Genomic DNA, 486,927 nt, shown 5'->3' on the forward strand with positions numbered 1-486,927 from the left:
TTGGTAGAGCTCCCATAAAGCTCTGTTCTCAAAATCTAGGAATTCCTAGATACTTGATTCCCTGAGAGGATTAGTACTTTAAGCAATTTATCAATAAATGCAGAAAACTGGCCTATCATAGCCCACAAGGAAAATAAGCCGCCTGTAATGAAACAGTAGACTGAGCAAAATTTAAAGAACAGGATGTGTTGACCGACTGTTCTTATGGACTGACTCAGTGCCACCTCTAAGAGAATTTGAGGACCGGAAACAGCAGTACAGGTCACTGTAGGATCAGGCAAGAGTCAGAGAGTCTAAGGTCAGGGCATGCAATCTTTTGCCAGTAAAACAGGCAGAGTAAAACAGGTAAATCCAAATCAGGCAGAATAACAGGTGAGGAGCTGTGATCAACAGAAGCTTGAAACAATAAGCAGCCAACAGCTGCAGCCAAGAGAGATTCAAGTACCTCATCCAGAGACTGGATTAGGCACAGATGGAAGAGAAAACCCAATTACATTTACCCATATCTTGATATTTCTGTCTATCTTTCATGAGACAGCAATATGAATTATACTGTTTCTGCATTTAGCTTACATCTAACATGTAAAAAAGTAGTATTCAAGCTTATACCATAAATTCTATATATTTTAAAGTACAAAAACGTGAATGAGATAATTGTAAAAGAAAAGTGATTAGATTTAATTAGACAACATTTACAGATACTTCTTATTGGTGTTAATCAGGCACCTGGTGCTAATTTCCTTAATTTCTGACAATTTCTGACCATATTTAAAGGACACCTACCATCAGCATCAAGTGTGTAAACCAAGCACACTGACATGCAGGTGTGTGCTCCCCTGGCAAGATCCACTCTTCTTTTAGTTTCTCATACCCTTGTTTTTCCAAAAAAGCCTTTTAAAATTATGCCAATGATCCTGAGGGTCTCCGGGCTCCATATGTGTATGGAGAAGTTTAAAGGGAACCTGCCACCACGGATATACCTATAAAGGTAGATCGGGTGGCAGGTGCATCTTTAGGACGTGAGGATACCCCTTTTAAGGGCTAATACTCCTGTCCTTGCAATCTTTTGATAACTTTTATTTCGCTAATATATACATTTTCTAAAGAGGCTACTGGGGCGTGAAGAAGCCAGAGCTGTGGCTACATGGTGCGGCTACTCCACGCCCCAGTGGCCTCTTTGATTCCTACCAGATAACTTTGGCGCACAGCTCCTCATAGCTGCGTGCCCTCGTCCGCAAAGCCTGCCGTCTGTGCATGCGCAGTGGCTCCGGCTTTGGAGCAGTTACCGCGCAGCCACTGGCCTGCTGTTCTGCGCATTTAAATTATTTTTTTTTGTAAAATACAGATTTTATGTAGAAATACTTTGGTAATTTTGTAAAACACTGTTACAAAAACCCATTACAAAAACCTATTACAAAAACTCCATTAAATGCTGATCAATAGAGATTTATTTCTGAAAAAATTATGTTTTTATACAGTGTTCCCTAATTTTGATTTGCAATGCATATAAATGTGTATACAATATTGCAAAGTACTGTACATCTTTACCCTGTTCAATACTATGGTCACTAAACAGTTTTGGGCCTGTAATTACCACTGACAAGTAGCAGAACGGTGAATTAAATTTATACACTCAAATCATAAAGCCAAATAAACATATGTTAAATATTTTTACATTGAGTCATACAGCATATAAACTCATTTCTTCTCTCCTATTTTTAGAGACTAACCACATCTGAGTGTAATGAAGCCTTCCTATTCTTTGGCCCCATGAGGCGACTTTGGCAGTCATCATTAATCTTAGAAGATGCCTGTTTATCTTCCCTTAGCACTACAATTTTAAAAAAGGCGACATTGCTTTAGGAAAACTGATCAGGCTAGAATGTTGTGATATTCACAGCAGGAAGGTGCATGGTGACCTTCCGTTATCCCTCATCTTTCTCCATGTAAAAACAACATCACAATGTTTGCAAATAAAAAGCCTTTGGCTTGGAAAACACTTTATGTCCTCCTGCGCATCATCGGGTACACAATGGATAATTCTCTTGTGTGCCTACTTCACCCATTATAGTATTATGGCTGGAAGTTTTGTGGTGTTTAATTAAACTTCTAAGACCTCTCCATAGGGTTTTTCATACACAATCTTCAAGCCTCATACACAGAAAACTCCTGAGAGGGCTTTTTTTTCCCATTCCAGGGAAGACACAGATGTTGTACAGTAAATCAGCACCAGACCTCCTAGAAGTCAAACATATGTATATATGTATATCTAATCAATCTCAGTAGGCTTTTCCACACAAAATAGTGCATTCAGATGCTAGGGTTGAGCCAGATGATCCAATATCTGTCACCAGGGCAGAAGGCAGGTAACTGTGGTCCTCCCCTTAGGGAGAAAAGCTATTGCAGTCACAATATTTGACAACTCCTTCAAAGGTCTAGGAGAAGAGATGAGTGGGTTGGATGGGTTTGACAAGTTTGTCCAAATATCAGGAGAAAATTTGGTTTGTGACTTGGACTTTAGCACAAACTCAACAGGGACCCAAATTTTAACAGCAGGGTAGTAAGGGGTAAAGGGCTCAAAATGGGGATAACAGGGCATTTGCCATGCCCAAAATGGGCTAGCAAAAGTAGTTAATATAATAACATACCATAAAAAATAAAGAAATAAATAATAAATAAAAAAAATAATAAAAAAATGTTTCAGGGGTTAATGGCGTAACTCAAATAATACAAACTTACAAAATAAATACTGACTAAAACAGAGAACTTTGTATGTAAAAAGTCATATATTCTTTATTAATACATATACAATAAAAGGTTACAGTGAGAAGCATCCTGGAGTCTATAAAGCCCATCAACCTTTTAAAATAGTTGTTCATAAATATAGGTATGTTATAATAATCACAGAGGAAGATATATTATTGTGATAAGATATACCTGGATAATACAAGTGAACAATAGTAGCTATTACCAGGTTTCATAAGTACCTTTGCCTTAATGACGCTGCTCTTTCTTGGTTTTATTCCTATCTCTCTGATTAAACTTTCAGTGTTTGCTTTTCTTAATCTCTCTCTTCTCTTCTTGCTTTTGCCATTAGACCCCAATGGTCTAAGCATCAGCAGGTTTGGTTTCAGTTACATTGTTATACTGATGATATCCAAGTATAGACGTCTTCATGGAATATCACCCCTGCATTGAAAACCAGTTTGCTATATTCAACATCACATCCTTTCTCTACCTGAACCTTAATCTTTCTAAAACAGAACTTCTTGACTTTCTGCCATCTACTAATTGACCTAACCATGACATTTCCATTTTTTATCTGTGGTCTTAGGAATGTGTTTGACTTCGACCTCTCCTTTACATGATATGTTTTATCACACACATGCTCCTGCCGCATGCACCTCTAAAACATTTCAGGCATACGGCCTTTCCTTACGATGGAAACCTTTAATACCCTTAACTGCTCTGATTCACTCATTTCTCAACTGCTTGGAGTACCAGCCACTGGTTTCCTCTCACCTTACAAATTCAATTCAAACTAACCCCCTCTTCCACAGTGCTGCACATCTCCTCCCTCACCTCAGTGTACCACCCAACCTGCGCTCTTTGGGCTCACATCAATTTAAGATTAATCATTCTTTAATCTAAAGCTTCCACTCTCTGTATGTATAGAAAGTGGCTGTTAATGGCTCATGCAGAATTCTTTTTTATATCTTATAAAGATATGTAAAAAGACTGTAAAAGCACTATCACCTCATGTGTCATCCCTTCCTCCTTCTAGAGTGTAAGCCTTAGCAAACAGGTCCCTCATTCCAAGAGTCACTAGCCACACCTGTTCAGGCAATATAATACTTTTAATCCTCTGGATGAAATCCATGGAATCCTGAATATAGGATTTTAAACCCAACACCAGAGGTTGCAAAAAGATACGATAGGCCTCCCAGGAGGACAGGTCAGGGATTTGTGGGCCTTGGGAAGCATGTATAACTTTGGTACAATAGGGTGTTCCACTGATAGGAATTTATTCTTGTTCAGAAATAATTCCATAAATGTCTGCTGATCAGAGGAGATGATCCAATTTTCTTTTGAAGGTCTCTGTAGGATCAGAGGGTAGGGGGGAGTAGTAAGTTCTATTTCCTAATTGTCGCTTGGAAATATTCCTATTGTGTTATTTTTTACACAGAAAACAAGCCCATACACAGTTCTTTGCATGAAAAAATAATAAAGTTATAGATTTTTGAAGGTGGGGAATGAAAAATAAAGATGCAAAAACAAAAAAGGGTCTGGTCCTTAAGGGGTTAAATGACAATATCTCTGGAAAAGCATTGCATATCATAACAAAGTTTGCTTCATTTTTTCAAGACATGTGAGACTTTATCTTCATATGGTAGTTTTGGTAGTGGATACCTCTGGCTCTGTGAAACATATATATATATATATATATATATATAATATATATATATATATATATATATATATATATATATATATATATATACATATATTAAAGGGCAGACCTCCATGTAGGACTGTGCATACCACCTCGACATTTCAGTAGGGACCATGCAGACAGTTATTCTGAATATTTCTCCATAAAACAATATAACATTTGCTTAGCTCCATCTGCTCTATAATATTCTGCTTGTAGGTCAAACTGCTTTTTCCACTTCACTTGATTTACTTCACAACTTTATCATAAAAAACACATCTGCAATTTTAGTTAATATGTTACAACGGTAAAAGCAGTGAGCCGCGCCATTGGAAGTTGCCTACTAAAAATAGAGATAATATATAGCACACATTTTATTTATTCACTTGTAATACAAATAAAAAGACTACAAACCTCTTTATTTTTAATGTGTTGTGTATTAATGTAAGAAGTGTGGTAGGAAATTCAGTTATAATACAGATACAACATCACATCTTCAGACTGTAAAAAGGCAGAATTGCTCCCTGAGCAGACATGAAACATCACGCTGTGTGGTAGTAATGACGCCTACTTCTGAGCTACTAGCCGAGAGAGCCGCTGTCTGAGTCAACTGTCTTCCATTAGGGGCGTGAATTTCATTATTGATGTTTCATATTGATTTTTCTGATGTTCTAAATGTGATAAAATCCCCAATATTGTGTACAGATCCCTGTCATACAACAAGCTTGTGGGAGTTATAAGGCTACCTGTACTCAACTAGGTAATGAGGATAAGTGCTAGACATATTTTCTAAAGATAGCACACATTCACATTGCCTTCTAAAGGCGCGTGCACACTATGAATTTCACAGCCCTGTACATGAGCCAGTTGCTCAAAATGTAAAAGAAAGAGCAGGTCTTATTCCTTCTCGTATTTGCGTTCCTGGCAGTTATTTTCAATGGTCATCATTGCGACAGCTGACCTCACCCGCGGATGACACACTGGCAAAACAAGGACCATGGGACATCATATGCAGGTAGCCTAATAGTGTACATACAATTTTTGTATTAGTTGTTTTGTAAGATCTGAAAGGTTGGGCTGGATTGATCTCTGTCATAGGAAATTGGGAAATTGATCTCTGTCAAAGAAAATATTAAGAGGGGTTAAGATGAGACCAGCAAATGCCAATTACTTACTATGTTATTAGAAATCCTTATTCCCAACATTTTTCATGCAATTCAAACCTCAATAAGTTTATAAAAGTTTATAAATTTAACATAAAATCAATGATTAACACAGGGAATTTGATTATACATTTCGCAGGTAAAGTGAACATACCTATTTTTTTTTTACTCCTACTGGTTGCACCTGTTGCTTTTTTATAATCTTCCCCATTGGGCAATGACTTTTTCAAGAAAGCCGACCACAAATCAAAGACAAGTCTTATTCCTATTTTAGGTGAAATAATTGGCAAGAGAAAATGTAAGTAATGGAGTCATTCAGAGCAAAACTGAGGACAAAGGTTAGTTTTATATTCTTATAGTGACATTTATATTTTATTATATTTCATTTATAAAGTGCTTTACCCTGCAGACATGGAAATGTTGCCTTGAGATCAGCAGCAAGTTCAGACAAACCACCCAAAATCATGGAATCAGCAGGTTTCCCTACAGACAAAAGCAAAGCAAAAGGTCTGCACAGTGCACAGTATAAGGGTCTACAAATTCAGCACAGCTGTAGAGAAAATGGTAGAACCATGTGCCTGAACCTGATTGTGATTTCCCAGGCTCAGGAGCAGAGGCACTGGTGCAGCCAAAACAGGTATCACAGATATAATTAAACTTTGAAATCCCAATTCATGTTACAAAATGTTCCTGTGGCCTCTTCAATTTGGTTAAATGCTTCTGCAATTGCTATACCCCTACTGTATCTCAAAATAAATTTAGCAAAAACCTGGTAATGTTCTGCACTCACTGTGTCACACACAGCCTTATTTGTCATTCAGCCTTGACGTATTCTGGAATTCACTTGGGTTTTTCAGTGGCACATCTAGGCGGTCTGCTCATGGCACTTCTAAGCATGCCTGGTATATGCTCTCCGGAGAGACTTCTGTAAAGTATGTCTATCAGTGGAATCATCTGAAGGGTCGCATGTGTGAAAGTAAAAAGGTCAAACCAATCTTCAAATAAATTCATTTTCACAGTCAAGAAAAATACTTGCATTTTCTTCTGATTGTACCTCTACTGGAAATAACCTTTTTACACATATTGCATGTAGGATCTAATCACTGCATACACAATATATAATGTAATCATTACAAGCTACATAGATATACCTGCACAGCTTCCATTTTATACTTCCCACATGGGTATGCATGTTCTAATTCATACATCTACATGTTCTAATATACCATATCATGTCTCCTGCCCTGTGACCAATCCCCTTCCCCAAGCTATATGATGCATCCAGTGGTTCCCATCTATAACACCCTCTAATGTGTGTCATCAAACAGCAAGAAGCCCCTTTGCAGCAGTACAGTGACGTGATCTCACACACCAGATCACCAGAGGCCTCCAAGACCAGCTCTGATCCTAGATTATAAATGCTTTTTTCAAAATCCTGCTGCTACAAACAACAAAGGTATGATCACACAGATCTCCAGGACCAATACTTTCTGGGGTTGGCTTCCTTACCTTATCTAGAGTAACCGATGTTGCAGGTTTCCAATGGTAAGCAGTCTATGGCCACTGCCTAACATACGATGTATCTTCACCCCATGCTGGCGTATACTATTGAATAGGTAAATGTATTGGAGCAGTATGATAGGGCATATTTAGAAAAGAAACAGAGATTGTTAGATTCAGTGAACTCTGTATCGACCACAGAGATGCAGTGTGCTGTGAAAACTATGATGATCAGTATAGGAAGACTCAGATATACCCTATGGGGCATATTTATCATAAGTTGGCACTCGTGCTCCAGCGTATGATAGCCCCGCCGCTGCATGTTCGCCGTTACAGATAAGATAGCAGATGTATGCAAACATCTACAATCTTTTCTTCACTGTTCCGCGCGCGTATATTATCTCCCGACAAATTAGCAGATGTGAAGAACAGTGAAGAATAGAATAAAAACAGTGAACACAGTGAACACAGGATCATTTAAGTGAAAACACAGTAAAGAACACAGTGAAGAGTAGATTACAGATGTTCGGCACATCTGCTTACTTGTCGGGAGATACGCGCGGAACGGTGCGAACAAAATAGCATGTGAAGAACAATATATATATGTGTGTAAAGAACACATGGCAGATGTTTCTATACACCTGCAATGTCTTCTTCACACATATATATTGTTCTTCACATGCTATTTTGTTCGCACCACTCCGCACGTATCTCCCGACAAGTAAGCAGATGTGCCGAACATCTGTAATCTATTCTTCACTGTGTTCTTTACTGTGTTTTTCACTTAAATGATCCTGTGTTCACTGTGTTCACCGTGTTCACTGTTTTTATTCTATTCTTCACTGTTCTTCACATCTGCTAACTTGTCGGGAGATAATATACGCGCGCGGAACAGTGAAGAAAAGATTGTAGATGATTGCATACATCTGCTATCTTATCAGAAGACATTCTTTTTCAATTAAATAAAACATTTTATTCCCGAACCATGGTCCCTTTGAAAAAGTCCCATTGACTTAAAAAAACCTGCGTGAAAAACGCACCGAAAACGCAAAAAAATGCAAACAACACGCGCCTGAAAAACGCAAAAACACTAATGACTCCAAGGAAAAATGGAACAAAAACGCAGCCAAAAACATCAGTTTTTCACGCGTTGCACCCTGACGTGAAATGCAACGCTAGTGTGGAAGGGGCCTAAGGGTGTTCTATTAGAATAGTGTTAGGCAGGAGTGATTCTACAAGACCCCACAGCCCTTCTTAGGGCTACAATAACATTATATATATATTTTTTTATTTGCTTGTGGCTGGAATTGCTGGCACTAGTAGTGCAGCAAGTGCCATATTGTGAGGAATTTGTGGGGAGACCTGCGACCGTTGTGTTTAGCTCTTAGTGACACACACATATCCACCTCAAACACCGAAGTGGGACAATTTATTAGGGGTTTTCATTTGAATTAGGCAGAGTCTGCTGATTTATTTTTTTTTATGTTATTTTTTTTTTATAACTCAGTCATCTGGCATAGCATTGTGCTTTCAGTGTAGGCTAGAAAATAGCCATAGGAGAACCCCAACGGCTTACTTAGGCCTACAATAGCGTTATATTTTAGTCTGCTGATTTTTTTTTTTTACGTTTATTATTTTTTAGAACTCAAAGTCATCAGGCACAGCACAAAATCCAGTTGTGTGCTGTCAGGGTAGGTTAGAAACTAGCCATAGCAATAGGATAGCATCGTTTTGTTTAAAAAAAAAAAAAAACACAAAAAAAATTTACAGTTTACACTTTAATTTGGAAAATGTTTAACCCAAGGGCTAGGGGTAGAGGACAAGGGCGTGGGCGTCCAACTACTGCAGGGGTCAGAGGCCGTGGTCCTGGGCGGGGTGAGACACCACCTGCTGATGAGGGAGCAGGGGAACGCCGCAGAGCTACACTCCCTAGGTTCATGTCTCAAGATACTGGGACTCATGGTAGAGCACTGTTGAGGCCAGAACAGTGCGAACAGGTGATGTCGTGGATTGCGGACAAAGCTTCTAGCCATTTGTCCACCAGTCAGTCTTCCACGCAGTCCACCCATGTCACCGAAATCAGCACTCCTCCAGCTCCTCCACCTCAGCCTCCTTCCCCCCAGTCTGCTCCCTCCCAGGAAAATTTGGCATTTGAACCGGCATACTCTGAGGAACTGTTTTCTGGACCCTTCCCAGAGTCACAAACTACTTGTCCGGTTGCTGCTGAGCTATTTTCCGATGCCCAGGTTTTCCACCGGTGGCAGTCTGTGGGTGATGATGACATTATTGACTTAGTGGAAGAAGTGTGTAAAGAGGTGTCGGACGATGAGAAGACACGGTTGTCAGACAGTGGTGAAATTGTTGTCAGGGCAGGAAGTCTGAGAGGGGAGCAGACTGAGGGATCGGAGGATGATGAGGTGACAGACCCAAGCTGGGTTGATAGGCCGGGTGAACACAGTGCTTCTGAGACGGAGGCGAGTCCTATACTAGAACAGGTTGGAAGAGGCAGTGATGGGGCCAGACGGAGAGGCAGGGCCAGAGCTGGTGCATCAGCGCCAAATGTTTCACGTAGTCAAGCTCCCGTGGCGAGGGCTAGATATTCAGAAGTCTGGAGGTTCTTTAAAGAAACACCGGATGACCAACGGACTGTGGTGTGCAACCTGTGCCAAACCAGGATCAGCAGGGGTTCCACCACTACTAGCTTAACTACCACCAGTATGCGCAGGCATATGAATGCTAAACACCCCACTCAATGCCACCAAGCCCGTTCACCTCCTGCCGGGCACACCACTGCTCCTTCCCCTGTGTCATCTGCTAGTCAGCCCCCTGCCCAGGACCCCGGCCCAAACACCTCCCGTGCGAAAACCCCATCTTCACCTCCACGATCCTCCACAGCATCCACCAGCGTTCAGCTCTCCATCCCCCAGACGCTGGAGCGCAAAAGGAAGTATAGTGCAACCCACCCACACGCCCAAGCCCTCAACATCCACATCTCCAAACTGCTTAGCCTGGAGATGCTGCCCTATAGGCTGGTAGAGACCGAGGCCTTTCGAAACCTCATGGCGGCGGCCGCCCCTCGGTATTCAGTCCCCAGCCGCCACTACTTTTCCCGATGTGTGTCCCAGCCCTGCACAAGCACGTGTCACACAACATCATCCGTGCCCTGACCAACGCCATTTCTGACAAGGTCCACCTGACCACGGACACGTGGACGAGTGCTGCCGGGCAGCGCCACTATATGTCGCTGACGGCACATTGGGTTAACTTGGTGGAGGCTGGGACCGAGTCTGACCCTGGGGCTGGTCATATACTGCCGACGCCGAGGATTGCCGTGCCTACCTCGGTCCAGGTCTCTCAGGCCTAGTATGCCTCCTCCTCCTCCCACCCCTCCTCCACCTCCTCCTCCGAATTACCATCCGTGGGCATGGCGCCATCAGTCGGTAGCTCTAGGCATGGTAGCAGTGCCGTCGCTAAGCGACAGCAGGCGGTGCTCAAACTGCTGAGCCTAGGCGATAAAAGGCACACCGCCCAAGAGCTATTACAGGGCATCACGGCGCAGACTGATCTGTGGCTGGCACCGCTGAACCTGAAGCCATGCATGGTTGTGTGTGACAACGATCGTAACCTGGTGGCGGCTCTGCAACTCGGCAGACTGACACATGTGCCATGCTTGGCCCATGTGTTAAATCTCATAGTTCAGCGGTTCCTCAAGACATACCCCAATCTGTCTGACTTGCTCACTAAGGTGCGTCGCACCTGTGCGCATTTCAGGAAGTCCAGCACAGATGCTGCCACTCTTAGGGCAGCGCAGCGACGCCTCCAACTGACCGCTCACCGACTGTTGTGCGACGTGCCCACGAGGTGGAATTCAACATTAACCATGTTATCCAGAGTTTACCAGCAGCGCAAAGCGATTGTGGACTGCAAGATGTCAACTTCCACCAGAACTGGTAGTCAGGTCAGTCAGCTTCCTCAAGTCTACAATGAGGAGTGGTCGTGGATGTCTGATATCTGTCAGGTGCTGAGTAACACAGATGGTCAGTGGCGATGCCGCCATCATCAGCCTCACCATCCCGCTGCTTGGCCTGTTGAAACACTCTCTGGTCAGCATGAAATCGGAAGCTTTGCGCTCGTCACAAGAGACGGGGGAAGAAGATTCCCTTGTTGATAGCCAAAGCACCCTCAGGTCTGTTTCTCAGCGCATATTGGAGGAGGTGGAGGAGGATGAGGAGGAAGAGCAGGAGAATGTTGGCGAGACAGAAGAGGGGACCATTGTTCAGTCCTTCACTGTTCAGCGTGTATGGGCAGAAGAAGAGGAGTTGGAGGAGGAAATGGAGAGTCAGGCCAGTGAGGGGAGTGAATTCTTGTGCGTTGGTACTCTGGCACATATGGCAGATTTCATGCTAGGCTGCCTATCCCGTGACCCTCGCGTTCAAAGAATTTATTCCAGCACCGATTACTGGGTATTCTCCTGGACCCAAGGTACAAGCAAAATCTTTCCACTCTCATCCCTGGAGAGGAAAGGAGTGTGAGAATGCATGAATACCAGCAGGCCCTGGTGCACAAGCTGAAACAGTATTTGCCTTCTGACAGCGCTAGCGGCAGAGTGCGTACTTCTGCGGGACAAGTAGCGAGGGAGAGTAGGCGAGCAGGCAACTTGTCTAGCACTGGCAGGGCTACGCTTTGGCCTTTGCCAGTTTTTGTCTCCCCAGCAAGACACTGTTACCTGTCCCCAGTCTCGGCAGAGTAGGGCTGATCTTTACAGAAAGATGGTGAGGGAGTACGTAGCTGACCATACCATCGTCCTAAATGATCACACAGCTCCCTACAACTACTGGGTTTCAAAGCTGGACATGTGGCACGAACTGGCGCTGTACGCTTTGAAGGTTCTTGCCTGCCCTGCCGCTAGCGTGTTGTCCGAGCGGGTTTTCAGTGCAGCTGGTGGCATCATCACCGATAAGCGTACACGCCTGTCGACTGACAACGCTGACAGGCTGATGCTTATCAAGATGAATAAAGCCTGGATTTCTCAGGATTTCCACCAGGTGAAGGAAGCTCAACCTGAATAATTTATGCACTCCTCCTCCTCATTTTCCTCCTCCTCTTTGTACACTAAAGCAGAGGAAACTGGCTATTTTTTGCCAGGGCCAACTGAATCTAGGTACAGTACTCTATGTATTTAATTTTTCTGGAGGGCCACCTACCCGGTCATCTGTTTTAAACAATTTTTGGGAGTGCCACATACAGGCACTCAATCTATTTAATTTTTCTGGAGGACCACCTACCTGCTCCTCTGGTTTGAAAACTTTTTTGGACTGCCACATACAGGCATTCAATCTATTTAATTTTTCTGGAGGACCACCTACCTGCTCCTCTGTTTTGAAAACTTTTTTGGACTGCCACATACAGGCACTCTCCAAATTAAATTGTCTCCATAGCAGCCTCCACACTTCGTCTTTTTAGCTGCCTCCACACGTTGTCCATATAGCTGCCTCCATACATCATCCCCTTATCAAACGAGCTGTGTCAGGCAGAATTTTGGGTTGTTTTCATGGCTTCCACATCAAACTTGTTAACTTTGTCGCCACCCTGTTGTGTTATCCATAAAATATACTGGCAAACTTTTATCATTTACCGATATTATTTCAGCGCTTATTGCGCATCTGTTTACATTCCCCTCACCCACTATAACCCAAACTTATAAGAACGCTACTACACTTGATCTTATACAAAAGGTTCTTACAAGTGCTGTTTGGGGAGTAGCCGAGAGACAGGGGCTTGGATAGGCGAAAGCTCGCCTGGCAGCGGAGCGCCAGCTCCATCCCAAGATCCAACTAACATAGTTTTAACTGCAGCACCTTTAATCTACTACTACTTCACTGCCTCCATACATCGTCTCCTTATCAAACGAGCTGTGTCAGGCAGAATTTTCAGGTGTTTCACCAGATACATAGTGGAACTCGGCCCATCTGTCTCCGCCATGCTGGAGACCTGAAGTTGCAATCATAGCAGCGCAATATGGATGCCCCATACTGTCGCTCCTAATCATGGAACCATTTCCGAAAAACAATTAAAAATAGAACCTCTATGCTATTCCATTATTCTTAGGTGAAATATTCAAACGACCCCGCCTGCTTTGAAAATTATAATTTTTTCAAAGTAAACGCTGCTGGCCCCCAGGCCCATTTTGGGTGGGAAGGAGCCAAGAGACAGGGGTTTGGACAGGCGAAAGCTCGCCTGGCAGCGGACTGCCAGCTCCATCCCAAGATTAGGCAGCCTCAGAGGCATCCATGCATGCTGCCCCTGCTGTTTCCTGTCCATTTTGCATCCACGATCCTCCACAGCGTCCACCAATGTCTCCATGTGCAACTTTCAACTCTCTATACCCCAGACGCTGGAGCACGAGAGGATATGCAGCATATCATCCCCTTATCAAACGAGCTGTGTCAGGCAGAATTTTCAGGTGTTTCACCAGATACATAGTGGAACTCGGCCCATCTGTCGCCGCCTTGCTGGAGACCTGAAGTTGCAATCATAGCAGTGCAATATGGATGCCCCATACTGTCGCTCTTAATCATGGAAGTCGTCTCCATGGCTGCCTCCACATGTCATCCCCTTATCAAACGAGCTGTGTCAGGCTCATTTTTTGGGAGTTTCACCAGATACGTTATGGAACTTGGTCACTATGTCGCCACCATGCTGTGTTATCGACTAAATATACCGTCAACCTTTTGTTCACATAGGAAATCATTTCAGCGCTTCTTGCTCACCTCCTTTGGTAAAGCCTGAGTCCATTTAGGGTATGTCGCCATGATACTCTCTAGCCTGCCGCTGCTGCCGCTGCCTCTGCATGCCGTCCCCTTTAGTGTCAGGGTCAATTATTGGATGTTTTAGATGCTATCTAGCCTCATTCTGTCACTCTGTCATGGCCATGCTGTTGCCCATAATTTTGGCATAATGGTACGATTAAGCAGCCTCAGAGGCATCCATGCATGCTGCCCCTGCTGTCTCCTGTCCATTTCCGTGGTGTTTCTATCCTTTTCTGAGATTCTCAGGTGTTTGGCCAAGCTTCCCTGTGCAGAGCCTTGGTCCCCTTGAAAAATGCTTGAGTCTCCCATTGACTTCAATGGGGCTCGTTATTTGAGACGAGCACTCCAGCATCGGGAAACGTTCGTCTCGAATAACGAGCACCCGAGCATTTTAGTGCTCGCTCATCTCTAAAATTAAACTTAAGAACAAACCTAAAGAACCTATTTTGTACATAATCTGGAGACTGTCTGTACTTAAAAGTAATAATTAAACACTCTGGGGCACATTTACTTACCCGGTCCATTCGCGATCCAGCGGCGCGTTCTCTGCACAGGATTCGGGTCCGGCTGGGATTTAAGATGGTAGTTCCTCCGCCGTCCACCAGGTGGCGCTGCAGCGCCGAAAATAATCTTAACGCCCCGGAATGCACCATCCCATAGAAGGTGAAGGTGAGCGCTCCCCAAGCGACACATTTCCGGTTTTTAAATGCGGCGGTTTTTCCGAATACGTCGGGTTCTCGTTCGGCCACGCCCCCCGATTTCTGTCGCGCGCATGCCGGCCCCGATGCGCCACAATCCGATCGCGTGCGCCAAAAACCCGGAGCAATTCATGTACAAGCGGCGCAAATCGGAAATATTCGGGTAACACGTCGGGAAAACGCGAATCGGGCCCTTAGTAAATGACCCCCTCTATGTTTTACAAACTTTATGCAATATTAATAAAGGCTTGAAAATCAATATGAACAATTAACACATGTAAAAGGTAAAATGTCATTTTCATGGCCAGTAAAACTAAGTCTATAAAAGGCATATTTGCCAGTTATTTAAGTGATTTTTTGAAGTGAGTGTTATAAACCCAGAAAAGTGTATCAATTAACAGTTTGACATAATAAATATAAGACCTATGTTTTATGGAAATGTTATATATATATATACACTCACCGGCCACTTTATTAGGTACACCTGTCCAACTGCTCATTAACACTTAATTTCTAATCAGACAATCACATGGCGGCAGCTCAGTGCATTTAGTCATGTAGACATGGTCAAGACAATCTTCTGCAGTTCAAACCGAGCATCAGTATGGGGAAGAAAGGTGATTTAAGTTCCTTTGAACATGGCATGGTTGTTGGTGCCAGAAGGGCTGGTCTGAGTATTTCAGAAACTGCTGATCTACTGGGATTTTCACGCACAACCATCTCTAGGGTTTACAGAGTATGGTCCGAAATAGAAAAAACATCCAGTGAGCAGCAGTTCTGTGGGCGGAAATGCCTTGTTGATGCCAGAGGTCAGAGGAGAATGGGCAGACTGGTTTGAGCTGATAGAAAGGCAACAGTGACTCAAATCGCCACCCGTTACAACAAGGTAGGCAGAAGAGCATCTCTGAATGCACAGCACGTCGAACTTTGAGGCAGATGGGCTACAGCAGCAGAAGACCATACCGGGTGCCACTCCTTTCAGCTAAGAACAGGAAACTGAGGCTACAATTTGCACAAGTTCATTGAAATTGGACAGTAGAAGATTGGAAAAACATTGCCTGGTCTGATGAGTCTCGATTTCTGCTGCGACATTCGGATGGTCAGAATTTGGCGTCAACAACATGAAAGCATGGATCCATCCTGCCTTGTATCAACGGTTCAGGCTGGTGGTGGTGGTGTCATGGTGTGGGGAATATTTTCTTGGCACTCTTTGGGCCCCTTGGTACCAATTGAGCATCATTGCAATGCCACAGCCTACCTGAGTATTGTTGCTGATCATGTCCATCCCTTTATGACCACAATGTACCCAACATCTGATGGCTACTTTCAGCAGGATAATGCGCCATGTCATAAAGCTGGAATCATCTCAGACTGGTTTCTTGAACATGACAATGAGTTCACTCTACTCAAATGGCCTCCACAGTCACCAGATCTCAATCCAATAGAGCGTCTTTGGGATGTGGTGGAACGGGAGATTTGCATCATGTATGTGCAGCCGACAAATCTGCGGCAACTGTGTGATGCCATCATGTCAATATGGACCAAAATCTCTGAGGAATGCTTCCAGCACCTTGTTGAATCTATGCCACGAAGAATTGAGGCAGTTCTGAAGGCAAAAGGGGGTCCAACCCGTTACTAGCATAGGTACCTAATAAAGTGGCCGGTGAGTGTATATACATATATATATATAATATATACTTACCATACAAATATTTTATTGTGGGGATTTCAAGTAGTAGCATCATGTTCAATAGAAAGTGAACAGTACCTTATGTGACGTTTCCTAGATATTCTAGTGGAGTCACCACAAAATATTTAAAGACAGGGAAAGGGTAAAACTGGAATTGCGCTCCAGGTAGATGTACCTTTGTGAATGCATTGTAATTGGTCTACTAATATCATGAAGTAATTAAACAAACAGATAAAGATCAAAATTTAGCAAAAGAAATGCAAAAGGTACTAGGAGTAGTTTGCCTGTGGAGTATGAAGAGTACAGCAGATTTATAAAAAGTGGCAAACAGTCTTCATTAACCCCATACCGATACGCGATGTAGTAGTATGTCACGCGTTGGCTGCGGGTGAATGGAGAGGGCTCACGGGCTGAGCCCTCTCCAAAGCCGCAAATTTTTTGCTGCATACGCAGCAAACACTGAACGGTAACACCGTTGATCGGTGCTAGCATCAATTGCAAGTGTTACCCTGTCCATCGCTACCGGTATCTTCAAAAAGATGGGGGCGAAAACCCGAGGCTGTCTCGTTTAATTTATTTATTACAATGTGCAATATTTTAATGAATGAGGAGGAAAATCCTAGTACGGCAATATATGGTACAATAAATCAGAAAATCTAGGGCTAAAGTACCCTAGATCAGTGATTCTCAACCTGTGGGTCAGACCCCAGTGTGGGTCGAACGACGAAAACACAGGGGTCGCTAGTGTGTAGTAATCACACACTCCTTGAGGACCTGTCCAGCTGCTGTACAGAGGAGAAACTGAAGGACCTGTGATGTCATCAACACATGACCCTCTCTATACAGCCTCCTGCAGCACAGGGCTGCTCTGCTCACAGTAAGGATAAACTATAACTGGGAGCAGCAGGTGGGGTTTGAACTGGGGGAAGCAGGGGAGGGCTAGAACTGGGGGCTGAAAGGGGGGGTAGAACTGGGGGCTGCAGGAGGAGGGAGATAGAACTGGGGGCTGGAGGGGGGAAACTAGAAATGGGAGCAGCAGTCATGAATAAGAGCACTTGGCTGTGCTAGAAACACGTTGAAAAGTTTGACTGTTCCACCTGTGTTTTACCTGTTGGATGCCATGGATTCCAAGTAAGAAATAAATGCAGTATTATTCTGCACAAAAGTTGGATCTGGAATTGTTTTTTCTTGTGGACACATTGCTCTGCAGCGGGGTGGATCAGTGCATGCGGAGAAAATGTACCTAGATCCTTGCATGCGGATCTAGGTTACCTGGAGAAAACCTTGCATGGACTAGAACTGGGGGCTGCAGGAGGGGGGATGACTAGAACTGGGGGCAGGAGGTAGGGGGGACTAGAACTGGGGGCAGGAGGAAGGGGGGACTAGAACTGGGAGGAGTAAGGAAGTAGAACTAGAACGCAGTATTATAGTAGTTATATTCCTGTACATAGGAGGCAGTATTATAGTAGTTATATTCCTGTACATAGGAAGCAGTATTATAGTAGTTATATTCCTGTACATAGGAGGCAGTATTATAGTAGTTATATTCCTGTACATAGGAGGCAGTATTATAGTTGTTATATTCTTGTACATAGGGGCAGTATTATAGTAGTTATAAGACAAAAAGAAAAAATGTAGAAGACAGCTCACCGCTTGAAGGCACCAGGCATGGTAGACGGCTGTGTGCACGGACTCCAAAGTCTAGGCCGGATCCTAGGCAGCTGTACAGCTTAAATTGGCGTTTCACATAAAAGAAGGCAAGTGGAGTCCAGCTCAGGTAAACGGAGTATTCAATCTGTTAAAAATTCATGTTTAATTCATCTTCTTAAAAAATGTATAAATGCATCGTGGAGACAGGGGACATGGAGACACAAGACACAGGAAAGCAAAAAATGCAGGCAATGGTGACGCGTTTCAGACTATGCCATACAAGTCCTTAGTCGTACCTAGTCTGTCAGACTAGCACGAATATAATATAACAGTTTTTCACTGTATTTAACCCCATAATGGAAAATAAAATTCTATAAAAAGTGATCAAAGGGTCAAACTGTCCTAAAAATAGAAGTATTGAAAATGACATCAAAAGTACCACCCACAGACGGTACACTGAAGTATGAAAAAGTTATTAGCGCCAGAATTTTTTTTTTTGTAAATGAGGTTTTAATTTTTGAAAACGTATGAAAACATTATAAAACCTATACAAATTTGGTATCACCGTGATTGTTCCAACTCAAAAAATAAAGTAGACAGGTCATTTGGGTTGCAAAGTGAAAGCCGTAAAATCCAAGCTCATAAGAAAACAGTGCAAACACATTTTTCATTGCATTTTTTATTTCCCACTTCCCAGTACATGGCATGGAATATTAAATACCATCACTTTGAAGTGTAATTTGTTACACAGAAAACAAGCCCTCACAAAGCTCTTTACATTTAAAAATAAAAAAAGTTTTTTGAAGGTGGGGAATGAAAAATGAAAACGCAAAAGTGGAAAAGGGCCTCGGCTTTAAGGGGTTAATATGGTGCTCCCTGCACTGCTTGGGAAGTGAGCACCACCTTTTTTCTGGTGCACCTTTAACATAGCGCATGCAACACAATTCTGTTGAGTCGTAGTTATAAATGTGGTCCACAGTCCAACTCTGCACCAAAACACCCCTTTCTTGTGGTGCTTCAAGCATAGTGCTGCCCAGAGACAATACTGGTGCACTTCATAAATACATGTGCAAGCAGTTTGCAGGTTCTTTTCAATGTAAAGTCAGACAAAAACACTTTAATAAATGTGGCCCAAATTCTTTTTAATTTATATTATTTCCTGCTTTGTTACACTATTTTATACTTTCAGTATCAAATGAGTTTTCACTCTGCAAAACTACTCAAACATAAAAATGCTTAGTAAATGTGATGTCACCATAAGTTAACTTAAGTAACATGTTATATATGCTATATAGTGAACAGCAAAAAAAAAAAATTATAAAAATCAATTCCAGAGTTATTTTTTTGCTCCCCTCCAAGAAAGGGTTAAAACATCTTCATCACTGCGGTATTATCATCCCAAAATGATATCAGTATAAATTTTATCTTATCCCACAAAAACTAAGTCCTTATAATATTATATTCAGAAAAATCTTGTATGGTACACCTAGAGAAACCCCAACAATTGTAACATCTTTTAGGTCAAATCTGTCTGTGGCAGGAAGATTAATGTACAGGCGGTCCCCTACTTAAGGACACCCGACTTACAGACAACCCATAGTTACAGACGGACCCCTCTGCCCACTGTGACCTCTGGTGAAGCTTTCTGGATGCTTAACTATAGTCTCAGACTGCAATGATCAGCTGTAAGGTGTCTGTACTGAAGCTTTATTGATAATTCTTGGTCCAATTACACCAAACATTTTGAAACTCCAATTGTCACTGGGGCAGAAGAAAAAAAATTGTCTAGAACTTCCATTATAAAATATACAGTTTCGACTTACATACAAATTCAACTTAAGAACAAACCTCCAGACCCTATCTTGTATGTAACCCGGGGACTGCCTGTATACATTATCCAAGGTTACATCTGAGTACACCACTGGGTTAGCATTTAAGGGGAAAAAGAGACAAGATTTGACTTTCCCACAATGCACCCTTTCAACGCCAGCCTAGAGGATAATAGAGTGAAATCAAGGATTTGGTGCACCCAATGTACTCTGCACAGCTTATAGATCCTCTCTTCACCATCTTCGTCTATGGAAAATAAATAAATGGAACATTTGCAGCCAAAACTGCTTACTTATTCACCTTGATAAATTACTTGAGGGGCTAATTTTCCAAAATGTCACTCCTAGGGTTTTTTTTTTCTGGAATCTCAGGGGCCCTGTAAATGTGACATAACACCCGAAATCCGTACCCACAAAATCAAAAAGTCAATTGGCGCTCCTTCCCTTCGGAGCCCCTTTGTGTGCCCATAAAGCAGTATTTTTTGGCCAAATCAAATTTTTTTGCAAAAAAATAAATTTTTCACTTCCGCAAGTCAAAGTGAATTACGTTCCATGAAAAAAATGTAGTCTTAAAATGCTTTCAGGGGTGTACTTTCCAAAATGAACCTTTCAAATACCGTATATCAGGGCAAACTGTTTTAGGCCTATGCAATAGGTAACATCCTCATGTGGTTTATCGCCATACTCAAGAGTATTGGCGTGATTTGTTACTACTTTTTGTTAGGATCAGTGGATCCTCTGGACCACCGCAGGAGATGTAACTAGCCAACACCCGGAACCGGAGCCTAGCGGCACCTGGTATTCACCTGAGCCCGCCGCAAAGCGGGTTGGACTTGCTGCGGCAGGATAGCACTAGGTCGTTCCCAGGTGTGACCAGCCCGCGGTGGCAGCCGAGGCCGAGGTACCTTAGCGGATGACAATCTCGTAGACAGGTCCAGGCACAGGGTCAGGGCAGGCGGCAGAGATGCAACGTCAGATCCAAGTCCGGGGTCAGCAACAGGAGGTCCAGGCAGGTGGGAACGGGAACACAGGCACACGGAACACAGCAACACAGGTAACACAGGACTCAGGAGCGGGAACACACAGGAATACACGGGAACGCAGGAATACATGGGAACGCAGGAATACTCGCTTGGAAGCTTTCTCTAAGGCTATGAGGCACAAAGATCCGGCAAGGAACACAGGAAGAGGCAGGATTCTTAAAGGTGAGGTGTTCAGCCAGTGCACCAATTAGCGGTGCGCTGGCCCTTTAAATTATCGTCCGGAGCCGCGTGCGCGCCCTAGGAGGCGGGGACACGCGCGCACAGCAGTCTGAGGAAGTGCAGGAGCCGGGAGAGGTAAGAGACACCGGGCAGCAGCGGGGTCACATGAAGGAGCACGGATGCGCCCGCGATCCGTGACAGGGATCGCGGGAGCACCCGTGACAGTACCCCCCCCCTTCGGCCTCCCTCTTTTCTTGGGCCTGAGAAAACGTTGGAGCAGGCTCTTGTCTAGGATGTTATCCTCTGGCTCCCAGGATCTCTCCTCAGGACCAAATCCTTTCCAGTCTACCAGAAACAACCGCCTACCTCTCACAGTCTTAGTATCCAGGATCTCTTTCACCTCGAAGACATCGGTGGAATCAGCTTGTGGTACCAGAGGAGGAGTAATTTGTCGGTTGAAGCGGTTGAAGATGACTGGCTTAAGGAGAGAAACGTAGAAAGAATTAGGAATGCGCATGCTGGGAGGCAGACGCAACTTGTAAGCCACCGGGTTGATGCGGCCGAGAATTTCAAATGGACCCAAGAACCGAGGTCCCAATTTATAGCTCGGGATCTTCAGCCGAACATACTTGGCGGACAGCCAGACCTTGTCACCAGGAGCTAAAACAGGGAATGGTCGGCGTCTTTTGTCTGCTTGACGCTTGGTCTGGGCTGTAGCTCGGAGCAATGAGGTGTGGACTTGCTCCCAGATGGCTTTCAGATCACGTACCAGGTCCTCCACAGCAGGAACATCTGCAGACGTAGGTAACGGAAGAGGAGGCCGAGGATGCAGTCCGTAGTCAATAAAAAAGGGAGCAGAACCGGCAGAAGTGGAGTCCAGGGAATTGTAAGAGAACTCCGCCCATGGTAGAAGAGATGCCCAGTCGTCCTGACGGGCAGAGACGAAGTGGCGGAGATAGCAACCTAAAGTCTGATTCACCCTCTCCACTTGGCCGTTAGTCTGTGGGTGATAGGCAGAACAGAAGTCCAAGTTCACCTGCAACTGGTTGCACAAAGATCTCCAGAATTTGGACACAAACTGAACTCCTCGATCCGAGACGATGTGCTGAGGGAGACCATGAAGCCGGAAAATATGCTGGAAGAAGAGGCTGGCGAGACGTGGAGCAGAAGGCAAACCTGGTAGAGGGACAAAGTGAGACATCTTCGAAAAGCGGTCAGTCACCACCCAGATAACGGTGTTGCCAGAAGATGGCGGTAGATCCGTAACAAAGTCCATAGCCACATGAGACCATGGGCTGGTAGGCACGGGTAACGGCAACAGAAGACCAGCAGGTTTAAGTCGTGAAGGCTTGCTGCGGGCACAAGAGGCACAGGAACCCACAAAATCCTGAACGTCTTTGACCAAATCAGGCCACCAGTAGAATCGGGAAATTAAGGCCACAGAGCGCTGCACCCCAGGGTGCCCAGCCACACGAGAAGAATGTCCCCAGGTCAGAATCCTCTTTCGGAGACCAGGTCGCACATAAGTCTTGCCGGGAGACAGCTGCCGGAGGTCCACCGGCGCGGCAAGCACAAGTCTCTCTGGAGGAACAATATGCCTCGGAGCAGAGTCCTCCCCCATAACATCAGAAGCACGGGACAAGGCATCAGCCTTGATGTTTTTCTCTGCAGGGCGAAAATGGATTCGGAAGTCAAAGCGAGAAAAGAAGAGGGACCACCGGGCTTGACGTGGATTCAAACGCTGAGCCGTCTGTAGGTACTGAAGGTTTTTGTGGTCCGTGAAAATGCTGACTGGAAATCGGGCTCCCTCCAGCAGATGACGCCACTCTTCCAAAGCCAGCTTGATGGCTAGAAGCTCCCGATCTCCAATGGAATAATTTCTCTCCGCGGAGGAGAAGGTTTTGGAGAAGAAACCACAAGTGAGTGTTCGTCCCCTGGGACCCTTCTGGGTAAGGACTGCCCCAGCACTCACGGAGGAGGCATCAACCTCCACCAGGAACGGCTTTTCAGTATCCGGTCGTGTAAGGACTGAAGCGGAGGAAAAAGCAGTTTTTAATCTCGTGAAGGCTTCTTCTGCTGCTGGTGGCCAGACACGCGGATTAGCACCCTTTTTCGTAAGCGCCACCATCGGCGCGACCAAAGATGAGAAGTGTGGGATAAATTGCCTATAATAATTAGCAAAGCCCAGAAATCTTTGTATAGCTCGCAGTCCCACTGGGCGTGGCCACTGAAGATAACTTGGCAGGTAACCGCAGATAACTTGGCAGGATCCATATGCAAACCCCTATCAGAATTTATGTAGCCGAGGAATGGAAGGCTCCTCTGATGAAAGTGGCACTTCTCCAGCTTGGCATAGAGGTGGTTTGTCCTGAGGCGGCTGAGAACCTCCCGTACATGAGACTGGTGGGACTCCAGGTTGGCAGAATACACAAGGATGTCGTCCAGGTACACCACGACACAACTGTACAATAAGTCCCGGAAAATATCATTTACAAATTCCTGGAAAACGGCTGGTGCATTACAAAGTCCGAAGGGCATAACTAGATATTCAAAATGCCCATCACGGGTGTTAAAGGCGGTCTTCCACTCGTCACCCTTCCTGATGTGGATGAGGTTGTAGGCCCCACGAAGATCCAATTTGGAAAAAATTCTTGCACCCCGCAGACGATCAAATAGCTCCGTGATAAGCGGCAGAGGATAGCGGTTCTTTACGGTGACCTTGTTAAGACCGCGATAGTCTATACAGGGGCGGAGAGAGACATCTTTTTTGTGACAAAAAAGAAACCAGCACCAGCTGGCGAGGAGGATTTGCGGATGAAACCTCTTTGAAGATTTTCCTTAACATATTCCGACATAGCGGCAGTCTCAGGAACCGAAAGCGGATACACTCGACCCCGTGGTGGAGAAGATCCAGGCAGCAGGTCAATGGGGCAATCATAGGGACGATGTGGAGGAAGGATCTCGGCTTGTTTTTTAGAAAACACGTCTGCAAAGTCCCGATACGGAGCTGGAAGTCCCTCCAGAGACTTGGGAGACAAGGTAGCAGTTCTGACAGGGAACGGATGTGGAACCGTCATGCAGCGTGAGGGACAATCCGGACCCCAACGGAGAATCTCCCCAGAAGACCAGTCCAGAACAGGGGCATGATGCTGCAACCAGGGGAGACCCAGCAGGAGAGTGGAAGTGCACTGTGGCAGCACAAAAAAGGAGAGTCTCTCTTTATGCAATGCACCAACTTGAAGGAGCAGGGGTTCAGTGCGAAACCAGATAGGCACGGAGAGAATCTGGCCACTGACTGAGGCAATGGACAAGGGCTTCTCAAGACGAACCACCGGGAAGTGATGCAGGGCGACAAGTGCAGCATCTACAAAGTTCGCTGTGGAGCCCGAATCCAGGAAAGCAGAAACCTGGACCGGAGTACCGGTGCCAATGCTGAGGAGTACAGGGAGAATCAAGCGTGGAGAAGCTTTATTCACACCTAGGGTCGCTTCTCCTGAGAAGCCTAGGTGCTGGCGTTTCCCGGGCGTTGGGGACGTACAGGGCAAGTCCTGACGAAGTGCTGTGGGCTGGCACAATACATGCACAAGTTCTCCTGACGTCATCTGGAACGCTCTTGTAGAGTGAGCCGGGTTCGGTCAACCTGCATGGGTTCCTCAACAGACGATTCAGGCGGGACCTGGAGCGGCCTTTGGAAGACTGGCGCCAGGCGAGGAATGCGTCTAACACGGCCTTGGGGATACTCGGAGCGTAGTTCCTCAGCTCGCTCCTTAAACCGAACATCAATTCGAGTGGTCAAGGTGATGAGGTCACTCAGAGTAGATGGAAGATCCCGAGCTGCCAGTGCGTCCTTGACCTGTGCAGATAGCCCTTTCTTAAATGTAGCGATGAGGGCTGCATCGTTCCAAGCAAGTTCAGAAGCGTGCGGAATTGAACTGCGTACTCTCCCACCGATGAGTTGCCCTGAAGCAAGTTCAACAATGCAGACTCCGCAGAGGTGGCTCGTGCTGGTTCCTCGAAGACTGACCGGAACTCTGACAGAAACGCAGTGAGGCTAGACACAACCGGGTCATCTCTGTCCCAAAGCGGAGTAGCCCAGGCCAGGGATTTCCCGGAAAGAAGGCTGAGGACAAATGCCACCTTGGACCGCTCTGCGGCAAATTGCGACGGCATGAGTTCTATGTGCAAGGAGCACTGGGTTATGAAGCCCCTGCACATCTTGGGATCTCCATCATACTTGCCGGGCAAAGAGAGGCGTAGCCTAAGTTCAGCAGCAGGAAGATAAGGCGGGGTCGCAGCGGCCGCTTCAGGAGACTGTTGCTGATGTTGGGTAGCAAGTAGTTGTTGTAGCATGGCGGTGACTTGCTCTAGCTGATTCCGCTGTGCTGCAATCTGCCGGGACTGGTGGATCACGATGGTGGCGAGATCAGGCTGACTGGGAGAAGGAGCCTCGGCGGGATCCATGGCCGGATCTTACTGTTAGGATCAGTGGATCCTCTGGACCACCGCGGGATATGTAACTAGCCAACACCCGGAACCGGAGCCTAGCGGCACCTGGTATTCACCTGAGCGCGCCGCAAAGCGGGTTGGACTTGCTGCGGCAGGATACCACTAGGTCGTTCCCAGGTGTGACTAGCCCAGGTGTGACTAGCCCACGGGGACGCGCGCGCACAGCAGTCCGAGGAAGTGCAGGAGCCGGGAGAGGTAAGAGACACCGGGCAGCAGCGGGGGCACATGAAGGAGCACGGATGCGCCGTGACAGGGATCCGTGACAGGGATCGCGGGAGCACCCGTGACACTTTTATCCAGCTTAAATGGTTTGCACTAGTTTTGATAAATGTGGGCATTTATTGCCAAATTTTGAACATTCCAAATAGAACCTCCATTTTGTTTTAAATAGTTTGAGTGGTGCAGATTTATAAGTGGGGTTCTATGTGGGGGTTTATTATATACAGGACTTTCAAAACCTCTATCAAAATACATTTCTGCCTAAAATATTTAATTGAGAAATTTCTTTGAAAATTCTGAAAATTGTAAATCATAAAAAATTATGCCAACATAAAGCAGACATATTGTAAATGATAGTTAATTGCTAATTTGGATGTTAAGACTATCTGAAAACATTTCTGAATATGCAGAACAGTGATGAGCGGTTTGTCTGAATTTCATGACATAATTCAGTTTATAATACAGCCCAGACTTTGGGCTGTACTTTGCGCCCAACACAAACACCCATTGAAGTCAATGGGGACCCAGATTTTTACAACCAAAAATGACAGTAAAATGGGACTATTATGGCACATAGGGCTGAAAAATGGTGGGAATAATAGGTCAGTTGTGCTGCCCACAAATGGGCTAGGAAAAGTATTTCAAATAATAACATAGCACTAAAAAAATATAATAAAAAATAAAATCTAATAAAAAAATTCACAGAGGTTAAAGGTGCTCTGCATGTTCAGACCCAGTTAGTCTCACTGCTCTTACAGTAAAGAATTCCTGTCTATGGCGAAGGTAGAATTGCCTCAGATCTAGATGTAGAGGATGTCCCCTTATCCTGGCCACAGGCCTAGGTAGAAAGAAGGCAGGTAAGAAAATGGGATCCAGCTCACCTCCAGACCCGTTTTGATGTGGATAAGGCATGGCACCAACCTTGCTGTGAAGGTAGACATGTAGCACAAATAATATTACAATGGTCCCGCCAATCTCCGAAAGGACTTCAAGTTTATTAGATCATATTTTCATAAATCCACAGTGCAAACCCAGGAATAGCCAATGTGTTTCAAACGGCTAAACCATTCCTAATCAGACCACGATTGAAGTACCATTAATGATGACCCTTTGTTTTCTATTACTAAGCCAATTGCTTACCCAAATACACAGGTTTTCCCCTATTCCTACTATTCTAATTTTATGTATGAACCGTTTATGCAGCAGTGTTTTAAATGCCTTGAAAAAGTTCAGATTCACAACATCCTCAGCCAGCTGAGACCAGCTGCCACTACTTTAAACAAGCCATGCTTATTGGTCCACGTGTCAATTGTGAGGTGCACCTCAGGACTATTAGCATTGCACAGTGCACATTTGATCTTGTCCACAACCTGTTGATGCAGGGCTGGGGATGGCCTCTCAGGAAAAGTAGTGGCGGCTCGAAACTTCATACTGTGGTACAAGACCTGAGGTTGTGCATGCGATGGGCCAAATTTTCACTTTATCTACATGATTTCTGGGATAGAGAGCTGAACGGATGGTGTAGGCAGCCTTGGTGATGGTGGTGGTAATGGTGGTGGTGGCGGCATCTCCTTCTCTCTTTGTGGAGAGTCAGGTACCCTTGTGACTAGGAAGGTGGTGGAATGGGCTGGACCAACTGAAGTAGAAGGAGTAGTTTTAGATGTTTCCAGGCTTTTTTGGTGTCTCAGCCACTACAGCACATATTTATTTTGAAAGTGTCTGGTCACACATGAAGTGTATAGATTGTTAAGACTTTGGTCACACTTTATGGACTAATGGCACAGGATGTGAATGAGACATGTTCTGTTTTCTGCATTCTGAGAGAAAAAATTTCACACTGCAGACACCCTTTGTTTCCTAGTTTCCTGGGTGCAGGCGGTAGCTGACGATGACATGCATATGGACTGACTGCTGCACCTTGGCCCCCCTTTGCTTGTTTTGCTGGCTGCCTGTGGCTTTCTGGTCACAACTTCTTCATCTTAAGTATCACTGCCTTCTACCCATATCGGATCCTGCCCTCAACGTCGCCCTCCTTCTCCATTTGAACTTTGCAGAAAACAAGAGCCATTGGCAGTTATGTTTCATCTTCATCATCTTAGGTCTCTTTTAGTGCTCCACAACCTACATACTCATCCTTCAATAAAAGTTCTTGTGAATCTTTAAACTCTATCGCTGCTTGTGGGACAGGGGCACATGGATGGGCCATGGGTGTGACTGCTCCATCACTTGGTGGCTTAAACGGCTATGCTACTTTGAAGGAGGGTGAGGTGGAGGGCTCTACACATGCAACTGAGGATGGAAAATTCCACAAAAGTTGATGCACTGCCATTGACCAATGCCTTAACTTTGTGCGGCCTATTGGGGCCTACTAGCACGTGCTGCACAACATGGCGCCTACTTGCACCAAAGAAACACATCCTCTCTTGCAGCACCAGCAACATCACCACCACTAGCAGCAGCACTATGGCCACACTCCTGTCCCTTAACTCCTACTTTTCTCATTTAAAAAGACCTGCAGTACAAAACAATACTGTGACAGGCCCTTTATAATCAAGGTATCACTTGATGCTATTCATTGACATCAAAACTTTTTGGTTATAGTGTTGCTGTGCGCTATTCTGTGACAATAAAACTTTTTGGATAGAATTATTCCTGTGTGGTATTCACAAAATCATATGTACTATTCAATGACACAAGTAACTTTGAAATCTAGGTATGATTGATCATGATGAATTTCCTGGAGCTAAATACTATACCGCGATAACAGTGTCAAGATCCAATATTCTAATAAACTTCCTGTATAATACTTTATAATCAGTAAAATTATCCCTTTGTTGATGCAAGTCTCCAAAGTTCTTATAACGGCAATTATTTCATATTTTCTCCTGTCCCTAATAATAGGAGCCTCATCTTTACACTTCAGTGCTGTGCCAGGGCAATTGATGTTTTTTCAGTAGTCCCTGCCTAGCTAACTGGCCCAATGATGAGTAGCAAGCTCTTCCTTGCCTGTGTGTAATGGCATCTGGATGTGTGACCCTGCTTGTATACTGCGCATCCACACATCATACAATGATCTATCACTGCTAGTCTACAGTTTCAAAACAAACTCAAGGTTTTTAGTTACATTTTGATCAAGTTCTATAAGCCCACTAACCACTCCAGTGTGACCTCACTGTAGTGGGTCCCTGCGCTATGTGTCGCCATCATTTAATCATTTCTCTTATAGGAAGGCTGCCTGTTCTTCCCTAGATAGCTGACAGCCAAGTGAAAAGTATGACAGTGCTGTACTTGACACAGAACTGTTTGCTTTATTTTGCTGTGGATCCCAGACATTTAGAGTTCAGTCATGAATAAGAGCACATGTAGTGCTCGGAACGCGTTGACTTGATTTAGGGTTTTCTGGACAATCAGTGGCATAACTAGGAGAGACATGGCCTCCTAGCAGGCTACTGCATGGGGCCCCCCTTCCCACTTAAAAAAATATACATATTAGTATACTCACACTGTTACAGTTACATATAAATATATTCATGTGCACACACAGCATATACACACATACAGGATCATATGCAACATATTCACATACAGTGTATACAGACACCATATACAATTCACAGATACTGCATATATACATCACAGTATATGTTATATACATATTATGCCGGACATGTGCAGTACAATATAGATATAATGGTGCACATCCTCCATTATTTATTGTGTCAGGTTGGATGAAGGGGCCCCCTGACACTGAGGGGCCCATAGCCGCTGCTATGCCTCCTACCGCTGTAGTTACGCCTCTGTGGACAATGCTTTTAATGCCACAATAACTGCCAATAAAGAATCTTCTTATGAGCTGGATTAGAAAACGTTTTTATTCATTTAGAGTTAAGCACCTGGCATTCAACCCTAATACTGATTTGCAAAGGAAATGTAGTTTTTCATATCAGTACACTTGAATAAAGCATGACAAGCAGGTTAAGTGTGAAGTGAGCATATGCTATGGGACTCACCTTATCTTAGCTTTTAATGCTTATTTCCGAGTTAAGGACGGTAATACACTACCCTAATGATGATATTTGGGATTTTTTGGGATAACGTTCCAAGGGTGATATTACACTATCTTATACACTAAGATCGCCTTTTTGTTTATGTTATTTTATATGTATTTGTTTGATCAGTAGATGTGATTTCCTGTTGAAAGCAGTGGATGTTTTTTCTGTTATAACAATCATGTGAGATGTAGTATACAACCTGTCACCCTGTATCACATTACCATGTCAGCAAGAGAACTCATCCACACTGACTTAAGGTTGCATGTAATTAACACTGTTTTTAATAACAATCTATTTGCACCAGACGTGTAAGTGCAGCAGTCTGTTGTGCTAATTAAAAAAAACTACAATTTTCATTCCAACATTTTGTTCTTGTTTATTTTTTTATTCCATTTAATTGAATTATCTATAATGATTCCCATCATGAAAGTTGTATTCTGTGTATTAACACTGTGTGTTGTGGAAAGTACTTTGTCAGCGTAAGGGTGTCAATGGATGCTAGGAAATGCTAGGACAGAGTAATGTGAAACGGCAGAACCTGCAGCTATTTCTTTCTGCTACTGAGCTGTTTAAGAATCAAGAACTGTCCTTTGTTCTGAAGTCCCTAATTTTGACAGTCACGGAGCCTAATTATGATGCTGGCAGGCTGGAAGGTATAGAGCTACTGAGTCTACCTGACCCATCCCTCATTCCTTTGCTTCCTGTATTTTGCTTGGTTGCTAACAAGTGACATCACCCAATACACACCCCCTCCTGCCTGTCAGTTCTCCTCTCCCTCACGCTTAGGCTTAGCAGTCACTGGGAGGATAAGGATCGTTTGTGGCTGCAGGAAGCTACAGGCACTATGTGAAAGGTGTCTGAAAGTCCAAGCGAGAACAACATAGCCTACAGCATCATCTCTGACCTTCTTTTCCAAGGGAAACATTTTCTTCTTTATGTAGTTGAACTTCAATAAACCACTCTCTTTCTGCAATCCATTCTCTGGTTTGGGTTTTGGAACAGAATCGCATGCATGACACTCCGAAAAGGAGAGAAAATGACCATAAGCATCCAGGAACATATGGCCATTGATGTGTGTCCAGGTCCCATCAAGCCGATCAAACAAATTTCTGACTATTTTCCCCGTTTTCCTCGTGGAATCCCTACCACTGTTACCCGTAGTAACTCCCTAAAATCTAACGTGAGCCAACCATCTGTTAGTCCGTCAGAAAGTTCAAAAGAGGAAGAGGAAGATGTGGACAAATTATTTGGGGCATATGGAGCAGCTTCTACAACCACAACAACTTGCACACTACCTTCTAAACATGAAGAGGAAGTGGACCTGGATGGATATGATTCAGATGACTGCAGTAAGTTGCATGGATACTACTTTCATATGTTGGTTGACAGGTGGGACTATGTTCACGTCACATGATCTTGTCTTATTGACTTATAGAGCGGTAGCTTGTACTTTCTTGAAAAATTGGTTACACTGAAACTTCTAAATTGGTTCCGTTACTAAGGAATGAGTTGGAGCAGCACTCTAATCACCCAGAAAAAAAGAAAGTTATACTATAAAAATATAACCATAAGAAAGTTGTCTGGATATAAACTACATATTTGTTTAACATTTATGTTTTTTTATAAGCGCTAGCCCAGCGGACTTAGTGTTAGGTCATGATATTGAATTTGATGATGCAGATTCCCTATATGATAGTTGTTAAGGGAAAAAGTTAAAAAAATGTTGGCGTTTTTATGTCTGTGGAGTCACTGGGAGATGAGCATAGCTTGTTTGGGAGGCCACCAGTTGCTATCTGGTGCGCACATTGCACAATGCTGTCTTTTTATTTCTCCTGACTGAGTGGAGATTTTCATTCAATGATAAATTGCAGCTGCTTTAAGCCTGCTGATCGGCTAAAGGTACTCGCCTTCCTCCCTGCCTCTCATACAACTGCTCTGCCTTCATCCAGACCAACATCCGCTGTCTATTGTTAAAGGGCTAGAGCAAGATTTCCCTGTCAGCAACTGTTGAATATGATTCCTGCAGATTCACTCATAGATATTGCAATTCCGATGACGTTATTAAGAGTCAGTGTTTGGTTTTGGCTGAAAGATAGACGATTTACAGATAGAAGATCATTTTTCAGGTTGATTCACCTCAGCAATATTAATGTGTGGACAGCTTTATGAAAACTGAAATTGCATGTGTGTTATCAATGGTAGACATGAAATGCTGTATAGAATCATATCAACCCAAAACACACAACTTTATAGAAGATAACATATAAAACATATTACAACTAAGAATGATATACAGAAGTGATGAGCATATAAAGCTTAACATCACAGGATAAAGAGTTGTATTGGTGTTATGGGGTTTCTACGGGGGTTTTGACAGTATCATGATTTAGAATGAGACCCTGCAGATCCTCTGCATGAGAGCAATGGAACACCTTGATCATGTATGTGCATTTCTCAGAAGCCTTTAAAATCTAATGTTCTGTCTTCAGTAGGACTCTTTCAATTTAAAACATATTCCTGGAGAACCTAGAGATTTTACCCTGTTTGCCCTTCTGTATGATGGTCAGGCTATAATTGAGTAATCCCGTCATGTGAAGGGGATCTCCAGGCCTATAATGTAATTCATCTCTGGAGGCTTCCTGTTCCCGTCTTTGCTTTAGATTCAACACATCCTAATAGATGCTATACAGTCAAACGATTGATGTTGATTTTGTCAATTAAAAGGCATTATGTTACACTCCCCATTGAGGTTGTTTCATAGGATAACTACTTGGCTATAATTCAGTTTATTTTTGGAAAGATATCAGACTGTGCATATGTTACATTAGTTCAATTGCCTGGATGTAACTATGTAATCCTAAAAGTAGATTACTTGCCTTTGTAGCTGGATGCATCCTATATCAATAAATAGCATCCACCAGCAGCTTTAGGAAATGTCTGAGTAGATTTTTTTCTAGATGATATCACCCTTGATTACAAGAGATGGTTTGTGTGGATGGCACGATTTGTATTTGCAACTCATGGATCAGTTATTACCTGCAGGCTCCTAACAGCTGAGCCACATCCACAGCTTGGAGATGAAAGGACATATATTTTCTTTTTCAATTTCATTTACCATTATCTTTTGTGAAGAAGAAAATCTCAACGTGTTTCTTGAGTCTCATAAAAAGCCTTTTTGTCTTGCACATGCCAGGTAAACAGTCAGTTGTCATTTCAGTCTAATGATTTGCCACTTCTCCACTAGGTTAATCCCGGTTTAGCATAATAACTTGTAGGAATCATCTTGTCAACAATGCCCACATTTAACTGACTAGTAATCCCTCATGCATCTTATGTGCTGGTAGTATGCCCTTACCTGGGCCTGCCAGTGTCTTGACAAGATATGATTCCCATTAACAACAAGAACTATGATCAATACAATATTGTCAGAAAAAATAGGAAACGCTATATTCACAGCGATAATTGAATGTTTGTGTCTACTGAACTCCAGGACAAGAGTTTTTATAGTAGAAAAACAGAAAAGTTTATTGAAGACATGTAAGACTCAGGTCAGGTTCTTACTGACAGCACAATCATGTTCCTATTTGGTTGGTAGAAGGTGACACTTGCTGCTTATGTATAGAGGTTGTAATGGTTCAAAGTGCCTGACAGGGCTATCACTCCCTCGTTGATGATGTGGAAAAGTCACATTGGAAATGTTTAATTCAGCCTTTTCCCATAAAAAGGAAGAGATTAAAAACTCTGCTTTTTATTTATTTTACCGGATATGTGTCAAACTGATTTTTTTTTTTAATTGTCAATAATGGAATCACCATCAGATGTGGCTCCATGATGATGCACAATATTCTGCTCTAGAATAAAGCATTATGCCTTGAAAGCACAACATGTTCTCATGGGGTTTTGTAGCAATAATTGTACCCCAGTCTCTACCATCAAAAAATCAATGCACATGAAAAATGTGCGGCGTGGCCTCAAAACCACTAAAATAGACAAATCACCAGGCCCAGATGGCTTACACTCCCGGGTATTGATGTATTGATGTACTATGATAGACAGGCAATTATTCATAATATTGAAGATTCCTTAAGGACAGCTTCTGTTCCACAGGACTGGGGCATAGAAAATGTGGTACCAATATACAAGAAAGGATCAAAAACAGATCCTGAAAACTACTGACCTGTGAGTTTAACTGCACCTGTGGGGAACATATTTTCATTTTCTCACATTGGACTGAAGTTGCCAATGGCACAGGTGTCAGTGTTGGGCCTTCTTCTTTTAAATACTTTTGTTAATAACCTCATGAAGGATATATACAGTACAGTTTCAATATTTGTAGATGATACTAATCTCTGTAAAGTAATTAAAACAGAGACTGATAGTATAACATTACAGATGGATTTGTGGAAGCTTTGTAATTGGTCAGAGAAATTGCTTATGAGGTTTAAAGTAGATAAATGTGACGTTCTACACTTTGGTTATGACCAAAGCAAGGCAGCTGCAAATAAAGCAAACAAAATTATAGGATGTAGTAAGAGAGTAATAGATTCTCACGATAATCAGTTTTGGGTGCCAGTGTGTAAAAAGGAGAGCGACCAAGATTATTATGAGAATAGAGGGCCAAGAATGCAAGGACAGATAACTAAACTTGGAGCTATTCAGCTTAGAAGAAAGACGGCTGAGGGAGAACCTCATTACAATGTACAAATACCTGAACGGGCAGTACAAGGATCTCTCCAAAGATCTTTTTATACCTAGGCCTGTGGCCAGGGCAAGGGGGCATCCACTATGCCATTAGACTATGACTATGACATGGGACTGCTAACATATCTTTAGACATGACAAAAGGATTCTGTCACGCACCTCAAGTCCTACCCAAGGCATTAAATAGTGTAGCATTATTGCCCAAAGTTCTTGATGTCATGTGGTATTGCAGTGCAAACATTGAAGTCCCTGGAAGCAATATAACACCAGCCTTTATGAAACAACCATAAAAGGTCAACACAAAAAATGGGCTAGGTACATGAATTGTAAATACTCTAGAATGCCAAGCACAGCAGTGATGCTTATACTAATATGAGCATGATACATCTGACATTTTCAAAATGTTAAGTATGAAGGTATTAGAGTTAACACATCTGTTTGGATATCACACAGCAAATAATTATCAATAGATTTGAAGCATACCCTTATTCAGTTCATTTTCCTCTAAGTGCTCTAGTTCATTAAAATAAAGTATGCTAAAATACATAAAATAAAACACTTTGTGTTTTTTAACTTTCTGGCAGAAAAACACATTGCCCTCCATTAGTTTCAGTGACAATAACAGCAAGTTCTGTACATAAGAAATAAATCTTAATCTTTTTGCATATTAAAAATTGGATACAGTACTAAATACAAAATGTACTTATCATCTAAATGTACCATCAATAGGTATGAAAACTGGCAGCCACGCACAGTGCAAGAGGAGGAGTTGCAGTGGAAGTGGCTTGATAGGTATTACCTTCTGGGTTGACACTGCTTGCTACTGGGATAATCTGCCAGGGGGGTGTATTAAGGATACTTAAAGAGAACCTTTTACCAGAAATGTAATTTTTGGCTGGTGTCAGGTTCCAATAGCCTTTGCTATGCTGATTTTAAAATGCCTCAGCATTTTGAATCATTTCGGTACTTTATATAACTTTAATTTACATTATCTGGCTTACTACAAGCAACGTGTCGTGAGTCCCGGGTGATGGGCAGCTGCAGCTCCTCATGCACCACTCCACACCATCCCCTACCCTGCCTACTCAATGCACATGACAAGAAGTGGGCAGGGGTGAGGGGCTGCATGAGTGTGGAGGATTGGACTGGCACAGGCACACACAGGCTAGCCCCCTGGGACATACCACATGCTGCTGGCAGCCAGGTAATGGGAATTAAACTTACATAAACTACTGAAATAATTTTGAATGCTCACAAAGACATTTTTATACTCAGCATAGCATACAGTGGTGTAACAACAGCTGCTACAGGCCCTAGCACAGGGGGGCCATGATGTGGCTGTGGATATGGATGTGCGTAGTATAATTTATTAACTAGCTACCACCAGCCTGCCCCCTATGTCTCTGCTGGCAGGAGGCTAGAGCCCTGATTTAATGAGCAGGACCCGGACAGGCAGCCAAATCATAATTTGTTAATGATGTGCTCCCGGGTCCGTCCCACTGGCCCGGGGGCACATCATTAACCAATTATAATCTGGCTGTCCATTCCAGCCTGCCCATCTCATAGGCGGCCTGCCCGCCCTCTCCTATGCTGTCTCCTTACTGGTCGCGACCCCACCACCACGTACCACGACCCAACCCCACTTTGCAGGCGTGACTCAAGGAAGAGGGACATCCAGCGATAAAGGTGGGTGAGTATAATTAATACATATGTAAATACATGTGTATGTGTTTGTGTGTGTGTAAATATATGCTATATACACTCACCGGCCACTTTATTAGGTACACCATGCTAGTAATGGGTTGGACCCCCTTTTTCCTTCAGAACTGCCTCAATTCTTCATGGCATAGATTCAACAAGGTGCTGGAAGCATTCCTCAGAGATTTTGGTCCATATTGACATGATGGCATCACACAGTTGCCGCAGATTTGTCGGCTGCACATCCATGATGTGAATCTGCCGTTCCACCACATCCCAAAGATGCTCTATTGGATTGAGATCTGGTGACTGTGGAGGCCATTTGAGTACAGTGAACTCATTGTCATGTTCAAGAAACCAGTCTGAGATGATTCCAGCTTTATGACATGGCGCATTATCCTGCTGAAAGTAGCCATCAGATGTTTGGTACATTTTGGTCATAAAGGGATGGACATGGTCAGCAACAATACTCAGGTAGGCTGTGGCGTTGCAACTATGCTCAATTGGTACCAAGGTGCCCAAAGAGTGCCAAGAAAATATTCCCCACACCATGACACCACCACCACCAGCCTGAACCGTTGATACAAGGCAGGATGGATCCATGCTTCCATGTTGTTGACGCCAAATTCTGACCCTACCATCCGAATGTCGCAGCAGAAATCAAGACTCATCAGACCAGGCAACATTTTTCCAATCTTCTACTGTCCAATTAAGATGAGCTTGTGCAAATTGTAGCCTCAGTTTCCTGTTCTTAGCTGAAAGGAGTGGCACCCGGTGTGGTCTTCTGCTGCTGTAGCCCATCTGCCTCAAAGTTCGACGTACTGTGCGTTCAGAGATGCTCTTCTGCCTACCTTGGTTGTAACGGGTGGCGATTTGAGTCACTGTTGCCTTTCTATCAGCTCGAACCAGTCTGCCCATTCTCCTCTGAACTCTGGAATCAACAAGGCATTTCCGCCCACAGAACTGCCGCTCACTGGATGTTTTTTCTTTTTCGGACCATTCTCTGTAAACCCTAGAGATGGTTGTGCGTGAAAATCCCAGTAGATCAGCAGTTTCTGAAATACTCAGACCAGCGCTTCTGGCACCAACAACCATGCCACGTTCAAAGGCACTCAAATCACATTTCTTCCCCATACTGATGCTCGGTTTGAACTGCAGGAGATTTTCTTGACCATGTCTACATGCCTAAATTCAGTTGCCACCATGTGATTGGCTGATTAGAAATTAAGTGTTAACGAGCAGTTGGACAGGTGTACCTAATAAAGTGGCCGGTGAGTATATGTTGTATATACTGGATGCACGTGTATAAATGTCATATATCTGTGTGTAAATTTTATATACTGGATGTATGTGTTTATATGTGCTGTACATGTGTGTGTGCTATATACTGAATGTGTGTGTATGGATATCTAATACATAAAGCTGAGTGTAAGCTGAGTGTGAGCCGAAATTTTCACCCTCGCTTTACAATATCCACTTATTTACCACCACATACAGGAGCCATTGTCTGCTGCTGTTGCTGTGGCAGTTAGAAGTTGAGCTGTGACTGGTTGCTATTCTGCCACAGGTCATTAATATGAGCTCTGAGCTTTGATTGGTTACTATAGGCAATGAGTATAAGATTCTTATGTATGAGGTAAGATGGATAGAAACAGAGAGACAAGCAGGCTGTGACTGGGACTGACTGACAGACAGGATGTTACAGGTACTGACAGACTGTGACAGGGGTTAACAGATAGGCTGTGACAGGGCCTGAGACAGGCTGTGACAGGGCCTGAGACAGGCTGTGACAGAGACTGACAGTCAGACAGGCTGTGACAAGGCCTGAGAAAGGCAGGCTGTGACAGGGACTGACAGACAGGCTGTGACAGGGACTGCGGTGCTACCCACTCAGACACCGTGCCGTCTTGATCTTTCTACAATTCTGAAAGCTGGTGTTTCTGTTTTAAGTTAATTAAGTCAATTCATTGATCACATTGAGGACATTCATAAATCCTGCACTGTCCACTAAGCTCAATGATTCTTGTAATTGAGCAATTGCTATAATTATTACAAATACAGTGGAACCTTGGATTATGAGCATGATTTGTTCCGAGAACATGCTTGTAATCCAAATCTCTAATATATCAAAGCACGTTTTTCTGTAAGAAATCATTGAAACACAGACTATTGGTTTCACAATGGCTGAATATCTTGGATTACAAGCAGAATTCTTGCCTTTAATCCAAACCACTTGTTTATCAAAGCTAGTTTTCCTGCAGGAAATCATTTAAGCACCGATGATTTGTTCCACACCACAATAATATTTCATATGTATTAAATATATTAAGTCCCTTTATTTCCTCTACTTCTTCAATATTGTGTTATGCAGTTTTGTAAGAGAGGGAGGTACAGTAAAGTATAGCTTTGGGAGGGCTCACATAATGCCAAATTCTTCCTGACCTCTGGTAAATTGGTGCGTATCATCAGGTGCACAGCATAAAATCAATAGAGCATGGCCATATGTTATTATGATGTACAAATGCAAAGGCTACCAATATCCTTTTCTTCTGTTTGATGTCCATGTCTCTAGCATCACCAACCTGGCTATCCAAGTATAAATGCCATTTTAAGTTTCCCAACTGGGTAACCCAAGTAAATAAATTGTATTACAGAATATCTTCAGCTATTTTTGGGGTTTTAAGCCATAATATTTTGTTTTTCAATCAACCTAGATTTGCAAGTGTTTGTTACATACATCTACACTATATATAATATATATGTTGAGTACATTTTATGCAGCATTAATAGCATAACTTTGTTTTTGGGGTCAAAGAGATAATAACAATTAACATATAAAGATTTGTTTTTATTTATTAATATTTTTGCATCTTTGTAGGGTACTCATCTGAGCAAAGACATTTAATTTAACCCCTTAACAACCTTGCCCTTTTTTGTTTATTCATTTCCATTTTTCACTCCCCACCTTCAAAAATATATAACTTTTTTTATTTTTCCATGTAAAGAGCTGTGTATGGGCTTGTTTTCTGCATAACAAATTGCAATTCATAGTGACAGTATTGAATATTTCATGCTTGTACTGGGAAACAGGAAAAAAGTTCAAAATGCAGTGAAAATGGACTTTGGGCACTATTTTTCATTACGGAGTTAAACTCAGTGTTTATGATTTTTACTATTTACTTATATTTATATAAAGGTTTTTTATTATTATTTTTTTTTTACTTTTTTTATTTTTACTCTCACTATTTTTTCAGCCTCCCTAGGATACTTTTTACTTTAACCCTAGGGTGTCTGATCGATCCTACTATATACTGCCATAATACAGTAAGGCAGTATATGGGGATTATCCACCTCATTCATTAAAATGTGCAAATCGCACATTGTATTGAATGGGTTAAAACGACCAATCGCCGCTCCCTGATGACATCACGTTGAAAGTCTGGTTAAGTTTATTAACTTTACACCATCTTTTTGTTGGCTCAACGGTGGCTCTTTTGGATGATTTGTTGCACAACCAAGCTCTCAACCTCTTACAAGGTCACAATCCTTGTCAGAAAAATGTCTAACAAGTGTCTAAAACTGTTGATGAAAGTAGCACAAGGCATTTTTTACTAATTATGAGGAGTATGCCATGTTTTTGTCAGAAACAAACTGATAAATAATCCCCTCAATGTCTGATATATTCGGTACAGTGAACAGTTGAATTGGTATGTGCTTAAAAAGACCATATGCTTCAGTAATGGCTTATAAGTGTTGGGATCATTTCAGATTTTGATTCACTGCATTTAACAGAATGCATGTGATTGTCCTTTTGTAAAAAAAGAAATAAAATTTTGATTTCAGTATTGGAACATAAATGAGCCTAAATTGTCCACAAATGGACACATAACATCATTAAACTAGTATTATCATTGGTGTGGAGAGAAGTGAAACATAAAAAATATGAAATGTGTACTGATCATTAATTCTCAAGCCCCGAGGCTGCTTTCTGCATTAGTGAAAAACAGTTCTTAACTGCATATCGGCCCTAAATGTGGCTCAGACTACTTCATCAGCCGCCTTGATACAACTTTTTTGTATTTTGTTGGACAAAGAACATCCTAATGTGTGTTTCCTATGATTTAAAGGACATCTACCATAAGTTCCCTTCTTCTTTTATTATAACTCTATAAGCCACGATTGTGGAAATATAGGGGGAAATTTATCTTATGACTGTCTGTTTTGACTAGATTTTGTTTTTTCCGTCTGCTACTTTGGTGATTTGACAATCTCATTTTTTCCTTGTGTCAATTTTTTTTTCCAGATCTCTTTTTTAGACATTTGTTACAGATATCTCAAAAATGTTGCACAAATGTCTCGAGTCATTTCTTTCCATTTTTTAAGTTCTCCTCGGTATGGTTTCATCTGGAGTTTTTTTTGCCAAAAAATGTTGCAAACTGTTGCAGACAATTTGTCATTTGCGACATTAAGCACATCTGGAACAGACAATAAATGTGTCTTAATGATTTCAAAATATCCCCAAAAAGGCGAAAAAATTGCAATGCGCCAAAAAAAGTCTCAAAAAATGCAGAAAAAACAGGAAGACAAATAAACATAAATTACCCCTATAGAGTTAGAAAAGTTATGCTAATTACTCTAGGGTGCTCAGGCTATGTCACCCGGGCGCCTCAGAGAGCCTTGTATTTTGATTGATGCACTCCCACCATTGCGCTAGCGGTTCCCCCACTAGTGACGAGGGTGACTGGGCAGTACTTTTATAATTCTATATTTCCGAAATCGCAGAACTTTGTATTTGGACACATCTACCATCAGTAATCTGATAGTAGATGTCCTTTAACTTTAGTAAAATATGTATCTTGATAGTTTACTTTGGTTAAAATACATTAGATAAGTCAAGATAATTTTCTTACAATGTGAATTCCACCACTGAAAGCATTTTATGGTTGATAGACGCAGTAGAATCTAGAGTTGTAACATACGTATTGAATTACTTATCTTGTACAGAACCTGAATTACAACCCAAAACTATATTCACAATTGTGCAGGTTTCAGAGCTAAAATCACCCCAAGCTATCTGCTGTCTCAATGTCTGCACAAAGCTTCCTCTGCAAATTGTCATTCTAAGCAGTGTCTTCCTGACAATAAGCTCTTTAAAGCATTCGATAATAGTAATATTAATTAGGAATAAATTATTATTCCTGTTGTGTATAAGAAGATTAACTAAGCTAAGTCTTTCTATTACCAATACAAATTTGCATAAAACTCTCTATAAAAAGACTGTTTTTACTTTTCAATGTAATCTAAAAAGTTTTTACTTTTGTGTTTGAAATTTTAAAACAAAAGAACAGACAACTATCATGCTATGATATAGACAGCTATAGTCGAACTTAACATTTCGAGATGAAATTGAATGTTATATCAACATTAGGAAGTTTTAGCTAATTTCTCAGCTAAGTAGCACACAAATGGCATATCATTTACCCACATCACATTAGGAGTATCTGTTTACACTAGTAACTGTTTGAGCATGAATCTAAAGGACCCCAAAAAGGGTACTTCCTCCTCTAGTTCCTGGTTCCTGTGTAACCTCTTCCACCTGTTGACCAATACTTCTAGCTAGACCTTAGTCTCACATTAAGTGACCCACTGCTGCCAATCATTGACCTAAATAGGCCTGAAGATGTCACTTGCTGTACTTCACCAATACCATGAAGGCCAATGATTGTCTATAGTGGGTCTCATGTCCACCAGAACTTTTGGCCTAAGTGTGGGTGAAGTTTGGCCATAGTAAAGTGTTCCAACTTAATTTTTACCTCAGCTATCCCATGGGGGAGAAAGCCTTGCCGAACCATGAGGGTGTGAGGAAGTCTGGTGTACAACTCGAGGGGAAGTCAGGGTTTTCTGTAATTGGTGTCATAGGACTGTCGGAAATCAAATAGTTACAAATTGTCACACAATCATCTAAGTGACTTCAACACCTGAGACGCAAGAAAGGGCATTCTAGAAATGTGGTGGTTTAGGTAAATGTATATAGCAGAGCATGGGAGCATGGTCAAGGGGGGAGAAATGTGTTCCTCCAGGTGCACCCATAGTTTTCTGTCCCTTATGCTGGATCAAGTCCAATACATGGGACAAGATAGCTGCTAGATTGTAATACCTGTAGTCCATAAATTCCAGTCCTCCCTAAAGTTTCATAGGAATTGCTCTGGCAATACTACGGGAGAGCTAGTCCACAGGAATCTGTTTAGTGTGTCTGCCAGATTAACATAGTTTGGAATAAGTATAGGATAGCATCTTGACACAGTAAGTTCTACCTACCATGAATTTTGTTTTTAAAGCCCAGTTTGTCAGGGTATCTGTAATCTACGTAAGGAAGCACCATAGTTGTATTTGTATGAGGTAGGGAGATTAGCTGGAATATAAATACCCAGATCTGTGAGTTTGTTCGTACACTAAAAAAAGGATATCTATTCGTAAGTCACAAATAACAAAAGGGGCTAACCCTATCCCCAAGGCAACACATTTATTGTTATTGATTTGGTGATTGCTAAAGTAGCCAAAGGTGTTAACAGTGTCCATCAGTGCTGGTACAGAGGTGGCAGGATCCATGAGATACAATTGCATGTCATTCACAAATGCCAAACATTTGTAGGAATGTCCAGTGATACTCATAATAGATACTTGGGAGTGAACAGCTATCAGGACGTACTCGGTAATCAGGCCAAACAAGAGCGGGGATAAGGGGCATTCTTGGAGAGTGCCATTTCCTATAGTTAATTCGGTATCATACTGGGCTAGCATGCCAGGCCTGGTTCACACCTGTGGAAATTTCACTTTTAAGACCATTTTGTGATCAACAGTTAAGCATATATATATAAGCCTATTTTATAAGTGACCAAGTGGAACTAGTTTTTATATTGTTATTATATTTTCCTGCTGAATAGCTAGACATGGGTGTCTCCAAACTATAAGATTTGGTGGCTAACTGATGTTTTGATTTGTCCTTGTAAAATCATGATGATATTTATACATTTTATGATGTTTATAACCAGTGCCAAAACACATGCAATAAGAGATCAGTTTAACTGTAAATTAAACCAAACAATCTAATCTGAACTAATGATCTCATAGGCTGTCATTTACTAAATACACGTCTGCTCTTGCTTCCAATTGTTAAGCAATTAAAAAAGATTTGTGTACCTAGAGCTAATCCCTCTATTCTCCCAGGTGTTGTACTAGCTAATATATGTGGCAGCATCACACAATAATGATGGCTAGTGCATGTGAAATCACTTTACCATGCACTTAATGATTACACCAGTCTAATTTGGACTTTACTATTTGCTGTACTAATTACAGCCTTATTCTTGTCTGGATTCAGTTTTGCAGAGGCGACATGGTGTACATGCATTGCTCTCCTGCCTCTGTTGTACTCTGTTTCGAATAGAGATCATATTCAACTTATGCTCCCCATACAACTCCATCCCAATATCCAAAACAAACCATCCGTATTATCCTCTTCCTTTTAAGTCACTTTAATTGATAGCATAAAAGTCAATTAAGGTGGATTTTCCTTGACCAGCTGGTGTTTTGTTTCCACAGAGTTGGACTTGTAAAGAGCATTTTGCATTATAACAGGTGGCACTCTCACAGTCAGTGGTGGCTTACCAGATGTGGATGTTTTTCAGGACAGGAAAATATATTAACTATGGGTATTTAGAATATTATCCCCGATCTTCAGGGATTATTTCTGATGAGTGAAAATATGTGCTGTGAAATGACAAATAGAGCAGATTATTGACAATTCTATCATTTTATCATGAGTTTATTATAATCAGTGACTGAACTTTAAAGCTGTGTCAGCTTTTGTGATCTGAGAGGACAGCAAGTAAATCATGAATAATTGTAATTGAGAGTGATTTTTAATTTTTTTGTTTGTAAATATCACCAATATTTTCAAGCATTTTAATTGGTTTCTAGTTTTTGTCATGATGTTATTTCTACTTTTAATACATTTTTTAATACAATACCAATGTCTACAGAATAAATATGAGAAAAAAAACCCTCCAGCATACAGCATTCTAATAAAATTTCAATGGCTCAAGAACACATCAAAAATAACTGCAGGTTTTTTGAGCAAAACCATGACAAATCTTTGGAGGTGTGATGTTCCAGTATGTAAGATCAAACACTTATGTTTTTTTTGTTAGACAGTCCCTGAACTTATGGGTTCAAGGAGACGCTGGAAGTGAGAGTTGTTCACACAACCCTCGGTATGGTACAAAACTCGCTCACAACCTTGAATGGCTGAAAGTCCTCTTTCACTAGCCTCAGTGAAACAGTCATTTTTCACTTCCCATCTTCAAAAATCTATAACTTTTTCAATTTTCCATGTATAGAGTTCTGTGAGTGCTTGTTTTCTGTGTAACAAATTTCACTTTAATATGGCGGTATTTAATATTCCATGCCATGTACTAGGAAGCAAGAAAAAATTCCAAATGCAGTGAAATTGGTGAAAAACGCATTTGCTCCTTTTGTGTGGGTTTGAATTCTACAGCTTTCATTATGCACCCCAAATGTGTCTACTTTATTCTTTGGGTCAATATGGTTATGGGGATACCAAATTTGTATAGGTTTTATAATGTTTTCATACATTTACAAAAATTAAAACCTCTTGTTAAAAAAAAAAATTGGCATATTCTGGCGCTAATAACTTTTTCATACTTTGGTGTACACAGCTATGGGTGGTGTCATTTTGTGCAACTTTTGGTGATGTTTTCAATGATTTGCTTCAGCCTTTTGATAATTTTTTATTGAATGTTCTATATTTTTAAAATGGCAAAAAAGTGCCATTTTCAACTTTGGGCGCTTTTTTCCATTATGGGGTGAAACGCAGTGAAAAAACGTTATTATATTTTGATATATCGGACATTTTTGGATGCAGTGATACCAAATGTGTTTGTGATTTTTATTGTTTATTTATATTTGTATGACTTCTAGGGAAAGGGGGTGATTTGAATTTTTAGGTTTTTTTATAATTTTTTTTCTCCTTTTTTATTTTTAATATTTTTCAGACTTCCTAGGGTACTTTAATCCTAGGTTGTCTGATTGATCCTACCATATACTGCCATACTACAGTATGACAGTATATGGGGATATTCCTCCTCATTCATTACAATGTGCTGATCACACATTGTAATGAAAGGGTTAAAACGAGCCGCCGCCATCTGCCCTGATGACATCATGGGGAACGGCGATCCTCGAGACGGCGGCACCCATGCTAGCACCAATCGCGTGTGTTATCGGTAAGCCTTTGCTGCACTATGCAGCAAAGATTTACCGATATTGAGAGGGCTCAGGGCAAGAGCCCTCTCCAAGCACCAGCACCCAGCGTGTGACGTACTATTACATCACACATCGGTAAGGGGTTAATCTATTTTGCCTATGGCTTAGTGTTTCACGAAAGATTTAGTATTCACTAAAGTTGGTGATTTTTGTGGGTTTTTTAAAATTTAGTACCGGTTTTTGTCAGTTAGTGCCCTTAGCAACCTTACCCTTCAAGTTCCACTTGGTCAGTTTTACAGTTTTTGTTGATTTTTTCAGAAGCTTTTTTGAGCCAAAGTCACAAGAAGTCCCTTAAACAGAAAACATTTAAGATTTTGATACAATTATGAAAAAATGTTGCATAACCAATATAAACCCTTACACTGGATTTTTTTCCTGAAAAAAATGCCTTTGGGAGAGAATATGAATCCATTTATCAGCAAAGAGTGCCTTTTGGTCCAAGTTATAGTCTGCTGTACTCGCCATTTATAAAGTATTTGCTGTAAACCGACAGCTTAACATATTCATAATGATGCATTATGAAATATGCATTGATGGACAAAAGACCATACTACAAAACACTGTATAATGAAGTATTATTAAATTTACACTGACTTTACATCCTCAGAAACATAAGAGACTTAAAAAGAACAGAAGGGGGTAATTAGATTATCAGAATAAAAAAGCATAAATGTCGTCCAGGCAATTGGGAGTTTTAAGGGCAGACATAAAGAAACGATCTTAATTTAACAAACACTTGTTATATTACCCAATCCTTATTTACATGAAAGACAAGAGAAGTGTGAATTCATCTAGTTGAAAATATTTTCAGCAGGCTGTTTTACTTGTCTGACCCTTGTAATTTATCTTGGTGCAATGTTATATTGGATTTTCCTAGGGGATACAAGTCTAACGGTCTCAAACTATTCTTTATATACTTGTATTTCTCTTCGTACATGTTCTGACGGAGAAATACATTAGTTGGAATTGCTGCATCTAAAGGTCAAAAAGTACTTAAATGTAGATAATCTCAATACAGTTGTTGAGTTAATGATACCAAACGTTTTCTGTATCTAGCATTCATCCTCCCACTCTTCGAGATCCATTAGTTCAGGGCACACCAAAAGCTGTTTCAAAAATGTTAGACCAAATGTTAGATTATTGGCCAAACATATTGATTTGGGATTCTGGGGACTGTGACATCCACTATTTTTGATTGCACATGTTAGGGATTAAATACCATATGTACTTGAATATAAGCCAAGTTTTTCAACACAATTTTTGTGATAAAAAGCCCCTCCTGGCTCATACTCAAGTATATAAAAAAATAAGCTTAGTACTTACCCTCTGGCACTCAGCTTCAGCGTCCTCTTCTCCGTGGCAATTTCTCTTCATGTTCCCAGCAGTGCAGGAAGATGCACATCTATGCATTCTACCTGCACACACTAAGATGCAGGATTGTTGCGGGCTACAGTAAGTGTTTATCAAGTGGCAGTTGCATTTCCCACCCGAGTCAATAGGTTTTCGCAGCCTATACTCGCGTTAGCTTCTATATATTGAACACCAGGAACACAGAGATAAATAACTGTGATGTCAGGAAGTCTGTTGTTGTTTGTCAGGTTGAAACTGTTAACAGGTTACCAGTACATTTTAAAATAATTAGCTGTGTAACCAATATCCAATTATTATTCATAAAAATCGGAGAGCTGCATAGGCATGTAAATGTTACCACAGAAAAGAGCTATCTTGGTCCTTCCTTGTAGAGCAGGGAAGAGCTTATTACAGACTCTTCAAACGATAAAAACCAGGAGCAGCTGTAACCCAAAATGTTATCACTGGAACTAGATCTAATTATCTACAAATGCAATTAGAATAATAGACAAGCAAAAATAATGCCTTGGATCATAAAACATGGCCCTGAAATGGTGACCTCCCTCCATATTATTCTAGAAAAAACAAAAAAAGATTGAACCAGTGGGGTACAGTTGGTATATGTCACTCCAACCCTTTTATAGGTCCAAAACAACACTTACCAAATAGTATTGTGAAAGTTACAACAAAAAAACTGTAAAAATTTGTGAATTTACGATGTACAATACAATTATTCGCTGCTCCCGCACACTCCCAGACTCCTAAATTGGGTTGGTTCAATCAGTTGTAGAAGGATCCCAGTGGTGCTGGCTCAGAGTGAAAATATGACAACATGATTAGGTGTCTTAGAGGATTACAGGTTACCTCAAAGAAGTATAACAATTTTCCTGAATTCATTGCACTGGCTCATCACTCAAAGGTTATCTGACCTAAAGAAGAAATCATGTGAATGTCAGAAGGCATTGTCTTGTTCTTAATAAATTCTTCAATAAATTACATTGTGACACTTAATCATGATCAACCTTTATTCCGAGGCAGTGTCAATTTTAAGATCAAGCTTTTCCAGAACTTCTTCAATATAGCAATAATATGGCAAAGAGTTGTCATGAGGTTCAGACAACTGGCTTACAAGTCCTGATAAATCTCCCTCTATACCTCTATTTAATATAAAAGAAAAATGTATGAACTTTAGGCTGTATGCACTGATGAACTGAATGGTGTGTTTACCAGCATATTTAATAGAAGTGTCAGGGAGCAGATTGTACTGGAACAATAGAAAGCATCACTTATTTGTCTGGTGCCAAAAGTAGCGTTTCTGAAGGCGATGAATAATACTTTCCGTATACAGTTGTTCAGTGATAACAAAGTGATAGTGTCCGAACTGATAAATTGGGGGAGCTGGTTTATTGGAAGAAATAAGTAGTGTACTAGAAGGAGTATGGTTTACGCCTGAATGTTTAGAAGATAAGAAATTCTAATCACATCAGGTAAGGGTCGGGAGATAATGTTTCCTCTGTCTGATGATAGAACCTACCATGCCTGGCTCTCTGCAGCTTGGTTCAGGATCAGCAGGCGTTAACTCACTCTGAATGTCGGAGACTTGCCCCTTTCACCTGGAGCTGGGTTCTTTACTAATACATAGATATCTGGTGTTTGCTATGTCTCTTGCTGGTTAAAGTCATTTTGCCAGGTCTAATATCTGTGCTACTGTTTGAGCTTTCTCTGTATTTCTGGTGATCTGATTCTTCGATACTGTTCTGCAACTATTCTTGTGTATGCGATTCTGTACCTTATATGCTAACTCAGTTGTGACCAAGATTGTTTACCACCCTTATTGTGTTTGTTTGTCTTGTTTTGTCTCTGCGCTACGTAGGTATTGCCTAAGATACACAAAGGCAAGCGGGCAGGGCTGTTTTCGGGGCTGGAGTTTTAGGGTGCACTGTCATTTCTGTCATCCCTGAGTCCAGCATCCCAATTACAAGAAGTCTATGGTCAGGGGAAGGTTGAGCTGAAGCCCAGTTGCATAGGAGATATACAGCACTTGTTGCTGATAATAGTAAGTTTTATTTTCCTCAAAGTCCTTAAATAACATCAATGCATGTCAATAGTGAGAGTTGGAAATACAGAACAGATTCTCATCCGTTTATGTGGATTGTACTACAGATAGATATAGATATAGGTATGGTTTTTCTTGGCTTTTTGGCATAAAAGAAGTCTCATAATAATTACATGGAGCTTTTGGGTGATTTTTCACTGCTAAAATGTCACAGGGCTATTTCTGCCACTACATTAATCTGGCTTAAACATAGAACTACTGCTAGAGCAACGATGTGCAAAACTGTGCAAAACCAGATTCATGATTTGGAACTTTTGCAAAAAGTCCTATAAAAAGTTTCATTGTTACTCCAGTCTCCTGCTGGCGTATGTGCTGAGATATTTTATGCATTTTGAGAGTTTTTGAAAAAAAAAATCCCAGAAAGCAGACTATTAGAACATTTACTAAAGGGCCAAACCACTTTAACGAATCTAATGGGCAGCGGAGATCCAAAAATAGAGATAGAACTGTCACAGGAGCCTGCCTAATGATAAATAACCCCCATTGGTTGCATTTGGAACAAATTATTCATAATCAATGTATCTACAATGACTACATAGAAACTGTGTATGTTTATGTCTATGTACTATGTAAGAATTCTTAAGACAAGTCACAATATGCTGCTTATTCCAATCAAAGACTATACTCTTGGGCATCCCATTGTTTTTCCCAATAAAAATATCAGTAGCAAAATTTACCATGTAAATATATATTGTAAAGGTTTTAGGAATGGTTACTTGATAATCTGCAATAGCTTCTAAAAACACAGGTCATCAACCTCAATCATTAAATATTTATGTACTTGATTTACATTGCTATGCTGCAAAGATGATAAAGCTCTTTACTTTGGCCACAAGGTTCAGGTTTGACTAGAGCTCTTATATACAGAAAACTTTAGTCTATTGCTAAGGACGTTCATACCTGTTTTAGAGAATATTAGAAATGATTACAGTATTGTGGAAAATTCTTGTATAAAAATAAATTCTCACTCTTAGCCTTTAAGTTTTGCGTTATGCTGTAAAACGTGTTACTATTAGAAAGATATCTATAAAGAAACTACTGACTTATCTAGAGAGTGGTCAGAAGTGGCAGCTTTGAGTATGTTATTAGCCTTTCCTATAGAAAACTAAAGTAAATATATCCAGGGGCAATTATACCTGTCAATCTCTTAAATGTCATCTATCATTGTAAGAGAACAATGTTTCTGTTTCTATTACTTCCATTGTGTTACAAGAGGTGAGAGATCATTGCTGTAGTAAGCATTTTTAAACACATATTTAGTGTACCTTTCAGAGATTTTTGGATAGTAGGCAAGTCTCACTTTACAATCTTTTTGAATAATCTTAGATATTATTGTACTATGTAATTTCTAGAATACCATTTCAACATTCATGCTGCACAGCTGATCACCAAGATTACCCAACACTTGAGTGATCAATTACTCTTTGATACTAAGACTATTAAGAAGGCAGAGCACAAAATATAAAATGTGGGTATATATATATATATATATATATATATATATATATATATATATATATATATAATATATGTTATGGTATTTTTTAGCTAATTTGTGGACATGATTCAAGGGCCATAACTTTTTGTTGTTGTTGTGTTTTTTTAATGACACACAGGGCTAGTTAAAGGTGGTTGCAAAAAAATGGCTGCTTTCTTCCAAAACCATCTCCTCAACTGACTATGGGTGGTATGCAATATTACACCTAACAGCTGAGCTTCAATACAAGTACTGACCAGGGTCAAGTGTGGCGCTGATTTTGGAAAAAGGCAGCTGTGTTTTTAAACTTCCGTACAACCCCTTTAAAAATTAACAATATACATGTAGTAGTATAAAGTGGGAAACTAATGTGCACAGGGAAAGAGGGCCCCATAAAATTTGCTAGCCATGCTCCCTAAAATTCCAAGTGATAGCACTTTCAATAGTAGTATATCGTTAGAAAGCCTGGTGCTATTCATTTCCAGTGGAACACACACCGGACTGCTGATTCGAGGAGCTGCTTTTCTAGGGACATTCGGGTAGTTATGGTGTTAGGTGACACCACCTATATAGGGCACAAACAATGAAAGTGCCTAGGTTGGCATCAACTGAATATGTCCTTTATTCTGGGTAATATAGGTGGTATGTTATCCACTCTTCCCATGAAAATCAAGGCTTGTCTAAACTGTAAAAATAAATGCATGAAGTTGGTCTATGAGGCTTTGAAATTTAGGTAAGCTATGGTTCTACATGCCCCATAATCATGCTGCAAATACAGGTCAGTAGAACTGTGACCGGCTGGAATCATTATGTTCCTTATGTGATGAATTCAGTAATGAGCCATGGATGGTCTGGGAAAATGCTTCATCACACAGAGTGTAACACCCAGACAATACATAGCTGACTCAATAAGCCCCAAAATAAAATTTCCTGGAGTCTCTCACTACAATATGTATTCTTTTTACTATTCAATGCTACTTTTAGTTCACTCCTTCATCCCCCATACAGCACGGTCTCAATTACTCTTGCTTCTACAGTGGCTTTCTAAACCAAAATTGCAACACAATAAGGTTAAATCAAATATATATCAATTTTAATAAAAATAATAGTCTGTGATAAGTAATAAAAAGTAAAGCTACAATAAGGGAGCAAGGCCTGGCATGTCTAAAAACAAATATGAAATGCCAGCTGAAAACCCGCACAGCAGAAGACAAATCAATACACCATAACTATATGAAGAAGGGTTATGCATTTAGAGAAGGAATCAGGGTTCCCACCGAACCAGGGATATACACAAAAAAATATTCACAGGTACTAAAGGGACATGAAAGAATCATATGTAACATGCTCTGAAGTTACCACTTTTTCTCTTCTATAAATATGATGTTGCTCCTCAGCCTATTGATCCCTATTCAGTGGGGCTGCAGATTTTCATGCCCCAAAGATTACCAGGTGGGTAGCTGAAAGAAAACACCTCAGTATATTCTTTGTAACCTCCTTAAAGGATCGAGGTATCATGGATAGTAGGGTTTTTTGCAGTTAAGACAACAGCAAAGTGAAATACATGGTTAAATACAGTATTCCACCAAACACTAACCATGGAGCCCCCTGCAGCCCTGCATATCCAGCACAGATCTGGTAGTGATGTGTGTCAACTACTATATGCAGCCAATGGGTTTTTTGTACCTCCGAGCAGCGCTCACAGGGGCAGGCTCCCAGGGTGGGCGCCACGGGCACCTAAATGGGCCCCACCAAGCAATGGTGTATTATAGTGTAGGCGTTATGGGGGATTACATGGTTGCCAGAATCATCCACTATACATGCGAGGATTGAATACTGGTAGTAGGCAGAGGCAAACCAGGCTCCCCCCCACATACTTGTGTCTGTGGCAGAGAACAATACACTCCCTGCTTTACAATAGTCCGAAGTGTGGAGGTAGTGTGCCAGGGTCCTGGCACAGGCAGCAAAGTGACATCACACATTACAATGCAAGGGCCAGACATCTACCTGCTGTAAGGAGGAGGAGGTTGCACTGTGCACCACTGCAGTGGGAGAAGGTAGTGTCAGTACAGTTCTATTATCTTGTTATTTTACAGAGGTTGTATATTTCTGGTGGTGTATATGTGTATCTCAGGGACCTGTATATATGTATTTCTGGGGGCTATATTTATGTATTACAGGGGGGCTGCATATCGGTATTACTGGGGGGATGTACAGTACATACCAAAAGCTTGGACACACTTTCTGATTCAAAGAGTTTTCTGTGTTTTCATGACTATAAAAATTGTAGATACACACTGAAGGCATCAAAACTATGAATTAAGACATGTGGAATTATATACTTTATCAAAAAGGGTAGAACAACTGAAAATATGTCTTATGTTCTAGGTCAGTGGTGGCGAACCTATGGCACGGGTGCCAGAGGTTGCACTCAGAGCCCTTTCTGTGGGCACTCAGGTCATTGCTCCAATATCACCAGACAGGACCAAATCCATCAAATCTTCTTCAGGTCCCAAGCAACTTAAGGGATGCTGCTCTCAGCGCTATTTAAAAGCGACAATTCATTGGCTGTTTGAAACAGTGGGAAAAGTGAGAAGGTGTTGATAGAACTGCATTGCCTTTAGGGGTCATCCTGCTGACCCACCATTTTTCCTCTAGAGAAGCTACAATGATGGTCTGAATTTATTTGCCCACCTTTTTTCAACTGTATTGTTGGCCTTAGGAGAGCCAATACAATTGAATGATGTAGAAGAACTGGTAGCAATAAGTTACTACGTGAAATGCCATGTTGGCACTTCCTGGTAAATAAGTGGATTTTGTTTGTAGTTTGGGCATTCGATCTCTTAAAGGTTCGCCTTCACTGTTCTAGGATCTTCAAGATAACCACCTTTTGCTTTGATTATTGCTTTGCACACTCTTGAAATTCTCTTGATGAACTTCAAGAGGTAGTCACCTGAAATGGTCTTCCGACAGTCTTGAAGTTCCCAGAGATGCTTAGGACTTGTTGGTCCTTTTGCCTTCACTCTGCGGTCCAGCTAAATCAAACCATCTCGATTGGGTTCAGGTCTGGTGACTGTGGAATCCAGGTCATCTGGCGTAGCACCCCTTGACACAGCCTAGAGGTGTGCTTGGGGTCATTGTCCTGTTGAAAAATAAATGATGGTCCAACTAAATGCGAACTGGATGGAATAGCATACCCCTGCAAGATGCTGAAGTAGCCATGCTGGTTCAGTATACCTTCAATTTCAAATAAATTTGCTGGTGTCACCAGCAAAGCACCATCACAGCTCCTCCTCCATGCTTCACCAGGCATGTAGAGTCCATTTGTTCACCTTTTCTGCATAGCATAAAGACACGGTCGTTAGAACCAAAGATCTCAAATTTGGACTCATCAGACCAAAGCACAGGATTTCCAGTATTCTTTAGCCCAACAAGTCTCTTCTGTTTGTTGCCTGTCCTTAGCAGTGGTCTCCTAGCAGCTATTTTGCCATGAAGGCTGCTGCACACATTCTCCTCTTACCAGTTGTTGTAGAGATGTGTCTGCTGCTAGAACTCTGTGTTGCATTGTCCTGGTCTCTAATCTGAGCTGCTGTTAACCTACGATTTCTGAGGCTGGTGACTCGGATGAACTTATCCTCTGCAGCAGAGGTGACTCTTGGTCTTCCTTTCCTGGGGTGCTCCTCATGTGAGCCTGTTTTTTGTAGCACTTGATGGTTTTTGCAACTGCACTTGGGGACACTTTCAAAGTTTTCAATTCTTAAAGTGATGGTCACTCGTTTTTCTTTACTTAGCTGCGTTTTCTAGTCATAATACAAATTCTAACAGTCTATTCAGTAGGACTATCAGCTATGTATCCACCTCATTTCTGCACCACACAACTGATGGTCCCATACCCATTTATAAGTCAAGAAATCCCACTTACTAAACCTGACTGGGCACACCTGTGATGTAAAAACCTTTTCTGGTGACTACCTATGGAAGCTCATCAAGAAAAAGCCATGGCTGTGCAAAGCAATAATCAAAGCAAAAGGGGGCTACTTTGAAGAAACTAGAATATAAGACATATTTTCAGTGGTTCCCAACGTTATTGTTAAGCATATAATTCCACATGTGTTAATTCATAGGTTTGATGTCTTCAGTGTCAATCTATAATTTCTATAGTCATAAAAATACAGAAAACTCTTTGAATGAGAAGGTGTGGCCAAACGTTTGGTCTGTACTGTATATATTTATTACTGGGGGAGATGATTATGTATGTATTATTACTGGGGGAGCTGGATATATACATATTATGGCAGGCTGTATGTATTTATTACGGGGGAGCTGTATGCATAATATATATATATATATATATATATATATATATATATATATATATATATAAATCACGGGGGAGATGTATATGTATTCATACTGGGGCTGTATTTATTTGTTACTGGTGAGCTATATATGTTTATTGTGGGGGGAGCTGTATATGTTTATTACCCGGGGATTGTATATTTATTTGTTACTGGTGAGCTGTATATATGTTTTAATGGTAGCTGTAAAAATATTCGTTACCGGGGGCTGTGTATATTTATTACGGAGGTGCTGTTTATATATTCATTACTGTGGGAAACTTGGCAAAGTTGGTAGTAACAACAAGAAAAGAGGCATAAATATTAATATTACAAGATACAATTAAACAGAATTTTGTGTCGTCTGGTAGCTTGGTTACAAGTTTTATGGTTTTTTTCCAAGATAATGCATGAGTGGCTTCATAAACTCTAATAATTTTTATTTTGTAGATATATTATAAATTACTAATGAATAGATAACTAACAAATAGTCTCTTACCTTTTTTTGCTTACCTACTGTCCTTACTAAGGAAATCAGCTTATACTTACAGCCTGTTGAAATTTTCCTGCCCTACAGCACAAATAAGGCCATACGCTATGTACGGAGGGGTGACCATCTGTTGTAAATCCTAGGTACAAATCCATTAACGTTATATAGATAGTAGCTTAACGCGCATTAAGTGCTGTAACTACTTTATGTGTAACTACCAATATGAATGACTTTTCAATGGCTAATACAGAATGTCTCAGCAAGTGGTAAAAAACAAAGTTCAAGCTGTATTTTTAAGGAACCCCTCACTACCAATAAACAATGTATTGCATATTTTTTGGAGAAAACAACTAACATTGGATCTTCATTCTAATCCGTATTAACCGCTAAGTTTCTACTGTGACTCCCCGATATCAACCTGCATGTAACATCCATTATGTCAATGTAAACTGTTGGACCACTTCAATATGCCGTATGACTTACTGTCCCTCTCCACGTCATCCAGCTCTACAATCTTTGTGCTCAAAGAAATCTACAAAGAGCTCTGCAACCAGTACTTCTTGTAACTGATGAAATACTGCAGTACTTCACAAGTTTAGGTGGAAAAAAATTCCTAGTTTTTGCCAATGAGAACCTTTATTCCATGTGTGAGAGATGCAGTATGTAAACATTTGTGAGTGAAGCTGTCTCTGCAATAATGACATTTCATTTGGCAAGTTATGTCTCTCAGTGAATGAGAGTAAAAACAGCTTGAACAGCTTGTTGAGTGTAAATCTGGTGATTTCTTCATTAAAATGCACACATGTAAAAAAGATCAGCATTTTGCAAAGCAGAAATATGCTTTACCAATAAAACATACTGTGCATTTTTATAACATGGTGTAAAGAAAATATGTGAGTTACTGATTAGGATGCCATAGTGTCTTCAAACCTATGCTAGCAAAACGTATATCACAGACTTGTATTCATCTTATACAAAGCAAAAATCCTATCTTGCAAGATATCTTTTAGTTATTTTATGTAAGCATTATGTCAATACATAACTTGGTTCTTGTGAGTCTATGTGGCACCCGGTCTTCACCAGAGTCCGCCGCAAAGCAGGATGGTCTTACTGTGGCGTGGTACCACCAGGTCGTTCCCCAGGCATGACTTGTAAACGGTGGCAGCCAAGGTCGAGGTACAGGAACAGCAGGCAATCTCATAGTCGGGGACAGGCAGGAGGCCAGGACGGGCAGCACTGTATCAGAGTTGGGGACGTAGCAATAGGTATAGGCAGGCAGCGGAGGAGGAGCATAGTCAGGAACGGAACTGGGATCACAGCGGGAAATCACAATAATAGCGCAGGGCATCAGACAAAGCTTTCTCAAAGGTACAAGGCACGAAGATCCGGCAGGGAGCGATGGGAGAGGCAGGTTTAAATAGATTTCCAGGAAATGGCCAGCGCCAATTAACGGTGCGCTGGCCCTTTAAATTTCCTAAAGCCAGCGCGGGCGCGGGCCCTAGGAGGTGGAGACATGTGCGCACGGAGCACGGACGGGAAACAGAAGCTGCTGCTCATGCGCCACTCTATGAATTACTTAGGGTTTACTGTATAGGCAGCAGAGATAAGTTCTGCTTTCTCTTGTCATGATTGAGCCATTACTGTGAGCAAGACAGAAGTCAGGAGATCAGTCTGTCTCTAAAATAATAATGACATTTCTACTACTACAATGCATACCTTTCCATATATGCACTAATATATGATAACAATTATTAGATACTATAAGATAATGTGCTATGTACATGTGAAAATGCAAGAGCAAATGCTTAGTAAGTATCCAGTTGAGAATGTTGCAGAACAACTTCCATCAGGGGCGTAACTTAAGGCGGTGCGGTCGCAACAGGGCCCAAGAGGCTTAGTGGGTCCATATGTTGTCAAATTCCCATATAGGAAGACTAGTACTATAAACCATACATTATAGTCGGGGCCAGGGACAAACTTTCCACTTGAACCCATCCATCACTGCCTTCCATCATTTATCAGGGTACCTTCCATCAACTACCCCTGCTTAATCAAATGCTGCTTTAATAGAGATTTGTGTTTAAATTTGTAAATGGTCATGTAAATATATTTTGCCTCTGTTGTGACCACCTTTGCTCCAGTGCTGCTGTGTTCTGATAATGCACCATTTACCTCTACATACCTGGCAGAGGTGGGGTTTTTTGCATATTACAGCAAACACCCACTGCTAATACCCTTTTGCATTGGTTTTGATTGCCAACTTTGTTTTGATTATCAGTCTCCCTGACGTCCTTGGGGAGTAGCGATCGGTTGCCATAACGGCCTCAGGCTTGTATTACAATTTCTTACAATGGACTAGTGGCACATTGTAATGAATAATGTGTAAAAATGCCATATACTGCAATACAGTATTGCAAGACAGTACAGTATACAGTAGGACCGATCAGACCATCTCGGGTTAAAGTACCCTTGTATAGTATAAGTCAGTGCTCAGCTGAGAAGGTTTTGTTTTACCTTTGCTAAGGCCCATTTCACACAACCTGCTTTTTTGCCTGCATACTACCAGTACCCTAATGTTTCAGTACAGGTAGCATACAGCCACATTTATTTCAATGGGCAATGTGTCATTCTGAGTGTTGACTTCTGCATTTTTTACTGCCATTTGAGTTCTCCAAGTATATGTGGATCCTATAGCACCAGATACATAGTGAGACCCCTGTCTACTGCAGTCTCTAATATACACTACCTCTCAAAAGTTTGGGGTCTCTTAGAAATTTCCTTATTTTTGAAAGAAAAGCTCCTTTTATTTCAATGAAGCTAACCGTAAATGAATCATAAATATACTTTATACATTGTTAATGTGATAAATGACTATTCTCACTGCAAACATCTGTTTTGTAATGCAATATATACATAGGTGAGTATAGACCCATTTCCATGGCTTGCACCATTTGGTATTTAAGAAGTTTTTGCTCCAATATTGTGTGGCATGCAACCCTTTTGTGGAGCAGCTGTGCTAGCCTCTATGTGACACAAATTAGGGAGTGTTCTGGCGCTCAGTCGGACCGTGTGCTGTATTTAACATGCAAAGTCTGCTGCACGCCCTATGTTAAAGGTGTACCACAAAAAAGTAGGTGAACTCTGTCGGGCTAGTGCAGGGAAGCAATATATTCATGATTTATGGCGCATGTTCTTAATGAATCGTTCGCACCCAGCATTATACATGAGCAGAGAACTTTTAGTGAAGTTTCCGACTTTCCTAGTAAATGTGCACCATTGTGTTTGCTAACTGGGTAGGAAGGCTAATGGATGTTTAGAAACCCTTGAAAACCCTTGTTCAAGTAGTCTAGCACAGCTGAAAACAGTTTGTCTGATTAGAGAAGCTATACAATGATCTTCCTTTGAACTCTCACATTGGCCAGAAAAAAGAAACTTTCAAGTGAAAATTTACAGTCTGTTCTTGTTAAATATGATGGCCATTTCATGCAACAGATTGCCAGAATCTGAAGATTTTCTACTCAGAGGAGAGCACAAACAGGCTCTAACCAGAGTAGAAAGAGAAGTGGCAGGCCCCGCTGCACAACTAAGAAATAAGACATTACAGTTTCTAGTTTCTTGTGAAACGGATGCCTCACAGGTCCTCAACTGGCAGCTTCTTTAATTAGTACCCGCAAAACGCCAGTGTCAACCTCTACAGGATGCAGGCCTTGAAGGCAGAGTGGCAAAGAAAAGGCCATATCTGAGATATACAGCTAATAACAGGAAAAGATTAGAAAAAAAAAAAGATTGGAAAAAAATGTTATGGATAGACAAATCTGAGTTTGAGGTGTTTGGGTCACACTGAAGAACATTTGTGAGATGCAGAACAACTGAAACGATGCTGAAAGAGTTCTTGAACTATGCATGAACTATTTAGGGGAGAAGCAGGCAGCTGGTATTTTATCTGTATTGGAATGGCCAGGACAGTCACCAGATCTCAACCCAATTGAACTGCTGTAGGTGAAAATTGACCTATTGTATGCAAAACGTACCTATAAAGCCAATCCAACATGTGGCAGGGGCTTTTGGAAGCATGGTTCTAAATTTCTCCAGATTAGATCAGCACAAACAGCTAGAATGCCAAAGGTCTGCAATGCTGGAATTGCAGCAAAGGAAGCAAACTTTGATGAAAGCAAAGTTTGAACGAGAAAATTATTATTTCACATGAAAAAGAAAAATATTTCAAACCTTGTCAATGTCTGGAATATATTTTCTATTCATTTTGTAACTGAATTGAAAAATAAAAGTCAGAGTTTTCATAGAAAACTTTTAAGTGGTATTGTATATTTACCATCCATACAAAAATAATATCATAAAACTGAAGGGTTTTTCTCTACCAAAAAAAGACAGTGGATACTGCATTGCATGAAAGTGTATGTCACTTTATATAAAGATAAGACTACAGTGGGGGTGTTACTATTTAGCTCCAAATAAAATCACCAAAGTACAAATACCGGTGTACTCAAGCTTAGTACATACAAACACAGATATGAACATACTGGGGGTCATTTACTAAGGGCCCGATTCGCGTTTTCCCGATGTGTTACCCGAATATTTCCGATTTGCGCCGCTTGTACATGAATTGCCCCGGGTTTTTGGCGCACGCGATCGGACTGTGGCGCATCGGGGCCGGCATGCACGCGACGGAAATCGGGGGGGCGTGGCCGAACGAAAACCCGACGTATTCGGAAAAACCGCCGCATTTAAAAACCGAAAATGTGTCGCTTGGGGAGCGCTCACCTTCACCTTCTATGGGATGGTGCATTCCGGGGCGTTAAGATTATTTTCGGCGCTGCAGCGCCACCTGGTGGACGGCGGAGGAACTACCATCTTAAATCCCAGCCGGACCCGAATCCTGTGCAGAGAACGCGCCGCTGGATCGCGAATGGGCCGGGTAAGTAAATGTGCCCCACTGTATAGTATATGTTGCCACATACTCATTAAATACACAAACACACTTTAACGCTAAATTTTGTTACGCACTACCCAGGCCAGTTGCAGATCATGCATACAATATTGGTGCGGCACGGAGGCAAAGCATATAGAATTGGCAGTAATAATTGACATGCTGTGGATTCTATAAGGCTACTTTCACACTTTGTTTTTGGCACATGTTCAGCATAAACCTCAGGGAAGCTCCCGGCATATAAGCTGAATATATTCATAGGTTTATACTGGTAGGTCATTCTTTTTGCAGCTTATACTTTTACTTTCTGCTTCCTCAGTAGAAGCCATAATAGCCTATAGAGACATCCTAAACATGGGTCATTCCTCCTGTGTGATGTCACCTCCCTCTCCAACATAGGAGAGGGAGGAATCTATCATGCAAAAGAGTTCATGCCTATCGTGTGATGACACCTCCCTCTCCAAGCATGGAAGAGGAAGGTTCAGGGGCGTGCATAATTAGCTAGGAGCACCGGACATCTCACCCCACGCTTCGGCCTGCTTATTATAAGTCATTTTTCTAGGTGATACCAGCATGTCAAGATTAGAAAAGACAAGCGCCAGGGTCAAGATGAAGAGGAGGGTAGATGAGAATCTGTAGGTTTTTTTTACTTTTGCTAATGGTAGATTTCATTTAATGCATCTTGAAAAAAAACATATATAGAAACAAAGTTTGTACAAATTAGGAAGGATAAAAATGCCCTGTAGACATATTTCCATTAAAATGGTTTGGCCTACCTACAAATTCCTCATTTAACCCCTTAGCGCTCTGCGCCGTAGCTGTACTGCGCTGAGTCCCGCGATTAGCGCTCATCGCAGTACAGCTACCGTGCAGAGCCGATGCCGGTTCAGCGCTGTATAGCAGCCGAACCGGCATCGTTAGCCGCGGGATTTCAGCGGTAATTTACCGCTGACATCCCCGGCTAACACCCGCGGTCGGAGTGGGCTCCGATCGCGGGTGTTTAACCCGTTAAATGCCGCGGTCAACGCGACCGCGGCATTTAACCTGCCTTCTGGGGGTCTTTACCCCACGATCGGCCCCCCCGCACCGTTTTCGGGGGGGCCGATCGCTGTTTTGGCTCCTCTGGGGTCCGATCGGGACCCCAGAAAAGCCTGGAGGGTTTACCTTTAAGATGGCGTCTGTGACGTCATCTTAAAGGCAAAGTGTCAGCCTATGCATCTGCACTGATAAAGCACTGATAATACCCTGCAATACATTAGTATTGCAGAGTATTATCAAGAACAAGCAATCAGATGATTGCTTGTTCATATCCCATGGTGGATCATGTAAAAAAATGTACAAAATAATGTTTTTCAATAAAAAATTACTTGATAAATCACTAAAAATGCCCATAAGCCCCAAAACATATAAAGAGACATATAACGCTCAAAAAAGTCTAAATCATAACAAAAACCCCACATATATAGTATCACCGCGTCCGTAACAATCCATAGAATAAAACTAAATAACTATTGAACCCATATGATGAACGCCGTAAAAAAAAACGCCAAAAACCCGCCAAAAATTATGATTTTTACCTATTATATCCCACTAAAAATGCAATAAAAAGTGATCAACAAAACATATGTACTCCAGAATGATATTGTTGCAAAGAACAACATGTCCCGCAAAAAACAAGCCATCAACCAGCTCTGTAGCCAAAAACGTAACAATGTTATGCCACTTGGAAGACGGCGATGCAAAAATGATAGATTTTTCCCCACATTAGGGTTTTATTTGGCAAATTTAGTAAAACATAAGAAAAAATATTCATGTCTGGTATCCCCGTAATCGTATCGACCCATAGAATAAAGATAACATGATTATTAGGCTATACGGTGAACACAAAAAAAAAAAAAAGTAAAAAATCCAGTACAGAATTGATGCTTTTCTACTCATGACCTCAAAAAAAGTTCCAAAATTTTCAACAATAGGTGATACCAACCCCAAAATGGTAACACTGGAAAAAGCATCTCGTCCCGCAAAAAAAATGCCATCACATGACCCCAATAACGGAAAAGCGAAAATTTTATAGCCTTCAAAAGGGGGCAACCAGAAAACTAAAATCCTGGCAGCTGCAGGGTGCTCCTTCCCTTCTGCGCCTCGCTGTGCCCCCATAATACAAGTAATGTCCACATGTGGGGGGTCGCTGCACTCAGGAGAAATTGTAGAACAAATTTTATGGTGAGTTTTCTCTTTTTATCTTTTGGAAATGTGTAAATTTTAGGGCTAAATGAACGTATAACCGACAAAATTTGACCATTCTAAATTTCACCGCCATTTTGATTCAATTACTATGAAGATCTCAAGGGGTTAACAATCTTTGTAAATGCTGTTTCTGATAGTTTGAGGGGTGCAGATTTGAAAATGGGTTGGTTATATAGGGGGTTTTGTTGCTAAATATGTAAAATTTGATTTCAAACAGTATTTATCCCCAAAATAGTCAATTCCGAAAATACGGAAAATCGCTATTCGATTTGTAGGCCGCGTGACGTCAAAATAAATTATCCAAACATTTCAAAAATTATGAAAATGTAAAGTAGACAAATGGGAAATGTTATTCTGCAAGTTATTTAGGTGGTAAATCTATCTGCCTGAAAACGCGGTGATTTTGAATTTCGAAAATGGCAAATTTTTCTAAAAATTCATCATTTTTTTCTTTTTTTTGTAAATAAACGCAAAACTTATCAGCCAAAATTTACCACTAAAATGAAGTACAACATGTGGGGAAAAAACAATCTCAGAATCGCTTTGATAAGTAACAGTGTTCAAAAGTTATTACCACAGGAAGAGACACTGGTCAAATTTCAAAAAAAAGTTGCGAGCCTTAACCTGCAAACAGGCTGCGTCCTTAAGGGGTTAAACAGGCAGGCGTAATGTTTTCTCTCGTTTTTTTAGTTTTTTTTCTGTTAATACAATTCTCAATAGATTTAATTAATTCACTGTTGTATTTGTTGTGCAATGGTAGATTTTAATAGTGTAGCAAAAATTGTATTAGTAAAATACCCCACTAAATTAACATAAAATCTGCTAGAAATATTAACAGCTACATATCTGTTTTGCTGGTGGCGATTGAGATCCTGGATGTTGACTACTTAGTTAGTCATTGCAGTCTACAGTCATTTATGGGCTACAGCATCCTTACCCGGCACCACATCTTACAGAGAAGGTCCTATTCCTGCTCATGTGGTTTCAGCACACTGAGGCAAAACAGAGCTGTTGTGGAAAGATATATGGTGGTGATACATTTTATCTATGTTTATGAACATGCTTCTTGTAATCATAAATATTATTTAACATCTATGTGGAGCGGGATGTAATAGTACTGCATGGTTGGTGGTGACTTGCTGACCTGTTCAGTACTATTATGTCATGCATCTGGCATCGGCCCCCAAGTGGAGCCAGTGTCAGAAGTTCTGGTTATCAACTATATATTACAGCTGACACCCTCCGGTAACACGCACGATCAGAGATAACATCAGAGATAACTCGGATCAAGGTCAGGGGCGTAATTACAGTGGTAGCAGCCACAGCAAACACAATGGGGCCTGCAGTGTCAGGGGGCCCCGTTATCCGACTTGACACTAAAGATTGAAAGATGTTCACCATTATATACATATTATACTGCACATTGTACAGCATAATATGTATAAAATATATATTTGATGTATACATGCTGTATATATTTGTGTATCTGTGATATGATCTGTGTATATATACTGTGTTAATATGCAGTACATCAGTATATGGCATTGTATGTGTGTGTTTATGTGATGTGCATATGCTCTACATGTGTGTGTATGTGTGTAAAAGTGTTTAAATATGTATGTATGAGTAAACAACTGTATTTACAGGTATATAAATGTATGTGTATATATGACTGTAATATGTATACTTTTAAGTGGGAAGGGGGCCCCATTCTCAAGTCTGCTATGGGGCCTTGCCTCTCGTAGTTACGCCCCTGGATTAGACCCCCCTGAATCCAATCCTTCCTCCGATGTCCTATGTGTAGCCTGGCTGCCCGATGATCAGGGAAGTCAAGCCATGCATCCAGGCATAAGTCTGACTGTAAACGACTGAGCATGTGTCAGCATCGTCATTCAGTTACATTACACTGCACTGTAATACATTAGCAATGCAGTGCAGTGATTTACAGATAAAAACATTTTAATAATAAAAAAGTAAATAAACAAAGTTAAAGTCCCAGAAAAACCTCCCATCCATAGAAATTCATGATAAAATATAAAAAAACAAAAACACAAAGTAAACCCTCATATTTGGTATGGCCGGGTTTGTAACAATCTGTACAAATAAATATGAAACATAATTGGACCTATAAAAAAACTTCCCATAAAATCCTTTTCCAAAAAATGTTTTTAACCCCTTAACGCTCTGCGCCGTAGCTCTACGGCGCAGAGGTAAAAGGAGTGTGTGAAGAGGGCTTATGGGCGGAGTCCTCTTCATACAAAGGTAAAGAAAAAGTGCATTTCATCCCGCAAAAAATAAAACATCCCTGCCGTGTGCCCACACTGCAGGTTACCACCACATATGGATATTGGCATACTCAGAAAAAATTGAGTATTATACTTCATGGTGCATTTTGCCATTTTATTCTTTGTGAAAGTATAGATTTTTTGAAAAATAAATTCATTTAGCCAAAAATATACACTTTTAAAATTCCACCTCCATTTTGTTTTAATCCCTGTAAAACACTTAAAAAACTTCTCAAAATTTGTTTTGCTTATGCTGAGGGATTTTGTTTCTTTAATGGTGTTATTTATGGGTTTTTTACTATTATTTAGGCCTCTCAAAGTCATTTGAAAGCTGAACTGGCCCTCAAAACAGACTCGACGGTTTTCATGAAAACATAAAAAATCATAACTAAAGTTCTAAGCCCCCTAACATCCTACAAAAAGAACAGGTCCCATAAAAAAACATGCCAACATAAATCAGACAATAGGGAAATGTTGGGTATCATGTTATTTTGGTGGTATGACTATCTGCCTGAAAAGCAGAGCATTTTTGATTTTAAAAATTTTTGAATTTACATTTTTTTTAAATAAAAAACCGCAACCTTCAACATGAAGTACAATGTGATGACAAACTCAAGATTGTCTGGATTTGTTAAATGGTTTCAAAGTCATAACTACATAAAGTGGCACATGTCAGATTAGAAAAAAATCGCTGTGTCAGGAAGATGCAAAATGGCAAAGCCGTTATCAGGTTCATAAAATGATAAACATGAAGCACTTCAATTATACAATTTTGGGATTGCAAACACTACTTGGACCTGGGTGTATTTCTTAGTATTCTGTCTAATTTCCGATTTTAATATATATCAATTTTGGTTATCTCCATGAAGTGCAGCACTAGTGTGCAGGATGAATGAAATGAATATATTTAGTTATTTGGATAGGTTTTTCTTAGTGAATATATTGGTGCGGTGTCTGCCTGGTGTAATCAGTGTTGCAGACTGTGCTCTGATGAATAGTTCAGTGTACACATGCACTGAATTCCCAATGTGACTAATCCCTATGCACAGGCCTTTTCTAATAAATCACCATAACCAACAATTAACTCATTTGCATACTTGGAAAACATGCAATTTCAACCCTAAAAAAATCCATCTCATGCAATCTGGTGTTTACAAAGTCGAGTTAGCATGATTTAACAACATCTGTATATTTAGCATAACTGTTTGCAATGTTTTGCATGGATTTGGAAATCACCTGCAAACTGTATTTTATCACTGAGAACATAAGCTCAATCTATGGTTTTCTGATACATTTTATTGCAGTTCCTTTATAAAAAAAAAAATTCAAGGTCGTCTGCAGAAGTCTAACTTCTATAGTGCAGTTGCAGAAAATATGGAATTAAGGTTGAACTCTGTGCATGAACTCAGTATCTGGCTCATCTTTACATTTTATTGAACTCATATAAGGTATAAATTTTAAAAGAGAAGCAGCATTTAAGCCAACATAAATACAACAAAGTGGCATATTTAAGAGATAACTTAACCCCTTAAGGACCAAGCTCATTTTCACTTTGAGGATCAAGCCTGAATTTTTCAAATGTTAGTGATCTAACTTTGACAAGTGAATTTATTTCTATATTTATTTCTAAAGTCCTATTTATTATAAACCCAACTCAAAAATTGTTTTTAAAAAACGGAACCACTCAAACTATTCAAAACAGCTTTTGATAAGCTTTAGATTGAAAACAACATTCGACAATAAAATATTTGTTTTAAGCCCATAAAATGACACATTTATGCTGGATAAAAGGGGAGATAACAAAGTATGTTGTGCAATTTCTCTCGAGTTTGGTAATAACTCACATATGGATGTTATTTGCTGTAAGGGCACATAGCTGGGCACATAAGGGATTGAGCTTTTGTGGGCGGGCACATTTTTCAAAAGTGAACTATTACAAGGGCTTATTTTTTGCAGGATGAAACTAACTGTACAGTGATACCATTTCGGATGGTACCTTCAAGTATAATGGAAACATCCAAAAACTGTATTTCCATTTTTGAGCTCACCATAGTGAATTTCAAATGCTGATCGACAGTATTCAGATACTTTTAGAACAACTTTAATTCACTGTCCCTTCCAGTCCAGAGGAAGTACATATCAACTATGTGCTATGTATTTCTCCTCCAAGTCATAGCAATATTTCCATATTGGCACCCATTGCTGTTCCATGGCACTGTAAATTATAATCCACCCAGAACAAAAATATCTAGTTTACACAAGTTTACATAATTTAATTTAGACAAAAAAAAAATCAGAGGTATCCTGTATATAGGAAGATCCTTCTACAGCATATTGCCTACATTGTCAACAAATGTAGCCACATTCGGAAGTAAAGTAAATAAATACCAAATTGCTGAAAAGGCAGCACTCCAAATAACATCAATTGCAAAGCAGGTAGTTTATTCCAAGACAATGGAATAAACCAGATGTTTTGAGATTTATGTTTTTATGAGTGGTTCCTTTTCTTCAATTTTGTATGGTACATTAAGTTTGCTATGCTCCAGTGGTTAGCACCCCTCTGCCTAGAAGTACCATATACACTCAAGTGTTGTACACACGTTAGGTATCCCTGTGTTCAAAAATTCCAGATCTATCGCAATATTAAAAAAAAGTTTTTAATTATTATAAAAAAATGGATACAAAATGGATACAAAGAAGTGATACAAAATTTCCATAAGCTGGATGGAGGAGCAGCTGTGGATATTGTGTTCTTGGACTTTGCAAATGCATTTGACACTGTCCCTCATAGACGCCTGATGGGTAAAATTAGGGCTATTGGTTTGGCAGAAATAATTTGCAATTGGATTGAAAACTGGCTGAAGGATCGTATCCAGAGAGTTGTGGTCAATGATTCCTACTCGGAATGGTCACCAGTTATGAGTGATGTACCCCAGGGTTCTGTGCTTGGCCCACTACTATTTAATATATTTATTAATGATATAGAGGTAGGAATTAATAGCACTGTGTCTATTTTTGCAGATGACACCAAACTGTGTAGTGTAATACAGTCTATGGAGGATGTTCATAGGCTGCATGGTGACTTGGACAAACTGAATGTTTGGTCATCCACTTGGCAAATGAGGTTTAATGTGGATAAATGTAAGGTTATGCACCTGGGGGCCAATAATCCAAAGGCAAAATATGTCCTTGGGGGAGTAAATCTGGGAGAGTCCCTTGTTGAGAAGGACCTGGGGGTACTAGTAGATCATAAATTGAATAACAGCATGCAATGTCAATCAGCTGCCTCTAAAGCCAGTAGGATCTTGTCATGTATCAAAAGTGGTATGGACTCTCGTGATAGGGATGTAATATTACCACTATACAAGGCACTGGTTCGGCCACACCTGGAATATGCTGTCCAGTTCTGGGCACCGGTCCATAAAAAGGATGCCCTGGAGCTGGAGAGGGTTCAACGTAGAGCCACAAAAATGATAAGGGGTATGGAGGGTTTCAGTTATGAGGAAAGATTAAAACAACTAGATGGAAAAGAGACGACTACGAGGGGACATGATTAATTTATTTAAATATATGAATGGTCCATACAAAAAATATGGTGGTAAGTTGTTTCAGATTAGATCAAATCAAAAGACGAGGGGGCACGGTCTCCGTTTGGAGAAATCAAGGTTTAATCACCGGAGGCGACAGGGCTTTTTTACTATGAGAACGGTCAATCTGTGGAATAGCCTGCCTCAGGCGCTGGTCACAGCAGGGACAGCGGATAGCTTCAAGAAGGGTCTAGATGCCTTTTTACACCTAAATAACATTGATGGTTATGCTATATAGAATTGTTTCCCCTAAATCCCTTCCTCATCCAATCCCTTCCCTTCCTTGGTTGAACATGATGGACAAGTGTCTTTTTTCAACCGTAGAAACTATGAAACTATAAGTAAGCTAAAAGAGACAGGATGTTCTCATTATGTTTTCCCATTAATTATATCCCAAGCCCCACAGTATGTCAATGGGGGATATATCATATGCCAGCAGTTCATGGGCTGTGGCTTTATGAAGGCCCGCTCCTCGGCTCCAACTTCCTGATGTATCTGTCAGGTTTGCGGGTAGTGGATCCACTGGACCACTGCAGACGATGACTCAAGTCACTACCTGGGACCGGAGTCTAAGTGGTACCCGGTTTTCACCAGAGCCCGCCGCAAGGCGGGTTAGACAAGCTGCGGCGTGGTACCACCAGGTCGTTCCTCAGGCGTGACTTGTCTGCAGTGGCGGCTAAGGTTGAGGTACAAGAACGGCAGTCAATCTCGTGGTCAAAGTCCAAGCACAGAGTCAGGGCAGGCGGCAGAGATGCAACGTCAGGGTTCAATCCGGGGTCAGCAACAGGAGGTCCAAGCAGAGGGGTACGGGAACACAGAACAGCAGCACGGAGGAACACAGGAACACGGAAACACAGAGGAGCTCAGGTAACACAGGAACACGGAAACACAGAGGAGCTCAGGTAACACAGGAACACGGAGGGACACAGGAACGCAGGCAAATCGCAGTAAAGCTTTCTCTCAGGCTGTGAGGCACAAAGATCCGGCAAGAGATAATGGCCAGTGCCAATTAGTGGCGCACTGGCCCTTTAAATTTGCCAAAGGTGGCGTGCGTGTGCCCTAGGAGGCGGGGACGCGCACGCCGTGCTGCCGGAGTCGGCGTGGGAACGGGACGGGGTGAGTAAGATGCCGGGGGACCGGGGCAGCCATGGACCGCGGCACGGGTGCCCCTGCAACCCGGGAGGGGGGTCACAGAGGCATCCGTGACAGTACCCCCCCCCCTTCGGCCTCCCCCTCCTCTTGGACTGAAGGAACCTGTGGAGAAGAGCACGATCCAGTATGTTTTCTTCGGGTTCCCATGACCTCTCCTCTGGGCCGAACCCCCTCCAGTCGACAAGGTAGAATCGTCTCCCTCTGACTGTCTTCATATCAAGGACTTCTTTCACCTCAAAGACATCAGAAGTATCAGCTTCAGGACCAGGAGAAGGTACATGCCGAGAGAATTGATTCAGGACGACAGGTTTCAGCAGGGAGACATGAAAAGAATTCGGGATCCGCATAGTGGAGGGAAGGCGGAGCTTATATGCCACTGGATTAATGCGCTGTAACACCTCGAACGGACCCTGAGTCTTAGTGCGGGCAGACGCCTGAAGCAAAGACCGTCGAGTCTGTTCCCAGATGGATTTAAGGTCCACTACCAACTCTTCTAAAGCAGGAACATCAGCAGACACGGAGAGAGGTAGGGGTGGACGTGGAAGTCTCCCATACACAACGAAAAATGGGGCGGAGCCGGCAGACTCCGAATCCAGGGAATTATAGGAAAATTCTGCCCATGGGAGCAGAGCGGACCAGTCGTCCTGTCGGGCGGAAACAAAATGGCGAAGATAGCAGCCCAGGGTTTGATTAACCCTCTCAGCTTGTCCGTTGGACTGAGGATGGTAAGCAGACGAGAAGTCCAGTTTCACTTGTAGTTGATGGCACAGGGACCGCCAGAAATGAGAAACAAACTGGACCCCTCGGTCCGAGACTATGTGCAGAGGTAGTCCATGTAGACGGAAGATGTGCTGAAAGAACAGGCTGGCAAGACGTGGGGCTGACGGCAGGCCTGGCAGGGGAACAAAATGGGCCATCTTGGAGAAGCGGTCGGTCACCACCCAGATAACGGTATTACCCACAGAGCATGGAAGATCGGTAATAAAGTCCATTGCCACGTGAGTCCACGGGCAGCTGGGTATCGGCAACGGCAAGAGAAGACCAGCTGGTTTAAGACGAGATGGCTTGTTTCGAGCGCAGGAGGTGCAGGCGCCCACAAAGTTTCGTACATCCTTGACCATATCTGGCCACCAGTAGTGTCGGAAAATGTAGGCGAGAGAGCGCTGCACCCCAGGATGCCCAGCCACACGGGAGCAATGTCCCCAAGTCAGTATCCTCCTCCGAAGGGCAGGTCGGACATATATCTTGCCTGGAGGAAGTTGCCGAAGATCCACAGGAGCAGCAAGAACCAAGCATTCAGGAGGGACAATATGTCTAGGAGCAGGATCCTCCCCAATCACATCCGAGGCACGGGAGAGAGCATCGGCCCTCACATTCTTCTCTGCAGGACGGAAATGTATGAGAAAATTGAAACGGGAGAAGAAGAGAGACCAACGAGCCTGTCTTGGATTGAGACGCTGGGCAGTCTGGAGGTACAGAAGGTTTTTATGATCGGTGTAGATATTAACTGGAAAATGAGCACCCTCCAGAAGATAACGCCATTCCTCCAAGGCCAGTTTTATTGCCAGAAGCTCACGATCACCAATAGAGTAATTCCGTTCCTCAGCTGAAAAGGTCTTGGAGAAGAACCCACAAGTGAGAGTTCTGCCCTTGGGGCCCTTCTGTGTGAGTACGGCTCCAGCACCAACGGATGAGGCGTCAACCTCAAGCAGGAACGGCTTCTCAGAGTCAGGTCGAGTAAGAACGGGAGCAGATGAAAAAGCAGATTTTAACTTAGAGAAGGCGTCTTCTGCCGCCGGAGACCAGTGTCTAGGGTTAGCGTTCTTCTTCGTCAGGGCCACAATGGGAGACACCACGGAGGAAAAATGTGGGATGAACTGCCGGTAATAATTGGCAAATCCCAGGAATCTCTGGATAGCTCGCAGCCCCACTGGACGTGGCCAGTGAAGTACTGCAGACACTTTAGCAGGGTCCATCTGAAGTCCCTTGTCCGAAACAATATATCCAAGGAACGGAAGACTCTTCTGATTAAACAGACACTTCTCCAGCTTAGCGTAGAGGCGATTGGTCCTTAGGCGCCTGAGAACCTGCCGTACGTGGGCCTGATGGGATGCAATGTCCGCAGAGAACACCAGAATGTCGTCCAAGTATACCACGAGACAGGTATAGAGCAAGTCTCTGAAAATGTCGTTGACAAAGTCCTGAAATACCGCTGGAGCATTACAGAGACCGAAAGGCATAACAAGGTACTCGAAGTGCCCATCTCGAGTATTGAAGGCGGACTTCCACTCATCACCTTTACGTATGCGGATGAGATTATATGCCCCTCGCAGATCTAACTTGGTGAAGATCTTGGCACCCCGTAGACGGTCAAAAAGTTCGTTGATGAGAGGCAAAGGGTAACGGTTTTTCACTGTGACTTTGTTGAGTCCGCGGTAATCTATGCACGGACGAAGGGAACCATCCTTCTTGGCCACAAAGAAGAAGCCAGCACCGGCAGGTGAAGAAGACTTCCGGATGAATCCCTTCTGTAAATTTTCCTTAATATAGGCCGACATGGCCGCAGTTTCAGGCACGGACAGCGGGTAAACTCGACCTCGTGGCAGGGATGTTCCTGGCAGCAGTTCAATAGGACAATCGTACGGACGATGCGGTGGCAAGGTCTCCGCTTGCTTTTCAGAGAAGACATCAGCAAAGTCCAGGTAAGCAGCGGGAAGACCCTTCAAAGACTTGGGAGACAAGGTGGAAGGTATAGTAGAGGCTGGAGGAAGAGCCCTGAGACAGCGGGACTGGCATCCAGGACCCCAGCGAAGAACCTCCCCAGTCTGCCAGTCAAGAACAGGTGCATGTCTCTGCAGCCACGGAAGCCCCAACAGAATGGAGGAAGTGGAACGGGGAAGTACGTAGAAAGACAGTCTCTCCATATGCAGGGCACCAACTTGCAGACACAGAGGTTCAGTGCGATACTGGACTGGATCAGAGAGGATCTGACCACTGACCGAAGAGATGACCAGGGGCTTGTTGAGGTGGATCACTGGAATGTGATGCTGCGAGACCAGTGCAGCATTCACAAAATTCCCCGCGGATCCGGAGTCCAAGAAGGCACACACTTGGAACTGGCTGCTCGTACCAACGCTGAGGAGCACAGGAATGGTCAAACGTGGAGAAGCTTCGCACGCACCTAGGGACGCTTATCCCAAGAACCCTAGGTGGTGGCGTTTCCTGAACGTTGAGGACGGACAGGACACGTCCTGATGAAATGTTCAGGACTCGCACAATAGAGGCAGAGGTCTCCCTGTCGTCTTCTGTTGCGTTCCTGGGAAGAGAGTCTGGCTCTGTCCACCTCCATAGGCTCTTCGGCAGACGGTACAACTGGTGACTGGAGCGGCCTCTGGAAGACAGGAGCCAGGCGAGAGAGACGTCTTGGACGAGCTTGCGGCTGCTCGAGAAGAGACTTTTCAGCACGCTCTCTAAATCGCACGTCTATCCGGGTGGCCAGAGAGATTAGACCACTCAGAGTGGACGGCAGATCACGAGTGGCCAGAGCGTCTTTAACATGGGAGGAGAGTCCTTTTTTGAAAGCTGCGGACAGGGCTGCGTCGTTCCAAGTGAGCTCCGAGGCCAGGGTACGGAACTGCACGGCATACTCTCCAACAGATGAATCTCCCTGACGCAGATTCAACAATGCAGTCTCAGCAGAGGAGGCCCGTGCTGGTTCTTCGAAAACAGACCGGAATTCTGCCAGAAATGCCGAAAGTGTAGCAGTGACCGGGTCGTCTCTGTCCCAAAGCGGAGTAGCCCAGGCCAGAGCTTTCCCGGAGAGGAGGCTGAGGATAAATGCCACCTTGGAACGCTCCGTGACGAACTGGGACGGCATGAGCTCTATGTGTAGAGAACACTGGGTGATGAAGCCCCTGCATAACTTGGGATCCCCGTCATACTTGCCGGGCATAGAAAGACGTAGCCTGGGTTCGCTAGCAGGAAGGACAGCCGGAGTTGCAGGAGTTGCAGGAACAGCTTCAGGGACCTGTTGCTGATGCTGGGTAGATAGCAACTGTTGCAGCATGGCTGTGACTTGCTCCAGCTGCTCGCGCTGTGCAGCAATCTGCCGAGATTGATGCATCACAATCGTAGCAAGATCGGGCCGACTGGGAGACGGAACCTCAGCGGGATCCATGGCCGGATCTTACTGTCAGGTTTGCGGGTAGTGGATCCACTGGACCACTGCAGACGATGACTCAAGTCACTACCTGGGACTGGAGTCTAAGTGGTACCCGGTTTTCACCAGAGCCCGCCGCAAGGCGGGTTAGACAAGCTGCGGCGTGGTACCACCAGGTCGTTCCTCAGGCGTGACTTGTCTGCAGTGGCGGCTAAGGTTGAGGTACAAGAACGGCAGTCAGTCAATCTCGTGGTCAAAGTCCAAACACAGAGTCAGGGCAGGCGGCAGAGATGCAACGTCAGGGTTCAATCCGGGGTCAGCAACAGGAGGTCCAAGCAGAGGGGTACGGGAACACAGAACAGCAGCACGGAGGAACACAGGAACACGGAAACACAGAGGAGCTCAGGTAACACAGGAACACGGAAACACAGAGGAGCTCAGGTAACACAGGAACACGGAGGGACACAGGAACGCAGGCAAATCGCAGTAAAGCTTTCTCTCAGGCTGTGAGGCACAAAGATCCGGCAAGAGATACAGGAAGAGGCAGGCTTAAATAGATTTGGTGAAAATGGCCAGTGCCAATTAGTGGCGCACTGGCCCTTTAAATTTGCCAAAGGTGGCGCGCGCGCCCTAGGAGGCGGGGACGCGCGTGCCGTGCTGCCGGAGTCGGCGTGGGAACGGGACGGGGTGAGTAAGATGCCGGGGGACCGGGGCAGCCATGGACCGCGGCACGGGTGCCCCTGCAACCCGGGAGGGGGGTCACAGAGGCACCCGTGACAGTATCCAATGGCAGCTTGAGTTGTGTTGAGTCTGTGTTAGGCCCTGCATGACATAGAAATGCGGCACAACCTGAGAATGTTAACGCCCCTCCGCGGCCAATTGGCATGGAGATAGCGTAAATCCCCCAATTAGTATTACCTTATTTAATTATTGCTTCTATTCTTGGGACAAGGTGTTTTAGGGCATGTGATTACAAGGTAACTTCTTCTGACCAGTTTATCTCACTTATTCTAATGAAGGGGAGGGCACAATAAACTCTCCCAGCTACTGATATAAAATATAAATTTAGAATGATAGAGATGATAGTGAAGAATCTAATAATAGCTTTGTAATATATCCTGCTTATTAGCTGTATAAGCTATTGTGGTGATATAGTAGATTTCTGTAACCCAGTCACCTAGCAGGTTTCCTGCTGATACCCAGATTTCTCACTGTCTATCACAATTAGGAAGCTCTTTTAGGGCAGTATAGGAGTTATTAATGGGTTAATGCCATGTCAATAAAATAGGTCATTAATGGCAAAGGTTGATAAGCTGATATCACATTCACTACTCACCTGGAAGAACTGCAACTCTGTCCCTTACAAGAAAATCGGATTGAGCTGCAATATGAACCACAGATGCTCTGGAACAGTGGTGGTGAACCTATGGCATGGCGAAGGTGGCACTCTGAGCCCTCTCAGTGGGCACTCAGGCTGTTTCCCCAGCACATAATTCATCAAACAGAACTTAAGAGATCTTCCTACAGGCCCATGACGTGGCACACTCAACATTATTTTAAAGTGAGACTGCAGGAAGAATAGATGTGGACATGGTCGGATTTTTATTGGAGCCATTGAAGCTCCTTCTCTTGGCCCTACAATTCTTCCTGTTCAGTGGGTTGACAAGGGAAGCTCCAATGGCAATCCAAATTTTCCCTCCTTTTGTCAACGATATTGGTGTCCTCGGGACCGTTAAAAGATGTGCTACAGCACTGAGCAAGAAGATTTTAATAAGTTAATGCTAGAATTGCTGTGTTGGCACTTTTTAAATAAATAAGTGTATAAGGGTTGCAGTTTGGGCACTCGGTCTCTAAAAGGTTCGCCATCACTGCTCTAGAATGTATAGAGCTGTAGTTGGTTTGCTGTGAAGAAGCCATAGTTCTACCAATGCCACTTTGAACAGCTCAACTGGTGTCTATCATAATATTCAGGTCTTTCTAATAAATTTGATGAAATGATGCAATGACCCATTCAGGCGAGCAGTGGGAGACATATGAAATAGTTTGTGACTTAAAACCCACTGTGGCCCCCAAGCCAACCAGATCCCTGTTTAGCTGAACAGGTGGCACAGACTGCAGTGTATTTCTGTCACTGGGACACACACCTTATGTACTAGAGGACTAGTAACACCTAATTATGTATTTATCAACTGTAAGAATGAATAATATAGCAAAAAGCAGAGGTTAAAAAAAGAAATTCTAGAATTTTTATTTCGTTATGAAATACAGGAATTTCCTCAAAAAAAAGATGTCATAAGTGATGACATCTGCTGTTTAAGTATTATTGAATTACTTTCAATTGAGGGGATTTTATTAAATATTTAATAGTAACGAAACAAAGTGGCCTTTCACACAAGAAATTTGACCGACTGTGTTGTTCTTTTCTTGGAAAAATCTATATCAATAGGAAAAAGTAATTTGGCAACATGTGAATTCACTTAAGAATAGTTTCCCAAGGGAAATTAAAAATATGATTGGTCCAGACATTCCAATAAACAGTATATCATTTGTGGGAGCAACCTGATGTTAAACAAAGGTGTATTTATGGTTTATTATTGAGTTTGGAGATATGTAAGCTATTGTGAGCAGGGCCCTCACTCCTATTGTTCCATATGACTGTTTGTACTCAGTAATGTAATATTATATTTGTATATGTCCCCTATGATTTGTAAAGTGCTATGGAATTTGATGGCGCTATATAAATAAATATTATTATTATTATTATATGCTTGTCTATTTGGATGAAATGAGTGTCTCTTGGGATTTATAGTCAAAGACATTCTATAGTCATGATTATTTTTGACAGATACAATATCTTTTCATTTTTGCATTTATTAAAATATTATATATTTTTCTTTCAATAGCAGACACTATCTCTATTTTTGAATGTAAAACTAACCCCATTCCAGCTGATATAATTTTGTACTGAATTCTGTAAGGGGGTGAAAGTACAATCTTAATGCTGTTTAGGTAATTCTAAAAATCTTGCATGATGCATTTAGCTTGTTGAAATCTAATTTAGAAACAAATCAAAGAAAAACACTAGAGCAAAGCAAGCAATGTAAATGTTAACTTTTTTTATCATATTATACTCATGATTCCTCAATACAAAAAAGTTTTAAATGGTTACACCTATAATAAATAAGCAACTAAAATGTACAACTGAATAGTGCACACTCACATACACATACGGGGGACATCTATAACTCGGTAGGCTCCGTACAAAAGTCTTTTGAGCTCCACTGCTTTGGCTTTGGTCATTGCAGTGTTCTTCTGTTCTGCTCGCTTGTATCTAGAAGACACAGATACAATTCATTAATTAGACCACCAAATGAATATTACTTGAGTGGTCTGTTTTAGCCGCATTGAGTATTATGCCTATGTAGTTAGTGACATGAAGGGCCCTTAGGGCCCCATTATTTACAATGGTTGCAACTACTGTGATCTCTATAGCTGCACCATTTCATACAGATGTGTCCATCCTAAACTGATATCCAATTTGGAATAAGGGCTCATTCTCATTAAATTAATTCATCAAATTATCATGATATACTAACAAAATCCTTGAAAGCACTTGGTGATGAATTATGTTGTTACATACGCAGCATCAGGATATACCCATCCAAAAGGAAGGATGCACCATATATGAAGAAACAGAAAAAAATGGATAGCTCATGAACCATAGATAAAAGGAAAACCCGATTTAGGCCACTTCCACACTTGCGTTGCAGATCACGTCAGAGTCTGATCAGGGTGCGATCAGGGTTTGGTCAGTGAAAAACGCACATTTTGCATCAGAGTGCAATCAGTTTTCAGTCAGAGTTTGTTCAGTGTCTCAGTTTTTCACGCGCATTTTCAATGCAATTTCAATGCGTTTTTCAAGGCTCAAGGCGGAGCTCTATCTTTTCTATGGCAATTGATGCGTGAAAAAAGCATTGCACTTGCATTGCACATGCATGTGTCTCAGATTGCAATGCGTTTTTGATGCGTCTCCATAGACTTTGTATGGTGCGTTTTTCACTTGCAAAAGTAGAGCATGTCGAGATTTAAACGCGCGTGAAAAAAAATGCAAGTCTGAAAAGACCCATTGATTACAATGGGTCAGAGTGCAATGCAAAAGCACACGCAGAAAACGTGCGTGAAAAACGCAAGTGTGAAAGGGGCCTTAGGTTGTTCACACATGTGGGTTCCTCAGGGTTGTGCTGTTGTGTACTGTTGGATATAGTTTTCTCAGCATCAGTAGATTTTTTTTTCAAATAAACCAGTAAAGAAAAATCAATCCTTTACCTACCAGATACAATATTGATTTACGCCAAAACCTTCAGCATTTCATTTTTGATACTGAAATAGGAGCAAAGGAGTAAAAATAAGCTCCTGTAACTTTGTATTAAACCACTTTCAGTGGTATGTTATTAAATGTTGAGAAAAATGTATCTGTAAATTGATTTTCTTTTTTCAGAAGGACGTTGTTCTCAAGGTTGGAATAGCAAAGTTTGATATGCAACTCAAAGAAATGGATTTTCTTTTCACTAAAGAAATGTAATATTTAGCATATGCTGAAAGGGCCAACTGACCCTGGAAACAGAAATGTTGTTCCTTAATTACATGCTCTTATTATAGTAGTTCTATATGTAAATTACACGTTACAGAAAATAATCTATTGTAATCTATTGTAAAGGATTGATCACTTTGCTACAGAAATTATAATATTTTACCAAAAATTAGGGACATTTTTTTTAAACAAAGCATCCACATTTTCCTAATCCTATACAACCAACATAGTATAAGGTGTAAGTGTAACAATGTGATATAATTGCCCTGACCACTCATCCCATTATGCTGCAACACTTAGTACAGTCTTGAGAAATATTTCTTCTGCTTGGTACAAAATCCATTTGTAGATAATTATTTCAAGGATTGAAATGCAAGAGAAGAACAGAGACACAGCAGATGATGTTCCTTTTAATTACTTTTAATGCAGACATAGACTTAAGTTGAAATATAGGAACATCATTTATAGCCAAGAACATAAAGATAGTTGCTCAACTTCTTTGATTCCCATGGATATTAGAAACCCACAAGAACAATGCATTATTTTGTACTTGGATATCAGAGGGGAATATTATTATAGACTTATCTAACCATCAGTCCATGATTTAATTTAAATAATAACATTTAAAGTCTGAATTCTTCAAAGGTATCATCTGTATATGGGAATATATGCATGAAACTCAGTACAGGATGTAACATCACATGCTTCATTTTGCTGCTGTGTTCCATGGTGCAGCAATGTTTTAATGAACAGTACTGTATGTTCGGTATGTAAGTGGCCTATATAAAAGCTGATTAAATAGTGTATTCATTTGTACCATAGGCAAGCTCAAGTGTTTTCAGCATCTTTTATTGTACACATTGCAGGCTTGTTACTGACTGTGTTTTATACAAGCAATAAACCAGTGATTGCTTGTTTACTCATGTCCTATTCTATTGCTGAGAAGAGCAATTATTTGAACAACCTGGGAAAACCATTGCTTTGACCTTTGTCACTTTCCTTTTCGCATTACAGGTAATGGATGGGCAGAATTGCAGTGGTTATCTGTGGAAATAAATGGCTGAATCTGTAATAAATAAAATATAATTTTAAATTTAATTATTACATATTATCATGAAAACTTCAAGGGCGTGAGGCTCTGTGCAATAAATTTATGCCATGTAAATGAATGTGGCAGTATAGTATTTATTTCTGAGCCCACCTTTGAGAAAAATATTTCCTGAAGCTAAAACCAGAAGTGATGGAAAAGCGACAGTAACAAGATACATGTATATTCCAGTAAGCTTACAATTGCATAACATTATGGCTAGATTCACAGTAGAGCAGGAGAAATCTCTGATATCTGAGGGTCTCATGCTAATATTCAGTGATAACACGAATGTAATTCTCTTAGTCCCCGTTATTACCCACTGGCAGCATAAAAGAAGAACAAGCACTCACAGTATTTGGGATGCCAGTTTCTCAGACTGTGCATCGTAGTACATATACAACATGTCTGGAGAATACATTACAGAATGATCTGTAGTCAAGATTGCTTCTACTGACTTTTGCACCATATACAATGGATTGCTGACTAGATAGATTCTGCTAAATGACCACCACTTAGTAGTACAACTTCAATGAGCTTGTCCCAATCAAAAATCTTTACTAGGATAGGAGACAACTTATGAGGTTTATCCACTGCAACTCCTCAACAAATGTCCCTACCACCACTCTATTCACTTCTAGGGGACTGTTCGAGTACTGTACTTGGCTATCTCCATTAATGCCATAGAATTGAAGAAAGCAGTTGTCACACATGTGCTGATCTATTAATTCACGGTGGCCGTTTTACTGATCATGCATCGCCGGGCTGTAGATTTTCCATATTTATCCGGAATCATACTTTAAATAAAAATTGATAATGATACCGTATATACAGAGGGAGCATTATGGTTTCTAGAGACAATGGGGGGAAATTAGCATGTGCCGGCTCTGGCAAAATTTGACTATTCATCCATGTGGTCAGATCTATTCCATGACAGGCCATTCCTGGTGTGGCACTGTCGCTATATGTTGTGTCAGGAACTGGTGCATCTGCGTACTCTGTGTCCCAGCATGGCCCTTTTCAACTCTATTGGTATGGAGATGGTGTGGGGGGAGGGGGATACGCCCAGAAATTGTGACTTTTTCAATTCTGATACACCAGTACAAACCTTCATATATCCCATCCAATTAATATGTTTACATTGTTTAGTTGAAGTCTTTTGTGAATTTTGCAATTACAAATTACAGCACAGCAAGAGAGTTCCTACCGTATAATGGAAGTCCAATTATAGATGTCCTGCTATTGTTCTGCGGCTTCCCTCTTTTCTGTTTCATTATTATTTAATCATTCAGTAAAGTGTATATTTTAGTAAAGTGATGAAAAGCATGAGTTGTGCCATGAAATATGCCAATATATTGCTTCTAGAGATGAGCGAACATGCTCGTCCGAGCTTGATGCTCGGTCGAGCATTAGGGTACTCGAAACTGCTCGTTACTCGGACGAATACTTCGCCCGCTCGAGAAAATGGCAGCTCCCGCCGTTTTGCTTTTTGGCGGCCAGAAACAGAGCCAATCACAAGCCAGGAGACTCTGCACTCCACCCAGCATGACGTGGTACCCTTACACGTCGATAGCAGTGGTTGGCTGGCCAGATCAGGTGACCCTGGGATAGACTAGCCGCTGGCCGCGCTGCTCGGATCATTCTGTCTCTGGATGCCGCTAGGGAGAGAGCTGCTGCTGCTCAGGGAAAGCGTTAGGGTGTTCTATTAGCTTACTGTTAGGCAGGAGTGATTCTCAAAGAACCCAACAGCCCTTCTTAGGGCTACAATAACGTTCTACTTTTTTTATTTTAATTTGCATCTTTTACCATTTTGTGAGGAATTAGCAGGGGGACTTGCTACCGTTGTGTTTAGCTCTTAGTGGCACACATATCCATAGCAAAGACCGAAGTGGGAAAATTCAGTAGGGGTTGGATTTCTATTAGGCAATAACTCAGTGTCATCTCATCTGGCATAGTACTGTGCTTCCTTTGATACTTGGCTAGAAAATAGCCATAGGAGAATACAAACAGCTTCTTGAAGCCTACAGTAGCGTTCTATATATTTGATTTCTGGTTGATCTGCTGGTGGCTGTAGTTTCTGCAGTGCATGTACTTGCCAATTCTGAGCAATTTGTAGTGAGACTTGCGACCGCTGTGTTCTGCGCTTAGTGGCGCACATATCCATAGCAAAGGCTGAAGTGGCAAAATTCAGTAGGGGTTGGATTTCTATTAGGCAATAACTCAGTGTCATCTCATCTGGCATAGTACTGTGCTTCCTTTGATACTTGGCTAGAAAATAGCCATAGGAGAATACAAACAGCTTCTTGAAGCCTACAGTAGCGTTCTATATATTTGATTTCTGGTTGATCTGCTGGTGGCTGTAGTTTCTGCAGTGCATGTACTTGCCAATTCTGAGCAATTTGTAGTGAGACTTGCGACCGCTGTGTTCTGCGCTTAGTGGCGCACATATCCATAGCAAAGGCTGAAGTGGCAAAATTAAGTAGGGGTTGGATTTCTATTAGGCAATAACTCAGTGTCATCTCATCTGGCATAGTACTGTGCTTCCTTTGATACTTGGCTAGAAAATAGCCATAGGAGAATACAAACAGCTTCTTGAAGCCTACAGTAGCGTTCTATATATTTGATTTCTGGTTGATCTGCTGGTGGCTGTAGTTTCTGCAGTGCATGTACTTGCCAATTCTGAGCAATTTGTAGTGAGACTTGCGACCGCTGTGTTCTGCGCTTAGTGGCGCACATATCCATAGCAAAGGCCGAAGTGGCAAAATTCAGTAGGGGTTGGATTTCTATTAGGCAATAACTCAGTGTCATCTCATCTGGCATAGTACTGTGCTTCCTTTGATACTTGGCTAGAAAATAGCCATAGGAGAATACAAACAGCTTCTTGAAGCCTACAGTAGCGTTCTATATATTTGATTTCTGGTTGATCTGCTGGTGGCTGTAGTTTCTGCAGTGCATGTACTTGCCAATTCTGAGCAATTTGTAGTGGGACTTGCGACCGCTGTGTTCTGCGCTTAGTGGCGCACATATCCATAGCAAAGGCTGAAGTGGCAAAATTCAGTAGGGGTTGGATTTCTATTAGGCAATAACTCAGTGTCATCTCATCTGGCATAGTACTGTGCTTCCTTTGATACTTGGCTAGAAAATAGCCATAGGAGAATACAAACAGCTTCTTGAAGCCTACAGTAGCGTTCTATATATTTGATTTCTGGTTGATCTGCTGGTGGCTGTAGTTTCTGCAGTGCATGTACTTGCCAATTCTGAGCAATTTGTAGTGAGACTTGCGACCGCTGTGTTCTGCGCTTAGTGGCGCACATATCCATAGCAAAGGCTGAAGTGGCAAAATTAAGTAGGGGTTGGATTTCTATTAGGCAATAACTCAGTGTCATCTCATCTGGCATAGTACTGTGCTTCCTTTGATACTTGGCTAGAAAATAGCCATAGGAGAATACAAACAGCTTCTTGAAGCCTACAGTAGCGTTCTATATATTTGATTTCTGGTTGATCTGCTGGTGGCTGTAGTTTCTGCAGTGCATGTACTTGCCAATTCTGAGCAACTTGTAGTGAGACTTGCGACCGCTGTGTTCTGCGCTTAGTGGCGCACATATCCATAGCAAAGGCCGAAGTGGCAAAATTCAGTAGGGGTTGGATTTCTATTAGGCAATAACTCAGTGTCATCTCATCTGGCATAGTACTGTGCTTCCTTTGATACTTGGCTAGAAAATAGCCATAGGAGAATACAAACAGCTTCTTGAAGCCTACAGTAGCGTTCTATATATTTGATTTCTGGTTGATCTGCTGGTGGCTGTAGTTTCTGCAGTGCATGTACTTGCCAATTCTGAGCAATTTGTAGTGGGACTTGCGACCGCTGTGTTCTGCGCTTAGTGGCGCACATATCCATAGCAAAGGCCGAAGTGGCAAAATTCAGTAGGGGTTGGATTTCTATTAGGCAATAACTCAGTGTCATCTCATCCGGCATAGTACTGTGCTTCCTTTGATACTTGGCTAGAAAATAGCCATAGGAGAATACAAACAGCTTCTTGATCTTGAAGCCTACAGTAGCGTTCTATATATTTGATTTCTGGTTGATCTGCTGGTGGCTGTAGTTTCTGCAGTGCATGTACTTGCCAATTCTGAGCAATTTGTAGTGGGACTTGCGACCGCTGTGTTCTGCGCTTAGTGGCGCACATATCCATAGCAAAGGCCGAAGTGGCAAAATTCAGTAGGGGTTGGATTTCTATTAGGCAATAACTCAGTGTCATCTCATCTGGCATAGTACTGTGCTTCCTTTGATACTTGGCTAGAAAATAGCCATAGCAATAGGATAGCATTGTTTGGTTTTAAAAACTCAAAAAAAACCAAAAAACACAAAAAAAAAAAAAAAAACACAAAAAAAAACAAAAAAAAGTAAAAAAAAAAATAAAGTTATAACTCTCATTTTAAAAATGTTTAACCCGAGGGCTAGGGGTAGAGGACGAGGGCGGGGACGTGGGCGTCCAACTACTGCAGGGGTCAGAGGCCGTGGTCCTGGGCGGGGTGAGACACCACCTGCTGATGAGGGAGCAGGGGAACGCCGCAGAGCTACACTCCCTAGGTTCATGTCTGAAGTTACTGGGACTCGTGGTAGAGCACTGTTGAGGCCAGAACAGTGCGAACAGGTGATGTCGTGGATTGCTGACAATGCTTCGAGCAATTTGTCCACCACCAGTCAGTCTTCCACGCAGTCCACCCATGTCACCGAAATCGCCACTCCTCCAGCTCCTGCACCTCAGCCTCCTCCCCCCCAGTCTGCCCCCTCCCAGGAAAATTTGGCATTTGAACCGGCATACTCTGAGGAACTGTTTTCTGGACCCTTCCCACAGTCACAAACCACTTGTCCGGTTGCTGCTGAGCAATTTTCCGATGCCCAGGTTTTCCACCAGTCACAGTCTGTGGGTGATGATGACCTTCTTGACGTAGTGGAAGTGTGTAAAGAGGTGTCCGACGATGAGGAGACACGGTTGTCAGACAGTGGGGAAGTTGTTGTCAGGGCAGGAAGTCCGAGGGGGGAGCAGACTGAGGGATCGGAGGATGATGAGGTGACAGACCCAAGCTGGGTTGAGAGGCCGGGTGAACACAGTGCTTCTGAGACGGAGGAGAGTCCTCGACCTGAACAGGTTGGAAGAGGCAGTGGTGGGGCCAGACGGAGAGGCAGGGCCAGAGCTGGTGCATCAGCGCCACTGTCAACTAGTGAAGCTCCCGTGGTGAGGGCTCTTGCGGCGAGGGCTAGATCTTCAGAAGTGTGGAGGTTCTTTAAGGAAACACCGGATGACCGACGGACTGTGGTGTGCAACATTTGCCAAACCAGGCTCAGCAGGGGTTCCACCACTACTAGCTTAACTACCACCAGTATGCGCAGGCATATGAATGCTAAGCACCCCACTCAGTGGCAACAAGCCCGTTCACCTCCGGCCGTGCACACCACTGCTCCTTCCCCTGTGTCAGCTGCTAGTTAGCCCCCTGCCCAGGACCCTGCCACAAAAACCCCATCGTCGCCTCCACGATCCTCCACAGCATCCACCAGCGTTCAGCTCTCCATACCCCAGACGCTGGAGCGGAAACGCAAATATAGTGCAACCCACCCGCACGCCCAAGCCCTTAATGTGCACATCTCCAGATTGCTTAGCCTGGAGATGCTGCCCTATAGGCTAGTAGAGACCGAGGCCTTTCGCAACCTCATGGCGGCGGCCGCCCCTCGGTATTCGGTCCCCAGCCGCCACTACTTTTCCCGATGTGCCGTCCCAGCCCTGCACCAGCACGTGTCAGACAACATCATCCGTGCCCTGACCAACGCCGTTTCTGACAAGGTCCACCTGACCACGGACACGTGGACGAGTGCTGCCGGGCAGGGCCACTATATATCGCTGACGGCACATTGGGTTAACTTGGTGGAGGCTGGGACCGAGTCTGACCCTGGGGCTGCTCATATACTGCCGACGCCGAGGATTGCGGGGCCTACCTCGGTCCAGGTGTTTCAGGCCTACTATGCCTCCTCCTCCTCCCACCCCTCCTCCACCTCCTCCTCCGAACTACCATCCGTGGGCACGGCGCCATCAGTCGGTAGCTCTAGGCACAGCAGCAGTGCCGTCGCTAAGCGACAGCAGGCGGTGCTCAAACTGCTGAGCCTAGGCGACAAAAGGCACACCGCCCAAGAGCTATTACAGGGCATCACGGCGCAGACTGATCTGTGGCTGGCACCGCTGAACCTCAAGCCGGGAATGGTTGTGTGTGACAACGGCCGTAACCTGGTGGCGGCTCTGCAACTCGGCAGACTGACACATGTGCCATGCCTGGCCCATGTGTTAAATCTGATAGTGCAGCGTTTCCTCAAGACATACCCCAATCTGTCTGATTTGCTCACGAAGGTGCGCCGCATCTGTGCGCATTTCAGGAAGTCCAGCCCAGATGCTGCCACTCTCAGGGCAGCGCAGCGCCGCCTCCAACTGCCCGCTCACCGACTGTTGTGCGACGTGCCCACGAGGTGGAATTCAACACTGACCATGTTATCCAGAGTTTACCAGCAGCGCAGAGCGATTGTAGACTGCCAGATGTCAACTTCCACCAGAACTGGTAGTCAGGTCAGTCAGCTTCCTCAAGTCTACAATGAGGAGTGGACGTGGATGTCTGATATCTGTCAGGTGCTGAGTAACTTTGAGGAGTCAACACAGATGGTCAGTGGCGATGCCGCCATCATCAGCCTCACCATCCCGCTGCTTGGCCTGTTGAAAAACTCTCTGGTCAGCATGAAGTCGGAAGCTTTGCGCTCGTCACAAGAGACGGGGGAAGAATATTCCCTTGTTGATAGCCAAAGCACCCTGAGGTCTGTTTCTCAGCGCATATCGGAGGAGGTGGAGGTGGAGGAGGATGAGGAGGAAGAGGAGGAGAATGTTGGCGAGACACAAGAGGGGACCATTGTTGAGTCCTTCACTGTTCAGCGTGTATGGGCAGAAGAAGAGGAGTTGGAGGAGTTGGAGGAGGAGGAAATGGACAGTCAGGCCAGTGAGGGGAGTGAATTCTTACGCGTTGGTACTCTGGCGCATATGGCAGATTTCATGCTAGGCTGCCTATCCCGTGACCCTCGCGTTCAAAGAATTTATTCCAGCACCGATTACTGGGTGTTCACTCTCCTGGACCCACGGTACAAGCAAAATCTTCCCACTCTCATCCCTGGAGAGGAAAGGAGTGTGAGAATGCATGAATACCAGCAGGCCCTGGTGCACAAGCTGAAACAGTATTTCCCTTCTGACAGCGCTAGCGGCAGAGTGCGTAGTTCTGCGGGACAAGTAGCGAGGGAGAGTAGGCGAGCAGGCAGCTTGTCCAGCACTGGCAAGGGTACGCTTTACAAGGCTTTTGCCAGCTTTATGTCACCCCAGCAAGACACTGTCACCTGTCCCCAGTCTCGGCAGAGTAGGGCTGATCTTTACAGAAAGATGGTGAGGGAGTACGTAGCTGACCATACCATCGTCCTAAATGATCACACAGCTCCCTACAACTACTGGGTTTCAAAGCTGGACATGTGGCACGAACTGGCGCTCTACGCCTTGGAGGTTCTTGCCTGCCCTGCCGCTAGCGTCTTGTCCGAGCGGGTTTTCAGTGCAGCTGGTGGCATCATCACCGATAAGCGTACACGCCTGTCGACTGACAGCGCTGACAGGCTGACGCTTATCAAGATGAATAAAGCATGGATTTCTCCTAATTTCCAATCTCCAGCAGGTGAAGGAAGCTCAACCTGAATAATTTATCCACTCCTCCTCCTCCTCCTCATTTTCCTCCTTCTCCTGCTCTTTGTACAGTAAAGCAGAGGAAACTGGCTATTTTTTGACAGGGCCCACTGGCTCTACCTATAGTACTTTATGCATTTAATTTTTCTGGAGGGCCACCTACCCGGTCCTCTGTTTGAAACAATTTTTGTGAGTGCCACATACAGGCACTCAATCTATTCCATTTTTCTGGAGGGCCACCTACCCGGTCCTCTGTTTTAAAAAATTTTTGGGACTGCCACATACAGGCACTCAATCTATTCCATTTTACTGCAGGGCCACCTACCTGCTCCTCTGGTTTGAACAATTTTTGGGACTGCCACATACAGGCACTCAATCTATTCCATTTTACTGCAGGGCCACCTACCTGCTCCTCTGGTTTGAACAATTTTTGGGACTGCCACATACAGGCACTCAATCTATTCCATTTTACTGGAGGGCCACCTACCTGCTCCTCTGGTTTGAAACATTTTTGGGACTGCCACATACAGGCACTCAATCTATTCCATTTTACTGCAGGGCCACCTACCTGCTCCTCTGGTTTTAACAATTTTTGGGACTGCCACATACAGGCACTCAATCTATTCCATTTTACTGGAGGGCCACCTACCTGCTCCTCTGGTTTGAAACATTTTTGGGACTGCCACATACAGGCACTCAATCTATTCCATTTTACTGCAGGGCCACCTACCTGCTCCTCTGGTTTGAACAATTTTTGGGACTGCCACATACAGGCACTCAATCTATTCCATTTTACTGCAGGGCCACCTACCTGCTCCTCTGGTTTGAACAATTTTTGGGACTGCCACATACAGGCACTCAATCTATTCCATTTTACTGCAGGGCCACCTACCTGCTCCTCTGGTTTGAACAATTTTTGGGACTGCCACATACAGGCACTCAATCTATTCCATTTTACTGGAGGGCCACCTACCTGCTCCTCTGGTTTGAAACATTTTTGGGACTGCCACATACAGGCACTCAATCTATCCCATTTTACTGGAGGGCCACCTACCTGCTCCTCTGGTTTGAAAAATGTTTGGGACTGCCACATACAGGCACTATCCAAATTAAATTGTCTCCATAGCAGCCTCCACACGTTGTCTCCATTGCTACCTCCAAAAGTCGTCCATATAGCTGCCTCCATACATCGTCCCTTTATCAAACGAGGTGTGTCAGGCAGAAATTTGGGTTGTTTTCATGGATTCCACATCAAAGTTGTTAACTTTGTCGCCACCCTGCTGTGTAATCCCCAAAATATACTGGCAAACTTTTACCATTTAGGGATATTATTTCAGCGCTTCTTGCGCATCTGTTTACATTCCCCTCACCCGGCATATCCTAAACTTATAAGAACGCTACTACACTTGATCTTATACAAAAGGTTCTTAGAAGTGCTGTTTGGGGAGTAGCCTAGAGACAGGGGCTTGGATTGGCGAAAGCTCGCCTGGCAGCGGAACGCCAGCTCCATGCGCATCATGCGCTTCTTGCGCATCTGTTTACATTCCCCTCACCCGCCATATCCCAAACTTATAAGAACGCTACTACACTTAACTTGGTGCAGGCTGGGACCGAGTCTGACCCTGGGGCTGGTCATATACTGCCGACGCAGAGAATTGCGGGGCCTACCTCGGTCCAGGTCTCAAAGGCCTACTATACCTCCTCCCACCCCTCCTCCACCTCCTCCTCCTCCGAATTACCATCCGTGGGCATGGCGCCATCAGTCGGTAGCTCTAGGCACAGCAGCAGTGCCGTCGCTAAGCGACAGCAGGCGGTGCTGAAACTGCTGAGCCTAGGCGATAAAAGGCACACCGCCCAAGAGCTATTACAGGGCATTCCACATCAAAGTTGTTAACTTTGTCGCCACCCTGCTGTGTAATCCCCAAAATATACTTGCAAACTTTTACCATTTAGGGATATTATTTCAGCGCTTCTTGCGCATCTGTTTACATTCCCCTCACCCGGCATATCCTAAACTTATAAGAACGCTACTACACTTGATCTTATACAAAAGGTTCTTAGAAGTGCTGTTTGGGGAGTAGCCTAGAGACAGGGGCTTGGATTGGCGAAAGCTCGCCTGGCAGCGGAGCGCCAGCTCCATGCCAAGATCCAACTAACATAGTTTTAACTGCAGCACCTTTAATCTACTACTAGTTCACTGCCTCCATACATCGTCCCCTTATCAAACGAGCTGTGTCAGGCAGAATTTTGGGTTGTTTTCATGGCTTCCATGTTAACTTTGTCGCCACCCTGCTGTGTAATCCACAAAATATACTGGCAAACTTTTATCATGTACCGATATTATTTGAGCGCTTCTTGCTCACCTCCTTTGGTTCCTCTCTGCCACCCATTGGTTTGAAGCCTGAGTCCATTTAGGGTATGTCGCCATGACACTCTCTAGCCTGCTGCCGCTGCCTCTGCATGCCGTCCCCTATAGTGTCAGGGTCAATTATTGGATGTTTTAGATGCTATCTAGCTTCATTCTGTCACTCTGTCATGGCCATGCTGTTGCCCATAATTTTGGCATAATGGTGCGATTATGCAGCCTCAGAGGCATCCATGCATGCTGCCCCTGCTGTTTCCTGTCCATTTCCGTGGTGTTTCCATCCTTTTCTGAGGTTCCCAGGTGTTTGGCCAAGCTTCCCTGTGCAGAGCCTTGGTCCCCTTGAAAAATGCTCGAGTCTCCCATTGACTCCAATGGGGTTCGTTATTCGAGACGAGCACTCGAGCATCGGGAAAAGTTCGTCTCGAATAACGAGTACCCGAGCATTTTAGTGTTCGCTCATCTCTAATTGCTTCTTATTAATTTAGCTCTTGTAAAATGTAGGTAAGCACTGCAAAGCACTCTTGTCATGGGGCACCCAAAATTGCTTTCACTAGGCTTTATCAAACCCCTGTGGAATTCGACGTATGCACAAAGGAATGATATTAACAGCTGACTGGCAACTTACTGCTGCCTTCAGCATCATTATGATAGTGTACTGACCAAGCAGCCATATGCTAGCTGCTGAGAGTTAAAAATTAAATGAGATATGCGATTGCGTCCAGAAGGTATAGCGTCAGCAATTACTACTAGCTTCTTTATCACCTCTATTCCAGCACCCTAAATAGTGTTTGATCTCATTATCATATATTACATCTATAATTATGTTTGTCCGAGAAGAAAAATTGCATACTATTAGAAGTAACCTGTAATCTCACTTTATCCCTTGGTGATATACTTATATAGTCATTACAAATCAAGAGTTCATTTCTGCCTTAGTTTTTGTTCACACTTGGTTTGTTCTTTCTTTTTTCTTTACTAATCTTCCAGGCAAATATGCATGAAGTTCCAAATCTGACAAGTCAAAGTTGTGTTCTAAACTGACTTTAGTGTTAAAAGATTCTTATAGGAAGTTTATTGATTTACATTTTATTGGTTATTATAATAAAAGCTGCTATCTTTGTACAGTGTAAGTATACCAACATTTATCTTACCACATTGTTGGGAAGTTTGGTGCTCCCACCTAAAGATAACAAAGTGTACATTGGAAATGTCTGTGCCATTTATGGTTTCATCAACTTATTATGATGTACAATTATGGTCTAAAGTAGCCCAACTAATAGTTAACTTATAATGAATAGTGTGTCAAAAAACTATCAGACAGAATGCACCACTAGGATACATACATAAGAACATTTAAGCTAATATTTCTTTTGACGGATACATAGAAACCAAGCAGCATTAAACACTCCTGTCAAAGTGTATTCATTAATTATTGCATGTAACGGGGCCTGAAGGGAGGAGCACGGCTCATTCTTATTGTATTCCTCCATCTTGCTAGAACCTAGCTCCTCCCTTCTGCAATTCACTTCCTACATATGGTACTGGAATCAAGCTTCTTAGGGAATGGAGGATGTGTCCCTTATGCTGCTCTTGTATATATGTGAATTGAGAGCAGGAACAGATTGTCTGTGATTGGAGTGGTTTTAATATGATAGATTCCTGGATACAAGGTAATTTACAGTGCTGTATTGTAATATAAAATACACTGCACAGTTTTGACTGCACTGCACAGTGTCATAAATCCAAATAGAAGCAATAGTGCTCCTGTGAAGCTTATATTGTTGTACCTATGTCAATCAGTAGAAGACAAATGGTAGACTATGATTACATGTTGTGTTTTCCATTCTGTATATAATGGTTAAAAGGGTAAATTCTGGAGGACTAGATTGTGAAATGTTAGAGACGTGGGAGTATGAGGCGATAGGATAAGAGGTAGATGATGAACAGTAGATATGGGCTTTATTGTGAGGGGAATGATAATAGAGTTGCAAGGTCAGTATCTTGAACGTACAGAATATACTCAATGTTGGTTGCATTTTGCCTAAGTGTTTTTCTGTATTTTTTCTCTATTTTTCAGTATATATATATATATATATATATATATATATATATATATATATATATTTTGCTTTGTATAGATTTAACAAAATAAAATGTTATAAGATTGTGAAGATTCCAGTCTTTTTGGCCAAATACACACTATTTCGTAATGGAAGTCTGTCCTTTTCTGATGTCTTTAAATCTTAGTGTCTTTATAATAAAACCGTGTACTGAAAATAAGACTGTGATGCTAGCTTCCCCTCAACTTTCCAGAAATAGCATCATTACTATCAAGGACTTCCCGTACTCTTAAAGCTGGAAGATGTTAAACTCCATTGATTTTTAACACTTTTTTCTTTTTCATTATAATCAGTTTATTTCTTTCTGGTTCATATAGAAAAATAAGAAGGGGCAGAGATAAAGAGAGAGAAAGAGAAATGAAGGAGCACTGCAATATATAACAAAAATTGTATTCATTTTAATTATTTCAAGAAAAAAGAAAATGTAATATAATTGTTTCTCTGATTTCATCACTACCATTGCCAGACACCTTGCTTAGCACTGCACATGGGGGCAATGGCGGATGTTCATGTAGGCAGTATGGTCATGCACCCAGGACCTTTGGCTTGCAAGGGGGCCCACGCCCACCCATACCCGGCCCTATGTGAAGATCCGCCATCAGTCTTAAAAAAAAAAAATCTATACTCACCTTCCAGCTTCTTCTCTCTAGCCATGCACCTCTGTCTTCTGTTCGGCCGGACCATGCGCATCACTAGACGCGGTGGTGTTGTGGCTGCGTGATGTCATACTGTATGTGACGCATGGGTCCTTGCACTATTAAGTTACGTGACCGCGACACCTCCGGACCGTAAATAGATGATGGGGTCAGGGAAAAGAAGCGGAAGGTGAGTAAAGAGGTTTTTATTTTTTCAAGAGAGCCTGGCTGTGGACATTTCATTAAAGAGGGCCATCTAGGTTAGACATTTCACCAACTGGGGCCATCTAGGGTGGACATTTCATTAAAAGGGGACATCTGGAACAGACATTTCATTAAAAGGGGACATCTGCTGTGGACATTTCATTAAAAGGGGCATCTGGGGTGGACATTTCATGGTGGCCTTAATTGGCAGTCTCCACAAGGAGAAGTTTTACTTTCCGACCCTTTTAAATAGCAGGCATTTTAGCAGGCTGCTCCATTTGTCAAAATTTATCAGCATGGCTGTGAACTAAAACTTATATTTTTATTAGATATACCTTAAAATATACAAAGGTCACAGGTTGTGAATTCTAAAAACAACAATCCGTACTATAGACGCCGACCTAGGCGACTATACTGATCACCACAACCTCCAACGGTTGTGGATCAAACAATGGGGATACCACGTACCTGTAAATCATGGTGCCATGCACCATACCATCCAAAAAATACCTTGCAAAGAGGAAATAAAAGATGGTTCTTAACACAACTGGTAATGGTCTGTAGTTGTGTCCAGTGGTCAGCTGTGCTGTTTCCAAAGTACGTGTATTGACGGGAGCATTAAGATGGAAAAGGACATACCTGTATATGTTAGAACCAAAAACGTCACGAACTGTAACAAGGCTACAACTGTCCCTGTCCCCAGGTGTGATTAGCTCCCGCCCTGACAAGGGCAGTCCCAATAACTTGCCCTAGTTTAGAAAAAAAAAAAAAAAACACCCTGCATTCCCCTTCCCTGACGCGTTTCTTCCTGCTGTAGGTTCTTCAGAGGGATTGCGGTGGAATCAATAAAACATGGGGTCTCCAATGTAGAGGAGCATCCCTTGGGGTGTAGTAAATAGTCTGATAAACCCAAGTGTAGGGTCATCTACTGGGTCCCTGGTGTGGAGCCCCAGGCGTTGATCCCTATCTGATGGTGTAGGGATAACTGTCCCCATCAACTGACGGATAATATATACTCTCCTTAGTACATCCCCCTGTGGATCACTCACCAATCGGGGATCCTATCACACACATGTCCGTCCGTGGTGCCAGCTGCGTTCTGTAATTACCGCACGAGCTGCCCTCACATGCCGGCGGAACTTCCGGTCACGTTTTATTTCCTCTTTGCAAGGTATTTTTTGGATGGTATGGTGCATGGCACCGGGATTTACAGGTACGTGGTATCCCCATTGTTTGATCCACAACCGTTGGGGGTTGTGGTGATCAGTATAGTCGCCTAGGTCGGCGTCTATAGTACGGATTGTTGTTGTTGTTTTTAGAATTCACAACCTGTGACCTTTGTATATTTTAAGATATATCTAATAAAAATATATAGTTCACAGCCATGCTGATAAATTTTGAATATTGAGTGAACCAGAGGCAAAAACGTCCTTGATTTTGGGCCATAATAATACCTGCTTTGTGTTTTGTTGACTGCTCCATTTGTCATTTTAGACCAGATCTACAATAGATGCTCCTACTGAGAAATCTCTCTATACAAGAAGTCATATAGGAATAGTTGTTATAGCAAACTTCTAGAGAAGCTATAGTTATAATAAAAGGAATGTATTCATTATAGCAGGAGTTTTATTTTACATTAACTGCTTTGTGTTATGCAATGAAGGCAATTCTGTTGTGAGCCCTCTGACAGGAATGCATTTTCTCCCTTTGAGGTGGAATGGTATGAAGCAGAATACAATTATAACATCATTTGGCTGTTCCTCTGTATAGGTTGGGGTTCATTATGAGGTTCCTTTGGTTTGGCAAACCTCTTGTAGTTACATGCCCTTTCTTCACAAACACACAGCACATAGCCTGGTGTGATGTCGCTGGGCTGAATGTTTCCATTTCAATAGACCCTTTGCAACATTATTCTTTGGTAATTTTAGCAACCCTCTTCCTTGTTTGACATTTGAACCATAATGATGCAGGTTACATTTAGTTTTGCACATGCATAACATTGAACTTTTCATCATTTCAAAGCTTTCCTGTACGATGGATATAATGTTGACTCAAGGCCTCCTGGATTGTCTCGTACCATTCACTGAGCCCGTTTCTTTCATGCCTTTCATCCTTTGCTTATAAAAGCGCCAGTGCAATGAACCATGTTAACTACATTAATTAACCTTTTTTATCACCAGGGCATTTCTCTTAGCCACAATATCAAATGTCTGCATTATGGGAAGAAAAAAAAGGAAAGATAGTATTAGGCTAGATTCATGTGAATGTAGCAGAACCTGAGCTCGCCTGGCCGAGCACACATCAGCATGCTGGAGAGGAGGAGGGTTGAGAAGCGATGCCTGCCGTACCACCGCTGCGTGGCCTTAGCTGTTTATGGGAACATATATTTGGCCCCAAATTTGTGGCCAGATATACACTCACCGGACACTTTATTAGGTACACCTGTCCAACTGCTCGTTAACACTTAATTTCTAATCAGCCAATCACATGGCGGCAACTCAGTGCATTGGGGCATGTAGACATGGTCAAGACAATCTCCTGCAGTTCAAACCGAGCATCAGTATGAGGAAGAAAGGTGATTTGAGTGCCTTTGAACGTGGCATGGTTGTTGGTGCCAGAAGGGCTGGTCTGAGTATTTCAGAAACTGCTGATCTACTGCGATTTTCACGCACAACCATCTCTAGGGTTTACAGAGAATGGTCCGAAAAAGAAAAAACATCCAGTGAGCAGCAGTTCTGTGGGCGGAAATGCCTTGTTGATGCCAGAGGTCAGAGGAGAATGGGCAGACTGGTTCGAGCTGATAGAAAGGCAACAGTGACTCAAATCACCACCCGTTACAACCAAGGTAGGCAGAAGAGCATCTGTGAACGCACAGTACATCGAATTTTGAGGCAGATGGGTTACAGCAGCAGAAGACCACCGGGTGCCACTCCTTTCAGCTAAGAACAGGAAACTGAGGCTACAATTTGCACAAGCTCATCGATATTGGACAGTAGAAGATTGGAAAAACGTTGCCTGGTCTGATGAGTCTCGATTTCTGCTGCAACATTCGGATGGTAGGGTCAGAATTTGGCGTCAACAACATGAAAGCATGGATCCATCCTGCCTTGTATCAATGGTTCAGGCTGGTGGTGGTGGTGTCATGGTGTGGGGAATATTTTCTTGGCACTCTTTGGGCCCCTTGGTACCAATTGAGCATCGTTGCAATGCCACAGCCTACCTGAGTATTGTTGCTGACCATGTCCATCCCTTTATGACCACAATGTACCCAACATCTGATGGCTACTTTTAGCAGGATAATGCGCCATGTCATAAAGCTGGAATCATCTCAGACTGGTTGAACATGACAATGAGTTCACTGTACTCAAATGGCCTCCACAGTCACCAGATCTCAATCCAATAGAGCATCTTTGGGATGTGGTGGAACGGGAGATTCGCATCATGGATGTGCAGCCGACAAATCTGCGGCAACTGTGTGATGCCATCATGTCAACATGGACCAAAATCTCTGAGGAATGCTTCCAGCACCTTGTTGAATCTATGCCACAAAGAATTGAGGCAGTTCTGAAGGCAAAAGGGGGGTCCAACCCGTTACTAGCATGGTGTACCTAATAAAGTGGCCGGTGAGTGTACATCCCCATGATAGCCATGTGAATGGTTAGTTTGATTTTTACAAAAATTATATTGATATATAAGAATTGCACTTATTCCGTGTTGTTCTGATTTTCTAATATTTCTAGGAAATGCTAGACATCATTACAGTACTGTGTGTTCATCTCACCCACTGCACATAAAACTGCAATACAATTCCATGCATGTGACAAAGGCTGTGCTGCGGTTTCCTAAATACCCAATAGCCAACAGTGTAATGGGGAAATCCTGTCATGGCACCTTCACACAATACATTGCATCACTTTTTTATGCGTTTTTGACACATTCAAAAAGCTTCAGCCTTGAACACATGCTTAAGTAACATTGGGGCAGATTTATCAAGCAGTCTGAAAGTCAGAATATTTCCAGTTGCCCATGGCAACCAATCACAGCTCAGCTTTCATTTCACCAGTGCTCATGAATATTTTAAAGGGGAGCTGTGATTGGTTGCCATGGGCAATTGGAAATATTCTGACTTTCAAACACTTGATAAATCTGCCCCATTGTGTTTCAGCAAATGCAATGGAAACGCAATGTTACCTCAGTATGTGATCCAGGCCGAAGCCTTTATAATCCAAAAATGTGACCCAACGCATTGTATGAACGTGCCCTCAATCAGACATCCACAAAACAACGTGGGATGAAAGGAAAAATAAAATGAATACAGTGCCATCCTATGCTGTAGCCCTATATTTATATAGCGCCATCATAATCCACAGAACATGGGTGCATATACAGACAACATAAGAAATAACAGCAATAACTGCTCACAAAAGGTTACAATCTATGAGGATGGAAAGTTACTGTCAAGTCTGCAACAACGTCCTCCTCTATCCATGCAAGTAGGTTAAGGAGACGTTGAGTTTTACCCCTATTGTCTCATCTGGCAGTCTGAACAGAGCTTTAGTGGCTGACTGACCTGATATCTGTACTCTGCCTTTGTCTTGCAATAGATAACTCTGTGTGCTTGGGATTACTTGCTCTTTCCATTTGTGGCAAGTCTTCAGCACAGGTTTACACTCGTTTGCCCCCGCTTTTGCTGACCCAGTTTGTCCACTCCACCTTTATTGTGTTTTTTTTCTTTGTTGGATGGTTTTCATGACGTAAGGAGGAATCGTCTTCTAATAATTTACCCCTACCTGGGGGGAGGAGTGCAATATGAAGGGACAGCTGGAAGCTGGGTTTAGCATAAGGGCCAACTGTCTGTGTATATATAATTTTTATATATATGGTCAGGAAAAATATTACCATGGAGAGGACATTTACCTTAAGAAATTAGAATTCTTTTTTTAATAACTTCCTTTTTTTTAATAACTTCCTCTTCCTTTTTTTATTCCCCCTAGACAGTAATGAGTAATTGTCAACTAGATGTTACCATTTGAGGCATTGTATTGTCCCATGCTCTCATCAATGATTGGACGGTGTAAGACTGCTGCAGAATAAGGTTTTAATGATGAAGTATCCAGCTATAAGTCATAGTCATTTCTTCTTTTAGATGCTTTGATTCGCCCCTGACAGCAAGCAGTTATGTGTGTTGAAGACTCCAAATCACTAATTCTATTACTATGACATTATTTCTAAATTAATAGCTTGGAATTGATGGATATGTCTCTTTATTCAATCTTAAATGCTATGATACTATGAATATATTTTATCCTCTTACTACATAGTGGGTCCTTTATCTTTAGTCAGAACATTTGTGAATGTCTTTTTGTTGTTGTCTGATTTATCTTACAGGTTGATTTTTCAGGCAGCTGAGTAAGTGGGGTTTTTGTGAATTTTTATTAACAATTATTAGTGTGACTCTTTCATAAGTCCACATCTGGATTTTAAAGATATATCAGATACAATACTGAAACATTCTTGTGCGGCTAACTTTGCTATGTAAATGGAAAGGGCACAAATTTAGGCGAAAATATGCCAAATATGACAAATGTGCCAAAAATAGTCACAAATATAAGAGAAAAAAAAGAGAATATCTTAAGAAGAATGACCCTCATAGTGTTTCATATGGCTGAAGGGCAACTGTACTACAATTCTGTATGTATTGATTTTCAACTTTTGCTTCATAAGATATAAAAAGGTTAAGAAAAATCATATTTATAGTCTAGTCAGCCATATTGACAGGAGTTCACTGACAGCTCCTTTTTTAATTTCACAATTACATGTACATCATTGATTCATGCAGAGAACAATTTTCATCAATCACTTCTGTCTCAGAAAATTGGTTGTGAGATGCTATAAAATGTCTCTATACACATTAAATGGACCTTGTATTATTAAGCTACCATGTCTATATTTCTCTTACACAGACACATAATGGTAACTCTTTTTATATGTTGTTTGTACTATTTATGCCATTATGCCAATATGCCTATTCAAGCTGACTTAGAAAACTAAGATGGGTCTCAAGGCAGTGTGGCCTCCTCAAAAGTATGTGTCACCTATTTTACAATGTTACCATTATGGAAAGTGAAAATATAAAATATTATTTATAAAAATTATTAAACTGCAAACTTCTAGACCATTAAATCATTGTCTTGACACCTCAGTTGATAAAGTTGGCAGACAAATTTCAGTTTTGCCCAAACACATGATCTGGTTTTACATTTAGTCACATGCACATTTTTCTGTAGAGAATATCCAGACTATTTTCTATCATTATCTAATTTAACTTTTTATTTCCATTAGATTTCATATGGTTGATCTTTCAGGAAATCTTATTTCAGTACTTTTAGTTTTATTGTAAAAGGTTATTACTATGACTCGAGATAGATGTATATCAATAAGTGCATATTCTTAGCCTGGGTAATAAATATCAGATCCATTGATTTTTGCTTAAAATCTGAGCATTGCCAGCCTTTAACCACTTAGTGTACCACAATATTATAGTTCATGGCATGGTAAGGGTTGTATAGAAAGAGTTTACAAATTGAGCTCTCTCCATGCACAGCAGATGTCTGCTGTTACTGACACTTGCCTCTGACTGCCATGATTGGTGTTGGCACCAATGTTGGTAGTTAAAGGGGTATTCTCGTCTGGGGATTCACAATCAGTTTAACTAATCTTCCATTTATAAACATTTCTTCAATTGGATGTTATTAAAAAAAATGTTCCTGTGTGAAGATAATTTCTCATAAATGTAGCCATGTTGTCCCTTAGAAACGAGATTGCTTCCTCGGTTACGACCACGTCACACTCTGGTAGCAGTGGCCAGACATGCGCTATTGAGTCCTGTCTGACCTCCTGGATTCAGAAATCATTACCAGAGGTCCACTATGTATCTGGTGAAACACCTGAAAATTCTGCCTGACACAGCTCGTTTGATAAGGGAACGATGTATGGAGGCAGTGAACTAGTAGTAGATTAAAGGTGCTGCAGTTATAACTATGTTAGTTGGATCTTGGGATGGAGCTGGCGCTCCGCTGCCAGGCGAGCTTTCGCCTATCCAAGCCCCTGTCTCTCGGCTACTCCTCAAACAGCACTTCTAAGAACCTTTTGTATAAGATCAAGTGTAGTAGCGTTCTTATAAGTTTGGGATATGGCGGGTGAGGGGAATGTAAACAGATGCTCAAGAAGCGCTGAAATAATATCTGTAAATGATAAAAGTTTGCAAGTATATTTTGTGTATTACACAGCAGGGTGGCAACAAAGTTAACAAGTTTGATGTGGAAGCCATGAAAACAACCCAAAATTCTGCCTGACACAGCTCGTTTGATAAGGGTACCATGTATGGAGGCAGTGAACTAGTAGTAGATTAAAGGTGCTGCAGTTAAAACTATGTTAGTTGGATCTTGAGATGGAGCTGGCGCTCCCCTGCCAGGCGAGCTTTCGCCAATCCAAGCCCCTGTCTCTAGGCTACTCCCCAAACAGCACTTCTAAGAACCTTTTGTATAAGATCAAGTGTAGTAGCGTTCTTATAAGTTTGGGTTATGGCGGGTGAGGGGAATGTAAACAGATGCGCAAGAAGCGCTGAAATAATATTTGTAAATGATAAAAGTTTGCCAGTATATTTTGTGAATTACACAGCTGGGTGGCGACAAAGTTAACAAGTTTGATGTGGAATCCATGAAAACAACCCAAAATTCTGCATGACACAGCTCGTTTGATAAGGGGACCATGTATGGAGGCAGCTATATGGACAACTTTTGGAGGCAGCTATGGCGATGACGTGTGGAGCTAGCAATGGAGACAACATGTGGAGCCAGCTAAAAAGACGACATGTGGAGGCTGCTATTGAGACAATTTAATTTGGATAGTGCCTGTATGTGGCAGTCCAAAAAAGTTTTCAAACCAGGGGAGCAGGTAGGTGGTCCTCCAGAAAAATTAAATAAATTGAGTGCCTGTATGTGGCAGTCCAAAAAAGTTTTCAAACCAGAGGAGCAAGTAGGTGGTCCTCCAGAAAAATTAAATAAATTGAGTGCCTGTATGTGGCAGTCCAAAAAAGTTTTCAAACCAGAGGAGCAGGTAGCTGGTCCTCCGGAAAAACTAAATAGATTGAGTGCCTGTATGTGGCACTCCCAAAAATTGCTTAAAACAGAGGACCGGGTGGGTGGCCCTCCAGAAAAATTAAATACATAGAGTACTATAGCCAGAGCCAGTTGGCCCTGGCAAAAAATAGCCAGTTTCCTCTGCTTTAGAGTACAAAGAGGAGGAGAAGGAGGACAATGAGGAGGAGGAGTGCATACATTATTCAGGTTGAGAATGGTGGAGAATGAAAATCCAGAGAAATCCAGGCTTTATTCATCTTGATAAGCGTCAGCGCTGTCAGCGCTGTCAGTCGACAGGCGTGTACGCTTATCGGTGATGATGCCACCAGCTGCACTGAAAACCCGCTCGGACAACACGCTAGCGGCAGGGCAGGCAAGAACCTCCAAGGCGTACAGCGCCAGTTCGTGCCACATGTCCAGCTTTGAAATCCAGTAGTTGTAGGGAGCTGTGTGATCATTTAGGACGATGGTATGGTCAGCTACGTACTCCCTCACCATCTTTCTGTAAAGATCAGCCCTACTCTGCCGAGACTGGGGACAGGTGACAGTGTCTTGCTGGGGTGACATAAAACTGGCAAAGGCATTGTAAAGCGTACCCCTGCCAGTGCTGGAAAAGCTGCCTGCTCGCCTACTCTCCCTCGCTACTTGTCCCGCAGAAGTACACCCTCTGCCGCTAGCGCTGTCAGAAGGGAAATACTGTTTCAGCTTGTGCACCAGGGCCATGCATTCTCATACTCCAAGCATCGGGATGGTGAGGCTGATGATGGCGGCATCGCCACTGACCATCTGTGTTGACTCCTCAAAGTTACTCAGCACCTCACAGATATCAGACATCCACGTCCACTCCTCATTGTAGACTTGAGGAAGCTGACTGACCTGACTACCAGTTCTGGTGGAAGTTGACATCTGGCAGTCTACATAGTAGGCCTTTGAGACCTGGACCGAGGTAGGCCCCGCAATCCTCGGCGTTGGCAGTATATGACCAGCCCAGGGTCAGACTCGGTCCCAGCCTCCACCAAGTTAACCCATTGTGCCGTCAGCAATATATAGTGGCCCTGCCCGGCAGCACTCGTCCACGTGTCCGTGGTCAGGTGGACCTTGTCAGAAACGGCGTTGTTCAGGGCACGGATGATGTTCTCTGACACGTGCTTGTGCGGGGCTGGGACGGCACATCGGGAAAAGTAGTGGCGGCTGGGGACCGAATACCGAGAAGCGGCCGCCGCCAAGAGGTTTTGAAAGGCCTCGGTCTCTACCAGCCTATAGGGCAGCATCTCCAGGCTAAGCAACTTGGAGATGTGGACGTTGAGGGCTTGGGCGTGTGGTTGGGTTGCGCTATACTTCCTTTTGCGCTCCAGCGTCTGGGGTATGGAGAGCTGAACGCTGGTGGATTCTGTGGAGGATCGTGGAGGCGAAGATGGGGTTTTCGCACGGGAGGTGTTTGGGCCGGGGTCCTGGGCAGGGGGCTGACTAGCAGATGACACAGGGGAAGGAGCAGTGGTGTGCCCGGCCGGAGGTGAACGGGCTTGGTGCCATTGAGTGGGGTGTTTAGCATTCATATGCCTGCGCATACTGGTGGTACTTAAGCTAGTAGTTGTGGAACCCCTGCTGATCCTGGTTTGGCACAGGTTGCACACCACAGTCCGTCGGTCATCCAGTGTTTCTTTAAAGAACCTCCAGACTTCTGAAAATCTAGCCCTCGCCACGGGAGCTTGACTACGGGAAACATTTGGTGCTGATGCACCAGCTCTGGCCCTGCCTCTCCATCTGGCCCCACCACTGCCTCTTCCAACCTGTTCTGCTATAGGACTCGCCTCCGTCTCAGAAGCACTGTGTTTACCCGGCCTATTAACCCAGCTTGGGTCTGTCACCTCATCATCCTCCGATCCCTCAGTCTGCTCCCCCCTCGGACTTCCTGCCCTGACAACAACTTCATCACTGTCTGACAACCGTGTCTCCTCATCGTCCGACACCTCTTTACACACTTCTTCCACTACGTCAATAATGTCATCATCACCCACAGACTGCGACCGGTGGAAAACCTGGGCATCGGAAAATAGCTCAGCAGCAACCGGACAAGTGGTTTGTGACTGTGGGAAGGGTCCAGAAAACAGTTCCTCAGAGTATGCCGGTTCAAATGCCAAATTTTGCTGGGAGGGGGCAGACTGGGGGGAAGGAGGCTGAGGTGGAGGAGCTGGAGGAGTGCTGATTTCGGTGACATGGGTGGACTGCGTGGAACACTGACTGGTGGACAAATGGCTAGAAGCATTGTCCGCAATCCACGACATCACCTCTTCGCACTGTTCTGGCCTCAACAGTGCTCTACCACGAGTCCCAGTAACTTGAGACATGATGAACCTAGGGAGTGTAGCTCTGCGGCGTTCCCCTGCTCCCTCATCAGCAGGTGGTGTCTCACCCCGCCCAGGACCACGGCCTCTGACCCCTGCAGTAGTTGGACGCCCACGTCCACGCCCTCGTCCTCTACCTCTAGCCCTCGGGTTAAACATTTTCCAAATTAAAGTGTAAACTTACATTTTTTTTTTTTTGTGTTTATTTTTATTTATTTATTTATTTTTTTAAACAAAACGATGCTATCATATTGCTATGGCTAGTTTCTAACCTACACTGACAGCACACAACTGGATTTTTTGCTGTGCCTGATGACTTTGAGTTATAAAAAGAAATAAAGGTAAAAAAAAAATAAATCAGCAGACTCTGCCTAATTCAAATCAAACCCCTAATAAATTGTCCCACTTTGGTGTTTGAGGTGGATATGCGTGTCACTAAGAGCTAAACACAATGGTCGCAAGTCTCCCAGCAAATTACTCACAATATGGTACTAGCTGCACTACTAATGCCAGCAAGCCCAGCCACAAGCAAACAAAATAAAGGAAAATATAGCGCTATTGTAGGCCTAAGTAAGCCGTTGGGTTTCTCCTATGGCTATTTTCTAGTCTACACTGAAAGCACACTGCTTTGCAAGATTACTTTGAGCTATAAAAAGAAATATAGGTAAAAAAAGATAAATTAGCAGACTCTGCCTAATTCAAATCAAACCCCTAATAAATTGTCCCACTTCGGTGTTTGAGGTGGATATGCGTGTCACTAAGAGCTAAACACAACGGTTGCAAGTCTCCCAGCAAATTCCTCACAATATGGTACTAGCTGCACTACTAATGCCAGCAAGCCCAGCCACAAGCAAACAAAAAAAAGGAAAATATAACGCTATTGTAGGCCTAAGTAAGCCGTTGGGGTTCTCCTATGGCTATTTTCTAGCCTACACTGAAAGCACACTGCTTTGCAAGATTACTTTGAGCTATAAAAAGAAATAAAGGTAAAAAAAAAGAAATCAGCAAACTGTGCCTAATTCAAATCAACCCCTAATAAATTGTCCCACTTCGGTGTTTGAGGTGGATATGCGTGTCACTAAGAGCTAAACACAACGGTCGCAAGTCTCCCAGCAAATTCCTCACAATATGGTACTAGCTGCACTACTAATGCCAGCAAGCCCAGCCACAAGCAAACAAAAAAAAGGAAAATATAACGCTATTGTAGGCCTAAGTAAGCCGTTGGGGTTCTCCAATGGCTATTTTCTAGCCTACACTGAAAGCACACTGCTTTGCAAGATTACTTTGAGCTATAAAAAGAAATAAAGGTAAAAAAAAATAAATCAGCAGACTCTGCCTAATTCAAATCAAACCCCTAATAAATTGTCCCACTTCGGTGTTTGAGGTGGATATGCGTGTCACTAAGAGCTAAACACAACGGTCGCAAGTCTCCCAGCAAATTACTCACAATATGGTACTAGATGCACTACTAATGCCAGCAAGCCCAGCCACAAGCAAACAAAAAAAAGGAAAATATAACGCTATTGTAGGCCTAAGTAAGCCGTTGGGGTTCTCCTATGGCTATTTTGTAGCCTACAATGAAAGCACACTGCTTTGCAAGATTACTTTGAGCTATAAAAAGAAATAAAGGTAAAAAAAAATAAATCAGCAGACTCTGCCTAATTCAAATCAAACCCCTAATAAATTGTCCCACTTCGGTGTTTGAGGTGGATATGCGTGTCACTAAGAGCTAAACACAACGGTCGCAAGTCTCCCAGCTAATTCCTCACAATATGGTACTAGCTGCACTACTAATGCCAGCAAGCCAGCCACAAGCAAACAAAAAAAAGGAAAATATAACGCTATTGTAGGCCTAAGTAAGCCGTTGGGGTTCTCCTATGGCTATTTTCTAGCCTACACTGAAAGCACACTGCTTTGCAAGATTACTTTGAGCTATAAAAAGAAATAAAGGTAAAAAAAAATAAATCAGCAGACTCTGCCTAATTCAAATCAAACCCCTAATAAATTGTCCCACTTCGGTGTTTGAGGTGGATATGCGTGTCACTAAGAGCTAAACACAACGGTAGCAAGTCTCCCAGCAAATTCCTCACAATATGGTACTAGATGCACTACTAATGCCAGCAAGCCCAGCCACAAGCAAACAAAAAAAAGGAAAATATAACGCTATTGTAGGCCTAAGTAAGCCGTTGGGGTTCTCCTATGGCTATTTTCTAGCCTACACTGAAAGCACACTGCTTTGCAAGATTACTTTGAGCTATAAAAAGAAATAAAGGTAAAAAAAAATAAATCAGCAGACTCTGCCTAATTCAAATCAAACCCCTAATAAATTGTCCCACTTCGGTTTTTAAGGTGGATATGTGTGTCACTAAGAGCTAAACACAACGGTAGCAAGTCTCCCTGCAAATTACTCACAATATGGTTCTTGCTGCACTACTAATGCCAGCAAGCCCAGCCACAGGCAAACCAAAAAAAGTAAAATAAAACGTTATTGTAGCCCTAAGAAGGGCTGTTGGGTTCTTGTAGAATCACTCCTGCCTAACACTATTCTAATAGAACACCCTAACGCTTTCCCTGACCAGCAGCAGCTCTCTCCCTAGCGGCATCCAGACAAAGAAAGATACGAGCAGCGCGGGCAGGGACTAGTCTATTCCAGGGTCACCTGATCAGGCCAGCCAACCACTGCTATCGACGTGTAAGGGTACCACGTCATGCTGGGTGGAGTGCAGAGTCTCCTGGCTTGTGATTGGCTCTGTTTCTTGCCGCCAAAAATCACAACGGCGGGAGATGCCATTTTCTCGAGCGGGCGAAGTATTCGTCCGAGCAATGAGCGGTTTCGCGTACGCTAATGCTCGAACGAGTATGTTCGCTTATCTCTAAAATGTACCTTTCTCTCTGCAGAGCAGTGTCCCATGGTGGTGGCCAGTGAGGAGTGGTTTTATCCCGACCCTTTGGAAAATTGTTCCATCATGTATCTATTTCAAATTTTAAAAAACCCATCTCTGTCTTAATTTAAATAGATGCATGATGGAGTGGTTTCCCAGGGTTGGGGGGGGGGGGGGTCAACTGCTTCTCACTGGCTACTCCTTACATTGTGGGAGCCAGCAAAAGGGCGGCTCCGCATGACAGGTTCCCTTTAACAGCAGCGTTGCAGCAAATTGTATAAGCAATCATGCCGCTGGTTAAAATAACTTAGGGGGTCTGAAATAATAGTAAATAAATAGATAAATAATAATAAATAGTAAAAGTTTAAATCAGCACCCTTTCTGTAGAACACATACAAAAATGAACAAAAAAAGGTCATGAACAAGCTAGGTGTCCCCACATCCCAAAATGTCAGATATTTAAAAAAATGAAAAACATTTTCATGCCAGGAGCGCCTCAATAAAAAATAGTTTCCAATTGTCTGAATTAACGCTTCTTCACATTTTTCATAAATATTTGATTAAAACATGATGAAAATGTCATATAACTCTCAAATTGAAAAAAATGAAAATGCTCGTCCCGCAAAAAAATTACACTTTACACAGACAAAACCAGTATAGATTGTTATTTGGGGGAAGTGGCCTGGCTTTGGAGTGGCCGCAACATCGGCCTCTGCACCTGACATGGTGGCCCTGTGCGTAACGCTGGCTGCGCTGTCCTCTGTTCGCACAGTAGAAGCAATTGTTCATGCGGAGCCTGTAGAGATGAACCCTATGGGGATTCCAGAGGAAGAAAGAGACTATTTCGCCGAGGTGCAGCAAGCCGGTTGGTTCCCACTACGTGTACCATCGGCTGCCCCCTGTGTTGCTTGCGGGTGGACATTGAACCTACAGCCACGACCCCTACCATGTCTCAAGCGGAGGTAAGAGACTCTCCCACTGCCACACAGGCTCAGGCTAGGGCCCTCACAGCAACTTTTCAGGCAGATTCCAAAATTGCTGCGTTCCATGAGGCCCCACTGGCGGGCTGCAAAGATCGGATAGAAGGGCAGGTGCTGGACCCACCAATTAATGCAGTCAGAGAGGTTCAGGATTTGTGTGCCAGTAATACCCCAACGGCTCAGTCCCCTTCTTGTTTAAGGGCTGATGAGGGCCTCCTGACTGAGGCTGCTGGCCTTCCACATTGACTGGCCTTCCACAATGATCTATTGCCGTCACCTGCAGACCCGATGCCAGGAATACAGCACCCACCAAAAGCAGAAGTGTCACAGTGGCAAAGTGCTCAGAGACCATGGGGACTAAAAAAGTTTGGCATGATCAAGTTAGTGCATCTGACACGGGCTCCCCAGTCGGAAATGCTCAGTTTACCATCAGGAGCTTGCCTCGACTGGCCTCGATTGCCCACAGACATCTGTTGTGGGACTAATTGGCTCATCAGTGAGACTAAACCCCAACTCCCGCATGGATCCAATACAAGGGAGGAACAATGTTAACCAGTGTTGGTCACCACAATGGTCTGACAGGGGGAGACCGTGCCGATCCATTGAAGTCCCCCATACCATCTTCATCGGCATTACTGGGTACTCAAACTCCAGAGATGGTTGCCTCAACCATCATTATTCAGTCCAGAGGGCTCACAATAACATCACACTCCCATGTCCCCGGCTTTAGAACCTCAACATGCATCTCTCCTTTCTCAAATGATATAGGGTATAGCTGAACTACACAACTTTATAGCCCATCTCAAAGTGATTCCTACCAAAGAAGATATGAAATGTTACATCTCCCGCTTGGAACAGTTCTACAGTGCGGAGGTGGCTGTGTTGAGAAATGAGGTTCAACAAATGCAGGATCGGGAAAACGCCACTGAGACATTTCAGGCAACCCTGCAATATCAAGTACCAACTCACTATGCCATAATTTCTTACCAGCTTCAATACTTGGCAAATCAACTGGATGACGCTGAAAAAGGAGGAAGGCGAAACAACATCCATACCCGCGGGCTTCCAGACTCTGGTCCTCTCGGTTGCATGAGGTGCTCTGTTCAATAATGCATTTTGTGTAACTCTATTACCATCCCCTATTCACCTATTATTTTTCTAATGTCTTTGGTTGGTGTTCATCTTGATAATTCCTATTGGGTACCAGTGGGACATGCTATGACACTATAACATAATATGGTATATAGTCACTTAGGTTTAACACAGTATCCCTGGTATCCTGTAATAAGATCAGAGTCTACAGAATTATTTTGCCCATTGTATGGGGGTACCCTAGACTTAGTCCTGTTAAAAGCTCTGAGATCCGGTCTAAAAAAAAAAAAAAATATATATATATATATATATATATATATATATATATATATACAGTATATATATACGGGTCATACCCACTATACCCACTCACAATACTGGGTTATGGGTTATATTAGTGTCCATGGAATGGCAAGTACCTGTGCAAGATCCCAGCCCATTCAGGACTAGATGGTGTGGTTCAAGGTATAGTCCTTGGCCCTACTTTAAACTGCAACAATTGTTACAAATTTGGAATTGTAATTACAAGTGCTAATGTCTTTTCTTTGTATCAACATTTATTGTTATATTTCCTATCTTGCTTGTCTGTTTTGGTCCAATAAACTTGATTGAACCATAAATTTGTTATTCCTTTAATGGTACCAACCAAAAGAATTAAGGGGAAGCGTCATTTGCACAAAGCATTTTTTCGTCAATTTTGTCATTTGGATTTATTTTTGTACATTGCATAGAATATTAAATGGTGCCACTAAAAATTACAATTTGTCCCACAGTTAACAAGCCATCATATGTCTCTGTATACAGACAAATACAATGTGTATGGCTTTTGGAAGGAATCCTTTTAGGGTTAAAAGAGCTGAGTGGAAGGGGTTGTCCAATGACAAAGAGGTTTTTGGGCGCATATGATCGGATTTTAGTGCAATCGCGCCGGCTTTCATGTGACACAAATCGGTGGGCGGGCCGTCGGACGATCCAGCGGATTCAGACAAACCGTGGGATTTAACATTTAAATTGTGTCGCAAGCCAAGCACTTACATGCACCATGAAGAAGATGGTGAACTCCAGCGGACATGATGCAGGACATCGGGCGCACGCTGGTAGTGAATTGTGGCAGCGGTGCATTCTCTTCAGGGAACGCACCTCAGGGATCGATCAGGGACTGGTAAGTAAATCTGCCCCATACTGTAAGGTGTAGACATATTAGTAAAGTTGATTTAATCAGTAAATTTCTGACTTCTGAGTTATTGTTAATCTGGGAAGCTTGGAGTAGTGTACTGAATGTATGTCATTGCATAAAATATAGGTGTGGTTTAAAGGAGTTTTCCTGTATTCCATATATGGGGCTGTGGGACATACCTCCACCAATCAATGGATTCCTCAACCGCAGGATGTCACTTGTCACACAAAAGAAAGAGACAACCAATAGTGTTGGAAACTGAAAGACCAGTGTCTCTAAATACTAACATAGATGCTTTACCCCACATACAGTAACTCACAAAACTGAGTACATCCCTCACATTTTTAGAAATATGTTATTCTTTAGAATATGTAATTCAATGCAAAGTGGTCAGCGTACAGCTTGTATAACAAAAGTCAGTACACCCCTAAGTGAAATGCCTAAATTGCCCCTAATTGACCATTTTCTTTCTCCAGTGTGATGTGTCCTGTTTTATGGGGAGCAATTGTATAGAATAAAATATTTCCAAAAATGTGAAGCTGTTTTAGACACAGCTGTTTTTGTCAGACTGTTCACCTATTGGGGGATTGAATGGCTTGGACAGGTATTTAACAGGTGTTTGCTCTGAGATTTTGGCACACGCAATTGGTGCAAAAAAGGTGCAACTGTGCTGGCTTCCATGCAACACAAATTGGGGGGTGTGCCAATCCAACTGATGCAGACTGAGCGTGGGATTTAACTTTCAAATTGTGTCGCAAACCCATACACCTACATGCACCACTAAAAAGATGGTGAACTCTGTCGGATCTGAGCAGGGAAGTGACACATTCAAGATATTGGGTGGATGATCTTATTGATCGCAGCACAGTGCATTATCGTCCAACAATGCACTTTTGGTGAACTCTGGGGACATGGTAAGTAAATGTTCCCCAGGGGCTCACATTTATTTGAAAAAGTGTAAACTGCACAACGTGCAGTTTGCCTGTGGAGTATGTAGAGTGGACCTGATTCATGAATCTGGCTCCACCTTCACTGGTTTGACAGAATGCACTCTGTTTATGCTTTATTGGGTCCCAGAAACAAATTTGGTGCACATCGGACAGAATTGTGATGCACACTACTAAGCACTAACACGCCCCTTTAGGTGCACATTTTTCTGTGTTGTCAGACACAGTGGGACTCATTTACTAAGGGCTCCGTGGTCGCACTTTCGTCGGCTTTCCCGACTTTTTCCATTTTGCAACAAATTCCACCAGGGTTTTGGTGCACACGATCGGATTTCGGCGCAATCACGCCGGCTTTCATGCGACAGGAATCGGGGGGCATGGTCGTCAGAAAACCTGACGGATTTGGAAAAACAGCGGAATTTTAAAAACAAAGTGTGTCGCAAAATCAAGCACTCACATTGGTGAACTCCGGCGGACCTTGGCGCAGCAGTGACACCTGCAGGAAGTTGGACGCACAAGCTTGCTGAATCGCCGGAAGACCCGAATCCTTGTCGGAGAACGTGCCGCTGGATCGCAACAGGACCGGGTAAGTAAATGAGCCCCAGTGCAGTCTGACAGTGCAGTGTGTACATTCTTTCTAGTGCAAAGTTAGACAAAAAACTGGAGCAAACACTTTAATAAATGTGGGCCATTCTGTTTTTTGTTAATTGATAAGGGTTCCTCCTCTTGTAACAACCATTACGATAAAGTTTTCATATTTGAAGACTATCCTGACAAGTCTCACACCTTCTATGCATTACAAGTTGGTAATTACTAGTATGATTTAATTAAAATGACTACATCTGCCTCACTAATTGTAAAACTACTGACGACAAACATTTATGTTGAAAGTAAACATCCAGAAATGGATTTAATCATTTCTTCAGTGCAGTTTTAGCATTAAAGATGACACTGTGAAATAGAAAGACTTACTTATTAGTTTGTTGAATAAATAGTGTAGGTGGATGATGCTCAGCGTCTTATTATATTTTCTGTAATTTCTTGTCTATTTTTACCATACAGTTATTGCAGCGGCAATTTTTCACATTGCTGTCTATAATAAACAAATAGTAACACATAAAGCATAATTTAGTTCTGTTGATACTGCCACATCTGATAAATACATTATAACCCATGATTAAGAGAATAGCAAATTTTAAGTCATACATATTGGGGCTCATTTACTAAGGATCTGCGGAGCGCATTTTTGTTGAGTTTCCCGACAATTTCCGTTTTGCGCTGAATTGCCCCGGGATTTTGGCGCACACGACCAGATTTTGGCGCATAGGCACCGGCTTGCACGTGACAGAAATCAGGGGCTATGGCCGTCAGAGAACCCGACGGATTCGGACAACGCGCAAGATTTAACATTTAGAATTGTGTTGCAAAACACGCACTTACAAGCACCGGGAAGAAGAAGGTGAACTCTGGTGGACTTTGGCGCAGAAGCGACACATGATGGAAATTGGACGCGCGACCTTAGTGAATTGCGGCAGACCCAAATCCTCGTCGGACCACGCACCGCGGGATCGCGACAGGACTGGGTAAGTAAATCTGCCCCATTAAGTTGCTTTTACTCGATAAGTAGAAAATATATTCAGCTTACAAATTTCACATCACATAGAATTTATCAGGGAGAAAAAGAATATTATATAGTTGCGTATATTATATCCTACCCTTTTATAGCTTTCTTTTCATTATCTTGATATAATTATGTTCTCTGCTGACATCATTCATTAGTTTCAAAATATTCTGAAAGTGACAATAAATCAGAGAGGAAATAAAAATAGAAGGATTTTGAAATATTTTAAGAATAAAATAGTTTAATAATAGTCATATTTTCCAATATATGGGCTGAAAATATGTAAATATAATTTTGATTGCAACTAATGGGCAGAATGATGATTGATAAAAGACAAACAATTATTAACACTTAATCATAATACACATAATAGTTTGGCTTCTTTCAAGCATGCTCTTGGTACCCCAACACTAAAGAAACCCTTCATGGACCCATCCAGTGCTGCTAACTACCGACCAGTCTCTAATCTCCTTTTCACCTCCAATCTCCTGGAACATCTGGCATATTCTTGACTAACCTGCTATCTCTCAGCTAACTCCCTCCTCGATCCCCTACAATCTGTTTTTTGTACTATGTATTCCACTGAAAATGCTCTTTCTATAGTCTCCAATAATCTTCCCACTGCTAAATCCAAAGGTGACTATTCTTTCTTCACTATTCTGATCTATTGGCAGTGTTTGATACTGCGGACCACCAGCTCCTCCTCAGGATGTTTCGCTCCATCGGCCTAAAAGGACAGTGCACTCTCGTGGTTTTCTTCCTATCTCTCTGACCGCACTTTCAATGTCTTCTTTTCTGGATCTCTCTCTGCTCTTCATCCCATCACTGTTGGGGTTTCTCAGGGCTCAGTCCTGGGTTTCCTTCTATTTTTCCTCTATGCTGCCTCATTGGAAAAGCCATCAGCAGATTTGGTTTTCAGTATCATCTCTATGCTGATGACACCCAACTATATACCTTTGCACATAGCATCACCCCTGCCCTACTTCAGAACACCAGTGACTGTCTCTCTGCCGTCTCTAATATCTTGTCCTCTCTCTTCTTGAAACTTAATCTTTCTGGGACTGAACTTCTTGTCTTATCACCATCTACTTACCAACTCTACCCCGACCTCATTATGTTGGTCTATGGGGTCACCATAAACCCAGGCAGCAGATCCACTTTCTTGGGGTTGTGCTGGACTCCAAACACTCCTTTGTATCACATATTCAATCTGTTGCTCGCTCTAGCTGCATGCATCTCAGAAACATTCAGAATCGGCCCATTTCTCACAATTTCTCACTCTAAAATGCTAATTGTCGCACTTATTACCTTTTGACTAGACTACTTTAACTCCCTACTAATCAGTCTTCCAATCAATAAACTCTCTCATCTCCAATCTATTCTCAGTACAGCAGCCAGGCTTGTCTTTCAGTCCAAATGCTACATGGATGCCTCCAGTCTGTGTCAGTCATTGTACTGGTTGCCCGTTTCTTTCCGAATACACTTTAAAATAATCACCCTCATACTCAAAGCTCGGCACTGTGCGGAACTTACTTGCCTTTCCTCTCTCATCTCCGTCTATCATCCAACCCATGCTCTTTGATCTGCCAGTAATCATAGATTATTCTCTACATTAATTCAATCCTCTCACTCACGTCTCCAGGACTTCTAGTGAGCTGCACCAATTCTCTGGAATGTCCTTCCCAGGACTATGAGACTAATAACATGCTCTTAAAACCCATCTTTTTTGGCAAGCCTATTACACTTGTTAACTGCATGAAATTTTAACTCTCTCTTTATCTTTTTATTAGCCCATCCTGTGTCCTCCTCCCGTCTGTTATTGGGCTAACCACAGATTCCAAACTTGAGTCTTCTCTGCAGTCTGATTGTTCTTATACTTTGTATATAAGATGGCGGCTGATGGCTGGTGGCTGGTTCAAGCAGTACCATCTTTATTTTTATTTATTAAATTATTAATTTTAAAATTCTTATAAAGAATGACTGATCCATTATACAAGCTGTTTCACCACTTGTGTCACCCCCTTCATCATCATAGACTATAAGCTCTTGCGAGTAGGGCCCTCACTCCTATTGTTCCATATGACTGTTTGTACTCTGCAATGTCTTATTTTATTGTATATATCCCCTATGAGTTGTAAAGCATGACAGAATTTGATGGCGCTATATAAATAAAGATTATTATTACTTTATATCCAGGATATCTCTGCACTTGGTCGCATTCATCTTTCCTTCAATTATAACCAGTCATCATGTCCCTGCAGTTGAAAAACATCCTCTTAGCATGATGTTTCCACCACCTTTTTCACTGTTGGGATTGTATTGGCAGGTGATGAGCAGCGCCTGGTTTTCTCCACATGTTTTTCTCCATACTGCTAAGAATTAACACCAAAAAGTTCAATCTTCATCTCCTCACACCAGATTATCTTATTTCTCATAGTCTGGGAGTCTTTCATGTATTTTTTTGCAAACTTTATGGTGACATTTATATGTCTTACTCTGAGGAGAGGCTTCTGTCAGCAGCCTCTGCCATAAAGCCCAAACTGGTGGAGGGCTGCAGTGCTAGTTAACTTTGTGGAACTGTCTCCCATCTCCCTACTGCATCTCTGGAGCTCAGGCACAGTGATCTTGGGGTTCTTCTTTACCTCTCTCACCAAAGCTCTTTTCCCACGATTGCTTAGTTTGGCTGGATGGCCCTGGTTGAGGAAGAGTTGTGGTTGTCCCTAACTTTTTCCAATTTAGGATTATGGAGGCCACTGTGCTCTCAGGAACCTGGAGTGCTGCAGAAACTCTTTTTCTTCTGTCTCTGAGCTCTTTGGGCAGTTCCTTATACCATTAAGATTCTGATGTGCTCTGTGAACTGGGAGGTGTTATATAGACACATGTGTACCTTTCCAAATCAAGTCCAATCAGTTTAAATAAACCCAGCTGGACTTTGATGAAGAACCATTTTGTTTAAAGGGGTATTCCAACGAAGACCAGATTTTTAAATATACTCAGGATAACAAAATAACACATTGGGACTCATTTACTAAGGGTCAGCAGAGTGCATTTTCATCAGGTTTTCCGCCGATTTCCATCTTGCACCACATCGCACCGGGGATTGTGTCGCATGTGATCAGATTTTGGCGCATCGGTGACGGCTTGCACATGACAGAAATCGGGGGGCGGGCTGTCGGACAACCCAATGGATTCGGACAACACGCAAGATTTAACATTTAGAATTGTGTCACAAGACACGCAGTTACAAGCACCAGGTGAACTCCGGCGGACCTCGGCTTGGAAGCGACGGATGCAGTAACTCGGGCGCACGATCTTCATGAATCGCGCCAGACTTCATTGTCGTCGGACCGTCCGAATCGGGGGTCGCGACTGGACCAGGTAAGTATTAACAAAAATACAACATTTCACAGATACAATTCCAACCTGTCTCTATCAGTCCTGGTGTACACACTTTTGATTACCCTGGGTATCTGACCATTAATCTTCTAGTTTAGAATTGGGCAGGACGGATTCTTCACCACTAATCTTCTGGCTTAGGATCGGGCAGGACGGATTCTTCTCATGAATAGATTTTCTTGTCTCACAATCCTGTCCCCCCGTGCATTTCAAGACAAGCTTACACACACTTCCTTATAGCAAACAGCACTGTGAGGAGAGTAAATCTACAAACTACAGACAAGATAAGATCTTTATATCAGAGGAAGAAGATACAGCAGATCAAAGATGTAGCTAAGATGTAGCGGTGCAGGCAGTGGGGCACATTTACTTACCCGGTCACCGGAGTTCACAGAAAATGCATTGTCCGACTATAATGCACTGTGCCGCGATTCACTTAGATCGTGCGCCCGATATCCTACCTGTGTCGCTTCCCTGCTCAGGACCGAAAGAGCTCAACATCTTTTTAGTGGTGTATATAAGTGCTAGGGTTTGCGCACAATTTGAAAGTTAAATCCCAAGCTCAGTCCGAATCAGTCGTACTGTTTGAAGGCATGGCCCCTAATTTGTCCTGCATGGAAGCCAGTGCAGCTGCGCCACAAAAAGGGTTATGTGTGCCATCCTAGCGCAAATACTTATTAACCAGCTGTGTAAGCCGCTTTAGCCCTGAAAACGGTACATAATAATAATTCTTTATTTATATAGTGCACACAGATTACGCAGCGCTGCACAAAGCATGTCAAATTGGTCCCTGTCCCCATGGGGCTCACAATCTAAACAACCTAACAGTATGTTTTGGAGTGTGGGAGGAAACTGGAGTACCCGGAGGAAACCCACGCAAACACGGAGAGAACATACAAACTCTTTGCAGATGCTGACCTGGGTGGGATTCGAACCCAGGACCTCAATGCTGCAAGGCAGAAGTGCTACTCACTCAGCTAATAATATAACCAGCTTTGCAGCACACAGAGATCATAATGGGGCACATTTACCTACCCGTCCTGTTGACACCGCAGATACGGAATGACCGACAAAGATTCGGGTCTGCCGCGATTCACTAAGATCGTGCCTCCAATTTCCTGCATGTGTCGCTTCCCCAGCTGAGGTCCGCCGGAGTTCACCTTCTTCTCGGTGCATGTGAGTGCTGATCTTGTGACACATAATTTCGTTTTTAAATTCCGCGGTTTGTCCGAATCAGTCAGGGTGTCCGGCGTCCACACCCCCTGATTTGTATCGCATGAAAGCCAGCGCCGTTGCGTCACAATCTGATCACGTGCGCCAAAAACCCGGCCAAAACCTTTTTCAATTTCACAATTAGATGCAATGAAACAGGTTGAAAAATTTAAAGGGGTCTGAATACTTTCTGTGCCCATTGTATGTATTTCAGTCACCAATTACCATTATACCATTATTGTATGCATTACTTGGTTTTAGACTTTTAGTTTAAAAAACTACATTTGTCAGATATAGTCCTTTACATAAATGGCAAAGCTCAAACAATGTGTTGTAAAGTGTTAATGAAACAGGGATAAACTTCTTATAATTAATGTCACCACAAACTAATTTTAGAGTACATTTAATTTCCATTCTTATGGTGTGATTGCTTTGTCTCAAGAAAACATGTCCTTAAACTAGTCAAATTTTAACTTGTGTTATATATAGTGTTACAATAGAACTGTATAAAACTATTAGACTGTGACAAGCAAGGATCCATTGAAAGTAAATGAACTATGTATAAAACTTTATGAAATAAAAGGTGTGACCTGCCCTCCAAAAATCAGAAAGCTATATGACAGTGATGGCAAACCTTTTAGAGACTGAGTGCCCAAACTACAACAAAGACCCGCTTATTTATCGCAAAGTGCCAACACAGAAATGTAATTTGTGATTTATACTCCCTTCTCTGTCACAGTTTTCATTGATACCAGCACCCTGAGGACACCAATAAAGCAGAAAATAGTCCCAGGTACAGCTGTCACTTTAAAATACCTCTGTGAACAGCAAGTCCTGGGCTGTCTAGGACTGCAGGAAGATACCTGGAGTCATCTCTGGTGATGGCCTGAGTGCCCACAGAAAGGGTTCTAAGTGCCACCTCTGGCACCAGTGCCATAGGTTAGCCATCACTGCTATATGATAACTCTCAGAGAGAGCCCAACTTCCCACTTTTCTAAAGGGAAAGGTCTATTATTCTGTTTTTGTATTTGAAATTATGTATTGATTATGTTCCTCTTACTGTACATCATTGTAGCACACTTTTACCTTTCCATAGTGGGTGTTTGCTTCCTGCCGCATGGACCATACTGGCACCCTCCCTGCTGCTTGAAGTGCTGGTACATGCAATGGTGCCTGACCACAGTTTGCTTTATTGCCCCAGTTTGAACTTTGCCTTTTAAACTTAGAAACTGTGTGTAACTTTTACTATCTTTTCACAAAACTCCACTGTTTATTCTTCCCCTCTATGTAATTCCATTTAACAGGATACTCTGCAGTCACATGCACCCTGAATTCTTTACACATAGAAAGTGGCTCATACAGCATTATTTATTTATTATAATTATTTATCAATTTTACCAATGATAGAGGATTGCTGGACCACTGTACACGTACTGTCACCTCCTGCATCACTGGGCCACTGTACAAGTACTGTCACCTCCTGCATCACTGGGCCACTGTGCAAGTACTGTCACCTCCAGCATCACTGGGCCACTGCACAAGTACTGTCACCTCCAGCATCACTAGGCCACTGTACAAGTACTTTCACCTCCAGCATCACTGGGCCACTGTACAAGTACTGTCACCCCCTGCATCACTGGGCCACTGTACAAGTACTGTCACCTCCTGCATCACTGGGACACTGTAAAAGTACTTTCACCTCCTGCATCACTGGGCCACTGTACAAGTACTGTCACCTCCTGCATCACTGGGCCACAGTATAAGTACTGTCACCTCCTGCATCACTGGGCCACTGTACAAGTACTGTCACCTCCTGCATCACTGGGCCACTGTACAAGTACTGTCACCTCCTGCATCACTGGGCCACTGTACAAGTACTTTCACCTCCTGCATCACTGGGCCACTGTACAAGTACTTTCACCTCCTGCATCACTGGGCCACTGTACAAGTACTGTCACCTCCTGCATCACTGGGCCACTGTACAAGTAGTTTCACCCCCTGCATCACTGGGCCACTGTACAAGTAGTTTCACCCCCTGCATCACTGGGCCACTGTACAAGTACTGTCACCTCCCGCATCACTGGGCCACTGTACAAATACTGTCACCTCCAGCATCACTGGGCCACTGTACAAGTACTGTCACCTCCTGCATCACTGGGCCACTGTAAAAGTACTGTCACCTCCTGCATCACTGGGCCACTGTACAAGTACTGTCACCCCCTGCATCACTGGGAAACTGTACAAGTACTGTCACCTCCAGCATCACTGGGCCACTGTACAAGTACTGTCACCTCCAGCATCACTGGGCCACTGTACAAGTACTTTCACCTCCTGCATCACTGGGCCACTGTACAATATTGTCACCTCCTGCATCACTGGGCCACTGTACAAGTACTGTCACCCCCTGCATTACTGGGCCACTGTACAAGTACTTTCACCTCCTGCATCACTGGGCCACTGTACAAGTACTGTCACCTCCAGCATCACTGGGCCACTGTACAAGTACTTTCACCTCCTGCATCACTGGGCCACTGTACAAGTACTGTCACCGCCTGCATCACTGGGCCACTGTACAATTACTGTCACCTCCTGCATCACTGGGCCACTGTACAAGTACTGTCACCCCCTGCATCACTGGGCCACTTACAAGTACTTTCACCTCCTGCATCACTGGGCCACTGTACAAGTACTGTCTCCTCCTACATCACTGGGCCACTGTACAAGTACTGTCACCTCCTGCATCACTGGGCCACTGTACAATATTGTTACCTCCTGCATCACTGGACCACTATATAATAACTGTCACCTCCGGCATCACTATGCCACTGTACAATAACTGTCACCTCCTGCATCACTGGGCCACTGTACAAGTACTGTCACCCCCTGCATTACTGGGCCACTGTACAAGTACTTTCACCTCCAGCCTCACTGGGCCACTGTACAAGTACTGTCTCCTCCTACATCACTGGGCCACTGTACAAGTACTGTCACCTCCTGCATCACTGGGCCACTGTACAATATTGTTACCTCCTGCATCACTGGACCACTATATAATAACTGTCACCTCCGGCATCACTATGCCACTGTACAATAACTGTCACCTCCTGCATCACTGGGCCACTGTACAAGTACTGTCACCCCCTGCATTACTGGGCCACTGTACAAGTACTTTCACCTCCAGCCTCACTGGGCCACTGTACAAGTACTGTCACCGCCTGCATCACTGGGCCACTGTACAAGTACTGTCACTTTCAGCATCACTGGGCCACTGTACAAGTACTTTCACCTCCTGCATCTCTGGGCCACTGTACAAGTACTGTCACCTCCTGCATCACTAGGCCACTGTACAAGTACTGTCACATCACTGGGCCACTGTACAAGTACTGTCACTTCCTGCATCACTGGGCCACTGTACAAGTACTGTCACCACCTGCATCACTGGGCACTGTACAAGTACTGTCACCTCCTGCATCACTGGGCCACTGTACAAGTACTGTCACTTCCTGCATCACTGGGCCACTGTACAAGTACTTTCACCTCCTGCATCACTGGGCACTGTACAAGTACTGTCACCACCTGCATCACTGGGCACTGTACAAGTACTGTCACCTCCTGCATCACTGGGCCACTGTACAAGTACTGTCACCCCCTGCATCACTGTGCCACTGTACAAGTACTGTCACCACCTGCATCACTCGTTCTTCCTCACAGATTGTAAGCTCTCGTGAGTGTTCCACTAGGGTAAACTGACTATGTTTGTGGGTAACGTGTTTACCTTTCTCTAGATCACCTTTAATGAATGATATGTCGAGCTAGGTGTATTTTTTTTACATAAAGGTTAAAAGGAGACATAGAATTGCTTTCCTACGGCTAAAATATTTACATATTTTATTATTAATTATCCACAGATCACACTACAATCACACAATGGATCATAGTAAACATTATGATTATTATCAACATAAACAAGTTAAATATATTTACTGAAGTGATTGATATATCAATGGAAATGTAAATTCTCAACCAATTGAGGGTTGAATACCCTAAAAATCAAAAAGAAAAAATTTTAATGACAGGTGGATTCATTTTGTATGGCTTTTATCATAGCAAATCATAATCTATGGACTCCAAGCAAAGTTTGGGCACGTTGCTTATGATAAAAAGAACTTGTGAGAGTAGCACTTATCGACAGTCTGTGATACTACTTGATAGTGTTGGATGCACTGATTCAGGTTATTAGTTGGATCAAGGTCTGGGAAATGTGAGAACCAGTGAATAAAAGCAATATCTTTCTCATTCAGAAACTTCCTATAAGCTCAGGCCACAGTGAACTGGCATTAACCAATGACTTTGTATGACTGACCAATTCATATTTTAATATATGAAACTATGCCACCATAGGCATGAGTTGCATTGGGAAATAACGTGTAAATTTCAATGGCAGGTATAGCACACATAACATATATTGGCAATAGCCAGCGTGCAGAATTTACCCATATTCTCTCTTCTGCAATCTCTGGGAACACGTTTCACTGGTTGTATGGTTTTATCTTAAAATGATTGGTATTCCTTCATGTGTAGGTTGTAGTTGAAGTGAATGAAGAAACATATATCTGCTCACCTCCAAAGCCACCACAATTCCTCAGGAAAGAGCCACCATTAATATATACAGCAGATCTGCAAGCTGACGTGTATGTGTATGTATATATATATATATATATATATATATATATATATCATGGAGTGTGGCAGCACTGAAGTTAAGGCTGAGAACAACTCAGGTGCACATCCCAGGACCTAAACCAGGGTCCATCCACATATAGAAACACGAAAAAATGGCAGCATTTTTTGGCAAGCGGCTTGAGAAAGGCTCCAGGTCTAAGGAGCCGAAACTTAGCTTTGACACATGTGTGAATAAACGAGTAAATTTTTGCCACATTTAAATCTCGGAGTGCTACCATTTTTTAGTGTTTATATATATATATATATATATATATATATATATATATATATACTGATACTTGGTATTTTAGATTTTTGTTTTGGTGTGGCTTTATTGTGGTGAAGTTATTATTTTTTAGCAAAATATATCACAACATTTTCATGGAATATACTTAGAACTAAATCACCTCTGTAACTGCCATCATTTACAAGAAAATATGCTGCCTTATTGCAGAAGACATTCTAGAAATTTTCCTGTCGGTAACTCATAGCTTCATAAAGAATGGGAGAAGTGCTGGTTGGAAGTACTTTGTCACAATGCTGCTTAGCCCTTAGAGACCCTTAAATTGCAAAAGGGTTCATGGAAACAAGACAACACCTTTAAATTATACATTTAATGTTTTCCGGCATTTATATAAAATGGCCAATGCACTCATAAATGGCTCTTTTTGAAAGACATTCATAGACTATATGAAATAGACTTGCATAATGTATATTGTTAGCATTGGAGAGAGTGTAATTCAAAGAGCAAGCATTTCCTTTTTCCAACACTTTCAAAAATAGCATAATTTTACTCCTTTTACTCCATCAGACTTTAATGATAGACATTTTCTATAATATATGGAAATGTATAACCTCTAAAATGCCTGCTAAAGGTCATCACATTTGTACAAATGCTTTCTTTTGTTACAACATATGGTAGCATAATTTACTTTGCTTTTGCAATTCACATCAGAATCTTTCAGCACATCAAGATTGTTGGTGGCATGTCTAATACATGTAGTCAAGGTGTTCAAGATAACATGAGGATGTTAGAAGAAAAACATCCAGGACAGTGAATATTAAAACCTTAGTTCTCTAGACCACTAGGAATATTACTACTAATACCACAAATAACAGCAAAAACCAAAAACAGGTTATAAGCTTATATTATTATTCATCTATTTTATTTATATTGAATACTTTTGTTCACTATTTATTCATTTTATTTATTATTTGTTTTATTTCTATGTGTAGGTACACATTTGTGTCTATATGTATATAGATATGAATGTATTTATTTATTTTCTTCCCACATGCACCTTGGGTGGAAGGGGGTCGGGTCGTTGAGGTCTTGTTTGGACAGTTCTTAGTTGTTATGGTAATTTTTATATATATTCTTGTATATTCTGATTGTTTTGTACTATCTATTTTGAACTGGAAACCAATCACAGGCACATCAGCTCTCCAACCAACGATTGGCTTAGCAGCTAAGTGTGTCATGTGGTGTTTGCTAGTCTAATGCAGTAAATAGCATTGGTAAGAAAGTTTCTATGAAGTGAATTGGGCTATATAAATTATTTTACTTGACAAAACCTTTAATCATCTTATTTTAAAGGGGTTGTTGAAGAGATATAAATGAAATGTGGCCAGACGGGAGCTGCTTAAAAAATAAACATGCACTTATCTCCCCAGTCTTTTCCATTGTCCTGTACCATGCTGTCTCTGGGCCGTACCACTATTTGTTTGCAGGGGCACTCGAACAGCTTCCGGCTGAGGTGGCCCGCCACGTCCACCCATCACTGTATTGCAGCGCCTAATAGAGAGCTGGGATCTTGGTCATTCCCCTGTATACAAAAAGGGGCACAGCATGGAGATACACTTGGCACTGGGAGGGATCAAGGAGGTAAGCACTCCTTAATTGTAAAGAGGTGAAATAATTTGTAAATTGCTCCCTATATACATATTTTAAAGGGATTGGCCACTTTACATCATTTTTTTTGTAATGTGTTTGTAAGTGTGGGGGGCAGGATATTAGGGAATTTGAAAGGAAAAAATGTCAGCTCACCTAATACAATAGAGCCACAATGTAACCACCAGTGCTCAGGAGAGGAGAGGGAGTAGATGAGAGCACTCATCAATCCTCCAAAGCCACGTCGGTATCAGCTAGCAGCAATTTGTAGAAAAAAATGGAAGAAGGTTCTCCAGCACACCAATGAAAGTAAAAGTTCTCAGATTTATTGGTTTCCATTAAAAACTGTGAAAAATGCAAAAGTGCGAACCTATAAAAAATCTGTTCTTAATCATGGTCTAACTAGTGACATGGTACTCAAAGTTGAAATAGCCACATACAAATCTGAAGTAGGCAGGCACATGCGCTTAGCACACCACGGAGGGAGGAGCATTCATCTACACAGTGTACAAGAAAACTAACAATACAAGAGATAAAGCATGTATACAGGTAAATAAATGCTGAAAAAACACACTAAACAAAGTAATTTTTGTAAATATAAAATATGCAAATGTCAAATTAATTACTGTATATGTATAAGTTTTTTTATGCGTAAACACACAGGGGGTAATTTATCATTAGATTTATCATTGATTTGTAAAGCGCTGTGGAATTTGATGGCGCTAAATAAATAAAGATTATTATTATAAGACTGGCTGCAGTCAGATTAGGGAAAGTGGCTTTGGTCCTTGATATATCTGCTCATGCTCCATGTTTGCGACTGTCCCATCAAAAGTCGCAACATAGACCAGGGTGGGAACTGGCATAAATTTGCACAAAACTTGCCCCTAAACAGATATTTGCGACAAAGTCAAAGAATTTGGAGCAAAGTCGCAAAACAGCATTTGTACTACAACTGCGCCAAAACAACGTCGAACACAGACAAAAACCCAATGATAAATTCCCCCCATTGAATCATTTATAATGCTTTTACAATGGCAGTTCTGTATATCATTATATATTACTTGTATATATTAAGGTTCAAAATGGACAATTTGGGAAATTTATTTTGCAAACATCTGAAGTGGTACATAAAATGAAGTAAAGTATCAGGTTGCATGTGCATAGCTTAACAACACTGCATGTTCCATTGCTTATTGTGAAGAAAACTCCAATGGCGTATAGCGAAATTCAAAATGATAGGAATTCATTTTTTAAAATATGCATTTATCTAGTTATAGAATCAAACTGAGTTTGATTGGGTAGCTTTGTAAAGATGTCATCCTGGGCATGTAAAGTTTGTGAAAAAACAATCTCTTGACTTCTAAGACTGAGTTGGAGGCTCCACCCATTTTGTGACGTCATTGTGGCAAATATGCATTCCAATGACATCTCAAAATGAGCGGAGTCTCTGATGAGAGGAAACGACAACCATCTTTACACAAGGCCATAACGGTACTTCAATCATCAATTATTATGCTACTGAATATTTTAAGAGCTACAGAACAAAAGCTACGGATTTTGGTAAATTGAACAAGTTTCTTTAAGACTAGATTACTGTACTTCATATAGTATTGGACCAGTGCTGTCCATTGGCTTACCCTATAAGGGAAATTTGGGGGTAATTTATTATTCATAAATTCATTGTGCGCCGGATATACAAAGAGGCCACAGGGGAAGATCAAGACTGGCTCCTCTCATTCTGAAAAAAACCTACTTCTTACTTAGCATTACATATAGATTTCAGGTCTCTTGGTGCTAATGAGTGAAGAACTAGCCTTTGTGACTCACTGCTTCCCTTTCTTAGCTTCTATGTAATTTGACACTTTAATGTTTTTCTGTTCACCTTGTTAGCAAAATGGAATTCATCAGCAATTTCAGAGAGAAAACATAATATTAGTGAGGAAAGAAATATGTGTATATTTGAAAATGTTTTTGTTCCTTTTTACTATGAAAGGCTTTTCGAAAACTCAATGATAATTTAAATGTGAACTGCACCAAAACTTTACCTACTAGGTAACCCAGGGATAACAATTGATTTCTAGGAATACATATAATCAGTTTGTCATGGTGCAAAACATCTTACAAAATTAAATTTTTCATGCGAAGAACCTCTTTTGAGCTCAAACGAATTTTATTTATATAGTGTATTTTTGTGTGTAGTGCAGTAAATGTGTAGACAGTACAATAATGTATAGAGGAGGGAATGGGGTATAAGCAACTGATTCCTATGGCTAGTTCTAATCAAACTAAAGCTCTGTTTTATTCTGTGGGCTGACGCATGTAATCTTCATGTGCAGAGGCGGATTAAGACAGCCATGGGCCTAGGGCTGTATGAATATTATTGCCCCTACAAATCTAGAATTCACTTTCTACATATGGTATTAGAATCAGCTTCTTGGGGAATGGAGGATGTTTCTCTTCTATCATCTTTGAGGACCCTCAAAGTTCCTGAATATAGATATATTTCAGATATACAGATATATTTCAGGATTTCATGGGTGAAGGTCCTTCAGAGTATAACATTTGGTGATGATTTGGTGGCCATGGGTATCCGGGAAGGCTTTCACCCCAGGCTACTGCCCAAATGACCAATATTATAATCAACTACTGTCTGTATAGCATCAAAGTATGGAGATATTCTTCTCAAGGTACAATGTATAATTATCTGATTATCCTAAACAATGTAAATATGTTCTATTAAATGATAAAACCTGTATTGTTTTGTAGTCCTTACTAATAGCTTGTTGAAGAAGACAAATTATCTAAAAATAAGACATAGGAAACTCTGGTCTAGGCCATTGTGTAAAACCTTGAATTACCATATTATAATAAATGAACAAGAATTATTCATAGTATTATAAATATAACCTCATCATTGCAGCAGATGAAATAACTCATCTATGACTCACAAAGTAATTTACAAGAAAGTTGGGTTGAAATTTTTACTTATGCAGGTCTATAATATTTTCAGAATAAAAGTTAAAAGTCATCCATGATATAATCAGAACATAAATGTTCCCAGGATATGAACCCCAGGTAATCATTGCTTAGTTCTGTATTGAGACTACTGACTAACTAGACTAGTGGTGTTATGTATGCCATCTCCTTACCCTGGTAAAAAGCTTTTCAGCAATTCTAATGATTCGATTGTGTCTTCAGATATAAAAATCAGACTTTTGTTTAAAAAGAATACAATTTCATTTTTTAAAAATTGCATATTTTTGTAATGTGCTAAAACGTTTTAATATTTTTTTTTTGTTTTACAGTTTGGGCCTTTTTCATCTCAGCAGGGCTTTGTATATGATGAAAGAGATGTCAGCACTGCTGCCTTTATTAGTTTTGGCAATCATGTAATCAATGAGACTACTGTCAAATATGAGAACTACTATACTGAGCATAACTATATCCAGTGGCAACTCATCATGAGGACTCTTTTCCCCAATAACAAATGATGCTGTCACAGCCACAGTTTTGTTGCAAAAATAGCTAGAGAACATGCCCACAGATGTTTTACTTTAAAGGGAAATAAATAATAAATAATTATATTAACCTCTTAAAGGAAATCTACCACCAGGATGAAGAATTGTAACCCAAGCACGCATACATTCTGGTGTGTGCCCCCTTGGACAGGATCTGCTCTTATTTTAGCTTCTTATGCCCTTGTTTTTGCAAAGCAAGGCTTTAAAAATTAGGCTAATGAGCCTGAAGGGATCTGGGCTCCGTAGACATTAATTGAGTCTGGAGGATAATTTGCATAATTTTTAAAGTTTTTTCTTTTTTTGTAAATACAGGGGCATAAGAAGCTAAAAAAAGAGTGGATCCCCCCAGAGGGGGGACACACAAACATGTGAATGTGCTTGGTTTACAATCCTTGATCCTGGCGGTAGATTTCCTTTAAGGACTGCCCATAGTACATATACGTCCTAAAGAGGTTAGGGATATATGGAGAAATCTCACAAGCTGTTCCCTCTCCATTCCCTGCCCCGGTATCTGCTGTATTACACAAAAGATACCTGCATCTAGTTGCTGCGATCAGTACTGGCAACAGTTGTGGCAGTTAACCTGTTAGTTGCTATGGTCAAAGCCCATCATTTCACATTAACAGCAGCTTCATGTTGGTAAGGCTATATTACTGCCAATTGGCACCTCCACAACATCATCAGGGGTTGGTGATTGGAAGCTTCTGGGAGACTTGTAAAGCTGCCATTTCACACTCTCTATCACAGTCTGCTAGAGGAAGGCTGTAATAAAAGAGCTGTACTTTCAGATAATGTTGCAATACAGTTGTATTGCAGTATATTTCATGAGCTACCAGATCCCTTACTGTTCAAACACCCAAGAAGACCTAAAAAAGTAGTAAGTGAAAAAAAAACTTTAAAAAAATGTAAAAAAAATTATGAAACATTAAAAATTCAAATCACTTATTTCCCTAGAATGCATATAAAATAAACAGTTATCATCGCATCCCACAACTCAAGATCAATCAAAATATAAAAATGGTTATTCCCAGAGGTGAACCCTGTAACAGAAAATAGCGTCCAAATGTCTGACTCAGCAGTTTTTGGCTATTTTAAAAATATAAAATATATTATAGATATAATATACAATTTTGAGTAAAAAGTGATCAAAAAGACATACAGTCACCAAAATGGTAGCATTGAAGACGTCAGCTAATCCGGCATGATACCTTACTCCATATGGCGCAGGCGTGAAGTCGATAGCTATTGAGAAAGGAGGGAGAACCTTTGAAACGCGTCTAGCTTAGTGAGTGAATTGGACTGTGACTGAATCCTATTGCATCTTGATACTGAACTCCACTACGCGACGACAACTAAAGTGACGACAAATGTGTATTACGCTCTATCCAACTATTGCGTCTAAATTGAGACAGTACATATAAGAAAGCAAAAAAGAAAGAAGATTTTGTCTTTGATACAGTTTGACTTTTATATCTTGTACTCATTTCATCATTAAGACTTTTCTGAGAAACATTGTTGTTCAAGCAACAAATACCTCAACAGTGTGAACACTGCACAATCACACAATTGTTTCAGGGACTACTACACCTCTTTTTCCAACCAATGTAGCCATACTCTTATCTACGTTGCTAGTGATTTTCTTAGGTGTACTATTGGGTGCATTCATTATATATATATATATATATATATATATATATATATATACATATATATATATATATATACAGACGAAGAAAATGGCAGCACTCCAAAATAGTGAAAAAAACTTGGTGTTTATTCCACCTCCCGCAACGTTTCGGCTGTTGTTCAGCCTTTGTCAAGCGAGGTGTGTCTAGTTACATACAGATATTTATAGTCGCAGTGCAGTGACATCATGTGCAATTGTAAACATTACATGTGTATATACAATCGTGTTTTCTTTTAATACAATAATAAAAAGGCCAATTGGTCAATAAGTACAACAGTGAAATCGCAATCCTTAGATGGTATAATATCAAAACATCTAAATTGTGACATGAATAAGTGAATATAGCTCACCCATGTGGAGCCTCCTTTGCAGAAAAAATCAAAACAACGCGTCAATCGCGTCTCAGCAGCGCTACTGCGCATGCCCGTGACCCGTAGTGGGGAGCAGATCCGTTGTGCGCATGTCACGCATGCGCAGTACTGTTAGACCAACTACGGACGCCATCTTGAAAGAGGGTATCTCCGCATAGTGCAAGATTAAAAGGTAATGTATTACTATTGGTCAGTGGCGCAGCCTCGGTCTTATCATAGAGTCCGTAAGCGCCATATTAGAAAAGGGAAACGGTCTGCATTCAATGGTATGGAAAAAAAGGTCCAATATATAATAACGGTACCCTATGTTGATAAACAGAAGGGGTATCATATTGAGTACCACACCGGCCCCAAAAATATGGGCAATTAGGGAAAGGTCCCACAAACTAAAAGTGTATTGTCACAAACAATGTGGGTAACAACGAGTGCAAAAGACTGCACATCGTGTAAATGGAGAACCGCAGCCTATAGCGACAGAAATGAACCCATCTCGATCGCTAATCTTCTGCAGTCAACCCCCACTAGTGACTAAAGAGATGTAGCCCTGGTGGTCGGTGTGAACTGTTTGCACCAAATAGAATATAAAGATATAGGACCTTAAAAATGAATCCAGTTGGAAGTTCAGATAGTCAAATGATCTGCTACCCCAGTACATTGGTCACGAAAACAAGGTATTTAGAAAAGAATATGCAATACTTTATTATACAAATAAAAAATTAAGAAAACAAATTAGGAAGCAAAAAAGGCTCTAAAGGAGGAATCCACAAAAGGTGTCCAACATAGTGTAGTAGTGGGCACGTGAAATAGTGCGGAGCGTGATCTAGGGAAAAAAGAAAATCAGAATTAGTATCATATGGTAAAGACACCATAACCAACAAGAAGGACGGCAAGGCATATGGATCTGAGCGGTACAGTATGGCAAACCAGTCATCTAAACAATTCCACTAGTTTTAAAGTCAACATTAAGCCCATTGGGCTTTAATGTATTCAATTTGAAAATCCACTCCAATTCTCTTTTTTTGAGCAGCTTCATTCTGTCCCCACCTCTCCTCAGGGGTGGAATCCTATCAATTATACGGAATCTGAGTTGTCCCTCTCTGTGCTTGCACTCGTGAAAGTGCTTGGGGACTGGGAGATCTTTTCTGCCCACTCTGATCGTGTACCGATGTTGGTTAATCCTGGTTTTGAAGTCCAGGGTGGTTTCGCCAATATACCAAAGATTGCAAGGGCATTGTAGAAGGTACACAACATGGTCCGAGTCACATGTTAAGTAGTGTTTAATTTCATATGTCATATTAGTCACCGGGTGAGTGAATTTATTCCCTTTAATCATCAGGCTACAGTTCACACACTGTCTGCAGGGGAAACTACCCTTTTTCTGAGGGGCAAGGAACGTCTGTGTTTCTTTTTTCTTGGAGCCTATATCGGCCCTCACCAATGTATCTTTGAGGCTGGGTGTACGCCTGTAGGAAAAGAGTGGTGGAATACCAAGTTCAGGGATCCTAGGGAAGGCATCTGAAAGTATGTGCCAATTTCTCAAAATAATTTGCCCTATTTCCCTGCTGATTTGGGTATAAGTTGAGACAAATGGTATACGGTCAGATTTAATCTGTTGCGTTTTAGGTTGTAGAAGTTCTTTCCTCTGCATGTCAAGAACCCTGTTACTGTGTTCAGTTATCAGTGGTTTAGGGTAACCCCGGTCCCTAAATTTCGTAGTTAAACCATCGAAGTTTCTTTGAAGATCGGAGTCAAGGGAGACTATACGTCGGACCCTAAGAAACTGGCTGTAGGGAAGAGATCTAATCATTTTTTTGGGGTGGTTGCTACTAAAATGTAACAAATTGTTCTTGTCCGTCGGCTTAACGTAAAGGTCTGTGTACAGTCCCTTGTCCTTCAACACTACCTGCACATCCAGAAACTGAACCCTTTCTCTTGACCATACTAGAGTGAATTGTACATTCGTGTCTATTCCATTAAGGAAGTTTTGGAAAAGCAATAGTTCGTCAGATGTCCCCTTCCATATCAGGAAGATATCGTCTATGTATCGCCACCACTTCAGCGCATTACCGAAGTGGTGGGACACATAGACCGAATCCTCCTCAAGAACATTCATAAAAATGTTGGCATACGTGGGGGCTACATTCGCCCCCATTGCCGTACCCCTCAGTTGTACAAAAAACGTGTCCTGGAAAAGAAAATAGTTGCACGTTAGTACCAGTTCAAGCAGTTCCATGATCAACTTAATGACTTCTATACCATACTCCGATTTAACAAGTTTGCTCTTAACTGCTGCTAAGCCCCTTTTGTGACTAATAGACGTGTACAGGCTTACCACGTCGAAAGAGGCCAAGATGATATTCTCATTTATAGTGACATCTACCTTCTCCAATTTTTGTAAAAAGTCTGATGTGTCTCTTATGTATGATGCAGTATTAATGGCATATGGCCTCAGAATTTTATCAAGGAAAATAGCAATAGTATTGAAAATGGAGCCCATACCTGCCACTATGGGTCTCCCTGGCGGATTCACAAGACATTTATGTATTTTGGGCAGCAGATATAAGACAGGTGTAACAGGATAATCCACTTTCAAATAGTTAAACAGAGCTTCATCAATAAGATTCGATTCTTTGGCTCTATCAAGAACACCTCTAATTTTCCTAATGAATTCAAATTTTGGGTCCGAATTAACCCTCTTATATACAAGTGTATCTGCTAGCTGTCTCTCCACTTCAGCAACATAAGTCTGCTTGTCCATGACGACGACCGCACCCCCTTTATCAGCGGGTTTGATGATGAGGTCGCCGTCATGGGCAAGATCCTGCAGAGCCCGCCATTCCTGACTAGTAACATTTGGGTGTTTCAACACACCCAAAGTATTGCTATCTTTGAGTTTCTGTATGCCACTTTTGACTCCTTGTATAAAGGAATCCACTGCTATGTTAGTCACATTTGGAGTAAAGTTACTCTTAACATGCAAGTTAAAGTCCTTCAGTTTAAGTACAGGAGAAAAGGGTACATTACTCACATTAGGTACAGTGGGTTTATCAGCGAACCATGTTTTCAGTTTCACAGATCGGAAAAAATTCTGAAGATCAATCTCAATGTTAAACCAGTCAATGGGTGCTGCTGGACAAAATGATAGTCCTCTATTCAGTAGTGAAATCTGTTCCGCAGACAATATTTTGGAGGAAATGTTAACAACTAGTGTTTCTCTTTCTTTCTGGTTGACACCTTGGTTGCAGCCACCTTCTCTTTTTGGTTCCTTGTTTTTCCTATAGCGCCAATGTCTGGCACCTCCTCTCCTTGTGGGTTTGTCCTTGAATGTTGTGGACCTATGTCCTCGCCTAAAAAAGATTCCGAGCTGGTGGATGCGTCTCCTCCTCCTCGATTGCTGACACTGTTGATAGTCGAGTTTCTTCCTTTGTTTTTACGAGCATATTCCCGTTGTCGTGGTGGGCCCAAGTTTGTTGGGTCACTTTGCCAGGCATATATGGTTCCTTTCTGGTAGTCCTCGGCGTCTCTGTTCCATTTTTGTCTTTTCGTGCTTTCAAGTTCACCCTGTAGCTTAGACAAAAAATTAGTGACCTTTTCCTTAAAGCATGTGAACTCTTCCTCCGTAAGTAACTCTTTAAGTTCCATCTCTGTGTCTTGTATCCTAGTTAGGATCTCCTTTAATTCTAACTGCAAAAATTCTAAATTGAGCAGAAGAAAATCCGATGCATATTTGTTTGACAATTCTTCAAACCGGTGACAAAATACGGTATTCATGGCAAATAAGTTGGGTCTAACGTTTGAGCGCATACCCTTTGGTATCCTGCCCATTTTATAATACTCTCCCAATGTGATAAGATGTAGTTTTAAGTTCAAAGCTCTCTTGGAATGGTTTTCGTACCTTTTCTTAAGTTCGTTCGCAGATGGTTTCTTTAGAAAGCTGGCATCTCCTCCTATACCGCCCATGATCCTTGCGATGTCATCCTCCGTGAAGGAGAAAGTATGAGGTGGAATATCCGGGTTTTCAGCCATAATGACGTGCAAAGCTTCCAATGGTGAAGTATATAAAATCAAGAAAAGCAGCAGCACAGTCCAGGTAAGAAGTTGCAATGGGTGCTATCCTTGTCCCTGGCCAGTCAGGGTTCTTTGGATATACAGACGAAGAAAATGGCAGCACTCCAAAATAGTGAAAAAAACTTGGTGTTTATTCCACCTCCCGCAACGTTTCGGCTGTTGTTCAGCCTTTGTCAAGCGAGGTGTGTCTAGTTACATACAGATATTTATAGTCGCAGTGCAGTGACATCATGTGCAATTGTAAACATTACATGTGTATATACAATCGTGTTTTCTTTTAATACAATAATAAAAAGGCCAATTGGTCAATAAGTACAACAGTGAAATCGCAATCCTTAGATGGTATAATATCAAAACATCTAAATTGTGACATGAATAAGTGAATATAGCTCACCCATGTGGAGCCTCCTTTGCAGAAAAAATCAAAACAACGCGTCAATCGCGTCTCAGCAGCGCTACTGCGCATGCCCGTGACCCGTAGTGGGGAGCAGATCCGTTGTGCGCATGTCACGCATGCGCAGTACTGTTAGACCAACTACGGACGCCATCTTGAAAGAGGGTATCTCCGCATAGTGCAAGATTAAAAGGTAATGTATTACTATTGGTCAGTGGCGCAGCCTCGGTCTTATCATAGAGTCCGTAAGCGCCATATTAGAAAAGGGAAACGGTCTGCATTCAATGGTATGGAAAAAAAGGTCCAATATATAATAACGGTACCCTATGTTGATAAACAGAAGGGGTATCATATTGAGTACCACACCGGCCCCAAAAATATGGGCAATTAGGGAAAGGTCCCACAAACTAAAAGTGTATTGTCACAAACAATGTGGGTAACAACGAGTGCAAAAGACTGCACATCGTGTAAATGGAGAACCGCAGCCTATAGCGACAGAAATGAACCCATCTCGATCGCTAATCTTCTGCAGTCAACCCCCACTAGTGACTAAAGAGATGTAGCCCTGGTGGTCGGTGTGAACTGTTTGCACCAAATAGAATATAAAGATATAGGACCTTAAAAATGAATCCAGTTGGAAGTTCAGATAGTCAAATGATCTGCTACCCCAGTACATTGGTCACGAAAACAAGGTATTTAGAAAAGAATATGCAATACTTTATTATACAAATAAAAAATTAAGAAAACAAATTAGGAAGCAAAAAAGGCTCTAAAGGAGGAATCCACAAAAGGTGTCCAACATAGTGTAGTAGTGGGCACGTGAAATAGTGCGGAGCGTGATCTAGGGAAAAAAGAAAATCAGAATTAGTATCATATGGTAAAGACACCATAACCAACAAGAAGGACGGCAAGGCATATGGATCTGAGCGGTACAGTATGGCAAACCAGTCATCTAAACAATTCCACTAGTTTTAAAGTCAACATTAAGCCCATTGGGCTTTAATGTATTCAATTTGAAAATCCACTCCAATTCTCTTTTTTTGAGCAGCTTCATTCTGTCCCCACCTCTCCTCAGGGGTGGAATCCTATCAATTATACGGAATCTGAGTTGTCCCTCTCTGTGCTTGCACTCGTGAAAGTGCTTGGGGACTGGGAGATCTTTTCTGCCCACTCTGATCGTGTACCGATGTTGGTTAATCCTGGTTTTGAAGTCCAGGGTGGTTTCGCCAATATACCAAAGATTGCAAGGGCATTGTAGAAGGTACACAACATGGTCCGAGTCACATGTTAAGTAGTGTTTAATTTCATATGTCATATTAGTCACCGGGTGAGTGAATTTATTCCCTTTAATCATCAGGCTACAGTTCACACACTGTCTGCAGGGGAAACTACCCTTTTTCTGAGGGGCAAGGAACGTCTGTGTTTCTTTTTTCTTGGAGCCTATATCGGCCCTCACCAATGTATCTTTGAGGCTGGGTGTACGCCTGTAGGAAAAGAGTGGTGGAATACCAAGTTCAGGGATCCTAGGGAAGGCATCTGAAAGTATGTGCCAATTTCTCAAAATAATTTGCCCTATTTCCCTGCTGATTTGGGTATAAGTTGAGACAAATGGTATACGGTCAGATTTAATCTGTTGCGTTTTAGGTTGTAGAAGTTCTTTCCTCTGCATGTCAAGAACCCTGTTACTGTGTTCAGTTATCAGTGGTTTAGGGTAACCCCGGTCCCTAAATTTCGTAGTTAAACCATCGAAGTTTCTTTGAAGATCGGAGTCAAGGGAGACTATACGTCGGACCCTAAGAAACTGGCTGTAGGGAAGAGATCTAATCATTTTTTTGGGGTGGTTGCTACTAAAATGTAACAAATTGTTCTTGTCCGTCGGCTTAACGTAAAGGTCTGTGTACAGTCCCTTGTCCTTCAACACTACCTGCACATCCAGAAACTGAACCCTTTCTCTTGACCATACTAGAGTGAATTGTACATTCGTGTCTATTCCATTAAGGAAGTTTTGGAAAAGCAATAGTTCGTCAGATGTCCCCTTCCATATCAGGAAGATATCGTCTATGTATCGCCACCACTTCAGCGCATTACCGAAGTGGTGGGACACATAGACCGAATCCTCCTCAAGAACATTCATAAAAATGTTGGCATACGTGGGGGCTACATTCGCCCCCATTGCCGTACCCCTCAGTTGTACAAAAAACGTGTCCTGGAAAAGAAAATAGTTGCACGTTAGTACCAGTTCAAGCAGTTCCATGATCAACTTAATGACTTCTATACCATACTCCGATTTAACAAGTTTGCTCTTAACTGCTGCTAAGCCCCTTTTGTGACTAATAGACGTGTACAGGCTTACCACGTCGAAAGAGGCCAAGATGATATTCTCATTTATAGTGACATCTACCTTCTCCAATTTTTGTAAAAAGTCTGATGTGTCTCTTATGTATGATGCAGTATTAATGGCATATGGCCTCAGAATTTTATCAAGGAAAATAGCAATAGTATTGAAAATGGAGCCCATACCTGCCACTATGGGTCTCCCTGGCGGATTCACAAGACATTTATGTATTTTGGGCAGCAGATATAAGACAGGTGTAACAGGATAATCCACTTTCAAATAGTTAAACAGAGCTTCATCAATAAGATTCGATTCTTTGGCTCTATCAAGAACACCTCTAATTTTCCTAATGAATTCAAATTTTGGGTCCGAATTAACCCTCTTATATACAAGTGTATCTGCTAGCTGTCTCTCCACTTCAGCAACATAAGTCTGCTTGTCCATGACGACGACCGCACCCCCTTTATCAGCGGGTTTGATGATGAGGTCGCCGTCATGGGCAAGATCCTGCAGAGCCCGCCATTCCTGACTAGTAACATTTGGGTGTTTCAACACACCCAAAGTATTGCTATCTTTGAGTTTCTGTATGCCACTTTTGACTCCTTGTATAAAGGAATCCACTGCTATGTTAGTCACATTTGGAGTAAAGTTACTCTTAACATGCAAGTTAAAGTCCTTCAGTTTAAGTACAGGAGAAAAGGGTACATTACTCACATTAGGTACAGTGGGTTTATCAGCGAACCATGTTTTCAGTTTCACAGATCGGAAAAAATTCTGAAGATCAATCTCAATGTTAAACCAGTCAATGGGTGCTGCTGGACAAAATGATAGTCCTCTATTCAGTAGTGAAATCTGTTCCGCAGACAATATTTTGGAGGAAATGTTAACAACTAGTGTTTCTCTTTCTTTCTGGTTGACACCTTGGTTGCAGCCACCTTCTCTTTTTGGTTCCTTGTTTTTCCTATAGCGCCAATGTCTGGCACCTCCTCTCCTTGTGGGTTTGTCCTTGAATGTTGTGGACCTATGTCCTCGCCTAAAAAAGATTCCGAGCTGGTGGATGCGTCTCCTCCTCCTCGATTGCTGACACTGTTGATAGTCGAGTTTCTTCCTTTGTTTTTACGAGCATATTCCCGTTGTCGTGGTGGGCCCAAGTTTGTTGGGTCACTTTGCCAGGCATATATGGTTCCTTTCTGGTAGTCCTCGGCGTCTCTGTTCCATTTTTGTCTTTTCGTGCTTTCAAGTTCACCCTGTAGCTTAGACAAAAAATTAGTGACCTTTTCCTTAAAGCATGTGAACTCTTCCTCCGTAAGTAACTCTTTAAGTTCCATCTCTGTGTCTTGTATCCTAGTTAGGATCTCCTTTAATTCTAACTGCAAAAATTCTAAATTGAGCAGAAGAAAATCCGATGCATATTTGTTTGACAATTCTTCAAACCGGTGACAAAATACGGTATTCATGGCAAATAAGTTGGGTCTAACGTTTGAGCGCATACCCTTTGGTATCCTGCCCATTTTATAATACTCTCCCAATGTGATAAGATGTAGTTTTAAGTTCAAAGCTCTCTTGGAATGGTTTTCGTACCTTTTCTTAAGTTCGTTCGCAGATGGTTTCTTTAGAAAGCTGGCATCTCCTCCTATACCGCCCATGATCCTTGCGATGTCATCCTCCGTGAAGGAGAAAGTATGAGGTGGAATATCCGGGTTTTCAGCCATAATGACGTGCAAAGCTTCCAATGGTGAAGTAAATGGTGAAGTAAAATTGGAGAAGGTAGATGTCACTATAAATGAGAATATCATCTTGGCCTCTTTCGACGTGGTAAGCCTGTACACGTCTATTAGTCACAAAAGGGGCTTAGCAGCAGTTAAGAGCAAACTTGTTAAATCGGAGTATGGTATAGAAGTCATTAAGTTGATCATGGAACTGCTTGAACTGGTACTAACGTGCAACTATTTTCTTTTCCAGGACACGTTTTTTGTACAACTGAGGGGTACGGCAATGGGGGCGAATGTAGCCCCCACGTATGCCAACATTTTTATGAATGTTCTTGAGGAGGATTCGGTCTATGTGTCCCACCACTTCGGTAATGCGCTGAAGTGGTGGCGATACATAGACGATATCTTCCTGATATGGAAGGGGACATCTGACGAACTATTGCTTTTCCAAAACTTCCTTAATGGAATAGACACGAATGTACAATTCACTCTAGTATGGTCAAGAGAAAGGGTTCAGTTTCTGGATGTGCAGGTAGTGTTGAAGGACAAGGGACTGTACACAGACCTTTACGTTAAGCCGACGGACAAGAACAATTTGTTACATTTTAGTAGCAACCACCCCAAAAAAATGATTAGATCTCTTCCCTACAGCCAGTTTCTTAGGGTCCGACGTATAGTCTCCCTTGACTCCGATCTTCAAAGAAACTTCGATGGTTTAACTACGAAATTTAGGGACCGGGGTTACCCTAAACCACTGATAACTGAACACAGTAACAGGGTTCTTGACATGCAGAGGAAAGAACTTCTACAACCTAAAACGCAACAGATTAAATCTGACCGTATACCATTTGTCTCAACTTATACCCAAATCAGCAGGGAAATAGGGCAAATTATTTTGAGAAATTGGCACATACTTTCAGATGCCTTCCCTAGGATCCCTGAACTTGGTATTCCACCACTCTTTTCCTACAGGCGTACACCCAGCCTCAAAGATACATTGGTGAGGGCCGATATAGGCTCCAAGAAAAAAGAAACACAGACGTTCCTTGCCCCTCAGAAAAAGGGTAGTTTCCCCTGCAGACAGTGTGTGAACTGTAGCCTGATGATTAAAGGGAATAAATTCACTCACCCGGTGACTAATATGACATATGAAATTAAACACTACTTAACATGTGACTCGGACCATGTTGTGTACCTTCTACAATGCCCTTGCAATCTTTGGTATATTGGCGAAACCACCCTGGACTTCAAAACCAGGATTAACCAACATCGGTACACGATCAGAGTGGGCAGAAAAGATCTCCCAGTCCCCAAGCACTTTCACGAGTGCAAGCACAGAGAGGGACAACTCAGATTCCGTATAATTGATAGGATTCCACCCCTGAGGAGAGGTGGGGACAGAATGAAGCTGCTCAAAAAAAGAGAATTGGAGTGGATTTTCAAATTGAATACATTAAAGCCCAATGGGCTTAATGTTGACTTTAAAACTAGTGGAATTGTTTAGATGACTGGTTTGCCATACTGTACCGCTCAGATCCATATGCCTTGCCGTCCTTCTTGTTGGTTATGGTGTCTTTACCATATGATACTAATTCTGATTTTCTTTTTTCCCTAGATCACGCTCCGCACTATTTCACGTGCCCACTACTACACTATGTTGGACACCTTTTGTGGATTCCTCCTTTAGAGCCTTTTTTGCTTCCTAATTTGTTTTCTTAATTTTTTATTTGTATAATAAAGTATTGCATATTCTTTTCTAAATACCTTGTTTTCGTGACCAATGTACTGGGGTAGCAGATCATTTGACTATCTGAACTTCCAACTGGATTCATTTTTAAGGTCCTATATCTTTATATTCTATTTGGTGCAAACAGTTCACACCGACCACCAGGGCTACATCTCTTTAGTCACTAGTGGGGGTTGACTGCAGAAGATTAGCGATCGAGATGGGTTCATTTCTGTCGCTATAGGCTGCGGTTCTCCATTTACACGATGTGCAGTCTTTTGCACTCGTTGTTACCCACATTGTTTGTGACAATACACTTTTAGTTTGTGGGACCTTTCCCTAATTGCCCATATTTTTGGGGCCGGTGTGGTACTCAATATGATACCCCTTCTGTTTATCAACATAGGGTACCGTTATTATATATTGGACCTTTTTTTTCCATACCATTGAATGCAGACCGTTTCCCTTTTCTAATATGGCGCTTACGGACTCTATGATAAGACCGAGGCTGCGCCACTGACCAATAGTAATACATTACCTTTTAATCTTGCACTATGCGGAGATACCCTCTTTCAAGATGGCGTCCGTAGTTGGTCTAACAGTACTGCGCATGCGTGACATGCGCACAACGGATCTGCTCCCCACTACGGGTCACGGGCATGCGCAGTAGCGCTGCTGAGACGCGATTGACGCGTTGTTTTGATTTTTTCTGCAAAGGAGGCTCCACATGGGTGAGCTATATTCACTTATTCATGTCACAATTTAGATGTTTTGATATTATACCATCTAAGGATTGCGATTTCACTGTTGTACTTATTGACCAATTGGCCTTTTTATTATTGTATTAAAAGAAAACACGATTGTATATACACATGTAATGTTTACAATTGCACATGATGTCACTGCACTGCGACTATAAATATCTGTATGTAACTAGACACACCTCGCTTGACAAAGGCTGAACAACAGCCGAAACGTTGCGGGAGGTGGAATAAACACCAAGTTTTTTTCACTATTTTGGAGTGCTGCCATTTTCTTCGTCTGTATATCCAAAGAACCCTGACTGGCCAGGGACAAGGATAGCACCCATTGCAACTTCTTACCTGGACTGTGCTGCTGCTTTTCTTGATTTTATATACTTCACCATTGGAAGCTTTGCACGTCATTATGGCTGAAAACCCGGATATTCCACCTCATACTTTCTCCTTCACGGAGGATGACATCGCAAGGATCATGGGCGGTATAGGAGGAGATGCCAGCTTTCTAAAGAAACCATCTGCGAACGAACTTAAGAAAAGGTACGAAAACCATTCCAAGAGAGCTTTGAACTTAAAACTACATCTTATCACATTGGGAGAGTATTATAAAATGGGCAGGATACCAAAGGGTATGCGCTCAAACGTTAGACCCAACTTATTTGCCATGAATACCGTATTTTGTCACCGGTTTGAAGAATTGTCAAACAAATATGCATCGGATTTTCTTCTGCTCAATTTAGAATTTTTGCAGTTAGAATTAAAGGAGATCCTAACTAGGATACAAGACACAGAGATGGAACTTAAAGAGTTACTTACGGAGGAAGAGTTCACATGCTTTAAGGAAAAGGTCACTAATTTTTTGTCTAAGCTACAGGGTGAACTTGAAAGCACGAAAAGACAAAAATGGAACAGAGACGCCGAGGACTACCAGAAAGGAACCATATATGCCTGGCAAAGTGACCCAACAAACTTGGGCCCACCACGACAACGGGAATATGCTCGTAAAAACAAAGGAAGAAACTCGACTATCAACAGTGTCAGCAATCGAGGAGGAGGAGACGCATCCACCAGCTCGGAATCTTTTTTAGGCGAGGACATAGGTCCACAACATTCAAGGACAAACCCACAAGGAGAGGAGGTGCCAGACATTGGCGCTATAGGAAAAACAAGGAACCAAAAAGAGAAGGTGGCTGCAACCAAGGTGTCAACCAGAAAGAAAGAGAAACACTAGTTGTTAACATTTCCTCCAAAATATTGTCTGCGGAACAGATTTCACTACTGAATAGAGGACTATCATTTTGTCCAGCAGCACCCATTGACTGGTTTAACATTGAGATTGATCTTCAGAATTTTTTCCGATCTGTGAAACTGAAAACATGGTTCGCTGATAAACCCACTGTACCTAATGTGAGTAATGTACCCTTTTCTCCTGTACTTAAACTGAAGGACTTTAACTTGCATGTTAAGAGTAACTTTACTCCAAATGTGACTAACATAGCAGTGGATTCCTTTATACAAGGAGTCAAAAGTGGCATACAGAAACTCAAAGATAACAATACTTTGGGTGTGTTGAAACACCCAAATGTTACTAGTCAGGAATGGCGGGCTCTGCAGGATCTTGCCCATGACGGCGACCTCATCATCAAACCCGCTGATAAAGGGGGTGCGGTCGTCGTCATGGACAAGCAGACTTATGTTGCTGAAGTGGAGAGACAGCTAGCAGATACACTTGTATATAAGAGGGTTAATTCGGACCCAAAATTTGAATTCATTAGGAAAATTAGAGGTGTTCTTGATAGAGCCAAAGAATCGAATCTTATTGATGAAGCTCTGTTTAACTATTTGAAAGTGGATTATCCTGTTACACCTGTCTTATATCTGCTGCCCAAAATACATAAATGTCTTGTGAATCCGCCAGGGAGACCCATAGTGGCAGGTATGGGCTCCATTTTCAATACTATTGCTATTTTCCTTGATAAAATTCTGAGGCCATATGCCATTAATACTGCATCATACATAAGAGACACATCAGACTTTTTACAAAAATTGGAGAAGGTAGATGTCACTATAAATGAGAATATCATCTTGGCCTCTTTCGACGTGGTAAGCCTGTACACGTCTATTAGTCACAAAAGGGGCTTAGCAGCAGTTAAGAGCAAACTTGTTAAATCGGAGTATGGTATAGAAGTCATTAAGTTGATCATGGAACTGCTTGAACTGGTACTAACGTGCAACTATTTTCTTTTCCAGGACACGTTTTTTGTACAACTGAGGGGTACGGCAATGGGGGCGAATGTAGCCCCCACGTATGCCAACATTTTTATGAATGTTCTTGAGGAGGATTCGGTCTATGTGTCCCACCACTTCGGTAATGCGCTGAAGTGGTGGCGATACATAGACGATATCTTCCTGATATGGAAGGGGACATCTGACGAACTATTGCTTTTCCAAAACTTCCTTAATGGAATAGACACGAATGTACAATTCACTCTAGTATGGTCAAGAGAAAGGGTTCAGTTTCTGGATGTGCAGGTAGTGTTGAAGGACAAGGGACTGTACACAGACCTTTACGTTAAGCCGACGGACAAGAACAATTTGTTACATTTTAGTAGCAACCACCCCAAAAAAATGATTAGATCTCTTCCCTACAGCCAGTTTCTTAGGGTCCGACGTATAGTCTCCCTTGACTCCGATCTTCAAAGAAACTTCGATGGTTTAACTACGAAATTTAGGGACCGGGGTTACCCTAAACCACTGATAACTGAACACAGTAACAGGGTTCTTGACATGCAGAGGAAAGAACTTCTACAACCTAAAACGCAACAGATTAAATCTGACCGTATACCATTTGTCTCAACTTATACCCAAATCAGCAGGGAAATAGGGCAAATTATTTTGAGAAATTGGCACATACTTTCAGATGCCTTCCCTAGGATCCCTGAACTTGGTATTCCACCACTCTTTTCCTACAGGCGTACACCCAGCCTCAAAGATACATTGGTGAGGGCCGATATAGGCTCCAAGAAAAAAGAAACACAGACGTTCCTTGCCCCTCAGAAAAAGGGTAGTTTCCCCTGCAGACAGTGTGTGAACTGTAGCCTGATGATTAAAGGGAATAAATTCACTCACCCGGTGACTAATATGACATATGAAATTAAACACTACTTAACATGTGACTCGGACCATGTTGTGTACCTTCTACAATGCCCTTGCAATCTTTGGTATATTGGCGAAACCACCCTGGACTTCAAAACCAGGATTAACCAACATCGGTACACGATCAGAGTGGGCAGAAAAGATCTCCCAGTCCCCAAGCACTTTCACGAGTGCAAGCACAGAGAGGGACAACTCAGATTCCGTATAATTGATAGGATTCCACCCCTGAGGAGAGGTGGGGACAGAATGAAGCTGCTCAAAAAAAGAGAATTGGAGTGGATTTTCAAATTGAATACATTAAAGCCCAATGGGCTTAATGTTGACTTTAAAACTAGTGGAATTGTTTAGATGACTGGTTTGCCATACTGTACCGCTCAGATCCATATGCCTTGCCGTCCTTCTTGTTGGTTATGGTGTCTTTACCATATGATACTAATTCTGATTTTCTTTTTTCCCTAGATCACGCTCCGCACTATTTCACGTGCCCACTACTACACTATGTTGGACACCTTTTGTGGATTCCTCCTTTAGAGCCTTTTTTGCTTCCTAATTTGTTTTCTTAATTTTTTATTTGTATAATAAAGTATTGCATATTCTTTTCTAAATACCTTGTTTTCGTGACCAATGTACTGGGGTAGCAGATCATTTGACTATCTGAACTTCCAACTGGATTCATTTTTAAGGTCCTATATCTTTATATTCTATTTGGTGCAAACAGTTCACACCGACCACCAGGGCTACATCTCTTTAGTCACTAGTGGGGGTTGACTGCAGAAGATTAGCGATCGAGATGGGTTCATTTCTGTCGCTATAGGCTGCGGTTCTCCATTTACACGATGTGCAGTCTTTTGCACTCGTTGTTACCCACATTGTTTGTGACAATACACTTTTAGTTTGTGGGACCTTTCCCTAATTGCCCATATTTTTGGGGCCGGTGTGGTACTCAATATGATACCCCTTCTGTTTATCAACATAGGGTACCGTTATTATATATTGGACCTTTTTTTCCATACCATTGAATGCAGACCGTTTCCCTTTTCTAATATGGCGCTTACGGACTCTATGATAAGACCGAGGCTGCGCCACTGACCAATAGTAATACATTACCTTTTAATCTTGCACTATGCGGAGATACCCTCTTTCAAGATGGCGTCCGTAGTTGGTCTAACAGTACTGCGCATGCGTGACATGCGCACAACGGATCTGCTCCCCACTACGGGTCACGGGCATGCGCAGTAGCGCTGCTGAGACGCGATTGACGCGTTGTTTTGATTTTTTCTGCAAAGGAGGCTCCACATGGGTGAGCTATATTCACTTATTCATGTCACAATTTAGATGTTTTGATATTATACCATCTAAGGATTGCGATTTCACTGTTGTACTTATTGACCAATTGGCCTTTTTATTATTGTATTAAAAGAAAACACGATTGTATATACACATGTAATGTTTACAATTGCACATGATGTCACTGCACTGCGACTATAAATATCTGTATGTAACTAGACACACCTCGCTTGACAAAGGCTGAACAACAGCCGAAACGTTGCGGGAGGTGGAATAAACACCAAGTTTTTTTCACTATTTTGGAGTGCTGCCATTTTCTTCGTCTGTATATCCAAAGAACCCTGACTGGCCAGGGACAAGGATAGCACCCATTGCAACTTCTTACCTGGACTGTGCTGCTGCTTTTCTTGATTTTATATATATATATATATATATATATATATTATTTTGATATATGCATATACGATTGGTAGGGGTGGGATGTTGGACCTCTAGAATACACATATTCTGTGTATTCTATTTGCAACTATAATTGGGTGGGCCTTAAACTGGTGCTCTGGAAACTTTGCAATTTGTTATTGTTTGTTGCTGATATTTCACCTATCTGTGAGCACATGTTTTTGAACCCCTATTGGATGGAATGATATCCGTTGACTAGCCACAATTCTTTATCTATTTTTTAATTATTTCAACAATCCCTTAATTGATGCCACCATCCGCATCTCGGCCATCTTCTGGCAAACCAGTATACTCACACCCTAAGACAGAAGACAGGACAGAGATAGCAGACAGGAATCTGCGGGGTGCAGGAATCCAGAAGAAAAAGAGTTTTCCTGGAGTGTTACTTTAAATTTAGAAAACTATAAACCTGGAGTAAACATCTTTTTTCCTTCACTGTGTACAAATAACTTATATTAATGGCATGTGGGAGTGTCGGACAACAAAGTTCCAAAAGCAGCAGCTGGTCTTGGACTTTGACACATGCAGCCAAGACTGATCCACAGAGATTGCCACATGGCTACGCTGCTGTCGCTGGGATTTTATGAGTATTTTGTCCTTTAGTAGTTGTTGGTTTTCACCTTGACTTACCAGGAAGTATGTTTTATTGTCTGGTTTTTATTGTCTGATTTTTTTTTTTTTGAGGGGGGGGGGGTGGAATCTCCAGTGAAGGTTATAAGTTTACAATGATAAGGTAACTGAAAACATATTTCAAATGCAATAACTGGAGACTTGAAGGAAGAGATTTTATTTTTAGATTTAAAGAGGACCTGTCACCTGTAAAAATGGCACTAGGAGCTTCTTACTAAAATAAGCAGCTCTTAGTGCTACAACAGATGCAGCAGTGTTACACTGCTAGCATTATCGGATGCTAGCAGACACTGCTGTGATGTACACTAGAAACGCCGGACCGCTCTCAAAGCCCACTCTACAGTGCAGTCCGGCATTTTCTAGCGGCAGTGTCTGCTAGAGTTATCAGAGGTTTCCGATAATGCTAACAGTGTAAGACTGCCTCATCTGTTGTAGCATAAGAAACTGCTTACTTTAGTAAGCAGCTCCTAGTGCTACTTTTACAGGTGACAGGTCCGCTCTAACTTCATCCAGACTCCTTCATAAAGTTCTCATTTCTTACACATGGGAGGAAAGCAGAGTGCCCACTGCCAGTATCTATATAGTCATATAGGGGGACATTTACTTACCCGGTCCCTGCACAATCCCCGATCCCGACTGTCTGACAAGGATGAACTCTGCCGCGATTCATGAAGATTGTGCGCCCGATATCCTGCATGTGTCTCTTCCCCGATGTGTCTCTTCCCCGATCACCTTCTTCTTCCTCGTGCATGTAAGTGCATGGCTTGCATGAACAGTTGGGAAAACCGACAAAAATGTGGCCACGGACCCTTAGTAAAGAAGCCCCATAGTCTTTTATGTCCATGATATGGACAGGTTATAGAAGACCTTAATAATTGACCTTAAATTGTGCTCTGATCCACAAACAGTGATACAAGTTCAATACAAAAATTGTATTCTATTGTATAAGAATTTGGTACATATATATCCTGCAGAAATAAAAACCATAAGTAAGTTGGTGAGCATGACCTCCAAATGAAGATACATGAAGACCACAAGAGGTATTACAAAACAAGCAAATCAATTTGGGATCATCAGGCTTAAGTCAGCCAGCAAATGAACATATCTGTACAAAGACTCAGCCCTTCTCTTAATTTCAAACTGCTCCCAAATAGTAATTAAAAAAAATTGTATAAGTAGGTATAAGAAGGCATAAAGTTGGGTGGGGTGAAGACTTGACATTCTGAATTCCCGCAATTGAGTCCCAGACATACTGGCCCACATTTATTAAAGCCTTTGCACCAGTTTTCTATCTGACTTTGCACTATAAATAACGTGCAAACTGCTTACTATGCCCCACAACATTCTGCACTAAAAGGGGTGTTCTCTGTGCAGAGTTGGACAGTGCACCACAATTACCACCGCGACTTGACAGACATGTGTTGCACGCTCTACGTTAAAAGTGCACCAAAAAAGTTTGTGCACACTTCCCGAGCAGTGCAAGATGCTCCAGATTAATGAATACCGTGCGCCACTTTTCATGAATCTAGTGCAGTCTGTATGCTCCACAGGAAAGCCACATAGTTTTGATAAATGTGGGCCACTAACTGTAGGTAGAACAAGAAGAAAAGGCAGAAGTGGGTGGTATATCAGAACCAGTGATTCAGAGTTATTGGAGCCAGCCTGGTAAGTAAGGTTACCATATCATAAGGAAAGTACAGTGTTTGATATGTATCTTGCTCAAAAGCTCCTAAAATCTGCAACGTTCAACAACTTTAGCTTACCAATGAATGGGGGGGGGGGGGACTTTGCAGCATCCAGATTGGGCATTGAGATTTCTATTACTGGAGTTCTATATTGTTTCTGGTGTTACTTTGGGTAAGGTGTTGTTTGTGGGGTCTCACCATTTCTCACCTTATAGCTGTTAGTATATCTAGTGGCTTTCTTCCCATACAATCTTTTTATGATACTTAGGGACTGGTAGCCCTTGGTTTTTGATATATAACTGCATCTTGTTTTCTATGCAATGTACTGATATATCTGATGTATTTAATTTTTATATATTGGATCCTTGAGATATTAACATGTGAAGGGGAAACACTGTATGGCAGATGAGTCTTATCATGGACCATGGACAGAAGTGATTTATAAGTGACTTAATTTCATTGGGTGTGCAGAGTGCTAATGTTTCATTGATTTTTGTTGTAAATGTGGAAGTAAATCCACTTTTTTTATACTCTACTATTACCTGGAGGTGGCTGAAGCCGGATCACAGCATGGACATCACATTTGGTGCATGGACATCACAATGACATTGTCAACAGCAATTGTGTCCTTTTGCCACTATTCCAGTCCAATGAAAGCTTAGCAACAATATTAGTAAAGGTTGGTTTGTTAATAAATGCATATGACAAGTGTCCAGCATTTCTTCTATTTGTCAGTCAATGTATATAATGGCAAGTTGTAAAAAAAGATTTTACTCCTGTCACTGCAAGAATTTGTGCTGGCTATATAAATTCTAAAATGCAGTGTAAGCCTTGAAAATATGATATAACTGAGTGTGTTCTTTTTTTCCGCTCCTTTGACATCGCAACCCATCAACCTGATCCGTAATCCCTAGCCATTGTTCTACATTGTAATGCCTGGCTTCTCAGCCATTGCTTTCCCCTGCTGTCTCATGTGGTCAGTGAGCTTGATGTCATTGCAGCAAGTACACATCCCTTTTCCTTTTATTGGATTTAAGAAATTTGGTGAAGAAAATATATTCACATGCTGTTTGCTATGTATAGAGAGCACTGCCATTACAGAAATAAGTTGTTTTTACTTGCACAAATTGTGTCCATGAATTGTATACTGCTATAAATAGGCAAATATTTAAATATTATATATGAATAAACCCTGCTTTATCACCAATATAGGACAAGAATGCCCAGTAATGGCGTCCCAGACATACTAGGGCACATTTACTTAACCGGTCCTGCGTGTACCCCGATCCGGAGTTTCCGTCGAGAATGAACTCTGCCACGATTCACTTACCCTGTGTGACTGATATCCTGAATGTGTCGCTTCCTGCTCAGGTCCGCCAGAGTTTACCTTCTTCTTGGTGTATGTAAGTGCATGGCTTGCGACACAATTTTAAAGTTAAATCCAGCGCTCTGTCCGAATCAGTCTGATTGTCGACGACGGCCCACCTCCCGATTTCTTTTGCATAAAAGCCGCCGCCGATGGGCCAAAATCTGATCGCGTGCTACACAATCCCCTTCTAAATCTCTGTCCCAGCGGCGCGATCCCTGAAAACGTCGGAAAACCTGGCAGGACCCTTAGTAAATAAGCCCCACTAACTGTTGGTAGGACCCAGGGCAGTTTCCAGGTCATTTTTCCAACAGGCCAAACCTCAAAATTGTCCCCCCTCACCTCCCCGCTAATATATGTTAACAGCTGTTGCAAAACCAAATAATGCACATCTCAGCTGCTGCAGAACCTTATATTAGACACCTCGGCTGCTGCAGAACCTTGTAATACACACCTCAGCTGCTGTAGAGCATCACAATAGATAACTCAGCTACCGTAGACCATCATCGTACACATCTCAGCTGGTGCAGAACCTTATAATATGCATAACAGCTACTACAGAACATCATCATACAGACCTCAGTTGCTGAAGAACATCATCATGCACACCTCAGCTGTTGATTTTTTTTACAGATTTTACTCTTAAAATATACATTTTATAAATATAAATGCTATAAATTACAGCCAATTTTCCACACAGGAATTCTGCAGTATTTGGGTTCAGAGTGGATGTGCATTAATCTTGTAGATTTCATATGCATGCCAGTCATGGTGAAGCAGGGCCGGATTATAGGCGGGGCTCCCGGGGCTCCAGCCCCGGGGCCCCCACCATCTTGCCCCCCCTAGGGGCCCCCACCAGATCGCACCTCCCGTGCCCCCCCTCATGAGCCGAACGCCGCCCTCCGCCTCCGGGCATAGGTGAGTGCCTCCCCGGCGATCCAGCCCCTGAATAAACTGCCCGCCCACTCATCCTGCTGCATGGGGAGCCGTCAGCCCGCCACTCCGCCCCCCCCTCCGGCACAGGTGACAAGCAACCCCGCTCGCTCCAAGCTCCGCTCAATCCCGGCTTAACATCGCCTCCGGCTCCCCGCCCCGCGCGCACCCCGCTCAACACCGCCTTCCCTTCCCCCTGCTCCCCGCTCCGCTCGCTCACCCAACACCCCCGCTCCGCTCGCTCACCACCCCCCGGCCCGCTCACTCACCACCCCCCGCTCCCCTCTCTCACCAACCCCCGCTCCCCGCTGCGCTCGCTCACCACCCCCCGGTCCCCGCTCCACTTGCTCACCACCCCCCGCTCATCGCTCCGCTCGCTCACCACCCCCCGGTCCCCGGTCCCCGCTCCGCTCGCTCACCACCCCCCGCTAATCGCTACGCTCGCTCACCACCCCCCGCTACCCGCTCCGCTCGCTCACCACCCCCCGCTCCCCGCTCCGCTCGGTCAACCAACAACCCCCCGCTCCTCTCGCTCACCACCCCCGCTCCCTGCTCCGCTCGCTCACCACCCCCTTCCCGGCCGAATAAGCGACCGACCTACTGACTCCCCCCGCCCCCCCCCCCCCCTGGCGAACAAGCACTGGCAAGACCCCCCAACCCTACGAACAAACAGGCACCCGGTCAACCCTAACAGGTAAGTATATACATATGTGTTTTTCTGTGTGTATATATGTATATACAGTGTATATATGTATATACAGTGTATGTGTATATATGTATATACAGTGTATGTGTATATATGTATATACAGTTTATTTTTGCATCTACTGTGTATATATGTATATACTGTATATACATTCATCTACTGTGTAAATGTGTATATATGTATATGCTGTGTATATATGCATCTACTGTGTATATATGTGTATATATGTATATAATGTGTATATATGCATCTACTGTGTATATGTGTATATATGTATATACTGTGTATATATGCATCTACTGTGTTTATACACGCATATATTTATATAAGCATATATGTGTGTACATTTATATATATATGTAAATGATGTGGTTTTTGTATATACTGTGTATATGGAATGTATGTATATACTCTATATATATATATATGTACATATATATATGTTTTGTGCTGTCGCCGCTGTATGTAGCTGTGTTACTGGGGGTGAGGTGGCTGTATGTAACTGTGTTACTGGGGATGAGACGGCTGTATGTAGCTGTGTTACTGGGGATGAGGCGGCTGTATGTAGCTGTGTTACTGGGGATGAGGCGGCTGTATGTAGCTGTGTTACTGGGGATGAGGCGACTGTATGTAGCTGTGTTACTGGGGATGAGGCGGCTGTATGTAGCGGTGTTATTGGGGATGAGGCGGCTGTATGTAGCTGTGTTACTGGGGATGAGGCGGCTGTATGTAGCTGTGTTACTGGGGATGAGGTGGCTGTATGTAGCTGTGTTATTGGGGATGAGGCGGCTGTATGTAGCTGTGTTATTGGGGATGAGGCGGCTGTATGTAGCTGTGTTATTGGGGATGAGGCGGCTGTATGTAGCTGTGTTACTGGGGATGAGGCGGCTGTATGTAACTGTGTTACTGGGGATGAGGCGGCTGTATGTAACTGTGTTACTGGGGATGAGGCGGCTGTATGTAACTGTGTTACTGGGGATGAGGCGGCTGTATGTAGCTGTGTTACTGGGAGCGAGGCGGCTGTATGTAGCTGTGTTACTGGGGATGAGGCGGCTGTATGTAGCTGTGTTACTGGGGATGAGGCGGCTGTATGTAGCTGTGTTACTGGGGATGAGAGGGCTGTATGTAGCTGTGTTACTGGGGATGAGAGGGCTGTATGTAGCTGTGTTACTGGGGATGAGGCGGCTGTATGTAGCTGTGTTACTGGGGATGAGAGGGCTGTATGTAGCTGTGTTACTGGGGTGAGGCGAATGTATGTAGCTGTGTTACTGGGGATGAGGCGGCTGTATGTAGCTGTGTTACTGGGGATGAGGCGGCTGTATGTAGCTGTGTTACTGGGGATGAGGCGGCTGTATGTAGCTGTGTTACTGGGGTGAGGCGGCTGTATGTAGCTGTGTTACTGGGGATGAGAGGGCTGTATGTAGCTGTGTTACTGGGGATGAGGCGGCTGTATGTAGCTGTGTTACTGGGGATGAGGCGGCTGTATGTAGCTGTGTTACTGGGGATGAGAGGGCTGTATGTAGCTGTGTTACTGGGGATGAGGCGGCTGTATGTAGCTGTGTTACTGGGGATGAGAGGGCTGTATGTAGCTGTGTTACTGGGGTGAGGCGGCTGTATGTAGCTGTGTTACTGGGGATGAGGCGGCTGTATGTAGCTGTGTTACTGGGGATGAGGCGGCTGTATGTAGCTGTGTTACTGGGGATGAGGCGGCTGTATGTAGCTGTGTTACTGGGGATGAGGCGGCTGTATGTAGCTGTGTTACTGGGGATGAGGCGGCTGTATGTAGCTGTGTTACTGGGGATGAGGCGGCTGTATGTAGCTGTGTTACTGGGGATGAGGCGGCTGTATGTAGCTGTGTTACTGGGGTGAGGCGGCTGTATGTAGCTGTGTTACTGGGGGTGAGGCGGCTGTGTATAGCTGTGTTACTGGCAGTGAGGCGGTTGTATGTAGCTGGGATAGTGGAAAGGAAGCAGGAGGACGTGTGTGTACGCTACACTTAGTGGGGGCCTCCACCAGATTTTGCGCCCAAGGGCCCCCACCAACCTTAATCCGGCCCTGTGGTGAAGTAATATGTCATCACTTTATATGGTACAGGAGGCTCCTTCGAACATCTTTCTGTTAACTACAACAGGGAACATGATGAGCACTCCAGCTCTATTTTTGCCATTATAAACAATGGCATAGGAGAGTGAAAGAACATGATAAAGAGGTAAACTGGGCCGTAAAGGGGGTTGCCTATTAAAGACAATTCTTAATTTACAATTTCCTAGTGAAATTTACACAATAAAGATAATTTTTAACTCTTTTCTTTACAATTTTACTTAGTTTTATTGCTGTTTCAGATCAGATCACTCCCTTGGTTGGTCAGTGCAAAATACCAGAGTGGGGGTGGAGACTCTCTAAGCAGCACTTAGTGCTGTGAGATGCTACGTGCTGGCGATGTGGTTACATTATCAGGGACAAGGTTTATATACACTTTAATTTAGCTTCTGAACATTCATTAGAATGAGATGAGATAGATCAGAGATGATGAGACCAATGAGATAATAATAATAAAATTCTTTATTTATATAGCGCACACAGGTTCCACAGCGCTGCACAAAGCATGTCAAATTGGTCCCTGTCTCCTTGGTGCTCACATTCTAAACGACCTAAAAGTATGTTTTGGAGTGTGGGAGGAAACCGGAGTACTCGGAGGAAACCCACGCAAACACAGAGAGAACATACAAACTTTTTACAGATGTTGACCTGGGTGGGATTCGAACTCAGGACCCCTGCAAGGCAAAAGTGCTACTCACTCAGCCACCGTGCCACCCTAATGAGATGCATGTAACACACAATGACCCTCTCAGCTCTGCTATATTTCTGCCATAACATACACTGTCATCTCTGATGTGCCTTTTGTAAATAACAGTGAATTGGAGAATGTGTTATTTAGTTATCCTGAGTATATTTAAAAATCTTGTCTTCATGGGAATAGCCCTTCAAAGACAAATAATACCATTATGAACACCTCTAATTAATAATATACCTATCTAACCTATACACAGATAAATAAACTACAGGATCATACATACACAGAATACACACCAATACACACCCATATATTTACACATAGCCATGTGTATTTGCATAAACATGCACTCTGACCCGACTGCTGCTAGAGTGAAAGAGAGGAAAGGAAGCAAAGGGGGTGCATCAGCAGCTGTGTCGGAGAGTTGCATAAAATGCAGAGTCCTTAAAGGAACCTAGTATTCAAATTAAACCACCCAAAATAAATACTTTATGAAAAACTATGATTACCCTTATCCCTAAATTGTTCCTTTCCATGGCTGCAATGTTTAAAGGGCACCTACCACCACAAATCTACCTATAAAGGTAGATTGGGTGGTAGGTGGATCATTGGGACGTGAGGATAGCCCTTTTAAGGGCTAATCCTCACGTCCCTGCACTTTTTTGAGAACTTTAATTTGATATTTATTCAAATGTACTTATGTGGCTACCGGGGCGTGGAGTAGCCGCTTATGAGATTACACGAGGCGGCTACTCCACGCCCCGGTAGCCACTTTACTCCTCCTACTCACCCATCTTCGGCGCGCAGCTCCGCGTAGCTGCGCGCCCTCGTCCGGCGAGCCTGCCGTCTGCGCATGCGCAGAAGAGCAGGCCCGCGCCTGCGCGGTCACAACTCCGAAACAGGCGCGGGCCTGCTCTTCTGCGCATGCGCAGACGGCAGGCTCGCCGGACGAGGGCGCGCAGCTACGCGGAGCTGCGCGCCGAAGATGGGTGAGTAGGAGGAGTAAAGTGGCTACCGGGGCGTGGAGTAGCCGCCTCGTGTAATCTCATAAGCGGCTACTCCACGCCCCGGTAGCCACATAAGTACATTTGAATAAATATCAAATTAAAGTTCTCAAAAAAGTGCAGGGACGTGAGGATTAGCCCTTAAAAGGGCTATCCTCACGTCCCAATGATCCACCTACCACCCAATCTACCTTTATAGGTAGATTTGTGGTGGTAGGTTCCCTTTAAAAATCAGTTTGTTAACTTGTATGCAACTCACCTGAGGTGGGTCCAATAATGCATATGCAGTGTTAAGTGTACTACTCTGCCTCCCAAGTCCTGATTTACAGATCTTACGGCTGCCAGTACTTAGGGGCCATCTGCCAATATTCAACGAAAGGCGTATACAGCTCTGTTTGTCCACTGTAGCTTAGCATAATTTATGTCAGAAGTATAATCATTGGTGATGAATGGAGCTGAACTACTCCTGAATTTCAGGTCTCGGTGCAGAGTCCAAACATGGGCTACTATTCGGCATCCAGGTCCGTGTTCGAGAAAAAGTTCCAAACTGCTTTATTGACTGCTGACTGCGGCCAATCAAGGAGCCTGCATGTCCTCTGAAGACAGGCTGTGAGTAGCTAGGCTGAACATGGGACATAAACCATCATCAATCATACATTGGTCGTAAAGTTGCTCCTGTCAAGAATATTGTGCACCAATACATGGATAGTAAAAGTTTTGTTGTGTTTCAATATCGCGCACTGATATGTGGATAATTAAAGTTCTGCTGTTCATTAATAGCAGGCACTTAGACATAGATTCTAACAGTTCTGTCAATAGGGTGCACTAATATGAATTACTAATATGAATAGCACACACTGATACATGGATCACAAAAGCTATGTTATTCATCAAAAGTGTGCACTAATATGTGGATCATCAAGTTCTGTTGTCCGTTAATAGTGTGCAATTTTATGTGGATCATTAAAAGTCTGTTGTCTGTAAATAGAGGGCATTTATATGTAGATTATAACAGCTCTCTTGTCTGTCAATAGCATGCTCTGATAAAAGTTCTGTTGGCCATTAATAGCGTGCACTAATACATGGATAATAAAAGTTCTTCTCTCTATGAATAGAGCACACTGATCATAAAGGTTCTGTTGTCCGTTAACAGTCTCTATTAATACCTTGATTTTAAAGATTAGTGAATAAAAGTCAGTGAATAGCATGCAGTAATACCTAAATCAATGATTTTATTCATTGATGACCAATTATATTCATTAAGTTCTGCAGACAGTTTATCATATGGACCATTTTTGGTTACTACAAGGCCAAACAATTGAGCTGCATCTACAATAAAGAGAGGGAGTAGCATTATATATTGATTCCTCTCTGGTGGGTTCTCCACTATAAAGGTCTCATGAAGGGTTAATATGATGCCCATACAGGCAATGAATTTAAGGCTAAAGCTTTTCAGTACATCAATGGTGCAGCTTGTATGTTTCTCCATCGTTAGTAAAACAGATTTAGCCCTTGAACACTGGTCAACCTCCAGTGAGATCTTATAAAATCTACATTGAGTATAATCTATCAAAGAAAACAGTCAAAGACTTAAAAACACACCAACATTTTCATGGAAACTGTAATTAATGATGCATGCAACATTTGAAATCTCTGGGAGGTGGGCATAGTCATCTGTAACCGCCACTGAGTCGGATGGGAAATCTAATACTAGTGCATTCTCTCTTTATAGTGCCTATCCTTCATGGTGGCCCCCCATTAATCACCACTGGTGGTTAATGGAAAAAGCTGGCCCTTTCTCTCACTGTCATAAAAGATGCAATGGGAAAGATTGAACCCTTCCTCTCACTGCAATAAAAACACATTGGAAAAAGGGGAAATTCTTACTGCCATAAAAGACACAACCGGCATCCAGATGCATTTTTGGTCCGCTCATCACTAAACAAAAAATGGACTGTGTAGTTTGTTTGTTATGTTAATATGTTCGGGTTTTGTTAAGAAAAAGTTTTGTTTTTTTGCAAAAAGTTTTTTTTTACAAAAGGTTTATTTTTCCAAGAAGTTTTTTTATTACTTTTTTTATTACTTTTATTTTCAAAAAGTTAGAGTTGATCCAGGGAGTTAGTGGCTGTGAGGGAATTTTTTCTCTACTTTGGATGGTGTGTGGTCTTCTGTCTGCCCAGAGAGATGAGTTTCAGCATGGCCTGCTGCTTTTTTCCATGGCTGTGTTGAAACTGATGGTGCTAGTCGATGCTGACTGGATGAGGAGGCAGGAGAAGAGGAAGCGGAGTAGGATCAGGAGGCAAGGAGTGATGTCCCTGCTCATTCTTACTTGTCCACATATACCGTATATACTTGAGTATAAGCCGACCTGAGTATAAGCCGAGACCCCTAATTTTACCACCAAAAACTGGGAAAACCTATTGACTCGAGTATAAGCCGAGGGTGTAGTATACAGCTAGCCAGCCCGCATGTAGTATACAGCCGGCCCCCTGTAGTATACGGCCATCCCCAAGTAGTATACAGCCAGCCCCATGTAGTATACAGCCAGCCCCAAGTAGTATACAGCCAGCCCCAAGTTTTATAGAGCCAGCCCCAAGTAGTATACAGCCAGCCCCATGTAGTATGCAGCCAGCCCCATGTAGTATACAGCCAGCCCCATATAGTATACAGCCAGCCCCCCATGTAGTATACAGCCAGCCCCCATGTAGTATGCAGCCAGCCCCATATAGTAGACAGCTAGCCCCTATATAGTATACAGCCAGCCCCCATATAGTATACAGCCAGCCCCCATGTAGTATACAGCCAGCCCCCATGTAGTATACCCCCTGCCCCCTGCCAAGCGCTTTTAAAAATAAAAAACTTAATACTCACCCTCCTGTGTCCGGAACATTAGCGCGGGTCCCGATCTTTGGCGCGAGGCTACAAATCTTCGGCACGGTTCCCGTTTCTTCTCTAGCCAGCAGAGTCGCATCCATGCGATCTGTCGGTGGGCGCACAGTATGATGCGGCGGTGTCACCGCTGATGACATCAGCGATGCGGACACCAGAGGGTGAGTATTACGATTTTTATTTTTTACTTGACTTGTGTATAAGCTGAGGTGAGTTTTTTCAGCACATTTTTTGTGCTGAAAAACTCGGCTTATACACGAGTATATACGGTAAGATATGATGTGCACTTTGTGACTTATGGTATTGCTCAGTGCACACCTTATCTTCTCCACAACCTGTGGGTCCTGGGTGTGGATAGCCTGCCCAGAAAAGTAGTGGTGACTGGGAATGACCTATTGTGGGACAGCCACTGCCATTACATCGTTAAAGCTGTCCGGAATGGAAGCATTATCAAAGGCCAACTGTTTTTCAACAGGGCTCGTGGGTGAGATATGTCAAACTTTCACTTTATCTCTATTGTTTGATGGACAGAAAGCTAAACCTTTCACTGGGATGGTGAGGCAAGGCTTCAGGAGGAGCCAGATGGTGGTAGAGACTAAGACAACCAAAGCAGCAGAGGTAGCATAAGGTGTTTTCATGTTTTTTTTTTTTTGTTGTGTCATCGACTGCAGCTCATGTTATGCTTGCAGTTGTCTGGTCGTACATGTGGTACTTAGATTGTTCAGGGGCTAGTAGTACAGCGGGCAAATGACACATGATTTGTCTTCTGCACATTTGTTGAAAAATGCCATTCCAGGGAGATCCTCTGGGCTGACCTCTGAGTGCTCAGCCCTGAGTACCAACAAAGAAATACTCCTGCTAAAATCCAGAGGAAATCTTGGCTGAACCAGCAATGTAACTGGAAAAGGGAAGAGAAGGTGGAGAGAGGAGGATCAGGAAGGGCGGAGGGAAGAGGGAAGGACATCCTACTCAATAGACTGAAGAGGGAGAGGAGTGAGGTTACCAATACCATCAATTCTGCAAAGCAGGAAAGCCTCCCTGGGGCTATTTGTGAATGTGCCCTGTGACAGTATTAATGAGATTATAGTCCTTGATCCACTACTGCTTAGTTCTAGGGGAAGACCACCATGTATAGGGCATGTCTGTGACTGATGCAGTTAAGGGAATAACCAGGTTTATTTTCACTTTTTGTCGAAAATAAAAAAAATATTCATATAATTTAGTAATGTTAAATTATTTAACATTTAAAGTATAAAGTTCTTGTCTGTCTAGAATTTTAGCTCCTTACTTCTGCTGGCTGCATAGTCCCAAAACAATCTTGTATAGTTAGTCAATCAATCGGCCACAAGCTATATTATAATGGTTTCTATAATAATAACCTAATGTAGCCTAATAATATGGCATTGAAGAAGAAATGAGCAGGAGTAAAAAGATTATATGAAACTTGGGATCCTCAGGTTCCATACAGAGAAGGTTTTAGAATATAACAGCTGTGTGGTAAGCATTTGACTGAAAATATAATGTATATATGGAGTAAGCACTATAAACCAGCAATGAAACATAGGTACAGTGCCTAAAAGTAGTATTCAACCCCCTGCAGATTTAGCAGGTTTGATAAGAAGCAAATAAATTGGAGCCTTCAAACTTCAAACAAGAGCAGGATTTATTAACAGATGCATAAATCTTGCAAACCAAAAAGTTATGTTGCTTAGTTATATTTTAATACATTTTAAACATAAAAGTGTGGGTCAATTATTATTCAACCCCTAGGTTTAATATTTTGTGGAATAACCCTTGTTTGCAATTACAGCTAATAATCGTCTTTTATAAGATCTGATCAGGCCGGCACAGGTCTCTGGAGTTATCTTGGCCCACTCCTCCATGCAGATCTTCTCCAAGTTATCTAGGTTCTTTGGGTGTCTCATGTGGACTTTAATCTTGAGCTCCTTCCACAAGTTTTCAATTGGGTTAAGGTCAGGAGACTGACTAGGCCACTGCAACACCTTGAACCAGGCCTTGGTTTTCTTGGCTGTGTGCTTTGGGTTGTTGTCTTGTTGGAACATTAAATGACGACGCATCTTAAGATCCTTGATGGAGGAGCAGAGGTTCTTGGCCAAAATCTCCAAGTAGGCCGTGCTATCCATCTTCCCATGGCTGCAGACCAGATGGCCAGAACCCTTGGTTGAAAAGCAGCCCCACAGCATGATGCTGCCACCACCATTCTTGACTGTAGGGAGGGTATTCTTGGGGTCGTATGCCGTTCCATCCAGTCTCCAAACGCCACGTGTGTGGGTAGCACCAAAGATCTCGATCTTGGTCTCATCAGAACCTTGAACCAGTCTGTCTCAGAGTCCTCCAAGTGATCATGAGCAAACTGTAAACGAGCATTGACATGTCGCTTTGAAAGTAAAGGTACCTTACGTGCTCGTCTGGAACGGAGACCATTGCGGTGGAGTAAGTTACTTATGGTATTGACTGAAACCAATGTCCCCACTGCCATGAGATCTTCCCGGAGCTCCTTCCTTGTTGTCCTTGGGTTAGCCTTGACTCTTCGGACAAGCCTGGCCACGGCACGGGAGGAAAGTTTCAAAGGCTTTCCAGGCTGTGGAAGGCTAACAGTAGTTCCATAAGCCTTCCACTTCCGGATGATGCTCCCAACAGTGGAGACAGGTGGGCCCAACTCCTTGGAAAGGGTTTTGTACCCCTTGCCAGCCTTGTGACCCTTCATGATCTTGTCTCTAATGGCCTTGGAATGCTCCTTTGTCTTTCCCATGTTGACCCTGTATGAGTGCTGTTCACAAGTTTGCGGAGGGTCTTAAATAGTCAGCAAAGGCTGGAAAAACAGATACTTTATCCAAACATGTGAAGCTCATTGTTCTTTGTGCCTGAACTACTTCTTAATACTTTAGGGGAACCAAACAGAATTCTGGTGGTTTGAGGGGTTGAATAATAATTGACCCATACTTTTATGTTTAAAATTTATTAAAATTTAACTGAGCAACATAACTTTTTGGTTTGTAAGATTTATGCATCTGTTAATAAATCCTGCTCTTGTTTGAAGTTTGAAGGCTCTAACTTATTTGCTTCTTATCAAACCTGCTAAATCTGCAGGGGGTTGAATATTACTTGTAGGCACTGTATCTTTGTTATGTCATCTTAATTTATTTTTAACAGATTAAACATACTTTTGTTTTGTTGTGTACTTAGGATTAATTGTATTTTAAACATTTCATAAATGTATGCTAATCTTTCAACTTTCATCCTTTATAATGATTAATGTTAATAAATATTGCTATTTTCAATGCTCAACTGCAAGGTCTATTTAACCCCTTACCGACATTGCACATAGTAGTACATCACGTGCAGCAGGGACTTACCGCATTGTGAAATACTACTATGTCCAGAACAGAGCTGGCATCATAATCTGTGGGTGTCGCCTGTATTGCGATTGTTGATTCCTCTTACATTTTCCTTATATGCCGCAGTCACGGAATGTATTAGATGAAAAAGAGCTTGAACAAACAAGAGCATCACTTATTCAAGTTCACCTGTAAGAAAAAATAAAAAAAAGTTTAACACTTAATAAAGTCTTTCCAAAATTTCAATAAATAGTACCCTAAACACTAACATTACCTATACACTAATAATAAAGTACAAAACATACAAAATAACAAAAAAAAACCCACATATTTGATATTGCCGCATCCATAACAATCTGTACAATAGATCTATAACATTATTGAATTTGCTCAATGAACAGCGTAAAAAAAAACAGAAAAACTTGCCAAAAATGTAAATTTTTCAGAAAATACCTACACAAAAATGTTCCAAAAAATTATTTAAAAAAAGTTATGTGTGCTAAAATGGTACCACTGAAAGTTATGTTGTTGGTGATACGAAAAATAAATTCGATTTTCTCTATATTAGTTTTTCGTCAGTAAAATTGTAAAATATATAAAAATATGTTTATTAGGTATCATCAGAATCATAGCGGTCTATTCAGTAAAGATAACATGTTATTTTTTAGGTACATGGAAAAATCCAAAAAAAAAGGATACCAGAATTGATGATTTTCTTTTCCTCCATAAATTAAAGAGTAAATAAAATTTCATAAATTTTGGCAAACTAAATTGCCAAAAAAATAAAAATGTTTAGCCCTTAAAAAGTGAAAATGTAAATCTGCTCTGAATAGCGCACCTTCCCTTCTATGCCCTGGCATGTTCCCATACAGCAGTTTACCACAACATATGTGGTATTGGAATATGCTGGAGAAGTCGGGTATCAAACTTTGTGGAGTGTTTTTTGGTATTTTATTCCCCAAGAATGTGTAATTTAAAAAAAAAATACATTCATTTAGCCAAAAAAAGGAAGGAAGTAAAACTATTAAAGGGTTAACATATGTCTTACATAGGTTGAGGAGTGTAGTTTCTATAATGAGGTAATTTATGGGGTTTTACTATTATTTAGGCACTGAAAGTGACCTGAAAGCTAAGCAAGTCCCTCAAAAGTCTGATTTATCAAAAAAAATTTGATAAAGTTCTAAAGCTCATAATATCCTTCAAAAGCAAGAAGGACGCATACAAATTATGTCAACATTCAATAAACATTCATTGAATGTTGGTTATCAAGTATTTTTGCGGTTATAACTAGGTGTTAAAAAAGTAGAGAGTTTGCAATTTAGAAAAATCAAGAATTTTTCCAAATTTTCACCAATTGTCTGTTTTTCCCAAATAAACGCAAAACATATCACCAAAATTTTTCAACTAAGATGAAGTTCAATGTGTCACAAGAAAACAGTCTCAAAATCACCTCAAGTTGCAAGAGGCATGTATAATTATGCATATAGTGAGCTGCCATGTGCAGGGATTTTAAAAGTATTTTTCTCTGCAAACAGAATGTTTCTACTGCAGCTTTACAGGTTCTTCACCAGGAGCACCGCAGCACTTTGTGAGTGATCGCTGCTCAAAACCAATGGAGAGCAGCAGTTCATTTCCTTTGAAGGAAATCTGTCAGCAGTATTAACCATACAAAGCTGCAGAGATTTTTAGGACTGTAAAACATGCATATATATTTTAGGATTGTAGCAGGACTTGGTGCATTGTGGTGCACTCCTGTGTCAGATCTCATAGCCCCTTCCCTCTGCTCTGAGTAAAGGCAGTAGCAAGCTTATAGTTATATATTAAAAAAAGAGAAGAGAAGAGTGTGTAGCAGCCTCAATTCAGAGACATCACACCAAAATGGTTTGAAATAATTCACCCATTGCTCCAAGTCTAGCTGCCATCCTGGGATTTCTATATTTACAGCCCTGCTTCTACTAAAACACACACACAAAGGTATGGTTCTACTTATCTCCAGGGCTGCTACTTAATACTACGTGTTAGGTTGTTAGGTTATTCAAAGGACTTGAGCCCTTTCTCTTATAGATGCAGGATGCATGCCTGCCAGATTAATTCTTAATGGCTACTCATGTGCTTTATCTCTACAAAATGTTCTAATAGGGTTTTCATACACAAATGGATAGTGTATGAACTTCTACTTCTCCTTTCTCAATTGCTGTGAAAGGTGGGTCAGAAAACCTGTTTCCTTGAAATGGAATATGGATCTGTTGCACAGGCATAGCAAATTCTATGAATATCCCATAAATGTGTGAAATTATTTATATCAAGTCTGATTATCAAAATGTTGAATAATGAAAGATATTCAGCTCCTGACAGGACCAAGAAATGTTTTAATAATGGGCCAAGGGGCCAACACAAAAGCCAGTTCAAAGGTCAACCTAAAAAGAGATCCATTTGCAACTGACTAACATTGGAGCCAATTACAGTACTTGCCACTAGTATCAATGTCTTAGGGCAGTGGTGGCAAACCTATGGCACGGGTGTCAGAGGTGGCACTCAAAGCCCTTTCTGCAGGCACTCAGGCCATTGCCCCAGGACAGAGTTCACCAAACACTGAATCGTCCTGCAGTCCCAGGAAAATTAAAAGATGCTGCTCTCAGAACTATTTTAAAGCAACACTTTTTTTTTTTTTTTTAATTTTTTTTTAATTTTTGCAAAAATAGAAATACAGGTCATTCTTTATAACATTATATCATGTGCACACAAAATTGAGGCAACTCTATTTACTAATTCCAACCAATTTTATACATTTTAAACCCTCCCCCCCCCCCATCCCCCTCCCAAATGGCAGGACATGTAGCAGGGATGAATAAAGTAAAAAAGGGCCATCAGTGCAACATGGCGATCCAGGTACGGGCATATAAAGACATATATTCACACCTGTTACACAAATAGCTTTCTCTCGTTATCCTCTAAATTTTCAATCCATTGCCTCCACTTTTTCCAAAAGTCATTCCTCTTCCCTTTAGAAATATTATGCCTCTGTTCTTGTTTCAGGATTTTTAATATATATCTTAACCACATAGTTAGGTACTTTTTCCGACATCCACATAGATGCAATTATTTTCTTGGCGATTAATAATAATAATAGAACTTGGTATTTATATATTCCCAATTCTTGGGGATCTTCTAGATACCCCAATATACACAGCTTAGGCTCCAGTTGGATTTCTAATTGGAATATATCCACAATCTTATCTATAACCTGTCCCCAGTATCTGTGTAACTTGGGGCATCTCCACAACAAGTGGAATATGTCGGCATCTTCTCTAAGACATTGTGGGCAGCATGAATCATTTCTACTCCCAATCCTTTTCAATTTTTTAGGCGTCCAATACACTCTGTGCACTATAAAATAATGTGTCTCCAGAAACCCGGGGTTAGATGAGATTTTTTGCATGTTCTTGTTCATAGTAATCCACCCTTCTTTTGTTGTGTTACCAATGTCCTGTGTCCATTTTTCCCTACACATGATGGGGTGTTTCGCTACTTCCCTACTTTGAAGGATCTTATATACCACCGATATAGTCCCTTTTATTGATGTTCTATTTTTTAGAGCCTCATATATTACGGATTCACCAGCTTCGAAGTCTACTACTTTTGCATGTTTCCCTATGATTGCCACCAATTGCAAGTACCTAAATTCATCTCCGACCCTTTTTCCCAATTCTTTTTGAAGACTATCTAGATTTTTCATCCTTCCATCAATAAATAAATCCCCTATTGTTCTTACCCCTCTATTCTCCCAATATTTTCCTTCCTCTGATATCAGGGCCCCGTCCAGATGTTGGTTGGCCCATAATGGAGTGGAGGGTAACATCCTAGTTCGTCCTTCTATTTTTTTTATCGTGTCCCACACATATTGGATTGTCCTTAGTGTGACCGTATGTTTATCAATCCCAAAAAGACCAGCCTCTAGCAATTGGAATACATCCTTGTTCTTCATAACTGGGTATGCAGCTAAGATCAATGTTGCCATCTTTTGGTCATGCCACTTGACCAATTGTTGCAGTTGGGCTGAATAATAGTATAATCTCATATTTGGGAGTCCCATACCACCCTGCTCTCTCGAGTACTGCAGATATTTTCGTTTGATCTTAGCTCGTTTTCCTTGCCACACAAATTCACCTATTATTTGTTCTAATGTATTAAAGATAGCATTTTTAATCCACACCGGGCAGTTAATGAATATGTACATAAGTTTGGGTAATATCGCCATATTGACCAGTGCAATTCTCGCCGTGAGCTGTATGGGTAGTTTTTTCCACATTTTTAACTTAGCTCTAATTGTATGGATGACTGGAATCACATTAAGTTCCACATATTTATTCATATCTCGACTAACTCTAATGCCCAAGTATTTAAAATTGTCTTCTGTCCCCAACACTTTTAAGTCTGTTTTTGGTAGCCTATTTATATTGTCTAGTGGGAGTATCATGGACTTAGTCCAGTTAATATTTAGCCTGGAAAATTTTCCGAAGCGGTGTAAGATTTCCATGACTTCCGTCAAGGACTCCGCAGCATTGGACAACATCAGTAGTACGTCATCGGCAAAGAGCACGATTTTTTCCTCAATTTCCCCAATTTGGATGCCCTTCACTCTCTCCTCACATTTTATTATTGATGCCAGAGGCTCGATCGCCATAGAAAATAACAGAGGGGATAGGGGACACCCCTGTCTTGTGCCCCTGTAAATATCGAAGCTTCCGGAGATCTCCCCGTTTATCTCAATTTTTGCTCGTGGTCTATTATATAATATCTGGACCCATCTAATGAGTCCCTGGCCAAAGCCAAAGTTTTCCATTATCGCCCACAAGTAGTTCAACTCGACGCTGTCGAGTGCTTTGACAGCGTCGAGGGACACCACAGCTCTATCATGTCCCTCCACATTCATACATCTCTGGATGTTAAATATGACCCTCCGAAGGTTCATGGAGGTAGATTTCCCGGGCATAAAACCATTTTGATCGTCTGATATAATGGATGTTATAATTTTCTTGAGGCGCTCAGCTAAGATTTTTGCAATTATTTTATTATCAAGATTGATCAGAGAGATTGGGCGATATGATCCTGGATCTAATGGATCTTTATCCTGTTTTTTAATTAGGACAATCAAGGCCTCAGACATAGACTGTGGCATTTCCCCTGTATAAAAAATATCTTGTATGACCTGATATAAATGGGGAATAATTAAGTCTCTATATTTAATATAGATTTCCGCGGGGAGCCCATCTAATCCTGGGGCTTTACCAGTTGTCATGTTATTGATGGCCCATTTTATTTCCTCTTTTGTTATAGGTAAGTCCATAAATTGTTGTTCTTCTATTTGGAGTTTGGGTAATTTAATTTTCTGTAGGTACTTTTCTAACTCTCCAGGAGGATATATTGCTTTTGTATTGTATAAATCTGCATAAAAATCCAAAAAAACTTTACTAATTCCTTCATTGTCTGAAACTATACTGCCATTTGGATCCCTTATGGCTGATATGTAGGAAGCTTCACTTTGGTTTTTAACCAATGCGGCCAAGATCTTCCCTGATCTACTGCCTTCCGAATAGATTTTATCATTGGTTTGTGAATGGATCTTTTCTGCTCTTTGTTGTATTTCTATTTCATATATAGCAATGGCTTCTTCCCATTTTAATTTAAAGCAACACTTTATTTTCTGTTTTGAACTGTGGGAAAAGTGAGAAGGTTTTGACAGAAGTGTAATATCTTTGGAGTTCCTCCTGCTGGACCCACCATTCTTTCTGTACAGAGAGACCCTGGAGAGAAGATACGAGAGTCTGAATTTGGCCTCCTTCTTTCAATTTTGTTGGTGACCTCAGGGCACCTATACAATTGAAAGATGTGGAAGAACAGAAAACAATAAGTTACTGCTTAAAATTCCATGTTGGCACTGCACAGTAAATACCGTATATACTCTAGTATAAGCCGAGTTTTTCAGCACAATTTTTGTGCTTAAAATTACCCACTTGGCTTGTACTCGGGTGTATATTAAACATTTTTAAAAAGATTTAGGTTAACTATTAAGTTTTGCAAACTTTGAGATTTTAGACTGTGTTGTCATCTAAGTCAGATGAACTCGAAGACATTGTGGTTATTCTCAGTATCCAGTTTAGTGAAAACTTTTTTTCAAAGCAGAACTGCTGACAAAAACCTCCCAAACTGCTGTAGATAGCTTTCTAAATCCTTGTTTTAATAACACTATACACAATTTATGTAAACACTGGTAAGGAAAAGCCATCTTTGAAGTGATGTTGGGCTTTGATGCAGGTATTGCCAGTTTTATATTTAGTGTCAGCATTACATACCTCACATCACATAAGCTGGGTATATCAAATATACCTGTCAGCAGATCAGATCCCTTGCTAAATTTGATGTTCCTTTAGTATAAGGCCCCTTTCACACTTGCGTTTTTCACGTGCGTTTTTTGCGTGTGCTTTTGACACGCAGAACTTGCATTGCACTCTGACCCATTGTAATCAATGGGCTTTTTCAGACTTGCATTTTTTTTCACGCACAAAAAAAACACGCGTTTAAATCTCGACATGCTCTACTTTTGCAAGTCACGCACATGAAAAACGCACCATACAAGTCTATGGAGACGCATCAAAAATGCATTGCACTCTGAGTCACTTGCAAGTGCAATGCAAGTGCAATGCGTTTTTCACGCATCAATTGCCATAGAAAAGATAGAGTTCAGTCCTGAGTCCATTTCACGCGCATTTTCTGCGCTTGAAAAACGCATTGAAATTGCATTGAAAACGTGCATGAAAAACTGAGACACTGAACAAACTCTGACTGAAAACTGATTGCACTCTGATGTAAAATGTGCGTTTTTCACTGACAAAACCCTGATCGCACCCTGATCAAACTCTGACGTGATCTGCAACGCAAGTGTGGAAGGGGCCTAAGACATAAAATAAAATGTTAAAATATTTTAACCTAGTTTCCCAGGAAAGACTGGCACTCAAGAGTTGCTGCCCACAATCAAAATGCAGTACCTAAAGAGTTAGGGCTAGTTCACACAGATGATTGAGACACAGATTTTCCAGTTGTATTTGCCTCCAATTTCATTTCAGCATCAATGGGAATATAAAATGCCTGACCTACCTTGCCACTGTGTTAATGGGAAAATCATAGCTAAAACCACAGTGGATGGGAAGATGCAGATAAGGCCCATTATACTCATTCATTATTTACGCACATGTGGATCCACAACATTTTCGGATGATATTTGTTGTAGGATGGTGTATGCTGGAATATGGAATGTCATGTACCACTTATCTAAGGCTATTGGGGGCTCACCTATCTCAGGAGAGTACGAATAAATCCAGCTGGTATCCTATAGGCCAGTCCAAGCACATCAAAAATGAAATTATCTAGGAAATATATACCATAGAATCAGCCTATGTAGCTGTTCTTTGAGCTCTTGGTGGTTCAGTTGCTAAATGTTAAGTTGCTAAATTGCCTACTCAAAATAAGAAATAAATTATGAAATGAAAGAAAAATTGTTATATATAATTTTACAAACTTAAATCTTCCACTTAGATCGCCCACCATTTCAGCACTATCACTTTACTTCTCCCTGCTTGTGGTGTTGGCAGGTGTTAGGGGGCGAAAAACTGCACATTTGCCCAGGGCCCCCTGTCCTAAAGGGGCCCTCTGTGTGTGGACTTTTGTGGACAGAGGATGTATTGCCCGTTTAATACTCTTTGATTGAATGCCTGGGTGAAAATGCTTATCATCTATCTGTCTAGTTATGTATCTCCTATAATGTGTCTATTTCATCTAGCTATTTATGTATAATCTACTTTATATACTGTATATACTCGAGTATAAGCCGACCCGAGTATAAGCCGAGGCCCCTAATTTTACCACAAAATACTGGGAAAACCTATTGACTTGAGTATAAGCCGAGGGTGGGAAATGCATTGGTCACAGCTTCCCCAGTATATAGCCTGCCAGCCCCTGCTCCAGTGTATATAGCCAGCTAGACCCTGCCCCATTGTATATAGCCTGCCAGACCCTGCCCCATTGTATATAGCCTGCCAGACCCTGCCCCATTGTATATAGCCTGCCAGACCCTGCCCCAGTGTATATAGCCTGCCAGACCCTGCCCCAGTGTATATAGCCTGCCAGACCCTGCCCCATTGTATATAGCCTGCCAGACCCTGCCCCAGTGTATATAGCCTACCAGACCCTGTCCCATTGTATATAGCCTGCCAGACCCTGCCCCAGTGTATATAGCCTGCCAGACCCTGCCCCAGTGTATATAGCCTGCCAGACCCTGCCCCAGTGTATATAGCCTGCCAGACCCTGCCCCAGTGTATATAGCCTGCCAGACCCTGCCCCTGTGTATATAGCCTGCTGCCGCTGCCGGACAGATCGCACAGAAGATATACAGGGGTCGCCGGAAAGGTTTAGATATATTTATTTTTTTGACTCGCGTATAAGCCGAGTTTGGGTTTTTCAGCACATTTTTTGTGCTGAAAAACTAGGCTTATACTCGAGTATATAAGGTATATGCATCCATAAACCTATCTATCATCTATCTATTTCATATTTATCTTCTATCATTAATCTACCCATTGTCTATAGTCTATAAAATTCTCATGCAGTTCCATATTACAGATTGTAGTGTTACAAACAGTAGTATGGTAAGGCAAAGTGTTATTATTGTGCAGGGAGAAATGGAGCCTCTTACTGAATGTTCATAAAATAGTTTTATTATGGGGTCCCACTATTAGTTTTGTCCACAGCCCTGGACTAATGTCACATTTTATCCCTATAAAACCATTTAATGTTATGTTGCAATTTTAAGTTTGCATCAAGTTTTATATTCTAGTTACAAGGATTTTTTTTTTTTAAATACGAAAATTAAATTGCAGTTTAAGGGTACATTTATACAGCCGCATGGCCGCCCGGCACAGCCGCACACACAGGAAAATATAGAGCATGCTGTGCAGAACGGTGCAGAACAGTGCCACACATCTATGGCACCGTACTGCCGCTGGACCGTCATTGCCTTTTATGGGGCCGCATATACATCACCACAGATGGCTGTCTGAATGTACCCTGAAATGAAAAAGGTACTGAATGATTCCAATCCGTGCTTCTGTTATGAGTTGAAAAAAATATATCACATAAAATTTGATCTTTTTTTAGGATGAAGAATAGGAACCACATGTCATTTAATTAAATTAACAGCGAATCATGAAAAAATACTGATTGTTTCTACATTTACATAGTGCTGCCTGTTTCCCCTATGTGGGAAGCAAGGTGCTGTGACCTCTTTTCAGTCATTTGCATAGCATATGTTAGAATAAGTTAGCATATTAATTATTAGCACATACATTGTGTGACAGCCAAATATCGTCTACATTGATGCTGCCAGTTGGAGAGAAGCAGCTCTAGAGAAGGATTGCTACTGTCAGTCCCAAGAATACACCTTTTAATACTTTTTAAAGTGAAGCCATTAAATACCATGAACTTCACAACTTTAAAACGCTTGTCCAGTTTCAGTAAATAATTGTTATTGTTTATGTAATGAAAAGTTATACAATTATCCAATATACTTTCTGTATCAATTCCTTAAACTTTTATAAGTAGAGCATTTGCTAGGTTTTCGAATCTGTTAAAAATTGAACATTTTAATTTTAGGATTTGTAGCAAAAGCAGGAGAAAAATGATCAGTCTAGCAGACCACTAAAACTAATAGATGTTAGAACCAAAACCCCCCACTTCTATAAATGACCTTTTCATTCACCCTAGAATAGAGCACTCAAGCACACACTTTAAATAAAAGTACAATATAACAATGAAGAATATTCCTTTTCTATGGAAGACTAACAAATACATTCTTAGTGACTGCCTGCAGTAAAATGATAAAAGTCACAGAATAACCATATAATGGTGCCATGCAATTTCTTCACTGCTTGTTATCTTGAGACATAAAAATGTGAAGAAAAAAAACCTCTCCTAGCACCACCATCCAAAGGAAATCAGGATAAGGGATTGTAAACCAAGCACACTGACATACTGGTGTGTGCCCCCTCTGGCAAGATATGTTTTTACAAAAACAGGCTTTAAAAAATATGCAAATGAGACTGATGGGCTTTGGGCTTCACAGCTGTTAATTGAGGCCAGAACCTTTTAGCTCATTTGCTACATTTTTAAAGTCTTTAAGACAAAACAAAGGGCATAAGCAGCTAAAAAAGAGTTTATCTGGAGTTTTAGGCAAGATGCACACAATCAGTTTTGTTTTGAGTATATGTCAGATTTAGAAGGCCAAGCACAGAAGCAGCTGAACTGGCAAGCTGTGTTCAGTTCAGCTGATCTGTGTCCATCAGATTTATTTTGTCAGACCAAACTCATTTGTGTGGAACCTGCTTTAGACCACATACATGCAAATGTGCACAAAGGCTTAGTCTGAAATGTTAAACTTTTTCACATGACTTTAAGAATTGTGTACATTGCTCTGATCAGTTTTTGGACAGCTTGTGCTTGGACATGCACCAAAAGCAATGTTCTTCAACATGTTGTAAACCATCAGTTAATTTCTTAGTTCAGTATGACTGCTACAAAAATCAACAGGTATTGTATTTTTTGCTGAAGGTAGCTGGTGAAGGACCAGTGGGGTAAATATTGTAATATAATGCTGGGCGCAGGGATTAAAACATTATTCCTTGACCAAGTTACGTGGATATAGGGATTTACAGAAGTTAAAACCTTTGGTGATTATAAACAATAGTTCCAACTTAGCAAAACATCCTTCACTGTGTAATTCTAACAATTTCTTATTACCATTCTGAAAAGGAGGATAGCTTTATATTTATGCCTTCATTGTATATGATAATGGAAAGAGAGAGCAAACTTATTATGCTACATAACAATGAACAATTTTTCTTATTTATTAACTCAAATCCTACCATCTGATACAATAGCAAATATATGGTTATCTAGTAAAATGACTGAGATAAGGATACAAGCTTTTTGCCTAAAGGCATAATATTTAACAGAAATTTGATGTGGTTATAATACAATGCAAATGACTAAGATAAATATTCTTATTCACTATTCTGGTTAAAATACAATAAAACATAATATACATTTGAAATTGGAGTAATGCACACATTATCAAGGAAAAAAAACAACTAAATAAGAGAAAAAATTATAAATGTAATACAAATAATGCTAGAAAATATAATGCATATATCTATCTGTATAATGTAAATATATGGACAGGGACTTGTTATACATTGGTTCTTGTTGCATATTTATTAGTTTGACTTTTCACAGCATTGAACTGTAACAGTGACTAGAGATGATAAGATGACCCAAAGTATGGGTTTAAGGTCTGCATTCATGCATGTTCTTTTTGGCTGCAAGCAGCAAATCTGACTAATAAATGCCTCTAACAACTAGCCATGGCTATGATTGGCGTTGTGCTATTAATTACTGTGACTTCCCTCATATTCTGACTATGGTTTTGCTTCAGTTAATCTTATTTACAGTTTTGATTTTTCCTCATTTACTACTCCTTTTCAGTTCTCTTTCTGCATGCTTCAACCTGTTGTCTGATACCTTACTTGTCTGAAACAGATGCAACCCTACCAGTCAAGTGCTTCTAGCCTGTGGAACCATAGAGCGAGCTTTAGTGGGGGCACTGGACTCACAGAACAGCAGACAGGACAGTAAGCTCTAGAACGCCACCTCCCCCAATAGTTTAGTTCACATCAGAAATAATTAGGCACAAAATTACGGATACAAAGATAGTCAGGTACAAGAGCCAAATAACGGAACCAGAAATACAAAAATACCAACACATCAGTATTTAGGATAGAATTTTAAACTTGGAAAGAGGATAGCGCATATGGGATATTTATAAGAGTATAATGTCTTCTCCATGTGAAAGCATGTTGGGAACTGGTTTAGCTGAGTAAGAAGCTTTTTGGCTATGGTCAGGGAGTAAGAGTTCTCCTTATGGAGAGTTTGCCAATTGTAACTTCACTGCAAATCTTCTTTTCTTCCGTATTTCTCTTGTATTTCCCATTAGCACAACGGACTCCATAAGTGGCAATGCTACACAGTGTACATCCTGTGTCATGTATGCTTTCTGATCTGGTGCCCCCCAATAAGTTAGCCAGGCTGGTGGATGAGGGGGATATCAGCTCTGGGGTAACAATGCTGCCGCAAGACATGGCCTATAGCAACGAGGGGACTGTCTGCTCCAGTAAAAAGGTTAAGGGGGGCACAAGTAAAGTCAGACAGGTGCTGGTAGTGGGAGATTCGATTATTAGGGGAACAGACAGGGCAATCTGTCACAAAGACTGTGCATTCCGAACAATGGGGGTCATTTACTAAGTGCCCGAATCACGTTTTTATGGAGGGTTACCCAAATTTTTCCGTTTTGCGCAGATTTTCCTCGAATTGCCCTGGGTTTTTGGCACACGCGGATTGTGGCGCATCAGCACCGGTGGACACGCAACGGAAATCGGGGGGCGTGGCCGTACAAAAACCCAACGGATCCGCATTAAAAGTGCCACTTGACACGCACTTACGCTGCACCCAGCGTAGGACGGTGAACTTCAGTACACTCCAATGAAATTCAGCGCAGCAGTGACACCTGGTGAACATTTGGGAAACTACCTTAGTGAATCGCCGGAAGACCCAAATCCTCCACACAGAATGCGACGCTGGATCGCGAATGGACCGGGTAAGTAAATCTGCCCCAATGTGTTGTTTGCCAGGTGCTCAAGTTCGGCATGTTCCGGATCGGGTTGACAGATTACTGGGAGGGGCTGGTGAGAACCAGCGGTCATGGTCCACATTGGCACTAATGACAAAGTAAGAGGTAGGTGGAAGGTCCTTAAAAATGATTTCAGGGATTTAGGCCATAAGCTCAGGGCAAGGACCTCAAATGTAGTTTTCTCCGAAATATTACCTGTACCACATGCCACAGCAGAAAGGAAGCAGGAGATCAGGGAGGTAAATAAGTGGCTCAAAAGTTGTAGGAAGGAGGACTTTGGTTTTATGGAGAACAGTGCTGACTTTTCTCTCGGCTACAGGCTCCACAGTAGGGATGGACTGCACCTCAATGGGAAGGGTGCAGCTGTTTGGGGGGAAAATGGCTAGAAGGTTGGAGGAGTGTTAAACTAGAGACTTGGGGGGAGGGCAACTACACTTGTGCAGGGCAAAAAGACAGTGTAGTTAGAGAGCTGGGAAGATTCATAGTCCATGGGGGAGGAAAGGGGGTTGGAATAAGATTGGGGAATAAGAACAAAAGGAATATGGATACAGAAAACCATATAAAGTGTATGTACACAAATGCTAGAAGCCTCACAAACAAAACGGAGGAACTGGAACTCAATGTTGGAGAGCAAAAATGATATGGTGGGTATCAGCGAGACATGGCTGGACAGTAGCTATGGCTGCCCTGTAACTATAGATGGTTATAGTCTTTTTAGAAATGATCGTATAAATAAAAAAGGGGGAGGGGTTTGTTTATATGTGAATTCTTGCCTCAAGCCTGTCATGCGAGATGACATTGGTGACGCAAATGAAAATGTGGAATCCCTATGGGTCGAGATAAAGGGAGGGAAAAAGAATAATAAAATATAACTAGGGTTTTGTTATAAGGCTCCAAATATACTGGAGGCAGCAGCGGAAATGGATGCGGCCTTAAAGCATGGTGAAGTACTTATCATGGGGGACTTCAATTACCCAGATATTGACTGGGGGGAAGAAACCTGCAGGTCCCTCAAAGGTAGCAGGTTTTTTTCAACAACAAAATACAATTACCTGTCTCAACTAGTCCTGGAGCCAACAAGAGGGGGGGCACTGCTGGACCTTATCCTAACCAACAGACCTGACAGGGTATCAAATTTACAGGTTGGGGGGAACCTGGGTAATAGTGATCATCGTATCATTGATTTTGTATTTTGCTTTACTAAGTGTTAGTAGAGGGGCAACCAACACTCTAAACTTCAGGAGGGCAAATTTTCAGCAACTAAGGGAAGACCTTATAGGCATAAACTGGGACAATGTTCTCAATGACAAAATTGACTTTTTCTCACATATTCTAAAAAAGTCCTGTGAGAAACACATACCATGTGGGAAAAAGCATAAGAGGAACAAGAAAAAGCCAATGTGGCTAACTAGTCTTGTAAGGAAAGCAATAAGCGAGAAAGATAAGGCTTTTAAGGTGCTAAAACATGAAGGTAGCTACAAGGCATTACAGGATTATAGAGAGAAAAATAAAATAGAGACTGATAGAAATATTTCCAGGGAGAGCAAAAATAATCCCGAATTATTTTTCAAGTATATAAATGATATGAAACTAAGAACTGAGAGTGTGGGCCCTCTTAGGAATAACATGGGGGCCATGGTGGAAGGAGATGAGGAAAGGGCCAATCTACTGAATGTCGCCTTCTCGACTGTCTTTACTCAGGAAAATCCCCTGGTGGGAAACACAATGAGGAATGATGTAAATTCTCTTTGGAAAGAAGTATGGCGTCGCCTCGCAACCACTAAGATAAGTAAATCACCGGGGCCAGATTGCATAAACCCCCGTGTTCTGCATGAACTATGTAACGTTAGAGACAGACCATTATTTTTAATATTAGAAGATTCACTGGACTGGTTATGTTCCACAGGACATAGCATAGCAGATGTGGTACTAATATACAAAAAAGGTTTAAAAAGCGATCCTGGAAACTACAGACCTTTGAGTCTAACTTCTGTGGTGGGGAAGGGTTTGAGGGGTTTGTTAGAGAGATTGGTTCCTTCAGACTAATCTGATTGGTTTCTACGAGGAAGTAAGTTCCAGACTGGACCTGGAGGAGGCTATGGATGTTGTATATCTGGACTTTTCAAAGGCATTTGACACTGTGCCACATAAAAGATTGGTATCTAAAATGGTACTGTTGGGAGTAGGGGAAAATCTGTGTATTTGGGTAAGTAATTGATTTAGTGATAGAAAACAGAGGGTCATCATTAATGGCACATTCTCAGATTTGGTTGAAGTTACCAGTGGAGTACCACAGGGGTCAGTATTGGGGCCACTTTGTTTTAATATTCTTTATTAATGACCTTGTAGTGGATTTACACAGTCAAGTTTCAATATTTGCAGATGATACTAAGCTGTGTAAAGTAATAAATACTGAGGTTGATAGTTTAGCATTACAGAGCAATTTGTGGAAGAGAAATGGTTGTTGGGGTTTAATGTAGATAAATGTAAAGTTATGCACTTGGGCCATGGAAACAAAAAGTATAAGTATGTTCTAAACAGCCAATTACTTGGTAAAACTGGAGCTGAAAAGGACTTCGGGCTATTGGTCAATGGTAAACTTCAGGTGGCTGCTGCTAAAGCAAATAAAATCATGGGATGTATCAAGAGAGGAATTGATTATCATGATAAAGATATAGTTTTGCTCTTATACAATTCCCTGGTCAGACCACACATGGAATATTGTATACAGTTGTGGGCACCGGTGTATAAAAAGGAAAGTACAACTGGAACGGGTCCAGAGGAGAGCAACCAAGATTATTATGGGAATAGGGGACTAGAATACAACAACATATTTGCAAAATTTTGGATTATTCAGTTCAGGAAAAAAACGACTGAGGGGAGACCTCATTACAATGTACAAATATTTGAACGGACAGTACAAAGATCTCTCCAAAGATCTTTTTATGCCTAGGCCTGTGACCAGGACAATGGGGTATCCTCTACACCTAGAAGAGAGGCGATTCTACCATCAACATAGACAAAGGTTCTATACTGTAAGAGCAGTGAGACTATGGAACTCCCTTCCGCAGGAGGTTGTTATGGCGGACTCTATGTACATGTTCAAGAGAGGCCCGGATGCCCTTCTGGAGAGAAAAAATATCACGAGTTATGGGGATAAAACATTTATTAAATTTTTAAAGGTTGGACTTGATGGACTTTTTTTCCGGCCTTATATACTATGGTACTATGAATTAAGGCCGACTTATAGGTGTTTGGAGCCTATGATGCTCCACTAATACAATGTAAATAACAAAAAAATACAATAAAACATAATACACATTTAAAATTGGAGTAATGGACACATTATAACGGAAAATAAATACAATAAAAAATGAAGAAAAAATAAACATAATACAAATAATACTAGAAAATATAATGGATAAATGTTAACATTTTGGATACGGATAAATAAGACAAAGGTCACACTTTGATGAACTGAAATGTTTCCACAGGTTCCCTCTGCTCCATGAATAAAGTGCCCCATGCCTTGCACAAGGAGCAAAATGTATGAAATATATACAATAGGTAAACAGAAATGGGTGAGGTAGTTTCAATCAGCAGTCCAGCTTCTTCTGCTGACTGAAATTAACCAGCCTGATTGTACAAACTGAGACAGATGTGACACTATCATTGGAGATGTTGCTGCTCCAGGCCAGTAACCCTCCCCCCCCTCCCCGACGCTAGTGCACCAATAGCGCCAATGGCATTAATTTGTTTGCCTGCAGCCTCTTGATTTGGTGGGCCAAAGGGAACATCAAGCCTTATAAAACCTGCAACATCAGTTATGACATCAGAGTCACCTTTACTATCTGGCATTTATAAAACCATGACAAAAATGGATATCAAAACTGTTATAAAGTCACAGAAAAAGAACTTTTTGTAAAGTTCATCGGGAATGTAAAGGTAGAATTTGATTTAATTTTATAAATCGTGTTTAATGGATGTATAGTGAGTAAGCCATTGGTTTGCTCTGAAGAGCACACTTACAAGTTAACCACAAAGCTTTCCTCACAAGCTTTCAAATTGCCACAAGACAGAATGACGTCTGTTCCGAGCATGAAATAGATTGTCTGACATATTGTTTTAAACCAATTACTTATCTCATCCGATTAGCACAAAATGGCCTTATTCCCATGAAAGCAAAACAAAATTAGCTGTAATGGCTAATCAAATCCATTGAGTGTATGCTTTACATGAGAAGCATTAGAGGCATGAGAGGATTGTATTCAGATTCAAAACTACAAAGTGTTCAGTATATGCCTCTGATAATTTCTATTTACAATTCCAGTGATTTATGTTTCTGTACTCTAGAATAGGTGTTTTTGACTTCTGGCTAAGAACTAATGGTGGAGACCTAGCACAATGATGAATGAACTGGCCGTAGGGGTAATTTTTATTAGTGGTGACAGATACTTCAAGTACTTCTTTTCTCCAAAACCTGTCTCATTATTTCAGCTTGACATTTTTTAAATGTATTTACATAAACCAATTTGGTATAAGAGCTACAGTACTGGACATTTGTCATGGAGACAAAGAAAAAAATTCCATGTGTTGAATTGTTATTTTTGTTTTTGTTTTCCTGAACATAATATTCTTGATAAGACTGTCACTTAAAGGCTTGTAAAGTACTGAAAGCCTTCTGTGGATGCTAACACAAAACATCAATGTACTCCAAGATGATGTGTGACGACTATTTTTAAGTGACTGGCATATCCCCTTTATATTTTTCCACTACACGCGTACCGTATTTTTGGACTATAAGACACACTTTTTAGCAAGAAAAAAATTTGCTAAAAAGTGCCTGTCTCTTATTGTCTGAATGTCGGGAGGATCCAGCACTGGAAGACCCTCCTGACCACTGTAATGGAGATAATGGCTTCACGATATCCCAGAGAGTAGAACTTTCGTAATGTTCTCTCTCTCCTAGCCATGCCCTGGCTGTAACACACAGGACCTGGAGTGATATCAGAAAGCTTGTGACTGATCACATGTCACATCACATGTGACTGATTGTTATCACTCAAGGTCTACATGCTCCCAGGGATGGGGCAGACACAAAGAATTGGTGTGTGTGTATCTGTGTGTGTGTTTTTGTGTCCTGCAGTGCTCAGTCAGTGTTCGTATGTGTGTTTGCACAGCAGTGCCCAGTGTGCTCAGCACGGCCCTTTGTATAGAAGTGCCAAGTGTATATAACAGCGCCCAGTGTACACAGCAGTGCTCAGTGTGTATAGCAGTATTATGTGTGCGTAGCAGTGCCCAGTGTGCATAGCAGTGCCCAGTGTGCATAGCAGTGTCCAGTGCATATAGCAGAACCAGTTGTATATTATTAGAGCCCAGTGTATATAGCAGTGCTAGGTGAATATTGCAGTGCCTAGTGGGCATAGCAGTGCCCAGTGGGTATAGCAGTTTTATGTGTGCATAGCAGTGCCCAGTGCATATTCCAGGACCAGTTGTATATCATTAGAGCCCAGTGTATATAGCAGCACCCAGTGTATATATAGCAGCTCCCAGTGCGTAAATCAGTGCCCAGTGTCTATAGCAGTGCCCAGTGTCTATAGCAGTGCCCAGTGTGTTCCTATTTTTGTTTGTGCTTGTATAGCTGTGCTGTGTGTTTTTGTGTACAGCAGAGCTATGTGTGTGAATGAATGAATGTAGCAAAGCTGTCTGTGTAAAAGTATGGGTGAAGAAGAGCTGTGTCTGCTGTGGCTGTGTGTGACCAACAGGTATATTTTAATTGTGGAAAATATATTTTTACTTTTTCGGATTACTAAATCTCTGGTGTGTATTATACGTGCCTCTTATAGTCTAAAAAATACAGTATTTTGTAGAGCTACTGTGATCAAAACAGTAAAAAGAATACTGCTTTGATGGGATTTTCGGGTCACATCCTCAAGAATTAATTCTTATTGATAGATAGATAAATAATTTAATTAATGAGTATAACTAGGATAATTATAATCTATTATCTGTCATGACAACAAATCTGCTATATCAGTGTAGTAATTCAGATGTGAGCTGCAGTCACACTGTAGTACTGAGTATGGGCAGAGCTATTATACTGTATGAATGAGATGTTGCTAATTCTTGGAGGGTCATCCACACTAAGTGAGTTAGTGACCGTGAATACTAATGTAGATTGGGATCCCAGTGATGTTTGCAGATTTTAAAGGCGCTTGTGCACAATTTTTTCTTAGGAATAGATTTTATGGTAAATTGAAATAAAAGTTAAGTCTAAACAACTCTGCAAATATTTTACCATTGGACTGTTAAGAGGATTTAAAATAAAAATTTTGGTATCGGTCGGAATCAAAGTGGTGGTCTGAGCATTCTATTGAAATTAGTATCAAGTATGTAAAACTGAAATTTCTTTAACATTACTTTCACAGTTCATAGCATTAATTTGGCTTTCTGTCCATAATTTATACTTTTTTTGTTTATATAGCGCCATCATATTCCGTAGTGCTTTACAAATCATAGGGGACAAATAGAATACTACATTACAGAGTACAACACATTCATATGGAACAATAGGAGTAAAGGCCCTTCTCGCAAGAGCTTGCAGTCTATGAGGATGAGGGGGTGATACAAGAGCTCAACGTTTATGAGGATGAGAGGGTGACACAAGAGCTTACAGTCTATGATGATGAGGGGTAGACACAAGAACTTACATTCTATGAGGATGAAGGGGGTGACACAAGAGGTATAAGAGCTTGTATAATGGTCCAGGCATTCTTTAGAAGGGAACTGAATAAAATAATTTAATAAATAAAAATGCTGCTGCTTGAAGCAGCCATCATGTGTCATGTTGTATACAAGTCCAAATCAATAAGACTGCAGAGAAGCCTATAGCTTGGTATGTATCTGGTGTCTGCCGGATAAGAGATGGGAGAATGGCACAGGATGGGTTAGTAAAAAGAGAGGTGAAGTTCCGATGCAATAAAGTTATATTTCCAAACACAAGCATGTTAGCTTTCTATCAGTCATTCATCAGAAATACTACATAAAAAAACATGCATTTAAAACAAAAAGAATTAAAAAAGACTTCTGTTATGTTACTGAGATGTTGTTTTGGTCGAAACATGGATAGCAAAGACGCATAGACTTTAACTTGTACTTACTTGCATATTATTTGCAGTAGAAGTAAACAATACACAGGTTGGTCCCTAGTGATGGTTACCGACAGCTGAGATTTTTTTAACCACTTAAAGAAAACCTACAATCAAATTCAAGCACATGTCTGTGGTAATCTTCTTATATTTGTGCCTCCTTTTTTCTAAAATCAGCTTTTAAATTTATGCTAATGAGTCAAAAAGGCTCTGGGGGTGTTACAAGAGCCCCCCTGTGCTGTAGGCTTCTCAGGGTGTTACAGTTTGCAATAAGCACTCCCCCGCCACTGTGTGCTGAAACTTCATGTGCTGCAGTGAAATTACATCAGGCAGAGGGAGGTGCTGAGGGAGCAGAGTGGGAGGGGCAGTGTAGCAGTAACACCCCCAGAAACCCTTCAGGCTTATTAGAATAGGTAGAAAGTTGATTTTAGATGGAAGATGGACATAGATAACAAATATAAGATTAGCACAGTCACTGAGTTTGGATCTAAGAGTAAGTGTCACTGGTTTATCATGCTTGATTTTGATGGTAGATTTCCTTTAAAGGTAACTTGTCACCAGGTATCTCATTTTCACTAAAGACAGGTTGCACAAGCCCATTACACCAGGATTGCAAAGATATGTTTCTGCCTTTTTTGTGTATTTGCATTACAATATAATTGTGTGTTTTAACTTACCTTGCACCCTGACAAATCCCCTGGCGAGTCCCAGGTTTGTTGTGGTTTGGATGCATTTAAAAAAAAACAAAAAGACACGTGACTAGTCTGTGCTGGTGTGCTGTGAGCTCTGTCCTTGTGTGAGTGAAAGAGCAGGAGAGAGGTAAAAGCATTTCAGTGTCAGAAATGTGACTGGTATTTGTGCATTGACGACACATGCCTGTCTGCATCTGAGAAGCATTTTGCAAGAGGCCCCTAGGACAAGAATGGTACTTTATGTGGCATATGTTACTTAGGCAGCAATACCTCTGTTTCCTTGTGCCGTAAATGATGTGACGCACAAAGGTAAAGTAATTACACAGATGTTCAGATGATGCACTTTGAATACTGTTATAGTGACAGCAGAAGGTTGTACTTACACTTTTAAAATAAATCTTTTATCTGCTTTTTTTCAGAAGATGAATATGGAAAGAAGCATATTTGTTAACTTACCTCACACAGTGACCTGCAGCTTCTGTGCAGCAGTGGATGAAAATATACTTTGAACTGAGTTGTAAATTGGGTGTAAAGTCATAGAGACAGAGGCGGAGATTCATTATGGCTTCTCTGCCAGTTTTTTGTCGGAGAAACCATACAGTATAAGTCTCCCTCTCCCCATCAGTTTCTCTCACCTGCAAGACACAAGGGGAATGTTGGGTGGAGACCGGATGGGGAGCGATGACTATAGTAAAAATCTCTGCCAGTTCCAATCTGGTTTAAAGTTGGGAACTGGTAGAGTTGGCGCCCATATTGAGCGTCAAGCTTAGCAGAGAGAGTTTTAAGACTGGCTTTTATAACCCTAATGAATCTCCCCCACAGAATTTAGTACTGAAGTCCAGCTCTCCTTATCTCAGATTGCCCCCTCTACTGTTATTAGAATCATGCACCAGACCTCTAGAGAGCCATTTTACTTATCTTCCCAGATACAGGAGATACATGAGAAACAGTGATAAGGTATTGTGGGGAAGGAAGAGCTTGACATTGGTACTAAACTCTAAACCTACATGACTTTATACAACCATTTTACATCTCATATCAAAGTTAATTTTCTCAATGATGCCACAACACTGGGTCATGATAGGCTCATGATCTAAAAGTTGTTTGTCTGCTTGATAAAATACTTGTGCTAGACAGGTATAGTGTTGTTCTGAACATTTTGGGTGGATTCAGTTAATAAAGTATTGCAAATGCTACATCTGAACTAGCTTAAAAGGTGATAAGTAAAATATATAGATTAAACAATTCAATAAAATATAGAAGCAAAATACAGTTGCAAACGTTCACTTAAATTTTATGTGCTCTGATGCCATAAGCTTGTTATAATGTATGTAAGTTCAGACTTTAGTAAAATCAGGAAATGCTGCCATCAGGATCTCCTAGTAGTGCAGGAGGTTGATTCATGATTGAAATGATGTTAAATCCCTTCTGTGATGCTCATGTTATTTTGACAAAAAATAATGGAGGGCATTTTATCCATTATAAATAACTGTAGCATGATAAAAGGAACTTAGTATGGCATGACACTGCAACCCCATTAACTTGACCATCCATAGTTGAGCCATATGACGTATGAACATGACATCACAGAAGTTGTGGACTAAGCCTCACTGTCACATTTTGGCATTATCGTCTTTCCATAAAGTACTTGGATGCACTGATTTTGTCAATGTGTTTAATTCTGACATTGCTAGTGTGAACATTGGTTTATATTGGTTTATATGCTTTGGTTCTAAAATAGTTCTAAGAAAGTTCCTGAATATGCTGCTTTTGTATTTATCCTCATGATCTTAGTTTTGACCAGCTATGGAGACTATCCTTCTGTGTTTGTACTGTCTTGTCTTTGTCTCCCTGTTTTGCACTTAAGGGCAGGATGGGATTGTTGATTAGTTGTCACTTACCGCTAAGGGTAAATGAGGCAATCAGACAGGGACAGTTGGGATAGGGGTCACTGTCTCTGGCCCCCTGTCTCTGCTGGCTCCGTTTGTTCATAGCCTGCATAACATTCACTTGAGAATTCAAATTTTTGCATGAAAATAGGCCATATATTTCCTTATTTAGTGGGTTACAGTTCTATTTCTTTATTTGAAACATATTTTTCTATAGCATATGCCACAATTTTTTTTTTGTTTTTTGCAAGTTAGAAAACTGGTTTAGCTGATCTTAATGATCAGTCATTTATCCCGTTCACTCATAGTCCCCTACTATTTCATGGTGGCACAAAACTCTGAAGCTAGTGGGCATGATGATGCCTCACGTTACCCCTGACAGTCTTCATAGCCATGGAAAAAGAGAGGAGGACTCCTGTGAAGGGACTTGTGATTGTCTGATTAAATGTTTTCAGTGCAAGGAGGAGAGGTGGGGCGATGGGGAGCATAAAGGGGCTTATGAGGGTACTGCAAGAAAAGAAGTATAATTTAGCAGGGGAGCGACTCTGGTAAAGTGACCATTATATGGCATCAGAATTGCTGCAGGAAAGGGTTCACTGTATAGCATAGAGGCCAATAAATACTGTTGAGCCAGGAAGGGGAGGTGTTATACTGTGTTAAGTGTTAGGTAGGGAGTAAGGGCAGAACACATGTACTAACACCTTTGGAACCCCCACTGTCCCTTGAAAAATACAAAAAGATTGGTTTTATGTATGAGCTAATTAGGAATGGGGAAAGGACAGATCATGCAATCTTGTTTGGCATGCCACCATACTAAGGTTGGGTGGTCTGCACATTTGACAATGCAAAACTACGGTACTCCATAAAATGTATGAATTGTTTAATGGGCTTCTTATAAAATAGATATTAGTATGCTTTTGTTTGAAAACTATAATGTTAGCACAAGTGGGAACAGTGTAAGGTGTAAACTATATTGCATAAGGCACATGGGTAGAAACATGGATAATTTTCATCTGGTCTGAGAATCAATCTATGTGTGCTGTATTGTTTTTACTTGTTTTCATTTAATCTATTTTTTGTATGGCTATAAGGTCTGAGAGATTTATATATAAGGAATAATTTAATGGTGTATTAACATGTACTGGTAATGTGCTACACATATAGCAGCCACACTATTGGTAAATGTAAAAAGAAAAATCTAAACAATACTTTATTTCAATTTCAAATGGCTTTACAGGTGCAATAAAATAAGATTTAACAAAGTAATCTGTGGAGTAATTAAAGAGAAGCTCCGTCTTTTGTGAGCATTAATTATATAGTCAGCAAATGTACAAAGTAGTATACTTGTAATTTATCTTCATTGCTGTGTTTGCAAGTTTCGATTATTTTAACATTTCAAAGTATCCCTGAGCTTCACTCAAAACCATGCACAATCTGCTGTTAAATGATTAGGTAATTCAGGCAATTCATAATAAGAAAAAAGATAAAGCCTTACTTGTATCCACCAGCAGATGGTTTTCATTAAAGGGTTATTCCCATGAATACAAGACTCTTAAAAATACTCAGGATAACAAAATAAGACATTCTTTAATTCACTGTTATTAACAAAAATACAGCATTTCACAGATATAATTCCAACCTGTGTCTAACAGTCCTTGTGTACACAATCTCGGTTGCCCTGGGATCCGACCGTGGCCAGGAAGACATCTTGTTCTCCTGTCTGACGCTGCACTGAGCTGCTCTCTGCCTCTAGCCCGAACCCTTGCATTCCAAGACAAGCTCACACTCACACAGACTTCCTCCTGGCAAACAGCAGCAGCGTGAGTAGAGTAAAGTTAAAAGCTACAGGCAGAAAAGGTCTTTATTCAAGAGAGGTGGAGGGAAGCACAGTATGTTGTGGCTGAGATATAGCAGGGCTGAGAATGTAATTGTCTGTAATATGCATCTCAGGCATCTCATGGATCCCTGATCTGTCTCATCTCTCTTTCTATGTGTCAGATACTAGTACAATGTGCAGAAGCTAATGTAAAGTGTATATAAACCTGTACCCTGATAATCTAACCATATTGTCAGCACACAGCATCTAAAAGCACCAGGGGATCATAATGGGACACATTTACTCACCCGTTCCTGTCGCGACCCAGCGGCGCTCTCCGTCGAGGATTCGCGTCTTCCGGAGTTTCACTAAGGTCGTGCGCCCGATGTCCACCAGGTGTCGCTGCTGCGCCGAGGTCCGTCGAGGTTCTCCAAACTTCCCCTGCTTCGTTCCGGTGTATTTGTGTATGTGAGTGATATTCTTGTGACACAGCCCCCGATTTCTGTCGCGTGAAACCCAGCGCCGAAGTGCCACAATCCGATCACATGCGCCAAAATCCCGGGGCAATTCTGTGGAAATCGGAAAAATTTGGGAAACCTGGCACAAAAACACAATTCGGACCCTTAGTAAATGTGCCCCAATGTGTCTGCTTAGAGAGCCCACACCCTGGAATTTTACAGTGACCAGCCTACGGAGTGATAGGAGCTAAAACAGCAATAAAACTGAGTAAAATTGTAAAGTATGATCCTTATTGTGTAAACATCACTAGGGGATTGACAATTTTCTTTCATGGGCAAAGCCCTTTAAGCAACAGTTAAGTTTTCTTACCAAATTAAAATCCAAAACTGAAATTTGAAAACTTTTTCATTACAGGTATCTTAGTAGTTATAAAATGTTACACTTATGTTCTATATAATAAACCACCTAAAAAAGATCAAGATTTTAACAAACACACAGGCAGTGTCTCTCTCAACTCTCACTTTACCTCTCCCTTAGGAATTCTCTTCAGCAGGTAACACACAGACTGTATGCTGGAGCTTTCCATGTCTCCATGACTGGATCTTTAGTAACAGAGAGTATCAATAATACTCTTTTTTTTAGAAAAATGGATGCTCTAATCCCATATCCTAATATCTAGAGACATTTAAAACATGCATGCTTTATTTTTCATGTCAATTGATTGCAGTAATACCAAATATTGTTTCTCTTATGTTTTGCTTCTTTAAAAAATAATTTTTTAAAAATGTGCTTCTTGTTTCCATATTCTAACACCCATTACAGTTTTATTTTCCTGTTGATGGAGCTCTGTGAGGGTGCGTTCACACTGATATAACGCATTTGTTTTCAAACGCATCACAACATCTGAGAAGAGGAGATTTGCCTGATTACATTGCTCTTAAGATTGTGTTTACAAAACGCATGCAATAATGCAATGTTATCGGATGCATTAACAATGCGTTAACGCAGGCTTTTATAAACTCAATGATAAGAACAATATAATTAAGCAAATCTCCTCTTCCCAGCTGTTGTGATGCATTTGGAAATACATGCATTAACGCCAGGTGTGAACGCACCCTGAGCACTTGATGTAGGGCAAGTCATGCATATAATTGGTGATATTTTCTCTATACTCATACAACTAGGTTACATGTACAGATTTAGCCATCCTTAACTTGAATCTGGTAGCATTGAAGTCCATAAAAAAGTCAAGGATGGCTGCAACTGTACATTTAACTTGTTAAGTGTCAAGTCAAACTTTGCTACATCTGTACGTTATTCTTTGTATATTAGGACGTGTCCTGGCTGTTATTTTTACAGATAACTGCGCATATCCCCATTCACTTCTATGGGCTCATGCATGTGACCATGGATTCTGCAGCTCTGTGCATGAGCCAACTGCCTGAGATGCAAAATATAGAAAGATAGAGCAGGTTCTATTCCTGAGTGTGTTTTGAGCGCCAGGCAGTCTTTTTCAATCGCCACCTGCCAATGACACACTGGGTGCAAACAGTTGATTGTGTCCCATATAACTGCCTGTCCTGTGTGTACAGTATTATGTGGCTACACATCGTCCCACTTTTTTGTTATAGTCATTATTAATATTGATTATTCTGTCAGACTAAGAAGAATTATGCTTTATGTGGAAGCCATTCATCTATAACACTTGAACTACGGTACTACATTTCTCAGTTTGATAACTTTATTTTACATACTAGTGCGCTTGTCCTTGACAAGTATATTGCAGTATTCTTTAGGCTAACATATTTTTTTCTTATCTCTTCCAGCAACCCTGGGGACATTGGACTTTAGTTTGCTGTACGATCATGAAAACAATGCTCTACACTGCACAATCAATAGAGCCAAGGTATGTTCCTGTCTACTTTACATGCAACATCCATTGTACACATCCTCAGGAAGTTGTCCTCAATTAACCTCCGCACAGAGCAATACTGTCAGTTGAAACTGCTCCTCTGCCTCCAGTCTTTGCCAGTGTATCACATACTGCACTTACTGCTTTAGAACCTTATTTGTATTATTTAAACTCTGCACATCAGTCTTTTTTCTGCACAGATGTCACCCTTATATTATATATTTACAATAATAATAACAAGTTATGTAAATGCATGTGTTCTAAACAAGTTAACAAGTTGATGAATATATATATATGTATATATATATATATATATATATATATATATATATATAAAGTGTAATGGGAAACACTGTTGCAAGATACTTTCTTATATGGTTACATAGAGTAATTTTACTTCTGAAGTCTTCTCAATAATTCTATTAAAAATGTGTTATTTATATTAACAATTATTCAATATAACTGGAAATGCATTTTTTTACCATACCTGTCAACATGTGGTCCTTTCATTTTTATAGGATGATTTAAAGAACTGAAATTAGAAATTGGAGTAAAAACTCAGGATACAATGCGGGAGAGATTCATTTTGCCTTCTCTGCCATTTTTCTGGTGGAGTTTGCACTTGTATTGTAGTAAGAAACTAGAGCCTCTTAGTGGAAACGGGTGCAGGATCTCCAGCTGGGGGGTCTTAATAAATTCCCCCCAATGTTAGAATTAACTGAGTTTTATGTTTAAATACATTTCTCTTGATCATATAAAAGAAGATAAATGTGTGATTATGTGGTCCTAGGACCCCTGATCTATACTGTACTCTATAGGACTTCTGGGATCAGCCATACTGTTAAAGCTACCTGAATTCTATTAGAAGTTGGTTGATTGGAGGACTTCTGAATATACCCATTAACGCTAATGGATCAATGTGCTGTCAGTGGAGAGCTCATGTCTAGCATACTCTAATCTATAAAAATGTTAATATAATAAAGATGGATCACATATGTTAATATATTTCTAATGTATTTATATTTTTGTGCACACAACAGTATGTGAGAAGAAGATAGCTAATAGATTTACCACTTGCTGGCAATGGCCAGATAATCCAAAGTATATTAACAGTTCATGTGATTGTCTGTAAATAATGGATAATGACTTGTATTTCAAAAAATGATTTATTGATTTCAGTCTTTACTAGGAGCAAATGAAATCTATTTTTTACACTGGTCAATGTGTTTATTATTACAATTATTCATGTTATAAACACTACAACTAAGACTTCTGCTGTTTAGTACTTTCCTGGCCATGGGCTAGAAGAGCTAATTGTGCGTGGCTGTGAAGTAAAGCTTTCTGCTGGATACAATTAATGGATTTTCCCTAAAGCACTAGGATGTCACAGCCAACTATAATATAGTTATATAATTCAGTTTGACTGCTTAGATACTTACAAATCAGCTGTAACTCATATCATTAGCCCAAGAAATTACGACAAGCCAAAAAATGTCATAATGTGTATAATGAGCACCTCAGAGACAGTGGCCCAAATATATCTTTGTGTGTCCCTTTGCACTAAAGAGTACGTCTTTGCACATGTATTTATGAAGTGTTTGTGCCACGTTTGTGTCGTGGTTGCACCATTATTGATATTTCCGGGCCAATGGGTAATGAAATGTGTCTTTGGGAAAAAAAGAACCTTTTGAATTCAGTTCTTTTGGATTAAATTTTAATTATATTGTTTATATTAATTGTCAGATGGAAAACATCCTTGTCATATACCATAACAAAAAATGAAAAAATGCAGCAACTGCAAGGGTCAAGACCCAGTAGACCAGAACTATCCTTGCTGCCAGGTGTAACCTCCATGAAACTTGGTGACATTTTGATAAAATGGAGGCACAATAAAGGGCAAGTGGTGCATGCCAAAATAAAAACTGAAGAGACCATTGTGACTATGATTTGATGTGAATAACAGACAAACTGTATAGGCTGCCAATCTTCATACATCTGATGTTTTAATAAAGCATTTATTTTGGTCCAAGGTTTCTTTTTGTGGGCCTAGTTGCATATTTTTCTGGATCAACATACAATTTTCATATGTTTAGTTTTCTACTTCAGTTACTCTTAAGTAGTTAAAGTGCCAACCTCCACAGCCTTTCAGGCTTCAAATGCAGGGGTGTCAAACTCATTTTCTTGGGGGACCACATCAGCCTCGTGGTTGGCTTAAAGGGGCCAAATATCATTTTAAATATATACGTGTATTTACTAGAGCTTTATTAGTTAGATTTATACAGCATCAGAACCAGTCATTGGATGGCAGACACAGGTCCCCCAATGCCTCTACAGCAGAAACAGTGCTCCCAGTGCCCCAACCAGCAGCCACAGTGTCCCCAATACCCCCAAGCAGCCACAGTGCATTTCCAGCAGCAGCAGTGCCCCCAATGCCAGCCACAGCCCCCCAATGTCTCTCAAAGCAGCCACACTGCACCCAATGCCCCCCCAACAGCCACGCTGCCCCCCAGTAGCTACTGTGCCTCTAGTAGCCACAGTGCCCCCCAGCAGTTACAGTGCCCAAGGAACCACACTGCCTCCCTAGTAGCCCTTGCCCCTACCCTGTCCCACTGTAAGGCCCCAGGCACATGTCCCCCATAGACAGCTATGGTGCACGGGCTTGTTACGGTAAGCGCAACTGTAGCCGCAATAAGATAGAGCCTGCTCTATCATTGGCTGTATCTACACCCGCGCGGCTAGTATTTTCTATGGAGAGGGGCGGGGGCAGGCAGCGCTCACCCCCTCCTCATGCTCTATCTCCTAATACACATGTGTGAGACACATACATCAGCTACACAAGTACCTGACATGTTCTGCTATAACATGGCTGCCTAAAGCTGTTGTATCTCCTATACACACACAGGCTGCAGGGGGTGTGGCCGCCAGCAAGCACATGGAGCAGCCATTAGACCATTATACAGGCTGTCAGTCATGCACTGGGGGTGTGGCTGTGCCTCCCACTCATGAATAAGCCGGACAGCTTGAATATGATAATGACTCATTGGACATTTCACAGGTAATTTGCATACAGCTTTAGGACCTCATTGCTTAGGTTTATAGGCATGTAGAGGGACAATGAAGGGATAGGGGCAATGCTTTCTAATGGCAGTTTATGAAAATATATTTAGTTTTGGGGGTTATTTTGCCTGACGGGCTCTCTTTAAAGGAAACCTACCACTGCCCGCATGATGAAATCATGCGAACAGACCACACGGTAGGCTACTTAATGCTGATGCCGGCACATAGTTTTGTTAGGCACGGCAATCGCTAGTTTAGCTAAAAAAACTATTTTCTTAAATATTTAAATGAGCCCTCCGGTGCTACCCTGCGCCATCTTCGGGCTGGCGGTGGCTTCCGATGTTTAATTATTCCTTCTTCAGGTGCCGAGAGCCGGCACCAGCTAGCCGAAGATGGCGCAGGGTAGCACCGGAGGGCTCATTTAAATATTTAAGAAAATAGTTTTTTTAGCTAAACTAACGATTGCCGTGCCTAACAAAACTATGTGCCGGCATCAGCATTAAGTAGCCTACCGGGTGGTCTGCTCGCATGATTTCAGCATGCGGGCAGTGGTAGGTTTCCTTTAACTTCTTTCACAAACTGTAATCTTTAAATTAAGAAGGCTTTGTTATGCGCTATTTTTGTGATTCATCACAAAAATATTTCCAGTTGTATACTTCTCTAAAAATAAGTCTTACGCTTCACAAATATGATTGTACAGGAAACCTATTCCGACAAGCAACAGCTTAGTCCTATTTTTGGAGTTTACTGTTTTATCACAGCCACTGGCATAAAAAACGTGTTACAAGTTTATTTTTTAAACATTATGATTCACTGGGAATGAAGGCGCGATTCTAAGTTGTAACTTTATTTACAGTACATGCAAAAGTATATTTACAATTCACATGTGTTCCCAGATCAGCTAATTTTATGGAATACATTATCATGATAAGTGAATAGAGGAAGCAGATGCCTTACAAATAGCATGTTTGTCTGTAATCTATGGAGCATGTTGATTTCATAGAAGAAGACACCGCTTACCCGCCAGGAACCAATGAGGAAATATATGTGTATCTGTAATTTAGATTTTAGTGTGGGGAAATGTTCCTTTTGTTGTTTGAGATGACAGTGAGCTTTTGACAATCATGTCCCCAGATTAGGGGGCTTTCTGTAATGCAGAAAATATCTAGAATTTGAATTTAAATGGTCAACATTTTGTAGATTTTCTGCATAGAACTCCACACGTGGGATACCTATCAGAGTTAACTCATTTTCTGTAGAAGTTAATTTCTTGGTATTCTGATGGCTTTGATTTTATTTTAAATAGTTTTTGGATAGTAGGCCTAATTTAACTCATTGGGGCTTATTTACTAAGGGTCCGTGGATCACATTTACGTTGGACTTCCTGACGTTTTCAGGGATTGCACGGCTGGGACAGGTATTTTGAAAAAGATTGTGTCACGCACGATCGGATTTTGGTGCAATCGTGATGGCTTTCATGTGACAGAAATCGGGGAGCGTGCCGTTGGACGAATCGCGGGATTTAACTTTGACTAGGAAGAAGAAGGTGAACTCCGGCAGACCTAAGCGGGGAAGCGACACATGCAGGATATCGGGCGCACGAGTTTAGTGAATCGCATCACAATGCATTATCGTTGGAACAGTACACTTTGGGTGAACTCCTCGGACAGTTAAGTAAATGTGCCTCATTGTCACTAAGGTGCTGCTCCTATCTGTAGGTTTAGAATATATTTGACTATAGACTTGCATCCAGATTTAGAATAAATGGAGAAATGGCTTTAAAGGGAATCTGTCATCAGAATCACACATTTTCACCTAATGACAAGTTCCCATAGACTTTTCAATAGTAAAAGAATACCTTGCTTCCTCACAGCATACTGTAAGAAGTCATGGAGGTGTCTGTATTAAGGCTGCATTCATCATTATTATCTCCCCTTTCCGCTGCTTGCTCTTCCCCTCCTTCCTCTCTCATGCAGCCGTTAGCAGAGCTTGTGCTCCAAATCTCTGTCACCTTATGTCTGCATGAGGGAGGTAGAGGGAGAGAGCTAGCAGACCAGAGAGGAGATGATGATAATGATGATGACACACCTGCTCCAACTTCCCCATGACTTAATGCAGCTTGCTGATAGCTGGCAACTTTTAAAAGTGAGTGGAACCAGTAGTGTTAAAAGCAGATTGGAAAATAGTACAAAAATGGCCAAAGGAACCAGCCCTTATGTGAAAATGTGTGATCCTGATAACAGGTTCCTGTGAAAGAAAATCCACAGCCAAATCAAGCATGATAATTCAGGGACACTTACTAAAAGATCCAGGCATTGTGCCTCTGGTAATCTTCTTATATTTGTTATCAACATTCCCCTTTAAAATCAACTTTTAAAATTATGGTAATGAGCTTTACCAGAGACGCTCAGTGCTGCAGATTCACAGGCTGTTACAATAAGCAGAACATGTCTTACCCAACCCTTGCTCTCTTCAACCTCCCTCTGCCGTTGTAATCTAGCAGCAGCAGGAAGTGCAGGGGGGCACTGCTCTGCTCATTGTAACAACCTTTGAAGCCACAGAGAGGCCCTGGAAACACCTATCACTTCCCTTCAGAAATATTAGCATAATTTTAACGGTTGATTTTAGAAGTAAGAAAGCCATGGATAACAAATATAACAAGAGTCACGGTGCAGTTTGTGAGCCCTCTCCGTAAACCCACAGCCAATGTGTGATATACTAATACGTCACACGACGGTAAGGGGTTAAATAGCGCTTTCTATCAACTTCAATGGGAGTTAGCCAAGCAAATGCTATGACCACCATAGAATGGAATGAATAAAGTCTCACACAATTGCTTTAAACTCTCCTTTCATTCTCTGTCCTCTACACTAGTTGGCACAACAGTCTGGATGCCAGCCTGTGTGACAATGGTCAGATTCCTGCCCATCGGAAGTAAACAATGAAGCTTTCTATATAATGTCAGCAAGCAGAGATATAGAAAACTGAGAGGAATTGATACAGATAGTGTAATGGAAAATTGCATTATTCTTCATCATACGAACAACAACATTAATTTGACTTAAATCAATGCCAAAATGTTTTAATTTTTGATTGGATCAGATGCTATGGATTGCAAATAGTTTGGATTAGACAACTTTGAATTTCAGGTAGTGGAGGTCCCCCTGGATCTAATACTGACATTGCAGCATAGTAATTAGCACTTGTGCCTTACAGCAATGTGATCTTGGGTTCAAATCTGACCAGTACATCATATGTTTACAGCCTTTTTTTCTGTCTTGTTCCATTTTATTAAATTAACGTAAAACAACACATTTTGACATTTTGAGACTAAAATGCAAAATATTGTGTTATACAGTAGAAAATTGAAAGTTTACAACCAGACAATAAGTCCACCTAAATCACCTGAAGAATGAACGTTCTTCTCTCCCAATTTTGATGAACTCCATCACATAAACCTATTTCTCCCTGCAAATTCATTGTAAGAATAATAACTTGATGTGTGCACTATATTTTCTTTAGGCATATTTCATGGACCTAGTTTAACATTAAAATATGTATTTTCTTGGACAACACATAAACCCCAGATCTTTTTGCCTATTAGTTGATATAGCCCTAAAAGCTACTTGAGTAGTAACCTTACATTATTATTCCAGGTTATTTACTGAACTTACTGAGCTTTCTCTTTCCTTGAAGGCTTGATCATGACTACATTTTCCTTAAGCTGCCTCCAAACATTGCCAGGGAAGTAGAAGACGTTCCAATCAGCAGTGTGCTCTCACAGTAATGATAAAGTTGCCGCTAGCTCTTGAACTTGACACTTAGACAGTTGCCTGCAGGTTACAGAATCATATGTCATTTTATCCACTGGCATCGGCTTCAAGAGCTGCAAGAAGTACTCTGTCTTTATGGAGCCCCTCCAATCAACCTGATATCACCCCTCTGGCAGTTGTGAATTCTTGTTGCTAAGTAGGTAGTAGCAAGTCCAAACTGTACCAAACATAAAATGTGTTGTACATTATAAAACATATTTACAGAGTTTGTAGTGGTTTCACATATTCATAGCACCCTATTACTTGGTTCCATACTTCATTTGAGAAAAAATGTAATCAAATTGGTATGGTTTTCCTGTTTTATGGTCATTGTTCCTCTTCAATTTCAAAGATGTGATAGTGATGTATTTTAGAAAAGGTATAAGTATTACTGTTGACCAATACTATTAATTTTTTCCCTCTGTCCCATTTTATATTAGGTTTGTTGTGTGTTATTTTAAACAACTACATTATGGATATTTGCCACCTAAAAGAGATCTTGGCTTGGCTAAAGTTTGGCTTTAGCTTTACTGTTTGGTGTTGGCTCCAATAAATTGATTTAATTTTTGCATGAGGTGCTGGCAGAAAAGAACTTATTTTTATTTTGCCTGCAGGTTAGAATAGGGGACTGGGTATCCATGGAGATGACCACAAAGTTTTTTCTTTTTGACCTACTTTGGATATGACATGGATTATGGATTTGATACTATGAAAACTGAGTTTGGCTCCTTGATTTTTCATGACAACACATGAATATTATGCCATTAAATCATGTATGGATAGTGTGTCTAGTGATGAAAGGCTTTTCAAAATGATGTTGCTTTGGGATATTGTGTTGTTAATTGAGATCCTCCAATAGTTTTAAAATATTGTTTGGACATATCTAGTTTTTTTTTTAAAGGTTTATTGCTTTGGTTAAGAACTTGTAGTCTTTAATCCACACTTCAGTTGTGTAACATCCATGTCAAAGTATTCCTCTATCTGCAGAATGGGGCTTAGGTGGTGTTCATTTTCTCTTTCTGTTACTCATCAGTTGCTTATGTGAACATACACTTAGCTTAATGGCTGATTTGTAGTTGTAGTCTTTTAGAGATTAGTTGTATTTCACCTGTAACTTAAGTGATGGACAGCTGATCCAGTCAGCTTTTTGGGGCATCATCCAGGAACACCTTTATATATCGGCTTAGTGCCATTACACATTGTTGGTTTTACTAGTCTCCTGACACATTTGTCCTATTCATGTTTTTTATTGCTTTGCTATATTATGTATCTGATCTCTGCTATGTTTTTTTTACCATTCTCTTGGTTTTCTTGGTTCTATCTCCATTAAGAATTATTTTTATTTAAAAATGAGCTGCAAAAATAGAAAAGGGCATTAGTGGTAAGGTGTTGTAGGAGCTTTTGATATACTCCCCAGCACTGCTCTTATGGCACTGTGTTCTTTAGAGTGGCTACTTCCCAATGTCCACTGAAAAGCAGAAAAGTTTGGAGTCCAAGGGAACTGATGTAGGAATTAAAGTTCACTATTATTAACACATGCGATCAAAAATCACAGTCCATGTAATCAACTACAAGCCAACCTTGAGAAAGGCCTTGAGCTTCCAAAACAATGGTTGCTTACATGGATTGCCCTGTTTAAGTGCCTTTGACTTCAAACATTTATGGATTTCATGATGGAAAAAGATCCCTTTGGCTGGAATGATTGTTGAGTTTCTTTGAGTTTATCTCAAAGGACCTTTGGAGCTCAGCCAGACTGACCATTGGATTCCTGGTCACTTTTCCAACCAAGGCCCTTACTCCCTATTACTTTCTTTGGTCAGCCAGCTCTAGGAAGAGTCCTAGTTTTGCCCTCCATTGCCAAATGCCCTCCATTTAATAATGATGAAGGCCATTGTGCTTTTAGTGCATCAGAAATATACAAACGAGGATTTGTCTTTTCAGACATATCCAATCTCAGATCAAGGTGTAGAAACATTTAAAAGATGATCAAGACAAGTTGGAGGCTTCCAGAGCTTTCAAGTGCCACAGAAAAGGGTTTGAATGTGTAGGTAAGTAAATGCAGCACTCAACTTGTGCAAATTTCTTTATTGGTCCATGATACTAACAGGGAGGTGCAGACTGTGGCAAAGAGTTTGAATAGTGTCCATGTGGAATTTTAGATTTTTTTTTTCTTTTTGAACAATTTGCAACAATTTCTCTAATTATGTTTTATCTTTATGGGGTGTGCAGATTGATGGGCGGAAACCACAAAAAAATATGAAAGGATTTGAACTCTCCAAATGCACTGCATATACATTTATTGATTTTATTTAGATCTGTAATACATATATAGATCCATAAAAATAAATAATTGAGTTCATTGCATCACACTCGCAAGTGTGGAACCGGCCTTTTGCATTGGGTTTTAGGATGTATTTTAATATTTGCTTTTTGCTGGGAAGCAGTTTTCCTTAACTTTTTCATGAAAGTCCCAAATTTTAATGCATTCTTTAAGGCCCCTTTCACACTTGCGTTTTTCATGTGCGTTTTCTGCGCGTGCTTTTGACATGCAGAACTTGCATTGCTCTCTTTTCAAACTTGCAGACACATGCAAGTCCAATGCAAGTGCGATGCATTTTTCACGCATCAATTGCCATAGAAAAGATAGAGCTCAGTACCGAGTCCTTTCACTTGAAAAATGCATTGAAATTGCATTGAAAATGCGCGTGAAAAACTGAGACACTGAACAAACTCTGACTGAAAACTGATTGAACTTTGATGCAAAATGTCAGTTTTTCACTGACGAAACTCTGATCGCATCAGACGTGACCTGCAGCGCAAATGTGGAAGGGGCCTAACTGTGGAGAAGACAACTGCTTTCAACTTAATAGGATTATAAAATGCATTTGCAAACTGGACTTTGGTTGCGTTAAAAATGCATGTGTTTCTGATGCGCCAAAAATACAACAAACCTTAATCTATAATTTTTTTTCTATTTTTCCGTAAAGAGCTGTGTGAGGGCTTGTCTACTGTGTAACAGTATTCAATATTCCTTGCAGTGTACTAGAAAAGAATACTACATGAAATTGGTAAATAAATGCATTTGCACCTATTTCTTCAGTTTTTATATATAGGTTTTAATAAATAAAAAAATATTCTGTACCAAAAAAATTCTTAATTTTTCCACCTTCTGGCACTAATAATTTTGGTCTACAAAGCTGGTGAGGTGCCATTTTTGCTGGATGAGTTGATGTTTTCTTTGCTACCATTTTGGGGACCAAACAACCTCAGATCACTTTTTATTAAATTTTATATGTGTTGCAAAATGTCATCGCGACAGATCGTCTCCAGATTTCAACTGCCACTGGCAGCAATCAAAGTGTTAACACCCATCTTGTATGGAGAAGGCTCAGCCTGTGAACCCTTTCTATACAGATAAGTCACATATTGGTAAGGAGTTAAGAAACTGCACCTAAAACCACATCAAAACTTATTACCATATAGTTAAGATGCAGTTTTAACTTTAGCATGTGAACACACCCTCAAGCAGCACATGTAAAGTACATACAGATTTATGATTAGATAAGAATGGGCAGAAAGTTTCTCTAGAATAGGTAAAGAGAAAAGGTAAGTCGTAAGGCAAAAAATATGTCATATACTGCAATGTTTGACACATGCTTGAGAATGGCTGGGATAAGTCGATATATGTTATACGTATACGTACGTATATGTCATATGTTATAAAGACCACAGTTTTTACCCATTTTTTGCCTTTCTGCTGATGCATCTCTGTACACATGACACAGCAGTGACAGTGGGGGTCATTTACTAAGGGCCCGATTCGCGTTTTCCCGACTTGTTTCCCGAATATTTCTGATTTGCGGCGATTTTCCCTGAATTGCTCCGGGTTTTTGGTGCACACGGTCGGATTGTGGCGCATCGGCGCCGGCGTGCAGGCAATGGAAATTGGGGAGCGTGGCCGAACGAAAACCCGACAGATTCAGAGAAACCGCCGCATTTAAAAAAAAAAAAGTGTTGCTCGACACGCTCTTACCTTCACTCGGCCTGGCTTGGTGAACTCCAGTACATTCAGTGCAGCAGTGCAGACACCTGGTGGACGTCGGAGGAACTGCCTTAGTGAATCGGCGGAAGACCCGAATCCACCGCAGAGAATGTGCCGCTGGACCGCGAATGGACTGGGTAAGTAAATCTGCCCCAGTATATTAATGCTACATGAGCCATTGATGCCATTAATTGCCAGCGGCTTAGGCCATCAATATGTCACTGCTGCAGCCTGTGTACAAACAGCTCACAATTCTGCAGCATCTCCACTGTGCTGCGAGTCTCCATTCTTTTCATCTAAAAAGGAGGAGCTACATGGAGACAGCCCTATACTATGTCAGATTTATCATCGAACATCAGGTACTGTAAAAATTTTGGTGCAGTATATGGCTATCTGTCTCTCTCTGCTTCATTATGGTACTGTGTATGTAGTATTCTTGGTTCTGGTGCTGTTTGTGTGTAGTAAGATTAGTTCTGGTAACATATCTATGTATTAAGCTTGGTTTTGGCAACATATGCATGAAGTAATTTTGGTTCTGGTGCCATGTGGTAAGCCTGAATACAGTGCTTCATCTATGTAGAAAAGCTTGTAAATTATAATGTGTATGACATCGTGCAAGCCTATGCGGTGATGTGATGCTGCGCAGGAAACAGCAGACTACAGGGATACTGTTACTGTCAGCCATTGGGGTCACTGTCACTACTGGCTACTGAGTGCACAATTACCCTTAGCTACTGCGGGGTCTGTAATTAATGGCTTCTGTGGGGACACTGTTACTATTGGCTACTGTGGGTTACTATGATCATTGACTTTTGTGGGGCACTGTGACTATTGCCTACTGTGGGGTACTGTGACTATTGGCTACTGTAGGGTACTGTGACTATATTTGCTACTGTGTGGGCACTGTTACTAAATTAGCTACTGTGGGAGCACTGTTACAATATTGGCTACTGTCAGGGCCCTGTGACTATATTGAATTTGTGGAAACCCTGTGACTCTATTGGCTACTGTGGGGATACTGTTACTGTATTGGCTACTAAGTGGTCCTGTAACTATATTAGCAGCTGAATAGACCCTGTTACTATAGTGCCAACTTTGGGGACATTGTTACTGCATTAGCAACTGTTAAGGCATTGTCAACTGTGGGACCCTGTGAATATATTGGCTACTGAGGAGGCCGTCTTACTATATTTGCTAATATGTGGGTCCTGCTACTATATTGGCTACTAAGGGGCCATGCAGCTCACAGCTTAGTTCTGGTGCTGCCTTTATCTGCTAAGCAGATTCTGAGCCTGGTTCTAGTGCATTATGTATGTACAGTGCTTATAGATCTATACCTAAATATTCTTTGCAGGGTGAGCAGTTTAATTCATAGTTACCTCATTAATGGTGACACCTGACTTATTATTTCTTAAAGTCAGTTATACAATACTACATTCTGAAATTATCCAGGTGTAGTTGATAATTACACATGGGCATTCAATTTTCATGGTTTTTGTCTATAGCCTCATTAAGTTAATTAATAGCAGTGTTCAACAAACAGCTAAGAAAAATAAAAAGATCCAGATTATCGCTTCAGTTTTCCTGCATTAAAATGAAGAAGTCTGTCGGACGGGCTGTCGCTTCCGGATCGGCATGACGTGACACGTGCACGCACGTCCGGATCCGCCCCCTCCCCTCGGCTCTGACCGCGAGCCGCTCCGCTGATGCCTCCAGGGTAGCGGTGTCTGCTTCCCCCGCCAAGCCACTGCTCCGGTCCGGTGCCGGCTCCCTTTCCTCTGCCCCGATTGCGTGCCGCCCCGTGGATGCAGCTTGGAGGGACGCTATACCGGACGACTTTTCTGGGGACCGGCGCTCAGAGACATAATGCTCCCAGCTCCAGGTGAGAGCTGTAGCTGAAGCCGGCCGATAGGGAGCTGAAATTGAGCGCACCTGGTGGGGCACGAACTCCACGTCAGATACCCCAGGTGAGAGCTGGGTGTTCCAGGTGGAGCAGGAGCCGAGGGTCACGCTCTGGGTCGGATCTACCAGGTGAGAGCTGGAGGGGCCCGAGGTACCGATTTGTTGGGCAGACCTGAGGCGGCCGTTTGGTTGGAGGGCTCGTCGCTGCTATCCTGGTGGTCTACACGACGTCTCGTGCACGGAATCACGCTATGGACCTGAAAGCTAACGGAGAGTCAAGGGTCATCTGAACAGCTGGTGGTGAGATACCTTCGTGTCGCAGGAGTTGTGGTCCCTTTGGGGCCTATTGTGTGGAGGTTCCCTAAGCTTGTTTTGCACCCTCTCTAATGATAGATAACCGCTATCTCCTTTTGCTTGCTGTCTACTAAAACTCTACTAGTCTGACTTTGTTGCTTATTAATGCTGCTGCCTGAAATACCTTGGTTGCTGGCTTGCACCCCCTCTAATGACAGATAACTGCTACTCCTTTTTGCTGGTTGTCTACTAAAACTCTACTATCCTGACTGTGCTGGCAACTAACGCCTCTGCCCGAAAAATTCTTGGTCCAATGCCTTCTCCTTACTAATTATACTTACTAACTAACTCTGCACTTTTTGTGGCGAAGAAGGAGAAGAGAGGAAGGTGGAAGGGAAAAGGGAAAGGGAGAAGAAAAAAATTAAAAAGAAAAGGAAGGGGCTTTGCCCTGGGCGTAATTTGATTTTGCTCCCTCTCTGGACTATTTCACTCTCTGTTGGAGCGGTTTTTGATAACATTCTGCTGGTTACTTTCCCGCCTATCCCTCCTACCACATCCCTGGATACTCCAGCGGGGGGGCTCCTATAGACCCCCTAGGTGGCGTTCTTGGGCTTCATCTCCCTCCCCCACACCCGGCTGGTTATAAAATTGCTCACTTTGCTTTTTTTTTTTTTTTTTTTTTTTTTGTATATGTATTGAAGTGCTGTTATTTAACTGTGCTGATATGTATGTATAAGTTTGTATATACAACTCGGTTTAAACTTTGAGGGCCGGGAACAGGGAGGGAGAGGAGAGAAGGGAGGAGAGAAGGGGAGGGGAAAGAAAAAGGGAAAAAAAGGGGAAGAAAAGAAGGGGAAGAAGAGAATATAGAAAGGGAAAAAAAAAAAATAAATAAAATAAAATGCCCCCAAAAGCTTCAGGCAGAAAATCTGGGGGAGAGAGTGGAGGGTCCCCGAAGGAAGGGAAGGACCGGAGTGGTGGGAAATCGGATTCGGCTGGAAAACTGGAAAAAATATGGAACTCTCCAATTACAAAAACTCGCCAAAATGTAAAAAGTGGTAACACCCCCTTTCCCCCTCTCCAGGGTGAAGGCTCTGTTAACCCTACCCCGGAGGGTGCAATAGAGACAACAGAAGATGTTACTAATCCAATCTGGGTGGAAATATTGACAACTGTACAGAAGACAGGAAAAACGGTGGAGGGGCTGGACAAACAGGTCTCGGCCCTATCAACTGAAATAGGTCTAATGAAGGAGGAGGTGGTTAAGATTCGGGACAAGGTTTCTAATGTAGCGAGCCAAGTCAGGACCCTGGAGGGGGAAACCAAAAGTTTGAAGAAGGAAGTGGGGGGTCTGGGGAAAATTCAGACTCTCCTGAGGGAGAAGTTGACGGATTTAGAGGACCGCTCTAGGCGCTCCAATATCCGTATTATTGGTCTCCCCGAAGAGGTTGGGGGAAATTCCCTAACAGAATGGGTTCAAGAGTGGCTCAAAGAAATAATGGGCCCCGATGAGCTCTCCTCTCTATTCATGATTGAGAGGGCTCACCGGGTCCCTGGCAAACCTCCGATACCAGGTGCCCCCCCCAGGGTTATTCTAGCTAAAATTTTGTGTTCTCAGGATCGGGATAGGATCATAAGGTTTTCACGGTCTAAACAAGACTTGACCTATAATGGGGCCAGGGTTTCAATTTTTCCTGATTTCTCACTAGCAACACAGCAGAAGAGAGTGAAGTTTAAAGATGTTAAAATGCGTATGAAGGAGGCAGGGATGAAGTTTTCATTATTGTACCCAGCCAAGTTGAGGGTGGTGTATAATGACCACACTGTCTTTTTTGATAGCTCGGTGGAAGCTTCTAATTGGCTGGAATCAAAGGGCTTTTAAGAATGATGGCCTACCTTGGCGGATAGTTTGTAATAAAGATGTATCATGTATTACTTAGGGCGGTTTGGGCGGAGAGGAGGAGGGGGGGGGGTGGAATGGAAGTTAGGAGGGTTTTTGAGTCCTGCTCTTAGTGGCAGGTCAGAAGGTAGGGGGGGAGGGGGGAGGGGAAAGTGGGTGGGATGGGAGGGATGGGGGAACGGAGACACATATTGAGTCAGCTGGGGGAGGGAGTTGTGAGGTGGGGGAGAGAAGGGAGGGAAAAAAAAAGAAAGAACTTTTTCTTTTTTTTTTTTTTCTTTTTTTTTTTTCTTTCTTTCTTCTTTCTACTTGGTTAATTTATGTCTACCCAGGTTTATGTGTGGAATGTTAGGGGCCTGAACGATCGCCGTAAGCGATGTATTGTAAATGATATAGTGGCCCGTCACTTGCCTGGCATCGTTTGTTTAATAGAGACACACCTTACCCCCGACACTACGGTCTGGTTAGACAGAAGGTGGGCATCTTTTGTCTTCCACTCTTGTGGGTCTGCATTCTCCAGGGGAGTATCCGTTCTTATTCATAATAGGGTGGATATTGAAATTTTAGCGGTTAAAACAGATAAAAAGGGGAGGTTTATTTTCTTATTCTGTTCTTTATATAAAATCTTGTGTGTCCTGGCTTTTGTATATATCCCACCCCCCTTTTCAATGGAAGTTCTAAACGAGTTAACCCAATTCACTAGAGATAGAGAGGACAGTCCGGTTCTGGTCTTAGGAGACTTCAATGCAGTCCTTGATGGAGATCTGGATAGACGTAGCCTGAGCAGTTCTGCCGGACATAGGGATAGGGGGTCCGCAGGCTTAAGAACTTTCTGTGAGAGTTGGTCACTTAAGGATGTCTGGCGCACTAAATACTTGGATAAACCTGCGTTCTCCTGTTTCAGTCGGACTCATTCATCTCTCTCCAGGATTGATCTATGCTTGGCTAATGATGCCTTCCTGGGCTTCATTGCGAGAATGAAGTATGAGCCTATAGCGGTCTCTGACCATGGGGGGATATCCCTCCTAGTGAGGTTACAGAAGGGAGCATGTTTGGAAAGAGGTAGCTTTTTTAGACTCAACCCCCACTGGCTTACAATCCTGAACAATGAGGAGAAGATCAATAGACTGATTCAAGAGTTCTGGTCTCGTAACTCGGGGAGTGGGGAACCATGGAGGGTGTGGGACTCATTGAAAGCCTATTTGCGCGGTATTTTCTTTTCCGAGATCAACTGGAAGAAAAAGGAATTCAGACAGAGGGAGTTTAAACTGAAAAAAGAATTAGATCTCAACCAGAAAACTTGGGCTGCTACCTCTGCGGAAGCAGATAGAGATAAGTTCCTGGAGTCTCAACTGACGTATACCACCTTTATGACAGAGAAATCCCAACATAGAGCCTTTTTTAGGGGATACAGAAATTATGCGGAGGGGGGTAAACCGGGTAAACTTTTGGCTAATTTCCTCAAAAAAAAAGAGAGTAACCAAGGGGTTCATGCTATTTTGGACCACACTGGGAAACTGGTCCATGATCAAAGAGCAATACTGGAGAGTTTCAGGCTCTTTTATGAGACACTCTACGCATCTGAAGTAAGGTATATGGATGGTCAGTTGAATGGCTTTCTAGAATCGATCCCTATCCCTAGTTTGTCGGAAGAAGAGAGGTCCCCTTTGAATGACCCTATTGGGGTAGAAGAGATTTTGGAGGCCATTAGGACTTCAACATCAGACTCAGCACCCGGACTAGATGGCTTACCCTCCGCTTTCTATAGAAAGTATCAAAATGTTCTGTCTCCAATATTAGAATCGGTGTTTACAGCAGCATACGTAGAGGGGGCGATACGGGGATCAATGACGGAGGCTGCCATAGTATTGATTCTTAAGAAGGATAAAGATGGAGCTGAGATGGGCTCTTATAGACCAATTTCTTTATTGAATTCCGACATAAAAATCTTAGCAAAAATTCTTTCTTCCAGATTAAAAAAGGTAATCTCCGTTATTGTTCACCCGGATCAAAACGGGTTTATCCCGTCAAGGAGTACAGGACATAATCTCCATAGGCTGTTCTCAGACATGCAATTGGGAAGCAGGGGGGACCGCTCCATCCTGTCATTAGACGCTGTTAAAGCGTTTGACAGGGTGGAGTGGCCTTACTTATGGAGGGTAATGGACAGATTTGGGTTAGGTGGGGACTTCGCTAGGTGGGTTAAGATCATGTATCACTCCCCCATAGCGAGGATGTGTGTTAATGGTTTGCTCTCTGAACCCTTCCAACTTTATAGAGGAACTAGGCAGGGATGCCCCCTCTCCCCCCTCCTCTTCGCCCTATTTATTGAGCCGCTGGCTATTTTGATTCGGGAGTCCAACTATATCAAGGGCTGGGGGTGTGGGGGAGAGAGGGACAAGATTTCGCTTTATGCGGATGATATTTTGTTGACGATCCAGAGTTCAGATGACTCTATAAAGGAGGCCATTAAATTGGTGGACGGGTTCGGATTTTTTTCAGGATTAAAGATCAATTGGGGCAAATCAGTCCTCCTACCGTTGGATGGAGTGGGCAGAGAGGAAGGCCTCCCCATTTCACGGTTAGAAAGGGGTGCTCCCTTCAAATATCTAGGTATATGGGTTTCTGGGGATTTTGGGAGGTTTGTGGAATTAAACATAACCCCGCTCATAAATAGACTAAGAAGGAACATTCTGGGGTGGATAAAAATGCCCTTCTCAAGAGCTGATAGGGTAGCTATTGTTAAAATGATCCTCCTCCCTCAGCTCCTATACCCCCTAGCGGTGTCCCCAATTTGGCTCCCCGGGAAACTGTTCAGAACTCTTGAAGGTTTAGTCAGAGATTTGATCTGGGGGAAAAGGCGGGCCCGGATAGGATTGCCCTTTCTCTATTGCTCTTTGGAGGATGGGGGGCTGGGGGTTCCCTATTTCTTTGGTTATTTTTTAGCCTCTCAACTTGCTTTCTTAATCATAAGAAAGAATTGCAGTGCCTATGGTAGGTTAATAGAGCTTAGTGTGGGAAGTAGGGATTCCATTTTTTCTTTGTTAGAAAGCGGGGAATTTAGATTCAATAATTATAAGAATATGCACATGGCGAAGTTATTGGACAGATGTTGGGGAACATATAAAAAGTTAAGGGGAATAAAGGGTATTTTGTGGTTCACCCCAATATGGGAGAATCTTCACTTTGATGAATTTAGATCCATTCCAGATAGTGAGCACTGGTTTAAGAGGGGGGTTCGATTTTTTTCACAGATTCTGGATGGGTCTCATTTATGTGATTATATGACGTTTGGGAATCGTTTCACAGGGATGGACTCGAGTTTTTTACGATTTATGCAGCTGCAGCACGCATTTAATGAGGTGAGATGTAAAGATAGATTTACTGTATACACGGATGTAGGAATAGAATTTTTGATTAGCACTAGTCTTAGGAAGAAGGTGACTTCACAGTTATATAAACATGTTATGCATGGGTTTGCGAAAGGGGTGGTTCATCCTTCGAGAAATAAATGGCACACGCAAGTTGGGGAGATATCGGAAGAGCATTGGAAATTGTGTTATAAAGGGATCGGATTGTCCTCTCAGTCTTGGAATCATAAGATAGTTCAATTTAATTTTGTTCACCAGTTATACTATACGCCCAGGGGTTTATTTAAAATGAAACTTAGGGCCGATTCTAGATGCCGGAGGTGCCTCCTGGAGAATGCAGATTTTCTTCATGTAGCTTTTGGTTGCCAGAAGTTGAGGGGCTACTGGGGTGAGATACTGGACTTTATAAATGGTACTTACAATTTGAGACTTACTTTTTCAGCCCGCGTTCTGCTCCTAGGTCTGATAGACTTGGGAAGAGATGAGTCTAGGAAAAGGCTGATAGTCCACAAACTTCTGTTCTTGGCTAGATTGATTATCGCCAGGAAATGGGGAAGCGCAGTTACTCCGTTCCGCGGAGAATTTCTGGCAGAGGTACAAAAATGTAAAAACTATGAGAAACTTACCGCAGAAAGAGGTGGATCCATAAATAAATGGAAGAAGACCTGGTGTGTGGGTATATAAGAAAGGTTCTTTTTTTTTCCTTTTTTTTTTTTTTTTTTGTTGTTATTTTTTTTTTATTGTTTTATCTTGTTGTTTCCTCTCCTTCTTTTTTTTTTTTTTTTTTTTTTTTTTTTTTTCTTTCCTTCTCTTTTCCTCTGGTTCGGATTTGGTTTAGATGGTTAGTCTCGAGTTTCCCCATCATCCTCTTGGTAGGGTGGGAAGGGGTGGGGATGGGAGGGTAGGGGGTAGGGGACGGGTTTTATAAGTTGAGATTGTATTTTTTGTATGATGTGCAATATTGTATAACTTATATGGTTTTTATTTGTTTGTACATATGCATCTCTGAGGAATGATATTGTATATGTTTATTAGAATTTTCTCAATAAAAAAAATAATTAAAAAAAAAAAATGAAGAAGTCTTCTGCAACAAGATAAAAGTGACAATAATCAAAGTAAAAGCATGAAGCAAAAAAGCAGTTAATTGCTGAAATATCTAAAAAGCATTTTATGACATGGTGGTGATCCCATAACCATTGGGTTAATGAACATTGATGCTGGTATATAGAGTATTCAGATTTCTATTAGTTATTTGGCCATTTGTGCTGTTTAATATGGGGATAATTAGCATATTCTTTATTGTAAAAAGACAGTAATGAAATAATAGACAGCTACTCCCAGTCATTAGTAGGAATGTGCACACTCTATGAAGTGCTAGCTATTAGCACACAAATGAGCCAAGTTCATAATGCAGGTATCTGCATGGATCATTAACTACTGCATTCTCATTCATAAATGTGGCAGATCCTTTTCTTTCAAGCTCTAGAAATCAGAATTAAGATATGCTAATACCCACTTTGCAAATCAAATCTTCAGTATTTATTACATACATTTTTTGTAATAGTTATAAATATTTATAGAAAGTCAATTCCCTCTTTTTAGAATTTTATCCTTTTTTAGTTTACAATATTTAAAGATGGAGACTATTAAGACCTTGTGGCACTAAACATAAGCCTTTTGCAGGAACTGTGACTTATTGCCATGAAGTAGATTCTCCTCAAAGCATCTATTAGTTGGATTAAAGTAAGAGGAGTCACTGGAGGCACATTTCTTGATAGCTGTTACATTTTATTTTGACACAAAGTAGTAGCCCTTTTTTATTAGCTGCAATGGAGTTCATCATAAAATAGTATATTTTGAAGGTAGTTTTCTATTTTCATTTTTATGGGTTTTCCCTTGACAAAACATATGTGATTTATTCTTATCGATTTTTATTGCCGGTAATTTTTCTTTTCTCTTACAAGCTGCACATAAACACTCAGTGGCCTCAGTAATTTGTATGTAGTGCCAGAGTAAATTGTTGACAACTAAAAAATATATCATATTTTCAAAAAAAAATCTTTGAAACTTACATTGGTAGAGATCAAGGTAATTCCTAAATCCAGGCCATTAATAAATAATAACACGTTAGAATGTCCTACTTTAGTGTATTTATTGATTCTAGCCATCAGTTTTCCATAATATAGTTGCCAATTTTTCATGCTATAATGTTGGAGAGCTTTTTCCAACTAAAAAGTATATAATGAGAAAAGTGTACAGCTAAAAGGGGTTGAACAAAAGTATAACAAATGCTGAAAATATTGTATAGGTCAAAGGTCAGAAGATGAAACGTTATCATGATCTAGTAACAGCTGGAATGCAACTTTAGAGTGCAATCTTTTATTAGAGACTACTTTTTCCATTATCCGATTACAGGAAAACCTTTGAAGATTTCTACCAACATACATCCGCTAGCATCATAGCGGTGGGTCCTTGCTTTATACATACTGTACATTTCATTTTTTTATATTTCATTGCAGTCTTCAAGTTGGCCACATAACAGTTGTAAACTTAAAAGAAAAACAATAGAAACTTGATCATTTGAAAACAATTTCACTTACTAATTATTTAAATTTAAAGGGGGCTTCCACAATTTTTTTAGAGATGATCTTACTCAACACCAAAGCAGATCATTCTGTGCTCTGCATAGCTGCCATGCTCTGTTTCTTCAGGATTGGCTCCCGTTCACCCAATAAAAACGACAGATAATGCTCATGAAAAAGTGTGAAAGGGGCCTTACTGAGGGGGGTTATGAATTATTCTCGATCAACTCTTTGAAAAACTATGTTTGTTTTCTCATTTTTGCCTTTTTAATATCTAACACTGATTGTTTGTATCAACACAGTGTATGTTTTTTTGCTAGTGAATGGTCATATAGGTCTTTATCATTGTATATGGCTTGCTGATTGTGAACAGCCATATATAGATTTAAATGCAATTTTTTTATGCCTCCAACACCATTTTGAACAACCTATATTGGCCTGCTAATATTAGAACTCTCTCCATTAATGTTATGCAACCAAACAATTTGTGATCCTGTTTGTAAGTTAGGATAAGCCAATTGTACATAGTTGTTTGTTTTTTTTTTTTTCTATGTTTGTATGTAGACCTCTACAATAATTCTTGACATTTTTTACACCTTTACTTTTTTATCTTTTAGGCCAGCTGACTTTGTAAATCTTTAATGGAAGATCATGGCAATAATTAGTAGCTAGCAGGGAGGAGTTATCCATCTGGTTTTTATTGTATGTTATCCGAAACATTGTAAGCAAAGATGGGTGTAAGGCAAATAAAAAGTTAGTAGGTCCCTCTGGACCCACAGAGGGTGAGGAAGGGGAGCGAATTAATCATTAGTCATCAAGTTAGATTCTTATTTGAAGTCTTCACAATTAAAATCTAGATCTAATATTCATAGGGATAATGGTGTTTCTCCTCCAGCTCACTTCAGAACCACAACTTCTCAGGTGGTTCACTCGGAGTGTCTAGCTGGTGCGGAAAAAGAAAGTAGTGATATTTTGAAGGAGATGTTGGAAGCGGTGAGGAATTGCAATGGTGCCATTACTAAAGTTATCATGAAATTAGGTGTGGCATGTTCAGATATTGTTTTGAATCAAGATTATGTTAATAACGAAAATTAGAGGTAGAAATGGCCGATACTCTACCCCGGTATATACAAATTTTGAATTCTTCAGGAGCTTTTTGTCAAAAATTTCCTTTCTACCTTTGAGACCCAATAATAGTGGCAGGAGGTAGTGAGCAAAATGCATATTATATTTCCAGAAGTGAGGTCTTTCCCTTATAAAGCTCTGCATTCTGCTTGTTTATAAAGCATTTCTAAAATTAGCTTCTTTGAAAGACTTTTTTGAAAGAGCAGCTGCAAATTTTCTGCCATTGCAACAGTCAGTGGCTTGAGCTGAACATTTTGTGAATTATTCCCCAACTAGAATAGCCAGATCTACTCACAGTCAATTAGAACACAATTAGCACAAGAGGGGGTGAGTGTGAACAATATAAAATGTAACTTTTAATAACTCAATTGATAAAAACAGTATAACAAGTGTCCCATACCTATTCCTGGTTAGAGTGACACCAATAGCAGAAGTAAAATACTCCAGGGTATAATAGTTATGCAACATCCAAGGAAAGCCACCTCAATAAAGTAATAAGTAGTCTTACCGTGATTCGGACGTAAAGTGCATCAACGGGCAGGAGGTCGGGATACCAAGGGAAAAAGGGGGGGGGGTATTCTTGCCCTATGTGGTCCCATATAGCTCCCGCCCTTACAAGGGCAGTCCACAGCTGTCCCTGTTAGACTGACGCATGCCCCCTGAGATACGCCAACATCCCTGACGCGTTTCGTATTAACTCTTCAGAGGGAATTAAAGTGTACTAGTGCTTATGCTGGTCGTGGTAAACAAGCCTGGCATATAATAAACACCATGTAGGCATGCAAAAAGAGTGGACGGGATTGTGGTCAGCAAATATCCCATAGAGAAAACTGCGGGTCTCCGGTCACGGTGGTGGACCTGGTGACCAACTATGTGCAGGCTGGCATAGTGAGCGCTCATAGTTCTAATTGACTGTGAGTAGATCTGGCTATTGTAGTTTGTATTTATATATCACCACGATATGGCAGGTTTTTTGTCTGCGGGAATCGATAGACAACAGTGGCTTTGTGAAGCTAAAGATGTTTTTTCAGAAAAAGACTTAGTACAGAATAAATATACCCCCTCTTTCCATACTGCATTTAAAGATCTCACTCGAATTTACAAAGACCACTGCACATCGTGGTGGGAGGTCCAGAGTCTGGAAAATTATCTCAAAAACAATATTGTCCCTAGGGTTCTGCGGATTACCCTGACCCCCGGCAATCGCTTAAAAAGTACAACTCTTACTAAGAAGTGGGAGAAGGAGGCAAGTTCACTTAGGTTTATAAGCATCCTTCTTGAGGAGGAGAAAATAAACCTGGACAAACTTGACAAAACACTTCTGGAGCAAATAGACATTGTTAAGAAATTTGAGAACGAGCCTGAGTTCTCAAACAAAGAATCAGTTCTAAAAAACACAATAGATAAATACTAATATTTCTTGAAGGAGAGAAAACATTGACAGTTTGAGATTTCATCCACAGAGGCAGAAATATCCGATAGTGAGAGCTCTCACAAGGATAGAAAAGGACGGAACACAAAAGGGGTGGATCCAGGGGTAACAAGGGTTCGGGCAGAGAACCCATATCCCCTCGGAAATTGAAACCTAGTACCAAATCCAACAGTTCCCCCCAAATAATTAACCTATCTATGAGAGACCTGGACAAGTGGGAAATGGCAGTTCTATCAAAGGGCCTGTCATTTGTCCCCACATCTGATTACGATGCATTTACATGGACGAAGGACGTGCATCTTTTTGCACGTAAACTGCAGTGGCAAAAGTTTTTAGGAAAACAAATGAGAAATCCAGTAGAGAACTGGGTATTCCCCCCGATATGGTGGCCGACGTTAGATTATTAGCTAGTATAGAACATTCCGAGCCCAAAGTGGAGGACCAGGGTCCATTTACTACACTTAAAAATAAGAGTACTAAAATGCCTCCCCAAGGCAACATCTCTTGCATTGATGTATTTGTAGAACTGGTATGTTTAGATCTAAGGAAGATTCAACCCACTAATCACATACACAATTGCACCAAGGAGGAGATTTTGGCACTGTGTACATTAGAAAAGGACAGTACTCTTACAATAAAGCCTTCAGATAAAGGGGGCAACATTGTAGTAATGGACACTTGTAATTATGCACAGATGTGCAGGAATCTTCTGGATGACAGTTTGGGATATGAGGTCCTTAAATCTAATCCCATAAGTAGGTACCAATCAGAGCTTCGTAGTATTCTGGAGGAGGCCAGAACTAATAGACTCATTAGCGATGATGAATTCAAGTTTATGGACATAGACAAATCCGTCATGCCGACCTCAAAGTTCATAAAGGGGTAACACCTCTGAAGGGTAGACCCATTGTCTCGGGGGTAAACTCGATTTCTCAGAATGTGGGTAGTGGAGGCAGTGGAATTTTTTCTGTCGATGAGGGGCACCCAACAGCGTGCACATAATAGATTTATTCAGGATCTTCTGCAGTTTACTCTCACAAGGAATGTGTTTCTCTTCGATGGCCGAATCTACCACCAGCTCAGGGGTACTGCTATGGGGAGCCCTTGTGCTCCCTCATACGCAAATTTACTCCTGGGCTGGTGGGAGGCCACAGTTGTTTTTGGAGATCATCCGCCCATAGGGATTGAACACGTCGATCTATTTCTACAATACATCGACGACATATTCGTCTTATGGAAAGGGGAGATTTCGGAGTTTGAGAGGTTTGTGGAGTCCCTTAACCACAACCATATAGGGCTCCGTTTCACCTCGGAAAGTCACCCCACTATCCTCCACTTCCTAGACGTACTGATCACGCGTTCACAAGATGGTACATTACACTCCTCCATCTACCGGAAGCCTACATCAACCAACTCGTTACTGAGATGGGACAGCCACCACCCATACCCACTCCGGAAAGGTATCCCTAAGGGCCAGTATCTGCGAGTTCGCAGAAATTGTAGTTGCCTTAGTGATTTCCAAACACAAGCTAATGACCTTAGAGCTAGATTCCGGGAGCGGGGCTACCCGGATGATATCCTGAGGGAGGCATATCAAAGTAGCTTGAGGGCCAATCGGACTGATCTCCTACAAGGCCCATCAAAAACAAGAACTAAAATAGAAGTGGATACTAAATTATGCATGATAGCCACTTTTGATAACGGCTCAAATGAAGCCCGAGCCATTTTGGAAAAACATTGGCCCATCTTAATGATGGACCAAGATATGAGGGACCTAGTGGGGCCCACACCCTCTATCACATTTCGGAAAACACGCTCCATTAAGGACAGGGTGGTGAAGAGCCACTTTGTCCCCCCAAAATCCCAAGGGACATGGTTGGACAGACGACCCCTTGGGAGTTTCAGATGTGGGGGTTGCATCGCTTGCCCACATATTCAGACTGGTAAAATGTGTAATGTCACAGGCAAAACCTATAAGATCAGGAACTATATTAATTGCAAGAGCTCTGGTGTTATCTACAAGGCAACCTGTGACTGTGGACTAGAATATGTGGGAAAAACTTACAGGGAGCTACGAAGAAGAATAGGGGAACACCTGGGTGACATTCTGCATAAGAGGGACAAACCCTTATCTAATCATGTCACAGCATACCATAATGGTGACGCATCCGTGCTGCATTTCATGGGCATTGAACTAGTCCCTCCCCCCCCCCCCCCCAAGAAGGGGTAATTGGGATAAGATCATTCTCCAAAAGGAGGCTAGATTGATTTTTACTCTTAACACTACTTACCCCACAGGTTTGAACGAGCAGCTGACATTCACTCCGTTCCTCTAATACCACCGAGTGTGCATCGCAATAACACTTGTGATCACATTCCTCTATTTGATCACAATTAAACAGCTATATCTCTCCCTGTGATGTAAAATAGCCTTCACTCTTCTACCCTGTAACGGATCGGACTGGGCAACTCAGTCAGGCGTGTTTTTCCATTCTATCATTCACATAGAGTGGGGCACTGATATGGCCACCACTAACATGTATGGCACCACGGGCATATTACTTCTGTCCCTCTACTACCCTCCCTGAATAATTGAGGCAATTCCTGGGCGACATGTCCCTCCCTTGGAAAGCACAGTACCATGTATAAGTACACTATACACACTATACTTATATATTGCCACATCAGGTTTCATCATTAATTCCTACAGGTTACAAATATCCATAGGTACTTGTTATTCCATGCAAGGCTATACCATTAAGACAGTTGGTATTGTCTGTAATCATCTACTGTCTGAGATTATCGCATTCCTTATGACGACTGACCTGCTATGTCAATAGTGGTGCACACGCCCAATAGGGGTTCGGCGTCCTTGTGTTGCCACGGCAACACAGTTCACTCCAAACCGCCCCGTGTATTGGCGCATGCGCATCTTTTCCTCACCGAGCTCCGAGCTGTTCACTTTGCGGTCCGATGACCAAAACAGCTGTAGTTCCCGTTGCGGTCCGCTTCACCTCCCTGGTGCTGCGTCCTGCGACTGGACCAATTAGGTTCTCGGGTTTTTCTGTGTGCGCCCAATCACGATGTACGTGGGCGGGGCTTGCTGCTTAAATAGGCGGAAGTAAACTCCGTCTGGCGCGCTCACTATGCCAGCCTGCACATAGTTGGTCACCAGGTCCACCACCGTGACCGGAGACCCGCAGTTTTCTCTATGGGATATTTGCTGACCACAATCCCGTCCACTCTTTTTGCATGCCTACATGGTGTTTAATATATGCCAGGCTTGTTTACCACGACCAGCATAAGCACTAGTACACTTTAATTCCCCCTGAAGAGTTAATACGAAACGCGTCAGGGATGTTGGCGTATCTTATGGGGCATGCATCAGTCTACCAGGGACAGCTGTGGACTGCCCTTGTAAGGGCGGGAGCTATATGGGACCACATAGGGCAAGAATACCCCCCTTTCCCTTGGTATCCCGACCTCCTGCCCGTTGATGCACCTTACGTCCGAATCACGGTAAGACTACTTATTACTTCATTGAGGTGGATTTCCCTGGATGTTGCATAACTATTATACCCTGGAGTATTTTACTTCTGCTATTGGTGTCACTCTAACCAGGAATAGGTATGGGACACTTGTTATACTGTTTTTATCAATTGAGTTATTAAAAGTTATATTTTATATTGTTCACACTCACCCCCTCTTGTGCTAATTGTGAATTATTCCCCAAATTTAAATCTTTTGCTGATACCTCATATGTCTCATTTCTCTTGGAGAGCACTTCTCTACTAAGGTCTTCATGATGGGATAGTTCTGTAACTTACTTTTACAGTTATTTGAATGTAGGAAGTCCCTGACTTAAGGGCACCCAACTAGTAGTGTCAGACCTCGTGAAGCTGGTAATGTACTGTACCACCAGGCTGCAATGATCAACTATAAGAGTTATATATATAAAGCTTTATTGTTATTCCTTGTTTCCAGAGCAACTCAAAATTTTGACAATCCAATCGTCAGAGGGACAAAAAAGATTTTGTCTGCAGCTTCCTACAATATACACCAGTTCAGACTTCCATGCAAGCTCAATTTAAAAACAATCCTATAGGACAGTGTTCCTCAACCACTAGGACATGGACCAAGACTGGGCCGTGGAGCACCTGGACCCGGGCTGTGGTCAAACACTGAAAAGAAAATAATCCAACGCTTTACCCCTTACCCTACATCTATCTTCTCATCTTCACTTTGATTATGCGTTAATGCAAGACAGAAGTGAAGTTAAGATGAGAAGAGAGATGTAAGGGAACTAGGATGGAGAATAATGGATTTTTCTTAACACAGTGCAACTGGGAAAGGGGACATGCTACAGTAAAGGAGAAATAGGAGGAGAGGGGCGTGCTACAGTAAAGGGGTCATGAGAGGAGGTGCCAGCAACAGTAAAAAGGACATGGGGGGTGGACATGCTACAGGAAAGGGGACAAAAATGCTATACATTTTTGGCTAGACACCAGACTAACTATCCATTCCCACTGGTCCCTGGATAAAATGTTACTCACAGCTGGTCCATGGGCAAAGAAAGGTTGGGGGCCACTGCTATAGAACCAATCTTGTACATAAGAAATTCCTAAAACATAGCCCAGGGTGCTGGCACCAATCACGGTGTTAGCTATTTAAGTGCCGCAAGCATGCTCCATTAGGCTTCATTAGTAAAAACCAAGGTAGGGAAATATTTCAGTATTTGATAAAACATACTGTATGAATCCTTGTGTGACTATCCTGCATGTAGAATTTATTGGGGTACTATTCTCAGAGAAATTGACATATTTATAACTTAGTGATTATTGTTATGACTAAATAATGGTAAATGAAAGTAATGCCAAAATGGAAATCTGCCAGTAAAATCCTACATATTCATCTAATATCAGGTAAACGCGTGCATATGTGTTCTAGATGTGTTGTAGATTTGTTCATGCTATATTCATTTTCACTGCCATTAGAGGATGTTCTAGTTAAAAATAAAAACTACATCCACTCATCCACTTTCTAAATTTTGGGTTTTAGAAAATGTAGTAATAGCAAATGCAGTCTTATGTTATTTCTCTTCTCAATAGGTAGCACCATTTTATATCTCCTGAGATTTATTTATCTGTACATCTTTTCATTTTGCCATATGGAATGACAAGTATAAAAATAAAAAGAAATAACGTGGACATGCTCATTATATTGGCAGCAGTTTGTTTTAAATGGCATGTTGCATAAATTTACCTAAAAATAACGGGTTTGACAGTCTGTTTGTAACTGTACCAATCCATATGTTATTATCTCTACAAAGTGACAAGTAGCCTCTAATAAAATACAGTAGAATGACAGTGCCTATCATCTAAACTGCAGCTACAAGACTATTTTTGTCATATTTTCTGTAAATTTAGTTCTGACAAGAGAATGTGACGTGTCACTTAGGCCAAGCATTTGGGGTGATTATATGCACCAGGGCAGATATATTTATGGTGGAACTTTGCTCCAGTTTTTTTTCCAGAGATTCGTGCTTGTTTAATGTTTCTTAGCATTATTTTAAAACCTGTATTCAATCTTAGATCTTTTTAGGTGGAGGGTTCTTTTTCCAACTTTCACAATTTTTTTGTGTAACCCATAAAATCCTACACCAGCTGAAAACTTTGCAACTCTTTTGAATCAAGTGGCTTGTGAGCTGAGTTTAAATAGATGTTATGTGAGGTCACACGGGTGCATTCTTGGTGCGATTTTTAAACGCATTGAAAACGCATTCGTTGTTGCTTTTTTACCATGTTTTTTGCTGGTTTGAATTTTCTTTTCTTAGTTTCTGGAGTGTAAGCAACTGTGTTAACATATTCAAAGCTGCTTACACCTCCAGAAATAAAGAAAAACAAATTCAAACCAGCCAAACGTATGAAAAACATAGAAAAACACATGCGTTTTCACCCCAAGCATGACTTGGTTGGGATGATTGTGTACATACGGGGAGATTTATCAGTGCTTCTACACCTGTTTTCAAAATATCAATTTTGAGCTAGTTCATTTTTGTTTGTGATTCAAGTGGCTTGTGAGCTAAGTGGAGTTTAAACAAGCAGAGTTCAAAAAAGGAGGAATTCACAGAACTTTTAGTATTCTATATTTTATATATCTTGATTTAATACTCTTCACAGTTTTTGTTGCTAAGATTTGGCTTGCAACATTGGTTGTATGCTCCAGTTTCAGGGTAAGTACCGCTGAAACTTTTTCATCTGGAAGCTTGTGTTAGAGATCTGGAGGAAGATATTGCATATATGCAAGCAGCTGACAATCTTGAGAGGCGTATACCACTTACTGAAAAAGCAATAAGTGGGATAGAAATGGAGGGTGGAGAAGAAAGCCAGGAAGATCTGGTATTTAGCTGGCTTACAGTAGATAGAGGGGGTAGAAAGGGGTCCAAGAAAAAAAAAGCCTGCTTCTGAACATTCAAGTAAAATTGCTAAATTATGCAATGAATTAAGGACGTCAGTGTCAGAAATGGCAGCCCTAGCAGATCCTGCTCTCCGTAACAGCCGGGGGAGAAGCCCAGCTAGTAGTAGTAGGGGGGATGGAATTGCATGTAAGCCATGACAGCCAGTGGTTGTAAGAGACTCTCTGATCAGAAAGACAGATAGAATAATTTGTCGCCTAACACCATCTCAACTGAATGGTTGAGCTTTTTGTTAAAATCATGCTTGCATTATTCATTACTGTGTCTGTGGGAAGCTGTCCTCCTGTTAAAAAAGGCCCTCTGGTGACTTGTTCCTTTTAAGGAAAGGAACTCCAAGGTAGTATTCTCTGTAATACTACCTGTGCCATGCGCAATACAGAGAAGACAGTAGGAGCTCAAGGAGTTCAATGCATGGTTCAGATCTTAGTGCAGAGCAGAGGGATTTGGGCTCCTAGAGCACTGAGCTAACTTTTCAATGGGGTACTGTCAGTATAGGGGGGCAAGACAACCAGACAGTGAGCCCTAAGGCTGAACCCCCCCCACTGTCCCTACCTACTTGCCTCAAGACAGCTCTAGCAACTGCGGACAACCTCGGTGGCGGTCCCTATACTATGTAAGTGACACACGTAACAGGACAAGACAGACAACACAATAAGGGGTAGTCGACAAGCCAGAATCAAAACCAGAAGAATCGCAGTACAAATTCAGTGGGCAAAAAACGGTAGTCAAAAGTCAGGCAGAGGTTCGGCAACGATAACAGAAGGTACAAAGAGGTCACAGGGAAATATGGGGAGCTGGGATATCCAGGTAAGAACAAGACAATAGCCAGCACGCAATTGAGCCACTAGCTGCCTTATAAGTAAAGCTGGAGAGACAGACAAGAAGCTGATAGGACTAGTGCTGATTGGAGCTGAAATCACCTGCATCAGTCCAGCAAAGACCAGGTAACTCATTAACTGCTGGACCAAAGTCATCGGGTGTGTCCAGACTCCAAAGGCACAATTCACATTGCACATTACTGTCAGAACTTGCTGCACCACCGCAATCGGGCGTGTCAAAACCCCTGAGACACAATTCACACTGAACGGTTCTGACAGTACCCCCCCTCTTATGAGGGGCCTCAGGACCCTTAATCATTGGACCAGGCTTAGAAGGATTATGTAAATGGTACCGCCGGACCAGACGGGGCGCATGCATGTCCTTAGCAGAGACCCACGTGCGCTCCTCCGGTCCGAAACCCTTCCAGTGGACCAGATACTGTAAGGAGTCCTGTACCCAGCGGGAATTCAAAATTTTCTCCACCTCATACTCCAATTCCCCCTGGACGATGAGTGGAGCCGGAGGAGGTGAAGGCAACACCGGTGGCACATATCTTTTAAGAAGAGACTTATGAAACACAGGATGGATACGAAGAGCATTGGGTAGTTTCAACCTAAAGGTTACCGGATTAATGATTTCCACAATGGTATAAGGTCCAATATATTTGGGTGCCAGTTTCCCTGACTGCACCCTAAGTTTCAGATTTTTAGCTGAAAGCCAGACCTTCTCACCTAGTACATATTGCTGGCCAGATATACGTCTTTTATTAGCATGTCTTTGATAAGACTCTTGGGCTTTTACCAAGTTCTGATGAGCTTGGGCCCAAACTGTGCACAGTTTAGAGAAAATGGCCTCGGCTGAGGGATTAATAGATTCTGCAGAATGAACAGACGAGTACCTGGGGTTAAAACCATAATTACAGAAGAATGGTGACATCTTAATAGCACGTTGTTCATGATTGTTTATAGCAAACTCTGCTAGAGAAATGAAGTCTTTCCACTTATTCTGAGTATCAGCCACAAAACATCTTAGAAATTGCTCTAACGATTGATTGGTCCTCTCTGTCTGTCCATTTGTCTGAGGATGGAATGCAGACGAGAAGGACAGAGAGATACCTAATTTGCCACAGAACTCTCTCCAAAACCTAGCCACAAACTGGACACCCCTGTCGGAAACAACATTCTCAGGCACCCCATGAAGACGTAGAATATGATTAATAAAAAGTGTGGCGAGTGTGCGAGCGTTAGGCAGTTTACGTAGTGGAATGAGATGACACATCTTAGAAAATCTATCCACCACTACCCAAATGACTGTCTTACCCTTAGATAGTGGCAAGTCGGTAATAAAATCCATAGAAAGATGCGTCCAAGGTCTCGTAGGGACCGGTAGAGGATGTAACAGACCCTCGGGTGGCCTACGAGGGACCTTGGACCTAGCACAAACCTCACAAGCTTCGACAAAAGCCTTGACATCTCGAGCCCAAGATGGCCACCAGTAATGGCGTGAGAGCAGATACTTAGTACCTGCCACACCTGGATGACCAGACAAAACAGAACTATGAATCTCTTCAAGAACTCGGAGTCGAAGGTTAGGCGGTACATACAACAAAGAGTCTGGAGTGTTATGAGGTGCTTGACCCTGAGATTCTGCAATCAGGGTCACCAAGTCAGGTTGCAAAATAGACACTACTACCCCGGGTCTTAAAACAGTATCAGATTGAGTTCTGGGGGAACTTTCTAAATCAAAGCTACGAGACAAGGCGTCAGCCTTGATATTACGGGAACCAGGTCGGTAAGTGACTTCAAAATCGAATCTGGTAAAAAACAAAGCCCATCGGGCTTGACGTGGCGAGAGACGTTTAGCATTGTCTAGGTAAACCAGATTCTTATGATCAGTGAGTACCACCACCTTATGTTTGGCACCTTCAAGGAAATGCCTCCATTCATCAAATGCCAACTTGATGGCCAATAGTTCCCTATTACCGATATCATAGTTACATTCAGCTTGAGAGAACTTCTTTGAGAAGAACGCAATAGGTCGCAGGTTAGTGAGAGTGTCCGATCCTTGGGACAACACCGCTCCTACCCCTACCTCTGATGCGTCCACCTCCACAATAAATGGACGTTCAAAATTAGGTTGAGTCAGTACTGGGGCCTCTGAAAAACACTTACGGAGCTTGTCAAATGCTCGGATAGCCTCATGAGACCAGTTGACAAGATCTGCCCCCTTCCTGGTGAGATCAGTAAGTGGTTTGGCTATAACAGAAAACCCCTTAATAAATTTCCTATAATAATTAGCGAACCCCAGAAATCTTTGTAAGGCCTTCAAATTATTGGGACGTTCCCACTTTTCGATGGCCACCACCTTAAGGGGATCCATACGGAAGGAATTAGGGGTGACGTAGTAACCCAAAAAAGAGACCTCCTGGATACCAAACTGACATTTAGACAACTTAGCAAACAGACTGTTTTGTCTAAGCAGTTCCATCACTACCCGAACATGTTTTATGTGTGAAGCCCAGTCGGGAGAAAAAATCAAAATGTCATCTAAGTAGACCACAAGAAAACGACCTAGATGCTGACGAAATATATCATTCACAAAATGTTGAAAGACCGCCGGGGCATTGCATAAACCGAAAGGCATCACTAGATATTCAAAATGACCCTCTGGTGTATTGAAAGCGGTCTTCCATTCATCACCCTCTCTGATTCTAATCAAATTGTAAGCCCCTCGCAAGTCTATCTTGGAAAACCATTTGGCCCCCACAATTTGGTTAAATAAGTCAGGAATCAGGGGTAGAGGGTGTTGATTCTTAACAGTGATTCTGTTAAGTTGTCGATAATCTATACAGGGTCGTAATCCCCCATCCTTCTTTCCCACAAAAAAGAACCCTGCTCCCAATGGGGAGGAAGATGGGCGAATGTGACCCTTCTGGAGACTTTCCTTAATGTACTCCCGCATAGCCTCCCTTTCTGGACAAGACAAGTTAAAAATACGACCTCGAGGAAACTTGGCACCGGGAATTAATTCAATGGTACAGTCGTATGGTCTGTGTGGCGGCAATCCGTCCACAGCTTTTTCATCAAATACATCCGCATAATCGGACAAAAAACTCGGAATACCCTCTTCCATGGAAGAGCACTCAGCAAAAGAAACCACCTCACAATGGGAGTCACATTCAGTACCCCATTTTACCAGTTCCCGGTTTGCCCAATCAAAAACAGGATTGTGCTTCTCCAACCAAGGCAAACCTAAGATCACATCAGACGACAGGTTATGCAGACACAAAAACTTCATACGTTCCACATGAACTGCCCCCACCTTAACCTCAAGGCAGGGAGTGATGTAACGTATATCCCCCTGAGCAAAGGGGGCTGAGTCTGCTCCTGTGACATTAACAGGAGATTGGAGCAGAAGGGGACACACCTCTAGACCGGAAAAGAACATAGGGTTAACAAAATTAGCAGAAGACCCCGAGTCAATCTGAGCATAACCAGAGATGTTTCTCCCTCCCAAAGACAATGAAATAGGCAATAATAACTTATTCTTATTGGTGAAGGTTACCTGTTCGCCTGAGTGACCCCCTCGATAGTCACTCAGGCGTAGAAGTTTTCCGGCGGTGGTCCAGGAAGGGATGGACATTGCCGGACTCGATGTCCTGCTTTCCCACAGTAGAAACATAAGTTGTTCAACACACGATATGCACGTCTGGTCTTGGCATCAGTAGAATCCACTTGCATAGGTTCCTCTGATGGGGGTATAGCAGAAGGGGAAGGACTAGGGTTGGTAACACGAATAGGTGAAGGTCTAAAAGCGTCTGATGTACCTCTCTCCTTTAGCCTGTCTCTCAAGCGTCTGTCAACTCGGATAGCTAATGTCATGCTATCCTCAAGGGAACTAGGAGTGGGATCATTCAGTCCGACACGAAACTGAAATCGGAGTGCCGAGTCATTCCAAGTGGAGGGACCACTCCACTGCCTAAACTCCGAGCAATATTCCTCCACAGGACGTCTACCCTGCCTCAGACCTGTCAAGTGACGTTCAGCATTAGCTGCACTATCCGGGTCATCATACAGTAGCCCTAGGGCCTGAAAAAACCCATCCACCGTCTGCAACTCAGGAGAACTAGGAGGTAACGAGAAAGCCCATTCCTGTGGTGACCCCTGGAGTAGAGACATAACTATGCCCACCTTCTGGACCTCATCCCCAGAAGAGCGGGGGCGCAATCTAAAAAACAATTTACACCCCTCCCGAAATGCACAGAATCTCTTTCTATCCCCACTGAACTTATCTGGGAGTTGTACAGGTGGCTCAGGTGGTGCTGGGGAAGCCATGGTAAACTGACGTGGGGCCGTCTCCTGCTCATGAAGCCGAACAGCTAGTTCCTGCACCATGGTGTTGATTTGCTGCATCTGTTCCACAATATTTGTCAACGCAGTTCTGCTGTCCATGACAGCGACAGTATATTGGGCTGGCTATTCTGTCAGTATAGGGGGGCAAGACAACCAGACAGTGAGCCCTAAGGCTGAACCCCCCCCCACTGTCCCTACCTACTTGCCTCAAGACAGCTCTAGCAACTGCGGACAACCTCGGTGGCGGTCCCTATACTATGTAAGTGACACACGTAACAGGACAAGACAGACAACACAATAAGGGGTAGTCGACAAGCCAGAATCAAAACCAGAAGAATCGCAGTACAAATTCAGTGGGCAAAAAACGGTAGTCAAAAGTCAGGCAGAGGTTCGGCAACGATAACAGAAGGTACAAAGAGGTCACAGGGAAATATGGGGAGCTGGGATATCCAGGTAAGAACAAGACAATAGCCAGCACGCAATTGAGCCACTAGCTGCCTTATAAGTAAAGCTGGAGAGACAGACAAGAAGCTGATAGGACTAGTGCTGATTGGAGCTGAAATCACCTGCATCAGTCCAGCAAAGACCAGGTAACTCATTAACTGCTGGACCAAAGTCATCGGGTGTGTCCAGACTCCAAAGGCACAATTCACATTGCACATTACTGTCAGAACTTGCTGCACCACCGCAATCGGGCGTGTCAAAACCCCTGAGACACAATTCACACTGAACGGTTCTGACAGGTACAGGTTGTTTTCCGCAGATAACTTGCACCTAAATGGAAGGGGGGCTTCTGTGCTTGGAGAAAAGATCCTAGCAGATATTTAAACTATGATTGGGGTAGGAGGACAAGGAAGAAACTAAAGGTGCAGACAGGTCAGAGAGGGGGCAGGTTATGTTGGTGGGTGGCCAAGTGGATGGTGAACGGGGGAGTAAGGTAGTGGAAAGGAAGGTCTAGTCTATGTGCTAGTAATATCAATATAAGTAAAATTAAAAAAAATAAATGTGGAAAATTAAAGTATGTTTTCACAAAGGCCAGAGGTATCGCAGGAAAAATGGGTGAGCTCAAGGCCCAGTATTAGAGGTAGATGATGCAGTAAGTGAAGCTGAGACATGGTTACATGCATCACAACAAGGATTTACACTCTTTTGGAAAGACTGGGGACATAGGAGAAGAGGCCATGTATGTCTGTATGTCAGAAGAGACTTAAAAGCGAGTGTGTGGAGGCTGGAGACTTTGTGGTTTGAGATACAAAGCCAGGAGAGCTTTGAGAAAATTATTTTTGGTGTGAACTATAGACCAACCCCCTTTTTTATCACTGAGGAAATAGAGGGTTAACTATCTAAACAGATGGAACGGGCTGGACAGGAGGAGACAGTAGTGATCATGGGAGACTAACTTCACAAATTTTAATTGGGATCAGAGTTCCTCTTCATCTCTGAAGGTGAGACATTTTATTAACTTTTTGCTGGATCATTTTATGATACAGTTTGTAAAAGTTCTCACAAGAGGTGATGCCTCGTTGGACCTCGTGATATCTAAGAATGCAGAAATTGTCCAAAATGTCTGGGAAACTCCAGTGTTCTGTGCTCGGCCCACTATTATTCACGTTATTTATTAATAATATAGAAGTAGGAATTAATATTGCATTATTGCAGGAATTAATTTGCAGATGACACCAAGATGTGTAGTGTAATACAGTCTATTGAAGATGTTCAGAAGCTGCAGGGTGACTTATACAAACTGAGGGTTTGGTCATCCACTTGGCAAATGAGGTTCAATGGGGATAAATGTAAGGTTATGTACCTGGGGGTAATAATCCACATGCAACATGTGTACTTGGGGGAGTAAATCTGGGAGAATCCCTTTTTTAGAAGGACCTCGGTATACTGGTAGATCATAGATTGAATAACAGCATGCAATGTCAATCAGCTGCCTCTAAATCCACCAGGATCTTGTCATGTATCAAAAGTGATATGGATTTTCGGGAGAGGGATGTCATATTACCAATGTACAAGGCATTGGTTCGGCCTCACCTGGAATATGCTGTCCAGTTCTGGGCACCGGTCCATAAAAAGAATGCCCTGGAGCTGGAGAGGGTTCAACAAAGAGCCACAAAAATGATAAGGGGTATGGAGGTTCTTAGTTATGAGGAAAGATTAAAACAATGATATTTATTTAGTCGACAAGAGGGGACATGATTAATTTATATAAATATCTAAATGGTCCATAAAAGAAATATAATAGAAAGCTTCATGTGTGATTTCATACTGTACTTACCTTCCAAGTAATGTTGTGCCAGTTGCTTGAGTCCTCCATCACTTCTTATTTGCAAGTCAACATATAGACCGGTTACTGCTGCCTGTAATTGACCCTCTTAGTCAGCTGGCATGTCTAATGTGTGCGAGTGTGCACAGGGGATCCAATACACTCGGTAGATACATTGTACAGTTTGCTTAGGTCTCCTGAAACACCTTCAGTATTTGACCATAGTGCCACTTGTTGTTTATCTGTGTAACAAGGTGTTGAAATTCTCAGAAACTAGGCAAAATAATGTGACTAGAAATGCAGTATAGGTTGTTTCTTTGAAAATCCTGATATTTTTCAGGCACCGTTGGAATTCCATCACCGAGACAAGATCTAATAAAAGTCTACTGTGAAGTCTAGCTATAAGGCTTTATGTGCAATGTACAAAAAAACCCTTTGCTCTCCTCGAAAAGACATGCTTTTTAGAATGTGACTGTAAACACTAAGCTGTCACACTATTTTGTTGATACTATCAACGTCAACTTTGTAAAGGGCATTCGCAGACATTATTGACAAAGTGACTTTTACAACTTGGAGAATGTTTAATCCGATTCCTTTATCTGCATAATCAAAAATGTCACTTGTGCCTTCAACAGTCGGATTAATTTCTGCCCACTTTAATAACTTTAATTACTCAAGCAAATCTCAACCTCCTTGGAGAAAATACAAAATTAACTAAATAAGTCTGTCTTAAGATTTGGGACATTGTGCATTGTGCTTGTGCATTGCTCAGTTTATTATACCCGAACTGGATATTTTGATCCATGGCTAAAGGTAATCAATGATTACAGGGTTTGTACTAATAAGACCTATATGCTTATATAGAACATAAGGACAGGGGTTCACCACTCAGATCAGGGAGACGCTGCCTATACAGGTTTCAGATAAGTTTCCATTTCCATTACATGGTGAGACAATACCCTTACTTAAAATGTATGAGATTCCAGTGAATGACTTATTTAACTATTCCTATCACCTCATTAACATTAAAGATTCTCATTTATTATATTTTTCATTACTTCTATTCCGTTTACATAAGTTGCAGTGACTCTTCTTGCATTGATCTGCCACCTGCATTCTTTGAAATTGCTCCCGTGTTAATCCATGTTTTTATGCATATGCATGTAGCAATTTTCATTTCATGAAAACAGAAAACAATAATTATTATGACGAGCCTTAAGTTTTAGCTTCAAAATTTGAAAGGTGCAGTTCACATAATTAAAGGGTATTTCAATTTCAGCAAATAAATGTTATTGTTTCTATAATGAAAAGTTATATAATTTTCCAATATACTTTCTGTACTTAGGTCATTATAACCCACAGCTCTAATTACTCTATGATACGAATGAGCTTTGCACTCGTATGATCATGGTCAGATTTCTGTCCACTGGAAGTAAACAATGAAACTTTATTTAGAATGACAACAAGCAGAGATCTAGAAAACTGTGAGGAATTGATACAGAAAGTGTATTAGAAAACTAGATACATTTTTATCATGCAAAAATTAACAGTAATTTGCCAAAATGAGAATATCCCTTTAATTCAAAAATATTAAATGGATTCCCAGCTTCCTATATTAACCCCTTAACGCTCTGCGCCGTAGCTCTACGGCGCAGAGGTACAGGGAATGTATGAAGAGGGCTCACGGGCTGAGTCCTCTTCATACAAAGGTGGGGGTTGTTGCATATTGCAGCAAACCCCCACCGCTATTAACCCTTTGATTGCCGCCGGCAAAGTCGCCGGCGCCGCCATCTTTATTTTCCGATCGCCGCGCCCCCGAACGTCATGGGGGGAGGGGTGGCGATTGGTTGCCATGGTAGCCTCGGGTCTTCATTTGACCCGAGGCTTAATGGCTTCTGCAGATTCGTTACAATGAGCCAGTGGCTCATTGTAATGAATGAGCTGCAAAAATGCCATATATTGCAATACAGAAGTATTGCAGTATATGGTAGGAAAAATCTGACTATCTAGGGTTAATGTACCCTAGATGGTCTAAGATATAGTGAAAAAAAAAAAGTTAAAAAAAGTTTAAAAAATTAAAAAAATTAATAAAATATAAAAAATTCTAATCACCCCCCTTTTGCTAGAACTGATATAAAACATAATAAACAGTAAAAATCACAGACACATTAGGTATCTCCGCGTCCCAAAATGCCCGATCTATCAAAATATAAAAACGGTTACGGCCGGCGGTGACCTTCAAGACGGGAAATGTCCGAAATGCGACTTTTACACCTTTTTACATCACATAAAAAATGGAATAAAAAATGATCAAAATGTTGCACAGACTTCAAAATGGTAGCAATGAAAACGTCGGCTCATTTCGCAAAAAATTACTCCTCACACATCTCCGTGCGCCAAAGTATGAAAAAGTTATTAGCGTCAGAAGATGGCAATTTTTTTTTTTCTTTTTTGTACACATTCGTTTAATTTTTGAAAATGTCTTAAAACACAATAAAACCTATATAAATTTGGTATCACCGCGATCGCACCAAACCAAAGAATAAAGCTGAGGTGTTATTTGGAGTGCACAAAGTCGTAAAAACTGAGCCCACAAGAACATGACGCACGTTTTTTAAAAAATTTTTTTCCATATTTGGAATTTTTTTTCAGCTTCGCAGTATACGGCATGTTAAAATAAATAACATTACGGGAAAGTAAAATTAGACCTCACACAGGTCTGTACAGATAAAAATGAAAAAGTTATGGATTTTTGAAGGTGGAGAGCGAGAAATGAGCGAAAAAAAAACCCTGCGTCCTTAAGGGGTTAAAGAGCTATCCATGGAAATAATGCATAGGAGAATAGCTGCAGTTCTTGGGTTTGACCACTACACAGAGAATAGAGTTGGCCTTCTGGATCCATTCTCTGTTGGTATTTCAGCAGGCTCTGACGCCGATTGATGGGGAACCTATCCTATGGATAGGTCGTCAGTATCAAAAGCTGGAAACCCCTTTAAAGGGAACCTGTTATCAGGTTCCCTTTTTATTTACATGATGCCTCTGGCATATTGATCTCAAATTTACTTTTGTTGTGCATTTTAATTAAATGTAATGTCAAAATGTAAAATAAAAGTTGTCTTCTACTTAATATCTCCTCCCCTCATTCTCACTCATGCCCCCCCCCCCCCCCTCGTCTGCTCCTTCCACCCTACTTGAGTGAGCTCACTGCCTAAGGCAATTCTGATTTTTCTAAACCAAACAAGCCATTTAAGCAGGACCTATCGTACCTCAGAATTCGCAAATTGCTCTGATTGGGTTCGGGTTTCGAACTTCTGTGCTATAAAACCACACCTAGAGCTGCCTGTGTTTGAGCTTGTTCTGTCTGCAGCTGTGGCTTGAGTGATGGACGGCTGAACCAGTCAAAGCTTGAGGCAGTGTCCATTGCTCCCTTTCTATTCTGCCCAGTTCCTTCAGAGGCTGCTGATTATTCAGTCTTCTCTGCTATCTAGTACTATTGCGTGTTTGCTATTCTGTGTATATGACTTCTGCTATGCTGACAGCAGGGAGGTGGCTGAGTGGGTAGCACTCTTGCAGCGCTGGAGTCCTGGGTTCTAATCCCACCAAGATCAACATCTGCAAAGAGTTTGTATGTTCTATTAATGTTTGTGTGGGTTTCCTCCAGGTACTCCGCTTTCCTCCCACTCTCCAAAACATACTGGTAGGTTGTTTAAATAAATGAATACAATGGAATTTACTCTATTTACTCAATTTTTTTTCATTGGTTTGAAGCATGTAGTGTAAGTTATTTACATTTTTTATATAATTAAGATGGCAAAACAAAACACTTCAATACACTGCAAAAGTGTTTGTATGGATGATACCCAGGCTCTATAGAAATGAACAGCATAATAATTGAGCAGGAATTCAACTCACTTCAATTCATTTTGACATCATTTAAATACTGCTGAGAGACAGTAATAACCTACTAATAGTATACCCACGGTAATGGTAGTCTGTGTTCAGCTCTAGAGATTTGAAAGTTTTTTCAGCTTTTTCCCATATTACTTCAGTGATACAAAACTAGGCCCACAAAAGAACATACATTTCTGGTGACCCCCCATGGAGATAACCGGTTTGTTTATACAAAGAAAACAGAAAATCCTGCTGTGGAAACAGTAAACAAGTGTTATACTCAATAAAAGGTTGTTACAGGTTAATTTTTCCGCAGAGACATTAGGAATTTTCTTACAGTATTTTTCAGTATCTCCACTGTCCTACATATTTTTTTTTTTAGAATTCTATACATGGTCTACTTGGTGTAAACATTATGAACTTATGCTGTCTCTGTTTGGAAAAATATAAATATTCAGGTTCGATTTGAGATCATACAGTTTTGATAGAATTTCTTTACCATGAAAATTTGATAAAATCTAACTACATAAATGATGACAGAACTGGACCACATTAACCATTTATTAGCCCTTTTGAATGTGTTCCTTATTTATTTTATTTCATTGTTAATGTATGTGGCACAGTACAGGAGGAAGGGCGCAGCACCTGCAAACTCACTGATGTTAATGCCTGGGTCTGCTCTTCCTTCATAGTGTGAGGACGTTCAGACCTGTGCTCCTCTTGGCCAGAGATGAAGTAGCGCCCTAAGCGACTGCCTATCTCTACCTACCCCTCATCCCATCCCTGCTCCGAAAGCAGAACTCTTAGGCCCCTTCCACACTAGCGAGTGTGATGCGATGAACTCGCATCACACTCGCAACGCAAGCTGCCGGGAACGCACGGCCCGAACCCTGCACCGCGGGAGTGAACTGACATGCTGAGTTCATTCCCGCGGTGCAGGGTTCGGGCCGTGCGTTCCCGGTAGCTTGCGTTGCGAGTGTGATGCGAGTTCATCGCATCACACTCGCTAGTGTGGAAGGGGCCTTACTTCTTGGTCTGTCATAGGCTGACCATTACAAAGCTATACAAATATATATATATATATATATATATATATATATATTAGTGCCTTGTAATAATTATATACCTGAGCAAGCAGTTTGCACATAAAAGAACATGCAAAGTCAGACAGAAAACTGCTTTAGTTAATGGTTAATGTGGCCCTCTGTGTCCTGGATCTACAATATCTAAATTGTTGCATTTATGCTATTTTAATGCACTGCCTCGGCGCACCTCTTTATTGTTTCAGTGATTATGATGTGTCTTGTTAGTTTTTTTTTTTGTCAATGAATTTTCCAGTAAAGTATTAAAAATGTATTTCAATACATATATCAGAGTTTGATATTTCATTTAGAGGCCATTTGGGAAGTTTGATTATGTTTTGTTAATGCTAGGTCTTTTCATTATGTCGTAATGTTGGAAACATTAAAGGGATACTTTACCTTTATTTTTTTTTTATATGTGCTGTAAGTGGTTTCACAGTTCCTTACTTACATAGAGCATATACTTCTTAAAACCACCTCTTCTCTAATGCTTCAGAGCAGTAGAGGGACCAGAGAATAGGAGACAGTGAAGGAGGTTGCAAGACGGTCAAGATGCTGTGCACAGTACAAATATTAATCCAGCATTAAACATGGCAAATTGCTTTCTACTCAAAGTTATTGAAGAAGCCACAGTATCCTTTATACCACCGCATATCACATTGGAATAAGGAAAAGATATTGTGCCATGTCCAGTGACATTGCTTTAATTGAAAAGCCAATGCCTCTTTAAAGTTGCCATGAGGATTTGGGGACCAAGCAAGGATTTGGGGACCTTTTCCCATTCTTCCCTGCAGATCTTCTTCAGTTCCCTGGTTTGATTGTGAACAGCCATTTTCAGGTCTCTCATGAGATGCTTAATTGGGTTTAGCTCAAGACTCTGGCTGGGCCAGTCAAGAATGGTCACCGAGTTGTTCTGATGCCACTGCTTTGTTATTTTAGCTTTGTGCTTGGGGTCTTTGTCTTGTTGGAAGGGGAACCTTCAGCCCAGTCTGAGGACCAGAGCACTCAGTTAAAGGTTTGCATCCAGTATATCTCTGTACTTAGCCACATTTATCTTTTCTTCAATTTCAACCAGTCATCCTGTCGCTGCAGCTGAAAAACACACCCATAGCATAATGCTGCTATCACCATGATTCACTGTTGGGATTGTATATGGCAGGTGATGAGCAATGCCTGGTTATCTCCATACATACTGATTAGAATTAACACAAAAAAGTTCAATCTTCAACTCACCAGACAAGATAATGGGGCAGATTTACTTACCCGGCCCATTTCGCGATCCAGCGGCGCGTTCTCTGTGCTGGATTCGGGTCCGGCCGGGATTTATGATGGTAGTTCCTCCGCCGTCCACCAGGTGGCACTGCTGCGCTGAAGTCCGCTGGAATGCCTCGAAATACACCGGCCTATCCTGGATGAAGGTGAGTGAAAATTTTGCGACAAAATTTTTTTTTAAATGCGGCGGTTTTTCCGAATCTGTCGGGTTTTCGCTCAGCCACGCCCCCCGATTTCTGTTGCGTGCATGCCGGCGCCGATGCGCCACAATCTGATTGCGTGCGCCAAAATCCCGGGGCAATGCAGGTACAATCGGCGCAAATCGGAAATATTCGGGTAACACGTCAGGAAAAAGCGAATCGGGCCCTTAGTAAATGACCCCCAATCTGTCTTGGGAGCTCTCCATGTGTTCTTTTGCAGACAGTATGTGGGCTTTCATATGTCTTGCACTGAGAAGAGGCTTCTGTCGGCACACTTTGCCATAATGCACAGCAGTGCAGTGATTTGTGGAACTTAATCACAGTTTCTTTACCGAATCTCTGGAGCTCAGGCACCGTGATCTTGGTGTACTTCTTTAGTTCTCTAACCAAGGCTCTTCTACCACGATTGCTTGGTTTGGCTGGATGGCCAGGTCGAGGAAGAGTTGTCCCAAAGGATTATGGAGTATACTTTGGAACCTAGAGTGCAGCAAATTCTTTTGTAACCTTTGCCAGATCTGTGCCTTTCCACAATTCTGAGCTCCTTGGACATAATTCCTATGTGCTCTGACATGCACTGTGAGCTTTGAGGTCTTAAATAGACAGGTGTGTGACATGCACTGTGAGCTGTACGATCTTATATAGCCAGGTATGTGATGGGGTGCAGAGTGTACATTAAAGAAAAATAACTTTTTTTATCTTGCCAATTGGCTGCATTGAAACAAAGAGTGAAAATTTTAAAGGGGTCTGAATACTTTCCTTACCCACTGTATATGTGCTTCTATGTGCTTCAAATTATAGAAAAATTATTGTAAAAAATAGTTATTTCCTTCAAACAATCTTCTGCTAACAAAGCAGAAATATACAAACAAGAGAAGCCGGTCTAAGGAGAATTAATATTCAGACCATGAAGAAAGAACAAAAGGCTTTAGAGAAATTTTGCCTGGTAGTGATACACATTCAGTAGAAAATGCTTAATACACATAGCTGAGCAGAGGTCATCTCCGAGGAATCTCAGATTTAGAAGTGTATACCCCATGAAGCTGGCATATTGCACTGTGTATTACATGTTACTTTTCAGTTAGTACATTTCCCCCCACACCTTGAAATAAACATCCAGAAAATACGCTATTTCTATTGCCAGGATCACAAAACCCAATTATGGTCACAGATGGTTAAGAGGCTTGAGATTTTACTGAATCAATATTTTAAACACTGTTTAGAATGTACGCCATTGAACCATCATGTAAATATGTAAATGGATGCCTATTTAATTTTGGTCCTGGCTGAACAAGTAGATGGACCATCCAGTATTCTAGCTCTACTTTGGCAGGCAGATAGTACAAGCACTTAAATGGTATCTAGAGGCAGTGTAAATAGGGCTGGTAAGCAGCTGTTGTGCCCTGTGCTGCATTGTCACTTTTATTAGCTCTAAGTTGCAATGACCATATCATGTTGTCAAACAACATTTATTGGCAGTATTGCTAAGTTGGACTTGCCAAATTTTTAAAAAACATTTTAGTATATTGCAATTAGAGATGAGCGAACATGCTCGTCCGAGCTTGATGCTCGGTCGAGCATTAGGGTACTCGAAACTGCTCGTTGCTCGGACGAATACTTCGCCCGCTCGAGAAAATGGCAGCTCCCGCCGTTTTGCTTTTTGGCGGCCAGAAACAGAGCCAATCACAAGCCAGGAGACTCTGCACTCCACCCAGCATGACGTGGTACCCTTACACGTCGATAGCAGTGGTTGGCTGGCCAGATCAGGTGACCCTGGGATAGACTAGCCGCTGCCCGCGCTGCTCGGATCATTCTGTGTCTGGATGCCGCTAGGGAGAGAGCTGCTGCTGGTCAGGGAAAGCGTTAGGGTGTTCTATTAGCTTACTGTTAGGCAGGAGTGATTCTCAAAGAACCCAACAGCCCTTCTTAGGGCTACAATAACGTTCTACTTTTTTTATTTTAATTTGCATCTAGTACCATTTTGTGAGGAATTAGCAGGGTGACTTGCTACCGTTGTGTTTAGCTCTTAGTGGCACACATATCCATAGCAAAGACCGAAGTGGGAAAATTTAGTAGGGGTTGGATTTCAATTAGGCACTAACTCAGTGTCATCTCATCTGGCATAGTAGTGTGCTTTGATACTTGGCTAGAAAATAGCCATAGGAGAATACAAAGAGCTTACTTACGCATACAGTAGCGTTCTATATATTTGATTTCTGGTTGATCTGCTGGTGGCTGTACTTTCTGCAGTGCATGTACTAGCCAATTCTGAGCAATTTGTAGTGAGACTTGCGACCGCTGTGTTCTGCGCTTAGTGACGCACATATCCATAGCAAAGACCGAAGTGGGAAAATTTAGTAGGGGTTGGATTTCAATTAGGCACTAACTCAGTGTCATCTCATCTGGCATAGTAGTGTGCTTTGATACTTGGCTAGAAAATAGCCATAGGAGAATACAAAGAGCTTACTTACGCATACAGTAGCGTTCTATATATTTGATTTCTGGTTGATCTGCTGGTGGCTGTACTTTCTGCAGTGCATGTACTAGCCAATTCTGAGCAATTTGTAGTGAGACTTGCGACCGCTGTGTTCTGCGCTTAGTGACGCACATATCCATAGCAAAGACCGAAGTGGGAAAATTTAGTAGGGGTTGGATTTCAATTAGGCACTAACTCAGTGTCATCTCATCTGGCATAGTAGTGTGCTTTGATACTTGGCTAGAAAATAGCCATAGGAGAATACAAAGAGCTTACTTACGCATACAGTAGCGTTCTATATATTTGATTTCTGGTTGATCTGCTGGTGGCTGTACTTTCTGCAGTGCATGTACTAGCCAATTCTGAGCAATTTGTAGTGAGACTTGCGACCGCTGTGTTCTGCGCTTAGTGACGCACATATCCATAGCAAAGACCGAAGTGGGAAAATTTAGTAGGGATTGGATTTCAATTAGGCACTAACTCAGTGTCATCTCATCTGGCATAGTAGTGTGCTTTGATACTTGGCTAGAAAATAGCCATAGGAGAATACAAAGAGCTTACTTACGCATACAGTAGCGTTCTATATATTTGATTTCTGGTTGATCTGCTGGTGGCTGTACTTTCTGCAGTGCATGTACTAGCCAATTCTGAGCAATTTGTAGTGAGACTTGCGACCGCTGTGTTCTGCGCTTAGTGACGCACATATCCATAGCAAAGACCGAAGTGGGAAAATTTAGTAGGGGTTGGATTTCAATTAGGCACTAACTCAGTGTCATCTCATCTGGCATAGTAGTGTGCTTTGATACTTGGCTAGAAAATAGCCATAGGAGAATACAAAGAGCTTACTTACGCATACAGTAGCGTTCTATATATTTGATTTCTGGTTGATCTGCTGGTGGCTGTACTTTCTGCAGTGCATGTACTAGCCAATTCTGAGCAATTTGTAGTGAGACTTGCGACCGCTGTGTTCTGCGCTTAGTGACGCACATATCCATAGCAAAGACCGAAGTGGGAAAATTTAGTAGGGGTTGGATTTCAATTAGGCACTAACTCAGTGTCATCTCATCTGGCATAGTAGTGTGCTTTGATACTTGGCTAGAAAATAGCCATAGGAGAATACAAAGAGCTTACTTACGCATACAGTAGCGTTCTATATATTTGATTTCTGGTTGATCTGCTGGTGGCTGTACTTTCTGCAGTGCATGTACTAGCCAATTCTGAGCAATTTGTAGTGAGACTTGCGACCGCTGTGTTCTGCGCTTAGTGACGCACATATCCATAGCAAAGACCGAAGTGGGAAAATTTAGTAGGGGTTGGATTTCAATTAGGCACTAACTCAGTGTCATCTCATCTGGCATAGTAGTGTGCTTTGATACTTGGCTAGAAAATAGCCATAGGAGAATACAAAGAGCTTACTTACGCATACAGTAGCGTTCTATATATTTGATTTCTGGTTGATCTGCTGGTGGCTGTACTTTCTGCAGTGCATGTACTAGCCAATTCTGAGCAATTTGTAGTGAGACTTGCGACCGCTGTGTTCTGCGCTTAGTGACGCACATATCCATAGCAAAGACCGAAGTGGGAAAATTTAGTAGGGGTTGGATTTCAATTAGGCACTAACTCAGTGTCATCTCATCTGGCATAGTAGTGTGCTTTGATACTTGGCTAGAAAATAGCCATAGCAATAGGATAGCATTGTTTGGTTTTAAAAACTCAAAAAAAAACAAAAAACACAAAAAAAAAAAAAAACACAAAAAAAAGTAAAAAAAAAAATAAAGTTATAATTCTCATTTTAAAAATGTTTAACCCGAGGGCTAGGGGTAGAGGACGAGGGCGGGGACGTGGGCGTCCAACTACTGCAGGGGTCAGAGGCCGTGGTCCTGGGCGGGGTGAGACACCACCTGCTGATGAGGGAGCAGGGGAACGCCGCAGAGCTACACTCCCTAGGTTCATGTCTGAAGTTACTGGGACTCGTGGTAGAGCACTGTTGAGGCCAGAACAGTGCGAACAGGTGATGTCGTGGATTGCTGACAATGCTTCGAGCAATTTGTCCACCACCAGTCAGTCTTCCACGCAGTCCACCCATGTCACCGAAATCGCCACTCCTCCAGCTCCTGCACCTCAGCCTCCTCCCCCCCAGTCTGCCCCCTCCCAGGAAAATTTGGCATTTGAACCGGCATACTCTGAGGAACTGTTTTCTGGACCCTTCCCACAGTCACAAACCACTTGTCCGGTTGCTGCTGAGCAATTTTCCGATGCCCAGGTTTTCCAACAGTCACAGTCTGTGGGTGATGATGACCTTCTTGACGTAGTGGAAGTGTGTAAAGAGGTGTCCGACGATGAGGAGACACGGTTGTCAGACAGTGGGGAAGTTGTTGTCAGGGCAGGAAGTCCGAGGGGGGAGCAGACTGAGGGATCGGAGGATGATGAGGTGACAGACCCAAGCTGGGTTGAGAGGCCGGGTGAACACAGTGCTTCTGAGACGGAGGAGAGTCCTCGACCAGAACAGGTTGGAAGAGGCAGTGGTGGGGCCAGACGGAGAGGCAGGGCCAGAGCTGGTGCATCAGCGCCAAATGTGTCAACTAGTGAAGCTCCCGTGGCGAGGGCTCCTGCGGCGAGGGCTAGATCTTCAGAAGTCTGGAGGTTCTTTAAGGAAACACCGGATGACCGACGGACTGTGGTGTGCAACATTTGCCAAACCAGGCTCAGCAGGGGTTCCACCACTACTAGCTTAACTACCACCAGTATGCGCAGGCATATGAATGCTAAACACCCCACTCAGTGGCAACAAGCCCGTTCACCTCCGGCCGTGCACACCACTGCTCCTTCCCCTGTGTCAGCTGCTAGTCAGCCCCCTGCCCAGGACCCTGCCACAAAAACCCCATCGTCGCCTCCACGATCCTCCACAGCATCCACCAGCGTTCAGCTCTCCATACCCCAGACGCTGGAGCGGAAACGCAAATATAGTGCAACCCACCCGCACGCCCAAGCCCTTAATGTGCACATCTCCAGATTGCTTAGCCTGGAGATGCTGCCCTATAGGCTAGTAGAGACCGAGGCCTTTCGCAACCTCATGGCGGCGGCCGCCCCTCGGTATTCGGTCCCCAGCCGCCACTACTTTTCCCGATGTGCCGTCCCAGCCCTGCACCAGCACGTGTCAGACAACATCATCCGTGCCCTGACCAACGCCGTTTCTGACAAGGTCCACCTGACCACGGACACGTGGACGAGTGCTGCCGGGCAGGGCCACTATATATCGCTGACGGCACATTGGGTTAACTTGGTGGAGGCTGGGACCGAGTCTGACACTGGGGCTGCTCATATACTGCCGACGCCGAGGATTGCGGGGCCTACCTCGGTCCAGGTGTTTCAGGCCTACTATGCCTCCTCCTCCTCCCACCCCTCCTCCACCTCCTCCTCCGAACTACCATCCGTGGGCACGGCGCCATCAGTCGGTAGCTCTAGGCACAGCAGCAGTGCCGTCGCTAAGCGACAGCAGGCGGTGCTCAAACTGCTGAGCCTAGGCGACAAAAGGCACACCGCCCAAGAGCTATTACAGGGCATCACGGCGCAGACTGATCTGTGGCTGGCACCGCTGAACCTCAAGCCGGGAATGGTTGTGTGTGACAACGGCCGTAACCTGGTGGCGGCTCTGCAACTCGGCAGACTGACACATGTGCCATGCCTGGCCCATGTGTTAAATCTGATAGTTCAGCGTTTCCTCAAGACATACCCCAATCTGTCTGATTTGCTCACGAAGGTGCGCCGCATCTGTGCGCATTTCAGGAAGTCCAGCCCAGATGCTGCCACTCTCAGGGCAGCGCAGCGCCGCCTCCAACTGCCCGCTCACCGACTGTTGTGCGACGTGCCCACGAGGTGGAATTCAACACTGACCATGTTACCCAGAGTTTACCAGCAGCGCAGAGCGATTGTAGACTGCCAGATGTCAACTTCCACCAGAACTGGTAGTCAGGTCAGTCAGCTTCCTCAAGTCTACAATGAGGAGTGGACGTGGATGTCTGATATCTGTCAGGTGCTGAGTAACTTTGAGGAGTCAACACAGATGGTCAGTGGCGATGCCGCCATCATCAGCCTCACCATCCCGCTGCTTGGCCTGTTGAAAAACTCTCTGGTCAGCATGAAGTCGGAAGCTTTGCGCTCGTCACAAGAGACAGGGGAAGAATATTCCCTTGTTGATAGCCAAAGCACCCTCAGGTCTGTTTCTCAGCGCATATCGGAGGAGGTGGAGGTGGAGGAGGATGAGGAGGAAGAGGAGGAGAATGTTGGTGAGACACAAGAGGGGACCATTGTTGAGTCCTTTACTGTTCAGCGTGTATGGGCAGAAGAAGAGGAGTTGGAGGAGTTGGAGGAGGAGGAAATGGACAGTCAGGCCAGTGAGGGGAGTGAATTCTTACGCGTTGGTACTCTGGCGCATATGGCAGATTTCATGCTAGGCTGCCTATCCCGTGACCCTCGCGTTCAAAGAATTTATTCCAGCACCGATTACTGGGTGTTCACTCTCCTGGACCCACGGTACAAGCAAAATCTTTCCACTCTCATCCCTGCAGAGGAAAGGAGTGTGAGAATGCATGAATACCAGCAGGCCCTGGTGCACAAGCTGAAACAGTATTTCCCTTCTGACAGCGCTAGCGGCAGAGTGCGTAGTTCTGCGGGACAAGTAGCGAGGGAGAGTAGGCGAGCAGGCAGCTTGTCCAGCACTGGCAAGGGTACGCTTTACAAGGCTTTTGCCAGCTTTATGTCACCCCAGCAAGACACTGTCACCTGTCCCCAGTCTCGGCAGAGTAGGGCTGATCTTTACAGAAAGATGGTGAGGGAGTACGTAGCTGACCATACCATCGTCCTAAATGATCACACAGCTCCCTACAACTAGTGGGTTTCAAAGCTGGACATGTGGCACGAACTGGCGCTGTACGCCTTGGAGGTTCTTGCCTGCCCTGCCGCTAGCGTCTTGTCCGAGCGGGTTTTCAGTGCAGCTGGTGGCATCATCACCGATAAGCGTACACGCCTGTCGACTGACAGCGCTGACAGGCTGACGCTTATTAAAATGAATAAAGGCTGGATTTCTCAGAATTTCCAATCTCCACCAGGTGAAGGAAGCTCAACCTGAATAATTGATCCACTCCTCCTCCTCCTCATTTTCCTCCTTCTCCTCCTCTTTGTACAGTAAAGCAGAGGAAAATGGCTATTTTTTGACAGGGCCCACTGGCTCTTGCTATAGTACTTCATGCATTTAATTTTTCTGGAGGGCCACCTACCCGGTCCTCTGTTTGAAACAATTTTTGTGAGTGCCACATACAGGCACTCAATCTATTCCATTTTACTGCAGGGCCACCTACCTGCTCCTCTGGTTTGAAACATTTTTGGGACTGCCACATACAGGCACTCAATCTATTCCATTTTACTGGAGGGCCACCTACCTGCTCCTCTGGTTTGAAAAATTTTTGGGACTGCCACATACAGGCACTCAATCTATTCCATTTTACTGCAGGGCCACCTACCTGCTCCTCTGGTTTGAAACATTTTTGGGACTGCCACATACAGGCACTCAATCTATTCCATTTTACTGGAGGGCCACCTACCTGCTCCTCTGGTTTGAAAAATGTTTGGGACTGCCACATACAGGCACTATCCAAATTAAATTGTCTCCATAGCAGCCTCCACACGTTGTCTCCATTGCTACCTCCAAAAGTCGTCCATATAGCTGCCTCCATACATCGTCCCTTTATCAAACGAGGTGTGTCAGGCAGAAATTTGGGTTGTTTTCATGGATTCCACATCAAAGTTGTTAACTTTGTCGCCACCCTGCTGTGTTATCCACAAAATATACTGGCAAACTTTTACCATTTAGGGATATTATTTCAGCGCTTCTTGCGCATCTGTTTACATTCCCCTCACCCGGCATATCCTAAACTTATAAGAACGCTACTACACTTGATCTTATACAAAAGGTTCTTAGAAGTGCTGTTTGGGGAGTAGCCTAGAGACAGGGGCTTGAATTGGCGAAAGCTCGCCTGGCAGCGGAGCGCCAGCTCCATGCGCATCATGCGCTTCTTGCGCATCTGTTTACATTCCCCTCACCCGGCATATCCTAAACTTATAAGAACGCTACTACACTTGATCTTATACAAAAGGTTCTTAGAAGTGCTGTTTGGGGAGTAGCCTAGAGACAGGGGCTTGAATTGGCGAAAGCTCGCCTGGCAGCGGAGCGCCAGCTCCATGCGCATCATGCGCTTCTTGCGCATCTGTTTACATTCCCCTCACCCGGCATATCCTAAACTTATAAGAACGCTACTACACTTGATCTTATACAAAAGGTTCTTAGAAGTGCTGTTTGGGGAGTAGCCTAGAGACAGGGGCTTGAATTGGCGAAAGCTCGCCTGGCAGCGGAGCGCCAGCTCCATGCGCATCATGCGCTTCTTGCGCATCTGTTTACATTCCCCTCACCCGCCATATCCCAAACTTATAAGAACGCTACTACACTTAACTTGGTGCAGGCTGGGACCGAGTCTGACCCTGGGGCTGGTCATATACTGCCGACGCAGAGAATTGCGGGGCCTACCTCGGTCCAGGTCTCAAAGGCCTACTATACCTCCTCCCACCCCTCCTCCACCTCCTCCTCCTCCGAATTACCATCCGTGGGCATGGCGCCATCAGTCGGTAGCTCTAGGCACAGCAGCAGTGCCGTCGCTAAGCGACAGCAGGCGGTGCTGAAACTGCTGAGCCTAGGCGATAAAAGGCACACCGCCCAAGAGCTATTACAGGGCATTCCACATCAAAGTTGTTAACTTTGTCGCCACCCTGCTGTGTAATCCACAAAATATACTTGCAAACTTTTACCATTTAGGGATATTATTTCAGCGCTTCTTGCGCATCTGTTTACATTCCCCTCACCCGCCATATCCTAAACTTATAAGAACGCTACTACACTTGATCTTATACAAAAGGTTCTTAGAAGTGCTGTTTGGGGAGTAGCCTAGAGACAGGGGCTTGGATTGGCAAAAGCTCGCCTGGCTGCAGAGCGCCAGCTCCATCCCAAGATCCAACTAACATAGTTGCAGCACCTTTAATCTACTACTAGTTCACTGCCTCCATAATAATAATAATAATAATCTTTATTTATATAGCGTCATCATATTCTGTAGCGCTTTACAAATCATAGGAAACAAATACAAATGTAATGTAACAGAGCACAACATTTGTATGGAACAACAGGAGTGAGGTCCCTGCTCGCCAGAGCTTACGGTTTATGAAGATGATGGGGTAACACGAGGTAAAAGAATATTTAATGGTCAAGCCATTCTTCTTAGGGAATAGAAAAAAATATAATAAATGGAATTGCTGTCGCTTGAACCACTCAGCCGTCATCTTATATACCAGGTCCAGGGTGAATGGGACTGCAGAGAAGTCTGGTGCCTGTTGGTTGCTGGATAACAGATGGGAGGACGACACAGGACGGGTTAGTAGAAGAGTTAAAACTTCATGCAGTTAATGAGTGTTATAGGCTTGCCTAAAGAAATGGGTTTTAAGAGCACGTTTGAAACTTTGGAGGTTAGGTATTAGTCTGATAGTCCAGGGCAGAGCATTCCATAGAATTGGTGCAGCTCTAGAGAAGTCTTGGAGACGCGAGTGGGAGGTCCGCACTAGGGTAGAGGTTAATCTAAGATCACTGGCGGATCTAAGAGCACGGGTTGGGCGATAGACTGAGATAAGAGAGGAGAGGTAGGGGGGTGCAGCATTATACAGAGCTTTATGGATGAGGGTTATTATTATTTTAAACTGTATTCGAAAGGAGACTGGCAGCCAGTGCAGCGACTGGCATGAACTGTAAGCATACATGGTCCCCTTATCAAACGAGCTGTGTCAGGCAGAATTTTGGGTTGTTTTCATGGCTTCCATGTTAACTTTGTCGCCACCCTGCTGTGTAATCCACAAAATATACTGGCAAACTTTTATCATGTACCGATATTATTTGAGCGCTTCTTGCTCACCTCCTTTGGTTCCTCTCTGACACCCATTGGTTTGAAGCCTGAGTCCAATTAGGGTATGTCACCATGCCACTCTCTAGCCTGCTGCCGCTGCCTCTGCCTCTGCATGCCGTCCCCTATAGTGTCAGGGTCAATTATTGGATGTTTTACATGCTATCTAGCTTCATTCTGTCACTCTGTCATGGCCATGCTGTTGCCCATAATTTCGGCATAATGGTGCGATTAAGCAGCCTCAGAGGCATCCATGCATGCTGCCCCTGCTGTTTCCTGTCCATTTCCGTGGTGTTTCCATCCTTTTCTGAGGTTCCCAGGTGTTTGGCCAAGCTTCCCTGTGCAGAGCCTTGGTCCCCTTGAAAAATGCTCGAGTCTCCCATTGACTTCAATGGGGTTCGTTATTCGAGACGAGCACTCGAGCATCGGGAAAAGTTCGTCTCGAATAACGAGTACCCGAGCATTTTAGTGTTCGCTCATCTCTAATTGCAATATATTCAATTGGCTCAACATTAATAGCAAAGGCTATTGTTTCTAATATTGTGGGAGAGTGAGTAAATATGATTAGTTTATGTATATATAATGCATCTTCTTTAGTAAAAATGAGTATAAAGCAACTCTAACTGTTGCTTTGCACCACATTCCTGGGTTAGAATTTAGGCAATGTAATTTGCACAGTAAGTTCTTCCCAGGGTTGTGTGGATTTCTACAGGTACATCTAATACCTTCTAGAATACTGCAACTATTCTTAGCAGATAAACGGTTCTTAAAGCTTTCATCTTTGAGAAATACTGAGAGAAAATCAAGCAGCATTCTTGCTTTAGATCTATGTTTCCTGTAGCTGTCAATAACTGTTGCTGAAAAAAGTAGATAAAATAAAGTTTTCCTGCAAACCTTAAACAGGATCGTATGATCAAAACCTTAGATCATTAACATAAAACAGTATATCTACTACCAAAGCAATTGAAGACTCTTAAACTCTTTTTTTGACCAATCCATTTTAGATAATTCTCAATACCTATTTCTAGACTCTACACTAAATACAAACAACATATGATAGTAGACCACCAATTCATTATTCAAAAATATAAACTTTATTCAGACACAAAAAATGACATATGTACAATCACTATGACATAAAAACAGACCCATAAAAACAATCCATGATAAACACTGTAGTACATCACAGGTCCAGATTATGTAATTGCAAAATGTATATCACACTTAAGTAGCCAGACATGATAATATAAAGTGCTAGTGCAAAAAATATATAATACCGTGTTTCTTACCCCCACTATAATGTCCGGGGTATGTGTAATTAATAAACACAAAAGAGAATTTTACAAAGTAAATAAATAACAATAAATACACAATATTCACAAAAATAATAAACATTAGGCATACTAAAGGTTTACTTCAAAGTGGAAAGTCCGGTTGTTTAGTCCCATACATATACATTACACAACTCATAAGTATATCAACATATTCCATCACAGTGTAAAATATACCAACCAGATTGCATGGCAATATAGACCAAAGGCGATGTGCCACAAAGACCCCAATTTTTCGCCGTCGCTTCCTCAGGGGGTGAGTGCAAAAACCGCACATCACCTTTGGTGATGACCCCGAAACTGTTCTCAACTTCGCTCCTCCGCTGCCAGCCCTGAGATCTTGCTTCGTCTCTGACCTTGAACCTCTGCCCCCAGCATTGACCTACTTCCTGTCCCTGACCACGAAATTGCCTGCAGGTTGTGTACCTTGACCATGGCTGCCACCGCAGACAAGTTACGCCTGTGGAACGACCTGGTGTTACCACGCCGCAGCAAGTCCAACCTGCTTTGTAGCTCTGGTGAAGACCGGGTGCCACTTAGATTCCGGTCCCAGGTGTCAGCTTGTGTCATCGTCCGGGGTGGTCCAGGGCGATCACTGACCCCGAGCCTTGACAAGTCACTGAGAATATTTACACTACTTTTTCATATTTTTGTGATTTTCCAAAATGTTTCAGTCAAAAAATTAAGTTATAAAGACTAATAATGAATATTCACTTTTATAGACTTGTGAGATATAGAAAAAGTTTTATATATTTGCTTTCATTCAACAAACTAAATTATGGAACATTCCATTGTAACTGATTTTATTGAATTTTAGTGTATATTCTTGACATTGCAAGAACTAAGGCAGTTCATATTCTTTTATATTAGTAATAGTAGTAGAAGGAGGTGCCAACAATGGGAACAATCATCTAAATATCCTTGTGTTCTCGTAAATTATAACAATACTGAAATAAATGTGTTCTTGCACTGATAAAAATAATCATAATCAGTTATAATTAAACTTTTATTTTATAATAACCCTTTCATATGTCTATCTAGTTTCATCCAATTGGTACCGATATAGTACAAGATTCCAATGTGCTGGTTATAGAGCATCTTTAATGTCCTTCATTTTATATTTCAATTTGCTTTATGTAAACATATAGATAGAGAAATCATTTGAAGCTATTTTTTTTTTTAGTACAGAAATTAATAGAGCAAGAACATTTTCTCTGTGTCTTGTTTTAGCTCTTTCTCCTGCAGTGAGCAGTATATCTGGAAGCATTGAGAGCTCCATCTACCTCAACCTGATAAGGAGACTAATGATTATCCCTTTCTACACCTAGAGCATATATCACTTGACGATTCAGGTCTCTGAAGGTCTCTGAAGTGATTAGACTATCCAGGGACTGTTATAACTGTACAGAGCTATAACATAAGTAAGATGATCAGCTTCTTATCTAATCAGCTGCCAGTGGTATACCAAACTGCTTCAATAAAGAAAATAAACGGGAACATATGTTTTTACACAGTTTACTATCATCTGAATTATTCATTTACAACATTTTGTTTAAAGTTTAGTTACGCTTTAGGGCTCTTTCACATTGGACTTTTTTTGGGCTTATGGACACATACAGATTGGTTTTCTCTTGCAGGCTTCAGTGATTTTTCACTGATCCCCTACTTAATCGTTCTCTTTTAATGGACTTGATCAGCAGTCATTGGAAAACAATTTAGAGCCTCTCTGTTCACCGACAACATTGGATCAGTGGAAGAAAACTGACGTGGGAATCAGCCCATTGAAAAGAAAGGTTTAGTAAGACATCAGTGACAAATCACTGAAGCCAGGAAGAGAAAAACAATCTGTATGCGTCCATAAGCCGAAATGGGATCAGTGAAAAATCAATGATGTGAAAAAAACACCAGTGTGTAGAAGCCCTTTAAGTGTAGGTTTCTTGCTGTGATACTTATAATTCATGTCTCTGGATCTATTAGACATGTGAATGGACTCCACATTATAGATTGCTTCATTTTTTTTTGTGGCAGATTGCACAAAATCTATTACAGTGCAGATGCCATCTGATAAATTTGGTGTATCTAAAGACTGTCTTAAGAAAAAATTAAACTTAAATGTTTGCACAGGAGTATTTTTTAGGACACAAATGTTTCCCATCTTAGCCACAGGTCCACTCCTAACCCAGGTCCTGTACATTTGCACTGGATTTATGTTGGCTACCGTTGGTTACTGCATTGTCACTTTTCTGATACCTCAAGTATCCGACCCCTTGCGCCAAGTGTTTGACTAGTTACTAGAGTGATGTCCCCATATTGACCTCCTTCCTGACATCATTAATTTAAAATTTTCCCCAGTGTTGCAGATAGTATGAACATAAAAAACCTGCATGGCTCAATATCTTATTTTTTTGTGGGATTAATCCTTGAATGCTATCTTTGCTTATTCACTTTATGTCCACTTAGTCACTTTATGTCTTTTGTATTACTAAATATCATACTGTATATTTATTGACATAGTATGTAACAATGCTTATTTGTGAAGAGACATATTTATTAATGTGACTACTCTGTAACTCAATTGAAAGATATTTTGTATTAAGTTGAAATTGTCCATTGCACATTGCAGCTACTAAAATGTTATGTTATTGAAAAAAATGTTTTATTTTCTTTGTACCTTTCCTATTTCATTACTAACTAGACTACTCAGAATTCTGTGGTTTCAAACAAACATTCACATGTTGCAGTTGAAACTGTATCTCAACTTCATTGTAATAATTTCTGATGTGGTTTTAGGTGCAGTTTCTTATTTTAACAGGTCAAGGACACAAACTGAACAGGTAAATTACATTTATTCAACAGGTTTCCCCTTCCAAATAAAATCACCCTGTTCAGTTCATGTCTTTAACCTTTTAAATTAAAAGTTAAAATCACCTCAAAACTGATTACAATGTAGTTGAGATGCAGTTTGAGCTGCAACATGTGAACGCACCCTGAATACTTCAGGCTTCAGGCTTTTGAAATTCTTATTGATAGACCCTTAGTATCTTATTTCTAGGGATAGAAATAAGAATCCAGAAGAAAAATTTACACTTCTATCTATGATGCTGTAGAGGGGAAAAGGTTGACTTTCAAGAGATCTTTATGTTTCTGAAGTCTGCTACCTTTGTATCTTAAAATAAGTGAAGCAATAGTGTAACCCAGGATTGGGGTTTTGCTTGAAGTATATTTTCTTATCAGTGTTAATAAAAAGACTCTGTCTCTTATGGCAAATCTATTGCCACAATTTAAATCTCTTATTTCGATATTTCATGTAAATAAACCCTCCTAAGGGCTCTAGAGATAAGAATAACATATTGATAACCATAATCTTCCAGCTGAAAGTATTTATGAAGAGAAGTATGACATTGCACTAACAGTACATCCCAGAGTGATTACAGTAATTGTTATTGACATTGCATAGAATTGTGTTTAAAGACCCCCATATACATTAAATAACAACGAATGATCATACATGTGTCGGACAGCTGTTTCTTATACCCTTGCACCATTTTCTCGGCTAATAATTCATGTTTAAAGGGAACATGTCATCAAGAATAGGCACAATAAACCTTACCCAGCCTCCACTATGATGAAAAACACTGTTAAAACGCCCCGGCTTAGATCTGCCTCCTCCCACCAGTAAAATTGCTCCCCAAACTTTTTCTGCTTTTATCTATGTTGGCTATGTTCCTATTAAAAAGTACAATTTGTCCCACAGAAAACCAGCCCTTATTTCTGTAAATGCAAAAAAGAAAAAGCAATGGTATTTGGAAGTTGTAAGATGTAAATGCAAAAACAAAAAAAGTCCTCTAAGATCATGACCTCTAGTTTCCTGCACAGGGAAATTATCTCATTGACTACAATATACATAATCACAAATTACAGGCAGCAGTAGATTATAATACAGGCGGTTTGGGCGATAGCTAGAGGTCAAAGCCTTCTGGAGGCCACCGACACCACCCTTCAAATTTTATACTGAGGCTCACCTTCACCTATGAAAACATCTTATTTCTGTTCCTCCTCTCAATACACATGTACACAGGAGCCATCTCAGGACCATTAAAGGTCCTCCAAGGGTCCTGAAGCCACCAATTCAAAGAAGATAGAAGAGAGGAATCCTCCATTTCTCAAGAAGCTTCATTCTAGTACCATATGTAGGAAGTGAATTCAAGACTTGTAGCAGCTATAATATTCATATAGCCCAGAGCCAATGGCTGTATTAATCTGCCCCTGGCAAACTGTAAGCGAAAGAGGTCACATCAAATAACAGACAACAATGAACAGTTGCAAACAGAACTACTGCGTAAATATGTTATATTTATGTATTTTTTCCTATTGCTTTGTAAATCATTTTTATTTATATAAATTCAATTTATGTTTTTTATTTTACCAGTTTTTGTGTCTGCAATAATCTTATCCACAGTTACTGTTTATGTACAGACCGCAAATAAAGTACCTCTCTCCTTCCTTTTCCCAGCTGGAAACATAAGTGTTCTCCCAGACACCAATCAATCAGTTATATATAATCAAACTCATGCATCTCTCTCCACATCATCCTCTATTAAAAATGTTATAGAATCTTGATGTCCATGGTTAGACATTATAATATAATATTAGTATTTCTGCTTTCTTGACTTGCTATTTTTAACCACTTTGAGGTTCCTGCTTGGATGTTATTTTACTATGTAAATGAAAAACATGCTGATAAGTACCGTAATCTCAAAAGGACGAGTATAATTTAACTTTTTAATCTAATTGAATAAAAGCAGTTGGACTCACATACTCCACTCAAGACCCACATCTATGAGCCAGACCCAAGAGCTCAAGACATCTATGTATTTAAGAATATTTCCTAGATAAGAATGACCACATGTAATATTACATTTTCCTTACTATAAAACACATAGCTAAAAGAAGAAAATTTTAAAAAAGCAAATAAAAAAGGCAAAATCAGCTCTTTTAACATTTTGCTTGCATCTGACAAAAAGGTTGAGACACTTAGATATGGTTGCCTTATAATGTGCAACTTAAGCTAAATTGCATATAAAATAAGCAGAGTCATTAGGTTACATATGTGTGGATATGTATTGTTATTCATTTATAGGTATTAGGTAGCACCAATCTGGCTTAATCTGATCCACTGCACTTGCTTCCTGCTACAACCATATAAAATGTTTTACAAGAGCTCGGGTTTAATCACTGCAAGTAAAAAAAAGTTAATATTAAAATGTATATCTATATGGTAGGGAAGATAAGATACACTCAACATGCAGCTACCTTCCTTTCCTTATAACAAATGAACTATCCAGATACATAAATCAGAGTAGTTTTATTATTTGTATATAACAACAAATTCCGATAACATCAAACAATATAAAAATGTAATTATTATTGCTTGTGGCTATGCAACAAAAGTAAGTACAAATATTATTAATCAGATCTAATAATAATTATTGACAACATAAAAAAATGATTTGTACACTTGCACATGATGGCCCAGATATATGAAAATTGGTACAAACAGCCTTAATGCAGTTTGCTTCACTAATGTGCAGTTTGCGCCAGATCATCCTATAGTGGGGCGTGGTCATAATAAATCTGGTCTGTTTTCAGGATGTGCACGCACTTGCACCTTTTTTTGTGATGCAGCTCTGTAATAAATGCAAACTCCAACTAAGCACTACTAGGCATCTTTAGGTGCATAGTTTTCTAAAGTGTCTGACAAAGTACAACTGCAACACAAAAGTGGCACTAACACATTACCTAAATACATGTGATTTTTCAAATGACCTTCTTTTTAGTGCAAACATAGGAAACACTGGTGCAGACACAATGATATATCTGGGCCATTATCTCTCTGTATTGTAGTACATTGTATGGTGATCATGTCTTCATTCTGCTGTGTCACAACTCATTTCATGCTTTCTCTCTTCATTTTTCCCTGTCCCGTTTGTCTCTTCCCATCCACTCGCTTACATTTCATGCTTACCATCTGCTCTTTGATGAGGGAAGCTGCCAAAAGTTTACTACAAAAAGGTAAGGGACATAAGTTAGAAACAGAAATATGACAAGTAATTGACAGTTGACAGTTTTTAATACATTGCATATATATATATATATATATATATATATATATATATTATATAGATCATACAGCAAGATAGAGACCTACACCACATTTGTCATCAGGACAGGCATTAGGGGGAGGCAAACTGGGAATTTGCCCAGGGCCCCCTGTCCTAAATGGGCCCCCTGCACATGTATTTTTGTGTGCAGAGGATGTTTTTTTAATACCCCTTGGTTGAATGCCCGGGTGAAGATGCTTATCATCTATTTCCAGTCTATATATCTATCATCTGTCCTCCTATAATTTGACTATTTCCTATCTATGTATCTGACTGTCTATCTTACCATTTATATATCTAGTTTTTTGGCTATCTATTCATCTATATTTCGTCTATCTATTATCTATCATATCTATCAATCAATCGATCTTCTATCTCTCTTCTTCCGTATCTATTCATCTTTCTATCATCTATATTACTATATATAATAAACATTATAATTATACATCTATAAATAAAATTAGAACTCTGTAATTTGGAAACCTTCCTGCAGCTAAGACTTGAAGGAACTTCAGTTCACTAAAACCTATTAAAATACTAATAGAATAACATTTTACTGTAAACAGTAGAAGTGAGATCGCACCTACTTTAAGAAATTTAAGTTTTTCTATTCTGTCATGTAAACAGAAAAACTAAAAGCAAGCTGTGACAGATCTACAGATGTGACAGACAAATGATGGACACCAACTGCGTCCAGCAGACCCCATTAACTTAAAATTGGAATCCCTCAGGTTCTGTCACGGTGTCTGTCATTTAACTGGAAAAAATAGACCTTATTTCTCTGCAATTTTTTTTTTTATGGAAACATGACCATATCCCCAAGGAAAGTTTGAAACAAATCCTCTAATGTAAATGTGATCCGAGCCTAAGCTCCCAATTTCTATGACTACAGGTATTGAGCTGCTTAAATGTATCCTTAACATCTATGCAGTGAACTTGAGACACTGCATCAAATAAACTAAGCTATAAAGCAGGTGTGACCATAAAGGAGCATTTTCCCATATGAAGAGACCAGTATATCATAAACAATACATTACAGTTGTTTTGATAACACAATTTGGAAATCCATACCATTGCTTGTTATAGTATTATGATTCTCAACAAGGAGTATCATAGTAGAAAAGGTTAGGAAAAGACAAATCCATCATGTCTGGGTACTGGGTAAAACCAGAGAGTAGCAAAAACCCTGAAAGCAGAGACTCTTCTAGCCTCTTTGCTGCCTGAGACGAAAATTGAAATGGAGCCCCTCACCCCTCCAAACAGCCTATCCCTGATCCAGTTCTCACTGAAATTGCAGGGAAATCTTAGAAATGAACCTACAACCTGATCAAATGCTTCAGTAGTAATAACAAGTGATACCACACAAAATGTCACCAGCTCACAGACATTAGTGGCATCTAGAACCTTACATGTGTTGATCTGCTCCATCAGCTAGAGGACTTTATCACAACTTCTTCCTGCCATGGTTTCTCCCTGTTGAATTAACCGCAAATATCTGCCGTCTCATCCATCTTCTCTGTAATGACGTCATGATGTGTGCCGGTCTGTGTCATGCAAGGGGCAGTGTGCAGACTTGGGGCAGGAACAGTCTGTGCTGGCCCACTACATGGTCCAGCAACCCCCCCCCCAACTTGCAGAGAGGGTGAAGAAGTCGCAACCCCCAGCTCTGTGACAGGAATTATGACTAAATCACAGCTTGTACTCCTAAGGCATACAAGCCGTGAGAAATCCCCCTTCAAATCTTTCTGTAGATTAAAATTCCGGCAGGTCTGATCCCACATTCCAGATGAACAAATATTGTATGGGTGGAAGTAAATCTCATTCTCAATCATATATGCCTACAACTACCAAGGCATTATAACATAAAGGGAACATGGTGGGGATGATTTGGGACACTAAACCACCCAAAGATCTTACAGACCAGTAGTTTAGTGTCCCAAATCACCCTTTGTTAATTTTCTATGTGTGACATAGAAATTGTGACAAAGAAGCTGGCATCGTGTTTTGAGCACATGGAAAGCTCTCATACAGGTCGATTTAGGACCCTAAACCTCAGGCCCATACGAATTTGTAGGTGGTTTAGGGTCACAAATAGACCTGACAGGTTCACTTTAAAAATAAGATATTGTTTTATTGATTAGATGATACTTATTATACCAGAGATACATAATGCAGCACAACTTAAAGGGGTATTCCAGGAATCAGCATAATTCATATACAAGTGGGAACTCAAAATGTAAGCTAACGTGTAATTAGTTGTTATTTAAAATTTTGCTCCTCTTAGCAGAAAATGCTGGTGACATAGACTGTAATGAAGAATTAAAATGCTACCGGCCCTTTAATCAGTCCGTTAATTTCCTCCGCGCGGTCCGTCACAGAAAAGAAGATGGCCGCTGGTCACATGTCCACATCACATGTCCTGTACCTGCCTGGGCAGGGTCATGTGATCACCACTATTTTTGGCAGTAGTCGGTTGGTTGCAGTGCATCCAGTATGGCCAGTGTTGTTGTGATGGCAGTTACACATCATTACTATGGTAACAGAGCAAGAAAACCTGTTAGATCATCACTGGGAGCAGAGCATAAGAGGTAGGAGGAGTTACTGAGAACTAAAGGATCATGGAACTTGTAGTTTCCAGTGGCGGCCATCTTAGTGATAACTCCACCTACTTTAGAGAGGCCATAAATTTTGTAAATCATAAAATCATATTATTTTAGCTCTGTTTTGTGACTAATGACATTGAGTATTGTTGTATTCATTTATTTATATCAGCATGGGTTTTTGTGTCACACGTTTATATTCCCGGAATACCCCTTTAAGAAGTGAGAATTTGTATATAGTTTCTAACAGTGTAGATGATGACACTGACATGTATCCAGAACACTAGAAATCACTCAGCTCAATGTATCCAGCTCAGGTCTGTTATTATTTCAGGCCCTGAGGGCTGCTGTAGTCAACTGAACAGTGAGGATGCCAAGTTACGGATCCTATGAATAGGTCATCAACAACCTTATCTTGGAAATTCCCTATTGTAAAGCTGAGTGAAATTCTTAATAAGTTAAAAGGAACATTTTCTCAATCAAAATTCTATTTTACAACAGCCTGGACTTGTACAGATATGAAATAATAAGACAAAGTATCAACCAAGCAACTTAAAAAGGTTATCAATGTTCCAGAAATAGATTCAGGCACCATACATAATAGAAATAATGGGTGTCTGTAGCTGCCCAGAAAAAGCATTTTAAGGTCTCTACAAGAGGCACAACATTTAACCTGTCTGCAGCTACTGCACATAAGAGAACTAATCCAGACATATAGGCAGCAATTATAATATTAGCAGTTCAGGAGTTGAAATATCATGAGTATGGTATAAATATTTCAGCATGGTGGTTTCATACTGTTTCAGTGCATTCCATCAAAATGGGTATATGATACTTCAAAAGGGAAATTATTGTCAACAATGGAACCTTGGTTGTCTTCAAGCTTGGTTTTCTCCTTTACATAACAAACCAAGTTAAAATGGTATTCCAATACTTGGGACCAGTACATTTGCCAGATCACCAAAATGAGCATTCCATGTAACCATTTAATTGATGCTGCTACATATGAATCTAAAAAGACTGAATTGGGTTTTTTGGCATACAGAAAAATTTTGAAGCCAGCTTTTATATAAAAGTTGAATAAATCTATAATCGTTCGGTCCCCAACGTAAGGGCACCTCACTTAAAGACGACCCCCAGTTACAAAGGACATGTCTGCATACTGTGATGTCTGGTGATGCTCTCTTGATGCTTTACTTTAGTACTTGGCTGTCCCATCCAGGTCAACATCTGCAAAGAGTTTTCTACAGTTTTCTCCCACACTCCACAAAACATACTGATAGGTTGATTAGATTGTGAGCCTCATGGGGACAGGGACTGATTTGGTAAGCTCTGTGTAGCGCTGCATAATCTGTGTGCTATATAAATAAAGGAATTATTATCAGATGCAATGATCAGCTTTAAGATTTCTGTAATAAGGTTTTATTGATAATCTGTGTTCCCATGACAGCACAAAATTGTGAAAATCCAATTGTCACAGGGACAAAGAGAAAATTTGCCTGGAATAAGAATGATAAAATAGACCAGTTCTGACTTGCATACAAATTCAACGTAAGTACAAACCTAAATAACCCACCTTGTACGTAATCGGGGACTGCCCGTGCACATTTCCAGAAAGCCCCCTCTGCTCCAGTGGTGATTTACCAGTCCTCTGGATTTTGGTCTCATTTAGTCACCTGACTGAACAGCGAATGACTGCTGGGAGGAGAAGCTCCAGAGACCAGAGAGCTGCCCTTGCATTGGAAAGGAGGTCCTCTGCAGTGAGGTTTCAAAATATACTGTTTTCTAATTGTATTTAAAAGCTGCTCCAATGAGGATTTTTCCCTAATGGACTGAAAGAAATCATTTTCTTCTTAATAATTTAGAATTTTTATAATAATATTATACAGAACAGATGAAAACAAACAACACTATCCTGGTCCTTCATATCCTCTCAAGTAATTGAAATGAACGTAGTATAATGTGATGTTTTGTAAGAATTTTGATAATATGATATTATAACCATTATAAAATCATGTTGATCAATAGGGCGCATTGAAACTGCAAACTGCACTGAAAATGACTTCATATTATAATTTCAATTCAATTGATTTTTTGCAAACTTTCACAGAGACTCTAATATAGAGCATAAATAATGGAGCTAAACCTAATGGAGTTTACCTAACTTAAAGGGGTATTCTCATTTTGGCATACACATTTAATTTAATTCATCTGCCATATATATACATTTCTTCAATTGGATCTACTTGTGTCATGATAATTTTCCATGTTGGCATGTTGTCGCTTAGAAATGAGATAGTTATTGTTGGATTCGACCACCACAATGTTCTTTTAGCAGTGGCCATGTACGAGCTATTGAGGCACCCAATCATCTGGATTCAGTGTTCATTACCACAGGTTGGCTGCAGGATATGCAGTAACTCCCAGCAATTTTGTATGCAAAAATAATTTGTTTCTTTGCACAATCACTCAGTTGAGGTGGTCATAGCTAAAGTACCATATGACTACATTTATTGGAAATTATTTTCACAGAGGTATCATTTTTTTTAATAACATCCAATTGAAGAAGTGTAGAAGTGTATTTATATGGCAGATGTATTCAATTAAATGGCAATGCCCTGATAAGAATACCGTTTAAGCAGGGGCGTAACAATCTAGGACCACAGGGGGGATGGGCCGTGGCTATCTCCATTCAATATCTCACCTTCTTCCTGCAGACAGCCATGGCTTGGCATGACCCCTTGACATGAAGGACGGGAGTTAGACAAGGTATCTATCTCCATGCCCGCTCATGGAGGGTTCCCTGCCAGACAACTTTACTTGTCTGCCTAAGGGGCTTGGCCTTTGGGAAAAGCTGTGGCCTTGTGAGAATAGACTGTGGTCAGTGGAAAATAATCAGTATGCCAACATCAAATTAAGAAAGTTTGTGTGGATTAAAATGCAAGCAATTAGAACTACTTTCAATTGTGGAAAATCAGCAATAGATTTATGTAATTGCCCCAAAACTAGAAAGGAAAAAAATGTTTCCTTTTCACACTTTTAAAGAGTAGCTATTGACATTTGTCCTTTTATTGAAATGATCCCTAAAATAGTGTAATCTCGGATAGTCAAACTAAAAGGGACTCAAATAATTGTTTAATAGTTCAATGGTTTATTACATGGTGCCCATTGAGATCATTGGCTTCTCTTTGTAACACATGTAGTTTTAACTCTCGTTAAAGGGAGCAATTCAGCAGTTTGGCCATAAAAATGCCAGACAGTGTTAGGTAGCAGCCATATAGAGATGTTTATTCTTCTAGGATTGTTGCGTGATTACTGCAATGGGGTGCGGTACTATGTGAGATCTTGTAAATTAATTTCATCAAAGCAGCATTCGTTTGCTTTGAGTCACTGCTGTAGTAGCTGCAAACAGAAACCAGAACTTTACTCAAAACAAAGCGAAGGGCTGTGGGGCAGTTAAATGGAGAAAGCTAAAATAAGAGCATTATGATGTCACTCCAGTATCCAAAATACAGCGACTATCTTGGACATTTTCAGAGCCAGCGTTCCATGGCCACCCGAATCACACACCATAACTAAGACACAGGTGACATTGATACGCAGAGCGGGGTAGACAAAACCTGTCTGTCTGCCCCACTTGGAAGAGCGTGGAGGACCCTGGAGGCATGTGATGATGAGAAGAAGGGGGAATAAGATGGCAGCGATGTGGGAACAGGCATGTAAGTATTAACTATATTATTATTTTTTTGAATTGCCACGTGCATTATCTAGGATTCTAGGGGGGTTGTATAGAACTATGGGGGGGGGTGCTGTAAATAAACTGTGGGAGAGGGGTGTCTGTATATAGACCAGTTGGGGTGTTGTTGTATATTGACTGTGGGTGTTGGGGGTGCTGTGGATTTTTATAAACTCTGGGGGTTGGGGTGCTGCATATAGTCTGCAGGGGTGGGAGGTGTTGTATAAAGACTGTGGGGGTGGGAGGTACAGTATAGAGACTGTGTGGTTGTGTGGGGGCTGTATATAAACTGTGGGGTGTGGGTGGGTATACAGATGGTGGGGAGGTGTATATACTGGGTGTGTTGGGTGGTCTGTATACAGACTGTGGGGGGTTGTATATAGACTATGGGGGTTATATAGGCTGTGACCCCAGTGGGAGGGGGGCCGTTTATAGAGCAATGGTCATATGATGCGTTTCTATTGTGTTTTGAAATGCATTGGGAGAAAGGCATCATCAAATGCATATGTGTTGTACCACTAGGAACATGTGTTTTATTTTGTTAATCCTTTTTATTTTTGTTAATTTTAATTGTTAAAACACAAACCACATTTGTTACTTATATCAGGCTAAGTTCACATTATTGGTCAAATCTCCGTTTTTTGAACTTTTTTTTTTAAAAAGTAAAGAAATAGGGGTTTAACGAATCAATTTAAATACCATAGACATCAATGTAAATTTTTTTTATCTGTTATCTTTCGTTGGGCAGGTATCCGTTATGTCTGCGTTTTTCTGATGGAAAAATGTGGCTGCAGTACTTTTCCTCTCTTTTAAAAAAATGTATTGATAATGGATACTTTAAAAACTGAACATAAAATTTACATAACATACTTTGTTAATGGAAATTTTAACTGATATTTTACACCTTTGGTCTTCACTTTTTTTAAGGTAGGGTTGAACGGTAGTGTGAACTTAGATTAAAAAATCCAAACCAAATAGGAAAATGAGTGTACATTGGTCCAAATCCACAAATCGACTCAATGTTCAAAAATAATTAAATTTATTAACAAATTACACTAAAAATTACACATTAGTAGTCATAAATCAGATGTTTTCAAAAGTCCATATAAACCACAGCACAAACACTTCATAGGTATATCTGCACGCATTGTAGCAATCTGATAACATAAGCAATAAATCATACTATTATCTATAAACTGCTAGTGCCTCAAAGTCAGAAACAATATTACTGCCACACTTCATAGGTATGTAACTGCAAGCATTTTCGCAGTCTGATAACATAAACAATAAATCATACTAATATCTATAAAGTGCTCGTGCCTCAAAGTCCGAAACTATATCGCTGCCAAATGCTTAAGGATAAACTACATGCTATATTATAAATGTCAGTATACAATTCACATATTACCCATGTTAATGAAAAGCCTATGAGCAGAGGTGAGGTACGCTGATGCACGTTTCGCGTATCATGCTTCCTAAGGGGGCCCTAAGTTACACAAATGGGTCCAGTGATTTGTTTTGCCTTATGTGTTTGCACTTGTTTCAAAACACAATGCATGTATAATAATAGTTAGGGGTTCCTCTATGTAAGCACTGTTATCCAGGTTACATAATACTATAAGTGACTGTGGTATTTTTAGGGGTGCAATGTGGAAATGTCCTGGACAGAGCTGAAGACATCTGGCAATGAATTCAGCAGTGATGACAGGGAGAAATTGTGATGAAGTCCTCTTCCTGATGAAGCAGATCATCAGGTAATAGATTCCACTAACGCCTGTGTCACTGATTGACTACTAGTGTGTGAGACAACGTCAGAATGTGAAGTGACAATCAGCAGTAACGTTGTCAGCATTCTATGATCAGGGTGGGGGCTCTTTTTAAAGATCTGTCTGTGAATTTAATGGGACGAATATAGCAGGAGATCAGGGGTGGGAGGGCTGCCTACCTACCTATCTATAATGTAACTCATATCTTTCTACCTAGAAAAAAACTAGCAGCACTCCAGTCCAGGTGAAATAAGCTGTGAACTTTATTTCAAGCTGTAATGTTTCAGCCGAGCAGTCCTTTTCATTCCTTTTCAATGCTTAAAATGCTTTTCATGCTTATTTCACCTGATTCCTGGACTATCTCATATGCATCTATTTTCTATCAAATTCTACTTAATGGAGTATTCCCACGAAGACAAGCTTCTTTAATATATTCAGGATAACAAAATAACACATTCTCTAATTCACTCTAATTCACATTCAAAGATACACATTTTACAGATATAATTCCAACCTGTCTCAGTCCCGGTGTATACAATTTTGGTTGCCCAGGGATCCAACCCTTAATCTTCTGACTTTAGGGTTGGGTAGGAAGGATTGTTGTCCTGTCTGATGCTGCACTGAGCTTCTCTCTGCAGCGGTCCCCACACTTGCATTCAAAGACCAGCTTCCTCAGAGACTTCTTGCTGGCCATTAGCAGCGTGAGGAGAGTAAAGCTACAACTACTGACAGATAAGGCCTTTATCCATGGGAGGGAGAGGGAGGCACAGCAGATCTGAAAGTGTATGTGGCTGAGATGTAGCAGAGCTGAGAATCTCATGTGTTATTATGCATCTCATGGATCTCATCTTCTCTGATCTGTCTCATCTCTCTTTCTGTGTGTCAGATACTAGATTGTGTAGAAGCTAAATTAAAGTGTATATAAAGCTGGACTATGATAATCTAACTACATTGTCAGCACACAGCATCTCACAGCATTAAAGGCTCTGTTTAGAGAGGTCAAGAGTATCACACAGGGCCCCCAGTCTGGAAAACCCCTTTAATGTTCTTTTTACCTCTCAGTTACAGTGATACAGTTTTAAGCTAAAATGTGCCGCAAGTATTTTGCAACTATCCTCATTTGAGAGCTTTTCCCCTATTATATCAGTTTCAGGATTCAGAAGTATCAATTATTACTGCTGCTGATATTCCATTCCATTAATTTGACATGTAGTGTAGAGATTCCAAGCGCTATGAAAATGTACATCTAAGATCTCATATTACTTCTAAGAGGATCCAATACACAAGATAATCTTGTAGTGTAATTGGGGTCAGGTGTGAAATTACAAAAGACCACCTGGGAAAAGTCAACCCGGGAAGAAATCAGGAGATAAGGATGAATATGCTATTTGCCTGTTGAGCATCCTGTTCCATTTTCCAAGTGTAACAATTCAATTAGATCTCGGGAGCCCTCTTGCTGGAATAGAGATTGAGGTTATAGCCTACTTACAGTGTACATGCAGGGCTTTTATAGCATATTCATTTTTTAGGCGCTAGTAAGATTGACATTCTGTTCTGCCATTGTTTTTTTTAAGAAACTCGTTTTTTATGTGGAACTGGGAAGAAAGCGTTTATTGCCACTGGAATTAAAGAGAGTTTCAGAGGATTTCTGGCACTGAAATATACTGTGCACATTCTAGAAACTAAAAATGCCTCCTTTCATTCTGATTCACTTTCTTTGCTGTTTAATAGATGTTTTTAATGCACAGACGAGCTTTCTCAGCTCATACGTCAACCTTTGCAAGTCTGTGGGAAGAATGCTAAAACTGGCATCCTGTCTGCTGTTGGCAGATTATAAGGGGCTGCTGATGAAAAGCAAGCATATTTTATTAAGGAAGCAAGCAATACTACATAGTAAGAAATAAAAGGAGAGGTTATTGACACAAAGCAATGGCGATACCATGCAGATAACACATGGGAAATTGCATTAACAGCATTTACTGACAGGGTGCATAGACATAAGACACGGTGCACACACATAATGGAATACTTATCTTTTTTTTATGCATGCAATTTTAATCTATCGATTTCTATCATATCAGTTTCCCTACCTATTTTTTCAGCATCTCCAAGCAATACATGCATAAATACATGTCTCATTCCGATGGCATCTAAGTGCCATTTGACTTTTTTCATACAGTCATCAGGGGGCATTGCTTGTGCTCTGGTATATACTGAAGTCTGCGCCCCTCCGCTGCTGCTGGATACATGGGAAGGATCTGGCCTCCTGTTGTATCGGACGAGTGGCATGGACTAGCATACAATTCAGTCATAAATGTTTGCAGGCTATTGAGAGTGCACATGCACAGGACAGGACAGCCCTACTCTGGTCAATTCTGAACCCAAATGCACCCACTTCATGCCCCTTTGCACTTGGCATGAAGGTGGCATAAATGGGGACTCCTGGGGTGCAGTATGTTTCTATTAGGTCATGTTAAAAAAAGATCAACATTTGCATTGAATCATAGACTTTAACCCCTTGATAACTGCCACTTTGGCTCTTTTGCAAGGTGCCGATGATGACACAGAAAGCACGGGTGTCTTGTGAGACACTCCTGGGAAGCCTGCAGCATGTGTAAATTAGGCCCTGCCAATAGATGCCTGAAACTGACTACATAGGTAGTGTAATGCATTGTAAATGAAATCAAGTGATATTATTTCAGTACCCCCCTGTGGGGTAAAGTAATTAGAAAATGTAAATAAATAAATGTAAATAAAAAAGGTAATTTAAAAAATTGAAAAAATAATGTCATCATAAAAGTCACCAGCCCCTTTAAAAAAAAATGTAAAATCACCACATTTTATTCTTCCACACCCATTCAAACCCAGGTTAACCAACCATAATAGTATTTGTCCTGTAAGAAAAAGAAAGGGTTAATGAGGACATATGAAAGCCAAAATTGTGCTATTAAAAACTATATTTTGTCCCAAAAGAAAACAAGAAATCAGACACTTATGGTGATGAGAAAATAAAAAGTTATAGCTTGTCAAAGGCATTGATGAAATAAATTGAAAAATAGCCTCGGCATTAACATGGAAAATAGGTGCGGAGATAATGGAGTTAATGTGCCAGTTATTAGGCCACCTAATGTCCAAAATTGATAGCAGTTAAAAAGGATAATTATTTGTGAGCAAATTGCCTATATGCTCTTGCCCACAAGCGGGGTTGTTCCAACAAACTAGCTCCATGTGCATGTGGTATTTATCAGAACAAACATAGAACTTAGATTCTTAAGTCACTTAGGTTCAGTAGCACTATGTTCAGTCAACTAAACCCTGCACATACCATAACAAGCTCACTTGTGGGCAAGGGGCTGAAGAGTGAGGGACCCAGGTAACAAACATACTCTATAAAATTGGTATATGCAGTGAATAATAGATATGGACTACTGTAAAAGCTACAAAACCCTGGCCCATCTAAAGGGAACTTGCGGGGACTTTATAAGGAATATATACACTCACCGGCCACTTTATTAGGTACACCATGCTAGTAACGGGTTGGACCCCCTTTTGCCTTCAGAACTGCCTCAATTCTTTATGGCATAGATTCAACAAGGTGCTGGAAGCATTCCTCAGAGATTTTGGTCCATATTGACATGATGACATCACACAGTTGCCGCAGATTTGTCGGCTGCACATCCATGATGCGAATCTCCCGTTCCACCACATCCCAAAGATGCTCTATTGGATTGAGATCTGGTGACTGTGGAGGCCATTTGAGTACAGTGAACTCATTGTCATGTTCAAGAAACCAGTCTGAGATGATTCCAGCTTTATGACATGGCGCATTATCCTGCTGAAAGTAGCCATCAGATGTTCATAAAGGGATGGACATGGTCAGCAACAATACACAGGTAGGCTGTGGCATTGCAATGGTGCTCAATTGGTACCAAGGGGCCCAAAGAGTGCCAAGAAAATATTCCCCACACCGTGACACCACCACCACCACCCTGAACCATTGATACAAGGCAGGATGGATCCATGCTTTCATGTTGTTGACGCCAAATTCTGACCCTACCATTCGAATGTCGCAGCAGAAATCGAGACTCATCAGACCAGGCAACGTTTTTCCAATCTTCTACTGTCCAATTTCGATGAGCTTGTGCAAATTGTAGCCTCAGTTTCCTGTTCTTAGCTGAAAGGATTGGCACCTGGTGTGGTCTTCTGCTGCTGTAGCCCATCTGCCTCAAAGTTCAATGTACTGTGCGTTCAGAGATGCTCTTCTGCCTACCTTGGTTGTAACGGGTGGCGATTTGATTCACTATTGCCTTTCTATCAGCTCGAACCAGTCTGCCCATTCTTCTTTGACCTCTGACATCAACAAGGCATTTCCGCCCACAGAACTGCCGCTTACTGGATGTTTTTTCTTTTTCGGACCATTCTCTGTAAACCCTAGAGATGGTTGTGCGTGAAAATCCCAGTAGATCAGCAGTTTCTGAAATACTCAGACCAGCCCTTCTGGCACCAACAACCATGCCACGTTCAAAGGCACTCAAATCACCTTTCTTCCCCATACTGATGCTCGGTTTGAACTGTAGGAGATTGTCTTGACCATGTCTACATGCCTAAATGCACTGAGTCGCTGCCATGTGATTGGCTGATTAGAAATTAAGTGTTAACGAGCAGTTGGACAGGTGTACCTAATAAAGTGGCCAGTGAGTGTATATATATATATATATATTTTTTTTTTTACTAATTACAACCAGATAGGTAAACTCATCTGCTCTGTCTTAAAGATCTAATATTACTCTTTCTTTATGGGACCTCTGTTTTCCCGAACAGTAGTTTACACAAACAGGACTTTTATGCCAGAAAACTGGTTTACACGTCATGAAATATTCGCAATTGCTAGCGAACTGCCAGCAATTGTGATTATGTAATCTCCATGCCAGGTGGACTTGGATGGGCATTATGGGGGCATGGCCAACAGCGGAGCAGGCTGCACACTTGCTAAAATTAACTGCTGTTTAAGCAGAATGATTGCTAATAGATCACACAATTTTTACGTTAGGTAGGACCTGGCATAGAAACATATGCTGCACAGCTGGCCACCGGATACATTAAGAGGCAGGTTCCTTTTGATGTATCTGGTGGTGCCAAGGGGTGGGGTCTTTGCCAAATGCCATTGCAGGAACGACAGGGTATGATAAATTTCCCCCACTGTGTATTGATGTGCAGGGTAAGTTGTCTAACAAAATGTTTGTAAAATTTTTTCTATGGTTGTAGAAAGCAGACTTCTATTATATAAAGATGACCAAAGCACAACAAAGAGCATAAATCAGAAAGAATAAAGAGATGATAAGGTGTATACATACAGTATCAAGTGTAGGAACACAAGATTAAATACATCCCTATCCCCCGATAAATCACTTTGCATGGAGACATAGGGGGTAACAGCAGTCAAAAAGTATGCAGAAGGCAGGGGCGTAGCAACAGCAATAGCAGTGGGAGCAGCTGCTGTGGGGCCTGCAGTGTCAGGGGGCTCCATCATTCGACAAGCTAAAGAATGCAGGATGTACACCATTACATACATATTATGCTGCACATTGTACAATTTATACATAACATATATGTGATGTGTATATGCCCTAAATGTATGTTTATGTATGTGATGTATACATACCTCCAGTGGTGAGGAGCAAAAGGGCAGCACAATAAGACTGAGAGAAACAGCAGCCACTAGTGGTCAATAATAAAAGTACACCAGGATTCTGACACTGTGGGGGATATTTATCATGGCCTCTGCGCCAGGTCAGCGGTGTAGAAGCCCTGAAATAATCGCAAATGCTAGCTTATTGCTAGCACTTGCAATTATTTCCGCAGACCACCTCTTTCAGCCAGAGGGCCGAGGGAGGGGAGTGGGCCGGCGTGCAGTGTTTCTGTCCCCCCCGCCAGAGCATTCGCTGCAGCTGGCGACATTTCACAGGTTAAAAGTCGCTGGCTGTGTTTATTTCTATAAACGCTGCACAAGACCACGTCAGATACATCAATTGTGTGATTGTAAATCGCATGTGTAAGTATACAAATATGAATATATTTTAAGTGGGAACGGGGCCCCATTCAGATGCTATGGGATTCTACCTCTCCTAGTTACACCCCTGTAAGCAGAAGCCTAATTGTATGCAAAGTATCTTGTGAAAGTATTCAGCCCCCTTGAACATTTCTACCTTTTGGCACAAACATGAAGATCGACATTTTTTGGTGAAGATTCAACAATAAGTGGGACAGAATTGTGAAGCAATTTATTGAATATTTTGAACTTTTGTCAAAAATAATAAACTGAAAAGTGGCACATGCAATATTATTGGCCCCTTTACATTGAGTGCAGCCATCTCATTCCAGAAGTTCAGTGAGGGTTCCTGAATGATCCAGTGTTGTTCTATATGACTGATGATAAATATAATCCACCTGTGTGTAATCCAGTCTCTTTATAAATACACCTGCTCTGTGATAGTCTCTGTTTGAAGCGCAGAGAGCATCATAAAGACCAAAGAACACCCCAGGGAGGTCCATCATACTGTTGTGGAAAAGTTTAAAGGTGGATTTGGATACAAAAAGATTTCACAAACATCCCAAGGAGCACCGTGCAAGCAATCACATTGAAATGTAAGAAGTATCAGACCTCTGCAAATCTACCAAGACCTGGACGTCCCTCTAAACTTTCATCTCAACCAAGGAGAAGACTGATCAGGTGGGAGAGTCTTTCCATAGGAAAATCATCAGTCCACTGATGTACAAATCTGGCCTTTTTGGAACAGTGGCAAGAAGACGCACCAAACATGTGGAAGAAGGTGCTCTGTTCAGATGAAGAAAAAATTGAACTTTTTGGCCACAATGCAACATGATATGTTTGGCGTAAAAACACCACAGTTCATCACCCTGAACACACTATCCCCACTGTCACACATGGTGGTGGCAGCATCAGTCTGTTTTTCTCCAGCAGGGATAGGGAAGATGATTAAAATTGATAGGAAAATGGATGGAGCCAAATACAGCACCATTCTGGAAGAAAACCTATTGGAGTCTGCAAAAGACCTGAGACTGGGACTGAGATTTATCTACCAACTAGACAATGATCCCAGACATAAAGCAAAATCTACAATGTAATGGTTCACAAATAAACATATCCTGGCCAAGTCAAAGTCCAGACCTGAATCTAATTGAGAATCTGTGGAAAGAGCTGAAAACTGCCGTTCACAAATGTTCTCCATCCAACTTTACTGAGCTCAAGCTGTTTTCCAAGGAAGAATGGGCAAGAATTTCAGTCAATGTGCAAAACTGACACATACCCAGAGCGACATGCAGCTGTAATCGCAGCAAAAGGTCAGGCCCCACTTTTTAGTTTAAAATGTTTAAACTAAAGTTTAAAATATCCAATACATTTTGTTCCACTTGTTGTTGATTCTTCACCCAAAAATTTCAATTTTATATTTTTATGTTTGAAGGCTTTGAAATGTGGCAAAAGGTAGAAAAATTTAAGGGGGGGGGCGAATACTTTTGCATGGCACTGTATCTGATATTTCAAAGCATGTGTACCCTTCAATGTGAACCACCTTCACAAATTTTGAACAATTAGTGCTATACGTTTTATCTTGCACTAAACTACTTCTTGATCATTGGATAGACAAGACTGGGATTGCCCATCTAATGGTATAGAGCCAAGGTAACATATTCAGTAACAAAATTAACAACTGTGGTTACCAGAGAAGAGTCTGGGCTTCAGGAAAAAAACCTACAATGTTTTAATTAGTAGAGGATGCAATGAATTGGAGTTGCTGGAGTTGTTAAAAGGTCTCTTTAACCCCTTAAGGACCAGGCCCTTTTTCGTTTTTGCGTTTTTATTTTTTACTCCCCACCTTCAAAAATCTATAACTTTTTTTATTTTTCCATGTACAGAGCTGTGTGATGTCTTATTTTCTGCGTAACAAATTGCACTATTGATGGTATTAAATATTCCATGCCGTGTACTGGGAAAAAAATACTAAATGCAGTGAAAATGATGAAAAAACACATTTGCGCCATTTCTTGTGGGCTTGGTTTTTACAGCTTTCACTGTGCACCCCAAATGACAGATCTACTTCATTCATTGGGTCAATACAATCACAGGGATACCAAATTTCTATAGGTTTTATAATGTTTTCATACATTTACAAAAATTAAAACCTCCTGTACAGAAAAAAAATTCTTCATTTTACAGTGTTCTTGCGCTAATAACTTTTTCATACTTTAGTGTGCAGAGCTGTGGGTGGTGTCATTTTTTGTGACTTCTGATGATGTTTTCCGCGCTTTTATTTTTAGGACTGTACGACCTTTTGATCACTTTTTATAGAATTTTTTCTATTTTTCAAAATGGCTAAAAAATGCAATTTGCGACTTCGGGCGCTATTTTCCGCTACGGGGTAAAATGCAGTGAAAAACGGTTATATATTTTGATAGATCGGGCATTTTCGGACACAGCGATTCCTAATTTGTTTAAGATTTTTACTGTTTATTTATATTTATATCAGTTCTAGGGAAAGGGGGGGTGATTTGAATTTTTATGTTTTTTTTATATAATTTTTTTTTTTTACTTTTTTTAATTTATTTTATTTACTATTTTTCAGACTCCCTAGGGTACTTTAACCCTAGGTTGTCTGATTGATCCTACCATACACTGCCATACTACAGTATGGCAGTATATGGGGATTTTGCATACCATCTATTACAATGTGCAGATTGCACATTGTAATAGATAGCCTCGATCATGACAGCCTCGGATCTTTGTGTGATCCGAGGCTGTCATGACAACAGATCGCGGGTCATCACGGGGAGTGACGATCGGAGCCAAGATGGCGGCGCCCACGCGCCGCCGGCTCTTTAATGCCGCTGGCATCTTTGCCGGCGGCGATCAAAGGATTAACACCCGCGATCGGTGCAAGCACCGATCACGGGTGTTAGTGACGCCCGTTTGCTTCATTATGAAGCAAATGCCCGGTGAGTGTGAAGAGGGCTCAGCCCGTGAGGGTACGTCTTATTGCGCTATGGGGTTAAATAATGACTATTACAATCTTACAGTCAGTATTGGCTGCCATAAAAACATCCCATTAAAATATTATTTATAATAGAATTGTTAAAAATATTTCCAGAATACTTGCTAATTTGTATTTGCCCTAGCAAACACGTCTCACTTTGGTAAAGTGACTGGAGCCTCAGGAGACTAAATGTATCCTTTTACGAGATTACTTTTGACAGGACGCATGAGTTATGAATGATATGTATGCTTTATATTTCTCAATCTGAATACCGATAATTATTCGTATATTATTGAACCTGAGCAGTTACATTTATAGTACATTGGAAATTTTGTAGCTACATTGTTATGTAAGGAAAGGTTTGGATGAAACAAATAGGAAGGTGCATACCATTTTGCAACAAAAAACTGTATACCATACAGTATCAATAGTAGCCAGTTCAATTCCAAATAAATAATGCTACTCATTACATGATAAGTTCAAAAAAGATGAAGGGTTTTCCAATTAATAACATTGTATTATATATGCATAGAAAACATTATAAATGTCTGACAGATGTGTATGTACATTGGAACATTATCCTAGGATAGTGGTGACTGTGCAGCTATACAAAATGATATTTCCGGTAATAGTAAAATAAAATCATCTAATTTATTAACACTGTAATACAATTTTTCACTATAAAATAAGGGAAGTTATGAATCCTGTTTACATCTGTTTATATGTGTGTGTGCTTTGGCTGTGCATAATAATAATAGTAAATTAATAATAATCATAATAATAATAATAATAATAGTTAATAATAATAATACTGTAAATAATGCCCTGGAAATGAAAAAGTTTAAAAATTAAAAAATTCATACATCAAAAATTCTAAATCTTGGTAGCAGCATTATAGCTTAAAAGGCATTATAAATTCAGCAGCTTGCCAGTCATCCATTTTTATTGCTGAATCTATTTTTAATCCATTTAACAACTAAGGATGTAAATCATCATATTCCAAAGCAACAGTTCTAAAGTAGAAATGGGATTTCATGCTTCTAATTTCAACTTGATTTGGTCCTATTCACTATAATTTTTACACTCATATTTTTTCCATTCAGCACTGTTTTTCAGCACATTTTCTACTTAGTGTTGCCGATAACATCGGAATAAATACAGTGGAGATCAAAATAAGAACACTGTATGATCACTTGATTTTTTCAGAAATGATGTAATCTCCATTGATCAACAATTGGTGCATTTTTTGTAAGGGGTTCACCATGCCGCAAGAACAGAGTTTTACAAGATTGCCAAAGTATATCAACATAAAACCTGTACTTTGTAAAAAAATGTGATGATCATAATTAGAGAACAGCAATGATTGTAGCACTGAGAAAGATTATAATTACATTTTCTGAAGGTTACAACAGTCACTAATAACTAGGAGATGAACAGGCCATTGCTTTGAAGACTTTAGATCAATCACTAGTCACAGGACATCACTAGTCTCTCACTCTGCTCTGGTGTGATTTTGGTCTACTCTTCTTCCAGTCTCTTCCATAGTTCTGTGACTCTTGTGGGTTTCTTGGCCATAACTTGGTCACTTACAATTGCTATTGAGTTTAGAAATTGACTCTGGGTTGGTCATTTCATTGTTTCAATGTTTTTTGCTTCAAGGAACTGCTTTACCCAATTTACCATGTGATAGGGGGCTTTGTCCCCTGCATGGAAATTGCTAGTTGAGTAAAGAATGCAAGAAAGGAACCACAAGTTGTCGAAGAGGGTCCTGATACACACTTGCATTCACTCTGCCATGTAGCTTAATGAGAGGTTCATCTCCTGCTGCAGAAAATAGTCCACAAACCATGACACTTCCACCACCTTTCACTGATTTCTTTACACACTTTGTAAAGAGAGAGTTCAGTCTCTCCCCAGTTTGTCAAAAAACATAGGGGAGCATTTATTAATTTGGTCGCAGGGTGGCGCTTGAAGTGTGCTATAATTTTCAGTGTGATTTAAGTTTGTGGTGCAAGAGATTAATGATTTGGTGCACGAACCAAAAGATTAAGAACTGTCTCCACACACATGAAGGTGAAATAGAACTCCCTAGACCAGCTTTTAGCTGCTCTATTTGTGCACTAAAAATTGTGGCACATAACCAGTCAAAAGAATTGAAGTGTCGGAAAAGTGTCAGATTCACAAATGGTCGTGTGTGAAACCATCAAAATTGTCGCACTGACACTTCATAAATAAGCCATGAAAGGCGCAACAAGGGGAAAAATATTCCATTTGAAAGGCAATGATAAATGACGCCATAATGTTTTCCATTAGATATACTTGAATGAGTTTGTGATGTTGTACAAAGCTACTTTTCTAGAAATCACAGCCTTGGAGCAAGAAATCTCTTGCTGTGGTTGATAAGGTCAGCCGTTTAGCCTTCCTCTTGACAACCTGATGCCGAGGGGTTTGTCACTTTAGTACGGCACACATTTTTTGCACAGTCAGTACAAACTGGAAAGTTAGGCTGCCAGTGAAATAGGGTTAGCCAGGTAATCAAGGAAATCCTTTCACAACAATTTCATTTATTATTCTGTTCTTTATTACATATACAATTTATGAAGAAAAACTTAAAATACTGCTATTTGACTCATGTTAGAAAATAATTACATAAGACTTTAAAATGACCTTGACATTTAGGAAATTGTGTGTTGTTCTCTAGTTTTGATCTCCAGTGTACATATCAGTTAACTAACTCAATTACCTGACATGTCTACCTTCAGATGCTCAGATATTTAGGGATGCATCACAATTGTGAAGCATTTCTAGGATAGATTTTCCCACTCCCATTTTGCACGCCACTTTGCATGTGCCTTTTTGAGGGGGATGTTTGACCTTTTTGAAAGGGCTATGTACTTGCTGTGTCAGACTGAAAGCAAATTTGTCATCTATAGTGTAGTAAACATTTCTATAGTGTGCCTTGGTGCACCTTATTTATCAAGAGCAACATTTCAAATATTACATCACAAATTGTTGCCAGTCTTCAATGCAAAAAATCTGTGATGTAACTAAACATGAGGGGGGATATTTATCTTACGCTGGCGCATATGATAGCCCCGCCGCTACAATTTCGCAGCCCGATACATGAAGAGGCTTCTGTCTCTTGATGTATCGGGCTGCCAGTTGCGCAGCGTTTATCCTATGCCACGTTTGAAAAGTCGCCGGCAGCAGCGAGTGCGCAGGCGCGGGGACAGTAACGCCCCGCGCCGGCCCACTCCCGACCAGCCGCGCCCCCCCTTCACGCCCCTTCACGCCCCACTGGCATGAAGGTGGCGGATTGGGGAAAATAATCGAAAAAGCTAGCATTTGCGATTATTTCAGGGCCTCTGCGCACCGTCCTGATAAATATCCCCCGAGGTCTTGTAGCTGAAGTGCCCCTTTTCCTTACAGCTACTTCCATAGTACAACAAAGGGCAGATCTGTATGCAGTGATGTAACTAGAAGCTGATGGGCCCCAGTGCAAAGTCTGTGCCAGGCCCCCCGACTATAATGTATGGTTTATAGTAATAGTCATCTCATATGGGAAAGTGACTGTATGTAAATTTAAAAAAATCAAGGTTGCATTTATTCCAAATATTTTCTCTGGAAAATGAATGATGCACACCTGACATACGAGAGGACATGTTCAGTTTATCTGTGCTCTCACTCCCTATTGTTTCTATTATCTCACTCCTATTGACTGTTATTACCATGTAATGTCTTATTTTATTTGTGTATGTTTCCCAGAATCAGTAAAGCACTACAGAATTTGATGGCGCTACATAAATAAAGATTATTTGTATAGGCCAGTGTTCTAGGAAATAGAATCCCAGAGGTCTGGCGGCTGTATAATATTAATATGAGGCTGTTTTATGTTAGAGATGTTGACATTTGTAAACTTTTGCACACTGTTAACTAAGGGAAACTCTGGTATGATCATAAGAGATCTCACTCTCAGACTTCCCCTGTGCATACTGCAAAAATAATGAATTGAAGCATGTTAATGGCTAAAATGTAAAGATCAAAGGGTTTTCTGATCACCGCCATAAGAGCAGAGCTGTACTTTATATCCACTGTCCCACTATTAATTGCCCTTAAATTCCACTAACCAAACGCTTTATATGTGCAGTATTTATTTTCTCAGTATACACCTTAAAATAACTTTTTACCTAATGACAAATCTAGTCCTGCTGAAGATTTCAATCTATATTAAACTTTACCATAGACTATCAGAGATATGTAAATGTTTATATTAGAATTTAAATTATATTATAACCTGTCCCTGCTGCAGCATCAGTTTCAGGCTGTAATAAGTACGCATTTGTGATCAGTAATGGGTGGTGCTGCAGGAGAACTGTAGACAATAGAATAATGAGCTCAGCAATCAAACATAAGGTTAATATTTTTTTTTAAGTATTTATTTTTGCAATTTTTGAAAATTGTTTAACAATTACAATAAACAAAACCAAAGAACAAGATTGTCTGTTACATACTTTCTTCCCCACAATGCAGAAGTATTAAATAGCATCCATGGTAACGATCAGGATCTTATTGCGTTCCAATATTAACTAAGGGATATTGCGCAATAAATAACAGCAGGATACTGTAGCCAGACGTCTTGTTACGACACAAATAACTGGTGACACATAGACAATCAGTCACACACACACACATACATACCAGCACGCTCAGTCTCCTTCATTATGGTGAGAAGCAGATACCAGAGGTGTTTATAAGGCTGTATGGGGAGTCACGCACCATCTGGACCAGATGCGATCAAACTTCTGGGGACACTTCCTGTTGACATACAGGGATCGGTAGTGGGGAATGACACTGTTAATAAGTGGTATCCATCTTTTTAATGGAGGGGGATCCTGTTCCTTCCAGGTCATCATCACCACTTTCCGGGCATAGTATAAGACAAACCTAAAGAAAATTTTGTCATAGTGGCCATTGACAACTTCATTTATGATGCCGAGGAGACACACAGAAGGAGACAGTAAGCGTGGGAAATCAAAGTGTAGATTTAGGAACTCCAGCACTTCGGACCAGAAGACATGAACCCTGGGGCAGGACCAGACACAATGCAGGAAGGATCTGACTTCAGCCTTACAGGGAAAGCAAAGATCATTGGGCATTGCTCCCATGCGGAATAGTCTAGCAGGGGTGAAGTATACTTGATGGAGGAATTTAGACTGGATCAGGAAGTCTTTCGCACTCACTACAGATGTGAAGTAGGACAGTTCGACCTCCCTCCAGTCATCATCTGACAGGTCAGGGATATCCTGTCTCCAGCATTCACGGGCTCTATCAAACGGTCTGGACTTTTGCTCTTGTAGGAGAGCATAGCACTGAGTGAGTGGCTTAGGGAGGTCAAGGGTAATCATCAGAGTCTCCAGTTTGGAAAATTTCACTGTCAGGCTAAAGGAGCCGAATTGGGCTTTGAATGCGTGTCGCAATTGCGTGTAGTGGAAGTTGGCCGTATCGCGTACAGTATGTCTCTCCCTTATCTCGTTAAAGGGAGCTGACCTACAAATTTCCCCCCCGCTGCCCCCCACATTGTCCAGCCTGGGAGGGAGAGGAAGTGCGAAAGCCACGGATTGAGCCACAATGGAGTCCTAGGCGAGAGAGGGGGAGAGCTGCTCGGTTCTACCAGGGATTGTGCCCTATGCCAGCACACCGCTACCGTACGTAGGGGAAGTGGGGTGTCAGATGGGGACTTATACCTGTACAGCAGGTTTGTAAGGGCCTCGTAGGAACCTACCAGGGCTCCAGCCAGCGCAGTAGCTGCATTACCCATGTCTATGTCAATCCACCACTGGGCATATACTAGCTGGGAAGCCAGGTATTAAAGATACAGATCTGGGGCAGCCAGTCCACCCCTAGACTTGGGAGCTTGAGGCAGCGCTAAACTGAAGCGCGGAGCACCACCCTGCCAGTATAAGGACCTGAGAATGCTGTCTATGCGTTTAAACAAGCTCTTAGGAAGCAGTATAGGACAAGCATGGAAAAGGTATAGAAATTTGGGGAGGAAGATCATTTTGAATATGTTAATACCCCCGTACAGGGACAAGGGAAGAGTGGACCAGGCTTTTAAGCGAGATTCCGTTGCAGTGTAATGTTTAATTCCGTATATGCCTGAACCTTGCGTGACACCTGGACTCCTAGATATTTAAAAATGGACACTACCTGGACTGGGACAGGGAGGGAGTGTACCCCTGCATCTGATAAGGGAAAAAGGGCCGATTTATCCCAGTTGACCCGGAGACCCAAGAACCCCCCATAGCGTTCTATCAGGGAGAGAAGGGATTCCAGAGAGGGGCCCACATCTCTGAGGTATACAAGTGTATCATCAGCGTACAGGGATACCTTTTCAATGATAGAACCTCTAGAAATGCCCTTAATGCTATCGGAGTGACGGATCGCCACAGCGAGGGGCTCAATGGCAAGTGCGAAGAGAAGGGGAGATGGTAGGCAACCCTGTCTAGTGCCCCTGGCCATAGGGAGAGTGGGTGAGATATTAAGATTGGTCCTTACCCTAGCCTTAGGGTCGTTATACAATAACCTAACAAGTGCTGTGAAGTGAGGGCCAATGCCCAGCCTGGGCAAGAGGGTCCACAAATAGGGCAACTCCACAGAATCAAATGCCTTGCAATTGTCTAAGGATAATATAAACCCAGGGTCTGAAGACCTCTCTGCCTCTGCTATGTTCAGGTGTAGTCTTTGTATGTTTATGTCAGTTCCCCTCCCAGGCATAAAGCCTGTCTGATCCGGGTGAACCAAGGACAATATTACTTTGTTAAGCCTTGTTGTCAGAATTCTTGCTAGCATTTTAACATCCGAGTTTAGGAGGGAAATTGGACGGTAGGAGTCGGGAAGTAGCGGGTCCTTACCAGGCTTAGGAAGAACTACAATAAGGGCTTCACGCATGGAGTCAGGGAGGGAACCGCTGTCAAGCGCATCGGAATACAGGCTAAGGAGATGGGAGACCAGAGTCTCACAGTTATCCCTATACCACTCACCTCCCAGCCCATCAAGTCCAGGTGTCTTATCGGGGCAACGATTGGATGGCCAGTTCTACCTCCTCCGCCGAAAGCGGGGCATCAAGCTCTGATGACTGTACCGGTGTGAGCCTCCAAAGTGGAAGACTGTCAATGAATCTGGAAATCTCGACGGAAGAGGAGCGGACAATCTGGAGCTGTATAGAGAAGAATGGAATTCGTGAAAAACCATGTTTATGGCCCAGGGATCTGTGATCAAGGCTCCGCTACCGTCAAGGATAGAGGGGACGGAAGCACAGAGACGTTCGGCCCGCGAGAGATACGCAAGCAGCTTCCCATTTTTATCTCCAAATTCAAAGATCGACGCTTCCCTGGCTAGCAGGCGCTTGCTATTGCGCTCCTTGACTACAGCTAGATGGCTCCTCTGCACCTGAGCCCAAGTCATAAGGTTAATATTTGCTCCTGAATCCACCAGTCAAAGAATGAAGCTCCAAAAGTGTGGAATAGACCTTATTTATAAAACCTAACTTTTACTTTACTTGTTTAAAAATATAATCAAACATGTAAATGCTACACAGCCAGGAATTACTTTACTTTCCAAAGGAAACTGTACCATCAGTTGGTATGCCATGGACATGGGTTCCTGTGCACCAACCTAAGCAAATCTCTTCCTAGGCTTGTGGGAATAGTCCCTAGCCTTTACTAGGTGGACCTTTGGGTTTGCTTCATCAATGATGTTTTCATTATCTGGGAGGGAGCTACAGAACAATTTAACATATTAAATTTCACCTCTGAAATTCATGCATGCAAATCCCCTTTCCTGGATATCCTAATAAAAACAGCTGAAGGTGACATTGAGATGACTATCTTTAGAAAACTGACTGCAATTAACTTTCTCCTTAGATGGGGATCCAATTTCCCCCGCCACTCAAAAGGGCTATACCTTATGGACAGTACCTATGTATTTGTAGGAACTGTCCAAATGACACAGGAGCAGCCGACATGTTCATCATGGCTGTCACATGACACAGGTCAGTGAGGATGCTGGCAAACCAGAAGGGGCGGTGCCATGAGGCTGAACATCACCAAATGCATAATAACAATAATTACTTATTTATTTAGCGCACACAGATTACGCAGCGCTGCACAAAGCATGACAAATTGGTCCCTATCCCCAATGGGGCTCACAATCTAAATAACCTACCAGTATGTTTTGGAGTGTGGGAGAAAACCGGAGTAGATGTTGACCTAGATGGAACTTGAACCCAGGATTCCAGCGCTACAAGGCAGAAGTGCTACTCACTCAGCAATCGTGCTGCATAAGACATTTAAACAGTGCCCCATCATGGCCCACTGGTGCAACACTGCACAAACCAGCACAGTATTATTTATAGGCATCTGTTACTACATTTCAGTGCCCTAATCTCTAGGAATTAACCTTTCATGGTACCAGCTCCCCTGAAAAGCTAAACAATGTAAAACATATCATATGAAGCCCCTTGGACCACCAACATTACAGCATGGGCACAATAGAGCATCTTATTTAGGCTCAACATAAGCACACTGTTGCAATTGGGTTTTGATTTACCCCAACCCACATGTATCCTGCCCCCTTCCTCTCCACTACTTCTTTGAACCTTGAAGCCTATTTATACCCACCCAAGGTGTGGAGCTAACACAGGGATCGGATGGTGGTGTCTCCAAAGAGAAAATATTGGTCTGCAGCTGGGAAGGTGGTCCAGCTGGTTGTCTAGCATTTACACTTTTGATCATTTATATTCTTAAAGAAAAAAAGGAAACGTTATGTTATGTTTATGTTTTATACATAAATAAGATCTATTCCACACTTTCACGGGAGAACTGTAGCACCAGAGGTGGTGAGTATATGCTCTTCATTATTTTTAAAACCTCCCTAACCATATATAAAAAAGATATATACCACTGGACAACCCTTTTAATCATTGGATTTGATTAATTGTTGTATTATCATTAATTATTTTCTTGTATTTAGTTACCATGGTAGCACTTATAGCAATATATCAGTTAATTTCTACTGGTTATTTTACTTTCATAATCTTAATCTCTATTGTTTTTAAAGGGTCTGAAGCCCATGGACCACAATGGACTGTCTGATCCATATGTTAAATTACATTTACTTCCAGGAGCAAGTAAGGTAAGATTAGTGTGAGCATGTTATTAACTGTCTACCCCTGAAACCTCAATCACAGACTCCCTTGACTAATCATGTACATTTTAACATTATAAACGTTATGACTTAATCAGAACAGGCTGATACCAAAAGGCCTAGCCTAGGTAAAATCTGCTCTTTTTAGCTCCACTGAAGGCAATGTATGGTCTGATATGAGTTCCATCGGGTAAGAGTTTCTAAAACTTTAGAAGAGCAAAGAAATTGTCTTGCCATTGGATTTTTTATTCCTCCAAATATTGAAAAGTGCATTTTCTTTTATTTTTTTTAAGAGTAGTGTTCATAAGTCTATTTTTTCCCATAACTGATCCAGTAACTATTTTACTGTGAAAACCTTTTTGTTTTTCAGTGATGAAAGCAGAAAGCTTACTTATAACAGTATAGTATAGCGTAGTGTTGATATATACCTCTCCTCATTATCTATTTATACACTAAATGCAGTATCTAGGCTTCAATCTTGTTATGAATGAGGATGTTCACACCTCAAAAGGAAGAAAGAAAAATGTGTGACTCCCATGCTGTATCACGTTATATAGTGTGACCATCAGACAAAAGCTACTCTTGCATACAAACCCTTGCTGAAAGGTATTTTTTAATAAGTTACACATTTTCAAGTTAACTGCAGACCTAATTATAAAATGTACATCAAAAATTCCAAAAATAATTTATTCTAACATATGGAGAAGAAGTTACGAGACAAAACAAAGAGCCCTCTATACTTTATAGCGAGTATTCTCATGATCTTTTATCCTGGTGCCCTCATGTCAATGTATTGTTATGAATAATAGAAACAATAACAAAGTCATACTATATATGAGCATTCTAGCAGCGTGCCAGGGGGAAGGCTCGTAGAGCCATGGCAGTAAGTAATTTGCTTAACTGTGTATGCTTTAGATTTTGTGTTTAGAGACAGAGAGCCATAGGATTTTGAATTGATTTGTTTATTTCTGTAGATCTAGCAACCAGATAATAAACGTGTCTCTGTTACACATTAATATTTTTTATTTATTCATTGTGTGTACGCTTCAGTGTATTCAGTGTATCCATCTACCCAAAAATCTTACTCTCCTGCTATCATTGCAACCTCAAAATTTAGTTTTTTCTTCAAAATGGTTTAAAATTGATCTGCCCCAAGTCTTTTTGCCAACTCACTCGAAATCAATTAATCAATTCAGTCAACTGACTCCTTAGGTCTCTTTGACACTTGCATTGCAGATCACGTCAGAGTGCAATGCTTGAAAAACTGTAATTTTGCTAGGAGTCATTAGCGTTTTTGCTTTTTTCATGTGCGTGTTGTTTGCGTTTTTACTGCATTTTCGGTGCGTTTTTCATGCAGACGTTTCAAATCTCATGATTTTTAAGTGGTACCTACATGCGACTTCCTGCTTTTTTTCACATCACTTAGCAACTAGAGATGAGCGAGCACTAAAATGCTCGGGTACTCGTTATTCGAGACGAACTTTTCCCGATGCTCGAGTGCTCGTCTCGAATAACGAGCCCCATTGAAGTCAATGGGAGACTCGAGCATTTTTCAAGGGGACCAAGGCTCTGCACAGGGAAGCTTGGCCAAACACCTGGGAACCTCAGAAAAGGATGGAAACACCACAGAAATGGACAGGAAACAGCAGGGGCAGCATGCATGGATGCCTCTGAGGCTGCTTAAATGCACCATTATGCCAAAATTATGGGCAACAGCATGGCCATGACAGAGTGACCGAATGAGGCTAGATAGCATCTAAAACATCCAATAATTGACCCTGACACTATAGGGGACGGCATGCAGAGGCAGCGGCAGCAGTGGCAGGCTGAAATGATTTCCTATGTGAACAAAAGGTTGAAGGTATATTTAGTCGATAACACAGCATGGTGGCGACATAGTGACCAAGTTCCATAACGTATCTGGTGAAACACCCGAAAAATGAGCCTGACACAGCTCTTTTGATAAGGGGACGACATGTGGAGGCAGCCATGGAGACAACTTCCATGATTAAGAGCGACAGTATGGGGCATTCATATTGCGCTGCTATGATTGCAACTTCAGGTCTCCAGCATGGCGGCGACAGATGGGCCGAGTTCCACTATGTATCTGGTGAAACACCTGAAAATTCTGCCTGACACAGCTCGTTTGATAAGGGGATGATGTGCTGCATATGCTCTCGTGCTCCAGCGTCTGGGGTATAGAGAGTTGAAATGAGACATTGGTGGACGCTGTGGAGGATCGTGGAGGCAAAATGGACAGGAAACAGCAGGGGCAGCATGCATGGATGCCTCTGAGGCTGCCTAATCTTGGGATGGAGCTGGCGGTCCACCGCCAGGCGAGCTTTCGCCTGTCCAAGCCCCTGTCTCTCAGCTCCTCCCCACCCAAAATGGGCCTGGGGGCCAGAAGCGTTTACTTTGAAAAAATTATAATTTTCAAAGCAGGCCGGGTCGTTTGAATATTTCACCTAGGAATAATGGAATAGCATAGTGGTTCTATTTTTAATTGTTTTTACGGAAATGGTTCCATGATTAAGAGCGACAGTATGGGGCATCCATATTGCGCTGCTATGATTGCAACTTCAGGTCTCCAGCATGGCGGCGACAGATGGGCCGCGTTCCACTATGTATCTGGTGAAACACCTGAAAATTCTGCCTGACACAGCTCGTTTGATAAGGGGACGATGTATGGAGGCAGTGAAATAGTAGTAGATTAAAGGTGCTGCAGTTAAAACTATGTTAGTTGGATCTTGAGATGGAGCTGGCGCTCCGCTGCCAGGCGAGCTTTCGCCAATCCAAGCCCCTGTCTCTAGGCTACTCCCCAAACAGCACTTCTAAGAACCTTTTGTATAAGATCAAGTGTAGTAGCGTTCTTATAAGTTTAGGATATGGCGGGTGAGGGGAATGTAAACAGATGCGCAAGAAGCGCTGAAATAATATTGGTAAATGATAAAAGTTTGCCAGTATATTTTGTGGATTACACAGCAGGGTGGCGACAAAGTTAACAAGTTTGATGTGGAATGCCCTGTAATAGCTCTTGGGCGGTGTGCCTTTTATCGCTTAGGCTCAGCAGTTTGAGCACCGCCTGCTGTCGCTTAGCGACGTCACTGCTGCTGTGCCTAGAGCTACCGACAGATGGCGCCATGCCCACGGATGGTAATTCGGAGGAGGAGGAGGTATAGTAGGCCTTTGAGACCTGGACCGAGGTAGGCCCCGCAATCCTCGGCGTCGGCAGTATATGACCAGCCCCAGGGTCAGACTCGGTCCAAGCCTCCACCAAGTTAAGTGTAGTAGCGTTCTTATAAGTTTGGGATATGGCGGGTGAGGGGAATGTAAACAGATGCGCAAGAAGCGCTGAAATAATATCCGTAAATGGTAAAAGTTTGGCAGTATATTTTGTGGATTACACAGCAGTGTAATCAACAGATGCGCAAGAAGCGCTGAAATAATATCGGTAAATGATAAAAGTTTGCCAGTATATTTTGTGGATAACACAGCAGGGTGGCGACAAAGTTAACAACTTTGATGTGGAATCCATGAAAACAACCTAAATTTCTGCCTGACACACCTCGTTTGATAAGGGGACGATGTATGGAGGCAGCTATATGGACGACTTTTGGAGGTAGCAATGGAGACAACGTGTGGAGGCTGCTATGGAGACAATTTAATTTGGATAGTGCCTGTATGTGGCAGTCCAAAAAAGTTTTCAAACCAGAGGAGCAGGTAGGTGGCCCTCCAGAAAAATGAAATAGATTGAGTGCCTGTATGTGGCAGTCCAAAAAAGTTTTCAAACCAGAGGAGCAGGTAGGTGGCCCTCCAGAAAAATGAAATAGATTGAGTGCCTGTATGTGGCAGTCCAAAAAAGTTTTCAAACCAGAGGAGCAGGTAGGTGGCCCTCCAGAAAAATGAAATAGATTGAGTGCCTGTATGTGGCAGTCCAAAAAAGTTTTCAAACCAGAGGAGCAGGTAGGTGGCCCTCCAGAAAAATTGAATAGATTGAGTGCCTGTATGTGGCACTCCCAAAAATTGTTTAAAACAGAGGACCGGGTAGGTGGCCCTCCAGAAAAATTAAATGCATAAAGTACTATAGCTAGAGCCAGTGGGCCCTGTCAAAAAATAGCCAGTTTCCTCTGCTTTAGTGTACAAAGAGGAGGAGAAGGAGGAAAATGAGGAGGAGGAGTGGATCAATTATTCAGGTTGAGCTTCCTTCACCTGGTGGAGATTGGAAATTATGAGAAATCCAGGCTTTATTCATCTTAATAAGCGTCAGCCTATCAGCGCTGTCAGTCGACAGGCGTGTACGCTTATCGGTGATGATGCCACCAGCTGCACTGAAAACCCGCTCGGACAACACGCTAGCGGCAGGGCAGGCAAGAACCTCCAAGGCGTACAGCGCCAGTTCGTGCCACATGTCCAGCTTTGAAACCCAGTAGTTGTAGGGAGCTGTGTGATCATTTAGGACGATGGTATGATCAGCTACGTACTCCCTCACCATCTTTCTGTAAAGATCAGCCCTACTCTGCCGAGACTGGGGACAGGTGACAGTGTCTTGCTGGGGTGACATAAAGCTGGCAAAAGCCTTGTAAAGCGTACCCTTGCCAGTGCTGGACAAGCTGCCAGCTCGCCTACTCTCCCTCGCTACTTGTCCCAGAACTACGCACTCTGCCGCTAGCGCTGTCAGAAGGGAAATACTGTTACTTGTGCACCAGGGCCTGCTGGTATTCATGCATTCTCACACTCCTTTCCTCTCCAGGGATGAGAGTGGAAAGATTTTGCTTGTACCGTGGGTCCAGGAGAGTGAATACCCAGTAATCAGTTCTGGAATAAATTCTTTGAACACGAGGGTCACGGGATAGGCAGCCTAGCATGAAATCTGCCATATGCGCCAGAGTCCCAACTCTCAAGAATTCACTCCCCTCACTGGCCTGACTGTCCATCTCCTCCTCCTCCAACTCCTCTTCTTCTGCCCATACACGCTGAACAGTGAAGGTCTGAGCAATGCTCCCCTCTTGTGTCTCGCCAACATTCTCCTCCTCTTCCTCCTCATCCTCCTCCACCTCCTCCGATATGCGCTGAGAAACAGACCTGAGGGTGCTTTGGCTATCAACAAGGGAATCTTCTTCCCCCGTCTCTTGTGACGAGCGCAAAGCTTCCGACTTCATGCTGATCAGAGAGCTTTTCAACAGGCCAAGCAGCGGGATGGTGAGGCTGATGATGGCGGCATCGCCACTGACCATCTGTGTTGACTCCTCAAAGTTACTCAGCACCTGACAGATATCAGACATCCACGTCCACTCCTCATTGTAGACTTGAGGAAGCTGACTGACCTGACTACCAGTTCTGGTGGAAGTTGACATCTGGCAGTCTACAATCGCTCTGCGCTGCTGGTAAACTCTGGATAACATGGTTAATGTTGAATTCCACCTCGTGGGCACGTCGCACAACAGTCGGTGAGCGGGCAGTTGGAGGCGGCGCTGCGCTGCCCTGAGAGTGGCAGCATCTGTGCTGGACTTCCTGAAATGCGCACAGATGCGGCGCACCTTCGTGAGCAAATCAGACAGATTGGGGTATGTCTTGAGGAAACGCTGAACTATCAGATTTAACACATGGGCCAGGCATGGCACATGTGTCAGTCTGCCGAGTTGCAGAGCCGCCACCAGGTTACGGCCATTGTCACACACAACCATGCCTGGCTTCAGGTTCAGCGGTGCCAGCCACAGATCAGTCTGCGCCGTGATGCCCTGTAATAGTTCTTGGGCGGTGTGCCTTTTATCGCCTAGGCTCAGCAGTTTGAGCACCGCCTGCTGTCGCTTAGCGACGGCACTGCTGCTGTGCCTAGAGCTAGCGACTGATGGCGCCATGCCCACGGATGGTAGTTCGGAGGAGGAGGTGGAGGAGGGGTGGGAGGAGGAGGAGGCATAGTAGGCCTCAAACACCTGGACCGAGGTAGGCCCCGCAATCCTCGGCGTCGGCAGTATATGACCAGGCGCAGGGTCAGACTCGGTCCCAGCCTCCACCAAGTTAACCCAATGTGCGATATATAGTCGCCCTGCCAGGCAGCACTCGTCCACGTGTCCGTGGTCAGGTGGACCTTGTCAGAAACGGCGTTGGTCAGGGCACGGATGATGTTGTCTGACACGTGCTGGTGCAGGGCTGGGACGGCACATCGGGAAAAGTAGTGGCGGCTGGGGACCGAATACCGAGGAGCGGCCGCCGCCATGAGGTTGCGAAAGGCCTCGGTCTCTACTAGCCTATAGGGCAGCATCTCCAGGCTAAGCAATCTGGAGATGTGGACATTAAGGGCTTGGGCGTGCGGGTGGGTTGCACTATATTTCCGTTTCCGCTCCAGCGTCTGGGGTATGGAGAGCTGAACGCTGGTGGATGCTGTGGAGGATCGTGGAGGCGACGATGAGGTTTTTGTGCCAGGGTCCTGGGCAGGGGGCTGACTATCAGCTGACACAGGGGAAGGAGCAGTGGTGTGCACGGCCGGAGGTGAACGGGCTTGGTGCCACTGAGTGGGGTGTTTAGCATTCATATGCCTGCGCATACTGGTGGTAGTTAAGCTAGTAGTGGTGGAAACCCTGCTGATCCTGGTTTGGCAAAGGTTGCACACCACAGTCCGTCGGTCATCTGGTGTTTCCTTAAAGAACCTCCAGACTTCTGAAAATCTAGCCCTCGCCGCGGGAGCCCTCGCCACGGGAGCATCACTACGTGACACATTTGGCGCTGATGCACCTGCTCTGGCCCTGCCTCTCCATCTGGCCCCAACACTGCCTCTTCCAACCTGTTCTGGTCAAGGACTCTCCTCCGTCTCAGAAGCATTGTGTTCACCCGGCCTCTCAACCCAGCTTGGGTCTCTCACCTCATCATCCTCCGATCCCTCAGTCTGCTCCCCCCTCGGACTTCCTGCCCTGACAACAACTTCCCCACTGTCTGACAACCGTGTCTCCTCATCGTCGGACACCTCTTTACACACTTCTTCCACTACGTCAAGAAGGTCATCATCACCCACAGACTGCGACTGGTGGAAAACCTGGGCATCGGAAAATTGCTCAGCAGCAACCGGACAAGTGGTTTGTGACTGTGGGAAGGGTCCAGAAAACAGTTCCTCAGAGTATGCCGGTTCAAATGGCAAATTTTGCTGGGAGGGGGCAGACTGGGGGGGAGGAGGCTGAGGTGCAGGAGCTGGAGGAGTGCCGATTTCGGTGACATGGGTGGACTGCGTGGAAGACTGACTGGTGGACAAATTGCTCGAAGCATTGTCGGCAATCCACGACATCACCTGTTCGCACTGTTCTGGCCTCAACAGTGCTCTACCACGAGTCCCAGTAACTTCAGACATGAACCTAGGGAGTGTAGCTCTGCGGCGTTCCCCTGCTCCCTCATCAGCAGGTGGTGTCTCACCCCGCCCAGGACCACGGCCTCTGACCCCTGCAGTAGTTGGACGCCCACGTCCCCGCCCTCGTCCTCTACCCCTAGCCCTCGGTTTAAACATTTTGAAAATGAAAGTTATAACTTAAATTTTTTTTTTAACGTTTTTTTTGTGTTTTTTAGTTTTTAAAACCAAACGATGCTATCCTATTGCTATGGCTATTTTCTAGCCAAGTATGAAAGCACACTGCTATGCCAGATGAGATGACGCTGAGTTACGAAAAAATAAACGTAAAATAAAAAGTAAATGGCAGACTGTGCCTAATCGAAATCAAACCCCTAATAAATTTTCCCACTTCGGTCTTTGCGATGGATATGTGCGTCACTAAGCGCTAAACACAACGGTCGCAAGTCTCACTACAAATTCCTCACAATATGGTAGTAGATGCACTGCAGCAAGGACAGCCACCAGCAGATCAACCAGAAATAAAATATATAACGCTATTGTAGGCCTAAGTAAGCCGTTTGGATTCTCCTATGGCTATTTTCTAGCCAAGTATGAAAGCACACTGCTATGCCAGATGAGATGACGCTGAGTTATGAAAAAATAAACGTAAAATAAAAAGTAAATGGCAGACTGTGCCTAATTGAAATCAAACCTCTAATAAATTTTCCCACTTCGGTCTTTGCGATGGATATGTGCGTCACTAAGCGCTAAACACAATGGTCGCAAGTCTCACTACAAATTCCTTACAATATGGTAGTAGATGCACTGCAGCAAGGACAGCCACCAGCAGATCAACCAGAAATAAAATATATATAACGCTATTGTAGGCCTAAGTAAGCCGTATGGATTCTCCTATGGCTATTTTCTAGCCAAGTATGAAAGCACACTGCTATGCCAGATGAGATGACGCTGAGTTATGAAAAAATAAACGTAAAATAAAAAGTGAATGGCAGACCGTGCCTAATTGAAATCAAACCCCTAATAAATTTTCCCACTTCGGTCTTTGCGATGGATATGTGCGTCACTAAGCGCTAAACACAACGGTCGCAAGTCTCACTACAAATTCCTTACAATATGGTAGTAGATGCACTGCAGCAAGGACAGCCACCAGCAGATCAACCAGAAATAAAATATATATAACGCTATTGTAGGCCTAAGTAAGCCGTTTGGATTCTCCTATGGCTATTTTCTAGCCAAGTATGAAAGCACACTGCTATGCCAGATGAGATGACGCTGAGTTATGAAAAAATAAACGTAAAATAAAAAGTAAATGGCAGACTGTGCCTAATTGAAATCAAACCCCTAATAAATTTTCCCACTTCGGTCTTTGCGATGGATATGTGCGTCACTAAGCGCTAAACACAACGGTCGCAAGTCTCACTACAAATTCCTCACAATATGGTAGTAGATGCACTGCAGCAAGGACAGCCACCAGCAGATCAACCAGAAATAAAATATATATAACGCTATTGTAGGCCTAAGTAAGCCATTTGGATTCTCCTATGGCTATTTTCTAGCCAAGTATGAAAGCACACTGCTATGCCAGATGAGATGACGCTGAGTTATGAAAAAATAAACGTAAAATAAAAAGTAAATGGCAGACCATGCCTTATTGAAATCAAACCCCTAATAAATTTTCCCACTTCGGTCTTTGCGATGGATATGTGCGTCACTAAGCGCTAAACACAACGGTCGCAAGTCTCACTACAAATTCCTCACAATATGGTAGTAGATGCACTGCAGCAAGGACAGCCACCAGCAGATCAACCAGAAATAAAATATATATAACGCTATTGTAGGCCTAAGTAAGCCGTTTGGATTCTCCTATGGCTATTTTCTAGCCAAGTATGAAAGCACACTGCTATGCCAGATGAGATGACGCTGAGTTATGAAAAAATAAACGTAAAATAAAAAGTAAATGGCAGACGGTGCCTAATTGAAATCAAACCCCTAATAAATTTTCCCACTTCGGTCTTTGCGATGGATATGTGCGTCACTAAGCGCTAAACACAACGGTCGCAAGTCTCACTACAAATTCCTCACAATATGGTAGTAGATGCACTGCAGCAAGGACAGCCACCAGCAGATCAACCAGAAATAAAATATATATAACGCTATTGTAGGCCTAAGTAAGCCGTTTGGATTCTCCTATGGCTATTTTCTAGCCAAGTATGAAAGCACACTGCTATGCCAGATGGGATGACGCTGAGTTATGAAAAAATAAACGTAAAATAAAAAGTGAATGGCAGACTGTGCCTAATTGAAATCAAACCCCTAATAAATTTTCCCACTTTGGTGTTTGAGGTGGATATGTGTGTCACTAAGAGCTAAACACAACGGTCGCAAGTCCCCCTGCAAATTCCTTACAATATGGTACTAGCTGCAAATAAAAAAAAAAAAAGTATAACGTTATTGTAGCCCTAAGAAGCGCTGTTGGGTTCTTGTAGAATCACTCCTGCCTAACACTATTCTAATTGAACACCCTAACGCTTTCCCTGACCAGCAGCAGCTCTCTCCCTAGCGGCATCCAGACACAGAATGATCCGAGCAGCGCAGGCAGGGGCTAGTCTATTCCAGGGTCACCTGATCGGGCCAACCAACCACTGCTATCGACGTGTAAGGGTACCACGTCATGCTGGGTGGAGTGCAGAGTCTCCTGGCTTGTGATTGGCTCTGTTTCTGGCCGCCAAAAAGCAAAACGGCGGGAGCTGCCATTTTCTCGAGCGGGCGAAGTATTCGTCCGAGCAACGAGCAGTTTCGAGTACGCTAATGCTCAAACGAGCATCAAGCTCGGACGAGTATGTTCGCTCATCTCTATTAGCAACCCATCCATTTAAAATGCATTGCAATGCGTTTTTGATGAGTCTCCATAGACTTGAATGGTTCTGTAAAATGAGTGTGAAATGCAAAAGTAGAGCACGCTGCAATTTTAACATGCAAGAAAAGTAACGCATGCATGTGTGTGAAAAAATGCAAATAAGAACAAGCCCATTGAAATGGGACAGAGTGCAATGAGAGTTTGGAATGTCAAAAGCACATTCAGAACTCGCACGTGAAAAACGCTTGTGTGAAAGGGGCTTTATTCCATTTGTGATGTGAAAATAGATGTGACAGACAGATTTATGATTTTTTTTTAAAGATGTAAATTAGGAAGATTTTACTGCAGTCGATCAGTGAAGTAGGAAATTGGTTTATGTCTTTTAGTCACAAATTCACTCCAGACATCCAGACACCTCATATTCCAAAATGAAAATTTACTGGGCTGGTTAACTGCTTACTGACGTGTGGCGTATTAGCCCGTCACATGTCGGCTGTGGGTGTATGGAGAGGGCTCATGGGCCCCATACAAGGTGGATGTTTTCTTCATAATCCTTTGATTTTTAGCTTCGCCAGCGCAGGTAAAAAGCCAGTGGCGCGTGGGCATCTCCAATCTGTCTCTATGACAGCCTCGGGTCTTTGTAAGACCCTAGGCTGTATGTTTTTTGGCCATTTGTTACAATGTGCCAGTGCCAGCAAATACTGTAGTATGGCAATAGATGGTAGGATCAGACAACCTAGGGTTAAAGTATCCCAGGGGGTCTGAAAAAAGTTAAAATAAATAAATAAACATACACATTCAAATCATCCACCTTTCCCTAGAACTGATATAAAAAATAAACAGTAAAAATGATAAACATGTTGGGTATCGCTGCAACCCCAAAATGTCCAATCAAAATATAATAACGGTTATTCTCAGCATTTAACGACGTAATGGAAAATAGCACCCAAGTCAAAAATGACAATTTTTTGCCACTATGCAAAATATAAAATATTTAATAAAAAGTGATCAAAAGGCCGAACAGTCTTCAAAATGGTAGCATTGAAAACACCATCTTATTTCTCAAAAAAGCTTCATAAACTGAAGTGTGAAAAAGTTATTATTTTTCATAAAATCTCTACACAAAAATGTTCTAAAAAGTGATCAAAAAAAGTTATGTGCGCAAAAATGGTACCACTGAAAAGAACAACTCAACACATAAAAAATAAGCCCTAAACTAGCTCTGTCAACCAAAAAATATTAAAGTTACGTCTCCAAAAAGATGGCGATGCAAAAACAAATGAGATTTCCTCTATATTAGTTTTTATCCAGTAAAATTGTAAAAATAAATGAAAAACTATATAAATCAGGTATCACCGTAATCGTAGTGACCTATAGAATGAAGATAATATAATATTTTTAGTGTACGGTGTACGACCCCCAAAAAATACGAAAAGAAAGTAAACCAAAATTGACAATTTTCTTTTCACCCATACATTCAAGAGTTAATAAAATCTCATCAATAAGCTAATGACCCACTAAAATGAAGTATTTGTAAAGTGCATCTCATGTCGCAGAAAATAAGCCCTTATATGTCCAAATTGACAAAAAAATAAAGATTGTATAGCCAATAAAAATTGACAATGCATAATCTGCTCTGAATGGCGCAGCTCCATTCGATGCCCTGGCGTGTGCCCATACAGCAGGTTACCACCACATATGGGGTATTGTTATACACGGGAGAGATTGGGTATCAAATTTTGTGGAGCGTTTTGGTATCTTATCCACTGAGAATTTGTACATTTTTTGAAAAACATATTAATTTAGCCAAAAAAATGTTACTTTCAAAATTGCATCCGATTTTGTTTTAACCCCTGTAAAACAATTAAAGGGTTAAAAAACTTCATAAAAGTTGTTTCACGTACGTTGAGGGGCGTAGTTTCTATAATGGGGTAATTTATGGGGTTTACTTTTATTTAGGTCTCTCAAAGTGATTTGAAACCTGAGTCCCTCAATAGCAGGATTTTGCGTTTTTTATGAAAATGTGAAAAATCGCACCTAACGTTCAAAGGCCCATAACATCCTACAAAAATAAGAGTATGCATAAAAAACCATGTCCACATAAATTAGACATTTAGTGAATGTTAGTTATTATGTTTTTCTGCGGTTATGACTATGTATGGAAAAAGTAGAACATTTTGAAGTTCAAAAATCAAACATTTTTCCAAATTTTCACCAAATATCTGATTTTCTCATAAATAAATGCAAAACATACCACCAAAATTTTTCAAATAACCTGAAGTACGATGTGTCACGAGAAAACTATTTTAAAATCACTTGGATATGTTAAAGTGTTCCGAAGTTATAACCACTTGTAGTGACACAGGGCAGATTTGAAAAAATGGGCCGTGTCAGGAAGGTGAAAAGTGGCTTCAGCGTTAAGGGGTTAAATACCGTCAATATGAAGTGCAATTTGTTACACAGAAAACAAGCCCTTATACAGCTCTGCACAAGGTAAAATAAAAAAGTTATAGATTTTTGAAGATTGAAATGCCAAAACCAAAAAGGGCCTGGTCTTTTAGCGGTTAAGCACCTATAATTCTTTTGATAAATTTCAGCAATGTTAAACAGTTCATAAGTGGTATACAAAAGACAACTTGCAGCTTTCATATTATAGCTCACACTTTTGTCCAAAATGATGATAATCAACCTTAAAGCAGCACAAGGAATGTTAGCAAAACTCAACTTCTCTAACACTGCTCGTTGACTTAAGACGTCAGCGGGTGTAGGTCCGGATTCAATCTCTCCCATCCTATAAGATCTCCCATCCTATAATAAAGACATTAATTAGAGAACCAAGGTGGTAAACTAAAAAAACAGTAGGGATGGAGATACAGAAACACAGACACTAAATTAGTAGGAGTATCCAAACAGTGCAATGATCCATATGATCCATTGTGTAGTTGATACACCCCTGGCAGCTAGTAAGAAAGGTAGGTTAGCAGCGCACAGAGCAGAGAAGAGGAGGTAACAGAACAATGGGAAGCATGCAACTAGACAAGATTTTTTGCCATTGACATATGTATGGAGATATTCTTAAAATTAAAAAATAAAATAAAAGGGATATTCCAGGAATCAGCATAATTCATATACAAATGGGCACTCAAAATATAAGCTAATGTGTAATTAGTTGTTATTTAAAATTTTGCTCCCCTTAGCAGAAAATGCTGTTTACATACACTGTAATGGAGAATTAAAATGCTACTGGCCCTTTAATCAGTCCGTTAATTTCCTCCGCGTGGTCCGTTGCAGGACAGAAGATGGCCGCCGGTCACATGATCACATCACATGTCCTGCACCTGCCTGGGCAGGTCATGTGATCACCACTACGTTTGGCTGTTGTTGGTTGGTTGCAGTGCATCCAGTATGGTCAGTGTTGTGGTGATGGCAGTTATACATCATTACTATGGTAACAGAGCAAGAAAACCTGTTATATCATCACTGTCAGCAGAGCATAAGAGGGAGGAGGAGTAACTGAGAACGAAAGGATCATGGAACTTGTAGTTTCCAGTGGCGGCCATCTTAGTCATAACTCCACCTACTTTAGAGAGGCCATAAACTTTGTAAATCATAAAATCAAACTATTTAAGCTTTGTTTTGTGACTAATTACATTGAGTATTGTTGTATTCATTTAGTTATATCATCATGGGTTTTTGTGTCAGACGTTCATATTCCCGGAATACCCCTTTAACTGAATATTTCCAATAAAAAAATGAAAGATAAAATATAATTCTGGATTATTTTTCTACTAAATATTCAGGAGTTACAAAGAATGCTTTAGTGCAATAAATGACCAGCATATAACTAGTCTAAAAGTTTTTGCCCAATGACATGTTTGGAAATCCTCATTAGACTGTATAAGGGCTTTTTTTTAATCCTTATGTTCATTAAAAATGATTAACTTTCTTTTAAAAATAAAAAAGCAAGTGGAACTGCAGCTTGTTACATATTCCTGTGGAAGAAAGAAATGAGAGAACTTCAAAGATAACTTTAAATATCATATTGGATAGCCTCGAAAAAGCATACATTTTGCTATTCATAGTAATTAATTTTAAACCATCTTTTTTTCTTCTTCAATCTTTTCTATTGGACATGTCATGACCCCCACATATATTTTATAGTGATTACATCTTTATCTTGGCTAATTGCTTAAGAACATTTCTAGGATAAAATGTCCCTTAGGAAGACATTTAAAAGTACACATTTTAAAGGGTATTTTTTCATTAAAAAGACATCTACATAACTAAATGCAAAGCAGAATCAGAAATTCATAGTATCCAGGTAACTGTAATTTATTGCATGTCATGGATCATGCTGCACAAAAGTGCATTGTACAACAATTACAATGACCATAGAGTATAGACTTCGGGCAAGTGCACGATATGCAAAATGAATGTTTGCCTTATTATGCATGTAGTGATGATCCGATCCAAACCACCAAATTCGGGTCAGTACTGAATTTTGCTGGTTGCGCACCCCTACAGGCAGTTCATGTTCAGGCGATACGGCACCAAGCTACTGAGCAGCCTTTCAAGTAGCCTACAGCCCTTAGCAACCACAGGCAAGTCTTCTATAGGCATACCTGTGAATGACGTGCTGCTTCATAATAGCAAACCAAAAAAAATTGTCCAATTGGGAAACATGAACCCATTGGTCACTAAAAAGTAACTTTGATTGCTATTGATTAAAAGATGGATAAGGCTTCATCCAATATTGTGTTTTAAAATTTTAAAGAGGGCAGAGGACAGCAGCTTTGACCATAACGGGGTGATCAGGACTATCGAGCAGTATACATCATCTCCGGATAGATATAGGGAACTGGTAGTGTACAAAGTCACCGAATATAGGAATACGGCACCATAACTGTATTTTACACTGTAGAAGGGATCCGTGTTTATTTATTGGGTTCAGTTCACACTAAGTTACTATAACCCACTTATATGTTTTACTGCCCTTGGGATAACAGGTCTAGCCTTCCAGTGTTATTAAGGTATCAACCCCACGGTGCTATGTATCTCTTGCCAATGTCCTCTGTCTAATGGTCTAGATAGTCAATACTGCAGCTAACAAGCTATGTTTCTATTTATTTATTTATGTTTCACCCTAGGTTTACAATGATAAAATATACTGCCTGTAGTCTCCCCAAGGTGTCTTTAAGATTTTGTGTTTTATCTTCTAAAATTGCTTTAAAAATGCTGCGCCAGGAATATTCTCTGGACGGGCCTTTGCATGCCCTGGGCACAGTGGGCATTAGCTGGCCATATTGTGCCTTTGCACCCTTTCAGACTTTCTACTAGCTACCTGAGGCTTTATGAATCTCCTATTTCTCTGAACTAGCATTACCTTGAGCCAGTAGATCATCGCCCCTCAGATCTTCTTTCTATAAGCCATTTCCACCGCGCCCTTTTTGTCAGTCTCCACATTGCAGAAAGCCAGAACCTTTGTTTTATTATCATGGCAGATGTCCTACAATGGTCCACTTTGTCATCCTTCAACACATGGGAGCACATTTATCAAGCTGTCTGAAAGTCAGAATATTTCTAGTTGCCCATGGCAACCAATCACAGTTCAGCTTTCATTTTACCAGTACTCATGAATATTTTAAAGGGGAGCTGAGATTGGTTGCCTTTCAGACAGCTTGATTAATCTGCCCCATGGTGTTTGGCATCTAGGAACTCTGTCTGCAACTAGGGCAGAGGCAGCTGGATGGCCCATGGAATCCCAGTTCGGAGAGTCATGAAAGAGCATTAGTTACTGATCCACAACCTGTAGCTGAGAAATTCTGCTGTTTTGAACGGTGGTGGAGATGGATGGCTGTGCACAAGAGCAGTGGAGCAATTTGAAGACAATCTGGTTAAACTTGAGGCACTCTTTGCAATGTAATTGACCAATGCCTTAAATGATATTTACCATCAGATTAACTGACAGTAGACTTGCTTGTACTGTTTCATAGGGTATGGAACCATTTTTATTATGTTCGGGAATGGCTGGATTCTTGTAAAAAAAGACTTTAGGACATGGCGGTGAGTTAGGATGGAGCACCAATTTTGGTGTGGGCAACTGTGCTTTAGCTGTGTTTTTACCCCCTTTTTGGGTGTTAAAATTCGGGTCCCCATTTATTTCACTAGGGTTCATCTTCGGGCTCAAGTTAATGCCACAGTCCATGTTCTAAATTGAATTTCCGCCTAATAACCCTATCATATCTACTTACATGTAATCAACAGTGACAGTGGAAATAGCCATGGATATATATATATATATTCACATTGGTAAAGTAAGGTTTCATCCTTAGCTTAACACATTGAATAGCTGTAGGCATAGCTAATGCATTTTAATGTTTTGTATTGTACACAAAAATATTTTTCACAATATTGGAAAACTCCTTTTATTTAGAAAGACGTTATACAAAACATCCTGATGTTGGAGATATTCATTGTGAAATTTCAGCTCATATCAAATATGACATCTTGTTTCATTAGTCTTGTAATATACTAAAATAAAAAACGGTATGATTACTTAATTACAATGTGCAGGATGTATATTGTTGATAAATGTCACTCTGTTTTCTAATGAAAAATATGCTTAGCAGTCTGCACTGGCTCCCTGCAGAAAAGTTCTTTGCTAGTCATTAGAGGACTGTGGTCGTGCAGGTAGGAAAAACACGTTTTTATATTAAAAGCGTGAAGTGTTGATTCATATCCTGTGTAAGTCGTTGCTGAAAACTTTTTATTTATCGATCTAATCAAAACTCATTAAAGTGAGAAGTGTTGGTGCTGCTAGCGATCAGGCTCTTCAAGCAGTTGAAGTAGAAATTGCTCCACAGTCCTACAGCTTAGATTTAATTAAAGCTTTAGCTGAATTCATCTGCTAGTTGCCTCTAGTTCAACAATCGTTCTGCTTCAATAAATGAGAAAGTCCATATACAGGGTTAAGAAAGTATTTGTTTTCCCAGATTCTGCAAGCTTTTCTCAATTTATAAATATTTTATGATACTAAACACTTGTGTCATAATATTGTAATGGATCCACACCTCACTAATTTACTATCCAACTTGATTCCATCAAAGTAAAGTAAACAGTATTGTTGTTGAATAAAACAGAAGTGGAGCTCTGAAACATCAATATAGCCATAGATTTCTTAGCGCACTACTTAGCTCAAACTAAATCATAGTTTAGTGGTCCCATACAGAAATATCAGGTTAACAATATATTTTAAAGTCTTCACAGGGTAATTAACCTTTTTGAGTATCCAAATAAGAACAGGGCTGATAAAATATGTGATGAGTTAGTTAGTTAGTTAAATGGGTTCCTCCTGCTAAGGATGGTATAGTCAATGGACCACCATGACAGGATGACACTTTTTAACTAAGTTTACATAACCGCAATTCATCTGGATTATGCCCTGCAAACCCCTTAGGTCACTACTCATAATTATTTTCCCCTGATGAGTCATCCTGGAAAAACATGGCATGTTGGGAACCAATTGTACCTCTGTATTCAGGTTAATAGCAGGAACTTCGTAATAAGGGATAGGTTCCAGTCGTGGTTGCAGCTGTTCAGGATTGTGGCCCTGAGTTGAGGCTTTTAGGGTATGGTAGATTTTTCCTTCTAAGCGATAGGGTGAAAGGGATAATCACCATGGTGATCCCCACCACAACACTGCTTCTATCTACCTCCCTATTTACATGTGTCTTTGTATAACACAACTTCTTTGCCTTGTCTTGAATCATATGTTACTTCGACAACCATGCTATGGGGTATGAACAATTTTTTAAATCTTTTTTATCGTGTTACAATGATTTCTTTCTCCTATTTTTTGGCTTGCTGATTCAACACCAGTTATTTTTGCCTGTGCAAGTAGATTGTGCAGAGTGCCCACCACATATACTCATCACATATTTTTTTATCATTCCTGTTCTTATTTCGATACTAACAAAGGTTATATATTAATCCTTACTTGCTACACTTATACTACTGTCTTTTATACATAACTTCCCACAGCAACTGGGTCTCAAGTTCCAAGGAAATTCCTTTCTTGCCCTTGTACTGTTATTTAGTCTTTTGTAGGACACAGTTGTAGAATCATTGGATCTTACTGGTTAACAGGCAATATTAGGGCTTTGGTCAGAAAAGTAAGTAAAGACCCAAGATCCTCAGATTGCCTAGGTGGCTTCTTCTATGGTACATGCTTGTTGACTTTGTTCTATAACAGGAGCCACTTAAAGGGGTATTCTCTTCTGGGCATTCACATTCAGTTTCATTAATCTGTCATATGTAAACATTTCTTCAATTAGATGTTATTAAAAATAATTTACCTGTGTGAAGATAATTTCTCATAAATGTAGTGATAAGGTCCCTTTGAAACAAGACTGTGTCCTTGTATACGGCCACCTAAGCTGGGTTGATTGCACAAAGAAACAAAAGGTTTTTGTATATGAAATGTCTGGGAGTTACTGCATGTCCCACAGCCGTCCTGTGGTAATGATTGCTGAAGCCAGGTGGTCCGGCAGGACTCTATAGCGCAAGTATGGCCACCGCTGCCAAATTGTGAGGTGGTCGTATCCGAGGAAGCTATCTGGTTTCTGAGGGACAACATTGCAACATTAATGAGAAATTATCTTCACACAGGAACAATTTTTTAATGACATCCAATTGAAGAAATGTTTACATATGGCAAATGAATTAAATTAAATGTGAAAGGCCAGATGGGAATACCCCTTTAATGGAACTGCTATATAACATAGTTATTGCTTAAGTCGCTAATGCTGTATAAAATGCTCATTTCCTAGGTGGCTATTCCTATAGAGCATGTTTGTTGCTTTTGTGATTACAGTTATGTTTATATAATCATTGCCTAGGGGCTACAGCTATAGATTATCCAGTTTGCCTAGGTGGCTACAGCTATATAACATGCTTATTGCTTAGGGCTATCACTGTAAAACATATGCATTGCCTCGGTAGCTATTTCTATATTGCATGCCTATTCCCTAGATGGCTACTGCTATATAAGGTGCCCATTGCCTGGAGATTGCTGCTGTAGAACATGCTTGTTGCCTAGGGGCTACTGCTGTAAAATATGCCCATTGTCTAAGTGGCTTCTGCTATATTACATACTCATGGCCAAGGTGGCTTCTGCTATATAATTGCCATATAATATGTTACTCCTGTAGAACATGCTTGTTGCCTAGGGGCTACAGTGTTATGACATGCTTGTTTCCTATGGTTACTACAATGATTGCCGTGAATAATTTGCTTTTTGCATAGGGATCAGCAGATCCCTAGCCCCTCACTTCTCCTGCTCTTCTTCAGCATACTCCCTGCTTCTGTCAAATGTGTTCTGTATACTGAGCAGCGCTGACAGGAATCGGGAGAGCGCAGCAGCATATAGCGTGATCTCGCTAGGTGAGACAAATTTTACTTTCTAGAGGCTCCGTTTTATATATGCAATCTATGCTGCAGCTGGAGAAAAAATTAAAATGTAGTGGATTGACTATAAAAATTTTGTTGCACCATTCTCTAGGGATTTGCTTTTATAGTTTTCACTGTGCTGATACATTACCTTTTAGGTTTTTGTTAGCATAATTACAGAGATACCAATTTTTGTAATTTCGTTATCTCTGAATACGATTAAGAAAATGTAAAATTTTACAACACCAAAAAACGTTTTCATATTATGGTATACAGAGATTTGTCATTCATTTTTAGCTGGACCTGTTTTTATGTTCATAAATATACCACATAGTATAATGTTGTGCTGCTATGGGGGGGGGCGGGTTGCAGAGAGCTCACGGGATGAGATTTCTCCATACACAGCAGGTGTCAGCTGTATAGTAATAATAATAATAATCTTATATAGTGGCATCATATTCTGTAGCGCTTTACAAATCATATAACACAGCTCACAGCCTCTAACTTTCGCAGTTGGTGCTGGCATCAATTGCGCCAGTTAACCTGTTAAGTACTGAGGTTGAACTCGATCGCAGCACCTAACAGTGCTGCCAGTGGGTGCCGCCATCATGGATGGCTATCGTAAGTTGCCAATCGGTCTCATAGAGACTTGGAGGCCTGCCATGAATAGTGATCTCAAATAGAGTTCTGATGGGGGGCTACTAGAGATCAGCAGTAAAATTACTATATACTTCAATACAGTGGTATTGTAGTATAGTGTATGAGAGATCAGACCCTCCAGGGTTAAAGTACCCAAGAGGGTCTGAAATAATAGTAAATAAATAACCTTGTTTACACCTTACATAGGTTATTGGCCTCAGAATTTGGCAAAATGGTGATTTTTTTTTTAGTAAGGAGTTTAATTTTTTAAAATCTACTTAAACCTTATAAAATTTTATATCCCTGTCATTTTATCAACCCAAAGAATAAAGGGGAAGTGTCATTTGGAGCGCCAAAAGAAAGATGTAAAAAACCGAGCCCACAAGAAAATGCTCAAAGGGTTAAGAACTTTTAAGATGTAGACATTATAAAAGACAACACTTTGCATGGTTTGTGCAGTTTGCCTCTCACCTGTGCAGGGTGCGCCAGATTATTATTCAATTACATGGTGCACCCGGCACTGCTCTGGAAATGTGCACCATTTAAGATGTACCTTTAACATGGAACATGCAGCGCAATTCTGTTGCTTCGCTGTAATAAATGTGTCACAAACTGACAAAGCACTACCCCGCCCCTTTAGGAGCATATTTTTTCAGTTTTGTTAGACACAGTGCCACAACACAAAAATGGTGCAAACACTTCTTAAAAACAAGGGCGGTTCAATAAGTACTCATGTTTGACAACAGAGAGTGTTCCTGAGGGAAGGTGGTATTATCATTGTGTGCTGCCATCTATCAAATGACTGCAAAACAAATTGCAGACAGAATGACTGGTTAGTTTGTATTTGGCAGCCATTTGAGTAAGACGTGTTTCGTGATTTTCGCTTTGATGGAAAAAGAGCAGTATCGTTTGGTAATTCGCTTTTTGTTTTTGGATGGGAAAAAATGCAAAGAGATAAAAGCAAAGTTGGATGCTGTTTATGGGGACACTTCACCATCTATGACCACAGTTAGATATTGGTTCAACGAATTTAAACGTGGGCGAACATCCGTTTTTTGATGAGGAGTGATCAGGAGTAATATTTTACATGATAAGTTGGCAATGAAAAAATTGGTGGACAACAAGCGGATGCGGCTATTAACTTCGAAGCAGTGTTTGGAGCAATTTAAGCGAGATCCAAAGGAGTTTTTGCATCGAGTTGTTACCGTTGATGAAACCTGGATTCATCATTACACACCAGAAACTAAGCAACAATCAAAACAATGGATTTCTCTCAGTGAATCTTCTCCAAAGAGGGCAAAGACGGTACCATTTGCTGGAAAGGTCATGGCGACGATTTTTTGGGATGCGAACACCGGCATCCTCATGGATTTTTTAGAAAAAGGAAGAACAATTACTGGACAATACTACAGTGAATTATTGGACTGCATCGACAAAAAATTGAAGGAGACATTTGGCTGCATTTGGCGAAAAAGAAGGTGCTGTTTAAACACGATAACGCACTAGCACATTCATCCGGAGTTGTTGCCACCAAACTGCATAAATTGCGTTATGAACCGTTCTGGCACAAGGCGCCCCCCCCCCCTTCACGCCCCACTGGCGTGAAGGTGGCGGATTGGGGCAATCGCAAAAGCTAGTAATAAGCTAGCATTTGCGATTATTTCAGAGGTCCTGATAAATATGCTTCTATGTCTTGCTTGAGAAAGAGCAAACTGCTCAAAATGCACCTGTTTACCATGCCAAGTGCAACTTTTATCCTGTCTACATCATAAAGGAGTTGACATCCTATTGTACCTCAAGGGGTCCACCCCTAGAAGAAAACAGCCAGACTAGAAAGATATATAGATAATGAAAAAATTCTTTATTTAGACAATGCATAAAAGCATTTAAAAATCTGGGTAATGCTGAGAACAGAGGAATAGGGGGACATCACCGGACACTACAAGTGGAGAGACATATGTATGCATACGAGTGGGTAGGACTTAGTTATAAAAAATGGGACACTTCCATATAGACCAACAGTAAAGCTATATATAATGCAGATATTGCACAAAGTAATGGAAGAGCATGATAACTCGTCCTGAAAAAAAGTCTTACCCTAGTGTTAGGAAGGTAACGCTCCACTGTCCGGGATAGCACCCTCCCCTAAGGTAAGTCCTACCCACTCGTATGCATACATATGTCTCTCCACTTGTAGTGTCCGGTGATGTCCCCCTATTCCTCTGTTCTTACCATGACCCGGATTTTTAAATGCTTTTATGTATTGTCTAAATAAAGAATTTTTTCATTATCTATATATCTTTCTAGTCTGGCTGTTTTCTTCTAGGGGTGGACCCCTTGAGGTACAATAGGATGTTGAGTAAAATACTAGCCACTGTCTAGGGTGCAATTATAGGGGTTCTTGACGCTTAGGCAAATGAAATGTGATGATCCCACTACACCTGTCTCAATTTTGTTTTCTAATCATAAAGGAGTTGGCCATGTGAGCATTTTATGAATCCATTTCCTTTGGATTAATAAAGCTTGAAGGTTTTGAAGGTGCTGGATTCCTTCCATATTTTTCCTTCATGTTTCCTTATGACCAACACGATTATCCTCAAGCGTTAACAAACTATATACCAGGAAAACAAAGTGAGTGAGCGTTCCTCACAGACTTTTCTTATTTGGATTTGCATACTAAGAGGTTAAAGGAAGTATCCAATAGTATGTCGTTCTGCATTTTGTACTTGGTGGCAAGTCTGCTTTAAGCAGTATACAACATTATTACTTCTGGTGTTCCATTTTACCTTTAGGGTGTGGTCACACATAGCTATTAACGCATGCGTTTAAAAAATGCATGGCAACTGCTGAAGATAAATTTGCCTAATTTAACAGCAGTTAACACTTGTGTTTACAAGATACACATGTTAATACTTATGTTAACATGTATGTTAACATGATATTAACAAAACATGTGTTAATGCAATGTTAACACACACGTTGGTGGTTGCATTTTGTAAACACAAATGTTAACAGCTGTTTAACCCCTCAATGACTGCCATATCGGGAATCTATGTCGGTCATTAAGGGTACTTCTTCTGACACGACGGCTTTATACGGCGGCATATCAGAAGAAGATTTTGGAACATTGGGTCAGTATAGTGCCCATGTTGGGCTGTGATATCACAGCCCAGATCTGACACTAACACCCGGAATCGGAAAAACATGACCTCCTGCTGCAGCCCCGGGTTCCGGCGAGTGCCTCGAGGCTGCCGGCTTCTCTCCCCGCCGGGTTCCGCCTCCTGGCAGGACCCAGCTGTATGTAACTGAGCATGCGCAGCATGAAAGGCTTGAACAAGTGATCGGATGAACGCTTGTTCAAGCCAAAAGGTGGAAAATGTATAAAAGTAAAAAAAAAAAAGATTAAGTCATTTTATAATTAATTAAATAAATAATTGAAATAAAAGTCCCATAATGTCCCCAGTTACACATAAAATGCAAATAAAGTATATAAAACACAAAACCACAAAAAAAGTACATATTTGGTTTCACCGCGTCTGTATTAATCTGTACAATAAATCTAAATCAATATTGAACCCACACGGTAAATGACGTAAAAAAAACCACGGATATACAATTTTTCATCAAACACCATCACAAAAAATGTTCTAAAAAGTGATTAAAAAAAAGTTCAGTTCCTCAATATGATACGACTGAAACAAACAACTCCTTACGCAAAAAATAAGCCCTCAACCAGATGTGACAACAGTAAATTACAGAAGTTATAGCCCTGAAAAGTTGTCGATAGTAAAAAAAAATGTGATTGGTTTTGCTCAGTAAAATTGAGCAAAGATAAGAAAACCTATATAAATGAGGTATCACCGCAGATGTAGTGAACCAGAGAATAAAGATAAAGTATTATTTTTACATTACGGTGAGCGGGGGTAAAAAAAAGTGCTAAAAATCTAAAATAAAAATTGATGATTTTATTTGTGTCCCCCTTGAAATAGTTAATAAAATCTCACGAATAGGCTTAAGACCCCCCAAAATAATTATCTATACATTGTATCTCATCCCGCAAATAATAAGCCCTCATATGTTCGCATTACCAAAAAAATGTAATTTTATAGCTTGTACAATGTGACAATACAAATCTGCTGTGAATGGCGCCTCCATTCATTCTATGCCCGGCTGTGCCCCCATATAGCAGTTTACCACCACATATGGTGGTATCAGTACCACTGTATCAGTACACTCGGCAGGAATTTGGCATCAAATGTGGCAGTGCGTTTCATCATTTAATTTATTATGAAACCATCAGTTTTGGCCTAAATGAATTTATTTTCCAAAAAAATTCAAAAGTTTCTAAATCGCAGGTCCATATTGTTTTAACCCATGTGAAACACTTTAGGGTTAATAGACGCAATAGAAGTTGTTTTACATACGTTGAGGGGTCACGTTTCTATAGTGGGGTAATTTATGGGGTGTTACTATTATTTAGGCCTTTCAAAGTCACTTGGAATCTGAGTTGTCCCTCAAAATGAGAAAAATCTCACCTAAAGTTCTGCGCCTCATAACATCCTAAAAAACTGAGAGGACGCATAAAATATCATCTCAACATAAAGCAGACATTCCATAAATGTTAATTATCATGCTTTTCGGTAGTTTTACTACCTGTCTGGAAAGCAGAACATTTCAAACTTGGAAAATGAAAAATTTTTACGAACTTTTGCCAAATTTTCACTTTTTTTCAGACCGAAACGCAAAACTCATCACTTAAATTTTACAACTAACATGAAGTACAATGTGTCACGAGAAAACATTCTCAAAATCACCTGGATATGTTAAAGTGTTACAAAGTTATAACCAATAATCATGACATATGGCAGATTTGAAAAATCGAGTCTGGTCATTGAGCTGAAAACTAGTCTCGCAGATATGGGGCTAATTAGGCAAATCTCTCTTCAGCTGTTGCAATGCGTGCGTTTAACGCAACGTGTGACCGCACCCTTAGGCCCCTTCCACACTAGCGTTGCATTTCACGTCAGGGTGCAATGCGTGAAAAACTGACGTTTTTGGCTGCGTTTTTGTTCCATTTTTCCTTGGAGTAATTAGCGTTTTTGCGTTTTTCTTGCGCGTGTTGTTAGCTTTTTTTTGCGTTTTCGGCGCGTTTTTCACGCGCGAGTCAATGGGAGACTCGAGCATTTTTCAAAGGGACCATGGTTTGGGATTAAAATGTGTTATTTAATTGAAAAATAATGTCTTCTGATAAGTTGCAAACATCTGCGATCTATTCTTCACTGTTCCCCGTGTATATTATCTCCCGACAAGTTAGCAGATGTGAAGAACAGTGAAGAATAGAATAAAAACAGTGAACATAGTGAACACAGGATCATTTAAGAGAAAAACACAGTGCAGAACACAGTGCAGAATAGATTACAGATGTTCGGCACATCTGCTTACTTGTCGGGAGATACGCGCGGAACGGTGCGCCCAAAATAGCATGTGAAGAACAATATATATGTGTGTGAAGAACACATTGCAGATGTTTAAATACATCTGCAATGTGTTCTTCACACATATATATTGTTCTTCACATGCTATTTTGGGCGCACCGTTCCGCGCGTATCTCCCGACAAGTAAGCAGATGTGCCGAACATCTGTAATCTATTCTGCACTGTGTTCTGCACTGTGTTTTTCTCTTAAATGATCCTGTGTTCACTGTGTTCACTGTGTTCACTGTTTTTATTCTATTCTTCACTGTTCTTCATTGTGTTTTTTTAATTAAATGATCGTTCTCGAGCAGGGGAAATACTGTTATTCTGGTCACCTAGCAACCCTTACGTTTAAAACGCATTGCACTCGCATTGCACTTCCAATGATTGCGAGTGCAATGCGTTCTTGATGCATCTCCATAGACTTGAATGGGGCGGGAAAAACGCGCGTGACACGCAAAAGTAGAGCATGCTACGATTTTGACGCGCGTGAAAACGAACGCAAGCACGCGCGTGAAAACCAACGCTAATGAAGAAAGACCCATTGAATACAATGGGACAGAGTGCAATGCAAGTTCTGCGCGTCAAATGCACGCGCAGAACTCGCACGTGAAAAACGCCAGTGTGGAAGGGGCCTAAGGCTTCTTTATAGCTTTTAATACAAGGTCATTTAGCAGATCACGACACAAAGCATTATAGTCAACAATGACAATGCACTTTCTGTGTACTCCAGTGACCCTGTAAGTAAATGTGCCCCAATGTCTTTAAATATACAACTTTATAAATGTATCATTTTTATTTATTTATTTTATATTCTTAACTATAGAAATGCAATAACATGCTACAAAAATTACTAAAACATGTGTAGATGACCCTGCCAACTACATATCATACCTGCCTTAATCTAAAGAAACAATAAGAAATAGATTTGCTGTCAGTATGAAAAATCACTTCTTTGTTGAAGTGTGCATTAATGTTTCATGTTTAACTACTTATTGTGACACTACAGTTTCAGTTGACAAGCTTAAGTGTTAAGATTTAACAACCATAATAAAGTAATATGTTTCCTGTTGAAAACAGGAACCTTTGTAATAAATCAATACTTTTTCATGGCTACTTCAAAACACACTAATGCTCTTTTAGAGATATTGTTTCAGCAGTGAATATGTTGAATAGTGTAGAATTAAAAACACAATAAGTAGGAAAATTATTCAGAGTTTTAGTGAATATTGGTATGTACTGAATTTAAATCATATACCTGTGTATTATAAAAATTGCACATAAAATGTTTCCAAATATCACTAAATGATTTCAGTTTTGAACATTGTTTTGCTGTTTAAACATGAGTGAAATCTCCATAAATAGCTAATCATTTTAAGTTTTAACGCACTGCTGTTGTTTATCGTCATTCACAGCTGCATTGATAATTGTATAAGCTTGAGATGAACTCAGCCAGCGCTTCCTGCTGGTTCAATGTCTTCACAGATCATGTTCTGCTGATTTTCATTCTAAGGTGTGAATTTTTTACACCAAGAATTGTAAACTGATGCAAATAAATAAAGAAAAAAATGCATAATTATATATAAAATAAATATTCGCTAACTTTAAAGGATGTCTGCCATCAGATTCCCTGATGGTAGGTGATTTATACTCACCACCCAGTCCCTTCGCCCTTTGCAGTAATGTGATGTTAGGAAGCTAGGCATTTAGAAGAAGTAAAGGTTTTTAATCATCTACCATCAGGGAATCTGATGACAGATGTCCTCTAACAAGAAATAGGGGGAGCTCTGCCTCAACAGAGTTAAAGGGGTATTCTCATCTGGGTGATCACATTTAATTAAATTCATCTGCCATATGTAAACATTTCTTCAATTGGATGTTATTAAAAAAAATGTTCCTGTGTGAAGATAATTTCTCATAAATGTAGTCATGTTGTCCCTTAGAAACGAGATAGCTTCCCCGGATACGACCACGTCACACTCTGGCAGCGGTGGCCAGACATGCGCTAATGATCCCTCCTTTACCACCAGAATTCAGCGATCATTACCACAGGGTGGCTGTAGGACATGCAGTAACTCCCAGACATTTAATATTCAGAAACTTTTTGTTTCTTTGTGCAATCTCTCCAGTATAGGTGGCCGTAACCAAGGACACAGTCTTGTTTCTAAGGGACCATATAATTACATTTATGAGAAATTATCTTCACACAGGAACATTTTTTTTAATAACATCTAATTGAAGAAATGTTTATATATGGCAGATTAATGAAACTGAAAGTGAATGCCCAGATGAGAATACCCCTTTAAACCCCTTTTTTCATTGGGATGCATATGTAACATCCTAATTCAGAAGTGAAATGTTGTTGTTCATACTTTGAGAGGTCTGTTTGCATCTTAGAAGCAAACTCTTTAATTCAACTGGTGTATACAGACTAAGGCTACATTCACATTGACGTGTACCCGCTGTACCGTAGCACAGCGCCATATTCCAACGAAAGATAGAACATGTCCTATCTTTCTCCCAGCTATGGAACGGTACCGCTCCTGTAGGACGCCGTGCGTGCATTGCCGTGTATGGGGGACGTATATAGGCTGTATATACATCGGCCATATATGCGTCCCCCATAAATGTGTGTGAACTTAGTTTTGGGCAATACTCTAGTCAAACATGGAAACTCCTCCAAAAAAAAAAAGTGGAGCCATCTGCAGACAGCTGTGGGGTCAATCCACCCCTCCTTTATTATAAACATTCCCCCTCAAATTAAATAAATAAATAAAATTGTGTTGGATCAATTGTAGTGTACACTGCACCAAACCCCTGAGTTACAATTTACAGAACACCTCCACCAATAATTTAGCATATATACATACAGTACTTCTCAAATTCTAATATAGTGCCTTCGTGAATATCAGAACTTGGCTCCCTTGGCTACAAAAATACAGCACCAGAACCATGTTCACACCATAAATACAGCAAGTAAAGTTAATAATTAGATTGTGTCCCCATACTTTAGACATATACAGTGCACATATAAACATTTTATAATTGCAGTTTTTTACTTTATTTCTTTTCTAGAGAAGCGGAATATAATTATACATAGGGGCCTATGTATTGAGACTGTTGCATTGAGTGACAGGCTAATAATCGGTGCAGCAGATGCATGACTCAGAATTACAAAGTTGTTCCAACCTCTAAGTAATTCCAGTGCAGTTTACTGGAACTTAAAGAACATCTACCATCAGAATTACTAACTTATTTGTTGGTTGTGTTTTCTAGTGCCTAGAACCTGGTTTCTTATATTCAAACATGGTAGCATAGTTCTGAAAAAGTAGTTGCAGTCCTAAGAAAAGAGGGTCTTGCTGGGGATTGCTGTGATTGAGCACCACATAGCAGTGCCGCCAGTGCTGCCCTGATGTTGACCAAGGAGGCTAGTATTTATGATCATTTAGCAAGGTGATCAGCGTGCAATGGAAAAACCTATTTGGAGCACCAGGAATTATCGGGGAATTGGTGGTTATAAAAAAACTGATTTATTGAACTGCATGAAGCCATCTCTAAGGCTTGAATGTAAACATGCAAATTAAAAAAAACTTAGGCAGATAAAGCAGAGAAAGGGAAACTAATGAGTACAGCATGATTTAACTATTTATAACTGCTGTCTTTAATTTCATTTTAGGCAAATAAATTAAGAACAAAAACACTGAGAAATACGCTGAATCCCACTTGGAATGAGACTTTAACATATTATGGGATCACAGATGAAGACATGATTCGTAAAACTCTCAGGTACGTGGTTTAACATGACACATATCAAAAACCATATATATATATATATATATATATATTTAAAAAAGACTTGAGAAAGGCTCGTGTTTGTAAGAGTCGAAACGTCGCCTATTTTGGATTAAAAATACACGTTTTTCACTCTAATTTGTTTTTTGTGTGCTGCATTTTCATTGTTTATTAGTGGAGGGTCTTTTTTGCCTGGATCTATGTACGGCTTTGCACATGGTTATACTTTCTTGATTTCACCTGGATACTAGCTGTGCTGCTTGGAGTAAAACATCCCCGCCCCCAAAAAAGCAAACAAGTAAAAAAAAGCATGAGAATCCGTGGCTCCTTGCTTGGCTGCAGCCCTATATCTGGGGGTGTGGTGATATTTATCTATTTAAGCATGAAGGACAATCTATGGTATGTATTTATCAAAACTGGCCTGTCTTGATAACCCCTACCAGCACAGTGGATATAATTTATGAGAGTGAAAATGTAACGTCCATGCCAAAACGTCACACTATCCACAGTTGGCAGAATAGGTGGCGTTGATTTGTGTGTGAACTGTGGCTTGGATTTACTGAGCCACACCCTGCTCCTAGCACTTCAGTCCTGCCCGGCAAGGGTTACTAGCCTGATTGACAGTTCCTCCAGTGTGCTGCTGGAGGTGTGTTTGGGAACTGCATTTATACCCAGACCTTGCTGGTCAAACTGCTATCTTGCTGTGTTCACTAGCTTCTCTTGTATTCTCTGATTTCTGGTTTCTGATCTCTTGCCTGTGTCTCGACTTCTCTATTTGGATTGTGATTTGGTATTGTTATTCTCCAATGCTGCCGACTCAGATGTATACTTTGCCTTAATGTGTCTGTTTGTCTGTATTGTTACGTGTTCACACCTTACCCAGGGAGGGAACGTTGCCCAGTTATTGGCCTCCGTTTAGGGGTGGACCCAATAAGTAGGAAGGGACAGATTGGGGGTCTCAGTGCCAGGGCTCACTGTCCTTGTTTGTGTCCTGCCATTACAGAGAATCTGTAGATCTTGTGAGGGGGTGTTGGTGGATGGCAGTGAGATTTTTTTGGAAATGAACTACTCCCCCAATTTGTCTTTCTATACTCAACATTTTTCACTCTGCTTACTGTCATTTTATGTTCGTATTACATCAAGGGCCTGGGGTCTTCGGTTTTTGTTTGCAATGTATTAGCATAGCTAAGAGCTTTCAAGCTAGTGTACAGCAGGATTTGCAGCTAATTACATATTTTAACACACCAAAGATGAGTAAGCAGGATTATGTAACAATGGGTTTTTATACACTGATCTTAAACCCTGTACAAAAGTTTTTGTAGCACCTAAAGAAAATGGTAGGTGCTAGGGCAGCAGAAAGTATCTTGTGAAAGTCTGGGCAAGATGCTTTCATTTCTCACCTCTACTCATGCGTGGACATGCTTAAGATGAGCAGATTTTTATTATATTTTGCAATATTGTATTGAATTTGTCCTGTAAAATCATTCAAAAGATTAACTGATGTAGATCTACAGTAAATCAAGGGTGCCGACATCTATTAATTAACGTATAAAGAGGTAGTGACAACACTAGATTACACTGAATTACAATACATATGACTTCAGCAAGATGGTGATCTGGCAATCATTTCATCTTGTATCTAATACATAATACGCTTGTAATAACATTTTGCAGTGAACAAACTTTGGTTATCTTGAATGCTATGTTTGTTTTATACCTATGCTAAAAATAAATAGAATTAACTAGAAACATATCAATGTTAAAGGGTAAATAAATCCACAAGACTCTAGGGATAACAGTATTTACCAAGGAAAGCTCTTTGCATACATAGATCAAACATTGCACATTCAAGACAGACATTCATTTTGTGATCCGTCTGGGATTTTATCTCTCATGAAATATGCAACTACTTTTTACCATACTAACTGTCAAGCGTTTATGAGTTGGAGCTCAGACTTTTACGGTGTTCTGATAAAAGTCAGGGGAGGGGCACACTTGCTGTACACATTACAAGGTTTTTTTTTACTTTTTCTGTTATCTTTCTACAAGTTGTAGCTCCTTATAATTTCACACTTATTCCTCTGATGCAGTAACGGGGTCAAATAATGTGGCATTCAATTTAGCCAAGAGTAATGAAATCCATAGTTGTGTTGATTCAATCTTTCATTCTCGAATTTGCCAGGAAAAGCTTCTGTCATTTAACTTTGGAATGAATAATTGATGTGTAAACACTTTCTATAAACACCAAAACAATCTAGTCATAAAATTTCATATGAGGCAGAAAATGGTGGAAGTCTTACCATATAAGGAGCTATTATCGGAGATATCCTTGTCTGCTAAAAGGGGTAGGCGGAAAGCAGTGGAAAGCATGGGAGAGAAGGATTTTAGTGATCTCTTTTGCATTTTTTGTTATATTGTGAGAAATGTGGACAACATTTCTGTATATGATGTATAGTATGTAATTATGTTGTAGTAGTGGCAATACAATGATAAAATACACTATGAATATGTTGTCAGCTATACCTAACCTCTTCTGGAACTGTCAAAAACAAGATTGACAACCATTTTCATCATCTAGCAATAGATGACATCAGGGGCAACAACAGGGAGATAAACTTGGGCACCATAAGTAGGCCTGGTACAAAAAAAATAGAAAACCATGAATAGTGACAAGGAACAGGCCCAGAGCTATAAAAAAGGGATGCCAGAAATTGGCTGACTGCAGAGGCTCTAAATTTAAATAAAAAATAAACCCCCTGTTGTTTCTTTATCTGTTACTTAATAAAGTCTTTCTTGAATGAAAAAAAAAACCCAACAAGGTATTCCATTTGGCAAACTACACCATTTAAAAATTTTACCACCCTGGCTAACAGTGCCTACTAATAAAGGGTTACAAGTCCTCCCCATATCACCTAAAATTAGCTTCCAGTGAGACCCTGTACCTTAATTATAGTTGTTTTTCTGATATGCAAATTAGCTTTTCTGACTCATGTCTGTTGGCTTTGACTCTGCCTTGTGTTTCATTCATGTTGTGTGACTAGAGTGACATCATCTCAGGCCCTTTAGCCTCCCAACATTAGCAAACTGTCCCCGTACTGTACATATGTATTTGATCACATGACATGCTGTGATTTTATGTCATCAGATATATACATTGTAATTTTTTCAAATGTAAAGGGTGCAGGGCCTTGATGACATCACCCTGGTTATATGACATGAACTGCTGAATAGTAAGGAGGCATAAAGCATGGGCAAGAGTAGATGGAAGGGGCTGGCCAAAAAAAGACATTCTTCTCATATTCCAAGTAATATAAGATTAATTAATGGGGATGTAGAAGACCGGCATTTAGTTAATAGAGTTCTATGGGAACCTGTCACTGGCTGTATATATGACAGGTTACCTCTAAGTTATTTAGCAAGGGATATAGTGAGCATTTTGTGTTTTTTTAACTTATTTTCACTTTTATTATATTATTTATGGCTTTACATGTGAAGGCCGTTATTAATATTTTCATAAATTGCATTATTTATGTTTTAATGTTTATTTCTTTACTTTTTTTTAGTTTATGTGGTTTGAACAAGTGATCATCTGATCACTTAAGTATTGCAATGCATTATTAAGGTCAGCCCATGCAGATGCATAGGTTGATATACACACTGCTAGTGACTGCTGGTCATACTGGTAGTCATATTTAGGTCCCCAGCTGTCCTTCAAATAAGATGGCACTACTCCTCTTATCTTTCTGCAGACTTCTGGCAGAGATAAGTGCCTGTCCAGGTAGAAAAGGTGCCATCTAATAAGGTGACATGAAAAGGCAGCTCAGTTAAGACTTTACTATGCAGTAGTCAGGGCACCCATGTATCAGCCCATATCATTCCAGTAAAAACCTGCAGACAAATTCGTAGGTTAAACCTAAAATATATTTTGTTTTCATCTTTTGCAATTTGTAAAATCTTTTATCATGCTCTTGCTTTGCATTTTTTATTTTTTAAATGTTTTTCTTTGATTCATCCACACTTCATCTAATTCTCTATCAATTGGGCCTGGCATGTGAAATCATTTTAGATATTTTCTTTGAAGACAGTGAGAGGGCTCTTGTTGTATCTTGGAAACCACAGTTTGGTTTTTATGTTCATTTGGTACTTTGCACATTAGTAGTCTTTGATCTCTTCCATATTCTGCTTCAGGCTTTCAGTTTGAGATTAAAAACTGAACGCTTCTACTGCTTAGCAAAAGCTTAATTTGGTGAAATTGGATTTGAAGGTGTCCACTCCTTTGTGACACCCAAATTTTTGAGAGCAGTCTAAATGTTGAAAAAAAATATTTGTGCTTAGCAATTCTAAAGAGCATACTTCGTACTATTGGATGTGGCTTTGTAATACTCTCCACTTTGTGTAAAATACTTGTGACATTTAGTCTTGTTGTGACTTACATCCATTTTCATCAAATAATTGTTATTGTTTGTGTAATGCGGTTTTCTAGATCTCTATTTGCTGTCAATCAACAGGAAGCTTCAATGTTTACCTTCCTGTGGATAAAAACAGGTCCATGGTCATGTGATGTCACACAGGTGCACTGCTCCTTATAACATAGCTCTGATTACTCTCTGTGATACTAATGAGCAGCAGTGTGATATCACATGGCCAGGGACAAGTTTTTATCCACAGGAATTAACAATGAAGCTTATTATAGAATGAGAATAAGCAGACTTTCAGAAAACTGTGAGGAATTGATAAAGAAAGAAAACTTAAATTCTTAATTACATAAACAATATCAATTATTTGCTGAGAGTGAACAATCGGGGAAAGATTCCAATATGGGTGAAAACACAGAATTTTAACTGTACTGAAGGTATGAAGAAAAGAACAGAAACAAAAAAACTAAAGAAAAGCCCTGGAGCAGTAAGTGGTTAAATCCTTGATTTACAAAAGCAAATTTGACAGTGGGGTGCTATCCAAAGTGCAGTGCTCTCCCAAAAATCCCCCCACAATGTACCAATCAATCAGTAACTGTGATGTCTAAATGAGAACTAGTCCTTACTAGAAATATCATGGTAGCTTAATTGAAATCCATTTGTGATGTGATATCATAGTGGTTTTCAGTATTGGAACCCACACAGATGTCACAATAGCAGTTTTTATTCATCATATTTACCTATTATGTCAATTGAGCGGAACACCATTTATGATGTCACAGCCACTGATCTGATTTATGACATTAAAGAAGATGGTCAATCTTTAACATAAGTTGCCAATGTGCCTCTACTGCCTTAATAATAATCCCTGAATGTTCATTAAGTGATTCAGCATTCCTGCTACTTACTTTAGTGCTGTAAGCAAACTCTCCGTGGATCTTTGTTTCAGTAGTGGATAATAATATAGGTAGCTTTGGGCAGTAGTACGGGACCCAAACCTTTTAGGGGGCCCATGGCCACCAAAACCCCCACCAAATTTTATACTGAGAAGGGCCATCAGCCATGAAATCATGGTATATCTGTTCCTGCTCTCAATACACATGTACACAAGAGCAATTTTAAGGTCCTCCTCCAAAGGAGCAGTTGAAGGTCCCCTGTAGGTGTTGAAACCACAGAAAGTTCTGTATATTTGCGGAGGGCAGGATGGTGAGAACAGGCAAAGGCAGAGACATGTCTAATAATACATATTATATAAATAATATTTGTGATGCCATAGTAGCTTTTCTAATACAAAACAATACTGTAAGTAACCCATTCAGTGGGAATTCTTAATGTAATGCTAAATTTGTGATACAATAAACCACTTTTTATCGCAGTTAGTTTTAATTAAAAATGCTGCTTTTACTGGACCTATTGATCTTATCACTCATGTTCTACATTTTTCAACTCCAATGAATTATTTAATTCAAACCCTTTTGAAGTCTGCAGTAAAATTTTATATTTTATATCATAATTTACAAGCCCACTGTGTACAACAAAAGTATTTTTTTTAGAAACTCTATTTAGTCAATGGTTTCGCTAAACACCTAATATGCAAAAGTAGCTTACATGTAGGAGGGATAAAATGCAATAGTGATTATGGCATCTCCCCTAGCCAGTACTTTAAGGGCTTTTTCACATTAAAGATTTTTCTATCTGTGTGCTGCTCATAAAATAACATACAATGTCTGTGTTTTTTCAATAATTTAAAGAGATGTTGTTTTTTGTGTTCCAATATGGATCGGACATTGATCAAATGTAAGTCATTGTACAAGGACTTTGTGAAAGGGCCATGTTGTATTTCTGTAGGCTGTAGGATAGAGATGAGCGAGCACTAAAATGCTCGGGTACTCGTTATTCGAGACGAACTTTTCCCGATGCTCGAGTGCTCGTCTCGAATAACGAGCCCCATTGAAGTCAATGGGAGACTCGAGCATTTTTCAAGGGGACCAAGGCTCTGCACAGGGAAGCTTGGCCAAACACCTGGGAACCTCAGAAAAGGATGGAAACACCACGGAAATGGACAGGAAACAGCAGGGGCAGCATGCATGGATGCCTCTGAGGCTGCTGAATCGCACCATTATGCCAAAATTATGGGCAACAGCATGGCCATGACAGAGTGACTGAATGAGGCTAGATAGCATCTAAAACATCCAATAATTGACCCTGACACTATAGGGGACGGCATGCAGAGGCAGCGGCAGCAGTCGCAGGCTAGAGAGTCTCATGGCGACATACCCTAAATGGACTCAGGTTTCACCAAAGGAGGTGAAATGATTTCCTATGTGAACAAAAGGTTGACGGTATATTTAGTCGATAACACAGCATGGTGTCGACATAGTGACCAAGTTCCATAACATATCTGGTGAAACACCCGAAAAATGAGCCTGACACAGCTCTTTTGATAAGGGGACGACATGTGGAGGCAGCCATGGAGACGACTTCCATGATTAAGAGCGACAGTATGGGGCATTCATATTGCGCTGCTATGATTGCAACTTCAGGTCTCCAGCATGGCGGCGACAGATGGGCCGAGTTCCACTATGTATCTGGTGAAACACCTGAAAATTCTGCCTGACACAGCTCGTTTGATAAGGGGATGATGTGCTGCATATCCTCTCGTGCTCCAGCGTCTGGGGTATAGAGAGTTGAAATGAGACATTGGTGGACGCTGTGGAGGATCGTGGAGGCAAAATGGACAGGAAACAGCAGGGGCAGCTTGCATGGATGCCTCTGAGGCTGCCTAATCTTGGGATGGAGCTGGCGGTCCACTGCCAGGCGAGCTTTCGCCTGTCCAAGCCCCTGTCTCTCGGCTCCTCCCCACCCAAAATGGGCCTGGGGGCCAGAAGCGTTTACTTTGAAAAAATTATAATTTTCAAAGCAGGCCGGGTCGTTTGAATATTTCACCTAGGAATAATGGAATAGCATAGTGGTTCTATTTTTAATTGTTTTTACGGAAATGGTTCCATGATTGAGAGTGACAGTATGGGGCATCCATATTGCGCTGCTATGATTGCAACTTCAGGTCTCCAGCATAGCGGCGACAGATGGGCCGCGTTCCACTATGTATCTGGTGAAACACCTGAAAATTCTGCCTGACACAGCTCGTTTGATAAGGGGACGATGTATGGAGGCAGTGAACTAGTAGTAGATTAAAGGTGCTGCAGTTAAAACTATGTTAGTTGGATCTTGAGATGGAGCTGGCGCTCCGCTGCCCGGCGAGCTTTCGCCAATCCAAGCCCCTGTCTCTAGGCTACTCCCCAAACAGCACTTCTAAGAACCTTTTGTATAAGATCAAGTGTAGTAGCGTTCTTATAAGTTTAGGATATGGCGGGTGAGGGGAATGTAAACAGATGCGCAAGAAACGCTGAAATAATATTGGTAAATGTTAAAAGTTTGCCAGTATATTTTGTGGATTACACAGCAGGGTGGCGACAAAGTTAACAAGTTTGATGTGGAATCCATGAAAACAACCCAAAATTCTGCCTGACACAGTTCGTTTGATAAGGAGACCATGTATGGAGGCAGCTATATGGACGACTTTTGGAGGCAGCTATGGCGATGACGTGTGGAGGTAGCAATGGAGACAACGTGTGGAGCCAGCTAAAAAGACGACATGTGGAGGCTGCTATGGAGACAATTTAATTTAGATAGTGCCTGTATGTGGCAGTCCAAAAAAGTTTTCAAACCAGAGGAGCAGGTAGGTGGTCATCCAGAAAAATTAAATAAATTGAGTGCCTGTATGTGGCAGTCCCAAAAATTGCTTAAAACAGAGGACCGGATAGGTGGCCCTCCCGAAAAATTAAATACATAGAGTACTATAGCTAGAGCCAGTTGGCCCTGGCAAAAAATAGCCAGTTTCCTATGCTTTAGTGTACAAAGAGGAGGAGAAGGAGGACAATGAGGAGGAGGAGTGCATACATTATTCAGGTTGAGCTTCTTTCACCTGTTGGAGAATGAAAATCCGGAGAAATCCAGGCTTTATTCATCTTGATAAGCGTCAGCCTGTCAGCGCTGTCAGTCGACAGGCGTGTACGCTTATTGGTGATGATGCCACCAGCTGCACTGAAAACCCGCTCGGACAACACGCTAGCGGCAGGGCAGGCAAGAACCTCCAAGGCGTACAGCGCCAGTTCGTGCCACATGTCCAGCTTTGAAACCCAGTAGTTGTAGGGAGCTGTGTGATCATTTAGGACGATGGTATGGTCAGCTACGTACTCCCTCACCATCTTTCTGTAAAGATCAGCCCTACTCTGCCGAGACTGGGGACAGGTGACAGTGTCTTGCTGGGGTGACATAAAACTGGCAAAGGCCTTGTAAAGCGTACCCTTGCCAGTGCTGGACAAGCTGCCTGCTCGCCTACTCTCCCTCGCTACTTGTCCCGCAGAAGTACACCCTCTGCCGCTAGCGCTGTCAGAAGGGAAATACTATTTCAGCTTGTGCACCAGGGCTTGCTGGTATTCATGCATTCTCACACTCCTTTCCTCTCCAGGGATGAGAGTGGAAAGATTTTGCTTGTACCGTGGGTCCAGGAGAGTGAATACCCAGTAATCGGTGCTGGAATAAATTCTTTGAACGCGAGGGTCACGGGATAGGCAGCCTAGAATGAAATCTGCCATATGCGCCAGAGTCCCAACGCGCAAAAATTCCCTCCCCTCACTGGCCTGACTGCCCATTTCCTCCTCCAACTCCTCTTCTTCTGCCCATACACGCTGAACAGTGAAGGACTGAACAATGGTCCCCTCTTGTGTCTCGCCAACATTCTCCTCCTCTTCCTCCTCATCCTCCTCCACCTCCTCCGATATGCGCTGAGAAACAGACCTAAGGGTGCTTTGGCTATCAACAAGGGAATCTTCTTCCCCCGTCTCTTGTGACGAGCGCAAAGCTTCCGACTTCATGCTGACCAGAGAGTTTTTCAACAGGCCAAGCAGCGGGATGGTGAGGCTGATGATGGCGGCATCGCCACTGACCATCTGTGTTGACTCCTCAAAGTTACTCAGCACCTGACAGATATCAGACATCCACGTCCACTCCTCATTGTAGACTGGTGGAAGTTGACATCTGGCAGTCTACAATCGCTCTGCGATGCTGGTAAACTCTGGATAACATGGTTAATGTTGAATTCCACCTCGTGGGCACGTCGCACAACAGTCGGTGAGCGGGCAGTTGGAGGAGGCGCTGCGCTGCCCTGAGAGTGGCAGCATCTGTGCTGGACTTCCTGAAATGCGCACAGATGCGGCGCACCTTTGTGAGCAAATCAGACAGATTGGGGTATGTCTTGAGGAAACGCTGAACTATGAGATTTAACACATGGGCCAGGCATGGCACATGTGTCAGTCTGAAGAGTTGCAGAGCCGCCACCAGGTTACGGCCGTTGTCACACACAACCATGCCTGGCTTCAGGTTCAGCGGTGCCAGCCACAGATCAGTCTGCACCGTGATGCCCTGTAATAGCTCTTGGGCGGTGTGCCTTTTATCGCCTAGGCTCAGCAGTTTGAGCACCGCCTGCTGTCGCTTAGCAATGGCACTGCTGCTGTGCCTAGAGCTACCGACTGATGGCGCCATGCCCACGGATGGTAATTCGGAGGAGGAGGAGGTGGAGGAGGGGTGGGAGGAGGAGGAGGCATAGTAGGCCTTTGAGACCTTGACCGAGGTAGGCCCCGCAATCCTCGGCGTTGGCAGTATATGAGCAGCCCCAGGGTCAGACTCGGTCCCAGCCTCCACCAAGTTAACCCAATGTGCCGCCAGCGATATATAGTGGCCCTGCCTGGCAGCACTCGTCCACGAGTCTGTGGTCAGGTGGACCTTGTCAGAAACGGCGTTGGTCAGGGCACGGATGATGTTCTCTGACACGTGCTTGTGCAGGGCTGGGACGGCACATCGGGAAAAGTAGTGGCGGCTGGGGACCGAATACCAAGGGGCGGCCGCCGCCATGAGGTTTCGAAAGGCCTCGGTCTCTACCAGCCTATAGGGCAGCATCTCCAGGCTAAGCAACTTGGAGATGTGGACGTTGAGGGCTTGGGCGTGTGGGTGGGTTGCGCTATACTTCCTTTTGCGCTCCAGCGTCTGGGGTATGGAGAGCTGAATGCTGGTGGATGCTGTGGAGGATCGTGGAGGCGAAGATGGGGTTTTCGCACGGGAGGTGTTTGGGCCGTGGTCCTGGGCAGGGGGCTCACTAGCAGATGACACAGGGGAAGGAGCAGTGGTGTGCCCGGCCGGAGGTGAACGGGCTTGGTGCCATTGAGTGGGGTGTTTAGCATTCATATGCCTGCACATACTGGTGGTAGTTAAGCTAGTAGTGGTGGAACCCCTGCTGATCCTGGTTTGGCAAAGGTTGCACACCACAGTCCGTCGGTCATCCGGTGTTTCTTTAAAGAACCTCCAGACTTCTGAAAATCTAGCCCTCGCCATGGGAGCTTGACTACGGGCAACATTTGGCGCTGATGCACCAGCTCTGGCCCTGCCTCTCCGTCTGGCCCCACCACTGCCTCTTCCAACCTGTTCTGCTATAGGACTCGCCTCCGTCTCAGAAGCACTGTGTTCACCCGGCCTATCAACCCAGCTTGGGTCTGTCACCTCATCATCCTCCGATCCCTCAGTCTGCTCCCCCCTCGGACTTCCTGCCCTGACAACAACTTCACCACTGTCTGACAACCGTGTCTCCCCATCGTCCGACACCTCTTTACACACTTCTTCCACTACGTCAATAATGTCATCATCACCCACAGACTGCGACTGGTGGAAAACCTGGGCATCGGAAAATTGCTCAGCAGCAACCGGACAAGTGGTTTGTGACTGTGGGAAGGGTCCAGAAAACAGTTCCTCAGAGTATGCCGCTTCAAATGCCAAATTTTGCTGGGAGGGGGCAGACTGGGGGGAAAGAGGCTGAGGTGTAGGAGCCGGAGGAGTGCTGATTTCGGTGACATGGGTGGACTGCGTGACAGACTGACTGGTGGACAAATGTCTAGAAGCATTGTCCGCAATCCACGACATCACCTCTTCGCACTGTTCTGGCCTCAACAGTGCTCTACCACGAGTCCCAGTAACTTGAGACATGATGAACCTAGGGAGTGTAGCTCTGCGGCGTTCCCCTGCTCCCTCATCAGCAGGTGGTGTCTCACCCCGCCCAGGACCACGGCCTCTGACCCCTGCAGTAGTTGGACGCCCACGTCCACGCCCTCGTCCTCTACCCCTAGCCCTCGGGTTAAACATTTTCCAAATTAAAGTGTAAACTTTTAATTTTTTTTTTTTTGTGTTTATTTCTTTATTTATTTTTTATTTTTTTTTAACCAAAACGATGCTATCCTATTGCTATGGCTAGTTTCTAACCTACACTGACAGCACACAACTGGATTTTGTGCTTTGCAAGATGAGTTTGAGCTATAAAATGAAATAAAGGTAAAAAAAAAAAAATAAATCAGCAGACTCTGCCTAATTCTAATCAAACCCCTAATAAATTGTCCCACTTCGGTGTTTAAGGTGGATATGCGTGTCACTAAGAGCTAAACACAACGGTCGCAGGTCTCCCAGCAAATTCCTCACAATATGGTACTAGCTGCACTACTAATGCCAGCAAGCCCAGCCAGAAGCAAACCAAAAAAAGGAAAATATAACGCTATTGTAGGCCTAAGTAAGCCGTTGGGGTTCTCCTATGGCTATTTTGTAGCCGACACTGAAAGCACACTGCTTTGCAAGAAGAGTTTGAGCTATAAAATGAAATAAAGGTAAAAAAAAAAAAAAAAAATCAGCAGACTCTGCCTAAAGCCCCTTCTACACTGGCGTTTTTCACGCGCGAGTTCTGCGCTTGCATTTGACGCGCAGAACTTGCATTGCACTCTGTCCCATTGTATTCAATGGGTCTTTCCTCATTTGCGTTGTTTTGCACGCGCGTGCTTGCGTTCGTTTGCACACGCGTCAAAATCGCAGCATGCTCTATTTTTGCGTTTCACGCGCATTTTTCACGCCCCATTCAAGTCTATGGGGACGTATCAAAAACGCATTGCACTCGCGAACATTGCAAGTGCAATGCGTTTTAAACGTAAGGGTTGCTAGGTGACCAGAATAACAGTATTTCCCCTGCTCGCGAACGATCATTTAATTAAAAAAACACAATGAAGAACAGTGAAGAATAGAATAAAACCAGTGAACACAGTGAAAACAGTGACCACAGGATCATTTAAGAGAAAAACACAGTGCAGAACACAGTGCAGAATAGATTACAGATGTTCGGCACATCTGCTTACTTGTCGGGAGATACGAACGGAACGGTGCGTCCAAAATAGCATGTGAAGAACAATATATATGTGTGAAGAACACATTGCAGATGTATTTAAACATCTGCAATTTGTTCTTCACACACATATATATTGTTCTTCACATGCTATTTTGGCCGCACCGCTCCGCGCGTATCTCCCGACAAGTAAGCAGATGTGCCGAACATCTGTAATCTATTCTGCACTGTGTTCTGCACTGTGTTTTTCTCTTAAATGATCCTGTGTTCACTGTGTTCACTGTTTTTATTCTATTCTTCACTGTTCTTCACATCTGCTAACTTGTCGGGAGATAATATACACGGGGAACAGTGAAGAATAGATCGCAGATGTTTGCAACTTATCAGAAGACATTATTTTTCAATTAAATAACACATTTTAATCCCAAACCATGGTCCCTTTGAAAAATGCTCGATTCTCCCATTGACTCGCGCGTGAAAAATGCGCCGAAAACGCGAAAAAAACGCTAACAACACGCGCGTGAAAAACGCAAAAACGCTAATTACTCCAAGGAAAAATGGAACAAAAACGCAGCCAAAAACGTCAGTTTTTCACGCATTGCACCCTGACGTGAAATGCAACGCTAGTGTGGAAGAGGCCTAATTCTAATCAAACCCCTAATAAATTGTCCCACTTCGGTGTTTGAGGTGGATATGCGTGTCACTAAGAGCTAAACACAACGGTCGCAGGTCTCCCAGCAAATTCCTCACAATATGGTACTAGCTGCACTACTAATGCCAGCAAGCCCAGCCACAAGCAAACCAAAAAAAGGAAAATATAACGCTATTGTAGGCCTAAGTAAGCCGTTTGGATTCTCCTATGGCTATTTTGTAGCCGACACTGAAAGCACACTGCTTTGCAAGATGAGTTTGAGCTATAAAATGAAATAAAGGTAAAAAAAAAAAAAAAATCAGCAGACTCTGCCTAATTCTAATCAAACCCCTAATAAATTGTCCCACTTCGGTGTTGGAGGTGGATATGCGTGTCACTAAGAGCTAAACACAACGGTCGCAGGTCTCCCAGCAAATTCCTCACAATATGGTACTAGCTGCACTACTAATGCCAGCAAGCCCAGCCACAAGCAAACCAAAAAAAGGAAAATATAACGCTATTGTAGGCCTAAGTAAGCCGTTGGGGTTCTCCTATGGCTATTTTGTAGCCGACACTGAAAGCACACTGCTTTGCAAGAAGAGTTTGAGCTATAAAATGAAATAAAGGTAAAAAAAAAAAAAAAAAAATCAGCAGACTCTCCCTAATTCTAATCAAACCCCTAATAAATTGTCCCACTTCGGTGTTGGAGGTGGATATGCGTGTCACTAAGAGCTAAACACAACGGTCGCAGGTCTCCCAGCAAATTCCTCACAATATGGTACTAGCTGCACTACTAATGCCAGCAAGCCCAGCCACAAGCAAACCAAAAAAAGGAAAATATAACGCTATTGTAGGCCTAAGTAAGCCGTTTGGATTCTCCTATGGCTATTTTGTAGCCTACAATGAGAGCACACTGCTTTGCAAGATGAGTTTGAGCTATAAAATGAAATACAGGTAAAAAAAAAAAAAATCAGCAGACTCTGCCTAATTCTACTCAAACCCCTAATAAATTGTCCCACTTTGGTGTTTGAGGTGGATATGTGTGTCACTAAGAGCTAAACACAACGGTAGCAAGTCCCCCTGCAAATTCCTCACAATATGGTAATAGCTGCACTACTAGTGCCAGCAAGCCCAGCCACAAGCAAATAAAAAAAAAAAAAGTATAACGTTATTGTAGCCCTAAGAAGGGCTGTTGGGTTCTTGTAGACTCACTCCTGCCTAACACTATTCTAATAGAACACCCTAACGCTTTCCCTGACCAGCAGCAGCTCTCTCCCTAGCGGCATCCAGACACAGAATGATCCGAGCAGCGCAGGCAGGGGCTAGTCCATTCCAGGGTCACCTGATCTGGCCAGCCAACCACTGCTATCGACGTGTAAGGGTACCACGTCATGCTGGGTGGAGTGCAGAGTCTCTTGGCTTGTGATTGGCTCTGTTTCTGGCCGCCAAAAAGCAAAACGGCGGGAGATGCCATTTTCTCGAGCGGGCGAAGTATTCGTCCGAGCAACGAGCAGTTACGAGTACGCTAATGCTCGAACGAGCATCAAGCTCGGACGAGTATGTTCGCTCATCTCTAGTTACAACTAAGAACAGTGACTACATAGGGACACTTTATATGATCACAAAGCTAGTAACCTCATGTTATATTCTCCACTGACCAAGCCAAGCCTCTGCAAACTGTATAAAGACAGTCCCCAAATTAAGAACACCTGACTTACAGACAACCTTCAGTTACAAACACCTCTCTGACCACTGTGATATTTATGGAAGCTCTCTGGATACTTACGTAATTTACTGAACTTTAGCCCCCGGCTACAATTATCAATTGAAATGACGCTTTATCATTAATCATTGTTTCCTTGTCAACCAAACATTTACCTAATCACCCAAAATTATTGGGACCAAAAAAATGTGTCTGGAGTTACACATACAGAATATACATGTTCCAACTTACATGCTGTACAAATTCAACTTTAAAGAATAACAGTCATTACGGATTATTTTTTTTGTAAGCAATTCTGCTTAGTTTGTAAAGAAACAGACCTCAATGTGCCACTTAGTTACGATGTTACTTCTACGTTGCTAGGGCAAATCGGTCAACCAGATTAAACACAGGTCTCTCTCCTCTCCTGCTTGCTACAAAGCTGTGACTGCTTACCCTTTATGCTCTCTCACTGGCTGTAGTATGCTATGAGCAGTATCTTTAAAGTTCAAGCTTAAATTTAAAGTGGGTAATCCTGATGTGTTTAACAACACAGAGAAAGATCAGATGGGAGCTTGTGCAGCCTCAATAGATACACACAGTTAGGCTGGAATATGCAACTCTATGTTCCACGGTCAACATCTGCAAAGAGTTTGTATGTTCTCTATGTGTTTGCGTGTGTTTTCTTTGGGTCCTCCGGTTTCCTCCTACACGCCAAAACATCCAGGTAAGTTAATTAGATTGTAGGCCCCATTGGGGACAGTGACCGATTTGGCAAGTTCCGTGTAGCGCTGTGTAATCTCTGTGCGCTATATAAATAATTATTATTATAAATTATTATTATGGGAGGAAGTAGCTTAATTTTTTCTACAAACGAAGCAGAATATGTTAATGAAGTATATTAGAAAAATGTTCACAACATCCCTCCCTCACACAATATAAAAAATCATCTCAAGGGACAGTTACCCTTTAAGAACAAGCCTACAGAATCTTTCACACAACCCGGGTACTGCCTTTATTACCACAATGCTCTATAGTACTTGCAATGCTGAATTAACCTGTCAGCTTTTTGCTTCTTTCTCTATCAGTGGAGAAACAGGAAGAGTATTCAGTGGGCCAAAGATTCTGGGTAGGGTCTAACCCCCTTGTTTACATAGATTTTTCTTTTTTAAATAATGTACCATGTGCTTAAGTAAACATTTTGACATTGAGTAGAATGTAAAGTTCTGGTTTGTATAAGTCTGAATATAGAAATATCTAGGTAAACCACTTCCTTACTTCTGTACAACTATATACATCATACAACACTAAGGGTCATGGACTGAGCCTTCTACATAAACTGCATTTGTCAGCTGTACTACACAGCTGACACCTGCCAGCAACTGCTGTTGTCTGTACTGTTGGCGACCGCGGCAGTTAACGTTTTGTATTGAAATTTATTGCTTGAGTGATCATAGGGGATCTGAAATAAATAAATTAATTATATATAAAAAATCATTTATATAAATTATAAAAATTCCCCAGAACACATATAAAAATAAATAAACAGGTAAAATCATAATCATGTTAGGTATTGCCAAGTCCCAAAATATCAAAATATCTATCAAAATCTAAAAACAATTTTTCTTTGTGCTCGAGCCATGATGGAAAATATCACCCGAATGTCCGAATTGCCACTTTTTCAGCATTTTGCATGAAATCACATATAAAAGGTGATCAAAAGTTCGTACAGTCCCTAAAATGCTATCAATGAAAACAACCTTTTTACAGCTTGCACAGCTCTGTACGCTGTATTATAAATTAGTTACTGGTGTGAAAACATTAACAAAAATTATTTTTTTGTACAAAAGATTTTTTTTAGTATTGAAATATAATAAAACCTATATAATTTTGGTATCTCTGTAATTGAACCAAGCAAATAAATAAAGTTGAGGTATTATTTGTACCACATCAAAATGTGTAGAGGCTAACCCCGCAGGAATATGGCACAACTGTGTTTTTTTGCCAAATCTAACACATTTAAATTTTTTCCCCTTTATTTTTCCAAGTGAACAGAAAGGGCAAGGTAAAAAGATATGGCTTGTGGAAAGAGGGGAGTAAACAATGTAAACACAAAAATGGAAAATTGCCTGGTAAGGAAAAAGTTAAAAGAAAAACAAGTTGCAAACATTCTACTGTAACTACAGTTTATATGATGGTAATCATTTTGAAAAGAAGATGATCTCTTGTCTCTACCTTCAAGCTAAATTCAGAAGTCTCATATAATTCTTCACTTTCTACTCTGAGGATAATTGCTGCAGGGCTGACACGTTATCTGTGATGTAGCTTTATGAGAATGGTTTGTGATAGGATATTATAGATAAAAAACCCATTGGTTTCTGTTTCAGGCAGCTTTAACTTTTTTTTTTAAACATAACTATTTAACAATTATATCATTTAAGTTGGTATACCTTAGGGATAGATTATTATTAAAAAAAGGTTCTTGGTTATATCCCACTAAATCTAGAAAAAATATATATTTATAGTATTTTTGTTGAATAAAATAAACAGTCTAATATGTTTGAGCTGCAGTTTAAGCATAAGGCCTATAATAGGGATGGAAAATTAATTTTTACATCTGACCGTATGAGAAATTGGGATGTTAATTAATGTTATTGTTTGTATGATAAAAAGTTATAAAGTTTTCCAATATACTTTCTGTATCAATTCCTTACAGTTTTCTAGATCTCTGCTTGCTGTACTATAGAAAGCTTCTATGTTTACTTGTAGTGGACAGATCTGTACGTGGTCACACAGGTGCACGGCTCAATATAACAAATCTATATAATCTCCTGCAATGTTCCTGTGTTTCTGCGTTCCTGTGTTCCGTTCCCTCCTACGTGATCTCCCGTTGCTGACCCCGGACTTGACTTAGACTCTGCATCTCTGCCCCCTGCCCGGACTTCTAGCCTGCTTCTGACCCCAAGCCTGGAATATTGTTCGGTGCTGTATCCTAGGCTGCCACCGCAGGCTTGTCACACCTGTGGAACGACCTGGTGGCACCCTGCTGCAGCAAGACCATCCCGCTTTGCGGCGGGCTCTGGTGAAGACCAGGTGCCCCTTAGATTCCAATCCCAGGTGTCGGCTAGTACCATCTCTCGCAGTGGTCCAGAGGGTCCACTGACCCCAAGCCCTGACAATAGGATTAGGATGGTAACCAATGTGCAGAGTTGCTATCCTGGGTATTTATAACAGAAGAAAAATTGCAAGTGCACCAGTAAATAATCTTCCCAGATAAACCCTAAAATATAACACAGATTAGTGCTGGGCCAATGAACCTAAATGACTCATTAGCCTATCCCCTTGATATATATAGGTAACTTTATCCCAAGTTGCTGAAATGGAGATAGGAAGAATACAGCCGCCTCATCTCCAGTAACACATCTACATACAGCCGCCTCGCCCCCAGTAACACAGCTACATACAGCCACCTCGCCTCCAGTATCACATCTACATACAGCCGCCTCATCCCCAGTAACACAGCTACATACAGCCGCCTCACCCCCAATAACACAGCTACATACAGCAGCCACCTCATCCCCAGTATCACCACTACATACAGCCACCTCATCCCCAGTAACACAGCTACATACAGCCGCCTCGCCCCGAGTAACACAGCTACATACAGCAGCTTCGGTCCCAGTAACACCGCTACATACAGCTGCCTTGCCCCCAGTAACACAGCTACATACAGCCGCCTCGCACCCAGTTACACCACTACATACAGCCGCCTCACCCCCAGTAACAATGCTACATACAGCCTCCTCGCCCCCAGTAGCACCACTACATACAGCCGCCTCGCCCCCAGTAATACCGCTACATACAGCCGCCTCAACCCCAGTAACACAGCTACATGCAGCAGCTTTGCTCCCAGTAACACAGCTACATACAGCCGCCTCGCCCCCAGTAACACAGCTACATACAGCCGCCTCACCCCCAGTAACACAGCTACATACAGCCACCTCATCCCCAGTAACACAGCTACATACAGCCACCTCGCCTCCAGTATCACATCTACATACAGCCGCCTCATCCCCAGTAACACAGCTACATACAGCCGCCTCACCCCCAATAACACAGCTACATACAGCCACCTCATCCCCAGTATCACCACTACATACAGCCACCTCATCCCCAGTAACACAGCTACATACAGCCGCCTCGCCCCGAGTAACACAGCTACATACAGCAGCTTCGGTCCCAGTAACACCGCTACATACAGCTGCCTTGCCCCCAGTAACACAGCTACATACAGCCGCCTCGCACCCAGTTACACCACTACATACAGCCGCCTCACCCCCAGTAACAATGCTACATACAGCCTCCTCGCCCCCAGTAGCACCACTACATACAGCCGCCTCGCCCCCAGTAATACCGCTACATACAGCCGCCTCAACCCCAGTAACACAGCTACATGCAGCAGCTTTGCTCCCAGTAACACAGCTACATACAGCCGTTTACAGTAGTGTTCGAGGTGCAGCCTTCAAATCGAGCTGGGAGAGATGCCAGCCTGCGTGGTGACATCATGACGCAACTCACGTCATGACACCATCATGTGACTTGCAATGGAGAACAACAGCACAGCGGGGGGAAGTCCCTGCAGCTCTGCCCAACCACTCATTCCTATGGTCTTCAGAGCTAAGGACCGGGTCCTCAATACCTTAGTGCTGTGTCTGCTCCCCCTCACGGGACCGATCAGGGTTGCACCCTCTGCGGCCCAGATCGCTGAGCCACTGCAGATGCACATATGCATTGGCCGATGGTGTCTGCATTTGCAGTAGAAAGAGAAATAAATTCTGTAATATTTATTGGGATTCTTCATTTGCTTTTCAATGACAATAACATAATCATTTACACCACAATAGTTTCAGGAACTCCTTCACTTATTTTAGTTATTGTATGTGATATGCTAATGAAAACGTCTACGTAATTTATGTAAATATAGAATCATTCTTCTGATCCAGACAGGTAACTTTATCCCAATTAGCTGAAATGGAGATCGGAAGAATGTCTGAGTAAATGGCATAGACAGACTAATAAGGTCAGGTTGAAAGATCTGTTGTATATCCACATCATTAGCCTGGATCTTGTCTATTATGTTAAATAGCATGAAGACACTGACCGATTAGTTAATATATCTATTCTCACAAACAAAAAAAAGATGCTTCAAACTGGAGTGGCAAATTGTGAATCCTTTGTTTTAAAAAAAAAAAAAAAAAAAACATAACTCTTTATACCCAATATCAGACGCAAATATAGATGTGATTTATTCCTTAAATTTTTTTTCACAGTAAGTGTATGCTCATTTCTATGTTACTGTGTGAGCTAATGTCACTGCAAATACAATGCTAAAGATCAAGGTGCGGAAATTGAAAGCAGAAGGACATTTCTAAAAGTATTTGGATATAATGGAAATTCAATAGATTGGTAATACAACTATTAGGCTACATTCACACTAACATGTGCCTGCTGTACCGTAGCGCGGGTACATGTCGGGGAGAGGAGAAGGGAATAAGCGCTGCTCACCCCGCCCCTCTCCATGTCCTATCTTTCTCCGGGCTACGGAACGGTATGGTGCCACACGGTACTGTACCTCTCCCGCACGGTGCTGGGGGGGAGATTTATTAATCTGTCTATGACAGAATTCTGTCATAGTTTGCACTAAAAAACTGTCTGCTCCACATTTATAAAGGATATTAGACAGTTTTCTGGCTCTCCTATGACTAGCTCAGCAAAAAGGACATGGCCTAAGAAAAGAGGGTGTGACCTCATGCCAAAAAGGTCCATGCACCAGAAGTACTGCAAACCTGACAGAATTGTGTCCTAATTTTCTGGCTTAAAGTAAGCCAACTAATAGGAGGTGCAGAGTACAACTAAACAGTCTTATACTAGGAAAGATTTATTATCCAGCATTAGAAAATTATATGAATGCAGACTGTCTAGTCTTACTCTGCCCTGTCTAACCTTAGGACAATTTTTATAAATAAATCTACCCCATTGTGCTCACCGCATGATGATTGTTTGCCATAGTGCAGCAAGGTCATCATTAATCCCTTTAAGGTTGTTTGCATGAGGCCTTAGTCTAACAAAGTAGGATATTGACATAGTAGAGATAGTCTGCCTACTGGGGCAAGTAGAAAGGATATCACTCTAAATCTAAGACTTATGGGATTTTGAAACACTAAAGGAACGGGCTCTTCGTAGTCATGGACCGTACACCGTACACCGTACACCGTAGCCATTGGCCAGAGGACAATAAAAATTAACCCCTTCTCATCTCCTCATATTAGGGGTTCTTTTTCATATCACTTCCCTAATTTATCACAGTATTGCTATGTTCCTGTGTGTATAAATATGTATTTCATCAGGTATTGTTAGAGAAGTGAGAAGCCTCCTTAAGGAGACTGTGCCATGTTTCCGCAGGAGTCTGGAGGCTTACAGCCATTGATGATCAGATATTGTATTATACCATGCCTAATGTAGAGACTTCCATCTTATTTTAGTTATTAAAGGGGTATTCCGGGAATATGAACGTCTGACACAAAAACCCATGATGATATAAATAAATGAGTACAACAATACTCAAATTCAAACTATTTAAGCTCCGTTTTGTGACTAATGATATTATGATTTACGAAATTGATGGCCTCTCTAAGGTAGGTGGCATTATCACTAAGATTGCCGCCACTGGAAACTACAAGTTCCATGATCCTTTAGTTCTCAGTAACTCCTCTTCCCCCTTATACTCTGCTCCAAGTGATGATGTAACTGACTGTGCTGCTCAGTTACCATAATATTGATGCCTGATCCCTAATAATCCTTGCACATCACCCCAACACTAGCCATACTGGAACCAACCGACTACAGCCAAGCGTGGTGGTGATCACATGACCTGCCCAGGCAGGTGTAGGACATGTGATGTGGACATGTGACCAGTGGCCATCTTTTGTCCTGTGTCTGCTCCGCAACGCACTGCGCGGAGGAAATTAACAGACTGATTAAAGGGCCAGTAGCATTTAAATTCTTCATTACAGTCTATGTCATCAGCATTTACTGCTAAGGGAAGCAAAATTTTAAACAACTAATTGCATATTAGCTTATATTTTGAGTACCCATTTGTATATGAATTATGCTTATTCCTGGAATACCCCTTTAAAGCTATATATGACTTACGTCTCAATTTTTTCATATATATCGAGTGGCTACAAAGAATTTCCCTCCTTGTAGAAAGCCAGATACATAAGCATCAAAACTAGATTTAAACATTGTACTGGTGGCAGATAAGCAGCCCTAACATAGTTGAGATATCAAAGGCCACATGTGATGCGACATTGTCGTTTCCCGTAATATCCTGAAAATGTTATTCAATTCAATTCTGGCAGAAGCATAGCCTTCTTTCACACTTAAAAGAGAAGACCTTACCCAACACTAGAATCGGACCTGAACACTGCATTTCAAAAGGTTGAGCAACACTCATTTTAAAGAGCCTTTTACACAGTCTAATGTAAACTGGTTTAACATAGGGGCAAGAAACACACCTGAGCGGGTCCCAAAGCCTGGTATACCCATATTACCACCATACAGTGACAATATAGTGGTAGATTCTGGTTCTCCTTAGCCCTCCTTACTAATAATCACATTACATAACATACATAACGAGGGGTTATGGGGTATAGGGTTATTTGGAAAACTAATAATAAGGACATGTGGGTGGTTTACAGTCCCAAATCCAACTGGTCGGTGCCCTTTAAGTCTACAACTGGATACATTTAATTATATACTTGGAACTATGCCACAAAAGTCTTTACTCTTTCTTGTCAAAATGACTGTCCATATTTACAGACATGAAAGGAAAATCTTCAATTTATATTCATCAACCTGGCTTTTTGTTACTAGTACTTATCTGTGTCCATATATACAAGATAGGAATAGTAGTACTGTACAGTGCCCATGTATAAAGGGTAAGATTAGTACTGTGCTGTGCCTAGGATAGGAGGTAGTAGTACTGTGCTGTGCCCATATATACAGGAATAGGAGAAGTACTATTGTGCTGTGCTCGTATATACAGAATAGGAGTAGTAGCAGTAGTATGCTATATCCTAGTGTAGCATAGGAGTAGTAGTGCTGTGCTATAGCTTAGTGTAGGATAAGAGTAATAATACTGTGCTATAACCTAGTGAATGATATGAATAATTAATAATAATGCAGGTGTCTCAAACACGCCAACCATAAAGATTAGGGCTAGGGCAGGGCTGCAATAGTTGCTTCATACAATTCTATCTGTGTCCATAGGACACACCTTCATGTCCGTGCTGCATCTGGCTATAGCAAAAGACATAAGCAGTGAAATAAAAGCTCCATTTTAAGAGAATATACATATAAAGTATAATGTGTAACACTAATCTAATACCTATAGCCTTATTAGCTTTTATCTACAACAGATATCTCATATAAGACAGTCTAAATTAAAAGCAGGCTAAATTAATTTTACAAAGAATTTCTTCAATGGTACAACAAACTGAAGTCAGAAGAAGAAAGCAATCTAATATTAAAACCCTATCATGAAGCATGGGGATAACATGACAATCTGCAGGGAAGCTAGAGATATAAACATCCTACCGGGAAAGAATCTTAATCTCCAGTGTCCTGTAAACTAAGTTGTTTTTTTCCCTCTTTTTTTGGGTGGGGGGGGGGGGATACACACACATACCACAGGAGGCAATGGAATAGGAAATAGTACAGATTAGTCTTGTATGATTTCCCTAAGAGGATTAGTGTTTCTGATTACTTATTTTCTCCAGCTTTATTGAATCTTTCATCACTTTTCTACTTACACTGTTATATTACTGATGTCAGATATAGGCTAGAGAGATGGAAATGTACATTTGAATCTCCTAAATATTGGTAACAGAATTGTAAGTTTCAGGGACTGTACATTGCCACAAAGCATTACGCAAATAAATAGCAACTGGAAAATGATAAAAACTGTTATTGGGTTGTGTATACAACATGATATTCTTGACCCTCTTTCCTCTGTACACAATTTTGGTGTATCTAATTTTTATGGTTGTTCTCCATAAGTAGTGCATTGCATTGAACATCACAAGTAGTGCAGTGCATTGTACAAGTGCTTACTTCTCAGCGTCCCCTTCTAGGACAAAAGATAATATCAAAAGAAATTAAAAAGCTATATAAACCCCAGAGTTGTGAATATAAAATCTCCAGGTCTTTATGCAAAACATAAGCCCTCCTACAGCTACATTTACAAGAAATTTAAAGGTTAATGCCCTTGGAAGTTGGTGATACAAAAAGTTTTTCCCCTGATATTTGCATATTGACCCAGAATCAACACTCATAACCTATGGCACATTATACGTTTCTGGTTACTCGGAACTGACCTATTATGACAATTGAGCATGCATGCTGTCTTTCATTCAAGATCTCTAGAACTTACAGTCATTGTTACAGCAGGTCGCAGAGATCAGTGAGACTTATCAACTAACTTGAAGTGTTGATTGGAATACTAACTAAATGGGTTTTCTGAGAACCTCAAAAAAATCCTGGCTCCTGATTCCAGCTGGAAGTATCAATGATCAGGAGACCCATGAGATCAGTAGACTCACCAGGTCCTGCTGACCTGACTTGCTGCAAAACTATAAATAAGAAGCCATCCGAGATTCTTGGAAAACCCCAGTTCCCAACCACTGGACACCCTGATTTGTAGCATATACATTATCATGTCCTGGAAACAAGTTAAAGGGAGTATTGCAGGAGCCAAAATGTTCCCAGTTGACAGGGATGGTTGTAACATGCCAAACTGAGCCATACTCATCCTTCCTTGCTGCTCCAGCCCATGTTGCCAAATTAAAGAATGAAGTGAAAATTTGTAAAGCCATCCTGCATTAGCTATAACATGGCCCAGCAAAGTGAATCAGCTGCTGGAGCAAGGAGAATACATTTTAGTTTAATTTGTTCTGTTACAGTCATCCCTGTCACCTGGGAACTGTATGCTTTCCCCAGATAATCCCTTTAACACCAATCTGCACTGGAAAGGAATGATTGTCATGATTACATAGACTTAGAAGATTTTTTTTCCTGCAACATAGAATAATAGTTTATATTTCAAGAGATTTAGTATAGATTTTCAGATTTTCTCCTTGAATGAAATTTTGTTTTTCAGAAATCAATAATTTGATAGTGTTAGTAATGCAAATTACATTTCCTGTAGGCCTTAACATTCCTTCACTGTAGATCTATGGGGAAATCAGATTAATTTCCACATGTCAGAATATTTTTGTGAATCTCTTAAGCATTTGGCAGATTACAATCAGAAAAGGCTCAAAGACAAATATCTGTGTCCAAATCAATAAAGCAATGAAGACAAGTATGATTCTTTATGCTAGTGCATATCTGCTGGTCCCTAGATATCCTTACATGCTTATTAACCCCTTAAGGACGGAGGGTTTTTCGGCTAATTTCTCGCTCTCCAACTTCAAAAATCCATAACTTTTTCATTTTTACGTGTACAGACCTGTGTGAGGGCTTATTTTGTGCGTAACAAATTTTACTTTCCCGTAATGTTATTTATTTTAACATGCCGTGTACTGCGAAGCTGAAAAAAAATTCCAAATGTGGAAAAATTGAAAAAAAAACGCACGTGCGTCACGTTCTTGTGGGCTCAGTTTTTACGACTTTCACTCTTCGCTCCAAATAACACACCTACTTTATTCTTTGGTTCGGTGCGATCGCGGTGATACCAAATTTATATAGGTTTTATTGTGTTTTAATACATTTTCAAAAATTAAACGAATGTGTACAAAAAAGAAAAAAAAAATTTTGCTAATAACTAATAATAACTAATAACTTTTTCATACTTTGGCGCACGGAAATGTGTGAGGGGTCATTTTTTGCGAAATGAGGCGACGTTTTCATTGCTACCATTTTGAGGTCTGTGTGACATTTTGATCATTTTTTATTTCATTTTTTATGTTATGTAAAAAGGTGTAAAAGTCGCATTTCGGACATTTGGGCGCCATTTCCCGCCTCGGAGGTCACCGCCGGCCATAACCGTTTTTATATTTTGATAGATCGGGCATTTTGGGACGCGGCGATACCTAATATGTCTGTGATTTTTACTGTTTGTTATGTTTTATATCCGTTCTAGGGAAAGGGGGGTGATTTGAACTTTTAATATTTTATTAATTTTTTTTATTTTTTAAACTTTTTTTTTCTTTTTTTTTTCACTATTTTTTAGACCATCTAGGGTACATTAACCCTAGATGATCAGATCGCTCCTACCATATACTGCAATACTACAGTATTGCAATATATGGCGTTTTTGCAGGTCTTACATTACAATGAGCCACTGGCTCATTGTAACGAACCTGCATAAACCATGTAGCCTCGTGTCAAGAGAAGACCCGAGGCTACCATGGTAACCGATCGCCGCCCCCCGATGACGTTCGGGGGCGTGGCGATCGAAAAAAAAGATGGCGGCGCCGGCGCGCCGCCGTCTTTTAAACGCCACCCGCGACTTTGCGGGCGGCGTTTAGAGGGTTAATAGCCGCGATCGGTGCAAGCACCGACCGCGGTTATTAGCGGTGGGGGTTTTGTGCAAAATGCAAAAACCCCCACCTCTGTATGAAGAGGACTCAGCCCGTGAGCCCTCTTCATACATCCCTTATACCTCTGCGCCGTAGAGCTACGGCGCAGAGCGTTAAGGGGTTAAACAGGAGGTGACAGAAATTAACTGTAAACAAAAAAAAAATATTATAGATTTAAACACTACTGGAAAAGCCAAGTTTTTAAATCATTTGTAAGTTTATAAACTATCTAGGGGCAAGTCAGAACAAACAGAATGCTATGAAATATTTGACTTGACCCTTATTTAAGGTACCATCATTAAACCTGTTGTGCACCTATATACACTAAGAACCTCTATCTTTATCATGCCCCATGTTGTTTGTTTAGTAAAATTCTAAATCAGTAAAATGATGATATTAAATTATAATGACATATGTTTCGAACACTGGAATTTTTTCCAATTAAGAGTTACAATTAATTAAAAAAAAGAACCATTAAATAATAAAACTGGGCACACATAATCTTCCAAAAATGTTTTGGGGGGGTTTATTACTGCCCCTCATGCCTGTTATCCCTGATAATCCAGCAGTGGTTCTGCCTGGTTTAGAATTGTGCTATAACCTTTGTCTGTTATTGGCACAATCTATAGCTAGATGTGGGACATAAAAATCCATTGCCGGGAACGGCACCCTTCACACCCCTCCACACCCACTTGGCATAAAGGCGACGTAAGGGGGGAAATAATCGAAATTCATGGATGGCAGGAATTGCGACTATTTCAAGGATTGTACGCTAGAACTGGTGGACAAGCTAAAATAATCCCCTTTTGTGTTTAAGGCCTTAAAGCAAAAATATGATAAGTGTGATATCAACTAAGATTCATTCATAAGTAAATTATACAAAAGGATATCCTAACCTGCCCAGTTGTTATTACAAAATCTTAAGCAATGATAACTCCTTTGTACCATACATAACATTAATTTTATTAATAAAGCTGAAATAATAATTAAAAATTCATAATAGCTGAAACCAAAATATAACATTTTGTAGTTACACTTTGTAGAAAATTACCAAAGTGGAAAAGCTTTTGATATCTTCATAGTGATCAGTATTTGAGAGCTTCATTATTTAAATGCGCTTCAGTAGGCTGCGTTTGTTAAAATAGCATATGGCAAAGCAAAGTAGGAAATGGTTATAGAGATCTGGAGTTACATGTGTTCAGTTTTCAGTATCTGTAAAATCTACAGAGATGTCTGCAGACAAAATATCTAGCTGACTCAGAAACACATTAGTCAGTGCAAAAGTTCACAGTTTTTTTAGCTCTTATATGTTATAGTTACTGGTATATAATATTTTATTGCCATCTTCATTGCATGTTTATGTTTTGGGAATATAAAATATATATATAATTTTTTTTTACTGTAGATTTCTGTCACTTGTTATTTCTCTGTGGGTGAGAGAAATAAGGGTTGTGTGGTGGATTTGGTCTGACTACAGAATTTATTTTATTTTTTTTATTTATTACTGGAGGCGGTCTCTTCACTTGCCATATGGCTACTATAGAAATCAAGTTCCTGGATTAGGAAAATTATATGGGCTGTGATTAAACTGTTAATACTCCATTGCTGAATACAATTGTGGTCAGTAGATTTCAAGATGAGAAGGTCATTGATATAAAATATTAATATATAGAGGGTATATATTACTTCTATCAAAAACGATCTCACACCGAGATTAAATTATTCTTTAAAAAAAAATCCATGGATTTGTATCTTCATGAAGTCATTTACTTGAGCCCTGACTTGCCTCTAATATGTTGACCCCATTTGATGGGACTGCTGACCTTTTGCACATCTCATTGTTCAGGGATTACTGTATACTGCTCCCAGCATTGTGAAACTTCATTTTCATATTTATGTGTGTGTGATTGTGAATATAATATTTTACTATGCCTTCCAGTATCAGAAGTTGTTCATTCCCATTTACTCCTTAAATATCCTGCCTAGTTTGGCATTTTTGAATGGATTTTTTTTTTTACATTTTACCTACATTCATGAGGTCTTGAGGGTGAATGAATGAATAACCTTCGTTACTCCCATAATGAGCCTTGATTATTAATGTAATCAACAGTAAGAATTCTAAATTAAACATAAAACAATAGTCACCAGTAACTATGTAGAAACAAAACAAAAAATTAAAACCGTAAAGTAGTGCAAAAGGAAATTTTCAAGTACTTAGGTTTTAATGAAGAACAGGGAACGCAGATTTCTATATGCTCTATCAGTGTCATTATGGCATGTATGTTCCAATACGGTGGCCACGTTCCACTGGTTTCCGTATCCCCAGACCCAGGCCCCTTGGCATGTCCTCATCATACCTTTGGTAGTCAGTACCAACCTCTGTCACATTCTCTTTGACCTTTTTAACCTGTGTTTTGACCATCATCGTTCCTCATGGTTCCTGACCTGCTCCTTCAATTCTGTAAACATGGTCTGTATAGCTGCAGGAAGAGTGTTAAGCAGATCTTGGGCTAAGCACTTTGCCACTTCCTAACCACTTACTAAACCCTGGTAGTCAAGCTCACGTGTGCCTCTTTCCATCCTCTCTTGTGCAGACTCTTGTTGGACCCTCTACTGGTGCTCAGGTACATGTTCGACTTAGCTGGTGGGGAGTCCTGTAGTGTTTCAGGCCACTTCAGAGCAGATAACAGTCCATAAAGTAAGAATATTTCATCAAATCGAATTGTGCCCTTCTCAGGACCTGCTTTTAGGGAGGAGCAGAGGAGCAATCTCTCAGGCTACCATCTACCTTGCTGAAAGTAAAGTACTTAGCATTATTTTGCAGCAGTTCCAATTTTAGACAAAGTGGGGCCTGTGTAAAACTAAGTGGGGTTCCAAAATAAAACTATTTTATGAACAGCCAAATTCAGCAAAAGGCTCCTTTAGCCCTGCTCAATAATAACACTTTGTAGTTTCCAAACAGTAGTATAGTAAGGCAATCTGTAACATGGGACTGCAGGAGACTTTTATGGGAGATAGGCAGATGATGGGTAGATTGTTGATAGAAGATAAAAATGAAAGATGATAGATTTATAGGTAGATGAAAGATAGCTCTATAGATCCAGAAATATAAATATAAAGTAGATAATATTTAGATATATTAAGAGAGAAGATAGATTGATAAATTGATAGTTAATAGATAGGTGATAGATAGGTAGATATAAGATATAGAGACAAAAAGATATATATATATATATATATATCTCTATATATATGTATGTATATATACTGTATATAGAGGAAATAGGCAAGTTATAGGACGGATAGATGACAGATATATAGACAGGAGATAGATGATAAGCATCCTAACCCGGGCATTCAAGTAAAGGGTATTAAAAGAGCAATACATCATCTGCGCACAAAAGTCCACATGCACTCTTAGGACAGGGGGGCCTGGACAAATTCCCTCTCCCTAACACCGGCCCTGATTTGGGGCATTTGAAAAAGATTAAATGCCAGTTTAAAGGCACATTTTCAAATACATGAAACCGTAACCATTGGATACAGTCTTGTGCATGTCTGTCTTGGTGCACTGCTTCCTGATCCTTGACATGTCAACTATCCCAACTTATCACAAACTGAGAGGGACATCATCCTTGAAGTGAGTGATCTTGGTTATCACTCCAGCAGGTTGCTACAAGTGAACATCGATACACAAGAAAGCGTGCTAGGACACAATGTACCCCCACTAGATAAACAGTTTGTTCCCAAAATCAAATAACACCATAACACCACAAAAAAGGAAACAATAACCTAAAAGTACAAAGCATAACATAACACTTTATTAAATCAATTAAAACAAATCCATTTAAAAAGACAACATACACAGAAAAAGTCCACTAGTCAAATAACTAAATATACATAATAAACAGATCAGAGTAAACCTGTATTGAGGTATAGGAGGCATAGCCCTTGGAACAAGTCAAGGTATTTGCTTACAAACAAGTATTGCATGTTACCCAGAAGAATAAGTGAATTTGGATGTCACATACCAATAAAAGGTATCAATCAGTGCTCACACAAATCATCTGACGGAACTTGCTCGACATTAGGGAAGGAGTCTAATTACAGGTGTTCCATTGACCTTATGCCATGGTTATCATGGTGAAAGACAACATGACAATAGAGGCTTGAATGAAAGTTCACCCTCTCCAGAAACGAATACTGCTTATGGTTTGGATGCAATTATAGCTACAAATTGTTCTGCAGACCATGTGAGCAATACCAAAAAGGGGCCACGTAACATCAATCCTACTCCCAAGTCAAGGAGTAAGGTGGCATAATGTACAGTAACTGGGGCCCTCTATCTCATTATAGGATGATATGCTTTAAATTGTACGGAAACTGAGAAAACGCCTGCTTTCCTAGAGATGGTCACACTGGCTGATCAAAAAATCAACCAAAAGCAACATCTTGCTGCTACTTCCACTCTTAAATTCAATGGAAACAGTAAGGATATACTTTATTTTTCACACTTGGCTTTAAAGTTTGGCCTATTTTTGTTCAATAAATTATGTACCAAAGTAAGTTGTTATGTGTTGATTTTTACTCTAAGGTTGTATTAATGTTAAAACCTTCCAATAATCAAATGTTTTTTTACACTTCAAAGGTTTTTGTTTTTTAAAGAAGCAATTTCTATTACAGAAGTATTTCTTTTCCTCCATCATAAGCTCAACACGCCAAGCTATTCACAATGTACAAAGTGAAGTGATACATTCATCTGGTCATGTACACAGTAGCATCTTAAATTATTCACCCTTATCTGTGAACAATAAAGCTGCCATTCGGTTAAAGTTCATTTAATAAAATGTGGGAAAGTAAAGTTTTGAAAAGGAAAGGAATGACCTCTCTGTTCTATTGTCATATCTAAATGTTATCCATCCTGCAGGTCACTGCTTAAAATCAAGCCCGAAATGCAATGCCTTGGAAACGCTCTGATGGGTTATTAAATATTTCATAACAAACGATTGGGTTGCACTTGTAACCGAATACTGTACGGCCACAATAGGTTTCTAACAGACAGACATTTCAGAATTTCTCCCAGCATTAGAAAATGGCTTTGTATCATAGGGCAATCAGGTTCACAGAGTAAATTCTGGGAGACCATTATCTGAAGAATGTTTAAAAGCTCAGTGTGGTGAAACTTTCTGAATTATTGGCTTCTGCTTGTGAATTTTTGTGATGGAGAAAAGACAAGTGGACAATTGATTGCTAGAACTACAGCAGAAGAAAATCACAGGGGGGGGGGATTTACTAATTGTGCCGCAAGGACGACTGTCGGCATAAGAGATCAGTCTCCACAAAGCACAGCCCGATCTTGTAAAGTGGTGCAGTAATGCCGACAGTAATGAAGTGTGCGCCAAAATCTTTCATGGACTGCGCCCTAATTTTCCTCTCAGACCATTTTTTTCCTGGTCTAACGTGTGCCAAAAATTGTGCCTAAAAATGCAGACAAAATACACATAAATGTGGAAGATAATGTGGAAACGTTAGGCCACGCCCACTTGCGCCAAAAAATCCGGAGTTGTCGAGATAGTCGGAAACATCTGTTGTTTCTGGTGCAAACTCATTATAAATGATCCGCCACAGTTCTGCGCCAAAAAAAAACATTAAAATACCGGTATTTTTTTGGCGCTTATGCAATAATACATGTGCCCCACAATGCTTCATCCAGATTTTTTAAGTATTATATGCCAGTTATATAGGAAAATATCCTATTTAACTGCAGTGAAGCAATAATTGTTCAGTTGTACTAGATATACTATGAAATAAGTTGTCACTCTCATTGTTGAAGACTCTTCCAAAGACAAGTGGAAATCAGCATTCAGTTCACAGCAGCACCATCACAGATAAAACTAAAGAGGACCTGTCAGTGTGATTTGGGACACTAAACCACCCGCAGGTCCTTATGGAGCTACCTTTATCAAGTCCCTAGGTGGGAGCTATTAAAAAATAGCTGGCAGTGAAGCTAGCATAGTACAATCTGGCTTCATTGTGCATGCGCTGTAGTTATGGCGCAAGTGCAATGAAGGGAGGGTGTGGTGCCCGGGCTTGTTTAAAGTACCACACATCCGCAGGGAGCATAACATATGTGTCCAATACGCCTTATGAGGCTCATCTCAAGGTAAGTATAAGATTTTTTTTTTAATTGCCATGGATGGACTTGGCAAATGTCGATTTGGGATACAAAACCACAGTCCATTTAGATCTCTGGGTGGTTTAGTGTCCCAAATCCCCCTTACAGGTCTTCTTTATTTATACACAATGGGGGACATGTATTATCGTATTGTGCGCCAAAAATTGGGCCTATAAAAATGTCGGGATCTTTTGTTTTTTTGGGCACAGAATTGTTGCAGATCATTTATAATGAGTTTGCCCCAAAAAAACAGATGTTTCCGACTATCCCGACTCCTCTGTCTTTTTTTGGCGCAAATGGGCATGGCCTAACTTTTCCACATTATCCATCACATTTATGTGTATTTTTTTGGCATTTTTAGGGGCAATTTTTGGCGCACAATAGACCAGGAAAAAAATTGGTCAGAAAGCAAAATTTAGGTGCCGTCCATGTAAGATTTTGGCGCACATTTTATTGATGTTGGCATTTTTATGGTGCACGACTGATTATTACCCTCTACCCATTATTTACTTCAAGCCGTGCGCCACTTTAAAACATTGGGCTGTCCTTTCCGGAGACTGATCTCAGATGCCGACAGTCGTGCTTACGCCAGAATGAGCAAATCCCCCCACTATGTTCTCAGTTTAGAGATTCTACTCTACTGGCATGCTCAATGGAATCACAATTTATTAATAAATCTGTAATTAATTTAGGAACTGTATTAATAAATTGATCACAGGGTAATATGATTCCTTTTGTATACCTAGAGTTGACACTGTCAGTGCTGGTTGAACAGTATGACAGTATGCAGCGGTTTGTCAAACCAGTCTTCATATTACTCTTGAAGGAATAAAAGGAAAAAATAAATAAAGTTTCCTAAAAATGATTCAGAACAGCTATGGCTTTAAGAAGAAAAATTGTTATTGTTTTAATATCACGATGAAAGGCCCTGTTATAAATTGCTACCATATTTATACTATATATTGATCTGCTTTAGTAGAATATTTTAAATCTGGTATATGGTGTTGCCTGCCATCTACAGAATAATAATGTACTCTTTTATGCTTTTTACAGTGCAACACAGGACAATCATCAGCCTTGGCACTTTAAGATTTTCATTGGTCCCTCTCAGACTCCTCTATTATGGAGATAAAACTTGTATCCAAAGCAACATAACTAGATCACATTCATTACCAAAGCTCTATTGTCATAGGAAGCAGAGATCAGGATTTAGCCGCTCAATTTAAATGTCATGGTCATCATTCTAACATAAGTATTTTAAAATAACACAAGCAGAGCAGTGGGCACCGATATACTTCACATTTACTGATGTCACCTCACCACATTGAATTATGATGGATTTACAGTTACCCTTGGCAGCCATTGATTACTAGGTTTCATGGTCACTAGTTGATCAGCTTATCCATTATAGCAATGTAAAGATGACAAGTGTATTATGTTACTGAATCTCTGCAGAAGGTCGCCATAAGAGTGAGATTAAGGAAAGGTCTAGGCAATTTCAACACGAAAGCTCATTAGAAATAATGTGGGCCATTATTGCAGTGAATCTGTGCACCCAGTTTTTTTTTAACCCCAACACAACCTTTTTATGCATTTTTGCTATGGCAAAACTTTTAAAGTATCAACAAAATAAATCAAGGGTGCAGAATTATATTAGTAAACTTTAAAATATACTTTATTAAAGAATTTGTGTCCTTCTTTTCCCTCTCACGTTCTTCCTTATTTAAGCAGTTTCTGTAAATCAATGTTATATCTCCACACCCCACTGCCAGCTGATCAGATAAAAACCTTATAAAGTTCCTAATAACTTGACTCTTTACATAAAATCTCTGGATAGTCTTATCTTCTCTATAAGCCGCATCATAAGGGAAAAATTATGGTATTAAGGTATGATATGCATTAATCATTGGGGTTTTATATCTGGTTGAGGAGGAAATAAAGCTCTCAAGGCGTTCAAATAGGTTGCTCCCTGTAGAAGAAAGAGCTGAGACAAGACAAATAGGCCCACATTCATTAAAGCCCCTGCACTAGTTTTCTGCATGACTTTCCACCTTCTTTTCAGGAAAAAAATGTTTGTACATGTATTTATAAAGTGTCCATGATGCAGCTGCACTATTCCCCACTCAACACAAAAGTCTGCACTGAAAGGGCATCCGAGTAGGGCTGTGTGCCACATTTATCATGCAGTGTCTGACAGATTTGTGTTGCATGCTCTATGTTAAAGGTGCACCAAAGAAAAGTAGGTACACTTTTGGTACACTGGAGGAGTGGCTGGGTGCACCACAATTCATGAATCTGACACACTCTGTACACTTCACTGTTAATGATAAATATGGGCCATAAGCAGTCTGCTTAGCTGCAGTTTGCCTTTGAGTGTGCACAAGGTGCCAGATTCATGAATTGTGGTGCACATTCTTCATGAATCTGGAGCTCCCTGCACAGTTCTGACAAAGTGCACAAACTTTTTTGGTGCACCTTTAACTAAGAGCGTGCAGCACAATTCTGTCAAAACGTACTTTTGAGCACCATAACTCCCCTTTCAGTGCATAATTTTGTGTTGCATCGGGTGTAGTGCACAGATGTGACTCTTTATAAATACATGTGCAAATTCAGTGCAGAGGCTTTAATAAACGTGGCATTTATCATGCCTTGTACACTCGTTTTCTGGAGTACAAGGCATGTAAAAGTCTCAATTCCTAGTAAATGGCAAGGGATTGTGACTCTCCCTCCCCTATGCCACCCTCACACCAAGTGGGCATGGCATAGAGAAGCATAGGGCAGGCTGGGTTAGGGGCAGGGATTAACCTATCAGTAATATGTATAGTTGTTCAGTGATAGAACACTGGTTAAAATCAACAAGTAGAACCAAAAAAGTCTACAAAAAGTGAATGAGCATGTACTCTGAAGCTCCCTTGAATTTCTATGAGCTTTGGATACAGCGCTCAGCTATTTTCAGTGTAATGAATAAATGTGTGACAGTTCTATCATAGATCCCCCCATTCTTGGGATCATTGGGAATCCCAAGAGTCAGTGCTAATAAGCATATCATCCTGTGTCAATTTAGAACAACACTTTTAACTCTCTAAGTGCCGTTGAAATTCTGCAATTTAATCATAGGTTCCTCCATCAAATAAACAAACATCATGCAATATATCTCAATGTATTTCCCCTATTGACAGATATTGATGTAGAATGTATTGGAGCTAATCTTTATCAGTCATAAAATCTGAAAGTGGGGCAGCTGCAAAATCTACTATTCTACTAAAATCTATTCTTCTCTCTATCAAGCTCCTGTCAGCAGTAATAATAGTGGCCATGCAGCATATCCCTAAAATAGCTTCTGTCAACATACCTGTTGTTTCCCAGCTGTCATTTCACCCTTCAAAACAAATACGGCCGGCAATTTCAGGAGAATCCAGTGAGCTGAATTTCAGGCTTTCTTTAGTAGCCAGTATTATACGTATTATGCCCTCTGTTGTAGGGAACATTGAGCTTTATTGCAGTGTAATAAAAACTTCTTCTTTTTTAATAGAAACTATTTTATCTTACAATGGAAGAGGTTTAATAAAAGTCTCCCAGAGCAGCAGTGTCAGGCTCACAGAATACATCTGTAATGAGGGTTTCTTCTGAATAATTTTATTTGAAGCGCGACTGGTTTTTCTTCTGTGAAAAAGCTCCTGTACCTAACATAGTGAGGATAAAACCCATCAGTGTGTCAGACAGAGTTGTACCTTAACAGCAAGGGGTACTAAAGATTTTACCGTGGCAGCTTTTGAATGTTGCTCTATAAAAATCTTTTTCTGACTGGCAGGCTGTGATAACAATCCCTAGCTGTCAGATTATTGGACCTTGGCAACTTCTTCTTAATATGTGTTTTTATTGTGGTTTATACAATAGCTGCAGTAATGTAGCTGTTCTCAAAAGCACTTAGCAAATATGGAACATTTAGAAATAGACACTGCATTATCTGAAGTACCTGTGAGTCAATGTTTTTTTCTCGCAACTAGATGTTTTCATTCCCCATTATATTCAGAAAATGTAATTATTAAATCTTTGAGATTGTCATACAATTAAAGGGGTTGACCACTTTACCTTATGTTTTTTTGTAATGTGTGTCTAAGTGTGGGTGGGGGGCAGGATATTGGGTAATTTACCCATATAGATCTATTAATAGTTCTGTTCTGCTTTCTTGATATGTGAAGTGAAACTTCCTGTCTTTTACCTCATCAGCCAGACATTCCTGCAAATAAAAAGCCTGCAGGTGGAGGGTCATGTGATCTCTACCTGTCCATGAGCAATTGCCCTGATAGGATCTTATGATAGTATTCATGAATAGAAAATTGAGGTCCTGGCCGGGGTGATTGTTCATGGACAGTTGGAGATCACATGACCCTCCATCCGAGGCCATTTTATGGGCAGGAATGTCTGTCTGATGAGATATAAGACAGGAGACTTCACTTTACATATCAATAAAGCGGAGCAGAACTTAATAGATTGTATATTGGTAAGTTACCTAATATCCTGCCCCCCACACTTACACACACATCACAAATGACATGAGGTGAAGTGGCCAACCCCTTTAAATATTAAATAACATGGAAATGTTTACAATGTGAAGGAGAGGTTGTTGTGGCCACTTGTCAATGCCCATTTTTTTTCTGTAAGTAATATATGGTGTGTTTGGCACAGGAAGACAAATGTGTTTCTACACATGCTGCAAATATGGAAGCCACATAAAAATCCCTCCACATCCATAGTATAGTAAATGCAGGATAATGCACAATGGTGCACATTTACTAAGAATAGTGCAAACTGCACATTTTTCTTGTGTATAGTGCAGAGAGCACCACATTCAGGATTTCTGACACACGTTCTTCTTGAATCTGGCGCTCCCTACACTGCTCCGACAGTGTTAAATTAGGCGCACAGTCCGGCTGATCACCGGAACGACCCCTTTAGTGCAGAAATTTGTGTTGCATGAAGCATAAACAAAACGGTCTTGTGCAACACAAATGTGGCCCAAGCACTTCTTAAATGCTAGCAGTTTTCACTAGAAAGAACGTACAAAGTCAGACAGAAAACTGGCGCATGGCCCTTAGTAAATGTGCCCAAATAACTGTAGCTGGGGAGCTGAAGTTTACACTGTACTACCTTGGGATTGGAGTACATTTGCAAAATAGATTAATAAATAGATAAATTGATACATTGAACTGATCTCTGCCCAAGCCATGCCCATTGAATTAGATAAATCTAAAACAGCAAAAGGGGTGTAAATTAATGAGAAAGAGGTTTTGATGAAAAACGTCAAAACACAAAAAATTATGAATAATTGACAAGAGTTTGCTTCTAGTGTACAAATTAAAGGTTTCTATCTTGCCGTTTCACAACGGAGATGACAATACCCCTGTCTTTGCCTTGCTGAGGTGGATAAAAATAAATACAGAATGCAAAAAAAATAAATCCACTTTGTGGAGAAGAACAGCCTTGATGGAGTCACACATGGCTGATAAGGGACAAGGCCTTTAATGGCTGGCCTTAATAAAAATAGGAATCACTCTGTTGACATTCAAGAAAACACAGCAGAATAGAGCTACCATGATAGGTATGATCATCAACACCATTGGATCTTATGTTCTGAGAAGGATTACAATATGTCTGCAATTTTTGAAGAAAAAAAATATTTATGTGGAAATATTGTTTTATCATTTTACCGAACATCTAATGTAATATTAGTTTGTGGTTGGTAGTATCTAAAAAATGTATAAAGCAATCTTTTGGTTTTAGCTTTTTATAGCTGCTAGGCATAAATGTGATTAATTTCTCCACAAAAATTTTGGATGGATCTACCCTCCCCTCACCATTACTCCCATATACAAGAAAGGACTCATTTCTTGAAGTGTGATCTCCCTGGGATATGTATGGAGATTATGCCTTTTTTGACTGCTTTTATCTTTTACCCCAGCCACATGGGATGCCTTTACCCTTCCCTCTGATCATTTGATTATACTGTGCTCTTTACTTTTGTTTGAACGGTTAATTCATTTGTTCAGAACCCTCAAAGGTCAAATACAGAGTATGGACTTGCAGAGATGCATTACTTGTGGACTTTCTCTCTTGGTCCCATCCTCTTGTGTTTTACTATGATCTTGACATTTTGCTACGGATCCTTCATGAAAGCCCGACGCTGGCCCTATGTTTTTTTTTACTCATGTACAAATATAAAAAAATTAAATAAAAATGTAAGTTGGATAAAGATGAAAAGGTTCTGGAAGGTCTCAGGCCCCAACTAAACACATATGACCATCAAGTAAGGTACTACATATCCTAACTCTCCTTCTTTTGTGCTAATCATTTCAGTTGCAAATTAGCTATAGAGTGTCACATAGTATAAATAATCTAAAGAGGCAGATCGGGATGAGAGGTTAGAGAGGATCAATTCAGAGGGGTCAATTCAGATCATCCTGCCTAGAATATCTGTAGTACCTAAAATCATGCATCTTGTGTGATTTTGAAGATGATCCCAACTTTAAAAAAAGCAAATCTCTGTGAGCAGAATTCTGCAAAGTTTGATGAATTCATAATTTATCATTGAACATTTTTTTAATTAACTCTTTGCGTTTTACATTTATGTTCTAAAGAAATAGGCAATCTGTCATTATGGACAATTATATTTGACTACTTAATGAGAAGCAATTTTATTCAAATTTAACTTTTATACTCATGTAGAGTTATTAAAAGGATATATGTATGGAAGATAGGAGAACATCATTTTGTGATTTTTTTTCTTTTGCAGGAAATGACACTTCCACGTCAGTGTATATGCTACATAATGGCATAAATGTGTCTACCATCCAAATTAGAACTAATGCTTAGACATCTGTTTCATACAGTGACAGCACAGTTTGTAGAATATATTCCAACTGTCTGGAGAGATTTATGAGCGCTCATCAAATCATAGTCACAGAGGAAATGCTTCATGGAATTCTGTATATTTTTCTAACTGTTATTGTACTTGTCAGAATATGTTTAACTAGGAAATAATGAGCTCTGATTTAAACCAATATTACCTGTGGGTGGAAACAAAATAGTATATATTTATATATAAATTATTACTATATACAGGAAGTCCACAGGTTACATACAAAATAATTTCTGTAAGTTTGTTCTTAAGTTGTATTTGTATGTAAGTTCAAACCATATATTTTATAATTGTAACCCCAGCCAAATATTTTTTGGTCTCTGTGACAATTGGAATTAAAAAATGTTGGATTGTCATAAGAACCAGGATTAACAATAAAGCTTAATTGCAGACGCCTTTGATAACTGTAAAAACTGGTCATTGCAGCCTAGGGCTAAATTACAGGAAATTACCAACATCCACAGGTCTGTTTGTACCTAGGCGTCGTCTGTAAGTCGGGTGTTCTTTAGTCAGGGAGTGCCTGTATATATGTGTTTTTCAATTTTTTCAAGACCATCAAGATATACAGTATATATATATATATATATATATATATATATATATATATATATATATATATATATATTTTTTTTTTTTTTTTAAATATTAGTTTTATGATTTTATGAAATGAGAAAGTTAAAGGGGAATTCATCCTAAAAGCGATTAACATTTTTATTTTTATGTTTGCAGAGATATGTTAGAGCTTGTTATATGCGGGACAAATTGTACTTTTTAGTAGAGCCATTTAACGTTGCAGCAGTGAAGAGAAGAGGCTACAGCCTTGGCCCGATATGCACAATAATATTCATCAAACTATTTTTGGGGCATAAAACAAGCATCCATGACGCTTCTGCAGATGTAATCGCTACCTCTGATCCAGGAAATTTCAAGTAGTAATACAACGGATTACAAAATAAATAATGTAAAAAAAAAAAAAACATGCAAAAAGATTCATGGATTTGGTATAAATCTAATATTATGCATTAGCTATCATAAATAAGTGTGCTACTTCTACAGTATATGCATTCCGACTCCAGCAGATGAATGGTAAAGGCTGTAGGGCATTTGATGTGAAAATAACCGTGATAACTGATAATGATCTTCAAAGCCATAATATGTGAGTTATACAATGCTGTCTTATACTAATTCCTAAAAGGAGTATTAACATATAAGTGCAAACTAAACGCTTTGCACATCCAAGGGCAGAACATGTTTGTGAGGAAAATGCTCAGAAACAAAAATACAGTAAATGTATAATCATAAACTTAAAAACCAAAAAGCTTTTCAGTATATGTTGACTTTCCAGTATTTTACCAGAAACTTTAGGTTGCAATGACACAATAAGTGGCAGGTTTGATGATGAAAGAAGTGTAAAGATAATGGATTACTCACCTCTAGCATGTGTGATTAGGCAATGGTTAACCCGCTGAATAAGATATACATGCAGTCCGCGGGTTAGATACAAGATAGGTTCCATAGGTTTGTTCTTAAGTTGAATTTGTATGTAAGTCGAAACTGTATATTTTATAATTGTATCTCCAGACAAAATATTTTTTTGCCCTAGTGACAATTGGAGTTTCAAAATTTTTTGCTGTAATGGGACCAAGGATTATTAATAAAGCTTCATTGCAGACACTTTACAGCTGATAATTGCAGCCTGGGACTAAAGCATCCAGAGAGCTTCACCAGAGGTCAGAGGGGGCAGAGGGGTCTGTCTTTAACTACGGGCCATCTGTAAGTCAGGTGTCCTTAAGTAGGGGGCCGCCTGTATATAAATCTCATCCACCCTCAATTCTCAATATATGCATATCAACCACAGCAAAAAACAGAATATATATATATAATATTACAGAATTTTACTCCAAGAAATTCTGCAGGACTGAAAAAAGCATTACAGGATCATGCTCTAGGAGATAAATTGGGACTAAAGGATGGGGTATTACCATTCCAAGAATTATGCAAGTGACATATACAGGGGAACCAGGTTCTGAAAATTTTAGCTCATCTCCAATGGAAGGGAATTTATTCTTTGGCCACAAGTAATAGTTAAGGCCAGAAAGAGTCTATTGTATTTAGAGTTTGGCGGGGTCAGATTCAGTAAGAGAGTTTTGGAGCTAAGAGCTGGGGCACCTGGGTAGATTTTCATCATGATATTTTGAACAGACTTCCAAAATGGACGGATTGCAATTGAACCAGTGTTTAAAGGTACCTTTTTGTTGTAAACATTGCCAGTAGGTATCAGGGATGTCCTTGTATTAGTGGTGTAATGTGGATGGTGTACTATACCATTTCCACACCATCATGTAGCTTATTTCCTGTAAAGTGCTGTTTTTGCTCAGCTACTCAGCAACTAGAACAATTTTGCTCTCAGACACTTTCGATAAATCTCTCTTTTGCAAGATGACAGGTAATCCCTCAACTCCTATTAGAACACCCACTCATATTCAACATGTGTCTCCTTCACAACTATACATATTATTCCTCCTCTCCAACTAAGTGAATGTTTTAATATATAGAGAGGTTGGATTAATATATAAAATTATTAAGGAGAGATACATTGTATTATGTGGGATGTGAAGTTCAACATCTGGGTTCATCTTATTCTTGAGTAAAAGCTACACATTGGAACCAGTCTATTCTAAATGGTTTATGCCATTACATTTTAATAGTGAAAAACGCAGATAAATTTCCATGTGGATATTTAGTATTTTCTATTAGCGTGTGTTTGACCTTGGCCTACGGGTAGATTAACCAACAGCATATTATGGGAACCTCCTCATTAAAATTTAGGGGATATCAAGCAGAAGGAAGAAGCATTCCTTTACATTCCTAGTTACATTCCTAGTTCATTTTGAATCCACAGGAACAGAAAATGTTGGAAACATTTTACAATTATTAAATTTTCCCAGAATTTTACTCCAAAATATTTAACACAATCGCCTACAATTTGCTAATATATTTACTTTTAGTAAGTACAGTCATTTATAGAGTTACTTCCGGATTTGAAGACTGATTGTCCCCAGTCAGGCATTGTAGCTCCGGAGGGAAGGTTTATGGGGTCCCACCAGAGGATTGTTCCATAAGAACGTTTGATTGCAAGCTTATTTTTTTCCATAATTGCAATCAATCATTGTTGACATTGTTTGCGCGCTGGTAACATTGAGGCATTCATGCTTCCTCAGTAGAAGAGAATCTCCCTTGAGACATTGATGGATTTGTACTGGATGAGACGATAGCACAGACTGGCTTTTTATTGATTTTAGTCAGCTGTTCTCTGTCATAACGTGATTATTTCTTTCATATGAAATATGAACATGTGACAAGCAAACAATGAGCAAATCCCTATGAAACTTCATCACATTTAACGTGCAATCACAGTATATGTGATTGGTGTCTCTTATGTCTTTAATAATAGCAACAATTCATCACATCAACAGATGTGTTACAGACAGGGCTCTCTAATCTGTTTAATTGGGCTTGGCAAGTTTACTGGAATGTATTGACAAACCTTAAAATGGTACATAAGTACAAAGTATATCTATATATCCCCACAGACGTATATTACGCCCAGCGATGGTACGGTAAGCATACACGTGATGTACCGTGCGCAAGGGATAGGGATAGAGCTTTGCTATGGAGAGGGAAGAGGGTGAGCCAAGTGAAATCAGAACATAGCAGTGGGGTTATTGCATGTTGTAGGCAATCCTGAACAGACGGGCTTTGGGTTTGACCTACCAGAAATCCAATAAAATTAGAGTAACCAAAATAATCAGCTTTGTTTCTCCATTTTTTTAAAAAATGTTGTTTGTTTGCTTAAGGGATATTTTTTTATTATTACGTTAGAACATTACATTTGGAATGTTTACAAAAACAAGACAATGTTTGTGGAATACTTTTCTAAGAAACATAATTTTTTATAGATGGGCAACAATGTACAGCTCTTAATTCTATCATGTGGAAACATAAAACAGATGCTGAATAGCTTAATCAGAATTCTCACTCACTAGTTGCAAATAAAGACATTGTAATTAAGTCTTCATAGCAACTCTCTCCAGAATCCATGTAAGGAGCATGATAATTGGATCAGAGTAGGTGTTGGTGACCCTAGGTCATAATCATTGCCAATGAGAACTACATATGAGTAACTATTGAAAATTTAATACAGTTTTCTTAGTAAATGTCTTAACTGGAAAGTCGTCCTATCAGTCTTTTAGTAAAAATCCTTGTGTCGCCTAAATGGTTAGAAAATTATTTTTTATACAAATGAAGCTACTGGTGAATAGTGTGTACACATGAAGTTTTTTCATTGTTTACAACAAAAAATTAAAACCTAACACAAGTTGTGTTGTCATGTAAGGACTTACCTGACTTTTGGAAAAATAGTTGCATATTTTGGATTACCTTAATAGTTTTTATTGAAGAGTCCATATGTGTTGCATGACAGATGTTATCCATATTGCATTGCTGCTGGAGGAGAAACTGTAGCAGTATACTCAGTGTGTATATTTATAGTTTATGCCTATATGGACTCTGAATTCTATTATAAATCATTTATGCATGCTATGTTTATTGACAGTATTTGAAGATTCTACCAAAATGCTACAGTCATAGAATATTAACCTATGTATTTTGTTTCATCATACTGATACAATTGGTAGAACTTGTTGACCATATTTTGGGGGTTTGTTGACAACTGGTAATGTTTTTGTAAAGAAAAAGTTGTTATGGTGAATTTCCATTATACCAAATCCTTTTCTTGTACTAGAGTTAATCTGAAAGCAGGGGGAAATGGAATCTGGCTGACAGGTGTAAAAGGTGAATGGAAAACTTCAGCCTTAAATTCTAAAAGTCATGTGTCAAAAGATTTACTCTCAGTAACTGAAGCTTTATAAAATTGGATATTGCCTGTGATTCATTAACCCCTTCCCGCATCTGGATGTAATAGTACTTTCTTTTGAAAGATACTTCCTGCACGGGAATTGTGCTATTACATCCAGTTTCTGGAATTGGCTCACAAGCAGAGCCGGAGCCAGAAGCAGCGGGAGTCAGCTGTGTCTTACAGCTGACACAGTGCTCTAGCATCTGCAATCATCCATCTCCGATCGCAAGTGTTTACCTCTTACACGCCATGGTTGAGCATGACATTGGCATTGGGGCTTCTTCCTAGGGATTGGACAACCTGACTGCCCGATGTCTTCTGCAGTCAGACCTGGAACTGTAAACTGTATGCGCATGAGTCTGCATGCCAGACAATTTACACTGCACTACACTACATTAATATGGTAGTGCCGTGTTTTGGACTTGAATCAGTGATCAGAGAACTACTGGTTCAAGTCCAAGTTTCTATAAAGTAAAATAAGTAAAAAAAAAAGTCTTAAACAGTATTAAAATAAATAAAATATAAGCCCCTAAAATTACATATTTCTATACAAACACTTAATAAAGTTAAAAAAAACACATATTTAGTATCACTGTATAATAAAACAGAATCATTATTGAACCTACATGGTAAATGCCTTAAAAAAAGCAGGAATGTTCAGAAAAAAATAATTTTTTAATAATACCCTCAAAAAATGCTCTAAAAAGTGATTAAAAAATGTTACATGCACCAAAATAAAAAACAAGCGCCAAAAAAGCCCTTAACCAGATTTATCAGCCAAAAAATAAAAAAACTTATTCCTCTGATAAGATAGCATTGCTAAAATTAACAAGATTTTCTTTAAATTAGTCTTTATTCAGTAAAATTTTGGGAAAAAAATCCATAAAAATAAAGTATTTTCATAATCGTGGTGACCCATAAAATAAAAATAATATATTATTTTTATGATATGGTGAAAAGCCCAAAAAAGCAAAAAAATATTACCAAAAATTGATGATTTTTATTTCTTCCACCAATAAAGAGTTCATAAAATCTCATCAATATAATCTCATCAATGTATACCCATACAGCAGTTCACCATCACAAGTGGGATATCGATACACTTGGGAGAAATTGGTTATCAAACTTTGTGGAGCCTTTTGTCATTTAATCCATTGCAAATGTTTCATTTTCCACCCAAAATGAATGTAATCTCCAAAATATTACAATTTGTACACCGCACCTCTAGTTCAAATTTTATAAATTCCCCTATAAATTCTAGTAAAATATGTGGAATGTCTGTTTTCTGACTTCTCTGAAAAAAGAACATGTCCTCGGTAACTAGGGGGGAAGACTGGACATAAAACAGCCATTGGGCCAGAAAATTCAATATTGTGTTACAGAAAACTAGATCGGACTTGCCAGTCTTATACTGATCCAGATTAATCATCCAGCATCAGAAACAGTGATTAATCTGGATCAGAAGACAAAGGGCTAGTTCTACTTTGCACTGGTCTACACAGCGCCACATTAATACATATCTCTCCATCTTTTAGTCTATTGATGGCCATATTGGTTTACAATACAAACTGCACATCAGGATAGGAACATTCAAGCTTCAGTAAAAGCGGCTGATGGATGACAGCTGTCAGCTGAATTATTTGATTAAGGATGTGAATTTGGACAGCTCCTATGAGTTGATGGGCAATGAACTTCACTTAGAGCTTGTTTGCAAAGCAGACAAGGTCTTGAAAATATTTCAGGGATTACAGTTCTTTATTGAATTACTGACATAATATGTAACTTTACCTGGCAGAGAAGTCTCTGTAGTGTTCTAAAGATTCCTGTAAAACATAAAAATGAAATGGTGGTAAAATAATGTTCCTTACTGAGGATAAGTCATATAGTTACTATAAGTAAACTTTGTTTATCAAAAATAACCAATGAAGCAGAATGATGTAATTTACATGTACTGTCTTGATATAAATTTTTCCATTTACACTAATGTAACTTGACTATCCTCCTCATTAAAGGGTAACTGTCATTAAAAAAAAAATCTCAATTACCTATAGATGTCCCAAATTATGTCTTTCCATTCTATGTGGGGTATCGGTATACTCCGGAGAAATTGGTTATCAAACTTTGTGGAGCCTTTTGTCATTTAATCCATTGCAAATGTTTCATTTTCCACCCAAAATGAATGTAAAGTCCAAAATATTACAATTTGTACACCGCACCTCTATTTCAAATTCTGTAAATCTCCCTATAATTTCTAGGCCTCATAACAATTTTAGTGAAATACGTGGAATGTTAAAAATCCATGCAAACATAAATCAGACATTTGAAAAATGTATATGAATTAATGTTATTTAATAAATTTGGGTGCTATGACTTATTCTATCTGCTTCAAAAGTAGAGAGTTTATAACTTTGAAAAAGGATAATCTTTCAAAATTGGTCACAGACCCCCAAGTATATAGCCAGCCAGCCCCCTATAATATACAGCCTGCCCCCTGTATTATACAGCCTGCCCAGCTTGCCCCCAGTAGTATACACCCAGCCTAGCCTGCCCCCAGTAGTATACAGCCTGCCCCCAGTATTATACAGCCTGCCCCCAGTAGTATACAGCCACCCCAGTCTGCCCCAATAGTATACAGCCACCCCAGTCTGCCCCAGTAGTATACAGCCAGCCCAGCTTGCCCCCAGTAGTATACAGCCAGCCCAGCTTGCCCCAAGTAGTATATAGCCAGCCCAGCTTGCCCCCAGTAGTATACAGTCAGCCCAGCTTGCCCCCAGTAGTATACAGCCAGCCCAGCTTGCCCCCACTAGTATACAGCCAGCCCAGCTTGCCCCCAGTAGTATACAGCCAGCCCAGCCTGCCCCCAATAGTATACAGCCAGCTCAGCTTTCCCCCAGTAGTATAGAGCCAGCCCAGCCTGCCCCCAGTAGTATACAGCCAGCCCAGCCTGCCCCCAGTAGTATGTAGTCAGACTGCCCCCAGTAGTATACAGCCTGCCCCCAGTAGTATACAGCCAATCCAGAATTTTAAAAAAAGAAAAAAACTTATATACTCACCCTCCGGTGGCCCCGATGTGCAGCGCTGCTCCCCCCATGTCCACGCGGGTCCTCTTCTGGCTTCCATGCCTGTCTTCTGTCTTCTGTAATATCGTTCTGGGCGCCGCCATTGTTCTCTCCCGGGCAGCAGGCGCCTAGTATGACGTGCCGCTGCTGATGTCATACTAAGCGAGAGAAAAACATGGCGGCGCCCAGTACGATGTTACAGAAGGCAGGCGCGGAAGCCAGAAGAGGACCCGCGCAGATATCAGGGGAGCAGCGCTGCGCATCGGGGCCACCGGAGGGCGAGTATATAAGTTTATTATTTTTTAAGTCCATTGACATGTGTATGGACTCGTATATAAGCCGAGGGGACGTTTTTCAGCACATTTTTTGTGTTGAAAAACTCACCTTATACACAAGTATATATGGTAAACTGATTTGTAGTAGTACTAGCTTGTTGTCTTCTGAGCCAAATTAATCACTGTGTCTGATGCTGGATGATTAATCTGGTTCAGTATAAGACCGGCAAGTCCGATTAGTTGATCTAGTTTTCTGTAACACAATATTGAATTTTCTGGCGCAAAGGCTGTTTTGTGTCCAGTCTTCCCCCTTCATCGGTACTAGCAATGTGCAGCAAACACTTACCGGCTATGGAGAGGGCTCAGCCCGTGAGCCCTCTCAATGCAACCACGCTCGACACGCGCCGTACTATTACGGCGCGTGTCGGGAAGGGGTTAAAGACTTTCTGCAATATTATTACTAGTTACCTAAATCTGGCTCCATGTACTTCTATACAGACATCCTACTGCCATCAGCCTCTGTCCAGTGATCCCTCAGATGACCCTTTCTATGCTCTGTCGATCTTCTCTGTGGTATAGACGTGAACATTTACATCTCAGTCCTGCCCCTCTCTCCAGTGTGTACTTCCCAGCTCATCCCCTCACTTCTGCCCCAGGCAAGAACTCAGAGTGAATTAAATCTGCAGGAAATTTTGCCAAAATTTCATAATAAAAAAAACACCAAAACTAATATCTCACCCTATAGACCATTAAAGTTCTCAACCTCAATTTGTATTCAAATAATCCAGCATAGAGAAATAATTGAGTAGAGTTGTAGTTGTGTCTCTCTGTTTACCATCGTAGGAACTCCCCATTCCTCCCAGGCTCCTGCAGCAAGAAATGTTGGGATGGAGGGGAGCAATAATGTGCTCTGTTCTTCTCCACTGTGTACCTGCAACAATATGCTGTGATGCAGTCCTCTTCTATTGCTGCAGTCCTGGATAACTTTGATAAGTTTGCAGCAAGACTAATGTAAATTGTGTACAGTATATTGTGCCTACTACTTGTTGTGTGCTGTATATATGTATGCCTATATGTTTGTGTTGTGATCTGCAAATGTGTGTGCTGTATGTACATATAAACTGTATGTGTATGCACTTGTAAATGTGTAATATATATACACACACACTGGAGATCAAAACTAGAGAACAATGTATAATCACTTGATTTTTTTTAATAATGTAATCTATTGTACATTGATCATTTGAGGGTTTTTTTGTAAGAGGTCCACTGCAGACAGATAAGGAGGCTAATGATTAATTCTTTCCATGACCAGAGTACATTTCCCTTGTATACATAGACATTGTAAAGTATTGCAACACAATAATAACAATTATTAGTAGAACTATCTAACAAGAATTTAACATTTTGCTCCGTTCTCTATTGGTATGTGAGTACATGTGTTATATATAAAAACATACCCTCTACAGCACTAATACACTTAGTATTTTACAGTTTTAAATAATATAAGTAGTTTTTAAACTTCCGAAAGCAACAAAAACATACACCCTAAGGGTACATTCAGACGGTCGTCCGGGGGGGATATGCGTACATTTTTGGCCACATATGCGGCCAGATATACGTCCCCATTGACTGCAATGGCGGCCCAGCAGCGGTACGGTGTGGGACTGGTGCGGCACCCCTCCGCGCCGTACATGGGGAAAAGATAGAAGATGCTCTATTTTTCCCTGTGTGTGTGGCTGTGCAGTGCTTTTCTCTATGGAGGGGTCACCCAGCATCCAGCGTACAGCAGGCATACGGCTGTGTGAATGTACTCTAAAGTATAAGTGTTGTTTTTGTACAATGAAACAAAGAAGAAATGCTAAACACATGGATTGTGAAGGGAAGATGTAACAGGGATAGTCAGACAGATTGTTCAGTGTATAGCTCAGCTCCCACTAATTAGATGTGACTATTCATTTTGTGAAATAAAATGAAGCTTCCTAGCACTGTATGCACTCATACAGAATGTATTCAAGCTATGACTTTAATGTAATCTTACAGCTATAATCCTTTCTGTGACTGTTGTTCCTAAATGGATTATAAGTAGCCAATATTTTCTACAGGGTGAACAAGTAATTTTAGTGTTCTCTGCCTGACAAAGAATAAAAGGCTTCTACTTGCATACACAATATTTGCAGTTTTTACTTACTAGCATATGGACTTTTGTTTAGTTCTGCTACATATTGCTAAACTAATTACCACTTTATTGCCTGCTGTTTCTTTAAGTCACTGTTTGCATGTTCTGTCAATTTGGTTTAACGTTCACTATAAAACAAATGAAACTTGATTTATATTTGCACGTTTCTGGATGTATATGTGGGAAACACTTTGTCCTATAAAAAAACTATACTGAATTCCACCAAGTAGCGCCATCATCTATCCGTGTTTGTTAAGGCAATCTGCACATGACACTTTGTGGATGTCAGCATGTGGTGCTCTATTACCAACAATGGAATTGGGATAGGAAATTAATCTCAGATTAGTACATGGTAGAACTATACAGGAGATGGATGAAGCAGATGACTATGGAGAACAGCTAATATTACAATCCTAAAGAATGGTCATCAATATTAAAAGTTCAAAATCATAATTTTATAATCATAATTATGATGCTATGGATTGGGACTGGATAATATGGTTGCTGAATTGAAAATAAATTTAATGGGAATTCTGAAATTCTATAGCTTGCGGGCCAGGACTTGAATTTCAGCAGGAGATCATATGCTCCAATGTAGTCTGTTGTATCAGTTCGGACAAGCCTGGATCACAAGTCTGGATCACAGTGGCCTGTATGTAATATATTGCCATGGCCCCCATGCTGCTGTTGGAGGGCATTAGGTTCAGACTGGTACTGCCGCAGATTGTCATCAAATGTGTGCTACCTTGAGCTAGCCTCGGAGTTGTGGGCAGGGACATGATGGGGATAAATGCTGCTCCCACTCCACCCTTCACAACTGAGCACTCCAGCCACAGGTGTTCACACCCAAGTCTACACCTTCACAACTTTTGCATGTCATGGTGTTGTTAAGGATGAAAGAATGTCATGGTGTTGTTAAGGATGGTTATGGGCTGAGCCTACTTCATACAGTATGGGCCTCTGCACCATTCACTGCCAGAGTCATGCTGCAATATAAAAGGAATACATTTAAAATATACCTTTTAGATTTTTTTTGTTAGATCTTCTGTATTTGGAAGGTTTTTTCTCAAGATTTTTTCTAGATTTTTACTATAAAAACACTATATGAAGTATTATAAATATTATATGAAGCAACCAAGAAGTACAATGTTAATGCAGACACCAAGCCGCCATACAGCTTTGTAAAAGAAAAAATAAGTTTAGGCTTTTGGAACGCGGGAAGTGAAAAACGGAAACACAAATACCTTATTTTTATATACATTAGTGGTTGTTTTCTTACACTTGTATTAATAGAGACCATAATAAAATGGATATGTTTTACAAGGTGCTAAAACAAATTATGGGGCTCATTTACTAAGGGTCCGTGGACCGCATTTTCGTCGGGTTTCCCGACGTGGCCGTCAGACAATCTGACGGATTCGGACAACGGGTGGGATTTAAAATTCAAATTGTGTCGCAAGACACGCACTTACAAGAACTGGAAGATGAACTCCGGTGGACCTCAGCGGATAAGTGACACATGCAGGAGATCGGGCGCACAAGCTACGTTAATCACGGAAGATCCAAATTCTCAGCGGACAACGCATCTAGTGGATCGGGACGGGTAAGTAAATGTACCCCTATATGTTTCACAAAAATTTAGATACAATCCATATTCAGCAGTAATAGATTCCTTAAAGGCCAATAGAAAAGAACAGGCAAATGCCCCAAATAACATTAAAATACATAATTTATAAGTCTAAGGCAACATGCACGTAGGGCTCCGTGAACCCATTGAAGTGTATGGGGGACGTATATTGGCCGCATATACGTCGGCCGTATATACGTCCCCCATACTGTAGTGTGAATGTAGCCTAAGATAGTAATCACCTGGATAATATAAATAGATTCTGTCGTCAGTTACCTTAGATTTGGCCAATATAGAAAAAAAACTTTTTTTGTGATCTTTTGTTACAAAATAATTTGATTCAGTCCAGTGACTTTATTCTGCTTTGATAATTATAATAATTATGTTTGGATGCTTGGCTTGCCATAATAATTACTATTTATTATTGCATGAAAATGAATTCAGCAACAATTGTAAAAGCTCTATAATTTATTTATTTGACTGAATCAACATTCATTGTTTTGTTTGATACCAACAATACAATTTAATAAACTTATCAGAACTGCGATTTTACATTTTCAAAGAGATAAACTCAGATATTGAAAAATACAGTCAGTACAGATAGTATTCAAACCCCTTTAAATTTTTCACTCTTTGTCTCATTTCAGCCAATTAGTAAGATCAAATAAGTTCTTTATTTTGCTCATTAATATACACCCTGCACCCCATCATGAGAGAAAAAAACTGAAATGTAGATATTTTTGCTAATTTATTAAACAAGAAAAACTGAAATATCAGATGGTCATAAGTAATCAAACCCTTTCCTGTGAAACTTGTATTTAACTCACATGGTGTTCATTTCCTTCTGATCTTTCTTGAGCTGGTTCTACTCCTTCATTGGATTCCAGCAGTGTTTGTAAAAAAATAAATGAAGTACTCCAAGACTATGATAAATAAGTTTCTTTGGTCTGATGAGACAAAGATTGAACTTTTTGGTGTTAAGCGGTTTGTGTGGAGAAAACCAGGCACTTCTCATTACCTGCCAAAAACAATCCCTATAGTAAAACATGGTGGTGGCAGCATCATGCTATGGGGTGTTTTTCAGCTGCAGAGACCAGAAGACTGGTTGCAATTGAAGGTACGAATAATGCAGCCAAGTACAGAGATATCCTGGATTAAAACCTCCTCCAGAGTTCTATGAACCTCAGACTGGGCTGAAGGTTCACCTTCCAACAAGACAATGAGCAATGGCTTCAGAACAACTTTGTGACCATTGTTCACTGGCCCAGCCAGATCTCAGACCTGAAGCCAACTGTGCATCTCTGGAGAGACTTGATAATAGCTGTTGAACTTTTACCATCCAACCTGAGGTAACTGGAGAGGATATGCAAGGAAGAATGGCACATAATCCCCAAATCCAGGTGTGAAAAACTTGTTGCATCCATCTCAAGAAGGCTCATCGCTATACCAACTCAAAAGGTGCTTTTACTCAATGGTGAGTTAAGGATCTAAATACATGATGACCATTTAATATTTCAGTTTTTCTTGTTTAATAAATTAGCAAAGATATCTACATCTCAGTTTTTTTTCTGTCAAGATTGGGTGCGGATTGTACATTAATAAGAAAAAGAGGACAAAGTAAAATTGAAACAAAGAGTGGACAATTTAAAAGGGGTCTGAATACCCACTGTATATACCCACTGTATATGGAAATTTTTTAAAACCCTTTAAAACCTTTTTGTTTTTTTGCATTTCCATTCTTCACTTCCCACCTTCAAAAATGTTTTTATTTTTCCACGTAAAGAGCTATATGATGGTTTGTTTTCTGCTAAACAAATTGCACTTCATAGTGACAGCATTTAATATTCCATGCCATGTACCGTAAAGCCGGAAATAAATTTTTTTGTGTGCTTGGATTTTACGGCTTTCACTGTGCGCCCTAAATGACATGTTTACTTTATTCTGTGGATTGGTGCGATGGCAAAGATATAATTTATATAGTTTTATAATGTTTTCATACATTAAAATAATTAAAACCTTCTGTACAACTTTTTATGACTTCTCCAATGCTACCATTTTTAGGACTGTACGGCCTTTTGATCACTTTTTATTGAATTTTTACATTTTTTTTTAAATGACAAAAAAACACATTTTTTTACTTTGGGCACAATATTCCCTCACATACAACGAGAGCCAAACTGTGATGTATTATTATGTCACACATCGGTAATCTAATGAAAGCACAGTTCAGTACATAAAAACTTTTAATTCTGGCACATGTGTCATACTTTCTGTATTATGCACCACTGATTTACAATAGCTTTGAGCTCAAACAAATATATTTTTTCCACCTGCCTGGCATAGTCCTATTTTCAGGTCAATTTAGGGATGTGGCTCACAAATATCACATGTCCCCCACTGAGTTTATTGTATGCTTTTGGTAGATATATATTGCATACTCTAATTTTGATAATGTCCACCCTCTGTCTTTTGACAGCGAGCAATGCGGGTATTTACTCTTCAGCAGCATTTTTCAATGTGTTTTCTGTGCAAGAGCACCTAGGAAGACAAAAGTGGTTTATTAACACTATGGCCCACATTTATCTAAATTAGTGCAAGCTGCACTAAGTGCAGTGTGCCTGTGGAGTATGTAGAGTGTGCCAGATTCATGTGAAGTGGTGCACATCCTTCATTAATCTTGAGCTCCCGGCACTGCTAGGGAAGTGTGCACCAACTTTTTTTTGGTGCACCTTTAACATAGAGTGTGCGACACAATTCTGTGGAGTTGCGGTATTAATGTGGCGCATGGTCCGACTCAGCACTGGAACGCCTCTTTATGTGCAGAATTTTGTGTCATGTTTTGCACAGTGCATAGTCGCAGACACTTCTTAAATACATGTGCAAGCAGTTTCCACATTACTTCTAGTGCAAAATCCAACAGAAAACTTGCAAACGCTTTAATTAATGTGGGCCTCTGTCTTCTCCTAATAACACTATATACAATTGAATGTACAGCTCAGAGGGTCATTCCTTTCCTCAGTAGGGTCTGTGACTTCCATTAAGGACTTTTATAGCTGCCCGAAAACTGCAAAACAAAAATATAAAAATAAAAATTGATAATCTGTAAAAGTGAAATACATTTTCCAATACAGAAGAAAAAAAACAGCTACTGGCACTCATGTAATTTTTATTAGAAATAATAGTTTAAATATGGCTAAAGTTTAAAGGGACCCTGCCATTTAAATGAACCCACCCAAAATAAAAAAAAATGATTAAAAAGCATTGCCTATATGCCTGTATGGTACAAGTCTTACTGCTACCAGCACCATTGGCAGGACCGTCTGCAGCTTTTCAACTACAAACATATACAGCTGTGTAGGAAATACTGGGGCAGATTTACTTACCCGGTCCATTCGCGATCCAGCGGCGCGTTCTCTGCACTGGATTCGGGTCCGTCCGGGATTTAATAAGGTAGTTCCTCCGCTGTCCACCAGGTGACGCTGCTTCGCTGAAAAGCATCTGAACGCGCTGGAGTTCACCGGCTCGGGCTGAGTGAAGGTAAGCGGTGCCCCGAGCGACACATTTTCTGTTCTTAAATGCGGCGGTTTTTCCGAATACGCCGGGTTTTCGTTCGGCCACGCCCCCCGATTTCCGTCGCGCACATGCTGGCGCCGATGCGCCACAATCCAATCGCGTGCGCCAAAATCCCCGGACAATTCAGGTACAATCGGCGCAAATCGGAAATATTCGGGTAACACGTCGGGAAACCGCGAATCGGGCCCTTAGTAAATGACCCCCACTGTGTCAAATGTTTAAAAAGTCTGTCCACTTTTCAATAAATCTGTTCCATTAGACAGGTCTGTGCATGTATATGTACCTGTCTTTTTGCCTCCTCTGAGATCTTCAGCCTTTCCCTGTTCTCACCATGCTGCCTTTTCACCTTACCGTTTCTCACTGTTTCAGCCTCCTTTCTAATGGCAGCCTTCAGTGTGTCTTTTTTCTTTCTGTCCGTGTCGCTGACGGACACAGGGAGGTGGGGAGTGGAGCAGGATGTCATAATCTCCTGCTACAGGTCCCTCCTATTTACCAGTGTAGGGTTTTTGTTTACATGTCTGTACAGAGTACACAGAGAGTCTGCACAAAGCAATAATGAATGATGAATCAATTGGTGAGCATTTAGGGATTAATATTAAGGCAGTAAAGGCACATATGCAATTTATGTTAAAGGAAACCTACCATTTGATTTCATGCATTATGAAGCAAACATACCTTGAGAATTCTGTAGCTACACTGATGCAGGATAATATATTGGTTAATCCCTGATCTGAGTGGTTTTGCTGAAAAAACAATTATAACATTCAGGAACTGGGGAAAGCTGGGTAAGCATGGCTGCATTGATCAACACATTACACAAGGGAGCTTGGAATTACAATTGGCGGTTAGTCAAGCATGACTAATCAACTAGTGCTGGATCACTCATACACAGCAGCCGGGAGATGGTGCAGCAATTGATCATTTTGTCTGGAAGGGAGAAAAGTGATTGCATCATCATCTCCTACACTGAATAGCCCTCTTACCACTTTAGTGGATATATTCAAGGATTGTGTGCAGTGCAGAAAAAAACTCACAGGCTAGGAGAAGCGCGGAAGCTAGCGCTGAAGGAGCCAAAGAAGGGACAGAGCTTCAATATCATAATGTTATATCTGTCTTATCAGCAAAACCACTCATCACCATATACCATTGGATTTCATGCATTATGAACCAAACATACCTTGAGAATGCTGTAGCTACACTGATGCAGAAGCATGTCTTGTTTAATCCCTGGGCTGAGTGGTTTTTCTGAAAAAACTATTATAACATAAAGGACCTTGGGAGAACTGACTACCTACATAGACACATTACACACTGAGCTTTCTGAACTATCCAGACAAGACTAATCAACCTGAGCTGGATCACTCATGCACATCAGCTGGGTGATGGTGTCGTGATTGATTACTTCACCCTGTCAGGCACAACACTGTGATTACATCATTCTCTGGAGCAGTGCATACTTAAAGGACATCTACCACCAGGATCAAGGATTGAAAACAAGTGCACTTACATAGCTTTCAATGCACTTGTTTTTAAGAAAAAAGGTTTTCAAAATTATGCGAATAAGCCTGAGGACTCCAGGCTCCATTAACACCTATGGAGCCCCTAAGGGTCATTTGCATAATCTTAAAAGCTTTTTTTGTTAAAACCAGGGCATAAGAAGCTAGAGGGGGCACATACCAGTATGTCAGTGTACTTGGTTTACTATCTTTCATCCTGGTGGTAGATGTCCATTAATGTGAGGAGAGAAGCGCTGGGCCCCAGCAAAGAAGCGAGAGAGCTTTATTATCATAATTTTATAATTGTTTTTTCAACAAAACCACTCAGTACAGGTATTAAATAAGATATGTGTCTGCATCAGTGCAGCTACAGCATCCACAAGGTATAAAATCAAATGGTAGATTTCCTTTAACACAGTCCCTTGCTGGAACGTTGAGATAAAACTCTGTTACATCATTTCACATGGATGTGACCAGGGTGATGTCATCTATGGTCCCGTTACATTTGCAAAATCCAGCCCATGGGGCACAGGGGCGCTAGCATATCATAACGCCCCCTCGTCACACTGGATATATCAAGAGGCCTATCTGGCAGGCTGCAAAAAAAACACATCAAAGGTCCCCCGCATCCCTCTACCCATATTCATGATTTTATGTGCAAATTCTTGCACTGCACACAATCCTTGAATATATACACTATTCACAATATTTTGGCACTTTCATAGACTGTACATCCTCTCCTTGAGCAGCTGAAGATAATCATTTCCCCCAAATATTAGGGATCACATGTTCTGCTCCATGCTTTCCTCTGCCTTTGAAGTATTTGTCAAACCTAGAGTATGTAGAAACTGCTTTAATGATAACAAAAGAAAACAAACATACCTTACCCCAATGTTCCAGCACTCACTACCCACCTCTGCAACTCTTTTTCTCATATTGTCATGTGTCCGCATCACAGCTTCTGCCAATCACAAGCCTTAGCAGTGACCTACACAAACAGACAGTTATGTTCCAGTTTTGTATAGATCACCGGTCAGAGCAGTTATTGACTGCCTGAAGTGACCTGCCCTTAAATGACACATCAGATAACAGCAAAACCTGAGCAGCAGAAGCCAGAATTAAGCAGGCGGCACTGGAACAGGCCATGTTAATCTTTGCACAAAAAGCATTTGCCCAATAAATAAGAATACTCGCAGATTTTGGAAAGGGGATCCTTTTGTTAAGCTTACAGGACAGGAAATATCTGGTGAACTGGTCAATTCTTTTGACCGGCTGGTAGGCAATTAGTGCTCTAGATGGCTATCCTAGGTTATTTATCATTTTATATCATGGTGTTCATGTAATTCACACATATATAAATATGAAACTAAATTCTAAGATGCTGCATATACACAATTTTACAGTTCAGAGAAGGATAGTAAAATAATAATACTGCAGGCATTATTCAAACCATGTATAACAATTCTGCTTCCATCCAGCCATTTGTCACTGTCACTATTGTTCCACATCACATTAACACAGATTTTGGCATGAAACATTGTAAACATTGTAACGGAGTAAAACATCATTACTTACACTGAGGATCAGTGCACAGGACGTTGCAATGATTTTTTTTTTCTGACAGGAATTATTACTACTATGGCTACTATCCTCTCAAGTGGATTTCTAGTGCACTTTAATCAGTGGAATTTATTCAGCCTCCTATGTGTGTATTCAAGTTGCCTGGAAATTTGATTTGATCCGGGCTCTGTCTTAAGCTGTGGGATCAGGAGATGTGTGTGAGGAGCAGCATCATAAGCCAATGTTTCCCACTTTCTTTAGATGTCTGGGTTGGAGAGGTTTTGCGGTGCATGGATTTAAATATGATTACAACAACTGTGTATGGAATAAGTCCTTACTTTGATAACCAAAGTACAAGGAAAACAGGGAAGTGAATGAAAAACATCCAATGAATGAGTCACATAACGCTATACGTATATAATAAGTGTATTGTGTAGGTTTCAGCTTTGCTTGATATGTTGATTGTAAAAGTCCTTTATGTTATTCCCATGACAAAAAAAAGAGAACAGAAATAAAACAATGCCACAACTTTCCTTACCTAAAGTCAGGATGACAGATTTTCAGTTTATCCGTAGACTTATGGGAATAGCAGGTGACCGTTTACTGTCTAACCTCTTCACTTATAATGAATCAAAATGGTATGTGAAAAGATGATCCGAGCAATTGAACGTGCACAAGGGAAAGCAGTATCACCGAATTTGACAATATGAAGCTCCACTGGAGCTGCCAATCAATGACCTAGCAGGTGACATGGTGTCCCAGAATGCATTGCACTTTACTTTATCAATTGTGTATGACAACAGATTTTAACTGGATCTTTGAAATGTATGAGATGATTTCAAAAACCTTTCTTCTCAGGGGCCAAAAGTTTACTGTACAAAGGACTTCAGTGGAAAATAACAATTTAAAAGACATAGTACAAGCTTGTATGTACAAACTAAATTCATACTGAAACTATAAAATTATACATTATTTTGGGTAACTAAAATAAGAAGTAAATAATACTAAAACCAGAATAAATAGTTTTTCAGTTTTTAAAAACATTTACCAATGTTTTATCGACAGGTGATAGAGTCACTATTAGGCCTCATGCACATTGCCACAAATTATAGAGCAGGTCCTATTCCTTCCCATATTGTGGGGCCCAGCTCCCATGGTGCTGGTCACCCCTCTCCACCCAGCTGAAAAGACTGAACACAGTGCTCATTTACTAAGGGTCCGAATCGCGCATTTTCATTGTGTTTCCCGAATATTTCCGATTTGCGCCGAATTGCCCCAGGATTTTGGCGCACGCGATCGGATTGTGGCGCATCAGCACCGGCTTTCCCGCGACAGAAATCGGGGGCGTGGCCGTTGGAAAACAACAACGGATTCGGAAAAACCGCTGGATTTTAAAAAAAATGTTTTGCAAGAACAGCACTTACATACACCCGGATGAAGAAGGTAAACCCTGGTAGACATTGGCGCAGCAGCAACACCTGCTGGATATCGGGCGCACGGACCTTAGTGAATCCCGGCAGACCCGAATCCGTGTTGGAGAACGTGCCGCTGGATCGCGACTGGACTGGGTAAGAAAATGTGCCCCATAGTCTGCATAAGGAAGCCTTAGCCTTGCCAAATGCATTGTATCACTTAATGAAAATTTGCTTAAAGGGAACATGACAAGGATAGACAAGTAGAAGCGATAAGATGGTTGAAACAGAAAAAAAAATAACAAAAAGTGATCTGACTGTGTTTTTATTTACTTGCCACTGCCACTATGTTGATGGAAGTGGATGTATGAGATGACTTTTACAGGGTGTCTTACAAAGTTAACAAATTCTATGGGATAAAGGTTTGTGGTACCTGAGGCCATTTTAGTTGTGTTTGGAAATTAATCCACACGTTAACTAAACTCAAAATAAATTTGAAGCCTTTGGATTTTGTTTTAAATTGCCACGTGAGAACGTGGCCCCAGGAGCTCTACAAACACATTATAGCGCATGAAAACTATTCTTCCCCACAGAAGCTCAATGGCTCCTTACCTTTGCGCCCCGACATGTGCCCTGACAGTGGGTTAAATCCACATTTGGGTGTCCTGTTACTCTGAACAATATAATCCTAGATGCATTTTCTACTTTTATTCAGGTGTGGGTAATGTGGCTAAATGAATGTATTAATAACATTTTTGCAGTGAATTCCAAATCAAACCTTTATTTTGTTTGAATTTCTGTAAAATACACAAAGGGTTAAGAAGCTTCCTACCTGCTGTTTTGATGGGTGAAGTCAATAGACTATGTTGTGGGTTTCTATTAACAGAACTTCCAGACCCCTATAGAAATAATATGGTCCCTAAAATAATTGATTCTAAAGTTTTCTTGAAAATATGAGAATGCTTTTCAATTTGTGACCTTTCTAGCGTTGCAATAAAACAAAAGGACACTTCTAAAATGATACCAACACAAAGCTGAGCTATGGTAAATTTTAGCTGGTACCTAATTTGGGTAGTAAGACTAAGGCCCATTCCACACTCGCTAGTGTGATGCGATGAACTCGCATTACACTCGCAACGCATGCTGCTTGGAACGCAGGGCCTGAACACTGCAAACCGGAACTAAAGTCAGCAGATCAGTTCAGTTCTGGTTTGCAGCGTTTTGGGCCATGCGATCTGAGCAATGCACGTTGCGATTGTGAAGGCGAGTTTATCGCATCACACTCGCGAGTGTGGAAGGGGCCTATCAGTTTCAAAAACCAAACATTTTCAAGTTTGAAAATAGCAAATGTTTTCAAAATGTTTACCAAATTCACATTTTTTCATAAATAAATGTTAAATATATCAACCAAAATTTTCCACTATTTTGAAGTACAAAATGTAACGGAAAAGCAAACTGACAAACAATTGGATAAGTTAAAGCCTTCTAAAGTTATGACCGGATAAAGTGACACAGGCTGGTTTTGAAAACTAGGCCTTGGTCATCAAGGCGTAAATGAGCTTGGTCACTAAGGGGTTAAAAACAACAGCCAGAGTTGCCTGTGATTGACAACTACTTTTCAGGATCTTTCCTTGAGAAAGCTAAGTGTGTGTTTGAGCTTGTTCTGTCTGCAGCTGTGGCTTGAGTGATGGACGGCTGAACCAGTGAGTGTTGCAGGCAGTGTCCATTGCTTCCTTATATTCTGCCCAGTTCCTTCAGAGGTTGCTGGTTGTCTGATTTCTGCTTTCTAGTGCATCTACTATTTTCTTGTTTGCTTTTCTGTGTATTTAACCTCTGCTACGCTTACCAACCATTCTTTTGCTATACAATTCTGTATCTTTGCCGACATCTTGGTTTGGACCTGGTTCTGTCCTACTCTGCTTTTCTGTCTGTATCTGTTGTTTGTCCATCAGTGTTGCATATCTCCTGGTGTTACCCTGCTGCCCCTGCTCCAGGTCTGTTTGGTTTTAGCTTGACACTTTTCTGTAAACTAGTGTGAACATTGGTCTATTTTGGTATTCATGTTACCTGTTTAGATGAAGTAAGTTTTCCCTGTGACCTTGTAGGGTCACTTAGCTACCATTAGTTAGGTTTTTGATAGCCGGTTTCTCCCTTGTCAGGGCGGTCTTATCTGCAGACAGGACCATAGCCTGCAGGGATATCGCAGGGTGAGTTTACCACTGCTTACTCAGTCTGACAGCTAGTGCCAAACCTGGTTGGGGTTGCGCTATTGCTGGACAGGTTCTTTACAATCAGGTTTTAAAGTAAAACACACACACAGACACACTTATATATATATATATATATATATATATATATATTGTATATATCTTAATAAAATCAAAGTATAGTCTTTCTTTTCAATTGGTATTCTTTTTGATAAAATTTACTTTGATAAGTGAATGTAATATGGTGTATGGTCCCTTTACTATATGTAATACAGCTTTCTGAAGCTCAGGACATAAGGATTCCCAGCATGGTACACATGTCCCTAGCCCTAGGAATATGTTTTGATCAGCGAGAAGCTTTGAAGCGGTGTAAACAAACACAACAGCAGAGGCGATATCAGAAAGTACATCAAAAAAGGTACAAAGTCTTGTTTGCATAATCCCATATGGCATCATAAACTGTCCTTGAGAAGGATGAAGCTTCATATTATGGCTCTAGCAGTGCAGATCATATGGTAACTAGGAGGGTAAACCAGGGATTTCCTTTAAGATTTTAGCATGTAGAGAGGGATTTTGTTAACTAGACAAGTGGGACTATTCTGGATCTCTGTAGCATAGACTCTAATTAGTTCTCCACTGATGGAGTTTAGTGACTGCTTCATTGCCAGCTGTGTCTTTCCTACCAATGTACAGATTGTTGTTCTGATGTACAAAGCATTTATGTATTACACCACATCTGAGGATGTGATGTATGCTGTTTCATATCCATTAATATTAACAATGGACATTTTCTGTAATAAACATTTAGGGAGACACAGGTCTATTGTGGAGATTAATTCAAATACACTGTAAGCAATTCATATAAAACATTTGTGCAGCTGTTTAACTGAGCTTTAGTGCAGTCATTCTTGCTTCCATAAGGACTCATGCATATATGCAAATCATAGGTCTACTTGGCATAGACTTTTAGTATGGTGCCCAGTGAAGGCTTTGGACATACTATGCTGGGTCCTCTTATTTAATATGGTATTATATCTATTATGCATACAACATATAAACATATACACAAATGTATAGCATCTATTACATGTCATATTACACACCTACTTCTCTTAAGGGACAATTTAGTGTCTTATGGAGATGCCATCAAGGAAAACTCAAAATCCCTAAAGACCAACATACTATGTGTTTGTACGTTTTTAATGATTTATCAACATTTAAAGGAAATCTACCATCAAAATCCATCATAATAAACCAGGGACACCTACTCATAGATATATGCACTGTGACTGTAGTAATATTCTTATATTTATTGTCCTTAACTTCCTTCCTTCTAAAATCCATATTTAAAATATACTTATGAGCCACAAAAGCTAGGGGCCTTCTTTGCTCTGGCTCCACAAGCCACAAATCTCAGCAGCAGTGACCACACAGTGGGAGGGGGAAGTGCATCTTCAGAATGTAACAGCCTGTAGGGGCTCTGATAACATGCACATAGCCTTTCTGGCTCCCTAGAATAATTTGAAATTAGCAGTTGATTTTAGAGGGATAACAAATATAAGAGGATTACCATAGTCACTGTGCCTGGTCTATGAGGAAGTATCCCTGGTTTTCATACTTCATTCTATTAAGCTGGTGGTGGTGGTCATGTTGTGCAACTTTTGATGACATTTTCAATGCTACCATTTTTAGGACTGTAAGACCTTTTGATCACTTTTTATTGATTTTTTTATATTTTTCAAATGGCAAAAAATGGCATTTTTTACTTTGAGCCCTATTTTCCATTACGGGGTTAAACACAGTGAAAAACCTAATGTGTCTATGATTTTTACTGTTAATTTATATTTATATCAGTTCTATGGAAAGGGGGCGAGTTAAATTTTTATGTTTTTTTATTGTAACTTTTAACTTTTTTTTAATTTTTACTATTTTTCAGACTCCCTAGGGTACTTTAACACTAGGTTATTTTATCGATCCTACCATATTCTGCCACACTGCAGTATGGCAGTATATGGGGATTTTCAACCTCATTCATTAAAATGTGCAAATAGCACATTGTTATGAATTGGTTAAAACGAGACAGCCTTGGGTCTTTGGAAGAACCGAGGCTGTCATGGCGTCTGATGATGTCACGCCACCATCTTTTTGAAGCTGCCGGCAACTTTGCCGGATAAGTTACCGGCAATATGCAGCAAAGACTTACCAGCTATGGAGAGTGCTCAGCCCGTGAGCCCTCTCCATGTACCCGCACACGAGAAGGGGTTAAAGTGAATCAAGCATGATAAAAAAGGGTCACTTACCCATCGATCCAGGCACCATAACTATGGTAATCTTCTAATATTTGTTATCCATGACCACCTTCTTTTTAAAATCAACCTTCCACCAGCAGTTGGAGTGAGCTGCGATTGCGGGTATTCAACCTGGGTATTCAAAAATGAGATTTATCCCCACATTAGCTTTTATTTTGCAAATTTAGTAAAACGTAAGAAAAATTATGTAAGTATGGTATCACTGTAATTGTATTGACCCGTAGAATAAAGATAAGATGTTTATTAAGCTATACGATGAACACCAAAAAAAATCAATTATAGAATTGATGCTTTTCTACTCTTCCGCCCCTAGAAAGTTAATACATTTTCAACAATAGGGCATAGATGCCCCAAAATGGTATCACTGGAAGATGCATCTCACCTCGCAAAAATGCCATCGCTTGGCCCCACTAATGGAAAAACAGAAATATTTTAGCCTACAAAAAGGCGCCAATAAGAAAGCTAAAATCCATTACATTTTATAGGACAAAACTGGCTGCAGCATGGCCCTCCTTTTGCGCCTTCACTCTGCGCCCATACAGCAAGTGAAGTCCACATGTGTAGTGTCTACATACTTGCAAGAAATTACATAGCAAATTTTAAGATATGTTTTCTCCCTTCTCTGTCTCTCTCTCTCTCTCTGCACTTTATGCCCTTCCCCCACCTTGTCATTGGCACTGTGCAGATAAGCTATTAACCCTCAGTGCTCACACAGCACAGGTTATAGACTTCATGTACCGGTAACTGGTTTACTTATGATTTCTTCCACTTATTACATGTCCCATACTCCTCCATATGATGGAAGCTGCTGGCTAGTCACCATATACATCCTGTAACTAAAAGGATTTAATGCAAAAGTACTTTGAGAGAGAACACAAGGCATCATGGGATCTGTGGGCAAGCTAACTGGCCTCAGTTTGAGGGCATAGACAGACAGACAGTCTCCGCCCACTTCACCCCTGGTAAAAAAGATTTTTGTCAAACACTTCCAGAACAGAAAATGCCATAATATTTTAAAGAAAAGGGTGAGCAGCACAAAGTAGGCATTGTTACGTTCAAAGTGGGAACCGCATACAATAATTTGGTTATAACTTTAAGTTATGCTTTATTGTTATAGTATACTTGTCATGATGCATGTATGTTTTTACATATGTTTTAGACTAAATAACTAGTTTAAAAAGTTACTAGCTGGTAAATTATAATTGTTAGCAGGAAAATGTATTTTTAATTCTTTATAATTTATTTATTTATATTTTTTTTATTTTTTATAAATCTTTTTATTTAAGTTTATATTCAATCATTGACATAAAAGACAAAAGATGTCTTATATTATAATTACAACTGCATAAGATACAGCAATCTATATTTTCATTTAAATACACATAATTAGACATCTTAAGAATAATACATATATCATTAATTATTTCATTTGCCATCATCATACATATTTTTAACATTGATCAATATATTATCCAACCCCCATCCTATATCCAAATCCCCCATTCTTTATATCTTAGCTGTTGATTTGTGTGGTGTAAGGAGATTCACGAGGCAAATAAAATAAAGAAAGCCTTCTTAGAGATTTGATCTTACCGTAGTATTGATGTAAGTCTTTCTTAGAAAGGTTGATATTTCACCTCCATGTCACTTCATTCACCTCCCACTGAAAATGGAAACATGAAATCTTTTATCTGGGTAAAAATGTAACCTTTTATTAGACATAGTAGGAGCATCAGTCGCATGCATATTAACTAAAAATTCAACTCACTTGTCATCCATAGAAGCTGTACTTCATTATACAATGGCAGGTGCGAATACAGAGCATATCTACTTTTAGACTCTTTCCCGGTTTATGTGTACAACTACATTCAACCAGATTTTGCTTCTTAGAAGCAATGAATCGAAGAATGGCAGAGTAAAAGAAATCTCTACAAATTAATCAATATTAATGATGTATTCATATCATAAACCACAGGAAAATCTTAGTACTTTATGACTTCACAATAGTTAATCTGCAGCTAATGATACATTTACTGTATTTTACACAAGTTTTGCATCAGGTTTTCGACTGCAGAAATTTATGGAACTAAAATTCTTCACCAAAGGTTTAAATGGGGGTTTGTAAAATTCATATGCTGCAGAAACAACTCCATTCATGTGTTTGGGCAGATTTCCAATAGAAGACATTTCTGTGACACAACCCCCATGGCAGTGGCAACTATTTCTAAATCCTCTGTGATGGACCTCAGCAGTGAAAAGAGCTGGACAGAGGAAGCGTCAGGAAGAGAAAGGGGAATGTTGAATGGTGTGGGCAGAGATAAAGGGAAGAGATCCGTGTCTCTAAAATCTCATTGAGGTAACAAGGGACCATCACTAGTGATGCCAGAACATGCAGTAGAGCACAAAAGAAGACACAGAGCAATGCTGTGGGCAGTAAGCTTCCCTGAAACCTTAACAGTGACTAGTGTCCGTGTTGCTAAAATGCTTAAAAGATGGTGGAAAGCAGCACCTTAATCACATGTGGAAAGTTTAAGTGGTGTAAATCACTATTGATCCCAGAAAGGAAGAAAAAAGCCATACATTTCATTTTAGGCTGTTACACTGCTGAATTCCATATATGGAACGTTACCATAGCTACTGGAGGTGCAATCTAGATAACAGAGCTGAGAGAGTATTGAATAATAAGTAAAGCACGTGTGAAGCCCAACACTTCCAATCTCATGTCTTTAAGTGAAGAATCTAATGCCATTCTGCTCTTGGAGAAGTCGATAACACAGAGGTTCACGTACTTTATCTCCCTCTACTGTGGGTGTTCATTCAATCTTCTCAATAAAGATATGGACATTACAACTGTGTCCCAAAGTTAGATTATGTTTATCGATCATTCTCATTTAAATAACAATAATACTGCATTTAGTCAGAATTTAATTTAATCAAATTAAAAGGTTTTCTTGTAAAGAAAGAGTGAGTACTATAAAAGTTAAAAGATAAAAGAGCTACTTCTTGGCCCCATACTTAATTGGAATACCACTATTTTACCATCAATACATGAAATTATAATCAGAACAATTACAAAATGGAATATACATTGGCATGCAGAAAATGTATCAAATAAACCGCTATTAAGGCCCTATTTACATGGCCATCTGGGCAATGTATATTCGGCTGCAAATTTAATATACATCCCCCATAGATGGTTAAGGCACCTGGGCTACAGACAACGGGTGCTGGCTAAATAGATAGAATGTAGCTTAAATGTTGTAGAATCTTGACAGAATTCTGTATTTTCCCTTACGTGATACATACATTTACATAAACTCCCCACCATGTGAATTCCCCAGCTCCTTCTGAAGTCTGCCACGGGTTCTAGCCCTTCCTAGTTGTGCCCCAGTCACACAAAATGTTTACCTTCTAAAACACATATTTTTTAATTACTTGAGTTATTATTTCTAATCAGTACAATGTTTCCATAGTCAATATAAGTTCTGAGTCACATCTAAACATTGGTTGCATGCTAAGAATGGGTTCTATTTTTGTCAATAAAAGGCTACTTAATATTCCCTTTCCATAACTTTTAACAATAAATGGATTTGTCATATTTAATGAAGTCTAATTCAGGTTTCACAGACAGCCAAGGTTAATGGGAAGTCACAAAAGCCAAAGAATAATGTGGCACAGCAACTTTTAAAATGAGATAATAAAAATTGCATTTCATTAAGTGAACCCGCTATATAGCCATTCCAGGGCACTTCCAAACTACCTGCTACAAAAGACAATAATGACCATTAAACAAAATCCAAAGTCATGAACAAATGCTTGGACTAAATTTACTGCAAGACAAAGGAAATTCAATTACTGTACTATTATCAGAAATAGACCAAAAGCTGTTTTTTTTATATCTTCGCCAAAGATTTTTTTTAAAAATTCCAATCACCCCTTTTTCCCTAGAACTGATATAAAAATAAGCAGCAAAAATCATAAACATGTTAAACATGTCTGATCTATCAAAATATAATAACAGTTATTTCTGGCATTTAACCACATAACAAAAAAATAGCACCCAAAAGTCCAAGATGCCACTTTTTTACCATTTTTGCATCATTTTTTTCTTCCCAGTAAATGGTGTGGAATATTAAACACTGTCACAATGAAGATCAATTTGTTACACAAAAAACAAGCCCTTACACAGCTCTTTGCAGGAAAAAAGGGCCTAGTCATTAAGGGGTTAAACTACCAGAGTAATTATGGTCTATTTAACTTGAAGGGTTAATAGGCTATTATTAAAGTTATCTCTTATGTCATACATAAAATAGCTGTCATACACAGCTGATAAACAATGCGGATGATTTGATAAAACTCCTGTGTCTGCGCCAGCTCTGCACTTTAAAATGACAATACTTTATAATAGATATATATTACCAGTAATAGATAAATATGACGAGGGGATGAATTATTAAATAATTATCTGGTATGTTAAACTTATGCTTATATTGTGAAAGTATCTATTCTAATCTATTCTAATACAAAATTCTCATATAGACTTGTAAACACTGTAAACACTCACATAATTAATTTACAGGTATTGATCCTCATATAATAACCTGTATTATTATTCCCAGTTGCATTCAGTTTAATGTATGCTTCAGAGCTGACATTTCCCAGCATTCTTTATTAGCTTATGTTATGCTAAGAACTTGTATTTTTGAAAGTGATCTACAGTTATATTATGTGGGAAAAATAAAACTACTCAGAAGAATTTATACCAGGGAACTTTTTTTGACTGCCATCTTAAAAAATTGGTTGCTTTTTGGAATATATATTGTCATTAAAATGTTGACATCTTACATGAGTTTTTATGCTTCTATATTCTTGGCAGAAATATTTTCTCTGACTGAAGAAGAAATGCTCTCTTTCCCTTATATGTTTGAAGACAGTGTTTTCTCAGCATTCTCATACTTCTCATGAGAAGCTAGTAAACAGTGTGAACTGAAGGGAAGTTAGTTTCCTTACACAGAAAGGAGAAGGAGATTGGAGGTCTACAGAAAGAGGGCCATAATAAGTTGGGGAGCATAAAAAATTTGCTTGGGTGTTACATAAAGAAGAGCATAAGACGAAGGGCTATATCGAAGAGGCATTTTTAGTGGGGGGTATTATATGCGGGGGCCATCCACAGCATTATAAGTGGCAACAAATGAAAAGTGGACTGTAATATATGTAGAAGGAACTATGGCAGTTCATGAAGCTCTGAAGAATGATGGTTCTTTAAATAATATAGATATAAAGTTTATCATGATGCTACTAGAAGTGATCCTCAAGAAAAACTACTTCAGGTTTGTTGAAGAGTTTTTCTTGCAGCTACAGGGGTCCTCGATATATACGCCAATATTTTTATGGTGTTTCTTGAGAGCAAATATGTGTATAATAGTCAGTGGTCTGAATTATAGATGAGCAAGCACTAAAATGCTCGGGTGCTCGGTATTCGAGACAAACTTTTCCCGATGCTCGAGTGCTCGTCTCAAATAACGAACCCCATTGCAGTCAATGGGTGAACCGAGCATTTTTCAAATGGACCAAGGGTCTGCACAGGGAAGCTAGGCCAAACACCTCCGAAAATGATGGAAACACCACGGAAATGGACAGGAAACAGCAGGGTCAGCATGCATGGATGCCTCTGAGGCTGCTTAATTGCACCATTCTGCCAAAATTATGGGCAACAGCATGGCGATGACAGAGTGACCGAATGAGGCTAGATAGCATCTAAAACATCCAATAATTGACCCTGACACTATAGGGAACCTCATGCAGAGGCAGCAGCGGCAGGCTAGAGAGTGGCATGGCGACATACCCCAAATGGACTCAGGCTTCAAAACAATGGGTGGCAGAGAGGAACCAAAGGAGGTGAGCAAGAAGCGCTGAAATGATTTCCTATGTCAACAAAAGGTTGACGGTATATTTAGTCAATAACACAGCATGGTGGCGACATAGTGACCAAGTTCCATAACGTATCTGGTGAAACACCCGAAAAATTAGCCTGACACAGCTCGTTTGATAAGGGGACGACATGTGGAGGCAGCCATGGAGACGACTTCCATGATTAAGAGTGACAGTATGGGGCATCCATATTGCACTGCTATGATTGAAACTTCAGGTCTCCAGCATGGCGCGACAGATGCGCTGAGTTCCATTATGTATCTGGTGAAACACCTGAAAATTGTGCCTGACGCAGCTCGTTTGATAAGGGGATGATGTGATGTATATCCTCTCGCGCTCCAGCGTCTGGGGTATAGACAGTTGAAATTTGTGCATGGAGACATTGGTGGATGCTGTGGAGGATCGTGGAGGCGAAATTGACAGTAAACAGCAGGGGCAGCATGCATGGATGCCTCTGAGGCTGGCTTATCTTGGGATGGAGCTGGCGATCTGCTGCCAGGCGAGTTTTCGCCTGTCCAAGCCAAAATGGGCCTGGGGGACAGAAGCGTTTCCTTTGAAAAAAGTATCATTTTCAAAGCAGGCGGGGGCTACAAACAGCACTTCTAAGAACCTTTTGGATAAGATCAAGTGTAGTACTGTTCTTATAAGTTTTGGTTATGGCGGGTGAGGGGAATGTAAATCGGTAAATGATAAAAGTTTGCCAGTATATTTTGTGGATAACACAGCAGGGTGGTGACAAAGTTAACAAGTTTGATGTGGAAGCCATGAAAACAACCCAAAAATCTGCCTGACACAGCTCGTTTGATAAGGGGACGATGTATGGAGGCAGCTATATGGACGACTTTGGGAGGCAGCTATGGAGATAATGTGTGGAGGTAGCAATGGAGACAACGTGTGGAGGCAGCTATAAAGATGACGTGTGGAGGCTGCTATGGAGACAATTAAATTTGGTTAGTGCCTGTATATGGCAGTCCAAAAAAGTTTTCAAACCAGAGGAGCAGGTAGGTGGTCCTCCAGAAAAATTAAATACATACAGTACAAAGAGGAGGAGAAGGAGGAAAATGAGGAGGAGGAGTGCATACATTATTCAGGTTGAGCTTCTTTCACCTGGTGGAGAATGGAAATCCTGAGAAATCCAGGCTTTATTCATCTTGATAAGCGTCAGCCTGTCAGTCGACAAGCGTGTACGCTTATCGGTGATGATGCCACCAGCTGTACTGAAAACCCGCTCAGACAACACGCTAGCGGCAGGGCAGGCAAGAACCTCCAAGGCGTACAGCGCCAGTTCGTGCCACATGTCCAGCTTTGAAACCAAGTAGTTGTAGGGAGCTGTGTGATCATTTAGGACGATGGTATGGTCAGCTACGTACTCCCTCACCATCTTTCTGTAAAGATCAGCCCTACTCTGTCGAGACTGGGGACAGGTGACAGTGTCTTTCTGGGGTGACATAAAACTGGCAAAGGCCTTGTAAAGCATACCCCTGCCAGTGTTGGACAAGCTGCCTGCTCGCCTATTCTCCCTCGCTACTTGTCCCGCAGAAGTATGCCCTCTGCCGCTAGCGCTGTCAGAAGGGAATTACTGTTTCAGCTTGTGCACCACGGCCTGCTGATATTCATACACTTTAAAACATACGTAGCTCCTTTCTCTTTCTTAAGTGTGTACACTGGTCTATATTTCGAAGTCTCTCACACTCCTAGTAATCACCATATAGTAGTTAAGCTTAAGACCACCATAAAACTTTTTTTCAAAAATACTTTATAGGTTAGTAACATCAACAATGGTACATTTGGCATGAGTACTTCATCCCTCTTTGGTTGTAGTATGCCGTAGTCCTATTAGAAAGTCCACACTTAATTTTCCATGGCTTCCACTGAGACGCTGAACGCCAAGTGAGTCCTGTAAAGAACTAAGACTTATGAAAAGTTTTACAGGGCACACTTGGTGTTCAGCGTCTCTGCTCTGCGGCGTCCCCCTGCTCCCTCATCAGCAGGTGGTGTCTCACCCCGCCCAGGACCACGGCCTCTGACGCCTGCAGTAGTTGGATGCCCACGCCCATGCCCTCGTCCTCTACCCCTAGCCCTCGCGTTCAACATTTTCAAAATTAAAAGTGTAAACTGTACATTTACATTTTTTTGTGTTTTTTTTTGTGTTTTTTTGTGTTTTTGCTTTTTTAACAAAACGATGCTATCCTATTGCTATGGCTAGTTTCTAGCCTACACTGACAGCACACAACTGGATTGCGTGCTGTGCCTGATGACTTTGAGTTATAAAAAAAAATAAAAGTAAAAAAAAAAGAAAAAGCAGACTGTGCCTAATTCAATCAAACCCCTAATAAATTGTCCCACTTAGGTGTTTGAGATGAATATGTGTGTCACTAAGAGCTAAATAGAACGTTCCCAAGTCTCCCTGCAAATTCGGCACAATATGGTACTAGCTACACTACTAGTGCCAGCAAGGCCAGCCACAAGCAAATCAACAAAATATATATATAACGCTATTGTAGCCCTAAGAAAGCCGGTTGTGTTCTTGTATGCCTTGTTTCTAACCTACACTGACAGCACACAACTGGATTTTAAGTCACTTTAAGTTTTGAAAAAAAATAAAAATCGTCAGACTGTGCCTAATTCAATCAAACCCCTAATAAATTGTCCCACTTAGGTGTTTGAGATGGATATGTGTTTCACTAAGAGCTAAATATAAAGTTCGCAAGTCTCCCTGCAAATTCGTCACAATATGGTACTAGCTGCACTACTAGTGCCAGCAAGGCCAGCCACAAGCATATAAAAAAAAAATATATATAACGTTATTCTAGTCCTAACAAGGGCTGTTGGGTTCTTGTAGACTCACTCCTGCCTAACAGTAAGCTAATATAACAGCCTAACGCTATCCCTGCAGCAACAGCAGCTCTCTCCCTAACGGCATCCAGACAGAGAATGATGCGAGCAGCACGGGCAGGGGCTAGTCTATTCCAGGGTCACTTGATCAAGCCAGCCAACCACTGCTATCAACGTGTAAGGGTACCACGTCATGGTGGGTGGAGTGCAGAGTCTCCTGGCTTGTGATTGGCTCTGTCTCTGGCCGCCAAAAATCAAAACGGCGGGAGATGCCATTTTCTCGAGCTGGCGAAGTATTCGTCCGAGCAACAAGCAGTTACGAGTACGCTAATGCTCGAACGAGCATCAAGCTCAGACGAGTGTGTTCGTTCATCTCTAGTCTGAATCCGTTGTATTGTGGACTAGATATGTGGACGACGTCTGTTTGTTATGGAAAGGCTCTGGACAGGACTTAGATGAGTTTATCTTGAATTTAAATCAGTGTCATACTCTTATCAAGTTTTCAGCTGAAAAAGATACACATATTTTACTTAGACATCCAAATAAAAACATACCAGGATCAGTTTATTGCTACATTATAAACTAAAGAAACAGATCGGATCAATTTGCTAAATTATTATAGTTACCATGCACCACAAACATTTAAAGGGATCCCAAAAGGTCAATTTGTATGGACTCAGAGAATTTGTTGTAGTGATGAGGAATGTGATGTCCATATGAAAAAATTAATTGATCGTGGGTATCCGAGGTATGAAGTGGAGAAAGTAGGGCTAGAGGTAGTTAGATCATTTAAACAAAAAAAAAATGAGGGACCAGGCTTCCTATGTCTCTCAGTATGACAGACATGCCCACCTAATCAAAAAAACAATTATTAAAAATTGGACCATCCTGTCTCATGACCCAAAGTATGGAATATTGTTTAAAGATCATCCAAAATTTATCTATAAGAAGGGTTGTTCAATTGCGAACAATCTAATTACATCTGCTATAAGAGAAAAGAGAAAGCCATGTCAAACTTTTTAGCAGCAAAGAAAAATGATACTTTTGTGTGTTTATCCTGCTAAAATTGCAATGAAATCATTAAAGGTGATTCCTTTAATCATCTGAGTGAAGGGACTTCAGATTAAAGTTTTTTTTACTTGCAATACTCAATCGGTTATCTATATGCCCTTGTGGGTTGGCATACGTGGGGGCAGACCATGACAGCTATAAATCTAGACTAAATGAACATAAATTAGTGATTAGGCAGTTTATCACTAAAAACGAAGAACTTATGAGTGGTAGCGATAGGGTTAAAGATGAGACAGGCGTTGCTAGACACTTTCGGGAGTATAAGCATAATGTAAGCAATCTGCGTTGGCTCATATTAGAGAGCTTTACTCAAGAGAATGATGTAATTGTAAAAAAAGAAGTTACTCCAACGCAAAGTCTTTTGGATCAGTAGACTAGACACCTAGACACCTTGTATCCTAGAGGTAATGTGTTTTTGTAATTTTTGTATTTTGTATTTCTTATATGTTTGATGCATTACTGTATTTATCAGGGTAAGGTATACTGATTCTTTGATAGGTTTTGTTTCAAGTAAAAATATGTAGAGGATATGGTAGTAAAAGTATTTAAAGCCTTACCTGGCCAGCACATTGACGCATGTCTGAAGAAGGAGGAAACTCCTCTGAAACATCAGCCGAAGTTTGGGGATGTATTTATGCTATTGTCATTTATCTACGGTAACTATATATAAAAAGAGTTTTTGTTATACCTGTGGTCTGAATATTGCTTAAGGATCTTAATGGATAAAACGGGCTGTGGGAGCTAAGTTAAAATAACGGAGCTTGTTTTTTATATTTGGCTGGAATATATCCGCACTATCCCCAGGGCAGATCATGGGGTCTAACTACATTAGGGAGCCACTCAATTTGCCTCATAATACCCTGCTCGCCTGTTCCAGATGGACTATTTTTCCCTGATTTACCCCCTAGCATTTTATACATAAACAAATTCCTGACAATTAAAAATACAAGCAATTCAATTAGCTATACGATTCCCTTGTCACTGGTAACATTTTCCCTACAGAAACACAGTTTCTGTAAAACAACAATTATTACATTTTTTAATGTATACACAAATATGCAGTGCAAACATACAAAACAATTGTCAGATAAAAAAAGGGTAAGAATGAATAAGCCTTACTAATGGAATAGTATATTTATCTACAAGGGGAACAGCAGGAAAAGGTTTGTGCATCCTATCCAGATTGTAATGGGATCCACAAAGACTTGCAACTCAGCATTTCACAGCCCAATAATTTAAGCTCAATGGGTTTTCTCTCCCACCTACTGGCTTGCGATGTCACTGAGAGGAGGTTGCCCACATGATAATGTGGGTTTCCCCTCCTCTGGATTAGGGTACATTTTTGTGATTCATTCTTCTAGACTCCATAGGTCTTGATAGGAAGATTTCATAACTGTAAAATTGTCTTCAATCGTCTGGGCATCCAGCTATCTACCATGGACACAGGAGGAAAGGAGTTGGCAAATTAGTATGCAGGGGTTTTTGGTTGAAAAACTCAAGAAAAAATATATAATTCCATATAACATAGGGTCAAGGGATTATCTCTGTCGCCTTTGTGAATTTTAGAGCTGGGTCCCTCAGGAACCACCTAAATCAAATAGCAGCTCCAAACCTGGACATACCAATATCATATAGTTAAATTATATACAATATTGTGGCAAATGTAACCAATCAAGGAGACATTAATGTTCTTGGCTAGAGGGTAAGAAATCACTTCTCTGTTTATACATTTGATTAATATGAGAATTCAATTATACATTTTTTAAAATATTTCAGTTTTATTGAGGCAAGAAATAATTGAAATACCACTGTGTTCATCTGTGGAATTAACATTTTTATTTCCATTGTAGAACTGATGTTTTCTCATGCATACAATAATCTTCATTTATTGCCAGTTGGATGTAAAACGCTTCCCTTACACAAGAATTACCTCTTGTTTTCATGTTTGACACAGCTTTATTTTCTGCTAACCTGCACATCTATATAGCAGTAATTATAATCATTCACAGATGTTTGCAGTTGTATTTACACATTCTGCATGGTATATTTGTTGCTTATATGAAAATCTTTGTAGGGCTTACTTACCCATAGTACATAATGTGAGTGTCTTGGGTGAACTCAACCTTTATGTGCACAAATCTTTGCAATTGATTTTTTTTACTATGTTGAGAAATCATCTACTTATAATTGCTGAGATAAATCATATTTAACTTGTTGGCTGGAATTTATCTTATTGATTATTTTATCATTTAACATTTGACTTATTAATCGGCACAGTACTGACTAAAAAGGAACATGTCACTGGAAAAATTTAGTTTGATCTACAGGTTGTGTGTCATAGAGCAGAACTGGTTGAGCAGATTGATATGCAGTTTTAGTATTACTTGATTGTAGGCTAAAAGCAATGAAGAAGTAAAAGAAAAAAATAAATGACTAAAATCTGAAAATATGCCATCTTAGCAACAAGTTGAAAATGTGTTTGGGTAATGGTCTCTAATTGAATGTATAAAGCCTTTGTATCTTCTTTATTATAAAAGAAAATCTAAATCCTCCTCTCCTTTAAAGCTTTTTGATATAAGACATTCCCACATTAAGAAAATGTGTACATTCTTTACAATTAAAGTGTGTGTTAACCAGTTTGGGCTATTCCCAAACTGAATGGAAATATCCTGGTGACCCCTTTGTTTTTCATGGTTGTCACAAAGGGGCAGTTGTCCCAGCTGATAAGGTTAGAGTACCATCCAAGATCATGACCGCAGCACCGTACATTCAGTCTGGTGTGTCAGGGCAAGTAGAACACATTCAAATTGAAAAATAAATCCAAGCTCATAAACAAATATAATAAGAGAACATAAAAACACCTATGCAGAACACTGGAAAGCTAGTAACCTTAGCTTTTACCATTGGATGCTGTATAAGGTATCTAGAATATCCCACATTTACAGGTGAGCAGCTAAGGTTCAGAATTTTGGATGGGATACAAAGGACACCAGCAGCCTTGTCAAGTTAGTAGGAAAATTGACTTCTGACCTCTGTTGAAGGAGTTGTATGAAAAAATAAATAAATGTTTGCAGTTGTATTTTTATGACCCTTCTTTCTTAGCATTTTTAGCATTGCAGCTTTCTGTGATTATTCTTTTTACATGAGTACTTGAAACATTCAGTGACATAATATGATTTGTAAAATCTTCTGTCCTATAACATGTATAACAACTATAAAAAATATATTCTGCTGTTATATAATATTTCATGTTTTTTTTGTGTTTGTGTCTAGAATTTCAGTATGTGATGAGGATAAGTTCCGCCACAATGAATTCATCGGTGAAACAAGAATTCCTCTAAAGAAGCTTAAGCCCAACCAAACCAAAAATTTTAGCATCTGTCTAGAGAAACAGCTTCCTGTAAGTAAGCTCTTTTGTGTTTGCATGCCGGAGAAGCAAGGCACTGACAATCTATGCAATGACTAGAATCTAGGATGGTATTCAGATGCCTTAGTTAATACATTGTAACAAGATAAAATAATGTGGGGCTGATTACAGTTGAAAATAATGATGAGCATTATCTTAAAATACAAACTTGAGATAGTCATTTAGAGCAATCTGTCATCATGTAGTCATGCTTTATCTATTGTATTATCTGTGCACAATACTCATTATCTGTACCTTTATATAAAGACAGAGGGGGAGATTTATCAAGGCTTCTATGATAGAAAACTGGTGCAGAAGCCCTGAAATAATTGCAATTGCTAGAAAACCACAAGCAATTGTAATAATTGCCCCTTTACGCCATCCCAACATACTTACCACAGCAGGATAACTTTTACAAGCGATAGTTTGCCTGCTGCACATATAAACACTGCACAGCCCCCCTGCAGATTCATCAAAAAGGCAGGAGCCTCTTGATGTAGCCACCGCCAAAGGAACGTAAATTTCATCATACGCCGACACACAAGCACTGGCATATAAGAAATCTCTCAGAGACTTTTAGTTCTTCAAGTTTTTAGGATTTAAGTTGGCTAGCAACAACAGTATATACAATTTTAATGTTCTATCAAGCAGCTTTGGCATTTTGGATTTTTTTTCATTTTTTTATCAATTTTTTGGTTGAAGGCTTTTTTCCCAAGATAAGTTGTCCATATAACGTATTTATCAAATTGTATTAATTCGTTATAGGTGGAAATATTTTTTTGCCATTCTTGTTTTTAATAAAAAAATGGATTGATAGTTAATGGGAATAAGAGTAGTACTGGCACTACCTTCGTGGAATCCCTCTGTCCACAGTGTGTTTTCCACATAGACCATAGGCAGACGTCAGTGGTGTTCAGCCTCTAAGTTCAAGTACAGTTCATGAGCAAATAGATAAGTAAGAAAGCGAAGCAGCACTCACCGAGGACGTTGTCAAACTTTTATTCAGAAGAGTGGCAGTAAGGAAAGACTTGCAGCCGCGGCAAGCAACGGGCCATTTCGTGCCAACCAGGCACTTTCTCAAGCCGCTTTGCTTTCTTACTTATCTATTTGCTCATGAATTGATATTTAATGGCATTACCTAGTATTAATGGCCTAGTATACATAACTTGAAAAATCCCTTTAAGCAATAATTTGAGCTTATCTTTCTACCGTGAAATATTTCATAAAACCTTTTTTGAGATATCTGTGAAGGTGTTCTTTTTAAGCTTGTGGTCAAGCGTATTTTTATCTATAAACTATTATAAATTTCTAGTCATTATAAAATCATTTTATAAAGTCATTTTTAAAATCTGAATAGCAGCCACTAAAAATTAGCAGCAAAATATCCTAACGTTATGCACTCCTTCCTGCACGGCTTATAAATAGCTGTCTTCATCTCTATTATTAATAAACCTATACACAGAACATTGACTGCTGTACATTCATTAACACAAATAAATAGATTCAGACAAGTCATTTATAACTGGGAGCAATTTCATCTTCCCAGAATTTATTGCCATTCTATCATCAAACAGAATGTGAGTATTTATACTGTGTGTTTATAGGATGCATATAAAATATATTTGGTGTACTTATAACACTATTCTTTTACATTTCTGGAGAAGTATCATATAGTATTTAACAACAACTTAGCATGGAGGTTATTATGAGGGGGAGAGCTACGCGCAGAGCATTAAGGGGTTAATATAATGATGGGGATTTTGTCCTTTATTTGCACTTGTTTACCTAATGTTCTAATGTAAAACTGGTTTGCCTAATGTTCTTTATGACTTTACTTATGTTGGATTGTTATTAAGCATATATACTGTAGGTATATCAAGTAACCCATACACAATGGGTGCCCATACAAAGAATAGGGTTACATTACATCCATCTGCTGCTAGCCTTTGTATAATTTCTTATAGCTAGAATGAGTCTTGTGAAAGCGTAACTGTAAAGAATAAACAAAAAATAGTTTTAGCAACAGCTGGAGAGAGCCTTTGACATCAATTCCAACGATACTGGTATCATGCTTCTAGCTACTATTTATCCTGAGATATACTGCTAATAGATATCTGAGACTATCTAAAAAACCTTCTCATATTTTCCTGAAGTGGGTCAATATATTAAAGGTAACCTGTCAACAGAAATCGACCTAATAATCAGTATGTTGTCAAGCAGCTAATCACCTGCCAGATCATGTTTTTTTCATGACCCAGTGTGGTCCTGCAATTGGCATCATCCATAAAATCTTCTTTGAAGTAAGATGAAGTGAGATCTACTTCCTCAGAAAGCCCCTTCACTGTAATTGATGGTCCTGCATCATGAGACATCACTAACCAGATCTCCTGAAGTCCGATGTATGATGTTAATCAAAGAGGAGGAGGCGTTCAGCCTCCCCACCTTGACTTCAGTGTTAAACGCTCTGCCTCCTTGACTGTATACAACTGCAACAACCCTGCCAACGTATAGGCAAGGTGGTAGTTGCGAATAGCGCCCTCTCCATGTCAGTATTTCTCTGGTGAGCCTGCGCAACTCATCCAGAAGACAATTCTAGGAGAACTTAATGTAAATTGCAGCTGTAGATTCTGCCTGGAAAGGCAACAATTAAATTGGTGTAAGTAATTATCCGATTATCCGATGTGGCTGTATTGTTAGCTGGAGTGTGATTAGAGAGGTGCTACCACCTGACCAGGGGAATTATAAAACCCATGTGCAGGTGGAGCACATGGTCTTACCACATAGTCTCAGTGAGGAGCCAGAGTGGGCAGCACATGCCGGTGCTGCCACAGAAATTAATCCCAGGATTTTCCAGTGTGTAAGGCCTACTGATTAGCCCACAGGGCGAGTCTGGAGACTCTAGCCCAGAGCTGCTGCTTCCACAATTTGGACACAGCTCCACCTCAACTATCCCAGCCTGCATCTATTATCCGGCTGGTGCACTATTCCTGCAGACCCCTCTCCATGACCACTCCAGTAATCTGAATTAGCTGTGTAACCGTTTTTGGGCCATTGCCTGCTGTTCAATAAAGAACCGTAAGTTGATTTGCACAACGTTGCCTTCGTCTGATCCCTGGATACTGCTGCTTACCACCACTGGCTCCCCCAGCCATTACCCAGGGACTCATCCTACAGACACTCAGGGGTTGCCCCAGGGAGAAACCAGTACATCAGCCTCTCCCTCCTTATTGGGAGAGGCTGCAATAGCCAGCCACTCCGGTATTCTGCCCCCCTTCCGATGCCACCGGCGGCATTTAAAAGTCGTGAGCACGTTAGTGCTGCCATCTTTGTTATGATCACCACTCCCCGTGATGTCATCGGCATCTGCAGTTTGTTTACAAGGAGCCAGTGGCTCATTGCAATGAATACTGTGTGAAAATGTCATATATTGCAATACAGTAGTATTGCAGTATATGGTAGAAACGATCAGACCATCTAGGGTTCAAATACCATAGAGGGTCTAAAAATTTGTTTCAAAAGATTTTAAAAATATAAAAGTGGTTATTCCCAGCCATGAACCCCCTAATGGGAAATAGCACCCAAATGTCCGTAATGCTACTTTTACACCATTTTACATCACATAAAAAAATGTAATAAAAAGTTTTTAAAAAGTCATACGCTAGCTTTTATTTTTTTTAAATGTATTAAAACACAATAGATCCTATATAAATTTGATATCCCCGTGATTGTACCGAACCAAAGAATAAAGAATATATGTATCATTTGAGGCCAGTGGCGTAAATCGAAGCTGATGGGCCCCAGTGCAAAGTTTGTGCCAGGCCCCTTGACTATAATGTATGGATTTTAGTAGTAGTATTTTCATATAGGAAAGTGACACCTAATGGGCCCCCTAAGCCTCTTGGGCCTGGTTGCAACCGCACCCTCTGCACCTCCTCATGTTATGCCCCTGTTTGAGGCTTCACAGTGAACGTTGTGAAAACTGGGCCCACAAGAATGTGATGCAGTTTTTTTATTTTTTTCACCACATTTGGAATTTATTTTCAGCTTTCCAGTACACAACATAAAATAATAAATGTCACTGAGAAGTAAAATTTGTTGCCCAGAAAATAAGCCCTCACACAGCTCTGTACACGGAAAAATTAAAAATATTTTTAAATTATATCTATACATATTATAATATAAACAATATTTTAAAGATTTTTGAAGGTGGAGAGAGTGAAAAATGAACAAAAAAACACTGCGTCCTTAAGGGGTGAATCACAAGGGATGACATCATTTTAGCACACCTTAGTTATATATATATATATATCTTTATTCATAACACTCACTCTGATTTCTCACTAATCCCTAAAGATCCATTTAGCCCTCTACCAGTAACAAAACACTATTAAATCATAGTATGCAATTATAAGGGATCAACAGGTACTTCTTACCATTATCCTTTGAGGAACAAGATAAAGCCTGAAGCCTTGGTGTGGAAACATCACCCGCAATACTTCTGCCACAAACAAGGTGGCGCCAGTAGTCAGCGCTTTCAAACACTGCTGCAATACCTAATTCATCTTCCTAGTGTGGTAACACTAATCATCATAGGTTGTGAGAAGGAGAAACTTCTCTCCAGAGTTAACACTTTATGTTCCTGCAGCTTACAGCCAGAAACACTGCTGATTGAACCAAGGCTAGAGGCCTATTATAATATTAATTCTTCCAAAGGGGAAGTAACTATAAACAGCGCGGGAAGACATTGATCTAAGAGACAGAGTACAACTCAAAAAGTACAAAAAGTGCACAGTCAAAGACAAACGTGAATTTTCTGTCACTGCCTTCTTTTGCCCTTCTTTTCCCTTTCTCAAAACTTTACCTCAGAATGACGTCATGTGTTACACTCTTATCATAGGCTTCTTGTCTCAAAATTAGGGGATAACCTCCTCCCTGTAGGCAGGTTTTTAACTCATCTTTCATAGTGTTAAAATAGCATTAACTAATGTGTTAACACAGTGTTGACATAGTGTTAACACAATGTTAACAGCTATGTAATCAGACAAAGTCTCCTCTTCTCAGCTATTCTGATGCATTTGAAAACATGTGTTACTGCCATGTGCCAACACACCATCAACCTTGTACACTATAAAACACCTACATAGGAATAAAAAGATAAACAAATAGCAGCATCACAGTATGTGTACATATATACATTTACACAAAGCAAAACCTCTCCAGAAGACCATCTGTCTGAGAGGACCCCCTTTCTAAAAGACTGGGTTTTTTTATCCACTCACCGATTATTTTTTTTTGCCCATTATACTCCTATCTGCAGACCACCACTTTCCTGCACAAATAGCTCTGCTACATACTATACCCGGTATGTAATTAGCCCCATCCCGAAATTTGACGTAATAGTACTGCATCGCGGGAGGTGCGTTCCCGCAAAATGCAGTACTATTACGTCATGCTTCTGGCACCGGCTCCTAAACGGAGCCGGCGCCAGAAGCTGCAGGTGTCAGCTATATATTATAGCTGACACCTGCCTCTAACACCCGCGATCGCGCTGACCGCAGCGTGCAAGGGGCATTTTAGAAGAATCGGACCCCCCCCGCGGAGCTTACCGGGGGGTCCGTTGCTCCGATCGCAGCCCCGGGACTGCCGGTGCCTGGGGCTGTGCGATCCTCCTCTGTGTGCCGGGTCCCTGCCTTCTGGCGCAGCATGCTCAGTGTGTTACATTACACAGTGTAATACATCTGTATTACACTGTGTAATGTGAAGAAGAGCTTGAACAAGTGATCAGTGGATCACTTGTTCAAGCTAACCTGTAAAAGTTAATAAAAAATGTTTTAATAAAAATAATTAATTAAATAAAGTTAAAGTCCCCTAAACACAAATATTCCCTATACACATGCAATAAAGTGAAAAAAACACAAAATCGGCAAAAAAAACCCACATATTTGGTATCGCCGCGTCTGTAACAATCCGTACAATAACTCAGAAACATTGGACCCGCTCGGTGAACGCCGTAAAAACAAACCCCGAAAACCACGCCAAAAATGTACATTTATCATAAAATTTCTACACAAAAATGTTCTAAAAAGTGATCAAAAAAAGTTATGTGCGCAAAAATTGTACCACTGAAAAGAACAACTCAACACGTAAAAAATAAGCGCTAAACTAGTCAGCCAAAAAATATTAATGTTACGTCTCCGAAAAGATGGCAATGCAAAAACAAATGAGATTTCCTCTATATTAGTTTTTATCCAGTAAAATTGTAAAAATAAATGAAAAACTATATAAATGAGGTATCTCCGTAATCGTAGTGACCTATAGAATAAAGATAATATAGTATTTTTAGTGTACGCTGTACAACCCCAAAAAAATCCGAAAAGAAAGTAAACCAAAATTGACAATTTTATTTTCACCCATACATTCAAGAGTTAAGAAAATCTCATCAATAAGCTAATGACCCACTAAAATGAAGTATTTGTAAAGTGCATTTCATGTCGCAAAAAATAATCCCTTTTATGTCCAAATTGACAAAAAAATAAAGATTGTTTAGCCAATAAAAAGTGACACTGCATAATCTGCTCTGAATGGCACAGCTATGTGTGTGCCCATAGAGCAGGTTACCACCACATATGGGGTATTATTATACACGGAAGAGATTGGGTATCAAATTTTGTGGAGCAGTTTGGTATTTTATCCACTGAGAATTTGTACATTTTTTGAAAAACACATTAATTTAGCCAAAAAAATTTTACTTTCAAAATTGCATCCGATTTTGTTTTAACCCCTGTAAAACAATTAAAGGGTTAACAAACTTCATAAAAGTTGTTTTACGTACGTTGAGGGGTGTAGTTTCTATAATGGAGAAATTATGGGGTTTTACTATATTTAGGCCTCTCAAAGTGATTTGAAACCTGAGCAGGTCCCTCAATAGCAGGATTTTGCGTTTTTTATGAAAATTTGAAAAATCGCACCTAACGTTCAAAGCCCCATAACATCCTACAAAAATAAGAGTATGCATTAAAAAACCATGTCCACATAAATTAGACATTTAGTGAATGTTAGTTATTATGTTTTTTTGCAGTTATGACTATGTATGGAAAAAGTAGAACATTTTGAAGTTCGAAAATCAAGAATTTTTCCAAATTTTCACCAAATATCTGATTTTCTCATAAATAAATGCAAAACATACCACCAAAATTTTTCAACTAATCTGAAGTACAATGTGTCACGAGAAAACAATTTTAAAATCACTTGGATATGTTAAAGCGTTCTAAAGTTATAACCACTTATAGTGACACAGGGCAGATTTGAAAAAATGGGCTTTGTCAGGAAGGTGAAAAGTGGCTTCAGCGTTAAGGGGAATGTGATTAGTCACACGTTTATAGCATCACGGCAGGTCCTGGAGCTCCCGGGAGATTTTACTGATGCTAGTGACCGCTCCCAACAACAACCACCCACCCTCCTCTACTCTCCTCCAAGCTACGTATTCCCAGGGCAACTAAGGCCCGTTCCACACTTGCGAGTGTGATGCGATGAACTCGGATCACACTCGCAACGCAAGCTGCCGGGAACGCACGGCCCGAATGCTGCACCGCGGGAGTGAACTCAGCATGTCATGCGTTCCCGGCAGCTTGCGTTGCGAGTGTGATGCGAGTTCATCGCATCACACTCGCAAGTGTGGAACGGGCCTAACCCACACAAAGAAAGGCCACCTAGCCCTGTCCCCTGCACTGCTGCAGAGACAATGGACCTGCCGGATGAGGATAGCAGCTGGGACATTTCACTTCCAGGGGTGTATTCTGGCCTACAGCAACAGTCCCCAGGGTTTAACCCCATGCATGCTGAATTCCAGCTCCAAAAGGAGGTGATACAGGCCATTCCTACCAGACATGACGTGGACTCTGTTATTCAGAGACTTGAGCTTTCACAGCTGCAGGCTTTGGAAGGGTTTAGAGAGGATATTATGGAAGTGGCTACTCGTACTTTAAATGTTGAAACTGCGACTGCAACGTTGGATGAACGTGTTACTGCCAAGGAACTTGCAATAAGACAGTCTAGATCGCATATCCAACACTTGAAACTCTTCCTGGATGACCAGGAAAACCGTGGCAGGCATAAAAATATACGCATCCTCTCACAACCTGGCTGAAAGGGTGACAAGCATTTTCAACAACGTCCTGCTCCACCCTGCTGACTCCGAGCTGCTGTTTGACAGAATACACACAGTGTTTAGGATGTCTAATGCTGATTTGAATGCTCCCAGCGATGTTCTGTGCCACCTACACTATTTCATGGACAAGGAGTAGATCATGCGTGCAGCCTGGTTGTCAGAAACAATGTGAGTGGATTGTTAATTTAAAGGGATACCACCCAAGACTGACCTTTTGTGGAGTGTCCCAAGTAGTCACAGGGCTGCTCCCAAGTAGGCACAGTGCTGTCCCCAGTGGTCACAGGCCACCCCAATAGCCACACTGCTGACCCCATTAGCCAATGCAGCCCCCAGTACTCACACTTTTGTTCCCAGTAGCCAGTGTTGCCCTGAGTAGTTACAGTGCTGCCCCAGTAAACACAGTGCTGTCCCCAGTAGTCACAGGACTGCCCCCAGTTAACACAGTGCTACCCCAATTAGCCACAGTGCTGCTTTCAGTAGCCAGTGTCCTCAGTAGTCACATGGCTGCCCCTAGTAGTCACTGGGCTACCTCCAATAGCCACGGTGCTGTCCCCAGTACACAGCAATCACAGGGCTGCCCCCAGTAGCCACTCTGCTGCCCCCAGTAGTCACAATGAATTTATCAATAAGTAGCCCCTTATTAAGTTATTAAGCTAAAAGCACATCTCAATGAGTTAGTCTTCTACTGGACCTTTTGGTCTATTATTATGTTTCAGAGTTTAGGCACCCTGACCTCACCACTCACTTAGGTAATATTACAACTGCATTCAAAACCAAGTTATGACATGTTATTTACCCTTATGAATAAATGATAAATGTACATCATATCAAATTTATTGTTACTGCAGATAAGCAATAGAACCTATCACCAGTTCCACTTGGAGATAGGAATTCATATCGGTCTTTACTTCATTGCTTATGTTCTTGTTCTCTCCCCATTTTCTGAAATGTGAAAAACAAGCATACTTTAATATTCATTTAATCTGTTTGTATATGAGAGAGCCATCTAAATCTTGTAGCTGCGAGGAGCCGCTTTAATCAAAGCGGAATTCAGAAATGATAACGAGAGAAATGCTTTCTTTTACACTGTGAACTGAAGAATTTCCAGGGGTTTTCACTATAAAGTGGGAGACTGTTAATTTGAGAAGAGAAAAAATATTGTATTGAAAAATTTTTACATGGAACGAGCAAAAGTGAAGTGGTTCTGTATTTTTTATAGGCACCTGACACATCTTTTTTTTTTACATATACAAACTCACAACATGGAGCTGCCCCAATTATAAAATATGTAATATAAAAAAAAGAAATTAATAAACAATGCCAGTGTGTGTTCCCTGTATTAAAGGGAACCTGTCACCAGGGAACTAATTTTCAAGACAGGTTGCAAAAGCCCATTACAGCTGCATTGCAAATCTGCCTTTCAGTTTTCTCTTAGCATTTACATTACAATATATTTGTGTGTTATAACTTACCTGGCACCCTGACAAAATCCTCTGCGTGGTCCTAGGGGTTAGCCTTGGTTTGGATGCATTTAAAAAAAAATGTGACTTGTCTGTGCTGCAGACTGCTCAGCTCCTGGTCCCAACCTTTGTGCTCCCCAGGTGGGGGCTCAGAGCTGAGCCGTCTGCAGCACAGACAAGTCACATGGTATCCAGCCCTTTTTATCTCTCCTTGTAAATTAGGAAACTACAAGTTTCTTATGGTTATAAAAAGCCACATTCATAGGTGAGGCATTGTTGTCTTTGTGAAATATGTGTTTGAGATCAATGGCAATTTTTCTTACTTTTTTATACCAGATTTGTGTGTAACCAATACGGCACCATGCTGTTATCATCATGCTGTTTGTATTCCTTGTAGCTTTGTGTATCTGTTTATCAAGGACCTATAGATAAGATTCTTGTTATAAGCATTTGTTATGGTGTGATAAAAGTTGGTGCATTCAATCCTTATAGTTGGAATACACTGCAGATCTTAAAAAGAGATAATGCGGGACACACTATCAATTTTTGATAAATTGATGCTTGCATTATTTTTCATGTATAGTAAATGATGGTGTCTAGGAAAAAAGAATGTTAGTAGCTGAGAATAAAGATTCTCATACATGCTAGGTAGCTGTGAGTGGAACGTTCTTTCCCAGACTCCTTCATACACATGCATAGTTTGGCATGTTGAATGGATATGGAACAAACATATTGGGCAGTTAAATTCCAATGTAGCCAATGCTAGCCCCTGCTACCAGGGGAGAGATGGTAGGTCCTATACACATTAGATGGTCAACTGAGCCCACCAAAATTGGGTGTTATTTATCTGATTTGCATGAGAGGTCCTGTCACCAGAATTTTACTATCCTGACTAACAATGCCTCATGAGAAAGGATTACAAGTCCACCCCATATCACCTAAAATTAGCACTGTACTTTATTTTCAGGCATTTTTATGATATGCAAATTAGCTTTTCTGGCTTATGTCTGCTGGCTGTGACTCTTCTCTCTTTGGCTGCCAGTGAACAATGCCCCTTTCAAAACACTGCTCTGCATCATTGTACTAAGGGACTGTGTGCTAGTATTTAACCACAGACATGTGAAGCTCTATGTACATATGGGAAATATTGTGTCAATGTTTTTACACGGTGCCTTGTGTTACATTCATCTCATGTGACCAGAGTGACATCATCGCAGGTCATTTAGCCTTCTAACAATAACAAACTGTACACCATGTATGTGATTACATGACATCACATGAGCCTCCATGGGGAATGGAGAGGAGTCCATGGAGGCTCCTGTGACTTCGTGTGGTCACATACAGTACTGTACGGGTACAGTTTGCTATTGTTAAGAGGCTAAAGGACCTGTGATTATGTCATAGCCAGGTCATAGCATACTGAGAAGAGCCATGGGACATGAGGAGGACTAGATGGGAAGAGCCAGCCAAGCAGGACACGTCCCCCCTGATGCCAGGGAATATAAGATAAAATGTGATTTATGTGGATGTAAGGGAAACAACTTTCAGCTAAAGAACGCTATCAGTTAGTTACTAGGGCTCTATAAAGAACCAGTCACTGGCTGTATATGTGAAAATGTGGTGACAGGTTCCCTTTAAAGAGAATCTGCCATTTAAATGATTGCTCTTATCACTAAATAATTCATTTCCATTTCTGCAATTTTAAAAAAGCAGTTTGTAAACTTATATGCAAATCATCTCATGTGTGTCCAATGATAGTAATAGAATCCAGTATATGCAGTGTTGACTGCAATGACTAGCCTCCTTGTGCCTAATTGACATGTCTCACTGCTAGGACATGCTGCTGTGTAGAACATTGAGAGCTCAGTAACATCATTGGGCACTTCATGTGAGGTCCTGTTACATTTGGTCCTAAGGTCCTGTTACATTTGCAATGTCTACCCCATGTATGTGTCTGATCACATGAAATTACATCATGCCTCCATGGAGCCATGCGGGGGAGTAGAAGTCCATGGTCATGTTGTGATTTCATGTGATCAGAAACATACATGGGGTAGATGTTGCAAGCGTTACTGGGTAGAGAAACTTAGATGACATCACCTCTGTCACATGACATGGCGAGAAAGAGACATGGAACATGGAGAGGATTAAAGCACCTTATTGTGCCAAAACAGAAAGTCAAAAAACATAAATCTGGCACAAAACAATAGAACAAACAGAAAGGCAATGGTGAATTAGTCTATGTGAAAGCAGATTTGAAATAGTCTATGTCAATTTGGCGCACAATAGGGCGCAAAAGATGGATGCAAATTGTGGAACTGATCTCTTGAACTTAAAATTTTAATGCATTGTCATAATTATGTAGCAGAAGAAAGTCATCACCTCTTCCTCTGTAAGGTAGGAGGTTGGAACTTGGTGCTGTAAATTATATATATATATATATATATATCTACATACAGACTATGCACTAAATATCAAAGATATGAAAAATAAATCACTAATTGATTTATCGAAAATGTAAGCTTATTAACATATACACAAGATAACACATTATATGGTCACTATGACATAAAAACAGCCCTTAAAAACATCCCATGGTGCTGTAAATTGACCTCCTGGTATCACAAACCAGTATATAGAAACTACTTTTAGTTCATTTATTTACATTGTTTTGGCATTCACATTCGACTCCTCCAACTGAAAAACATTGCAAAATTGATGTCTCAATTATATATTATATATTACCCATGAGGGGCAGACTGGATTTTTTTTCAGTAGTAGGCATCAATATTATTTATCTTCTAATTTTGTATATGGTGTTTTGTCCTTATTTTCTTTGATGGTTCTGGATTGTATTATTCTCTGTGCATTAGACTGTACGATGGTCTGAAACAATTAACCTAATTCTGTTTATTTTTCCTAATCTTACAGTAATCAACACTAATTATTATTTTGTTCAAAACATCAAGGAAAAGCATAACTGTAATAACCTGAAATTGCACAAATCAGCCGCCTGCTAAATACATGTCAGGACCTTGAATCATCTCTGCAGACACAAAGAAATCTCTCCCTGGATATTGTGTTCTTTATTGTGGCAACTGTGTATGAACTCGTTTTCACTGTCATTAACATTTTGTGTTTTCGCCCACAGATAGATAAAACAGAAGATAAATCTTTGGAGGAACGTGGGCGAATTCTTATATCCTTAAAATACAGCTCCCAAAAGTCAGGGCTTCTGGTTGGAATTATCAGATGTGCACATCTAGCAGCGATGGATGCAAATGGTTATTCTGATCCATATGTGAAGACGTAAGTTTACTGTTTCTTTATCATTATTAAAGGAAATCTACCTTTTGATTCTATGCATTATAAAGCAAATATACCTTGAGACTGCTGTAGCTACACCGATGCAGAATCATATCTTCCCGTTAAATACCGAGAATCATATCTAGTTTTGCTAGAAAAACAATTATACAATTATGATAATGAGGCTCTGGCGCTCCTATGGCTGCTCAGCACTTCTCCTCTTTCCCTAATTATGCACTGCTCCAGAGAATCACTGTGTTGTCCCTGACAGGCAATAGTTATCAATTGCTGCACCTTCCCCCAACTGCTGTGTATGAGTCATCCAGCTCAGGTTGATTTGTCCTGTCTGGACAGTTCAGAAAGCTCCCTGTAATGTGTTTATGAACGGCAGCAATCCAGCTTTCTTGAATTTTATAATTGTTTTTGAGCAAAACTACTCGGATCAGGGATCAAACAAGATATGTTCTGCATCAGTGTCGCTACACTCAAGGTATGTTTGGTTCATAATGCATAAAAACAACATAAACATAAATTTCCTTTAACATCAGTACTCTGAAAACATGTCAATGCATATTGATGACAGCATTCAGTTTGATAGATATTGTCTATGAAGTTCACAGAATGATTCTTATTGGTTGTTGTTGTATCATCATCCAGTGATTTAATGCATTGCAGAAAGTCTATCACAAGTTGTATAAATGAGTCAGAATGCTCTACTGACTTCGCTTCCATTCAAAGTAATGGCAGTTGTGATCTACAGAAGCAGAGGAGTAACTAGGCGAGTCTGGACCCCATAGTAGACTACAGACTTCTCTAAGCTTTATACACCGGGATCACCTAAAAATGTAAATTTATGCCTTTGTGAGGTGCTGGGGTGTGCGTAATTAGCAGCCTGGAGTGCTGCGAATCCTGTCCCAGCATTTCGGCCTGCTAATTATAAGTTTCTTTTCTATATGATCCTGGCCTGTCAAGCTTAGCAAAGAACACTGTAGTGATCAAGGTGAAGAGGCGCATAAGTAAGCATATGTTTGTTTGTTTTTTGTTTTTTAAATGGTAGATTTCCTTTAAAAAATGTATATGTGTATTTGTACACATGTTTATACAATCACACATATTTATACACTCATACACTCCCCAACATTTATCATCTAAGCTGCCATCTCAGCTGTGTACTATGGAAGATGTGCACTGTTATATAAACATTATACTGCACATGTGCAGCATAATATGTATATAATTGTGCACATGCTCCATTAGTTAGTGTGGCAGGTTGGTTGGCTGGGCCCACAGACCTACAGATGCTATGGCTGCTACTAGAGTAAAAAAGTGGAATGGGGGAAAGGGAAAAGATGTGTGTATTTTAATACTTTAGTTTTTAATAAATATTATTAAAATGAAGGTATAATAACCCTTGAACCTTTAAGGTTCTCTTATGCGGTATAATTCATACTGTAAAAAGGGTCACTACTGTAAACACGTATATTGTCGTGTTGGGACAAGAGGCAGAACTTATGTGTCCCCAAAAAAAGATTATTTACATAAGCTGCCTAGAATAATTCAAATTCTCCACTTATACTGTAGGGGATGAAAAGGGGGATTAGGTAGGAGAGATCCACCTTCGACCAGGGGCACGGGCTGCCGGCTCGAGACGATTCTTATTCATTGGTTCAAATGATTTACACGTAATGCTCCCAATAAATGGCTCTTTATGCAAAATTTCAGGAAATAAGCCTCCTCTCTTATAGTCTCTGCAATGTATCCCTCTGGGACATTATACAGACCAACGATAGCCATGTTTATAATGAAGTGAGATTTTTTTAGGAAAATTTTATTCACGAGTTGTGACTTTATAAGGAATAATGAGTAGTTTATATAAATATACTGTTCTCACTTCATTCTCTTTGTATTCTGGTTATTATATTTTCAAGGAAAATAAGCCACAAAGAAGGAAAATAGATGAACAACATTTTGCAGAAATCTAATGAATTAGAAAGAAATGATTATTCTATCAAATTTGTTATTATAATAGCATAAAACATATACTTTTCCTATTCTCATATGGTTGTACTGACAGCTCATTGATCCCGTATGGGAGATTGGGATTCTCATAAAAAGCAAAATTAAAAGTGTCATTTAGACCATTTGGTCTTAGATTGTATAATTTATAAATCCACTCACTATGTGTCCTTAGGAGAATGTAGTCTAGATCTCCTTATCTTATGTCTATCTGGTCTATGTGTAATTACCCATCCCTTTAAATCCAGATTATGTAACCTTTTAAAATATAAGGGGTTGGGGTGGGTGTAAAGAGCTTCTTTTGCTTTTCTGCCCCCGTATCATTTTATCATAGTTTTTGATCTTATTAATGTGCTCCTGGCTCCTAATTCTGAGTACCCCTTTCGGTTTTCCCGACATACAGGCGTTTACATGTACATTGTAACACATAGACCACTGCACTGGTAGTTCATTTCATGTGTTCTTTAATACATTGCCCGCTGAGTCTTCAAATGATGTTTTTTAGTGAGAATCCTGCAGACTTGGCAAATGCCTCTGGGATAGAAACTAGGTTAGGCCACTGTTCTCTTCTGTGTCTGGCAGAGAAAGTGACTTTTAACAAGGTTGCTACCAATGGTACACAAAATAATTGTGTTTGAGGACAAAATTAAGGGCTTTTAAGATAAAAAAACTTTCTCATTTGACTTTTGTCATCATACTGCCCTAGGAAATATAGGCTCTCCAAATCAATTGTTACTAGCCATTCCTCCTCTTCAAGGTTGAAATCTGCAAACTCTTTCAGTATTTACATTGTGTCACAGGTGTAAGAGGGAAGATTATACACACTCGCAGGGACTAATTGCTCTGTTGTCATATCCCTTCTGCACCATTTTGTTATAGTCATTCAAAAAAGCCTCCATCTGGTCTCCCCGTAGTGTTTTATAGCATTTTTTATTAAGCAATTGTCTTTTAGCTTCCTTGATATAAAGGTCTTTGGGCCAGATCACTACATTGTTGCCCTTATCAGATTGCTTAAATATAATGTCATCAAATTTCTTTAATTCTTCAAAGACATGTCTCTCTTCTAAGGTTAGACGAAGAACACCTACACGAAGAATAGAGCTGTCTGCCTCTTGTTCCATTCTCTGTGCATTAACTTTTGAGAATAGTTGGTGCTGGGTATTGGGCTTCCACCATTCTGATACTCTGGTCCTGTTCATACTACAGAAAAAACTATATGCAATAGTCCTTGATCGATCTGTTCATAAACTTTAGTTGTTCCTTTTCTGTCTCTAACTACAGACTTTAAAAGTGCTTTCAGATAATTACAGAGGAAAAGGGAGAACAAACAGTCCCCAAAAAAACATTGGGGCAGATTTACTTACCCGGTCCGTTCGCGATCCAGCGGCGCGTTCTCTGCGGTGGATTCGGGTCCGGCCGGGATTCACTAAGGTAGTTCCTCCGCTATCCACCAGGTGGCGCTGCTGCGCTGAAGTTCCCTGGAGGCGCGCTGGAATGCCCTGAAATTCACCGGCCTATACCTGGTGAAGGTAAGTGTAATTTTCGCTACACATTTTTTTTCTTAAATGCGGCGGTTTTTCAAAATCCGTCGGGTTTTCATTCGGCCACGCCCCCCGATTTCCGTCGCGTGCATGCCAGCGCCGATGCGTCAAAATCCCGGGGCAATTCAGGTACAATTGGCGCAAATCGGAAATATTCGGATAACACGTCGGGAAAACGCGAATCGGGCCCTTAGTAAATGACCCCCATTGTCTTTAATCGTTAACGTTTAATATTAAAGTTAATTAATATTACCTGCACTATTAATGTAAAAAGTAAAATTAAAAATGTTAAAGGTTGTGTTATGCACACTTATAAAACAATAATATTTATTTTCTAAAAATGGGAACACCCCTTTAAAGAGGACCTGTCACCCAGAAATTCGGCACTAGGAGCTGATTACTAAAGTAAGCAGCTCCTAGTGCTAAAACAAACGCAGCAGTGTTACAATGATAGCGTTATTGGAGGTTTCCGATAATGCCATCTAACACTGCTTCGGTGTACAATGGAAATGACGGACAGCTCTCAAAACAGTTCAGCATATTCTTTAGGGGGTGGTCCGAGGCTCTACCTCTTCCCCGTAACGCCCTGCTCACTCCATAGCATCATGCGAAGTCACCGCCTCTAATCCCGCCCACAATCCCGCCCCCTCATGAACACGCCGGACCATTTTGAGAGCAGTCCGGCGTTTCTCTTGTACTCCACAGCGGTGTTAGATAGCGTTATCTAAGGTTTCCAACAACGCTATCATTGTAACACTGCTGTGTTTGTTTTAGCACTAGGAGCAGTTACTTAAGTAAGCAGCTCCTAGTGCGGAATTTCTGTTTAACAGGTCCTCTTTAAGCTTTCTAAAGCCCAGATCTATGAATAACAGAATCTGCTGCAAAGATGTATAATTTTACAGCTCCATTAATATTTTCAGAATCATTGAGTAGCATTATAAGCTAACAACAGGTATTCTTCCAGTATGATTTTAATAACTATGTAGCATTCCAATAGTGGAAAGTGCTATCCATTTAAAAGGCACCATGTGGGACCAGTGAAAAGGGATATCTAATGTTATGGATGAGTTGCTTTCTACAACAGGCAAATAATAGAGACTGCTGTTAGGTTTGTACCATACTCCTCGAAATTCTAATGATTGAAGTGTTTCCTGAGGGTGACAGCAGTAAAAGGGATCAAGAATAAAGCAAACACAACGACACTAGTTGAGCAGCGTAATTATTTTGCACTGAGCCTAGTTTCCACATTACACATTCTGCTATGCTTACATGCTTCATTGAACTTAGGTGGCAGCTTGCGGCATTGGTCTTAACACAAGCAGATATTATTTAAGAGAATATTTGCCACACTGTCTTTATTTCCCGATAATTGGAGCTCTAGAGAGATACCAAAGCTCTACAGTGTCACCCTGAGGATAGTCTGAGTCATTTCTAATGAAGGGAAGCTCATGCTGCATAGTAGCCATGTCCATTCTATATCCAGACAAAGCCTGCCTCACCAAAAATACCACGGGAGATGCTGCGGAGAACGCACCGAGCCAAACAAGGGATTTAACGAAGGGCTGGGACAATTCATTTGCACAAATGGATATAGCCACTTGACATTATCTAAGCTAATGTTTTTGCATGTGCTTGTCAACTGGGAGTTTTGTTACAGTTCATAAGCATTTCAATGTAGAACCGTCTGGTGCATTGTCTTCTGCTTATAACAAATATGACAAATTTGGATGACATTTTACTAGTCCCAGTAGTCGTCTTTAAATAATAGTATTATTAAATGGCTTTAGAAGATAAAAAGAATTTAAGCAGAATAGTTCTTTCAAATAGATGTCTACTCTTTGATGCCATTTTGAAATTATTACAAATTGGTCTCTTCCGTCCTGTACTTAAAGGAGTTTTTAACAACTGAGAAATATATAATGTGGCTTAGAATAGGAATACTATAGAGACAATGGCCTCTTCTGAATCCCCCACATCTCTAGATGCTGTTGTCTGTAAAACACAGATTGGCTGAGCAGGAATCTCCAGGCAATCACTGACTGAGGCACGCTACCCCTAAAGCCATTGATTGGCTGCGATTATTGTCAGGCATTTACTGTGGGACACAAGTCAATGGAGAGTAGCTGTTCACCAAAAACAAACTCACACCAAATAAAATGATTTAAAGATATTTAAAATCTTTAAAAACATCAAAAGTTCTGATAATATACACCCCAATCTAATACTTACTTTTAGGCCCACAATATAGTTATTTAACACACCCATGTAGTCATAAAATATTCATGCGTTATAAGAAACACATGTTGAAATATCCTTTGTGCATAACAACGACACAACACGTTGAGGATTTGCACATAAATATCCACAAGGTCAAAACTTTAGCCTTATCTGTACCCATGTAAACAGGGCCAGATTATAGGGCCTGGGGCCCCCACCACTTTACTAATAAGGGGACACCAGCAATGTCTGACAGTCAGCTCACCCATTTTGTTAGAAAAGTAGAGTGAACTCTCAGGGAAGAAGTGGTGTGTGGGATTAGTAATCAGTACTACTGCCACTGCCATTTTGCCAGCTAGGCAACTGCTAGGAGAACATGAAAGTAGGAGAAATTTTACAATATTAATAATAATTTAGAATAGTAATGTGTACCATTGTCTGAGTTACATACTGAGTTATCTTTTATGTGGGAAACTTTAGATAACCAGAACTAGAAAATATACATAAAGAATTAATCAAGAAAACACAAAATGGCATTACATCAGGGGAGAACAGATAAGCTTGAAAATACTGCTTCACTAGAAATAAAACTATGAATACACTTTGGACTAGTGACATTACTAGTGTAAGATTTGTTGATAGATGCACTTTTTTAATGTATTAGAAAGTAACCTCCCCATGGTGACAGCAGTAGATTCCCATAATCCTATCTCATAAAGAAGTATTCCTATCTCCATCATCTGGGGAATATCTAAAGGGTGTATCATCAGTATATGACAGGTTCTCCCCCTGGGATATCAAGAATAGAGATTGGAGCCCCTGTCAGTGGTTGTGAATAAGAAGAGAATCACCCTACATATAACCATGCGTATACTACTAGATCTGAATTGAGGTTCTATTAATTGTCCCATAAATGGTATATAACCACAGACTATTCTATAGTACTCAGATTTTTTATGAAAAGATCCTATATTTTATTGTTTTATGTTTTTTACCTTTTTTTTCCTTGGCCATTCACCCATTAAGCTCTGGGATGAATGATAGGACTATTTTTAAAAGATTCATCCAAAGATAATCAGGGATTTAATTCAGTGTCTGAAAAATACTAAACTTGTATTTTATACAATTTTTTTTATTTATTATTGAAATATATATAAAAAATAATAAATAATAAAATATTATATATATAACAAAATATAATATGAATATATATTGATTTATCATTTCCACTGTTGTCCCTGTATGGTGGTGGTTATTATTATGTTTGGGACCAGTGTATGCATAGCGTGTGGTTTGATTTTTGTAAGTTGTATTGTTTATGGATATAGTTGGTCATAGTTTGACATATGTATCAGAAGCATTGGTTTTCCAGGGTATCTATTATCCTACCCTGGGTAAACAGGATAAGGGATAATGATAAAATATACAGGTATATGATGAAGTTCTGCTTCTGAAGCATCAGAGAATTTTTTAAATGCGCTTCCAATATTTAGCAGCTGGTGCTGCATATATTACACAACATTTGACAGAGCTACAATATTATACTGGTGCTGTTCACAATTAATTGTAGATTTACTTTATTAAATCTATAGTTTATGAAATTTTTAATTACCATTTTTATTACTTTACAAAATGAGATTATTTGTGAAAGGAAAAACTCCACATTAATGGGGCTCCTTTAGCTGCACAAGAACTCATCTTCTAGAAATGAAATGACTACAGTGATTTCAGAATAATGAATATTGACAGAAGGCTTTTTCCTTGTGATTGTTAATGAAGCCAGCATGCCTCTATAATATCACAAGCGGGATGAACACAATTTCTAGTGAATATAAAGAATCTTTGGATCTCTACAGGGTTTCTTAAATCACGAGGGATACAAAATGGATAATTATACTTCAAAGGTTTTTTTTTTCTTTTAATTCCATAAATCTGACTCTCAAAGGGCTTTTCATCTTTATTCATATGTAACTGCACAATACATCATGTATTAATTACATTCCTGGAGAGATACACTGTATACTATGTGTAAGAAAAGCCTTGTACTAATAAGTAAAATGATATGTGATGCTTCCTACTAACCAAATACATGTTAAACAGTCCATGTAGACCTATTAGAGGAAAAATACACAAGCTCTCATACCTTACATACATTTTTATTTTTTTTACATTTTTATCAAATTATCAGTGCTTGAAATGACCACAGACAATCTCATGACTCGTACGGCACATGTATCTTAAGTCTGGCTTTGTGCGATCGCTTGTCTTTGTTTTATTTGGCTTTTCTGCAAATCAAAATTGAATCTTGATGTTTTTTTTCTTTTTGATACACGATGCGTTTGAAGGGCTTAAGTTTTTAATTTGCAACTTTTACAGCAAAATTTACAAACTATCCTGAGTTTTTTTTATGCCTGGTAGGGTGCAGCTGTGGTTTTGCCCCAAAATTTGTGACTTTCTTGCAGCTTTTTAAAAAGTCACAACTTTTACATCTGGATTCAGATGATAATTCAGGGAACACTGCAGAAAACTCTACAGCGAACTCTGAAGGGAAACTGTCTCAGGCGCAAAAAAAAGTTGCAAAAGTGCACACAAGGCACAGGAAGTTGCAAAAAAAAGCCAAGGAAAAAATTAGATACATGTGCCCCATAGATTGTAAGCTTTTGTGGGCATTGCCTATTGCTTAATTTTTCTCCTTTTTTCCCCTTTAATGTCTTATTTTGTTCGTATATGATCTTTAAAGAGCTGCAGAATATGAGGGTGCTTTATAAATAAAGTTTTATCATGGTAGTACAGATTCCACCCCACACAAACCTAAACAACCCTAAAAATGAAATCACAAGGCAGGACTTTACGCAGTTGTCTATGTATTAGACTGGCAGCAGTCGGATGTATAGTGCGGTGTATGTGCAGTGTTAAATGCCTCAGCTGTGTGTGCTCTATGTGAATAGACTGAACCAGTCACATGTATGTTTAACATCTGCTCAATTTCTGCGTTTTTGCAATGTTTTTGCACAGGAAATTCTCAGATACCTCAAACATAAAATTGAGCAAAAACTCCCCCCTGTGGTGCTGCACATCTGTAGTGTATTTTTTCCGCCATTGCGTGACTTTAGGGTTGCGTTTTTTTCTAGCTTAAAAAAAGCAAAAACGATGTTTACACAAAAATTTGCGACAATTATATGCAAAGAAGCTACATAACTAATGATTAATCTCCCCCATAGTGTCAGTGAGCCAAGTATGCCTAGAAAATATGGATTATCCATGCCAGAGAAGGCAGTGCCATCACTTATTATTAATGTTGATAGTATTTTTGATTGGAGCATGAGTGCTTTTTTAAAACTTCCTTTGGTAATTTTATTTGATGTAATATAGAGGAACATCATTTGCAGGGAGAAGGGGAAAGTTGATCTTTTACCTCCTTCCCCACCTGTATTATACACAGAGTTTTTTTCTCTCTGTCTTGATTAAAGATTCTAAAAAAACAACAAAAGCGGGAACAACAGCTTTGGCTTTTTGATCCTATAGGAGGTTTCCTTTGATACTGGCTGTAGTGGTTGTGTTTATCTAGCACACCATGATGACTCTTACGTTTGTTTACTTTTTATGTTGATCAAAGATTCTACAGTTGTGTCTCAGAAGTCCAATAGAAATCAATCGAGTGAGAGAGAAATTAGTCCCCCACACCACTGGTTTGTGTAAACTTTTAGAACAATACATTCTTGGGTTTTTTTACACATATAAGCCAGAGGGTCCTAGCTCCCAGGCCCATTTGTGGTCAGACATTTATGTGTTTTCCTATGGAGATGGGATAAATGTCCAATATGAGGGAACCCCTGTTTAAGGGGCTATCGGTGCAGGCCTGTTTTAAATAATGCAGGTCTCTTTAGCCCTATATGATCTGTTATTCCCTGTCTGGGAATGCTCTGTCTTGATTGTAGTAATCTAGTACATAACCAGTCATGTATGGCACGGACAGTATTGGTCTACCATAGATGAACGCTGCCCTCAGGGCCAGTTCATAGGGGGGCACACAGGGCACGAGTCCCGAGGCCCCCACCACTTTGCCCTTAAAGGGGCCTCTACCAAACGTGGGCGAATTTGGCGGTTGCATGACCGCCTGAATCGCCCAGTCTATGGCAGAGCCATAAGTTCCCATCTCTGCTATAGACGATGGGAGCTTTAGCTAGATAGCGGCACCCTGGTGCTGGAGTTGCAGCATGTGACATCAAAGTGACGCAACGTCACAGCGCCACCTGCAGTAGGGCGCCGCCATCTTGTTCAACCTCCGATATACACCCCAGGGAGGATGACACCACAAGGGAAGATAAGGACGGCGCACATTTGGGGAACGATAGGTGAGAACAATTTTAGAATTTTTACCTTTTATAATAGGGAGATTGTATTTATAGATATTATAGGGGGGCTGTATATAGTTATTATAGGGGGACCATATGTAGTTATTATAGGGGGACTGTATATAGTTATAGAGGGACTGTATGTAGTTATAGTGGGACTGTATATAGTTATAGGGGGCTGTATATAGTTATTATAGGGGGACTATATATAGTTGTTATAGGGGGCTGCACATAGTGATTACGGGGGGGCTGTATATAGTTATTACGGGGGGGTCTGTATATAGTGATTACTAGAGAGCTGTATATAGTGATTGCTGGGGGAGCTGTATATAGTGATTGCTGGGGGGGGGGCTATATAGAGTTATTTCCCTGTCTGGATTACATTCAATGGGCCCCCACCAGGCCCCACCAACCTTAATCTGGCCCTGCCTGCTCTGGTTCATATCCTGGGTCCCATGCATATATTTATATCTCCTAATATGGCACATGGACAGTGATTGTTTGAAGATGTACACTTTAAAAATTGTATTCTATTCTGTAAGAGAATAAACAAAAAATTGGAAAGTATATGTGGCAAAAAATAGCTTACCGTAATAATAAATTGATTCAGTTGCCAATAATGCTTCATAGTAGATATATAATCTTGTAAAATGTTTCTTGTTTATTTGCTCATACAATCATGGCTTCTTTTTATAAGCAAAACCATGGTGTCTAATAATAACTAACAGATCCCACGGACATAACGCTGTCAGAAGTGACAAGATCTAAAGGAACACTAATGGATGCTTGTATCTTATCTAATATTTATGTGTGTTTGATTTTTAGCTATTCAGGCAAACACAATATTTATGAATAAGCAAATAATGGCCCCAATGTATAATATTGTTTGAATACCAAAAAGCTGACTTCAACTAATTTACCAGATGAAAATTATGAAGATAAAAAATATAAATATTAAAAACATATAATGAAATCCCAATTTGTTGTCAGTAAAATGCTGTCTGCATATGAAATGGAGGTCAAAGAATATAAATACAGAGCAATCCTGATGCCATTGTCAAAAGATAGTGAGAGATAAATCATCTGTTCCTAAATTCTGTACATTTAAAATATAGAAATGCATCTGATGTAGGTAAATCAGGCATTCATGCATAAACCTTTATATATCTTCTATAAATACATTTAAAGAAAATTAGCTGAGACTTTGGGAAAATATTTGTTCATTAAGGTCAGAAAAGATTCTACCCTAAAGCACCACATGGCTTGAGCATATGTATTGGTTAATTAACTGTAACAGTAGGGAGCAACGTTTTCTATACTATTCTGCTTAAATTAAGAAACTACATTGGGCCACTCGCTTGACAATGTCTTAATGTTTGTGTCAGGGAAGTGACCATCTTTTTCAATGGCAGTTCCAAACAAATTCCACCAACAAGCTCATATGATGCCAAGCCCCCCAGCACTGCCCCGAAAATCAAACACTGCAATGTCATTTAAAGGACATTATTCAAAAAGCATGTAAGATTTACAGAAAGTGAGGATCTTTGTACCTGTGATTCTTCAGTCACAATTTTTTATGTACTATGTTACCTGAGGAGTAAATATGTCAAATATCACTAATGAAAAAAATGTAAAAAATATTAAATAATGTAAAGTGCAAAAAAATGTATATAAACAATAAATTACATGGTTTGTAACAGAAGCCTCTCTTCTGAGTCGGAAGTACCTTAGTGGGTCCTCCCTCCCCTCCTTTGTGTTTTAAGGCTATGTTGGTGGTTGTAGTGTCTCTATGCCTCTCCTTCTGCCCAGCTCCTAGATCGGTGTGCCATGGCTACTGGCTTCTGTTTCTTATGATGCGTTGCATCACGTTGTGTGTTGCATTTTTAACGCATTCCATTGGCTTCAGCCTTGATCACATGATGAGGTTACATAGCGTTTTAGCAGATGCAGTGGAAACACAATGTAACCTTAGCATGTAATCAAGGCTGAAGCCAGTGGAATGCGTCAAAAACGCATAAAAAGACGCGACACAACACATCATGTGAATGCGCCCTCACTTTCTTGATGCCTCAGTTTTTCCGACTTTCACCCATGCTCCACGGTCTTTTAAATATCGCTGGCAATCAAGGGGTTAACATCCACAATCACTGTTTGCTTCTAGCAGTGAGACCAAGTCTAGCTGTGCTCCTTCACTGTGACTATCCTGTGCTTGACCTGTGTACCTCTTGCTCCACTGCTACCATGTGTGGAGTTGCCCATGTGGGTGTCACTGAGGCAACAGGTTGGTATGCTGGTGCAAGAAGCTCAGCAGGGAGGGGTTAAATATAAGACTGTTATTCTGTCTATGTGCCTAAAATTGCCTTCTTAAAATAAAAAAACATCTATAAGAATAAATGAATCAGTAATGGGACTGTCAAAACCAGAGTAGGAAAGTTGGATATTTGGGGAAAAAATCGCCATCTTCTAAGAGGCATAACATTTTCATATTACCGTATGTTTTTTGATGGAGTTGTTTTAGTTTTTTTTTTTTTGCAAGATTGTGCTTTTCATTGGTATCATTTCTGGGTAAATGTGACTTTTGCTTTAAATCCTGTTCTTTTGTGATGTTTTTACACTTAATATGTCTGAAGCATCTGTCACAAAGTACAACATACTCAATGGGGGAGATTTTTTAATAAGCTGGCGCTTCATGGACCAGTGTCAAAATATTTATGACAGTTTTGATGTGAATTAGCCTTTTATATTGTATTTGGTGTAGGGTCTGTCCCTAGGTCCTGTTGAACAATAAAAAGTTACTAACTAGAGATGAGCGAACATGCTCGTCCGAGCTTGATGCTCGGTCGAGCATTAGGGTACTCGAAACTGCTCGTTACTCGGACGAATACTTCGCCCGCTCGAGAAAATGGCAGCTCCCGCCGTTTTGCTTTTTGGCGGCCAGAAACAGAGCCAATCACAAGCCAGGAGACTCTGCACTCCACCCAGCATGACGTGGTACCCTTACACGTCGATAGCAGTGGTTGGCTGGCCAGATCAGGTGACCCTGGGATAGACTAGCCGCTGGCCGCGCTGCTCGGATCATTCTGTCTCTGGATGCCGCTAGGGAGAGAGCTGCTGCTGGTCAGGGAAAGCGTTAGGGTGTTCTATTAGCTTACTGTTAGGCAGGAGTGATTCTCAAAGAACCCAACAGCCCTTCTTAGGGCTACAATAACGTTCTACTTTTTTTATTTTAATTTGCATCTTTTACCATTTTGTGAGGAATTAGCAGGGGGACTTGCTACCGTTGTGTTTAGCTCTTAGTGGCACACATATCCATAGCAAAGACCGAAGTGGGAAAATTCAGTAGGGGTTGGATTTCTATTAGGCAATAACTCAGTGTCATCTCATCTGGCATAGTAGTGTGCTTCCTTTGATACTTGGCTAGAAAATAGCCATAGGAGAATACAAACAGCTTCTTGAAGCCTACAGTAGCGTTCTATATATTTGATTTCTGGTTGATCTGCTGGTGGCTGTAGTTTCTGCAGTGCATGTACTTGCCAATTCTGAGCAATTTGTAGTGAGACTTGCGACCGCTGTGTTCTGCGCTTAGTGGCGCACATATCCATAGCAAAGGCCGAAGTGGCAAAATTCAGTAGGGGTTGGATTTCTATTAGGCAATAACTCAGTGTCATCTCATCTGGCATAGTAGTGTGCTTCCTTTGATACTTGGCTAGAAAATAGCCATAGGAGAATACAAACAGCTTCTTGAAGCCTACAGTAGCGTTCTATATATTTGATTTCTGGTTGATCTGCTGGTGGCTGTAGTTTCTGCAGTGCATGTACTTGCCAATTCTGAGCAATTTGTAGTGAGACTTGCGACCGCTGTGTTCTGCGCTTAGTGGCGCACATATCCATAGCAAAGGCCGAAGTGGCAAAATTCAGTAGGGGTTGGATTTCTATTAGGCAATAACTCAGTGTCATCTCATCTGGCATAGTAGTGTGCTTCCTTTGATACTTGGCTAGAAAATAGCCATAGGAGAATACAAACAGCTTCTTGAAGCCTACAGTAGCGTTCTATATATTTGATTTCTGGTTGATCTGCTGGTGGCTGTAGTTTCTGCAGTGCATGTACTTGCCAATTCTGAGCAATTTGTAGTGAGACTTGCGACCGCTGTGTTCTGCGCTTAGTGGCGCACATATCCATAGCAAAGGCCGAAGTGGCAAAATTCAGTAGGGGTTGGATTTCTATTAGGCAATAACTCAGTGTCATCTCATCTGGCATAGTAGTGTGCTTCCTTTGATACTTGGCTAGAAAATAGCCATAGGAGAATACAAACAGCTTCTTGAAGCCTACAGTAGCGTTCTATATATTTGATTTCTGGTTGATCTGCTGGTGGCTGTAGTTTCTGCAGTGCATGTACTTGCCAATTCTGAGCAATTTGTAGTGAGACTTGCGACCGCTGTGTTCTGCGCTTAGTGGCGCACATATCCATAGCAAAGGCCGAAGTGGCAAAATTCAGTAGGGGTTGGATTTCTATTAGGCAATAACTCAGTGTCATCTCATCTGGCATAGTAGTGTGCTTCCTTTGATACTTGGCTAGAAAATAGCCATAGGAGAATACAAACAGCTTCTTGAAGCCTACAGTAGCGTTCTATATATTTGATTTCTGGTTGATCTGCTGGTGGCTGTAGTTTCTGCAGTGCATGTACTTGCCAATTCTGAGCAATTTGTAGTGAGACTTGCGACCGCTGTGTTCTGCGCTTAGTGGCGCACATATCCATAGCAAAGGCCGAAGTGGCAAAATTCAGTAGGGGTTGGATTTCTATTAGGCAATAACTCAGTGTCATCTCATCTGGCATAGTAGTGTGCTTCCTTTGATACTTGGCTAGAAAATAGCCATAGGAGAATACAAACAGCTTCTTGAAGCCTACAGTAGCGTTCTATATATTTGATTTCTGGTTGATCTGCTGGTGGCTGTAGTTTCTGCAGTGCATGTACTTGCCAATTCTGAGCAATTTGTAGTGAGACTTGCGACCGCTGTGTTCTGCGCTTAGTGGCGCACATATCCATAGCAAAGGCCGAAGTGGCAAAATTCAGTAGGGGTTGGATTTCTATTAGGCAATAACTCAGTGTCATCTCATCTGGCATAGTAGTGTGCTTCCTTTGATACTTGGCTAGAAAATAGCCATAGGAGAATACAAACAGCTTCTTGAAGCCTACAGTAGCGTTCTATATATTTGATTTCTGGTTGATCTGCTGGTGGCTGTAGTTTCTGCAGTGCATGTACTTGCCAATTCTGAGCAATTTGTAGTGAGACTTGCGACCGCTGTGTTCTGCGCTTAGTGGCGCACATATCCATAGCAAAGGCCGAAGTGGCAAAATTCAGTAGGGGTTGGATTTCTATTAGGCAATAACTCAGTGTCATCTCATCTGGCATAGTAGTGTGCTTCCTTTGATACTTGGCTAGAAAATAGCCATAGGAGAATACAAACAGCTTCTTGAAGCCTACAGTAGCGTTCTATATATTTGATTTCTGGTTGATCTGCTGGTGGCTGTAGTTTCTGCAGTGCATGTACTTGCCAATTCTGAGCAATTTGTAGTGAGACTTGCGACCGCTGTGTTCTGCGCTTAGTGGCGCACATATCCATAGCAAAGGCCGAAGTGGCAAAATTCAGTAGGGGTTGGATTTCTATTAGGCAATAACTCAGTGTCATCTCATCTGGCATAGTAGTGTGCTTCCTTTGATACTTGGCTAGAAAATAGCCATAGGAGAATACAAACAGCTTCTTGAAGCCTACAGTAGCGTTCTATATATTTGATTTCTGGTTGATCTGCTGGTGGCTGTAGTTTCTGCAGTGCATGTACTTGCCAATTCTGAGCAATTTGTAGTGAGACTTGCGACCGCTGTGTTCTGCGCTTAGTGGCGCACATATCCATAGCAAAGGCCGAAGTGGCAAAATTCAGTAGGGGTTGGATTTCTATTAGGCAATAACTCAGTGTCATCTCATCTGGCATAGTAGTGTGCTTCCTTTGATACTTGGCTAGAAAATAGCCATAGGAGAATACAAACAGCTTCTTGAAGCCTACAGTAGCGTTCTATATATTTGATTTCTGGTTGATCTGCTGGTGGCTGTAGTTTCTGCAGTGCATGTACTTGCCAATTCTGAGCAATTTGTAGTGAGACTTGCGACCGCTGTGTTCTGCGCTTAGTGGCGCACATATCCATAGCAAAGGCCGAAGTGGCAAAATTCAGTAGGGGTTGGATTTCTATTAGGCAATAACTCAGTGTCATCTCATCTGGCATAGTAGTGTGCTTCCTTTGATACTTGGCTAGAAAATAGCCATAGGAGAATACAAACAGCTTCTTGAAGCCTACAGTAGCGTTCTATATATTTGATTTCTGGTTGATCTGCTGGTGGCTGTAGTTTCTGCAGTGCATGTACTTGCCAATTCTGAGCAATTTGTAGTGAGACTTGCGACCGCTGTGTTCTGCGCTTAGTGGCGCACATATCCATAGCAAAGGCCGAAGTGGCAAAATTCAGTAGGGGTTGGATTTCTATTAGGCAATAACTCAGTGTCATCTCATCTGGCATAGTAGTGTGCTTCCTTTGATACTTGGCTAGAAAATAGCCATAGGAGAATACAAACAGCTTCTTGAAGCCTACAGTAGCGTTCTATATATTTGATTTCTGGTTGATCTGCTGGTGGCTGTAGTTTCTGCAGTGCATGTACTTGCCAATTCTGAGCAATTTGTAGTGAGACTTGCGACCGCTGTGTTCTGCGCTTAGTGGCGCACATATCCATAGCAAAGGCCGAAGTGGCAAAATTCAGTAGGGGTTGGATTTCTATTAGGCAATAACTCAGTGTCATCTCATCTGGCATAGTAGTGTGCTTCCTTTGATACTTGGCTAGAAAATAGCCATAGGAGAATACAAACAGCTTCTTGAAGCCTACAGTAGCGTTCTATATATTTGATTTCTGGTTGATCTGCTGGTGGCTGTAGTTTCTGCAGTGCATGTACTTGCCAATTCTGAGCAATTTGTAGTGAGACTTGCGACCGCTGTGTTCTGCGCTTAGTGGCGCACATATCCATAGCAAAGGCCGAAGTGGCAAAATTCAGTAGGGGTTGGATTTCTATTAGGCAATAACTCAGTGTCATCTCATCTGGCATAGTAGTGTGCTTCCTTTGATACTTGGCTAGAAAATAGCCATAGGAGAATACAAACAGCTTCTTGAAGCCTACAGTAGCGTTCTATATATTTGATTTCTGGTTGATCTGCTGGTGGCTGTAGTTTCTGCAGTGCATGTACTTGCCAATTCTGAGCAATTTGTAGTGAGACTTGCGACCGCTGTGTTCTGCGCTTAGTGGCGCACATATCCATAGCAAAGGCCGAAGTGGCAAAATTCAGTAGGGGTTGGATTTCTATTAGGCAATAACTCAGTGTCATCTCATCTGGCATAGTAGTGTGCTTCCTTTGATACTTGGCTAGAAAATAGCCATAGGAGAATACAAACAGCTTCTTGAAGCCTACAGTAGCGTTCTATATATTTGATTTCTGGTTGATCTGCTGGTGGCTGTAGTTTCTGCAGTGCATGTACTTGCCAATTCTGAGCAATTTGTAGTGAGACTTGCGACCGCTGTGTTCTGCGCTTAGTGGCGCACATATCCATAGCAAAGGCCGAAGTGGCAAAATTCAGTAGGGGTTGGATTTCTATTAGGCAATAACTCAGTGTCATCTCATCTGGCATAGTAGTGTGCTTCCTTTGATACTTGGCTAGAAAATAGCCATAGGAGAATACAAACAGCTTCTTGAAGCCTACAGTAGCGTTCTATATATTTGATTTCTGGTTGATCTGCTGGTGGCTGTAGTTTCTGCAGTGCATGTACTTGCCAATTCTGAGCAATTTGTAGTGAGACTTGCGACCGCTGTGTTCTGCGCTTAGTGGCGCACATATCCATAGCAAAGGCCGAAGTGGCAAAATTCAGTAGGGGTTGGATTTCTATTAGGCAATAACTCAGTGTCATCTCATCTGGCATAGTAGTGTGCTTCCTTTGATACTTGGCTAGAAAATAGCCATAGCAATAGGATAGGATTGTTTGGTTTTAAAAACTCAAAAAAAAACAAAAAACACAAAAAAAAAAAAACACACAAAAAAACACCAAAACAAACAAAAAGAAGTAAAAAAAAAAAAAAAGTTATAACTCTCATTTTAAAAATGTTTAACCCGAGGGCTAGGGGTAGAGGACGAGGGCGGGGACGTGGGCGTCCAACTACTGCAGGGGTCAGAGGCCGTGGTCCTGGGCGGGGTGAGACACCACCTGCTGATGAGGGAGCAGGGGAACGCCGCAGAGCTACACTCCCTAGGTTCATGTCTGAAGTTACTGGGACTCGTGGTAGAGCACTGTTGAGGCCAGAACAGTGCGAACAGGTGATGTCGTGGATTGCTGACAATGCTTCGAGCAATTTGTCCACCACCAGTCAGTCTTCCACGCAGTCCACCCATGTCACCGAAATCCCCACTCCTCCAGCTCCTGCACCTCAGCCTCCTCCCCCCCAGTCTGCCCCCTCCCAGGAAAATTTGGCATTTGAACCGGCATACTCTGAGGAACTGTTTTCTGGACCCTTCCCACAGTCACAAACCACTTGTCCGGTTGCTGCTGAGCAATTTTCCGATGCCCAGGTTTTCCACCAGTCACAGTCTGTGGGTGATGATGACCTTCTTGACGTAGTGGAAGTGTGTAAAGAGGTGTCCGACGATGAGGAGACACGGTTGTCAGACAGTGGGGAAGTTGTTGTCAGGGCAGGAAGTCCGAGGGGGGAGCAGACTGAGGGATCGGAGGATGATGAGGTGACAGACCCAAGCTGGGTTGAGAGGCCGGGTGAACACAGTGCTTCTGAGACGGAGGAGAGTCCTCGACCTGAACAGGTTGGAAGAGGCAGTGGTGGGGCCAGACGGAGAGGCAGGGCCAGAGCTGGTGCATCAGCGCCACTGTCAACTAGTGAAGCTCCCGTGGTGAGGGCTCTTGCGGCGAGGGCTAGATCTTCAGAAGTGTGGAGGTTCTTTAAGGAAACACCGGATGACCGACGGACTGTGGTGTGCAACATTTGCCAAACCAGGCTCAGCAGGGGTTCCACCACTACTAGCTTAACTACCACCAGTATGCGCAGGCATATGAATGCTAAGCACCCCACTCAGTGGCAACAAGCCCGTTCACCTCCGGCCGTGCACACCACTGCTCCTTCCCCTGTGTCAGCTGCTAGTCAGCCCCCTGCCCAGGACCCTGGCACAAAAACCCCATCGTCGCCTCCACGATCCTCCACAGCATCCACCAGCGTTCAGCTCTCCATACCCCAGACGCTGGAGCGGAAACGCAAATATAGTGCAACCCACCCGCACGCCCAAGCCCTTAATGTGCACATCTCCAGATTGCTTAGCCTGGAGATGCTGCCCTATAGGCTAGTAGAGACCGAGGCCTTTCGCAACCTCATGGCGGCGGCCGCCCCTCGGTATTCGGTCCCCAGCCGCCACTACTTTTCCCGATGTGCCGTCCCAGCCCTGCACCAGCACGTGTCAGACAACATCATCCGTGCCCTGACCAACGCCGTTTCTGACAAGGTCCACCTGACCACGGACACGTGGACGAGTGCTGCCGGGCAGGGCCACTATATATCGCTGACGGCACATTGGGTTAACTTGGTGGAGGCTGGGACCGAGTCTGACCCTGGGGCTGCTCATATACTGCCGACGCCGAGGATTGCGGGGCCTACCTCGGTCCAGGTGTTTCAGGCCTACTATGCCTCCTCCTCCTCCCACCCCTCCTCCACCTCCTCCTCCGAACTACCATCCGTGGGCACGGCGCCATCAGTCGGTAGCTCTAGGCACAGCAGCAGTGCCGTCGCTAAGCGACAGCAGGCGGTGCTCAAACTGCTGAGCCTAGGCGACAAAAGGCACACCGCCCAAGAGCTATTACAGGGCATCACGGCGCAGACTGATCTGTGGCTGGCACCGCTGAACCTCAAGCCGGGAATGGTTGTGTGTGACAACGGCCGTAACCTGGTGGCGGCTCTGCAACTCGGCAGACTGACACATGTGCCATGCCTGGCCCATGTGTTAAATCTGATAGTGCAGCGTTTCCTCAAGACATACCCCAATCTGTCTGATTTGCTCACGAAGGTGCGCCGCATCTGTGCGCATTTCAGGAAGTCCAGCCCAGATGCTGCCACTCTCAGGGCAGCGCAGCGCCGCCTCCAACTGCCCGCTCACCGACTGTTGTGCGACGTGCCCACGAGGTGGAATTCAACACTGACCATGTTATCCAGAGTTTACCAGCAGCGCAGAGCGATTGTAGACTGCCAGATGTCAACTTCCACCAGAACTGGTAGTCAGGTCAGTCAGCTTCCTACAATGAGGAGTGGACGTGGATGTCTGATATCTGTCAGGTGCTGAGTAACTTTGAGGAGTCAACACAGATGGTCAGTGGCGATGCCGCCATCATCAGCCTCACCATCCCGCTGCTTGGCCTGTTGAAAAACTCTCTGGTCAGCATGAAGTCGGAAGCTTTGCGCTCGTCACAAGAGACGGGGGAAGAATATTCCCTTGTTGATAGCCAAAGCACCCTGAGGTCTGTTTCTCAGCGCATATCGGAGGAGGTGGAGGTGGAGGAGGATGAGGAGGAAGAGGAGGAGAATGTTGGCGAGACACAAGAGGGGACCATTGTTGAGTCCTTCACTGTTCAGCGTGTATGGGCAGAAGAAGAGGAGTTGGAGGAGTTGGAGGAGGAGGAAATGGACAGTCAGGCCAGTGAGGGGAGTGAATTCTTACGCGTTGGTACTCTGGCGCATATGGCAGATTTCATGCTAGGCTGCCTATCCCGTGACCCTCGCGTTCAAAGAATTTATTCCAGCACCGATTACTGGGTGTTCACTCTCCTGGACCCACGGTACAAGCAAAATCTTCCCACTCTCATCCCTGGAGAGGAAAGGAGTGTGAGAATGCATGAATACCAGCAGGCCCTGGTGCACAAGCTGAAACAGTATTTCCCTTCTGACAGCGCTAGCGGCAGAGTGCGTAGTTCTGCGGGACAAGTAGCGAGGGAGAGTAGGCGAGCAGGCAGCTTGTCCAGCACTGGCAAGGGTACGCTTTACAAGGCTTTTGCCAGCTTTATGTCACCCCAGCAAGACACTGTCACCTGTCCCCAGTCTCGGCAGAGTAGGGCTGATCTTTACAGAAAGATGGTGAGGGAGTACGTAGCTGACCATACCATCGTCCTAAATGATCACACAGCTCCCTACAACTACTGGGTTTCAAAGCTGGACATGTGGCACGAACTGGCGCTCTACGCCTTGGAGGTTCTTGCCTGCCCTGCCGCTAGCGTCTTGTCCGAGCGGGTTTTCAGTGCAGCTGGTGGCATCATCACCGATAAGCGTACACGCCTGTCGACTGACAGCGCTGACAGGCTGACGCTTATTAAAATGAATAAAGGCTGGATTTCTCAGAATTTCCAATCTCCACCAGGTGAAGGAAGCTCAACCTGAATAATTGATCCACTCCTCCTCCTCCTCCTCATTTTCCTCCTTCTCCTCCTCTTTGTACAGTAAAGCAGAGGAAAATGGCTATTTTTTGACAGGGCCCACTGGCTCTTGCTATAGTACTTCATGCATTTAATTTTTCTGGAGGGCCACCTACCCGGTCCTCTGTTTGAAACAATTTTTGTGAGTGCCACATACAGGCACTCAATCTATTCCATTTTTCTGGAGGGCCACCTACCCGGTCCTCTGTTTTAAAAAATTTTTGGGACTGCCACATACAGGCACTCAATCTATTCCATTTTACTGGAGGGCCACCTACCTGCTCCTCTGGTTTGAAACATTTTTGGGACTGCCACATACAGGCACTCAATCTATTCCATTTTACTGCAGGGCCACCTACCTGCTCCTCTGGTTTGAACAATTTTTGGGACTGCCACATACAGGCACTCAATCTATTCCATTTTACTGGAGGGCCACCTACCTGCTCCTCTGGTTTGAAACATTTTTGGGACTGCCACATACAGGCACTCAATCTATTCCATTTTACTGCAGGGCCACCTACCTGCTCCTCTGGTTTGAACAATTTTTGGGACTGCCACATACAGGCACTCAATCTATTCCATTTTACTGCAGGGCCACCTACCTGCTCCTCTGGTTTGAACAATTTTTGGGACTGCCACATACAGGCACTCAATCTATTCCATTTTACTGGAGGGCCACCTACCTGCTCCTCTGGTTTGAAACATTTTTGGGACTGCCACATACAGGCACTCAATCTATCCCATTTTACTGGAGGGCCACCTACCTGCTCCTCTGGTTTGAAAAATGTTTGGGACTGCCACATACAGGCACTATCCAAATTAAATTGTCTCCATAGCAGCCTCCACACGTTGTCTCCATTGCTACCTCCAAAAGTCGTCCATATAGCTGCCTCCATACATCGTCCCTTTATCAAACGAGGTGTGTCAGGCAGAAATTTGGGTTGTTTTCATGGATTCCACATCAAAGTTGTTAACTTTGTCGCCACCCTGCTGTGTTATCCACAAAATATACTGGCAAACTTTTACCATTTAGGGATATTATTTCAGCGCTTCTTGCGCATCTGTTTACATTCCCCTCACCCGGCATATCCTAAACTTATAAGAACGCTACTACACTTGATCTTATACAAAAGGTTCTTAGAAGTGCTGTTTGGGGAGTAGCCTAGAGACAGGGGCTTGGATTGGCGAAAGCTCGCCTGGCAGCGGAACGCCAGCTCCATGCGCATCATGCGCTTCTTGCGCATCTGTTTACATTCCCCTCTCCCGCCATATCCCAAACTTATAAGAACGCTACTACACTTAACTTGGTGCAGGCTGGGACCGAGTCTGACCCTGGGGCTGGTCATATACTGCCGACGCAGAGAATTGCGGGGCCTACCTCGGTCCAGGTCTCAAAGGCCTACTATACCTCCTCCCACCCCTCCTCCACCTCCTCCTCCTCCGAATTACCATCCGTGGGCATGGCGCCATCAGTCGGTAGCTCTAGGCACAGCAGCAGTGCCGTCGCTAAGCGACAGCAGGCGGTGCTGAAACTGCTGAGCCTAGGCGATAAAAGGCACACCGCCCAAGAGCTATTACAGGGCATTCCACATCAAAGTTGTTAACTTTGTCGCCACCCTGCTGTGTAATCCCCAAAATATACTTGCAAACTTTTACCATTTAGGGATATTATTTCAGCGCTTCTTGCGCATCTGTTTACATTCCCCTCACCCGCCATATCCTAAACTTATAAGAACGCTACTACACTTGATCTTATACAAAAGGTTCTTAGAAGTGCTGTTTGGGGAGTAGCCTATAGACAGGGGCTTGGATTGGCGAAAGCTCGCCTGGCAGCGGAGCGCCAGCTCCATGCCAAGATCCAACTAACATAGTTTTAACTGCAGCACCTTTAATCTACTACTAGTTCACTGCCTCCATACATGGTCCCCTTATCAAACGAGCTGTGTCAGGCAGAATTTTGGGTTGTTTTCATGGCTTCCATGTTAACTTTGTCGCCACCCTGCTGTGTAATCCACAAAATATACTGGCAAACTTTTATCATGTACCGATATTATTTGAGCGCTTCTTGCTCACCTCCTTTGGTTCCTCTCTGCCACCCATTGGTTTGAAGCCTGAGTCCATTTAGGGTATGTCGCCATGCCACTCTCTAGCCTGCCGCTGCTGCCGCTGCCTCTGCATGCCGTCCCCTATAGTGTCAGGGTCAATTATTGGATGTTTTAGATGCTATCTAGCTTCATTCTGTCACTCTGTCATGGCCATGCTGTTGGCCATAATTTTGGCATAATGGTGCGATTATGCAGCCTCAGAGGCATCCATGCATGCTGCCCCTGCTGTTTCCTGTCCATTTCCGTGGTGTTTCCATCCTTTTCTGAGGTTCCCAGGTGTTTGGCCAAGCTTCCCTGTGCAGAGCCTTGGTCCCCTTGAAAAATGCTCGAGTCTCCCATTGACTTCAATGGGGTTCGTTATTCGAGACGAGCACTCGAGCATCGGGAAAAGTTCGTCTCGAATAACGAGTACCCGAGCATTTTAGTGTTCGCTCATCTCTATTACTAACCCCTTCTAGTATAAGCTCATTCACATATCAACTTCTGGAGACCATGGATATTATTTACTAAGGGCCAGCGGATCGCATTTTCGTAAGTTTTTTGAGGCTTTTGGGATTTGCGCCGCTGGGACAGGCATTTATTTGGGGATTGTGTCGTACGCGAGCGGATTGTGGCGCAGCTGCACAGGCTTTCATGCAACAGAAATCAGGGGGCAGGCCGTTGGAAGATACAACTTATTCAGATTTAACGCAGGATTTAAGATTCAATTTTTGTCAATGCACTTACATGCACCAGGAAGAAGAAGGGGAACTCCGGCGGACCTGAGCAGGGAAGCGTCACATGCAGGATATCGGGCGCACAATCTTAGTGAATTGCGGCAAAAGTGCATTCCTGTCGGACAATGCACTTTTGGGGATCTCGCAGGACAGGTAAGTAAATATGCCCCCATATGTTTTGTTTGGGTGGATAAATTATAAAGAACAATTATGACTTAAAGGCACAATATTAATTAAATTAAGTATTTCCTTCAACATTTATATTTGGTCACAGGTCATCTTTAAATTTGCAAAACCTAGAAAAACTTGCATATTATACTATACATGAATAAAGCAGCACAGAAAATGAGGAATTTCTGTGATACTTTCACTATGGCACTGGGGTAATTTTCTTCTCCAGAAAATCTAAACGTAGAGTGTATTGCACAGGTGCTCTGCAGGTCAAAGTGCCAATTTTACACAAAATGAGACTGGCACATTGACAGCTCTATCATTAATATAGACGTGCTCTTAGGATTCCAAAGCAATGTGACTGCTGAGAAGGGCACTGTATCCTATTATTTGCTTCACAAAACAATATACCTTTATCAGTGTACATAGATTTGTCTTCATTAGTGATGGGGAACTGCTGGAGGCAAAAGTAAAGCTGAAATTAACTTTGCAATGTTGAAAGTAATTTGCAACTCTGTGGATCCATCATTATTGCTGTCTTGTTAAAAGAAAAACATTGCTAAGGAGCTGTTTTAGATATTGCATGTAGAAAAATAAAAACAATAGTACTGAGAAATGTGTTTGCACCATTAAGTTCATTTAATTGCTGATCTATTATCCCGAGAAACTAAACACTTATCTATTTATCTGTTGATGTGGGTTACACTACCTTATTTTGTTCAGTACAGAAACCTTCCCATAGGTTCTTCTAGTGCAGTGATGGCAAACCTTTTTAGCGGCTGAGTGCCCAAACTGCAACCCAAACCCCCCCTTATTTATTGCAAGGTGCCATCCAAAAGTTAAAGCAGTAACTTGTTGCTCCCTGTTCAACAACTTTCAATCATATTGGCCTCCTGAGGACAGCAACAAAGTAGAAAGATGGAAGATTTTCATCATTTTAGCTTCTTTCTAGTGTCCCTCTGTACAGAGAGAATTGTGGGACCAGCAGAAGGTCCTCCAAATATAATTCAGTCCTGTCTACACATTCTCCCTCTTTCTACAGTCAAAGTAGCGAAGCAAGTATCAAAATATGACTGAAAGCCGCATCTTTTAAGTTGCTTGGAACTGCAGGAAAATTCATTTGAGTCTTGTCTGGTGTGCCCACATAAAGGGCTCCGAGTGCCGCCTCTGGCACCCGTGCCATAGGTTCGCCACCACTGTTCTAATGGAACATATTCTATCATAAATGTTTTTTTTTTCAACAAACTTTGCATAAATCAATGTAACATGTGACTACAAGTAACGTTGTAACTTACCTTATCAGAGCAAATTGCCTTCTAATTAACTTACTTTGGGTGCGAGTAGACTGCAGATTCAGAAACAGAGGCTGCAGCGAGAAAAGCTGGTCATGAAGATTGCAAGTAGCAGTTACTCCTAATGTACTTACACTGGACCTTTGAGCTAACTAAAGTTTCTTAAACTTGAGGTATGCTTTTCATGGGTTATGCCAGCCAAATAACCTGCTTTCAGAATATATTAATGGTAACATACTAGCTACTAATTTTTATGGTCATCTGATGATATTACCAGGCAAAGGATAATCCTAAAAAGAACAAGATTTCACATAATAAAGTTCTTTAAATATTAGATATTTCCAGGAGGTCTTGGAAATCATGTTAGTCTCCATTCATTTCAGCAGCAAGAATCAGAGAACCTTCATTCCAATGATAAATTCAACCTGCAGGCATTGGACATGTATGGCATTTTCTTGTGTATGTGTTACAAAAGTCCAAGATGCGAGTAGGGAGTACACGTTGTAGCAGTTCTATGCCTTTGGAAATATAAGGGGGTCCATTCATGGGACCTCATGATTGGCCAGTTCGGAAATACATAAAACAGCAGTAGAGGGATATCCAAGTGGAGGGCTAAGTTCGGAAATACACTTTAAACTTGGAGGAGCCAAGTAAGGTTTTTAACAAAACATTGGGGCACATTTATCAAGCTGTCTGAAAGTCAGAATATTTCTAGTTGCCCATGGCAACCTATCACAGCTCAGCTTTCATTTTACCAGTGCTCATGAATATTTTAAAGGGGAGCTGTGATTGATTGCCATGGGCAACTAGAAATATTCTGACTTTCAGATAGCTTGATAAATCTGCCCCATTATGTTATGCAACTTAATAGCTTTCTAAAATGTACTATATTATTTGTATTTATTTCTCAAATAAAATATAATATATCATCTGTCAAGCCCCAGATGAAGGTTTGACAGCTGAAACATGCGTTGGGGTCGGTGTGTGGCTCCTCTCTATGGGTAAGGGAATATGTGCTTTGTGGTGTTGTCACTATCAACACCATGATGTTATACAAGTCCTATTTCCTACAGGGTGTCTTAATATGATATATTCATTCTAAATCTTGATTCAGTTGTATCCTGTGCATAAGTGACATCCATCTGTTCTGCTCATTGGTTGTATTAGTATACTACTTTCAAATTATAGCATACGTTGCGCTTTTGCATGACTTGTATATTTTTTGTTTATATCTTGTGTGCCAGGCTATTTTTCCTGTGCACTTTGTGGGGATTTGGCCCAGTAGAGACCGTGGGAGCGGGGTGCTAGGATGCAGTTCAAGACAGGGACACCAGGGTACAGTCCAAACAGGTCTCGCCTGCGTTTATTGCAGCAAAATAAAACCAGCCTTTACATACAGGTATTTGAATAAACAAAAGAAAACCTACCCGTCAGGGTGCTAACTATACAATTAGTCCACTAGCTCACACTAAACAAAAATCACGTGGCTGCTCCAGACACACAGGTCAGGGCTGTGTCCTCTCAGCCTCCTTCCACAGAGAGACAACCCACTCAACTCTGCTGAGTCATTTTATCCAGGCTAATTAGGCTGTTCCCATCACCTGTGTCCAAGGTGCTGGACAACACAACCTCAGCACTAAGGCCTTGCATAGAAGCAAAACCTAGGGGAAACATACCGCCCATCCACAGTTAACCCCTTCAGTGTCTCACATACCCTCCCCCTCTGTTTGACCCTGTGGGGACGAACACTTTTGGCCATCAGACAGTGGGTACGGGATAGGGCATCGGCATTCCCATGCAATTTTCCTGCTCGATGTTCCACCGTGAATTTAAAATTCTGGAGCATTAGGAACCACCTTGTGACCCTGGCGTTCCTCTCCTTGGCCTGACTCATCCAGGTTAGGGGAGAGTGATCGGTCACCAGTGTAAACTGCCGCCCTACCAAATAATACCTCAGGGATTCCAGAGCCCATTTGATCGCCAAGCACTCCCTCTCAACTATACTATAGTTCTTTTCAGGAGGTGTGAGCTTGCGACTCAGGAATGTTACAGGATGTTCCTCACCCTCCACTACTTGGGACAGGACAGCCCCCAAGCCCACGTCAGAAGCGTCAGTCTGCACAATAAAGGTCTTGGTGAAGTTAGGGGTGATCAGTATCGGTCCCTCACACAAAACCGTCTTAAGTCGCTGAAACGCCCCCTCAGCCTCTTCACTCCACTTTACCATCACCGCCCTGCTACCCTTAGTCAGGTCAGTCAGAGGTGCCGCTATTGTCGCAAAATCGGGGATAAATCGGCGATAATAGCCCACTATGCCCAAAAAAGCCCTCACTTGCTTCTTGCTCAAAGGTCGTGGCCACTGCTGGATCGCCTCTACTTTATTTACTTGGGGTTTGATGACCCCTCGCCCAATACGGTACCCCAGGTAACGGGCCTCTTCCAGACCCAGTGCACACTTTTGGGGGTTCGCTGTCAGCCCTGCTGCCCTCAGGGAGTCTACCACTGCTTGTACTTTGGCTAGATGACTCTCCCAGTCGTTACTATAGACTATAATATCATCTAAGTAGGCCGAGGCATAACTCCGGTGAGGTTTTAGCACGAGATCCATTAACCTCTGGAATGTGGCGGGAGCCCCATGTAGCCCAAAGGGGAGTACCACGTACTGAAAAAGCCCATCAGGGGTAACAAAAGCGGTCTTCTCTTTAGCCCTGTCAGTCAGGGGTACCTGCCAATACCCTTTCGTCAGGTCAAGGGTGGAGAAGAACCTAGCCTGTCCAAGTCGTTCTATCAACTCGTCAACCCTGGGCATGGGATAGGAATCAAATTTGGACACCTCGTTCAACTTCCTAAAATCATTGCAGAACCGTATGGAACCATCAGGTTTGGGAATCAACACAATAGGACTTGACCAGTCACTTTTAGACTCCTCGATAACCCCCAGGTCTAACATCTGCCTGACTTCTTCGGATATGGCAAGCCGGCGCGCTTCAGGGACCCGGTAAGGTTTTTGGTGTACCCGGATGTGGGGTTCGGTTATGATGTCATGCTTGATGACTGAAGTACGTCCCGGTAACTTAGAGAACACATCCACATTTCGGAGCACAAACTCCTTCGCTTCCTGAATCTGGGCCCTGGAGAGGGACTCCGAGATCCGTACTTCAGGCACCTTGGCATCGGGTACACCTACCTCCGGTGTCCCCTTCTTGGAGACAGACGCCTTCTCTACTCCCATGGCCATCAGGGACTCTCTTTCCCTCCATGGCTTTAGGAGGTTCACGTGGTATATCTGTTCGGGTTTCCTCCTCCCCGGCTGAGATACCCTGTAGGTTACCTTCCCCACTCTCTCCATGACCTCATATGGCCCTTGCCATTTGGCCAAGAACTTGCTCTCCACGGTGGGCACCAGAACTAGCACTCTGTCGCCTGGGTTAAAGGTCCTGAGTCTGGCTGACCTATTGTAGACCCTAGACTGGGCCTCTTGTGCCCTTGTCATGTGTTCCTTTACAAGGGGCATTACCGCCGCTATGCGGTCCTGCATAAGGGAGACGTGTTCTATCACACTACGGTGGGGGGTCCTCTCCTGCTCCCAGGTCTCCTTGGCTACATCCAAAAGCCCACGTGGGGAACGGCCATATAACAGCTCAAAGGGTGAGAAACCCGTGGAGGACTGGGGAACTTCACGTATGGCAAACATCAAATAGGGCAACAAACAATCCCAGTCCTTCCCATCTTTGCTGACCACCCTCTTAGCATCCCCTTCAAGGTCTTATTAAACCTCTCGACCAGGCCATCTGTCTGAGGATGATACACAGAGGTGCGGAGCTGTTTTACTTGTAGTAACTTGCACATCTCCTTCATTACCCTAGACATGAATGGGGTACCCTGGTCAGTCAAGATTTCCTTGGGGAGGCCTGTGCGTGAGAACACCTGGAACAGCTCCCTAGCAATATTTTTGGAGGAGGTGTTCCTTAATGGAATCGCCTCGGGATACCGCGTAGCGTAGTCCAGGATAACTAGGATGTATTGGTGCCCCCTGGAGGATTTGACTATGGGGCCAACCAGATCCATTGCAATCCGTTCAAAGGGCACTTCTATGATCGGAAGCGGGACCAAAGGACTCCTGAAGTGGGAGACCGGGGCAGTAAGCTGACACTCAGGGCAGGAGCTACAATACCGGTTTACCTCCTCCCATACCCCGGGCCAGAAAAATCGCTGCAGGATCCTCTCTCGGGTCTTCTCAGCACCTAAGTGCCCTCCCAGCACATGTTTGTGTGCCAACTCTAGCACCAGCCTACGGTGAGATTGGGGTACTACAAGTTGCTCAACCTCCTCACCCCGTATCTGGTCGACCCTGTACAACAGTTCCCCAATAATCACCATTCGGGGGTATATTTTATCAGCCCCTGGTATTTGGAGTACCCCATTTATCACCTTGACATTCTCCCGTGCTTTAACCAAGGTAGGGTCCTGTAGCTGTGCAGCCCCAAAATTGTCACGGGAAATCTCAAGGTCCAGCATGTCGGCCACCCCCTCGTGGCCCTCGACCTCACCAGCTAGGACCTCTAGGGGAGAGAATTCATCACATGGGGTCACCCCTACTGCTGGTGTGTGTACATCGGCCTCAAAGGGTTCAGGGGCCAAGGCCGGACATACCTGATGTCCATTATCTGCAACAGCACCTGAGGTGGGACTTCGTCTCCAGAGGTCCCAAAACACCGGTAAGTCTCTGCCGATAATAGCCTCATGAAAAAGGGTCCCCACCACCCCCACTTCATGGGTAACAGTACCACAAGGGGTATGTAGGTTGATGACAGCAGTGGGATATTCGCGAGTGTCCCCATGTATACACAACACTCCCACTCTCCGCCCACTGTATAGTCCAGGATCAACCAAAGTTCCCCGCACCAGGGTGACCAGACTCCCTGAGTCTAGCAAGGCTTCCACTGTGTGACCACCGATTGTGACCATGCATACTTGGGGTTCTGCATCCGTGACTGACTCTGCCGCCAGAACTGGCCGGGCAAACAGTGACACTCGCCGGGTCTGGTTGCAGTCCATTGGCTCCACTGACAGTGGACAGTTGGCAGCAATATGGCCCATTTCATGGCACCGCCAGCACTGGATACGGCCATGACCTCTGTCACGAGCCTCACTGGGTTTCTGGGTATCCACGCCCCCCAATGAACCCCCTCCCAACCTGACATGTCTCCCCTTTTCCGCAGTAGCAGTCTTACCAGCTGGCTTGGTGACCCTGTCACTGGCACTGCTTCGTGTGGGAGAGGTAAGTAGAAGGTCCTCCGTAGCCCGATACCTCTCTACAAGGGACACAAGCTCCTCAGCTTTTGTGGGACCGGCCTGTCCAACCCACCGCTGGAGCCGAGAGGGCAGAGAACGGGTGAACTTGTCGAGGACCACTCTCTACCATCTGTGCTGGGGTGCAGTCCTCTGGTTGTAGCCACTTCCGGACAAGATGGATCAGGTCATGCATTTGGGAGCGTGGGGGTAAGCCCACTGGTGGACCCGGCTGGAGCGAACTTGAACGGTGACCCCAAGACGAGCCAGAATCTCCGCCTTTAGCTGGGGGTACTCACGGGCCTCCGTTTCACTCAGGTCGTAGTAAGCCTTCTGCGACTCGCCGGTCAGGAACGGTGCCAGGACATCTGCCCACTGCTCAGCCGGTAACTCCTCTCGCTCAGCTACTCGCTCGAACACAGTAAGATACGCCTCCACGTCGTCGGTCGTCGCCATTTTTTGTAAAGCCTTTTGTACTGCAGCCCGTGCGGAATGCTGGACAACCGGGTACCCTTGCAGACCAGTATGGGACCCCTCAGTAGTCGTCGCTTGCGGTGCTGCCATCATGCCAGAAAACTTCTCCATCATCAGCTGGAACATGGCTCGGGATTCTTCCTGCTGCTGGCGGGACCTCTCCTCCTGCAGCTGAAACATGGCTTGCTGCTGACGGGATCTCTCCTCCTGCTGCTGGAGCATGGCTTGCTGCAGCTGCCGATTAGCCTGGGACTCTTCCTGCTGCTGCTGCCGATTAGCTCTGGCCTCCTCCTGCTGCTGGCGGGATCTCTCCTCCATCTTGGCTGTATCCTGCAATTTGCCTGCTGCTTTCACCCAGGCCATGCAATGTTGCAGGATGTATCAAGCCTTTCAGGTGTATGTCTTTTTGAACTGCCCGCATCCTCCACCATATGTGGGGATTTGGCCCAGTAGAGACCGTGGGAGCGGGGTGCTAGGATGCAGTTCAAGACAGGGACACCAGGGTACAGTCCAAACAGGTCTCGCCTGCGTTTATTGCAGCAAAATAAAACCAGCCTTTACATACAGGTATTTGAATAAACAAAAGAAAACCTACCCGTCAGGGTGCTAACTATACAATTAGTCCACTAGCTCACACTAAACAAAAATCACGTGGCTGCTCCAGACACACAGGTCAGGGCTGTGTCCTCTCAGCCTCCTTCCACAGAGAGACAACCCACTCAACTCTGCTGAGTCATTTTATCCAGGCTAATTAGGCTGTTCCCATCACCTGTGTCCAAGGTGCTGGACAACACAACCTCAGCACTAAGGCCTTGCATAGAAGCAAAACCTAGGGGAAACATACCGCCCATCCACAGTTAACCCCTTCAGTGTCTCACAACTTGTTATAAGTTTGCATACTGCTGTGATGTTGGTTCATAAATAAAATTTCACAAAATGAGAAATCAACTAGAAAGAGGCATGTACCTGCTATTCTTTAATTTAATTTGTTGCCATCTACTTATATGTAGGAAAAAAGTAATATGATCGTTTGATGTCATACATGTCATCAGGCATCTGAACGTTAACCCAGGGTTACACTTAGGTATCCACATGTACCAAGATGCCACAAATTTCTCCTTTTTTTAACCATATTGCTCTCTCAAATTTTAATAAAAAGTCAAAAGGTTGTACAAATCCTAAACTTAGCATCAATCAAAACATCAGCTGATACCATGAAAAATTACACCTTACAAAGCTCTGCACAGTGAATCATAAAAACATTATGGCCCACATTTATTAAATGCTCTGCGACAGTTTTCTGTTACAGTTTGCACATAAATATGCAAATTAACTTGCACTTATGAAGCATTGAAAACAATGGCTCAGTAAGGCATCAGTGGAAATCACTGAACCATGGATGTGAAAAACAACACCGGTTTGAAAGAGCCCTAAACCTCTTTCTCAGGAAGCCAAGTCCCCTTGTCTTTATACTATTGCGTTCATCAGAAATATCTTTACGTGTAGGCACATTTTTTAATGAATGAAAGAAACTATTGGCTATAGAATGTCTGATTTTTTTATAATCCTCTGTTTATAGTCTAGACTTAGCCAGTGGTGCCAGCCACAGGTGTGTTAAGTACCCAATAGAGATTCATCCACTGACAAGAAGTAGCAATTAACTTCCTAGCAGCATAGATTCTGCAGCTACAGGTCGCAATTAACCTTGTACTAACCTTATGCTTAATTTGGGAAAGTAAATATATCACAAAATCATTCTCCGGATACATTAACAACAAAATCCACTTTTTCTTGAATTTTGTAGCTTCCATGTAACAAGTCATGTCCTTGTTGTGAACGCTGTTTTGGCTTTTACAACCCTTGCAAATAATAAAAATGATCTCATTAAGATATGTAAATCATTTGATCACACGTAGCCAACTTCCAGATTGCATTATGAATGTTTCCAGCACATAACCAATACTGTGTAATAATTCATTATTTTCGACTCACTAAGGAATTGTAAAGAAAAATGCTACTTATTTAATCATTAAAAGAAGGATTTTTTGATAGGAACTGAAAGTGCCATTATTTGTGACTTACCTGCTGTGCATCTAAATCAGAATTGCTTTGTTATATAAAAGCTAGTTGTGTTATATAGGTATTTATATAATAATGTGTTTTTGTTGGCTTTCCAGCAGACTTGACATTTCTTCAAGTATACAGAAATCTAGATGTAATCTAGATGGTATTCAACAATTATACTGTAGGGCATCTATACAAGGAGCATCTATAGTTTTCTTTATAATTGGTCATGTATCTTTCCTGTTCTTGGGTTTCCAAATGTATCTCCACCTTCCTGGAAGGATAGATACAAGATCTAGTGTAAATACTTTGAGACATGGATGGACCTGCCATGAAGCTGAGCTTCTTGCCTTAGGCTGCATCAAGTGTACAATAAGCAAGATCTCCGCATACATTCATCGAGGAAGGGGTAGACATGTGTGATAAACAGACCAGTATACATAATCCGCCACTAGTTTCAAGGGTCCCCCTCCTCTCCATATATTGCACCTATCTAGTCATAGTATTACTTTGCATAAAATGGTTTTAGATTAACCACTAAGCCGTACCTCCCAAATTTCACATCGTAGGAAGGAGAATTTGGTCATGGAACAATGTAATAAAAAATCTAATAATGCCTTTCTTACTGTGCCCCCCAATGTGTAATCCCCCCATTGTAGATCTTTATTATACTTTATAATTCCCCGCTTTTGTTTACCCTGCCACCATCACTAACAAGGCCCCTCTTTCCTGTAAATTCCCCCTTTTATAATTTTTTCCTATTTACGGGTCCTCAACAGTGACCCTCACTGTTTTGTGTTGTGAAGAAAAAAACTACTACTATTACAACTGCACATTCCCTGGTACAGCACAGCACCACTGCTTCCATCTATGCTGCTGCCACAGAGACTCTTAGAGCAGCAGAAGAGGCAGAATGATGGACATGGCACTGTTTTACCTCTGTTTTACCATTACATTTAACTTTGTACAGTTGAAAAGCCCCAAAATTCTGAGAAAGTTGAGAAGCATACTATCCCTAGGGGTTGTTCAGACAGTCTCTCTATAAATAACATTGATTAACTTTAATGGAAATGATGCTGGAGACCGAAGTCAATGCACAGGTAGATAACACATTGGACTCCCTTCTATTATTTGTGCTGTACAGTTCATGTATGGATAGTTTGGGTTTTCAAACTAGGTACAATTTATGTCTGTGATGTATCTGGGCAATGTTCTATTGGGAAACCTTGACTCCTACCTTGGCCGCCCATCTTGGCATTGTTTGTGACCAAACTCACCACTCCAATTATATTTTCTAATGGAAAATTCACCACACTACAAAATGTGTTCAGGGATGCTTTCATGAACAATATATGTGGAAAGATGTGTTTCAGTGTCACAATATTAGCTCATGGGAGAGTATTGCATTGAATCTTGCTGTAAATAAAGCTTGATCTGTCCTGCCTTAAATGTAAGTAAGACGTGACTGCAGTCTGACATGGACTTAAGCTTAGATTAAGCTTCTTAACTCTGTTGAGATCACAAAGCCACAACTTTTGAGTAAGTAACCAAATACAAACCATCTGTATAAGCACAACAAAAATTGCACCAAACTTTCAGTCATCATATCTGCCATTTCCCAGTTCCTCTAGTAGAGTTTGTAGAAATCAATGAACTTTCAAAATATATATAGAAATGTCTGCAACTATTTGACTGTAAAAAAAAATGCCACCCGATGCAATGTTACCCCATTCACAAATATTCACTTATAACTTGCAGTCTTTTGTTGCCCAATCCAAGACATCGCCTATAACAATGTGTGGCCCACAACCCAGCTGAGAGAAGCAGATCTTATAAGTTGTTGATAGGGGCTGAATAACAGTATTGCAAACTGTTGTCAAATATCTTAGGAAATTCTGCATTAACTTAGATCTATTACAAGAAGGGAAACAATATATAACAATATTTTATGTTACATGTTATAGGTGGTGAATCTGATGTTTCCAGATAGTAGCATATTCCCTACAGAAGCTACAGTTAACAAGGTTGAACTACAAAATATGCTGCTTCTGCCCTTGAAGTGACTACTAATAACCATGTTCTTTAGATTTTCGCATGGTAAGAGGCTTACAGAAGAAGTCAGATTTAGCTACACATAGTCCTCTTCTATCAGATGTAATTATTTCCAGCAACTTTCTTATTTCCAATTATAAGAATTGGACCTAGAATTGTGTATGGTTAATTATGTGTGTTCTTACAATAAATAAGGACAATTTTTTGCTGCACAACATTTTGTGTCACTTTCTTTGCAAAATTACTAAATTAAATGCCATAATAAAATATACATATATATAGTATACACATATCAGGTTTTAGTGTTTAGGTGGTCTTTTTGGATCACTGAAATTCACTGAAACTGTCTGTAGTGTTTTTTTCTGCTGGCCTTTTTTCCATAGGCTTCTTTAGGGAGCTTGACATTTTAGGAAAAAAAGCACAGGAACAAAGAGGCATATAATATAAAACCACAAAGTACCACAGTATATTATATCAGCATTTATAGCCTAGGCAACAAAATAAATATATTAAATAAATTACACACATGTCAGGTATCCCCATAAACTTCTCAATCTATTAAAACATATAAAATATTTTTCTTTTTGCGTTTTCATAGCATGCAGTTAGCATAGCAGAAAAATTAAATGTAATTAAAAAAAAATAATTTAACAAATATTTTATCCATTCTTCAAGTTAGTATCAATCAAATCTACAAATCATGCTGCAAAAAGAACCCCTTACACAATTCCATAAACAGAATATGGCTATACAAAAAATCTGGCATTGAATTAATCAGCAGTGCAGCTGCCTGCAAGATATATTAGGAAGACAGAACCTGCTGATATATGACAATAGGGGCAGGGTTTACATCACACGCTGGTGCAAACAAGGAAATTGTGTAACTAGGAAATGCCTCTTACAAGCAGCTCTGTAATCTGTCCTGCAGAAAACATATAGCTCTGTAAATGGAAAAATAATAAAAGATAGGAATGGGAGTGAGAAATGCAAAAACTAAAAGGGCCACAGAATTAAGGGGTAAAAAAAAAACTGTGTTTAGCATTGTATAAGAAAATCACTGCTTTTAGGCTACCTGCACACAGAATTCTGTTATATCATGTCCGTAGCTTGTCTCAACCCCTTGCAACTTATCTGCAAAAATGGGCAGAACATAGATGACACCTGTGGTGAATCAGTATTTATCACATTTCAATAGACTAAAATGCATGAGGATGTAAGCTACCCACAAAAACAATGGGTAGCATGCATGATATGTTTGTGTGCATGAGGGCTAGGATTGTGTTTTTCCCCCCAATATGCCTGAAAACAACACAGTATAAAGTATCTCTAAGAGCATGTTCACACAGAGATTTTTATGGTTTTGACACAAAAAACTACCCTGAAGGCAACTACCCCAAGGCAGTAGTCAGAAGTCTTATTAGCCTAGCAGAAAGAATAAGTGAGATTTTACATATTTTTTAATTACATCACTTTTGCCTTTTGCCTATGCAGAAATCCCTAAAACGTCTTACAGTTTTCCACATGAAAGTTGGTGCATATTCTGCATCAAAATATAAAAAGAAAAATTTCAGGGCACTCATTAATAGTGTCACAGGGTCATTTATTGTGGCACATGAATTGTGCAGCAATTTTGCCTGGGATGTTAGATTGTGGCGCAAGGCCATAATGAATTGACACATGACCGAAAAGGTCATGTGCCAATTCATTCCAGATTCATGCAGGTGAAATAAAACTTCTTAGACCAGTCCAACTATGCGCCAAAAATTGAGCCATAAGAAGTGTCGGGAACTGAGAACAGCACGATAAATGTTGGGATTCCCAAACTGCATCCAAATTAAGTGCCCAAAACAAAAAAGGAGCAAAATTGTGGCACTGACACCTCATAAATATGAGTCACAAGGCGTGGCAAGGCAAGAAAAAAATCAACCAAAAAACAGGCAAAAAGCCAATAATAAATTAAGGCATCCCTTGAAGAATTAGTAACGACTAGTAATGAGCAAACCCAGGGAATCTTGGATCTTGCGAGTTCGGCCAAACTTCGACCAAAAGTCTGGATTTGTATAACTGGTGTTTAAAAATGTGTTTTTACTAGGCTTCTTGTATGTCATGCACTGATGACATTGATGTATAGGAAGCTGCCTTTAAAGGTAGCACTAAGGTAGAATTTTCCTTATTCAGCCCTGGAAAATGCTTTGTTTAACTTCCTCTTTATTACATTTTCTTTCAAAATACAAAACATCACAATGAAAGTAATACCAGTACAATATTGGAAAGCTTTATCGCAATCTTCTATATACAGTACATTATACTACATACATACTACCAAACAAATATCACATTAACCCCACTCTCACCCAACTCTCTCAACATCACAGCACCGTGTCAACAAACGATGTGTAAATGATCTAAATTTTACTGTCTAACCTCCAGTAACAGATTATAGAGCACATAATTGACGGCATGCTAAAAACTTTTTCATATTTTTTATCTTGCTTATTAACGTCCTCAACTCAGCTGAGTATTGCTGAGAACAGGGATGTGGTGTTGATGTCACAGATAGAGTCCACCATATGCAGGAGGGAATGCAGGACTAGCAACTAGGCCGCCAGCATATTCCCCTTATTTGCATTATTGGATGGGTTAATTCATATTGTTGTCTCTTATCTAATTTAGAAAAGTTGTAAGTGAAAATGCACTGCCCAATGCGGGAGACTAAGGGGGCCGTTCACAAGACTTCCAGTAGCCAATAGTCACTCAGCACCTTGTAGCCAAAAGTCATAGATCATCAAGTTGCCAATAGTCACGGAGCTCCCAGTAGCTAGTAGTCATGTGATGCCTTGTAGCCAATGGTCAAACAGCTCCCTGTAGCCAATAGCCACAAGGTCCCAGTAGGCAGTAGTCATGGTGCCTCATGTAGCCAATAGACATAAAGCTCCCAGTAGACAATAGTAACATTACCACCCAGTTGCCAATTGTTACTGTGCATCATTAGTGTGAAAGGCAGGTCTTGTTCAGAATGTGGAAGTGTCCATTAGCCACTCAATGTTCTAGTTCATTTCTACCTAGACAAATAGAAAAACACACAACAGCCTACATCAGGGGTCAGGAACCTTTTTGGCTTAGAGAGCAATAAGCGCCACCTATTTGAAAATATAATTCTGTGAGAGCCGTTCAATATGTTTAAAGGGTCACTAACAGAACAATTGCTTAAGAAGTCATTAGTACAGTCTACAGAGATTTGCAGATTCCGCAACCGCCGCTATTTAATTTATAGCAGTGTCCCATCTTTTGGAGGAACTATTATAGACTTCTATGGGTTCACGGATTGCATCCACAGCAATATGAATAAATAATCTGAGCGGATTTCTCCGCATATTGCAGTGAAATCTGTGCAGAAAATTTTTTGACATGGACGTAGCCTTACCGCTTTTTTCCATGCATATAAGAACCCTCCAACGGGCCTCACCCAGGGCTCCCCCGGAAAAAGGCCTTACTTTTGGGGGTGGTTGTGTATTATTTTTTTTGGGGTGTTTCAGGGGACTTTTTGGGGGGGGGCACTGTCTAAATTATAATCTCCTGCTGAGGTGATTTCACAACTCTGTGTATAATGACACATACTGAGGTGAACGGTGGGTCTGGGATTCATGCCTGCCATAATAATTACCTTTATATCTGCAGCCCAAGCAGGGGATTCTGGAGTGTCCTGCAAGCAGATGGAAATGGTGCTTGTCGCGGCTAGACACATTACTGCGGCCAATGGGGACCAGACCAGCTGAAAACTACCAATACCAGCATGCACCACGAGCAGCCCGTTGGAGCACGGCGCACACATCCATCCTATTGACAGATAGGAGCTCTGTCTGCAAGCAGATGGGGCCATCAAAAGAGCCACATCTGGCTCGCGAGCTATAGGTTCCTGACCCCTGGCTTACAGTAAAGCCCGGAGGTCAAAAAGAGGACAGTGATACAACAACTCAATGGAGAGTGGATAAATTCATTGATTTTGAAATTATTGATACAAATTTGATTTCTATTAGAAAATTGAATTTAAATGTGTCAGCTCAGATTGAACTTTTAAAAAATTAACTAAACTCTAAATACATTGTTTAAAAATTGTGAGCTATTCATTGTGACAAATATGCAGTAACAGTGAAAGGAGCACATACTTTAACAAAGCTGTCATTCTGTGTGTGGGTCATTTGTCAAAAATATAATAGTTTACATTATATAAAATGGGAAACTTGGGAGTAAAACCGTAATGTGATTTTAGGAAGTGCATGGCTTTCGGCTATACTATACTACTAGCAACATCTGCAGGTATTAGATATATTTAGTAAATATTTGGTTGCAGTGCATATTATTTATGCCATAATCAGTTTATTTTCAGGCAGCTGCTGGCCAGTCTGTGAATAAAGCTGCACCACCACGCTGTTCATTTTCCTGCTGTCCAAATTACTGTCGTCTTGTGTGTGATTAATGCTGCACTTTGCCTAGGTGGGGCATGCAGACATTAGATAAGCCAAGCTCTGAGTACTGCTTCAGTACAAGGTAGAACAGTCTGTGCAATACTGTTCCTTGTTAATGTAATGAAGCCAGACTGTTTCTCTCAATAACCAAGTGGCTTATTTATTCCCAGAACACTACACTCTTCCTTTAAAGGTCCAGAATGGCCTAATACAAGATTCTTTATTTTTAAAAATCCTTTTTTTAGGAAATATACTATTAACCCCTGACCAAGCCATTTTTTTGTGTTTCCAATTTCCACTACCAGTTTTTAAAAATCCATAACTTTTTTTTCTGTTTACAGAGCTGTATGGGGGCTTGTTTTCTGCCTAACAAATTGTACTTCCTAGTGACATTATTTTATATCCCATACTGTTTACTGGGAATCTGGAAAAAAATTCCAGAAATTGCGCCATGTTACTTGTGGATTAAATTTTTTTTACTGTGCTTTCCTAAGGGATGTGATTTCTCTTACCAAATACTGCAATAATACAGTATTGCTGTTTATGAAAAATTTGCTATGTATCTATAACACTGTGCCTCTGGCACACTGTTATAGATCTTGCCAAATGACAGGTTCTGGAGTCTTATAAAGACTCCCAGCTGTTATGGGAACGGATCATCACTCCCTGATGACATCACAGGGAGCGAGAATCCCATTTGGTGGCTTTGCCATGGCAGTTAAATGGTTAACACCTAGGATCAGTGCCAGCACTGATCACGGTGAGAGCCGTGAGCACTTTCATACATCCTTAATGGCATTATGACAAACATGTATGTCATAATGCGTTAGAGAGTAAAAGAAGCATTTTTCTATATTTCACTAAAATTCCTACAAACTTTTGGAACAGAGTTACCAGGTATGTTCATTTTTTGAGAAAAAAGATTTGATAAAATTAGTGGGGCTCCTAAAATGTTGGTCTTCTAATACAGTGGTATGATAATGGACTACATTTCCTGAAAAAATAGATTTTCCTTGGATTATTTTGTGTTTTCTAAGTGTTTCCATAATTTGGGCCAATTGGCATCAGTTTTGTAGGATTGTTTTGCCGTCCTCTAAATGAACACTCTTTGGAGGTCATTTATCTTATACTTTTCTTTTCTTTTATATTTGCAACTTCTTTTTTGTGCATTTGCATATTTGCATTTGATATATTTTTGAAATCTAGATGTTCACATAATAAAGAAAATTAACAATTTTGGCACAAAACGCCATAAAATGGTGCAAATTTGGTGCAAATAAACTCCAGTTCCAAGCAGGCATAGACAAAAGTTTAGAATCATTCATGACTTTTGTGCAACTTTTGTGAAGAAAAAAAAAAAGGTTGATATGGACCTCGCACTAATGTCCCGACTAAAAGATAAATGACCCCCTTTGACTTGACTTGGACTTGATTGAACTGCATCTTTTTCCAATCTTTGTGAAATATTTATCAGCAGGGCTGTATTGCAACATATCACCTCACACCACTGAGACACAAAAGTGGCAAAGACTTCAACACTGCTAAAATTTTGGTTGCTGCTTGCTATTTACTAAGGGTCCGCGGACCGCACTATAGTTGAATATTACGACGATTTCCATTTTGCGCCCCATTTAGCAGGGGTTTTTGGCGCACACGATCATATTTTGCCTCATCGACTTTCATGCAACACAAATCGGGGGGGGGGGGGGGGGGAGTCAGGCTGTCGGACAATCCAACTTATTCGGAGTGCTAGATTTAACAATTAAATTGTGTCACAAGCTATGCACTTATATGCACTTACATCTCCTTTATTTGTTGTTAAGTAAGTATAATAATAATCATGTTCACACAAAATAAGTGGTTAAAGCCACACCCTGATAAAATGGAACTGGGTAGGTTGGGTTTTTTTGCATATTTTTCATGGGGGGGATCATAATTCTTTATGGCGGTCTAGGGGAAGCTGTTGCATAATTTTCATAGAAACTTACCGTATTTTCCGGACTATAAGGCGCACATAAAAGCCTTGGATTTCCTTGGAAATCCAAAGTGCGCCTTATAGTCCGGTGCGCCCTATATGAGGGCAGCGGACCATACTTACAAAGGTCCCCGCTACCGGAGACAGCAGATCTCCAGCGGGAACTGCAGACCACGCGGCACGAACAACTTCTGCCGCGTGGTCTGCAGTTCCCGCTGGAGATCTGCTGTCTCCGGTAGTGGGGACCTTTGTAAGTATGGTCCGCTGCCCTCCTCCACCTTCCCCGCTCACCTTCCCCGCGTTGCCGCGTCTCGTCGGGTCTCGTCTTCGGGTCGCGTCTCTTCTCGTCGGGTCTCTGCCACGCCCCCGGACCCTGCGCCTTATAGTCCGATGCGCCTTATATATGGAATTATTCCATATATAAGGCGCATCGGACTGATGCGCCTTATATTCCGGTGCGCCTAATGGCCCGGAAAATACGGTACACATATTTGAACGCATTGGGGCATATGTTTCAGGACCTCTGAGCTGCATCACTAGAGGCACTGAAAAAATCGCAAATGCTAGCTTATTGATTTGCCCCAGTTCACCACCTTCACACCAGTGGGGAGTGAAGGGGCGGAAGTGGGTGTGTCTGGTCGGACGGAGGGCGCGGCTGGCTGGGATGTGAAAAGTCGCCAGCTGTGTCTACTTTTATGCCAGGCAGATGCTGCGTAGCAGCTTGCCGATGCATTAAGAGGCGGAAGCCTCAAGATGTATCATTCTGCGAAAATGCAGCAGCGGGCCTATCATTCCCCAGTGCTAGAGCGCCGGTGTATGATAAATATCCCCCATTGTTTTGTTGTTCTTTGTGAATACTTAGATGGAATCACATAGTCTATGGAATCACATCAGCTCTCTGACTTTTCACTCACCTTGTAGTGAGATAGAATAAACACATATATGCTATATGTATATACATATTAATAAACGTAAAAGATTAAACATTATATATGTTTGAGGATATAATGTGACGACTTGGATTGTACTACAATCTGTACTATATTATAGGTTCACTGCATTTTGCTACTTTCTAGATAAAATGTATTTCAATAAGAACATGAAACCATGACTATAAGGTTGTCCAGCCAAGTATGTGATGCCTGTTTTTCAGATATATTGTACTATATAGGCAGTAGAGCTTTCAGTAGTAGTAAGCAAAAATAAAACAAGCTGTTCTGTACATTTCTTTTACTAAACCAGCTGTCTCACATTTTCTTTCTGCTGGAGGGCTTGTTCTTTATATACAGATCCCAAGTTGTTTTCTTTTAAAATGTATTACCTAAGGGCATAGAGAAAGCAATATACTTAAGGGCAAACTAAATGGTATAAACTAATTAATCATAGTTGTGACCCTCCATGTAAACATTGTATTTTTTATAGTAGGAAACAAAGTACTTGCTAAGCATTCAAAGTATCAACTGCAATACAATAAGAACAAAATGGATATTCATTTCATAAAGATTAAGTCTTGGACTTTACTTGGAAACAAAGTTATGAAAAACCTGAGTTTGGCTCCGTACATGAATTCAGCTCCAGAACCAAGATCCTTACTAGAGATGAGCGAACATACTCGTCCGAGCTTGATGCTCGTTCAAGCATTAGCGCACTCGAAACTGCTCGTTGCTCGGACGAATACTTCGCCCGCTCGAGAAAATGGCAGCTCCCGCCGTTTTGCTTTTTGGCGGCCAGAAACAGAGCCAATCACAAGCCAGGAGACTCTGCACTCCACCCAGCATGACGTGGTACCCTTACACGTCGATAGCAGTGGTTGGCTGGCCAGATCAGGTGACCCTGGGATAGACTAGCCGCTGCCCGCGCTGCTCGGATCATTCTCTGTCTGGATGCCGCTAGGGAGAGAGCTGCTGCTGGTCAGGGAAAGCGTTAGGGTGTTCTATTAGAATAGTGTTAGGCAGGAGTGATTCAACAAGAACCCAACAGCCCTTCTTAGGGCTACAATAACGTTATACTTTTTTTTTTTTGTTTGCTTGTGGCTGGGCTTGCTGGCACTAGTAGTGCAGCTAGTACCATATTGTGAGGAATTTGCAGGGGGACTTGCTACCGTTGTGTTTAGCTCTTAGTGACACACATATCCACCTCAAACACCAAAGTGGGAAAATTTATTAGGGGTTTGATTTCAATTAGGCACAGTCTGCCATTTACTTTTTATTTTACGTTTATTTTTTCATAACTCAGCGTCATCTCATCTGGCATAGCAGTGTGCTTTCATACTTGGCTAGAAAATAGCCATAGGAGAATCCAAACGGCTTACTTACGCCTACAATAGCGTTATATATATTTTATTTCTGGTTGATCTGCTGGTGGCTGTCCTTGCTGCAGTGCATCTACTAGCAAATTGTGAGGAATTGGAGTGAGACTTGCGACCGCTGTGTTTAGCGCTTAGTGACGCACATATCCATCGCAAAGACCGAAGTGGGAAAATTTATTAGGGGTTGGATTTCAATTAGGCACAGTATGCCAGTTTCTTTTTATTTTACGTTTATTTTTTCATAACTCAGCGTCATCTCATCAGTGTGCTTTCATACTTGGCTAGAAAATAGCCAAAGGAGAATCCAAACGGCTTACTTACGCCTACAATAGCGTTATATATATTTTATTTCTGGTTGATCTGCTGGTGGCTGTCCTTGCTGCAGTGCATCTACTAGCCAATTGTGAGGAATTTGGGGTGAGACTTGCGAACGCTGTGTTTAGCGCTTAGTGACGCACATATCCATCGCAAAGACCGAAGTGGGAAAATTTATTAGGGGTTGGATTTCAATTAGGCACAGTCTGGCAGTTTCTTTTTATTTTACGTTTATTTTTTCATAACTCAGCGTCATCTCATCAGTGTGCTTTCATACTTGGCTAGAAAATAGCCAAAGGAGAATCCAAACGGCTTACTTACGCCTACAATAGCGTTATATATATTTTATTTCTGGTTGATCTGCTGGTGGCTGTCCTTGCTGCAGTGCATCTACTAGCCAATTGTGAGGAATTTGGGGTGAGACTTGCGAACGCTGTGTTTAGCGCTTAGTGACGCACATATCCATCGCAAAGACCGAAGTGGGAAAATTTATTAGGGGTTGGATTTCAATTAGGCACAGTCTGGCAGTTTCTTTTTATTTTACGTTTATTTTTTCATAACTCAGCGTCATCTCATCAGTGTGCTTTCATACTTGGCTAGAAAATAGCCAAAGGAGAATCCAAACGGCTTACTTACGCCTACAATAGCGTTATATATATTTTATTTCTGGTTGATCTGCTGGTGGCTGTCCTTGCTGCAGTGCATCTACTAGCCAATTGTGAGGAATTTGTAGTGAGACTTGCGACCGCTGTGTTTAGCGCTTAGTGACGCACATATCCATCGCAAAGACCGAAGTGGGAAAATTTATTAGGGGTTGGATTTCAATTAGGCACAGTCTGGCAGTTTCTTTTTATTTTACGTTTATTTTTTCATAACTCAGCGTCATCTCATCAGTGTGCTTTCATACTTGGCTAGAAAATAGCCAAAGGAGAATCCAAACGGCTTACTTACGCCTACAATAGCGTTATATATATTTTATTTCTGGTTGATCTGCTGGTGGCTGTCCTTGCTGCAGTGCATCTACTAGCCAATTGTGAGGAATTTGGAGTGAGACTTGCGAACGCTGTGTTTAGCGCTTAGTGACGCACATATCCATCGCAAAGACCGAAGTGGGAAAATTTATTAGGGGTTGGATTTCAATTAGGCACAGTCTGGCAGTTTCTTTTTATTTTACGTTTATTTTTTCATAACTCAGCGTCATCTCATCAGTGTGCTTTCATACTTGGCTAGAAAATAGCCAAAGGAGAATCCAAACGGCTTTCTTACGCCTACAATAGCGTTATATATATTTTATTTCTGGTTGATCTGCTGGTGGCTGTCCTTGCTGCAGTGCATCTACTAGCCAATTGTGAGGAATTTGTAGTGAGACTTGCGACCGCTGTGTTTAGCGCTTAGTGACGCACATATCCATCGCAAAGACCGAAGTGGGAAAATTTATTAGGGGTTGGATTTCAATTAGGCACAGTCTGGCAGTTTCTTTTTATTTTACGTTTATTTTTTCATAACTCAGCGTCATCTCATCAGTGTGCTTTCATACTTGGCTAGAAAATAGCCAAAGGAGAATCTAAACGGCTTACTTACGCCTACAATAGCGTTATATATATTTTATTTCTGGTTGATCTGCTGGTGGCTGTCCTTGCTGCAGTGCATCTACTAGCCAATTGTGAGGAATTTGGAGTGAGACTCGCGACCGCTGTGTTTAGCGCTTAGTGACGCACATATCCATCGCAAAGACCGAAGTGGAAAAATTTATTAGGGGTTGGATTTCAATTAGGCACAGTCTGCCATTTCCTTTTTATTTTACGTTTATTTTTTCATAACTCAGCGTCATCTCATCTGGCATAGCAGTGGGCTTTCATACTTGGCTAGAAAATAGCCATAGCAATAGGATAGCATCGTTTGGTTTTAAAAACTAAAAAACACAAAAAAAACTAAAAAACACAAAAAAACACAAAAAAAAGTAAAAAAAAAATTAAAGTTATAACTTTCATTTTCAAAATGTTTAACCCGAGGGCTAGGGGTAGAGGACGAGGGCGGGGACGTGGGCGTCCAACTACTGCAGGGGTCAGAGGCCGTGGTCCTGGGCGGGGTGAGACACCACCTGCTTATGAGGGAGCAGGGGAACGCCGCAGAGCTACACTCCCTAGGTTCATGTCTGAAGTTACTGGGACTCGTGGTAGAGCACTGTTGAGGCCAGAACAGTGCGAACAGGTGATGTCGTGGATTGCCGACAATGCTTCGAGCAATTTGTCCACCAGTCAGTCTTCCACGCAGTCCACCCATGTCACCGAAATCGGCACTCCTCCAGCTCCTGCACCTCAGCCTCCTCCCCCCCAGTCTGCCCCCTCCCATGAAAATTTGGCATTTGAACCGGCATACTCTGAGGAACTGTTTTCTGGACCCTTCCCACAGTCACAAACCACTTGTCCGGTTGCTGCTGAGCAATTTTCCGATGCCCAGGTTTTCCACCAGTCGCAGTCTGTGGGTGATGATGACCTTCTTGACGTAGTGGAAGAAGTGTGTAAAGAGGTGTCCGACGATGAGGAGACACGGTTGTCAGACAGTGGTGAAGTTGTTGTCAGGGCAGGAAGTCGGAGGGGGGAGCAGACTGAGGGATCGGAGGATGATGAGGTGACAGACCCAAGCTGGGTTGAGAGGCCGGGTGAACACAGTGCTTCTGAGACGGAGGAGAGTCCTCGACCAGAACAGGTTGGAAGAGGCAGTGGTGGGGCCAGACGGAGAGGCAGGGCCAGAGCTGGTGCATCATTGCCAAATGTGTCACGTAGTGAAGCTCCCGTGGCGAGGGCTCCCGCGGCGAGGGCTAGATTTTCAGAAGTCTGGAGGTTCTTTAAGGAAACACCGGATGACCAACGGACTGTGGTGTGCAACCTTTGCCAAACCAGGATCAGCAGGGGTTCCACCACTACTAGCTTAACTACCACCAGTATGCGCAGGCATATGAATGCTAAACACCCCACTCAGTGGCACCAAGCCCGTTCACCTCCGGCCGTGCACACCACTGCTCCTTCCCCTGTGTCAGCTGATAGTCAGCCCCCTGCCCAGGACCCTGGCACAAAAACCCCATCGTCGCCTCCACGATCCTCCACAGCATCCACCAGCGTTCAGCTCTCCATACCCCAGACGCTGGAGCGGAAACGGAAATATTGTGCAACCCACCCGCACGCCCAAGCCCTTAATGTCCACATCTCCAGATTGCTTAGCCTGGAGATGCTGCCCTATAGGCTAGTAGAGACCCAGGCCTTTCGCAACCTCATGGCGGCGGCCGCCCCTCGGTATTCGGTCCCCAGCCGCCACTACTTTTCCCGATGTGCCGTCCCAGCCCTGCACCAGCACGTGTCAGACAACATCATCCGTGCCCTGACCAACGCCGTTTCTGACAAGGTCCACCTGACCACGGACACGTGGACGAGTGCTGCCGGGCAGGGCCACTATATATCGCTGACGGCACATTGGGTTAACTTGGTGGAGGCTGGGACCGAGTCTGACCCTGCGGCTGGTCATATACTGCCGAGGATTGCGGGGCCTACCTCGGTCCAGGTCTTTCAGGCCTACTATGCCTCCTCCTCCTCCCACCCCTCCTCCACCTCCTCCTCCGAACTACCATCCGTGGGCATGGCGCCATCAGTCGCTAGCTCTAGGCACAGCAGCAGTGCCGTCGCTAAGCGACAGCAGGCGGTGCTCAAACTGCTGAGCCTAGGCGATAAAAGGCACACCGCCCAAGAGCTATTACAGGGCATCACGGTGCAGACTGATCTGTGGCTGGCACCGCTGAACCTCAAGCCAGGCATGGTTGTGTGTGACAACGGCCGTAACCTGGTGGCGGCTCTGCAACTCGGCAGACTGACACATGTGCCATGCCTGGCCCATGTGTTAAATCTGATAGTTCAGCGTTTCCTCAAGACATACCCCAATCTGTCTGATTTGCTCACGAAGGTGCGCCGCATCTGTGCGCATTTCAGGAAGTCCAGCACAGATGCTGCCACTCTCAGGGCAGCGCAGCGCCGCCTCCAACTGCCCGCTCACCGACTGTTGTGCGACGTGCCCACGAGGTGGAATTCAACATTAACCATGTTATCCAGAGTTTACCAGCAGCGCAGAGCGATTGTAGACTGCCAGAGGTCAACTTCCACCAGAACTGGTAGTCAGGTCAGTCAGCTTCCTCAAGTCTACAATGAGGAGTGGACGTGGATGTCTGATATCTGTCAGGTGCTGAGTAACTTTGAGGAGTCAACACAGATGGTCAGTGGCGATGCCGCCATCATCAGCCTCACCATCCCGCTGCTTGGCCTGTTGAAAAACTCTCTGATCAGCATGAAGTCGGAAGCTTTGCGCTCGTCACAAGAGACGGGGGAAGAAGATTCCCTTGTTGATAGCCAAAGCGCCCTTAGGTCTGTTTCTCAGCGCATATCGGAGGAGGTGGAGGTGGAGGAGGATGAGGAGGAAGAGGAGGAGAATGTTGGCGAGACACAAGAGGGGACCATTGTTGAGTCCTTCACTGTTCAGCGTGTATGGGCAGAAGAAGAGGAGTTGGAGGAGTTGAAGGAGGAGGAAATGGACAGTCAGGCCAGTGAGGGGAGTGAATTCTTACGCGTTGGTACTCTGGCGCATATGGCAGATTTCATGATAGGCTGCCTATCCCGTGACCCTCGCGTTCAAAGAATTTATTCCAGCACCGATTACTGGGTATTCACTCTCCTGGACCCACGGTACAAGCAAAATCTTTCCACTCTCATCCCTGGAGAGGAAAGGAGTGTGAGAATGCATGAATACCAGCAGGCCCTGGTGCACAAACTGAAACACTATTTCCCTTCTGACAGCGCTAGCGGCAGAGTGCGTAGTTCTGCGGGACAAGTAGCGAGGGAGAGTAGGCGAGCAGGCAGCTTGTCCAGCACTGGCAAGGGTACGCTTTACAAGGCCTTTGCCAGCTTTATGTCACCCCAGCAAGACACTGTCACCTGTCCCCAGTCTCGGCAGAGTAGGGCTGATCTTTACAGAAAGATGGTGAGGGAGTACGTAGCTGACCATACCATCGTCCTAAATGATCACACAGCTCCCTACAACTACTGGGTTTCAAAGCTGGACATGTGGCACGAACTGGCGCTGTACGCCTTGGAGGTTCTTGCCTGCCCTGCTGCTAGCGTGTTGTCCGAGCGGGTTTTCAGTGCAGCTGGTGGCATCATCACCGATAAGCGTACACGCCTGTCGACTGACTGCGCTGACAGGCTGACGATTATTAAGATGAATAAAGCCTGGATTTCTCATAATTTCCAATCTCCACCAGGTGAAGGAAGCTCAACCTGAATAATTTATCCACTCCTCCTCCTCCTCATTTTCCTCCTTCTCCTCCTCTTTGTACACTAAAGCAGAGGAAACTGGCTATTTTTTGACAGGGCCCACTGGCTCTAGCTATAGTACTTTATGCATTTAATTTTTCTGGAGGGCCACCTACCCGGTCCTCTGTTTTAAACAATTTTTGGGAGTGCCACATACAGGCACTCAATCTATTCAATTTTTCTGGAGGGCCACCTACCTGCTCCTCTGGTTTGAAAACTTTTTTGGACTGCCACATACAGGCACTCAATCTATTTCATTTTTCTGGAGGGCCACCTACCTGCTCCTCTGGTTTGAAAACTTTTTTGGACTGCCACATACAGGCACTCAATCTATTTCATTTTTCTAGAGGGCCACCTACCTGCTCCTCTGGTTTGAAAACTGTTTTGGACTGCCACATACAGGCACTCAATCTATTTCATTTTTCTGGAGGGCCACCTACCTGCTCCTCTGGTTTGAAAACTTTTTTGGACTGCCACATACAGGCACTCAATCTATTTCATTTTTCTGGAGGGCCACCTACCTGCTCCTCTGGTTTGAAAACTTTTTTGGACTGCCACATACAGGCACTCAATCTATTTCATTTTTCTGGAGGGCCACCTACCTGCTCCTCTGGTTTGAAAATTTTTTTGGACTGCCACATACAGGCACTCAATCTATTTCATTTTTCTGGAGGGCCACCTACCTGCTCCTCTGGTTTGAAAACTTTTTTGGACTGCCACATACAGGCACTCAATCTATTTCATTTTTCTAGAGGGCCACCTACCTGCTCCTCTGGTTTGAAAACTTTTTTGGACTGCCAAATACAGGCACTCAATCTATTTCATTTTTCTGGAGGGCCACCTACCTGCTCCTCTGGTTTGAAAACTTTTTTGGACTGCCACATACAGGCACTCAATCTATTTCATTTTTCTGGAGGGCCACCTACCTGCTCCTCTGGTTTGAAAACTTTTTTGGACTGCCACATACAGGCACTCAATCTATTTCATTTTTCTGGAGGGCCACCTACCTGCGCCTCTGGTTTGAAAACTTTTTTGGACTGCCACATACAGGCACTCAATCTATTTCATTTTTCTGGAGGGCCACCTACCTGCTCCTCTGGTTTTAAAACTTTTTTGGACTGCCAAATACAGGCACTCAATCTATTTCATTTTTCTGGAGGGCCACCTACCTGCTCCTCTGGTTTGAAAACTTTTTTGGACTGCCACATACAGGCACTCAATCTATTTCATTTTTCTGGAGGGCCACCTACCTGCTCCTCTGGTTTGAAAATTTTTTTGGACTGCCACATACAGGCACTCAATCTATTTCATTTTTCTGGAGGGCCACCTACCTGCTCCTCTGGTTTGAAAACTTTTTTGGACTGCCACATACAGGCACTCAATCTATTTCATTTTTCTGGAGGGCCACCTACCTGCTCCTCTGGTTTGAAAACTTTTTTGGACTGCCAAATACAGGCACTCAATCTATTTCATTTTTCTGGAGGGCCACCTACCTGCTCCTCTGGTTTGAAAACTTTTTTGGACTGCCACATACAGGCACTCAATCTATTTCATTTTTCTGGAGGGCCATCTACCTGCTCCTCTGGTTTGAAAATTTTTTTGGACTGCCACATACAGGCACTCAATCTATTTCATTTTTCTGGAGGGCCACCTACCTGCTCCTCTGGTTTGAAAACTTTTTTGGACTGCCACATACAGGCACTCAATCTATTTCATTTTTCTGGAGGGCCACCTTCCTGCTCCTCTGGTTTGAAAACTTTTTTGGACTGCCACATACAGGCACTCAATCTATTTCATTTTTCTGGAGGGCCACCTACCTGCTCCTCTGGTTTGAAAACTTTTTTGGACTGCCACATACAGGCACTCAATCTATTTCATTTTTCTGGAGGGCCACCTACCTGCTCCTCTGGTTTGAAAACTTTTTTGGACTGCCACATACAGGCACTCAATCTATTTCATTTTTCTGGAGGGCCACCTACCTGCTCCTCTGGTTTGAAAACTTTTTTGGACTGCCACATACAGGCACTCAATCTATTTCATTTTTCTGGAGGGCCACCTACCTGCTCCTCTGGTTTGAAAACTTTTTTGGACTGCCACATACAGGCACTCAATCTATTTCATTTTTCTGGAGGGCCACCTACCTGCTCCTCTGGTTTGAAAACTTTTTTGGACTGTCACATACAGGCACTTAATCTATTTCATTTTTCTGGAGGGCCACCTACCTGCTCCTCTGGTTTGAAAACTTTTTTGGACTGCCACATACAGGCACTCAATCTATTTCATTTTTCTGGAGGGCCACCTACCTGCTCCTCTGGTTTGAAAACTTTTTTGGACTGCCACATACAGACACTCAATCTATTTCATTTTTCTGGAGGGCCACCTACCTGCTCCTCTGGTTTGAAAACTTTTTTGGACTGTCACATACAGGCACTTAATCTATTTCATTTTTCTGGAGGGCCACCTACCTGCTCCTCTGGTTTGAAAACTTTTTTGGACTGCCACTTACAGGCACTCAATCTATTTCATTTTTCTGGAGGGCCACCTACCTGCTCCTCTGGTTTGAAAACTTTTTTGGACTGCCACATACAGGCACTCAATCTATTTCATTTTTCTGGAGGGCCACCTACCTGCTCCTCTGGTTTGAAAACTTTTTTGGACTGCCACATACAGGCACTCAATCTATTTCATTTTTCTGGAGGGCCACCTATCTGCTCCTCTGGTTTGAAAACTTTTTTGGACTGCCACATACAGGCACTCAATCTATTTCATTTTTCTGGAGGGCCACCTACCTGCTCCTCTGGTTTGAAAACTTTTTTGGACTGCCACATACAGGCACTCAATCTATTTCATTTTTCTGGAGGGCCACCTACCTGCTCCTCTGGTTTGAAAACTTTTTTGGACTGCCACATACAGGCACTCAATCTATTTCATTTTTCTGGAGGGCCACCTACCTGCTCCTCTGGTTTGAAAACTTTTTTGGACTGCCACATACAGGCACTCAATCTATTTCATTTTTCTGGAGGGCCACCTACCTGCTCCTCTGGTTTGAAAACTTTTTTGGACTGCCACATACAGGCACTATCCAAATTAAATTGTCTCCATAGCAGCCTCCACACGTTGTCTCCATTTCTACCTCCAAAAGTCGTCCATATAGCTGCCTCCATACATCGTCCCCTTATCAAACGAGGTGTGTCAGGCAGAAATTTGGGTTGTTTTCATGGATTCCACATCAAAGTTGTTAACTTTGTCGCCACCCTGCTGTGTTATCCACAAAATATACTGGCAAAGCTTTACCATTTAGGGATATTATTTCAGCGCTTCTTGCGCATCTGTTTACATTCCCCTCACCCGCCATATCCCAAACTTATAAGAACGCTACTACACTTAACTTGGTGCACGCTGGGACCGAGTCTGACCCTGGGGCTGGTCATATACTGCCGACGCAGAGGATTGCGGGGCCTACCTCGGTCCAGGTCTCAAAGGCCTACTATACCTCCTCCTCCTCCCACCCCTCCTCCACCTCCTCCTCCTCCGAATTACCATCCGTGGCCATGGCGCCATCAGTCCGTAGCTCTAGGCACAGCAGCAGTGCCGTCGCTAAGCGACAGCAGGCGGTGCTCAAACTGCTGAGCCTAGGCGATAAAAGGCACACCGCCCAAGAGCTATTACAGGGCATTCCACATCAAACTTGTTAACTTTGTCGCCACCCTGCTGTGTAATCCACAAAATATACTGGCAAACTTTTATCATTTAACGATATTATTTCAGCGCTTCTTGCGCATCTGTTTACTTTCCCCTCACTCGCCATATCCCAAACTTATAAGAACGCTACTACACTTGATCTTATACAAAAGGTTCTTAGAAGTGCTGTTTGGGGAGTAGCCTAGAGACAGGGGCTTGGATTGGTGAAAGCTCGCCTGGCAGCGGAGCGCCAGCTCCATGCCAAGATCCAACTAACATAGTTTTAACTGCAGCACCTTTAATCTACTACTAGTTCACTGCCTTCATACATGGTCCCCTTATCAAACGAGCTGTGTCAGGCAGAATTTTGGGTTGTTTTCATGGCTTCCATGTTAACTTTGTCGCCACCCTGCTGTGTAATCCACAAAATATACTGGCAAACTTTTATCATGTACCGATATTATTTGAGCGCTTCTTGCTCACCTCCTTTGGTTCCTCTCTGCCACCCATTGGTTTGAAGCCTGAGTCCATTTAGGGTATGTCGCCATACCACTCTCTAGCCTGCCGCTGCTGCCGCTGCCTCTGCATGCCGTCCCCTATAGTGTCAGGGTCAATTATTGGATGTTTTAGATGCTATCTAGCTTCATTCTGTCACTCTGTCATGGCCATGCTGTTGCCCATAATTTTGGCATAATGGTGCGATTAAGCAGCCTCAGAGGCATCCATGCATGCTGCCCCTGCTGTTTCCTGTCCATTTCCGTGGTGTTTCCATCCTTTTCTGAGGTTCCCAGGTGTTTGGCCAAGCTTCCCTGTGCAGAGCCTTGGTCCCCTTGAAAAATGCTCGAGTCTCCCATTGACTTCAATAGGCCTCGTTATTCGAGACGAGCACTCGAGCATCGGGAAAAGTTCGTCTCGAATAACGAGTACCCGAGCATTTTAGTGCTCGCTCATCTCAATCCTTACATAAATACAGCATCAGAACCAAACTAGGATCATCATTATTGCAATATGGCAGTTACTATGTAGACTGTATTCCCTCTTTAATCCGGTCACAGTGCAGTGAGCATACCATGTCTCTCCGCACCATGACCCATGGAGAATGGAGGGGTGAGCGCTGCTCAGCCTAGGTTAAGCACATAGCCGCCTACCTGACGCCTTACAGGAAGATTTCCATTAGGCTTCTATTTTACAAAGGTATTTTTGATGCTAAGCAACAATAAGCATTCTGACCCTTACATAATATATAGGAGAGAAATTCCTATATTAAGGAGAGCAAATCTGTGAAGCAGTATGCTGAGGTGGTGAAAGGATCTCTTTAACCACAAAATTCAAGATGCAGAATGGGAAAATTTGTCAGACTAAAATAGCCTCATGTTGCTTCTCTTCTGGGAAAATGTTGAAGTTGTGTCCTTGGTACTTTTAGAATAAAGAGTTGTTACTCTTGGACACTCATCTAGTCATTAAAGAGAACCTGTCATGCAAATTAACCCACCCAAAATAAATACTTAAAGGGGTATTCCAGGAATCAGCATAATTCATATACAAATGGGCACTCAAAATATAAGCTAATTAGTTGTTATTTAAAATTTTGCTCCCCTTAGCAGAAAATGCTGGTGACATAGACTGTAATGAAGAATTAAAATAATACTGGCCCTTTAATCAGTCCGTTAATTTCCTCCGCGCGGTCCATTGCAGAGCATACACAGGACACAAGATGGACGCTGGTCACATGTCCACATAAACATGTCCTGCACCTGCCTGGGCAGGTCATGTGATCACCACTACGTTTGGCTGTAGTCGGTTGGTTGCGGTGCATCCAATATGGTTGGTGTTTTGGTGATGGCAGTTACACATCATGTTACTATGGTAACAGTGCAAGAAAACCTGTTACATCATCACTGGGAGCAGAGTATAAGAGGTGGGAGGAGTTACTGAGAACTAAAGGATCATGGAACTTGTAGTTTCCAGTTGTGGCCATCTTAGAGATAACTCCACCTACTTTAGAGAGGCCATAAATTTTGTAAATCATAAAATCAAACTATTTAAGCTTCATTTTGTGACTAATGACATTGAGCATTGTTGTATTCATTTATTTATATCATCATGGGTTTTTGTGTTAGACGATCATATTCCCGGAATACCCCTTTAATTAAAAACTATGATTAAAAAACATTGCCATTATCATGAATGGTTCCTCTCAATGTCTGCAATGTTAAAAAATAAGTTTGTAAACGTATATGCAACTAACTTGATGTGAGTCAGTTCTGTTATTGCTGTACCGCTGTCGAAAAATCTTCAGGGATTCCGTATGTCTGGTGTGTTGCCAAGTGACTGGCGCAAGGCAAATGTGCTGCCAATATATAAAAAGGGCTCTAGAACTTCGCCAGGCAATTAAAGACCTGTAAGCTTAACTTCCATTGTGGGGAAAGTATTGGAAGAGTTAGTAAAAGACTATATACTGGAGTATGTGATATCACATGGTATAATAAGTGACAGCTAGCATGGGTTTACTAAGAATAGAAGTTGTCAAACTAACCTGATCTGCTTCTATGAAGAGGTGAGCAGATGCCTGGATGGAGGAGCAGCTGTGGATATTGTGTTCTTGGACTTTGCAAAGGCATTTGACACTGTGAAATAGACGCCTGATGGGTAAAATTAGGGCTATTGGTTTGGCAGAAATCATTTGCAATTGGATTGAGAACTGGCTGAAGGATCTTATCCAGAAAGTTGTGGTCAATGATTCCTACTCGGAATGGTCACCAGTTATGAGTGGTGTACCCCAGGGTTCTGTGCTTGGCCCACTACTATTTAATATGTTTATTAATGATATAGAGGTAGGAATTAATAGCACTGTGTCTATTTTTGCAGATGATACCAAGCTATCTAGTGTAATACAGTCTATGGAGGATGTTCATAGGCTGCAGGCGGACCTGGACAAACTGAAGGTTTGGTCATCCACTTGGCAAATGAGGTTTAATATAGATAAATGCAAGGTTATGCCCCTGGGGGCTAATAATCCAAAGGCAAAATATGTCCTTGGGGGAGTAAATCTGGGAGAGTCCCTTGTTGAGAAGGACCTGGGGGTACTAGTAGATCATAAATTGAATAACGGCATGCAATGTCAATCAGCTGCCTCTAAAGCCAGTAGGATCTTGTAATTTATCAAAAGGGGTATGGACTCTCAGGATAAGGATGTAATATTGCCACTGTACAAGACATTGGTTAGGCCTCACTAGCAATATGTTGTCCAGTTCTGGACACCGGTCCATAAAAAGGATGCCCTGGAGCTGGAGAGGGTTCAACGTAGAGCCACAAAAATGATAAAGTGTATGGAGGGTCTTAGTTATAAGGAAAGATTAAAACTACTAGATTTATTACTAGAGTCTGGAAAAGAGACGATTACGAGGTGACATGATTAATTTATTTAAATATATGAATGGTCCATACAAAAATATGGTGGTATTAAATGAAATTAAATTAAAAGACGAGAGGGCACTATCTCCGTCTGGAGAAATCAAGGTTTAATCACCAGAGGCGACAGGGCTTTTTTACTATGAGAACTGTCAATCCGTGGAATAGCCTGCCTCAGGCGCTGGTCATAGCAGGGACAGCAGAGAGTTTCAAGAAGATTTAGATGCCTTTTTACATCTAAATAACATTGATGGCTATGATATATATATATATATATATATATATATATATATGCTATATATATAAATGTTTCCCCTAAATCCCTTCCTCATCGAATCCCTTCCCTTCCTTGGTTGAATTTGATGGACAAGGGGCATTTTTTCAACCGTATAAACTATGAAACTATGAAACTATGAGTCCAATGAGTACCTGCATATTCAGTGGTAACTCCATAGCCCTGCCTCCTTGTTCCTGATTGACAGATCTCACTGCTATAAAACATGCTACTAAGTAGAACATAGAGAGAGCTCTGTTACATCATTGGGCACTTCTTCATTTCATGTGACCTGGGTGATGTCATCTTAGGTCCTGTTACATTTGCACAGTCTACGGGGTATGTATGTATCTGATCACATGAAATCACCGCATGCCTCCATGGAGGCATAGGTAGAACTAGAAATCCATAGAGGCATGCTGTGATCAGGCCATGATGCTGTCATGTGATTAGATACATACATGACATGTTAAGAAGAGACATTGGACATGGGGAGCTCTAGATGGGAGGGGCAGGATGAGCAGGATACGCCCCCTCAATTGTCAGGTAATAAAACATAAAGTTGATTCCTGTGGATGTACCGGAAACTACTTTTAGCTAAAATAAGGGTGTCCATTAATATAGCACTAAGGGAACCTGTTGCTAGCTGTATTTGTGAAAATGTGGTGACATTTTCCCTTTTAATGTAATTTTAGGTAACCCTGCAGGTGATAGTAAATGACAGTTTCATGGAATTTTTTATGCTAGGATTGTTGGGCTATGATGAGGAAGATATTACATTGAAAAAATTGTAATAAGTTCAATAAAATACAATTACTGTGAAAATATATTATATTTGCACTTCTTTGATATCCTCTCTTTATTTCTAGGCTATTTATTTGAAAATGAATAGAATAGTAGTGCCTTTTGAAATTGTAGCCAATTTTTCATTATGTCTAGTCTATGTATTTTAGTCTAATTACAGCACTCACCAAAAGAAATCTGAGATTGTTTATAGGGATCTCACATCATTTACCTATACCTAGGACTAGAACTAGAACAACATCTAAAGGAAACATAATTTCTACTCCAGCACATTAGTGGGTACTTTACTGTCACAGTAGTGACATTATGAGACTAGTATTTAATTTGGTTAAATACAGAATAGAGGGAGATTATACTTCAGTACATTTAGGAAAACTGGTTTAAACCTCATGGGATCAATTCCCTTTCTCTTGACCAGGATTGGAGGATAATAGCATCAAATGTATAGATTTATATAGTTTTTATCCTCAGAAATTATGTTAGGATGTAAAGGAAATTAAGAATAAATTATATCAAATAAACTATGGATGATCATCAATCATAAATGTGCCATCTGTTCTTTACTTAGTGAGGGAAATGGATATTATAGTGAGGTATCCTGCCTTGAATTACGAATACCCATATCCGGACATCATATACAACATAATGTCACTGTTAAGTTATATCAACACATACAGTGGGTACGAAAAGTATTCAGAGCTGTTTAAATTTTTCACTTGTTCCATTTCATTCAGTTGGTAATATGTTCATTAATTTTTTTGCTAATTTATTTACACTCTGCACCCAATGTTGACAGAAAAAAAACCCCAGAAATGTTGATAGTTTTTCAAATTGAATAAACAAGAAAAACTGAAATATCACATGGTCATACGTATTCAGACCTTTTGCACATTTTGAGCTAGTACGGCCATGAGTCTTCTTCGGAATGATGCAAAAGGTTTTTCACACCTGGATCATCTGCCATTCTTCCTGGCAGATCCTCTCCAGTTACCCCAAATTGCATGGTTAACATTGGTGGACAACCATTTTCAAGGTCAGGTCTCTTAAGATACGTCTAGAAGCAGGATATTTCATTGAGGTCTAGGGCTGCAGCTTAAAAAATACAAACATAGAAAATAAGCCCCCACCCTCCCCCGCGAAATTTTTTGACAGGAACCTGGCTTCATTAGGGGTTTAGGGTTACCTAAACAGTAAAGTGTTGAGTATAAGTATACATTAGGAAGGGGTATTATGTATATCCAAAAAGGATGCTCACATTTGAATACTGAGGCCAACTGTGGTTTTAATCACTTAATTTTTTGTTGAGCACTAACCACCGATATACAATAACAGTGACATTAAAAGTTATGTTTTACATGGTGTCTGGATGTGGGTATTTATGACCCCTAATGGTAAATCAATCTAATAAAACATTGCCATGATATAGGTTTTCTTTTTGTTTGTTACCCTGCCTTGAAGAAACATGCCTTTATAAAGTAGTAGATTTGGTAGTCTCAGACTACCCATGTATGACATGTAGCACTTATGTGACTAGCTGCATGTAATACATTTTATCTGTAGTAGATCCTTTCATTGGTAAGTATGTTATAAAAATATATACATAAGTTATGTCATCCAACTACTTCTTTATAGGCTAAACATCACTTCAGTCATATAAGTTGTGCCTTAACTCGCAACATTGGGTAAACAAGACAATAATAGGATGGCATTTCCCTTAGTTTCTTTCAAAATGTTCTTTTTTGACTTCAGACCCATAGAGATTTCAAAGCAATGTCTTCTCATTGTATGCTATTAAATAGATTGCAGAGTTTGATAAAGATACTTGTACATTTTAAACAGTCTTCAGTTAGACCTTGGACATTGGGGAAATGAGCGCTTGGAAAAACATTAGTTAGAAGAATATGGTAATTAATGAAGCACCAGCCTCATTTCCCTGAACACTCGCTGCTGCCACTCAATGCCTAGGTGGCATTCATTAGTCTAGCTTTCTTCTGCAGAGATTTTTCTTAAAGGTCTTTGTTTAAGTTGAAATGTGTTTTCCATGAGCCTATGACAGCTGTGATTTTTCTTGTTGCTGCTTTAGAGGATCCTTGGATTAACACTGTCTCTCCCTGCCTGCTCCCTGTCTGCTTTAATACAAATCACCCTTTTACTTCAAGGTTCTGAAAAATCCACACTATTAGAATAACCCAGTAGAAATTACAGAAATTGCGTAGACATTGTGATTGGGATACATTTCAAGCATGGCTCATTAATGCTATTACTTGATATGAGCATCTAATCGTGAGTGTGCTGAAATTGTTCTGTATCATAAATCTGTATAAAGTACTGGATACAGACCGTAAAGCTGTAATAAGTGATGCTACTTGCACAACAGTATGAGTATATGGGTGTACAATTATAAATACTTGACTATTCCAAATGGTTTGCCTCATGTACTGCTATGGCACATGGACATCATTGAAGGCTGGTTCCTTCTTTCCAAAATCCGCCTATATGAGCAATAGCAGAAATCCACCCTGTAGAAACTTCTCCTGTTGTTAAGCAGACCATGTACTGTATTACATGATCAGACAATTACTAAGAGTAAGTGAACAAGATGTGATTAGCTGGTCACCATTTACCTATTACATACATATAAAACCAATCAGACAACAACAAATTCTTAAAATGTACAAAGTATCTGTCCACTACAAGGTAAAGTTGGTCCACTACTTAAGGACACCCGACTTACGAACGACACCTAGTTACAGACGGACCCCTCCGCCTACTCTGACCTCTGGTGAAGCTCTCTTTACTTTAGTCCCAGATAGAAATTATCAGCTGAAAGGTGTCCAAAAAAATTGTCTGGAGCTGCAATTATAGAATATACCAGTTGCGACTTACATACAAATTCAACTTAAGAACAAACCTAAAGAACCTATCTTGTACATAACCCGGGGACTGCATGTATATGGACATTGTAGTGAGTGATCCCTCACCTGCATTGTACATTTTTAAGTTAATATACAGTAACGGTTACATAGATTTTTCTTTTGTCACATACATTAATACCTTAATGCTTCCTTCCTCCTAAATGCCAGAACTTTTTATTTTTCTGTTCACACAATGCAATGTACTTGGAAGCTGGAAAAAAAAATTCCAAATACAGAGAAATTGATGAAAGCACGTTTATGTAACTTTTTCACGGGCTTTGTTTTTATGTTCCTCTTTATTCTTGATTCTTGTTTTTATTATTCCCCTTTATGAAAACATTTGAAAAAAGAATTCCCTATCGTCATATTGAAACTTTTTATACTGTCAATACAGCTTTTTAGCGTATGATTTTTTTAAAAATGTTTAATTTTTCAAATTATTTTAATTAACCTTTATGTGTATACCACAATGAAATTCTGAAGCAACTTACAAATCATGGGGTACATATACAAGACAGTGCAGAATAACAACATGGCCCATCTAGCAAGAGCTTACAGTCTATGAGGAGGAATGGGTGACACAAGAGGTATATGTTCTTTTACAATGGTATACCTATTCTTTAAGGTTTTAGAATAAATGACTACATAAATAATACTAGTCAGTTGCGATCACAAATCCAAGGTCTATTGTACATTAGAGTATCCTGTGAATTGGTACCTAGTACTTGCAGAATAATATAGACAGGAGGATTACACAGGGTTGGTAAGTGAAAAATGAAGTAGTGTTTGTACTCTTGGGAGTCTTTCAGTAGTTTTGACCATGCAGAACTACTGAGAGTGCTGAGAAAGTGACTTGGAGGACTGCTTTATCTGACTTTGTGCAGTCTGTAGCAATAATATCTATTGAGCTGCTCCTGTCTGCAGATTGACAACTGTGGTATCCAAACAGGAACCAGCAAAGACTGTCACTTAGAGCATTGTAAAAAGTATTTTTAAAAAAAGCAAATAGTTCATCAGATAATTGAATACTGGTACACTGTCTTCAATTATTGGGCGCAACCTGAACTGTTCAGAAAGTGTGCACCATCTTTTTTTGGTGCACCCTTACCATAGAGCCTGCAACACAACTGTCGAGTTGCTATATTACACCTGCTGCAAACTCTGACTAAGCACTATCCCGCCCCTTTAGGGGCACATTTTTCTGTGTTGTCAGACACAGTACAGCCGCAACACAAAACTGGCGCAGACACTTTACATGTGTAAGCAGATTACACATTCTTTGTAGAGCAAAGTCAGACAAAAAACTTTCATGGCCAGTTTAATAGATCTGGGCCATTAATTTTAAAAATAAAAAACATCCATTGAATTGTTCAAAAATATTAGGGAAACGCAAGTCAGTTTCAATATGTGGGGAATGATCAGGTACAATATTGATATTATGCAGTGAGCTGATTAAATAACCACGTAAATCAATAAAAACTAAATTACAAAATCACTTTCACATAAAAGCAGGAAACAGTATTGAGATTGTTGGACCTGTCTGTATGGTTTCTCATTGTTTTACTGTTTCATATCATTATTACATGTCAATTATAGAAGATTATGACAAATGAAAAACGTCATTGATTTGATGGATATATATATCCTTTTTGTGCCTACTATTCCTCTGCTGTTTGATGTAAATGTACATTGACCTGATAAGATTACCATTTAACATTGGCAGGATAATGTTTTAACCCAATCTTAAAGGGGTTTTATAGTTTTACTTTATGCTTAACATTCTCTAGATATTATTTTATTATCTCTGAATGAAAGGTTTCTTGTTTACATAGCCCATAGGTAGCTAGTCCTGCTCTCAGATGAGAAGTGGATACACTCTAAGCTGCAAATTGGACTTGATCTCTGATACGTCAAGAAAAGTTACTCAACCTCTTCACATGCTCCAGTGGTACATTATAATGAATACTGTGTAAATACGCTGTATATTACAGAAATGGTAGAAACAATCAGACCATTTAGGGTAAAAGTACCCTAGAGGGTTAAAGAATAGTAAATAACTGATAAAAACAGTAAAAATCACAAACACGTTGGCTATCACCGTGTCCCAAACTGTCAGATCTATCAAAATATAAAAACTCCTGACTGTCCAGGCTTCAATCTAACACACCTCTGTTCCCTATGATATCCTTTCAAACTGGATCGCTACATCTTTAACCCCTACTTCTTCGGGGCATCATATCACACCTAAAGATATCTATATCCTTTCTACAAACGCAGGAGAACCTAGGACTGTTGGGAATTCTGTTTAAAATTGTATGGACTTGAAGAAGGAAGCATTACGCCCCGAAACGCGTCGTCCTTTTATGAAATAACGTACTTCGATCAGTTGAGAAGTGCGGTCATACGTCCTGTTTTTTATATCCAGTACCATTGATCTTATATCCCCACCTCTACGGAACCGGGACACAGGACTTTGCAGCTATTTCTCATTCCACTGTCCTGATTCGGTATATCCGAGATCTAGCATATGTATATTCATTCACTGGACCTTTGATGCGCTGTGTTTCACCGATATTGTTTTTTTTTTATCACTGTTTAAAATATAAAAACTGTTATTCCTGGTGGTTAACCCCAAAACTGAAGATAGCGCCCAAATGTCCGAAACCCTACTTTTGCACCATTTTACATTTCATGAAAAATTTTAAAACGTCAGTTCAATTACATCTTACACTGCTCCTTACACCAAAGCATGAAAAAGTTATTAGCATCAAAACATAGAAAAACTATTTCTTTTTGTACACATTTGGGCACATTTATCAAGTGTATGAAAGTCAGAATATATCTAGTTGCCCATGGCAACCAATCACAGCTCAGCTTCCTTTTAACCAGTGCTCATGAATATTTTAAAGGGGAGCTGTGATTGGTTGCCATGGGCAACTAGAAATATTCTGACTTTCAGACACTTGATAAATCTGCCTCATTGTTTTAATATTTGAAAATGTGTTAAAACACAATAAAACCTATATAACTTTGGTATCACCGTGATCATACCGCACAAAAGAATAAAGTAGTAAAAACTGATCCCACAAGAAGTGACCGCAATGTGTTTTTTTGTCAATTTCACCACATTTGGATGTTATTTTCAGCTTCCCAATACAGAGTGTGAATCAATAAAATGTGTAAAATTTGTTACGCAGAAAATAAGCCCTCACACAGCTCTGTACGTGGAAAAATTAAAAAGTTATAGATTTTTGAAGGTGGAGAACAAAAAAATGAATGAAAAACGCTGTATCCTGAAGGGGTTACAGAAAATCTGCCTGCTCCATGGACATGTGGTTTATTGTTCCAAATTGAATGAGAGCTTTCCACGGCACCAATTAAAACAATCAAACATTTATACTTACCAAGATGTGAGTCCGATGAGGCCCAACAGATCCCGCACCAGCACCTCTTCGTGCATTTCTGTAAGTGAAATTGGGATAATACCCTGGTTTCAAAGTGCATTGTGCATAAAACTGAGCCTATAAAATGTATTATAAAATGTGCATCTTCTGTGAGATGTATGTGTATCAAATGTAAATGTACAAGTCAATATTAATGCATATTTATTCTTATGATATAATGGAAGCACATTTTTAATTCGGGGCATATCCCTAAGCTACCAAATTATACTGTACTACAAAGCAACTTAAAAAACAACAGCTTTCTGCACTGAATATGCTTCCTTATGCCTCTGTATTTCTAGCAATAGTGTAGTCTGAATTCTGCTTCCTTTTCTATTTACAAACTGACTCATAAAATTTTCAGTCATCTCTGTAACAAAATACATAGCCTATAGCCTTATATTGTTAGAGAAAGAGAATGTCTCAATTTAATTAACTGTCCTGGTGCCTGTAATGTTCAATCAAAATAACATGTAGAATGGAAACCCGGGAGGAAAGGAAAATTACTCATATACTCAACAATTTATGCAGACTCCTATCCCTCATTTTAATACCTGACAGAGCAGAGAACTACATTTCTGTATTGCAATATCAATTTGCATTTACTATTATTAGAATACATATTACGGAGCGGTGGATCTATCCGTGTGGTACTGATTTCTATTATAATAGGAACTAAACTTTGAGGTATGCATTAGGTAAAATGAAAGGTCTCATGCTCTCCATCTTGGCTGTCCATCAGTGGTTTGCTTGGATTAATGATTAACTAGGTCATAAAACATATTTTCCATAAAAAGTCAATTTAGGAGGTGTAACCAAAAATAAGCATAAATTTTATAGTCCTAAGGAATACTCTGTTATCATTGAATAACCAACAACGCATAAACGATGGATATATGTAAGCCGATGACAAGCAGACCCTGGCACAATAATTCTGGTATCTAGTCTGGAAAGGATCCAATGCAAATGATCTAAAAAGCACGTTCTAATATCCACTGATAAATCCTAATTAATTGATACGAAATTTTAAGGCTGCAGATAAACATTGAGAATTATATAAGAAATGCAGACTTGCTGTTCAATAATGAATGAAAAATGAAGTTTTTTTAATGCACAATACATTTTTTTTTTAATAAAGACTTTAAGTAAAACACCAGAAGCAGTGGTAACCTCATCAATTGCTGCCACTCCTATTCTAAAGTTGTTTGGGTCCCTTAAACTCTCTGCCTACCAGTCCCTCTCAATACACAGTAAATTATACAATAATTGTATGAGAAACAGTTTTCCATACGTAAATTGTGATCTCCAATATCAGTGGCCGTTTGTCCATTGTGTGTCCAGTCAGGAATTCCCAGACTGAACCTTGTATCATTGGACTGAACTGACATGCTGAGTTATGATATGAGATACAGTCCAGGAAATGCAGCCAGTGGTGCAGATTTTTTCTCAGCCCAAACTCACTAGTCGGTATTACAGTAGTAAGGTGACTACTGTATGGCTTATTCAATAAAGTTTATTACCATTCACAGCTTTCTAGAGACGTTCTTCAGACACTGAAAGTGAACATAAACAATATAGAAACTAAGTGAATTGATCCAAAATATCACAGCTATAATTTACATAGACATAAAGGGTATAATACAATGGGAAACATGCAGTGCAGTATATACATATGGTACATAACATCATCATAAAGGGATGTTAGAAGTCACAATGATGAATATTTGAGAATAGGATTATGTTTTATTATGTCTATCCACTAATCATATCCACCTATTTGCATGTTTCTCCATACAGTACAGGCCGCCACCATAATGTATATCTAGACCACCGCCATGCTGCATATGCAGTCCCCACATAATTGGATAATACACAGCCTACCCCATATTTCTGCAAAGTCCCCCTACTAAATTTATATCAAGGATGTGGCCATTAATAAAATAATAAAATGAATACTTACCTTCCTGTTTCCATGCAGATGCAATCTCCCTTCTTTTCTCTGCTCTTTTATCAGTTTGCGTCTCTGTGAGGGGATGTGGTCGGCATTTGCTGATGTCATCACATGCCATACAGGTCTGTTCTATGCCACTGCGCACATCAATGGCATCTGTGAGACACAGATACCATTGATACTTCTCACAATTTATACACTTGCCAGTGGTAGTGCGTACTTGTGGTGGATCATTCAGGTGGAAATGGGAAATTCTGCCACCTCCCTCAGGGCTTGTTTACCTGCCGCCTGAGACGTGATCTTCAGCCCTGGGCCCTGGGTGTTGGTAAAGAGAATAGCACTAAATTAGTGAGAAGTCAATAAGTCCAACGTCAAAACAAGAGTGAAAAATGATCCAAAGTCAGGCAACAAGCAAACAATCAAATAGATGGCATGAGACAAAGCAGCATAGACAGGTCAGGATGTCTGGAACCAGGGAAACTATATAGAAGGCTGATGGAAAAGTAGGTAAAAGCTGGGATTATTCCTAGCCTACTTCATACCATCACTACCCAATGTGACAGACAACCCAAATAATCTTCAAATTGTAGTTTTAAGTGATGATTTAATTTATTAAAGAAACAATGATGTTCAGTGCTATTTGCTTTTGTGTAAATAAATGAATTGCCTTCTTACTGGGTCCAGTTTCGCCAACCAAATGCAGGCATGGTTACTGACTGACTGAAATAGACTAGAAGCGTATATGATGCCATAAGATGCCACAGCTGAAAGACATAGCCATTGAAATCTACCAGACTGGAAAGGGTTAACTTCTCAGCATTGGCCAGTGTGACAAATATTCTACCTGATGTGTAGTGACTGATTCAAGAGGTCAAAAAAGGAGGGTGAAGGGCAATTTAGGGGCTGCAGACCTAACTTTTAATAATATTCTGTGGACTGGTGAGTTAATGGTAGGACCTTTTCGAAGACTTGGGCCTGTTGCATTTGGCATAAAGCTTTCACATCATTTTACCATAGGAACGTCATATCAGTAATCATACAAGTTGGTGGAAGTATGATGCCCGGGCTGCTTTTCTTCTGCAGGGCCTGGTTGCGTTGTCTGCATTTATGAAAACATTAATTCTTTTTCAATCAAAGATCCTAAAAGAAAATATCTGCCTATGCATTTAAACACAGTTGAATCATACAACAGGCCAATGGACTGACGCACACCAGAAAGTATGAATATCTAAACTGAAAAAGAATTAGGATTTTGGAGTGGCCAAGATAAAGTCCTGACTTAGCTGGTAGCTTATAACTACCAGAAAGCATAACACTGACAAACACAAAAATAGTATAGGGCAGCTAAATGTAAAAAAACCTGAAACATTTCCTTATTTATTATAACAGTTATTTCTAATGTTCGGCATCTAAAAATATTGGAGTATTGTACACTGTATCCATTATTTATGTGACATCTGCCACAATACAGCATGTCTGGCTAAATGAGGGAAAACATATTACTTGATGATAGCTAATAATTGCAAATGAAGCTTTTACATGCCATTTAGGCAGTAGCAATTAGCATGTATGCATCCCATGAGAAATCCATCATGCAAAGATAGAAACTCTAAAAATAACCAGAGGAAGACCTGTAGCAGTTTCATTTTGCTATGGATTGGGCTTGAGGCTTGGAAAAAGAACTTGTTTATAAAATGTTCTCTATAAATGGTCATAATGTGAAATGATAGCAAAAATGATGTGTCAGTGACACAATATGGAATATGTTGGACTGTTTGTGAAGAAATATCAACTATTGTGTACTTTCAATCTATGAATTATGCAACACTCTGCATTCCTTCAAGTGCATTACCACTACAAAACCTAGTGGTGTAGATTCATTAAAGTAAAGGCACAAGGACGCTTTACAGTTAATGGGGAGATTTATCAGGGCTTTAATTCCAGTTTTATGGCGCACAAGCCCTGATATAATAATATGATCCTTCCTACAATTTACAATATACACAATCTCCCCATTTGGTCTCTGAAAAAAATACCTTAGCACCTTCTAAAAAAAATTACAGATTAAAGCACTTGGGGGAATCCGGACTGACTTTGGTTTCCTCCAGTTCTCCCAACTGAGAAGCCTGGTGACCTGGATATCAATATTGCTTCCCGGTCAAAAATATTGCTAATATATTCATAGATTATACCTTCAATATCAGATAGATGGGGGATCTCATTGGGATACACTAGATATAGAACAGGAAGAAGAACATTCCCTGTGTAGTGGTCAGATCATGTTACTGCAGATTTGTTCCCATTTATTTGAATGTCAACTGAGATGCAATAACTTGTTCAACCACTACACTAAGGCCTCATGCACATGAATACACAGCTGGTTGCTAGAGGGAGGGGGTATAAGAGCTTGGTCATGGTGGGGCGAGGAGGATTAAGGGCTAGGTCACGGTGGGGTGAGACACACCGTTTGCTCACTGCACTGTGACCGGGTGCCTTTATGGGGACGGCCATATAACTGGCCTCCCCATGCGGTCGTGTTCATGGGACCTAAGGATGTTACTGTCTGATTCCTGTTCAATTCTCTGTTTGATAGGGGATGCTGGGTAACCAATTCCATGGATATATTTTAGTTCAGAAAACCCCTTTAAGGTTTAAACTAAAGCTTTCCAATTTAAACATTGAGTAAAACCCTCAAGGCAAATTTATGTTTCACATTTGCTAGGTTTGCATTGCCCAAATTTATTCATGTTACCTAGCAACAGGCACAGCAGGCAGTAAGTAACAGTGCCAGAGCACCTTTCTCCTGTGGTGACTGGCATGGTCACAAGCACATCCACAAATGTAAAAATAAACTAAATGTATTTGTACCTAGTTTTCCATTTAACCTAATAGAGGAAAATACACAGAAGTTACCTGATGACATGGAGAGATAAAGTTAAGCAGCTGATCCTTTTAATGTACAGAAGAACTACTGTAGAAGTGTTCTGCACACACGTACCCTCAGCAATATATTGTGGCCAGCCTGACATAAAGCTACATATTCAAACTTCTGAATTAAAAAAACTGCATAAAACACCCAGTTTAAAAGTAACTGGGAAACATTTGTACTCAGTAAATGAAATCCCACGTCTCAGAAATCCCAGATGAACGCTAAAGAATTGACAGCATTAGAACACATACATTGCGCATTTCACAAGGATGTCGCCTACTCATTGCCGTCATCAGCTTGTTTAGAGGTTTCTGCTTTTTCAGGATTGATGCAGCATCAGAAGGGAAGAGCGGCACAAGAAAACTTTTATATATACATGATCTATAATACACATTACCTGCAATACCACAGTGTTTAAAAAGGTCACAATTCCTGGTTTGCTATAAGTTTTTTAGCATCAAAACTGTTATAAAATGCTCCATATACCCCAACCATAACCTTATGTGCCTTTACTGTAGTGCAAGGTAAGCCTGGCAAATGGTGGCACAAATGAAAAAGGTGTGGAGAAACTGTAATAAATGTCATGTCATTTCTGTCTCGTTATCTAAATTAAGAGCAACACTTATAATTCTGTCTTGTTACATAACTTCATTTATACATTGTTCGTATCCACTGGTTATCACTTATAACTATAAGGCAAGATTATTCCCCATATCAGTGTGTTGTAAAGTATAATCTGGATAATGGAACACTGGTGGCCTCAGCAGGTCTATTACAGTCACTGCATGTTTAAAGTAATGCCTGTAAAATGTTAAAATGAAACTCTGCTTTATAAAAAATGAATGTTAAAATTTAAGCTTTGTCTTATAACATTCTTTAAGGTTAAATCATGGAATTGTAGCAGTTGTTAAGTAAAATGTTATTAAACTATTGCTTTCATTTTCTGAAATGTAAGACTGGTGAGGGCACGGCCATCATCTTCCTTCCTATCCTACTGCTGCTTAGCATGAAAAACAAAAAAGATGCTTTGGGCATTTGTGTGGCCATTAAAGCGTATATACACATTGGCACAAATGATTGAGATTTTCCATACATCATTAATGCACCACAGTTATGGTTTGTACTGGGCCAAATTATGTCCAAGATGTAATCAAGAAAATAATAATGTTAATGTGGGAGATATATCATTGGTTTTGCTGGGCTTTTTAGGCTTACAAAAAGTTTTTGCAACTTTTTGAAAGAAAAATCCCAGATACATATTTAGCATAAAAACATTTATCAAAGGGCCAAACCCACTTTAACCCCATAGCGCAATAAGACGTACCCTTACGTCTTGTTGTGCATGGGGGGAGTATGAAGAGGGCTCTTCATACTCACCGGATGCTTGCTTCAAAAGGAGGCAAATCGCCTGTCGCAATTTGCACATTATAATAGATGGTGTGCAAAATCCCCATATACTACCATACTGTAGTATGGCAGTATATGGTAGGATCAATCGACAACCTAGGATTAAAGTACCCTATGGAGTCTGAAAAATAGTAAAAAATAAAAATAAAAAAAGTTAAAAAAAATTATAGTAAAATAACCTAAAAATTCAAATCACCCCCCTTTCCCTAGAACTGATATAAATATAAATAACCCATAAAAATCATAAACACATTAGGTATCGCCGCGTCCAAAAATGCCCGATCTATCAAAATATAGTACAGTCTTAAAAATAGAAGCATTGAAAAAGTCATCAAAAGTCATAAAAAATCACACCCACAGCTCTGTACACCAAAGTACAAAAAAGTTATTAGTGCCAGAAGATGGCAAAATGAAGAATTTATTTTGTGCCCGAGGTTTTAATTTTTTAAAATATATGAAAACATTATAAAACCTATACAAATTTGTATCCCCGTGATCGTACTAACCCAATGAATGAAGTAGACCTGTCATTTGGGGCACACAGTGAAAGCTGTAAAATCCAAACCGACAAGATATGGCGCAAATGTGATTTTTCATCATTTTCACTGCATTAAGAATTTTTTCCTGCTTTCCAGTATACGGAATAGAATATTAAATACCATCACTAGCACAATTTGTTACGCGGAAAACAAGCCCATACACAGCTCTTTATATGGAAAAAATAAAAAAGTTAGAGAGTTTTGAAGGGCTTAGTCGTTAAGGGGTTAATGAATCTGACTAGCAGCGATGCTCCAAAGACAGACATAGAACTGTCCCAAGGAGCCGGCCCAATGATACATTTCCCCCTATGTCTCTGTTTTCTACTGTGAAGAATTCATGTGTGACCTCATTGTCATGCAGACAGTACATAACTAGAATGCTTTATCTGTGTTTCAGATACTTAAAACCCGATGAAGACAAGAAATCAAAACACAAAACTGCAGTGAAAAAGAAGACATTAAATCCCGAATTTAATGAGGTAACTGTGCAATTGGATTGCAGGTCCTTATGTCCTTATGTCGAATCTTGTAACAGCTTGAATCTCAAACCTTTCTAGTTCACCCTTTATTTCCATCCACAGCCTCTTCTGCTGCTCAAAGAGCCACACTGTGGCACTACAATAGACCTGGTGGAGGACATTCCTGCCAGTTGACTGTTCCTTCATCCCAATTCCACTTTTTCTCTTTGTTTCTTTTGAAGTGCCCTCCATCCACATCTATGCTCCCTCTAAACCAGCTGACTTCTATCGCCCCCCCCCCATGCACTGCCAATGCCAATATAAAGTCATTACAAACAGTGTGAACTTTTTTAAGTGTTTATTTCTGTCAATGTTTATGATTATGGATTACAGTCAAGGCAAGCCCTAAGGTCATTATCTCAAAAGATTAGAATATCATATGGGACCAACTGTATAAAATTTTTTGAACTCAGAAATGTTGGCCAAATGAAAAGTGTGTACAGTAAATACACTCGATACTTGGTCGGGGCTCCTATTGCCTGAATGCGGCATGTCATAGAGGTGATCAGCTGATGGTACTGAAGAGGTGTTATGGAAGTCCAGGTTGCTTTGATAGTAGCCTTCAGCTTGTCTGCACTGTTGGGTAGTATGAATTTGTAGAATTAATTAGAATGAATATCTTAAAAGCACATTTTTGCCCATAACACAGGGAAACATATTCCTAACATCGTAACCAAAAATGTAACTACAATGAGAAACAAATGCAGGAGATACACCTAATATATCTAGCCTCTAATATATCTCCCTCATATTGTGGCCTCTCTCATATCCCTTCAAATTGTGGCACCCTTTCAACTCCCCCTCATATTGTGGCCCCCTCTCATCTCTACCTCTAATATCTGTCCCTCATATTGTGGCCTCTCTTACATCCTTCTCATATTGTAGTCCCCTTGTCAACCCCTCATTTTCATCCCTTCATCTCCCCCTCATAGTGTTGCCCCCTCTTAGCTTGCCCTCATATTGTGACCTCTCTCCTCTTAATTTTGTGACCCCAAATCTCTCCTACAGATTGTGGCCCCCCTTGTCTCCCTCCCATATTATAGTACCATTGTCTCCCCCTCATATTGTCACCCCCCTCATTTGTGGTCCCCTCATGTCCCTCTCATATTGTGGTCCCTCCTCTCCCCCTCATATTATGGCCCTTCTCATCCCCCCACATATTGTGGCCCATTGTCTCCCCCTCATATTGTTGTCTATCATCTCCTCCTCATATTGTAGCCCCTTCTGATCTCCCCATGGTATTGTGGCTTCTTCATCTCACCCTCACATTGTGGCCACTTATCTCCCCCTTATATTGTGGGCAGCTCTCATTTGTGGACCCTTCATCTCCCCCTGATATTGTGGCCTGTTGTCTCCCCCTGATATTGTGGCCCCTCTCATCCCCCCTCATATTGTAGCCCCTCTTATCCCCCCTTAATTTGTGGCCATCTCATCTCCCTGTCATATTGTGTTCTTTCTCATCTCCCCCTAATTTGAGGCCCCCCTCATCTCCCTCTCATAGGATGGCCCCTTCATATTGTGGCCTCTCATCTCCCCTTCATATTGTGGCCTTTCACCTACCCCTTATATTGTGCCCCCTTCTCATCTCCCCCTCATTTGTGCCCGTATCACATCTCCCCCTTTATAGTGTAGGTCCCCTCATCTTCCCCTTGTATAGTGACCTCCATCATCCCCCCATCTTATTGTGGCCCCTCTGATCTTCCCCCTCTTAGTGTGACTACCTCTCCTCTTTGCATTTAAAAAAAATTAAACAGGTACTCGCCCTTCCACATTCTCCAGTTGCTCTCCTCTTCTTTCTCTGCTGCTCTGTACAACATTTTAGCAGGCAATGACAGCAGCAGAAAAGCACATTGATGTTGTGGGGAGCTCACAGCTCATTCCATCAGCAGGGGGCAGAGTGGCAACAGGTGGGTGCATTCACCAGTGGGTCAGTCCTATCCTGGGCAGAATTAGTATCGTGGTTTCTACCTCAGAAAAGTGAATTCTAAAATCTACCCCAACTTGTGACATTTCATTTTGGAACATTTAGATGTAGGTACGGCAGGAGACGGGCTTGATTTTACATGGGATGAGGCATGATTAAGATGTACCAAATTTCACCAACACTTTGTCTTAAAATTAAGCTTAGGCTATATTCACACTAACGTGTGTCTGCCATACCGTAGCACAGTGGGCACACGTTGGCGTCGGGGAGAGGAGGAGGGGGTGAGCACCGCCCACCCCCACCCCTCTCCATAGAGAAACATGGGGCACGGCGCCGTATTTCGGGGAAAGATAGGACATGTCCTATCTTTCTCCCGGCTACGGAATGGTAAGGCAGGAACGGTAAGCCGTTTAGGGGGGGGCGTATATATGTCGTATATATATGTCGGCCATATATACACACCCCGATACGGCAGTGCGAATGTAGCCTTAAGTGAATTAATACTTGGTATAATCCTCACATCCATCAGTCTGCTAGTGCATTTTCATAGGCCTCATGCACTAAAACGTGTGGACTTCACAGAACGAAAATATTGGACCTGCTCACCTGTCTATGAGTCTATGACAGGAATAAAGCCTGCCCAAACCTTAAACACAGGCAAGTTATGGGGTCTGCTCTGAGTTCTGCAGCTTGAAAAGTCAGCGCCTACACGGGGCTGAGTAAAGCACAACCTTGTGTATGACCCATAGAAATACATAGAGATCTGCTAGCCATTGAAAAAATAAGTAGTACACATCCCAAAACAACATTAGCTGCTAAATCAATGACTAGTACTTGCCTCCACACTACATTTATGTGAATGAGGCCTAATAAGGAATATCATCTCAGTTTTTAAGCAAGAAATAAAGGGCATGTAAGTCATGGAAATTATTTGTCAGTTTCTCAGCATATAAACCTTTCTTCTTCCTTTCTCTTTTCAGGAATTTTGTTATGAAATTAAACACAGTGACCTTGCAAAAAAGACCTTAGAAGTTACAGTATGGGATTATGATATTGGAAAATCAAATGACTTTATAGGTAAGTGATATAAATGCTCGAAGAGAAAAAAAAAAGAGTACTGTATTCTGAAATAAAAACTATTGCTTATTTATCGGGGATTATTATATGATGGTATTAATAATAACCTGAAAACGCAACTGAATTCTTGTTCTGTTAAAGTATTTTTCTTCATTCAATAGGTGGAGTTGTTTTAGGTATCAATGCAAAAGGAGAACGTCTTAAACACTGGTTTGACTGCCTGAAAAACAAAGACAAGAAAATTGAACGCTGGCACACTTTAACAAATGAGCTGCCGGGAGCTGCCCTAAGTGACTGACCTGAGAGCGCCACTGTGTGTTGTGGTGGCACAGATGTAATGGAACAAGACACAAGCTATGCCTTTGCTCTTACCAGTTTACTATGACCATGCAAAAGTGAAAAGATGACTAGGAATAATTTGCCTGCTATGCTTTTATTAGTACATTGAGCTGTAATAGTGCCAATCAGGGTAAAAGCATTCAACACACCTCATCCAAAAAACAGCATCAGCTTCCTATTTTGGGAATTACATAGTGGGAACCTTGAACTTGTGATATATGGCTTTTCTATCTGTCGGGAGGCTACATATTTTGCTCATGTTAATTTAAACTTCGCCATTCAATAGGTCTGAATGCATGAGCAGTGAAATGTGACAGACACATTGTAATCCGTAGTTTGTGACGGAAACGTTTTCACTGCGATGCTGCTGGGATGCAAAGTAGCAGATTATATAACACATAGAAAGAATATATCCCATGATTACTGTATCCTGGTTTGCACTATTACATTTAAAGGGTACATAGCTTTTCAACAAACTCTGCAGAAATCATTAGTGCAGTGAGCGTACGTGAGGAATAACACCGTTTCTGGTCATTATGTGACTTGTAGTCTCTACACTCCCTGTGAGGTTGAAGTCCACTCTGAGCTGGTAGGTGGAGGCCTAGCTGCTATGATACCCCTCTCCAACACCCTTCATTCAGCTGCTATGTCATCTGACACCTTATTGAGATTCCTTTTGTTTTACCAGCAATTGAATTTAGAAAATAATTCAGAAAGAATCTATTTTTTTCAGAGAAGGGGGAAGCAAGACCCAAAGTATGTGGAAAAAAATACTTTTATTCAATCATATATCATAAAAAGTTTCTTGTGTTCATTTTTACTATTGATTTATGCAAAGTTTGTTGATACGTTACTGACCATTTAGAAGGGAATGTATCACAAGTTTTGACTATACAGGCTGCAGCCAGTGTTAGGTATTGTCCCTTAAGATCATTGCAATCATACCTTTTCTGGGTGTTGTAAGTAGCAGCAGGACTGTAAAAAGTGAACTTTTAATCCAGGTTTGCAGCTCCTGTTAGTGTTCTGGGCAGGTATTTCTGACTGAAGAGCTTTCTGCTCTTCGCAATGAATTGCTCACAGCTCTCTGCTCTGAGTCGCTGCTGTAAGTACCAAAATCCTGATACAGATCCTACTCATAGCTGAAGGGAGGGACGGTGGAGAAGTAATGTGCAGGAAGCGGAAAGCTCTTCAGCCCCTGCAAGAGCTGCAGACGGGGGTTATAACTTTAGTTTTCAAAGTCCTGCTGCTACTAACAACACACAAAGGTAATGTTACACAGATCTCCAGGGACAATACTTAACATTGTCTGCAGCTTTGTATGATGAAAACGGAAAAATATTTCCTTTAAGGTGATAATACCTTTTCTGCACAGTAGCACACTGAGAACCTCATGTGACATTCCTAGTTTTGACTAAAGATATTCTTATATATGCTGATAATTGTTTACAATCACATCACATACCATCAGGGATCTTAGTAGGTACATCTTCTTCTGTTGTAATATAATATGTTTATACTAAAGGAAGATGCTGATTCACAGGGTTACCTTAATAGTAGGTACAAATAGTTGTTTTCAGGAAAAAGTCTAGTGCATTGAATTAATAATCTATCAAACATTGTACCTTGTAGTTTAAATTGAAAGATGTGAAGAGTAGTTGATATATTTTGGTATTGGATATCGATTGTCTTAAAAACTTTTCCAGAGGCAGATTACAGGCTTATAATTTTGCTCCATAGTTTTCCTCTTTGATACTGAAATTCTGTCCATTTGAAATGAGAAGAATTAGAAATATAAATACTAACATCTGTGTTGGAGATAGTAGAGAGTGTTATTTTTTCTAGCAAAATGACACTTTTTCACTATGTCACTGTCACTATGACAGAACCCAATGGACATCATTGCTTATAAGGAGGGTCCATCAGCCGCCGTTAGTATTCATCAGTGCGAAAGATCAGTCACAGATTTTGCTCTTATAATGGAAAAGAAAATTTGGATTTTCTAGGCTAATGGGAATTAAATGTTCTTGTTTCATCATATTTGTAGATAAAGCCATGGATCTGTTATATGATGGATACCAGGGCACCCAGAAACCCATTAAGTTATAATAGGGTCGATCAGTTTGTATTTTGGTTAACTCCAATTCATAAAAAAGGCTTGTATGTGCCCCCACTAATGACAGGCCCATTTGTGTTAGAGGTGAATTACGTCATTTATCAGTAAGATGAGCAAATACAAAAGGCAGACATTCATGGGAATGCTGGTAACACAACTACAATGTCCATCATAGTGAGAAGTGAAACACATATGATAAATACATCAATTATGTTAGAAAATATGGCTTTTTTTTTACCAGCTACATGGACCATGATGGGCCAAAAGCTTATGATATATTATTTATTTTAACAAATTTTGTGGTCATTCTGATTATAATACTTCAGTGTAATGAATTAACAGTAACATTTAAGCAATGTATTAAAGGGATCCTTCATATTTTTCTATCAAAGGCCTATCCTTAGTTATGGCACACTGTCACCCAGTCATTACACAGAGCACTATAGATCAATGATCTCTGCATAGCCAAGCAAATACAGTTGACCAGTGCTGGAGTCGTGTCTATCCTCAGTATAGCCTATCATAATGATTTGTGAATAACCCCTTTAAAGTCAGGAGTCATAGAAGCTACATTTGAAATATTCCGTACTTATTTATACAATCATATACATGAAGATAAGGTGACATTTTTATTGCAGCTGTTTTGAGCAAAACCAATGGAATTAAAATGGATTAGTTGATACTTTTTCTTCACGCTCTTACCAGTCCTGGCTTTTTCAACTAAATCTGCTATGTCCTTTCTAGCATCACAGTTTGAGTCTTGGACTGAGTTCTAATTTTTCAGAGTTATCAAGGTTCTGTTTACATCCTGCCATGGTTTAAAGTTAAATCACTGCAAAACCATGTAATTACAAGAAAACAGTAGTAAAAAGTTCAGTTCTGTCTTTGATAAGAAACTGATGAAATGAGATGGCATTATGGATGCCCTCCTTCAGGATCCACTGCGCCATCCGTCAAAATAGCAAACAAACTTGCATTGAACTTAAAGGGGATGTACTATGTTGTATTGTTTATCCTGTGGATAAGGGATAAAAATGTGATTAGTGGGCATCCCTGCCCACTAATTTCACTGCTCAGTCAATATACAGTACACTACAGGTTATTTCCCTCAACGACCAGGCCCTTTTTCATTTTTGAGTTTTCATTTCTCACTCACTATCTTCAAAAATGTATGACTTTTTCATGTACAGAGCTGTATGAGGGCTTATTTTCACTTCATCGTGACATTATGTAATATTCCATGCCGTGTACTGGAAGGCAGGAAAAAAATTCCAAATGCAGTGAAATTTGAGAAAAAAATGCATTTGTGCCATTTCCTTGTGGGCTTGGACTTTATGGCTTTCATTGTGAGCCCCAATTGACATGTCTATTTTATTCTTTGGGATGGTACAATCACAGAGATTTCATATTTATATAGGATTTATTAATGTTTTCATGCATTTACAAAAGTTAAAGCGTCCTGTACAAAAATAAAATTCTTCATTTTGCCATGTTCTGGAGCTAAATATTTCATACCTTTGTGTCCTTTTTTACATTTTTTTTTGTAATATTTTTTAGACCCCCTAGAGTACTTTAATGCTAGATTGTCTGATTGATCCTGACATATACTACCATGTTACAGTAATGCAGTATATGGGAACCTTCCACATCATCTATTACAATGTGCAAATAGCATATTGTAATAGAAAGGTTAAAACCAGACAGCCTCAGGTCTTTGTATAACACGAGGCTGTCATGGTAACAGATCGCTGCTCCCTGATGCCCATGATTGTTAATGCCGCCGGCAAAGCTGCCTTGCTGCTAGCACCGATCGAAGGTGTTACTGTTGGGTGTTTGCTGCAATATGCAGCAAATGCTCCCCACTATGATGCAGACTTAGCAAATAAGCCTTCTCAGAAAACCTTCACCCGATGTGTGACATACTGCTAAGGGGTTAATGTGCAAGCTCCACTCTTTCATTCCTTATTGAACACTTGCCCTGTCAATGATACACCTCTTAAGCTTTTCACCATTAATAGCTTATCAGCACTCATCAAGGAGACAACCAGTAGCATTACTGGCAGCATTGTTATGGGGAGAAATATCAAGATCAGTTTATCTGTTGGATTCATACATTAGGGGCCTTTGTTTTGGTTACATACCTCATGTTTAATTTTTATCTTTCCTTTAAATATATATTGTCTGAGGATCACATGACTAAAGTGATACTCAAATAAAGGGAAAGAGTGAAAAACTGTCTTGCATTTACCCCAATATTTAAAGAGCTTTTAATAAATGCTATGTTTATGTACTCTATTAAACCCTACACCTTTTTTCATAAATGTTTACATTCATAACCCAGTTCTCTTATGCGGTTCAGTTTTGGGCCAACTGTTGGAATTTACAAATAAAGAATACTAAAAGCACACCCATCATTTGAGATCATTTTTTAGATTGTGCCTGTGGGGGTTGTAATTGTTTTTTTTAATATACTTCTGCATATTAAAGCTAATCCCTCTCAGAGAGATGCACATTTCAGCATGTACAGTATGTGTCTATGGAGACTGCATGAGCTCACATCTAATCTCCCTGTGTTTGGTCTGAGATGGGCGGATTAACCTCTTCACTTTGAGTTTTATTTTTAAAAATAATGATCATAGCAAGCTACAGCCAGGGAGAGAGAAGAAAGGGTTAACACTCACAGCTGTGTAACCAACAGGAGAGACCCCTCTTCAATCTAGTAGACAGATTTTCCATAGCAACATAGAAGTAACATTGTAACCAAGGGGCACTAAGCTGTCTGTTTCTTTACAAACTATGGAGAATTTCTTAATGAAGTACAGTGAGTAACAAAAGTATTTACATTTTTCACTCTTTGTTTTATTGCTGCCAACTGGTAAAATCTTGTTTGTTTTTGCTCATTAAAAAAACTAATTTATTAAACAAGAATAACTGAAATATTACATGGTCATACGTTTTCAGACCCTTTGCTTAGTATTGAGTAGAAGTACCTTTTGAGTTTTCTTGGGAATGAGGCAACTAGTATTTCACACCTGGATTTGGGAATCCTCTCCCATTCTTTATTGCAAATCCTCTCCATTTCCCTCAGGTCAGTTGGTGAACATTAATGGACAACCATTTTCAAGTCTCCCCAGAGATGATTATTTGTGTTTAGGTCATGGCTCTAAATTGGCCAGTCAAGAATGGGCACAGAGTTGTTCTGAAGCTGCTTTGTTATTTTAGCTGTCTGCTTAGGGTCTTGTCGGTAGGTAAACCTTCGGCCCAGTCTGAGGTACAGATAACTCTGATAGAGGTTTTAATCGAGGATATCTCTGTACTTAGCCAGATTCATTTTTTCTTCCATTACAACCAGTAGTCCTGTCCCTGCAGCTAAAAAATACCCCCATAGCATTATGCTGCCACATGTTTCACTGTTGGGGTTGTATTTGGCAGGTGATAAGCAGTGCCTGGTTTTCTCCACACATACCGTTTAGAATTAACACCAACAAAAAGTTCTATCTTTGTCTTATCAGACCAGATAATCTTATTTCTCATAGTCTGGGAGTTCTTCGGGTGTTTTTTTGCAAACTGTATGCAGGCTTTTATATGTCTCGCACTGAGGAAAGGCTTCTGCCTGCACACTCTGCCATAAAGCCTGACTGGTGGAGGGCTGCTGTGATAGTTGACTTTGTGGAACTTTATCCCATATTCCTACTGCATCTCTGTAGCTCAGCCACAGTTATCTTGGGTTTCTTCTTTACCTTCTCACCTAGGCTCGCCCCCCCAAGATTGCTTAATTTGACTAGATGACCAGGTTGAGGAAGAGTTATGGTCGCCTCAAAATTTCTTCCAGCTTAATTCAGGATTATGGAGGCCACTGGGCTCTTAGGAATTCTTTTGTAACCTTGGCCGGATGTGTCCATTGCCACAATTCTTTCACAGTCTCCGAGCTCCTTGGCAGTTCCTTAGTCCTCATGATTCTTATGTGCACTGACATGCACTGTGAGGTGTGAGGTCTTATATAGACAGCTGTGTAGTTTAATTAAACACAGCTGGACTCCAATGAAGGAGTAGAATGATCTCAAGAAAGATCAGAAGGATATGGACAGAATGGGAGTTAAATATGAGAGTCACAGCAAAGGGTCTGAATACTTATGTGATATTTCAGTTTTTTGTTTAATAAATTAGCAAAAATATCTACATTTCCTTTTTTCTGTCAAGATTGGGTGCAGAGTGTACACTAATGAACAAAAAAAAACAATTAACTTCAATGAAACAAAGAGTGAAAAATTTAACGAAGTCTAAATACATTCTGTACCCAATGTATATTATAAAAATGTTCACAAGATTCCCCACTCACAGAATATCAAAAATCATCTGAAGTGGCTGTTACACTTTAATGTAACTAAACAGCTGAGAAAATTTACATTTTTTTCAGCAATGAATAGTGCAGCTGATACTATAAAATGTTGTATTATACTTTATCGAAGAAGTTCTCTTTCCCATATTTTCCCCGCTCTTGCTACACTTAGCAGTGTGCCTACATAAGCTTTTCCTCTGTAGTCAGACAGACAGCAGAAAGTTTCTAGTAATTTAACTCATTGCAGACACTTGATGAAAGTATCTCCTTATAATGACAAATTATCAATTGAAATATGTTCTAAGAATTTTAGCCTCCTCTTCTTAACCACTGTGAACAGGCATCACCATGTTATAGAGGGTGGGTCCACAGTATAATTTCAATTTGTGGCCTCAAGGAACCCAAGTATGACACTGCTTGACAGGTTAAGAAACCAAATTAAGTAATAATAATTAATCCAAATCATCAAAATGTAGCACAAAATTATGAAATGAAACACATCAATGCTAAGGTGTCAATAGGATTTGAACTATAGTAGATATTCTGTCTGTCTTGCTATTATTTACTTATCAGACTTTGTCCAATGTTTTACATCTTGAAAGAAGATTTAAGTTTTGATTACCATATACACTTGAGTATAGGCCGACCCAAGTATAAGCCGAGGCCCCTAATTTTACCACAAAAACCTGGGAAAACCTATTGACTCAACTATAAGCCGAGGGTGGGAAACGCATAGGTCACAGCCTCTCGCCAGTATATAGCCTGCCAGACCCTGCCCCATAGTATATAGCCAGCACCTGTCCCCCAGTATATAGCCTGCCAGACCATATCCCCCAGTATATATAGCCAGCCCCCTGCCCCATTATATAGCCAGCCGTGGGGGAAGCCGGAAAGGTGAGTTTTGATATATTTTTTTACTCGAGTATAAGCCAAGTTTGGGGTTTCAGCACATTTTTTTGTGCTGAAAAAACTAGGCTTATACTCGAGTATATATGGTAAACATAAAAGTAGATTTAGCAACATAAATATGTAAAATGTTTTCCCCAAAATTAATAAATAACTCCTGTAACTTTTACGCACGTTCTCCGCACAGATGTTAAAAGTTCTCTGTATTGTGCACTATATTACAGAATCATACTTTTGGGAAATCATACAAGATATGTATTACTAAATTATAAAAATACTTTCAATTATAATGTAACACAATGATGTCAGAAAAGCAGAAATCAATATTACTGGTATATCTAAATCTGATAAAATATAGAACTTGTCTTAGTGATAAAAAAAAACTTGTAATGCTCCAAAAAAGCCTCAAACATAGTGAGAAACCTCCCTGTGTTTTTTTACCTCTTGGTTACAGTGAGAAATACTTTTTTTTGGCCAGATGAAGATGTTTAATCTTTCCTCATAACTGAGACCCTCCATACCCCTTATCATTTTTGTGGCTCTTCATTGTACCCTCTCCAGCTCCAGGGCATCCTTTTTATGGACCAGTGCCCAGAACTGGACAGCATATTCCAGGTGAGGCCGAACCACATGCCTTGTATAGTGGTAATATTACATCCCTATCCTGAGAGTCCATACCACTTTTGTTACATAACAAGATCCTACTGGATTTGGAGGCAGCTGATTGACATTGCATGCTGTTATTCAATTTATGATCTACTAGTACCCCCAGGTCCTTCTCAACAAGGGACTCTCCCAGATTTACTCCCCCAAGGATATATGTGGCATGTGGATTATTAGGCCCTAGGTGTATACCTTACAAATAATATAATAAATAAATAATAGTGGGACTAGCACAGATCCCTGAGGTACACCACTTATAACTAGTAACCATTCTGAGTAGGAATCATTAACCACAACTCCCTGGATACTTCAGCCAGTTTTCAATACAAATGCAAACAATTCCAACCTTACTTGACCCAGCAGGCATCTGTGAGAAATAGAGTTGAATGCCTTAGCAAAGTCCAAGAACACAATATCAACAGTAGCTCCTCTGTCCAGGCATCTGCTCACCTCTTCATAGAAGCAGATCAGGTTCTGTCCTTAGTAAACCCATGCTGGCTGTCAGTTATTATAACATCTGATCTCACATACTCCAGTATATAGTCTTTTAATATCCCTTCCAATATTTCCCCACAATGGAAGTTAAGCTTACAGATCTGTAATTGCCTGACAAAGTTCTAGAAGCCTTTTATAAATATTGGCACCACATTTGCCTTGCACCAGTCAATAAGGAATCTTTATTTTAGACAGCGTCACAGCAATAACAGAATTGAGTTCTTTAAGAACTCTGGGGTGTAACTCATCTGGTCCAGGAACCTTGTACACATTTATTTTATTGATCTTAAATTGAATCATGTCTTCATTCAGCCAGTCTAGTATATTACAGTATCTCCACCTTCTCTTGTTATATAGGTATCTCATCTGTTCTGACATATTTTTTTTCGCATTTATATGCTTAAAGAATTTAATTCTTTTGAGAATCTCATGTTTTGCTTCTAGTTAGTGATCTGTTGTTCAGAGGAGTAATCCCCTCAAAGATTACATAGGTGGCCTGTGTCTACTTGATTGCAAACAATCTTATTCAGACTGGGTTCATATATAACAAAAATGACCTTCAGGTACATTACATATAAATTTATATGGCGGTTACAAACACACCTCTGGATTTTGTTCATTTACTGTACTTTTACCCTAGGCTATAATAAACATCTATAACAGTTATTAAAGGTGTCTGTAATTAAGATTTAATTGTTTATTAGTGAGATATAGACACACAGTACGTGCATAAATATATATGGAGAATGGTGTGGATGGTGATTTTAATCTACTTACTGAAATTAGAAGGTTACACGTCATCAGAATCTCTAAGTAGTGCAGCCTCAGGCTTTGGGGTTGTAAACCTAAGCAGCTTAACTTAGAAATAAGGGACTAAAAATTAGTTTTCACAATTTGATGTACTTAAGCCACTTTTCCACTGCACAGTACTAGCTTTACTTGATTCACTTCAAATTTACACAGTTTGAAGTTTCCACTGCAGGTGGAAATGTGATACCAGAAATGGCAATTTTTACATTGGTGCTCGCTTACAGACAATCCAGTTCTCTTTGAGAATGGATGATTCAGAACAATTACATGCTTAAGTGCTAGGAGAGGTGGCCTTCTAGTACAATTTTGTCTGGCTTTGTAACTAGTCTAAGAAAATGCTGGAACTTTTTACTATGGTAAAATGGACAAAGTGGGCAAAGGCCAGTTACGCCCATTCTATAAATCAGTGGTGGCGAACCTTTGGGCACTCAGACCATCACCCTAGGACAGAGTTCACCAAATAAAGAGACACTTCATTGGCTGTTTTACACTGTGGATAAAAAGGTGTGGACGAAACTGCATTATCTTTGGAGGTCCTCCTGCTGGACCAACCATTCTTCCTGTACAGAGAGACCCTGGAGAGAAGCATCAAGAGTCTGAATTTGCACTCCTTCTTTCTACTTTATTGGTGACCTCAGGGGGCCGATACGATTGAAAGATGTGGAAGAACAGGTAGCAATAAGTTACTGCTTAAAATGCCATGTTGGCACTTCACGGGAAAATATGTGGATTTTGGTTGTAGTTTGGGCACTCAGTCTCCAAAAGGTACACCATCACTGCTATAAATGATAAAAATATACAAAGAAACATGTCCATATACGAATATTGGCATCCTTTTTACCTCCATCTGGACAAGTATATGTCACATACAACAGTAAACACAATAACAGTAAACACAAGATGAAAAAGTGTAACGGACTGTGTGCTTTTTCAACTGCTGGCCAGTGTATATTCAGCGTAGTCCATAATACCCTATGAGGGTGGATTCCATATAGCATCCATTGAATGTAGACCTTGGGCGATCCCTCAGTGATGTCATGAGTGACACACCCTGGACATTGGCAGCAGAAAACCATTGCCAATGATCTCTCACAGGCAGCATGGACGTGCAGGGAGGAGGCAGATCTGCAGAGCTACTTGGGTCATGGAATAGTCTTAGCCTCCGGAGCTCACCGAGGGTACTACGCATCCTGATTAGCCTATAAATAACATAAACTATTACAACAGATTGCTTAGGTTTTAGAAAATAGTACATGATGTATAGAGCTGAGTTGGATTTAGGGAATCTACAGTCTATATCTAAAAAGTAGGTAGATTCCTGAAGGTAGATTTCCTTTAATGCTTCCGCTCTGCTGTTCATGGAGCTTTTATGGCATTGGAAACCTCAGTTTCCAATGCCAACCTCTGTCCATCACATGGAATTCAGCAGAGTGGAAATCATATTAGGAGGAAAGGAGAGAGTCTGTCAATAATCACAGTAAATTGAGAAGGAAGCACTTTGGTTCCAATAAGGTATATCATAAAGTTTCTTGTAATCACTTGTATTATTCATTTGCACAAAATGTTGAAATGTGACTGACCATTTAAGCAAAAGTGTGATTTTCAGAAGTTGAAAAATAGTTATTTACAGGAGTTGAACATCTATTCAATTTTTAGTGGTCTTACATTAGTATATAAGCCAGGGTTATTTTACACAGAACTACCGTATATAGAAATGACAGAATATAATAATATAAAGTTATAATTGTGCTGAACTAGCATAAAAAGATAATGTGATACTCAATAGTAAAAACACAAAATATCCAATGTTTCTATATCTTTCGTTAACTCACCCTTCTTGTGTGAAGCAGCTGTCTAATAAAAGCAGGTTTCTCCTAAAGTTGTATTTTTGTTGGTTTTGGCTTTGCATTTAAAGTCTAAGGGCTAAATTTACAAGAATTCAGGGCCACTCAAGAAACATTTTCTGGGAATTATAGCTTCAAATTCATTTAAGCTATTACAACTGATGCCAATAGCCAAGTATTGATGGTTTTTGAGATAATAAAAAGTTCAGCCCGAATTCAATCACTTTAAGGGCAGGCAAATACTCAATACTATTCATATGTCACAAAGCTAAAAATTACTAATCTGAATTTTACAAATAAAAAATATGCAAGAAAATTCACAATATTCTAGGTAGCAAAACATTATTTTATATTTTATTCATAAAATCCAGTTTTAGTGGTACAGAAAAATACAATTATCTTCTTTGTGATTTTTTTTAATTATACATCCATACTGCAAAGTCTAAAGTTGTAAAAACAAATAAAATATTATACCAAGGAATAACAAATGTTACACTTATGAAATAGATGTAAAAACCATTGAAATGACTGGTATATGCTGCATGTTTTCTGGATTGTGGCGCAGTAGTGTCACTTTTCTAGAAGCCTTTACTCTCTAGTACAAACTCCACATCTTGTCTGAAGTACGTATATTTCTGACAATGCACTGCCTAAGCATAATGTAGTATTTCCATGTCTAATTTCTTTTGATGAAATGACTTTTCAACGTGCTACAAAAAAAAAAAAAAAACATTGAAATCAGCAAATGGAGTGAAAAGACGTCTTTATTTTTGGACATATGGCCTGAATTTTTATTTATTTTTTAAACTAGTAAACAGATATATTGTATGGCGTGAATTGAAAAACTAATTTTTGTCACGTCCTAAATAATTTGTAAAAATTGTGGTACGTACTGAGAATATGCATGATTCTTATTTGAATGCAAACCTAGTGTGCTCAATAAATGAAAATATTAAAAATATGTTGCCTATTTGTCTAATTATAATGGATCTATGGTGTTTACATTGATTCCGGACATTTAGGATTACAGTACCTGCATACAAATGCTTTGTAAAAAAAAAAAAAAAAAGAAAGAAACTTTAAAAATTCTTCCCAGTTTAAAAAAAAAATGATGCCACATAGGATTGTGTGTACAATTCCCACAAACATGTGGCTGTCATTTTTCATTCTCTGCTATATATTTAAAGCCCTTATAAAAATCATAAAAGACTAAAGCAGCATCCCCTTTACTTAAAATGATTAGTCGTTTCTATTTTTTAACTATTGGAACAAATAGGAGCTAGAAGACGCGTTCATAACAACTAGCCTGAGACATCAGTGCATTCAGCAGCCAGTACATGGTCCCTTATAGCGGCAATACAGTTGCCATTGTGGGATTTTCTGGCCTGTAATTGTTGCTTCTCTTCTGATGAGCAGGAAACAATACATATTTTTAGAAGAGGGGATTTCTGCTTTATTCACTTTCTACTGGAGCCTTTTATAACTTACATGTACATAACAGTGCATGCAGAGTGTTGTTGTTATGCAATGACTTGTTAAATGTTTGATACTAATGTTTTGCTACAATGTGAAGGCTGCAGATATATGTCCAAACTGCATCCTACAGACTTTTGTATTTCAGTATTATCTACCCTGTGTATTTTTTGTCTGCTTTGTTAAAATATTTATAAATATGACTAAATAAACTGATTAAAAAGATTGTTGTGATCTGTTTTCTGAAATGTTGAGTGGGAGGGTTTACAATGAAGAACAGCATAGATGTGGGACAGAGAGAGTAGGGAGGGGACATTACAAAAGGTACCATGGAAGGGATAAAGCCTAGATCAGTGGTGGTGAACCTATGGCACGGGTGCCCGAGGCAGCACTCGGAGTCCTCTCTGTGGGCACCAAGGCCATCATCCCAGAATAGAGTTCACCAGACAGGGCTCAAAGAATGCTGGCCCAACAATTCTTCCTGTACATGGGGACCCTGGAGAGAAGCTGCAATAGTCCAAATGCGCCCTCCTCCATTCAACTGTTGCTGAGGCACTATAGCACTTTGCCATAAATAAATGGCGTTTGGTTGAAGTTTGGGCACTCATGATCTAAAAGGTTTGCCATCACTGGCCTAGATGCACCATTTATCTATTTAGCATACTACTTTAACCCCTTAATAACCAGGGCCTTTTTAGTTTTTGTATTTCTATTTTTAACTCCCCCCCCCCCTTCTATCTTTAGCTTTTTATTTTTGCATGTAAAGAGCTGCAGTGAATGCAATGAAATTGATGAAAAAATTCATTTGTGCCATTTTCTTGTGGTTTTCAGCTTTTCTGTTTTTTATGTCTCTAACTATGCGCCCCAAATGACATGTCTCCTATATTCCTTGGGTCGGTACAATCACAGGAATAGAAAATTTATACAGGTTTTATAATGTTTGTTTTTTTACTATTTTTCAGACCCCTTAGGGTACTTTAAACCTAGGTTTTCTGATTGATCCTACAATATGGCAGTATATGTGATTTTTTTTTTTTGACCATTTATTACAATGGTACATTGTACAATGGCAAGAAAACATACAGCCTCAAGTCTTACAAAGAGACATGGAGACAGATCATTGCTCCCTGATGATGTCACGGGGAGTGATGATCTAAGCCAATATGGCAGTGCCCACACTGATCGTAGGGTTAACACTTAGCACTGATCTCAGGTGTTACCAGTTGGTGTTTGCTGCAATGTGCAGCAAACACCCACCTTGAATGGAGAGGGTTCATCCGTGAGCCTTCTCCATACACCACAGCTGACATATGTCATATTAATACGTCACATGTCGGTAAGGGGTTAAACTGCTTTTATGCAAAACTTTCCAACGCATTCTAGACCTAAAAGGGATATTACTGACAGAACATTTACATTACATTTCATCCATCTGCCATATGCATACACTTCTTCCATAGGATGTTTTTATTTTAAAAATTCCCATAAATTTAATCATGTGGTGCATTAGAAATAAAAAGCAGCTGTCCTGGGATATGACCACCACTTTTTGAGAGATTGCAAAGAAGAATAAATGTTTTCCTATACAAAATGAGCATTACTGCATGTCTTGTGGTACTAAATGCTGAATCCAGGTGATCCAGGGGGCCTCAATAGTGCATGTAACAACTGGCCCCCAAAAACAGAGCTGGCAGTGCTTTTACTTCCACCTTTTCAGTTTTCTACAGCCCGCACGCCACTTGGGTGTGTTAGGGCCTGGAGCAGGACAGGCCACATTTTCTATAGTTTCCCTTGGAGTTCCAGCAGAGACTAGAGAAAAAACTTGCCAGTTCCAAGCTGAACTACAGGTCGGAACTAGCAGAGTTTGCACCTGTATTTACCAAGAGGCCAGAACCTCTTAGTAGAGAGGGGGGAAGTCGGTGGGGGGAATTTTGAGAGTGCTGTTCTATATGATAGTCTTAATACATTCTCTCACTATATTGTGTGCACAAAAAATGTAACATTGATGTTAAGGTTATGTCCATCTGACTGAGAAGCTTTATCAATTCAGTTTAAAATCACAGTCCTGCAGATTAAATAACAAACCCTAGTATAGTCAATGGAATCTTCTAGGGTCCGCTGGTGTCGGTTAGTGCTACAAAAATACAATTTCGCCTTCACTATGCCTACTGTAATCTCAACAGAGGAGGTTTTAGCATGCTGGAGGGAGAAATACCCCTGCATGCACAGTATGACAGCTTGTGAGGCAGGAAGGGCCTCTGGAAAAAACCCTCAGAATCCTTCTGTCTCTTTAGCACAATTTTAAAAATTGGTTTTAGAAGAAGGGAAGCCAGGGGTAACAGATATGAGAAAATCACCACAGCCACTGCCTGGACCTGTAAGCAAGTGTTTGTTGTTTATCATACTTGAGTTTATCATACTTGGTAGATTTCCTTTATTTTTTGTATTTCACAGCCGATTTGCTTCAGTATCCATTTTTCATGAATCCTCATGAACTGTAGCCTATAATTAATCCGTGAAAAGCCGTTCAGTCTGGACATGCTCTGATTTTGAATAGATTGGTTGCCTGTTCCATTAAAAATAATGGGCATTGGAAGTGATCCATTAAAATGTATTGAATTTATTGTAGCCGTGTGTTGTCCCTACTAAAAACAAATGGCACATGTTCACTGCCGTGTGCATTTGCCCTTAGATTTAGGTTCCAGCTTTCTAGAATTAACAGTCTATCCCAAGAATGTTAGCAGTGTTTTATGCCTAAAAACCTAATTTATCTTTACTAGTTACAATTCCCCGACTGATAAAAAACCATAATACAGGCGGTCTCCAACTTAAGAAGACCTGACTTACAGATGACCCCTAGGTACAAACAGACCTCTGGTAATTGGTAATTTACTGTACTTTAGCCCTAGACTACAATACAGAGCTATAACAGTTATCAAAGGTGTCTGCAATTAAGATTTATTGTTAATCCTGATTCTTATGACAATCCAACATTTTTAAAATCCAATTGTTACAGAGAACAAAAAAAAATTGTCTAGAGTTACAATTATAAAATATACAGTTCCAACTTACATACAATTTCATTTTAAGAACAAACCTACTTAACCCGGGGACTTCCTGTACATTCCTTCACATCCACTAGTTTTCCCTTGTTGTGATTGCAGTTATACCACACTTCAATTTAAAGGTTAATATTTTGCTTATCAGTAATTCAAAACCAAAACCATAATTGGATCCTGTACACTGGAGATTCTCTTTGGATTTATTCATGGGTGTATTCTCCAAATACAATGTCAAATATTAAGCAGAATACAACCCTCAGAAAGTTGCCTTGGTAACATGGACCATATGTACATAAATTCTAGGTCAGATAAGCATCTTATGTTCAATGCCCTGTTTAGGTAATTTAGATAATGAGAATAACCAAAGTGCAATATGTGTCCATATTCAACAAATGCATAAACAAAAAGAATTAACATGTCAATAAATAAAAGCAATAAGGTTATGTTAAGATTTATGCCAGGGTCTGGGAGAAATCATGTTGAAGCATGTGCTATTTTGTATAGCATATAGAATTTTTTGTTTGATGGAACAACAGTATCTCCATCTAGATTTTCCCAACAGAGGCGGAGCTAAAACTTACTGTGGCAGTATATGCAATGTTAATTTATATATATACCATATATTAAAAAAATAGACACGCAACTATGCTGTAGCATTCATGTTAAATATTATAGCTACACATCTATAAGAAGCTTAAAGAGACAGACTTGTGATCTCCTCCCCCCCTTTCCCTTTCATTATATAGATTGACGTTACATCTCGCCAGTGAGTATTACCTTAGTTATTGCTTTCTATATGAAAATTCCTGGACTCCTCTTATCACTTAGGTCATGTAATCTCAGGGTGATCGGCTCAGAACTATATGTCTTTATGTATCTGACTAATCGTCTCAATCTCACTTCCTGATGATGCAACTGCTTGGATTGTACCATACAGGCTCGCGGCAAGGGGGGACACAAAGTACTATGACGGCTACAAATGATTATGCGTTGCGCAATTATAATGATGGAGATGAAGCCTCTAGCTGTACGCTTGTACACACATCTCTTAGGTTTTGGAGAATATAGTCAGAGGAATACCACACTGTCCTCCCAGCAGGCACAGATGGTA

General features: G+C 41.1%; 1 protein-coding gene and 2 long non-coding RNA genes across 5 annotated transcripts; 1 reads left to right on the forward strand and 2 right to left on the reverse strand.

Moving 5' to 3' along the window:
* Nucleotides 1-5,343: 5,343 nt before the first annotated feature.
* LOC140118405 (uncharacterized) lies at nucleotides 5,344-47,024 on the reverse strand. The gene is made up of 3 exons (XR_011853193.1): nucleotides 46,818-47,024; nucleotides 5,750-5,860; nucleotides 5,344-5,549 (listed from the first exon to the last, which is right to left on the reverse strand). It is a non-coding gene; the product is annotated as an uncharacterized lncRNA (long non-coding RNA).
* On the forward strand, nucleotides 30,553-482,986 carry DOC2B (double C2 domain beta). 3 transcript variants are annotated; one of them, XM_072136265.1, is made up of 10 exons: nucleotides 30,553-31,099; nucleotides 186,268-186,347; nucleotides 248,080-248,103; nucleotides 274,462-274,536; nucleotides 303,978-304,087; nucleotides 381,572-381,698; nucleotides 394,483-394,640; nucleotides 466,651-466,732; nucleotides 469,676-469,772; nucleotides 469,934-482,986. In XM_072136265.1, the coding sequence occupies exons 1-10, from the start codon at nucleotides 30,763-30,765 to the stop codon at nucleotides 470,068-470,070; spliced, it is 1,227 nt and encodes a 408-aa protein (XP_071992366.1). In that variant the 5' UTR covers nucleotides 30,553-30,762; the 3' UTR covers nucleotides 470,071-482,986. The 3 variants fall into 3 exon arrangements, with proteins under 3 accessions (XP_071992366.1, XP_071992367.1, XP_071992368.1); XM_072136266.1 differs by lacking the exon at nucleotides 248,080-248,103; XM_072136267.1 differs by lacking the exons at nucleotides 466,651-466,732; nucleotides 469,676-469,772; nucleotides 469,934-482,986 and adding an exon at nucleotides 434,160-434,546.
* LOC140116596 (uncharacterized) lies at nucleotides 358,559-370,125 on the reverse strand. The gene is made up of 3 exons (XR_011852840.1): nucleotides 370,055-370,125; nucleotides 368,453-368,572; nucleotides 358,559-358,968 (listed from the first exon to the last, which is right to left on the reverse strand). It is a non-coding gene; the product is annotated as an uncharacterized lncRNA (long non-coding RNA).
* Nucleotides 482,987-486,927: the final 3,941 nt, after the last annotated feature.

The sequence above is a fragment of the Engystomops pustulosus genome, chromosome 2, assembly GCF_040894005.1.
Source record: "Engystomops pustulosus chromosome 2, aEngPut4.maternal, whole genome shotgun sequence".
Lineage (NCBI taxonomy): Eukaryota > Metazoa > Chordata > Amphibia > Anura > Leptodactylidae > Engystomops > Engystomops pustulosus.

What these genes read in the sequence shown, in the direction of transcription:
- DOC2B (XM_072136265.1), top strand. Translation starts at nt 30,763, where the DNA reads ATGACACTCCGAAAAGGAGAGAAAATGACCATAAGCATCCAGGAACAT. An exon ending in GTCTAGAGAAACAGCTTCCT is followed by an intron (nt 381,699 to 394,482) that starts GTAAGTAAGCTC and finishes TTTCGCCCACAG; the next exon opens with ATAGATAAAACAGAAGATAA. An exon ending in TCTGATCCATATGTGAAGAC is followed by an intron (nt 394,641 to 466,650) that starts GTAAGTTTACTG and finishes TCTGTGTTTCAG; the next exon opens with ATACTTAAAACCCGATGAAG.